The 565,000-nt window shown below is 43.7% G+C and overlaps 5 protein-coding genes and 2 long non-coding RNA genes across 11 annotated transcripts; 4 read left to right on the plus strand and 3 right to left on the minus strand.

Moving 5' to 3' along the window:
• Nucleotides 1-33,244: 33,244 nt before the first annotated feature.
• LOC137505362 (uncharacterized) lies at nucleotides 33,245-36,546 on the minus strand. Its single transcript, XR_011019984.1, has 2 exons — nucleotides 36,297-36,546; nucleotides 33,245-35,994 (listed from the first exon to the last, which is right to left on the minus strand). It is a non-coding gene; the product is annotated as an uncharacterized lncRNA (long non-coding RNA).
• A 504-nt stretch (nucleotides 36,547-37,050) lies between these two features.
• On the minus strand, nucleotides 37,051-125,629 carry GPAT3 (glycerol-3-phosphate acyltransferase 3). The gene is made up of 12 exons (XM_068233517.1): nucleotides 125,361-125,629; nucleotides 104,558-104,621; nucleotides 70,945-71,239; nucleotides 69,399-69,473; nucleotides 67,816-67,905; nucleotides 66,397-66,490; nucleotides 59,640-59,755; nucleotides 57,782-57,837; nucleotides 51,679-51,764; nucleotides 49,930-50,058; nucleotides 46,884-46,963; nucleotides 37,051-39,035 (listed from the first exon to the last, which is right to left on the minus strand). The coding sequence occupies exons 1-12, from the start codon at nucleotides 125,502-125,504 to the stop codon at nucleotides 38,927-38,929; spliced, it is 1,338 nt and encodes a 445-aa protein (XP_068089618.1). The 5' UTR covers nucleotides 125,505-125,629; the 3' UTR covers nucleotides 37,051-38,926.
• A 14,890-nt stretch (nucleotides 125,630-140,519) lies between these two features.
• On the plus strand, nucleotides 140,520-189,371 carry ABRAXAS1 (abraxas 1, BRCA1 A complex subunit). The gene is made up of 9 exons (XM_068233524.1): nucleotides 140,520-140,809; nucleotides 154,111-154,201; nucleotides 158,762-158,798; nucleotides 159,825-159,891; nucleotides 162,660-162,853; nucleotides 164,136-164,252; nucleotides 174,159-174,243; nucleotides 185,515-185,623; nucleotides 188,511-189,371. The coding sequence occupies exons 1-9, from the start codon at nucleotides 140,693-140,695 to the stop codon at nucleotides 188,906-188,908; spliced, it is 1,215 nt and encodes a 404-aa protein (XP_068089625.1). The 5' UTR covers nucleotides 140,520-140,692; the 3' UTR covers nucleotides 188,909-189,371.
• Nucleotides 189,372-189,526: 155 nt separating this feature from the next.
• Nucleotides 189,527-203,881, minus strand: MRPS18C (mitochondrial ribosomal protein S18C). The gene is made up of 6 exons (XM_068233526.1): nucleotides 203,453-203,881; nucleotides 199,535-199,581; nucleotides 195,919-196,002; nucleotides 192,662-192,719; nucleotides 189,722-189,781; nucleotides 189,527-189,632 (listed from the first exon to the last, which is right to left on the minus strand). The coding sequence occupies exons 1-6, from the start codon at nucleotides 203,538-203,540 to the stop codon at nucleotides 189,568-189,570; spliced, it is 402 nt and encodes a 133-aa protein (XP_068089627.1). The 5' UTR covers nucleotides 203,541-203,881; the 3' UTR covers nucleotides 189,527-189,567.
• Nucleotides 203,487-265,772, plus strand: HELQ (helicase, POLQ like). 3 transcript variants are annotated; one of them, XM_068233518.1, is made up of 20 exons: nucleotides 203,489-203,693; nucleotides 207,575-207,752; nucleotides 209,190-209,402; nucleotides 211,957-212,656; nucleotides 216,609-216,787; nucleotides 220,713-220,913; nucleotides 223,098-223,170; nucleotides 225,496-225,593; nucleotides 226,970-227,068; nucleotides 229,376-229,521; nucleotides 230,860-231,099; nucleotides 233,061-233,202; nucleotides 235,941-236,045; nucleotides 239,064-239,277; nucleotides 239,485-239,642; nucleotides 249,828-249,926; nucleotides 255,123-255,296; nucleotides 257,864-257,977; nucleotides 261,265-261,399; nucleotides 265,582-265,772. In XM_068233518.1, exons 3-20 carry the CDS (start codon nucleotides 209,214-209,216, stop codon nucleotides 265,696-265,698), a joined length of 3,183 nt encoding a protein of 1,060 aa, XP_068089619.1. In that variant the 5' UTR covers nucleotides 203,489-203,693; nucleotides 207,575-207,752; nucleotides 209,190-209,213; the 3' UTR covers nucleotides 265,699-265,772. The 3 variants fall into 3 exon arrangements, with proteins under 3 accessions (XP_068089621.1, XP_068089619.1, XP_068089620.1); XM_068233519.1 differs by lacking the exon at nucleotides 203,489-203,693 and adding an exon at nucleotides 203,867-203,930; XM_068233520.1 differs by lacking the exon at nucleotides 220,713-220,913 and having other exon boundaries at nucleotides 203,487-203,693.
• Nucleotides 265,773-280,273: 14,501 nt separating this feature from the next.
• HPSE (heparanase) lies at nucleotides 280,274-364,050 on the plus strand. 3 transcript variants are annotated; one of them, XM_068233522.1, is made up of 12 exons: nucleotides 280,274-280,791; nucleotides 283,114-283,259; nucleotides 288,932-289,060; nucleotides 296,335-296,508; nucleotides 298,621-298,792; nucleotides 302,111-302,158; nucleotides 304,655-304,748; nucleotides 315,740-315,846; nucleotides 316,150-316,264; nucleotides 322,709-322,836; nucleotides 324,608-324,751; nucleotides 363,857-364,050. In XM_068233522.1, the coding sequence occupies exons 1-12, from the start codon at nucleotides 280,601-280,603 to the stop codon at nucleotides 363,981-363,983; spliced, it is 1,575 nt and encodes a 524-aa protein (XP_068089623.1). In that variant the 5' UTR covers nucleotides 280,274-280,600; the 3' UTR covers nucleotides 363,984-364,050. The 3 variants fall into 3 exon arrangements, with proteins under 3 accessions (XP_068089623.1, XP_068089624.1, XP_068089622.1); XM_068233523.1 differs by lacking the exon at nucleotides 363,857-364,050 and adding an exon at nucleotides 349,240-349,630 and having other exon boundaries at nucleotides 280,275-280,791; nucleotides 322,784-322,836; XM_068233521.1 differs by lacking the exon at nucleotides 363,857-364,050 and adding an exon at nucleotides 349,240-349,630 and having other exon boundaries at nucleotides 280,277-280,791.
• Nucleotides 364,051-448,067: 84,017 nt separating this feature from the next.
• LOC137547963 (uncharacterized) lies at nucleotides 448,068-473,007 on the plus strand. The gene is made up of 3 exons (XR_011026650.1): nucleotides 448,068-448,141; nucleotides 471,205-471,365; nucleotides 471,448-473,007. It is a non-coding gene; the product is annotated as an uncharacterized lncRNA (long non-coding RNA).
• The last annotated feature ends 91,993 nt before the right edge of the window (nucleotides 473,008-565,000 follow it).

The following is a 565,000-nucleotide window of genomic DNA, read 5'->3' on the forward strand; positions in this document are numbered from 1 at the left end:
AAACCCAGGGGCTCCCCGCCCAAAGGCAGTAGCAGATCTTTTTAAAGCAGAAGGCCTCTTTGATGTATGGAGGGACCTGCACCCCAACACCCGTGACTACACTTTTTATTCTAACCCACATGATAGCTTCTGTAGGATAGACCATTTCTTCCTGCATCAGCCCCTCCTCCCTAACGCCCACATGGCCAAAATCCTTTCGGTCACCTGGTCGGATCATAACCCCCTTAATGATCCGCCTTTCATCTTTAGTCCCCAGGAAGTTAAGCTTTAGATGGAGACTAAACGACTCCCTTTTAGCAGACCCACCCACCTTGGAAAAGATTCGATCTTTCCTTACAGAGTTCGCAGAGGACAACAGAGGGTCAGTAGAGTCACCCATCACTTTTTGGGAAGCCTTAAAGGTCACGGTACGGGGTCGGCTCATCGGGCTAGCTTCATACAAGACCTCACCCTAAAACTGGAAAGGGCGGAGGCAGATTGGAAAACACAACCCACACTCACGCTGAAACGAGAGAGAGACTCTCTTCCAGCTCAGCTTGACTCGGTGTTAACTGAGGCGGCTGAGAAACTTCTCCGCTGGCAGAAAAATAAATATTATAGATGGGCGAATAAATCCCACACCCTGTTAGCAAATAAGCTCAAAAACAGAATCTATAAGCCACCTACACTAGCTGTACGCCTATCTAATAATCAGATTACGTGCAACCCCCAAAAAATAACCCACGGTTTCCAAGAGTTCCTAAGTAACCTCTACAGTCGCCCCTCCAGACACCCAGGCACCCCTATTAAATATTTTCTTGAAAAAATACCCCTCCCCACAATTCCAACAGACCAAATTGAGAACCTGGACCGGAAAGTTACACAAGAAGAGACTCTGGTGGCTATTAAGTCCCTTAAGGTCTCCAAAACCCCAGGGCCAGATGGCTATTCAGGTATGTTCTACAAAAAGTTCAGCGAGGAGTTGGCGCCTCTTCTGACCTCAGTTTTTAACGAGCTCAGGAAGGGAGTTTATCCTCATGCTGACTCACTTAATGCAAATAGAACAATGATCCCGAAGACTGATAAGGAACCCCTGGAACCCCACCAGTTCAGGCCCATCTCACTCCTAAATATAGACCTTAAACTACTTAGTAAAATTCTAGCATCGCGCGTGAATCTCTTCTTAGCTTCCATAATACATAAGGATCAGGTGGGATTTGTCCCAGGCCGGCAGGCGTCCCACGCGACCCTCCGAACTCTGCAGGTGATCGAGTTGATGCATAGCAGGAAGATCCCAGGACTATGTTTAGCCCTGGACATCTATAAAGCTTTTGACACTGTTTCCTGGGAGTACTTACTCAAGGTTTTAGAGAAATGGGGTTTCGGGGAGTCATTTTTGACCTGGATCGAAGTACTATATTCTAGACTCTCGGCCAGGGTACATTACGCAGGCTATATGTCGGAGCTCATTCCCATTGATAGAGGAACGAGACAGGGGTGTCCTTTGTCTCCTATTCTGTTTATCCTGGCAATGGAACCCCTGGCTATTGCAATAAGACAGAGGGACAGGATCTCGGGAGTGGAATTAGCAGGTATAACACACAAGAAAAACTTGTTTGCTGATGACCTCTTGCTCTTCCTTACAAAACCAGATTCCTCGATTCCCGAGGTAATGTCCCTCTTGTCGGATTTCTCTAAGGCCTCGGGACTGCAAATAAATCCAACCAAGTCCCAAGTTCTGAATGTTACCTTGGGCCCAGAGTCCTGCTCCTCTCTCCAGTCTCAATATACGTTTAAGTGGCACTCGGATTCTATAGAATACCTGGGCATACAATTGACTAGCTCATATAAGTCACTATTCAAACAGAACTATTACCCCCTGTCTCGTTCCCTCTCTGGATGGCTCTCACAATGGTCCACCTTTAACCTATCCTGGCTGGGCCGCATTAATGCGATAAAAATGACACTTTTGCTCAAAATCCTCTATTATTTTAGAATGCTACCAGTGAAGGTCCCCCCTCACTTTCTCAGAATGCTCCAAAACAAACTAGCCAAGTTTATATGGGCAAACTCTCGCCCTAGGATCTCTAAATCTATAATGCATACCCACAGAAGCACGGGAGGCCTGGGGGTACCACACCTAACCAATTATTACCAGGCATCCCAGATAGTACACCTGATAGACCTATACAAAGGTGAGAGAATGCCCCTCTGGACTTATTTTGATATCTCAGCGTCATTTCCTCAGTCAGTTCAGACTCCCATCTGGCTTTCTAAATCACACCGACCTACTAACCTTAGTACAGTAATGCAGCACTGTCTAGCGGTTTGGGACTCAATCCGATACTCGAAAGGCCTGATGTCCCCTTCTCTCCCGCTCATGTCTTTTATCAACAATCCTTTGTTTACACCAGGTTGGCACAACTCCTATAGCTTCAGGTGGTGGAGGGACCAGGGCCTGGAACAAGTTCAGAAATTGACAGACAGCTCAGGTGTCCTCTCCTGGGAGGGGATAGTTGATAAATTTAAAATCCCTAATGCAGAGCGCTTTCGCTACATGCAGTTGCGCCATTGGCTCAGATCCTTTCTGCCGCCCCAAACAACTTATCCGCTGTCCCTCACCAGATTTGAACACTTCTGCTCTAAGGACTCCTTCTCCAAAGGGATATCTGTCCTTTATACTATTTTGAATGAGCCCTCCTGTCCCCCTACTCACTTGTATATGGCCCGATGGGAGTCTGACCTACGAGGATCTAGGCCCAGAGAAGGATGGGAGAAGGCTTGGACTGCACTCCCGAAACTATCAATCAACCTCTCAATAGTAGAGTCTGCATACAAAGTATTCTTACGTTGGAACTGGGTCCCTACTAGATTAAAACACCTTTCAAGTGCGAACTCTGGCCTATGTTTCAGAGGCTGTGGGGCCCCAGGGAACATGGTCCATACCTTTTGGTCCTGCTCAATGCTCTCCAGATACTGGTCAAAAATTTTCAGGCTCTTCCACACTCTATTTGGGGTCCAGATAGCAAAAGACCCATGGGCCGCCCTTTTGCACAGAATAGACACTCTGAACAGAGACCAACAAGTGCTAGCACATTTTGTGTTTGTAGCAGCCAAGCAGAGTATTGCCAGAGCCTGGAGGACACAATTTGTCTCCTTCCCGGAAATGAAAAGAAGAGTAACTGCCTTTATGATTCAGGAAAAGATGGCAGCTACCCTTGAGGACAGGGTGGACAGATTCAATAGAATTTGGGAACCCTGGTGACTTTCAGAAGACCTCATCTAAAGAACCCACCTGTAAAGGCCTCGAAAGCCCCAAACACCCCTTTAGGACCTTGCTTTTTGACACACTCCCCCTCCCATCTCCCCCCCCCCCCCTCTTCCTTTTCCTTCTCCTTTCTTCTCTCTCCTTTCTTCTCACTCTTCCTCTGTGGCCAACTGGTCACCTGTATTCGCTCCTGGTCATGTTCGTGACCTAGTTGGAAAGTTTCCGTGAATATATTACGCTACTCTGATTGAGATGCCATGGCAAGACTAATGGAAACTTCAGTAGTTACAGTTATATAACAATTAATGTTGGTTCACGAGCTGTACCTCTGTTATAAGTTGGTCTGCGACCATACATGACTGTAATCGCTTTTCTATACAAAATGTAAAAATTCAATAAACATTTTGAAACAGAAAATATATATATAGTAATAAAATAATATATATATATATATATATATATATATACATACACATACATATACACACATACATATACATACATATACATACATATACATACATACATACATACATACACACACACATATATACATACACACACACACACATACACAGCGCGTACAATGTTCACCAGGGTCAGTCGTGAGCAATAAGACGATCCGTGGCGGGCCATGTGATGTGCATAGCATCGGGCAGAGCGGAGGACTGTAGTGGTATTTCACCTCTCCGCGCTCCACCTACGATGTACCTTCTCTTAGGAATTCATGTCTCCATGACTGCAGCACTAGCTCTAAACACATTATACAACAAGGAGAAAGGCGCTACATCATTGAATTGTAGGCACTAATAGCACCTATCAGGTTGGAGCTGCCCCTTCTATATGCAATACAAGTCGTCTCTTCAGAAGGTGGCACATACACAACTACCACTTTGTGGGCAACAAATGCCAGTGATGCTATATCAAAAATCTAAATTGGAGTCCACTCCACTAAAAACTGGTCAAGGATCTTCATATATTCTTCAATACCTTCCTATTACCTCCACCAACACCCTGTGAGCAGACACTCACTGGATAAAAAGACCTCCACTCAGGTCTAGTAACGCCTTGGGACACTTCAGGCCGTCCCTCACCACACAGGCTCACAGCTTGTCACCGTAGAATTCCCCTCTTTAGTCAGAGCAATCTCCAGCTTCTACATAAGCATTACCTCAAAACAAATGCCTCACACAGTGTAAAACCATAAACATTTATTGTAGTATGGAAACCAATTGCACTCACAAATTACGCTCTTTGATTTCCAGCATAGAGTTTGGTTACGGGCTCTCCCCCATTTAGTTGGGCCCCAGCTGGCACTTGTAGTTCCTCTCCTGCTGCGGATTGGCGTGCACCTCCAAAGCCACTGTGAGTGGCCAGATATAGCTGCCCCCAGTGTAAGTAGCCAGTAAAGTTGCCCCCACTATAGGTAGACAAGGAAGAAATGAGTAATTCTTACCCCACCCACTGCAGCTGGCATGCTGATGTACTATCTGGAGGAGGAGCGCGGACGGGGGGGGGGGGGGGGGACGGGACACAGGTGAGAGAGGGGGGGGGGGTCTGACTAGAAATCATAGGGCCCTGTAGCAAAATTTTAAGTGTAAGTAACTGGAGGTCCCCCCAGCATAAGTAGCTGGATTAGCCCCCTCATAGTATAGGTAGCCAGATTAACCCCCATATGCAGAGTAAGCGAGCAGAGACTGGACGGAAGCGACATACATCTCCAGGCTCCACCAATGGTCTACTTCCCTCCTAGAGTCCAAGTCTCTATGGATTACAGAGTCCTCTCTGGTCACGTAACCCACATAACGAGAAAGGGCGCTACAAGGTACTTAGATCATCAATGAAGCCTGGAGAGGTATGTAACTTCCCACCAGCATTCTGCTTGCTTACTCTGTGTGTAGAGACCTGTTGCAGGCCCCTGAATAGCAAACAGACACTCTACATTCACAGTAAACAAAAATGGCCATGCAATCGGAATGCTTCCTGTGTTGTGCACCTTTTTTGCAAAAAAATGCCTGCAGAAGTGCGCTATCACAGTGCACTGCTGTACAGCATAATAGTGAGAACGGCAGACAGTGCAGAGTATGCATTTCTGATGTTCTTGCATATCGCACGCCATACGCATTGCCAAAATGGTCATGGCAACACGTATAGTGTGAACAACGATTTACTCACAGAGGTAGGCATGTGAGAAAGATACAAAGGGCAAATTAATTCTAAAGTATAACCAAGAAAACATCCTGAAAAATAGTACAATACCACAAAGGTGCAAAAAAAAACACAATACAACAGTGAATCATAAGTGCAAGTGCAGGATTCACATAAACATCCCCTCCAGCAAAGCAGGGGTTAATTCAAATAATCTTGTGCTTAGAATTCAACAGGATTCACAGACACATCCCCACATAAAAGTGATCATGTGTTCAGAATTCAGCCAGCAGAGTTACACACTTTCAATTATGATTGGCCAGTTACTGACCAATTTTACCACCTCCATGTAGTATGAGAGTATATCTATACAATCTACTCATGGTATTCAATATTTGTTGACCCTCATAATACACGGAGGTGGTAAAATTGGTCAGTGATTGGCCAATCAAACTTGAAAGTGTATACCATGCAGCAAAACAGGGACAGAGGAATTGCATTGCAGGTCTCTAGGAGCCAATGATGGGGGGGGGGGGGGGGGGGTCACACTGGGTGCTGTGGGAAGAGGCAGGTCTTACAATTAATGCTGTTGGGAAGAAGGGAGTGAAGAAGCGGGTGTCCTAAATATGCTGAATGGAGACAGCCAGGAATAAAACTTACTAGTGTGGATCAGCAGTGGAGCTGAGCTTAGCCAGACACATAGCTTTCCTGCTGTATTTTTAAATTCTGCCCCGAGGCAGCACTCTCTCCTCGCCGGCAGGTGGTGTAGGCAGGGGGCGGGAGCTCTTTCTGACCTCTTCTAGCCACTCAGCAGCATGCAAACAATGCAGGAGGGAGGTGCTGAGGCTTAAAGCTGCAGCTGTGGCACACAGCAGATATGGACACTGCTGTATATGGAGAGAAACTGATAGCTTTGATGTGTTGACTGCAGGGCCGGGCCGAGGCGAGAGAAGCTCTAGCCTCAGGGTGCAGTGTAGGAGGGGGCGCACAATTCACTAAGCTATCATCCCCCTATTATGTTTGAAGCAGAGAAAAAAAACAAGAAAAGGGATACATGGCAGTGACTGACTGCAAGCCAGATAACTACAGATTAAGGTGTTGGGGCCACGGGGTGCATCTTAGTCTATTAGCAATCAGTGTGTGACAGCTGGGGTGGGAAGGATGGAGGGGCACACTTTGGTGTCTTAGCCTTGGGTACTGGAGGACCTTGTCCCAGCTCTGGTTGACTGCCCGTCAAAATAGTACAGTTGGCAACCCTGCTCCTTGTATGCATCGCCTGTCGGAACTAAAGAACAGTAATGGTCAGTCATATCAATGGGCAGGGAGGTGGCAGGTGCTGGCAAACATGGCGGGGCCCACACAAATAAATAAACCAGGCAGCCAGGACAGGCGGGCCCCCGGTGGCTACAGCCCCATAACACCACTATGGTTGCTATAGCAATGCCTACACCACTGTCCCTGCCTAATATGTTGTCATGCTGTTGCATATTTAAATGTATTCATGCAGTTCCTGACCATTAGGTGTAGATCAGGACATCTCTCTCGGTACTGTCAGACAAGGACCAGGGAAAAAAACAATACTTTGCTCAATCAATCCTTCCTTTAAGCATCAGGTGCATTTGGGGCAGCATCAGTGCGAACACAGTGAATCCAGCGCAGGAGACTTGGGTGCACAATAAGGAAACTTCGGCGCCGTCAGAAGATGGAGCTGAAGTTACTTTTAAAACACAATAATTCAACTTCCAGCAATTGCTGTAAGCCGAAATATTTCATTCCCAACCATCCATGGCGGCCTGGAGAGAGAACAGTATTTAACACGCCCGGGAACTTGTGCAACAGCAGGATCAGTCATATACCGGCTGCATCCTGCGCCCAAGTCTCCAGCGCCAATTCCTCTCGTACGCGCATCAGTGTGCCATGGAGTCTCTACGTAGCTTTTTACTACATCACACAAAGCTAGCAGCTTTCTGCTGAAATCTTGTCTAAAAGCTGGTACACACCATGCAATTTTTACTTCAGGTTTTATTTATACTATTAATATAGGGAATTCTATAGGGAGGGGACCACTTGATGTCCAGGGAATACTATGCGGGGTGGGGGGCCCACTAGGCTATCAGGGAGTACTTGGGGGATAGGAGGGCTGCCAACCAATCTGGCCTCATGCAAGCCAGCCCATGGTCAGGCCAGAAAGACCAGCCAGCACAGCACAGAAGCCAGGTCAGCATGCAAGCAATTTAAAGGACAACTGTAGCGAGAGGCATGTGGAGGCTGCAATATTTATTTATTATCCTTTTAAACAATACCAGTTACCTGGCTGTCCTCCTGATCTATTTGGCTGCAGTAGTGGCTGAATCACACCAAAAACAAGCATGCAGCTAATCTTGTCATAAACACCTGATCTGATGCAAGCTTGTTCAGGGTCTATGGCTTAAAGTATTAGAAGCAAACAGGGCCAGATTTACCATAAGGCACTGTAGGCACGTGCCTACAGGGCGCCTGATGATAGAAAGACCGCTCACACTGCTCCTCCAGTGCCTCCCTCTCTCCTTCCCTATGCAGAGTTTTGAGCGGAGTGTAAGGGAAAGGTTACTCATCTGGCTCTCTGTATTTAATACTGAGGCTACCTAATGCTAAGCAGGGCTGTGGAGTCGGAGTTGGAGTCGAGGAGTCGGCGTAATTTTGGGCACCCGGAGTCGGAGTCGTGGTTTCAGAAACTGAGGAGTCGGAGTCAGGAGTCGGAGTCGCATGATTTTTGTACAAAATCCACAGCCCTGTTAAGTATTAGACTAAGGAGTCGGAGTCGAGGAGTCTGAGTCTGAGCAATGTTGGGTACCCGGAGTCGGAGTTGGAGTCGGAGTCGTGGTTTCAGTCGGAGTCGGAAGATTTTTGTACCGACTCCACAGCCCTGGCTAAGAGGCACCTGTAGTTACCTATGACAGGTAAGGGAAGTGAGGGAGAATTGACAACTGGGCCAGCCAGCACACTTGTGGTGGTGCTTGGTGGTGGTTTGTAGGTTCATGAAGTCTAGTTTTCCAAGGTATCTGTGCCTATAGGCTCCTGCAGTGTAAATCTGGGCCTGGAAGCAAAGGATCAGCAGTATAGCAAAGCAACTGGTATTGCTTAACCATTGTAGCCTTTTGGATGTGTCTGTCATGCCCAAAAGGCTGCTGGTGCGGTGCTGCACGCGCGCCCCATGCCACCACCGTTAGCCTAAAGATCAATGAATGGGAACATAGTTCCCATTCATTGATCTATGTGATCTAAGTCCCTGGTAGAAAAACCGACAGCTTCTCATCAGAAGCCACGGTCTTTCTGAAAGGTCTTGTCACAGGATAGAAAACCAAAAAAAAAAAAAAAATCACTAGTAAAACTACATGCACATACATTTTTATCACAAAAAGACACAATAAATTACATTCAAAATTAACAGTTTACCTCCCACACCCAAAAAATACCCAAATACATTTTTTAACTAAAAAAATAAAATAAAATTACAATTTAGAAAAACAAAACAGTTAACTAAGGGTCTGAACTTTTTAATATGCATGTGAAGAGGGTATACAACTAATATTTTTTTAATTATAAGCTTGTAAATAGTGCTGGACGCAAAACTAAAAAAAATGCACCTTTATTTCCAAATAAAATATTGGCGCCATACATTGTGATAGGGACATCATTTAAATGGTGTAATAACCGGGACAAATAAAATACGTAGGATTTAATTATGGTAGCATGTATTATTTTAAAACTATAATGGCCGAAAACTGAGAAATAATGAATTTGTTCCATTTTTTTCTTAATATTCCTGTTAAAATGCATTTAAAATTATGCTTAGCAAAATGTACCACCCAAAGAAAGCCTAATTGGTGGCGGAAAAAAACAAGATATAGATCAATGCATTGTGATAAGTAGTGATAAAGTTATTGGCGAAAGAATGGAAGGTGAAAATTGCTCGGATCCATAAGGTGAAAAACGACTGAAGGCTGAAGTGGTTAAAAGGAAATAAATATGGCAGCCTCCATATCCCTCTCACTACAGTTGTCCTTTAACTCTGCGGAACACTATTTTTGGATTAATGTAAAGGGAGCTTCATCGAACATTTTGCTGGACAGGGCTATTTAGACTGCTGCTAAGTTCCTGAGGAAGATAGCCATCAGCTATCGAAACATGTCGATCTAGAGGGGTTCCTGGCATGTTAACAGTTGTTCCCACCAACTATAGCACTTTGCGCAATCCACAGCTTGTCTGCACAGGCCTGGAGAACGGTGGCTGTGTTGAGGCGCAAGGTGGAACGCAGGAACTCTGTGGGAAGTGACGTCACTCCCAGCTAGCCACCTGCCCGAAAGCCGTATGCCCGGGGCGGATCAAGCCGCCGCAATATTGCTGGAACTACACAGGCAGACGCTGCACAGGAAATGGCTTTAGTGCTCCCGGAGAGGTGATTAAATTGCGAGGCTACCGTCCGGAGCCCGCATAGAGGGATTTCTAACAGCTGATAGACCCGTGAGTAACCTTATGGAGGACTGTAAACCGCTGCAAGGTCCGTGAGTGACTTTTATGATAGGGATCTGTATATAGGAACGCTCTTTGGCTACATTACATGGAAGCTATCTGCAGTTTAACTGTTGAATAGTCATTTGAACTGCAGCATTTTCTAAAGTATGCAAAAAACTGTTTTAAGCATTGAGAACTTTCTTAGTTTTTGAGGGATAAGGCGGCTCCATTGTGAGAGTGTTGTATGACGTTTGTGTGTATGTGACCAGGAAAGGTATAGCCCACACATCCATATCTTAAGCGAGAGGAGACTATAAAATCATATATATTGAGCACATTGGATGAAGACTGTGTGTGATATAATTGGATATTATTTCTATATGCTACATTTTATATCCTGTGACAATTGAAGATAGAACGATGATCTAATGTTCACTTTGGACTATATTCTACCTGGGTCACATAGTTTATATTTTAATCTTTAATAAAGAAGTCCATTAATATGTACACAAGCGCCATCCTCTAGAAGTTTTTTTCTGCTTGATTTGGTAATTGGTGGGGGTTAAGGGGATACCCCGGACTATGAGGAATAGGCAGCGGGAAGTAACAGTAATTTAGCTACAATAATAGCAGTGCCCTTCAACAACTATCTTTTTGCTGCGAAGTTCATGTAAATATGGCTCCACCCATAACCACACCTACATTCTGTTGTGTGGCCACGCCAATTATTTTGTTCAGCAGGTGTAAGAGTGCCCAAAACTACCCTGTATGTTTCAGGGCCCTTGCAATGCCCCAAGCTACCATTATCATCCACCCCTTGGCCCAGCCCTGCCAACAATAACATTATATCCCAATCCTCTCTGTATCTTTGTGGGTAAAATAACGTACCTTTGTAACCTCCGCCCATATTTTTACTCTGCCAGTGGGGCACATTCTCCTAGTGGCATATCTATAGAAAGCAGCTCCTGTGGCATACAGTGAACTTGCACCAGTGACAGCGCCTCAATGGCCAGTAATGAAAGCTGCACTAGACGTAATGTAGAGATGCCTTCTACTCTAAGCTTACTAAAATAAAGGCCATTTTCCTGGACATCACATTGACCAATAGTCTTTGATAATACAGCAGTCAGATCACTAATCCGCATACTTGTGCTTTAGTGGTTCAGAAAGTATTTAAAGCAGGCGATTAACACAGAAGCCATCAATAGCATAGAAACAGTCTGCACACTTAGCATCAATAACAATATCTATTCCTTTATTGCAAAAAGGTAAAGCCAAAAATTGTTTCAGGGTCTTCCTGGGTACCCTTTGTCAAGCCAGGATCCTGTCTCGTCAAAGGGGACCCACGAGGGCCTGAAACAATGGTTGGCTTTACCTTTCTTATACAATAAAGAATTGGATATTGTTATTGCTGCTTAGTGTGCGGATGTTTTCTATACTTTTGATGGTACTAGTACTGATCGCATCCAAAGTCATACAGTCCTTTGTGACTTGGTTTGCAGCTATCCACCAACTAGACTATAACATAGCAGCCAGACAGGGGCGTAACAATAGGGGGTACAGAGGTTGCGACCGCATCGGGGCCCTTGGGTTAGAGGGGCCCTGAAGGGCTCTCCCTCAACTACAGTATTAGCTCTCTATTGGTCCTGTGCTCATAATAATCACTTCTATAGATACTTTGAATAGTGGTAATTGATTAACACACTGTTCCCCATCCCCTTCTTTCACCTCTGGTACTTTAGTTGCCATTAGCAGGTTTTGGTTCACTGTATCAATTGTTATGTATAGAGTGCATGGGGGGCCCCATTGTAAAACTTGCATCGGGGCCCATAGCTCCTTAGCTATGGCACTGCAGCCAGACATCTTGCAATGGCAGCTTCCATATAGCTAGCCTAGGGAAGCAGTTATTTCTACACATGTATTCTACTTTAATGGTGCGATTAGACATGCGTTTTTACCTTTATTGGTAACCTTTGTTTTTTAGAAGCTTGGTACAGACAGAAAATATTACCCTTTCAAAGTCATCTTGGCATTAATAGTACAGTCAGGTTTTGTTTTGGGTTTTTTCCGTTTTTTTACTTTATCGAACATGATCCTAGCTCACAAATTGTTATTTTAGTGCTTGCTTGTTCTCTTGCTCATTGTAATTATGCGCTTGGAGACTTTAGAGCAATAACAGTTGCATTTAGGAAATATAATATTGTCTTTGATGCTCTTAAGTCTGGCAAGTAAAAATCAATAAAAAAAAATAAATGGTGCAGAACTATATAGTGGCTTGAAAGGATGGAAATCCACAATAAAATCTGACTACAAGAAGGGCAAATTAACAATTTACATCTTGGGCTCCCATCTGTAAAGTTTAAAGGGCTCTTCCATCTATAAGAAGGGAACACAGTGCAGTGTAGCCACTTATATTAAATAAATGTAATTATTTAATTCCATCAAGGTTTATAGTTATTGCATTGGAGGCATTTCACTCTATCATAATGTCTAAGAGCCAAAATCTATTACTTCTAAAAGATTGTAATAGCTGGGAAATCAGCTCAAAAATATAAGTCAAGACAATGTCCTATACCCAACAGCATTGACGTGGAAATGAATTTACTTTTTCATTATTATTTACTCAGAGTGTCTGTATTCTATTTGTATAGATTTTATCCAGCACAGAAAAAAAACACAGGAAATTAAATAAAAGGATAGGGTGAGTGATCGTACACAAAAGGCTCTGTTCCAGGTTATACTTTGTCATTTGTTACTTTCACTCAGATAATCGGAGAGAAAATCCAGTTTGCGCTCATGTAGACACTTTTTCTCTGAAAGGTAAAAAGCAAGCTGCATAAATTAAATTGAGTAAGGTAAGGCAGGAGGCATTAAAGGGAATCTAACTGAAAGCCATCAGTGGACTACCATTATTGACCCGCTTTGTAAAATCATGCTAGTACATTGGCTCATCTGTTGGCTTCAGAGTCAAGCCTGCAGCCAATGGAAAGCACAACTCCCAGTCTGTAGACAAGTCTACAGCCTTGTGGGCCAGTGATTCAGCAAGGACTTCAAAGGACAACTGAAGTGAGAGGGATATGCGGCTGTCATATCTTTCCTTTTAAGCAAAACTAGTTGCCCATCTAGCCTGCTGATCCTCTGCCTCAAATCCTTTTAGCCATAGACCCTGAACAAGCATGCAACAGATCAGGTGTTCTGACATTATTGTATGTATGCATGCATATAATATAATACATATATATATATATATATATATATATATATATATATATATATATATATATATATATATATATATATATATATATATATATATATAGCTTATGCTCGCTTCTGGTGTTATTCAGACACTATTTTAGCAACCGGTATTGCTTAAAAGGAAATACATATGTCAGCCTCCATATACCTCTCACTTCAGTTGTCCAAGGCAGAGATGTAAGCATAACATTTGGAAGAAAGTCAGCATCCTCCATATTTTTGACTACTACCCCCTTTAAAGGTAACCTGAGGTGAGTGATGTGGAGGCTGCCATATTTATTTCATTTTAAACAATTCCTGTTGCCTGGCATCCTGCTGGCGTACGAGAGATAACAGCGCTGGAGACTTGGGTGCAGGACACAGCCGGTATATGGCTGATCCTGCTGCCGCACAAGTCTGGGCCGTATTAAATACTATTCCCCTACAGGCCGCCATGGATAGTGGGGGAATGAAATAATTTGGCTTCCAGCTATTGCTGGAAGCCGAATTATTGTTTTAAAAGCAACTTCAGCTCCGTCTTCTGACAGCGCTGAAGTTACTCCCTGTGCCTGCTATAGCCGTAGTTCCTATTACGGCCTTGTCACGATTCCACAAACGCCATTGCGGCAAGCGCATGTAAAGGTGCTCAAACTATGATCTGGAGAGCCCCTTTAAATGCATTAGCCTGCTTTTAGAAAATGAGTGTTCTTCCAGCTCACCAGCCCTGCAATGGGGAATGTGAGTGCTTGTTTACACTTCCTGAAGATCCCCAATAAAACTCTAAAACCAGAGCCATTCACATAGCACACAAATCTTCTTCAAAGGCATACTAGCTAGGCCTGGGCAAACAGGCCGGGTCGTAAACTCATTAGGACCCATTCACATTCCTGCATCTAGCCTGAGGGGAGTTAGAGGGTTAGAGAGAATGACTTTTAATTCACCTGGATATGAAGGAATAAGTCATTCAGACATGTTACTAAATTAATCAGTTTTCTGTCAAGGCTAGCCATTACAAAATTAGCAGACCATAATTAGTAATGATTTGTGTGTGGTAGAACCAATCAGAACGTTCCTACCATTATCCAAAAACAAGCAACAGTGTGTTTTGCCTCGGGATACCCCAAGATGCACATGTTTGGTATCTGTGTGACACAGAGAACGCTAGAAGCGCGCCCGTGTCACTCGCTGCAGGTTTTGGTCGGCTGTTGCCGAGCTATGATCATCCCAGTTATTTCCTATTCTTTCCGCTTGTCATGACAAAGGGCGGGAGAAGGTATACAACACCCATCTCCTTTTACAGCTCCGCCCTCTGGCAGAGGAAGAGTTAAAACCAACAAAGCTGGACAGAGAGGGGAGTCTTTTGCCCAGCCATCCTGTACCATCACGGATTTGGGCTGGATGATAAAAGGATTAATACCTATTCCGCAGAACTTTCCAGAATTGGAGTACATATCTTCTGTGGGACTTATCGCAAAGGACACGGTAACTTGACAAACTGCTCAGACTGTAATCAGCTATTATTTTCATATTGAACCCTTATTATTTCTGTATCCATTTGTTTCTATTGCTATATTTTGTTCTGCATTATTTCTTTAAATAAACGATTTTAAAATCGTTCGTCTAAGTGCTGTTCTGAAACAAATCTCCGCCAAAACAATTCACATCTTCAGAGAGACATGTTACCATAACTGTTTTGATATTAAATATTGTTAGTTTTGCTATCTCTAGAAAGGTTGTCTAATTAACCCTTTTTCCTACAGGATTTAGCTAGAGTTAGAATTAGTGCATTCGCACGCTTTTATTGCGGATTGGTGGCAGCAACCTGGCCTCTATATGAAAGCACAGATTGTATCGATTGTATATACAATCAAAATTGGACTGTGTGGACTCACCAACCAATCCAAAAGGTTACTTTGCCTGCAGTTCTGACTGTCTTCAGGATTCCCTCAGGGTCTGAGGCTTTATGGTAAATTGCAGCAAAGGGAACAGGAATTGGTGGGTGACTGCGCATACGTCACAGGCCTATGGTGGCGCCGGCTGCGCCCAAGTCACCTGCGCTGCTGCGCCCAAGTCTCCAGCGCTGGATTCAGCGTGTTCGTCCTGCTGATCTTTCAGGCATTAGTAGTGTCTGAATCACACACCTGAAAAAAGCATGCAGGTAATCAAAATTTTTGTCAGTAGCACCTTATCTGTATACTTCTTGAGGGTATAGATAAAAGTACTAGGCTGTGTTAAGGTGCCCACACATCTAGCGATTTTGCTGAACGACCGATTTTGCTGAACGTTTGGGAGAGAATCAAGAGTGTTCCAGTATGCCCAATCCATGAAAAGTGGCTGACATGTCAAATCAACCAGCTTAGTCAATCGAGCAGGATGCAAGACATCGATCGCACAGTAATCGGCTACTGTTTACGTATCATTCGACCAACTCTGAATACATTTTTGCATTCAGAGCATAGAGACAAAACATCAGTCAGAACAATTAGTGCAGGTGAATTGCATAGGATATCATTTGTAGTGTGTGGGGCACTAGTTGATCAACTTTCAATCAACCATATTTAAGTCTATTCCGCAATAAAGTTGATCGCTTTTGTAGATTGAATCAGAATCAATAGATGTAGGTCTACCTTTACCATTTGTGCCGCACCATGTGTGGCCAGCAGGAGCCGATGGTCCGCCTGTAGCTCGGGTCAGATGTGCTCCACCATATGCTATATATTTGCAAAGAGAGGAGAGAATACTGCGCTCCACAGACACTGATTAAAAACAGGGGATCGCAGTCAGGAAAAAAAAAAAAGAAATCACCTCACTCTTCATATGTGCACAAATTACAGAGAATAACTGCGCTTCCAATAGTCCACCTTACTTCCAGCAAGGAGAACAATACCCTAAAAAGACAGTTAAAAGGCGCACATAGTGCTCAATACTGTATGTTTAAAAACACTGATTGCACCACGTGCTGCATTCCCCAGGGACATGCCGTCACCTTACAGACACAGGGCAACAATACCCCCCTCGTGAATCCACTCACCGGAGTATTTCTTGCTCACTGCATATCACAGATATAATCTGTACATAACTCCAGCCAGGCACCGGGATCCAGGCTTTAATGCACTGTAGGCCACCAGTGATCGACATCCAAAGTTCATGTTTTAAACTGGATCCCGGTGCCTGGCTGGAGTACAGGTACTTCTGCACAACATCACCTATCCTGTAAACGTAGGTACACATCACCAGTCTGTCATACTGACAACCAACACACGGATCATGTATCACCGTGCTTTTATCAATACTATAGCATTCTTGCTGCCACTAGATTGGGAAGAAATGAAAGGTGCTATTGCAAACTTCAAACCAGAGAAAGGTGAATGGCTGGCACGTGTTTTTGCTTTTTTGGGGGGGTGGGGGTGGGGGTGGGGGGGGGGGCAGGTCAGGAAGTGATACAAGCAAAATCTGAAGAACTCATCCTCAGCAGATTTTACCTTCTAGTTCAGGGGTGCCCACACTTTTTCGCCTCGCGAGCTACTTTAAATTTCGCCGAGGCCAGATCTACCGATGCACCCACCGCCCCCCCCCCCCCCCCCCCGGAAATGTAGTTAGGTATAGGTCCCTCCAGTATAGGTTAGCCGGGTATAGGTCCCTTCAGTATAGGTTAGCCGGGTATAGGTCCCTTCAGTATAGGTTAGCTGGGTATAGGTCCCTTCAGTATAGGTTAGCTGGGTATAGGTCCCTTCAGTGTAGGTTAGCTGGGTATAGGTCCCTTCAGTATAGGTTAGCAGGGTATAGGTCCCTTCAGTATAGGTTAGCTGGGTATAGGTCCCTTCAGTCTAAGTTAGCTGGGTATAGGTCCCTTCAGTATAGGTTAGCAGGGTATAGGTCCCTTCAGTATAGGTTAGCAGGGTATAGGTCCCTTCAGTATAGGTTACCTGGGTATAAGGCCGGTTTCTTCCTGCGGCGGCGTCCAGGTATTCACTCCCTCAGCCGAGGCTCCGGTGGGCAGCGTGAATGGAGTTGCTCTGCTCCCCTGAATGGCTGCGCGCCTCTCCTCCCGATTGGCTGCGCGCCTCTCCTCCCCTGATTGGCTGCGCGCCTCTGCTCCCCTGATTGGCTGCGCGCCTCTGCTCCCCTGATTGGCTGCGCGCCTCTGCTCCCCTGAATGGCTGCGCGCCTCTGCTCCCCTGAATGGCTGCGCGCCTCTCCTCCCTTGATTGGCCAGGCTCTCTCCTCCTTCGCGATCAGCGGCCAGCAGCAGAAACTGCGTTCTACAGCTGCTGGCTGCTAAATTCAATGGGACGCGGCCAAGAGGCCGCGATCTACTGATCAGGATCGACCTATTGGGCACCCCTGTTCTAGTTGTTTGTGCGCTGCCATCCTAAGTAGTATTGGAGGCTTGCACTCTAGTACAGCATATGACGTGCCTGTGACCACCCAGTAAAAGGAAGTTAAATAAAAATGGAAACCCCTGAAGGTGAAGATTTCCATCTCTCCCTATGAGTGAGGGCTGGTGCACACCAGAGCGGTTCTGAAGCGTTTTTTAAAACGTTTGCAGGGGGAAAACCGCTTGGCTAATGAAAATTAATGGGCTGGTGCACACCAGAGCAGTTCGTTTTTCCCCCAAATGCAAACTCCTGTCCTGCAGTATTTTTTAGATTTCTGAGGCGTCTCTGCCTCATTGTTAAGTATAGGAAAGTGGAAAACCGCTCTGAAAAAAACGCTAGATCAGAGCGATTTTCCAAGCGTTAGTTAAGGGGCCCATACACTCAGTCGATTTTCTGGCCGATCGATTGATCGATTGCAAATCGGTTGGCCAATTGACCGGTCGACGGCCGATTTCGATCGATTTCGAGTGATTTCCATCGAACTGGCAGGGTGGAAAATCTAGGTCTATCTGATGAGATTGCTTATCATTTTGCATTGGCCCTAATGGAAATCTGATGGCAAAAAAATGCCATCAGATAGAATTCCAATAGATTTCAAACTGAAATCTATTGGAATTCTATCCTAGTAAAAAATGTTCTAAAAACACATCAGATAGATAAGAAATCCATCTGATGATCTATCTGCTGCTAATCTGACGAGTTGTATGGCCACCTTTACAGTAGCTCTTCAGTAACAGCTTTACTGTTACAAAATATGACATCTGCGACATAAACGCTCCAAAAAACGCTAGGCATGTGTAGAGAATCGCTCTGAAAATCTGCTTCAAAAACCTCTAGCGTTTTGCAGATCTGCTAGAGGTTTTTTGTGTGCACTGGCCTTTAGTTTACATATATGCATGTATTTTAGCTGAAAGCCATTTCACAAGGTACTGCTTCTTTACATGCATTATTTGTGCTGCATGGATGCAATACATACAAATGTACATTCTTATGCATTGAAGTGAATAAGTTTTCAGTTTAAACCTAGACTAAAAATGTTCCGAAATTCAAAAAAACACACAAACCTTTTGCAAACAAAGACTATGGCCCTTATGCAATTAACTTTTTCTCCTAGGTGAGATTTTGGCACTAGTCTTAGAGGACCCATGGCAGCTTCCTGCTTGTGGCAATTTGGTTGTAACCACTCATTTTAACCTCCTTGCCGGTCTAATTCCCGCCGGCAAGGAGGCAGCGCAGCACTTAGCCGCTGAGCGGCGGCATCCTCCCACCCACTCCGATCAGAGTAAGCAGGAAATCCCGTTCAGAACTGGATTTCCTGCAGGGCTTCCCCGGTCGCCATGGCGACGGGGCGGGATGACGTCACCGATGTCATAGGGAATCCCGATCCACCCCTCAGCGCTGCCTGGCACTGATTGGCCAGGCTGCGCAGGGGTCTGGGGGGGGGGGGGAAAGGGGCGGCTCGGCGCGGCGGGTAGCGCCAAATCGGCGGGTAGCGGCGGCGATCACATACTACACGCAGCTAGCAAAGTGCTAGCTGCGTTTAGGAAAAAAAATTATGCAAATCGGCCCAGCGGGGCCTGAGAAATCCTCCTGCGCAGGTTACCCCGAGGGATAACCGGCAAGGAGGTTAAGAAACAGGGGAACAGGCAAGAAACACTATCCACACTAAGAACCCAATAGGTTTAGTGCAATCAAAAGAGGCACAGATGCTGTGACGCCGGGCGACGCCCAGTCGTCCGAGGATTCGCGGCCGATTGTCCGATCGCAACCGTGATCGGAAAACTGACATTCTTTATTTTTAAAATAGAAGTTTTCCTTCCTGCCTTCCCCCCCCTTTTGCCATGAGGGCTGAATGGGCCTGCGTTAGCATATGGCTAAAGCAACCTGGTTTAGCAAGAAATCCTGTTAAGGCCCCCGGAAAAGCTCTGGTGACACTAATGTGCTAATTGGGCAGAGCTGAAATACCAACAGAGTCTATTCAACAGGGGAAGCTAGCACAGCATGAGGTCTATTGACACCTACATTCCTCCCAGTCTTGACGGCACCGACTAGACTGAGTATGGAATGCATGGTGTTGATAACTTTGTCACATTTTGCAAATACCATCCATGGGAGGAATATGAAAATTACATAATTTTGTTTCCCTAATTCTGTAGAATATGGTGATACTAGACATAGCCAGGTAACCCGAGCAGGGGCTGAGATATGAATAATGGGGTCCCCGTGCGCCCCAAATATTGCAAGTTTGATGTCCTATGAACGTGTATTCTCAGCCCAATCTGAATATGAAATCGGTTTGCATGTGCGACAAAACCCCGGCGGGGTATGAAATTGGACATATTTTGTGGATGGCTGGAAGTTCCTCCCCTGAGAACTCACTGCCTGACACGCCCCTGGGCTGAGCTTGAGACTCCGCCCAGAAATGTCAGTGCTCAAAACTGATTGCATGAGGACCCCCAGCCAATTCCCCCACTTTCCATCATACCGAAAAGACTGCCACTGCTTGGGGAAATAGCAGTGGCCATCTTGCAGGCGGAGCAACGGCCATGTGGTTCGGCCATATTGCGAACTAACTGCAACAAAGGAACTTTGTCTTTTCCCGAACGGACTTTCCACAGAATCATAAGTATTCGTTCTTTTTATCCCTTTTTCTTTTATGTACTGTGTTATCACTGTCTCTCATCGTTTAATTGTTCACGATTGTCTGTATATATTAATTATTTATATTGTAACAAATAAAGGCTTTTTAAAAGGTCTTTACCTCTCAGTAAAACCTTCTATTCAGTATACACAGACGAGACCTAAACTTCCGAAGGGACGCTACTGTTTTGATAGATAGATAGGAATTGCACAGTTTTAACCGGTTGTTTGTTTCACAGGTCTATAGCCAGTTAGCAGTTTTCTCTGGGCTGATAGAAAACAGAGATGGTGGCAAATCTACCCCTGGGTTGGAGTAAAAGTGTATTTTCGTAACCTCACAGGCTCCCTACTGCGTCGTGACGCTCAAACTCCGCCAATTCTACGCAGATTGCGTCCATAGCTCTCAATCTGTGTGCTAGAATCGGATCGGACGGTTTTGCGTGTTCACGGCCAGTGGGGCTCTTGTGACAGTGGTCGGCAGCGTTTGGGATCTGTGTGTGCTGATAGTATCTCAGGTAGGGCTATCGAATTAGCCCTATCGAGAAACGAACTAATTCGTTGGTAGTGACTGAGTGCAATATATTTTTCATATATACAGAGAGACTGTGTAACCAGTACCCCTCCCCTAAGTTTTCTTTTATTTGGCATGGAAATGTCCGGGAATTACAAGGTCATGGTCCTATCCGACCTGCAGAGTCTGTGCGAGGCGAGAGGCATGGACATCCGCGGCAAGAAACAGCAGGACCTGATAACGGACTTGTACCGATGGGATAGCCAGAATCTGCGGACGCTGGAGGTGTCCACTGTGGAGGACACCGGCTCATCTAACGCAAGTCGAGGGGAACCAGAGACTGAAGATCCTGTGCGTACCGAGGTTGAGCAACCCGCGGGCAATGCGGCAACAGATACGCAGGAGGCTGTCAGTGTGATCCCCGACCCCAGAACCCCTGAAAGTACTCGCCTGGAACCGGCCAGTACTGGACTGTCCAGTTATGTTGATCCAGTAATGCAGCAGGCATTGCAAAAGCTGATGGAAACTGATGTGGACAAGTACCTGCAGTACATGGCGGAGCAAAAGCGAGAGGAACGCCAATCTGCAGAGGCGCGGGAGAGACGACAGCATGAGCTGAACATGGCGAAAGTGCAGCAAGCCAGCCGGAGTTCAACGCCCAGCCTCCCTGCTGAAGGGACTGCCGCTCCAGTAAGTGCAAAATTTAAATTTGCTATTATCGAAAAAGACACTGACATTGACTTGTTTTTGAGGTCTTTTGAAAAGGCCTGCCGTCAGTATCGTCTGTCCCAAGACCAGTGGGCCAGACATCTGACACCCTTGCTGCGCTACAAAGCGCTTGATGCTTTCTCAGAGCTGCCTGTGGAAAAGGACAATGATTATACCGCTATAAAGGAGGCTATAATCACTAAGTACCAGCTGACGCCAGAAGCCTACCGGAAAAGGTTCAGGTCCTGGCAGAAAAAATCTACTGATTCTTATCAAGATGTGGTCAGCAGTCTGCTCACCACACTCCGCCAGTGGACGCTAGGCCTCACTAAAGGGTCTTACGGTGTCCTGGAGGACTTAATCGTCCTGGAGCAGTTTCTGAACATTTGCCCGGCTGATGTACGCCAGTTTGTGCTGGAGCGCCGACCGGCGTCAGCGACGGTCGCTGCAGACCTCGCTGAGACCTTTGCAACGACCAGGGTGCCGGAGACCCGCAGGACTGCCCCATCTAGCTGGAGAGGAGGTCAGTCCCACAATTTTGCAGACTCTCCTACCTCTGTGAGCCGTGCGCCCCAGAGGCCCTCCAGCGCAGCTGCTGCGTCCAGGCCTGCAGTAACAGAGGGCATCACCTGTCACTTTTGCCGCAAGCCCGGACACATGAAGTTTAACTGCCCGGAGCGGAGGCAGACAGCGCCAGCTCCTGCACCACCTACACCTCGCCCACGGCAACTGCCGCCAGCCAGCGCACCCCAGCCGGGAGCACCCAACAACGTCATGTTCGCAGGTGGGAGAGGGATCCACTCCGCTACGAGCAACCACCAGCTGGTTACAGTGAACGACCAGCTTGTTACCGGTTTCCGCGACACTGGAGCGGATGTCACCCTGGTGCGTGCGCACCTGGTCCCGACGGAAAATATCCTCCCTGACAAATACCTTACCCTCACTGGAGTGGGGGGCACTCTTTCTCGCATTCCCCAGGCTCGGGTGTCCATCGATTGGGGGGTGGGGGTTCAAGAGAAGGTTGTTGGGGTCCTGGACCAACTGCCGGTCCCAGTTTTGTTGGGGACCGACCTGGGCAAGCTTGTGTCCTATTATGAACCTGCCCCAAGCCCCTCAGACTGCCAGGAGGGAGACGGACTCTCCGCCCACACTAAGGTACTTTGCACCAAGGGGCAAGAACAGGGGGGAGGTGGGTTGAATGTGCCCAGTCCAGGGGTACCGAGTCCAATAGTACCTGTGTCACAGGTACCTGTGTTTGATATACCGATTGTTTGTGATGAAAATGTTGTTGTACCTGTCACTGTAATTCATGCATGCAGCCAGGATGTGAGTAATGCCAGTATGTGCCAGTCTGAAGGTGTACCTGTACTGGCAGTAACACGCAGCCGCGCTGCTCAGAACCTGGGCTCAGAGCAGGTGGAAGAGGTTCCGGCCTCCTCCCCCTCCTCTGACCACAGGGATGGTAGCCTTCAGCCACTAACTGCATATGCCACGGGCCAGCTGGCTGAGAGCGAGAGTGCTGCATTTGTGCAAGCACTCCAGACTGACCCTAGCCTCGAGGCACTCAGAAGACAGGCTTCGGAGCCCCTCACGAATGAAGATACCTTCAAGGTATATTGGGAAGGTGGTAAGCTGTACAGCGAGCCTGTACAGCCCACCGAAGTTGAAACAAGTGTGGGTACCAAGTTGCTTGTGGTACCCAGTGCCTTCCGGGGGCATGTGCTGAAGTCCGCACATGACATTCCCCTGGCAGGGCACTTGGGAATCCACAAGACACTTGACCGTATCCAGGGTCATTTCTACTGGCCCAGGATGCGGATCGATGTGACCAACTATTGCCGCTCATGTACTGTTTGCCAAAAGGTAAAACGGGCTGGGAACCCCCGCAAGGCTCCCTTGTGTCCACTGCCAATCATAGGTGAGCCCTTTCACAGAGTGGCAGTCGACATAATTGGACCATTGCCCACTCCCAGCAGCAGTGGCAAAAGGTACATCCTGACGGTGGTGGATTACGCCACCCGCTATCCTGAGGCCATGGCGCTTTCCTCCCTGAGGGCGGACAAGGTAGCAGACGCGCTACTTAACATTTTCTCCCGAGTCGGGTTCCCTGCGGAGATGCTCTCCGATCAGGGATCCCAGTTTATGTCCGAACTCATGGAGGCCCTGTGCAAAAAGATACACATGACGCACATTGTCTCCAGTCCCTACCACCCGCAGACCAATGGACTGTGTGAACGGCTCAACGGGACGCTGAAGCAAATGCTGACCACGTTTGTTGAGTCGCAAGGTGGGGACTGGGAACGATACCTGCCTCATCTGTTGTTTGCGTACAGGGAGGTGCCGCAGGAGTCAACCGGGTTTTCCCCGTTTGAACTCCTGTATGGGAGGAATGTCCGAGGACCCTTACAATTGATGCGGGAGACATGGGAGGGCAAGGGCGACCCCACTGATGTCTCCGTGGTCGATTACGTCCTCAAGTTCAGGGACAAAATGGAGTCCCTGTCCGCAGTAGTGACCAACGACCTGGCCCAGGCTCAGGCCAAACAAAAAGCATGGTACGACCGCACTGCTGGAGAGCGGTCATTTGATGTGGGTGACAAGGTATATGCCCTTCTTCCCGTGAGGCAGAACAAGCTGCAAGCAGCCTGGGAGGGGCCTTTTACTGTAGTGCAGCGGTTAAACCCTCTGACGTATCTAGTGAACATGGGGGGCAGGAAGCAGAAGAGCTTTCATGTAAACATGCTGAAGGCCCACCATGACAGGACCCAGTATGCGCTGCCAGTGTGCAGCCGGTTAGAGCAGGGAGAGGCAGACCCCCTGTTAGACCTGCTGGCTGACGTACGAGATGTGGACGGCGACCTAAACGTCAATCCACAGCTCGCCTCAGCCCAGCAAGAGCAGTTACAGAAGGTGCTGGGCCAGTACCAGCACACCTTCTCCGGTATCCCGGGGCGGACCAGTATGGCGGTGCATGGGGTAGATACAGGTACCCATCCCCCCATCAGGCAATCCGCTTACCGTGTCTCTCCCGAGGTACAGGCGGACATGCAGAAGGAGGTGAGGGAGATGCTGGAGTTAGGGGTGGTTCAAAAGTCCAGTAGTGCCTGGGCAGCCCCTGTTGTCCTGGTCCCCAAGAAGGACCAGACAACTCGGTTCTGCGTAGACTACAGGAAACTGAACGCCATCACCACTACAGACGCCTACCCCATGCCTCGCATTGATGAGCTGCTAGATACACTGGCATCAGCCAGGTACCTATCAATCATGGATCTGAGCCGGGGGTATTGGCAGATACCACTTGCACCTGACGCGAGGCAAAAGTCGGCCTTCATCACCCCTTTCGGCCTCTTCGAGTTCACGATGATGCCCTTTGGGATGAAGAACGCCCCGCCACGTTTCAGCGGGCCGTGAACGACCTGCTAGAGGGAATGCAAGGGTTCGCTGTAGCGTATCTGGATGACATTGCGGTGTTCAGCCCCACCTGGGAAGAACACCTCAAACACCTGTCCCAGGTACTAGAGAGGCTGGCCATGGCCAATCTGACGGTTAAACCGAGTAAGTGTCAGATTGGCATGACCGAGGTGCAGTACTTAGGTCACCGGGTGGGGGGTAACACCCTGAAACCTGACACGGGAAAGGTGGACGCCATCCTGGCATGGCCTCGACCTATCACGAAAAAGCAGGTCCAGGCGTTCCTGGGGACCGCCGGCTACTATAGGAAATTTGTTCCCGCCTATAGTACACTGGCGAAGCCCCTGACCGATGCCACTAGCAAGAAGCACCCCAAGGTTGTTAGCTGGACCCCCGCTTGCGAGAATGCCTTCCAGGCCTTGAAGCAGGCCCTCGCAAGCGCCCCTGTGCTTCAGGCCCCAGACTTCAGTCGTCGGTTTGTGGTGCAAACCGATGCCTCTGACTACGGTCTCGGCGCAGTCCTCAGCCAGGTGGATGGAAAGGGGGATGAACACCCTATCCTCTACCTGAGCCGGAAGCTCCTGCCCCGAGAGGTAGCCTACTCCACAACTGAAAAGGAGTGCCTGGCGATCGTGTGGGCCCTACAGAAACTGCAGTCGTATCTGTACGGCCGCTCCTTCACGATCGTCACTGATCACAATCCCCTGAGTTGGCTAAACCGTACTGCTGGAACCAACGGCAAGCTCCTACGGTGGAGCCTGTCATTGCAGCAGTACGACTTTACGATCCAACACAAAGCAGGCAGCCGACACCAAAACGCTGATGGGCTGTCGCGGTGTCAGGGGGAACCCGACCCAACAGCGCCAATAGCTGCTACGGAAGGCGTCCTGTTGACACCTCCCTGAGCAGAGCTCGGGAAGGGGGAGGTGTGACGCCGGGCGACGCCCAGTCGTCCGAGGATTCGCGGCCGATTGTCCGATCGCAACCGTGATCGGAAAACTGACATTCTTTATTTTTAAAATAGAAGTTTTCCTTCCTGCCTTCCCCCCCCTTTTGCCATGAGGGCTGAATGGGCCTGCGTTAGCATATGGCTAAAGCAACCTGGTTTAGCAAGAAATCCTGTTAAGGCCCCCGGAAAAGCTCTGGTGACACTAATGTGCTAATTGGGCAGAGCTGAAATACCAACAGAGTCTATTCAACAGGGGAAGCTAGCACAGCATGAGGTCTATTGACACCTACATTCCTCCCAGTCTTGACGGCACCGACTAGACTGAGTATGGAATGCATGGTGTTGATAACTTTGTCACATTTTGCAAATACCATCCATGGGAGGAATATGAAAATTACATAATTTTGTTTCCCTAATTCTGTAGAATATGGTGATACTAGACATAGCCAGGTAACCCGAGCAGGGGCTGAGATATGAATAATGGGGTCCCCGTGCGCCCCAAATATTGCAAGTTTGATGTCCTATGAACGTGTATTCTCAGCCCAATCTGAATATGAAATCGGTTTGCATGTGCGACAAAACCCCGGCGGGGTATGAAATTGGACATATTTTGTGGATGGCTGGAAGTTCCTCCCCTGAGAACTCACTGCCTGACACGCCCCTGGGCTGAGCTTGAGACTCCGCCCAGAAATGTCAGTGCTCAAAACTGATTGCATGAGGACCCCCAGCCAATTCCCCCACTTTCCATCATACCGAAAAGACTGCCACTGCTTGGGGAAATAGCAGTGGCCATCTTGCAGGCGGAGCAACGGCCATGTGGTTCGGCCATATTGCGAACTAACTGCAACAAAGGAACTTTGTCTTTTCCCGAACGGACTTTCCACAGAATCATAAGTATTCGTTCTTTTTATCCCTTTTTCTTTTATGTACTGTGTTATCACTGTCTCTCATCGTTTAATTGTTCACGATTGTCTGTATATATTAATTATTTATATTGTAACAAATAAAGGCTTTTTAAAAGGTCTTTACCTCTCAGTAAAACCTTCTATTCAGTATACACAGACGAGACCTAAACTTCCGAAGGGACGCTACTGTTTTGATAGATAGATAGGAATTGCACAGTTTTAACCGGTTGTTTGTTTCACAGGTCTATAGCCAGTTAGCAGTTTTCTCTGGGCTGATAGAAAACAGAGATGGTGGCAAATCTACCCCTGGGTTGGAGTAAAAGTGTATTTTCGTAACCTCACAGGCTCCCTACTGCGTCGTGACGCTCAAACTCCGCCAATTCTACGCAGATTGCGTCCATAGCTCTCAATCTGTGTGCTAGAATCGGATCGGACGGTTTTGCGTGTTCACGGCCAGTGGGGCTCTTGTGACTGATGCGTCTGGAACACAGTGCAGGCTGACAAACCTCACAGTAGATATTGAAGCGACACTGTGCTCTCAGCTTCCAAGATCAATAATAAAGTGTGAGGAGCGATAAAGTATGCTGGGCACCAGTGTGCAGAGCCTTTTGAATTGAATAAGGGCCTATGGGTGAGTTGACCAGTACAGATAATGAATTCTATGCCACTACCTAAAGAAAATATGAGCTGGGGCAGGACTATCAGGACAGGCTAATGCTGCATCCTATACCAATTGCCTATTATACAGGAGATTACCCTTTCCATGATTCCTAGAAGCCACTGGTAATTGCTGAATCCTGATGGTTGATGCTAGTGTACAATACTTCTGGCTATCACATTACAAAAGAAGGGCGTACATTTACAGCAACCAATTACAACTCAAAATTTGGAACACTTGCTGGAGGCATATTTATTTTTCAGCAGTGTCTACAGAAAACACAAGTAATGACAAAAACAACCAAACAACCCCCCCCCCCCCCAAAAAAAAAAACATAACATCAAGCTACATATATATATGGATAAAATGTGTGTTTAACATTTTCGTTCAGAGTTCCTCTTTTACAGCAATTACTTTTTTTAATTGGCATATTTTTCAATGAAGGAAAAAAACAAAACCCTAAATGGATTGAAAACTACATGTACTGCCCATAGCAACCATCCCGAGCTTACCTTTCATTTTTCTACTGTAGTTGCAAAATCACTTCAAGCATCTTACACAATGGTGTGTGCAATGGTCACATTTTCTTCCATGGCAAAGGCCCATTTTTTGTAATAATTTTCAGCTTAAAAAAAATGCCCCAGTTTTCAAGAAAGTTGGCAATTGGCTTTTGGAAGTGGTTAATGGCAATATTAGATGTTACCCCTTTTACAGATACAGGTATGTTATTCCCAGTATTGTCATTATGTATAAGCTGTTACACTATGCCTATATCGAGAGCACACAATCTACAATATGATCTCTGCTTGAATGAGTTGTTTGAACCTCCATCGCTTCTTCAGGATTATACTAGCTCCTTGCACTTGTAATTTCTCCTCTATTCAAGAGCTGATAGCATCTGAAAATGCTGAGTATAGAGAATGGGCAGCTGCGAAGTCATGTTTGAAATGCAAACAATGACATAACACAAGCTTCAATTGTAGAATAGAAGTAAAATCCGTAAGGCTCCGTTTCCCACCTGCTGTTGGAACATGAGGCGTAAACAGTGTAATGTCCGCTCCGATGGTCAGCTGTGATCCAGCTGGAGCCCAGGGCAGATGTGCTACCTTATAGTACGCACCTGGCCCGGAATTATCACAGACTGCATAGAAGTATGGTAACCTTACTGCAGTGAATCCCATGGATCTGTTGCAGCGTGACAAGTGTGAACAGCTCCTATATATAAAATGGGTGCCGTTCACTGTCCACTTAGCAATGAGCGGAGAATGTGGAGAAGTGGGACCATAGCCTAAGACCCCATTCACACTTGAAAGTGCAAAACGCTGGTGATCACCGCCGGCGTTTTGCAGGAGTGAATTTCCGCAATTTCATGCGGAAAAAAAATCACTGAACACCGCAGCGATTTCTCAGCGATTGCGTTTAGCGCTTCCATAGCACTGAAACGTGAACATCAGGGAAATCGCCTGAAAATGGTGCAGGCTACACGTTTGCTTTGGCGATTTGCGTTAAATCGCCACCGATTAACGCAAAACACCTAAGTAAGAACGGGCCCATAGGGTTTCATTGCACTAGTGCTTGAGCGTTTAGCCGAAATCGCCGGCAAAACGCTCTATGGTGAATGGGGCTTAAAACAAGTATATTACTTATCAGAGCCTCACTTTACATTATCGTTAAGACACCAAGCCAAAAGCTTACCGGTAATCTTTTTCTTTTAAAAAGTTAGCCAATAAATGGTATCATACTTATTCTAAACTTCCTGCTTTTACTAATAGCTAACATGGTACAACACTCTACTGCTAAAGTGTACCACAACTTAAAGTGACACTGAAGCGGAAAAATATATATGATATAATGAATTGGTTGTGTAGTACATATTACTAGAACTTTAGTAGCAAAGAAAATAGTCTAATTTTTATTTTCAGTTATATAGTTGTTTTATACCATCGCATCATTGTCTAATATTTGCAGTTTACACACTACACTTCAAGCAAAATAAAAAAATGGAGTTTCACTTACCTGGGGCTTCTACCAGCCCCATGCAGCCATCCTGTGCCCTCGTAGTCACTCACTGCTGCTCCAGTCCCCAATTTACGCTTTGAACCAGTAACGCGTAAAAATGTATGTGTTAATGTTCCTGCACTAGCGGGAATGCGTAAAAATGTACGCAATGCGTCCCGCCGACCTCCCAGGTTGGCAAGCTGCCAGCAGGGGACTGGAGCAGCAGTGAGTGACTACGAGGGCACAGGATGGCTGCATGGGGCTGGTAGAAGGCCCAGGTAAGTGAAACTCATTTTTTTATTTTGCTTGGACATTCCCTTTAAGGGGTGGGAAAGATGAGGAAATGAAATGGTGACAAGAGGGAACAGTGTGGCAGACCTGCTTCTTTCAATTTGACTAAAACTTAAAAGTCAGATTTTTCAAAAGGTGATGAGGACTACAGGAAAAAAAAAGGAGAGGAACTGACAACACAGAGGTACAGTGTGTAAATCCAGCTTTAACTTAATGTATTTAACATGTTTGCTTAACTTAGGTAGCTTTGCCTTGGGGTTAGGTATACTTTAAGGCCAAAAGAAAACATTATGGCAATGCACAGATAAGGAATGACATCTCCAGCATGACAATATAAAATCCAAAAGTTTTTATTTGATTATCAGTGGTGTCTGCTGCTATCCATAGACATCAGATCATTGCATCTCATGTCTCATGGTTCCTTTAATCAAAGGCCCAATATAATAACCCAGACTAGTTCTCGTATTAGCTTCTTTACCTATTTCCAGAGAATCTTTATAGATAAATTGAGGATGCATTTGTTTTCTCAGCATTAACCTTCATATCTAGTCTGGAATAAACTCTCCTATCATGACATCTGAAAAATGCAAGGCCTTTACACATGTAAAGTCAATGATTATCTGAAGAAGCATGAATATCCACACTATTAGATGAACATTTCCAAACACAACGAGCAGAAGAATGAGGATACAAAAGTAACTCTCTTTGGCATTTGATTAGTGTTATAATTTAAGTAGGCCTCAGTTACTTGGCCTGAGTTTTATGTAAAAGGCTGGTCCGCAGTGTATGCCTTTAAAATCAATAGAGGTTTTGTGATGCAGGCAGAGGCATCTCAGGGTCTGCGTGTAGCAGAGGATACACGCAGATACTGAGAACATGTTCCTAAAAGAAGGCCATCGGCCTACTCTGACCTCCACGTACACCACATGAACAGTAAACATCGGCCATATTTACTAAACATCCACATTCCTGCATTTAGGTCAAATGCCTCATTGATTATTAATCAAGTAGGTGGGTATGATGACACCACGAGTGGGTCCACCAATAATCTGATCTAGGGGGTGGCGAAGATGATGTCATATTTAACTCTTTCCTAGTCGGTATTAAACCCGGAGTGAGCGATGGAGAGAGCATTCTGCTTCTTCCTTCCGCACTAGCTCGCAAGGCCGACTGGGACCTCTACGCATGTTCTTCCTTTCTGTAATCTGATATAATGTATGCTGTACATAGGTAGTTTAGTGTAACGTAGTTAGGAAGAAGGTACCTGATTGACTTCAGCAGGGAGTCTAATCACGAGCTTGTAACGCAACATGAAGATTGGCATGGCTAGGATATGATGAATGTATCTATCTGTATTCCGGTTTCCTGAATAAATAACGTAAACATTGAAGAAGCCTGAGAAAGTCTATCTCCTGTTTGCTGTGTGGAGAGTCAAGTGATCTCACAGTCTGTGAGACGGTGGTGTCGAAGCAAGGTGATATAAGAACAGTTTATAACAATTAGAAGAAACAGACAAAAAAGATCCCCATATTACCACCATGTTAAGACAAAACCCTTTCAATCTTTTAATTAAATTTACAACTGTGCGCTTTACAAGCACTACAGCTAAACCATAATTAATAGTATGTGCAGTAGCAGTGCAATTGCGCAAAAGGTGGATCAGCGCAACACCAGGCCCCCTCCGAATGGCCTCCATCAGAGATGCGCTGAGCCCCCCCAGGAACTACAAACGCACCTTGAACCCAAACAGAAGCTCTGCATATACACCAAAAGCATGGCTGTAAAGTGGGAGCAGCTGACCAAAAACGAATTAAATTAGTACATAGCAAGAAAATGAACAGCGCTACTTAAAAACAGGCAAGTGCCTACCTGCAAAAGAGTGCAAGCCCCACTTGTGGGATATAATACACACCGAGCATACACATGACCTGTCCACCACTGAAGGGTTGATGTTGGTTTCCTGTGACAGCTTGCATGCAACCTTTTCGAAAACGGTTTTCGATTTTACTTGATTAGCCGCACCCAGGCTATGCATATACATAGGTTAGGATTTAGTTAGTGTTAGGCCCCTCCCATGGAGGATTGACTTCTTCGCAGTGGTAGGGACGAGTACTTAATAGGTTGCATGCAAGCTGTTACAGGAAACCAACATCCTCTAGTGGTAGACAGGTCATGTGTATGCTCGGTGTGTATTATATCCCACAAGTGGGGCTTGCACTCTTTTGCAGGTAGGCACTTGCCTGTTTTTAAGTAGCACTGTTCATTTTCTTGCTATGTACTAATTTAATTTGTTTTTGGTCAGCTGCTCCCACTTAACAGCCATGCTTTTGGAGTATATGCAGAGCTTCTGTTTGGGTTCAAGGTGCGTTTGTAGTTCCTGGGGGGGCTCGGCGCGTCTCTGGTGGAGGTCATTCGGAGGGGGCCTGGTGTTGCGCTGATCCACCTTTTGCGCAATTTTCAGTTTTCTATTTTACTTGATTAGCCGCACCCATGCTATGCATATACATAGGTTAGGATTTAGTCAGTGTTAGGCCCCTCCCATGGAGGATTGACTTCTTCGCAGTGGGAGGGACGAGTACTTAATAGGTTGCATGCAAGCTGTTACAGGAAACCAATATCCTCCAGTGGTAGACAGGTCATGTGTATGCTCGGTGTGTATTATATCCCACAAGTGGGGCTTGCACTCTTTTGCAAGTAAGCACTTGCCTGTTTTTAAGTAGCGCTGTTCATTTTCTTGCTAAGTAGCAGTGGAATGTAGAACTTTCCCAGAGTCTCACATTGTTATTTTCAATCTAAGAAATTACATTTTGCACACCAGCTATGTTAGTATATTTCATTAAAGAACAACTGAAGTGAGAGGGATATGGAGGTTGCCATATTTATTTCCTTTTAAAGGGAACCTAAACTGAGAAGGATATGGATGTTTCCTTTTAAAATAATAGCAGTTGCCTGGCTCTTCTGCTGATCCTGTGTCTCTAATACTTTTTGCCACAGCCCCCCAACAAGCATGCAGAGCAGGTGCTCTGACTGAAGTCAGACTGGATTAGCTGCATGCTTGTTTCAGGTGTGTCATTCAGCCACTACTACAACCAATGAGATCAGCAGGAAGTCAGTCAGGTTTTGTTTAAAAGGAAACATCCATATCCCTCCCAGTTTAGGTTGCCTGGCTATCCAGCTGATCCTCTGCCTCTCATACTTTTAGCCATAGACCTTGAAAAAGCATGCAGCAGATCAGGCATTTGACATTATTGTCAAATCTGACAAGATTGACTGCATGCCTGTTTCTGGTGTAACTCAGACACTTCTGCAGCCAAAAATATCAGCAGGGCCAGGCAACTGGTATTTTTTAGAAGTAAATAAATATGGCAGCCTCCATATTCTTTGCACTTCAGTTGTCCTTTAAGCTCCCAACAAAAATAAAAATGGACTTTTAAGCTTGAAAGCACTCTCTTGCTATGAGCATAGCTCAACTAGAGGAAAGTGTTTTGTTTCTATTTACTTTTCAGGAGAGCCCTAGCTGAGTTTGACTGCCTCATTTGCATACATAAAACACTGGGTTGTGGCAGGTCAGTTCAGGCAGAAAATATTTATTTTTAAGTACAATTTATAAATCTAGTATAGTAATGAAAAAACATTACTATAAGAGGCGCATTAAAAATCACAAAGTCTTTTACAAACCATATAAAGATTTTATTGACATTCATTACACCATTTAAACCCTCTTTCTGGTATTTTTTAAAACAGTCCATCCATCATCCTTGACGCCAAAACAGTATAACAAAAGTATCTATCAAAAACAAAATAAAAATTAAAGGACCCCTATCGCGAAAAGTAGGAAGTTAAAATCTGACAGAACTGACAGGTTTTGGGCCAGTCCATCTCCTCATGGGGGATGCTCAGGGTTTTCTTTGCAACAGCTGTTCAGGAAATGCATTGAAAACAAAGAAAAGCCTGAGAATCCCCCATGAAGAGGAGATGGACTGGCTCAAAACCTGTCAGTTCTGTCAGATTTTAACAGCTTACTTTTTTCGCGATAGTGGTTTAACCTCCTGAGCGATAATCCCGAGCTGAGCTCGGGGTATATCGCGCAGGAGGATTTCTCAGGCCCTGGTGGGCCGATTTGCATAATTTTTTTTTTGTTACACGCAGCTAGCACTTTGCTAGCTGCGTGTAACTTCCGCTCGCCGCCGCTCGCCGTGCAGTCCCCCCCCCCCTCCCCCTTGCGCAGCCTGGCCAATCAGTGCCAGGCAGCGCTGAGGGGTGGATCTGGACTCCCTCCGACGTCACGACGTCCATGATGTCGGTGACGTCATCCCGCCCCATCGCCATGGCGACCGGGGAAGCCCAGCAGGAAATCCCGTTCTTAACGGGATTTCCTGCTTACTCTGATCGCCGAAGGCGATCGGAGTGGGTGGGGGGATGCCGCTGCGGCTATCATGTAGCGAGCCCTGGGCTCGCTACATGATTTAAAAAATAAAAAAAAATAGTGCTGCGCCACCTCCTGGGCGATATAATTGTATCGCCCAGAGCAGGGGTCGGCAACCCGCGGCTCCGGAGCCGCATGCGGCTCTTTTTCTCTTTCGCCGCGGCTCCAGTGTCAGTGGCTGACTGGCTGCGGGGCGCATGTGATGTGTGCTGTTGTTGCTGGCCGGCAGCCTATCAGAGAGGCCGCCGGACCAGTGCCGTGCAGGGCTTCGGGCGGCCATTTTCCCGTAGCCCTGCAGGCAGGACGTGACGTAGGTAGAGCATCGTGGGAGTTGCGCGCCACTAGGTCGGGACCGGAGGTCGGGACAGGAGGACATCGTGACAGGAGGTCTTCTGACGAGGTGAGTAAATGGGGTGTTTTTTTTCAGATCTGCTTGGATTGTGCATACGGGGGTCATATCTGCGAACTATCTGTGCATATGGGGGTCATATCTGCTAACGATCAGTGCATATGGGGGTCATATCTGTGAACTATCTGTGCATATGGGGGTCATATCTGCTAACGATCAGTGCATATGGGGGTCATATCTGCTAACTATCTGTGCATATGGGGGTCATATCTGTGAACTATCTGTGCATATGGGGGTCATATCTGCTAACGATCAGTGCATATGGGGGTCATATCTGCTAACTATCTGTGCATATGGGGGTCATATCTGCTAACTATCTGTGCATATGGGGGTCATATCTGCTGAAGGATTGTGCATTTGGGGGTCATATCTGCTGAAGGATTGTGCTTATGGGGGTCATATCTGCTAACGATTTGTGCATATGGGGGTCATATCTGCTAACGATTTGTGCATATGGGGGTCATATCTGCTGAAGGACTGTGCATATGGGCATATATATATATATATATATTATAGCATTATATATAGCATTAAGGTAAGAAACAATATATGCAGTGTACGATTTGTTTTATAATGGTTTTGCGGCTCCCAGTTTTTTTCTCTTTTCGAAAACGGGTCCAAGTGGCTCTTTATGTCTTAAAGGTTGCAGACCCCTGGCCCAGAGGGTTAATATACATTTGTCCTGACTCTTTATCATATGACCACTGCTGGGCTGTTCCTCCGTTAATTCCACCAACACTCTCTGAAGGTAGGCAATTGCATATGAGGTTGATGGAGAAATGTCCTGAAGTGCCCTATGGGACTGTCAAGCTTCCTCCTCTTTAAAATGGGACTGTAGGGGGGAGTGGCAAAGACCAGCAGGCCTTCAAAGGGTGCAATAACGAGTCTGCCAGACTATGCTGAAAAGCCGAGCCCATATCACATGCCCATGAAGAAGATTTTAAAAAAAAATGTACATAAAAATATATATATTTTTTTAAATGGTACCTTTGCTATACTTTTCAAGATTTCAGAGCGTGTACACAAACGCAAGTATAACTGTGACTAGCATTTTAAACACCTGAAAGTACGGTAAACCTGGCAAGACCTGACAGTAGAATGACAGAGCTTCTAAAAGCCACCAACAAGTCTGACACTGGACAATTAATGTCCATATTCTGACACACTATTTTTATAAATATATAGCTACATATCACAGAAATGCAATTAAAGAAAAGTGCATTTGAATAATACTGCAAAAATACTTCATTTTTGCAGTATAAAAATGTAGCGTTAAGGCTGCAAACTCTCAGTGGTGGAAGCATCTTCACCACCAAGATTCTGTTTCTCCCTCACACTGCCCCCTGCCCTCCCGAATCCCAGGAATCTGTCACATGCCCCTGACAGTGAAGTGTGTAACATTATAGAGGGCAAGGATTGTCATCCCTGCTAAAGCCATACCTTCCTAGTGACACCCTCTCCATTGGCTCTCAATCACTAGGAAGGTGTGACTTCTTCCGGGATCAAATGTGATGTCACCAAGAGGCTTGGGGGTGTTTGATGCAGGAGAGATGGCGACTGCATGTTATATACACAGCAATCTACTTAAGGGCCCTTTTCCACTAGAGCGATTGTGATTGCTGAATCGCAAAACCGCAAATCGCTAGTGATTTTTAAATCGCTAGAGTTGTTACTTTATCATAGAAATCACGAGAAGTATTTTCCACTATAGTGATTCGATTTGGAAATCGCTAATCGCAAATCGCAATCGCTTGCTGGAGCGATTTTTACAATGATAATGCAATGCAAATGAAAATCACAAATCGCAATCGCATAACAGAATTAATGAAAAATCGCAATCGCTGGCGTTTGTGATTTGTGATTGCGATTGCTAGTGGAAAAGGACCCTTACTGCTGACAGCTAGCAGCTAAAACCTTTACATTTATTAACGCAAATGTTTTTACAATTACATTTTTATAACCTACAGTTAAAATGAACATGCCAGAACACGGGCATTAAACATCTGGTGGCAGAGCATCTCTCAAAGTTTTAAAGGATACCCGAAGTGAAATAAATAACTATGCTGTTTTCCTTTTTTTTTTTCTTTCTCCACCTGAAAGAGTTAAATATCAGGTATGCAAGTGGCTGACTCAGTCCTGGCTCAGACAGGAAGTGACTACAGTGTGACCCTCACTGATAAGAAATTCCAACTATAAAACACTTTCCTAGCAGAAAATGGCTTCTGAGAGCAAGAAAGAGGCAAAAAGGGGAATTTCTTATCAGTGAGGGTCATACTGTAGTCACTTCCTGTCTGAGCCAGGACTGAGTCAGCCACTTACATACCTGATATTTAACTCTCTCAGGCAGAGAAAGAAAAAAGGAACACAGCATAGTTATTTTGTGTGCTAGGCACTGTACATACACATGTCTATCTCATCATGTCATCGGGTATCCTTTAAGAATCAAGGTCTACTTATAAAGAGCATTTAATTCCTCTTAGGAGGACTTACATAGTGTTTAGGTCACAAATGACAGCTGCATGCAGCAACCATAAGGTGCAGGTGCTCAGCCAATAGTGTTAGCTTGGTTATACTTTAAGGCATTACAGATTCATCTTATAGAAACAACTGCCTAAAGTTGAAAAGCTCTTAATACAAACTTGTAGAAAAGATAAAATATTTTATTCACTGTTTTTTTATATCTTGCCATACAGTCAGTTGATTTTCCCTTAGCAAAGAGAAGGTGTAGCACTCCGCCATACCACAAAGTTGAAACTTTACATTAGAGATTGTGATTTGTGAAAGCTACATTACAATCACTTGAAACTTTATAATGAGAAAAACTATTTTTCTTTACAATTAAAGTAAAATTCATCTTTTGTAAAGAAAACAAAGCAATTCCCTCAGATCACCTCTATACGTTGCAAGAATTTACACACATATTTCTTAGTTTTTTATAGGTGCATATAAAAGCATCAGACACCAAACGCACACAAGACAGAAAAAGCTAAATGGGAGTGTCAGACTTTTGTAATAAGTTGATTAGTCCAAGATGTAGAAAAAGAGATAAGAAGGAACAAAGATACTATGCAGAAAAATGGGACTCTACAGACATTCTGTGCACCAAACTCTATACTGTTGCCATGCCTATAAGGAAAAGGAATTTTAACTTCCTGGTAATTTTATAAATTCACTTTCGGCTGTAGACCGAACAAAAAAAAAAAAGGTTATTTTTTTAATTTCAAAGTGATTTATGTAGCACTGTTCTATATTTGTAGCAGTGTTGTAAGAAAAGTGAAATTACACTTTAAAGAGAACCTGAACTGAAAATAAAGTCAAAATACACAGGTCATACTTATCTCCTGTGTAGTCTTGCTCATCAATGTCTTTCTCCTCTACTGCATCCTGTCTGTCCTCAGTGATCAATGAATTCTCCGTCCTCCATTTTAAAAATGGCCATTACCCCCTAACAGCTTCCTGGTCAGCACACTGTTAAACTGTAATATCGCCCACTTGAGCCATAGGGAAATATGGACATTACCTTGCACATTCAGTTGTAACTGACAGCTGCTGATATATAAAACTGACAGCAATTGGTATATTTCAGTTCTGACAAAATATTGTCAGAACTGGAAGCAATCACTGTAAGAAGAAAATGGTGCGCTTCCGAGAGGAACTGACAGTGAGGTAGGTATGTAATATTCATTTGCAGCTACATCATGTGTTTATTTTAAATAATTTTCCTCGCTTCAGGTTCCCTTTAAGTACAACAGGCCATCCTGCTGTATAACATTTTCTGCATTCTGGTAGCTGTGTTCTAGTAATATGTAATCCTAAAGAGAAGAGATACCCAACAGCATCTAGTGACATTTCTTTGTGGCTTTACAGTGTACACATATTGTTATTTACACACCTGCTCCGCATATGGATGAAATTGCAGCCAGGAGACTTGAGCACAGGATACAGCCGATATATGGCTTCCCCTACTCCTGCACAAGTCCCGGCAGCGTCAATTACTATCCCCCCTCCAGGTGGACGTGGATGGTGGGGAATGACGTAATACGGCTGACAGCTATTGCTTGTGGCCAAATTACAGTGTTTTAAAATTAACTTCAGCTCCATCTTCTGACGGCAACGAAGTTACTCACTGTGCGCCGCTACAGCCGTAATTCCTACGCTGCGCCCAAATCTCCTGCGCTGCATTGGACATGTTCGACCTTCTCCACCCAGAATTAAATATACAGGGAGATCTAGATCTGAAAAAAGACGGAATGAGTGCTAACAGGCTGCAATCCTGTTGAAAGATGCCAAGTCCTACTTCTTACCAGAAATTGTATTGCATACAAATCAAATTCTGTGAAATTACTTGCACTTGAAATTAGTACACCAGTAATGTCTCTGCAGCTGTCTTAGTAGTTCAGTATTTGAGAGAGACTGTTCATGACCTGCAAGAACGCTTTATACTTTGGAAAGTAGAAAATGGGCATTCAAGATTACAAAAACGAGCTGGTATCATACGCCTTCACGTGGTGCTGGTCAGTTAGTCTTCTGAAATTCATCATGTCCTGCAATTATTTTGCTGTAATTTTTCTGCTGCTCCTGTTTGAAAGAATCTTTCACTCTGTCTCTTTTCAGGCCACCATCCCTAAAACACAAAATATTTCAAAATAAAATTAAAAACTAAAGAAAGAAAGCTACCAATTATCTACTTTATGCTTACAGAGTTTAAGGGGTTTCTGCGAATGGGTGCAATTTTAATCCATATGACGGATACAGTTAAAGGGACTCCGAGCAGTGCAGAAACTATGGAAAAATGCATATCATTTTAAAGCTCTCTTTCTCCTCTTTCCAATGATATATAAACCGCTGCCCTACGCCTTTTAGTTTTCGCTATTTTCGCGATTGAAATTGCTGCGGTCGCGATTTCAATCGCGAAAATAAAGAAAACTAAAAGGCGTAGGGCAACGATTTAGGTGTCGCCAGAAAGAGGAGAAAGAGAGCTTTAAAATGATATCCATCTTTCCATAGTTACATTGTATTACACAGGCCGACTTTTTCTGCTGAATGGAGCTGCTGACACTGGGGAAAGTGTCGTCCTGTGTAATACAAGTAACTATGGAAAGATGGATATCATTTTAAAGCTCTCTTTCTCCTCTTTCTGGCGACACCTAAATCGTCGCTCTACGCCTTTTAGTTTTCTTTATTTTCGCGATTGAAATCGCGGCCGCGGCAATTTCAATCGCGAAAATACCGAAAACTAAAAAGCGTAGGGCAGCGGTTTATATATCATTGGAAAGAGGAGAAAGAGAGCTTTAAAATGATATGCATCTTTCCATAGTTTCTGCACTGCTCGGAGTCCCTTTAAGCAAAAACTCATCCATCAGCTGTCCAATAATCAGTTTGAGGGCTGGTGCACACCAGAGCGGTTCATGAGCGTTTTTAAAAAAGTTAGAGGTTTGAAAACCGCTTGAGTTATGTATTCTGAAAAACACTAGATCAGAGCGGTTTTCCAAGCGTTTTTGTTACAGAAGCTGTTCACTATCAGCTTTACTGTAACAATATATGAAATCTAGAAATAAAACACAGCAGACCAGGCCTTCTCATAGTGAGTATTGCCTCATCAGTGACACCCTTGTGCAATTACACACACTGCGTGAGGAATTAATGTACTATCACCATGGTAGATGTGGATCACCCCCCCCCCCCCCCCCCCTTTCCTTCCCTGCTCACCAGAAGTTTTCTTGTCAGTACTGCATATCACAAAACATCCATGCCACTTAAAACCTTTAAAAACATCAAATGTATTCTCATAGCGTAAAACCACTTTAATAGGCTCCCAATGGCCCCCACATTAAAACTGCGTGCATAAAACTTTCTTGCGTATTAGCATATCACAATACCACATCGCCTGGAGCTTGGAGGACGCACGCTGTACTACCACTGATCGAAGGAGACGCGGCCTGGGCATGTGAGAGGTGACCGGAGCTGGCGGCGATGTGGTATTGTGATATGCTAACACGCAAGAAAGTTTTATGTACGCAGTTTTAATGTGGGGGCCTTCGGGAGCCTATTAAAGTGGTTTTACGCTATGAGAATACGTTTGATGTTTTGAAAGGTTTTAAGCGGCATGGATGTTTTGTGATATGCAGTACTGACAAGAAAACTTCTGGTGAGCAGGGAAGGAAAGGGGGGGGGGTGATCCACATCTACCATGGTGATAGTACATTAATTCCTCACGCAGTGTGTGTAATTGCACAAGGGTGTCACTGATGAGGCAATACTCACTATGAGAAGGCCTGGTCTGCTGTGTTTTATTTCTAGGAACTGCTTGGATTACAAACGATGATACAGAATACTGGCGCGGCTATAGTGTGATAATTAACGTGACTGGGACTTGACTCCGTGTATAGTCAGCAGCCTAATAGGGAAGTGAGGACTGAGCGCAACATCACGGTGAAAATATATGAAATCTGCTACACAAAAACGCTCCAAAAAAAATTAAAAATGTAATTATGCTAGGCATTTATTGTATTTATAAAGCGCCAATATATTACGCAGTGCTGGACATTAGTTTAGGTTACAGACAATATTTAGGGGTGACATACAGCAATATGACGTACAAGAATACAACAAAAACCATATCACGTGACACAGTAAGAGTACAAGGTAATGCTTAGTCAGTCACTGGATGGGAGCATGGAGATTAGGCGATTTGAGTTCACTCAAATGCATAGCATGGGTGCACAGTAATGGAGGTGCATGATCAGGTAGGACACAAAAGGAGGACCACCCTGCCCAAAGGCTTACAATCTAGAGGGAGAGGTAGGGACACAAAAGGTAGGAGACCAGAGTTCAGCTGCGGGTTCAGAGCACTTGTGAGGGGTGGTAGGCCAGAGTGAAAAAGTGAGTTTTAAAGGGCCTTCTTGAAGATGTTGAAGGAAGGGGCTGCCCTAATGGGTGGAGGTTGGGCGTTCCATAGTGTTGGAGCAGCTCTTGAGAAGTCCTGGAGGCGTGCATGGGACTGGGTGATGCGGGGGGGGGGCGGTTAGGTGAAGTTCATTGGAAGAGCGGAGTGAGCGGCTAGGTGTGTACCACTGAGTAAGATCGGAAATGTAGGTTGGACAGGTTTTGTGGACAGATTTGTAGATCAGACACAGTATCTTGAATCTGATTCTGGACAGGAAGCCAGTGGGGGGATTCACGGAGGGGAGCTGCCGTGGTGGAGCGATGGGAGAAGTGGATAATTCTGGCTGCCGCATTCATGATGGACTGCAGCGGGGCTATTCGGGTCATAGGGAGACCAGACAGAAGGGCATTGCAGTAGTCAAGGCGGGAAATTATGAGGGCATGGATAAGGCGTTTGGTGGCAACAGAGGTCAGGAAAGGGTGGATCTTGCAGATGTTATGAAGGTGGAAGTTGCAGGACTTTGTGTGGCTTTGGATGTGAGGAGTGAAGGAGAGTGCAGAGTCCAGGGTGACTCCCAGACAGCAGGCTTGAGAGGTAGGGCGAATGGTAGTGTGGTTAACAGTGACAGGCACATCTGGGAGGGTCAGGGATAGCCGGGGTGGGAAGATCATAAATTCCGTTTTGTCTAGAGTTAGTTTCAGGAACATAGCAGACATCCAGGAGGAGATTGCTGATAGGCAGGAGGACACCTTGGTAGTCAGGGGTGTGGAGGTAGATCTGGGTGTCATCTGCATACAGATGGTAGTTAAAACCCATGGAGGAGATAACCTTGCCAATAGAGGATGTGTATAGGGAGAACAGTAGGGGGCTAAGGACTGAGCCTTGGGGGACTCCCACCGCAAGATGGTTGGGGGTGGATGAGGACTCATTGAAGGAGGTCGTGAAGGAGCGGTTGGAGAGGTAGGATGAAAGCCAGGTCAGGGCGAGGTCGTGAATGCCCATGGACTGGAAGAGTAGGGGATGATCTACTGTGTCAAAAGCTGCTGAAAGGTAAAGGAGGAGGAGAGTGGAGTATTTACCTTCAGCTTTAGCTAAGGCAAGGTCATTGATTACTTTGGTGAGAGCAGTTTCGGTTGAATGGGCAGGCCGAAATCCAGATTGCAGTGGGTCTAGCAGTGAGTTGGCATTGAGGTACTGGGTCAGGCGTTTGTGAACCAGACGTGCAAGGAGTTTAGAGGAAAAAAGAGGAGGAGGGAGATAGGGCGGTAATTGGAGGGTAGTGAGGGGTCGAGGGAGGGTTTCTTGAGCAGGGGTAGTACAGTGGCCTGCTTGAAGTCTGAAGGGAAGGTGCCTGTGGCTAGAGAGAGGTTAAACAGGGTAGTGAGGACTGGGGCCAAATCGGTGAAGTTAGGCTGGAGTAAATCAGAAGGGATGGGGTCAAGGGGGGGAGGTAGCAGTATGGGAAGTCTGCAGTAGGAGGTTGACTTCCTCAGTGGTAGTAGGCGTGAAGGAGGTGAGGGGAGGATAGGGTGGAGGAGGAGCTGGTTAGGAGGAGCTGGTTGGGAGGAGGTGGTAGGTGAAGATTGAAGATTGGATATTTCCTGACGGATGGAGACAATTTTGTTGGTGAACTGGGTGGCTAAATCTGTGGCAGAGAGGGAGGAAACGGAGGGTGGGGTTTAACCTGCCTGGCGTTCTATTAAGATCGCCAGGCAGGCTGCGGGAGGGTTTTTTTTTAATAAAAAAAAAACTATTTCATGCAGCCAACTGAAAGTTGGCTGCATGAAAGCCCACTAGAGGGCGCTCCGGAGGCGTTCTTCCGATCGCCTCCGGCGCCCAGAATAAACAAGGAAGGCCGCAATGAGCGGCCTTCCTTGTTTTGCTTACATCGTCGCCATAGCGACGAGCGGAGTGACGTCATCGACGTCAGCCGACGTCCTGACGTCAGCCGCCTCCGATCCAGCCCTTAGCGCTGGCCGGAACTTTTTGTTCCGGCTACGCTGGGCTCAGGCGGCTGGGGGGACCCTCTTTCGTGCCGGCTGCGTGTGCTGCTTTTTATTTGAGCCAAATCGGCCCAGCAGGGCCTGAGCGGCAGGCTCCGGCGGTACTGGACGAGCTGAGCTCGTCCAGACCGCCCAGCAGGTTAAGCAGGGAGTTGAAAGTTGCAAAAAGACGCCGGAGGTTGGAAGGTTGTGCTCCGATGAGCTTGGTAAAGTATTCCTGCTTCGCATCAGTAAGGGCAGTGTGGAACTGCAGCAGGTTAGTCTTGTACTGAAGGAAATCCTGGTTAAGTCGAGTTTTCCTCCATTTCCATTTAGTGGCACGTGTTACCCTCTGGAGGTTGCGAGTATGGTAAGTGCGTCAGGACTGGGGGTTAGAGAAGCGGTTGCGGCGGAATATTGGGGGAACAGCTTTTTCTAGGGCTGATGAGAGTTTGGCAATACTGAGCTGCAGCAAGATTAGGACAGGTTAGGGTGGGGAGAGTGGAGGAGAGGGCATGGAGGGGGTCAGCAAGGGCACTAGGGTTGAGCTTGTGTAGGTCTCACTGCCAACGACCAGGTGGGTGGGCGGGTAGTTTGGCGGTTTGGAGGCATGTTTAGAAAATTTCTCTAAACATGCCTAGAATCGCTCTGAAAATCTGCTTCAAAAACTTCTAGCGTTTTGCGGATCTGCTAGAGGTTTTTGGTGTGCACTGGCCCTGACTCTAGACCCAGATTTGTTATTTGGTAGAAACATGCCACCTAATAGTTATTTTGGGACAAATGCTGTCTGCATATCACCAGCACTAAAAACATTTGTGGACTAAAAACATTTGTGGAGCCACTGTTGTCTGAAGTTGGAATTCCCTACATTTGACTCATTTTAAAAGACACATGACCGGATTTAGGGAAATTTGATTGACCACCTTCTTCCATTGTTCCACGGTTCAGTTTTGATGCAAGCTTTCCCATTATAGGCCCTTATGGTGGTGGACACTTGTCAGCATACTGGTCTGCAGCTACTCAGTGCATTGCAGCTTCCAGCATAGAGAACGGTGTGTGTGATCTGACCAGCTATGCTAATCTTCACTTCCAATGTGCAGTAACACCCTCATAACCTTGCCACCAATTTACCAGTTGTCATTCTTAGGTACTAACTAATGCATATTGAGAACATTCAACATAACCAACCTTTTTTTAAGGAGCCTGTCAACTAGCCATGGCATTTTGGTTTATGTCCAAGTCCTTCAATTTCCTTTGCTTGCCACCATTTACTGCTTTGAAAACATCACTTTCAAAATCCTGACTGTTCACTTGCTTCCTAAAATACTCAGCCCCTTCCTCCTTCCTATTGGCAGGTACCATTATACACAAGATAATCAATGTTATGGACTACGCTTGTCTGTGATTTTAATGTTGTTGCTGACTGTAGTATATTTGGAACTACTGATCATTTTGACATGCAATTTACAACATATTTTTTTATAAGGCGCTAATTAATAGTGAACCTGGCTGTGAGCTCATGCAGTCTTCAGCATTTTTAGATGATGTGATCTCTTTATTACCTGTATAGTTATTTTATGGTCTGCTTAGGCTTGATCCTGAGCACACAATACCCAGAGCAGCCGTCTTGTCTCTGCATACACCAGAGCAGACAGCATGACTCATCACAAGGGAGGAAGTGTGGAGTGATGTAGCACAGAGGCTAGGCCAGGGGTAGGTACCAGTTTGCCCTTTTCATCCAGCCCACGGATGCAGGGCCGGTTGTTTCCTCGCCCTGCAGAGCTGTGAGCGGCTGTGACAGATGCAGCTGTAGTTTCCTAAGCAAGCCAGCAGATGGCAATGTGGCACACTTCTGCCTTTCTCCCACTTGCGCTTTCCACGTCAATCTTTTTCAGCTTCAGCCTGCTCTGGTCATTGCACACTTTGTCACTCTTGCCGTGGGATGGTACCAGTGTCAGTGAGCGGCAGACATGTGTGCCTGCAGCATCCTGACCGTGCTGCTTGGGGTACAGTGGGTGCTGCTCACCTGCTGTGGCTCTGGCACTGGAGACTGATGAGGGCAATCTGTAGTTGCCTCGGTCCCTTACCCTGCTGGTTAGGACTACAAAAGGGAAGCATTCTCAAGTCAAAAAGGTACAAACTTATAGTAGGTTCATCTTTGGCAGAAAGTTGGCACCCCTTTTCTATGGGTTCTGGGCAAATTCTCCTCCTAAAGGTGCAAAAGAGTGATTAAATATAGTGGCTTTCAATACTAAGGCATTTAGGACTGAGCCACACTGCGAGCACTTTTCGAACCATCAGTACTGCCTGGGGGTACTTACCTCGGGAGGGGGAAGCCTTAGGGAGGCTTCCCCCTCGCCTGTAGCTGCAGGCAATTCAGCACTGGCTCCCTCAAAGGCTTCGGCAATCCTGGCTCGACAAGCCTGACAAGCTACATCGATTTACCTTCCCTGACACCAGCCGGTGGCGCTGTTGCGGCTCTCACCACGGAGATAGGCGGAAATAGCTGATCTCAGTCGGGTCCACTCTACTACGCAGGCGCAGGAGACTTGCGCTTGCACAGTAGAGCAGCCTGACAGCGATCGGCTATTTCCGCATATCTCCGAGTGGAGAGCAGATACTGCACCTGCGCTGGAGCCGGGAAGGTAAATATTTACATCCCCGCTGTTCGGAGGGGCACAGCGAGACAGCCATGGGACACACAAGGACAGGGGAAGCCTCGACCGGATCCGGAGGCTTTCCGCACCCGAGGTGAGTACCCCCCAGGGGAACTTTTTTCATTACAGGTTTTAAGATGTCCAATTAGCAATGAAAAGTGCAAAAACAGGATGTTCTAAGATGTCAGTTTTCCAGGAACTAGTTACAATTGCTACAATGGCAATTTTTAAAAAAATGAAATCGCAGTAATATTGCCAAGAGTTTACTGTGATTTCAGTGCAGGGCAATGGGAGTGCGTTTTTAAAAATGCAAAGGCAGTGCTGACTGATCGAAAAGTGCTCTCCAATGTGGCTCAGCCCTAGCGATGAATAATGTACACAATGGCAGCTGTATCTGGCAGCTTTCCACTTAAAGGTGCCCATTGATGATACAATCATCAATGGGCAGCAGACATGACCATGCTATACATGCTGGCCTGATGCCTGCTGCATGGGGTGCAACGGGCGCTGCTTGCCTGGCTGTGGCTCTGGAGGGCAGCAGACACTCATGTTGCTGCCCGATATGGACTTCAAGCAGCAGTTTCCCTGGCATGGGGACAGGTACAAGTGTCTGACCAGCACTGATAGTGCCTATCTGTGGCAGCATCATAATGCTGGCACCCTCATTGGGGACAGGGGAGGGGTATGGGATAGAGGGAATGTGTCTGCTACCTACACTGGTCTGGCTTCCACTGTCAAATTTATGATCGCTCTTTGGCCTGCGACTCAAAACAAAGTTTGCCCCCCTTGGGCAGCTTGGCATAGGCTGCAAATCCCCTTAGGATCAAATCTCAAAACAGTTCACAGCTGACAGGATCAGGAAGGACAAATGTTTTACAGCATAAGAAAATACTATCTACTAGGGCAATAGAAAAGAAGAAACAAAAAAGTCAGGGAAGATGACTTACCAGGTAAGATCTAAGAGTCCACCCTGTTTAGCTATACAAGATTTAACTCTGTTGGCAAACTGAACAGCATCTTCATCTTCCTGAAAAGATATGGAGCATTTTAGTTCAAAGCAGCACAAGTAGCTTATATGCACTTCAATTTTTGATTACATCTCTCACAAAACGTTTGAAGACCAATTCCATCTAAAACCTCTTTGTTGGGACTTGGATGAAATAAAGAAAGACATGCAATTGCATAAGAGAGTCTTTATATATTTGTTAAAAATTAATTTGCCATCCCTTACTCATTTTATATACTAAAAGACAGTTGTAATATGGCATGGACGCAGTCTTGCACACACGTAATACAACTGCCTACCATGCTCCCGGCCAGGATGAGATAGGGGAGAGAGGGGCAGGGGCATAACTAGAAATCACTGCTTCCCCCCCCCCCCCCCCCCCTGTGAACTTGAGATGCCCGCCCCCCTTCTGCACAGGTAAACTGAGAACCAATGTTATTGAATTGGCTAGTGCACACTTTAATGTGTTTTCCCCATGCAGATAAAAACAGAGCAAATGCATGCAGTGCTTCACTGCTGTCTATCAATTACATTAGCTTCTGTGATAAAACGTGCATGTTTTCACACATGCAGACACACATGGGGCTTGATTCACTAAACAGTGATGGCTCATATCACAGCCGCGCTAGCGGTTTTTGCGATTGCGAAAAAATTCACATTTGCGCGTGAAATTGCTAGCGCGGCTGTGATATAAGTTAACACGGTTTAATGAATCAAGCCCATGGTGTGCAGAAAACACATACAGAATATCAACAGACAAGTGTGCTCCCATGCTCAGCTAATTACACTCACTCTGTCCATCTCTGAAGGAGCAGAACTGGCTCTGCAGACTTCTCCAGCATCACTACAGTACAGAGAACTTAGGGAGGGTTAGAAAGGCTGGGAGTAGAGCAGAGCTGTACACAACACCCTGCTAAACATTAAATAGAAACGGTCTACAAATCTTTGTCTGCAAAACTTTGTACGACTGCTTATCAGTGGCTGAGCAGGTGCAATCATTAGAACAATTGTGCAGAGAGCAGGAAGTATTTTCTCACCGTGCCCTTAGTTGTCAGTCTCTTTTAGTTGTCAGTCTCTTAGGACAGGGAAAAGAAACTTCTCCCCCCATGGGCCCCCTGTGGCTGCACCCTTTGTAGGGTCTATTGTTACGCCCCTGGGGATGGGCACTTATATGTTGTGGGCGGCCACACACGGCAGATTCTTTTTAAAGAACTGGGGTATTCCTGGTTACTAAATAATATTGTAGCTTGACTTCGAGATGAAAGACCCACTAAGTAACCAGGGAAATTTCTTGCCAAGACATTTTTCATTACCATATAAAGAAGGCCGAGTTACAAACTTTTCCAGCTTTTTATTGCCATCTACGCTGAGAATATTTCACTCACTTCTGATGACTTCCATTTGTACTTCCAAAGGAGAAAGGAATGGAAACAATGTAAGTGTTTACAGGTCTGTGACAGTAAAAAAGGTCACTACTTCACTCACTTTCTGTCCCTCTCATAGAATGTCGCAAAAAAATTAAAACCCACACACAGCAGCCCTTTCCAATCACAATAAAACTACTATTAACTGGCAAATGTTATTCTGGTTATGTTTGCCTAGCTATAATGTAATCAAGTACTAAAGCACCATTTTCATAAATCTTAACAGTTCATATAAAAAACAATGATAAAATAAAGATAATGTCCACGCAGGTAATACATTAAAATCAAATGTTAATACAGTAGACATCCCCTGAAAATAAGCCGTAGCATATCTGTAAGAGAAAAAAAACAAAAAAAACCCCTGTCTTATTTCAGGGAAACACTGTATAATATGTTTTCTTTCAGCTGATTTTTTATTTTTTTTTTAGGCTAGGTTCACAGTTGTCAGTTGCACAATGCACAGTTATAAGTGTGAACTCCAATGGAGACCAGATGAGTTAAGAGGAACTGTCGCGAAAATCTTAAAATTTAAAGAGAAACTCCAACCTAGAATTGAACTTTATCCCAATCAGTAGCTGATACCCCCTTTTACATGAGAAATATAATGCTTTTCACAAACAGACCATTAGGGGGCACTGTATGACTGATTGTGTGCTGAAACCCCTCCCACAAGAAACTGAGTACCGTGGTACTTTTGGCAGTTTGTTACAATGTAACAAGGTTCACAGACAGGAAATAGCTGTTTACAGCTGTCTCTAACAGCCAAAACAGCTAGGAGCAGCTACATAACCTGCCCACAGTAAAAATGTCACCATGTAATAAATGTCAGAGCAAACACTGACTAAATCATTGATACATAATTATGGTAAATAATGAAGCACTTTTTTTACTACATTATTTTCACTGGAGTTCCTCCTTAAAACACATACAAATAAGAAGTACGTTTCTCCCAGAGTAAAATGAGCCATAAATTACTTTTCTCCTATGTTGCTGTTACTTACAGTAGGTAGTAGAACTCTGACATTACCAACAGATTTTGTACAAGCCAATCTTCTCTTGGGGGATTTTCAGGGTTTTCTTTATTTTTAAAAGCACGTAGTAAATGACAGTTGCTCGTCCAATTGCCAAGATAGTGTGCAGTGAGCAGGGAGGCTGGCCAGCATCTTTGTTTAATCATTTTCAGGGAATATCTTTATAAAGAATAAAGGCCATGCTGAGAATCCCCCATGAAGAGATGGACTAGCCCAAAACCTGTCGGTAATGTCAGATTTCTACTACTTACTTTAAGTGAGAGCAACATAGGAGAAAAGTAATTTATGGCTCATTTTACTCTGGGAGAAATATACTTTTTATTTGTATACATTTTAAATTTTAAGATTTTCGCGACAGTTCCTCTTTAGAATAACGTGATCAGTTACAACGCAGTACTATGAACAGGCCCATAGAATTATATAGGCAGCGAGTTGACATGCAGTATTCTGCAATGCAACTAACCACTGTAAGCAGGGTACATCTCACAGCAAAATCATTCTACAAGAATAGAATACAGTATGTATAAATTACCTTTCTGGTCATAGGAGGAAGATACCACACATTACACTTGATGGCCCAGCTTGTCATCATCCGTAGCAGGTAGCTCACCATGCTGTGTTTACTGCTGTTCCAAAATGCGTCACCAAACTGTGGGTCATACTACAATACAGGATACATCTATGTCAATTTGTAAGAGATCTGTCTAGAACTACTTATACCTTCTGATGCTATAAATCCCAGGCTAAAACTACATTCTAGCTCATGAATGGAGCATATCGGCTCAAACACCTGGCACAAGAATGTGGCTAATCTTGTCAGAAACATTTGATCTGCTAATGTAATGCGGTGTGTGGTCCCACTTGATGTGAATTTTAAAAAATCTTCAATAGCATTACATTAGCAAGAGCTTTTCAAATCGCGGGTCACAGTTCATATTGTTTAAAAGAAAATACATATGGCAGCCTCCATATTCCGCTCACTTCAGGTTCCCTTTAAAGAGAATCTGTATTGTTAAAATCGCACAAAAGTAAACATACCAGTGCGTTAGGGGACATCTATTACCCTCTGACACAATTTCGCCGCTCCTCGCCGCATTAACCCCCTTGGCGGTATGAAAAATACCGCCAGGGGGAAGCGCAACAGTTTTTAAAAAAATTTTTTTTTTTTTTTATCATGTAGCGAGCCGAGGGCTCGCTACATGATAGCCGCTGCTCAGCGGCATCCCCCCAGCCCCGCCGATCGCCTCCGGCGATAGGCGATCAGGAAATCCCGTTCAAAGAACGGGATTTCCTGGAGGGCTTCCCCCGTCGCCATGGCGACGGGGCGGGATGACGTCACCGACGTCAGCGACGTCGGGACGTCATTGGGAGACCCGATCCACCCCTCGGCGCTGCCTGGCACTGATTGGCCAGGCAGCGCTCGGGGTCTGGGGGGGGGGGCCGCGCGCCGCACCGGATAGCGGCGATCGGGCGCGCGGCGGCGGCGATCGGGGTGCTGGCGCAGCTAGCAAAGTGCTAGCTGCGTCCAGCAAAAAAAAATTAAGTAAATCGGCCGAGCAGGGCCTGAGCGGCACCCTCCGGCGGCTTACCCCGTGTCACACACGGGGTTACCGCCAAGGAGGTTAAAAGTAGTTAAAAACAGTTTTCAAAAGTTTGTTTATAAACAAACAAAATGGCCACCAAAACAGGAAGTAGGTTGATGTACAGTATGTCCACACATAGAAAATACATCCATACACAAGCAGGCTGTATACACCCTTCCTTTTGAATCTCAAGAGATCATTTGTGTGTTTCTTTCCCCCTGCAGCTATCTTCCACTGAAGTGTCAGGCTGTTTCTTCCTGCAGAGTGCAGACAGCTCTGCCTGTATGTAATTCCTCAGTATGTGAAAGCCCAGCCAGCTCAGAGGAGGATTTATCCAGCTTGTAAAAGATAATAGAGCAGAAAGAAGCTACACTAATCTAAATAACACACAGGCAGTGTGCAGAGAGGGGCCTGGAGGGGGGAGATGCATCACAGAACCACAACACTGAAGAACTTGGCAGCCTTCCAGACACAGGCTGACAAGTCTGACAAGAGAGAGATAAGTTGATTTATTACAGAGATGGTGATAGTAGAACATGCTGCAGTAAGCCAGAACACATTAGAATAGCTTTTGGAACTTGTAGGATGATAAAAAACAGGATGCAAATTTTGTTACGGAGTCTCTTTAAGAACAGCACTGAACAATTTGCTCAGGTTTTCTTTTTTTCAAACTGTTACACAAATCTGTCTCAATTTACCTTTATTGCTACTGGATATATTGTACCACCAATTTCAAAACTTCCTTTTTTGAACATCATAACAGAGGTGTTATTGATACAGGTACCTGCAGAGTAAAGAAAAATCGTGAAGTGAATTACATTACAAATAGAACAACAACATAGTTTTTTTTATAGCTCAAAAGCTTTTTGGCCCCTTCAGGAGCTCCCTGGTCAAGTCAGACTTAAGCAGGCCATACACTGATTTTTCCTGTCGACATAAGGCTGATTCGATTGCTCTGATCAAATTGGTGAGCAATTGGTACAGCATTTGGCCTGATCAATCGAACAATCAAGTGACTTCAGGTGCAAAATTTTAGTTGATCGGCGGTGGATCAGGAACAAGCGGCGTTCAATTCCATGACCAACAAAAGTGCTCTCACCTGTCTGTGTACGGCCCGGTCACTGCTTCTCCCCGGCGATTGCTCGGTCTTCATTTCCATGTCCCTGGGTGCCTGTGTGACGCAATGCAGGGGATAGTCACTAGGGGCTTCTAGTGGTCACAGTGCCCCTAATGTCTGTCCCCTGCATTACATCCCACATGCGCAGGGTACATGGATGTGAAGAAGATAGAGAAGCCGCTGTGGAGAAGCAAAGACCAGGATAACATGGCAGAGAGGTGAGAACCACAAAGAAGGACCCGGCAGGCAAACAGAATTTAAAAGTTTTTATGTTGAAATCGATTGAAAATCTGTGTGCACTGTGTGAAGGCAATCGAGCAGATAGACCGCTCTTTGATCAGATAATGATTGGAGAGTGATCTACAGCGGCTTGCAAAAGTATTCGGCCCCCTTGACGTTTTCCACATTTTGTCACACTACTGCCACAAACATGAATTCATTTTATTGGAATTCCATGTGAAAGACCAATACAAAGTGGTGTACACGTGAGAAGTGGAACGAAAATCATACAGGATTCCATTCTTTAAAAAAAAACAAAAACTGCAAAGTAGGGTGTGCGTAATTATTCAGCCCCGAGTCAATACTTTGTCTTTTAGGGTATGTCTCTACCAGCTTTGCACATCTAGAGACTGAAATACTTGTGCATTCTTCTTTGCAAAACAGCTCCAGCTCACTCAGATTAGATGGACAACGTTTGTGAACAGCAGTTTTCAGATCTTGCCACAGATTCTCGATTGGATTTAGATCTGGACTTATACTGGGCCATTCTAACACATGGATATGTTTTGTTTTAAACCATTCCATTGTTGCCATGGCTTTATGTTTAGGGTCGTTGTCCTGCTGGAAGGTGATCCTCCACCCCAGTCTCAAGTCTTTTGCAGACTCCAAGAGGTTTTCTTCCAAGATTGCCCTGTATCTGCTGGCCATATCAACCAGTGTATGGCCACCTTTAGGTTGCTTGCTTCATTGCTCAGTATTTGCAAAAAATAAAAGTAATGGAAATTGGAAAATAAAAATGTGTATATACATACATATACTTGTTAATATATATTGTGGGTACTGTCCTTTAAAACTGAAAGGCAAAAAAGTGCAGTCCATGTAGTGGGTGTTCCACTATACCCATATAATCTATGTTGCAATAAGTACTGGACTTTATGTAATATATCAAAAAAATTGTGCAAGAATGCAGTGTTTCAAAGGTTACCTTTGAGACTCTGCATTTTTGCTAAAATTTTTTGATATATTACATAAAGTCCAGTACTTATTGCAACATATACATACATATAGACAGTGAGTCTGTGCTAACAATATTAAAGGCGCTCCATTAATAAATGAGGCGAAGAGCCATAGGTGAGTTGAGAGGCTTAAAGAGACTCTGTATCATCAAAAACCTCCCCTGGGGGGTACTCACCTCGGGTGGGGGAAGCCTCGGGATCCTAATGAGGCTTCCCACGCCGTCCTCTGTCCCACGGGGGTCTCGCTGCAGCTCTCCGAACAGCCGGCGACAGACCCGACTGTCAATTCAATATTTACCTTTGCTGGCTCCAGCGGGGGCGCTGTGGTTGCTTTCCGCTCCGAACTACACGGAAATACCCGATCTCAGTCGGGTTCGCTCTACTGCGCAGGCGCCGGAAACTTTCACCTGCGCAGTAGAGCAGACCCGACGGCGATCGGGTATTTTCGCCTAGCCGTCAGAGCGCCTGCGCAGGAGCCAGGAAGGTAAATAATGTCGTCATCTTGTACGGAGGGCCGCAGCGAGACCCCTGAGGGACAGAGGACGGCGTGGGAAGCCTCATTAGGATCCTGAGGCTTCCCCCACCCGAGGTGAGTACCCCCAGGGACGTTTTGACGTTACAGATTCTCTTTAAAGTATACCTGAAGGGAAAAAAGTGCTCTGGGCAGATCTTTATGGCATGTAACACATTAAGATGCTTATGCACATTTCACAGGAAGAGAAAGTTGTTTTATTAAATCCCAGCCCCCACTCGAAGATGTATCCGAGGAAGGTAGAAATGTTCATATCTTTAAGATTTGGGAGTACAAGACCTCCTTTCACTCTCGTGGCATGAAGTTTGATCAAGGAAAGCTGTGAACGCTTCCTGCCACATAGAAACCGTGAGAGGATGGACCGAAGTTAGCATAGGTCTACATTTTTTGTAAGTAGTGGTAAGGTGAGGAAGAGGTAAGCCAACTTTGGGAGTAAGATAGATTTGAATAGGTGGACCTTTTGAGAGAGCAAGGCTGAGCTGGGACTCAAACGATGCAGGGACATAATTACAGAGTCGATATTACTAATGGTTAATACTTTGATAGAGGTGGGCTGTATGGGAAGGAATAAATATGCCCAGATAGGCAATTGGCTTACATATTAGTGTGATTCTTGACACTAAATATAGGGTTAATCCCCTTAAACCCTGCATTTAGTGATAACTCCAAGGACTCCATGATTGAAGTCGCAGGGCTGCACACGAGCAAGGTGGGATAAACACATCAGGCTCTGATCTGGACTAAAAAAAAAAAAAAAAACAAAAAAAAAACAAACAAAAAAAACTTTACAGCAAGGAAATAACACTGCTAAAAAGCAATAGGAAACACTTGACTATATTATTTAGCGTAAGGCTAAGTTCACAGTGGGACGTTAAAGTTGCGCGTTAAAACAGCATTTAACGCAGAATAACTCACTGCAATGAAAAATCAATGCCCTGTTCACAGTGCACACGTTGCGTTGGTGTCTAACGCTGCACGTTAAGTAAAAGTACTGCATGCAGTGCGTTATACACGTTATTAGCTGCGTTGGACTGTTTGCACATGCTCAGTAATGACTTGGAAGCATACTTTTCATTGCCTGTATTTTTTACTGTATCTGCTGTATGCGACGGTAACGCTGCGTTGCCACTTTTTGGGCGCGTTGCGTTGTAAGCTTGCGGTGCGACTTTAACGTGGCATCAAAACGCAACGTCCCACTGTGAATCTAGCCTAACATGCTGTAATTAAATCTAAAACAATTTAGGCAGACTGACCCTTTTACATGTTCAGGATTTACAAGGACTTTATTTAGGAAGTAGAGATGATCAACAAGATGCAAATAATTTATCTGTGCATTCAAATTGAATGCAATTGTTATGCATCTTGAACATGGAGCAATAAAAATTGTCAGAGAGTTATTGGGATTGGTCCTATTTCAAGCTGCACTTAGTTTATATTAAATTGTGAAAGCAGGGAGAAATGATTTTCATTTCAATCATCCAAGCTGGGAATAATGTTTGGGTTGCACTATGGTTGGCCAGTTGATCTGGTCAGGCATCACTAATAACGTGTGTATGTACCTTAAAGATATTTTTATGGCGAAAAACAAAAAAGCATTACAGTTTATTGAAATCCTAAAAAACCCACTGAAGTTTAACTTGATTTCACTTTTGCAGAAGGCACTTGAAAGGGTTAAGCCTCAGCGTTTACTGTATGAAAACGGCCTTGAAAGAGTTCTCCTGCAGTCTATTCACAGTTGCTGATAAGACAGTTTGATCTGGCTAAACAGAGTGATAAATGAATCTCTTCAGCAACTATATGTAGAATAAAGACTTTACATTGGCCTCAATTCACTAAGCTTATCTTCTGTCTTTAATAACATTTCTAGAGTGGTCACCATGGTGATGAGGCATGTCGTATTCAGGAAACATCTTACCTCAGGCAAAGCTAAAGTTAACTCTTCTGTCTTTAAGTTAACTCTTCAATCCTTAAAATAACTCCACAGTTAAAGACGGGCTGTTTAACTGCGTGTGAAAATAACTACAGAGGAGGTAACAAATACAGAGGAGGTAACTTAAGGAATTAAGTGATAAGATAACTCTCTTACTGTGTGGAGGTAAGTTTTCTCTTGCCTTATCTCCAGCATGATCTTAGTGAATTGAGGCCATTGTGTGCAGTGCAACAGTTCGGATACGGTTTAAAGGGAAGGTTCAGGGAAAAGTTTAAAAAAATAAAAATCCATATCCACTTACCTGGGGCTTCCTCCAGCCCGTGGCAGGCAGGAGGTGCCCTCGCCGCCGCTCCAGAGGCTTCCGGTCGTCTTCGGTGGCCGACCCGACCTGGCCAGGCCGGCTGCCAGGTCGGGCTCTTCTGCACTCCAAGGACGGGCTCTTCTGCGTCCCACGCGGGCGCGCTGACGTCTGCGCAGTACAGCCCGGAGGACGTCCGATGACATCAGCGCGCCCGCGTGGGACGCAGAAGATCCCGTCCTTGGAGCGCAGAAGAGCCCGACCTGGCAGCCGGCCTGGCCAGGTCGGGTCGGCCACCGAAGACGACCGGAAGCCTCTGGAGCGCCGGCGAGGGCACCTCCTGCCTGCCACGGCCTGGAGGAAGCCCCAGGTAAGTGGATATGGATTTTTATTTTTTTAAGCGTTTCCCTGAACCTTCCCTTTAAAGGACTTCCGAAACGAGGAGGATTACAATCTATTTACTCACTTGGGGCTTCTTCCAGCCACTAGCAGCCATTTCAGTCCTTTGCAGCAGCCCCGGTCCTCTTCTGTGTCCCGCTGGTTGCCCGTAATGATCACACGTCATCTGGCATGTACTGCACCTGCGCAGCAGGCTGCTAGGGGCTGGAAGAAGCCCAAGGTGAGTAAACAGATTGTAATCCTCCTCGCCTCGAAGGCCTTTAAGAAAATCTGCCATCAAGAGGTATGCAGCTGGTGCCGATAAAGTACTATGGCTGTGCCATCAGTGTCACATTAAATGTCTTCTGTTAGCAGGAGTATTTTGAATAATTACCTACAATGCCCAGGATAACAGTGTTGATAGCTTAGAGATGTATGCAGAATTTTCCTACCGTTGCAGATTTAAATATGCTTGGTGTAATTTGCCTTCTTAAAGGGAACCAGAGAGGAACGGGGGGTGAAAAAAGGAAAAGATTTCATACATACCTGGGGCTTCTTCCAGCCCCATAAGCCTGAATCGCTCCCACGCCGCCATCCTCAGCTTCCTGGATCCGCCGGTACCGGGCCCGTCACTTCCGGCGGACGCGGCCAATTGTTCGCATCACAGGGGCTCTCTCCATACACGTACGCATGCGGCTGTGCAGTAGGCAGCCACATGCGTATCTGTATGGAGAGAGCACCCTGTGATGCGGAGTATTGGCCGCGTCCGCCGGCCGACTCGCGGCAATGACGGGACCCGGTGGCGGCAGATCCAGGCAGCGGAGGACGGCGGCGTGGGAGCGATCCGTGCGTATGGGGCTGGAGGAAGCCCCAGGTATGTATGTGTCATCCTCTCTGGTTCCCTTTAAAACTGAAGGAAACTTGCAATAATTCAGCTATAAGTGAACATTTGTGGTTACCCACAATGCACCAATACTGCCTTATCCCGTAGAGCCATATCGATCCCTGCCATGTACTGATGAGGACCAAAAGTCTGAAACAGGCTGTCTACATGTGGGGTTGATGTGGCTGTGTAAATTTAAAGCTATAGGCTTGCTATATACACACCAGCTTTTCTGGATGCTAGCCTGGCTTACAGGGACAGAAAGAGATAATTTGCATATTCAGCAGTGATGCATTGTGGGTAACCACAAATTTTTGCTTTTTTTTAGTAGGAGGGCTTTTTGGTGTCTTTTAGCCCCCTATACATTCCTAGTGGTTTGGGTCACCCCGAGCTGCTTGGTTACTCGAATTTAAATATAAGGTACCCACCTTCAGGGAAAATGAGAATCGGCAGTTTTTTCTTATCCAAAGCATGTTCACGCAACCTGTTAAAAGAATGGTAATTTGCAGCTGAACTATAAAGCTTTTAGCAGTACATAAAAAAAAAAAAAAAAACTCACAAGAGCAAAATACAGCAATATTAAGAAAAGTTAGTATATCCGAGGCCAAAGAAAAAAAACACTAAAAACAGTTGCCCAAGAGAAGGGAAGCCTCTGGATCCTGCAGAAGCGTGCCATGTCCTCCTTGCCTCCACTGTTGCCATGTACAGACCCTCCGAACAAATCTGACAAGAGCTTGTCAAATAGGTTATGTGGCCACACTCTTCTTCATGCACAAGCATGGCCATACTAAGCCTGTGCGAGTACAACTGTGCCTGCGCAGTAAGCTGGATCTGCTCATCCACAAGTGGCTCCGTGCTACTGTGCAGGCGCAGCCATGGTCATGCATGAAGGGGACAATGGTCCCTATCTTCAAGAGGATCCAAGGCAGCCAGATAGTCTGGAGGAGGATGTGGGATGCCCCTGGATGATCCACAGGCTTCCCTCTTAGAAAAGTATTTCCCTTTTTTGCCTTAGGTTCACCTCACATTCTCTTTAACACAAGTTACAAGTAAATGCTTGAATTATATACAACATTCTCCCAAGCACAGATGTACGGTATTTGGTGAAAATACAGCGCTAGGTGCCCGTTAACTGAGGTTCACATGACTTACCAACATAGTTGGCCTGAAACTAGGTCTTAAAAGTCCTTAGAATGCTAATAAATCAGTTCAAACCGTAGAGCATATATAACAAAGTCATGCTCTAAGAGTAGATAATCCAAGCAAATGGTGTATTCCAAACTTTGCAGACACACATACTAAGGCCACTTACTTCAGGGGTCTATACAATTGACTCCATATATAAACTGTGCCTATACACAAGAACTGGTTACCGCTTTCTAAAGCAGTCAGCTACAGAAGATGCAGCCACCGATTCTTAGTTTCAGTGTATGTGTGTCAATCAAATTGGATGTGTGAATCAGTCTTTAGAGATTCCCTGAGCTGGTAAGGCTTCTGAATTTCAGGTGATGGGCACCTAGCCATAGACAAAGGATTTTCATTACCGTGGTGAACTCTATATGCAACTTTCAAAGGATCTTTTTGTATATAATTGTGAATGTAGCAGAGAAGCCTTCTTCTCTCATCAGCAACAATAAGCTCTTTGGGAATTCATTGCAATCAATTTAGGCTAAATACTGTCTCCAGGCACAGATGTAAATAGACTGGCAGCCTAGCAAGCAGTGTGCCTAAAGACTACCTTTGTTCAAAACGAGACATCAACAGCTAAGATTGGTCTGGTGATCTCAATAAGCTGGCTGTATAGGCAGGGTTGTTGATACTTTAACCAGCATTACCATGGTAACCAGACTACACTAGGACAAGAACACAGAAAAGGTTCTGTGCTTCAGGTGAATGCTGGTGAAGAGGATCCTGACTAGAGGTGTTCAATAAATTTCATATTTTTCCAACTTTATGCAAATTGCACTGCAACTTGTATGCAGTTTAAAATTGTATGGATTTGTCCCATTTTACTCTCCATACAAACTGCAACAAAATGTGTCCTAAGTTGGAAAAATGAATCTCTACCCTTGACCAGGTATATTACAATTTACCATCTGCAAGGCAGGTTGCTTATTGAAAACATAAAAACTAAATGTGGGTTACTTGAACTAAACATACAATAACTAATTGGGGTCATCAACTGCTGACGTGCATAACTGTCTTTATCTATGCAACTGCTTTCTTAGCCAACAGCGTAATTCATAATGGCACTCAATTTTGATTTGTTGAAGGAAACCTATATACCTTTTTGTGACCAGGTGGCGATCACGCATTTCAGAACGTTCAAACCATACGTGAGGACATGCTCTTGCCATAGCTCTTTGGATAACACCCATAAGTCCTCCATGGACCTGTCCCACCTGAAAGACCAAATAACATTTGAAGCATTTGAAGTAACACTGTGGTGAACAAAGCACATCTATTGTTATTGTTCTCATTTCCTGCGAAAAATATTTATACTTTATTTTTAGTTGAATGATAAACCTCTCAAAGCTAAATGTTTTATTTTGTGGTTCCAGTCCAGACATGGTAATATATGCTGGCTAGCAGTGGTCAAGTATACTCTGCCAACAAGAGCAACTTATTTTTACAATGCGTCTGCCTATGTAAAAATAGATTACAGAAAATATGTTTCGTATTAAAAAAGTATGAAACAGATTTCCATTCTACTTGAACTCCAAATAACTTGCCAGATCCGTTCCTCTCTTATAAACTTCAGTTCTACACAGCAACTGCTGTGTCTGTCTGCCCCCACAAGGTGTCACTCTTTTGCAGCTTCACCTACACCTACTCAGAGCATACACCACTGAAAAAAAGATCTGTGCATTTTGCAAAGTGTGGTTTGCTAGGCACATGTCATACTGGTGATAATGTCACTATTCATTCAAACAAACAGAAAAAAAAAAAGTTTTTCTTCTCTTTTTCTTTTTAACTGAGCACTTTGTTTTATTTCCCAACAGGTTGATGTCTGTGGGGTCCATAATTAAAAGGAGATTCCTGATTCCACAATAAGAATTATCCCCCATTCATCAGTAGTAGCTTCTACTAAGGCACGGGAGGTGGGCATAAGCCCATTGCCCATAACATTGGACAGTGTATTTTTTAAAAAAAGGAGGAAGTGTTTTCTGCCCCCCTTCCTCCTAGAGAACCCAAACCCAGATATTCTCTGGTATCTGGATAAAAGGTTCATACGACAGATGGGTTCAAACAGATTTAGAAACAAAAAAAGAGTCGGGCAGGCACTCTATGTGAAGCAGGACAGTAATGATGCATTAAGCTCTCAGCGTGATATTTAAATGTCCAGTGTGTGCTCTAAACTCAAGAGATAAGCGTTGCAAAAGTAGGAGAGGAAAATCTGCTTGGCACTACTCGTAATATTTATTGCCAAAGAAGTACAAGACATTCAAAAGTCCATTGACATAACAAGTGTATACTTATCATGGCTGGCGGAGGTGTACTGGGATAGCAGTGGGTGCTAGTGGGGCATGGTCTTTATTTAGAAACAGATTATTTCGATTCTCTAATGAAGGGAAAAATCAGGACCAGGTGGATTGTGAGTACTGCCATTAATGTACATGATGAGATCTTCTGTGTAATTGTGTTCCGCTCACTTCAAGTACACTACACAGAAAGGATAGATTCTGGAGATGTGCTAAGTAAACAGATTCAAAAGCTGAAATATTGTGACTGAAGCCAAAAGACAAAAAGGCAACCAAGGCTGGTGCTTAGGGCTAGAGATGTAGCGAACCTTTCGCCGGCGAACGGTTCCAGGCGAACTTTGGGGGTTCGCGTTCGCCTGGACCAAGCGAACTTTTGCGGAAGTTCGATTCGCCCCATAATGCACTATGAGGGTCAACTCTGACCCTCTGCATCACAGTCAGCAGGCACATTGTAGCCATTCAGGCTACACTAAGCCCTGGAGCCCCCCCCCCCCCCCCTTATATAAGGCAGGTTTGCCGGCCATTACACTCACTCGTGTGCCTGCTAGAGACAGACTAGGGACAGCTGCTGCAGACTTGTTCTCCTAGGGAAAGATTAGTTAGGCTCTTGGTCTTGGCTTGCTCCTGGCTGATTGTTATTGCTAAAATAGCACCCCTCAACAGCTCTTTTGAGAGATAATGTTTTCCAGATGTGTTTTTTTTTTTTGGTATGTGTTGCTCACTGACATTATACAGCCCTATCTGTTGCAGCTGGACCTTGGTAATTGTTATTACTGTGCCAGCCAGACCCTGCCTAACTATCTATACTGGGACACCTACCTATGCCTACCTAACTACTGGGGCACCTACTTACCTATACGGGGACACCTACCTACCTATCTACCTATACTAGGGGACCTACTTATGCCTACCTACCTATACTGGGTCTCCTACCTATGCCTAGCTAAGTACTGAGGCACCTACCTACCTATACTGGGACTCCTACCTATGCCTACCTACCTATACGGGGACTCCTACCTATGCCTAGCTAACTACTGGGACACCTACTTATGCCTACCTACATACAAGAAGATAATAAGGTCGTTGCTTCATTGTGGACAGACCAAATTTGATCAGCTGGACAGTCACTGTTCTATCATTGAGCTACCTCAGCCCGGCAACCATATGGGCTTGAAAAACGCCACGGACTACACTCTGGCCATGGTGCGCACCAGTCCAGCACGGTTGTCACTACGCAAACAGCTGTTTGCGGTGCGTTACACAGTGAGTTTGGTGCGTCAGTGTGAAGCAGAACTCTAATTACACTCCCTGATTGATTTATACACATGCAAGATGTTTGAAAGCACTTTAGGCCTGCAATTTAGCATTCAATGTCATTTCTGCCCTTAAAACGCTGCTTTGCGTCACATCCAGATTTTTCCCCGGGTCTTTGGGCATGTATCCCACTCCCCTATGCCCCCCTCCAGGTGTTAGACCCCTTGAAACATCTTTTCCATCACTTTGTGGCCAGCATAACATTTTTCTATTTTTCAAAGTTCGCATCCCCATTGAAGTCTATTGCGGTTCGCAAACTTTTCCGCAAACCAAACCTTCCGTGAACGGGGTTCGCGAACCGAAAATCGGAGGTTCGCGACATCTCTACTTAGGGCATGAATGTGATCTCCTCTGAGCAACTGCACCCACCTCACCTTATTAAAACAGGGTAAGTGCAAATAATGATATAAAATGGCCATACACAACTGGATATGCTTGAAGTGAACACAGTATTACTTTGTTGCTCTCTATTACATTTCTTGAACAGTAAAATCACTCCTATGAGCAAGTTTGGGCTAAGCGCTAAGGAAAATATACCATTTTATTTATTACTTTTAGTACTAAAATTTTTTTTTTAAACCAAGAAAAAAATATGAATCCTGGCAAATTAAAGTTGATTTTTGGGAGATCCACTGGAGTTTTGTGCTAAAGCATTTATGTTATAAAGAGACACTGAAGCAAAAAAAATAAAAATAAAATAAAATAAAAATATATATATATATATATATATATATATATATATATATATATATATATATATATATATATATATATATATATATATATATATATATATATATATATATATATATATATATATATATATATATATATATATATATATATATATATATATATATATATATATATATATATATATATATATATATATATATATATACATAGATTTGTATGTGTAGTACAGCTAAGAAATAAAACATTAGGTGCAGAGACATAAGTCTAATATTGTTTCCAGTACAGGAAGAGTTAAGAAACTCCAGTTATCTATGCAAAAGAGCCATTGAGCTCCACGACTTTCAAAGTCACAGAGAGCTCGGTCTTCTGAAGCTTGTTAGCTCAACTGTCAGTCACTGTATTGTTTTTTTCTTCAGTAGAGGGCAGGTAAATAGTTCACTGGCCTGCTCTGTAAAATCATTTAGAATGCTGAGTAGTGTGTAAACTGCAAATATTAGAGAATGATGCAATGTTATAAAAAAAAAAAAAAACCCACTATATACTGTAACTGAAAATTAAAATATGAGAATATGTTCTTTGCTACTAATGTTCTAGTAATTATCCCTACTACACAACCAATTCATCATAATTTTTTTTTCTTCACTTCAGTGTGTCTCTTAGGGCCCGTTCAGACTGCACGCGTTTCCAGCCGCGTTTTGGAAACGAGTGCAGGAGGCCGACACGCACGACATCCGACAGTGCATAGAGTGCACTGTCTGATGTTCAGACTGCATGCGTTCCGGACCTGTGCGGTCCGGGAACGCATGCTGCACGCAGATTTTGTCAAAAAGCGCAGCTGTCCCATTCACTTTTCAGTGATTGGATCAGCCACGCAACACACACAAACGCGGATGGCGTGCGTTCGTACGCGTTGCGTTCCGCACGCATGGCCATCCGCATTTGTGATCTGAACGGGCCCTTGTGCACACGCATTTGAAATATCTGATCTACAGGTATCGCTGTATAGGGCGTTATTCATTACTAAAATATAGCCAAACGGCAATAATGAGGGATATAGATTGGGTATTCTGTCCGATCTAACTGGCGGATCAACTAAGACCACTATTGGGCACATTTCGTGCAGTCGACCGGTCGTGTAGAGCAGCGTTTTTCAACCGCTTTTCCGCGGGATGTTGCCTGGTGTGCCGTACAGGTCTGGCCTCTCGCTCCTCCCCTCCCCGCGGCCGCCGCTCCTGGCACCTTATGAGTGGGCGGCCGCTTGTCCGAATAGATTACCCCGTAGTAGCCGCTCTCCTCTGTGGCATCTCCTATTACAGCAGCGCGCGCTCGGCGGCTGCTGTGATGACCAGGAAGCAGTACAGCGGTTCCCATGGTAACGGCGATGCATATCGCCGCTACAGGAAGCCGCTGTACCGCTTCCTGCTCATCACAGCAGCCGCCGAGCGCCCGCTGCTGTAATAGGAGATGCCACAGAGGAGAGTGGCTACTACAGAGGAATCTAATCGGACAAGCGGCCGCCCGCTCATGATAAGGTGACAGGAGCGGTGGCCGCGGAGGGGCACACCATACTAGTAAGCTATATTGGGCACTATACTAGCTATACTGGGCACTATACTGGGGCACTACCTACCTATACTGGGCACTATACTAGCTATACTGGGCACTACCTACCTATACTGGGCACCATGCTAGCTATACTGGGCACTATACTAGCTATACTGAGCACTATACTAGCTATACTGAGCACTATACTAGCTATACTGAGGCACTATACTAGCTATACTGGGGCACTATACTAGCTATACTGGGGCACTTTACTGGCTATACTGGGGCACTTTACTGGCTATACTGGGGCACTACCTATCCATACTGGGACTATACTAGCTATACTGGGGCACTATACTAGCTCTACTGGGGCACTATACTGGGGTAACTATACTAGCCATACTGGGGCAACTAAACTCCCTATACTGGGGGCAACTATGCTAGCTATGCAGCCGCACTCCAGCCCCCCCCCCCCCCCCCCATAGCCTTCTGCGCACGGCACTGTCCACTAGGTCGCGCAAACACCCGGAGAAAAATTTGGTCAGAAAGTGTTCCCTGGGCCGGAAAAGGTTGGGAACCACTGGTGTAGAGTGTCGTTCAAATGACATTATTTCAGGATTTGTGTGCATGCCATGTGAAATGACACTTCTGCTTGCACCTTCAATATTTGATCATAATTCTTTGAAATATTGGAGTGTATGAATGTCAAACTACGTTGTTTCTTTTTGCCGGGCAAGGCAATTTAAGAGACGTTGCTCGTGTGTGTGCACCAACTGTAATCTAGTGTGTGTGTGTACAAACCTTTAGGCTTAGGTCACACTAGATATCTGTATGGCAGAGATAATAGACTCCAGCTGCACTAAGTTTAGGGGTGGCACCTTGGGCTGACCAAGCTAAACCCGCAATCTCTGTGGCAAGCCAGCATCATGCACCGACTGGAAAGCAGACTTGTAGGTGTTTGTAACAGTGATAAAAAAACTGGCACTGCTAGCAAGCCAATTTTTATTAGTGTGGTACCAGCAATGTGCAATTTCATGTCAGAAGCTTAGACTCTGCAATCCTTCAACCTTTCTGGCTTTGATTCCCCCCCCCATTGATGTTCATATACACTGCAATCCTTCAACCTTTCTGGCGTTGACCCCCCCATTGATGTGCATGTGTAAGTGTTTACTTAGAAGATATTCAATATATTGCACCATTCCACCTTTTTCTTGTCTTTAGATTTAACCCCCTTTATTTTGTGTTTTCCCCTTGCTTTATTTATTTATTACATTTGCCATGCAGCAGAGCAAATTTATCTTTATGACCCCTTCTACCACTGTCTGGAGACCACTCTCTGATCTCAGTTATGGTACAATATGCACCTTTAGCCCCACAAATATGCCGTGCTTCTTAGTAGTAAGCGTATATGGAGATCAGTAATGCTGGACAGGCTTTTCTAACCTACTAGCGTCTTATAGTTACCAGAGCAAGGTTCAAGGGAACGGAGTTAAATGGAAGAGGTAATGCCATCACGGCATTCAGGTCAATAAAGCTGAACAGGAGACTGAACCGCTCTGTCTACAGTCTTGAAAGAAGTGCTCTGCACAACACAGCAGTCAAGTATTTGTGCTCAGCATCCACCACCTGTTACACGTACTAATACATTGGCTTGCTGGCAGTGCTGGCTTTTATTTTGTTACAATCAGCTCACACTAGGTCTTTTGTCCTGCGCTGCAAATGAATGAAAAATGTCATCTAAGGCCAGAAACCCACTAGAAGCGATTTCCAATTGCTAGTGATTTGAAAAGCTCTTGCTAATGCATTACTATGGGGGATTTTTATAAAATCACATTGCTAAAGTGGGATTACCCCCATAGCAATAAATTAGCAAGAGCTTTTCAACTTACAAAGTGCTCTGAAAATAGCTCCTAGTGGGTTTCTGGCATTAACCAGCTTTGGTCATTACAAAAACACACACACTTAAAATAATAAAGTCATAAATCATATCTTAGTGCTTTACTTACCATAGCATAACAACCATCATTAGCCAAGATAATTATATCTATTGGAGATGTGTGGTTGGCAACACATATCCCACCTTTCTTTGGCCGGTTTTCTCTAAGAAAAGAGAAAATTCATTGTTTAGGTGCTAGGAGACACACTAGACAGATGTGAATTTAAATCGGTTTTTAGGAGAGAAAGTTCTTTAGTGAGGAAAATTATCTTGAGCCGAAAAAATTGGCAATTTTTGCCTGTTTTACGGGTCGTAAAATGGAAATGTTGATGGATCCCAGGTTATCATTAGGACACGTCATTTTGCAACGGATTGATGGATCCCGTTGCGGCTCCGACCTGCATGATTTTTACAGACTGGAGAATGTGTTTCCATTTAAGCTATGAAGAGAACACATCCACCCCATATTACAAAAGGATCACAACAGACCACAAAAGCGGAAACTGCACTGTCCACTCCCGCTGGCTGTTGGAGATCTATCACAAGGGTGGCCCAATCCAACCTAAAGTGCAATAAAGGTAGGCAGTTTACTTTCTTCCAGCCCCCTGCAGCCCTTCTGGTCCCTTGCATTCGTTCTGCTGTGCTCCTCTGAAAGCTAAAAATTGCGACTACACATGCACCAAAAGTTCCTGGTTACTGAAGCAGGATGGAGGAGGTACACAGCCAGGGCAGTAACCTACTACCGGCTCAGTCTGCCAGATTTCAGAGGGGCACAGCAGCTGAACGGAGAGAGCGGAACAACAGTGAAGAACCAGGATGACTACATGGGGCTGGAGGAAACCCCGTGTAAGTTAAACTGGGCACATTTATTTCACTTTAGGTTCCCTTTCAGCTGTTCATACACTAATTCAGGTACCGTTCAATATTGTCTTTTATTATGAATAATTTTAGGACCAACTAAAAGACCAACATTGCGGATCAGTCTTTAGATCAATTTTATCCCTCAACCCCCTTGCCGTTCCAATTCTGACGGCAAGGGGGCGGCGCAGCACTTTTTTTACATTTTTTATTTTTTTAATCATGTAGCGAGTCCAGGGCTATCAGTTTATGAGTCATTGGAAAGAGGAGAAAGAGCTTCAAAATGGTATGCATCTTTCCATAGTTGCTTGTATTACACGGGACGACTTTTCCCCAAAGTCGGCAGCTCCATTCAGCTGCTGACTTTGGGGAAAAGTCGTCCTGTGTAATACAAGCAACTACACATAAATCGGTGGCCGTGATTTCGATCGCAAAAATAGCGAAAACTAAAAAAGGTGTAGGGTGGCAGTTTATATATCGTTGGAAAGAGAAGAAAGAGCTTCAAAATGGTATGTATCTTTCCATAGTTTCTGCACTGCTCGGAGTCCCTTTAAGGGTACTTAGACAAGGTTACATAGAAAACAGTCAAGTATAAAGAAATTAACCCATCCATCTTCTGATTTGGACTTACTTGTTATGATACTGAATTGCACTAGAAAGAGCTCTTCCGCAAATCCTACAGCAAACCAGATGCACCCTTTCACTGAACCAATCCTTTACTCTGAAATAAAATAGATACATTTAGTGAAATGTAGGTAACCAAAACAGAACATCAAGGGAACATTTTCAGAGATTGCCGGCTCTTGAGAGAGAAGAAATATACTCACAAAATTGGGTCGCTATAAAAGAAACCACTCATCAGGCCTGTGAGTAAGTGCCATCCTCACTAGGCCTTGCTACCAATGGAAGGATTGGTCGTAACTCCAAACAAAGAAAGGATGGCACGCTTGGGGCTCTTCCAAGGGTGCACTCCCCTGCACAGGGGTAAAGGTAACTTAAAGGTTGGAGGCGCTCGGAGAGACAACTGTATCTTACATAGTACAGAGATCTATTATAGTGGAATAAGGTACTAATGTTCCTACTAAAGGAGTCACACTCGCATTCAAGTTAATGGTATAAAATTCAAATTTTATTAAGCACACTCGACAACACATTTCGTGCCTGCTTCATCAGGTCTGTAGGCGTGCCTGAATTATAGTGTGACTCCTGAGCATCGTAAAAGATCAGTCTTTCCTGGCACTCTCCGTCTCTCTGGGCGCCCCCAACCTTCTCCAAATTTTCAGAGGTTTCAGTCTTAGTGCCCGTTCACACTACAAGCAGTGCACACAGTTCTGAACCACCTCCTTACCACAGTATGCCAAGACCTGCAATATAGAATGCCTATAAACAATAAACACCTTTTGCAGGGACTAAAAATTGGTACTAACATTCAACAGAAACAGGATATGCAAAACAGAGAACACTCAGCACATTCACACGCAGGCAACTGCGCATACCTAATATTCCAATACAGCACCTCCCCAATCTTTCAAGCAGGGTCTGCAGCACTGGACAGGCCAAAATGATGCAAACTAGAGATAATCATTTCAATGCAAAGGATTCTGACGTGAGGCAATATTATGCAAAATGTGAAATTTATGCGGCTTGAAAATGAACTAACCAATTTCCACCTTGGTGGGATCTGATTGGTACATCTACAAGCTGCAGAAATTTGCATACAACATTTGCATAATCCTACCAACTTGTAATTATTTGCATCTCATTGATTATCCCTAGTGCAGACATTCCCAATATTACCCAAATCTTGCCATAAAATGATAGATCAGGCAAGAATTATGTAGTGTGTCTAGGACCTTTAAAACTCCATATCTCTAACATGGTCTTTGATGTATTATATGCACACAATGGAAAGACATGGTTAACACTGTCAGATATTCTGTCCGCTGATGGATAGCAAAACCGAGCTTCACGAATACAAAGGCACAACAGTGTTTGATTAATGGCTTTTACATACATTTTGTAATATCCGCCTTACAAGAAACTAAAATGCCAGGTATACATTGTAGACGCCCTACAGGTATTAAGTCACACAAAATAAAGAAAAAAAGAAAACTGTTGCACATTAGTTTTCCTTCTCAGTATTGTAGCGGTTTTCGACATGAACATATAAAAGCTCATTAAACACGTGCCATAATTTTAGCTCCTTTTGTTTACCTGCCGTTTGGCAACTGTCCAACCAGAGTGGCTCCCACGACCAACCAGCTGATCCCAATAGTAGCTAAGGTAACCCTGGAAGACACGGGAAGGCCAGTGCAGGCTGTCAATGACTGAACATTTATGACAAACAATGAATATAAACCACACATATCCACAGGCATACAGAACAAGGGCAGTCAATGCTGAGAATACAAATAATACTGTTATACAAAGAAGACAGAGCTAACAAACGATGTTATGAAAATATTGTATGATAATGAAAAATCTAATCTATTTTGATCACGAATAGGGATGGTCAATGAGAGGTTAATAATTCTGTTGATGCAGATATTTAATAGATGTGCTAATTTTTATGCACATTTAGGCAACTTAAAAATGGGTTAACCAACAGCATTTGATTGGTCCGACTTCAAGCTGTGTACATGTGCATAACTATTTGCGTTAACTCACCTTGCATCTCATTGAACATCCCTAATCTTGAATAACAGACTAAATATGATACAAATATCAATGCAGATAAATTTAAAGTGAAGTGAAAATAAACTTATGATATAATAATTTGTATGTGTAGTACAGCTAATAAATAAAACACGATCCAATTAAATCCGACATGTCCAATCGGGATTCGATTAGATTGCAAAACAATGGCAAATCAAATTGAATCGATTCCCGATCGGACATGTCGGATGTAAATCGGATCGTAAATAGAATCGTAATCGAATCGCACAAAGAATCACATTGTGGAGATGGGGCTTAAGGTTCCCACTAATGATACAATCTTAATTGTACAATCTTACCAAATCTATGCAGTAGAAAGGTTAAGAGGGAAAATACAGTGAACAGTCCCTCATATTACTTTTAAGTGATACAGGTGCCCATACATTACTCGATTTTTACAATCAATCAATCAACCTTCCGATCTTACATTGACTTTTTATCAAAATCGGAGGAGAATAGAGTGCGTTTCATTATGTTCGATAAATGCCACCTGACGAATCAGCAAAAATTTCTCCACCATCAAGCAGGATGGAAAATATCGGTTGGTAAAAAAAGAATCTGCTAATGTTCACATTACTTAGATCGACACACAAGCAATTTTTGGTTTCAGAGCATGAAGACTACATCGTTCAGATCAATTAGTGAAAAAGAATCACCAGGATCTTGCTTGAAGTGCGTGGGCCACTAGACTATTAAGGGCCCATTCACATTGGCAAACAAAATGCTAGCGCTTAGCGCCGGCAATCGCGGCAGTGAGATCACTGCCATATAGTTAATATTGTTCTAGCACTTTAAAAAGCACCAAGCAATCACCACAATTCGGCAACTACCGGTAATCGCCTGCTAATCAGTGTGAATGGGCCCTTACTTTAAATCGGCCGTGCTTTTTTCGATCGCCCAATAAAGTCGATTGTTTAATCTCTTAATGGATAATCCAGCAATGTAGGGGCACCTTAAGATCGTACAATCAAAATTGTATCTTTGATGGCCACCTTTAGCATTGTACAGTCAAGCTAATCTGCAAACAAAATGATGCTATTCTTACCGGAGGGGCAGGAGAATGCAGTAACGTATAAACACTCCAAGAACCCAAACAAGAGTGAGGCGGACGCTGATATACTGAAAGTTGTAATTTGTTCTGGTTAAAAGATTCCAGGATATAAGCTCTTCTGAGGAAAATCTTTGCGTAACTTCATCATCCACAATAGCTTCAAACCCTTTCTTTGAGAAGTAGAAGACATCAGACAATTCAAATTCCCCACCCTGTAAGCACTGACTTCGGCTTTTCCTCAGACCTACAATTTCTTCTTCCATTGGAGATACATCTCTCTGTATTATGCCTAGAAGTTTAAAACAAGAACACAATTTAGTATAGTAAAATGTAGTATTGTTAAAAGACTCACTAGGAGACCTTAAAAAACGCAGCTCTGGTGGTCCCCGCTGTCCTGCGCGGGCGTGACAGGCTTTGTGCGAGCGTACCAAAGTCATCATAGACACGCTCATGCAAAGCTGGCCACACGCGGCCCGATATCTGGTCTAGTGTGGGCGGCCTCACGCTAAGCCGACCACGCAGACCTGTCTGCAGAAGTGCTGGCAAGCTGCACGGGGGACCAACTGAGCTGCAGTGAGGGACTCAGAAGAAAAAGCCCCAGGTAAATAAAATTGCTTTTTTATGTCACCTCGTGAGTCCTTTAAATTACATACACAGTTCAAAATGCATTTAGTCTCATTTAGAACAAAACTGAAATGAATAGAAATCGATGAGATAAACAACTGTATCTATACTCTTACCGCTTTTAAGTAGCTACTGTACATGGTTTATTGCAAGCTTTCGAAACTTTAAAGACACTGAAGCGGAAAAAAAAATATGATATAATAATTACAGTACATAGTTATTTTGGTTGAAAAAAGACATACGTCCATCGAGTTCAACCAGAGAACAAAGTACACCAGCCTGCTCCCTCACATATCCCTGTTGATCCTAAGGAAGGCGAAAAAACCCTTACAAGGCATGGTCCAATTAGCCCCAAAAAGGAAAACCATTCCTTCTCAACTCCAGATGGCAATTAGATAAAATCCCTGGATCAACATCATTAGGCATTACTTAGTAATTGTACCCATGGATGTCTTTCAACGCAAGGTTGTGTAGTAATTGGTTGTGTAGTATGGATAATTACTATAAGATTTGTAGCAAAGAAACCAGGAATTAGCAAACCTGGTAAGACTATTTTTAGTAACACTCCAGGACAGGTACACTTCGAGACTTGACTCCTCCCAGGAAACATCCATGAGCCTCTCTATATCTTTAATCCAACAACAGGTGCCCGGCAGTATGTATCCAAGAAACAAAAACAGGTCTAACCACCTCACATCCTGCTAATAATATACTTTTAACATAGACTTCCATTCATATAGTTATCTATATACATAGTCATGAACAGAAAAACAAAAACAAAAAAAAGAGGGTGGGTTACCCCCACCTGTCCTAGAGTGTTACTAAAAATAGTCTTACCAGGTTTGCTAATTCCTGGTTTTTCCATAACACTCCAGGACAGGTACACTTCGAGATGATAAAGAAAATAAACATCACAAACCTTAGGGTGGGCTGACTGCTTGTAAGACTTTCCTTCCGAAACCTTGATCTGAAGCAGATAACCAATCCAGCCTGTAGTGGCGTGCGAAGGTCCCCAGGTTCTTCCAGGTAGCCGCCTTGCAGATCTCCAGAGGCGAAGCTCCAGCCCTGTAAGCCCAGGTTGTAGCTGTTGCTCTAGTGGAATGTGCACAAAGACTGTCTGGAGGTTGTTGATCCATCACCTTATAAGCTTCCAATATACATAACTTTATCCAATTGGCCAGCGTTTTCTTTGAGGCCTTCTGGCCCACCAGTTTTCCCGTGAAATTAACAAACAGAGCCTCTGATTTCCTCAATGGCCTGACTCTGTTGAGATATGCTAGAACAGTCTTCCTCACGTCCAGCGATTGCCACTCCCTTTCTCTCTCATTGGAAGGATTAGGAAAGAATGAAGGCAGCACTATTTCCTGCGTTCTGCAAAACATGTCACTTACTTTAGGTAAGAACTCCGCACTTGTCCTCAAAAGAATTCTGTCTTCATGTACAGTGCAATATGGCTCTTTACAGGACAGTGCCTCCAGCTCACTGATTCTCCTTGCCGTAGTGATTGAGACCAAAAAAACAGTTTTCAGTGTCAATAACTTAACGTCCATAGCGTCTATGGAATTGAAAGGAGGACGTGTCAGAGCTTTTAATACAACAGAAAGATCCCATTTGGGGAAAGGTTTAACTAAAATCGGTCTGTTTCTCTCAATAGATTTCACAACCTAATCACTAAAGGGTGAATGGCAAGCTTTTTATCCAAAAAAACAGAGTGCCGAAATCTGAACCTTGATCGTACTCAAGGCTAGACCCTTGTCTATACCGGCTTGTAAGAACTCCAGAATAGTCGCAATCTCCGTAGACTTATACTGAGATTGCTGTCTCCATAAATTAAACGTTTTCCAGTACTTCAAATAAATAGCTCTGGTATTTCTCTTCCTACTTTTAATAAACGTTTCTATTACTTTATCAGAAAGTCCATGTCTCCTAAGTATCAGCTCCTCAGTAACCAAGCCGACATTTTCCAATTCTCCAGACCTGGAATCTCCTTCCCCTGTAAAGTTACCACTTGTTTGTCTACTGATAGACGAAATGGCCCGTCTATTCTCATCTTCAGTAACAGTGGATACCGTGATCTTCTGGGCCAGTCGGGTGCTATTAGTATCATGGTCGTATTGGATTCCGTCAGCTTCCTTAACACAAGAGACATAAGATTCAGCGGCGGGAAGGCATACACCAGACTGTACGTCCATGGTTGTGCTAACGCGTCTACTGCTGCTGGCTTGTCCCTTATAGTCAGAGAGAAAAAATTCCGGCACTTCAAATTCTCCCTGTTGGCAAAAAGATCTACTACAGGACTCCCCCATTGCTTTACTAACTCTTGGAACCCCTGTTGACTCAATGTCCACTCTGTATTGGAGGTCTGGGTGCGGCTCAACAAATCCGCACTGGTATTCAGCGCCCCTTTCAAATGTACCGCTGTTAACGACCCTAAGTTCTGTTCTGCTAGATCCAGAATCTCTAGAGCCAAATGTAAGAGTTTTATCGACATCGTGCCTCCCTGTCGATTGACATATGCCACCACGGTCAAGTTGTCTGTTCTCAGCTGGATATGGTGTCCTCTGATAACATGCATAGAACCTATCATGGCCAGTTTTACCGCTAATAGCTCCTTGAAATTTGAGGACTAAGCCTTCATATGCTCTGGCCAGAGACCCTGCATCTCGAACTCCTGAACATAAGCGCCCCATCCTGAGTGACTCGCATCCATCATGAGGATCATCTCCACTGGATACTGCCATAACCTGCCTTGTGTTAGGTGAGCTGGTGTTATCCACCACTGCAGGTCGTGCTTCACTATACCTGTAATTAAAAGCACTTGTTCCAGGGACACCTTCGTCTTGGCCCAGTTTTTCAAAATCCAAGCTTGCAACTTTCTTGTGTGTTTCATGGCCCATTGAAACGCTGGAGTCGTTGAAGTCAATAACCCCAACAATCTCATTGCCTCTCTGACTGTTATCGAGTTCTTTTGGAGAAAACAATTTACCTCCTGAACCACCTTGTCTATCTTTGTTTGTGGAAGATAAATCTTTTGTGCTCTGGAGTCCAACAGGAACCCTAAGAATTGGATTAATTGTGCCGGTTTTAATTGGGATTTCTCCCAACTTATTATCCAGCCTGCTCGCTGAAGTTGATCCAACACTATCTCTCAATGACTCTCTAAAATCTGCACCGATTCCGCAATAATCAGCAGATAGTCTAAATATGGGATTACCATGATCCCTTGAGCATGAAAGGATGCTACTATCTCTGCAACCACTTTTGTAAATATTCTTGGCGCTGATTTGATTCCAAATGGGAGGCAATTGAATTGATAATGCCGAACTCCTGTCTTTCCTTTTACTGCAAACCTCAGAAAAGTTCTTGATTTCTCCTCGATTGGAACGTGCCAGTATGCGTCCTTCAAATCTATGCTTAACATGAAGCAGTCTTTTAGCAGCAGGTTTCTTATTGAAAAAAATTTACTCCATTTTGAACTTCTGGTATTTGATATATGGGTTCAGGGGTTGGAGGTTGAGAATTAGCCGAAACTTCCCTGACTGTTTTTTCACTAGGAAGATTCTGGAATAAAACCCGTCCCCTTGTTCCCAAGCCGGGACCAGGGAGACCACATCTCTGAATAGCATGTCTCTTAAGATCTCCTGTAGAACTAATTGTTCTTCTGGAGTCAAATTTGAACTGGTTATCACAAATCTCTCCGGAGGAATTCGCTGGAAAGAAATGTGATAACCCTTTTGAATTAGGCTTAAAATGAACGGGCTCGCTACAAACTCTTTCCACTGTGGGAAGAACAGGCCCAGTCTTCCTCCCACTTTCTCTTGACCGTCATTGCTGGGGTTTGGGATTGGGAGCAGAATTTCTGAACAGGACGTTCGGCTTATTCTGCTCTCTATTAAATGACCAGGGTCTTCTTCTCGTCTGGGTTCTCGCTTTGGGATCTTGCCTATTTTTCCGAAAAAAACGTTTCCCCTGGTTTCGAAAGGGTTTTTTCTTAGGAAACTATTTTTTATCCGAAGTTCGTTCTAGAATATTGTCCAATTCTGGCCCAAACAATAAATCGCCTGAAAACAGAATGGTACAGACTTTGTTCTTTGATAAAGAACTACCATCCCAGGTCTTAATCCAGATATGCCTTCTTGCCACATTGGAAAGACCGGCTGCTTTCGCAGTTAATCTAATGGCTTCTGTAGCCGCATCAATGTAACAAATAGATTTGAACATGACCGTAAACGAGTTTAAAATAAATAGTTTCCTTGCTAGATCCCATTTTAATATGCCTTTCGACCTGACGCATCCACAGGTCCAATGTTCTAGCTACACAAGTTGTCGCTAACACTGGTCTGAAGATTGCGCAAATAGCCGACCAGGTCTTCTTCAGGGCAAATTCCGCCCTTTTGTCAGATTGATCTTTCAAGTGTCCTAAATCTTCGAAAGTCAGCTCATTATCCTTCTCCACTTGCGAGAAAGCGGAATCCAGCTTAGGACACTTATCCCAGCATTTACTGTCCTCCTCAGAAAAAGGAAATCTCCTTTTAAAACCCCTTGATAAAAAAAAAAAAAACTTTTTTAGCCGGATTTTACCATTGGCTATTTATCGTGACTTTTGAGGACTCATGAACCGGAAACACCAACGGCTGGTTATTTTCCATACCGGTGTATAATGCATCATGGAGTTGATACTGCTTTGGGATTGTCAATACTTAATCCTAACGACTCATAAATGGCTTTGAGCAATTCCTCTGTCTCGCTCGCCGGGAATTTAAACTTAGACGGTTTTTCCTTTTCTGTGTCTTTCTCTACATCTGAACCCTCATCACCTGACTCATCAGAAATATCTTCACAGTCTTCCTCCGGCTCTGAATCTGTCAAAACCAGACGGTTAGATTTGACTTTTGCTTTCCTATGAACCATTACTACTGGTTCTGTCACAATATTATATCTCCAGTCACTGCAGTCGTGGTAAGTACTGCAACCATCTCCTTAGCCATGCGATCTCCTGCTGGCATTGTGGTTTTATTCAGCGTGATTGGATCTGGAACCGGAGCAACCGGCTGATCCACCACCGCCTGTGTTTGTGTCAAAGAACTAGCTAACGCTTCCCTAAAGGCCTTGATGGAATCAGTCATTTCATTTTTTCATAATTCCTAGAAAATCTTTATAAGGCACCGCTGATTCTTCATTAAGCACTCTTAAGGTACACTGCTGACAGAAAGTTTTACTCCATGAAGCAGACAGCTTTATATTACAGGCTGGGCATCTCCTACTGGGCTTGGGCTTAGAGCTTTCGCCAGCCTCAGGATTAACAGTCTGAAAGACACAAAAAACACCAGCCTAACATCAGTAACCATAGTCACTGAAAAGCCACAATAAACTTCCACCACAGAGTGAGGATAGTAATTAAATTCCATGTGGTGACTAATACTGGCCAGACCACCCAGGGAAAAGTACAGCCTTTAATTATATAGAGGAAAAAACACCCAAGTGCATCAAAACCTCTTACTTCATCAGTTAAACATCAGTTAACATGACAAGAAGTATGAGCCATCCATAAAACAAAATCACAGACACACAGTCTGATCTCTCACCCCTCCTGGGACTTGGATTATGCCCTCCGGCTTCCTTGGTCTTTCCTGCGTCCGGCCTTCTGATAATGCTGCAGAGGCACTCACTGCAGGCACCGCTGTAGATTCAGCTACAGGTACCGCCGCAGAGCCGGCAGCCCCCCTAGCCGTTAGGCCGTCCGAGCCCCCAGCCGCTGAGCCGCCCTCCATCACTGCAGCGTGCAAGTGCACAGAACGCAAGGACGTCGTCACGGCTCTTCAAACCAGCGCCCGGAAGTGACGTCAGAAGGCCGCCGGAAACGTCCGCGCCGCCATCTTGGATCCTGGTAGGATCAGAGGAGTATTGGCGTCTGCCTCCGCAATAGCCGCCTCCTCTCCGCATCCACCTCCTGGCCGGCAGCTACCGCCACATTGCGTCTTCGCCGTGGTCCTCTCTGCTCCTATCAGATGCCCACGAGCCCGGACAAGCAGAGGTATGAATAGACTGAGGCGGAGGTTTGTATGCAACCGCCCCGGCCCATCTCAGTGCCACTCAGCCCCTAGCCCCCTAAGCTCTCCGGGACAGGCAGCACCCATATAGAGAGACCTGTTTCCAGAACGGGAAACATCCATACTGCCGGGCACCTGTTGTTGGATTAAAGATATAGAGAGGCTCATGGATGTTTCCTGTTTCCTGGGAGGAGTCAAGTCTCGAAGTGTACCTGTCCTGGAGCGTTATGGAAAAAATATTCTCATATTTTTATTTTCAGTTATATAGTGTGTTTTATAACATTGCATCATTCTTTAATAGTTGCAGTTTACACATTACTCAGCATTCTAAATGATTTTTTTCAGAACAGTCTTGTGAACTATTGACCTGTCCTCTGGCAGAGAAAAAGAAAATTCTTCACTGACAGCTGAGATAATACACTTCAGAAGATGGCCCTCTCCACTACTTTGAAAGTGGTAGAGCTTAATGGCTTTTTTGCATAGAGATAACAACTGGAGTTTCTTAACTCTTCCTGTACTGGAAACAATTAGACTTATGTCTCTGATCCTAATGTTTTATTGCTTAGCTGTACTACACATACAAAGCATCATCATTTTTTTCTCGTTTCAGTGTCTCTAAGTTTCTTCTTCAGGCATTATAAAGAACTGGGTCAGAACCCTACAACAGAGAATGTAGCATACAGAGACCAGAGACTTATAGAATTATGTAGGCTAAATCTGACATGAAGTCACACAGTATTACCTCCTTTGCAGAGTAAAGTTGGCCATACACTGGTCAATTTGCTATCAGATTCGACCAACAGATAGATCCCTCTCTGATCGAATCGGATCAGAGAGGAATTGTATGGCTGCCTTTATTGTGAATCGATTGCAGCATGAAACCGATCACAATCTGTGGTGGTGCTGCCGCTTCCCTCCAGCCCCATGTGCACGGATCGCTCACACGCCGCCGTCCTCAGTCTTCTGTATCACCAGTACCTGGTCCCGTAACTTTAGCCAGTCATGGCTGCTGGAGAGATACATAGAGGACGCACTTTTCTTGTGCAGATTGGCCGAAGTTACGGGCCCCAGTACCGGGGATACAGAAGACTGAGGACAGCGCCGTGGGAGCGATCCGTGCGCATAGGGCTGGACTCTGGAGCAAGCCCCAGGTATGTATAAAACTTTTAGTTCATATCATCTCCGGTAAACTTTAAATAAATACATTCTGAAAAAAGAAAGGATCCAAATGAACTATCATATTTTGTGGGTAGCTTATTCATTACTGTGCAGGATTCATCTTTTTCAAATGTCAGCAGGCAACCACATGAACAAGTGCATGGCCCAAGTCTCAGCTAGTATAACAGAAGACTAGATAGCAAAGGCTCCTGGCTGGTGCCCCACATTAATAGAATACAGCATATGTCCTTCATGCATGAAACTGAAGGCTACAGTCCAAGTGTCACTTATGATGGTGGCATTGCTGAAATCCCATACACACATATCTGGCACTAAGCCTCCAGAGCGTGCGGCGTCTTGGTACAATGCTCTGTCACACAAACTAGGCCACAGAATGACAGTCCAATGCAACAAGGTTAAGGTCAATGCCAGAGACTTCAAATTCACTTTTCTCCCACATATATCCCACCTGTCTAGAGAGGGAAAAAAATGCCTGTTTGTAGTTCAGTGCAAAAAAAATAAGGATATCCTCAACAGAAAAATATACCTCCGTATTGGTTTCCTTTTTAGATTCCTCTCAGATAGGAAGTATATAGATAGATAGATAGATAGATAGATAGATAGATAGATAGATAGATAGATAGATACAAGCCAGCTTTGGTGCACTTCACATGCTTTGAGATGTGTATGGACATGTGAAGCTTTCATATTAACAACATGCATTTCTATCTTCTGCCTACCACATGACAGGATGCATTTTTACAGACCACATACTAAACTCTGGTGTTTCTGGGCTGTTTGCAACTGAAAAGGAGTTGATTAAAAAAAAAGTACAAAGGCACAGGGAGAGTCACAAAACACCATAAGGACAATGCATTTACATGTGCATTATAAGGGTGCATGAGCAAAAACAGCATAGCTATCTGTACATACTATACAGAGCACACAAAATCCATAACACACATATTCCATACATTGCATTCAGCCAGTATCTCACTCACTCTTAGCTCTCCCGGTCCTGCCAAAATCATCTCTGAACTCCATTATCCGCTTGGTTTAAAGCTGTAAACAACAGCAGCAGAGAGAAGCAGACCAGGCCCTAAGTGTCAGTCAGTCTCAGCACGGCATGTGCGGAGGGGAGGCGACTGAAGTGAATGATGAGAAGATGCACTCATGGTGGTCCAGAGAGGTCTGTGTGAAAGACCACTACTATTGAATGACATTCAGAATATACGCTCACCTAAAGGATTATTAGGAGCACCTGTTCAAATTCTCATTAATGCAGCTATCTAAATCAACCAATCACATGGCAGTTGCTTCAATGCATTTAGGGGTGTGGTCCTGGTCAAATCAGACAATCTCCTGAACTCCAAACTGAATGTCAGAATGGGAAAGAAAGGCAATTTAAGCAATTTTGAGCGTGGCATGGTTGTTGGTGCCAGAAATGCCAGTCTGAGTATTTCACAATCTGGTCAGTTACTGGGATTTTCACGCACAACCATTTCTAGGGTTTACAAAGAATAGTGTGAAAAGGGAAAAACATCCAGTATGCAGCAGTCCTGTGGGCGAAAGAATGCCTTGTTGATGCTAGGAGGTCAGAGGAGAATGGACCGACAGATTCGAGCTGATAGAAGAGCAACATTGACTGAAATAACCACTCGTTACAACCGAGGTATACAGCAAAGCATTTGTGAAGCCACAACACGCACAACTTGGCGGATGGGCTACAACAGCAGAAGACCCCACCGGGTACCACTCATCTCTACTACAAATAGGAAAAACAAGGCTACAATTTGCAAGAGCTCACCAAAATTGGACAGTTGAAGACTGGAAAAATGTTGCCTGGTCTGAGGAGTCTCGATAGAGTCAGAATTTGGCGTAAACAGAATGAGAACATGGATCCATGATGCCTTGTTATCACTGTGCAGGCTGGTGGTGGTGATGTAATGGTGTGGATGATGTTTTCTTGGCACACTTTAGGCCCCTTAGTGCCAATTGGGCATCGTTTGAATGCCACGGACTACCTAAACATTGTTTCTGACCATGTCCATCCCTTCATGACCACCATGTAGCCATCCTCTGATGGCTACTTCCAGCAGGATAATGCACCATGTCACAAAGCTCGAATCATTTCAAATTGCTTTCTTAAACATGACAATGAGTTCACTGTACTAAAATGGCCCCCACAGTCACCAGATCTCAACCCAATAAAGCATCTTTGGGATGTGATGGAACGGGAGCTTCATGCCCTGGATGTGCATCCCACAAATCTCCAATTTCATCCTATCAATATGGGCCAACATTTCTAAAGAATGCTTTCAGCACCGTCTTGAATTAATGCCACATAGAATTAAGCCAGTTCTGAAGGCGAAAGGGGGTCAAACACTGTATTAGTATGGTGTTCCTAATAATCCTTTAGGTGAGTGTATATTATATGAGCAAGCATCTGCCTAAGAACTTGCAGCTCTGGTCAAGTGTCTTGATAAGTGCCTTCATGCTTTACTTCATGGTAGGGTCCCCTCTGGCTGGCACCCCTCTTCCCTGTGGCATCCTGACAATCAAGATGGCGCCGGACTCTGACGCCTCGGCCACAGGGCTCCGGTCTTTTTTTACTTTTTTGACGTAATCTCTCCCTCCTCTCACCTCTAAGCTTCTCTCCACGCTGGGGAGGGATGCGGAGGACATGAGCATGCTGGTCTGGCACCGCTCCAGCCACGCGTCGCTGTATGCGGGTCGGCGAGGGAATCAGCTGCTTGGGGCCACGTGCAGAGCGCAGGCATGGAGAGGGGACTTGGACCTGTCGATCCTCCGCCGCTGCCTCCAGTCCATCAGCGCCGCCACCCACGCTGGTCCCACCACAGCACCGCAGCTCGGGAACCGGGACGGCTCCCAACGGAGAGGCTCCAGTCCTTCATAGGTTCCGGCCATGGAGGATGTCACCATGCAGGCCACCCCACCAGCCCAGGGAGCCAGCTAGCAGCGGGCCGACAGCGGGCACTCTTGCTGCTCGCCGTGCGACTCTCGAGCCAGCCCCTCTGCCACCGCACATCTCTACCCCTGCTGGCTGCACATCGACTTCGGTACAGGGTCCCGCTGGATACCACGTGGGGCAGCCACAACACTGCTGCCGGGGCAACCAGAGGGATTGCAGCTGCTACCCGAGGACCTGGAGACTGCCTGCCCCGCACTGCTGCAATTTCAACACCGCTGCCTGGGTAAAGGGAAAATTAATAAATAACGGAGCTGATCTGCCGCCGCTGCCCCCGGACCATCAGGGACACCATCCGCGCCGAGCCACCAACCCCACACTGCATTTGAGGCCCGACGACCAGGTTTGGCTCCTAGGGAGAGGCCACCATCCTCCTCTCAGCTGATCAGCTGCTCAGGCTTTTTCAAAACCACAAAAGAGACGGCACACCACTGGCTGCAACAAACTTGTTGTATTGTCGAACAAGTGCACACTACATGTTACGGAATATAACTTCCTTCATCAGGTGATAAACAACAAATGAACACCTCAGCTCCAATATATACACATGTATAAAACACCACACCCATAGTAACTCCACCCTCTGCATCAGTTAACCCATTATACAAATTGCAAAACTCACGGTCATGTGGCACTCCATTACGGCTACCAAACATAAACACCTAACTGACCGTGATTCAGGCACTTCCGCAATGGACTGCCACTGACACACCTAGAAAGAGGGGAGAAAACAAACAATAACATGTAAACAACCATTAAATACCATTGCATTTTATACGTATAAAAGATCGCATAATTGAACAATATTGCACTATTCGCCCATATAACTTATTTTGTAAAAATTATTCAATAAATATAGATTACAAAAAGCACTTAAGGGGCAATCTCTCGTTCATGCCCCTAGGGGTCACCACATCAAACTCATGAATCCATTTCGCTTCCTTTTGCTTTAGTAACTTTTCTAGGTTACCTCCTCTAGTTGAGGGGTCAAGGGCCTCTAGTACGCACCACCTCAGCTGCGACGCACCATGGCCTGCCACACCAAAGTGCCTCGCAACTGAGGTGTCGTAACTTTTCCGTTCTCCCATAGCATACCTAGTGATCGCTCTCTTGTGTTCCTGGATGCGTGTCCTAACCGGTCTTGTAGTCTCACCTACATACATTAACCCACATGGGCATTTAAGCCCATATATAGCCCAAGGGGTAGAACAATAGTATCTCCCTTTAATCACAATTTTACGTCCAGTGTGCGGATGGCAGATGGCTTCGCCTTTTATTACACCACTGCACACATTGCAATTTAAACAAGGATAAGTCCCTGCTTTTCCTGTAGTCAACTCCTTTTGCATAGGGGCAGTATCAGTGTGTCTAACTCTATCCTGGATAGTCCTACCTCTCCTGATTGAAAAAAAGGGCTCTTCTCTAAATAGAGGCCCCAAATCCTTATCTGTGCTTAAAAGGGGCCAAAATTTGCGTATAGAATTCTTTATGAGCATAGTGTTTTTTCCTAAGTTGGTTACAAACGGGATCCCTTTCTGGTTTTTAGTTCTATCTTTTTTATGCAACAATTCAGACCTGTCCAGGGAAAACACCTCCTGTCTAATCTTTTCAATGTTATTTGCATCATATCCCTTTTGTACAAATTTGCCACTTAATGTGCGACTGGCCTTCAAATATTCGTCATCACTGGTACAAATTCGCCTCGTCCTGAGAAATTGCCCCCTAGGGATGGCTTTCACGACATGCCCTGCATGATGGCTATCGTGTCTTAATAAATTATTACGATCTGTCGGTTTGCAAAATAGCTTAGTGGTGAACCGACCGTTTGAAATTTTGATGGAAACATCCAAAAAATTAACACTGTCCCTAGAATATTCTAAAGAAATATTGTTCAATTATGCGATCTTTTATACGTATAAAATGCAATGGTATTTAATGGTTGTTTACATGTTATTGTTTGTTTTCTCCCCTCTTTCTAGGTGTGTCAGTGGCAGTCCATTGCGGAAGTGCCTGAATCACGGTCAGTTAGGTGTTTATGTTTGGTAGCCGTAATGGAGTGCCACATGACCGTGAGTTTTGCAATTTGTATAATGGGTTAACTGATGCAGAGGGTGGAGTTACTATGGGTGTGGTGTTTTATACATGTGTATATATTGGAGCTGAGGTGTTCATTTGTTGTTTATCACCTGATGAAGGAAGTTATATTCCGTAACATGTAGTGTGCACTTGTTCGACAATACAACAAGTTTGTTGCAGCCAGTGGTGTGCCGTCTCTTTTGTGGTTTTGGAGTTTCCAGTAGCCGTGGGAGCAATCCGGCTGAGACAAGGCACCGGCAGGTATTCAGGATTCACACCTGATACACCTATCCTCCGTGCACCAGTTGATGCGATTGGTCAATTGATTGCTCCAGCATGGAGAATAGTGCGAACAAGGACAGCGGTGAAGGCACCAGCAGCACCAATGGTATGACCAACACCACCACCACAACCAGCACTACCATTGCACAGCAAGCCCTCACCTTTGCTTATGGTGAAGAGGACATACAACGCATATTGGATTTGGTATCCTTGGACGACATCGAGACCGAGATCACGGTGAACAATGAAAATACTAAGGATTCCCTATATCGCTTGAGGCGCAAGGAACTGCAATACTCTATGCATCAAGTATTTTTGGCTGAGTATGTTAAGAACAGAAGGATCCCCAGAGGTTACAGAGTGGGGTTACGTTCTACATTACTAAATCATGACCAGCTATTCATTCAGAGATTTTTTGAAATCCTTAACAAATGTAGCATTGACGTGATGGTACTCACTATTGAGCGGTTGCAAATACATTTGTCCAAGTTGAGAAACGACATTGTGAGTCTAAAGGAGAACCTCAGAGAAAGTGTGGATTCTGACGAATATAATGACATCATGGAGGAGATGGATGACCAGATTAGCTCGGAGAAGCGCACCATTGCTGCCCGCAAACAGGTTAAGTTGAAGCGTGACGCTGATGATTACAGTGCTGACCGGGTATACACATGGAAAGAGGAGCGCCGGCGAGGGAGATACTATGATCCGGCGCAGCCTGATGACGCGGAGGGGAACGAAGGTGATGGTTCCTGGGTTACTCCAGACATGCACGGACAGGCCGGGAGAGGCGCACTTCCTGTTTGGAGAGGGAGACGGGGCAATAGAAGGAGAGGTGCTAGAACTAGAGGAAAGCCGCGTGGAGATAGACCCACACGCGGATCCGCAAAGAGAGAATGGGACACCGCTGGCTCCATGACGGAGGACTCTGATAGCCAGCAGGATTTTCGACAGGCCCGCGCCCCCGGCGTAGGGGGCGCGTTAGACGGGGCAGACAAACGAAGGGGCAGCGGAGGTCCCAGCAGGAAAGTCTCTTACCAGCAGAGGGAACTCTACGATCTGAGGAAAAGGAAATAAACAAGGTGAGCAATGTTATCAACATCTCCTCATATACATTAGATCCCATTGAGCAATCAGTTCTTGAGAAGGGACTTGGTTTTGTACCCACGCAGTGTGATTCCATGTTTGATTGGGAAGTGGATATGTTTAAATTCACTAGAAGGCTCAAATTGAAGGCACACTTTAAGGAGACAGCAAATGACAGTAGTAAGGATAACAAACTGTCTCAATATTTACAGAAATCGGATTGGTGCCCTGATGAGCATTTTCCCATCATTGATCTTTTTGAGAAAGCAGTAAAGCGGGACATAAAGCAAAAATGGGATAACACTAAGTACGCACATTTTAATTTGACTATTGCACAGAAGCAGGCCCTGAGGAGTTTGAGTGAGAATTCCAGTATTATCATTACCAAAGCAGATAAAGGGGGGGCCACTGTCATCCAAGATCTACAGGGGTACCTAAAGGAAGGATTCCGGCAGGTACACAATGAGTTACATTACCAACGATGGGACAGAGACCCCACCTTTGAAATTAAGGAGAAAGTGGACATTTTGTTAAAAACGGCAGTGGAGGACGGTGTTATAGCGAGCAAGGTGGCTAAGGGTCTCACCACTGAATTCCCACGGGTACCGTTATTATATCTACTGCCCAAAGTGCATAAACAGTTGAGGGACCCTCCAGGACGCCCCATTGTTTCCAGTCGGGGTTCGGTCCTATACCCATTAGCAGGGTTCCTGGATACTTATTTGCAACCTATTGTTTCCACTTTTGTACATTGTTTGAAAGATACCACGGACTTACTGGTGAGGTTAGAAAAGATCACGGAAATACCTGAGGATCTGATATTCTGTAGTTTGGACATTCAAAGTTTATTCACGGCAATCCCTCAGGATGAGGCAATTTCTGTAGTTGAGGAGAGATTGTTAGAGACAAACCTGTCCAATGGATTAGTGTACTTCCTGATGGATTGCCTAGAGCTTATATTAAAATTTAACTACTTCAAGTTCCATGAAGACTTCTATGTACAACGGCAGGGAGCAAGCATGGGGTCCCCGGCTGCTCCATCTGTCGCGAACATTTTTGTGGAGTCACTTGAGCGTGCTATGTTTTTAAACAATGCAGAGTACCAAACATATATCTTCCAGTATTTTCGTTTTGTGGATGATGTGTTGCTTTTATGGAAAGGTCCTGAGGAATTGCTCCTGAAAATGGTGGATGAGGTAAATCATATGCACCCCACTATTAAATTTTCTTTAGAATATTCTAGGGACAGTGTTAATTTTTTGGATGTTTCCATCAAAATTTCAAACGGTCGGTTCACCACTAAGCTATTTTGCAAACCGACAGATCGTAATAATTTATTAAGACACGATAGCCATCATGCAGGGCATGTCGTGAAAGCCATCCCTAGGGGGCAATTTCTCAGGACGAGGCGAATTTGTACCAGTGATGACGAATATTTGAAGGCCAGTCGCACATTAAGTGGCAAATTTGTACAAAAGGGATATGATGCAAATAACATTGAAAAGATTAGACAGGAGGTGTTTTCCCTGGACAGGTCTGAATTGTTGCATAAAAAAAGATAGAACTAAAAACCAGAAAGGGATCCCGTTTGTAACCAACTTAGGAAAAAACACTATGCTCATAAAGAATTCTATACGCAAATTTTGGCCCCTTTTAAGCACAGATAAGGATTTGGGGCCTCTATTTAGAGAAGAGCCCTTTTTTTCAATCAGGAGAGGTAGGACTATCCAGGATAGAGTTAGACACACTGATACTGCCCCTATGCAAAAGGAGTTGACTACAGGAAAAGCAGGGACTTATCCTTGTTTAAATTGCAATGTGTGCAGTGGTGTAATAAAAGGCGAAGCCATCTGCCATCCGCACACTGGACGTAAAATTGTGATTAAAGGGAGATACTATTGTTCTACCCCTTGGGCTATATATGGGCTTAAATGCCCATGTGGGTTAATGTATGTAGGTGAGACTACAAGACCGGTTAGGACACGCATCCAGGAACACAAGAGAGCGATCACTAGGTATGCTATGGGAGAACGGAAAAGTTACGACACCTCAGTTGCGAGGCACTTTGGTGTGGCAGGCCATGGTGCGTCGCAGCTGAGGTGGTGCGTACTAGAGGCCCTTGACCCCTCAACTAGAGGAGGTAACCTAGAAAAGTTACTAAAGCAAAAGGAAGCGAAATGGATTCATGAGTTTGATGTGGTGACCCCTAGGGGCATGAACGAGAGATTGCCCCTTAAGTGCTTTTTGTAATCTATATTTATTGAATAATTTTTACAAAATAAGTTATATGGGCGAATAGTGCAATATTGTTCAATTATGCGATCTTTTATACGTATAAAATGCAATGGTATTTAATGGTTGTTTACATGTTATTGTTTGTTTTCTCCCCTCTTTCTAGGTGTGTCAGTGGCAGTCCATTGCGGAAGTGCCTGAATCACGGTCAGTTAGGTGTTTATGTTTGGTAGCCGTAATGGAGTGCCACATGACCGTGAGTTTTGCAATTTGTATAATGGGTTAACTGATGCAGAGGGTGGAGTTACTATGGGTGTGGTGTTTTATACATGTGTATATATTGGAGCTGAGGTGTTCATTTGTTGTTTATCACCTGATGAAGGAAGTTATATTCCGTAACATGTAGTGTGCACTTGTTCGACAATACAACAAGTTTGTTGCAGCCAGTGGTGTGCCGTCTCTTTTGTGGTTTTGGAGTTTCCAGTAGCCGTGGGAGCAATCCGGCTGAGACAAGGCACCGGCAGGTATTCAGGATTCACACCTGATACACCTATCCTCCGTGCACCAGTTGATGCGATTGCTCAGGCTTTTTCTGCTGCTGCCCTGAGCCAGCCCCCTCAGCCACCACAACTCCATGTGTGCAGGAGGCCTTACCTGCGGCAGGAGGCCTTACCTGCGGCCCAGCCGGGGTGCCCCCCGGCCTCATGTCCACCACTGCTGCCCGGCCTCGGTGGCCCCACGTCCACCACTGCTGTCCACCACTGCTGTCCACCACTGCTGCCCGGCCTCGGTGGCCCCACATCCACCACTGCTGCCCGGCCTCGGTGGCCCCACATCCACCACTGCTGTCCACCACTGCTGCCCGGCCTCGGTGGCCCCACGTCCACCACTGCTGTCCACCACTGCTGCCCAGCAAAGGTGCCCCCTGGCACCACAGCAAAGGTGCCCCCTGGCACCACAGGGCCCCACTGGGTCTGCACCCTCATCAACCAGCCGTGCGGACCCTGAATTTAGGAGCGATTCTCCTCAAGCAACCTGGCTCAAGTGATCCCTGCTGGCCGCCTCCATCATGATCCCCCCCCCCCCCCAGCGTCCTCTCTACTTTTCGCGGACAATCGGTAGCACCTGACTAGTTGGGAGCGTGTCGCTGTGTAGCGTCCAGTGCCGAAAATGGCAGCGCTCATATCAGCTCTCAGGCTGCTCCTCCAGTCCCACTCTTTTTCTGTTCCCGCTATCAGTGTATGTCTTGCTATGCTATGTGTGTATTACGTTAATTGTACGGGTATGCTGTAATGCTCTGTTTGTATTATGTTAACTGTATGTGTATGCTGTAATGCTCTGTTTTTGCTTTGATTTTGCTTTTGTTTATACGTATGTACCATGCTTAATTGTATACGACGCTCTGCTTAAATGTACGCACAAACTGTAATGTTGTCCTATGTATGCTTGTCCCACGTCTACGTATGTACCATGCTTAACCGTGCTATTTTCTTGTTTTTCACCAACGACCCTGTATGCGCCAAAACCAATTCCGGGTACAATCCACTGTTGTACTTGGCGAAATAAATTTTGATTCTAACCGCAGCTCTGGTGATAGAACAAGATATGTAAGTAATTCAATATACAAATGTTATAACTGTCTTTAGAATACCAAATTTGTTAGAAATGCAAAATAAATAAATACATTAAAAATAATGAAACAGACCCCATAATGAGGGTAATATGAAAGCAGCATATTTATTTTCTTTTAAATAATGCAAATTGTTTGTCTGTCCTAGCTTGTATACAAACCTTTATTGGATGTCTAGCTAGCCAAGACAAAGAGCAAAGCTCAGTTGATGCAGCAAAGCTACATACAGGTCCTTCTCAAAAAATGAGCATATTGTGATAAAGTTTATTATTTTCTGTAATGTACTGATAAACAGACTTTCATATATTTTAGATTCATTACACACAACTGAAGTAGTTCAAGCCTTTTACTGTTTTAATATCGATGATTTTGGCATACAGCTCATGAAAACCCCAAATTCCTATCTCAAAAAATTAGCATATCATGAAAAGGTTCTCTAAACGAGCTATTAACCTAATCATCTGAATCAACTAATTAACTCTAAACACCTGCAAAAGATTCCTGAGGCTTTAAAAAACTCCCAGCCTGGTTCATTACTCAAAACCTGACTGAGCGCGCCCAGACTGGTGCTGCTGCTCTCTAAGGCTGCTCCAGACATTACATCTCATTTCTGCTACTTTAAACCTCTTAATGGAAAGACTGGACCGAAATTTCAGTGGATTCTAATGTATCACTTCTCCAGCAACACCTATAACCTTTCAGAACACCTGGATTACTTGGGATGGCAAAGATTTAAGCTGGATTGGATCTTCCTTGGTATCACACACTGCTGGACACTGCACACCTTCCTTGGAATTGACCTGAGACCTTAAAGACTTTCTGCCTCTTTGTGCCCGCCGTCTCCCATCCTGTGAGTAACTTTCATCGATTATCTTCAGCATCTATGCTCAATAGACTATATTTTTCTACATATATTATATATTATATCTTCAAACTCCTAAACAAAGGACTGTGTTTTCAAATCCATGCTGTCCATCCATACATCTCTGTGTAAGGACAATTCATTCTATACAGGCCCTTTGATCTCTGCAGGATACCAGCCACAGCCGTGAAAGTTCACACCTTGACTTTAAATAGGGCCTTTCTTAGCAGGAGCCCTGAGCTGTCTCCTGTCTATCCTAATGTGTAAACATCAATATTCAGCACAGACACTTCTAGCTGTATACCAACCAAGAAATATATATCCAATTGACAAATCAACAATAATTCTACTTAAGTCTGTTGGAATCTACAGAAAGACAAAGAGAGGATCCAGGGGACGTGGGAAAAGACGTTATTCACTGCAGAACCAAAATAACTTTGTGACAAAATCTACAGAGTACACCCAGCCAACAACCCTAATAGCTCCAGCACAATCCAGCAGAGATGACAGCCACACATCTGGAGACTGTTCCCTCCTGGAGTCCTCAATCTCAGACCTCAGCTCCCAGGGTAGCCCCATCAAGGCTGTCCTCTGCAACGTCAGATCAATAAACAACAAAACAGCAATCATACATGATCTAATAGAGTCTTCTGATCTGGCCTGCCTGACTGAAACCTGGCTTTCTGAACCTGTTGGCCCCACCCTGGAGGCAGCTGTGCCAACAAACTATTCCGTGATATACTGCAACAGGAAAGAACGCAGGGGAGGAGGGGTTGCACTTTGCTTTAGAGCAGCTTTGAAAATCAGACTACTTACTGTAGGTCCTACCAACTCGTTTGAATGCTTGGGGGTGCAACTTTCAGCTGAGGAAAACATTAACATATTGCTGATCTACCGCCCACCAGAAAAATACTCAGACTTCCTTGAGGAACTTGTAGACCTCCTATGCAACCTAACACTGGAACACCCCAGATGGATTGTTCTTGGAGATTTCAATACATGGGTGGACGACTCCTCCTCACAATTTGGAAAAGAGCTACCTCGTGCCTTACATGAACTGGGCTTCCTCCAATCAATCAGCTCTGCTACTCACAGGAAAGGTCACACTCTGGACCTTATATTCCATACTGGGCTGTCAATAGCCAATGTGGAAATTAATCCTGTTGCCTGGTCAGACCATCACACTATCCACTTCTCCCTCTCAATACCAGCCGTCAAACACCAGGTCAAGAATCAAATAAAATATCGCCGCTTAAAAGGGCTAACACCTCAACATATCCGAGATAACCTTAGCTTTGATGAATTGACTGACTCCAGCTTGGACCCTGATACTCTGGTGTTTAAATACAACAAATGTGTGTCCTCCACCTTTGAGACCATTGCTCCTCTGCGCACCAAATATCTTACTCCACACCATCATGCACAGTGGTTTGATAACGCTATAAAAGAGCTGAAAAGACAAGGCCGAAAACTTGAGAGGCTGTGGCGCAAATCTCAGTCCCCAGAAGACAAACATGCCTTAATCTTCCACTTGAAGAGCTACCAAAAGGTAATCACGGGAAAAAAATCATCCTTTCTATCACAAGAGATTGCAAATGCAGTTAACAAACCAGCCCAACTGTTCCGCACAGTGGAAAAACTCTGCAACCCAGCATGTCAAAAACTTAATATCGAGTCTTCAAAGGACCTCTGTGACCAATTTGCCCATTTCTTCACAGACAAAGTCTCCGCTATAAGGTCCGCCATCCAACTTACAGCATCTGAGCCTAATATAGCGCCAAAGACCATTAGCAGAGACAACGTAACACCTTGGTCAAACTTCAAAGAAATTGATGAAGAAGTCACATCAAGCATCCTCCTTCACGTCCGCCTAACTACTTGTGACCTGGATCCTGGCCCAACACAGTTCATGTTGAACTGCCCCGACCTGTTCGTACCGGTATTCCTCAAAATTGTTAACTGTTCCTTACAATCAGGGATATTTCCTGCTTTACTGAAGGAAGCAATCATCAGGCCTCTCCTCAAAAAACCCTCCCTGGACCCAGATGCAATGACCAGCTACAGACCTGTCTCTAACCTCCCCTTTCTGGGAAAGCTAATTGAAAAAGCTGTATACCTCCAGCTAGAAGCCAGAATCCTACAAAATAACAGTTATGACCCATTCCAGTCTGGCTTCAGGAAACACCACAGCACTGAAACTGCCCTCATCCAAATATGCAACCACCTGCTCATGGCAAGAGACAGAGGAGAGTGCTCGATCCTCATACTGCTAGACCTTTCTGCAGCCTTTGACACAGTTGACCATGACATCTTGATAAACAGGCTACAGGAATACTGCGGCATTGATGGCATAGTACTTCAGTGGTTCCAATCCTTCTTGAGTGGCAGAACCCACAAAGTGTCTATGGGGCCCTTCCTGTCCACCCCTGTAACACTTAAGTATGGGGTGCCCCAGGGCTCAATCCTCTCTCCCCTGCTTTTCACGATTTACATGCTACCGTTGGGAAAACTAATCCAAAAACATGGCCTGACATACCACTGCTATGCAGACGACACCCAACTATATCTTTCCTTCAAGCCTGGTGTGACAGACCCAACTCTAACTATAAACGCCTGCTTACGTGAACTACAGCAATGGATGAATGACAACTGGCTGAAACTAAATTCAGACAAAACTGAAGTCCTTCTGATTGGAGGGCAGAGCATGATAACAAAACAACTTAACTTGCAGTCTTCACCACTGGGAATAGGAGGCACGGATCTACGCAGCTCTGATCATGTGCGTAGCCTGGGAGTTCTAATTGATGGGGATTTAAACTTCAGAACTCAAATCTCTGCTGTGGTGAAATCATCCTATTTTCACCTGAAGAACATTGCAAAAATCAAGCACCTCATACCCCCAGAAGATCTGCCAACCTTAGTCCACGCCTTCATCACATCCCGACTGGACTACTGCAATGCTCTCTACACTGGCCTTCCAAAAAAGGCCTTGTACCGGCTACAGCTGATACAGAATACTGCTGCCAGACTGCTAACCAACCAACCCCGTCACTGCCACATAACGCCAGTCCTGCATTCCCTTCACTGGCTATCTATAGAATGGAGGGTCCTATTCAAGATCGGCCTACTGACATTTAAATCCCTAAATAATCTAGGCCCTGGATACATGAAAGATATGTTACAGCTGCGAAGCAATCCCCGCATTCTCAGATCCACAGGTTCTAATAATCTAGTCATACCCAGAGTCCACTTAGAAACTTTTGGTCCCAGAGCCTTCTGTCATGCTGCCCCTACGTTTTGGAACTCCTTACCTCAACAGATCAGGACAGCCCCATCCCTGGATGTGTTTAAATCCAGACTGAAAACCCACCTGTTCAGTCTGGCATTTGCAGAAATATAACTTTTGTTGTGTGAATACTTCATCCTACTAATTACTGAATCTGAGAGAGCCTAAGCGCTTTGAGTCCTATGGGAGAAAAGCGCTATAGAAATGTTATTGTATTGTATTATTGTATTGTATTGTAAAACCGCAAACATGGGTAAGACTGCCAACCTGACTGCTGTCCAAAAGGCCATCATTAACACCCTCAAGCAAGAGGGTAAGACACAGAAAGACATTTCTGAACAAACAGGCTGTTCCCAGAGTGCTGTATCAAGGCATCTCAGTGGGAAAGAAAAAGTGTGGCAGAAAACGCTGCACGAGAAGAGGTGACCGGACCCTGAGGAAGATTGTGGAGAAGGACCGATTCCAGACCTTGGGGGACCTGCGGAAGCAGTGGACTGAGTCTGGAGTAGAAACTTCCAGAGCCACCGTGTACAGGCGTGTGCAGGAAATGGGCTACAGGTGCCGCATTCCCCAGGTCAAGCCACTTTTGAACCAGAAACAACGGCAGAAGCGCCTGACCTGGGCTACAGTGGTAGTTGTTCAGTACAGTACAGTTGCTCAGTGGTCCAAAGTACTTTTTTTCGGATGGAAGCAAATTTTGCATGTCATTCGGAAATCAAGGTGCCAGAGTCTGGAGGAAGACTGGGGACAGAGAAATGCCAAAATGCCTGAAGTCCAGTGTCAAGTACCCACAGTCAGTGATGGTCTGGGGTGCCATGTCAGCTGCTGGTGTTGGTCCACTGTATTTTATCAAGGGTAGGGTCAATGCAGCTAGCTATCAGGAGATTTTGGAGCACTTCATGCTTTCATCTGCTGAAAAGCTTTATGGAGATGAAGATTTCATTTTCCAGCATGACCTGGCACCTGCTCACAGTGCCAAAACCACTGGTAAATGGTTTACTGACCATGGCATTACTGTGCTCAATTGGCCTGCCAACTCTCCTGACCTGAACCCCATAGAGAATCTGTGGGATATTGTGAAGAGAAAGTTGAGAGACGCAAGACCCAACACTCTGGATGAGCTTAAGGCCGTTATCGAAGCATCTTGGACCTCCATAACACCTGAGCAGTGCCACAGGCTGATTGCCTCCATGCCACGCCGCATTGAAGCAGTCATTTCTGCAAAAGGATTCCCGACCAAGTATTGAGTGCATAACTAAACATAATTATTTGAAGGTTGACTTTTGTTTTAAAAACACTTTTCTTTTATTGGTCGGATGAAATATGCCAATTTTGAGATAGGAATTTTAGGTTTTCATGAGCTGTATGCCGAAATCATCAATATTAAAACAATAAAAGGCTTGAACTACTTCAGTTGTGTGTAATGAATCTAAAATATATGAAAGTCTAAAGTTTATCGGTACATTACAGAAAATAATGAACTTTATCACAATATGCAAATTGTTTGAGAAGGACCTGTACACATCTAACTATCGCACGGTCACACTCGGCGGGGAGGGGGGTCCCCCCCCCCCCTCCCTCAACTCGAGCTTTCCCCTCTGTGCGCCCCTCCAGCTTCAATAGCTATACAAGACAAGTGCAGCGGAGCAGCGGCAGGCAAACATAGCTTCCGTGCGTCCGGACGCTTCTCGCTCTAGTGACTGACGCGACAGCGACTTCCTGTTTTATACAGGAAGTCGCGTCAGTCACTAGAGCGAGAAGTGTCTGCGCTGGAACGCACGGAAGGTATGTTTGCCTGTCGCTGCCGCCGCACTAGTCTTCTATAGCTATTGAAGCTGGAGGGGAGCACAGAGGGGAAAGCCCGAGGTGAGGAAAGGGGGGGGGGATTGGGACCATCCCTCCCCGCCGAGTGTGGCCATAGCTTTCCCCTCATGGTGCGACCCCTCCAGCTCCCCAAATCGGCCACGAGCGGGCCTTAGGGAGGGGGGGGGGGGCGCATGGGCTGCATCCCCTATTGTTACGCGCATGTTGTTGCCAAAACAGTCTTAGCTGAAAACTGTTGTACAGGCATACTGTTTGGCTCTCTGCTAAGCTGCATGATATGTTCTAGGATTCTTTGAAGAGGGGAAATGGAGGAGGAGCAGGTGGTGTCTCACTATGAGCACAAAAATGGCAGCAGCCAATGATTTTCTGGCTGGGCAGAAAACAAGAGAGGAAGTCACCAATGTTGGTTAACACCTGTAGGTTTGAACAGGTTTTTTTTGTACATAACTACAGTTTTGTTCGGTGGAATTTAAAGCCTAAGGACTTTGTAACCTGTTAATAAACTTGCTGTTTCCTAGCTGATATATGAAAGACACTGATTTGCTGGTCATGTGCAAGACTCATCTAAGTGACCTACTCAGGCATGCTAGAGCATGGTGTAGAGATAAATATAGTCGATTTACTATCTAATCTGTGAGTAAGTAAATGTTATGCAAGACAGTGCTTCACCTATGTGACTTTTGGCTGCACATTGACCTTTATGTTGTGTAGCCTGCCAGGTGTTACACATGCACAAGTCATTTCAGCTCCAACCCAGTTTGGACAGAATGCTGGGAATACACAAGATTTTTCAGCCGATTTACTGTCCGATCAATTTTCTTATCAATTTCCATTCACTTCTATGGAAAAAAAAAAACACACGATCAGAAAAACGATCGAAAATAAAAGGAAAAGGAAAAGTAAATTAACCTCCTTGGCGGAAAGCCCGACCTAGGGTCGGGCTAGCTGCCACAGGGGATCACATTGCCCCGGGAGGATAAAGAAAAAAAAAAAAAAAAGAAAAAAAAAAAAAAAGTGCTATATGTTTCTGCTAGCATTTTGCTAGCTAATTATGTCCTCCAAGTGCCTCCGGTCCCCACCGATCACCGCCGTAATAGTACCCCCCCAGGGATCCCGCAACGGCGCAGCCTTCACCTCCAGGCTTCGCTATGGGGAGGATCGGGACTTCGCATGACATCATGTCCGATCGTCCCCAAGCTGGATCGTGAAGCTGCGGCTCTCGCGGAATCGCGGAGGGGTAAATATTGCCATCGGGGGGTTTAGATGGGTGACGGGGGGCTTGGGGGACATAATTAGCTAGCCAAGTGCTAGCTTAGGCATATAGGGCAACTTTTATTTAAAAAAATCCTTCCGTGGACGCAGCCTCTAAAACTGCATACCGCCAGGGAGGAAAAAAAAAAAAAAAAAAAAAAACACACCACACACACACACACCAAACAACCTTTTGTATAAAAATGTTCCTACTAATTTACTCAGTGTTAGGGCTGGGATCCACTTGAGATGAAAAATTGCTATAGAAAACGCTGATGCTCCTGTGGTATCACCGCATACGCTTGTGTTTGCCAACCACTTTTGCAAGCACCAGCGCTTCATGGAAAGCAGAAAGCGCTACAGGAAGCACTCTAGAAGACTCCCCAAGTTTTTATACCCTAAAAATTAAAGGGCTATGGTACACAATAGATTTTCTAGCAGACTTGTAACTGGCTACAGTACCCTTGTACTGTACTCACATACACAGCAATAATCTGCTACTATTGCAACATAGTTACCCCATATTTGAATAATATTAGCAGCAACTGGCTACCAATGCCAGTGCAACATGCCATGGGTACAAAGTGCCAAAAGCAGCTCTCCCAAATCTGCCCAACCATCTTCTAAACTTGGTCTGTTGGAAGATAAATTGAGTGTGTGTACGGCTGGCAAACAACCAGACCAACTGATAACCGATTGTTTGCCAGATCCAACTGGTGGATCAATCTGACCAACTATCATGGCGGTTGGAACATGTGTACAAGTCTTTTGAACAACTTTGTTGTTTTTAAATGCAGCCACAATATACAGTTTGTCATTTAGCTTGATCGCATGTGGGTCATGTTGTATGGTTGGTTGTGCATTATGTTAGATGTGTATATGAGCCTTTAGGATGTTTGCTATTGCTTCATTCCAGGGAAATGTCAAGAGAGCTTGTGTATTATTGTGCTGCTCCTTAAAGAATTCGGGGACTTCTAAAGGGCTTTTAACCTCCCTGGCAGTGCATTTCTGTTTGCATTTATAAGCCTAAAAGCGGTATTTTTTTTAAAAAAGAAATTTTAGGCCTCCAATTCATAACTCACCAAAATATGTCAGAATAAAAGTCTGGTAGACATTCTGCATATAAAAAGTCTAGAACACAAAAAATTGTTGAAATAATTACATTTATCAATAAACAAAAAAATAGCAAAACTACAAATAAAGCAGCATGTTATTATACCGTATGTACATGTATACCTAATACACCTCCCACGTATGGTATATTTTAAAGCAGGGAATGGCTCAGAGTCCAACGTCACAAATCAGAGCAGTAGAATAGGGATTCCTTTCTGACTTTTTTTTTCCCTTTCTCATCAGTCTTAGAGCAGTAACCACCACATGTCCTGGTTGGTGTATTTTTTCGGGGAGTGGGTAAAATATACTCCATGAAGCGACGGCCAGTGAGGCGCTCCGGCTTCAAAGTGTAGGAGGCACGACGCTTCACTCTAGCACTCAGTCCTGATATTTCAGGCATATGCACGCACACATCTTCCAGATAAAGTCTTCGGGAGTTACTGGCCTGTCACTGCGCTGCTTGTAGAGGATGTACGCATTCCACAAGCTTTGCTCCAGGTGATGACAAAACTTTTTGTAGTGCTTTTTCGGTTTTCATACTGCGCGGTAAAATGTAATCGGCTCTGTCCACACCACCCACCGTGCAATTGTAGTCCACCATGAGCTGACAGTTTTGAATGTGTTCACCTCCTCTCATTCTGGCGATGACAGTCGAGGTGTCATGGACGGTGCTGAGTAGATAGATATTTTTTGCCACACATCAGCGGAGAGCTAGCATTTTCCCCTTTTGCCAAGAAGTAATGTCCCCAGTTTTTAGCTTCTGTTTGGCGAAGGCTGATGGCATTTCCAGCCTGTTAGGCCTAACAGTGCTGTAGGCATCAGTCCTATTTTGTATAACGAACTCAAAAAGTTTAGGGGAGCTGTAAACATCATCAGTGGTGACACAATAGCCTTTGTTCAGTAAAGGCTAAACCAGAGACAGCACAGAGGATGTCGCCACTTTGTAGTTGTTGAACCTGGGGTTGAACTTGGTGCCTTTGCTGTTATACAGTGTTGTATTCCAGATGTAACCGGTTGATGACTCACATGTACGATTTTATGCCAAAAGCGAGCCCGCTTAGATGCTAGGTACTAGACCCAACTCAGTCTCCCCTTATAGGCCATCAGACTCTTGTCCACACTTATGTCCCTCTGTGGTACGCAAGTGGTCCGGAAGTTGTCAATGAAGAGCGGATACACCTCCCAATTTTTTGTTTTGTTTTGCCGCAGGGTGGGTGGACTCCTAAAAGATGTCATTGTTGCTGAAGTGCAAAAACATCATAACCAAGCTAAACCGATATTCGTACATCACAGTTCCAAAAAAAAAAAAAAAAAAAAGGGTAGCGATTATTTTGTTGGTAGAGCAATACCATTTCTGCAGGGGCTTCCCCACCACCCCTGCAGAATAATTAGGCCAAAAAAAGAGCCAAAATGTCCTGTTTGGTGACAGGCTCCCATGTCCTGCTCCTTAAAAAAGCGCCCTTGAGGAGCAGCCAGTTGTTAGTCAGTATAGCGGTTCGTCTCCTTCACTATTATGTCAATGACAGAGTCATAGAAAAAGAGCAGCAGGTAGGCCAGGGGGTTGTGCTCACAGTCTACCTTCAGGCCAGGTTCCCCAGTAAGAGGGAAACGTGGGGGCGCTTGCAGAGACTGAATAGTGTAAGTGGGGCACCAAATGCGGACATCACTGACCTCAGCGGTGATCGAGTCACTATCGCTACCTGGGTCAGGTGACAGCATGTGTGTCACTGTCCCTCGAGTCCGCCAGTGACTGCAAATTGCTGTCCTCAAACTCCACCAGTGCTTCCGGTGTGAGACACTTTCTGGAGGGCTGATGCCATAGCAGATGATAGGCAGAAAGAGGTTGGTAACAGGTAGGCAGAAAAGTAATAAGAGAAGCAGATCACACAAGCACTTGGCTCAGACGCAGTCAGGAACCAAATGGCAACATTGCATCGGATACAAATCCACTTGTATCCAATACAATTCTAAATTGGACCAATCAGCATTTAATATTTCCCCTACCTCCTACATGACCTCACACCACGACCCCCCTCCCAGACGTCACACCGCTCGGTTATCATGATTGGCGCAGCAGCAAGGTTAAGGGGATCCTGGCGGTCAGAGAGAAGCCTGGGTCCCGCTGGCCAGCGCTAATCGCACGCGAGACCCAGGAAACCGCGCGCTGCGGTGTCAAGCAACCTGAGCTGATCTCGGGCTTACCACTCTCAGCTACTATGACTCAGCCTGAGCTCAGCTCGGGATTACTGCTGGGGAGGGGGGATTAATTTATGACCCACTCCCCTCTCCCTCCAGACAAGAGACACTTCCAATGCACTTCCTACCTGTTAGATGTGGCTTTCTTCAGAGAGAATGACAGCTGCCAAGGCTTCAGTACAATACACATAATGTAAATAGAGCGATCTGGATTCTGTAGTTCATAAACATCTAGATGTGAGTACAATATTACTGTTCTATTACTTACTTCTATCACAGTACAATCTCTATGAAGCAGCCGCAGAGGCAAACATAACTGCGGGAAAATAACCTGTGGCAGCTCTAGATGCAGTTTCAGATAACAAAGACTCCTCTTTCAGCATACACTATAGCAGTCATATTCAGGAAGAAGAGAAGGGAAGAGGCTTCTACAAAAAGGTAGAGTTATTACATATTGGCCTTTACAACCCAACCGAAGGCAAAACAACAAAAATTAAATAGACTAGTGTTGACTAGTTTGGAGCTGCCCTGACTTATCAGCTGCTGATTTCAGTATTGTAGGCTATGTGCAGCCTCTTCCCCTCATGAACCAGGCTACGTCTCTTCCCACTGGTCCAAGCTCCCCATAGATTACCACTAGGCACTGTGTGCACATTAGTGGATAGGAGCAAGAACACTATGAAAAAAGTGGATCGCTGAGACAATAAAAACATTTAAAACTTGCGGAGCGCTCTTCACATGTGGACAAGAAGCCACTCAATCACTCACCACTCACCCACACACTGGTACCAGTACCACACAATCCGACTTCCGCCAAGTGGGGGGGAGGGGAAGAGGGAAAAGAGAGAGGCACCCAGTCTGCAGATGACCCGTGCAATTAAATGACCGTGCTTTCCCAGAGAGCCATCAGGTTTAACTGGCAGCATGAAGTAATAAAAAAATATCAACCTTCACCTTTACCGACACTATTTTATGCTTACGGCCCGATCTTCAGCAGCCTCTCGACAAAACACAGCAATAATATTCACCGGGTTCCTACCCACGAATGGGGAGACTCGCCGGTCCCGAAGGTTGTCAGCGTGCACGCTATGATCCACCAAAGGTCCTCTGCCGGCATACACGGATGTGGAGTGCTCCACTCCTCTACGGGATGTAGCCCCACCCACCTATGTGCTGCGCCTGCCCTCTGCAAGCTTTAACTGGGTGTGCATGGTAGGGGCTCAATCACTTTCTCTTTTATGAGCGTTCCAGGCTGGTTCCTGCTACAGGGAAGTAGGCGGGGCTATAACTTCAGCTGCTTATTCCAGTGCTAGCTGTAATCTCATAGCAGCATGAGCTCATCCATGCCCGATAGCAGTTCCCTTTAGCCCATCCCTATAGCATCCTTAGCAACACTTCATGGCCTCTTATTACATCAGAACAACATCCATAACTCATAGATTTTCCGCTCCAAATCCAATGCATTTCAGGGTGGAGTTCCATAATTACCCTTCATTTCTTCATATTTATGACAACCAGCAAATACGTTTTCCTTACTGAATTATAGGGAGACTTCACAGATTACAGAAAGGGAGTGTAATCTAATTTACTATTTAATCCTATGGGTTCTAATGGGTTCAAAACATATCCATCAACTCGCTTTTTGGAGGAGTGCCTTCTCTCTATCCCCCCTTCCTCTGTCCAGTAATTTATATATGCCTCTGAATTTTAGCCTCATCGGATCACCTCCATGTATCCCCAAAATGTTCTGCCACCAGACTCCATTTTTTTTGTCTACCAATCCTAATATCACTTAGGTGTTCCCCAATGCATTTTTTTTTGTTTAGGAGTCTGGTAGTCATGCCCACATACATCTTCATACATATATCCAGGCACATCGCCTCTAGTTAGGACATTAAATAAATTATTAGGGAAAGGGAGGTGCTGAAGGGGGTGTGGCTAGAAACAGCAAAAATCAATTAACCCTTCGCACACTCACATGCAAATGTTCAAACAAATGCATTCACAGATTTACTCATCCAGGCACAACTGTTATCCCTACAGCTAAATTAAAAGCCAGGGTTTTAGTTCACAGAAGAATGCATTCTTATGCTTAGTCACCTATACTGCGTAGAAGTACCCAGGTAAACATAGGTGTCCTAACTCTGGCCCTGTAACATGCATAGTGCAGACATGTAAACACATTCATTGCATCAAACCTATCAATGGATTAGGAGCACACATCCTAACTTCCTCTCCTGGGAAAGATAGTGCATCTTACCAATCGCACAAGGGAGCTAACGTTATGTGTCCATGTGCACCATGCGCATACACCAGCATAAGCTGTCTGCATGCTGACAAACATACATCTTCAGACATGGACAAGTAAGCTGGTAGACAGTCCATTCAGATCTGCAATTTATGCAGTGGCTGGATAGTGTAATGGTTAAGGGCTCTGCCTCTGACACAGGAGACCTGGGTTCAAATCTCGGCTCTGCCTGTTCAGTAAGCCAGCATCTATTTCAGTAAGGAGTTTCTTGGGCAAGTCTCCTTAACACTGCTACTGCCTACTGAGTGCGCTCTAGTGGCTGCCTCGCAAGCGCTTTGAGTCCGAGAGGAGAAAGGGCGCTATACAAATACTGCCATTATTATTATAAAACTGTATCTCCCATTCTTTGTCTCCAGTTGAGTTCAAAAAAGTTTTTGTCACATCAACAAAAAGGGCACATCGAACATCCACCACACTTAAACATATCATTTGGCGGCTTCTGACCTAATCAGGTACTGTTGACTATTGGAGTACCTGGGAATTAACCAAAACATTATGCAAACTGGGCGCGAGTCAGGCCACCATCAAAGGCCTTTCCTCCACCGCAGCTGCAATTTTTTGGGTCCATCATTAAAACAGGCCACTGGCGTCCCAAGAAATCCCTAATTTTCGACCATTGAGCATTAAAAGGACTGATGAAACGCAGCAGACTGTTCTTACTCCACTGCCTCATCTGCCCCCACAGGAGGTCGCTATGGGGCTCCCTCATTGCCTTATCCAAACTGAAGCACAATGTCTCATGGCTGTACCCTCGCTCAAAAAAAACATCCATATAACTCATGGGCCTCCATTTCAAAATCATTCTCCCGTGAACAATTTTGGCGAATCCACATGTATTGGCCCTTCAGAATGCCTTCCTTGAGGCTCCATGGATGATGGCTGGTGACATGGAGGAGGGTACTACCTGCAGTTGGTTTACGGAAGGTTCTAGTACAAAGGTTTTATCCCTCCAACCAGATCGACTTCACACATGTAAGATTTATGTTACGTTGGTTCTGGTTCAGTAAACCAATTAACTCGTCCAACTCCTCCTCACCTCTCCACCACACCACCAACACATCATTGATGTATCTTAGCCAAACCTCAACATGTTTGTTGAACAGCTCCAAGGTGTATACATCTTGATGTTCCCACATACCTAGATATAAACAGGCATAGGCAGGCCCGCAGGCCGTGCCCATAGACGTGCCTCGCACCTGCCTATAGTGGGAACCCCCAAATAAAAAACAATTGTGCTCCAGTATATAGTGCACAGGCTGACTCACAAATTATGGGCAGGAATGTCCGGGTGAGCATCCTGCAAAAAGAACTCCAGAACAGATATACCTGTCTCATGGGGAAATCGACATGTAGAGACGTTTCACGTCGATCCCCACAAGAATATTCCCTGGTCCCACCTCAATCCCCTCCAGATTCCTCAACACATCCTGAGTATACAATACAAAGGATGGCAGGGAAGATACAATGTCCTGCAATTTAGCATCTACCAATTTGCCCAAACGTTCTGTGGGACCATTTATGACACTCACAATGGGGCGACCAGGGGGAGATTAAGATTTTTATGGACTTTCGGGAAGATATAAAGCAAGGGGATGGTACATGTACTCACTTTTAAATATTCCCTTTTTGCCAATGTGAAAAGGCCCTCCTTTTTGCCAAGGTTAAAATGCCCTCCTCTCCTGCATCATCCAACAATTGATTCACTCTCTCTGCCACCCTTTCATAGGGGCTAGATCGAAGTCGTGCATAAGGTTTTCGTCCATCAATTGTCGATTTGCGCCCTGGTAATAAGCATCCCTTTTCCACAATACCACATTTCCTCACTTGTCACTAGGAGCAAGGACACACCAGAAGCAACAGTAGCTCAAGATCTTTACCTCCTGAAGCAGAACTGGAAAAGTTAGTAATTTTCAGAAATATTGCCTGGACAAATGGCTCAACCACATATATCTGAGAAGTGGCTTCTGATACTATAATAGGAAGCACAATGAGTATACCCTGTGTACTGCAGACCTTACTACGGTGAAGAAAGTACTGGTAGGCCTCCAATCCGTGCTGCTGTAACATACACACACACACATACATACATACATATAAATAAATAAAAGTACTCCAGTTGCTGTGTGGCTCAGCATCGCCATGCAGACTGTAAGGGGTCAGGCACAGCTGGCTAAAGAGATGCAACAAATCAAGGAGCTTTATATGCAGACATAAAGGACCCTGTGCAAAACTGGAAAACATTTGTGTCTTAAGCTGGCCACTAACGGTCCAATTTCTAGCGAAAAATCGTTAGAGCGATCAGAAATTCTGATCGGATTGGTTGTAAATAATCTCAGTTTATGGTCACAATCGATAATGAACGACTATAAAAACAATCGTCCGATTAAATTTTCGTCGAACCAAAATTTGGATTTTCTTGTAGGTCGTGATAGATAGGAAGTAATGATTTGTTAGATGATAGTGTAGTGAACGATTTTTCATCCGATCAGAATTTGATCGCTCGAACGATTTTTCGCTAAAAATTGGACCGTTAGTGGCCACCTTTAAGTAATTTGTGTCATGGTCATTTATGGTGTTGTATTTCAATGCCATACAGGCTTTAAAATTGTCAAAAGGCAGCCAAACTGCATTCATTCTTACCATTACTTGACACTTTAAGTTTCTTACGCTCTTCAAAGCCCTTCTGAATTCTTCGTGTGGCCCACTAAAATTAAGAAACACAAAAACAAAACCTCATAAAAAAAAAAAAAAAAAAACGTACACAGCTATGGTAAAAAAGTAAGTGTGTGTGTGTGTGTGTGTGTGTGTGTGTGTGTGTGTGTGTGTGTGTGTGTGTGTGTGTGTGTGTGTGTGTGTGTGTGTGTGTGTGTGTGTGTGTGTGTGTGTGTGTGTGTGTGTGTGTGTGTGTTTTGGAGTCTGGGGACCGCCAGTGCTGCGTGCATGCTTTGCATTAAAATTTGGTTTCTGCTGCTCATCCCTTGAGATAGATAGATAGATAGATAGATAGATAGATACACACACACACACACACACACACACACACACACACACAGACAGACAGACAGACATACACAGTGCTGCCCACTGGAAAATTTTGAATTAAGGTCACTTTTATTCAACCAGCAAGTACATTTTTGCCGGGAAATGACAAAGTGGTTTGCAAAAGTTTTTCACATTGTGTCATATTACTGCCACAAACGTATCAATTTTATTGGAATTCCACGTGAAAGACCAATAAAAAGTGGTGTACATGTGAGAAGTGGAACGAAAATCATCCAAACATTTTTTACAAATAAATAACTGCAAAGTGAGGTGTGCGTAATTTAGCCCCGAGTCAATACTTTGTAGAACCACCTTTTGCTGCAATTACCAATTACAGCTGCCAGTCTTTTAGGGCAGGGGTCCCCAACCTTTTCCGGCTCGGGGACCGCTTTCTGACCAAATTTTTCTCTCGGGACCGGGGGGGGGGGGGGGGGTGTTTCGTCGGCGATGCGCGACCTAGTGGACAGTGTCATATGCAGTGGGTTGGGGGGGGGGGGGGGTTGTTGCCCCAGTATAGGGAGATAGGGAGTTTAGTTGCCCCAGTATAGCCAGTATAGTGCCCCAGTATAGCCAGTATAGTGCCCCAGTATAGCCAGTATAGTGCCCCAGTATAGCCAGTATAGTGCCCCAGTATAGCTCGTATAGTGCCCCAGTATAGCCAGTATAGTGCTCCAGTATAGTGCTTCAGTATAGCCAGTATAGTGCCCAGTACAGCCAGTATAGTGCCCCAGTATAGCTAGTACAGTGCCCAGTACAGCCAGTATAGTGCCCCAGTATAGCTAGTATAGTGCCCAGTGCAGCCAGTATAGTGCCCCAGTATAGCTAGTATTTTGCCCCAGTATAGCGCCCCAGTATGGCTAGTATAGTTCCCCAGTATGGCGCCCCAGTATAGCTAGGTGAGTGCCCAGTGTAGCGCCCTAGTATGGGTGGGTGTGTAGGTAGTGCCCCTCTCCCCAAATGGCCACCGCTCCTGTTACCTTATGAGCGGCGGCCGCTTCCTTCCTTTATAGTCCCCCAGGCGCCGCTCTCCTCTTATCGGCAGCATCTTACAGCAGCGCGTATTGCGACTGCTGTAAGGAGGGAAGGAAGCGCGTCAGCGGTTCCCATTGTAACGGCGATGCATATCGCCGCTACAGGAAGCCGCTGATGCGCTACCTTCCCTTCCTTACAGCAGTCGCAATACGCGCTGCTGTAAGATGCTGCCGATAAGAGGAGAGCGGCGCCTGGGGGACTATAAAGGAAGGAAGCGGCCGCCGCTCATAAGGTAACAGGAGCGGTGGCCGCGGGGGGAGGGGCGAGAGGCCAGACACGCCGCGGCCCGGTAGGAGACTGCCAACGGACCGGCAGTGGGTCGCGGCCCGGTGGTTGGGGACCCCTGTTTTAGGTTATGTCTCTAGCAGCTTTGCACATCTAGAGACTGAAATCCTTGCCCACCATTCTTTTTGCAAAACAGCTCAAGCTCAGTCAGATTAGATGATGGACAGCATTTGTGAACAGCAGTTTTCAGATCTTGCCAGAGATTCTCGAGTGGATTTAGATCTGGACTTTGACTGGGCCATTCTAACACATGGATATGTTTTGTTTTACACCATTCCATTGTTGCCCTGGCTTTATGTTTAGGGTCATTGTCCTGCTGGAAGGTGAACCTCCGCCCTAGTCAAGTCTTTTTCAGACTCCAAGAGGTTTTCTTCCAAGATTGCCCTGTACTTGGCTCAATTTATCTTCCTATCAACTCTGCCCAGCTTCCCTGTCCCTGCTCAAGAGAAGCACCACCAGAATGTCTACCAAAAAATAGGACGATGTACATGAGACATTATTGACAATCTGTCACAGTCTGTGGGAAAATCCAAAGTTCTATACCATTCCAAATAGTCCAGGCTGTTCTAAAGCATCCTAATTACCATAATTAATTGGGAACAGTTGTTTTAATCGACTCAACAGGTGAAAAACAGCAGCTCTCTGCAGTTGGTTTGTGGACAGTCATGGCCAAGACAAAGGAGCTCAGCGAGGACCTGCGGCTGCGCATTGTAGCTGCTCACAAGTCAGGAAAGGCCTACAAGGCCATTTCTAAACGTTTTCAAGTTCCAGTGGCTACAGTGCAAAGTATTATTAAAAATACAAGATGTTCCGCACAGTGGAAGATCTCACAGGACGTGGTCAGAAGCCAAAAGTTACACCTGTACTGGCCAGGAGGATAGTGAGAGAGGTGAAAAAGAATCCAAGGATCACCACCAAGGCATTCCTGATGAATTTTGGCTCTGCTGGTGGCAAACAATCCAACCGACACTACACACTGCAGGGTTCCATGGATGCAGACCAAGGAGGACGCCACTACTCCAGATAAGGCACACAAAAGCTTGCTTGGCCTTTGCAAATGCTTATCTGGACAGAGAAGAAGACTTCTGGTCTTCTGTGTTATGGTCAGATGAAACAAAAATGTAATTGTTTGGTCACAATGAGGTTTCCTTCATTTGGCGTAAAAAAGGAGAAGCCTTCAACCCAAACCACCATCCCCACTGTCAAACATGGTGGTGGGAACCTAAAGCTTTGGGAGTGTTTTTCAGTCATTGGACAAGGGAACCTAATCACAGTAAATGGCACCATGAAAAAAGAGCAATACATGGGGATTCTCAACCACATCAGGCAGTCTGCAGAGAAACTTGGCCTTGGGCACCAGTGGATATTTCAGCATGACAATGACCCAACACACAGCAAAAGTGGTAAAGAAAAGGTTAGCAAACATTAGTAATGTTTTGGGAGTGGTCCAGTCAGAGTCCTGACTTGAATCAAATTGAGAATCTGTGGAGGGAGCTAAAGATCAGGGTGATGGCAAGAAGATCTCCAACCTGAAAGATGTGGAGCTCATTGCTAAAGATGAATGGACAAAAATACCTGTGGAGACATGCAAAAAGCTGGTCTGCAATTATAGGAAGCGTTTGATTGCTGCAATAGCCAATTTCTATTGATTACTGAGAAGGGTATGATAAATTATGGACTGGACACTTTTTGCTCAAATGTAAATAAAAGTGAGACTTTTCTTTTCCACAATAATGCCTCTTGTACATCGTCTTATCTTTTGGGAGACACCCATGCCATTTCTCATCCAAAAATTACTTGCTGTTTGAATAAAAGTAACTAAGTCAAAATTTGCCAGGGATATGAATAATTATGGGCAACACATACATTTACATTTTTTAAAAAATTACCTATTAGGAGAGCTCACAGACGAAGATAAATCTTTGTAAATACATGGAGGAAAGAGCAGAAAGGCCAGTAAAGCAAGTGACAGCAGTGCATATTTAGGCATGCGAAAGCAAATGCATATTTGCATGAGCAATGTCTCGTGATTAGCCAATAGGCCAAATTTGCAAAGCCAGATTTGTCAGGTTCACTTGGTTGATGCACACATTTTCTCTCTGTTGTAATTAGCTTTCTGCTCTTTCCTCCATGTATTTACAGTGTTCACACTATACGGCCAGAGCACGCTGGGATTGCAATTTGAAAGTAGCAGTGTGCAAGAGACTTCCACACTCTTCAGCATCTTGCATCAGCTCTAGTGCCAACTGATCTACATACTTCCATCCGAAGATAAATCTTTAGTGTCTTTTTTAATCATTTGAAAAGCCCTGATTGGAGCGCAAAAAAACATGTCACACGGCCCGTGACATCAGCTGACGGAACCATGTCTACACGCCCAGCTTGTTACTTCTGCTGAACCGGTTTATGGACACTTAGGCAGACATCGCGTATATCCGATGCCACAACACACAACGCTATCAGGCGTTCGGGACCCTGTACCCAAGTGCTGCCGAGAGCCCACTGGGGTGGTTCGATCTAATGGACAAACACTGGCAGGCTGGTGAGTTTCTTACATAATTGGCCAGTCTGGTTTGAGCTTGCAGCAGAGTTCTGGACATTGCTTATCCAACGCATATTGTTGTTATCCAGCAGGTGTATGAAATGCGGAGCAAGGGTCAATACAAGCTGTGGCATCATGACTAAGGAGTGTTTACACTGAGCTTAGTGGACTGATTTGCCACCACGTGCAGCTGATTCATCCTTGCCTTGCCTACTAGCTCTCTACTTTGAACATATTCAGTGGTAGTGCATTGTGGGTAACCACAAATGTTCACTTATAACTGAATTATTGCAAATTTCCTTCTGTTTTAAGAAGGCAAGTTACACCAAGCTTTGCTTTTTTAGTAGGAGGGCTTTTTGGTTCCTTTTATCCCCCTATACATTCCTAGTAGCTTGGGTCACCCTGAGCTGCTTGGTTATTCTGTTGTTACTTTGAACAGCATATACTAGGACCTTAATACAAACACAGGGAATCCAGCTAATCTTTTTGAAATCCCACAAACAGTAATAGCATTTGTTAGTGAGATGTGGATGTGTAGATTGTTGATTGTATGAGTGTTTTTTGGATATATCATCAGCTGATGTCTTTTTTGATACACGGCCATGTGTCGCATTTTTAAGGGGGAAAAAGGGGATTTTCTATGGTTGTACAATTTTTCCACAATAAAGCTTTTGTATCTGTTTTAGTAGACACCCATTTATTTATTTTTTTAATCTTCCCTTTAGCAAGTGTCAGATGTCAACATCATCTCAAACAGGTAAGGCAATATCCAGAATTTCCAAAAAGAAAGTTGGCGGCAGTTCTGGCTGACATGGTGAGAGGTCACTACATTCCAGTATAAGTGTTATTTAGGTGTGTAGATAGAATATGGCAGAGATGGTACTGAGTGGAAGAATGGATGTGAACAGACACAGCAGATCAAACATTGGATACACTTTGACGGTCCACATTGTAAATCTCAGTGGATGTGAATGCAGCCTTACATCTGCTATTGAAATGAGACTAATCATTCAGATACATCTGCAGCACAGCCATAGATCCCCCTGCAGTAAATAGATTACCTCAGTAAACAAGAGAATTTAAAGGGACTCCGAGCAGTGCAGAAACTATGGAAAGATGCATATCATTTTAAAGCTCTCTTTCTCCTCTTTCCAATGATATATAAACCGTCGCACTACACCTTTTAGTTTTCGCTATTTTCGCGATTGAAATTGCCGCGGTCGCAATTTCAATCACGAAAATAGAGAAAACTAAAAGGCGTAGGGCGACGATTTAGGTGTCGCCAGAAAGAGGAGAAAGAGAGCTTTAAAATGATATCCATCTTTCCATAGTTACATTGTATTACACAGGGCGACTTTTTTTGCTGAATGGAGCTGCTGACACTGGGGAAAGTGTCGTCCTGTGTAATACAAGTAACTATGGAAAGATGGATATCATTTTAAAGCTCTCTTTCTCCTCTTTCTGGCGACACCTAAATCATCGCCCTACACCTTCTAGTTTTCTCTATTTTCGCGATTGAAATCACGGCCGCGGCAATTTCAATCGCGAAAATAGCGAAAACTAAAAGGCGTAGGGTGGTGGTTTATATATCATTGGAAAGAGCAGAAAGAGAGCTTTAAAATGATATGCATCTTTCCATAGTTTCTGCACTGCTCGGAGTCCCTTTAAGAGTACAAAGACAAAGTGAAGAAGAAATGAGAATTCTGGGTGATCGGTTAGCCTTGCTACATTCACTAGTAAATTTACTAAAAAGTTCAAATAGCTCGAGATTGAATTTGATAAAGATTGTGAAATGTTTTTCAGCTACAAATAAAGCTGATGTACAGCAACAAAAGGATATTTGTATTAAGTTATGTTACTTTTTATCCTCTGGTGTCTGATTTAGGTTTCGTTGCCAGCTGTGTGATTATGAGGCGCGTTTTCAGCAATGTGAGGTGTTGTGATTCATCATGAAATCGCACGTATTACAAATTTCCCTAATAACAGGTGAGCATCGGTGGTTGCTGTATTAGTGCCACGCACATAATGTGGTGCTAATAGGGTAAGGCACACTTATCCTCTGGAATTAGGACCGGTAAAATTGCCCTATGCCTGTGCTCTATAAATGTAGAGAATATTTGTTACATTTACAATAGTTATTTAACTCCTGTACATCATTTATACCTGTATTACCAAAATGGACATTACTGTCAATAACACACAGCATTTTCAAGTGTTATTGCTCAGCACATTTCTGATGACTTTTGCCCCACAAATACTGTACTTTATGCTGTGAGCTGCTGCTGCAACATTACTTAAGAAAGGGCAAAGGACTTTTTTTCGAAAGAGAACATTTGTAATATTTTGCCAGTCATTACAAACATGCTGAACTCAACTCTGGCTGAAGCAATACTTCATAGTCTTCTCTGTTTTGGAGGGACACTGTAGATACAAGCCAGAGTCAAAAGTTGTACTTCTCTGCAAGCCCAATTTAGGTAGCCCATCAAAAGAAGAAGAATAATAATAATAATAATAATAATAATAATAATAAACTAATGTTCAGCAATATGTGATCACTGATGTGCTTGGAGTTAAGTTACGGTACACATGAATTATACAGGATGCACATATAAATTTAGAATAAGCTGGCCTGGCTTTACATATATACGATTGTCAGAACTAGACATTAAAATAAATCGTTTAGTTGGGTTTTACATTACTGTTTACATTCTTTACCTTTATGTGATATACAGACAATTTACTATTGAGATCTATTACTTACTTTTACTAAGCGCAGTGGCATGGCTGGTATTTCACATAATGCTTTTGCAGTTTCACCATTTGGTCAGGGTAAGAACACTACATAATTTGAAGGGAGAAAAAGCCTAGCTCATGACATCTGATGAGGCAGCACAGACCATATTGACCTGCACTGCAATTTTAACACAGCATAACTCACAGTAAATTAAATAAGAGCAGAGCCCAGTGGTAGACTAGGTAACGTAGGTCCGCTCCACTGCATTCACTCTGCATGCATGGTACACAGGGGGGGGGGGGGGGGGGGGTAAAGAGAGGCAGGTAGCCAGTAAGATGGGGAGTTCTGAAAGTGAAATAGTGGCCAAGTTACTATCAGGAGGAGTGGGAGAGAGAGAGAGCAGGGAGGGAAGGGGTAAAGCTTACTGGAAGCAGCATACAGGAGAGAGACAATTCACTCTGCATGCATGGCACACTTGGGGGACGGAGTGAAGCAGGCAGGCAGGTTCTGAAAGTGAAATACGTGCCAGGTTACTATCAGAAGGCTTAATGCCAGCACCCACTGTTTACCCATCTTGTGGAGCACAGCATGTCTAGATTTCCACATTATTATCAGGAGGGTTGTTCTGTGTGCTAAGGCCCCGTTTACACTTAATCAGTTAGTAACAATAACAATAACAATAATATTTATATAGCGCTTTTCTCCCTGGGGACTCAAAGCGCTACAGGGTTTTTTTTCTTCTCTGTAGCAGTGCATTGTGAAAAAGATGTCATTTAAAAACGTGTTGTGTGAACAGTGCCATAGGAAAACATGGGCATTACTTTGAAAATCAGTTGTTATAACTAAGAGCAACTGATTAAGTGTAAATGGGGCCTAAGCCAAGGGGTTTAGGAGGGATGTACAGTACTGGCAGAAATTAGTTGCAGTACTGGCTTGCAATTAATTACTGGAATGGGGAGGGGTCATAGAGGTCAGTAAGGGCTTAGAAAGCAGGGGTCTGGGTGTCAGATCTACAACAGAAGAAAGGTTACTGGTTTGGAGTGGTGAATGGCTGCAGTACTTTAAGCAGTTCAGACACTAACCTCTCCTGGCCCCCACGTGCAGCCAGTAACCCTCATGACCCCCCACTCGCATTAACTTTCCTTGGCCAATTTTTGTGTGTATATATATATATATATAATATATAATGCTCATTAGCAATTTTTTTTAAGAATAAAACTGGGAAAGGGACCTATATTTAGGCTGTGTTCCCACTTCAGAACAGGCATTTTTTTGTCCATTCTCTGCTAATACTGACAGTGAACAACTTATTTTATATATAAAAGCAATTCACACTTGTCAGCCTTCAACTTATCCATTAAAACCGTTGCAGTAAGCAGAATGCACTTCTGTACAGTCTGCAATAGTCCCCCATATAGCTTATGGGGGTAATTCATCTTCCTCGGGCTCTAATCAGACCACAGTAGACCATCAGAGCGGACACTGTCTGCTCCCGCTGGCCACACGTAATCTGGTGCAAATGGGAACTGAGCCTTACTAATGGCATGGTCATTATCTCATGTAATGCAGTATTTAAGGTTTCTAATGTACAGATGTGAGATTATGATAGGGAGTAGCAGAGACCAAGCTGGATTTGGCACCTCCACAAAATCTACTTTTTCACTCATCACTAAGAACTAGTACAGCATTCTAATTTTTTACATGTGGTAACATCATATATTCAATCTTTCTGAATCACCCATCCCAGTCCTTGTAAACAAGTAGCACCAGCAGTGCAAGAGCTATTTTTTCTATACAGAAACATTAAAACCTCATTAACAGAACATATAAACGTGTGAATAAGTGTTATGAGGCCCACACCTAATATAGGGTACATTTATGCATTATTATGACAAATGAGTGTTAACTAGGCGACAGCAGTGACAATAGTTTTGATGTGTATTTAGATTACAAGGCTACTCTTGTCAGCCTCCAAAAGTGTATAGAGTTTTCATCAAGTAGTTGCCTTTTTAAATTAGCCTTGGCATTGTCCGCATTTCTCTATATGAGAAAAAAAGGCATATTGTTCCTTTTTACGATTGTACTGAAATGTTAGCTGTAAATATTAAAGGTATAAGTGGATGTTACAGGACATACCATAGCACTAGGTATTAATCAAAGAATAGGTCACACTCAGGGCTGGTGCACACCAAGAGCGCTTATGAGCGTTTTAAAAATGCTAGTGCTTTGAAAAAGCGCTTGGCTAATGTATTTGAATAGGATGGATCACACTAGAGCGATGTGATTTTCTCCCAAACGCATGTCCTGCGGCATTTCTGCTCTTTTCTGAGGTGATTCAGCCTCAATGTTAAGTACAGAAAAGTTGAAAATCGCTCTGAAAAGCGCTAGATCAGAGATTTTCCAAGCGTTTTTGTTACAGAAGCTGTTCAGTTCCAGCTCTACTGTAACAAAAAATAAACACTACACCAAAATGCTCCAAAAATCACTAGGCATGATTAGAAAAATCGCTTGGCACAGGTCTAGAATCGCTCTGAAAAATCACTTCAAAAAGCGCTAAGCATTTGCAATTACACTTGCGCTTTTTGGTGTGCACTGGCCTCAGACTTATCAGAATTGTTCCTCTGTGACCTGCATTTTTAAAGGGTATCTGAAGTGACATGTGACAGGTACATATAGTACTAGTACTAAGAGATGGCTTTTAGTCCCCTTCTGTGTTCCTGAAGAAAAAAAGGTGTTAAAAACTAGATCTGTTATCTATGCAAATGAGACAGTCAAACAGAAATTCAACTTTAAATTAGGCTCATACACACTTGACTAAAAGTTGGCTGAGGCGGTAGTTATCAGGCATGTGTACAGAGGCTTGCGACCCTGACCCACAAGCGATCGCCCGGCAGATCAACTCACCACACACACACACACACACACACACACACACACACACACACACACACACACACACACACACACACACACACACACACACACACACACACACACACACACACACACACACACACACCACATTGTGCATACCTCTCCCCCACCCACTGTGTGACGTCATGCGCACTCCACTCAGTCGTCCCTCGGCCTCAGATGAGCAACATTCATCAAAAAGGAGTGTACGCACCTTTGGTCCTGAAAAGTACATAGAAAGCAAGACACTCTTATCTGGCTAAGGAAACAATGGTGATAAGATTTTCGTGCTGAAAAGTTCACAGGGAAAATTGCATTGAGCTCTAGGTTACTAATGTTCAATTTACCATTAGTGCTACACAAATAATTATCTTGTAAGTTTATTTTCAATTCAGGTTTGCTTTAGGACAACTGAAGTGAGAGGAAAATGGCGGCTGCCATAATTATTTCCTTTTATGCAATACCAGTTGCCTAGCTGCCCTGCTGATCCTCTGCCTCTAATACTATTAGCCATAGCCCCTGAACAAACATGCAAAAGATCAGGTGTTTCAGACATTGGCCTCAATTCACTAAGATCATGCTGGATATAGTAAGGCAAGAGAAAACTTACCTCCACACAGTAAGGGCTGGAACCCACAGGAGCGCTTTTGGCAGCGTTTTGGCAGCACTGCGATACGCTAGCAGTTTGCCAAAACGCTGGGCTAATATTAATGGATGGGGCAACTTCCACAGGAGCGTTTGCGTTTCCCAGAAACGCAAACGCAGGACCTGCAGCATTTTGGGAGCGTTAGCGCTTCAATGTAAAGTATTGAAACGCTAGCAGAAACGCTCAGCAAAACCTAAACTGAGCGGTTTTGCTAGCGTTTTGCGGTTCAGCACACTGTAACAAAATTAAAAATAATTCACAGGACCAATCAGGATAAAAACGCAAAACGCTACGCACCCGCTGGGCAAAAAAATACAATGTTGCAAAACGCGACCGAAAACGCGCATGAATCCGCTTGCAAACCGCTCAGACAAAACGCTAGCGGTTGCGTTTTGCGTTTGCTGATTTCAGTGGGTTCCAGGCCTAAGAGAGTTATCTTATCTCTTCATTCCTTACGTTACCTCTTCTGTAGTTAAGTTACCTCCTCTGTAGTTATTTTCAAACGCAGTTAATGAACAGCCTGTCTTTAACTCTGGAGTTATTTTAAGGATTAAAGAGTTAACTTAAAGACAGAAGAGTTAAATTTAGGTTTGCCTGAGGTAAAATGTTTCCTGAATACTACATGCCTTATCACCATGGTAACAACTCTAGAAGAGTTATTAAAGACAAGAGATAAGCTTAGTGAATTGAGGCCATTGTCAGATTTGACAAGATTAGCTGCATGCTTGTTTCTGGTGAGAGTCAGACACTATTCCAGCCAAATAGAGCAGCAGGGCTGCCAGGCAACTGGTATTAACTGGTATTGTTTAAAAAGGAAATAAATATGGCAGCCTCCATAGCGCTCTCACTTTAGTTGTCCTTTAACTAGGGACAGGACCAGGCCGATGGCACTAGGTGACGTCGCTTCCTCAGGCAGCATCCTGCCCACCCCCCTTCGCTCTTATCCCCCTCCCTCCCAGGCTGCCGCTTACCTTCATAGCAGCGCATATACCGGACGCCTGTGTTTCTGCAGGAGGCGGCCGCCGCTTGCCTCAAGAAGGTGAGCAGCAGTCGGAGAGGGGGGGGGGGGGGGCAGAAGTACCTGTCTCAATAACCTATACTGAGGCAACTATACTACCTATACTGTGGGCAACTATACTAGCTACCGATACTGGGGTCAACAATACGTGGCTACCCTATACAGGGGGCAACAATACCTGGCTACCGTATACAGGGGGCAACAATACCTGGCTAACTACAGTGTTCTCCCCAGGCGCTTTTGGCCGGGTGCTCCACTTGGCTAGTTTTGGTAAGCACCCGGCTGTCATCGGTTCACCTCCTCCGCTGTAAGCGGAGTTGTGCAGAAAAGCGCAGGCCTTCCATTCTCTCATCTTGCCCCACCTGGCTATTTTTTTTCATGCCACGCAGGCGGATAAAATTTCTGGGGAGAACACTGAACAACCTATACTGAGGAAGGGGGGGGGGGGGGGAGTGGCTTGATGTGCATCCTCACAAGTTTGCCTCAGGCAGCAGAAAATCTAGAACCATCCCTGACTAGGGATCACAGAACATACAGTAATGTGAAAAATTATTTGCCCCCTTCCAAATTTCTTATTCTTTTGCATGTTTGTCACACTTAAATGTTTCTGCTCATCAAAAACCGTTAACTATTAGTCAAAGATAACATAGTTGAACACAAAATGCAGTTTTAAATGATAGTTTTTATTATTTAGTGAGAAAAAAAACTCCAAATCTACATGGCCCTGTGTGAAAAAGTGATTGCCCCCCTTGTAAAAAAATAACTTAATTGTGGTTTATCACACCTGAGTTCACTTTCTGTAGTGGTACACTGTAGGGTAATACTGCACTCGGCACTCAAAACTCTCTTTCTTGAGGGGGAAAGGAAATGGGGATCAGACTGCACCTGTTGAGATTGCGTAGTTCGCAATCCAAAAGCGCACCTGTATGGCGGCCTTATTGGACAGGCATAGTGACCTGCAGCCGGGAGCAATATAAGCAGAAAAACACTTAGCGAAATCACCGTACATTGAGGCAGACCGGGCACTGTACCCGGTCTGCCTCAATGTACGGTGATTTCATTTTCTGTAGTCACCCCCAGGCCTGATTACTGCCACACCTGTTTCAATCAAGAAATCACTTAAATAGGAGCTATCTGACACAGAGAAGTAGACCAAAAGCACCTCAAAAGCTAGACCTCATGCCAAGATCCAAAGAAATTTAGGAACAAATGAGAACAAAAGTAATTGAGATCTATCAGTCTGGTAAAGGTTATAAAGCCATTTCTAAAGCTTTGGGACTCCAGCGAACCACAGTGAGAGCCATTATCCACAAATGGGAAAAACATGGAACAGTGATGAACCTTTCCAGGAGTGGCCGGCCGACCAAAATTACCCCAAGAGCGCAGAGAAAACTCATCCAAGAGGCCACAAAAGACCCCAGAACATCTAAAGAACTGCAGGCCTCACTTGCCTCAATTAAGGTCAGTGTTCACAACTCCACCATAAGAAAGAGACTGGGCAAAAACGGCCTGCATGGCAGATATCCAAGGCGCAAACCACTTTTAAGCAAAAAGAACATTAAGGCTCATCTCAATTTTGCTAAAACATCTCAATGATTGCCAAGACTTTGGGGAAAATACCTTGTGGACCAACGAGACAAAAGTTGAACTTTTTGGAAGGTGCGTGTCCCACTACATCTGGCGTAGAACAGCATTTCAGCAAAAGAACATCATACCAACAGTAAAATATGGTGGTGGTAGTGTGATGGTCTGGGGTTGTTTTGCTGCTTCGGGACCTGGAAGGTTTGCTGTGATAGATGGAATTTCTTTTTCACACAGGGCCATGTAGGTTTTGAGTTTTTTTTTCTCACTAAATAATAAAAACCACCATTTAAAACTGCATTTTGTGTTCAATTATGTTATCTTTGACTAATAGTTAATGTTTTTTGATGAGCAGAAACATTTAAGTGTGACAAACATGCAAAAGAATAAGAAATCAGGAAGGGGGCAAAAAGTTTTTCACATTACTGTATATTTGAAGTGGATGGCTGGTTACTGTATTGCATTCCATATACCGTAATTAGAATATAATTTTGAATGTTATTCACTTCAGTACTTACCATAACCCAGTTTTACATTGATGCACACAGGTCAACATCCTCACAACACAGTGGAATCCCTTTACAGTAAACTCCAAGGGACCAAGCAAAAGTAGTTTACTATATCAGACGCTTATTATATCAGAAATTGTCATACTCAAACGCATAAAGCATGCTATAGTACTGTATCTTGCTCAGTCAATAATTGGGACTCTTTAAAAACATTGTCTAAGCTCATTTGCTGAAGCATGGAAAAGAAGAGAGGAACTCCAGTGAAAATAATGTAATAAAAAAGGGCTTCATTTTTACAATAGTTATGTATAAATGATTTAGTCAGTGTATTCCCACTGTAAAAATCTTATAAATCCCTGATTTACATTCTGACATTACATTATGACATTTTTACTGTTGGCGGGTGATGTAGCTGCTGCATGCTTTTTTGGCAGTTGGAAACAGCTGTAAACAGCTATTTCCCACAATGCAGCAAGGTTCACAGACAGGAAACTGCCAAGAGTACGTACTCAGAATTTCTTTGTGGGAGAGGTTTCACCACAATATCAGCCATACAGTGCCCACTGATGGTCTGTTTGTGAAAAGGAATAGATTTCTCATGTAAAAGGGGGTATCAGCTACTGATTGGGATAAAGTTCAATTCTTGGTCGGAGTTTCTCTTTAAGCTAGATGAAAATGAACAGTGCTCAGATATGCAGGGATTTGCACGCAGGATTCTATGCAGCCTGGATGATACTGTAGTGCTGCAGCCATGCACAAGCAAGTCACAGATGACAGGCAATTTCCTCAATAATCAGGCAGCAGCTTGCACAGGAAGCATAACTGGCTGGTGCTTTTGAGGTAATCAATGCAGGTCCAGAGTAGTGTGCAAATAGCCAGCAGGCTAAAAGTTGCTGCCAGCCTGCCCACGAACCATGGCTCATGCATTTCCAACTGATATAAAAGACGCATGCGCAAACCCACCATACCCAAATAAAGAATACCGCAGGGGCACAAGAACAGGTTAACTATAACAGAAGTTCTATTATATCAGGGTTTACTTTACCAGGTGCTACTCATATATAATGGTGCTTGGCCAAGACCTTCACATTTGGTTTACTAAACCCAGTTTTGCTATATCAGAGTTCATTATAACAAGATTATTCTCTATGCTCTTTTCAGCTGCAGTATCTATGCACATAATAGCCCTTATTCAATTGACTTTTTCTCCTAGGTTATATTTTCACAGCTAAAATCAATAAAATACCTGTTAAGCCACCAACAAGCAAGAAAATCATTTTGACTGATTTTTCACCTATTTTTGGGCATTTTTTTTTTCAGTCGCAGAGTGCTGAAAAGTTTATTTTATGGTAAAATTTGTTTCACCCTTTACATGCTCCCCAAAACGGACATCACCAGAGCTGACTAAAGACCACCCATATATACACTTCCAAAGCAAATGTTTTGATCAGAATCGGCTAGAGTCCACTATGAGAAAAAACGAGGAAGTTAAAGTGTGTGTGTGTGTGTGTGTGTGTGTGTGTGTGTGTGTGTGTGTGTGTGTGTGTGTGTGTGTGTGTGTGTGTGTGTGTGTGTGTGTGTGTGTGTGTGTGTGTGTGTGTGTGTGTGTGTGTGTGTGTGTGTGTGTGTGTGTGTGTGTGTGTGTGTGTGTGTGTGTGTGTGTGTGTGTGTGTGTGTGTGTGTGTGTGTGTGTGTGTGTGTGTGTGTGTGTGTGTTGTCTCCAGAAGTCTATAGGCCAGTTCAGATGGGCATCTGATCCAGCTGACCAACTTCCCTCCTAAATGATTTTCTGCAAGCGTGCAGAAAATCCTTCAGCGGCTTTCTCTTCACCCCCGCAGGGTGACAAAGGAGTGCAGCGCTAAACGATTGCTTCAAGGGTTGCCTCAAACGATGCGGAAAATCAGGATGTGAACATGGCATTTCAGCAAATGACACTAAATGACAGTACCAGCACTCCCCATTTAAAAAAAAATTATTTTAAATGGGAGCACTTAATGCCTTGCGCTGCGGCCAGCAATACACGTAGAACTGCTTGGATGAACTGACTCTTACGCAAAACAATCAGGGTTATGAAGCAGATAAGGGAAGAAAAAGCAGGAGCACATAAAGAGTATGAAAATGAACACCAGGATTACTTACCTGCTTCCCCCCACACCACAGCCATATGTCCCTTCGCTGCTAATGATGATCCGATTGCCATCTGGAGTTGGGCAGGAATTTGTTTTATCCTTTTTAGAGGTTAATTGGTCCAAATATTATTACAACTGGGATTTGTGAGGGTGCAGTAGTTCAGTGTTGTACCATATTTTCTGGTACATATGTATTTTTTCAACCAAACTAACTATGGAACTAAGATAAGTAGTGGCTGTTGCTAGAAATTCCTTTTTTGTCTCGTCCCTTTTTATTAAGCAAACAAAAGGGAGGACAGAAGTTCAAACAGCATATTGTGCACAATACCTTCATAGATGTATGGAGAAACCATAATATTCGAGTACAAAACAAGTATAGCATAGGTAATCCTCAGGTGAGGTGAACAGTGTCAAACAAAAACCAGGGACGATAGTATGTAGGGGGTTTTAAAAAGGTGAAGGCAATCAGTCAAAGCTTTTGTGTCTGAGAACCACATTATTTGCACATAGAAGCCAGGAAGACCAAGGCCCATATGCAATACAATTTTCTCCTAGGAGATAATTTTTCATATTCAATTTAAATTAATTTTTCCATGGATGTCTGAACTGCTCATTTGTCGAGCAGTTGAGTGTCCCTTCTGCCGCCTACGACTGCCATTTGGTGCAAGTAAAATGAAACAGTCGAAACATGCGACAGCATTGGCATGCTGCAAAAACCCATCTCATGTCGCATCTGAGCATGGCAACTCAGATACAAGTCCATAAAGGGGCCGCCTGTACCAAGTGCTAGCAAGTGAACTCACCGCCTGTCAGATGCTCATGGTAAAAGAGGCCTAAAAGGCCTAGTGCACACCAGAGCGGTTCGGCTGCGTTTTGCAATCCGCTTGCGGGTGCGGATCCGCTAGGGTAATGTATTTCAATGGGCTGGTGCACACCAGAGCGGGAGGCGTTTTGCAGAAACGCATACTCCCGGGCTGCTGCAGATTTTGGATTGCGGATGCGTTTCTGCCTCAATGTTAAGTATAGGAAAAACGCAAACCACTCTGAAAAACGGCACTTCAGAGCGGTTTTCCAGGCGTTTGTTACAGTAGCTGTTCAGTAACAGCTTTACTGTAACAATACATGAAATCTACTACACAAAAAACGCTTCACAAAACCGCAAAATGCTAGCTGAAACGCTACAGAAAAAAAAGAAAAAGCGTTTCAAAATCTGCTAGCATTTTGCGGATCTGCTAGCGGTTTTTGGTGTGCACCAGGCCAAAGTGAGGCTTTCATGGTACATGGCTAAGAACCAAAAGTAGTATAAAAGTACTATCAAAATGAGTTTGTGTATTTTCTTCCTTGCTGCCATTTTATTCACAAGTTGTGAAAATATCAAATTGGAGAAAACTAAGGAGAAAAAGTGAATTGCATATGGCAGCCCATATGCAATCAACTTTTTCTCCTGTGTTTTCTCCTATGAAATAATTTTTCATCTTCTATTTAAAATAACTTTCCAGCACCTTACAACTGAAAAAGTAGCAACAAAAAATAAAAAAAAAATTGTTGTAAGTACTATCAAAATTAATTTGAGTATTTTTTAAAATGCATTTTATAGACAAGTTTAAAAATATCACCTAGGAGAAAACTCAGGAGAAAAAAGTAAATTGCCTATGGGCCCAGCCAGGAGTGCTATTTACACACTAGCCAAAAGAGCCTACAACGGCCCTGTGTGTAGAGGTGCGTACACACATGCGACTATAGTTGTTTGAAACGTAGTTCCCCGATCGTTCCAAACGGCGATCGTTTAAAAAAAAGCAACCAACGATCATTAAGTCTAACGACGGACGAGCTAGATCGTTAAAGCCGAACAATCTAGCTTAGCGGATTTTTTCCGACGACGATCGTTTGCAAAAGTAGTACATCGTTGGAAACGGTCGTTCGTACTAGGCTTGACATGCGCATTTCGATATTTCTCCATGAAACTTCTCATTTTTATGCGCAAGCGCAATAGTTGCTTTACGTGATGTAACGTTCGTTCTAACGATCAGATCGTTACACACATTTAAAAACTAACTTTACTCAGGTCGTTCTTTCATCAATTAAAAGTTCGTTCATCGTTTACAACGAACGATCGTTGTCGCATGTGTGTACGTAGCATAGGACTCCAAGATGTGTCTCTGTGGTAGATAGGTATAGAGTTTCTAAAAATTACCTTGCCAAAAGAAAGGGAAATTGCCCACCAATATACTTTCAAGAAACAGGTCAAGGCTAAGTTCATACTAAGGGTCCGTACACACTGAAAAATCGCCAAGCGCAATGCCATTTTAAAAATCGTATACGTTGCAATTTTAAAAAAAAAAATTGTATGCTTGTATTTTTGCGATGAGTTTGCATTTCTCTTGTGATTGGGCTAAAAGACCTTCAACAGGAAGTTGCAAGGCCTCCTGGGACTTGCCCTTGAAAACAAAGCAATGCAGTAGCATCACATTTTTTTATGCAATTTTTCAAATGCACCACTTAAAAAGCGCTGTAGTCACTGCTAATGCAATTTTCTAAAATCCCATCACACCACTATGTACAGTTCCACGATTTTCATTTTTAAAAAGGCTTTGCGTTTAAAAAAAATGCATGCTTTAATAAAAAAGCAGCACACCTCAGACAATGTGTACATTACATAATGTACAGGCTACAAGGCGGGCACAGCCAAACGCACAGTCTATGTTAAAGCAAGGGTGTCATTTTTCATAGTACTATATGTGCGCTATGTACTGTGCTCACTATCACACATTTTAACCAGAAGCGCACTGTGGAAAGTGGTTTGGGTAACATGGTCCAATATAACAGAGATGTGAACATGCCCATACACCTGTATGGCCACTGGATTCACATGCAGCATGAAGCAATGTGCATTGACAATGAGGACATGTTTACAGTGAAAGTGCTGCATCAGCATATCAGATGCCATCCAGATATGCCAATCCAATGCAGTGGCAACACATGCGCTGCAGCACAGTGCTGCATGGATTTTCAGTGCACAGCAGATTCATTACCATTATACAAAGAAAGGCACATAATCTGCCTAGCAACGCATTCACTGGCGCAGTACTTTCACTGTAAACCACTTAGCACACATTGTGAAAGTATGAAAACACAATGCTATTCTTTTCCAACCATGTTAGGAATGCAAACATCAATGCCAACATATGAATCATATTGAAAAATGCGTGCAAACAGACAGTTTAAAATGTACCTGAAATGGGGCCAAAGAAAAAAAAAATTAAACATACCTGGGGCTTCCTTCAGCCCACTCCAGCCTGATCGCTCCCTCATCATCCTCAGTCCCTGCCTGGTTCCTCCGCCAACTGTCCCAAAAAGTTTTCCAGGCCGGGGAATACTGCGCATGCGCAGTGGCTCCTGTTGCCGTGGGCATTCTGCACCTGTGCAGTACGCTCCTGGCTACAGGAGCGCAAAGGGGGAGTGTGCATGGCCGGACTGCGCCAACTGGCCAACTTACTGGGGCCAGTTGCAGACAAGGAAGCGATCAGGCTGGAGGAAGCCCCAGGTATGTATACATTTTTTTCTTTGGCTCCATCTCAGGTACAATTTAAATGCTTTAAATCACTTATATTTGAATCAGGAATCTGGACTAATGGCTACATTGGCAGGAGGCTGTGCACAAAACAGTGTTTGCAATAACTTGTCAGTGTGAAAGTACCCTACGTTTAGTTTCACACTGGGGTGTTGCCTTACAAAGTAAACATAATGCAACCAAAAATAAGTGTCATGCAATGTAATCCAGGCAAATAAGTAAATTACTAATATGCATGCAGCTATGAGGTGGGAGCTGTTCATAAACTTTGAATCACAACGCATTACAGTGTGCAGAACAGTGTCCGCTACAACGTGTCAGTGTAAAGTATCCTCAGTGTTTCAAACGAACAAAAAGGGGCAAACAATGAAATACAGTGCGTTGTTCAATCGTTACAAATCTATAGAGCTGAATTGAATGATTCATTTTGTTTCAGAGTTTTTGGTTTGTTTTTTATATTCACCCTCTCCTTTATCAAAAAGGTGGATATTTCTGTCTCCGGTACTACACAAACATTGGAATGCCAACGCAAGGTAAAACAGTGTCAATATTTACATTTTTATTTCCACGTTTGTGTACAGTCATATTGGACATCTACCTCAAACCATTTAGTCACAGAATCCAAAGAATTTCACAATCACTCCTACACAGGGCCGGGCCGAGGCATAGGCTGGAGAGGCTCCAGCCTCAGGGCGCAGCGTAGGAGGGGGCGCAGAATTCATTTAGCTGTCATTCCTAATTGTGTTTGAAGCAGAAAGAAATAAGAAAAGGGTATACATGGCAGTGACTGCAAGCCATATAACTAGATATTAAGGTGTTGGGGAGGTTGTGGGCCCTGTGGCGCCTCTTAGTCTAATAGCAATCAGTGTGTGATGGCTGGGGCGGCAGGGATGGAGGGGCGCACTTTGGTGTCTCCGCCTTGGGTGCTGGAGGACCTTGTCCCGGCTCTGCTCCTACACGTGCTCATACATATTTACTAGAAATACTTTTCAAGCACTATAAAGTAGTAAACAACTGAATTATAAAATTCAGTATTTTTAAAGAAATTCTGAAAATAAAGTTTTTTCAAGAAAGTATTTAATGTTATCAGTAATCACAACGTTAATAGTTTAGTAAGAAAACAGACATGGATGTGAAGAATTGGACTCAGGGCTCGTCAGAAATTAGACTGTGTTGCAATTGCAGACTTGAACTCTGAGCAGAGAATGGGTGTGAAGATGAAGAACCAAAAATCAGAGCTAGGGCACAAGTACACGTGAGATATTAATCACTTGCCAGCGACAGCATTAACCCTCAGTGACACCTAAGTCAAGTCATCGTGTAACTCATAGGAAGTCAGTGTCCATAATAACTCCAGCCAACGCGCGATTGCAATCTCACCTGTAGCGCTCACTTTGCATAAACAATGCACAATCTCAGCCTACGCTCTGCATAATCTCACCTCCAGGATTTTAACCAGGATCTTCATATAAAGCTCTGAAATGCCCAATGAGACACCGAAAATGGACGGTAACATGATGAAGACAATGATGAAAGAAAGCCATACTGCGAAGATACTGTAGGCGACAGATTTGAAGTCCTCCATGGCTCAGGCGAGCTGTCAGCCTGGCTCATCTGTGTGCGCACACCTCCTGAGGATAGTTCACAAAGCAGGAAACAAACTTCTCTGCAGACGACCTCCTATCCTCCCCCAGGGCACACCTCCTATTACTCACTCCTCCCTAGCAGCGACCTGTTCCCTGCAGAGGACCTCCCAGGGCACACCTCCTGCTGCTGTTGCTGAATGAATACTCTCCTCCCTCTATCTGCCAGTATAGCAGCCAGCGACCTCTGCTCCCAGCAACCGAGCCAGACTGGTGCTGCTGATCTTTGCCCCATCCCAATGCGCAGTCCATCTTGGAATGTCCAAATAATGTATTAATGCATAAATAAGTATAGTGTATTGTGTCCATACATGTAAAAAGTTGTCCATACATGTATCGATTTTAGCTGGCAGTTTTGATCACAAGGATCGAAACTGACACTATTCAATAGCCTCATACAGGGGCGTAACAATGGGCCCTGCAAGGGATGCAGCCACAGGTGGCGTCAGAAGCTGCAGGTGGGCCATGGGGGTAGAAGTTTATTTTTCCTGTCCTGAGAGACTGACAGCTAAGGGTGCGGAGAGAAAAAGCTTTCTACTCTCTGTACAACTGTTCCAATGACTTTGTCTGCTCAGCCACTGATAAGAAATCATACAAAGTTTTGTAGACAAAGATTTGTAAACAGTCTCTATTCAGTGTGCAGCAGGGTCTTGTGTACAGTGCCATACCCTCAGCCTGTTCACACCCTTCCCAAGTGCTGTGTACTGTAGTGATGCTGGAGACTTCAGCAGAGCAAGTTCTGCTCCATCAGAGATGGACAGAGTGAGTGTAATAAACTAAGGCTGGGAGCACACTCGTCTGTCTTCTGTATGTTTTCTGCACACCATGGGCTCGATTCACAAAGCGGTGCTGACCCAGTTAGAGACTTTAGGCGTGATAACCATTGCACCATGCTGGTGAAAAGCCAGTTTAGGCGTGATAAGTTTAGGCATGATAAGTTCAGGCATGATAAGTTTAGGCGTAATAAGTTTAGATAAATTTAGATTGCGCGCAAAGTCCCGCACACAAAGCAGCGCCATTAAACTCTATGCGAAGTGCACCAAACTTTGCTAGCGCAAAACCTTTGATCAGCTGTGCACAGGGCCGGCCCTAGACTTTTTGCCGCCTGAGGCAAATTTAGGAGAGAGCTGCTGCTGCCGCCGCCCCACCGCCCCCCCCCCCCCCCCCCGGTCCGTGGGTGCGGGGGGGGGGGGGGCCGGCCGCCGAGCCGGAGGGGTAGCGGGCAGGTCGGGGGTATTGGGCCTAGCGGTGGGGAGGGGGGCCGGACCCCCCCTCCCTCGCCTGGGTCCCCCGATCTGCGCTCCCCTCCAGCCTGTAATTAGGAAGCTGCTGCCAGATCGTAAGAGGCACGGGCGGGGAGGACTCACCTTATCCCCGTTCCATCGTGTGCTCCACTGACGTCACTTCCTGCATCGCCGTCCACTTACAATACAGTGGGCGGCGATGCAGGAAGTGACGTCAGTGGAGCGCTCGCTGGAACGCAGAAAAGGTGAGTCCTCCCCGCCCGTGCCTCTTACGATCTGGCAGCGGCTTCCTAATTACAGGCTGGAGGGGAGCGCAGATCGGGGGACTCAGGCGAGGGAGGGGGGGTCCGACCCCCCTCCCCACTGCTAGGCCCAATACCCCCGACCTGCCTGCTACCCCTCCGGCTCGGCAGCCCCCCCCCCGGGCGGGTGCCGCCCTTAGAAGTTTGCCGCCTGAGGCAAATGTTTCACCCTGCCTCATGAGCGGGCCGGCCCTGGCTGTGCACTGCGGTGCTAACCCGGTTGGTGCTTAAACTTATCACGCCTAATCTTATCACACCTAAACTTATCATACCTAAACTTATGACGCCTAAACTTATCACACCTAAACTTATCATGCCTAAACTGAGTTTAGGCGTGATAAAGGGCTTTTCACCAGTGTGCTAACTGTTAGCACCGCTTTGTGAATCAGGCCCCATGTGTTTCTCTATGTGTGAAAACCTGCACGTTTTATCACAAAAGTTAATGTAATTGATAGAGAAAATGCTTTCAGTGCTTCTCTGCTGTCTGTTTTTATCTGCATGGGGAAAACACATTCAGGTGTGCAATAGCCAATTCATTAACATTGGTTCTCAGTTTACCTGTGCAGAAGGGGGACGGGCATCTCAAGTTCACAGGGGGGGGGCAGTGATTTCTAGTTATGCCCCTGGCCTCATACCCACCTGGCGATACTTGCGGCAATGTTACCCAACATCGGGCTACATAGTTTAACATAAGCATGTTAAACGATGTTTCCCCCGCAGCGATTACTCATTGTTAAGTGATAGACATGGTGGATCGGATCTTTCAGATCCCTGATGACTCCGCACTAAATACCACGATCGCTTACTTTCACTTTGCGCCCATCGTGTAGTCACGTGACGTCACAAGCAGAAAGAGGCGTCGCTTAAAGTGGACCCGAGATAAAAAACTTTTACTCATAACATAATTGTGCCCCTTACATATAGTTTATAGGGCATTCCTCAAGCCAAATATGTTTTTGTTTGTTTGTTTGTTTTAATACCCTAATTCCCTATAAACTAAACATATCTCGTGCACAGCTCCTCCAGCGCCTAGGCATTCTGAGTGCCATGTAGCAAGTGCTCACGGGAGCTCAGTCTGGGGAGGATGTGGTTTTTCCCGAAGGTGGAGGCGGCTTTACCAGCCAGAGATTTCAGAGGCAAGGGAGGGAGAGGGGAGGAGAGAGGAGTGGAGTTTTCACAGGCTGAGGGGTAGAGATGCAGAGCAGCTTGTCTGTATGTAATGATGACAAGCAGAATATGGCTGCTCTCATTGTATCACAGGAAGAAATAATCATATACTGTTGAAGTGTTTGCACCTAGATTTGCTGTGTAAACTATCTAAACATTAGATAAGATATATAGACAAGTTACTTGTTATAGTTAGTTTTTCATCTCAAATCCACTTTAAAGGGGTTCTGTAAGGATTAAAAAAAACAAAAATGGACATTTACCTGGGGCTTCTATCAGCCCCCTGCAGCTGTCATGTCCCGCGCCATCATCTACAATCCGCTGTTCCCGGACGCCGGTCTAATTCAGCATCTGATTCAACTGTGCCTGCGTGGCCATGGCCGCGCGAGTGCAGGCTCCTGCGCGCGTCATTGGGAGCTTACTGCGTGTACAAGAGAACTTCGTACTGCGCCTGCACAGTAAGCTCCCTATTTAGACGAATAATATACCAGTGCCGGGGAATGGAGGATTGCAGGAGGATGGCGCGGGACATGACAGCTACAGGGGGCTGATAGAAGCCCCAGGTAAGGGTCCGTTTGTTTTTTTAAAGCCTCCACAGAACCCCTTTAACGACTGTTGTCAAGGGGATGTTGCTGGACCCGTTAGGTGATGAGTACGTAGCTTATGACACAACAAGCCTGTATTATGCTTAGTCAACATGATGCAATTTTCTGTCAACTTACTGACGGTTAAAGCGATTATGTATTTTTTGGACTATAGGACTCACTTTTTCTCCCCTCAAAAAGTGGGGGAAAAAATCACTGCGTCTTAGAAGTCCAAATGCAGGGAGTTCCTGACTTGTGAACACCTGCCAATATGAACCTCCAACCTGCCACAATGTCAGGGACTCCATGTACTGTGCCCATGCAGAGGAAGACAGGGGGTCATTCAACAGGGGATTCACTAGGTTTAGTATGTATTTTTTCCCCCGGTTTTTGTCCTCTAAACCTAGGTGTGTCTTATTGTCAGGAGCGTCTTATAGTACAAAAAACACAGTATTTTCAACAGGTCTGATGTGATTCCCTATCATTTTACTGACCTATTTTATAATCACTTTTATACAAAATCAATCAGAAAAACAATCGGGAATCAGATCCGACCTGTCGGAAATAATCAATTCGATCATTAATCTGACTAAAAGTTGCATTATGTGTACTAAGCATTAGCTTTATTTATGGCTGGTACACAGCATGCAATTTTCATTTCACATCCTATGTCAGATAAAGAAAATGATCAGATCTGGGAAAAAATTACACAGCCTACTGTTTACCAGCGACTGATCCCAAACTCAAAATCGGAAGCAGAACGGCTCCATATGATCACTAGGAATGAATGTTTATTTTTCTCACGAGTGAATCATATTGATTTGTACTAAGTTCACAGTGTAGCGGCTGCATTGGGGTACAATGGGTTGCAGTATGGTAAAGCACTTCTTGCAGTTCATTACCATTAAGGCTGCTTTCACAGTGAGACGTTGCACGTTAGTGCAGCCTGTAACGCAGCCCACCGCACAGTAATGAAAAATCAATGGGCTGTTCACAGTGCCCACGTTGCGTTACATTGTAACGCAGCACGTACGTTGAAAGGGCTGCGTGCTGTACGTTGTAAGCGGCTAAGCCACGTTAGACTGTTTGCACATGCTCAGTAGTGTTGGAGGAGGAGGTCTTCCCTCCTCCTCCTTGGCCAGGCACATGGCTAATTAAAGGGGAACTGAAGAGAGAGGTATATGGAGGCTGTCATGTTTATTTCCTTTTAGACAATACCAGTTGCCTGGCAGCCCTGCTGATCCTCTGCCTCTAATACTATTAGCCATAGCCCCTAAACAAGCATGCAGCAGATCAGGTGTTTCAGTGGTTCAGACTTATAAGTCTGATCTGACAAGACTAGCTGCATGCTTGTTTCTGGTTTTAATCAGATACTACTGCAGAGAAATAGACCAGCAGGGCTGCCAGGCAACTGGTATTGATTAAAAGGAAATAAACATGACAGCCTCCATATACCTCTCTCTTCAGTTCCCCTTTAATATTCACTGCACGGTGTGACGTGCAGTGTTTACTTCCTGGAGCGCCGCTTTGTGTGGCGATTGGCTGGTGGGGCCACGTGATGCCGCATGAGTCCAAGAGTACGCATCACGGACGCCAGAGTGAGCTGCACAACGCGGCTCACTCTGACGTCCACATCCAAGAGCACCAGGCGTTGCGTTAGGGGCACGTTATGTGACCATAACGTCCCCTAAAACGCAACGTCTTGGTGTGAAAGTAGCCTAAATGCAGGCGTTAACAGTAAAAGTAAAGCATACTTTTCACTGACTGTATGCTTCACTGTATGCTACACAGCACAACCCCAGGGCCGAATTTACCATAAGGCACGTGCTACAGGCGCCCGATGAAGGAAAGGCGGCTCATTCTCCTCACTGAGTGTCTCCCTCTTTCCCTATGCAGAGTTCTGATGAGAGTGTAAATGAGGTTACTCACCCAGCTCTCAGCATTCAACTGACCAGATCTCCCTTCAGTCAGGGGCACCTCCAGCTACTTAATGCTGAGGTTACTCTAGCTACCTAATATTTTGGGGTACCTCTAGATATTGAGGGTACTTCTGGCTACTAAGGGACACCTGTAGTTACCTATGTCAGGAAAGGCAAGTAAGGGAAAAGTGACAGCAAGCCAGCCAGCACATTTGTGGTGCAGTTTGGTGGGTGTATGTAGGTTCATGGAGGGCAATGCCTAAGGTGCCAGGACAACTGTGCCTATAGGCTCCTGTGAGGTAAATCCAGGCCTGCACAACCCTAATGTGCTGTATGACTTTGGTTGTTCCGTTGATTTGAGTTCCTGTTCTGCTGGGAACACAACGCAATGTTTCACTGTGACCGTGGTTATAGGGATAACTAGATTCAGAAGGTAAATTATTAATCAAGCTGTCATTTATTTGCTGGCTTTCCAAACATGAGTAGCCCCTTGGTAACATCATGTTCAGGTAATTCCAATTCTGGTAATTGTTTGCTCACCACACACCATACAATCTTAATTGTACATGTTTACCAAATCTACAGTATGTAGTAACTAACAGAATGAAAATACTTTGAAAGGATTGTTTTGATAAGCTCCTAACTGGCCACACACAATACAGTAAAAAGATCAGTTTTTATGAAAATTGGATAAAAACAATCGGGAGTAGCCAACATTTTTGTACAATTTTTCAGAAGATTCAATGGTATAAGACAGATTAGCAATTTCTTGATTTGTAGATCCAAGCAATTTTTCCGGAGTTTTCAATCATTTTTTTTTATAATTGGTGAGAAACTGAGTATGTGTATGATACATTGGTCAGATTTTTAAAATGTTACAATGAATCAGAAAATTGATTGCACTTCTCAAATTAAAGGATACCTTAGCTCTGTCACAATTGTAAAGAGGGGGGAGCAGGCATATGTAGGATGCTCTCCTCATGCCCATCGCTTCCCCAGTTGTTCTACATCCCCTCTGTTACTTTGGGAGGGTCAGTGACAAGTGTGCAGACGCTGCCTGGCAACTCACGTTCTTGATTTTGCGGCCGGGAGCGCTCTGCGCATGCGCACTATAAACTTGCCACTGACCCAGAAGAAGCTTTGGATGCCTTACCGAGGGGACAAAGGACAACGGGAGGAGCAGTGGACATGAGGAGAGCATCCTACACATGCCTGCTCCCCCCCGTTTCTACATTTGTGACAGGTCAGCGCTAAGGTATCCTTTAGGCTGGTTTCACAGTGGGACGTTACAGGCGCACGTTAGAGCAGCCTGTAACGCACCCCACCGCACAGCAATGAAAAATCAATGGGCTGTTCACAGTGCCCACAGTGTAATGCTGCGCCATAATATAACGTACTGCATGCAGTACTTTGTAAGCGGCAGAGCCGCGTTAGACTGTTTGCACATGCTCAGTAACGTTGGGGAGGTAGCAGAGAGCGGCCAGGCACATGGCTAATTAATATTCACTGCACTCAGTGATGTGCAGTGTTTACTTCCTGGAGCGGCCGCTCTGTGCGGCGATTGGCCGGTGGGACCACGTGATGCCGCATGCGTCCAAGAGTGCGCATCACGGCATCACGGACGCCAGAGTGAGCTGCACAATGCGGCTCACTCTGATGTCCAAAGCAGGGAGCACCAGGCGTTGCGTTAGGGGCACGTTATGCGACCATAACTTCCCTTAAAACGCAACGTCCTGGTGTGAAACCAGCCTTAAAGATGGCCACTAACAATACAATTCGGTGAGCAATCGTTTACAAACAATTGTTAGTATGAATGATCAGACGTGAACGTTTGGGACCACTAATGGATGAAAATCTCCTAACCAATCCGATTAAGGACCGCCTGACGCCGATAGGCGGCGGCGGCGGGTTTAAGTGGTTATTATATGGAAACGGCCTCTCGATCGAGCGGCCTTTCCATGTCAGTTCACGGAGGGTGTCTCCGTGAACAGTGTGCGAGCTGCCGATCACGGCTTGCGCGCCTAATGTAAACACGCGGGGAAGAAATCCCCGCTATTTACATCAGAGGCAGAGGCGCTGCTGCCTCTGATTGGCCGGGGATCGCCGGCATATGATAGGCTGAAGCCTATCCTATCCGGTGCAGGATGGATATCCGCCCTGCGCCGCTCTGATAGAGGAGGGGAGGGAGGTAAGGAGAGGGAGCGCAGAAAACGGTGCGGAGGGGGGCTTTGAGAAGCCCCCCCCCCCCCCCGCTAATCACAACTAGCCGGAGGCGATCAGACCCCCCCGGCAGGACATCCCCCTAGTGGGGAAATAAGAGAGGAAGTCTGGTCGCCCTGGCTGCCACACGATCTGTGCTGTGGGCTGAATAGCCCACGCAGCACAGATCACCAGAAACACCCCTGGTCCTTAAGTGGTTAATAAAATCAATCCGATTTTCAGATTGATCCCATCAATCTGATCAGATTGGTTAGGAGATTTTTGTCAGTTAGTGACCCCAAACGTTCACTTCTGATCATTCATACTAATAATCATTCGTAAACGATCATTCGTCAAATTGGATCATTAGTGGCCCCCTTAAGAAAGAAATATAAAATTGTATTGTGCGTAGCCACCTAAATATGAAATACTTACCCAAGGAGAGGGAAGCCTCTGGATCCTCCAGAAGCTTCCTATGCTTTCCTCCGGTACTCCGCTGCTGCTCAGGACCTTCCTTGAAATCAGGTCATGCTGCGCCTGCACAAACGGCTCTGGTTTACTGCTTAGGCTCCACAGTACAGCCACACTCATACCTGAAGAGGAGCATGGCCCCAAGGTTCAAACCAACAAGCCCTTGTAGTCTCCGGGAAGGTAGTCTGTGCTTGTGACGGGGTACTGAGCAGGGTCGGACTGGGACACTGGGGGGCCACCAAAGAAATTTCAACCTGGGGCCCACACATCCCACGATTGCGGTGAAAAAAGGGCATGACCATGCACCGGAAGGTGGAGGGGTCATGATGTATTATGGACAGGGCCACATGTACATGATCTTAGCAGCATTGTAATTCAGAAACACTGCTGTCCAGCAAAACTTTGCATGGAGTCCCCTCCTTCAATATAAAGTAATGTCCTACTATTCAGAGGTTGTGACCGCAGAGGTTGCGACCGCATCGGGGCCCTTGGGCCAGAGGGGCCCCGAAGGGCCCTCCCTTAACTACAGGATTACCTCTCTATTGGTCCTTTGCTCATAATAATCACTTCTATAGAATCAGAATCAGAATCAGAATCAGAATCAATTTATTTTCACCAAGTAAGTTTGCACCTACAAGGAATTTGTCTTGGCAGTTGCTTAACAAACACAAACAAAAACAATACAAGGACAGACAGTGTGAATATTACAAGTTAAGGACATTATAAGTATAGTGGCAGTAAGCAATGTGAGAATTGTTCATGTTTAGTTCTGTGCTGATTACTTTCAGTCCTAGCAGCTCTAACGTGGTTCCGCATTAAGTATGGCTACCGCTTGAGGAAAAAAACTGTTCCTGTGTCTAGAGGTTTTGGTAGCGATTGACCGGAATCTTACTCCTGAAGGCATGCGCTGGAAGATGGAGTGAGCTGGGTGAGAGGGGTCAGAGGCAATTTTGGTTGCTCTCTTTCTGCACCTGCTAGTGTAAAGATCCTGCAGGGAAGGTAAGCTACAGCCAATTATGCTTTCCGCTGATCGGATGATGCGCTGCAGCCTCCCCTTTTCTAATGCTGAGCAGGAGCCGAACCATACAGTCATAGATGATGTTATGGTTGATTCGATGATTGCAGTGTAGAACTGCACCATTAGATTTTGAGGTAGGCCAAACTTTTTCAGCTGCCGTAGATGGTACATTCTCTGTTGTGCTTTCTTGACAATAGTGGCAGTGTTGTTATCCCATTTTAAGTCGTTTGAGATCGTGGACCCAAGAAACTTGAATGACTCTACTTGGGTTATTGTGGATCCATTTATGGTTAAGGGGAGGTGCTGGGGGGGAGATCTCCTAAAGTCTATTATCATCTCCATGGTTTTGAGAGCATTTAGTTCCAAGTTGTTGCTGCTGCACCAGGAGGAAAGCTGTCCCACCACATGCCTGTATGCAGACTCATCCCCGTTTTAGATACTTTGAACAGTGGTAATCATTAACAAGCTATTTCCCATCCCCTTCTTGCACCTCTGACACTGTAGTTGCCATTGGCAGGTTTTGGTGCGCCGTATCAATTGTTATGTATAGAGTGCTTGGGGGGCCCCATTGTAAAATTTGCATCAAGGCCCACAGCTCCTTAGCTAAGCCACTGCTCTCAGCATGAGTGATTACAGCACTGAGAAGAGAATTTTTGTGCTGCAGGCAGCAATTGGAGCTCTGTCAGACAAGGAGGGGGGACCCACCAGAGACCTGGAGGGGGGGGCCCACCGAGGAAAAAAACTGTACTACTGTGGCCCAGTCCGACCCTGGTACTGAGTGAGGACAGCGTGGGAAGCCTCTATAGCAGAGGTGTATCTAGGAAAAACAGCGCCTATGGCTGACACTGAAATCTGCACTAAAGGGGGAGGGGTCACCATCGAAAAATGTAAGGTGTAGTCTCAGTTGAAATTGGTTGTGTCCAGGTTGATGAGAAGCATGACCAGTAAGAATGAAGTATGGCAATAGGTTATGTTGTACATATTTCCCAATAACAGTTGGGAAGCTTGTCCCCCCAAATAATGGAACCAGGCAGAAGGATGCCCCCCAGATAAAAACGTAAATCTATATGGAGACCATCAGGGATGCTATTGAGCAGCGCCCCCAGTACAAAGCGCCCATGGCACATGCCATACGTGTACCCCTGTAGATACGCCTCTGCTGTATAGGATCCAGAGTCCTCCCTCTTCTTAGGTATATCTTTTTGTTCCTGAAGTTCAACGGGTACACTTTAGAACATGTAAAAATGAGCAGTTGCATCTTAAGGTGGCCACTAATGATTCAGTTTCTAGTGAAAAATCGTTCGAGCGATCAGAAATTCTGATCGGAAGTGAAATTGTTCACTACGCCATTAAGGAACTAATCTTTGCTTCCTATCTATCACAACCAACAAGAAAATTCAAATTTTTGTGCGGCGAAAATCCAATCGGACGACTGATTTTATAATCGTCTGTAATTGATTGTGCCCATCAATGGAGATTATTTACAACCAATCCGATCAGAATTTCTGATCACTCGAACGATTTTTCGATATAAATTGGACCGTTAGTGGCCTCCTTAAAGTCACATTTTTTAACTAGCATTCTGTCACACTAACCCTCCAAGCACTCTTATGGGCCCATCCGCCTCTGAAGCGTCCACCCAGCGCTCTTTCTTATGGTGGCCATTAATGATCCAATCTTTTTCATCCAATCTTACCAAATATATGTAGTACAAGGGTAAATTGAGTAAATACATGGGGCCTGATTCACAAAGCGGTGCTAACAGTTAGCACGCTAGTGAAAAGCCCTTTATCACGCCTAAACTCAGTTTAGGCATGATAAGTTTAGGTGTGATAAGTTTAGGTGTGATAAGTTTTTAGGCGTGATAAGTTTAAGCACCAACTGGGTTAGCACCGCAGTGCACAACTGATCAAAAGTTTTGCACTAGCAAAGTTTGGTGCACTTTGCATAGAGTTTAATGGCGCTGCTTTGCGTGCGGGACTTTGCGCGCGATCTAAACTTATCTAAACTTATCATGCCTAAACTTATCATGCCTAAACTTATCATGCCTAAACTGAGTTTAGGCATGATAAAAATGGTTATCACGCCTAAAGTCTTTAACTGGGTTATCACCGCTTTGTGAATCGAGACCATTGAATGGATAATTTAGTCAGTTCCCTTATATTACATAGAAATGGTAAGATTGGATGAAAAAGGTTGGATCATTAGTGGCCACCTTTAAGCTCACCATTTCAGCACCGAATCTTTCTTTATCTCCTGCACAGGAGCACATTCGTGGATGAGCACATCCACACTGGGCATATGAGACTACGGTTAAACTCTACCCAATAAAACAAAGTCCCTAGTGCACAGCTTTTTTGATCTTTAAACAAGTGCTTCATCCTACTATGTGGACATATGTGGACCATACTCGTGCATGCATAATATAGGTGCGCTCTTTCACAGCCACTCCCTCCCTAATAGAAGAAGCATATTCGATCTGCTGGGTCAAATATCTTTAACCCTCCTGGCGGTTTGCAAAAAAATCGCCAGGGGGCAGCAAATCTTTTTTTTAAAATTTTTTTTTTTTTTTCATGTAGCGAGACAAAGTCTCGCTACATGATAGCCGCTGCTCAGCGGCATCCCCCCAGCCCCTCCGATCGCCGCCGGCGATCGGAGATCCGGAGATCCCGTTCAAAGAACGGGATCTCCCGGAGGGCTTCCCCCGTCGCCATGGCGACGGGGCGGGATGACGTCACCGACGTCATCGACGTCGTGACGTCAAAGGGGATTCCGATCCACCCCATAGAGCTGCCTGGCACTGATTGGCCAGGCAGCGCACGGGGTCTGGGGGGGGCGGCTGCGGCGCGACGGATAGCGGCGGATCGGCGGGTAGCGGCGGCGATCGGGCTTACCGCCAGGAAGGCTGAACCCTAAGCTGCAATGGTGGGCTGGAGAAGGAGCGCGGAAGCCTCTGGACTATTCACTTTCAAATATAGTGCTGTTACAACTACTGCAGCAGACTACCCCATAGCTCCCATCTGTCCCTCTTTTGGAGGGACAGTCCCTATTTGGGAGCCCTGTCCCTCTATTCCCCTTTCCCCCTCATTTGTCCCTCTTTCATGACTTTGTCCCTCTTTCTATGTAAATATATACATTTCTCTACTAAAAAATGTGTTTGCTTGACTCTGAACTTTATTCCCATCCTTTAAATAGATATACGGTATTACTAATTTTAAAATGTTAATATGAAGGAAAATGAACCAGGATGGAAAGGACCAGTGTGGTTTGAATTATAAAACAACATCTTTTTCTTATGAAATCTTTATGGTATGCATGACTAGGGGTGTAAGGGGACCAGATCAGGCGTGTGGCAGGGGCGTGGCTTAAGTGTCCCTCTTTCTCATCTCAAAAAGTTGGGAGGTATGCTACCCCTGACCCAATCTCAGTCAGGGAGTCTGTTTCTAGTAGAAAATTCTCACCTGTGCTGTAGTAGATGTTTGGTCACAAAAAAGAGTTCTGAGGGCTGTTTTGTACTGGGGGCGATTGGGGGACAATTGCACTGTGAATGCCACTTACCAGCTATCAGAAGATAGCTAATGCAATGCAAGATCTCCATATGGGAGCATTCACACTGCAGCATTGCAGTTGCCGCGCTCCCGTCTTTACCTCTGCCTGCATGTCTTCACATGAATTGATTACTGAGCTGTGCACGTGCGATTGTGAAGACACTGGGAGCATGGCCAAAGCGGCATCATGCAAAGACTGCACATGTGTGGGGCAGAACCGATACGGTTCAAAGGTCAGCTACTTGAGTCGTGACCCATAGTGGACCCAAATGTGGGCAAACAGGGGATCTCTGAGGGAACAGTCGTCTGAAGACTATGTGATTCAGGCTTTACAATTATCTATTTTTTTTCAACTTGGATATTCTTTTATGCATATTCAGCTGCAAATTTCATTCTTGCAAGATATGAACTTCCGTTTGAATTTGCATGAAGGGTTTCAAGGTCACTGCATGCTGCACTACACTTATTTCAGGGTCTCATTAGGTAGAGTTTCATAATAGGGCTCATTCACATCATTAGTGCAGAATGGCCGTGCGATCAGAACACAACGCGCACAATCGCACACCATCTGCACCGCTACGTTCTGCACTTGGCTGAAAGATGCTTGCCTGCAAGTGCTTCTGAATGCAAGTGTCCCAAAATGAGCATGCGCACCCACGTACCACCCATCTTCAGAAGCAATTGGAGACATGAGTGCTTCTGAAGCTTTCCGAGTGTCCCCAAAAGCGTATTTGACCAGTTGGTCAAATACCTGCAACAGGGGGGACGGTGCTGGAACGAGGACCAGGAAAGCTCTATAGCAGGGTTGCCAAACTACGGCACAGGGGCCCGTTGGTGTTTTGAATCTGGCCCCCCGACAGAGGGCCGGATTCCTCCCCTCCCTCACTTCAAAGTTGTGCGTGGTGCGTAAAGGTAAGTTTGACTCACCCAATCACAATTTCCAACGCCGATCACCATGGCCACAGCAGCATCATGTGACCCTTCATCAGAACGTGGCAGCATGCCACATGATGCTGCTGTGGCCATGGAGATCGACGCTGGAAGATGGGATTGGGTGAGTTAAACCTATGATAACACACTGCTTGCAACTCAGCAGCAGGGCCGACGCTACCATATGGGCAAAGGGGGCAAATGTCCCAGCATCCATATGGGCCCCCAAGTGTCTGCCACTAAATTATTTCTCTCACAACCCCCTCCTCCACGTCCAGCTGTCTGTCTTCTCCTTAGTGTTTTTGCTCTGCACTTCCTGCTGCTCCATTTGGGCTCTAGTGCCTGTTGTGAAGAGCAGGAAGTGCAGAGCAGCAACAGTAGAAAGACAGAACTTCCAGCAGGAATTCAGAGGAGGTCAGTGTCTCCCTGTCGCAACTGCCTCTGTAATGCTGGGGGAAGGGAGGAATTGTTACGGGCACACCTGACTGTTATACTAGGGGGTGAATGTCAGGGAGGCCCCAGGTTACTTTTGCCCCAGGCCCCCATTTTAGGAAGGGTACGTGCCAACGTGTCACATGTTGCTGCTGTGGCCATGGAGATTGCCGGTGGAAGATGGGATTGGGTGAGTTAAAGTAAACCTGAGATGGCAGGGCAGGAGGAGAGTATACTTACCCGGGGCTTCCTCCAGGTCGTCGCTTCCTTGCTATCCTTCTGCACTGTCTGGATAGTCCACAGTTGGCCCCGGAAAATCCTCCAGTCGGCCCAGGTGCAGTCCGGCCGTGCATGATCCCCCTTTAAATCTATAACGCAGCGCTTGGAACTCTGCAGGGTGGGGGAGAGGAGAGGCGCGCGGGGCACTAGAGGAATGCGGCTCACAGTGGAAATAAAGTTTGTCCACCCCCGCTCTATAGGATCCAGAGCCTTACCACTCCATAGGTGAAGGTGAGTATATAGGTTTTTTTTGTTTGTTTGTTTTTACAATTGCTTCACATTTAGGGCTGGTTCAGACGGACGTTGGCGTGGCGTTTCGGGGCGTTGCGGCGGCTGCGCGGTAAGGCTTTAAGTAGCCTTTTGCTTCGTGTTCCGATGCGGTCGCGTTTTTTCTTCTCCTTGGGGAACATTAGCCGTCGCGGTTGGCCGCCCCCTGGAAGCTACGTGTCGCTTCCAGGGGCAGCCTGAACGCTAGCGAAAATCGGGACCCGAACGCCGTGTTCGTGTAAACACGCGCAAAAGCTCGGTGTAAACGCTCCCATTCACTTGAATGGGAGCGTTTACCGCGACATTCCGAACGCTTGCGTCAAACGCTCCGCAAGCGTCCGTCTGAACCACCCGTTACTTTCAGTTCATCTCTACTAACAAGGTAGCTCCAGTAGACAGAATTAAATAAATAAATAAATAAATAAAGAATAAAATAGGCTGCCTAAACTGCTTGCTGTCTGACACTGGTGGTAACTCCAAAGGGCGCTTCTCAGTGCCTAGCTGACATGACAGCAGTTGTCCAGTAGATGTCTCTGCATGACTGTTTTGACTGGAGCTGCTCAGCTGCCTGTCTGTCTGCCCGCCTCAGATATTATTATTCTCTGTGCTGCGTACTGTGAGCAGGGCGATCACAGCAGCTACTTCCTGTCACTACTGCATGTTTGTGTGACCGGCGCGGGAGAGTACAGCTGGTTGCTGTAATGGAAGTGTGACTGCTGGCCGTGATGATAGTGTGACTGCTGGCCACCTCTCAGGAGGAAGGAGATATAATGCGGGTACCGGACTGCAGCAGCAGCAGCACGGCTAGGGAGAGCACCCGAGCGCTCATGTCTGGATTTGTTTTTAGCGCCCTCTCTTTCCATCATGTGAATTCCGGTTCGGACTCGGTGAGTTTAGAACATGACGCAAGCAAGTGATGATCAGGGCATATATTGGCTGGCTGTAGTACAGAACATTAGCATCTTCTTAGCACTACTTAGCTGGCACACTTTATGCAGTTGGTAGATCTCATCAGAAGGATACTTGGTTGTCACATGGCTGTACGAGACAGTCGCTAACATCCCAAAAACATGTCCATATAGCATTGTCTTCTGATGTATGAAGGAGATTTGCTTTTAACTTTCTGTAGTTTCTCGTCCTTTTGCCCAACTAGCGCACATTGCATAGTGTAAGCAAGACATTTTTGAATTAGGATGATAGCATTTGTAAAGTGAACCAGAGATCTAAACATCAAAAATCGATACTTACCTGGGGCTTCCTCCAGCCACATAAACACGTCCTCCCGCGGTCTGCCGTTTAGCAAAAGTCAGCCCTGATAACTGGCTCAGTCACATAAGTCTGGGTCTACTGTGCTCGCGCTGGAGGTCCACGCATGCGCAGAAGACCCAGACTGGACCTAACTGAGCCTGTTATCGGGGCAGCCCGCGTGAGGATCCTGAGGGATTTAGACATGTTTATGTGGCTGGAGGAAACCGCGGGTAAGTATCGATTTTTGATATGTTTAGATCTCTGGTACACTTTAGAAGAGTAAGCATAAACTTGGCTACTCGGCCTTCTTCAGACTAAAATCCTGCATACAGGAATTGAGTCTGAGTAGCCAAAAGCTTGCACTTAGGACTGGTTCACACTGTAGGAGCTTTTTCTAAACGCTTGTGATTTTAAAAGCAATAGCAAATGTAGCCTATTTTAAATTAGCCAATAAATGGCAGTATTCTTCTTAGAATTTTTTTCCAGCAAGAAAAACTAGCTGGGTTGGGGGGGAATGCAGAGCCGGTGCAACTCTGCTTACAGCATAGGAGGAGGCGAGCCGAAGACAGCCATGTGCTCCCAAAAAATTAGCTGGGTGCAGCACCCGGCTAAAAGAGCCTGGGGAGAATGGCATCATCCTAATTTAAAAGTTCTTGCTTTTAGTGATGGCAAACACAGTACAATACTGTACTGCTATTCCATAGTGTATGATTGGAGGTGGTGTGTTCTGGACTAGAGATGTAGCGAACGGTTCGCCGGCGAACGGTTCCAGGCGAACTTTGGTGGTTCGCGTTCGCCTGGACCATGCGAACTTTTGCGGAAGTTCGATTCGCCCCATAATGCACTAAGAGGGTCAACTTTGACCCTCTGCATCACAGTCAGCAGGCACATTGTAGCCATTCGGGCTACACTAAGCCCTGGAGCCCCACCCCCCCTTATATAAGGCAGGCTCCGGCGGCCATTAGCCTCACTCGTGTGCCTGCTAGAGACAGACAAGGGACAGCTGCTGCAGACTACTATGACTAAGGGCAGATGGTAGGCCCGATACGCGTCAGTTGATCCTGTTTTTATTGCATATCTTGTGGATTTTTTCTAATAAATTTTTCAAGCCTTTTTCACTTCAACCTGTCTTGGATCCTTTCTTCTACATTTACAGCTGCTGCAGACTTGTTCTTCTAGGGACAGATTAGTTAGGTTCTTGGCTGCTTAGCTTGCTCCTGGCTGATTATTATTGCTTTTATAGCACCCCTCAACAGCTCTTTTCAGAGCTCATCCTGAACTTTTTTTTTTTCTGTGTGTCAAACTGACACTTTTGTTGCATGCACAGCCTTGCTAATTCATAGTGTGTGTGCCACTGCCAGGAGCCCAGCACATTCAGTGACTACCTGTGTGTGTGACAGGGAGCTGCACATTGTACTACCCAGTACTGCATATACCCAGTACCTGTTGTGTTTACTTAAACCACCTCATCACTGCATATACCCAGCTTTGTGTTGAGTGAACCCAGCTCACTGCATCTAACTACCTGTTGTGTTGAGTGAACCCACCTCACTGCATCTAAGTACCTTTACTGTTCAGTGAATGCACCTCACTGCATCTAACTACCTGTTGTGTTGAGTGAACCCACCTTACTGCATCTAAGTACCTTTACTGTTCAGTGAACCCACCTCACTGCATCTAACTACCTGTTGTGTTGCGTAAACCCACCTCACTGCATCTAAGTACCTTTACTGTTCAGTGAACCCACCTCACTGCATCTAACTACCTGTTGTGTTGCGTAAACCCACCTCACTGCATCTAAGTACCTTTACTGTTCCTCACTAGTCTCCCATTTAGAGGTAGTAAACAAATCCCGCGTGCAACCACTAACATGCTTAACACAGTCCGAATATGGGAAAAAGTAAATGGTTTACTGTCAATTCCAGGGCAAATCTCTCCATTCACCCCACTCTGGGCTAATCATACCCTGCCACATTTTTAGTTCCAGACCCCAAAATCTGGACAGATCACTGTATTACCAAGTTAGTGGACATCAGTGACAATAACTCCCTCAAGCCATTTACAACACGAAAACAGGAGTTCAACCTACCTTCCTTTATGTACTTCCGATATATACAACTAAGGCATGCGTTTAATGCACAATTCCACCCTAAAGATGGCCCTCTGTTGATACAATCACACCCTATTGAGGCATAAATTATCAAGGAACATCTAGAACATGTTATATCTACCTTTTACAAAATATTCCCCCCCCAAGGGTAGGGGGATTGCTGAAGATCTTCTCAAAAAATGGCAATCTGATATTCCGGATCTAACCGTAGAGAGGTGGGAGGCCATCTGTAACTATTTCTTCACGGCCACTATTGCATCCAGAGACAGGCTAATTGCCCTCAAATTCATACACGGATGCTATTTATCTCCAGCAAGGCTGCTTAAAATCTATCCCACTTCAACGGGAGCATGCTACAGGTGCGCGCAGGCCAATGCACTCACATAACACCATATTGGACACACATCCACGCAGAACTTCAGAGAATATTTAGTATTCTTATACCATTTACTCCTGAAGCCTTACTACTGGGTAACATTGAGGATAGCCTTTTATCCACTCACAAACTGACAGCTTTCAGGACACTTGTAGCTTATGCACGGAAGATGATAGTGCTAAAATGGAACCAAGAAATACCTCCTCACATAAAACACTGGAAAACGTATGTTCATAAGGACCTGATATATATCAAACGAGTATATGTTAAGAGGAAACGTCCCAAAAAATTTACTAAAACATGGAACAAGTGGCTTTCGTACTATGATTTAGAGCTAATTGATTAATACTTAACATACCAATTTAGCTGCTGATATTACGGTTTTCTGGAGAGGCATGTGGCTGGATTTTTCGGACTGTACTTTGTACTGATGTTATTGTGTTGAATTTGTTTCTTGCCGTAGTGGCACTGTTGCCACTTAAAACTCAATAAAAATATTCTTTCAAAAAAAGTACATTTACTGTTCAGTGAACCCACCTCACTGCATCTCACTACCTGTTGTGTTGAGTGAACCCACCTCACTGCATCTAAGTACCTTTACTGTTCAGTGAACCCAGCTCACTGCATCTAACTACCTTTACTGTTCAGTGAACCCACCTCACTGCATCTAAGTACCTGTTGCGTTGAGTGAACCCACCTTGCTGCATATACCTAGCATCCCCCCGAGATGGACAAACCAGGTAGAGGAAGAGGTAGAGGCAGACCCAGAGGAAGGCCACCAGGCACCGGCAGGTCTGTGCGAGGTGGTGTTGCTGTGATTTCATGCGGACCTGTCCCAAAATACAGTGCTCAGAAGAAGGCACGTGCCATTACTTCCCAAAATTGTGAGGACGTGGTTGAGTATTTAACACAGAAGACCTCATCTCCCGCAGCCAGTGCCACCAGCGCTAGAAATTCAAAAACGGAGACTGCACACAAAGGGCTTTAGCAACAAGCTGTATTAGTGAGCATGTAGAGGCACATACACAACATGTTTCGGGCGGAGCCCTTCCTCAGGTGTGCCACACCCTTCACCAGTGACACCTAAATACCTTCCCACACACAGGAAGTCATGTGACAATCACATGACCCAAAGAAGCAAATAAACATATCATTTAACCATTAAGGGAACTACACCAAAGGTGTCTACCCCAATAAAAACTGAGGAGTAGGACACCCAGACATAGTCGATTTATATAGTAATTCTTTCAATAGCAATATAATTTCATCATATTTAACGATACCAATCTTGGAAAGTCCTTTTATAAACATTCTGCGCAATCCATTTCATCCTAGGAGAAAAACATCATAGAAAACATCTTAAGCTCAAATTTTCGTTTAGACCATTAGGGCATACACAATCAAATTTTCTTATCCATTTAGCCTCACACTGCAGCAGCAGTTTCTTTCGATTACCACCTCTCAGGAGCTTTGGCACGTCCTCAATCACAAACCAACGCAACTGACTTGCTCTATGGCGAGATTGTAGGAAGTGCCTGGACACCGAGGTTTCGTACTCTTTTTTACCCATAGCAAAGTTTGTAACATCTCGCTTATGCTCCTGTATCCGCTCCTTCACTGGTCTCTCAGTCTTCCCAATGTAAACATACCCACAGGGGCACTTGAGCCTGTACACCACATACGAGCTCAAGCAGGAAAACCTGCCCCTGATGGGCATGCTAGACCCAGTGGAAGGATGAGAGACACTGTTGCCCTTAATGATGGCTCCACAACAGTTGCAACCTAAACAGGGGAAAGTGCCTTTCCTGGCACTAAGGGTCATTTCTTTCTTTTTAACAAGGGCTTGAAGATGGTATTTTAGATGAGAAAACAGCTGCTTTTCTAACTGTTGAAAATCCTCAGACACCAATACTGTACCTTTTGCCAAAGATACATAAATGTCTGGACACACCGCCTGGCAGGCCGATAGTGTCGGGCATTGGTTCAGTACTTTATCCCTTAGCCAACTCTCACGTAGGGACAAGTGCCTTATGAAGGCACCTGGAGAGAAGGCACAAACAGCTATGGCAAGAACACTTGAGGAAAAGCAGCACCCAAAAGACAAGCCACCCTCTTTCTCCTCTTCCTCCTTCAGGTGCATCGTCTTCATCCGCTTTCTCCCTTGCACCTTCACAGCCACCCTCCTCCACACCGCCTCTTCCCTTGAGCGGTTCCTTCTCCTCTGCCCACAGCAGTACCCAGCTGTCCGTGAAGGAAGTATTTGAGCGTAAGAAGGAAATGTCTGCCAGTCACCCTCTTGCCCGGCGTCTGACAGCTGGCGTGGCGTAACTATTAGCTCGCCAGCTATTACCATACAAGCTGGTTGAGTCGGAGGCTTTCCGTAAGTTTGTGGCCATTGGTACACTGCAGTGGAAGATACCAGGCCACAACTATTTTTCACAAAAGGCCATACCCAAACTGTACCGTGCAGTTGAGAGGCAAGTGGTGTCATCTATTGCGAAGAGCGTAGGGTCAAGGGTCCACCTGACCACGGATGCCTGGTCTGCCAAGCACGGGCAGGGCCGCTACATTACGTACACAGCCCATTGGGTCAACCTGGTGACCGATGGCAGCAAGCAGGGAGTACGTGGCTGCGCAGCGGACCGACTTGTCACACCTCCACGGCTTGCAGGCAGGCCTCCAGCCACCTCCTCACCGCCTGCTACCACCTCTTCGCTGTCGTCATCCTCCTCCTCCTTGGCTGGTGCCGCGATCTCCTCTCCAGCTACACAGCCCCCGCACCCCAGGGCCTATGCTGCATGCCAGGTACGACGGTGTCACGCAGTGTTAGACATGTCTTGCCTCAAAGCGGAGAGTCACACTGGAGCAGCTCTCCTGGCTGCTCTTAACAAACAGGTGGAGCAATGGCTGACCCCGCACAAGCTTGAGATCGGCAACGTGGTGTGTGACAACGGCAGCAATCTAATTTCTGCGTTGAATTTGGGAAAGCTGACACACGTACCCTGCATGGCACATGTGCTGAATCTGGTCGTGCAAAGATTTGTGTCCAAGTACCCAGGCTTAGAGGACGTCCTGAAGTAGGCCAGGAAGTTGTGTGGGCATTTCAGGCGCTCTTACACGGCCATGGCACGCTTTGCGGACATTCAGCGTAGAAACAACTTGCCGGTGAGACGCCTGATTTGCGATAGCCCGACTCGCTGGAATTCCACCCTACTGATGTTCTCTCGCCTGCTAGACCAGGAGACAGCCGTCACCCAGTACCTGTATCATTACAGTACAAGGACACAATCTGGGAGGATGGGGATGTTGTGGCCCAACAACTGGACACTGATGCGAAATGCATGCAGGGTCATGGAGCCCTTTGAGGAGGTGACCAAACTGGTTAGTCGCGCTGAGGGCACCATCAGCCACTTGATCCCCTACGCCTACTTCCTGGAGCGTGCAGTGCATAGAGTGGTGGATACAGCTGTGGAGGAGCGTGAACGAGAACAGTTACAGCAGCAGGAGTCGTGGGAGCGATTTACATCCGAACCCGATGTTTCCACAACACCTGCGGCAGCACAGAGGGGGAGGAGGAGGAGGAGGAAGAAGAGAAGTCGTGTGGGGAAGGAGAGGAGTCAGACTCTGATGATGATGATGAGGAAGGTGTTTCTGTGGAGGAGGAAGAGGCGGCGGAAGAAGAACAACCACGGCAGCCGTCACAGGGAGCTTCTACTGCTCCACGTTCCCGTGGTATTGTTCGTGGCTGGGGGGAGGAAGAGGAGTTGCGTCCCATCACTGAGGAAGAGCAAGAGGAGATGGAGAGTACGTCTGCATCCAGCTTTGTGCAGATGTCCTCTTTCATGTTGTCCAGCCTGTTGAGGGACCCCCGTATCAAAAAACTCAAGGTGAATGACCTGTACTGGGTGGCCACGCTACTAGACCCTCGGTACAGGCACAAAGTGGCGGACCTGTTACCAACTCAACAGACGGCGGAAAGGCAGCAGCACTTGCAGAACAAGCTGTCGATGATGCTTTACAATGCGTTTAAGGGTGATGTGGCTGCACAACGCAATCAAGGAACCACTGGAAGTAACCCTCCTCCTCCCAAGTCCACGCAGGCAAGGACAGGACGCTCTAGCGATCTCAGGGTGATGTCGGACATGCGGACATTCTTTAGTCCAACTCCTCGCCATAGTCCTTCCGGATCCACCCTCTACCAACGCCTGGACCGGCAGGTAGCTGACTACCTGGCCTTGAGTGTGGATGTAGACACTGCGAAAAGCGACGATGAACCCTTGGACTACTGGTTGTGCAGGCTTGACCTGTGGCCAGAGCTGTCCCAATTTGCCATACAACTTCTCTCTTGCCCTGCCGCAAGCGTCCTGTCAGAAAGGACCTTCAGTGCAGCTGGAGGCATAGTCACTGAGAAAAGAAGTCGCCTAAGTCTCGACAGTGTTCAGTACCTAACCTTTATCAAAATGAATGAGGAATGATCACGGATGGCTACTGCATGACCGAAGACTAAGTCAGTCCCCACACACAGCATCTCTGCCTGCAGGCCGCTTGCCTTCTCCGCCACCACCAACAGGGTCCAGGACTCTAGGCGGATTCCTGAATTTTTAAGGCTGCACTAATTTTTCTGGTGCGTGTACATGCCTGCCTAATTTTTCTGGCTGCACTGCGGGCGGCTGCAACAAAAAAAACAAAAGGCATGTACATGTGCCCATCCCCCTTCGTGATCATTACCTTGCCGCGGTGAAGGGGCTTGCGTATCACAATGAAGCAATGACCGCCGGCTATTTGAGTGTCTCGGGTGGGGGTGGGACACAAAAGATAAGGTCGTTGCTTCATTGTGGTCAGGCCAAATTTGATCAGCTGGACAGTCACTGTTCTATCATTGAGTTACCACAGCCCGGCGACCATATGGGCTTGAAAGCCGCCACGGCCTACACTCTCGCCACGGTGCGCACCATTCCAGCACGGCCGTCACTATGCAAACAGCTGTTTGCGGTGCGTTACACAGTGAGTTTGGTGCGTCAGTGTGAAGCAGAACTCTAATTACACTCCCTGATTGATGTATACACATGCAAGATGTTGTAAAGCACTTTAGGCCTGCAATTTAGCATTCAATGTGATTTCTGCCCTTTAAAACGCTGCTTTGCGTCACATCCAGATTTTTCCACGGGACTTTGGGCATGTATCCCACTCCGCCATGCCCCCCTCCAGGTGTTAGACCCTTGAAACATCTTTTCCATCACTTTTGTGGCCAGCATAATTTTTTCTATATTTCAAAGTTCGCATCCCCATTGAAGTCTATTGCGGGTCGCGAACTGTTACGCGAACCGAAAATCGGAGGTTCGCGACATCTCTATACTGGACTATGAGGGTGTGCATCTTGTGTAGTGTCAGATAGTGCTCCCTATCTAAAGGGGTCCATACACTTACCGATTTTCCCGCCGATACACAGCCGATTCAATCACTGTGATTGAATCGGCTGTGAAATCGTTGCGCAAGCGCAGAACGAACGATTTCCGTCCGAAATTGAATGTTCCTGTCTGTGCGGAAGCATTTGCTTGATCGCTGGCGGGTTGGGAGTGCGTTCGAATGACCGACGCAATACATTACCTGTTCCGCCCGCGCGAGTCCCCTGGTCACCACTGCTCCGTCTCCGCGCTGGGCTCCGAGTCCAGCAGGCTTCACTTCTTCCTGTCCCGGCAGGAAGTTTAAACAGTAGAGTGCCCTCTACTGTTTAAACTTTCCCCGGCAGGAAGTAAAGTGAAGCTGGAGGAGCCCAGACCAGAGAAGAGACAGCGGAGACCAGGGGACTTGCGCGGGCCAGAGCAGGTAATGTATAGCTGGCGTGGGGGCGGCCGCTCCACAGATGGTAAATCGATTTCATGCTGAAATAGATTCACAATCTGTTTGCAGTAAAGGCAGCCATATGATCACTCTCTGATCAGATTAAATTAGAGAGGGATCTATCTGTTGGTCGAATCTGATGGCAAATTGACCAGTGTATGGCCACCTTAATAGTGCCTTCATGCATGCGCAACCCAAGTTTCCAGCCTGAAGCCCAATGAGCAGGTGAGGATCCTAGTGTGCAGTGTCAACTATCCAAGTGGACATAAAGAGAGAATATAAAGTTGTCCCCAGCAAAGCGGGGACCGAGCCTGCAGCTCAGCGAGTGGGCAAATGGACATTGTTTCCACCTATTTCACTGATGTGCAATAGAGGAAGCAGTATCTGATATTACACCTTGTATCCAATATAATCCTCAGCGCTGAATATCCAGTCATCAAATGGTGATAGCTGCAGTCACCCCGTGCTCCAACAAACAGACAGGTGACTGTCACCAAATGAATACTTCAGATCACCGTTAGTTGGTAATAAAATGCATCGACATTTATTAAAATCTAAGTATAAAAATCGCAAAGATACTCACATTGAGGGCCTTTATCACTAGGGACCCTTCAGTAAAATACAGCATGTAATGCACATCCAGTGCATATAACGATCAATCTGGTTATAGAGTATTTCCCAATCTCCACAGCTAGACCCGTTCGGCGTTGCGCCATACTCAAGAGCAGATGGAGACTGAGCTTAGGGCAAACAATTTATAGATATGATCACTTACATGTTAATATGCATTGCTATCTCCTCCATGGAAATTTACTGAAGGGTCCCTTGTGATAAGAACCCTCAATGTGAGTACCTTTGCAGTTTTTATACTTAAAGAGACACTGAAGCGAGAAAAAAAATTATGATATTATGATTTGTATGTGTAGTACAGCTAAGAAATAAAACATTAAGATCAGATACATCAGTCTAATTGTTTCCAGTACAGGAAGATTTAAGAAACTGCAGTTGCTATCTCTATACAAAAAAGCCATTAACCAACCTGGCGTTCTATTAAGATCGCCAGGGCAGCTGCATGAGGGTTTTTTTTAAATAAAAAATGAGCAATGAGCGGCCTTCCGTGTTTTGTTTACTTCGTCGCCATGGCGACGAGCGGAGTAACGTCATGGACGTCAGCCGACGTCCTGACGTCTGCCGCCTCCGATCCAGCCCTTAGCGCTGGCCGGAACTATTTGTTCCGGCTGCGCAGGGCTCAGGCGGCTGGGGGGACCCTCTTTCGCCGCTGCTCGCGGCGGATCGCCGCAGAGCGGCGGCGATCGGGCAGCACACGCGGCTGGCAAAGTGCCGGCTGCGTGTGCTGCTCTTTATTTGATCAAAATCGGCCCAGCAGGGCCTGAGCGGCACCCTCTGGCGGTAATGGACGAGCTGAGCTCGTCCATACCGCTAAGGTGGTTAAGCTCTATGACTTTCAAAGTCGTGGAGAGGGCTGTTTTCTGACTTTTATTATTTCAATTGTTAGATAATTTTTTACTTTTCCTCTGCCAGAGGAGAGGTCATTAGTTCAGACTGCTCTGAAAGAATCATTTTGAATGCTGAGTGTTGTGTAATCTGCACATATTAGAGAATGATGCAATGTTAGAAAAAACACTATATACCTGAAAATAAAAATATGAGAATATTTTCTTTGCTGCTAATCTTCTAGTAATTATTCATAGTACACAACCAATTCATTATATCATATATTTTTTTTCGCTTCAGTGTCTCTTTTAAGTTGGTAATAAAATGCATTGACATTTATTAAAATCCAACGGTGATTTGACGTATTCATTTGGTGACGGTCACCTGTTTGGAGCACGGGGTGACTGCAGCTATCACCATTTGATGACTGGATATTCAGCGCTGAGGATTATATTGGATACATTTGTTGGCCAGAGTGGAATTTGCTGACCTTGGCAGCTACTATTATATCCGAAACATCTAGTGTGACCTAAGGAGGACAGCGCTGTATGGTTTGAAAAGAATTGTGATACTACACCTTGTCTGAAGTCGAGATAGGGCTGACAGTTTGTACTGTGTAAAAGAAAGTAAGGAAAAGTTAGATATTTACCTAAGATATTCCAGAGGCTTTCCATGTCCTCCCCGACACCACCGCTGCTGGCTGGGACCCTCTTCCTTTTTGTCGTTATGCTTCTCTTATTTTTCCATAGTATATTATTATCTACTAGCTGACCTAAGCCCGTTTAAAAACTGGCTCTAGGTCTGTCTCCACCACAGCATTACAGCACGCATACACTCCTGCCGCACGGCCGGCCCGCCCCCCTGGCCCGTCCTGCGTCCTCTCCCAACAGCTATCAGTGCTGGACATGCGCAGTAGCGCAAAAGCACTGACACAGGGAAATTATATAAAGAGATTGGATTTATAGAGCGCCAAAATGTTACGACAATAAATAAGGTTGCAAACAACAGTACAGGTAATAAGCAGTTAGGCTCGGTTCACATTTGTTTTAAAAACGTATCCATGGCTCCGTTTTTGGACCCGGACCAACACCGGAGCCATTGTTACAAATGTTAAAAATAGTGGCCGTCGTCACCCACTTCAAATCCGGGGAATCCGCTTTTAAAAACTGAACAGAGGCTCCGGATTTGCCCCAGATACATGGAGGGGTAGTGAAAAGTAATGCAAAAACGGATCTCCCTCTACACAGACAGCTTTGGACACAAAAAGGGATACGTTTCCAGTGTCCCAGTCCTGTCTGTTGGTGGGGAGGGGGCCGCCATGCTGAAGAGGTTAGCAGGCAGGAAGGGGGCAGTGGGGAGGGGGCAGGCGGTTGCAGGAAGTGATGCAGCGAGCATTGGAACAAGGAAGTGAGTGAGTTCCCCGCTCGCTGCTGGATTGATTTTAAAAGAAACTAGCCAGAGGGGAAGGGGTGTCCCCCCCCCCCCCCCCCGTGCCCCGCTGCTGTGCCCTCTGCCCCACTTCCCACCTGCTACCCCCTCCAGCATGGCGGGCCCCTCTCCACCCTCAAACGCAAACAGATCTGAAACGTATACTGCAAAAGGGAAGCATGGATCCATTTGCGTTCTGGTTTAGAAAACCGGGGCCTGGACCACGGATTGTGTTCTTCAACCATGCCTAGTGTGGATCAAGCCTAAGATACACATTGCCAGATTTATCCACTAGACTAGTAGTCCCAATAATTCAAGTTCACGTTGTTCTGTGGGCAGAGTGCACAATCAAGTAGGATACACAAGGAGTGAGGGCCCTGACAAAGGCTTACAATCCACCCACAGTTTAACCACTCTTATTGTAAAGAACCCTTTCTGTAAAGATGGCAAAAACTTTTCTCCTCCTTATGCAGTCCCCTTGTCCTTTGTACAATTCTAGGGACAAAAAGGTCATCTGCCAAGTTTGTGTTGCCTTCTAATTTGTTAATACATGTTAAAGGACACCTGAAGGGAGAGGGACATGGAGGCTGACATATCCACCTCCCTCCAAGCAACGTAAATTACCAAGCTGTTCTGCTGATTTTCTGCATCCAATATGTTTAGCCGCAGACCCTGAACAAGCATGAAGATCTGGTGCAGTGTTCTCCCTAGGCTGTTTTAGCCGGGTGCTCCACCCGGCTAGTTTTGGTGAGCACTCGGCTGTTATCAGCTCACCTCCTCCTATACTGTAAGCAGAGTTGTTCACAGACGCACCGGCCCTGCATTCTCTCATCTCACCCCACCCGGCTACTTTTTCATACCACCCGGCTGGAAAAAAAATCTGGGGAGAACACTGTGGTGTTTCTGACCAACGTCTGAATGGACTAACTGCAGCTTGATTCATGTGTGTGATTCGGACACTACTGAAGCCAAAGATATCAGTAGGACTGCTGGGCAACTATTCAAAAGGAAACAAACACAACATGCATGAAAAGCTAGACCTTTAAAGTGTACCTGTAGGAAAAAAGTGTCCTTACGGGGTACTCTCCCAGGGCTGTGGAGTCCATACAAAAATCATCCGACTCCAACTCTGTTTCAGACTCCTCAGTTTATGTAACCACCGACTGCAATTCCGACTCCAGGTACCCAAAATTGCTCTGACTCTTTGTCTCCGACTCCAACTCCACAGCCCTGTACTCGCCTCAAGAGGAGGAAGCCTCTGGATCCTAAAGAGGCTTTCCCCATCCTCCACCAGATTGTTCTAGTGCTGGGAGCCCTACAGCTTTTATATGCGCAGTGTTTCAGACCCGCTCAGGTGCTGGCGGAAAGAGCAGAGCCCGATCAGGTCCATGATACTGTGCATCATTATCCACCTGTGCTGTAACACGGACCCAGTCGGGCTCGGCTTTTTCCACTGGAGCTCAAGTGGGTCCATGCTATTGCACAGGGGCAGTGTGGCTGTGCTTTGGGGGTCTTATCACTAGATCGGCCTGGCTGAGGAGGACGGGGCAAGCCTCTTTAGGATCTAGAGGTTTTTCCCTGCTGAGGTAAGCATGCAAAATAGGCTGCAGCAAACCTCACAGCCCTGCTTTATATGAAATTCATCAGAGTGTTTGTAAGCCAGGTTCAGGTGTTACAGTGATTTGTACAATACAGTAACTTATATTTTTCTTTCTGTTTTATATGTAAAGGAAGGATTTCTTCTTGGAGATGTTAAAGGGGAAGCCAAAGATTGTATAACTGACTCCCAAATGAGTAACGTTGAAGTTGTTTATACAATTGGTAAGTGCAATGAAGTGAGACCTACATGTAATGCATAGAGCTAAAAAGGTACAAATCCTTATTGGTCATTAGTGAGTTGTATTTTCCCGGTTATTACACCGTTTAGATTATGTCCCTACTACAATGTATGGCGACAATATACGATTTGGAAATAAAGATGTATTTTTTCCATTATGTGATTTTTTTTTTTTTGATTTTTTTTTTGGGTGCGCTAACAATAATGGAAGCCCTTATTTGCAAAAACAGTAATGCACCCTCATAGCATACATTCATTATTTTAAAAGTTAAGTCCCTAACATAACATTTTATTTATTGTCTTTTAAATTCCATAACTTTATTTATTATTATTATTATTATTTTTTACTATTTGGTTATATGGGGCAGGGAGGGAGCATAATAAATTAAAGGGAAGGTTCAGGGAGGGTGGGTAAAAAATAAAAATCAATTTCCACTTACCTGGGGCTTCCTCCAGCCCGTGGCAGGCAGGAGGTGCCCTCGCCGCCGCTCCGCAGGCTCCCGGTGGCCGACCCGACCTGGCCAGGCCGGCTGCCAGGTCGGGCTCTTCTGCGCTCCAAGGCCCGGAACTTCTGCGTCCCACGCCGGCGCTCTGACGTCATTGGACGTCCTCCGGGCTCTACTGCGCAGGCGCAGAACTACTGCGCATGCGCAGTAGAGCCCCGAGGACGTCCGATGACGTCAGCGCGCCGGCGTGGGACGCAGAAGTTCCGGGCCTTGGAGCGCAGAAGAGGCCGGCCTGGCCAGGTCGGGTCGGCCACCGGAGACCACCGGGAGCCTGCGGAGCGGCGGCGAGGGCACCTCCTGCCTGCCACGGGCTGGAGGAAGCCCCAGGTAAGTGGAAATTGATTTTTATTTTTTACCCACCCTCCCTGAACCTTTCCTTTAAAGCGGACCTGAACTCAGAACTTCCTCTCTGCTCTATAAGATACACAACCGCATGAAAAACATTTCTTTGTTACAGCTGATACAAATCCGGCAATACATATGCAGTGTTTCTCAGGGCTGTGGAGTCGGAGTCGTGGAGTCGGAGTCGGGCAATTTTGGGTGCCTGGAGTCGGAGTCGGGAAAAAATGCACCGACTCCGACTCCTAATGAATTTGTAACTGTAATTAAAATAGAAAATATGATAAAATGTTCTATTTTTCAGATAATAGTCATTAAAAATAATGTATATATACAGTAATAGCTGTGCTTAGTCCACAAAAATTAAATAAACCAATCAAAATTAGTTACTTGTGCTGCTTCAATAAAGCAGTCCCCGTATTTTTAAGGTCAGATGTACATATCTGATTGTGACTGTATATATGATGTGTACACAGGAATCTCTTATATACCGTATATACTCGCAAGCAAGCCGACCCGCATGTAAGCCGACCCCCCCACTTTTACCCCAAAAAACAGGAAAAAATGATTGACCCTCATGTAAGCCGGGGGTAGGAAACGCTGGCCGCGTGATCCCCCCAGTATGTCCCAGTATAGCTAGTATAGTGCCCAGTATAGGTAGGTAGTGCTCAGTATAGCAAGTAAAATGCCCCAGTATAGCTAGTATAGTGCTCATTATAGCTAGTATAGTGCTCAGTATAGCTAGTATAGTGCTCATTATAGCTAGTGAAGTGCCCCAGTTTAGCTAGTATAGTGCTCAGTATAGGTAGGTAGTACTCAGTATAGCTAGTAAAATGCCCCAGTATAGCTAGTATAGTGCTCAGTATAGCTAGTATAGTGCTCAGTATAGCTAGTATAGTGCTCAGTATAGCTAGTATAGTGCTCAGTATAGCTAGTGAAGTGCCCCAGTTTAGCTAGTATAGTGCTCAGTATAGTTAGTATAGTGCCCCCAGTATAGCTAGTATAGTGCCCCCAGTATAGCTAGTATAGTGCCCCCAGTATAGCTAGTATAGTGCCCCATTATAGCTAGTATAGTGCCCCATTATAGCTAGTATAGTGCCCCATTATAGCTAGTATAGTGCCCCATTATAGCTAGTATAGTGCCCCCAGTATAGCTAGTATAGTGCCCCCAGTATAGCTAGTATAGTGCCCCCAGTATAGCTAGTATAGTGCCCCCAGTATAGCTAGTATAGTGCCCCCAGTATAGCTAGTATAGTGCCCCCAGTATAGCTAGTATAGTGCCCCATTATAGCTAGTATAGTGCCCCATATAGCTAGCATAATGCCCCAGTATGGGTGGGTAGGTGCTGTCCCTCCCCGCTCCCCCTGCGGCCGCCGCTGCTGCTATTACCTCAGGCGGCGCCGCTTCCTCTATCCCCGTCCTCCTCCGGTAGTAACTCATTCACAGCAGCGCGCCTCTCGCTGCTGTGATGACGAGGAAACCATAGAGAGCGGCTTCCTGTAGCGTGATGCCGTTACTATGGGAACCGCTCTCTATGGTTTCCTGCGTCATCACAGCAGCGGGGGGCGCGCTGCTGTGAATGAGTTACCGGAGGAGGACGGGGATAGAGGCAGCGGCGCCGCCTAAGGTAATAGCAGCGGTGGCCGCGGGGGGAGCGGGGAGGGACAGCACCTATCCACCCACCCACCCACACATGACTCGCAAGCAAGCCGACCCCCCAACTTTTGGCCCACTTTTGGGGGGTCAAAAATTCGGCTTGCTTGCGAGTATATACGGTATACTAAATAACATCTATGCTGTAAGAATAAAGCCTGATGTGTAGCTGCCTGTGTCACTAATAGAGATGGTCAACGAGATGGAAATAATTCTGCATTGATGCTGATTTATGCAAATGTATGCACTCCCTTTGCTGATGAAATCAAATAATTTGATATGTTGTTAAAATTTGGTTTGGTGACTACAAATTAAAGGGCAACTGAGACGGATGAAAAGTAAAGCTTTATACATACCTGGGGCTTCCTTCAGCCCCCTTCAGGCTAATCAGTCCCTCGCTGTCCTCCACCACCCGGATCTTCTGCTATGAGTCCTGGTAATTCAGCCAGTCAGCACTGTCCGGGCCGCATGCCGCTCCCACAGCCAGGAACATTCTGCACCTGCGCAATAGTGCTGCACAGGTGTAGTATGCTCCTGGCGGCGGAGTGTGTGCATGCGCACTACGCCCGACTGGCTCAAGTACCTGGAATCATAGCAGAAGATCCAGGTGGTGGAGAAGGACAACGAGGGGCTGATTATCCTGAAGGCGGCTGGAGGAAGCCCCAGGTATATATAAAACTTTAATTTCATCTGTCTCAGGTTTACTTTGTTACACAGTAGTACTATACTCTACATATGCACTCCCAACAGAGCTGCAGGGAATCCACTGAGAATGCTGTGCACATTGAACACAGAGGTGTTGTCTGTTTACAATCTCCTCATTCCCCTGCAGAGTACCTGCACATCATTCTTACATGTACCCACACTTACATTGCCTAGGGCCTGATAGATGTTCTTTGTTCCGGTTTGTACCTTTTACAACTACTCTTACCAAGGACTAGTTTTAGTCTAAAGGGAATAAATATAGTAGTCTACATATCCTTCTCACTTCAGTTGTCTTGTAAAATTCCTAAGCGTTGGCAGTTAAGAGACGAATTTCATGTTACATACTTTTAATCAACAAAATTGTAATATGCAAATTAGAGGAGTCGGAGTCGAGGAGTCTGAGTCAGTGGAATCCTAAACTGAGGAGTCGGAGTCGGTGGATTTTTGGACCGACTCCACAGCCCTGGTGTTTCTACTTCCTGCTTTCATGGAAGCAGACATATCGTTAACATTCTGTGCTTTCAAATGAACTTATCTGCTGTGGCAGTCAGGTGACACTGGGGAGAGATCAAATTACAACTTGTGATTAGACACAGATGAGGGGCAGTTAGACTGGCTAAACTCTCTAAATACATGCATTTCTCTATGTTTTCCTTCTGTCCTGTGCAAGAGTTTGGGTCCACTTGTCATAGGGATAGGAAATGTACATTTAATTGCAATATTCTTTTCAGCCACTAGATGTCCCCACACATTTCCTTGTATGGTTTGAACCGAGCTCAAGCTGTGTTCCACCAACAGGAAATTACAGTGATTCATTTTTTTTTTTCAAGGAAATGATTGCCGTTTGTTGCAACAGCAATCATTTCAATTTAAACACTTATATTGGGTTTAGGAACATATGTTCTTAATCACCGATCTGTACCCAACTGCAGGGGGCTGCATGCGTGTCACACAGACAGGGAGCTGGGAGCACAGGTGAGATTTTCAGGGCCATAGATACTTATCCCATGGGAGGGGAACTGGTTAAATGATTACTGCAGAGAATCTATGTGCAGTGTGTTGAAAGATTAGATCCCTCTGTCATCAGATTTGTTTCAAAAAAGGGATCCATCTGCTTGCCCTGTTGGGCTGCAATCTGTGTGTGTATGGCCACCTTTAGGCGCTTATTGCAAGAACATCATCTTATTTGCTTGCTTGCTACAGTGTCCCTTTTGTTAATCATTATTTAATAAAACTTACTGAACACCACAGATCTGCACAATCAATGTACTGTAGTTGGCAATCGTGTACATGGTAATTGATGAAAGAAGTATTTCAGTTTTGTTTTTTTCCTCTCTACAGACATACAACGGCATATACCATGTTATCGGCTATTCAGGTTTGTCATAGGGTATTTGTCTAACAATTTTAGAGTTGTTTGTTTGAGGTGATTCATATCTACCAGTGTTTTGGCCTCTGGAATTGTCCAGTACAGGTAGTCCCTGACTAACAGCCCGAAAATTTGAAATTTGATTCTGTGGGAACTACAGTATATCTACGTCCTCTGTGACTTCACCTAAGCCAGGAGTCAGTAGATATACGTCTTGTAGCAGAAGCAGTGCTGTGCAGGATTGGGCTTGCTCCTGTGCACATTTCTGGCACTATCTGATGCAGCACTAATTGATGAATGGGAATATATCTTTCCGGAGCTAATGAAATTGATTTTTACCATTAAAAATCCTTTTAATTTCTCAGTTCATAGTGAAAAATACATTCTGTAGCATAATTTCAGAATCCAATATCTTCACCATAAATTGTGACAGGAACATAATCTAAGTTTTGTGATATTCGGTAAGAATAGCCAAACAAAATTTGTGTTTTTTTCATCTACAGTAGCATCTTTTATTTTTAAACTGGAATTAATAAAACTGAGAAATAATGTGTTTTATGTATATATATATATATATATATATATATATATATATATATATATATATATATATATATATATATATATATATATATTTCATTTCTGTATCATAAGTAGGGATAAAGTTTATTTCTGATTAAATAAGGACATAGCTGAACTGTCAAAACTGCTCTGGTCCACAAGTGGGAAATTATCTCTTGATGCAAAGTGGTTAATAAGCTCTCTGTGCTAAGAAGGCTTGTCCTAAAGCTGTAGTACTCAGCCCAGTGTTGTTGGATATAGTCTGTACATAATTTTGAGTACAGCGTTTGTTTACATAGATCAGGAGATCAGATTTTCCTATCCTACAGTCTTGTAGGTATTTTTCAGAAGACTGTTCTCTTTAAATAAAATGGATATCCCATTACTTGTATTTTTCTACTGGTTAATGTGAGGTTATAATTTGCCTCTGTAGAACTTTAGCTCATGTGTATAATGTCATATTGATCTGTTTAGTTTTTACAGTGGAACTGGTGAGATTGATGAGGCAGCATTAGAAAATCTGCTGTGTGGCCAAGGAAAGGTAAGCAAATCTAGGGCTTGTGAATGCTATGTGCTTCTTATGCTGGGAATACACGGTTCGTTTTTGAGCCATTTAGATGGTTAGATAATTTCCGACATGGCCAATCTCCCACTCAATCATTTCGCCGCTCGATTTTTGATAGAAGTGAATGAAAAAAGATAAGAAAAACGAGCGGAAGATAAGAGAATCGTCTGCAGAATGGAGCGACGAAACGATCGAATGGGAGAATTGAGAGGCAAAAACGAGCCATGCATGCCCAGCATTAGCCTCACCATGTTATCTGCATTATTACAAATGTATACAGTGCCGACACACTTTCTGCAACACCTTGCAGAGCCTATTAAATAACAATACATGTCCCTCAGATACATTACCTGTGTGCCTTCCACAGCCTAAGGTCAGTTAGGATAAATTAACCTTCCAATAAGTTTGAGTTGCGAGAGGAAACAGGAGTGCCCAGTAAAAACCCACATAAGCAAGACATCAACCATGCAGATAATGTATTGGCTGAGATGAGAACTGCCGACTATTAAGAGACAATGCCAGTTAGTTCCTATAGAATGTCTGTCTGAATTGTCAACCTATCCATGAAGGTCAGCCCTAGGTCATCAACACACTTTGTGGTCCAAACATGCATGCAAAATCACCACCATTTACCATTCTTCCTGTAGCCTTACTCCTATAATTCACATACAGTTGTTCCTTCATCTGTGCAAGGTATGCAATGGTACAACTTGATGTTTAGGGTTTGTAGTTCTAGAAAGAGGGCAGGATTTTCTGTAGTGGGCTTAAAGGGAAACTGAAAGAGAACCCGAGGCGGGGTTCTCACAACGAAATCCCAATACAGAGGCTGGGTCTGCCTATAGAGCCCAGCCTCTGTTGCTATTCAGATCCCCCCTAAATCCCCCCTGCGCTCAGCGAGACCCCATAAATCACAGCCGCGCTGTCGACACGCAGGGTGTCGCAGCGGACTATGTTTACCTTTGTAACGTCAGTCTCTCCTCTCCCCCGCCTCCTGCATCGCTCCGGTCCCTGCCCGCGTCCCTTCCCTCCCCACTGATTGGAGGGAAGGGACGTGGGCGGGGACCGGAGCGATGCAGGAGGTGGGGGAGAGCGGAGACTGATGTTACAAAGGTAAACACAGCCCGCACAGCACGGGTGTGATTTATGGGGTCTCGATAAGCGCAGGGAGGATTTAGGGAGGATCTGAATAGCAACAGAGGCTGGGCTCTAGGCAGACCCAGCCTCTGTATTGGGATTTCATTGTGAGAACCCCTCCTCGGGTTCTCTTGAAGTGAGAGGCATACGGAGGCTGCCATAATTACCGTATTTCCATTTAAACAATATCACTTGTCTGGCAGTCCTGCTGATCTTTCTAGCATTGCTACTGTCTGAATAACCCACCTGAAACAAGCATGCAGCTAATCTAGTCAGACTTCAGTCAGAGCACCTGATCTGCTTGCTTGTTCAGGGCCTATACTTAAACGTATTAGCGACAAAGGATCAGCGGGACAGCCAGGCAATCTGAATTATTTAAAAGGAAATAAATATAGCAGTCTCCATGTCACTCTCACTTCAGGTTCTGTTTTAAAGGAGTTTAAAAGCCTTTTACTGTAAGCATTGAAAAGTACCGTATGCTACTAAACTAGTAGCCCGTGAGACCCCTCTGTGGTCACGCTGACGGCTCTGGTAGGTGTGCGACCTCAGCCAAAGTCAGGCATGTGCAGTTCAGGGACACGTTGTGTGACTGTAAGGGTCCTGCGCATGCGTGGTACTCGATAGGCTGAACTCCCGAAGTCGCCAGGTTTACGGAGCTGCCAGCAAGACCACAGAGGGGACACAGAGGGACCTCGCAGGCTATGGATGGCTTGAGGTAGCCCCGTGTAAGTCCAGATTTCCTTTTTTCACCTCTGCTCAGGGTCCCTTAAATTCCAGCAGAGATCCAACATTCAATGTACATTTTAAAGTAAATGTCACCTATCTAATATTAGCTCCACGCATGTTCAACCAAATCTGTACTACTTACCTGGAATCTACCAAAATGTAGCAATAGGGGACACTGCTTTGAAGTGAACCTGAGGTGGGAGTGATATGGAGGCTGCCATATGTATTTCCTCTTTAAACTATACCAGTTTCTAGGCAGCCCTGCTGGTCTATTTGGCTGCAGTAGCATCTGCATTACACCAGAAACAAGCATGTAGTTAATCTTGTCAGAACTGACAATGTTGGAAACACCTGATCTGCTGCATGCTTGTTCAGGGTCTATAGCTAAAAGTATTAGAGGCAGAGGATCAGCAGGACAGCCAGGCAACTAGTATTGCTTAAAAGGAACTAAATATAGCAGCCTCCGTATTCCTCTCACCTCAGGTTAACGTTAAGTTCTTCGGTTCACCTCTCATCTATAAGAACATGAACAGGCACTTTATTGTGCATGCACTTACTGCTTTATAGCTCCACCAGAATGCTACTGTTCCTTAGCCCACTGGTTTGTATCCACACAGCCAGCCTCTGCCTGGTCCCAACTGTATGCCAGCTTGTTTGTAGACTCAATGGGTCTATAGATAAACAGCAGAGTGAGTAAAGGGTTTAAAATAATGATTTGTGTGGCTTTTTCCTCCAGTGATTCATTATTACTCTTTTGTTGAAGTCCTCCCTCCTTCCCACTGCTCCCAGGTTGTTTTTACTTTAAGTTGAATGTTTTTATATTTTGAGTGAATAAGAATGAGGAATGTTTTTACATTTCAGCATCATTTTTTTTATGGTTACAGAACGTGGTTGGATGGTACAAGTTTCGAGAAAACACAAGCCGGTCATTGACTTTCAGAGAGCGGCTTCTACACAAAAACCTGCAGAGCTACCTTTCAAATCCTGGACTTGTTTTCTTGTTAATCACATCTCACTCTACAACTAGGACAGATTCAACCTATCGCATAGAGTATGCATTACATACAACAGAGGCTGGGCAAGTACCACTTCACTAATTTGTGCTCTCCAAAATAGAAAAAGGTAGTTTTATCTGTAATAAGTAATATCCAGACAGCTCATGGTGATCCAGAACCATCTGGAATGTATAAAGGGCTTAAAGGAAACATCAGGCAAAAAAGGTAAAATCAGCTTTACTAACCTGGGGCTTTCTCCAAACCCTTGAAGCAGACTGTCCCACGCTGATCTCTCCGGCGCCGTCCCGGGCTCCCGGCACGCTGTTCAGGCCGACCTCGAGGTCTTCCTTACTGCGGCTGCGTGAAGCGCCGCTGTCAATCATGGCCACATGGTCCGCGGCGTACTGCGCAGGCGCAGAACTACTGCGCCTTCTGCGGCAGCTCAGGGTTTCCTGAGCTGCCATCGGGCAGCTCTTTCCCTGGCCACGCCTCCTGCCGCTCCCTGCCTCCTTGCACGATATGAGAGACAACACAGTCTATCAGTGCAGTGCCATGACTGAGGGGTCACGCAAGTGAAAGTGGGCCATTGCGGCCCACGGAAGTGGCGGGGAGCTGCGGTTTTTGCAGCTACCTGATCTGCTCAGCCCTGCAGATCATGTAGCCTACTTTTTTTTTTTTTTTTTTTATTGAGCCCACCTCGGGCTCTTTTTAAGCTGTATTCTGATACAACTAATGGTGGCCGCTAATGATCCAATATTTTTTATTTATTTTTTTTGTCCAGTCTTACCAAATATATGTAGTAGACGAGTAAACTGGGTGGGTATATTGAATGGATACTTTAGGAGCTCCCTTATATTACATAGAAATTGTAAGATTGGATCATTAGTGGCCACCATAAGGCCCCATTCACACTTGCTAGCGTTTTGCTCAGGTGATTTTTGCTGATTAGAGCGGAAAAATCGCCATTCAGACTTTCGCGTTTAACACTTCTATAGCACTAAACGCGATCGCCTGAAAAGGGTGCAGACTACATTTGCGGTTGGCGATTTGCATTAATCACCGGCAAATCTCCCAAGTGAGAACGGGCCCATAGGGTATTATTGCGCTAGCGCTTGAGCGTTTTGCCTTAATACGCTCTAGTGTGAATGGGCCCTAAGTGGATTGCTGGACCCTTGTTTGACTGCAGCCAGTGCTGCTGAGATAATAAAGCTGTATATTTCCTATACAGCCTTACTAGTAGTTTGGAAGATTGTGGCCCATTACAGGGTCATTTTAACCTTTTCCTCATTTTCCTTTTGCATGGAGGGGGTTGCCTTGAAAAAACTTTATTCCATATGTAAATAATCTTTTTGTTTTCTGTTTCAGTATTTTTCAGAAGCTGCCCCTAATCATTGCCAATCTTGGAATGTCAGACCAGCAGGAGTACAAAACATCCGGATCTTGTGTGTCGCTTGGATTTGACAAAGCCATTAAAAATCATAGGTACTTGAGGGGTTTTACACTTACAAAAACAAAACACATTTCTACATTTGTATTACATAATAGGCTTGACTTTAACCACTTAAGCCCGAAGGGTTGAAATTTTTTTACATCCGAGCAACTTTCACCCCCCATTCATTTGCCAATAACTTTATCACTACTCATCACAATGAATTGATCTATATCTTGTTTTTTTCGCCACCAATTAGGCTTTCTGTGGGTGGTATATTTTGCTAAGAGCCACTTTACTGTAAATGCATTTTAACAGGAAGAATAAGAAAAAAATGGAAAAAATTCATTATTTCTCAGTTTTCAGCAATTATAGTTTTAAAATAATACATGCCTCCATAATTAAAACTCACGTATTGTATTTGCCCATATGCCCCGGGTATTTCACCGTTAAAATTATGTCCCTATCACAATGTATGGCGACAATATTTTATTTGGAAATAAAGGTGCATTTTTTCCGTTTTGCGTCCATCACTGTTTAGAAGCCCATAATTTATTAAATCATATTGATATACTCCTTTGACATGAATATTTAAAAAGTTCAGACCCTTAGGTAACTATTTATGTTTTTTTTTTTTTTTTATTATTGTAATTTTTTTTTTTTTTAATGTAAACTTGTATGTGGGTATTTTTTGGTGTGGGAGGTAAACAGGGTTTTTTTTTAATATATTTATATGTTTATTTGTAATTTTTTTTCTTTTTAGGTGCAATTTGTTATTTGGCCACAAGATGGCCAGAATCAAAAAGTCCTGGGAGCGATCGATCTCGCTCCCAGGCAGAAGAAAGGAGCCCAGAGCTCAGAAAAGCCGCAGCGTCTGAAGAGACGCTGTCGGCTTTTCTCCGGGGGGGTCCGATCAGCGAAAGGGATTTATAATCCCTTTCACTGATCGGTGGGCTAACGGGCAGCAGCGGGGGCGCGCACGGGGGGGGCCCGCGGGAGCGCGCGCGACCCGCGGGAGTGCGCGCAGCCCAACTGTACGAGAAATCTCGTCCAGTTGGGCTTAAGTGGTTAAGTTTGCTTTCACTAGACACAATGCAATTAGAAAAATCCAGAAAGTCAGGCATTGCCCAGAAAGCAATGTATAATTTTGCACCTACATGCATTACAGTGCATTTTCTGATCACACGGCTGCATTAATTTCTGATTGATCCCATGTGCTACCTCATTCACTGCTTTGGAGTCTGCACCAAAATGCAGAGTAACACAGTGGCCACTGGCCATAGTCACTTGTGTTCTCTAGTGGGGGCAAGTTATTTGACATTAGATCCTTTGATGTTTGGTACATTACTAAGCAAGCTGGTCTATATTGATCTGCAATTTCATATTTGGTTGTGTTAAAAGAAAAACAATAAATTATTCTGGGAGGGGACTATGTAAAAACCTACACTGATATTCTTGTAGGGCTAAGGGAGTGATGTACTTTTTACTGCATGCCTAAAGGTGGCCACACACCATACAATTAAAAGATGGAATTTTACACCAATTCGATAATTATGATCAGTTGTCCCGAAAAATTGAAAGCTTTTTTTTTAATCTGTTCAAGAAATCGGATCAAATTTTCTCACATTTTTTATTTGATACAAGAAGATCGGGAATATTGGATATTTCTGATCAATTTTTATTAAAATTATATGGTGTGTGTGGTAGATTGTCACTTATTTGATGTACAGACCCAACCAATTTTTTCTCAATTTCAATAATTTTTTCATAATTGGGGGGAAAACGTGTGTGGTACATTGATCAGATTTTTTGAAACGTTACAATCAGTCATAAAAATTGATAGCAATTCTTGAATTGAAAAGATATTTTAAAAAGGTGTATGACCACCTTTAAAGAGAACCCGAGGTGGGTTTGAAGAATGTTATCTGCATACAGAGGCTGGATCTGCCTATACAGCCCAGCCTCTCTTGCTATCCCAAATCCCCCTAAGGTCCCCCTGCTCTCTGCAATCCCTCATAAATCACAGCCTCCCTGTGCAGGCTGTGTTTACATCTGTAGTGTCAGTCTCAGCTGCTCCCCCGCCTCCTGCATAGCTCCGGTCCCTGCCCCCGTCCCTTCCCTCCAATCAGCAGGGAGGGAAGGGACGCAGGCGGGGACTGGAGTTCTGCAGGAGGCGGGAAGAGCAGCAGACTGACACTATAGAGATAAACACAGCCAGCTCTGACAAGCTGTTTGTCAGCAGCGTGGCTGTGATTTATGAGGGATTGCAGAGTGCAGGGGGACCTTAGGGGGGTTTGGGATAGCAACAGACGCTGGGCTGTATAGGCAGATCCAGCCTCTGTATGCAGATAACATTCTTCAAACCCACCTCGGGTTCTCTTTAAAGGACTTACTAGGCCAAGAATAGAAAAAAAAAAAAGAAAAAAAGTTAGCTACCTGCATCAGCTTGTAAGGCACGGAGGACGCCGTCTGCGCCCTCCGTGCCGTTCCGCCGGGTCCCCGCCGCTCAATAGCCCCCCGAACGGTCCCCGACCGCGCGGCCCGGGTCGGGCTCCCCAGTATGTACAAACATGGCCGCCGTAGCTGCGCAGCTCTAAGGCCAACCCCCCGATCCGCGCTACAGTTACGTGGATCGGGGGGTTGGCCTTAGAGCTGCGCAGCGGCACTCGCGGCTATGCGGACTGCGCAGCCGCGGCCAGCTCCGGCGGCCATCTTTGTACAGGCTGGGGAGCCCGACCCGGGCCGTGCGGTTGGGGACCGTTTGGGGGGCTATTGAGCGGCGGGGACCCGGCGGAACGGCACGGAGGGCGCGGACTGCGTCCTCCGTGCCTTACAAGCTGATGCAGGTAGCTAACTTTTTTTTTTATTTTTTTTTTCTATACTTAGCCTCGTAAGTCCTTTAACCCCCTTGGCGTTATGATTCTTTCCGGATTTTAGGGTCTAAAAGTGGTGCAGTAGTTTTGCATGATTTTAGATCCTAAAACCTGGGAAAAATCATGCTGCTAGCAAGTTCTGATGCAGCCCGGCAGGCACTCACTCACATCCCTGGGATCCAGCATTGCAGTTTTCCCTCCATCCTCCTGGTGGTGCTGTAACCTTATGGTGAGATTGCTGGCTGTTGTCATGACAACAGACAGCAATCTCACCATGGGGAAGCAGAACCTCGGAGGAGAGGAAAAGAATGGCAGCCGATGTCTAGATCCCTCTGCATCCGGCGTAAGTGACGAGACCCGGTACCGGCGATAGAGGCAGCGGAGAACGGCGGCTTGGGAGTGATCCATGCTGATGGGGCTGGAGGGAGCCCCAGGTATGTATAAATGTATTACTCTTTTACGTCTGAGTACCTTTTAAAGATAACCCGCGGTGGAACTTCGGGGGGCAGATCGATCACAGAGCCATGTTCTCTGCCCCTTGACATGGCTCTGTGTCCTCCAACCGCTGTTCTCTGACCCCCCCCCCCCCCCCTCCGCCGCGCTATATCCCCCCGAGTTTAGCAGAAAGATGTGTCGCTAACTCAGAGGTAAACAGAGGGGAGAGGAATTCCCTGTTTAAAACGCCCGCTAGGGGTGTTCCTGCAGGGTTTTCTGAGCTGCCATGCGGCAGCTCTCTCCCCCTGGCCACGCCCCCTGCCGCTCCCCGCCTCCCTGCACGCTATGAGAGACACAGTCTCTCAGTGCAGCGTCATGACCCAGGGGTCACGCAAGTGAAAGTGGGCCACGGGAGCGGCGTTTTTTGTGGCTACCTGAGCCGCTCAGCTCTGCAGATCAGATAGCCTTTTTTTTTTTTTTTTTTTTTTTTTTTTTAGCCCACCTCGGGCTCTCTTTAACCTGTAGTCTGATCCAACTAATGGTGGCCGCTAATGATCCAATCTTTTTTTTTTTTTTTTTTTTTTTTTTTAGTCCAAACTTACCAAATATATGTAGTAGACAGGTGAACTGGGTGGATATAATGAATGGATACTTTAGGAGCCATGTATGTAAGGTGTATGGCCACCTTGAACCCCCGCCGGCGTTCTCGATTTTAGGGTCTAAAAGCGGTGCAATTTTTTTGCATGCTTTTAGATCCTAAAACCTGGGAAAAATCATGCTGCTAGGGAGTTCTGATGCAGCCCAGCACTCACTCACCTCCGTGGGATCCAGCGCTGCAGTTTTCCCTCCATCCTCCTGGTGGTGCTGTAACCTTATGGTGAGATTGCTGGCTGTCGTCATGACAACAGACAGCAATCTCACCATGGGGAAGCAGAGCCTCGGAGGAGTGTAAACACAGGGGCTAGATACTCTTTCCTTCCCATCTCCCTAGCAGCCTTACTACGGGGTTAGTCCCGCCCCCTAACCCCTACAGGACCTATCATTATAAATTTCTGGACCTGCCCCCTCCAAGGTGCTTTTTTTTTCCGTCCTACCTACAGGACTATCACTACAATGTTTTTTCTTTAGTTTAGGTACAGCGTTTTTATTTTTTATTTTTGCCTACCTGGCTGTGTTTAACAGTGTCCGTGCAGCTAGCCTCGCCTGCACGATGCCTCCGCTGTTTGGTTTTAAACAAACCTAGGCGGCAGGACTCCCCTCTTTTTTGCCTGATTTTTCTGGGGTATGGATTGGCTGAGAGGGAGCGGAGAGCGCCGTAAACCGGCGCGAAACGAGCGGGCGGCAGCGAAGACCAGCGTGCGACTCAGCATGGAGCGCAGACAACTTCCTGCTTCCGCCTTCCGCATCAGGAGGACTTCCGGATCAGCGCGGCGTGCGGCTTATAGCGTGCAGGACGCACAGACATGGCGCAGGCTTTTGAAGAGGACGCTGGAAGTCGGACTGCTCCAGCTTCTTCAACCTCGGAGGCTGCTCCACGGACCATCCTTGCGGAAGGCAGGTAGGTGACACTCGGCAGTTACTTTGGAGGAAGGAGCCTCTTATCTGTTTCCCCAATATGAGGTCTGATGTCCTAAGGCAGCATTCTCTCTTGCAGGACCAACGAATTCTCAGCCACAGAATCAGCAATAACACATCTATTAAAGGTACAGCTACTGTTGTTTTCAGATCAGTACCTGCATATAATAACTACTGGTCACGCTCCTCATTGCATATATCCTTCCTTTAGCTGTGCTGAAAGAAAGATGGAAGATGCTGCTGCCGCTCGCGAAACAAATCAGGCACATGACGATAGGTGGGCACGGTTAAGTTTTTGTATATTTTTTTCTTATTAACGAGGCAGGGAATAACAGAAATATCTATTTCTGTTTTCTTTTATACAGTCATGCACAGTTGGGAGAAGGTTCTTCTGCACATAGAAGAGATTCATCCTCACGTTCAAGCAGGTCACAACCCAGCAAAAGATCCAAATCTGAGACACGGCCGGGGAAGACCAAGCCTTGCTGGGCATGCGGAGAAATTTGTATGCCAGGGAAGCTTGTTTGTGCGGACTGCTTCTATTCCATTCCGATGGAAGAAGAACCTCTGCAGGATTTACCCTCATTAGTTCGGGACATCGTCCAGCAATCCTTGGCGGAACAGTCCACCTCACATGGTGCACTACAGGACACTAGGGGGGCTGAGTGTTCGGGCTATGATGCTCCTGTTGAGTCTGATGGCATGGCGGTCGGTTTCGACTTTTCCCTAGTAGACCCCTTTGTGAGATCAGTTAGGGAGGCTATACTATGGGAGGAGCCGGAGGAACCCCCTGCGAAGACAAAACGATACTATCCTCACTTAAAAAAGAGGCCTCTATCCTTCCCCGTAATGGAGGAGGTTACAGAGTTGATTCAGGAGGAATGGGCAAAGGTGGACAGGAAAATGTCAATGGCTAATAAGTTGTCAAAACTTTACCCGATGGAAGGGGAGATCATTACCCAATTAGACACCCCGCCAGCAGTAGACGCAGCGGTGATTCGCTTAGCGAAACACGTAACCTTGCCTCTGGAGGATGCTGTATCTTTCAGAGAACCCTTAGAGAGGAAAGTAGACTTTGATTTAAAGAAACTCTATTCTTCCATTGGAGGCGCTTGCAAGCCTGCGATTGCCCTTACCTCCGTATCCCGGGCGATCAGGGCATGGGCAGACAATCTGGACGGAGCAATACAATCCAACGTGGATCGCAAGACACTCTCGAACGCCCTAGAGGAGTTTAGATTAGCCGCGGATTTTGTAAGTGAGGCAGCATTCGACATTATTAGAGGTAATACCAGAGGCATTATTCATGCAATTACAGCGAAGAGAGCAATGTGGCTGAGACCATGGTCAGCCGATGCCAATTCGAAGACATCGTGGTGCAAAATACCATATGATGGAAAAAATTTATTCGGACCCAAGATGGACACGGCCATTTCCAGGGTCACTGGAGGCAGGTCAGGTCTCCTTCCCCAGGATAGGAAGCAGAGGAGGTTTAAACCTAATGAAAAGAGGCCATTTCAGAATAGGACAGGAGACTTCAGAAATTCAAGAAGGGGCCAGTCCTTTCGCAAAAACTGGCAGGGAACCCAATCCTCTCTGGCAAGATTTAACAAACAGCGAAATCACAACCCCAGTACCTCAACTGCTAAGTCATTCTGAGGTGAAGCCCGCCCATCTGGGGACTGTGGGGGGACGTCTCCAGAGATTTGTAGATCTGTGGGCGGAGAAGATAGGAGACAAGTGGGTCACAAATACATTGGCAAGAGGACACACATGGAAGTTCAAACAAGACCCCCCATTAACGCGATTTATTGCTACGACAGTTCCAAAGTCACCCCAGAAGGCAGAGGTATTGTTCCAATACATACAGGAATTGATTCAGAAGAGAGCAGTTATACATGTACCCGCAGCAGAGAGATTCGAGGGCCTCTATTCCCCTCTCTTTTTTGTGACGAAAAAGACAGGCCAACTAAGACCTGTTTTAGACCTCCGATTACTGAACGATCACATTCTTCAGGACAAATTCAGGATGGAGTCACTACAATCAATAACACCAACGATCCAATTGAACGATTGGTTGTTGTCGGTAGACCTGGCCGACGCGTACCTCCATATCCCAATTCATCAGAGATTCCAAAGATATCTGAGGTTCGCTGTGCAGGATGTGCATTACCAATTTCAGGTTTTGCCGTTTGGCATTTGCACTGTTCCCAGGACTTTTACAAAAATCCTAGTCACATTGATAGGTCTACTGCGACAGCAGAACCTCCACATACACCATTATCTCGACGATATTCTGTTAGTAGCACCATCAAAGACCGAGTTATGTCAACACAGAGCGATTCTTCTACAGACGCTCGAACAGTTCGGCTGGTTAGTGAACTGGAGCAAGAGCCAGCTTCAACCAACACAAAGATTAATATTTCTAGGAGCAGAATTAGATACGCTGAGGAATGCAGTGGCACTCCCGGAACAAAAGACATCAGCAATCATGTCGATAGTGAGGAATGTAACGGAAGTAACATCGCTGAGTGCAAGACAGTGTCTACAGGTGTTGGGGAAGTTCGCAGCAGTCATCCCCATGGTGAAGTGGGCAAGGTGGAACATGAGACACCTGCAGAAGTCATTCCTAGAACAGTGGACCGGATTGGACTACCAACAACAGATATTGATCTTACCAGAGGTGAAGTTGAGCCTTACCTGGTGGCTATGCAGGGAGAATCTAACCAGACACCACCAACTGTACGTGGATCCCTCAATAGTGATAACCACGGACGCCAGCCTTTGGGGCTGGGGAGCACATATGCAACACAAATATGCGCAGGACAGATGGTGCCAGGATGTAACAGGGACCCCGGCCAACATACTAGAGATGAGGGCTGCATTCAAGGCACTCAAATATTTCGCCAAAACAATTACTGGCAAGAGCGTGACGCTACGTATGGACAACACTACGGCTGTAGCGTACATACAAAATCAGGGAGGTACACACAGCCGGACACTTCTCAGGGAACTGGAACCGATAATGTCCTGGGCCCAAAAGCATCTACTTCACCTTCAAGCAGTACATATACCAGGGGTGAAGAATCAGGCGGCAGATTGTCTAAGTCGTCGGTGGTTAGACAACAAAGAGTGGAGTCTCAAGGAAGAGGTTTTTCAGATGATCTGCAAAACCTGGGGGTCACCCCAGATCGATTTGATGGCCACTCCATTGAACACCAAGTGCCGCAGTTTCTTTTCGAGGTACAAGTACCCGCAGGCGGCGGGATGGGACGCTCTTTCACTCCGGTGGACTTTTCAATTGGCATACATCTTTCCCCCAGTTCCAGTAATACACAGAGTATTGAAGAAAATACAACAGGAGCGGGCGGTGGTGATCATGGTGGCCCCTTATTGGCCCCGCAGACCATGGTTCCCGCTCCTCCAGAAGTTGTCTACGGCACCTCCGATCACTCTGCCATGTGCAAACGACTTACTATCGCAAGATCAAATATTCCACCCGCATCCGCAGGTTCTGAATTTGATGGCCTGGAGACTGAGCGGGGAAAATTACAGGAACTAGGCTGTTCAGCGGAGGTAATCGAAACTTTGTTAAAATCCAGAAGACCCACTACTAACAATACATATCATAGAACATGGAGACGTTTTTTAGCGTTCCTGAGTGACAAGAACTTAAATCTCGCTATAATTCAGGTCAACAACGTCCTAGACTTTCTGCAGAAGGGCCTGGACATGGGACTAGGCCATAGCACAATTAGAACACAAGTGTCAGCAATATCAGCACTTACGCGCCACAAATGGGCATTTGAACCGCTAATAATACAATTCATGCAAGCAGTGACCAGGATGAGACCACCCAGGAAGAGCTGGTACCCCCAATGGGATCTACCCCTGGTGCTAGACGGTCTATCTAAAGCACCCTTTGAACCTTCAGCGGACTGTTCTCTGTTTGACCTCACCTTAAAGGCAGTATTCCTAACTGCAATCACCTCAGCAAGGAGGGTGTCAGAATTGCAGGGGCTCAGCTGCGACCCCCCAAACACGCAATTCTTTCCAGATCGCATAACCTTAAGACCCATCGAGCAGTTTATTCCTAAAGTGGCCACCCGGTTCCACTTCAACCAAGAATGGAATCTACCATCCTTCTCGGACAGCACTGCTCGGTTTCCGGATGCATTAAATATTCCGTCAATATTGAGAGATTACATTGAACGTACAAAGGACCTTCGTACTACGAGAAGATTATTCATAATCCCAGCGGGATATAGGAAGGGACAACCAGCAACTACCAGAACAATAGCCGCATGGCTAGTGAAGGCTATCAAGGCAGCATATAAAGCCATGGGGGTGACCCCTCCGGAAGAGGTCACGGCCCATTCCACACGATCAGTTGCCTCATCATGGGCTGCTTTAGTAAAAGTACCCCCCGAAGTAATCTGCAAGGCTGCAAACTGGTCATCACAGAATACCTTTATAGCCCACTATAAAGTAGATCCGGGGGGACTATCTACAGTAGAATTCGGTAGAGGAGTTCTATCTGCCGTTAAACACTCTGTATGTACTTAATTATTAGGACCACAGGTCTATGTAAAGATTATTATTTTCTGTTTTTCTGTATGGAAAATTAAAACCTTTCATTTATTGCAAGAATGTTCCCTCCCATTTTTTTTTTTCGTATTCTATTCAGATCCCCGTAGTAAGGCTGCCAGGGAGATGGGAAGGAAAACGGAAAATTGTATACTTACCTGACGGTAATTTTCCTTTCCTTCCTAGATCCATGGCAGCCTACGGAGGACCCACCCTAGTTAGTTTAGTCAATTTGGACTAGCAAAAAAAGCACCTTGGAGGGGGCAGGTCCAGAAATTTATAATGATAGGTCCTGTAGGGGTTAGGGGGCGGGACTAACCCCGTAGTAAGGCTGCCATGGATCTAGGAAGGAAAGGAAAATTACCGTCAGGTAAGTATACAATTTTCCGTTATCTGGTGGTGGTAAAGTAGTTGAGCCTGCTGCCTTGTCTGCTACTTCTATTTGTGTTACAGATTGTCATTTTTCTTATTGCTTTGTCCACTGCTTAGCTTGGATTTTTTTCATGAAGATGGAAATTTGAAGGAAGTTGGTAAAATCACAGCTATGTGTTCAAGTCTACAGGAAGAACTGGAGGTAAATGATTCTACGGAGACTAATGCGTATTAGCAAAAAAAGAAATTGCTCTAGGACTAAAATCATTCATACGAATGTTTGTGTTTTCATTAAATAATTTTGTTATTCTGTCTTAAAGGGAACATGAGACAGTAGAAAGTAAAAGTTTTATACATACCTGGGGCTTCCTCCAGCCCCTTCTACACAGATCGCTCCATCGCAGCATGGTGGCGTAGTGGTTAGCCCTCTCCCCTTGCAGCACTGGGTCCCCAGTTCGAATCCCAGCCAAGTCAACATCTGCAATGAGTTTGTATGTTCTCCCTGTGTCTGTGAGTTTCCTCCAGGCACTCCGGTTTCCTCCCACATCCCAAAAACATACAGATAAGTTATTTGGCGTCCCCCATTTTGTCACATTACTGCCACAAACGTGCATCAGTTTTATTGGAATTCCACGTGAAAGACCAATACAAAGTGGTGTACACATGAGAAGTGGAACGAAAATCATACACATTCCAAACATTTTTTACAAATCAGTAATTATTCGGCCCCCTGAGTCAATACTTTGTAGAACGACCTTTTGCTGCAATTACAGCTGCCAGTCTTTTAGGGTATGTCTCTACCAGCTTTGCACATCTAGGGCTTGATTTACTAAGAGGTGCTAACCTACTTAGCACGTTTAAAGTCTTAAGGCGCGCTAACCAGGGTGCTAAGTAAGTTAGCACCAGTTTTCTCAATCAGATCGTGCGCTAAGTACCGCGCGCAAAGTCCTATGCGCGCGCTAAGTCCCATAGGCTTTAGCGGGCACTTCGCGCGGAGCGCTCTGTGCAGTGCGCGCGCAAAACTTTGCGCACGATCACTACTTCTCACATTTCAACTGAGTTTAGACGTGCTAAGGGCCAGTGCTAAAGTTAGCACCGTTTTGTAAATCAAGCCCCAAGAGACTGAAATCCTTGCCCATTCTTCTTTGCAAAACAGCTCCAGCTCAGTCAGATTAGATGGACAGCGTTTGTGAACAGCAGTTTTCAGATCTTGCCACAGATTCTCGATTGGATTTAGATCTGGACACATAGATCTAACACATAGATATGTTTTGTTTTAAACCATTCCATTGTTGCCCTGGCTTTATGTTTAGGGTCATTGTCCTGCTGGAAGGTGAACCTCCACCCCAGTCTTAAGTCTTTTGCAGTCTCCAAGAGGTTTTCTTCCATGTTTGCCCTGTATTTGGCTCCATCCATCTTCCCATCAACTCTGACCAGCTTCCCTGTCCCTGCTGAAGAGAAGCACCCCCCAAGCATGATGCTGCCACCACCATATTTGACAGTGGGAATGGTGTGTTCAGAGTAATGTGCAGTGTTAGTTTTCTGCCAAACATAGCGTTTTGCATTTTGGCCAAAAAGTTCCATTTTGGTCTCATCTGACCAGAGCACCTTCTTCCACATGGTTGCTGTGTCCCCCACATGGCTTGTGGCAAACTGCAAACGGGACTTCTTATGCTTTCTGTTAACAATGCCTTTCTTCTTGCCACTCTTCCATAAAGGCCAACTTTGTACAGTGCATGACTAATAGTTGTCCTATGGACAGAGTCTCCCACCTGAGCTGTAGATCTCTGCAGCTCGTCCAGAGTCACCATGGGCCTCTTGACTGCATTTCTGATCAGCGCTCTCCTTGTTCGGCCTGTGAGTTTAGGTGGATGGCCTTGTCTTGGTAGGTGTACAGTTGTGCCATACTCCTTCCATTTCTGAATGATCGCTTGAACAGTGCTACGTGGGATGTTCAAGGCTTTGGAAATCTTATTGTTGCCTAAGCCTGCTTTAAATTTCTCAATAACTTGATCCCTGACCTGTGTGATGTGTTCTTTGGACTTCACGGTGTTGTTGCTCCCAATATTCTCTCAGACAACCTCTGAGGCCGTCACAGAGCAACTGTATTCATACTGACTGTTAGATTACACACAGGTGCACTCTATTTAGTCATTAGCACTCATCAGGCAATGTCTATAGGCAACTGACTGCACTCAGATCAAAGGCGGACGAATAATTATGCACACACCACTTTGCAGTTATTTATTTGTAAAAAAAAAAATGTTTGGGATCATGTATGATTTTCGTTCCACTTCACATGTGTACACCACTTTGTGTTGGTCTTTCACGTGGAATTCCAATAAAATTGATTCAGGTTTGTGGCAGTAATATGACAAAATGTGGAAAACTTCAAGGGGGCCGAATACTTTTGCAACCCACTGTAAAATACTTAAATATTGCGGCATTCACTGCCTCCTGGATTCTCCTATAGGAGCTCCGTGGCCGGTCGGGCATACTGTGCATGCACGGCCCGCCCTGCCGCGCTCCGTTGCAGGCGCGTGACTTAAAAGCGCATTTTGCCGCAGATAACAGGACTGCTGCGTGACAATCCAGGAGGCTTTGGACAATCCAGGAGGCTTTGGACGTTGGCAAGGGAGCAATCAGCCTGGAGGGGGCTGGAGGAAGCCCCAGGTATGTATAAAACTTTTAATACCCGTCGCCTCAGGTACACTTTAAGCTAGTGGAGATCAAGCCTGAACAGCTTTGTAAGGTCTAGTAGTGTATGTAGGCTTCTGACATCTGGTTTCTATTGGTTGATGTCTCAGCAATATTTGTGTTCAGCAGACTGCTGTCCCTCAGGTTTAGGGCCACTAGAACGCTTTCAGCAGTGTTTTGGAATCGCTGGGGATTCCAAAAGCACTAGCTTAAAGGAAGGGTTCACGGAGTTAGTTAAAAAAATAAAAATAGTAATCCACTTACCTGGGGCTTCCTCCAGCCCGTGGCATTCAGGACGTGCCCTCGATGCCGCTCCAGAGCCTCCCGGTCTTCTCTGGTGGCTCACCCAACCTGGCCAGGCCGGCTTCCCACGGTCGTGCTGACGTCATTGGACGTCCTCCAGGCTGTACTGCGCAGGCGCAGTAGTTTGCGCCTACGCAGTACAATCCGTATGACGTCAGCGTGACCGCGTGCGACGCATGTTGGAGCGCAAGGAGAAGCCCGACCAGGAGGCCGGCCTAACCAGGTCGGTTGAGCCACCGGAGAAGACCGGGAGCCTTCGGAGCGGCGTCGAGGGCACGTCCTGCCTGCCATGGGCTGGAGGAAGCCCCAGGTAAGTGGATTAGTATTTCTATTTTTTTAACCAACTCCGTGGACCCTCCCTTTAATTTTTGTACTTCTTGGACAGCACACCTATCTTGCTTCAACGGCTATGCCAGGTCTAGCCTGTATGGCTGATACAGACTTAATGCAAGCAAAAAAGTGAAGATGACCAGCACTTGGCAATTCTTAAAAAGCAGGATATTTATTCACAAAGAAAGTGAACAAAAAATAGCCATGACATCTGGACTCCCAGAATGTAACTATAGCTCTTGATAGTAGATATAGCTCTTAGCTGCAAACAGTAGCATGAGGACTTCCTCCAGGATAGGTTACGCCTCCATTGCAGCCCAATTCCAATTGGGCTGCAATGGAGGCGTAACCTATCCTGGAGGAAGTCCTCATGCTACTGTTTGCAGCTAAGAGCTATATCTACTATCTAGAGCTATAGTTACATTCTGGGAGTCCAGATGTCATGGCTATTTTTTGTTCACTTTCTTTGTGAATAAATACCCTGCTTTTTAAGAATTGGCAAGTGCTGGTCATCTTCACTTTTTTGTTTTGACCCTCCCTTTAATGAAATTCAGTGGAGGAGATTCCACAGTAGCGATTGCCTAAAATTCCAATTGTGACTGCAGCATTTTTGAAACATTTGATCTTAATGCGAAGTTTAGGATTGCTGAAAAATCCCTTTCCAATTGCTTTACAAAGAGTTTTTGCAGTACTTTTACTAGCCAAAACAACTTGCTGTACCCATACAGCCTTCCCCCTAATGAAAATTGCACTAAATTTAAAATTGCCAGAGATCACTCCAAAAATTGCTGCTTCAGCGATTTCGATTTCTAGTGGCCCCCGCCCTGTGTGCCAGAATTGCACTTTTCCCCCTAGTTAGGCATCTGCAGCTTCAAATTAGATTCTATACATTTGGTTATGTGATCTGAAACCGATAATTGCAAGGGCTGTAGTCAGGCAGCAGGTCATGTTGCACAGAATGCAAAGAGTCAAATACAGTATAGTGGGACTGTAATTCTAGGTTGCAAATTGTATGTAGCTTGGTACTGATGGAAGTTTGTTTAAAATATGATTTGACTTCAGTTTATAAAGACTTCATACAGAGAGGTTCTGCCACTGAGTGCCTACTAGGGGATGTCCTTTTACTAATAACTCCAAGTTGATGCAGATTTATCCAGCAAATGGACTGATCAAATTATTGATCCAATTCTAAGTCGTGTAAATTTACATCAACTTGGAATTATTACCTTAAAGCGGGATTGTGACCATAAAAATAAAATTTCAATAGCAACTGGTCTGAGTGTATTAATTGATAAAGATGCTTGTTCAGATGGAAACTGTCTAGAATAGGATTCTCTGCTTTTCCTTTATAAAATTCACAGGAATCATAACGTGGACAGTGCAATACATCTATTATGTAAGTAGAACTAGTGTTTATCTACTTTTATAAATGTGTTTTTTATTCCTAGGTTAGCATGGGTGTCACTTGTTCTTTAACCACTTAAGGACCGCCCCCAGCCGATGGGCGGCGGCAAAGTCCGGGCCCAAACGACCGCAATACGCCCATCGGCGGGGGCGGCTGCGGGAGTGGCTATGCGGCGATCGCGTCATTTGTGACGCGATCAGCCGCCGGGGACTGGCTCCGCCCACCGCTCGCTGTAACCCGCCGGCCGTTCGGAAGCGCCGGCGGGTTACTAGCTGCCCGATCGCCGCACGGAAAGTGTATAATAGGCTTTGTAATGTATACAAAGCCTATTATACTGGCTGCCTCCTGCCCTGGTGGTCCCAGTGTCCGAGGGACCACCAGGGCAGGCTGCAGCCACCCTAGTCTGCACCCAAGCACACTGATTCCCCCCCCCCTGCCCCCTGATCGCCCACAGCACCCCTCAGACCCCCCCCCCTGCCCACCCCCCAGACCATTGTTTGCACCCAATCACCCCCCTAATCACCCATCAATCACTCCCTGTCACTATCTGTCGACGCTATTTTTTTTTTAGTCCCTAATCTGCACCCTACTCCCTCCTGATCACCCCCCCACCCCTCAGATTCTCCCCAGACCCCCCCCCCCGTGTACTGTATGCATCTATCCCCCCTGATCACCTGTCAATCACCTGTCAATCACCCGTCAATCACCCCCTGTCACTGCCACCCATCAATCAGCCCCTAACCTGCCCCTTGCGGGCAATCTGATCACCCACCCACACCAATAGATCGCCCGCAGATCCGACATCAGATCACCTCCCAAATGCAGTGTTTACATCTCTTCTCTCCTCTAAACACCCACTAATTACCCATCAATCACCCCCTATCACCACCTGTCACTGTTACCCATCAGATTAGACCCTAATCTGCCCCTTGCGGGCACCCAATCACCCGCCCACACGCTCAGATTGCCCTCAGACCCCCCCTTATCAATTCGCCAGTGCAATATTTACATCTGTTATTCCCTGTAATAACCCACTGATCACCTGTCAATCACCCATCAATCACCCCCTGTCACTGCCACCCATCAATCACCCCCTGGCACTGCCACCCATCAATCAGCCCCTAACCTGCCCCTTGCGGGCAATCTGATCACCCACCCACACCAATAGATCGCCCGCAGGTCCTACATCATATCACCTCCCAAGTGCAGTGTTTACATCTCTTCTCTCCTCTAAACACCCACTAATCACCCATCAATCACCCCCTATCACCACCTGTCACTGTTACCCATCAGATTAGACCCTAATCTGCCCCTAGGGCACCCAATCACCCGCCCACACCTCAGAACGCCCTCAGACCCCCGCCCTGATCTCCTCGCCAGTGCATTGCTTGCATCTATTTCCCCCCTCTAATCACACCTTGAGACACCCATCAATCACCTCCTGTCACCCCCTAGCACACCTACCCATCAGATCAGGCCCTAATTTGCCCCATGTGGGCTCCTGATCACTCGGCCAAACCCTCAGATCCCCCTCAGACCCCCTCCCGATCACCTCCCCAGTGCATTGATTGCATCTATTTTCCCCTCTAACCGCCCCCTGAGACACCCATCAATCACCTCCTGTCACCCCCCCAGCACTCCTATCCATCAGAACAGGCCCAATACATCCTGTCATCTAAGAGGCCACCCTGCTTATGACCGGTTCCACAAAATTTGCCCCCTCATAGACCACCTGTCATCAAAATTTGCAGATACTTATACCCCTGAACAGTCATTTTGAGGCATTTGTTTTCTAGACTACTCTTCGCGGTTTAGGGCCCCTAAAATGCCAGGGCAGTATAGGAACCCCACAAGTGACCCCATTTTAGAAAGAAGACACCCCAAGGTATTCTGTTAGGTGTATGATGAGTTCATAGAAGATTTTATTTTTTGTCAAAAGTTAGCGGAAATTGGATTTTTATTGTTTTTTTCACAAAGTGTCATTTTTCACTAACTTGTGACAAAAAATAAAAACTTCTACGAACTCACCATACCCCTAACGGAATACCTTGGGGTGTCTTCTTTCTAAAATGGGGTCACTTGTGGGGTTCCTATACTGCCCTGGCATTTTAGGGGCCCTAAACCGTGAGAAGTAGTCTAGAAAACAAATGCCTCAAAATGACCTGTGAATAGGACGTTGGGCCCCTTAGCGCACCTAGGCTGCAAAAAAGTGTCACACATGTGGTATCGCCATACTCAGGAGAAGTAGTATAATGTGTTTTGTGGTGTAATTTTACACATACCCATGCTGGGTGGGAGAAATCTCTCTGTAAATGGACAATTGTATGTAAAAAAATTCAAAAATGTGTCATTTACAGTGATATTTCTCCCACCCAGCATGGTTATATGTAAAAATACACTACAAAACACATTATACTACTTCTTCTGAGTACGGCAATACCACATGTGTGACACTTTTTTGCAGCCTAACTGTGCTAAGGGGCCCAAAGTCCAATGAGTACCTTAAGGATTTCACAGGTCATTTTGAGACATTTGGGTTCAAGACTACTCCTCACGGTTTAGGGCCCCTAAAATGCCAGGGCAGTATAGGAACCCCACAAGTGACCCGATTTTGGAAAGACTACACCCCAAGGTATTCCGTTAGAAGTACGGCGAGTTCATAGAAGATTTTATTTTTTGTCACAAGTTAGCGGAGATTGATATGTATTGTTTTTTTTTCACAAAGTGTCATTTTCCGACAACTTGTGACAAAAAAAAAAATCTTCTATGAACTCACCATACTCCTAACAGAATACCTTGGGGTGTCTTCTTTCTAAAATGGGGTCACTTGTGGGGTTCCTATACTGCCCTGGCATTTTAGGGGCCCTAAACCGTGAGGAGTAGTCTAGAAAACAAATGCCTCAAAATGACCTGTGAATAGGACGTTGGGCCCCTTAGCGCACCTAGGCTGCAAAAAAGTGTCACACATGTGGTATCGCCGTACTCAGAAGAAGTAGTATAATGTGTTTTGGGGTGTATTTTTATACATACCCATGCTGGGTGGGAGAAATCTCTCTGTAAATGGACAATTGTGTGTAAAAAAAATAAAATAATTGTCATTTACAGAGATATTTCTCCCACCCAGCATGGGTATGTGTAAAAATACACCCCAAAACACATTATAATACTTCTCCCGAGTACGGCGATACCACATGTGTGGCACTTTTTTGCACCCTAACTGCGCTAAGGGGCCCAAAGTCCAATGAGTACCTTTAGGATTTCACAGGTCATTTTGAGAAATTTGGTTTCAAGACTACTCCTCACGGTTTAGGGCCCCTAAAATGCCAGGGCAGTATAGGAACCCCACAAATGACCCCATTTTAGAAAGAAGACACCCCAAGGTATTCCGTTAGGAGTATGGTGAGTTCATAGAAGATTTTATTTTTTGTCACAAGTTAGCGGAAAATGACACTTTGTGAAAAAAAAAATTAAAATCAATTTCTGCTAACTTGTGACAAAAAAAAAAAAATCTTCTATGAACTCACCATACTCCTAACGGAATACCTTGGGGTGTCTTCTTTCTAAAATGGGGTAATTTGTGGGGTTCCTATACTGCCCTGGCATTTTAGGGGCCCTAAACCGTGAGGAGTAGTCTTGAAACCAAATTTCTCAAAATGACCTGTGAAATCCTAAAGGTACTCATTGGACTTTGGGCCCCTTAGCGCAGTTAGGGTGCAAAAAAGTGCCACACATGTGGTATCGCCGTACTCAGGAGAAGTAGTATAATGTGTTTTGGGGTGGATTTTTTCCAAATACCCATGCTGAGTTGGAGAAATATCTCTATAAATAGACAATTGTGTGTAAAAAAAAAAAAAAAAAAAAAATTGTCATTTACGGAGATATTTCTCCCACCCAGCATGGGTATGTGTAAAAATACACCCCAAAACACATTATACTACTTCTCCTGAGTACGGCAATACCACATGTGTGGCACTTTTTTGAAGCCTAACTGCGCTAAGGGGCCCAAAGTCCAATGAGCATCTTTAGGCTTTACAGGGGTGCTTACAATTAGGCACCCCCCAAAATGCCAGGACAGTGAACACACCCCACAAATGACCCCATTTTGGAAAGTAGACACTTCAAGGTATTCAGAGAGGAGCATAGTGAGTCCGTGGTAGATTTCATTTTTTTTTGTCGCAAGTTAGAAGAAATGGAAACTTTTTTTTTTTTTCTTTTTTGTCAAAGTGTCATTTTCCGCTAACTTGTGACAAAAAATAAAATCTTCTATGAACGCACCATGCCTCTCACTGAATACTTTGGGATGTCTTCTTTCCAAAATGGGGTCATTTGGGGGGTATTTGTACTATCCTGGAATTTTAGCCCCTCATGAAACCTGACAGGTGCGCAGAAAAGTCAGAGATGCTTGAAAATGGGAAAATTCACTTTTGGCACCATAGTTTGTAAACGCTATAACTTTTACCCAATCCAATAAATATACACTGAATGGTTTTTTTTTTATCAAAGACATGTAGCAGAATAACTTTCGCGCTCAAATGTATAGGAAATTTTACTTTATTTGAAAAATGTCAGCACAGAAAGTTAAAAAAAATCATTTTTTTGCCAAAATTCATGTCTTTTTTGCTGAATATAATAAAAAGTAAAAATCGCAGGAGCAATCAAATAGCACCAAAAGAAAGCTGTATTAGTGACAAGAAAAGGAGGTAAAATTCATTTAGGTGGTAGGTTGTATGACCGAGCAATAAACAGTGAAAGCTGCAGTGGTCTGAATGGAGAAAAAGGCTCTGGTCCTTAAGGGGCGAAAAGACTGTGGTCCTCAAGTGGTTAAAGGGCAACTGTAACAAGAGGCATATGGAGGCTGCCATACAGTATTTATTTTCTTTTAAGCAATACCAGTTGCCTGGCTATTCTGCTGATCCTCTTCCTCTAATACTTTTAGCCATAGACCCTGAACAAGCAAGCAGCAGATCAGATGTTTCTGACATTGTCAGAACTGACAAGATTAGCTGCATGCTTGTTTCTGGTGTTATTCAGACACTACTGCAGCCAAATAGACAACTAGTACTGTTTAAAAAGAAATAAATATGGAAGTCTTCATATCCCTTTTACTTCAGTTGTCCTTTAGTGACCAAACCTCTAACTTACTTGCTATTTACTGTATTAGTATAGATATACAGCATTCATCTCCTTGGTGGTTACCATGAGTCAGGCTCGGGTGGAAAAACTAGCCAGGAGCGGTAACCCTGAGTGTGACTCGTGGTAGCAGCCTGCAGTACTGTGCAGAGCATAGCGTGCAGCGGGCATTTTCACTTACCTCCCAGGGGATCCAGATGCCTGCAGCCATTCTCCTTCCTGTCCTCCGAGTCTCCGCATCTCTCGGGTGAGATTGCGGTTTGTCGTCATGACGACAGATGGCATTCTCACTACAGGATTACAGTGCCACCCGGAGGTTGGAGGGAGAACTGCAGCGCTGGATCCTAGGGAGGTAAGTGCTGAGGCTGTTGCAGATCTCTCTGCTGTATTATCACTTTGAGACCCTAAATCTGGAAATAACCATACTGCCAGGGAGGTTAAAGAAAATCTGGGAAATTGTTACCGTATATACTTGTTCATAAACCGTCCCATGTATAAGCAGATCCCCCAACTTTTGCCTGTGAAACACCCTAATAATGCATGACCCATGGATAAGCCATCTCCCCCTCCCCAGTCTCCCCCTGTATGTAGGCAGAGTGCCTCTCCCCTGTATGTGATGCATGTGAAGCATGCTTGCAGAGTGCATGTGTATGATTATGCAGTGTATGCATAGAGTGTATATGGTGCAGTGTACATATAGCTACCTCTCCTTGTCACCTTCTTCCCTTTTCCCTTACAACTCTGTGCTTGCTAGATCCAGGCTTCAGTGTCTTTCAGCAGCGTTTTGGAATCGCTGGGGATTCCAAAAGCACTAGCTTAAAGGGAGGGTTCACGGAGTTAGTTAAAACTCTGCAGCTTTGTTCTGACTGCTGACATCTAGTGGCTGAGTATGGAACTGCAATGGAAACAGGAAGTAGCTCCCCAGGACTAGAAGGAAGTGTAGCCTGTTCATCTAGCAAGCAGAGCTGCAGGGAAGATGCTGCCAGGAACAAGGAGAGGTAACTATACCCACACACATGACTTGCATATAAGCCGACTCCCCTCTTTTGGAGACACTTTTTTTTTTTTTTTTGTCCCAAAAATTTGGCTTATATGCGAGTATATATGGTAGGTGAAAAATTTGGCTGCTTGGGGAAAGGGAAGCCTCAGGATCCTTCAAGAAGCTTCCTCTGTCCTAGCAGTGGGACCCCCAAAGTTCCATGGAGATCACCTGCACTTCGCAGGTGGCTCAGGTCTGCCCAGTAGTATGGAGCCGCTGCTTGGGCTCGGTGGAAAAACCAAGCCCGTTCAGCTCCATGCTAGTGCGTGGGGGTGAGCCGTCTGCAACTGTGCAGTGTAGGCGATGTGCTTGCGGGGGTCTCAGCACTAGAACAGTGAGCAGGAGGGCGACACCGGAAAGCCTCTGGAGGATCCAGTCTTACCTCTCCTGAGGTAAGTACCCAAATTGAGGTCTTATTTTATTTTTTTTCCCTTCCAGGGTCTCCTAAATATTTTGGTTTTCTGTAACCATGTACAAATACAACCGCCTGGTGGCAAGTTTGCTATATATCCCCTATGTCTGCAAGTGTATGTACAAGTGTAATAATCCTCAAACATCTCTATTTGCAGGCAACCTGCTCTCGTGTGGTGGAAAGTGAGAGTTATGTAGAAAAACTACTGCAAGAAGTTAACCAGCTAAAGAAGCAAGTTGCTGAAAAGAAAACACTTTGTAAAAATGGTAAATGTAATGTTTAATTTATAACTTGTTTGTAGTATTTCTTGCAAAGGCAAGCTATATATATATATATGTGTATTTTTTTTTTTTCTGAAACCTTAAAACGCATTTTAGAATTATATTCATCCCAGCCTGTGTTTTCACTAGTCTGACCGTGAAAACATTCCTAGGAGGCACAGTAGGGAAAATAATGTACAGTGGAGTCTGGATCATTGGATCTTTTAAGGTAGTTATTGTTCTATTCTTCAAATCTTGTACGCACTAGATTAAGCTTGGCTGAGGCAGCCAATAATGAAACCTGATCATGGCTGGGTGACAGTCCTTGTGTGTATGAGGTTTTATTACAGTGAGCAGCATGCTTTTCCTCCTGTTTGTTTCATAGTATGGTACATTTATCACCGCTTAAAGTAAATACAAAAATCTATACTTTGTGTATATTTCTAGACTTAAAGGATATATCAAATCAAGACAAAATCAAAACAAGATCTACCTACCTGGGGCTTCCTCCAGCCTCTGGCAGCCTAGCTGTTCCTCACTGCAGCTCCGGTGTCAGCGGATCCCCTGCGTTGCAGATGCTGACCTCGCCAGGTCAGCATCTATTTGCTGTGGCTGCGCCGCTCGCGCTCATGTAGCCTGGAGCGTTTGGTGCAGAAGTACTGCACCTGCACAGAACGCTCCAGGATACATGAGCGCACTCGCTCGGGCTGGTGCAGTAGATGCCAACCTGGAGAGGAACAAAGCTGCGGCGAAGGACAGATAGGCTGGCAGGAGCTGGAGAAAGCCCCAGGTAAGTTTTTTTTTTTTTTTTTTTTTTTCTCCCTCTCTTCCTCTGAAGTATGCTTTAGGGCTTGTTCACACTGCAGGCGTTTTCGGTTTTTTTTCAGCTGCCTGAGGTTTTTGAAAAGTCCCCTAAACGCGTTGCCAATGAATGTCTGAGAAGCTTCATATCGGCGCGTGTCGTGCACGGTACGGCTAGGAAAGCGGTGCGTGTTCCACTTTTCGGGGCTATTCCGCCTCAATGGAAGGTATAGGACTATTGGTGAAGGCGTACAAAAATGTGCAATAAGGCAATTGCGCTCGTTGTTTCCGGGTCAAACAGTTCACTTCCTGACTTGCGTCAGAGACTGAATTACAAAACCGCTCAAAAAAAAAAAAAACGCTTAGAAAATCGCTAAGCACAAAAGTGAATTGCTCACCTAAGCACCGGGAATCAGAAAAAAACCAACGCGGACGGACACATGAACGGAACGCAATGTGAACAAGGCCTTAAAGTGAACTTGAGGCGAACCCTTGGTCCAAAAACACATACTTACCTAGAAGAGGGAAGCCTGTAGAGGCTTCCTGTGTTCTCCTCGCTTCTGATGGGAGCCTCTGGAATATCTGGGATGCGCTCCTCTTCATGCATGAGCAGAGCCGCAATTGCACAGTAGTGCCAAGCCGCTTGTGCACAGCTGTGCAGCACAGACTCCTGTGCATGAGCAGCTCCAGCTTACTGCGCAGGGGTGGCCTTGCTGCCGTCGTTCTCATGCATGAAGAGATGAAGAGGTGCATGGCCAGGATCTTCAATCCGACTAACTCTTGTTACATTTCTTGGGGGGGTGTAAGGTCTGCAAGCAGTAATGGAAGACAGATTTAGAGGCTTACCTCTTCTTAGGTATGTGTTTTTACTGACTGTCGATGACAGTGCAGTGCCAACCAGTCAAAGCACAAGAGCACAGCGTCTCCGTGGCTTCACTACTTCGAGTGTCTGACCACGATCTACCCAGCAGTCCTTCGCGATAATCTGGTAGATCGCAATCGATGCAGTGGCAACTTCTGCTCCAGAGGCTTCCTGTGTCCTGCAAAGATCACTGCCTGGGACCCTCTTTCATTGTGACCCCGTTTCCCTTCGTGCATGAGCGTGTTAGTACTGTGCCTGTGCAGGTATGGCCACATCTGTGCAGTAGCACATAACCCCTTGTGTAGGAGTGGCTTTGACCTACTGCGCAGCCATGGCTGTACTTGTGTATATGCAGTATGGCCATGCCTGTATACAGCGGGGAGCACTGCCACTAAAATATCAGACAAGCTTTTATTGGATATGTTCTGTGGGCCTGCATATGGCAACTGTGGTCTCCAGGAGAAGTAGCTTTTTTTTCTTGTCTCAGGTCCACTTTAATGATGATCACAGATATGCAAATTGTTCCAAGTTGATGCAAATTTGTATGCAGTTTGAAAATGGACCAATCAATTTAAACCTGGGTTTAAATTGATTGGTCCATTTTCAAACTGCATACAAATTTGCATAATTTCAGAAAAATTTGCATCTCATTGATCATCCCTAGTTCACCCTGCTGGGCCGATTTTAACAATTTTTTTTAAAACACGCAGCTAGCACTTTGCTAGCTGCGTGTGGGGGACGATCGCCGCCGATGCACCGCTACCCGTTGCGTAAGGTCCCCCCCTCCCGAGACCCCTGTGCAGCCTGGCCAATCAGTGCCAGGCAGCGCTGCGGGGTGGATCGGGACTCCCGATGACGTCATCACGATCGTTGCCATTACGATGGGGGGGGAAGCCCTCCAAGAAATCCCGTTCAGAACGGGAATTCCGGATGGGCTAATGCGCCAGAAGCGATCGGAAAGGTGAGTAAGACGCCGCCGGGAGGGAGGAATCATGTAGCTAGCGCTAGGCTAGCTACATGGTTTTAAAAAAATAAATGTAAAAATACTGCTGCGCCGCCACCCTGTCGATCTTAATAGACCACCAGGGTGGTTAAAAAGCACGTCTATATAAAAACTCTATACTGGTCATTTTGACGCTTAGCACCTGCATTTCAGCAAGAGCTGTCAATGTATTTCCCTGCAGCTGAATTAACAAATGCAGTGTAACTGTGTATTTTTTTTTTTTTCAGAGGAAGCAAAGCCTACATCTCCTGAAGAAAATGCACCCTTGTGTCAAGCACTGCACCATTTTTTACCAAATTCTGCTCTTCTGCAATCAAGCCGCCTTACTTTGAATGGTAAAGTCATTCCACACAGCTGTCCTGGTAACCATGAGCACAATGATGTAAATAAACTGATATTGAAGATTGAAGAATGTGATCTCCCTGATGTAAGCAACAAAAGGCCTGGAAAGCAAAAATTACTTCAAAGAAAGAGGCCTAGCTCACCCCTTATGCATACAAGATCTTGGACGCAGCAGGCAAGCAGCTATGACGACAGAGGCTTGTTAAACGCTGGTACAGAAACTGAAGATGACTTACAGTTTGTACAAATGGACTGCTCAGGATCTCAATCTCCAACATTTTAATAGCTAGAAACTATTAAACTTTAAATGTTCCATTTAAAACACCGTAAGTAGTGATGGCCAGTGACATGCTAACCATTCTGAATTGCATGCAAGAGAATGATTAACATCTCACTGATCTACTCCTAAAATGTTACTTGCCGTTTGCAATCCAGGTTTTGTTTGTGGAAAAAAAATATATAAATCAGTCTGCCACTAGAGGGCAGGCTGACAGATGGCATCTCTATTATAGTTAATACAGACCAAGCCTATCTATCTCTGTTTCTTTTGAGCTTTCTAATGGCCTGACTATTAGTTGCAGTTTTATCTGATGGCAATGAGGAAACCAGCAGCATTAGGCCTGCAAATACTTGAATCACAACAAAGGGGTATTGCCATAGGTAATAAGGGGATCGTTTGTTGTTTTAGCTTTATGTAAAGAAAATATAGAGATTTATTTTTTAATAAATGATCTATTATCTTATAATATGCTTTGTCTTTGTTGCCCCCTTTGCAAATAATTCTGGCTTGTAATATATAAAGAGCTCAGATTCCCAAAATGTGCTAGGAGAAAATACAAGCAAATAAGCCATGCTGGAAAGTGTTCCTAGTTTAGTTACTCCACAGTAAAGAAGCATGAAATAACAAAACAATATTTTATTAAGAATGCAGAAGGTAAAGTTTCACACATTGCAAATCTTAGGATCATTTATAAAAGCAGGGTCCTTGTATGCGATTGGCATAAATCCTGTAAGAAAAGAAAATACAAGCATTTTACTAGATCATATGTTCTGTTCAATTAACAAATCGTAATACATTAATATACAGGAATCTTACCCATAATGTGGGCTCTTTTAATAGCCTTTGCAATTGCTCTTTGTTTCCTACCACAAAGTCCTGCAAAGACAAAAGTATGAAAGTTGAGGAATCATGCCTCCTAGTGAATACTGTGTATACATTCTGGAACTTTCTCACTGTGTTCACTTTAAAACTTTCATAATAAAACTAGAAGTTAGCTTTAACCCTTATGGGAACGGACGGTTTTAGCAACTTAAAGGGAAGGTTTGGGATGATTAAAAAGTAAATCTACTTAACTAGGGTTTCCTGCAGCCCCTGAAAGCAGTCCTGTGCTCTCGCTGCAGCTCCTCTCCCTGCCAGTGGTCCAGGGTCCCCTCCGGTACAAAATGCCTCCTGTGCTTCAGCGTGCAGCTCAAGGAGTCACGCTAACGTCATTTGGACTGTACTGCACAGGCACACTAAAGCGCAAGTAGATGCCGACCTGACGAGGACCTTGCCTTTAAGGACCAAAACAGTCCTTTCCCTATTATTTACTGTGATTGGTTGACAATTATCACGGGGTCAGGAGCCAATGACTGGCTCCTGACCAAGATACAGAAGCTCTACTGTCACTGAGACAGCAGAGCGAGCGGCAAGGGCAGTGTGAGTGCATGGCAGTAAATAGTTGGAATCAGCAGGACATAGATTCCCACTACGTCGGTCTGGAAAAGGTTGAAATAGTTTTTGGAGTAGCTGGTGGAGGATTAATGTTAAGCGGTAAATGACTTAGTGAAATATTGGTAGTTTTGCAGATTTCGCAAGTCTCCCTAACACAGCTACTGCCTATAGAGCGAGTCCTAGTGAATGCAGCTCTGGCTCTTTGAGTCCGCCAGGAGAAAAGCGCAATATAAATGGTCTGTGTCTTGACTGTCCTGTCTAATGGAAAGTACGGATATTGCCTCCTGAACTAGAATCCTTATGGTCAGACAAAAATGATCTTTCTCACTTGAGATCCAGGAATCGCCAAGCTTTGCCTAGTACTTATAGTGCTAAATACCCCTCAAATAATGGAATTTGCTCTAACAACTTACTATGGTAAGATGTTCCACATCTTTATAGCCCTTAATTCTTTACTATATGGTTTGGGACTTTCACTGCCGAGAACCTAATGTGTATACAGCAGCCCCCTGATCTCCCCTTAATACATCGGGTAAGTGATCTGCCGATGTATCATCTCGGCTGAGAGCACTGTTCTCTTATTCACCCAGTCTGCTCATATAGGTGGTAAAAATATCTTCTCCACCATATGCATCTCATGTTTTTTTGTCCTTTGTACAGCATACATGTTAGGCTTAACACACACCATACAATCTTGGTTGTTCAAACGTACCACTTTCATGTAGTATAAAGGCTTATCCAATCAATCATTCAAGGTATTTTCAATCTGTTGGCCCTTATACTACATAGATTTGGTAAATCTTTACAACCAAGATTGTATGGTGTGTGTTGAGCTTTAAAAGGGCGCCAGGTGAAGCTGCTAGGAGAAAAATCGGCAAAACTGCCAATATTTCACTGAGCTGTCCTCCTCCGAAGTCTGGATCCTCCGCTGTGGGTCCAGGTAATTCCGTCAGTCCAATTGGAACGTTCTGCGCCTGTGCAGTAGTACTGCGCAGGTGCAGAACTCTCCCGGTGGGGCACACTACACTTCAACTGGCTGAATAAACTGGACCCGTAGCGAAGGAGGACGGCGAAGGACTGATCAGCCTGAAGGGGGCTGGAGGAAGCCCCATGTACGTATACATTACTTTTTTTTTTACCTCATCTCAGGTTTACTTTAACATTGCAGTCCATGGTGGCGCCCAAATTACCAGCCTTGTTTTGTACAGCCGTAAGGATAAAAATCTATGTTATCTCTTTTCTAAGTTTAATAAGCTCAGTTTGCCTGTCTTGGCAAGCAGGATCTTCCATCCCACTACTTGGTTTTGTACCTATTCTACAACTTAAATATCCTTCCTGTAATGTGAATTTTAGTACCCAAAATTATAATTAAGACATGGCCCCAAGTGATTTATACAGAGGCATGAGTATGTGTGTCTCAAGTTAAGCCAGGGGAAACAACAGTTTTTGTGTGTGTTTGCTGCACAGAAAAACTGATTTCAACTAAGAACTCATGTTAATCAATGAGTAAGTTCACACTTGATTGCAGATTTCACGCTCAGAAAAAAAACCTGCAGGATAATTCTGCACATTTTGTCAGTTTTCTCTATTACATAAGCTGCTGTGAAAAAAATAAATTCCTCCATACATATAGACTAAGGCCTCCTTCCCACCAGCAACGCCTGGTGGTGTTGGAGGACGACGCTACCTAGAGATGCGTTATGCAGCTCTTGGTGAGCCATTTGTGTCCTATGCGCTGCGGAGACCATGTGATCGGAGCACTCCACATCACGTGGTCCCACCAGCCAATCAGCGGCCGCTCCGGGAAGTAAACACTGCAGTGCAGTGAATATTAAGTAGCCATGTGGCTGGCAAAAATAGCGGACTCTCCCCGCCTCCTCTCCGGCCCAAAAAAACTAAAACATAACTGAGCATGTGCACACAATCTAACGCGGCTAAAACTGCGTAGAACGCATAGCATGCTGCACTTCATTTGAACGTGTAGCGTTACAATGTAACGCAACGTGGGCACTGAACAGCCCATTGATTTTTCATTACTGTGAGTTGGGCTGCGTTACAGGCTGCTCTAACGTGCGCCTGTAACGTCTTACTGTGAAAGCAGCCTTAGTGTGCAGAAAAAAGATGCGCCCTGAAAACTGACAAGTGTGACACCTGCCTTGCATTGCGTGAAACATCACGCACATTTTTCTGCATACACATACATGGTGTGCAGAAAACTAAAAAGTAAATGTAGGTACAATTTATTTTTCTCAAATACCCCATATATTATTCTCCAGAATTCCATCATAGAAGCAAGAAGGAAATTGGGGATAAAAGAATTACCTGTTATATGTCTTCCATAAATACGACCAGTGTGAGGTGACACAAACTGGGACAGTAGCTGTAGAGGACAATACAAACGATATTTTAAGTAAAAGTGCAGTCCATTTCATTATGCTGCAACAGATTTTCGCTTCCATTACAAAGTCACATGAAATCCTACTGACAAACAGGTTCCTTTCTTGGAAGGTGTTTGTACGATGAAAAGGTGCTTGTAAGTTGAAAGGAGGACCATAAATGATCTACTTTCAGTAGGCACACAAAAATATATATATATATATATATATAATTTCTCTCACACATAGGGCAGGAAGCTGAGATAGAACAGCTTTGGAGAAAAAAAAACAACTCCCACACTTTGTTTATCCAATTTGTATTTTTGTTACCCCATTTTTTTTAATTTTTTCTAGATGGGATAACATGAAACTTTCAGGTTTATGCACATGCATTCCAGCTGTTCATTAGTGGCTTTTGATTTTTTTTCTCTCCCAACGTGTTTGATTGGATGAGGTTTGGTGACGGAGGAGAAAAATCAAGTCCACACGCGTTCTGCATAGCTGCATCTCCATAGTTATGACACTCATGCCGGAAGGGGAATCCTCCTCTCCAAACTTAGAGGTAGATCAGAGAGGTGCTTGTCTCTTCTGCAAAATAGGTGAAACTATTCTACACCTGAATATTTTTACATTACTAGCTTAATATATAATTGCTTTTACGTCTTATCTCCTCACTTAAAGAGAAACCGTGACCAAGAACTGAACTTCATCCTAATCAGTAGCTTATACCCCCTTTTACACGAGAAATCTATTCCTTTTCATAAACTGATCATCGGGGGCACTGTATGACTGATATTGTGGTGAAACCCCTCCCACAAACTGAGGACCATGGTCCTGGCAGTTTCCGGTCTGTGAACATTGTTGCATTGTGGGAAATAGCTGTTTCCGACTGCCAGAAAAGCAAGCAGCAGCTACATCACCTGCCAGCAGTAAAAATGTTACCGTGTGATAAATGTCAGAATGTAAATCATGGATTTAAAAGATTTTACAATGGGCAAACACTGACTAAATCATTTATACATAAGTATTGTAAAAATGAAGCACTTTTGTATTACATTATTTTCACTCGCATTCCTCTAAGTTCCCAACTGCATGTGCTTGTCATTAGAAATATTATCAGCTTGTATTATGTACAGTCATGACTTAAAGGGACTCCGAGCAGTACAGAAACTATGGAAAGATGCATATCATTTTAAAGCTCTCTTTCTCCTCTTTCCAATGATATATAAACCGCCGCCCTACGCCTTTTAGTTTTCGCTATTTTCGCGATTGAAATTGTCGTGGCCGCGATTTCAATCGCGAAAATAGAGAAAACTAAAAGGCGTAGGGCTACGATTTAGGTGTCGCCAGAAAGAGGAGAAAGAGAGCTTTAAAATGATATCCATCTTTCCATAGTTACTTGTATTACACAGGACGACACTTTCCCCAGTGTCAGCAGCTCCATTCTGCTGAATGGAGCTGCTGACTTTAGAAAAAAGTCGCCCTGTGTAATACAAGTAACTATGGAAAAATGGATATCATTTTAAAGCTCTCTTTCTCCTCTTTCTGGCGACACCCAAATCGTCCCCCTACGCCTTTTAGTTTTCTCTATTTTCGTGATTGAAATCGCGGCCGCGGCAATTTCAAATAGCGAAAACTAAAAGGCGTAGGGCGGCGGTTTATATATCATTGGAAAGAGGAGAAAGAGAGCTTTAAAGTGATATGCATCTTTCCATAGTTTCTGCACTGCTCTGAGTCCCTTTAAAGTAAATCCTCTTTTAGTTTGCTCCATCTGTATGCACTCCACCGTATTCTCTAGCAAGATCTGCAGTCTGAAGTGCCCACGGTGGTGGTGTGCATTCCCGGCCAACGCAATGCATTCCGGGAGATGTAGTCCTTCAATGTGACTATCTCCCAGCCTGTACTCACACTAAAGGACTACATCTCCCAGCATGTATTGCAGGGGCCAGGGATGTGCAAAATTGCCACAGGAGCTTGAAGCTGCAGCTATGGGTCTAGCTGGAGGAGATGACAGAGTCTTTTGTGATTCATTGCTCAAATCCCTTTAAAAGTAAGCGTATTCTCAGATGAACAACAATACACAACACATTACACTTTCCAACTAAGTTTAAATACAGAAGCAGCATAATAAAAATGATTACCCTAAGGCCCAGTTTCCACCGGGAGTGCATCTGTCTCAGTGAGGGACGTGGCACTTATGGTGATGCAAATTTGCATTCCCCTACTGCACCAATGCGGATGCAGTATGCAAAAAATTATCCTTTTTTACCCTGCACATGAATTGGAAGCAGCCTATTGATTTCAACAGACTGCAATTCTGTTGAAATCGATTATCTGCAATTGAATTAGTGTGTGGAGAAATGGAGGGATAGCGGCCAATGGAAACAGGCCCTTACCATTCCCATCGGAATTCAGAGTGTATGTATTAGTCAGGTGCTGCTTATAGAATGCACTTGATGAATTATTCCTCAGCAAGTGTGACCACCTCTATAAAAGCAGATGTTTTAACAAACCAACGTTCTACAGTGAGAATGACTAGTCACAAGTGGAAAACGTTCAGGCCAGGGTCACACTTAGGCCCCGTTCACACTGCACGTGTTCCCGTCCGGATTTCGGCAACGTGCGCAGGAGGCAGACACGGACGACATCAGAAAGTACATAGACTGCACTGTCTGATGTTCACACTGAGTGCGTTCCAGACCAGTGCAGTCCACGAACGCATGCTGCATGCATTTTTTAACAAAACGCGCGGCTGACCCATTCACTTTCAGTGAATGGGGTCAGCCACGCAATGCATACAAATGCAGATGGCGTGCATTCGTACACGTTGCGTTCCGATCGCACAGCCATCTGCGTTTGATGATGTGAACGTGGCCTGAGCAGAATCGCATGAGTTTTCCCCATAAAACACATTGGAAAACTCATGCGATTCTGCTAAGTGTGCAGGGTCACGCCTTAAGTCTGCAACTTCTAAAGTAGACTTGTGAGCCCAGTAAGCTCTTTTAGGATTGTTTGCTGAGCACTCTGCAATGGATATAGTTTTCCTGAACAGCCATGAGCATAAAGCTACTGACTAATTTATCTGTCCTGGCTGGAGGCGAAGAGTGGTGTACGGAGGCACAACCACCCCTCCAAATTAGCCCACGCTTACTTTGGTTGTAATGTAAATTTACATTTTAATGAGCATACACCATATATACAAACCTGTACATTCTTAAAGTCTACTGTCACATCGCATAAGATGCACTTTTTGGGAGGTTGTTTGAAGGGATTCTCCAATTCCACTGGCTGTTGGATACATAAAAGACAATGTAATTTAGCTACAGTAGTATTTTATAAGCTACTAGGACTAAGCCCACCCATTTAATGAGTTGACCAATTCATGAGTTGGCACTAGTAAGAGCCTATTAAATATTAGTGATTTGAAAAGCTCTTGCTAATGTAATGCTATGGGAGAGTTTTATAAAATCACATTGCTCAAGAGAGATGACACCCATAGCATTACATTCGCAAGAGCTTTTTAAAATCACAAGCACTTAGAAAAGCTCTTGTAGTGTGAACCAGGCCTTACCGTTTGTTTCTGCCCTGCCCCTGATCATGAGAACAGAGAAAGGATTTTCAGAGAAGGGCCCTTACTTTATTCCTGTTTTTGAATGCTTATATCCACCATTCAGAATGAGCTCTTCCTGGTTGTAATCTTGACTGTTTACTTTAGAACTGCGTGAAGCAGACCGAGGCACACAGAGCTGCAGCTGATGCGTTATTAACACTCTACTTTGATGCTATATCTCTACTTTCAGTCATTCTGAATACAATTCAGTCACAGGATTATAGCCAGTGAGGACTGTCTTTGTATGCTGGATGTGCTGGATACAGTCCTCCATAGTAATGCCCACAGTGAAAACTGTTCTCTGTTAATCTTATCTTCTTCACATAAGAAATGAAAAGATGGAAATAAAGCCTATGTATTGCTACTTACTAGAAATATATGTGGCATTTAGAATTTTAGTAAACTTTGATAGTTGTCTTTTAACCTCCCTGGCGGTCTATTAAAACCACCAGGGGGCAGCGCAGCTACATGATAGCCGCTGTGCAGCGGCATCTCCCCTTCCGATCGCCTCCAGCGATCAGAGCAAACAGAACAGTTCAGAGCGGGATTTCCCGTTTTGGCTCCCCCCGTCGCCATGGCGACGATCGGGATGACGCCATGGCGCACGGGGGAGTCCCGATCCACCCCTTAGCCCTGCCTGGCTCTGATAGGCCAGGCTGCGCAAGGGGTCTGGGGGGGGGGGGGGCAGGGGTGAATCGGCGCGGAGCGGCGGCGGCGATCGTAAAGTACACGCAGCTAACAAAGTGCTAGCTGCGTGTGCCAACAAAAAAAATGATGCAAATCGGCCCACCAGGGCCTGAGAAATCCTCCGCAGCGGCATAGCCTGAACTCAGTTCGGGCTTACCGCCAGGGAGGTTAATGAAGCACGATGGCAATTTAGACTTAAAGGATACCTGATACCCATGAGAAACAGTAGAGGTTGCACCTGAGATGCCTTCCTGTTTCTTCCATTGTACCACCCATTTTTCTATACTTCAGGGGCTGCCACCGCCTCTCTTCGCTCTCTCCCTAGCCCATATGCAATTCACATTTTATCCTGAGTTTTCTCCTAGGTGATCTTTTCACACCTGGTGATAAAATGTCTTTTATACCACCAGCAAGCAAGAAAATACTCAAAATACTTTCGATAGTACTTTTTCAACAACTTTTAGATACTTTAATTGTAAAATGCTTAAAAGTTATTTTAAAGATAATATGAAAATTATCTTGTAGGTGTAGGAGATACCGTAACTCAGGAGAAAAAATGAATTGCATAGAAGTCCCTGAATCATATGCAATTCACTTTTTCACCGGAGTTATCTCCTAGGTTATATTTTCACAGATTTTAAATAAAATGCCTTTTAAACGACCAGCAAGCAAATACTCAAACCTGTTCAGCTACTTTTTAGTACTGTTTCCATTGGAAAGTGCTAAAAAGTTAATTTAAATTGAAGATGAAAAATTATCTCAGGAAAAAAAGTGAATTGCATATGGGCCCGTGTTTTCGGCTTAGTCTGTAAACATGCTGCCAGGCTATGGGAATCTCCACCCATAGCTTGACCTTCAATGGTAGAGGTTGGAGCAGCACCAGCTGGGGAAGGAGAAGCAGGCAGAAATGAGATCATATGGGGCCACTGTGATTCTTCAGGCTCACTTTTCATACCTCTTTCTTCAGCACGGGCTAACCAAAAGGGAGGCAGCCAGGAGGAGGAGCCATGGAGAAAAATCTGTGCTACTCTACTTTAGGGGGAACCCAACTGGAATCCCCATAGAAAAAGAGCTGCTTCCTGCTGGCAATAAACTCGCTACATTTGGTTGTGACCAATTTGTAAGAAAATGGAGGTGTGGATAGTGACTTCTGCTTGATCCCCTATTTCTTACAAATGAAAGTTGCAGTTTCGCCGCAAACTGCGGGCCCGGAAGAAGCCGTAGTTTGTGGCGAATCGCAACAGGTTTTCACACAGAGGCCCTCCTGCGCAGTCCACCGCTGGTAAGCTTCACTGCACGAACGTTCCTCTATTTGTGCCTCAACACTTTTGAGCCCTTGCTGTCCTGGTTACAGCACTTTTTCAGCTTGGTTACCCACGCTGTCCTCTCATTATCACTGGGACTTTTTCACTGACTACAGGCTCATACACACATCAGACCATAGTCTTTGGAAAATGAAAGATCACAGACCAATTTTACCCCCTTCCATATAGTATGAGAGCCATACCTACACAGTCTATTCTATTGAGCTGAACTCCCCATCAGACAGAAATCTTTGCAAGATGCTGCACACAAAGATGCTGTAGACATTTAGGGCTCGTTTCCACCATAGCGAATCCGCATGCGGCGCCGACATGCAGATTCGCTTGGTACATTGAAGTGGCCGGGGCTGTTCCCATATGTGCGGCGTGCGGGAGAGATTTGGTGGCGGGCCAAATCTGCACGACAGGACCCACAGAATTTGCCTGCGTCGGGAATCCATGCGAATCGCCGCTAATGTATTTAATAGGAAAAACGCATGCGTTTTTTACCCGCGATTCGCGTGCGATTTCGCACCTTTTTCAATGTTATTTTGCCCTGGCAGAGTCATGGTTAATTTCGCATGGCACTCTGCCATGCGAAATCGCACGCAAAATCGCGGGTAAAAACGCATGCGGACACGCATCCGCATGCGTTTTTACAAGCGTCGGGATGCCGGCGAAATCACGTCGCAACAGTGGAAACGGGCCCTAAAAAGATCAGTTTCTGCAAAAGATCTGTTCCTGCAAAAGATCAGTTCCTGCAAAATGCATTCATAGTCTATGATATCTGCAGATCATCATACACACCTTGTTTAACAGACATTCATCTCTATCCAGAGTCCAGACTGTATTATTGCATTTCAGGGCTTCACCTTTATTGCTGTGCATTTTTTTATGGTTTTATCTTTTGATATGGAGTTAATAAAGGCTTCTTTACTTTTCTAAATACTTTGTGGTGCGCTTTATTTAGGGCCAATTTCTGCTCTTTTTGTCATTGATCCAGTGACAGTATTATTCTATGAGCTTATATCGCTCTAAGAAGTGGTAACATGGAGAGCGCAGCGGGTCATTTACATATGATTTCATCTACTTCTGGAAAACCACCACAAGCATCAAGTGTAAAACGGGTTGTGACTGATTAGCAGGTGCAGTTTATATTTTTGTTTGTTGATTTTTATAGCTGAACCATCAGTGTTAGTACTAAATGATAGATTATCCTTACCTTGTCATCAGGCTCATTCAGTGCACTTTGGCCGCTGTCTGGAGTTACTAAATATAAGATAAACAAATAGTGTTGGAATACAATTTTAAGTTATAGGAAAGGGACTTTTTTTCCCTCAAATAAATTGGGCCTAATTCTGTCTATATTTGAAATTATTTCTGCAAGTATCGACCTGCTCTACTGCACTAAATATTTTTTTACGGAAATTTTAAAGGTAACCCCAATATTTAACCCTAATAACATAAATATACTGTACTTAAAGAGCAAAGATTCTATCTATCCTCTTCTAATAAGTTATAACTACCTATCTACCTGTTCCAAATCCCTCCCCCAGCTCCGCATCTGCCGGCTTCCACTGTTGTCTTCCTGCTGTCACAGGGAACGCAACACAATGGACACTGCCAGTGGCGTAGCTTAGGAGCTTTGAGCCCCAGCAGGGCCGGATTTACCATAAGGCACTGTAGACACGCCTAAAGGTGCCTGATGATGGAAAGGCGGCTCACTCCCCTCCCCAGTGCCTCCCTCCAAATGCAAATTCCCATTCAATGGCAATTGACATGCATTGGTTTTAGTTTCAATACAAATAATCCTATTACGAATTTGCACTTAGGGCCCTTTTCCACCAGCGCGTTTGCGCTGGCTGAATCGCAAAAACGCAAACCGCTAGCGATTTTACAATTGCTACGGTTTGCTTTTTAACATAGGAATCGCGGTAGGTCATTTCCACTACCGCGATTCGTTTTTGCCGCGAACGCGCGGCGGAGCGATAATTGCCGCGATTTTGCTATGCAGTGTATAGCATAGCAAAATCGCGGCCGCGAACGTCGGGGAATCACCGGTAATTGCGATTCAGCAATCGCTAGCGTCCAGCGTGAACGCTAGCGACTGCTAGTGGAAAAGGGCCCTGAGTGGAAATGGAGAGATAGGACAGGAGAGAAAATGTATACATACCTGGGGCTTCCTCCATCCCCCGCTGCTTTCTTGTTTATCTGCAATGGGCTCCGATAAGTCTGCCTGTCTGGGGCTAACTGCGCATACGTGGCCTGGCCATGTGCACACCCCCACCGCGCTCCCAGTAGTACTGCGCAGGTGCAGAACGCTCCCGGCCATGGGAGCACTATGGGGGAGCACCCGCGGCCAGACTGCGTCTGCGCCGACTGGACAACTTACCAAGGCCAAGTGCGGACAAACGAGGAGGTGGCGGAGGATGGCTAGTGAGTGATCAGGCCAGAGGGGGCCGGAGGAAGCCTCAGGTATGTATATGTTTTCTCTCCTATCCCATCTCAGGTAGACTTTAAGAGCAAAGTTTTGCTTCGCAGTAGGCAGAATTCCTGTAGGAAAAACCAGACTTTGATTAAAGGAAAACTTAAGTCAAATAAAAAAAATGACATTTACTCACCTGGGGCATCCCTCAGCACCCCGAAGCTGGATGGTGCCCTCGCAGCCCCGCTCCGATCGTCCTGTCCCCGCCGGCGGCTACTTCCGGTTCGGCGACAGCCGCCGACAGGCTGAGAAAGCGGCTGATTTTCCGCGTTCCCAGCCGCTGCTATCACCCTCTATGCTGCTATAGCGTATATATAGACGCTATAGCAGCATAGAGGGTGATAGCAGCGGCTGGGAACGCGGAAAATCAGCCGCGTTCCCAGCCTGTCGGCGGCTGTCGCCGAACCGGAAGTAGCCGCCGGCGGGGACAGGACGATCGGAGCGGGGCTGCGAGGGCACCATCCAGCTTCGGGGTGCTGAGGGATGCCCCAGGTGAGTAAATGTCATTTTTTTTTTTTTGACTTAAGTTTTCCTTTAAGCAAAGCAGATTTAAGCCTGGAACCCACTAGAGCACTTTTTTGAGCATTTAGGGAGTGCTTTAAATCGCCAGCGATTTCCCTAAACGCTCTGCCAATGTAAATAAATGTAACAAATTGCACAGTAGTGATTGCGACTAGCAAAATTGCAATCACAGGGCATGCAGCATATTGGGAGCATTTGCGATTTAATGTAAAGTATTGAAGTCCTGGCAAATCGCTCATGAGCAATTTTAAATTACTGAAAACTGTAAAAAAATATATATAATTAGAAAGGACCAATCAGAATTAAAATTGCTATCACATTTGCTGCCAAAAAGCTTACACTTTTTAAATTAGCTTCCAAAATCGCCAGGAAACACTCATGGAATCGCTTACAAAATGCTACTTAAAAACACTAGCGATTGTGCTAGCGATTTGTAGTGGGTTCCAGGCCTGAGAAACTAACAATGAATTAGCAGACCGGTGTGGTGAAATTTTTTGCAACTTTATCAGATTTTGCAACCGGTTGCACTTATTTATACGTATAGCTATCAGAAAGTGCAACCTAGCCATTGACTTTAACCTATCTGTATCAGAAAATGCAACCCAACCAAACCCTATTCTCACACAGAACCCTCCCCTCTTGCTCAACTAATAACCCCCCCCCCCCTGGAGGGAACAATCCCCCCTCTTGCTCAACTAATAACCCCCCCTGGAGGGAACAATCCCCCCTCTTGCTCAACTAATAACCCCCCCCCAGGGATCAATCCCCCCTCTTGCTCAACTAATAACCTCCCCTGGAGGGAACAATCCCCCCTGTTGCTCAACTAATAACCCCCCCTGGAGGGAACAATCCCCCCTCTTCCTCAACTAATAACCCCCCACCCCCCGAGGAAACAATCCCCCCTCTTGCTCAACTAATAACCCCCCTGGAGGGAACAATCCCCCTTCTAGCTCAATGGGATCTGTGGTTGCAAAAAATTACAGGCGTGTTAACAGAGAGGAGCCACGCCTACACAGTCATACACTGTCCTCTATGGCAAGTTGCAAAATATGATAGGTAGCAAAAATTTTCACTACACCGGCATCAAAACTGATCGTTTTCCAAATCTGATTAGCACATGCATGGGAGCTAATATGGCTGAGGTGAGCCAGCGTGAAAATCCTTAGGGAACAGTTTTTCAATCACAGCAACATCTACAATTTGAAGCATTCTTATTGGCAGAATAGTGTATTATTACTACGGGGTGCCCTCCGTAGCAGCCGCTGACCTGGCGAAGTTGGCGGCTACTGTGCACGTGCAGCCGTGCCGCTCACGTTCATGCTCCCAATGCCAAGAGCGTTCTGCGCCTGTGGCTCAAAAGAAAAACAGTAAACTTTCGGCTAAGATGCTATTCCTGCAGATAGCAGGAAACCTCATTGGGAACAGTTCTCCAATCACATTAACCTCTTACAGCACAAAACATTGTGATTTGCCAAATAGTGAGGGTGAAGTTGCTACAACCTATAGGAAACCAAGCAGCTCGAGGATACCGTCCACCAAATCACATTAGCTGAATTTTCCTATGAGGTTTTCTGCTGGCCCCCTGAATTTAATTTGACTAGTGCCCAGTTCTCCAATTACAGCACCCTCTACAGCTTGATGCATTCTAATTGGCCAAATAGTTAGGGTGTAGTTATTATTACAACCTATATGAAACCTAATAGTTGTAGAGGGTGCTGTTGAAACAGCAACCAATCATGTTAGCAGAATTTCCCAAGGGTTCCTGCTGGGTCACCTCAACGATACTAGCAACCAGTCTTCCACTGTGGACAGGGAGCTGGTCCTGTCCTTCTCCTCTGCGCTGCTATAAGATTAACTCTTTGTGGCCAGGAATGCTTACAGCTTTGTAGCCTCATGGTTAGTAAGGCTCTTACAATTCTTTCCAAACATGTCCTTGAATAAAGAGAGCCTCACTAACCATGAAGCAACATAACATCTAGAAAGCAGTGTGTTAAAACTGAAGCTACACTTAGGTTGTTTGTTTCCCGTCCTATAGTCTCTCGCTTTACACAGTTATAGAGCCTAGCCATGTGTAACAGTAAAAATAAATCAGTTCAGAATTTGGAAGAGCAGAGCCATAGCAGGTTATCTCACCTGTACTGTAGAGGGCAGAAGGCGAGCACCAGGCTGAGGGAAGATATTTGTTCCGCACAGCACCCCTTATTAACCTGAGTGCCATCATCCTGCTGCAGCGCCTATCCGTACTGCTGTGACCTGACAGCTGGGGGAACGGAAGAAGCAGCGCACTCTCTCCTGCACGGCTCCGACTCACAACAATAGTACGATACTAACGTTCCGCTGTCATATTGGACCAACGTCGTCCACAAAGATGAAGGTATGACAAGACTATAGGATCAGACGCTCATTTACTACATAATGCATAATGTTCTTCGTATTAAATGTACATATGGCCGCAGTTCGCTAGGTAACATCATCAGCAAGATCGTATAATCTAAAATCACAAAAAGTCTTCAGAGAGTGATGACAACGTCACTGGTGCGCGACTCTCGCAGAGCTAGTGGTGTCTGCGTTCTGGCTGCAGACGTGCATAATAAGCTATGTGGAGGTAGAGGTGAGGCTGCAGAGGATAGAATTACGCAGGCTTAGGTTATGTAGTTTCCTCTGTTGGTGTGTGTGCTATCCACTGTTTACATGATTGTAAAACATTACTTGCATCCTGTTGGCTACTGACGTCTGCCCTGATGACAAGCGAGCAGTCTGTCTGCTATTACTGACTATTTTTCATGTCTGACGTCTCTGATTCCTTACTTTTAAAGCTAGTCCTAGTAAAGGACTGCTGGAGTTTATTGCTTGGGTAAGACCTGTGTGTCGACTTTTTAGGGTCCTTTCACACTGTGCACCTATTAGATGTACAGTGCGACTATACAAACAGGCTCGGTTCCCATCTGTAGCCAGATCATGTGCAGCCTGCAGAAGTGGACAGTGTAGTATCCGCTCTGATGGTCTGGTGTGGTCCGGCTGGAGCCCAGGGCGGATGCGCTACCATCATAGGCTATATGGGGAAAGCATCCGCCTGTCCAGCATTATCGGGGATGGCACAGAAGTGTGGTCCGCTTACTGCAATGGATCCAACAGCGTGGCGCATACATATGAAATCGGCGCCGTTAGACTTGGGCGCAGGATACAGCTGGTATATGGTTGATCCTGCTTCTGCACAAGTACGGGCAGTGTTAATTACTATTCCCCCGCCAGGCCGCCATGGATAGTGGTGGGGGAATGATATAATTCGGCTTCCAGCGATTGGTGGAGGCCGAATTATTGTGTTTTTTTTTAAGCAACTTCGGCTCCGTCTTCTGACGGCGCCAACGTTACTCACTGAGCACCGCTGTAGAAGTGATTGCCATTATAGTCTATGGCGGCCGGCTGCGCCCATATCTAGTAGCGTTGAAAAGCACTGCTCAGAGCATGGCTCCCAACTGTCCCTCTTTGGGAGCCCTGTCCCTCTTTCTTCCTCATTTGTCCCTCTTTCAGGACTTTGTTCCACTTTCTATGTAAATATATATATTTCTCTGCTGAAAATGTGTTTGTTTGACTCTAAACTTTATCACCATCCTTTAAATTGATATAGTATTCATTTTAAAATATTAATATGAAGGAGAATGCACTGGGATAGAAAGGACCAGTATGGTTTGAATTATAAAACAACATTTTTCTTATGAAATCTTTATGGTATTCATGACTAGGAGTGTGATGGGCGTGATCAGGGGTGTGGTAGGGGCGTGGCTTAAGTGTCCTTCTTTCTCATCTCAAAAGGTTGGGAGGTATGCAACAGATCCATTGCATACTGACAATCAGTGGTGTAGCTAAGGAGCTCTGGGCCCCAGTGTGAGTTTTAGATTGGGGGCCCCCCAAGCACTCAATACATAACAATTGATACGAAGCACCAAAACCGGGGCTAGTCTACTTTAGGGGACCCAGCAGAAAAACTCATAGGGAAATTCAGCTAATGTGGGGTGGACGGCACCCTCTTGAACTGCCAGATTTCCTATAGGTTGTAGTAGTAGTAGTAAAAGGGGACTTTTCCCTATGAGGTTTCATTCTGGGTCCCCTAAAGTAAACTAGCTCCTAATAAAGCACACAGTACGATGAAAATGTGCTTCACTACTACTGTAAATGTGTGTGGTTACCGGTAAATGTAGCATGCTGTGCGTTACTTCTTTGGAATCGGCTACAACGCTGTTCTCAATGTAAAAGCACCATAGCAATACAATGTGATGATATTGTCAGTTGCAATAGAATGCAGTGTGAAAGGACCCTTACTGGCCATGGTACTGTAAGCAAATATCATTTGTTTACATAATATTGAAAAACATTTTACACCCATGTTTAAAAATAAATAATAAGAGCCAAAGACCTGGGTTATAATACCAAGCATTTGGAAAACAGTAAACGAACTACCATATGCCCATAAAGTCACAGTCTTAATTAGAAAAGCTGTATTGTGTTGTCAGAGTACAGATAGATGCTGTGGTCTTGTAAGCTAATGATTACTGGAGAGCTCAATAATCAATTGAACAGTTATTTGATGAGTTCTATGCAAAGATCAATCTCAGCCCATAGAAGTTAAATTTTATTGCAGAGTAAAGACATGTACACACATCCAATCTTGATAGGCCAATTTTACCACTTTCATGTAGTATGAAATCTGTTCATAGTATACAGGCCCTCATATAACATGGTGGTGGTAAAATTGGTCAGTGATTTGCCAATCCAAAATTGGATTTGTGTATGTACCCTAAGGCTCTGTTTACAGTGCTCAGTTGCGTTGCAGAATAATTCCGAATGTGAACTTACTGCCCATACACGTCTATGGGGCTGTTCACAATACTGCATTGTAACAGATCACATTATTTTAATATGCCGACTTTCTATTAAACTCTATGTCCAGTCTCCATTGCAGTTTACAGTCACTATAACGCATGAGTTAGGCCTGGAAACCACTAGGAGAACTTTTCTGAGCATTAGTGATTTGAAAAGCTCTTGCTAATGTAACGCTGTGGAGGATTTTTAAAAAGTCACATCGCTCAAGTGGAAACGCATACATACAACATTACATTAGCAAGAGCTTTTCAAATCACAAGTGCTTACAAAAGGCTTCAAAAAGTGCCGCTAGTGGGTTTCAGGCCTTATGCAACAGACCACTGTGAATCTGCTGTGCATCTGTTGCTATCTGTTGAAGTCTGTGGGCAGCAGGAAAAATGCATATATGCGCGTTTCCATGCGTTTTTATAAGCGATTTTCCCCAAAAACATTGTTTCGTGATGTATTTCCGTTTCCTGTTGTCTTCCTAATTATTTGCATAAATGGATATCTAAAACGCATACAAAATGCATATGCGTTTTGTATATGTGAACCGCAACCGAATTAAAATGCACACAAAACTTGTGAAAAACACACCTGTAAAAACACACAAAAGATGTGCACAACATAAAATGAAAACATGACATAAAACGCAGCCTGTTATTTTATGTGTGCACCCAGCCTCGGGAGAAACAGTTAATTGCATATGGGCCTGTGTGTGGATCTACCGTGCACTGGAAATGCATGCAGCAGTGTGTTATGTGCTGCAGTGGCTGTGTTGGTATTGCATAGTACTGGCACCATATCTGAGTGGCAACTGATGCACTGGCACTGGTTTCATATTATTAGGCCTGAGCAAGCCAGAGAGTAAATTTGGAGGGACTAATTCTGAACTTCTTATTATTTATATCAAATCCGCATGCAAGCTGGAATTATTAGGTTTCCTCCTACATTCCAAAAACATACAGATAAGTTAATTGGCTCCCTCGTGGCCCTAGACTACAGTACTTACACTACATAATATAGACATATGGCAATGGTAGGGATTAGATTGTGAGCTCCTTTGAGGGACAGTTAGTGATAAGATATACTGTATATATATATATATATATATATATATATATATATATATATATATATGTATATATATGTATATATATATATATATATGTATATATATATATATATATATATATATATATATATATATACACTGTACAGCGATGCGTAATATGTCGGCGCTATATAAATACTAAATAATAATACAAAAAAAATAATATAAAATAATATTAGCGTATGACAGTTTATCATCTAAACATGTTGGGCAATTTCTGCTACAAGATTTCTGTTAATCACAGAGCAAATGTCTTATACTTTTTTACAATTTCCCTGCAGGTGTCCAATATGCCCGCTTATAAAATCATGTGACCATAAATGTTTGGCGTAAGGAGAATCATTTTGTTTTGGGTTTGGAGAGCTATTGCAGAAGGGGCAGATAGTAGAGTTGTTGCTGGACCAGATGAAACATCCACCCACGTATGACTCCTGAGATACAGTAAATATTGGCAGATAGGTACTTTTTATTATTACTTAACCACATCAACCTTGTCATTGTTTTACACATCGTGGACTTATGTGCCATTCTGGATATATTGACATGAACTGATAATTGGAGTTGCACAATGTTCTGCAGAAACAGAATACTATTGTCCAGGTTTGCGTTTGTTGGTAACACTTTTATTTGCTGAGTAAACAGTCTTGATTATGATAATGCAGACAATGTGTATACGTAATGTGCAAACTTAGATATGATTTGTGCAATACATCAATTACAAAACTTTAAGGCTTCTTTAACACATGGCGCTGTGCGTTGCATTGCGGTACTCTCCTCTGCAACTCCTCGCAGTGGCCATTAGTCTCTAGACTGGCCACCGTACATGTAACTCAATGCAATGGAATTGTTTCGATCATGCCAAAGGCGACTCAGACTCTGCAGTGCGTTGTTGAGCAGTGCAAGTGCTATCGCTTGGCTCTCGATTGCATTGAGAGTCAATGGCACCACAACATCCTTTATACCTGAGGTGAGAGGTATATGGAGGCTAAAATATTAATATCCTTTTAAACAATGCAAATAGCCTGGCTTTGCTGCTGAGCATCTGCTTATATTACTTTCAACCATAGACCCTGAACAAGCATGCAGATCAGGTGCTCTGACTGAAGTCTGACTGGATTAGCTGCATGCTTGTTTCAGTTGTGATTCAGACCCAACTGCAGTCAAAGAGATCCACAGGACTGCCAGGCAGCTGTTTAAAAGTAAATAAATACAGCAACCTCCATATTTCTCTCGCTTCAGGTTCCTTTTAACCCTAGTATCTGGGAAAGTGCAGGGGATTAGACTTGGGGAAAAAAGTAGGAAACTTGCTTTTTTGATTGTTGGGTGCTTAATTGGTTTTAGATAGATAAGATGAAAAACAGATATGGCTGATACATGAACTGCCGGTAATATTGCTTTGCGTAGGCAATACGGTGGTATTGCAGCAGAGTATAGCTGTACAGTTAGCACTTGCTGTGGTACTTGGGTAACGTGAGCATTACTATGGTAATGTGCGGTAATCAAGTAACGTGCATTACCAAAGCAACGCTCGTGTTACCTATGTAACGCGGGTCACACTTAATGCACGTGCGTGGTACTCTACTGGCGTTGGTACCTCTGCCTGTGCACGGCAATATTACCGGCAGTTCATACCTGGGGAGAGATAATTCATGAAATATGTGTGTGAATCAACCTCCTCACACTATTGTGATCAATTTTCATTATTATTATCTTTTTCCTCCTTTTTTGGGGGGGGGGGGGGGGGGGGGGGGATTGCAAACAGTTTGTTTGACTTCTAAACAACAGTAGTGACCTACGCTTATTATTTGATTGAAAAATACACCGTTTCCTGATGAGAATTTCCCAGCTTGATTGTAATTTAACAAATATTTGTTTTTTCTAAAACTCTATGGTTAGCATGGGCTCCATTTCTATAGAGTGATGGACACTGGGGGACTGAAGGTTCACAGGCGGGCACCAGTCCGGAAGAGGAGCCTATCATCAGGGCGCAGTCTCTTCACTCCGAGTAAGAAGAGGCCAAATAGCAGAGAAGATGGGGAAAGGATATCTTCTTCTCACATTCTGAATTGTTGTTCCAAAGAAAAGAACAACATGTCTTCCAGTCAACAGGTAGGAATGGGACCCCAATACATAAACAAACTATTCAGAATATATCAGGAAATACACAGGAATAGTCTTTAAGGGAACCTAAACTGAGAAGATATGGATTTTTCCTTTTAAAATAATACCAGTTGCCTGATTCTCCTGCTGATCCTGTGTCTCTAATACTTTTAGCCCCAGCCCCTGAACAAGCATGCAGATCAGGTGCTCTGACTGAAGTCAGACTGGATTAGCTGCATGCTTGTTTCAGGTCTGATTCAGCCACTACAGCAGCTAAAGTGATCAGCAGGGCTGCCAGGCAACTGGTATTGTTTAAAAGGAAACATCCATATCACTCTGTTTAGGTTCCCTTTAATCTCTTTAGACATTCTTTGCCTTACCTATTACACTGCATACTGATCTCTTGTTTTGATAATCAGTGTACAGGTAGTCCCCGACTTACAAACAACCCAGCCAAAGATGTGAAATTTGATTCTGGGGGAACAAGTAAAAAACCTTTTTTTTTTTAAAAAAAAACACCTTGTAGTTTTGGGGAAAACAATAAAAAAAAAAAAAAAAAGTTCAAATACAAAATATTTTTTAAACTGGCAAAATGACATTTTTTCTGTGGTACAGTGAGGTCACAGGGGACAGAGGTGACACAGTGGGGGAAGGCAGAGGTGACACAGTGGTGGACACAGAAGACATGGGACACAGAGGGGGGCACTGGAGGCACAGGGGGGAATAGAGGGGGGACAGAAATGGCACATTGTTTCGACTTATCAGCAGATTCAGGTTAAGAACAAACCTACAGTCTCTATCTCATTTGTTTATCGGGGACTACCAGTACTTTGTGTTTGGGGGAATTAAGTTGCAGGATGACAGGTCCTACATGCTTGTTCAGGGTCTATGGCTAAAAGTATTACAGGCAGATGACCCGTAGGACAGGCAACCTTCACATTTGCTACATTTGCTGGCTAATAGGTGATTTTTACTAAATATGGGTCTTGGTCAGGTTTGTTAAAGCGGACCTGAACTCAGAACTTCTTCTCTGCAGTAAAAGATACACAACAGCATAATAACCTTTAAACAAAAAACATTTCTTTGTTACAGCTGATATAAATCTGCAGTGTGTCTTCTTTTTACTTTCGTGGAAGCAGACATATTGCTAACATCCTGTGTTCACAAATTACTTGTTCTGCTGTGGTGGAGGAGATTCCTGAGCTGACACAGCTGAGAGATCAAATTACAGTGGTGATTAGACACAGATGAGGGGGAATTCTGCTGGGAATACATAATGAGTTTTTTCTGCAGATATACTGGCCGATCGGTTTTCCGATTGGTTTCCATTCACTGCTCTGAGAAAATCGATCAGAAAAAGGATCGAAATCAGATCGGACCTGTCGGAAATTATCTATCTCATGGTGTATTCCCAGCATAAGACAGGCTAAACTCTCTAAACACATACTGGGTGCACTTCTCTCTGTTTTCCTTCTGTCCTGTGCAAGAGTTCAGGTCCACTTTAACAGTGTGCTGGTTCTGTCTGTCATGTGAACTGGTATGTTACATGATGACAACCTGCCTGTTAAAACTACTTTACTTCTCTGACACCTGTGCAAAGCTGAATAATGAATAGCCTCTCCATATGTGTACTCTGAAAGTTGTATTAGTTCAGCAACTAGCGTCCACAATGATAATACAAAAATGATGAATGTTTACTATTACTGTATGGCATTCTGTTAATTTTTTGTTTTCTTTATAAATTGCTAAGTTTCACTTTTGCAAACAATTTGCTTTAAACCTGCATCAAGTCTGCACAAATGTTTTTGCTATTTAATATTATTAAAAATGTGTCCATTTCAGTCTGCAGCTGGCTACGAATTTCCATAACTGGCACAAGTAAAATTCATTTTCTAATCTGAAATCTGTACATTTTATTGTTATTCATTATTTTCGCTGCAGATAGCCCAGTTTAGGCTCTTTTCACACTCTGACCATTGCAGCGCAACGGACAATATAATCGCAACAAAACGCAATGCCATTTTATTTCTTTCATGGTTCATGCTAATCATTTTGCGGTACGACCAGTTTTCCCATAGTAATGCACTGCCTGCAGTGCATTGCTGGGTGATGTGTGGGGTTCAGTGTGTGGTGCAAGAATAAGTCTATGGACTGTATGCTGCACTACACATGATTGCATTGAAATTAAAGTGTGTAATAAGGCTTGTCAGTACTGTTGTAGTGCAATCCAACTTCTCTGGATGCGCACCGCAAGGGATCAAGTGTGAAAATAGCCTTCGCTTTCTATTGTAAGAGTTGAGCTGCACAGACCAGGAACTATTGTTGCTGGTTTACCACTTCTGCAAGCTAAGTGACTGGCAAGAAGCTCTTCCAGTCTTGATGGGAATTGAACAAAAGTCTACATCTGAATTCAAATACGCAAGGCAAGCAATTAAATAATATGTGATCGATACTAACGGTAGGTATGCTGAACTGATAGGATTACTTTTTCTCTGCAACATTCTACTTTTAGAGAAATTCTAGTATTCTGAATACCTGTCTTTCTTTTTTTATATTCTTCAAGGATTACACCAGTGATGATGACCTGTTTGGGGAATATGACAGCTTTGCGGAGGATCCATCTTTACTAGAACAAGTGGATGTCTGGGAGGACAAGTGTAAGCAGGAGAATGCAAGCACCTTGCGTTGCACTTCTCCAGAAATCAATGCAGTCACATCTAATCATGGTGCATCTTCAACCATCAACAAAACCTCTGCAGCAGAACTGCTATCACTAGAAAGACCTCAAAGGGTTTTTCCTCTCACACTGAAATGTGAATCAGAAGAGATTATTGCAGACGTATTTGATGATCTTCCTAGTTCACAGCTGCTTTGTTACGAAGATGCAAATCAAAATATACATAATGAAAATTCCACCATTAAACAGTCTGTGTATCACAGTGGCCAGTATGTTGATCATTTCTATCCCATCAACAAAGCTGATGATACAGAAACAGAGAGAATTTCTGATATGAACCAAGTTGCTGGAAATCGGAAGAGTTTACGCGACAGTCTCAAAAATACATTGGCAGGGAATGCTAAAGTCCAGACTCCACAAGTTCCAAGGACTAAGCAGATAATGGAAAATCTCCTTTTAGAAGAGATTGATGTTGCCAAACAGACTGTAGACATGTCTCCCACAATGGACTTGGGGCCTTTTTATGGTTTACCCAGCAAAGTTTGTGATCTTCTTGAGCAGATCAGAGGAATTAAGAATCTATACGGTAATTAAAATGTGAAGAGGGTTTAAGAGGGTTTATTTGATAGCTAAAAATACCTGCCATATTCTAGTGTTTCTAGGGTTGCGAACCATCTAGCGTTTGCAGAAAAGTTAAAATTTACCTGTAGGGGAAACAGTTTCCTAAATGGGTAGCCTCTGGAAGCTTCTGGCAGGGCTGTGGAGTCGGTACAAAAATCCACCGACTCCAACTCCGACTCCTCCGTTGAGGATTCCATCGACTCCGACTCCTCTAATTTGCATATTACAATCTTGTTGATTGAAAGTATGTAACATGAAATTCGTCTCTTAAATGCCAACGCTTAGGATTTTTAAAAGACAACTGCAGTGGAAGGATATGGAGACTGCCATATTTATTACCTTTAGTCATAGACTAAAACTAGTCCTTGGTAAGAGTACTTGTAAAAGGTACAGGCCGGAACAAAGAACATCTGTCAGGCCCTAGGCAATGTGACTGTGTGTACATGTAAGAGTGATGTGCAGGTACTCTGCAGGGGAATAAGGCGATTCTTCCTCTATTACACATTCTTCATGCACAATCTGAACCAGGTGTATGGGTGATAGACAACACCTCTGTGTTCAATGTGCACAACATTCTCAGTGGATTCCCTGCAGATCTGTGGGGAGTGCATATGTAGAGTATAGTACTACTGTGTAACAAAGTCAACCTGAGACAGATGAAATTAAAGTTTTATACATACCTGGGGCTTCCTCCAGCCCCCTTCAGGCTAATCACTCCCTCGCTGTCCTCCTTCGCCACCTGGACTTTCTGCTATGAGTCCAGGTACTTGAGCCAGTCTGGCGTAGTGCGCATGCACACACTCCGCCGCCGGGAGCGTACTACACCGGCGCAGCACTGTTGCGCAGGTGCAGAACGCTCCTGGCTGTGGAAGTGGCATGCGGCCGGACTGCGCTGACTGGATGAATTACCAGGACTCAAAGCAGAAGATCCAGGTGGTGGAGGTGGACAGCGAGGGAATTATTAGCCTGAAGGGGGCTGGAGGAAGCCCCAGGTATGTATAAAACATTTCTTTTCATCCTTCTCAGGTACCATTTAATTCGTAGTCACCAAACCAAATATTAACAACATATCAAATTATTTGATTTCATGAGCAAAGAGAGTGCGTAAATTTGCATAAATCAGAATCAACGCAGAATTATTTCCATCTCATTGACCATCTCTATTAGTGACACGGCTACACATTAGGCTTTATACTTACAGCATAGATGTTATTTAGTATATATAAGAGATTCCTGTGTACACATCATATATACTGTACAGTCACAATCAGATGTGTATATCTGACTTTAAAAATACGGGGACTGCTTTATTGAAGCAGCACAAGTAGCTAATTTTGATTGGTTTGTTTCATTTTTGTGGACTAAGCACAGCTATTACTGTATGTATAAATTATTTATGATGACTATTATCTGAGAAATAGAGCATTTCTATCATATTTTCTATTTTAATTACAGTTTAAATTAATTAGGAGTCGGAGTCTGTGCATTTATTCCCGACTCCGACTCCAGGCACCCAAAACTGCCTCGACTCCGACCCCACAGCCCTGGCTTCTGGATAATCCTTTGACACCCCCCCCCCCCCAACCTCTTCAACAAGGGCATGTGGAAGAGGTTTGTGCAGCTACACTCCCATCCAAGACTGAGTGCAGTGGAGGCGGCAAGCATGTGGAGTAGCATGGGGCCGTTTTGGCTTGACTTTTTCCGGCAGTGCAGCCGTGCTCCTTTACATACAAGAGTGGGGGCCCCAAAATTCCAAGGGGTCCCAGCACTGGACTAGAGAAGGACATGGGAAGCCTCTGGAGGAAACTGAAACAGATGTTTCCCTCTACTTATTTTTGTCTATTTTAAAGTTACTGGTTTATTTAAAAGAACAAGCGACACCCATGCTAACCTAAAGATAAAAACCGCATATATAAGTAGATAAATACTACTTCTACTTACATTACAGATGTATTGTGCTATCCATGTAATGATTCCTGTGAATTTTATAAAAGAAAAGCAGAAAATCCTATTCTAGGCAGTGGCCATCTTGCCAAGCTAATGCTGACATCATATCCTCCCTGGCTCTTGTTTTCCCCCCTCCCTTCTCTTTGCTCATTGTGTATTCATTAGCTGCCCTTCTCCCAGAGTCTTCAGACACTTCCACTGAGGTGTATACTAGGAACTGCAATGTCTTATCCTTCAATCACTGTGTCACCTCAGCCTTGCTTGTAAACACAAGTGAGCAAAGGATCATGTTTCAGATAAGCTAGGCAGGGAAATAAATGGAAAAGGAGGAATATATTATAGATAAAAAGAACTCCCAGCATTCAACTCTTTGGCACTGTTTTGCACTAGGGCCAGTGCTCATAAAGTATGTGATAATTCCAAACCATAACAGCAGAAAAAGTTTTGAAAGTTTTTTTTTGAATGCAGGATTAGCATCTTTATCACTTAATACACTCAGACCAGTTGCTGTTTAAATTTGATTTTTATGGGGACAATCCCGCTTTAAAGGAATACTGTTGGGGGCTTGGGGAAAAATGAGTTGAACTTACCCGGGGCTCCTAATGGTCCACCGCAGACATCCTGTGCTCGCACAGCCACTCACCGATGCTCCGGCCCCGCCTCCGGTTCACTTCTGGAATTTCAGGCTTAAAGTCTGAAATCCACTGCGCCAACGTTGCCGTGTCCTTGCTCCCGCTGATGTCACCAGGAGCGTACTGCGCAGGCACAGACCATACTGGGCTTGTGCTATACACTGCTGGTGACGTCAATGGGAGCGAGGACATGGCAACACAGGCACAGTGGTTTTCAGACTTTAAAGTCTGAAATTCCAGAAGTGAACCGGAGGCGGGGCCGGAGCATCAGTGAGTGGCTGCGTGGGCACAGGATGTCTGTGGGGGACCATTAGAAGCTCCGGGTAAGTTCAACTCATTTTCCCCCAACCTCCCTACAGTATTCCTTTAAGGCTGAGGGGTCTGGCTGTGGAAAGACTGGAGTTCTGGCAGCTGGAGTGATCAAAAATAGTTCCCCACATGCAATCGTGACACTAGTGTGAGAATTCCTGTTAGCCCTTAAATCTTTTAAAGCCTTTAATGTTGGTCTATTGCAGTCCAAGTCATAAAATGTTTACCAGGCCAACAGCTAATGCGAAAACTCTCAAATGACTTGAATTTAATATCCCACAATATGGAAAAATGAAAATATGAATAAAATATTTTGTTACAAATTTGTCTCAGGGCTCAAAAAGTTTAGAACCGACCCTGGTCCCCATGATCGGCAGCATCAATGAGATGCCTGCCTCACTTCTGAAGTAACACAGCCTTGCAATACTTCCTCTTTGCGTTTGATAGTACGCTAATAGAAAATAATGCACGAGGACATCTTGGGGCCAAGTAGTAAAATGACACCTACATACATTGGGGACTGAGATTTTTTTAATATGTATGTCAAGAGGGTATATTACTTTTAAATTATAGGCTTGTAAATAGTGATGGATGTAAAACTGAAAAAATGCACCTTTTATTTCCAAATAAAATATCATCACCTTACATTGTACTAGGGATATAATTTAAACGTAGCAATAACTGGGACAAATGGGCAAATAAAATGTGTGGCTTTTATCCACAGTAGAACGTTTTATTTTAGAACTATGATTGGCTGAAAACTGAGAAATAATGGCTTTTTTTTCATTTTTTTTCTTATTATTCCCATTAAAATGCATTTAGAATAAAATAATACTTCGCATAATGTACCACCCAAAGAAAGCCTAATTGGTGATGGAAAAAACAAGGTATAGATCATTTTTTTGTGATAAGTAGTGATCAAGTTATTGGGGAATGAATGGGAGAAGTGCTGAAATGTGAAAATTCCTCTCATCGATAAGGTAGAAACAACCCCTGGGCTGAAGTGGTTAAAATATTTTTCTGTTTCAGAGTGGCAACATACATGTCTTACATTGGACTCTCTTAAGAAGAGGAAGAACCTAATTTATTCATTGCCAACTAGTGGAGGCAAAACACTTGTTGCAGAGGTTGTAATGCTCCAAGAACTTCTGTGCAGAAAAAGGGATGTTCTAATGATCTTACCATATGTAGCCATTGTGCAGGAAAAGGTAAATCTTATAGTGTATTTACTTGCCATTGGGTTATCTGTGGGCTTTTAATTACACCAGAATGATTTATTTTGGCAAGTACCCAGAATTGGTTTTGGCTCATACAGGTTCTGGAAGGAGTGGGGGATAATGTCTGAAAGGCAAGAGCCAAGGCTGCCATACTACGGCGCCACCAGTCGCTTTTTGCAACTGGTGGTGCTTATTATCCCTAAGGAGATATGGAGGGGGGGGGGGGTGGAGAGGGAGGGGCGGGGGGACAGAGGGAGGCATATAAGAAGACATCATTTGTGTGGTGGTATTAGTAACAACCTTCTCCTGAATAGAACTAGCTTGTACAAAATGAAGACCAACAGAAAAGATGATTCTGTTAATGTTGGCTATGCTGCTTTGTATAAAGGGTGCTTTAAAGCGTGCCTATACTAAAGCCTTGTATGCACGTTTGAAAACTTGCCCACAGGGATCAGGGCTCAGTACCTTGGGGGAGAGATTGGTGGCGAGTGCTGTACAAACACAACACTAGCCTAGAGGCTAGCAACACATTTGTTGCTATGGAATGGGGAGGATAAATTACATTTGGCACACAATTGAGCTGCTTCCCAGCGGGCATGGTGAATAGTAGAACAATGTGCTTGGGGGTCAATCTAGCTTCGCTAAAAATGCAGAATGCTGAAATTTTAGGCAATATTGAGGGGCTCCTTCACACACTATATTCTCACCCGAGGCGGAGCTTAAAGGAAGCATTAGGCAATATGTAGAAAATGAAATCTACTTACCCAGGGCTTCCTCTAGCCCTTGGCAGCCGATATGTCCCGCGCCGCAGCTCCGGTGTCCCGGATCCCCTCCGTTGGAGATGCTGATCACACCAGGTCGGCATCTACTGCGCCTACGCGAGAGCCGCTCTTGCACTGACGTGGTTCGGAGTGTACTGCGCAGGCGCAGTAGTTCTGCGTTCGAGCAGTACACTCCAAACCACATCAGCGCGACCAGGAGCGGCTCTTGCGCAAGTACACTAGATGCCGACCTGGTGAGGTCAGCATCTCCAACGGAGGGTATCTCAAGACTCCAGAGCTGCAGCGAGGGAAATATCGGCTGCCAAGGGCTGGAGGAAGCCCTGGGTAAGTAGATCTCATTTTCTGTATATTTCCTAATGCTTCCTTTAATGGTCATCTTGGCCAAGTTTAATCCAGCTTATTCTCATTAAATTAGACTTTTACTAAGGGCATGAACACACTAGGCAGTGCGGGAAAGTTAGCATTTTGCTGCATATGCGTTTGTGCATTTTTAGTGCGTTTTCCATCCTTTTTTTTTTTTTTCCTTCCCCCGTACATGGGTTTTAATTCGTTTTATGTAAATCACTAGAAAGTCAACAGGAAGCTGAAATACATCATCAAATGTGTTGTTTTGTTTTTTTTTAAGCATACAAAACACATAAAAAATGCACTAAAACGCAATACCTCTGTGTCACCATTGACTTTCATTATGTACATTATAGATAAGTTTTGGAAAAATGCAGAAAGACCAGCGTTTGAAAAAAACGCACATTGCAGAAGGCAAACATATGCGTTTTATCATTGACTTGCATTATGTGCGTTTTCCGCAACGCTATCGTTTCTGCTTAGTGTATTCCTACCCTGAGAGATTATGAAAGCTGCCATTGCTGACTTGGTTATGATAAATGCTAGTTGCCTGGATATCACATTCCAGGTTCCATCTGTTCTACTCCATGCATGTAACTATTGTAGGCACAAGTTGGCACTGTGAATTCAGAACATCTAAAGTGCATACTCATCCTAGGTTAGTGTCACGGGCGGTTGCGGGGCCGCAGACGCGTCCTGGAACCGCCCGTGAAGAAAACGCGATCGCACTCGATTCTCTGCATCGATTGCGCTTCAGATCACTAGAATCTGGATTGATTATGTAGGAGCAGCTGATTCTTTTCTCAGCAGAGAGATAGCATCAGCTTAACTGCAGGATGGCTCTTTTGATATGCTAATGAGCCTGGGCCAGGCCTGTGTCCAAGAGGATGTTTGTTCTCAATTACCTCCATCTGGTGGTCCTTTTCATACAGGGAGATCCCAGGAAGCTAGTCACAGCTTGACACCAGCCAGCCTGGCTCCAGCCTTACCAGGAAGAAATTAATGTACTATATAATCTTTTGCCCATTTACAGAATACAATAAATAGGGTAGTTATGAGAGCGGTATCATTGGATCCGTAGGGTCATGCTGAATCTCTTGATACCAGTCGAGAGGGGCCCGGGGCCCCTACAACCCGGGTATGAATCTTCTCAGGAACCTGATCCGCTGCACTAGCCATGTCTGATATCATATTAATCGGTAGGTTCTGGGGATCGATAATATGTAATTATTATTTGTGTGCCGGCCGCGTAGGTCGGCCTAGAGAACATGTCAGGATTATGAGGTTGCTGAAGCCCCTGCCCAGATGTGATTACCATAATCCGGCCTGGGGGCTGACTCTGGAAGCCTGCCTCTGAACTCAGCTTCATTAAAAGTGAATGAGCTGCCCGGGCAATTGAGTCCTCCCATTCCATCCATATGAGAACATTCTGCTGCCAGCCAGAGGACACATGGCTAGCGCCCATCTTGTCTAAGCTGAAGCACAGGACACATGGCTAGCGGCCATCTTGATTGGCCATCTTCTGTAACCTGGAACAAAGAATTCTGCTGAACTTGAAACCAAGGACTTGATGATTTTCCCACAAAAGGACATATTTCCACAAACCCTAAGTATTTTCTCCCCTTTTATTTCATACTGGCTATTACCGTTTTAATAATTGTCGATTTTAATAATTGTCTGTATATATTAATTATTTATATTGCCGTGAATAAACGACTTTATCAAAGTCATTCACTGTCCGCTACCCTGCTTATCAGCCGCACCACTGAACCAGACCTCTGGAGAGACGCTACTACTATTGTTTGTTGTTGGCTAGACAGAATAGAGTGTGTTTAACCGTTTTTATTCGCAGGACTAGTCAGTCAGTGGGCTCCTCGGGCCCATGGTAACCGAGGTGGTGGCAGTTATACCCTGAATCGTGTGTGAGTTGTAATTACCCGTATCTCACAGGCTCCCTTCTGGTTTGTCTGCGGCTAATTCCCAACGGTTCCTGCGCATTGACTGCGACCAGAGTTCGCACGATCCGTGCGCTGGCACCGTTTGGAAGGCCATTTGCGGTCAGCCACCAGGGCTCCTGTGACAGTTAGTACTTTAGAAAGTATTAAATACAGAGGATCAGATCACAGCTAGGGTAGCAACTGTCTTCCAGGTCAACAATGGCAACTTGAATAATCTTTCAGCAAAGATTTAAAGAGAGTCTGAAGCGAGAATAAATCTCGCTTCAGACCTCATAGATAGCAGGGGCACGTGTGTCCCTGCTAAACCGCTGCTATCCCGCGGCTTAACGGGGGTCCCTGATCCCCCAAATCCCCTCCGTAATGCGGGGGAGCGCTTCCTGGTTGGGGCAGGGCTAGCCGCCGCAGCCCTGCCCCACGTGCCTCTGTCAGCGCGTATCTCCGCCTCTCCCCCGCCCCTCTCAGTCTTCATTCACTGAGGGGCGGGGGAGAGGCGGCGATGCGCCGCTGACAGACGCGACTGGAGGCAGGGCTGCAGCCGTTAGCCCTGCCTCTAGGAGCGACCAAGTCTGCGACCAAGTGTCGCAGTGGGGGGTTTGGGGGTCAAGGGACCCCCGTTTAGCGGCGCTATTGCTGCGGTTTAGCAGGGGCACACGTGCCCCTGCTAACTATGAGCTCTGAAGCGAGATTTATTCTCGCTTCAGAGTCTCTTTAAAGAGAACCTGAAGTGAGAGATAAATGAAGGCTTCCATATTTATTCCCTTTTAAACAATACCAGTTTCCTTTTTTTGATGAATTTTCATTTCGGTTATGTTTATGTTGTTGTGCTATTAGGTACGTGCCTTATCTGGCTTTGGGGTGGAACTGGACTTTTTGATAGAGGAGTATGCTGGGAGTAAAGGAAGATTTCCTCCAATCAAAAGGAGAGCAAGAAAGTCTTTATACATTGCAACTATAGAGAAAGGTCACAGTCTTGTGAATTCATTGATAGAAAATAGGCGAATCAGTGATTTAGGTCTGGTTGTTGTTGATGAGGTAATTTTCAAAATAATTAGCTAGTTATACCACGTTTATTGATTGAATTGATGCTCTATAGAGATGGTCATTGACATGCAAATAATACTGAATTGATGCCAGATTAACAACATATTCTGCATGCAAATGTATGCAGCTTGAAAATGGACCAATCGAATCCTGTCAAAGTGGAATTCAATTCGGCCATTTTCAAGCTGCATATATTTGCATAATTCTGCATCAACTTAGAATTATTTGCATGTCATTGACCTAGAATCTGATGAAAATGTTAACTATTTCCAAACCACCTGTAGTAAGTCCTACACCGCACTTGTGACTGTCTAAGCCTGATGCGGCATAGGATTTTGGCAGTCCCGATCCTTTATAAAGGATCGGGACTGCGCATGACGTCAGACGTTATGTCCGAATGTCGTCATAGCGACGACAGAAGCTGTTCGGGGAAGTTGCGGTTCTCGCTGGATCACGGCTCGGTAAATATAGCCGGCGGCGATCAGGGGGTTCAGAGCGGTGCCGGGGGACTTGGGGCACATGTGTAGCTAGCCTAGTGCTAGCTACACTATATAAAACAAATTTAAAACAAACATTTCCCTCCCACAGACGCATGGCCGCAAAAATTGAACGCTAGGGTGGTTAAAGGCTTTTACTAAACAGCCATTGCTCAGTCTGACTAGCAATACAGTAGGTAGGCCAGACGTTATCTTTGTATAGTTATTTTCCAAGGAGCGCTTTTGTTAAAAATAAACTAAAAAAAACTATATACTGAGATATGCCATGAGGACATAGACTAGTCCAAAACCTGTCATACCTGTCACATTTTTACTAACTACTGTAAGTGAAAGAGACATAGGAAAAAAAAGAAATGTCTAGAGCATTTAACTCTGGAAAAAATGTACGGTATGTCTTATATGTATGTTTTTACATGTATTATACATCTTTTTGGTGGTAGTGGTTATTTTATGAAGATTTAAACTTTAAATAAAGCAGCATTGAATGCTGATTTATAATTTTGCCCCTCTGCAGTATACATTGCAGTTGATTTTTCATCTTTTTTACAGAAAATATTATGATCACATGACAGTGGGTCGCAGGTCCTGTGTGCTCAGGGAGCAGAGTCTGAAGGCTGGTAAACACTTTCAACTATAATTGGCCAATCACTGGCCAATTTTACCACCTTCATTTTAAATACATTTCCAGGTGTGGAAGGATTCTTTTATTGAGGCCTCCCTTAACCACCTGAGCGGTGGATTGCTCAGGCCCTGGTGGGCCGATTTGCATAATTTTTTTTTCAAACACGCAGCTAGTACTTTGCTAGCTGCGTGTTTGTCCCACTCGCCGCCGATCCGCCACGAAAGAGGGCCCCCCCCCCGCAGACCCCTTGCGCAGCCTGGCCAATCACCGCCAGGCTGCGCTATGGGGTGGATCGGGACTCCCCCTGACGTCATGACGTCATTCCGATCGTCGCCATGGTGACGGGGGAAGCCCATACAGGAAATCCCGCTCAGAACGGGATTTCCTGTTGGGTATGATTGCCGGCGGCGATTTAGGGATGCCGCAGGGGCGGGGGAATCATGTAGCTAGCGCTAGGCTAGTTACATGATTAAAAAAAAGTTTATAAAGGTTATATGAAAAGCAAGGCATTAATATTTATTTCTTTTTAAATGATATCAGTTTCGTTGCTATCCTGCTGATCTCTTTGGCTGCAATAGTGTCTGAATCACACACCTGAAACAAGCATTCAGCTAATCCAGTCAGACTTCAGTCAGAGCACCTGATCTGCATGCATGTTCAGGGTCTTTGGCTAAAAGGCAGAGGATCAGCAGGACAGCCGGGTAATATGCGCTGTTTAAAAGAAACAATAAATATGGTAGCCCTCTATATCCCTCTCACTTTAGGTTCCCTTTAAAGGACAACTGTACTGAGGGGGGTATGGAGGCTTCCATATGAATTTCCTTTTAACTGCTTAACAACCGCGTCACGGCAATTGGCGTGACCGCGGCAGCAGCCCCAAGTTCTGGGGCCGGCTACTGCAGGAGATCGCGCGCATCTCCTGCTTGGTAGGCAAAGATTACAGTAACACATTGAAGTGTATTTTTCTGTGTTTTGACACTATTTTCTTGAAAGTCACCAGTTTCTGTAATTGTTTCATTTGATAAAATACCTTACTGCTATGTTTCTCTCCCCTAGTTGCATATGCTGAGTGAGGGGTCTAGAGGAGCAACTTTAGAAATTACCTTAGCAAAAATTCTATATACTAGTGGTAAGTTCTTTTCAAGATCCGTGTGAAGGTTTTTTTATTTACAAGGTATATGTTGGTACTTTATAAATCAATAATAATATCTGATGTTCCCACTTATACGCAGTAGTGCATTGTGACAGCGCATGGGATCAGCACTGCAGTGGAGAAGGTATGCAGGTGCCATGTGTTAAAGTATAAACACACACTCACCTGCATTGTATAGTGGGAACAAGGCCTTCGATTTTTTTCAGTTTTGGGATTAGTTGGGGTTTTAAGGGAACCTAAACTGAGAGGGATTTGAATGTTTCCTTTTAAATAATACCAGTTGCCTGGTAGTCCTGCTGATCTCTGTGGCTGCAGTAGTAGCTGAATAACACACCTGAAACAAGCATGCAGCTAATCCAGTCTGACTTCAGTCAGAGCGCCTGATCTACATGCATGTTCATGGGCTGTGGCTAAAAGTATTAGAGACACAGGATCAGTAGGAGATTCAGGCAACTGGTATTATTTTAAATGGAAAATCCATATCTTTCTCTGTTAAGGTTCCCTTTAATGTCAACTGCACTAAACAATTTACTTTTAATAACTCATTGGGCCTGATTCACAAAGCGGTGCTAACAGTTAGCACGCTGGTGAAAAGCCCTTTATCATGCCTAAACTCAGTTTAGGCATGATAAGTTTAGGCATAAGTTTAGGTGTGATAAGTTTAGGCATGATAAGTTTAAGCACCAACTGTGTTAGCACCGCAGTGCACAGCTGATCAAAAGTTTTGCGCTAGCAAAGTCTGGTGCACTTCGCATAGAGTTTAATGGCGCTGCTTTGCGTGCGGGACTTTGCACGCTATCTACACTTATCTAAACTTAGCATGCCTAAACTTATCACACCTAAACTTATCACACCTAAACTTATCACACCTAAACTTATCACACCTAAACTTATCACGCCTAAACTGGCTTTTCACCAGCGTGGTGCAATGGTTATCACGCCTAAAGTCTCTAACTGGGTTATCACCGCTTTGTGAATCGAGCCCATGCTTTTACAAACATTATCACTGGTTCAGATAACTCTTTATTAAGTAATACGGTATAATCCAGAATTGATATAAACATTTTGCTGCTACAGAGTTTCGAAGGAGAAATTCTACTTATATTATAAATTAATTAAAACAGTCCCAAACAGCCCATTCACCAATAATGCAGTTAACACGGTACAATTCTCTACTGCCAATAATGCAGTTAACACGGTACAATTCTCTACTGCCAATAATGCAGTTAACATGGTACAATTCTTTACTGCCAATAATGCAGTTAACACGGTACAATTCTCTACTGCCAATAATGCAGTTAACACCGTACAATACTCTACTGCCAATAATGCAGTTAACACCGTACAATACTCTACTGCCAATAATGCAGTTAACATGGTACAATTCTCTACTGCCAATAATGCAGTTAACATGGTGCAATACTCTACTGCCAATAATGTGGTTATAATACATTACTTGTGCCTCCTCTGCCGAAGTGACGTGTCGCTGTGACAGGCTATGCGGCTTTCATGTGCTCAGTATTCAGGCACATAAAAGCCACACAGTTCGGTCTGAATAGACCTGTCACTTTGGCAGAGGAGGCAGTGAGCATAAGGAAGAGGCCAAGTATAGAGGCAGAGAGCTTCTCCTGGCCGCCAGTGATTATATTTGCCATTACAAGAAAAAAAACAGCATTTTTTTTTTTTAAGCTTTGAATGCTTTGAAACTATCTTGTATGTACTTAAGAGTACTAAAATTTTAGTTTGGGGAGTTTAATCTCACTTTAAGAACTGTAAATTAGAGTAACAGTTACTATGAAAGTGAGTCAAGCTAATTATTTACTAAAAGGGAGTCTTAAGTGTTTGGAAAAAAGAAAAAACAGATACTACCCTAAGGAGAGGAGAGGCTCTGAGTCCTATAGAGACTGCTCTCTGCCACTGCAGGAGGTTTCGGCAGTCTTCTGTAGCCCTAGTGCTCCCAAAGACAGGCTGCTCCGTACTGTGCATGCGTGAGCACGCATTCTCCTACACTTGCGCAAGCGCAGTACGGAGCACTGGGCTGCCGAAGCCTATTGCAGTGGGGGATTTCAATGGGGGTTCCTGCACTGAAACAAGCAGACCGTGAGAGGAGCAGGAAGGCTCTATAGGACCCAGAGCCTTCCCTCTCATTCGGTGAGTATCTGTTTTTTTTTTCCAAATCGCTTCAGACTGACTTGTTGTTGTCTAGCTGTGGATACCTTGTGTATAAATTGTTGCCAATGAAATACAAAATTGTGATCCACTGACTGACATTTTGTAACCTGCATTATGTTTTATTTGCAGAGACCACACAGATTATTGGAATGAGTGCAACTTTAAACAATGTTGATGAGCTGCAACAGTTCCTTAAAGCAGAATATTATACAGATAACTTCAGACCTGTAGGTGTTTACATGTTACAATGTCTTCTTGTACTGGCACTGAATAAACTGTGAATACTTAAAGGGCTACTGTTACAAGCTGGGCCAGGTGGTAATGAATGTTCCATTTGTTGGTAACTAATAGAAATAACATTGATCCCATTTCACTTTTGTGTTGCTTGAACATCCCAGTCCAAGCAACTTCTGGAACTTGTGGCTGCCTTTATATCCGCAGGTCTCTGATTTTCTGCAACCATGTGTTATGTTACCGCATTACATTCAAAAGAGCTTAGGAACTATGTGCTGTGTGCTTCTGTGCATTATATTAAACATGCTCATACACTTTCAGTGTTATGTGCTATGTGCATTTTTGCCTGCAACCATTTCACAACGCATAAGTGGAAACATCAGACAGCGCAGCCTATGCACTTCTGATGTCTTCGTGTATTGTTTATGCAATGAGGTGTGGGTGTTCAAGTGGGACAGGGACCTTTGTACAGAGGTCTGCCAAGGCTGCTTAATGAACCAGCATGCCAGAACGTCAGTCAGCAGCTTTCCATTGTCCATTGTTCTCCTCCTTACCAGCTTGCGAAAGCCTTTCCCATAGGGACAGTATGCGGTGCTCGGCTGTTTCCTTGAGACATATCTGTACAGTGTTGGGGTCCTGGACTGTCACTCGCAGAATCAAGTTTGATCCTGCCAGGTGACAAAGATTGTGTGAAATTGTGCATTTTCATGGACTCTGATTGCTGACATTGCTATTTCAGACAAGTTAGACCTGTTTAAGCTCATGAACAGTAACAGCCATTACAAACGTAAAACAGACCTTTTTGTACCATACAAAAAGGCAGAAAAACGTGTTCTGGCATGTCATTTAAATTGAGACACACAGACTTTTCAAGGGGGAGACAAATCTATCTTATCAACTGTTCCAAGAGGAATATATGTGAGGGGGGGGGGGCGGGATAATTTAGCAATGAATTGCAGTAACTGATATAGTTATTTGTAAATCATAGTCTGGCCCAGATCTACTGATAGGCATAGTAGGCACCTGCCTACAGGCAGTGGGTGCTTAAAAGATGGCTGAATATGGCCAGCTCTGCCCACCTTTCATTGCCTGCTGCTATTTGCCAGCCTTTACAAGGATGTTCTCTGCATTGTACACCGCTACATGCTCCTGTGGCTGTACATGTAATATGAGGCACATGTACTGTTTTTTTTGTGTAGCACTTTTGAATGTTAATTTACTGTATTTGTAAACAACTATTTTTTTCTAAAATAATTAGCAATTAAGCAATTAATTAAGACATCAAGTGTTCTGTTCTGATTGTGATTTAAATCCTGCCTTGATCATCTTAGTTGTGTAATAAATACACATTGTCTTCATTATATTCCAGGTGGAGCTGAAGGAATATGTTAAACTAAGAGACTGTATATATGAGGTCGACAATAAAGCTGAAAATAACCTAACCCTGTCACGTCCTCTGAACTACAAGGTAAGGTAATATTTGTTCCAGGGGTTCTACTAATTCATTCCATTCTAGAAATGTAATGTTCATCCAACCTATAACCTAAACAAAAAAAGCACATACAGGCCTGCTATGTGATGCCGCAATTTGCATACCAGGCATCCTCTGCGCCCTCGATTTTATAAGGAACTTCTGGCTGCCCAAATGTCTCCTCTTTGCCACAAATTGCGGCTTTGCAGCAGGGGAGGTAGGTTAAGGTGGGGGGTAAGTGTTAGGCACCACCGGGGGGGTTTAAGAGTTAGACATAAGTGGAGAAATGGTAAAAGGTTAGGCATTTGAGGGGAAGGGTTAACAGTAAGCCATAGGTAGAGGGAGTTCTTAGGGTTAGGCTTAGGTAGAGGGAGGTCTTAGGGCTAGGAACCGGTATAGGGAAAGTTCTGTGTGAGAGTAGGGTTAGGTTAAAACAAAGTAAAATATCGGTAAAGATTACCAATATTTTACTATTGGAATAAAGTAGTACAATATTGGTAATTTTACTGATATTCTATTAGCAATATTCAATCCCCCACGCCACGCCCCTTTTTTCTAGGTGCCTTTTTTACATGAATGCCATACAGGCACCCTAGACTGACTATGTCTGTGTGAGTCGCCAGCATGGGGAGTTACAGTGAGGGAGGAATAAGCTATAAGGAAGACATGAAGTACAGTACTTGTTACAGTGTTGGCAGGTCTAACAATACTCCAAATGTTCTATATAACTTCAGAGAGAGAGAGTGAGTGAGTGTGTTTTTGTCTCTGTCACTGAGTTCCACTACTGTAAAATTCCAGTTTTGCTGAGGGGAAAAAGGCTGTTTCCATAAAAATGTGTGTTTTCTGTGCGTGTATTTTCAGGCACAGCTTTACCGAACACTATGCTCATTTGTACGTAATGTCTAGTTCATGTCTATCACAGCCATATAGTGTAATTAATAGGACTAATGCATACAGTCCCTGGGAAAAGCAACCTTCTGTCAGTCTGACATTGCAGTAGATAGAAGCAGCCCCATTGATTTTACAAGGTCTGACAGGTCCGATGGGTTTTTATGTGACAGACACACATAATGGAAACAGAGCTTATGACTTTTTTTTTTTTCTGGCCCATTTACAAAACTTAGCTTTTCCAAAGAGATCTTAACAGAAAGTATTACAAAGCAGTGTCAGCTTGTCATTTATAGTTTGATTAGGTCAGATGTGTAGTGGTGATGAGAGAAAACATTTTTCTAGCAAGCTAATCGGCTTTACTTGGGAGAGGGAAGTTGTTGAAAATCACTGAATAAAACATCTGTAGAAGCTTTGATTTGCTAGTCCCAACTTTTGCTTAGTAGGTGATGCTAATTTTCCTCTAGCTCTGTCAGCTAATTGCTGCCGCAGGGAGATTTCATTTCACATCTATGGGCTGTCTTAACACCAAAGAGCATGGCTGCAAAACCGCTATTGAGCGAAATCCTAACAATTTACAAATGGATTAAAATTGAGAAGGAAAGATACTTAATTTTTATACCATAGGATGACATTACAAAATGACTTCTATAACACTGACACGTTTTAAAGCAATTCTTTAGTAAAAGTGAAATTGCACTTTATTATGCTGGGAATTATGGAGACAGGGATGTTCGAAACATTTATAGAAAGGAGCTCATTTCTCTGGGGCAAAATCCATCCTCCCGCAAATTATTGAATTGAGACAGGCTATGGACTTAAAGGGAACCTGAACTGAGTAAAATTATTTAAAATAAACACATGATGTACCTGCAAATGAATATTACATACTTACCTCACCATCAGTTCCTCTCAGAAGCTCACCAGTTTCTTCTTGCAGTGATCCCTTCCCTTCCAGTTCTGACAGTATTTTTTAAATATACCAGTTGCTGTCAGTTATATATCAGCAGCTCTAAGGTTACAACTGAATGTGCAAGGTAATGTTCATGTTTCGCTATGGCTCAAGTGGGTGATATTACAGTTTAACAGTGTGCTGACCAGGAAGCTGTTATGGTGTAATAGCCATTTTTAAAATGGAGGAAGGAGAAATCCATTGATCACAGTGGGCAAATAGGATGCAGGAGAGGAGAAAGAGATAGAGGAGTAGACTACACAGGAGGTAAGTATGACCTGTGTATAGTTATTTTGACTTTTTTCAGTTCAGGTTCTCTTTAAAGTATTTACAACTTTGTTAATAATGATATTATTTTGATTGTTATTCCTGTTTGCTAGTTATGAATCCCTTTTGATTGATATTCCTGTTTGCTAGTTATGAATCCCAACTCTCATCATGTGTGTTGATTTTTTTACATTTAGTATTCAAGCAATATGCTCAGGCTGGATCCCGATCATATTATCGCTCTGGTAACTGAAGTCATCCCTAATCATTCCTGCTTAGTCTTCTGCCCTACCAAAAAGAACTGTGAAAATGTTGCTGAAATGATCTGTAAATACCTGAACAAGTAAGGCAACATTTTAAATGTACCATAATAATTTGAATGCTATCATTGTCTATAGAATTTGCTCTGTGTCGCAAACAATAAAATCAAACCAGAAATAAATAGACTTTGCCACTTAAAAGCTAGCAACGCTATTCTGGTGATGTGTTGTGGCACAAGTGATGTTCCTTAATGCATCTTTATAAATAAGACTGCAGTGTGCAGGTAGCTGCGGAAGGTCATTCTGCTGTTGGCACCTCTTGGTGTGGGAGTATTGCCATATGAAATGACCATAGCCACACCCCACCTGCCATTTTATTATACACCAGCCTATGCATTGCCAAAGATTTTCATCGTCCTGTTCCGAATCAGTTAATTTTAGCGCTGTTTGCGCCTGATAATTTAGGTGTGAAATTGCAGCTATGGCTATAGGGGGGGGATTTGTTCTCGTGTGAGCGTTAGGTAATGGTTAAGGCATAGTAGAATATCAGTAAATTTACAGATATTCTATTAATGGTAAAATTAGTACAATATTGGTAAATTTACCAATTATCTACTAACCGGTAAATTCTGTCCTCCACTTTATTATAAGCCAGTCCCTACGTCTAGGCAGAAATTGGTGTATTCTCAGTTACGACAGAAGGGGCTTGGCTACTTCTCCTGTACTAAACAGCTGGTACATCACCATACTTATTCAGAAATGGTGGTAAATGGTGATCTGTCCTGCACATGTCACACCATGTACATATGCAGCCAACCGATTAATACCTATACCTGCAGAGGAACCCATTGTACATATGTGTACAGTGTTTTTACATTTCTGACTGATTACTGAATGTTTAATTGTCCAAAGGGTTTGCCTATATAAACCAGACTCCAGACTTTAAAGGTCATTGTGTCAAGCGGGGCACAGGTTTGTTTTCTAGCAGAACCATAGAGAGGTTTCACTAATATGTAGTCTAGTCACCTGTCCTTTGTAGTCACTTTAATAGCAAGTTAGTATCCCTATCTATAAAGCTGACTAGTCCTAGGAATTCCCATAGTTGTGTACGGGGTTAGCAATGGATGGATGCAATGTGGGAAACAGGTGCTGGCTTCAAAACAGCTTATTAATTCCTGCATTCCCAATGTCCATTGTACTTCAGTACTATTTTCTCACAGGAATCTAATAAGATCTGTCCATTGTGGATGTATTTGTTTGTTATTTTAGTGGTTTTGCTGCATGGGGGCTGCCTACTTTTATATGATTTTAGTTCTGCATTAGTTTCGCAAATAGGGCATGGTGCAAATCAGTTGTATTTAAAGGCCCATAGAATAAAATACTCACCTCACATCTCACAAGTGTTCATTGATATGTTTCAGAGCATTTTTAAGTCATAAAGAAGCAGAAAAGAAGATCCTACTTGAAGATCTTAAAAACACGGGCAATGGAACATTATGCTCTGTCCTGAAGAGAACAATCCCTTATGGCATTGCTTACCATCACAGTGGACTGACCAGTGATGAGAGGAAGCTGGTGGAAGAGGCCTACTCAGCTGGAGTCCTGTGTCTTCTTGCATGCACATCCACTCTGGCTGCAGGAGTCAATCTGCCAGCCAGAAGGTTAGTTAATTAATTAAACATTTTATATTTTATACTAATTTAGGAAGACTGTGTTTTTGTATCTATAAGTACAGTTCTATGCATGTTTCCCAGAGTATGATCCAAACCACAAACAGAACTTTACAATGGCACCATAAGTGTCATCTGATTGCTTTTGGTGGTGGGATAAACATTGAAGGTTAAGAAAATGACTGTCTAAATATCTGTCCTTCAAATTTTGCCATATTGCACTAGCTGCTAAGTCCCTCGCATGCAGATTATCTGCTGATTAGGTGATTCAGCATTTTTTGTTTTTTTTACTGGTGTATTCCCTCTTGATGTTGAATGATATGGAAAATATAGTGATTTTATGGTTGTTCTGGCAATTTCTTAATTTAATTGGTGAACCCGTGGTGTAAATAACTGCAAAATAGAAAATACTTTCCTAAGGATTGGGAAGCCTCTGGATCCTTCAGAGGCTTCCCATGCTTTCCTCCACCACTCAGCAGGACCCTCCTTACCATTGGGGCTGTGCTTCTTTTCTGGCATGAGCGCGGACCTGCTTGTGCAGTAGCACAGAGCTGCTCGTGCATGAGTGGCTCCGACTCACTGCGCAGGTGCATTACGGCAGCACTCATGCCTGAATAGGAGCACGGCCCCGATATAATTACTGACAAGCCCTTGTGGGTAATCTTCGGGTGGTCCATGCTCCGCGACGGGACCAGAGGACGGATCCAAAGGTTTCCTTCTTCTTAGGTAAGCATTTACTTTTATACCCCAGGCCTGCCTCGGGTACACTTTAATGTATTTTTGATAAACAAACCTATATGCCCAATCTCTGGAGCCAGCATTTTTAGGATGTTGCAGTTATAATGTAAAGGTGCCCATTAACAGTATAATTTTTTAATCAGATGCAATTTTTAGACGCACTTTTTATGATAGTAGTTAATCGGAAGGTAATTATCGATTGTTCCCATAAACAGGTCAATTAGGACTTTTTCTCTCATCAGATACAATTCTAAAATCTAACTTTTGGATCGATTAAAACTTTCTGTTCCAATCGACCAAAGAATTGTTTCACATTTCACCACACACTGTGTAGTTTTCTGTACAATTAGATCATAAAAAGTGAGTCGAAAGATCGGATCTGATGAAAAAATTGTACCATTAATGGGCACCTTATGACTAACTTACCTCCTCCAAGTAGACACACAACGACTGCACACAGAGGTGCCTGGCTCTTCTACTGACCACATATGCTATTGCTCCGTTGTTATTGCCTGATGAAGCGGGATCAAACCTGCGAAACGCGTTGCATATTTGGAGTTCATAAATAAAATATATTGACTGTCTTTACTACAGTCGTTGTGTGTCTACTTGGAGGAGGTAAGTCCACCACTACCTCCTCTATTTACCAAGAATTTGGTTTTTAAGCTCATTTAGCTTCCTTTTATCCTTTTGGCGCCTCTGTTCTCCTGCATAATATTGAGTCCACCCTGGGTGGAGGGTTGAACCCCTTTTTCTCATCTACAGAGAGCGACTTCTTATTCCTGAGTGGGGTCAGGAAAATCTCCCCACCTGCCTTTACAGTGGTTGCCTAATGGTAACCCTGGTTTGTGAGTATTAATATTTACTCTATATAGTAACCATTTACCAGTACATATTACACTATTGGGGCTCTTGGTGTTCCTTGTTTTTACCTTATGACTAACGACTAGTAGCTGTGACTAGACTCCAATTGATTTTAATAGGTTTGGAAGCCATATAAAACTAACCACTAACACTTCAGTCATAGTCTTATGGCTATGATTAGTGAGTAGTTGCTCATAACTTGGCCCTCAGACTCGTCCTTTGCCCTGAGTATTTCCCAACATATTGGACAGACCCCTCTTTTTCACTATTAAATAGTGTATAGTAATGTTTATTATTGCAATACAAGTGTTTCTTCATTCCCATAGTAATGTCAGCCTTCTTTTCTGCAGGGTTATCTTACGGTCCCCGTACGTTGCCAGAAATTTCCTGAAGAGGGCCCAATATAAACAGATGATTGGCAGGGCTGGGCGAGCCGGCATAGACAGTGCTGGGGAAAGCATTCTTATTGTGCAGGAAAAAGATAAGCTAATGGTAACCTATTGTGATTTAAAGCCAATTAGAAGTCATGGTTGTCATGCAGTACCAATCTAGGCAATTTCATAACAAAAGTGGAATTTCTCTTTAAAGAATGCCTGAATCTGTGAAAGCATTACTTTATTTTTTACATGCCAGTCATTGAGTTGTCATGAAAGGACCATTGTTGTGAAAATCTTAAAATATAATATATATGTAAAAACATACAAATAAGAAGTACATTTATTCCAGAGTAAAATGAGCCATAGATTACTTTTCTCCTATGTTGCTGTCACTTACAGTAAGTAGCAGAAATCTGACATTACTGACAGGTTTTGGGCTAGTCCATCTCTCCATAGGGGATTCTCAGCATGGCCTTTATTCTTTATAAAGGCGCTCCCTGAAAAAGATTTATACAAAGATGCTGGCCAGCCTTCCTGCTCATTGTACACTTTTTTAACAGTTTGACTGACATTCACTAATTGCTTTTGAAAATAAAGAAAACCCCGAGAACCCCCCATGAGGAAGGAGATGGGCTTGTCCAAAACCTGTCGTTTCTGTCATATTTCTACTACTTACTGTAAGTGACAGCAACATAGAAGAAAAGTAATTTATGGCTCATTTTACTCTGGAAGAAGTGTACTTCTTATATGTATGTGTTTTATATATAGTTTAAATTTTTATGATTTTCACGACAGTGGTCCTTAAAGATTTGGTTTCAGTAGTTTGAGTTACACCTGGGACAAGCCTGCAGCCAGATTAACCCAGACACCAGATCAGCATTCTTAAGCCTTGAAAACACATATGAGGCATGTTGCCCTGCGGAGATCGGGACCCAGTCTCTTGAACAGCATTACAGGGCCGAGGCTGTACAGACGTGACGCAGGAATGACGTCACACTGTCAGCAAGAGGAGTTGGGAGAACAATGCTCTTGGACAGAGATCAGTTGAATTAATCCGCCAGGCTGATCCCCGGCTGAGGCGTTGGGGGCTGCTATACACACTCACCAGATCCCCGGCAGAGGTGGTTATATATATTGGCCGGCTCGGACGAGTCTTATCTAGCGTGTGTACAAAACTTTCTCATGGGCAAGTAGCTCAGAGGTATTTGTTGCAAGGGATCATAGTTGCATTGGCCGGGTGCTTGTGCTCGACTTGGGCAGTGGAGAGATCTTGTCACATTTTTACATCTGAGTGCGGCCGCTGTGCTTGGATAGGATTTGATACTTTCTTTGCTTCTGGGTAACCAAACTGTGTGTCAAACACTGATGTGTGGGGTACAAATGCTTCCTTTCAGCTGCACTTGGTGGCCAGCAGCAGGGAGGCTGAACTGCCCAACAAATGCGCAGTTCAGCCCTTTGTCATCTTTCAGTTTCCAAAGTCCAATGCGCATGGCTAAATCTTAATTTTAAAAACAACTATTTCTATTGTAAGCAAGCATATGATGACCCAATAATAACATTAGGAAAACTACATTCCCTTCCATGGAAGCAAAATGACTTTGTTTTTTTCCGCTTTTATTTGACTTGCTTAGACTTGCATGTTAAAGCAGAACCAACTAGCAGTTAAAGGTATGGACACAGTATTAAAATCATTATGCTTCCATGGAAGGGAATGTAGTTTTTGTAAAATGATTATTGGGTCATCCTAAATGCTAGCTTTAAATAGAAATAGTTATGTTTTTAAAATGATGATGAATTAGCCAAGTGCATTAGAATTTGGAAACTGAAAGATGATGGTTTAGCCATTTGAATTGGATTTTGGGTACTAAACGTGTTAAGTGCAAAAAAGACTGCTTGGAAAATATAAAAGCACTAGATTTTTTTGCATGCATAATAATAATAGTAATCATTAATTTAGAGTATTCCAGCAATCTTACACTAAACAGAAAAAGTGTATATACACTAAAGCTACGTACACACATGCGACAACGATCGTTTGTTGTCAACGACGAACAAACTTTTAATTGATGTAAGAACGACCTAAGTAAAGTTAGTTTTAAAAGGTGTGTAACGATCAGACCGTTAGAACGAACGTTACAGCACGTAAAAGTAACTATTGCGCCTGCGCATACAAATGAAAAGTTCCATGGAGAAATAGTGAAACGCGCATGTCAAGCCTAGTTCGAACGATCGTTTCCAACGATGTACTACTTTTGCAAACGATCGTCGTTGGGAAAAATCCGTCAAGCTAGATCATTCGTTTTGAACGATCTAGCTCGTCCGTCGTTAGGCTTCATGGTCCTTGGCTGCTTTTTTTCAAACGATCGTCGTTTGAAAGGATCGGGGAACGATCTTTTCAAACGACTATAGTCGCATGTGTGTACGCACCTTTAGATGTGTGCAAACCAGATGGCCAACTACAAGAAATGTCTGACTTCTGTGATGTGTTACAATGCTCATCAAGCTCTGAGCTTGAGGCACTGGCTTTTTGTGTTTTTTTTTTAATGTTACCGTATTTTGTTTCTCACAGCTACATGAAACCCTCCATTACAACTATAGACTGGTCATTTTTCAGTCAGTGGGCAAACAAGCAAAATCAGCAGGGGGTCAAATACATCTTTCACTTACTATATTGCACTCATTTACTGTATATACTGCAGGTGGTAGTGCAGACATCCATTACAATAGTCACTGACTTCTGCACAGAAGCTAAGTACTGTACTGGTTCTCAGATGGATGGTGTCTTCTCGCATTTGAATAAACAGGTTTCTAATTAATGACTCATTTGTTTCCTTTCTTTGTAAATGTTCTTAGGTTCAGGAATTAGTTAGTAAGCCTTTGGAAAACTGTTACAGCAGTATTATGCATGATGATGGCAAAGGATTTCAGAGCTTGCTACTTTCACTGATTGGATTAAAGGTATGATCTTTTGTTTTAATTATGATTGATCATGTCGCTACTACTGCTGCTTGTAGCATATTTATATAATGGTCAAATGTTGTGCAGTTGTGTACCTGTTATGCTGGGATTACACGATACGTTTTTTGCGTTCGATTTGGCGCGCGATTTATTAGCTATTCGATTTTCTGGTCGATTCTCTTATCTTCCACTCGTTTTTCTTATCTTTTTTCCATTGACTTCTATAAGAAATCGAGCAGAAACATCGGACATGTCGGAATTTTATCATTGAAGGCATCTATCGGAACGATTCTTACAACAAAACGTAGCGTGTAAACCCAGCATAAAAAACCTCTAATGCTGGGATTACACAATACTTTTTTTTTTAAGAATCGTTCCGATAGATGCCTTCGATGATAAAATTCCGACATGTCCGATGTTCCGCTCGATTTCTTATAGAAGTCAATGAAAAAAAGATTAAAAAAAACTAGTGGAAGATAAGATAATCGAGCAGAACATCGAATGGTTAATAGATCGTGCGCCGAATCGAGCACAAAAAACGTGTCGGGGTAATCCCAGCACAATACTTTAGCAGTTTACGATAAGCAGATCGTGATGGTCAGTCAGTGATATGCAAATAATTCTATGTTGATGCACATTGTTATGCCAATTTTGTGCAAAATATGCAGATGAATATTATACCAATCAAATGCTGCATACAAATTTGCATCAACTCAGAATTATTTGTATCTCATTGACCATCCTTATTAGCAGATTGAGGTCTCATAATTATCCCTTACTTCCTGAAAATTGCAAATCCTGCCTCTTCATGTAGACATATGATTTCTTCTGTAATGCTGGGAAATTTAATCTGGCATCTATTTTCTTCCTACTTTGTGTGTCACATGGTCTCACCCAACCATTAGCTTGCCAAATATGGTTGGCTCATGAAACAGTAGTATTGTATTTATAAATCGCCAACATATTACGCAGCCCTGGACAATAAATATTTACAATGATACAAAGGATTACAGACATAACAAGGTTATACAACATAGGGCAAAGCTATACAAGGCAAACGGTACAATATACATGATCATGTGATTTTAGGCTGGTTTGGTAGGCCCAGTATTACAAGTACGAGGCTGTCATAGGAAAGGAGCACATGATCATGTAAAATACACTAGGAGAGGTAGGACTTTGCAACTATAAATGTACTAAGTCATCTGACCTTGCTGGCCTGAACTGCCCCTTCCCCCATCATGTCTGTGTGTCATGATGGGGAAGGGGCATTTTGATCTGTGCACATTCATAAAGCTGTCAGTTCTCACTGAGCAGATGTTTTGGGGGATGCAGTGAGCTAACTGCTGCACCTGACTGAGATGTTGTGGGGATGCAGGAAGCTGATAGCTGCTCCTGACTGAAATGTTGTGGGGGATGCAGGAAGCTGATAGCTGCTCCTGACTGAGATGTTGTGGGGGATGCAGGGAGCTGACAGCTGCTCCTGACTAAGATGTTGTGGGGGATGCAGGGAGCTGACAGCTGCTCCTGACTGAGATGTTGTGGGGGATGCAGGGAGCTAATAGCTGTTCCTGACTGAGATTTTGTGGGGGATGCAAGGAGCTGACAGCTGCTCCTGACTGAGATGTTGTGGGGAGGCAGGGAGCTGACAGCTGCTCCTGACTGAGATGTTGTGTGGATGCAGGGAGCTGACAGCTGCTCCTGACTGAGATGTTGTGGGGATGCAGGGAGCTGACAGCTGCTCCTGACTGAGATGTTGTGGGGATGCAGGGAGCTGACAGCTGCCCCTGACTGAGATGTTGTGGGGGATGCAGGGAGCTGACAGCTGCTCCTGACTGAGATGTTGTGGGGGATGCAGGGAGCTGACAGCTGCTCCTGACTAAGATGTTGTGGGGGATGCAGGGAGCTGACAGCTGCTCCTGACTGAGATGTTGTGGGGGATGCAGGGAGCTGACAGCTGCTCCTGACTAAGATGCTGTGGGGGATGCAGGGAGCTGATAGCTGCTCCTGACTGAGATGTTGTGGGGGATGCAGGAAGCTGACAGCTGCTCCTGACTAAGATGTTGTGGGGGATGCAGGGAGCTGATAGCTGCTCCTGACTGAGATGTTGTGGGGGATGCAGGGAGCTGGTAGCTGCTCCTGACTGAGATGTTGTGGGGGATGCAGGGGGCTGACAGCTGCTCCTGACTGAGCTGTTGTGGGGGATGCAGGGGGCTGACAGCTGCTCCTGACTGAGCTGTTGTGGGGGATGCAGGGAGCTGACAGCTGCTCCTGATTGAGATGTGGGAGATGCAGGGAGCCGACAACTGCTCCTGACTGAGATTATGTGGGGGATGCAGGGAGCTGACAGCTGCTCCTGACTGAGCCAGAGACGCTAAGTAAAAGCATGTACCGGTATATAAACCTGATAGAGAACACATCATATACATCAGAAACTATTCAGACCATCTTCACTTTTTCCATTTTGTTACATTGCAGCCCAATGATAGAAATGTTTAAATTATTCTTGTTACATCTTGTCATTATAGGGTACTGTGTGTAGATTGAGGAAGGAAAGAAGGATTCAAACGAGCTGCAATATAACAACATTTAAAAAAAGAGTGAAGGATGTTTGTATACTTTTTTTTCTTTTCTTTTAAGAGTCTTTATTTTAGTAAACAAGTATAAGACCTAGACGTAGCCGTTAAAACGTGTACGGTACACATTTTATCACAAGCATTGGAAAGTAAGAATTTGAAAGCAGCATGTTTGGACAGCCAACCAGCGCTGCCATGTATATATGTATACGTGGCTTCACAGCGAATAGCATTTAAGTAACATGTGCAGGAAACCATCAACAGTCCACACTGTCTGGGTGGATGCCCTCCACCATCCCCACTCAACAGTGCATAATGTATAGCTCTGGAGCCCAAAGGGATGTTTGTATACTTTCCAAAATCAATTTAAATACCGTTAATAAAAAAAACAACATCCAGAGTTCTCGTACACAGTAAACTCGTTTTCTTTCTTAAATTTCAGATCGCAAGAACAGCAGAGGAGATCTACAGCTTTGCTTGCTATACTTTATTCAGTATACAGCAAAAGCAGCTGTGCAGAGATAAAACACTGTGGGATGTAACAAAGGAGTCATTAGAGACACTGGCAAGCAAAGGTCTTGTCTGCAGCAAACAGTGTCCTGAGTCAGATCATTTTGTGTTTGAGGTCACAAACTTAGGCCGTGCAACTTACAAAGGTAAGCAATGTGAGGCTGATGATAATTATGATACTTGATAAAGGCCTGTTGGCCGAAACGTCGTGTTGTTTCACTATGGTACAATAAAATAATGCTATAATTGCATTTATCCAGGTGGAGACCCAGTCATTTTTTCCTTGTTAAAGATTATTATGGCCAATGCTTCAGGTATTGTTACTTATCTTTAATGTATGTGATATTTTGCAGGCTCCATTGATTTAACTTATTGCGATGTGCTGTACAGTGACCTAAGTAAAGGATTAGAAGGCCTAGTACTTCACAGTTACCTTCATCTTCTGTACCTTGTGACACCATATGATATGGTAGCTCAGTGCAACCCTGACTGGATGGTTTACTTTAGACAGGTAAAATAATACGGCTGTCATCTTCAGATTGTGATTTTTGTATTACTGTGAAATATATGTCTGAATTTCACTGTGATATGTTTGATATGCTAACAAGGACCACTGAACAATGTGCCTTCTCTTCAGTACTCTTAGAGCACTGACTTTCAGGCAGTGGACCTTTGTTTTAGAAAAAAGAAATTATTTTAGGAGAAGGAGGATAGATACAATTTTTTATTTCATTAGTTTATTTTCACCTCGGATGTCCTTTAAATCTGATTCTGTCTAAAAATGGAACGCAAGACAAAATTGTTTTTTGTTTTGTTTTTATGTTGGATAGAGCGGTGAAGTTGTGCCTGAAGTTGAGCCCTGGAAATAGTCGCTAGTAGAATATTTACTGAATAAAATTACTAAAATTCTACTACTAGGCAGTGGTAATCCTGATTAGTAAAATATCGATAAAAACCTAACTAAACCTAACTATTCTCATACAAGCCCTCCCTCTACACATGACACTAACCCTAACCTAAAAAGGACCACACAGGAGGATTCACACTTTGTTCTCAGGGCCTTTTTCCACTACCCTGCGATTTGCGATTTGATTCTGATCGCAAATTGCAAGGTACATTAAACTAATGGAAACTGCAGCAGCAATTTCCATTAGTGTGATCCTATTGCAATGCGATTTTGGACAAAACGCGATCATGGTCCTGCCACGTTTTGGATGCGATTGACCTGTACTATGAGTATAGTAGCTCAATCGCAATCACATGGTGGAAATTGAACCGCAATTTCATAGTGGAAAAGAGCCCTTACGCAGACTTTCAGCCAGTTTTTTGCGCTTTGCTGATCACCGGCAATCAGCAAAGTACTGCAGCACACGTAATCCTGTGGGATTAATCAGATTGCGGCGCAATTGCAATTTCCACCGATCGCAATCGTGCTGCATGCAACATTTGCCCGGTGATTGCGTTGCAGTTTTCATCTACTAGAATGCAAAATGCAATCGTGGCAAAATTGCCACAAATCACAATGTAAAATCACAATCTCTAGGTGATTGCAATCGCGGTTTGTGGTTCCGAGTGTGAACAGGGCCTCTTATATGTGATTCTGTTGAGAAGAATGTGCTCAGTTTTTGCCCTTGTCACCGGACCGGAAAGAGAGAGTAAATTTCCCCAATGGGGGGGCAAACATGTCTAATAAATGTTCTAAAATATTCAGCACTAAAAATTAAGTTTTTTTTTTTTTTTTTACTGGAGTTCCTCTTGAAATTAAGTTTTTTTTTACTGGAGTTCCTCTTGGAAGTGATAACCTGCAAATACCTTCTGTTCTAAAGGTCCATACACACATCAAATTTTTATCTGCAGATGGCCAATTTTACCATTTACATGTAGTATAAGAGCATACCTACACAGTCTATACTCCAAAGAATCCTAAAGGCAAGGAGAAAAATTAGTTTCACTTACCTGGGGCTTCTACCCCAGGTAAGTACACACATCACATAAAAAATGTTTGCAAACTGAGGAATTAATCTGTCACATAGGTTTGTCAGGGAGGTTTGAAAGACTAATCTTTCTAAAGATACTGTACACATGCAAAAGATCAGTTCCTGCAAAATACCTGAAAAATGCTTTCATAGTCTATTTACTTCCTTTTTTCACACATGCATGTGCACACAAAAGTTAACAAATATCTGGAGATCTCATACACACCTCATTTAAAGTAAAGAAAAGTTTTATACATACCTGGGGCCTCCTCCAGCTTCCTACAGGCCAGTATGGTTCCTCGCCATTCTCCTCCTCCGCCTGGATCTTCTGCTATGGGTCCTGGTAATCGGGCCAGTTGGCAAAGTCCCATCCACGTGTGCTTGCCTACTAAACCCCGACTGGCTCACATACTGGGACCCATAGCAGAAGATACAGGCGGATGGGGACGGCGAGGGACCGATTAGTCTGAAGGAAGATGGAGGAAGCCCCAGGTACAGTGATGTGAAAAACTATTTGCCCCCTTCCTGATTTCTTATTCTTTTGCATGTTTGTCACACTTAAATGTTTCTGCTCATCAAAAACCGTTAACTATTAGTCAAATATAACATAATTGAACACAAAATGCAGTTTTAAATGATGGTTTTTATTATTTAGTGAGAAAAAAAACTCAAAACCTACATGGCCCTGTGTGAAAATGAAATTGCCCCCTGAACCTAATAACTTGTTGGGCCACCCTTAGCAGCAATAACTGCAATCAAGCGTTTGCGATAACTTGCAACAAGTCTTTTACATCACTCTGGAGGAATTTTGGCCCACTCATCTTTGCAGAATTGTTGTAATTCAGCTTTATTTGAGGGCTTTCTAGCATGAACCACCTTTCCTCTCTAAAACCTACTATAACTCCCTCAAAGGAGCTATGCGAAAAATTTGCTTGCTACTTTGCTAACAAAGTATCCTCTATTCGGTCTCTTATTCAGTCCACAGCACCTAAGACTTATTCAACTCCTGGAAATAGTGGCAAAAACAACCTAACACCCTGGACTTACTTCAAAAGTATTAGTGAGGAAGAGATCTCAGACATCCTCCGTCGCCTCCGCAAGACAACCTGGACCCTGGACCAACTAAACATATGCTGAAATGCCCTGACCTGCTTTGTCCAGCATTTCACAAAATAGTAAATTGCTCTCTGCAAGCAGGGAGGTTTCCTACCTCTCTAAAAGAAGGAATCATCAAGCCCCTTCTTAAAAAACCTTCCATGGATCCAGATGCTATGAGCAGCTACAGACCTGTCTCCAACCTCCCCTTCTTAGGTAAAGTTATTGAAAAGGCTGTCTATCTGCAACTTGAAACCAGGCTGTCAGTAAACAACATCCTGGACCCTCTACAATCTGGCTTTAAGAAACACCACAGCTGTGAAACAGCCCTCATCCAAGTCTGCAACGATCTGCTCATGGCAAGGGACAGAGGGGAATGCTCCATCCTAATCCTGTTGGATCTCTCAGCGGCTTTTGATACAGTTGACCATGAAATCCTGCTTAACCTCCCCGGCGTTCTATTGAGATCGCCAGGGAGGCTGCGGGAGGGTTTTTTTTTAATTAAAAAAAAACTATTTCATGCAGCCAACTGAAAGTTGGCTGCATGAAAGCCCACTAGAGGGCGCTCCGGAGGCGTTCTTCCGATCGCCTCCGGCGCCCAGAATAAACAAGGAAGGCCGCAATGAGCAGCCTTCCTTGTTTGGCTTTCCTCGTCGCCATGGCGACGAGCGGAGTGACGTCATGGACGTCAGCCGACGTCCTGACGTCAGCCGCCTCCGATCCAGCCCTTAGCGCTGGCCGGAACTGATTGGTCCGGCTGCGCAGGGCTCGGGCGGCTGGGGGGACCCTCTTTCGCCGCTGCTCGCGGCGGATCGCCGCAGAGCGGCGGCGATCAGGCAGCACACGCGGCTGGCAAAGTGCCGGCTGCGTGTGCTGCTTTTTATTTGAAGAAAATCGGCCCAGCAGGGCCTGAGCGGCAGCCTCCGGCGGTGATGGACGAGCTGAGCTCGTCCATACCGCTCAGGAGGTTAAAGAGACACTGAAGCGAAAAAAAATATATGATATAATGAATTGGTTGTGTACTATGAATAATTACTAGAAGATTAGCAGCAAAGAAAATATTCTCATATTTTTATTTTCAGGTATATAGTGTTTTTTCTAACATTGCATCACTCTATAATATGTGCAGATTACACAACACTCAGCATTCAAAATGAGTCTTTCAGAGCAGTCTGTGAAGTAATGAACTCTCCTCTAGCAGAGGAAAAGTAAACAGTTCAATTACAGTTGAGATAATAGAAGTCAGATAACAACCCTCTCCACTACTAAGGGCTCTTTTCCACTAAAAATGCGATCGCGATTCCGATCGCGTTCGCAATCGCGTTTCAATTTCCACCATACGATTGCGATTGAGCTACTATATTCATTATAGTCCAGCTCAATCGCATACAAAACGCGGCAGGACGACGATTGCGCTTTGACCAAAATCGCATCGCAATCGGATCGCACTAATGGAAATTGCTGCTGCAGTTTCCATTAGTTTAATGTACCTTGCGATTTGCGATCAGAAGCAAATCGCAAATCGCAGGCTAGTGGAAAAAGGCCCTAAGTTAGTCGGAGAGCTTAATAGCTTTTTTGCATAGAGATAACCACTGGAGTTTCTCAACTCTTCCTGCACTGGAAACAATTAGACTGATGTATCTGATCTTAATGTTTTTTTTCTTAGCTGTACTACACATACAAATCATAATATCATCATTTTTTTTTCGCTTCAGTGTCTCTTTAACAGACTGCAGGAGTACTGTGGCATCAGTGGATCAGTCCTCCAGTGGTTCAGATCATTCCTGACTGACAGAACACAGAGAGTATCCCTAGGTCCTATAATGTCCAAACCTGCACCTCTGCAATTCGGAGTGCCACAAGGATCCATCCTATCCCCTCTGCTGTTTGCAATCTACATGTTGCCACTCGGTACACTTATCCTACGTCATGGCCTGACGTACCACTGCTACGCCGATGACACACAGCTATACCTGTCCTTCAAACCTGGTGGAACAGACCCTACCCCAAAAATAAACTCTTGCTTAGCTGAGCTACAGGCATGGATGAATGATAACTGGTTGAAACTGAATGCTGACAAAACTGAGGTCCTGTTTGTCCAAAGCCAGCACTCGCCATCAAAACAGCTCTATCCTAAAGCAACACCAATCAGGATTGGGAATTCAGACATAAACAGCTCCAACCTTGTGCGCAGCCTTGGCGTACTAATCGAAGGGGAATTGAGTTTCAGAAACCAAATTTCATCTGTAGTTAAATCTTCCTTCTTTCATCTGAAGAACATTGCAAAGATTAAACATCTGATTCCCCCAGAGGATCTTCCAACCCTAGTCCACGCCTTTATCACATCACGGCTGGACTACTGCAATGCCCTTTATGCTGGCCTCCCCAAAAAGGACCTGCGTCGCCTGCAATTAGTGCAGAATGCTGCTGCCAGATTGCTAACAAACCAGCCTCGCCACTGTCACATTACACCGATCCTTCGCTCACTGCACTGGCTACCAGTAGAATGGAGAATACTCTTCAAGATTGGACTGCTGACATTCAAATCCCTGCACAATCTGGGCCCTGGATACATGAAGGATCTTCTGAAGCTGCACCACACCTCTCACAACCTCAGATCAGCAAGTTCTATAAACTTGGTCACTCCCAGAGTGCACCTCAAAAAATCTGGAGATAGAGCCTTCTGTCATGCTGCCCCTACTCTTTGGAACTCCCTGCCACACCCAGTAAAGACAGCACCATCCCTGGAACTATTCAAATCCAGACTGAAAAGCCACCTGTTTAGCCTGGCATTTCCAGACTTATAAAATTCTTCCTCTGTACCATGATGGTCGGAGCCATGCTTATGCGCTTTGAGTCGCATGGGAGAAATGCGCTTTACAAATGTTATTTGTTGTTGTTGTTTTTAAGGTCATGCCACAACATCTCAATAGGATTCAGGTCAGGACTTTGACTAGGCCATTCCAAAGTCTTCATTTTGTTTTTCTTCAGCCATTTAGAGGTGGATTTGCTGGTGTATTTTGGGTCATTGTCCTGCTGCAGCACCCAAGATTGCTTCAGCTTGAGTTGACGAACAGATGGCCGGACATTCTCCTTCAGGATTTTTTGGTAGACAGTAGAATTCATGGTTCCATCTATCACAGCAAGCCTTCCAGGTCCTGAAGCAGCAAAACAACCCTAGACCATCACACTACCACCACATTTTACTGTTGGTATGATGTTCTTTTGCTGAAATGCTGTGTTACTTCTACGCCAGATGTAACGGTACACGCACCTTCCAAAAAGTTCAACTTTTGTCTCGTCGGTCCACAAGGTATTTTCCCAAAAGTCTTGGCAATCATTGAGATTTTTTTTAGCAAAATTGAGACGAGCCTTAATGTTCTTTTTGCTTAAAAGTGGTTTGCACCTTGGATATCTGCCATGCAGGCCGTTTTTGCCCAGTCTCTTTCTTATGGTGGAGTCGTGAACACTGACCTTAATTGAGGCAAGTGAGGCCTACAGTTCTTTAGATGTTGTCCTGGGGTCTTTTGTGGCCTCTCGGATAAGTTTTCTTTGCGCTCTTGGGGTAATTTTGGTTGGTCGGCCACTCCTGGGAAGGTTCATCACTGTTCCAAGTTTTTGCCATTTGTGGATAATGGCTCTCACTGTGGTTTGCTGGAGTCCCAAAGCTTTAGAAATGGCTTTATAACCTTTACCAGACTGATGAATCTCAATTACTTTTGTTCTCATTTGTTCCTGAATTTCTTTGGATCTTGGCATGATGTCTAGCTTTTGCAGTGCTTTTGGTCTACTTCTCTGTGTCAGATAGCTCCTATTTAAGTGATTTCTTGATTGAAACAGGTGTGGCAGTAATCAGGCCTGGGGGTGACTACAGAAATTGAACTCAGGTGTGATAAACCACAGTTAAGTTATTTTTTAACAAGGGGGGCAATCACCTTTTCACACAGGGCCATGTAGATTTGGAGTTTTTTTTTTCTAACTAAATAATAAAAACCATCATTTAAAACTGCATTTTGTGTTCAATTATGTTATCTTTGACTAATAGGTAACGGTTTTTGATGAGCAGAAACATTTAAGTGTGACAAACATGCAAAAGAATAAGACATCAGGAAGGGGGCAAATAGTTTTTCACATCACTGTATGTATAAAACATTTTTCTTTTCATTCAACTGAGGTTTACTTTAACGGACAGTCATCTGCAGATCAGATCCACTGGGATGAATCTGAAAGATTGCGAGATAAATATCTTTCATCTGGCTCTTTTTGAGGTGTTGTGTGAACTTTTTTACAAAGATTTGCAGATTATCTTTTTCAATGACTTTTATCTTGTGTGTACCCAACTTTAGATTCATAGGCCTTGATTAATTATTCTGCGCTGCTAAAGCAGCGCAGCTTAATGTGAAAGAGCGCTCGTTAACAAGAATAGCTCGCTGCTATGTAAGGAGCGTGCCTTCCCTTAGTTACACACGCTGTTTACATGCTAAAATCTCAAAATCTGTTGGCCCTCATATTACATGGCAGTGGTAAAATTGGCCAGTCTTCTTCTGAAGATTAAAATTGGATGCGTGTCCAGAGCTTAAGAAAACACTGTGTTTTACACTGATTCGAATAATTACATTTATATTGGGCTGTAATCTATAAACCTGCATGTGTTTTGGCTCACAGGTAAACTCAGACGTTTGCGTGTACTGGATGTACGTTTTAGATTTTTGCTTGCAGCACAATCTTTTCAAGCCTTTCTGGTCAGCTGTGGCAAGTACAACAATTATTGTTTGTATGTGGAAAAATACAGTTTCTTGCAAAAGTATTCAGCCCCCTTGAAGTTTTCCACATTTTGTCACATTACTGCCACAAACATGAATCAATTTTATTGGAATTCCATGTAAAAGACCAATACAAAGTGGTGTACACGTGAGAAGTGGAACGAAAATCATACATGATTCCAAACATTTTTTACAAATAAATAACTGCAAAGTGGGGTGTGCATAATTATTCAGCCCCCTGAGTCAATACTTTGTAGAACCACCTTTTGCTGCAATTACAGCTGCCAGTCTTTTACGGTATGTCTCTATCAGCTTTGCACATTTAGAGACTGAAATCCTTGCCCATTCTTCTTTGCAAAACCGCTCCAGCTCAGTCAAATGATGGACAGCGTTTGTGAACAGCAGTTTTCAGATCTTGCCACAGATTCTCGATTGGATTTAGATCTGGACTTTGGCTGGGCCATTCTAACACAATGGATACGTTTTGTTTTAAACCATTCCATTGTTGCCCTGGCTTTATGTTTAGGGTCGTTGTCCTGCTGGAAGGTGAACCTCCGCCCCAGTCCCAAGTCTTTTGCAGACTCCAAGAGGTTTTTATCCAAGATTGCCCTGTATTTGGCTCCATCCATCTTCCCATTAAAGGGAACCAGAGACGCCATCGTTGAAAAAAGAAATAAGATTTCATACATACCCTGGGGCTTCTTCCAGCCCCATAAGCCTGCATCGCTTCCACGCCGCTATCCTCCGCTTTCTTGATCCGCCGGTACCGGGTCCCGTCACTTCCGGCGGACGCGGCCAATTGTCCGCATCACAGGGGCTCCCAGCATACCCTTACGCGTGCGGCTGCGCAGTATGCGCAGCGTGGGAGCGATCCGTGCGTATGGGGCTGGAGGAAGCCCCAGGTATGTATAAATTCTTTTTTTCTGGGGCCTCTGGTTCCCTTTAACTCTGACCTCCCTCCCTGTCCCTGCTGAAGAGAAGCACCCCCAGAGCATGATGCTGCCACCACCATATTTGACAGTGGGGATGGTGTTCAGAGTGATGTGCAGTGTTAGTTTTCCGCCACACATAGCGTTTTGCATTTTGGCCAAAAAGTTTCATTTTGGTCTCATCTGACCAGAGAGCCTTCTTCCACATGTTTGCTGTGTCCCCCACATGGCTTGTGGCAAACTGCAAACGGGACTTCTTATGCTTTTTTGTTAATAATGGCTTTCTTCTCGCCACTCTTCCATAAAGGCCAACTTTGTGCAGTGCAGAGTCACCATGGGCCTCTTGACTGCATTTCTGATCAACGCTCTCCTTGTTTGGCCTGTGAGTTTAGGTGGACGGCCTTGTCTTGGTAGGTTTACAGTTGTGCCATACTCCTTCCATTTCTGAATGATCACTTGAACAGTGCTCCGTGTGATGTTCAAGGCTTTGGAAATCTTTTTGTAGCCTAAGCCTGCTTTAAATTTCTCAATAACGTTTTCCCTGACCTGTCTGGTGTGTTGTTTGGACTTCATGGTGTTGTTGTTCCCAATATTCTCTTAGACAACCTCTGAGGCCGTCACAAAGCAGCTGTATTTGTACTGACATTAGATTACACACAGGTGCACTCTATTTAGTCATTAGCACTCATCAGGCAATGTCTATGGGCAACTGACTGCACTCAGACCAAAAGGGGCTGAATAATTACGCACACCCCACTTTTCAGTTATTTATTTGTAAAAAAAAAATGTTTGGAATCATGTATGATTTTTATTCTACTTCTCACGTGTACAGCACTTTGTATTGGTCTTTCATGTGAAATTCCAATAACATTGATTCATGTTTGTGGCAGTAATGTGACAAAATGTGGAAAACTTCAAGTGGGCCGAATACTTTTGCAAGCCACTGTATCTGCAGTCGCTACAGACTAGAGTAGATTTCTCCATAGAATGTGAATCCAACCTGTTTGCAGTGTGTATACTGCATTTCAAAGCCCAACTAAACCCAATTTGAACACACATATATTGCTTAACAACTTCATGCCATAGGCTGAATGGTTAAAATGCATGCACACGTGCTCCTGTTATGTGCCTGCATGTGCATTTGGCAGAATGGACGTTATTTTATAAACGTTCTATTTGCATTAATGGTGCACAAATAGAATACAGTGCTGTGAATACTTATGTACTATTGCTGCCTCAGTTTTTTATTTTTAATACATTTGCTAAAACCTCAAGTATATGTTTTTCAAGTTGTCATTATGGGGTGTTGTGTGTAGTATTCTGATGAAAAAATGAATTTAATCAATTCTGGAATAAGGCTGTAACATAACAACAAAATGTGGGAAGAGTGATGTGCTGTGAATACTTTTCAGATGCACTGTGAGGCAGGGAACGCACTTGACTTGTTTTCGTGTGCGTTTTCTCATGTTAACTCATGTTAATCAATGAGCTAGTTCACACTTAATATGTTGTTCACACGCAGAAAAAAAAACTGACATTCTGCATGATGACTCTACACATTGTGTCAGTTTTCTGTATCAATTACATCAGCTGCTGTGAAAAAACATGCGCATTTTCCTGCATAGAAACACACTTGGTGTGCAGAAAAAGTATGCAGAACACGCGCAGAAAACTGAAAGACAAGTGTGTTCCCTGCCTTAATGTTCATTTTGCATTAAGTGGTTAATTTACATTGTAAGTATTATTTTTCGCACTGGATTTTGCATTTGAAAAAACTAGTTTTTAGCTTTGCTTGCCCCCAGCTGTACACCTATCCATACAGATGGTAGAAGTCTGGAATTTGCTGGCTTTCTGTTCAGCCAGTGGGGTCTTGAAGTTTCTAGAAAAGTCTACAGCTAGCTATTCATTTAATACCGTCATTGGTTTTTTTCAGTTTAACCTGATGGATTTGGTTGACCAGAAAGTGGCTGGAAATGTAGGGGTGCCAGAAAGTTTCCTCGCACGCAAGATTTCAGGTCAAACTGTGAAAAAGGTAAAACTTGTTACTATTAATAGTTGTGTCCTTACCCTCCTTGGTGATATAGACAAGCCTGACTCATCCAGCCAAAAATTAATGAAACTAGTATGGAAGAGTCTGGCTTGTCCAGCAATTCTAACGCAGGGTTCTGGTTTTTTTCCCCCGCATGTATTTTTCGTATTAAAATTCATCAGCATTAATGAAGCCATCTTCACATCCTATTTTTGTCAAGACCTGTATAAGATAGGGCCTGATAACTGAATCAAAGGCATTGATGATTTACAGGCTTAAATCTCGGCTCTGCCTGTGCAGTAAGCCAGCACCTATTCAGTAAGGAGTCCTTGGGCTATACTCCCTAACACATAGGCAGTATTGAGTATGCCCTAGTTGCTGCAGTTCAAGCGGTTTTAGGCTGCCAGGAGAAAAGCACAATATACATATTATTTGCCTTGTCTTAAGGCTAAAGGTAGCCATACATTGGTCGATTTGCCATCAGATTCGAACAACAGATAGATCCCTCTCTGATCGAATCTGATCAGAGAGGAATCGTATGGCTGCCTTTACTGCAAACAGATTGTGATTCGATTTCAGCATGAAACCGATTACAATCTGTGAAGCTGCCACTGACGCCGCCCCCCCCCCCCCCCCCCGCGCGCATACATTACCTGCTCCGGCCGGCGCGAGTCCTCCTCTGTGCCCGCGACTACTTCTCCGCACTGGGTTCCGGAATCCGGACCGGCCGCAGCTTCATTGAACTGCCTGTCCAGGGAAGCTTAAACAGTAGAGGGCGCTCTACTGTTTAAACTTCCTGCCGGGACAGGAAGTTCAATGAAGCTGCAGCCGGTCCGGATTCCGGAACCCAGCGCGGAGAAGAAGCCGCGGGGACAGAGGGGGACTCGCGCCGGCGGAGCAGGTAATGTATTGCCGCTAGCGTCAGGCATTCGAACACCGCTATCGACGCACCCGCCGGCGATCGAGCAAAATCTTCCGCACGGACGAATCCACGGGAACGATTGATTTCGGACGGAAATCAATCGTTCTGTCAGCGTTTGTGCAACGATTTCACAGCAGATTCGATCACTGTGATCGAATCTGCTGTATATCGGCGGGAAAATCGTTAGGTGTATGGGCCCCTTTAAACATTGTATTTAAAAAAAATAGCATCTTGAAAAATATTAATTGCCATTCTAATATGATTAATGGCCTTTCTAGGAGGGATGAAGGAGTTCATTCCGATTGTTCCATGTGAACAAGGCTGGGATAAGCAAACAATCTCTGGGTTAATAACTTCATTATCAATAACTGAGATTGGCCTGTAACTCACATAAAGCGTCATAAAGCCACCCAGCCAAATGTTAATATGAAAAATATTGCAGCTTCATGAATCTGCAGACTCAGTTTCCTGTAGCACAGTTGTTTTTTCCTCTTATTAGTCATTAATCAGTGTTTGTCTTGCTCTTAGCAAAACAGAGTTCTTTCAGAGCCTTTGAAATTGCCTTGCTGAATGCTAGCCACACACACACTTATATATTGCCACCCGATGTTGCAAAACAATTGATTCCTCTCAGATCAGAATCAATTCAAAATGTAATCTTTAAAATTTCTAGCAATGTGCAGAATAGTTAGGGATTTTGGACTTTTGAAGTGAACACCGTTTCTCTTCACTGCATTCCACTATTCTGTTAAGCTAGTAAAAATGCCAGCTCTTGTGATACATTTAAAGAGTACCTGAGATGCCAAAAATAAAAATCAGTCCCTTGCTATCCAGGCTTCCAGGCCTTGTGCATGCACAGTATGCAGCAATTTGCATACTTGCTGGGGCTTCTAACGGGGGGTCCGGGGCGGCAGAAGAGGACGGCGAGGGAACGATTAGCCTGAAGGGGGCTGGAGGAAGTCCCAGGTATGTATAATTCCACCACAACACACAAAAAAGGCCAATCATCCAACCATATGACCCTGTGGCAGAGTGCGAAAACAAGGTCTTATGCACAGCTCTGAAACCCCCCCCCCCCCCATATTTAGGTGTTGTACTATGTCACTGGGATTCTCATCAGCCCACGCATGTGAGCCATGACGCACCGCGATCTGTAGTTTATACTACGTGCATCGCCCATAGACTTCAATTACACCAAATGCGGTGCATTAAAGTAAACCAGAGATCATGACATACAAAGAATCAATACTTACCCAGGGCTTCCTCCAGCCCCGTAAACACGTGCGAGTCCCTCGCCGCCCCCCTTCGGTCTGCCGTTCAGCTGCGATCAGCCCTGACAATTGCTCCGTGTCAGTCTAGGTCTTCTGTGCATGTGCAGGAGGTCCACTTATGCATAGAAAACCCAGACTGGACCCAACTGAGCCAGTTACTGGGCCTGATTGCCGCTGAACGGCAGACCGTGGGAGGACGGCGAGGGACTCACACGTGCTTATGGGGCTGGAGGAACCCCCAGGTAAGTATCGATTCTTTGTATGTCATGAAGTACTTTATTAAAATCTAGTGTTGCTTTACTGCACATAGTTTGGAAAAGTGTTCATGTGTGTGTCATCACACTTCCCAGTCAGGTAATTTTTTTTTTTATGTGACTCACCTGCAGCTTATGCAGTGCAATTCCTCTTGACCAATAGGAAAGTGTGCATGTGTGTTCAGTCCTCCCTAATCATTTCAAGGAAGTCAATCATAATTCCTGATGTGCCGGGTGCCACAGGAGTCTAACAACAATAATTTCACTGGTACTAACGCTGCAAGAACACCACCCATTAAAGGACAACTGTAAGGAGAGGGATATGGAGGCTGCCATATTTATCTCTTTTTAAGCAATAACAGTTGCCTGGCTGTCCTGCTGATCCTCTGCCTCTAATACTTTTAGCCATAGACCCTGAATAATAATGCAGCAAATCAGGTGTTTCTGATCCTCTGCCTCTAATCCTTTTAGCCATAGACCCTGAACAAGCATGCAGCAGATCAGGTGTTTCTGACATTATTGTCAGATCTGACAAGATTAGCTGCATGCTTGTGTCTGGTGTGATTCAGACACCACTGTGACACCACCCCCGGGTCTCCTGTGCCCCCTGTAAAAAGCGCCCAGCTAGCGACAGTCTCCTAGTAGCTAGCCATCTATTTACCTTTTGTATGTCATTCAGTGCACGCTCCCCCGCCTCCTTTGAGCTTCCTCCAATCGAAAGCTAAGCCACGACCCGGGAGGTACTTCCTGGGTCGCGGCTTAGCTTCCGATTTGGTGGAAGCTCACAGGAGGCGGGCAAAGGCGGGGGAGTGCGCATTGAATGACCTACAGACTGTAAATAGACGGCTAGCCACAAAGAGACTGATGCTAGCTGGGCGCTTTTTACAGGAGGGCACAGGAGACCCCAGGGGGACTAGGGCGGTAATAGCGAGACCCAGAGGCATGTCATTATGCACAGGACATGCCTCTGTAGTTTCTTAAGATTTCAAATACCCACCTCGGGTTCTTTTTAAAAGGAAATAAGTATGGCAGCCTTCATATCCCTCTCCTTGCAGTTGTCCTTCAAGCCATTAGCGCTGTCCAGGTTACTGGGTTAACCTGTGCGGTGCTTTGGTAATGCACAGATTAACACGCGTTACCTTGTTACCAACACAAATGGGTTAACTGGCGGTTGTCTTGCAGTGTTAGTACTGGTAAGATTGCCTTCTGCTATCTGCACACAGCAACTTTATGGGCACGTTTCCACTGTAGCGGTGCGTAATCGCCTGGATTCCACCGCTGAAGAAATCGCATGCGGCTGCGTTTCCCCATGCGGATTTACCCGCGATTTCGCATGCGATTTCGCATGGCAAGGAGCCAGGCGAATTTAACCATGTCACTGCCTGTGTAAAGTTCCATTGCCTTTCATGCGAAATCGCGGGGAAATCCACATGACAAAGCCGCATGCGATTTCCCTATTGAATGCATTAGCGGCGATTCGCCCGCATTCCTGCCGCACGCGAAATCTGACGACCCTGTCGTGCAGATTTTTCCCGCACCGAAGAACGCCGCCGCCGCCGCACACGTGGAAACAGCCCCATCCACTAACATTGAGTATGCGAATCCGCATGCAGTGCCCGCATGCGGATTCGCTATAGTGGAAACGAGCCCTTTGGGCGGATAATGCATCAGGCCCCATATTTCTCTGGGCATCATGGGCACATTTTGTAAACAGGTTCCAGGTCTCTGAAAGCTTGCATTATGGGACATTATAGTACAGAACTTAAAAATCCTTCCTGCCCAAGTATTTCTCTTGGCTTAAAGGGACTCCGAGCAGTGCAGAAACTATGGAAAGATGCACATCATTTTAAAGCTCTCTTTCTCCTCTTTCCAATGATATATAAACCGCCACCCTACGCCTTTTAGTTTTCGCTATTTTCGCAATTGAAATTGCCGTGGCCGCGATGTCGATCGCGAAAATAGAGAAAACTAAAAGGCGTAGAGCAACGATTTAGGTGTCGTCAGAAAGAGGAGAAAGAGAGCTTTAAAATGATATCCATCTTTCCATAGTTATATTGTATTACACAGGGCGACTTTTGTCAAAGTCAGCAGCTGCATTCAGCAGAATGGAGCTGCTGACACTGGGGAAAGTGTCGTCCTGTGTAATACAATATAACTATGGCTTGATGGATATCATTTTAAAGCTCTCTTTCTCCTCTTTCTGATGACACCTAAATCGTTGCTCTGCGCCTTTTAGTTTTCTCTATTTTCGCGATCGACATCGCGGCCACGGCAATTTCAATTGCGAAAATAGCGAAAACTAAAAGGCGTAGGGTGGCGGTTTATATATCATTGGAAAGAGGAGAAAGAGAGCTTTAAAATGATGTGCATCTTTCCATAGTTTCTGCACTGCTCGGAGTCCCTTTAAAGTGCACCAGTGGAATGGTCATTCATATCTCTGTACTTTTCTGGTTGCCTTTGTGTGGGAAGTAAAATGTTAATGCTAATTCTAGTGTACAGTATTTATGATTTTATTCAAACCATATGATCCCAAATGGTTGTAGGAGAATGTTATCCTGACAAAATACGTGCCTGTTAGAAGAATTACCTGCAAACTCTTAATTCCTGAAGCATGTTTCTGCCTGTAGTTACTTGAACAGCTAGCATTTTATTACCTCTGCAGTCCTTGCTTGGAAATTAGTTGTCATGTCTGTCCATCTAATCATGTTAGAAATGCCATAAAATGATGTTTTGTTGTGTTTTGTGACTTTAGACTGTAGATGACAGAGTGGTGAACCGCCTGTATCTCTCATTCATTCTGTATGCTTTGATGAAAGATGTGGATATATGGTGTGTCTCAGCTAAGTTCAATATGCCTCGAGGGTTCATTCAAAATCTGCTCAACTCTTCGGCCTCTTTCTCTTCCTGCGTTCTACATTTTTGTGAGGTAAGTGTGATCAAGTTACCGGATGCACCATGAGACAGATTGTGCGAGACTGAGATAAAAGAAACTGAAATTATCTATTTTTAAAAAAGAAACTGAAATTGTAAAATGATTACAGTGGTTTTCAGTAGTATGTGTGATGTATTATAGGCCCACATGCACTTAAAAAATAGCCTTCTTAAGGGTATTCACAATTATTCAGCTTGATGTGAGCAAGAAGGAACTCCTGTGGTCATCACTTCTGCTCATTGAGTGAATATGCAAATCAATCTTTAATGTCCCTTTAAAATGCCAAGCATACTTCCAAAGCTACTGGTGTACAGTATATCCTGTTAATTTACAGAAACATACCAGTCCAACTCCTAATTGATCTGGCTAGACTTAAAGGGGCACTATGGCGAAACATTTTAAAATGTAAAATATGTGCAAACATAGACAAATAAGAAGTATGTTTTTTCCAGAGTAAAATGAGCCATAAATTACTTTTCTCCTATGTTGCTGTCACTTACAGTAGGTAGTCGAAATCTGACAGAAGTGACAGGTTTTGGACTAGTCCATCTCTTCATAGGGGATTCTCAACAAGGCTTTTATTCTTTATAAAGATATTCCCTAAAAAGGATTTAAACAATGAAGCTGGCCAGCCTCCCTGCTCGCTACACAGTTTTTTGGCAGTTGGACAGAGCAACTGCCATTCAACTGCCATTCACTAAGTGATTTTGGAAATAAATAAATCCCTGAGAATCCCCCCATGAAGAGATGGACTAGTCCAAAACCTGTCGCTTATGTCAGATTTCTACTACCTACTGTAAGTGACAGCAACATAGGAGAAAAGTAATGTATGGCTCATTTTACTCAGGAAAAAAAAATGTAATTCTTATTTGTATATGTTTGCACATATTTTACATTTTACAATGTTTCGCCATAGTGCCCCTTTAAGCAACGTTAGGCCTTTTAAAAACCAATTGATGATGATAAACTTAGAGCTCACTGAAGTGGCCGCTGCAGAGTGGAAAAACTTTATATACAGTGTTACAGAGTACCCAGTTGAAATAGCAAATTCAGTCTAAATTGTACATTCTATGGATGCTCTTCTAACATAAAATTATAATTACCTGCTGGGTCTTTTTCTTCCAACTCACTCCCTGAGCGCCTGGATCCATAGAATTTTTAAAATTTAGTCTGAATTTGCTTTTTTTAACTAGGTACTTTGTAACACTGTATATAAAGTTTTTCCACTCTGCAGCGGCCACTTTAGTGAGCTCTAAGTTTATCATCATCAATTTGATTTAAAAGGCCATTACACAGTGCTGTGCAATACATGGTGAAGGGTTTTAGTTAGAAATGCAAGATAAACAGTGCCAAATACATAACACAGGAGGGGTGAGGCCCCCTTTCAATCTGACGTGGTACATTGATGAATTCTTAAAGATTCTGTAGCTGTAGGTATTAAAATTTAAGTAAAGAAATGTCATAAAGGTGAAAATCATAGTGAATGCAGTACACGTGTTGAAGGTGTCTATGTCCCCTGAAAAGAGTACTGCTGTGGAGCAGCTCATTAAACAAGATGGTGCATTTTGTTTTCTTAGAATAAAAGGCATTTGCGATAATTCAGCTCTAAGTGAGCTACTGTGGTTTCCCACAAAGCACCACTGCTGAATATGCAAGTTATCTATTTATGCCCCTGAAGCCAGGCTTACATCCAGAACCGCTGCTGTATAGCAAGCCCATAGCTTAAAATTTTACAGAACCACATTAAAACAACAGACAGCCTGTTTTGTACTGTTGGTCCTTATCAGTGCAAGCCGGTTCATAGGTGATTGATGGGGAGGCAGTGGATTCACTGGAGAGTCAGCCAGGTGAAGCGGTCAGCAGAGGTATTGCTGAAGTGCAATGACCTTTGGCACGTCCAATGTGTCTTTCTTCACCTACTTTCTGAGTTAGATGCAAACCTTAGGAGTGCAGTGGGAATAATGAATGGAATCGGTAGTGTGATTGCAGAGGGATCCATTATCCTGAGAATATTGCACTCTGCTCTCACCGTGTACAGCTGACATTAGAGTGGGCAGATGCAGTGCAGGATGCTGCTTTAGTAGATGAAAATGACTGATGTCTCTGGGGAAAGGGATGCAACACCAGATGCTGGAACAGTTAAGCCTCTGACCAGTACAGTGGTTATACTGTAAGATAGATATCCATCATTTACCTCCAACTAATAGTGCATGACTAGCATAAGTCACTTGTCTAGTATAAGTCACTTGTCTAGTAAGCTCCTCCATGCCTTCTTATCTGGCTTTTCTGATAGTTGCTACCTCCATATTGATTATTGATTGTATCACAGTTTTACAACATTGCTATGGCTTCCCATAAGTTATACCCCTGCCAGTCACGTTCCATTTGTTGTAATCCCAATGGTAGTTAGAAAATGTAAGCTAAGAAATGTAGGATAAACTCCACTGTTGCACATCTGTTTTTCTCACACACAGATTTTAATGAATTGGTCATATTCATTGTTGTTTTGTATTTTTCTTTGTGATTAACACATGTCTTCTGTTTCATGCTTACAAAAAAAGGAGTTGGGTGAATTTTGGGCATATAAAGCACTTCTTCAGGATGTCACCAAAAAGCTGAGTTACTGTGTAAAAGCAGAACTGATACCTCTAATGGAAGTAGCTGGAGTTTTGGAAGTAAGTAGTTGAACAAGAAAAGTCACTTATTAATTAAATATGTTATTATTCCAAATGCACTGTTTATTCAGCCCAGGCAAAAAAAGTGTGTTCCAGTATGGATAGCAGCTTTGTTCACTCTTTGCTTCTGCAAAGGTCTGTGAAACAGTGGTAAAGAGATCTGTGCATCTCTTGTGATCATGTTCTTGTCTGCATGCATCAGAAAGAGGAGGAGACCCGATAACAGATCTTACTGCACTTACTCTGTTGTGCAGGGGGGTGGGGAGGTGGCGTATGCCCTTATAGGGATAAAAAGCACAAGCGCTTCAATGCACTAAAAAAACGCGCCCATTCACTTGCATTGATGTGTATGCACAGAAATGCAACACCACGTTTTTGTAATTCAGCGCAGCACATAGATGTGAACAAGGAACATTTAATTACATGGGAAAATCAATACCTTGCAGAACGCACAGCGCAATGCACTGTGAAAAGTGCACAGAAACACTCCTGATGTGAACAAGGCCTTAATGTTCGTATGTGGAAAAAAGAAACCAACCAAACAAAGCAATTTAGAAGTGCAGATTTTACCAGTGAAAAAAAAGTGTACTATGATGAATATAGTATAATTTCTGTAGGAATCCAGCTAGCACTTAGAGACTCTGAAGCGACTAAAAATTGTTATTTTTATCTGTTAGCTTCAGTAGTCTCAGTAGAGGTAAACCGCCAATTCCCCATTGCAGAACAAGGGGTTTATACCACCCAAATCCCGAGGCAAACATCCATGACTTTCAAAGTTGTGGATTTTGTTGCCCGGGGAGGCAGAGCTTTGAGCTGTAGCTCTGCCTTTACTGACATCAATCGCCATTGCGGATCGCTGCCTCTGCCCACCCCTCTCTGTGAAGGAAGACAGAGAGGGGCGGGGAGAGGTGGAGATCCGCGGCGATTAACTTCAGTAGAGGCAGAGCAACAGCATAAAGCTCTGCCTCTTTCAGGAAGCGCTCTCCGGATTTCCCTCGGGGATTTGGGGGGTCTCAAGCCCTCGTTTTGCCATGGGAATGCGGCGGTTTACCTCTACTGAGACTACTGAAGCTAACTACAAGGTAAAAATAACAATATTTAGTCGCTTGAGACTCTCTTTAACCAAATTTTACATGTAACCAAATTTTGTTATCAAAAGAGTTTCCTGTTGGTTATCCTGTTTATAGTTCTCATTATGTAATAATATTGTCAAATACTCTGAATATAAATAGTTGCACTGTATTCTATATCACACTTAAAGGAATACTGTAGGGGTGTTGGGGGAAAATGAGTTGAACTTACCCGGGGCTTCTAATGGTCCCCCACAGACATCCTGTGCCCGCGCAGCCTCTCACCGATGCTCCGGCCCCGCCTCCGGTTCACTTCTAGAATTTCGGACTTTAATGTCTGAAAACCACTGCGCCTGTGTTGCCGTGTCCACGCTCCCACTGATGTCACCAGGAGTGTATAGCCCCGCCCAGTATGGTCTGTGCCTGCACAGTACGCTCCTGGTGACATCAGCGGGAGCGAGGACATGGCAACACAGGCGCAGTGGTTTTCAGACTTTAAAGTCTGAAATTCCAGAAGTTAACCTGAGGCGGGGCCGGAGCATCGGTGAGTGGCTGAGCGGGCACAGGATGTCTGCGGGGGACCATTAGAAGCCCCGGGTAAGTTCTACTCATTTTCCCCCAACACCCCTACAGTATTCCTTTAATAAAACTGTAGCCAGCTACTTACCTTATACAGACAGGCAACCTCCTTTCTAGTATTCAAAGGCATAATTATGATATTAGCATGAATGCACATGTGGTTTGGATATTGGATAAGAGAAGTTTAATTTGTGCAGGGATGCAAATAGCTGATATGCTGCCTATTACCCTGGATTCTTTGATTTATACCGTATTTTTCGGACTATAAGACACTCCTGACCATAAGACACACCTAGGTTTAGATAACAAAAACCAGGGGTATATCTATATCTATATATATATATATATATATATATATATATATATATATATATATATATATATATATATATATATATATATATATCCTGGTGCATCCATGGTGAAGGGGCATCTATATATATCCTGGTGCATCCATGGTGAAGGGGCATCTTGTGGATTATGCCCCCCTTGTACCTCTTGTGCCCTTCTCTGTCCCCCTTATACCTCTTGTGCCCTCCTCTGTCCCCCTTATGCCCCCATGTATCGTCCTCTGTCCCCATGTATCAGCCTCTGTCCTCCTCTATGCCTCTTTGTGTCCCCGGGTCCTCAGTTTGTCCCCCTGTGTCCTCCTCTCCATAGGCACAGTACAGGGAGTCCCCAACAATGCAGTAGGTTGGAGGTTCGTATTGGCAGGCATTCACAGGAACTCCCTGCATTTGGACTATAAGACTCAGTGACTTTTTCCCCACTTTTGGGGGAGAAAAAGTGAGTCTTACAGTCCAAAAAATACAGTATACTGTATATCTTTTATATGTATTTTTTTTTAAATGTGTTAATAAATGCTTCCTGTGATATAATGGCAGACTCTAATTTGTTGTAAGTTGTTTTCTAAAACACATCGTATAAACAGTGTATGGACCTGGATGATCAATAGGCTTCCCGATTCCTCCCACAGACCACCAATCCAACGCAGGGTCCCTATATACCTATTGAACTTGAGTCAAACGGGTTTCTTATGGCCGTAAGCAGCTGTGGACATGTGCATCCGGACTAGGCATGTGCAGGTAAGGTCCGCACATGCCTAGTAGAATGAATATCAATAACGGTGGAAAGAAGTGCAAGCCACTTCATTCAACAGGGCATGTGCGGACCATACTCACACATGCCCAGTCCAGATGTATTCATCCACAGATGCTCATGGCCAGCAGAGGAAGAAGGACCCTACACTAGAACAGTGGGATATGCAAGGATCCAGGAAACCTATTGAACATTAAACTACTGAGGTAAGTATTCAACTTTTTATTCTTAAATACTGCCTTTGGCTGAGAAGAGCCAGTTGAACAGGAATTATTTCCATGATAGCTGTGACCAGGATAAAAAAAACACCTACATAAACATGTGGGTAGTGTAGACTTTTCCATCGTACACTGCATGTGGTAATCTGGCAAATTAGCGCCTGTGTATGTAGAAATGGCCGTGGGTGCCAGTGCAATAGAAAATGCAATACTTCATTTCCTGTTCTAAGATATTTTGGATATTTCATTACCCATGTATACCTGATGGAATCCACATAGCTTTCCCTGCTGTAATAATATGTGACCATTATTTCTTCCACAGTCCCGGGCCAAACAGCTTTACAATGCAGGTTACACCACACTGGCACATCTCACTAATGCTGACCCACATCTGATGGTTAACACCATTGAACATTTGTCAAAGCGCCAAGCAAACCAAATAATAAACTCTGCCAAGGTGAGAAGAAATTAATGTTTTATCCACAGTAACCGCACTGGTTCTTTAAATCTTCAAGATCCTGATGAAGATGCAAGTGCACATTGTAACACGGGTGCTTACTAGTTGTAAAAGGTTTTATGCTATGTCTTGGTTTTATTGTTTTTTTATGATTGATATCTGGAGCAATATTAAAGTGATCTTGAAGGTTTAAAGAGCCAGTGCGGTTACTGTGGAAAAACTAGAGTGTGAAGCAAGCTGTTATGCAACACGAGTGGTTCACGTTCACGAGCACGGGTGGTGTGCACTGAGAATAACAGTATTACGCTATGTGCAGCAATTTTTCTCTTTCAGGGTGTATTTAGCACAGTGGAGAGCGCAGTCCAACATCTTGCATCACAAAAGACCTACACTACCTTCATAACAAAAGAAATTGTCAAAAGAAAATATTTTGTGATTGCATTTACACATTCTTCAGGGCCAGTGCTTCTATAGGGGCAAACTGGGCATTTTCCCAGGGCCCAAGAGCCACTACGAGGGTGTAATTCAACCTAATGGCGACTCCTGAATTGTTGAAGAGTGCACAGCAGTGGACCATAATCTCACTTGTGCGGCCAGCCCTCTCCTCCTTCAGGGTGTCCTCCTGTCTCCATGGCTTCAGCAGGCGTGCTCTCTCCTTTATTCAGCTTGCTTCAGCCTCCATTCTCGTAGTGCTTCTGTCTCTATAACCTGCCGGCATGTTACATACTGTAAGTAGATACATGCCTGTGGCAAGAATGGAGGCTGAAGCTCACTAAAGAAAAGAGGGAGAAAAGGGAAACCCTTACTATTATGGGGGAGGAGGACAAGGCAACCCATACTGTAATGGCCTATACTCACGGGCAACTGTTTTGGCCTGTCGCCAGCACACGTGAGCGTGTGCGCGACAGGCCGGCGACAGCTCGTCGCTAGGTCCCTCCGCATACACACGGCGGAGGGACCTGGCAACTGCTGCGGCGGAAGCTGTCGCTGTTGTCCCTCCCCCCGCCGGAAGCCCAATGTAATCCTATGTTGTTGCTGTCGCTAGTCCGCGTACTCACGCGGACTAGCGACAGTTGCGGCGGCGACTGTCGCCAGGCGATTGAGCGGTTCAATCGCCTGGCGACATCAGCGACGAGCGACAGTTCGGGGTGCGCGCCCGTGCAACGCCGCATACTCACGGGTGACAATTGTAGCCCGTGAGTATGGGCCATAAGAGGGGGGGGGGGGGATACAAAGGCAACTTATAATGTAATGGGAGGGGGGCAGGATAAAAGCTGATCTAAAGGCAACTACTATATGGCCCTGAATTTCTTTGGTGACAAAAATGTATGTAACGCAAAGAAATGTATGTTGTGGCTGATCATTGAATGTGCTATTACACATTATAAAATTGTTTCTCACCTTCCAGTATTGCTTTTTGATATTGGGCTTGGTTCAGATGGGCGTCCAAATGCATTTCTGCAAGCAAGGGCTTAATTGTGGTATCCTTTACCCAGTTACATTTACACATGTGATGTTGTCATCACCCAAAAAAGGCATACTTGCTGCACCATGACCTTATATCATGTTTTTCAGGTTATTTTTTTAAAAGGACCACTATCATGGTAAAATTTTAAATACATACATATGAAATGTACATTCGTCCCATAGTTCAATGCACTATTAATTCATTTTTTCATTTGTTGCTGTCACAGTAGGTAGTAAAAAGCTAACAGATCTTGGACAAATCCATCTCCTCATGGGAGACCTGTTACCTTTACTCCTTTACAAAAGCAGTACATGGAAAGGATCCATAGCCAGATGTCAGCCAGCTTCCCTACTCATTAGCACACTATTTTGGCAGTTGGACTGAGCAACTGCTGTTCAGTAAGTGCTTTGGAAATAAATAACTGAGAATCCACTATGAGGAGATGGACTAGTCCAAAACCTGACAGATCTGTCAGATTTTTTGTAGCTTATTATGAGTGACTGCAATATAGGAAAGTAATTTTATAGTGCATTTTACTCTGGGAAAAATGTACATTTCCATGCATGTATTTTAAATGTAAATATTTTAACAATTGCTCATGATAGTTCTGTACTGTAGTTCTGTAGCTTTAGTACTGTAGCTTCGTAATCTGTGATTCTGGAGTTTATCTTTAAAGTGTACTTGAGACATTCAAGCTGCAAATAATGTATACTTAACTGGGGCTTTCTCAAGCCGTCCTCCCAGGCCGCACTGTCCCTCCGCTGACCGGCCCAGTACATTTGCCAGTCATACCCAGTCGTGATGTACTGTGCATGTGCGCCCGTATCCAGGCCCCTAATGCACTCCCATCCAGTGCTGCTCGGATACTCTTTTTCAAAATCTGGATTGGATCCGGATATCAGAGTACAAAATTTTCCAATCCGAATCGGATATCCAGGCAAATTCGGATATCTGGATAGAAAAAACGGAAGTGGCCTTTAAATTGCTTTAAAAACGTTTAGGGTATATGAGGCATGTACCATCATTATTTTGTAAAGGGGAACACTAATTGACGATGTGGGGTCTTAAAATCCCCCCCCCCCCCAAAAAAAAATGGCTGTCAATTAACATTAGGCCTAGGTTCCAGACAGCGGTCGTGCAGGCCACATTGTGTCCAAAGTCCAACCGCACAACTGGGACATGACAGTTTTCAGCCAAGACACCTCCAAAAAATTACGCAGCAATTGTGTTTTGGATTAAATATAGGTGGTATCAGTGGCCTGTGGCACCCTGGCCTGGCAGTGGGAGCTGCACAGGCAGCAGGAGCAGGGCAATGCAGCAGGTGTAATGTGTGCCAGGAGCATGCCGGACATGACACGTTGCAATTGGCACTTGGCAAGTGATGTGGCAAGTGACACTTGCCAAGTGTCACGTGGCAAGTGCTACATGGCACTTGGAAATTGCCACGTGGCAAGTGCTAAGTGCTGAGTCACAGTCAGACAGCAGAGGAGAAGACACTAGTGCACACTAACTGTCACACTGCCACTGCTCACAGCACAGCAGTTCTGTAGAAAGCTAACACAGTAGTACTACTACTCTAACAACTACTAGCACACTGACTGCAGTACTACAGTACTAACTACACAATAACACAGTAATCCTATCCCCTAATCCCTAACCTATACCTAAGGCTAATAGCTGGCCAGCAGGCAGCAGCTGGCCTGGGCTGTGCACAGCACACACACAGACACATAGCAGCTGCCTGCAGCACATACTCTGATTGTCACACAAATGACATCAAGCTAATAAATGATTTAACAATAGTGTAGTGATAGTGAAGGGGTTAATCACTGAACAGCTTTCGGTTTATCACTGCTAGGCCAGCAGCACTGGAGCACACACTCTGACTGTCATACAATGGCATCAATCAAGCTAATTAACAATTTAACAATAGTGTAGTGATAGTAGTGAAGGGGTTAATCACTGAACAGCTTTAGGTTTATAACTGTGTACAGCCCCCTTGCTAGGCCACCAGCACTGGAGCATGTCTCTCAGTGAGCATTCAGCAAGCTAATACGATATGTCTCATCATGGCAGCCCTCCTTATTATACAGGGGGGCTGGCCAGTGTTCCTTTCTGTGATTGGGTGCCACGGTTTAGGCTGGGAGCCCTCTGATTGACTCAGTGAGGTCAGGTGTGGCTAGCTAGGGTTCCCCTCTGTAATTGGTTGCTAGGGCTTCTGCTGGGAGCCCTCTGATTGGCTCCAGGACGTCAGCTCCTTAGTTCAAATATTTCGGATCCGGATATCCGCAATATCCGCGGATATCCGGGTTATGCGGCCAAATATCTGCAGATAGCTAGCCGGATTTCTAGAGGAATCCAGAGTGAGAGGTGTATGCGGCTGGGCCACATTACAAATGGGGACAACTGGCAAATGTACCGGTTTAGCCAGCGGAGGAATGAAGCTTTCCGGGAGAATGGGGAGGGAGCCCATGGCGTACATGGGGCTTGCGGTAAGTATAAATTCTTGCAGCTTGAATGTCTCAGGATTCCTTTAATGGTAGAGAGGTCAGCTGGCACTCAAACTAAAAAGGGATCTCAAGTAGAGGGTCCTCATGTAAAAGGTAGCAGAAGATCATAACTGTATAGTAACAATATGTGATCACTCTCATTTATGTGTTTCATTTTTTGATTGTGTGCTTTGCATAGCCAATACTGTTTATTCTTCTCTGCAGATGTTACTAAATGAGAAGGCTGAAGCTCTCCAGGAGGAGGTAGAAGATCTTCTCCGCCTCCCTGAAGACCTCCCAACACTAAAACTACAAACCGAAAATGCTAACATAACTGAATAACGTGTATAAATATTTTGCATCATATTATTGATGAAGACAATAATGAAATAAATGAAAAGCTTTATTTTTTTAAATACATTGTGTAGTTTTTATTTTCAATTTTTGTTTATTGTGAAAGTGGATGTGCAGGCACAGCGAAATAAAAACTACTGTACTGTAGTAGCCTTCTGAGTATATTTATAACTTGTGCAAACACTAGTGTACATGACAGGCGGGGGGCCCTGAGCACTGCCACTGCTCGGGACCCCAAACCAGCATGTAACACAATAGTGGAGCGCAGGTGAGCCCCGGAGCTGTCACCACCAGGAACTTACCCCCATCACTCCTTCAACTTACCAAACACAAAACGATTGCTCACTCCCAGACAGCACTCTTTCACGTATATAGTCTGCAGTCAGCCAATCAGAAATGCAAATACATTACTCCTAGTCTGCACAGTAAAGGTGCCCATACACAATGAGACATGCCTTGGCAACTTTGATCACTGTAAACGAATCTGTTGAAGAGTGTTGCCCCAATATGCTTCCCAATTTCTAGCAGAAATTGACCAACATTACTAATTGGACAGGACAGCTTTTTCCTGGGTGGGGACATGGCAGTATTTGTGCAGGGAGGGGCCTAGAGCTGGTGACGTTTCCCCCTTGCTATACTGCTATAATAAAAGAGGTACATTTCTTCCAGAGTAAAATTAACCATACATTACTTTTCTCCTATGTTGCTGTCACTTAGGCCTAGTGCACACCAGAGCGGTTCGGCTGCGTTTTGCGATCTACTTGCGGCTGCAGATACGCTTGGGTAATGTATTTTAATGGGCTGGTGCACACCAGAGCGGGAGGAGTTTTGCAGAAACGCATACTCCTGGGGTGAGGCATTTTTTGGATTGTGGATGCGTTTCTGCCTCAATGTTAAGTATAGGAAAAATGCAAACCGCTCTGAAAAACGCCTGTTCAGAGCGGTTTTGCCGGCATTTTTGTTACAGAAGCTGTTCAGTAACAGCTTTACTGTAACAATATATGAAATCTACTACACCAAAACCGCTACACAAAACCGCAAAACGCTAGCTGAAACGCTACAGAAAAAGAAGAAAACGTTTCAAAATCTGCTTGCTTTTTGCGGACCTTCTAGCGGTTTTTGGTGTGCACCAGGCCTAACAGTAGGTAGTAGAAATCTGACGTTACCGACAGGTTGTGGAATAGTCCATCTCTTTATGGGGGATTCTCAGGTTGGCCTTTATTCTTTATAAAGACATTCCCTGAAAAAGATTTATACAAAGATGCTGGCCAGCTTCCCTGCTCACCATACACTTTTTTTGGCTGTTGGATGGAGCAACTGCCATTCACTAAGTGCATTTAAAAATAAAAAAAACTCTGAGAACCCCCATGAGAAGATGGGCTAGTCCAAAATCTGTTGGTAATGTCAAATTTCTACTTCTTACTGTAAGTGACAGCAACATAGGAGAAAAGTAACTTATGGCTCATTTTACTCTGGAAGAAACTTACTTCTTATTTGTATATGTTTACATGTATTTTAAGATTTTCACGACAGAGGTCCTTAACTACCTGCGGACCGACGCAGTTTAAATCTACGGCGGGCGGGTGGCGCTGCGGTTCTGACCGGACGTAAACTCTACGTCCCATTCACCACGTGCTCTCGCCGCTCTGTCCCCGCCGCAATGTGCTGCCCTGTCGTCTCTATGACGGCAGAGCACTGTGAGCCGGGCAGGAGCCGTTTTCATTCCTGTAAGCCGTTCCCATTTGGCTTACATTGAGTGACAGGGTCAGGAGCCAATGAAAGCGGCTCCTGACCAGTGCACAGCGCTCTGCCGTCATAGCGACGGCAGAGAGAGCAGCCTGCGGCGGGGACAGAGCGATGTGACCGGCGGGAGCGGCGATTCATCGAGAAGCGGCGGTTTACTGTACCAGCACCCTCTGGTCCTTAAGGGGGCAGAGGGTGCTGGTATTGAAGTGGTTAAAAGGGGAATAAATATGGCAGCCTCTATATACCTCTCACTACAGTTGTCCTTTAACAAACCACTTACAACTTGAATTGTAAAGTGTATAAACAAACCACTTACAACTTGAATTGTAAAGTGTATAAAATTGTAGAAAAGTCAGAAAACAATAGGCTGTCCCCTTTCAAATGGGAACATACATACTGTAAATGCCAATATACTTATGAATGACTTTTAACAAGACAGTACAGCAAGAAATATGTAGAGTATATCCCATGAATAACAGTAGACTGTATTCTGTATAAAACAATAGTCTAGAATAGATAATGAGAAGCAGTAGCGTAGCTAAGGAGCTATGGGCCCCCAGGGGCATAGCAATAGGGGTTGCAGAGGTTGCGACCGCATCAGGGCCTTTGGACTAGAGGGGCCCCAAAGGGCCCTCCCTCAACTACAGTATTGGCTCTCTACTGGTCCTGTGCTCGTAATAATCACTTCTATAGATACTCTGAATAGTGGTTATCGTTAACAAAGTGCTCCCCATCCCCTTCTTGCACCTCTGACACTGTCGTTGCCATTGGCAGGTTTTGGTGCGCCTTATCAATTGTTATGTATAGAGTGAGTGCATGGGGGCCCCAATGTAAAACTTGCATCGGGGCCCACAGCTCCTTAGCTACGCCACTGTGGGCCCCAGTGCAGGTTTTACGGTGCTGCCCATAATTATTCGTACCCCTGGCAAATTTGATAATAAGACTGTGTACAAGAGGAATTATTGTGGAAAAAAACATTTCTCCGCTTTTATTTACATTTTGAGCAAAAAGTGTCCAGTCCAAAATTATTCATACCCTTCTCAATAATCACTAGAAAAGCCTAGCTATTACAGCAATCAAACGCTTTGTATAATTGCAGACTAGCTTTTTCCATGTCTGCGCGGGTATTTTTGCTCATTCATCTTTAGCAGTGAGCTCCAAATATTTGAGGCTGGAGGGTCCTCTTACCAACATCATTGTGATCAAACAATTTAATTTTTGTTTCACAGAAGACCAGAAGTCTTCTCTGCCCAGATGAGCATTTGCATTGGCCAAGCGAGCATTTGTATGGCTTATCTGGAGAAGTGGCGGCAGTGTGCAGCGGCTTGAGGATGAGTGCACATACCTATCTTTTGCAGGTTGCTGGTCTGACACGTGATTTTTTATGGATTTAGTTTTTTCATTAGAAGAGCTATAATTCTTGCAACATATCTTTTGAGTGTGCTGATCCTTGTGGAATACAGAGATTGTGCTGCCACCGAGTGCTGTGGTAACTTGATCGTTAATGCACCTCAGCTGTGGTTAAGAGAGTGCGGACAGGTATCCTTACTTGTCATGCCACTAATGGGTTAATGGCCAGCATTGCCACTACGCTATTAATGGCGAAATTGTGGTGCACTACCTGCCAACTTTACCGTACTTTATTGTATCAGGACCAAAGTTCCCTTGATCATAGGTAACAATGCCAACACCTCTTCTCTGCGTGCCTCAGCCATGGATGCTTTATTGCGAATCCTGATCCCTGTGGGTGACAGTCTTTTCACATGTGCATGCAATTTGTTGCTGAAGATTACTGCATCAAACTAACACCTCTTTTCCATGCGCAGCTGAAGGTGGTGAATTCACTACCTGTCACATGCTCCCTTTTACTGGGTACATGCAGTAGACAGGTGGCCCCCCCATGAAGCTGTCATCTTCATATGCAATAAGAGACTGTGTTTGGCCGTCACATGTCAAACGTAACATGCACGAGATTACCAAATGCTGCCATTCAGGTGTATGTACTACTAAAAGGCACTTGTGGCCGGTAGCCAGGAGGCTGAGCTGCCTGACAAGGGCACATTTCAGCCTTGCATGGAAAAGAGGCCCTAGGCTACTTTCAGTTATGCAGATTATGTTGCATTGTGCATTACAAGTGAAGTACAATGCAAACAGTATATAAAACTACCCTTCACCACAACTGTAAACTCTTACATCATTTTGTGTACGTACAGCATGCCACAAGCCATTCCAAAGGTATCTACCGCGCATGTATGGGAAAAAAAGCGCTTGGAAAAAAGGGTGCAGGGAATTGCCACTAGTAGAATATCAATAAAATTAGCGATATTCTACTGCTGGATTCCAATAATAAAATATCGGTAATGCTTACTGATATTTTACTATGACTAAACCTAATCCCACTGTCACAGAACTCTCCCTCTACCGATGCCTGACCCTAAGACCCCCCGCCGTGGCACCTAATCCTACCCCCCATCCTAAACTTTAACCTCCTTTTTACTGCAAAGGTAAATTTTGGCCCAGTTTACCGGCAAGCAAGTTAAATTTCGGCGCCCGGAGGCACCTGATAGAGTCGCGGTTGCCGGGGGCTTGCAGAAATGCAAATTGTGGGATTGCATACATTTCTTCAATAGTGGACTCCGCTGTGTGCCCAAATGTCTATTCTTTGCCGCTAATCACGGCATATAGGCGCCTACGTTGGCGCCACTTTTTTCCATAGGGGCTCCTGTGCCCTTTTTTTTTATGTGAACTTACCATTACAATTTTAGCAATTATATTGTCCGCATACAGAGTGAAAATGTCCTTTAACCACTTGAGGACTCAGCCTTTACCCCCCCCTTAAGGACCAGCGCTGTTTTTTCCATTCAGACCACTGCAGCTTTAACGGTTTATTGCTCGGTCATCCAACCTACCACCTAAATGAATTTTGGCTCCTTTTCTTCTCACTAATACAGCTTTCTTTTGATGCTATTTGATTGCTGCTGCGAGTTTTACTTTTTATTATATTCATCAAAAAAGACATGAATTTTGGCAAAAAAATGATTTTTTTAACTTTCTGTGCTGACATTTTTCAAATAAAGTAAAATTTCTGTATACATGCAGCGCTAAAAATGTGGACAAACATGTTTTTGATGAAAAAAAACCCATTTAGTGTATATTTATTGGTTTGGGTAAAAGTTATAGCGTTTACAAACTATGGTGCAAAAAGTGAATTTTCCCATTTTTAAGCATCTCTGACTTTCCTGACTACCTGTCATGTTTCATGAGGTGCTAAAATTCCAGGATAGTATAAATACCCCACAAATAACCCCATTTTGGAAAGAAGACATCCCAAAGTATTCACTGAGAGGCATAGTAAGTTCATAGAAGATTTTATTTTTTGTCACAAGTTAGCGGAAAATGACAGTTTGTCACAAAAAAAAAAAAAGGTTTCCATTTCTGCTAACTTGTAACAAAAAAAAATGAAATCTGCCATGGACTCAACATGCCCCTCAATGAATACCTTGAAGTGTCTATTTTTCAAAATGGGGTCATTTATGGGGTGTGTTTACTGTCCTGGCATTTTGGGGGGTGCGGAATTGTAAGCACCCCTGTAAAGCCTAAAAGTAGTCATTGCACTGTGGGCCTCTTAGCGCAGTTTGGCTGCAAAAAAGTGTCACACATATGGTATCGCCATACTCGGGAGAAGTAGTACAATGTGTTTTGGGGTGTATTTTTACACATACCCATATTGGGTGGGAGAAATATCTCTGTAAATGACAATTTTTTGATTTCTTTACACACAATTGTCAATTTACAGAGATATTTCTCCCACCCAATATGGGTATGTGTAAAAATACACCCCAAAACACATAATACTACTTCTCCTGAGTACGGCAGTACCACATGTGTGGCACTTTTTTGCATCCTAACTGCGCTAAGGGGCCCAGAGTCCAATGAGTACCGTTAGCATTTCACAGGTCATTTTGAGAAATTTGGTTTCAAGACTACTCCTCACGGTTTAGGGCCCCTAAAATGCCAGGACAGTATAGGAACCCCATTTTGAGAAATTTGGTTTCAAGACTACTCCTCACGGTTTAGGGCCCCTAAAATGCCAGGACAGTATAGGAACCCCACAAATGACCCCATTTTACAAAGAGGACATCCTAAGGTATTCCGTTAGGAGTATGGTGAGTTCATAGAAGATTTACCCATTTCTCCCACCCAATATGGGTATGTGTAAAAATACACCCCAAAACACATTGTACTACTTCTCCCGAGTACAGCGATACCACATATGTGGCACTTTTTTGCACCCTAACTGCGCTAAGGGGCCCAGAGTCCAATGAGTACCGTTACCATTTCACAGGTCATTTTGAGAAATTTGGTTTCAAGACTACTCCTCACGGTTTAGGGCCCCTAAAATGCCAGAACAGTATAGGAACCCCACAAATGACCCCATTTTACAAAGAGGACATCCCAAGGTATTCCGTTAGGAGTATGGTGAGTTCATAGAAGATTTTTTTTTTTTGTCACAAGTTAGCGGAAAATGACACTTGGTAAAAAAAACCCAATAAAATCATTTTCCGCTAACTTGTGACAAAAAGTAAAATCTTCTATGAACTCACCATACTCCTAATTGAGTACCTTGGGGTGTCTTCTTTCTAAAATGGGGTCATTTGTGGGGTTCCTATACTGCTCTGGCATTTTAGGGGCCCTAAACCGTGAGGAGTAGTCTTGAAACCAAATTTCTCAAAATGACCTGTGAAATGCTAACGGTACTCATTGGACTCTGGGCCCCTTAGCGCAGTTAGGGTGCAAAAAAGTGCCACACATGTGGTATTGCCGTACTCGGGAGAAGTAGTACAATGTGTTTTGGGGTGTATTTTTACACATACCCATATTGGGTGGGAGAAATATCTCTGTAAATGGACAAATGTGTGTAAAAAAAATCAAAAAATTGTCATTTACAGAGTGATTTCTTCTACCCATCATGGGTATGTGTAAAAATACACCTTAAAACACATTGGTCTACTTCTCCCGGGTACGGCGATAGCACGTGTGGCACTTTTTTGCAGCCTAACTGCGCTAAGGGGCCCAACGTGCAATGACTACCTTTGGGCTTTACAGGGGTGCTCACAATTTAGCCCCCCCCCCTCCCCACATGACAGGACAGTTAACAAACCCCACAAATGACCCCATTTTAAAAATAAGACACCACAAAGTATTCCATGAGGGGCATGGTGAGTTTATAAAAAAAAATCTTTTTTGTCACAAGTTAGCAGAAAAGGATACTTTGTGAAAAAAAACAAAAAACAACAATTTATGCTAACTTGTGACAAAAAACAAAATCTTCTATGAACTCACCATGCACCTCACGGAATACTTTGGGGTGTCCTCTTTCCAAAATGGGGTCATTTGTGGGGTCTGTCCTGGCATTTTAGGGCCTCTGCAATCATTACATGTATGGCCAGTATTTCTGCTATACTCCTTATATTGGGCATACAGGTAGTGCATTCTGGGCTGAAAGGAAAAATGAACGGCAAACATCCCTTCATTCGCATCGATCAATGTGGATGAACAAATATCTGCCAAAAAATGTGAAACAAAAAGAAAAGAAAGAGGGACATAGGAGCTGCCACCCCAAAAATCCAAACCCACCAGCTCGTATGCCCAGGCAATCCTGATTTATTCATCCACATTGATCGATGTGAATGGAGAAATCATTGCTTGAGTTCTTTTTTGATACAAAGTGCTTGCCAAAGCATATGAATCCCCAACACCACACCTTGGCCCATATGCCTCGGCAAACGTATCTTTTTTACTGTGGAGGAGAAATCTCGTCCTACAGCGCTGCATGCACTGATTTTGCAGTGATCCCCAACCCTGTCCTCAAGGCCCACCAACAGTACATGTTTTGCAGGAAACCACAAACATCCACAGGTGAGGTAGTTAGTGTCTCAGCAGAGCTGGTTAACTACCTCTGTGGATTTCCACAAAACATGCACTGTTGGTGGGCCTTGAGGACAGGGTTGGGGATCACTGGATTTTGTGTAACCTGACAGAAGCGCAATGCTTCTGTCAGGATGCACCATCAGTGCTGCAGCTGATTGGTCGGTCGGTCGGTCTGGATAGAAAAAAGAGAGAAGAAAAACGAAAAAAACAAAACAAAAAGGAGGGGAAGGCGTCCGCCTGGACATAGGAGCTGCCACCCCAAAAATCCAAACCCACCAGCTCGTATGCCCAGGCAATCCTGATTTATTCATCCACATTGATCGATGTGAATGGAGAAATCATTGCTTGAGTTCTTTTTTGATACAAAGTGCTTGCCAAAGCATATGAATCCCCAACACCACACCTTGGCCCATATGCCTCGGCAAACGTATCTTTTTTACTGTGGAGGAGAAATCTCGTCCTACAGCACTGCATGCACTGATTTTGTGTAACCTGACAGAAGCGCAATGCTTCTGTCAGGATGCACCATCAGTGCTGCAGCTGATTGGTCGGTCGGTCGGTCTGGATAGAAAAAAGAGAGAAGAAAAACGAAAAAAACAAAACAAAACAAAAAGGAGGGGAAGGTGTCCGCCTGGACATAGGAGCTGCCACCCCAAAAATCCAAACCCACCAGCTCGTATGCCCAGGCAATCCTGATTTATTCATCCACATTGATCGATGTGAATGGAGAAATCATTGCTTGAGTTCTTTTTTGATACAAAGTGCTTGCCAAAGCATATGAATCCCCAACACCACACCTGTGCACCGATTTTGTGTAACCTGACAGAAGCGCAATGCTTCTGTCAGGATGCATCATCAGTGCTGCAGCTGATTGGTCGGTTGGAAAAAAAGAGAGAAGAAGAAAAAAAAAAAAAAAAAAAAAAAGCAAGCAAGCAGCAAAGCACTTCAATAACATTAACTTTTTAAACTTTATTAAATATGTTCAAACCAAACAATAACATTGGTAACCAAATATTAACTTTTTTGCTTACCTGTTTTTTTTTTGTTTGTTTTTTTACCTGCGAGCTGAGGATAAACTTCTCCTCCCCCATGGGTCAATGTGCAAAGTGCAAATCGCACAGATATGTGGCGAAGTACATTATGCATTCTGTCCCAAGTGAAAGGAGAGGTTTCTGGCAGGCCAGTGTATTTGGATCTCTCAAAACCTGATGTTTGGGTTCACACTGCATACTGGCCTATCCGGTCGGTCGAGCCCGCCGCACCGTCTCGCCCAAAATAGATCTTCAGGGAATACCACAAGAGTAGCATTCGGCCTAGTAATTAACTGCGTCGCCGTAGACTAACATGACTTCCGGGCCGACCCAAATTGCCGCAGAAGCCACGCAGTAACGTAGGCATGCACTAGCGTTAAGTCAAGCACTTCCGGCGTAGGGGGGGACCGCAAAGTGTGACTTTTGCTAGGCAATTTGCCCTAACGCATCGCGCCAGTGTGAAATAGCACTGAGAGACCCTTGTGTGCCTACTGCTGTGTCTGTAGTTCCCTAGGTTCTAAAAGTGTGCCTTCTCGTGGTACCTCTCATAACACTCCCCTAGGCATAGGCCAGGCTGGTCAGGACAGCGGGGACAGTAAACGGGGGTGTCACGCCTTATTCCAGCCTTGCTGCAGACACGACATCTTTTTCTGGGGTTGCGTTGAGTTGGGGTACTGGGAATCGGGTAGGCGTAATGCCTTCCATGCAGCCGGCTAGTTGCATTTGGGGGTTGGGCTCTGTCACCTTCTGGATAGAGGAGTGCCGAAACAATGTCTTCCTGGAATTGAAGGAAAGATCCAGTTCTCCCAGCCTTTTTACCTGCGAGCTGAGGATAAACTTCTCCTCCCCCATGGGTCAATGTGCAAAGTGCAAATCGCACAGATATGTGGCGAAGTACATTATGCATTCTGTCCCAAGTGAAAGGAGAGGTTTCTGGCAGGCCAGTGTATTTGGATCTCTCAAAACCTGATGTTTGGGTTCACACTGCATACTGGCCTATCCGGTCGGTCGAGCCCGCCGCACCGTCTCGCCCAAAATAGATCTTCAGGGAATACCACAAGAGTAGCATTCGGCCTAGTAATTAACTGCGTCGCCGTAGACTAACATGACTTCCGGGCCGACCCAAATTGCCGCAGAAGCCACGCAGTAACGTAGGCATGCACTAGCGTTAAGTCAAGCACTTCCGGCGTAGGGGGGGACCGCAAAGTGTGACTTTTGCTAGGCAATTTGCCCTAACGCATCGCGCCAGTGTGAAATAGCACTGAGAGACCCTTGTGTGCCTACTGCTGTGTCTGTAGTTCCCTAGGTTCTAAAAGTGTGCCTTCTCGTGGTACCTCTCATAACACTCCCCTAGGCATAGGCCAGGCTGGTCAGGACAGCGGGGACAGTAAACGGGGGTGTCACGCCTTATTCCAGCCTTGCTGCAGACACGACATCTTTTTCTGGGGTTGCGTTGAGTTGGGGTACTGGGAATCGGGTAGGCGTAATGCCTTCCATGCAGCCGGCTAGTTGCATTTGGGGGTTGGGCTCTGTCACCTTCTGGATAGAGGAGTGCCGAAACAATGTCTTCCTGGAATTGAAGGAAAGATCCAGTTCTCCCAGCCTTACTGTAGAGAACAAAGCTGTTGTACATCGCCAATTGAATTAAATACACAGACACTTTCTTATACCAGCGTCTGGTTTTCCGGGAAATTAAATAGGGCCCTAACATCTGGTCATTGAAGTCCACCCCTCCCATGTTGGCATTATAGCTGTGGACGGCGAGGGGCTTTTCAATGACCTCTGTTGCCCGTGTAATTTGTACTGTCGTGTCTGTGTGAATGGTAGACAGAAGGTAAACGTCCCTCTTGTCCTTCCATTTCACCGAGAGCAAGTCATCGGTACACAAGGCGGCCCTCTCCCCCCGTTGAAGTCTGGTGTTAACGAGCCGTTGGGGGAAGCCCCGGCGACTAGGCCGCACGGTGCCACAGCATCGGATTCCTTCTAACTTTAAGTGCTGAAAGAGGGCCACACTTGTGTAAAAGTTGTCCACATAAAGATGGTACCCCTTCTGGAACAAGGGTGACACCAAGTCCCACACAATCTTTCTACTGCTCCCCAGGTAGTCAGGACATCCGACCGGCTCCAATTTTGAGTCTTTTCCCTCATAGACCCTAAAACGAGATGTATAGCCTGTGGCCCTATCACAGAGCTTATACAGTTTCACCCCATACCGGGCGCGCTTGCTTGGGATGTACTGTTTGATGCCAAGGCGCCCGGTAAAATGTACGAGGGACTCATCTACACAGATGTTCTGTTCAGGGGTATAAGCATCTGCAAATGTGGATGACAGGTGGTCTATGAGGGGCCGAATTTTGTGAAGCCGGTCATAAGCTGGGTGGTCTCTTTCATGACAGGTGTCGTTGTCATTGAAATGCAGGAAGCGCAGGATGATCTCAAATCGCGTCCTGGACATGGCAGCAGAGAACACGGGCATGTTATGTATTTGGCGTGTAGACCAATAAGAGCGCAATACATTTTTTTTAGTAATACCCATGTTGAGGAGAAGGCCCAAAAAAAATTTAAGTTCGGAAACTTGGAGTGGTTTCCACCGAAAAGGCTGGGCGTGGCAGCTTTTCGGATGGGCGGTTATAAATTGTGTGGCATATAGGTTGGTCTCAGCCACAATTAAGTCAAGGAGATCCTGGGTGAGGAACAGTTCAAAAAAGTCTAGGGCCGATCCTAGTTCAACTGTCTCCACCTGGACTCCAGACTGGGCGGTGAAAGGGGGCAGTATGGGTGCGGCGGGATCAGGGGAATGCCAATCAGGGTTTGCCAGCACCTCTGGAAAACCAATGGGAGTACGGGCCCGTCTACTTGGTGGCTGCGGATCGGATCTTAATTCACGTACCACCGAACCAGTTTCTACTTCCAGGATGGTGTCCGCCACTTCATCAGGGTCTTCTGCGGAAGTACTGGTGTTGATAGGTCCAGGAGATGCTGCGCTGCTGGTGCATGCCTCACCAAGAAAAATCAGATCAACGCCACTCTGCTGCCCTTGAGACTGATCTTCCGCCACCTGCAGTCCAGTGACATGGGGTGTGGTACGCCTGGCTCTAGCCGGGACCTCAACCTCGTCATCGGAACTATCGGTCAGAGAGCCACTGCTGTCTACAGGATCGTACTCTGAACCCGAAGATTCGTCGAATAAGTCGACCCAATCATCCTCATCCGACTGGTCCATGTACCTGTAGATGTCTTCATTGGAAAACCTCTTTTTTGCCATGGTGGCCTGCTAAATTTAGGAGGTATTCCTCTGAGACTACCCAGGAAAAGAGCACCTACCTAGCGAAAGGGAGTACTTGAGAGGTAGAAAGCTGTGGTCACTGAGTTTAGATAAAAAAAAATCAAAACTGATGTTTACAGTGCCACAGCTTGTGTACAGTGTTTTTTGCAGTGATCAGAAAAAAGAAATTTCTGTCACTGCGGTGGGGCGGGCTGAACGCAGTGCAGGCGAACGATCAGGTCTGATCGGGCAAACACTGCGTTTTTTTGTGGATCCTAGAGACCCTAATATAGATCTGACTGTGATCACTAATAATCACTTACAGATACTATATAGTACCAATGCTGATTAGCGACAGTGATGACGCTAATTAGTGACTGTGGTGCAGTGGGCTGAGCACTAACTGACACTAACAACCCTTTTGCTTAGCTAACTGGCCTAACTGTTTGTTACCACTAGTGATACTAAAAAAGTTTTTAGATCACTAGGATAGTGATAGTGATGGTGATGGGGGGGGGGGGGGGGGTTGGGGATCAGAGAGCAATCACAAATAATCAAAAACAATCACGAGACAATTACAACACAATTACAGCAATCGGCGCAATCAAAGCCAATCACGGACCAATTGAATCCAATAACGTGACAATCAAAAACCAATTACGTGACAATTGAAGCCAATCACACGACAATCGATGCTAATCACAGGGCAAAACAGCCAATCAGTGGGCAATTGGCACAATCAAAACCAATTACGGGCAATTGAAGCCAATCACGCGACAATCGAAGCCCAATTACGTGACAATCGAAGCCAATCACACGACAATCGATGCCAATCACAGTGCAATTGAGACAATTGTAGCCAAACAAAGCACAATCAAGCCTTACAGACAGGAGATAAGATACACAATGGCAGGGGGAGAATACACGCAATCAATGAACTAGGACGGTGTGGGGAGGATCGGAAGGGGTGGGGGGTGATCAGATACCCCTAAGGGGTAGTTGGGGGTCTAATCTGATGGATAGGAGTGACAGGTGGTGATAGATGGGTTATTGACGGGTGATAAGTGGGTGTTTACAGGGAAAAACAGATGTAAACAATGGACTGCTGATGTGATCAGGGGGGGTGTCTCGGAGGGATCTGAAAGGGTGGGTGGGTGATCAGAAGCCCCTAATGGGCAGTTGGGGGTCTGATCTGATGGGGGGCAGTGGCAGGTGGTGACAAGGGATGATTGACAGGTGACGGATAGGTGATTGACAGCTGATCAGCGGGCAATTACAGGGAAGATAGATGCAGTATACGGGGGGGGGGGGGGGGGGGCATCTGAAGGGGTGGGGGGTGGTCAGATACCCCTAAGGGGCAGTTGGGGGTCTGATCTAATGGGGGGCAGTGACAGGTGGTGACAAGGGATGATTGACAGGTGACTGATAGGTGATTGGCAGCTGATCACTGGGGAGATAGACAGATGCAGGGGAGATAGATAGGTTCAGTATACAGGGGGGGGGGGGGGGGGGTCGGGGGGAGATCTGGAGGTGTGGGGGGTGATCAGATACCCCTAAGGGGTAGTTGGGGGTCTGCTCTGATGGATAGAAGTGACAGGTGGTGACAGGGATTTATTGATGGGTGATATGGGGGGTGGTTAGGTCTGATCTGCGGGCTGCAGGGGGGTACAGGGGGGTGTCTGATGGGTGCTGCGGGTGATCGGGGGGTCTGTGGGGCTCCTAAGATGTGTGTGTGGGTGTGTATACTGTGCCTGCTCTCCTCGCTGGTGGTCGATCGCTAAGTGTGACCACCAGCGGGAGGCAGGCAGTATAATACAGTTTGTTACGTAAACAAACTGTATTATACCTGTTCTATTGGCCGATTTGAATTTTTACAGCCCGCCGGCGCTGCTGATTGGCCGGCGGGCTGAAGTCACATGGGGGCCGAAAAGTGTGACGTAGCGATCGCGCGGCTGTAGCGTTACTTAGGCTGCAGCCGGCGACGCAGTACTGCGTCGCTGGTCCTGCAGCTGCCACTTTGCCGACGCACGGTATAAGCGTGCGGTCGGCAAGTGGTTAAAGTGTACCAGAGCTCAAAAATAAAATGATTTTATACATACCTGGGGCTTCCTCCAGCCTCATCCGCCTGGATCGCTCCCACGCCGCCGTCCTCCGCTGCCCGTAGCTTCAGGAACCTGGTCCCCGCACTTCTGTCAGTCGGAGCCAGTCTAACGCAAGAGAGTGACAGTACTTTCAAAGGTACTATATGCATCGTAACTTGTTACATTGCATGTCTAATGTACTATGTAGTTTTCAGCAGTGTTGCATTACGATACTGTTGCAATGCAATGGATATGGAGTGCAATAAGCCTTACTGAGTACCTGAGTAAACACAATTTTTAGGCATCCTGTATCAAAAAAAGCTACAGGGCTTTTTAAAGCATATGGCAACTCTTAAAGTATGTTGATGTTATAGCATATGTCAAGTAACAAAGGTATGCCTTTCACCTGGTGATGCTAGTTAGGTGTAGTGCATACTGTGTACAGGGTGTGGCTAGCTATTTTCATGTGGGCCTCCTCCCATCACCTGTCTCCGGTCAGGTGACTAGCTAGAGCAGTGCATTGTAACTATATGTACAGCTAAGCTTTTATTTACACTTGCAGATCAGATAGAAGTTGTTTTCTTTTACCACTCGTTTGTGAATAATATATAAGGAAGTTGAGTTTAACTTTTAACTCAATTAGGCAACAGAGTGGAAGCAGTAGCTGTGTTACACAAAGCTTACAGAAATGAGTGTGGTTTTATAAACAAAGACTGCTTCCTCTGTGTTTTAACATGTCCCAGAGAGGAAATCAATTCTTCCTCATTGCTGGCTGAAGTGCTTGTCCGCTTTAGGAGGCTTCAGCTCAGTGCAGCCCTACAGACAGGAGCTGACCAATGCATTACCTTGTGTGTGCTGTGATTCTGGCTGCTGGTGTGTTGAAAACAGGCAGCTACTCTCTGGAGAATACAGTGGAGCTGGATCTACAGCTGACAGCTAGTGGGAGACCTCCCTTAAACCCAAGATTCCTTTCTGTTACTATTGATGCCAGTCTTGCTTCTGAGCCAAAGTACATTGCTTTCCTTGGGTGAGTAACATCCTGTTGTCTCTGTCATTTGTAACTTCCTAGATGCCAGTCTCTTACAGGTATAGCCACAGCTTATGAATTGTTACCAGTGGCGTAGCTAAGGAGCTGTGGGCCCCGATGCAAGTTTTACATGGGGCCCCCCAAGCACTGGCTGGCGCACCAAAACCTGCCAATGGCAACTACTACAGTGTCAGAGGTGCAAGAAGGGGATGGGGAACAGTTTGTTAGTGATTACCACTATTCAATGTATCTATAGAAGTGATTATTATGAGCACAGGACCAATAGAGAGCTAATACTGTAGTTGAGGGAAGGACCTTCGGGGCCCCTCTGGCCCAAGGGCCCTGATGCGGTCGCTACCCCTGCACCCCCTATTGCTACGCCCCTGATTGTTACCTAGGAGATACTCTTTGTTTTCTTTACTATAAACCTCCTCATCCCCTGGATGCTTAAATGGGATTTCCTTCATCTGTCAAAGCTCAGCTCAAGCAAAGAACAAAAATAAATAGCTATCTATCTAACATTAGAGAGGGCCCAGCGCTAGTTTAGTTTATAAATAGTTTGCACCACTATTTATACCCTCAATTTTCATAGCGGGTAGCCCAGGTGCCCGCTAATTTAACAGGTGCCTGCGGAAGCTCTCATTTTTGCCTACAGTCCTACTTGTAGCAGGGGTATTTTAGTGTTAGGAGGAGGGAAGCTTAGGGGTCCAGGCTTAGGCACCACTGGGTGAGGTTAAGGGTATCGGCAGAGGGAGGGTTCTGTGTGAGAGTAGGTATAGGTCATAGTAAAATATCGGTGAAGAGTAACATCATGTTAATATTGCAATTATGTAATAGAATATCTGTTATTTTAGCCATATTCTGTGAGGCACCTTTATTATATGCTCGCCCCAGGGGTACCTGTAATATTGCTAAATTTCACATAATCAGCATTTAGGGCCTTTGATTTGCCTGCTTTTGAATGGAGATGTAAATACTCTGTGAAAATTAGATTTGGGAGCTGCCGTTTAATAAATCAGCCGCTGGTTAATCAGCAGCTCTAGGATCTGATTTGCTACTGCAATGTTCTGCTTTAAGCCTACAACTGTGGTTCACGTACAATAAAAAATTCCCATTTTGGGCATCAACATATGTTGCTGACAGTTCCAGAAAGTGTTTTTAATTTGATGCTCCTGACTATCTCCTCATGGGGGGGGGGGGGGGGGGGGGGTTCTCAGGGTTTTCTTTATTTTCAAATATACTTAATTACTGAACGGCACTTGCTTAGTCCAATTGCCAGAATAGCGTGGGAGCAAGTAGACTTGCCATTAGGCATGAGGGCCACAGAGCTCCTGCGTTTGGATTCCAAATTCCACCCTTGTCGCCACCTATAGCCAACGCTCTCCACATTGCGTTCTGCCTTTCCAATGCTTACTCCTTCAAACCGAGACCTGCAACTTTTAATTTGAATTTAGAATCTGCACACCGGAGCTCTGTGAAGCTTATCCCTACTAGCTATCCAACATCTCTTGTAGAGATCCTTGCCAGGGAGTGCTTTTTATAGGCCTGCATGAGGACTTGTCCAAAAACCTGTCAGTAAGGGGTAACTAACCAACAGATTAAAAACCCTTACTACTGTATAAGTGACCACTAAATAAACATAAACCCATTTACGCTGGAGACACACCACAGTGCCCTTTTTGGATCATTTTTCTTTTTTAAAAAAAAAACCTCACATTGACTTGCATTTATTGACTTGCAGTAAAATCACAGCTATTTTGCCAAGATTTTACTGCAATTTTAAATAAGGTTTTTGTCTTTTGTTTTAATCACAGTGGGACGGTATGGTCGCGCGTTTTAAAGTTTTATAACGCAGCTTACCGCACTGCAATGATAATCCTATGGGCCATTCACAGTGCGACGTTAAAATCATGTTAAAAATGTTGCGTTGTGGTAAGTCGCTGCTTGCAATGCGTTACCTCTTAACACAGACACGTTGCGACTTTAACGTCACGTTAAAACGCACCGCCCCACTGTGAATACAGCCTAAACAAAAATGATATGAAGAGTGCTCTCTTCTTAGTGCCCCTTTTAGCTCCATGCTGGAGAATATTTAGGTGTTAAGTTTGAGGTTACATGTACTGCATGGTATGTTGGCTTTAGGCAAAAATTTTAAATTTTAATTAGCACACAACATAAAGGGTGAAGGACAAAGTTAGTTGTGACTTTTACTGTTGTCCTATCCGAAATGGCCTAAGTATCCCTCTCAGGACAATTGTTCTTAAGTTCTATAACTAATATGTATATTTTTATGAATTTACAGCATTTATTCTTTCCTCGTAGGTCCCAGAAGTTAATCACTTTAACCAGAGGTTTATCTCCAGCTTTCTTGAGATTCGGAGGAACTAAATCGGATTTCCTCTTTTTTGATCCAGCAAAAAATGCTTCAGCAGAGGAAGACATTCTCTGGGACAAATCAACAAACCAAGGTTACTGTGCTTACCCAGTGCAGCAGTGAGGCGTTGTGTGCTTCTTAAAGGGAAATGCCATTCTTGTTGTGACCATAAACATAATTTGTGCTACATACGTAAATCTTTTAGGCATGTTTTCACACTGCTGTCAATTCACACTTCTAGAGTTACCATACATCCCAAATGTCCCTCTCTGGGAGAAATACAGTACTGTATTCTGTTAGAGCCTGTTTACTCTGCTATGTAATCCGTAGTGTTTCCCCACAAGTGATTGGAGTGGGGAAATGCTGCCTATGCTGCTAATAGCCCTGCTGGCTGAATCCCATGCTGGTGCGATTTTGGAGGGCATGTTGTATTTTACCGCACACACCCAAATCCCTATATGGGATCATGGCAAACCACAGGGATTCGGATGCTTACTTGCATCACAGCTAGTGCTGGCATGTGTCATGCAAAAAGCACGCTAGCTCAGTGGAAACCGGCCCTTAAAGTGACTCTGTAACAAAAATTAGAACGTTTTTTCTACCATCCTACAAGTTCCTAAACCTATTCTAATCTGTTCTGGCTCACTGCAGCACTTTGTACTATCACCGTCTCTGTAATAAATCAATGTATCTTTCCCCTGTCAGACTTGTCGGCCTGTGTCTGGAAGGCTGCCAACTCTTCTGTGCTGGTCTGTTCCTCTATGCACACTCCAGTGTGTGTTTTATTTACATAAGCCAGCAGCTTCTCTGCTATCTTATCAGTGATAGAAGAGAGATGGATAAAAATCCTCCTCTGTTAGGCTGTGAAAGTAGCTGGCTGACACATACTGAGGAATTACAAACACAGGCACATTCAAAGCTGTCTGCAGGAAGCCTGTAATGTTCAGTGCATGAGAGAAGAAGGGGACAGAAGGTAAACACACAAATGATCTTTTGAGATTCAAAGGGAAAGCTGTATACAGCCTGCTTGTGTATGGATGTATTTTCTATGTGTGGACATATTGTACATCAATCTACTTCCTGTTTTGGTGGCCATTTTGTTTGTTTATAAACAAACTTTTTAAAACTGTTTTTGACTACTTTTAATGCGGCGGGGAGCGGCGAAATTGTGACAGAGGGTAATAGGAGATGTCCCCTAACACACTGGTATGTTTACTTTTGTGCGATTTTAACAATACAGATTCTCTTTAAAGTGCACAGTGTCTTTCTACTTTCTAGTCTATTGAGAAGTTATTGAAAAATTTGATATCTGTTAATATATGCTTCGCTATTCTAGAGGATGTTACTCTTTCTCATTTCAGAAATTTGGTATGTGTTCCACATGCAGTTCAATGAGACCTTACACCCAACTGTGCTTGCCAACACAGGTCACATGTGCTACCAGTACAGGTCCATACCACAGGCCATATCTTTGAGGCCCACCGGATTTCAATAAGTCTCTGTAAAGTGACAAACACAATGAAACTCTGTAAACATAGCCAAACACTATTCAATTTGCGCTACATCGGTTAAATGATCAATATCTTCTGCATATTGATTGTTTACCTGTTCTACCATTCAGATATTAGACAAGATTTCAGCCGAAACCTTGTCTAGCAACAATTATGTCCCTGTCCAATGAAGTACAAAGAAGTGTCCTACAGTCCAGCAAAACCAAAGCAGGTAATTTGGGTGCTGGCAGAGCTTTGGTAAAATGGATGTCACATAGACCACAATGTTAATTGCGCCTACAGCGGCCCCCAGTGGGTAATTTGGGCAATGGTGGTGCCCGATAAATATGGTAATTAGGCACCACAGATATTAGCAGAGGGTGTTTTAAAAGGTAATGGTGGTACGGAGATTATAGCTGGGGAGTCGGTTAGGCATTGATAGAGGGTTCAAGTGAGAGTAGGGTCAGGTTTAGTAAAGGTAACATGGGTAAAAAAATTACCATGGACAATACAATAGTAGACTACCAGTAGAATATTGGTAATTTTACTGATATTCTGCTAACTCTTTCCCTAGCACCCAAATTAGCCCAGCACCCTTTTTAGATGTAAGCCCCCAGAACACCCGCTGGGATCGATTGAGCACAGAATGGACAAGTCTGATAAATATTTGATTGATATTTCAATCACAATATTGATAGGAAATGCCATAGCTTTAACAGATTTTCATTAGGTTTGATGTGTATATTGAATCTATTTTCTAATGGACCCAATTCTGGTAGGGTTATCAAACAAATTATCTCATGTTAGGTACTTTACCTCATGAGGTAATAACATTTAGTAATTCTGGTAGATTTTAGTCATGTTTTACCTCATGAGGAAAATTTTAGTCATGAATTACCTCATGTGGTACATTGTGAGGTAATCCATTTGGTATTTTTACCTCAAGGTGGAATTCTCATGGAAAATAGAGGGTAGTTTAGGGTATAACTTTGGGACTAGTTTGGACCAGACAAGCATAAGTGTCCCCAGTATGGTTGAGACAGGCATTAGTGTCCCCAGTAGAGTTGAGACAGGCATTAGTGTTCCTAGCATGGTTAAGACAGGCATTAGTGGCCACCAGTATGTCGGGCATCTCCCTCCCGATTACCCCCCACCCCCTTCACTCCCTGATCACCTGCAGCGCTGTGAGATAGGAGCATGACTAGTATTGCTCACCATTGCGCTCCCTCTCCAGAGATGATCGCAGAACTTCCACCTCCTCCTCTGCTGTACAGCTCTGTTCACAATACTGGGGACAAAGCTTGATGACATCATCAAGCCGCGTCCCCAGAATTGAGAACAGTAGCCCGGAGCTGTACAGCAGAGGAGGAGGTGGAAGTTCTGCCATGATCGCTGGAGAGGGAGCACAATGGTGAGTAATACTAGTCATGCTCCTATCTCACAGCGCTGTGGGGAATTGAGAGGGGGCATCGGTAGGTAGCAGGGACGGAGTGGCAAGGAGCGGGGGGGGGGGGGTGTTAAAAGAAACACAACTTTGAAAAAGCCCAAACATTTCTGTTTTCCTCCTTCTACCTCCCTGCCTGCCTGCAGCGTCCTCCCTCACTGCCCTGTCCACTCGCTGCCCTGTCTCCATCTTTTTCTCTCCGTCTGTTTGCCGCTGTACTCACTCCACCTACTGAAGAGGCCAAACCCACACATGGGTATCTGCAGTGGCGCCAAAATCTCCCTACTTCAGCCCACAAGCAGCAGTACTGCACGTAACAGTCGGGAAAATACCACATTGATTTAACTGATTTCCGCATGCTTACCTCACAATTACTGCATACTTTCTCCCTCTGTCGGTAATTTAACAAACTTCAACCGCATGCAGAAACATGTACCAGAATAAAAAAAACAAAAAACAAATACGGTATTTTCCCGACTATTATGTATTTACCGCAAATCCCTACCAGAATTGAGGCCAATCTGTTTAAAAAAGTTGAGTAGTGTATGGCTGCCTTTAGTTAATGGGAAGTTAGATCTTCTTGTCTTATGTCGCCATGCTACACAGTCCAGCGTCCCCAGTAAGTCCGAACAACTTGTTTATATCAAACAATGGTTGATCTGGCATATTCTGCTGTTTCTCTTTTTATATGTCATAGAGGGCGAGAATACTGCTTTTTTATATGTTTTGAGGGCATACTGTTTATTTTGTTGGTTTTCATTGTTCATATTTTGTTGCTTCAGTTTTCATTGATTCTTTTACTGTGTCATTCTGCTTGTTGCTGTTTTCTTTGTGTGACTAAAGCTTTGAATTGTTTCACTCGCTAGCAGCAGAATGGAATGAGGATAAAGCAGTACAGAAACTCAGGCTAAACAGCTCCCTAGCATGTATTGTAGGAAAGAGTTAATGTGTGGGGATTTTTTTTCCTATGAGAAATCCCCTAGTTTAGCAGTCTTATGCTGTGTAGACATTGTCATTTTCTGTCAACCACATGCTCGCTAGAGATCAGGTGACCGTTTGGGACAAATCCATGTATGGACACGTAACCAAAGTATCCTGTTCTGTTCTATGGAGGGGGGGGGGGAGGCGGGGAAAGTCAGGTAGATGGTACTCCACTCCAGGAACTTCAGTGGACGTACAGTTGCAGTCAGACAACAGCCAACCGGTGTGCCCAACGACAGAACAGGAGGCAGAAGACATCAGGAGATACCCATACACACTTTGTATCCCTGGATACATTATGCGTATGCACGGTTCTCAAAAGAATGAACCGCCCACATAACTCTCACGGCTACAGGAGGGCAATTGAGAAGGACGAACGGATGGGACCACGCATGCACTGTTGCCCTGAGTGAAGTTTCAGTCACAGCTCTTCTGGAGCTGCCAGGGGGAGAATGGAGGAGACCCAGAGGATGCCAAGGGACGTGACAGACTGGTGGGGGGATGCTGGGAGAAGCCTCAGGTGAGGCAAAATACCCAGTTTTGAATTCTGTTCAGTTATGCTTTAAAGTGACACTGAAGCAAAAAAAGAAAAAAAAATCATAATGAATTGGTCTTGTAGTAAGGATAACTGATAGAACATTAGTAGCAAAGAAAATAGTCTCATATTTTTATTTTCAGTCATATAGTGTTTTTTTTTTTTTTAAATAACATTGCATCATTCTCTAATACTTGCAGTTTACACACTACACTCAGCATTCTAAATGATAAAACAGAGCAGGCTAATTACCTTTTCAACTTTCCTCTGCAGAAAAGACAGTTGAGATAAGTGCTTCAGAAGACAGGGCTGTCTACAACCAAAGGTTTACTCTGCGACAGAGCTCGAAGAAGCTCTTTTGCATAGATAATAACTGAAGTTTCTTAACTCTTCCGGTACTGTCTGGAAAGAATATTCAACTCATATCTGTGCTACTAATTTTTTATTTCTTAGCTGTACTACACATACAAATCAATATATCATAAGTTTATTTTCACTTCAGATTCCCTTTAAGGCCTAGATGAACTTAAACTTAACGGTATGTCTTTGAGATGTGGAAAACTGTAGTGCTTGGACGGAACCCACACAAACACAGGGAACATATATATTCCAGGCAGACAGTATCCTGGCAGGGGTATGAGCTGTATAATTTATCAGTACAAAACGAACAACTTATTTGTTGTTGGTTGTTTTTTTTTTTCTGTTACTGTTATGGCCCATACTCATGGGCAACTTTTTGGCATGTCGCTAGCACACGGGAGCGTGTGCGCGACATGCCGGCGACAGCTCGTCGCCAGGTCCCTCCGCATACACACGGCGGAGGGACCTGGCAACTGATGCGGCGGAAGCTGTCGCTGTTGTCCCTCCCCCCGCCGGAAGCGCCGTCTATTTGCTATTATGTTGCTGTCGCTAGTCCGCGTACTCACGCGGACTAGCGACAGTTGCGGCGGAGTTGCGGCGGCGACTGTCGCCAGGCGATTGAACGTTTCAATCGCCTGGCGACATCAGCGACGGGCGACAGTTCGGGATGCGCGCCCGTGCAACGCCGCATACTCACGGGCGAACTGACGCCGCAACACGCGTGCGCCGCGTGTTGCGGCGACAATTGTAGCCCGTGAGTATGGGCCATTAAGAGAGAGTCACTCCCTGTCCTCCATAACCACTGTCCTTGAGATAGGAAGTGAGGGGAAATCAGACAGAAATACCTGACAGTAATTAGTCCTTTTCTGCTAACAAAAACTAACATATGGTAGGTGGAATTTTACTTTAAACAGAATTATTAGTGAATTTACAACAAAAATGGTTTCTCTTTTCAGCAAATTCATGTAAAGAAAACAAAATCCCATCTATGGTGCAGCAGAAACTTCAAGCTTATTGGCCATTGCAAGAACAAATAATACTCAAGGAGAACTTTCTCGGAACCTACAAAAACTCTACAATTACAAGTAAGACAAATCTGTAAATGGCCGGATGCTTAGCTGGGCTTTCTTTGTAATGCATGTAGGGCTTTATTTTTCTGCCAGCTATGGAAGAGATATAAAGCAAACACTTGGGAGCACCCTCCAGGCTCAAAAATTTAAGTGTGTGCCAAGATCCCAGCCCCTATACCACAAGGGGTAAAAATGCAACAGTTCCTAAAAGGATCGGCACCACACAGATAGTTGCATTCATAAGCTCTTTTTGAATCTTTATTGCATTAAAAAAATGACAAGGCAGCGACAGCCCGCTGTTTCGGCCTAGTGTGGCCTTCCTCAAGATGCCAATGTAGTCAAATGCATCACATACACATCATAACAGTAGTTATATACCCCTAACCACGCCCCAAAAGGGGCAGAAACCATCCATATGTGCAGGTGTGCGGAAAACTGTCGGACCTGATGGGAGACTGAGATAAGCAGCAACAGTGCCAATAACATTTACTATAAGAACTCACCAATCAGGAGGACTCTCCCATAAAATCACCCTCAGTACGCCAGCCTGTCACGCATGGGGATGCGCATCACGCTCCCATCCCCGCTGTATGTACAGAGGCAGGATGCGGAAGATCGTCACCCGACACGAAACCCGGTCAGGTGACTCTCCAGGAGCCAATCATCTGCGCCCCCCTGCGCTCCAATAGCAAGCCACTGAGCTCGGAGTGGAAGGGCAGGAGGCGTGTCACTAATAGCTAGGAGCAGCGTCATGCATATCAGACGCGCTCCCATGACAACAACAAATAAATAAACACACGCCATACTCACATGCCCCCTCCGAGTTACAGATGAATTAAATGAAAGAGAGTCCATGTTAAATAGATCCGCACATACTGCACCTAAGGGAAACATATAAAAACATGTATCAATAAAGATAAAGAGATTATTTACAACCCAAATTTCATATTATATTATACAGAAAGAGCTACAACAATGTTTATCCATAATAATTACTATATACAAAAACGTGCGCTGTAAGGCGAATATGGGGACACTGCTGATGTACTACATCAATGAACTCATATAGGCTCTCACGCGGCCCCCTCCACACGCAAAAGATATCGTCTATAAATCTCCACCAACAAATAGAATGTCGGCGGAACATGGGATTCAAATATATAAAAGTTATCTCAAATAGACCCATGAATAGATTTGCGTAGGAGGGGGCCACGTTTGAGCCCATAGCTGTCCCCCGTTGCTGTCCATAGAAGCGACCATCAACCTCAAAATAATTAAATTTCAAAACGATTTCCAATAATTGGATCAGAAATTTCCTCTGAGCAAATGAACAATCAGTCTGAACCATTAGAAACCAATCCACAGCCTCTACACCTCCATCATGTGGGATGGAGGTGTAGAGGCTTTCCACATCCAGTGTCACCAAGAGATCACTCTCTGTGGATATATTTACGTGGGGATGACTACGCAGCGATTGAAGGATCGCATATCATCGCACAAATCGGCTATTAGGGGTGAATTGACTGATCAGTCTGTGGCAGAACATTTTACTAGGTGTGGCCATGGGGTGTCCCAATTAAGAGTGATGGCCATAGATGGGGTTCCCCCAGGTTGGAAGGGTGAGGATCGACAGAGAGAACTGTTGCGCAGGGAGGCAGGATGGATTAAACGCCTAAATGCTATGGGTCCAGCTGGCCTTAATCGAGAATGTGACTTGAGTTTTTGTATATAGTAATTATTATGGATAAACATTGTTGTAGCTCTTTCTGTATAATATAATATGAAATTTGGGTTGTAAATAATCTCTTTATCTTTATTGATACATGTTTTTATATGTTTCCCTTAGGTGCAGTATGTGCGGATCTATTTAACATGGACTCTCTTTCATTTAATTCATCTGTAACTCGGAGGGGGCATGTGAGTATGGCGTGTGTTTATTTATTTGTTGTTGTCATGGGAGCGCGTCTGATATGCATGACGCTGCTCCTAGCTATTAGTGACACGCCTCCTGCCCTTCCACTCCGAGCTCAGTGGCTTGCTATTGGAGCGCAGGGGGGCGCAGATGATTGGCTCCTGGAGAGTCACCTGACCGGGTTTCGTGTCGGGTGACGATCTTCCGCATCCTGCCTCTGTACATACAGCGGGGATGGGAGCGTGATGCGCATCCCCATGCGTGACAGGCTGGCGTACTGAGGGTGATTTTATGGGAGAGTCCTCCTGATTGGTGAGTTCTTATAGTAAATGTTATTGGCACTGTTGCTGCTTATCTCAGTCTCCCATCAGGTCCGACAGTTTTCCGCACACCTGCACATATGGATGGTTTCTGCCCCTTTTGGGGCGTGGTTAGGGGTATATAACTACTGTTATGATGTGTATGTGATGCATTTGACTACATTGGCATCTTGAGGAAGGCCACACTAGGCCGAAACAGCGGGCTGTCGCTGCCTTGTCATTTTTTTAATGCAATAAAGATTCAAAAAGAGCTTATGAATGCAACTATCTGTGTGGTGCCGATCCTTTTAGGAACTGGAGCTATGGAAGAGAGACTTGTGGAATTAGATGCAGTAGTCCACAACAAACATTAGGGCTCGTATGCAATTAATGTTTTCTTTTAGTTGATATTTTCATGTCTTCTCATAAAATACATTTTAAGCCACCAACAAGCAAGAAAATACTCAAAATAAATTTCATAGTACTTTTTCATCAACTTTGGGTACTTTTTCAATTGTAAAATGCTGAAAATTTAGTTTAAAAAGATGAAAAGTATCTCCTGAAAAAGTTAATTGCATATAGGCCAAGGTCCCTTGAAGCCCATTACCATCTTATAGCTTAAAGAGACTCTGAAGCGAGAATAAATCTCGCTTCAGAGCTCATAAATAGCAGGGGCAAGTGTGCCCCTGCTAAACCGCCGCTATAGCGCGGCTTAACGGGGGTCCCTTCACCCCCAAAACGACCACTGCGACACTTGGTCGCAGATTTGGTCGTGATTTATTGCTTCCTGGAGGCAGGGCTAACGGCTGCAGCCCTGCCTCCAGTCGCGTCTGTCAGCGGCGCATCGCCGCCTCTCCCCCGCCCCTCTCAGTGAAGGAAGACTGAGAGGGGCGGGGGAGAGGCGGAGATACGCGCTGACAGACGCGCGTGGGGCAGGGCTGCGGCGGCTAGCCCTGCCCCAACCAGGAAGCGCTCCCCGGGTGTATCGAGGGGGATTTGGGGGTGAAGGGACCCCCGTTAAGCCGCGCTATAGCGGCGTTTTAGCAGGGGCACACGTGCCCCTGCTATTTATGAGGTCTGAAGCGAGATTTATTCTCGCTTCAGACTCTCTTTAACCACTTCACCACTGAGGGGTTTTACCCCCTGACCACCAGAGCAATTTTCACCTTTCAGCGCTCCTTCCATTCATTTGTCTATAACTTTATCATTACTTATCACAATGAAATGAACTATATCTTGTTTTTTCCGCCACCAATTAGGCTTTCTTTAGGTGGGACATTATGCCAAGAATTATTTTATTCTAAATGTGTTTTAATGGGAAAATAGGAAAAATGTGGGAACAAATTAATTATTTTTCAGTTTTCGGCCATTATAGTTTTTAAATAATGCATGCTACTGTTATTAAAACCCATGAAATTTATTTGCCCTTTTGTCCCGGTTATAAAACCGTTTAAATTATGTCCCTATCACAATGTTTGGCGCCAATATTTTATTTGGAAATAAAGGTACATTTTTTTCAGTTTTGCGTCCATCCCTAATTACAAGCCCATAGTTTATAAAGTAACAGTGTTGTACCCTTCTGATATAAATATTTAAAAAGTTCAGTCCCTAAATAAGGAACTATTTATGTATTTTTTTTTAATTGTAAATTTTTTTAATTTTTATTACAAAAAAAAATGGGGAGTGTGGGAGGTAATGAGTTAATTTTTTGTGTAAAAAAAAAATTAATTTGTATGTGAAAAATGTTTAGGGTGTAGTTTTACTATTTGGCCACAAGATGGCACCAGAAACTTTTTGTTTAATGCGACCTCCAAGCGTCCTTCCGGACGCTTGGAGGAAGTAGTAGGAGGCTGGGTACGTTTTTTTTCACAACGATCGCGCTGCTTAGCGGAGAAGCAGCAAATCATTGCGGGGCTTAGATCAACGAACGGGAATGGATTTTCCCGTTCATTGATCTCCGGGCAAGCGGCCGGCGGTGTGTTTACCTGCGGGAATGCGCGCTAGAGCGAGCGGGAGCGCGGGCATCGGCGGGAGTGCGGAAAGTACGGATTTCTCCGTCCCTGGTGGTTAAAGGATGGAAAAAGGGACGGAGAAATTCGTACGGGCGGGGGGAAAGTGGTTAATAATGATAGTGCTCAATAGGTGAATTTTGATTGGCTGTAGGGTCCACCCACTTTCCTGAATATTAATCCCAGTCACTCAGTGACCAACTGTGCAAAGTTTGAAAACCCTGCCATTAACAGTGTAAGAATGGCTGCAGTTTACATTTTCCCATTTGGTTGTTTTTGTTTGTTCAGCCCACTTTGCTGTTTGTATTACATCCTTCTGCCATTGTGGCTGCGGGGGACTGATTCTCCCAGAGAAAACTGCAGCTTGTAGTGATGACAGTCTGTGGTGTAGGTAGTGGTCAGTACATGGGCTCCTGACCAGGGAGCTCTGCAACAGAATGACTGCACAGATCTAGGAAAACATTTGAACCTGGAGTGCAGCTTTAAAAAAATGTATCTAATTTAAAATTGTTGCATGCACTGTACATTGGAGACATCCTCCAGATTAACATGAAGATCAAATTGGTTACATTTAATAACGCTTTAAAGGAATTCTGAAGTGAAAATAAACTTATGAGATAATGAATTGTGTATATATATATATAGTACAGCTAAGAAATAGAGCATTAGTAGCAAATACAGTGGCTTGCAAAAGTATTCGGCCCCCTTGAAGTTTTCCACATTTTGTCACATTACTGCCACAAACATGCATCAATTTTATTGGAATTCCACGTGAAAGACCAATACAAAGTGGTGTACATGTGAGAAGTGGATCGAAAATCATACATCATTCCAAACATTTTTTACAAATCAATTACTGCAAAGTGGGGTGTGCGTAATTATTCGCCCCCCTGAGTTAATACTTTGTAGAACCACCTTTTGCTGCAATTACAGCTGCCAGTCTTTTAGGGTAATGCTACGTACACACATGCGACAACGATCGTTCGTTAAGAACGACGAAGGAACTTTTAATTGATGAAAGAACGACCTAAGTAAAGGTAGTTTTAAAATGTGTGTAACGATCTGATCGTTAGAACGAACGTTACATCACAGAAAGCAACTATTGCGCCTGCGCATAAAAATGAGAAGTTCCATGGAGAAATAGTGAAATGCGCATGTCAAGCCTAGTACGAACGATCGTTTCCAACGATGTACTACTTTTGCAAACGATCGTCGTTGGTTAAAATCCGCCGAGACAGAACTTTCTTTTGTAGCGATTTGGCTCGTTCGTCGTTTGCCTTAATAGTCGGTGGTTTGTTTTTTGTAACGATCGTCGTTGGTAAAGATCGGGGAACGATCGTTACAAACGACTATAGTCGCATGTGTGTACGCACCTTAAGTCTCTACCAGCTTTGCACATCTAGAGACTGAAAGCCTTGCCCATTCTTCTTTGCAAAACAGCTCGAGCTCAGTCAGATTAGATGGACAGCGTTTGTGAACAGCAGTTTTCAGATCTTGCCACTGATTCTTGATTGGATTTAGATCTGGACTTTGACTGGGCCATTCTAACACATGGATATGTTTTGTTTTAAACCATTCCATTGTTGACCTGGCTTTATGTTTAGGGTCGTTGTCCTGCTGGAAGGTGAACCTCCGCCACAGTCTCAAGTCTTTTGCAGTCACCAAGAGGTTTTCTTCCAAGATTGCCCTGTATTGGGCTCCATCCATCTTCCCATCAACTCTGACTAGCTTCCCTGTCCCTGCTGAAGAGATGCACCCCCCCCCCCCCCCCCCCGAGCATGAAGCTGCCACCACCATATTTGACAGTGGGGATGGTGTGTTCAGAGTGATGTGCAGTGTTAGTTTTCTGCCACACATAGCGTTTTGCATTTTGGCCAAAAAGTTCCATTTTGGTCTCATCTGACCAGAGCACCTTCTTCTGCATGTTTGCTGTGTCCCCCACTTGGCTTGTGGCAAACTGCAAACTAGACTTTTCTGTTAACAATGGCTTTCTTCTTGCCACTCTTCCATAAAGGCCAACTTTGTGCAGTGCAAGACTAATAGTTGTCCTATGGACAGATTCCCCCACCTGAGCTGTAGATCTCGGCAGCTCGTGCAAAATCACCATGGGCCTCTTGACTGCATTTCTGATCAGCGCTCTCCTTGTTTGGCCTGTGAGTTTAGGTGGACGGCCTTGTCTTGGTAGGTTTACAGTTGTGCCATACTCCTTCCATTTCTGAATAATCGCTTGAACAGTGCTCCGTGGGATATTCAAGGCTTTGGAAATCTTTTTGTAGCCTAAGCCTGCTTTAAATTTCTCAATAACTTTATCCCTGACCTTCCTGGTGTGTTCTTAGGACTCCATGGTGTTGTTGCTCCCAATATTCTCTTATACAACCTCTGAGGTAGTCACAGAGCAGCTGTATTTGTACTGACATTAGATTACACACAGCTGCACTCTATTTAGTCATTAGCACTCATCAGGCAATGTCTATGGGCAACTGACTGCACTCAGACCAAAGGGGGCTGAATAATTACGCACACCCCACTTTGCAGTTATTTATTTGTAAAAAATGTTTGGAATCATGTATGATTTCCGTTCCACTTCTCCCATGTACACCACTTTTTAGCTTTTACTGCAGGGGAGTTCAAAGGGTCATTAGCTCTGCTCTGTTTCATAGTTTAAAATACAGTGTGTGGTTTGTAATTGCAAATATAACAGAATGATGCAGCGTTATAAAAAAAAAAATTTATAACTGAAAACAAAAAATGAGACTCTCTTCTTTGCTACTAATGTTCTATTAATTATAGGTACTTCACATACAATTCATTACATCTTACGTTATTTGTTTTGTTTTTCGCTTAAGTGTCACTTTAAAATTTAAATACATGATTCTGTTGTATTAAAGGAGTGATTGGAGAGTTTGCAGTAATTTTACAGTAATCTCTCAGGGTTGTCAGCATTTGTAAACTTGACTTGTTTCAAATCTACACCTTTTATACACTATAAGCCTGTAATGTTACCGTGCCATGTTGTCCAGTGTTACATTTCTAAATAATACATGCTTTTCATCATCTTGTTTATTTTAGAAGAAACCATTGATCTGCTGTACAGATTTGCTAACTGCTCAGGCCTGCATCTAATTTTTGGACTAAATGCACTTGTAAGGAATACCCAAGAGCAGTGGAATAGCTCCAATGCCAAACTACTCATCGATTACTGTGCCTCGAAGAAGTACAACCTGTCCTGGGAACTAGGCAATGGTAAGAGTAATAATAATGTGTAAGCCTGGAGTGTGCTATGTTTGAGGTTAATATATCGTACAGCAGAGTCCCCGTTATCCGAAACTCAGGCAACCAGAAGTCTCAACTAACCGGCATGCCTGAGTGGGACAATGAGGCTGAGCTTTGGGGGGGGGGGGGGTTTAGAGCAGGAACTACTCACAGATTGTCCGGCTGCATTCTTCAATGCATTCTGCACCTCCCAGTGGCTTTGAGGCATCCATGCACAGCTCCCGGCGTGTCACATGACCTGATTCCCGGCGTGTCACATGACCTGATGCGGGTCAGGTGACACGCCGGGAGCCGTACACTGAGGACAACGATAGGATCCATAGAAGACGGCACATGGATGATCAGTGATTAGTTCCTGCTGCTCGTGGGGGTGGAGTGGGGCTAGTTCTTTTAATGCCGGTTCAAGCAACCGGCAAGCACATGTATCTGGCATCTGGCAATCCCTGCCTGTGCTGGATACTGGGAATCTTGCTGTACATGGAAGCTGAACTATAGGTAGATAGATAACTATGGATAAATACATATTTGAAATCTAGAGTATGTGAAATGTTTTTACCTGCCAAAGGGTCTACATTTTGTCCACCACGTCCTGTTATACATTTAGCTTAGCCACACTCCACAACCCCTAATCTCTGTGACAATGCCTTTGCATTCTACAGCTTGGTAATACAGTCTGGGCAAAGCCCCTCCTCTACTAACTGATCAGTGTGAAGCTGCAGAAAGATGAGTCCTTATTTTGTTCTCCCTCTGCCCTGAAATTAAGTTTCCACCATTGGGCAGACAGTGCTGGACTACTGAGTGCACCCTTGGTGGCTGCAGCTCTCAAGCTGAGTCCAACAGGAGAAAACCACTATAAGGGCCCATACACACCTAAAATAGCTAAACGCTAGCGATTAGGGTTTTGCATGAGTGATCTTTCCGTGATTTAACGTGGAAAAATCACTGGACAAATTCACGTTTTTTTTGAGCGATTGCGATTTGCGCTTCTATAAATGCTAATTGTGATCGTTCCAGAATCGCAGCAAAACTGCTGCAGGTAACGTGTTCGCGATTGGCGCTAATTGCAAAATGCCCACGATCAGTGCCAATTGCAGCAGTGAGAACACTGCCATAGGGTAACAAAGCTTTAAAGGGCTAGCACTTTAGCGATTAGCAGGAATCACCCGCTAATCGCTTAGGTGTGAATGGGCCCTAAGAGTTAAAGAGAAACTTTAGTAAATAGAACGTAAAGAATAAAATTGCTTATTTTTTTTACAATATGATTTTATAAATTATTTAGTCAGTGTTTGCTCATTGTAAAATCTTTCCTAACCTTTTCCTCACCCCAATTTACATTCTGAAATTTATCATAGATGGTGACATCTTTAGTACATCACTGTTAGTGTTTGTTTACTGTGTGTACCAAAGCCAGTAGAAAAACAACAACCTGGTTTCTAAGCGTGCACTGGGAAAGGAATTCTGCATAATAAACAGCCTAGGTGGGAGGGAGGGATTACATACCAATACACAGCAATATATACAGTAGATAAAGGAAGTGTTTCTGGTGCTGAAACCAGGATAATTAATGTAAAAGTGGGTATCTAGAATAAAGTTCTACATTTTATTATATGTGATTAGAGTTCCTCTTTAACATTGAATTTATTTCCATTTTCAGTATACATAGCATTCCAGAACTTGTAAATATCCCTATGCTGATCAAAAGTAATGCAGTTTTGCCCACTTTAAGAATTATTTAATTGCTATGTCTTTTATGGCATAATGTGTCTTGGAAAAGGTATTCTTTGAGAAATCCATATTATGTATCCCATAAATGTTGTTAAAGGCAGCACATATGGAGGCAGGCATTTTTTTAATAACTTGTCACTCAATTATCTGGAAAAGTAGTGATTGTATTGGGTATCCTGACATTACTGACTGCATGCTTGTGCCAATGAGCCCAAAGGATCGGCATGGGCACATATGCAGTAGCACTCAAGCAGTTTATTGCTGGCAGACTACATAACTCTGTCAGAATGGGTTTCCTTTACACCAGGTCTGTGTATACAGTAAATGAAAGGTTAATTTTTTACTTTCTGTGTTCAGAGCCCAACAGTTTCAGGAAGAAGTCTGGACTACACATAGATGGCTTGCAGCTTGGCAAGGACTTCGTCCGTCTTCATAACCTGCTCAGCACATACAGCACCTATAAAAATTCTGGAGTCTTTGGTCCTGATATTGGCCAGCCTAAAAAACAATCTCAAAAGATGCTAATGAGGTAATTTTTAACATTTGATACCATTGCAATATAGAGAGGATACTTTTTAGTTAGAGCATCACAGAGGGATTGTTTGCTAAAACACTATAAGACCCATTATTTAATTCAGTTGAATTGTATACCCTCTATTCCTTGGTACATGAGCTGCTTGTACACGTGTAGAAAAAAAGCTACTCCATGAGTGGCTCTGTGCTAATGTACTTTGCATCTGCACAGTGCGGCTGTGCTCATACACGGAGGGGGGCGTGGCTGCAAACACTATATCCAGCAATAATGTAAAATATTTTCAGAGGGGTGCAGGAACAGTGGGGCAAGGGAAGATTGGGGAAGCCTCTGGACTATCTAAGGCTACCCTCTCCTGAGGTATCTATTTTTTTTTGTTTTCTTGTGACATCAGCTTCCCTTTAATACTAACTTTATACTATTTAATTTAAAGGATACCCGAACTGACATGTGACATGATGAGATAGACATGTGTATGTACAGTGCCTAGCACACAAATAACTATGCTGTGTTCCTTTTTTTCTTTCTCTGCCTGAAAGAGTTAAATATCAGGTATGTAAGTGGCTGACTCAGACAGGAAGTGACCACAATGTGGCCCTCACTGATAAGAATTTTCTCTTTTTTATCTCTTTCCTGCTTTCAGAAGCCATTTTCTGCTAGGAAAGTGTTTTATAGTTGGAGTTTATCAGTGAGGGTTACACTGTAGTCACTATCTGTCAGGACTGAGTCAGCCACTTACATACCTGATATTTAACTCTTTCAGACAGAGAAAGAAATAAAGAAACACAGCATAGTTATTTGTGTGCTGGGCACTGTACATACCCATGTCTATCTCATCATGTCACATGTCACCACGGGTATCCTTTAACCACCCTGGCGTTCTATTAAGATCGCCAGGGCGGCTGCGGGAGGGTTTTTTTTAAATAAAAAAAAAACTATTTCATGCAGCCAACTGAAAGTTGGCTGCATGAAAGCCCACTAGAGGGCGCTCCGGAGGCGTTCTTCCGATCGCCTCCGGCAGCCAGAAGTAACACGGAAGGCCGCAATGAGCGGCCTTCCGTGTTTTGCTTACTTCGTCGCCATGGCGACGAGCGGAGTGACGTCATGGACGTCAGCCGACGTCCTGACGTCAGCCGCCTCCGATCCAGCCCTTAGCGCTGGCCGGAACTATTTGTTCCGGCTGCGCAGGGCTCAGGCGGCTGGGGGGACCCTCTTTCGCCGCTGCTAGCGGCGGATCGCCGCAGAGCGGCGGCGATCAGGCAGCACACGCGGCTGGCAAAGTGCCGGCTGCGTGTGCTGCTTTTTATTTCAACAAAATCGGCCCAGTAGGGCCTGAGCGGCAGCCATCGGCGGTGATGGACGAGCTGAGCTCGTCCATACCGCTAAGATGGTTAACACTATCCGTTCACTATCCTTATTTTTAAAGTGTACCGGAGTTGAACCTCGGGTACATAAAGAAATACTTAAAGGGAACCTGAGGTGAGAGGGATATGGAGGCTGCCATATTTATTTCCTTTTAAACAATACCAGTTGCCTAGTAGTCCTCCTGATCCTATGTCTCTAATACTTTTAGCCATAAATCCTAAACAAGCATGCAGCAGATCAGCTACTCTTGGGTCCCTTTTCCACTAGCAATCGCAAACACAAATCACAATTTCCAGCGATTGTGATTTTTCATTTATGTTGTTATGTGATTGCAATTTTTCATTTGTTTGTTCATTTCATTTTTTCATCCAGCTTAAAATCGCGCCAGAAAGCGATTGCGATTTGCAAATCGAATCAATGTAGTGGAAAATACTTCTCATTATTTCTTTGATAAAGTAGCAACCCTAGCAATTTAAAAATCACTAGCGATTTGCGATTCAGCTGTGCAGTGGAAAAAGGCCCTGACTCAGGTTTTACTGGATTAGCCATATGCTTGTTACGGGTTTTGACTCCCACTACTCATGCCAGGAGCTCAACAGGGCTACCAGGCAACTGGCATTGTTTACAAGGAAATAAATATGGCACCCTCCATTTCACTCTCACCTCAGATTCCTTTTAAGAAGAGGCAAGCTAATGGATCCTATAGAGGCATCCCATGCCATCCTCTGGTCCTCTGTCGCTGAGCACGGCCCTTCCTGAGGATTACCGTCAAGGGCGTGCACAAGTGGCTCCGTGCTACTGCACAGTTGCGGCCATTCTCAAGTGCACCACGGCCGGGCTCTAGCCAGATGAGAATTACAGCCCCAATGTTAAAGTGGGTCCAAGGCAGCGGCGGAGGACCAGAGGAAAGCATGGGACCCTCTCCTTTACTTTTTTAAATGTTTGCCTCAGGTCCTCTTCAAATTACAATTGGTCTAATTTTAAAAACAAAAATACATTTTGGACACCAAGAACAACTAAAGCCCAAGATTTGGGCAGAAAAAAAGTGCTCTAACTAGTCTTGCTCAAACAAGTACTCCATCCAGTGGCTTGTAATGAGGGTGGAGAGCTTTCAATATTCTCGGAGTCCTGGTCATTGCAAGAAATCCTCCTGCAAAGCTACAGTGTTCCATCTTGCAGGAGGCCTTGATTGCATTCCACCACAGTGCCACTTACACACTGTGTGGTAATAATTACTGCAAACTGTTTAGAGTCCATAGAAGTCAGTAGAAGGCAGGGGCATACCTACAAATCATGCTCCCCCTCCCCCCCCTGCAAAACTGTGATGGTGTCCCATTAATATTCACAAACCTTCCTTGACTCCCCTTGGTGGCCCTCAAAGCCCGGGGGCCCATCTTATAAGGGTCATAAAACAAGGGTGGCCATCAGGATCTTCAAGCCCATATCACATGTAGCCGTGAAAACTCCTGATCTGGAGTATCAGAGGGTAGGAATGTCAGTAGCTGGGGGCCCCTCCACACCTCAGGGGGCCCCCTGAAGTTGCAGGTGCTGCTCCCCTGTAGTTACCCCCTAGTAGGAGGCCATGTGACTGGAAAACACTTACACTTTAGACCTATAGCTGTTCTCTCAGTCTCTGTGTGCAGCTTCCAACTCTCCCATGTGGCTTCTTCTATTCTCCACCACTGCCCAATCACTGAGGACACAACAGACCACTGCACCTAATCTGCCAGTAGTCACATGATCTGTGGCCCTCCATTCTCTGCCATTAAGAACAGGTGATCCCCTATACAGCCTACCAGCAGTGTTAGAGTAGCAGTGTTAGAGGTACCCTACTATTCCATCAGCATTCACAGGAATCCAAGCGCAATGGTCCCCACCCTCTTCTGCTAGAGTCCATACATTTTATTTTAGATGTTTTCTTGCACATAATATTTACTTGTCTCTTTTCAGATTCTTAAAAAGTGGAGGTAAAGTCATAAATTCAGTTACCTGGCACCAGTAAGTACAAAGACTTGAGTTCCTTTTAAAAGCATTATTTGTTTTTATATAAGGGCCCTTTTCCACTAGCAATTGCAATCACAAATCACAAACGCTAGTGATTGGGATTTATCATTAATTTTGTTATGCCGTTGCGATTTTTCACTTGCATTGTATTAACACTCAAAATCCCCCCAGAAAGCGATTGCGATTTGCAAATTGAATCACTATAGTGGAAAATACTTTTCATGATTTCTATGATAAAGTAGCAACCCTAGCGATTTAAAAATAACTAGCAATATGCGATTTTGCGATTCAGCTGTGCAGTAGAAAAGGGCCCTATGGGTACTTGAAGTGACATTTGACATGACGATATAAACGTGTATGTACAGTGCCAATCCTGCATATAACTAAGCTATTACTTTCTTTTTTTTTTTGTCACTGAGTGAGGGTGAGGAACTCAGCTATGCAATGAGTTTCTCCATAGTCAGACCTACTCAGAATTATAGTTTTACTCTCACGGATAACTAATTATAGCCATACAACTGCTGCCTAAGGCTGAGATCACACTTTACAGAAATGCATACATTTTTCAGGAGTGCATTCCTGAAAAATGCAAGCAACTCTGCAAAGTGTGCTACCAGCCTGACAGACAGCTTCTGAGTGCAGGGGATAGAAACAAAAAGGTTGATAGTTCACAGATTGTGGCTCTGGAATACTAAAAGACAGTGTAATTCAGTTCAGACAATAAAACCGTAACCTTTAGCTTTTAAACATAAAATAAATCTGTGGCTTTTTAAAAAAAAATCATGTAGGAGTAGGAGAATAGATACAATTGTTTATCTCAACAATTTTTATTTTTAGTCCAGATTTGCTTTAAGCATTTTATGTTCCATTGCAATCTGTTCTAGTTGGTACAAATTGCATGGTTTCTGAGCATAGACATTCACTTTGAGCACCTGCCACAGATTCTCAATAGAATTGAGGTCTGGGCTCTGTGCAGGCCACTCCAGAATCTAGGTTTTGGAATCCTTGAGGAACTGTTTGACTAATTTTGATGTATGCTTTCGGTCATTGCCTTGCTAGAAGATCCAGTGATGACCTAAGCCTAGACTATGAGTGGATTTCTGCATATTCTCCCCCCAGAATGTCAACATAATTTGCTTTTTTTTCATGATGCCATACACCCTAGCAACTCTCCCTGTTCCTGAAGCTGCAATACAGCCCCACAGCATGATGCTCCCACCAACATGTTTAACTGTGTTGCTAGGGTTAAAGTCCTCTCCCTTTTTCGCCACACATAAGCAACATTCAGGTCAGGTCAGCAACAATCATCTTGGCAGATGTCCGGCGCTCCTTGCTGACATCTCTATTTTTCCTCTTCAGAGTCCTAGAGATCTTGTGCTTATGGCCACGACCAGGTATTTCTTACACGATTTGGCTCCTTTTACTTGGCAATGATGCAACGTACAATAGTTGTAGCCTCTGAATCTTTTAGAAATGGCAGTGTAGCCTTCCCCCTTACCATGACTTGACAGCGCAAAACAGCACAGGGAAATTTATGAATTATGGCTACAGCTGCACTTAAAGTTAAAAGTCGGCGCTTAAAGTTAAAAGTTAAGTAAAATCGCAAGTGCATCACACTAGTATAAAAGGGTTCCTGCTAATGTCCAATGTGCAATTTGCATGTGATTGGAAAACTTAGCAAATTGCGTGTAGCATAAAACAGCCCTAAAGGTGGCCACTAATGATCTAATCTTTTTCATCCCATTGTACCAAATCTATATAGTATAGCGGTAAATTGAGTAAATATATGGAATGGATAATTTACGCAGCTCCCTTATATTACATAGAAATTATTATAAGATTGGATGAAAAAGATTGGATCATTGGTGGCCATCTTAAAGAGAACCTGAGGTGGGTTCTAAGAATCCAATTAGCACACAAAGGCTGGGAATGCATATAATGCCCAGCCTCTGTTGCTATACTGTTTCCCCCAGTCTCCCCCCTGCGCTCTGTTGTGCCCCCATAAATCAAACACCTTGCTAGCGACACGCAGTGTGTTGCCAGCAGGCTGTTTACCTCTGAAGTGTCACTCTCGCCGCTCCCCTGCCTCCTCCATAGCGCTGCTCTCGTCCCTTCCCTCCAATTAACGGGGAGGAAAGGACGCAGGCGGGGAGCGGCGCTATGGAGGAGGCAGGGGAGCTGCGAGAGTGACACTTCAGAGGTAAACGGCCTGCTGGTGACACGCTGCGTGTCGCTAGCAAGGCTTTTGATTTATGGGGGACAGCAGAGCACAGGGGTAGACTGGGGGAAACAGTATAGCAACAGAGGCTGGGCATTATATGCAGACCCAGCCTTTGTGTGCTGATTGGATTCTTAGAACCCACCTTAGGTTCTCTTTAAGACCGCTATGTAAACTGTTTATTATAAATGTGACCCATCTGTACATGTTGCTAAAAACGACATACTTTTACATACACCTACTCCAAAGTAATTTTATCCTGCAATAAACAGCTATTATGTTGATGGACGATCTACTTCCAAGAAAGACTTTCTCAACCCCCGTATACTGGATTCTCTGGCATCAGAAATACAGATTGTTTTACAGGTATGTTTTAAAGTGGGATTGTCAGCCATAAAATCTAATTCCATTTATCCACTGCTCTGTTTATTATGTAGTCTACAACCTGACCCTGCATTGCACGCATTCCAATATAATCATAAATGTTTCTGCTGTAATTAATCTTCTCAGTCAGCCTGGCTCTATTTTGTACATTGTAGAGAAGAGGGGAGCTTGTTATCCCCCCCCCCCCCCATTCCTGATCCTCACTGACTAGCTGAGGGCAGTTCAGTGTGACATAAGGCTGAGAAGGGAGATACACCTCAGTCCTCTGCAGAAGCTGCTGAAATACGATCTATGCTGTGTTCACATGTGTTTACAAAGCAAGCTAGATATGACCGTGCAGTTTCTAGCAGAAAAAAAAAGAGTAAGGGAGGAATTTACATCAGGATTGGCTTCAGCTAGAGGCAGTAAAGATGGAAAATGCCTGAAGCAGGTTCTCTTTATTTACTATTACCCTGTGCAATTCTCGAGGGAGATTTGTATAGTGGGATAAAGTTTCAGTAGGAACGGCAGCGTCTGTTCATTGCTGACATCCCCATTCTCCTTTGTTGTTGCTGTTTTTTCTAATCAAGTGCACAGGGGATGGCAGGACGATCCCGCCCCGCCCAACTGCATTCTCATTGGAGAGTGCCGGTATGAATGAGTTGTACAGCGCGAGTTAGGCTACGCCCCCCTGAAGAAGCCGGCGAAACTGTCGGGAGCCGATCACTAGCTCGCTCCATAAGACGCCACTCCACCCTGCAGCGATCGGGAGGACTTAGGCTGTGTCATCTGCCTGGCATGGCTACCTGCGGCACATCGGGCGGCCATTGCTGATCCTAGTGACGCCACACCTGGGACACATGCCGGTGTTACCACACACTCTGGACCACCGGTCCATATGGAATTACATACCAACTGCACATGGTGAAGTTTGCCTTCAGTGCATGATGTATACAAACGTGCATCTGGGAATCGGTGAGACTCTTCCAGTTTGACACATTATGCTTGCTTATATGCTTATGCCGCTATGTCTGGCTGCTGCCCCACAATACTGCTTATGCTTTTGTGAGTCCGCAACACTGTGTTCTGCTTTCTGTTACGGGGCAGTGCATCTGCTTAGTTGTTGACAATCCAACTTAGCCTTAGCAAGGACATTAGTACGGTTCAAGAGACTCTGCTACCTATTGTTTTTTGTTTTGTTTTTTCTCCCAGATCCTCTTTAAGGACTTTAATCAGTGGCGTGTTTGAGTGGTGCACCTGGTGTGTGTGGCCTGAGTGTTATGCATGGTGGGGTGGCCATCCCATGCGATTTTAAGTGTTTTAGTAATTTGTATCAATAAAAGTTTTTCTATATTTAATTCGATGTTTGGTAATATATATTTATATTACACTAGTCAGCTATTAATGTACCACTTCCCACTGGTTTGGGTTTTCTCTTTTTTTACTATATAAAATTCACTGAAATCAAAAGTGGACAGTACAATACATATGTTATACAAATAGAACAAGTATTTCTCTACTTATATATGTGTTTTTTTCTTCCTGGTATTAGTATGGCTGCCCCTGCTGCTTGAAGGCAACTTTGCAATTCTCTGATTTGAACTGAACTACATTTCTAAAGTTATCTGGTGGCTACAAGAGTATAATGTATATTAGCCCTCTATATTAAGAGAAAAGACAACTTTATAAATAACAATAGCACAAATTAAATGTAAGAGATTATTAGATCAGATTGCTGATGATTAAAAATGAGCCATGAGTGTGAAGAGTAGCGCAGCCGCCGCCACACAGGGCAGCATGGCGGCGGCCTCCGCTTCCAAGCTGGCGGTTTCCGAATCCCACACGGAGCCGCCGGCGCAGAGCAGGGCAGTCACCGCCGCTTCTGAGAGGATGGCGGCGGGTCCCGCTACTCAGCCGGCGGACTTCCGTGTGCGGGCGTGCGCTGACCGGGGACCTGGCCTCTCTGAGATTCAGAGGCAGAGGATCATGCGCACGCGCGTGCGGTGGCAGGAGATTTATTCTCTGAAAAGACAGGTCAGCTGATCCGGAGATCAGCTGACCTTAGCCAGCCAATCACATGCTGACTGCAGGTCCAACCCCCTGGGCGGGATGGGGGAGCTGGGCTTTTGCATTTAAGGCCACAGATGTAATTTGCTCACTGTCTGCTGTCGTGAATACTTAGGTGTAAACGCTCAGACCTTAGCTCAGTTCCCGGGTGTTGATATCAAGGACATCACACCGCAGTTTAGGATTATATTGTATATTTATCTGTGTCTTGACTTTGGCTATCCCTGACTACTCTCTCCTCTTCTCGATTTTGTACCTTTGCCTATCTGATTCTTAGTTGCCGACCCTCTGCCTGTTTAACGAACTCTGAATCAGCCTTCTGTTCTTGTACTGCTACCGTCTCTCTGTTGCCGAACCTCTGCCTGTCTGACCTTTCTCTTTTCCCCAGTGGAACGTCTCCCACTGGTGGGATATCTCTGAGGCTTGCATCTCCGAGACACCTGCCCTAGCAGACGATTACTGCCAGGGGCTGAGATCCCAATCTTCACCTGGGCCGAGGATCTCACACACGGGGGGTATCCAGAGGTTAGTTGCACTTGCATTATTGGTGATTCTGCAGATCATCAATAATCAGGTGACTCATGCGCCTATATATACCATCACATATACAGTTTTATTCAATTCATAAATTCAAATTCATATATATTACATTAATATGCAAGCAAACACTAGCCAACTTTCTCAGTCCCACCTCCCTATGGTAAACAGTCTGGCACACGCCACAACATATACCTATAGATTGATTCGCTGAGTAAACTTCGTTTTCTAGCATAAAATTGCACCAATCCCTATAGCACCTTTCCAATGTTAAAAAGTGTTTTTGCACCTTAAAAATGGCAATAATAGCCTTTCTTGTTCAAAAATCAATAAAATAAAAATAACGTCCTGTGAGCTCACAAAGGTATAATTCATAAATCCAACAGGAAAAAGTTCATGTTAAATAGCTTGGATCTCGTCTTGCAAAGCTTTAGGCATACAATTTCATATACATCCACCAGGAGTAAAGTGGCTAATTCCGCATTCCTTGGTATGCAAATTAGATCTTGCAGGATTTTGTATAAGCAGATTGCATTTGCACAGACCTCTAGAAACAAATAGCGTCCTGCAGAACTTTACAAAAGCAGAACTTTTCAAAAACAGATAATGTCCTGGCTAATTCCGCATTCCTTGGTATGCAAATTAGATCTTGCAGGATTTTATATAGGCAGATTGCATTTGCACAGACCTCTAGAAACAAATAGCGTCCTGCAGAACTTTACAAAAGCAGAACTTTTCAAAACTTTTCAAAAACAGATAACGTCCTGCAGACTTTTCAAACTTCCATTTCTTTGCATAACATTCAAGCAAAATAGCGTGCTGCGGGTCCAAAGGACAGTTCAAATAACTCACGCAGCTTAAGGGGTAGATAACTGATTCCTTTATGCTTACGGTTCCGCTATGTCTTCTGGCAGCATGAGCCCCGGCCGGTGGCTCCCGTGTTAACCTGACGTCTGCCGCGGATGTTAAGCACTTTGCTGAAAAATCGTTCCTCAGATTCAATCTGGAACTGTAGAGGTGACGTCACCACTCCGACAACCCAATGCCGACTAGTTTCGGTAGGATACGCCTACCTTCCTCAGGGCGTGTTCTCGTTTGCTTCTCAGCTCTTTTTATGTCATAGCTCCACCCCTGTCTCTATGCTATTTGCTACAAATGCCTGCAGTGTGTTTTTCTCCATAGATCTGCATGAAAACATATAAGAACATTCCTTATGTAAAAGCGAACAGTTCCACATCTAAATTCAATCCCAGCGGAGCCAAACTGTTCAATATATAAATCCAATTGGTTTCTTTTCTTGACATGTTTTGAATAAAGTCTCCTCCCCTCCAATCTTTCTCGACAGTTTGAATTGCATAGAATCTAAAAGTCTGCAGGCTTCCCCCATGACATTCCCAGAAATGTTTGCTTAGTGGCAATTTATTATTTCTTTTTTTAATACTGTTCACATGCTCTCCAATTCTAGATGAGAGTTTCCTTTTTGTTCTTCCCACGTATTGCTTATTGCAACCGCATTCTATGATATATATTACACCTTTGCTGTTACAGTTTAAATTACCATAAATATCAAATTCTTCCTGGGTCACTGCTGATCTAAATTGTTTTATTGGTGCATTGTACTTGGTGCTTTTGCATGGAACACAAAAACCACACCTCCTAAAAGACCCTTTCTGTTTCTTTACTCTCTTGGTTTCAACAACAGTTGGTGCAATCATATTTTTCAGATTATTTGCTTTACAAAATGTAAACCTTGGTTTTTCGGTTAAAATCCCATTTAGGGTCCTATCCTGTTGGAGAATACCCCAATATTTATCCACCACCCTCTTGATATCTCTAGACTGTTGGTTACATTGCATTTTAATGCTTAATGGTGGAGTCAAATCTTCTTTCCTTCTGCTTTCTAGTACCCTTTCTCTAGGACAATTTCTTACTTCCTTTAAGGCATGTTCAACTAGTTCTTCCTCATACTTTTTTTCTAAAAACCTATCCTTTAAGATGTCTGCCTGCAAATCGAAGTCCTCTAGGTCGGTACAATTCCGCCTAATACGAGTGAATTGATTCTTTGGAATGTTCGTTAGCCATTTCAACATGTGACAGCTGTCCATAAAAATATAACTATTAGTATCCACCTTCTTAAAAAATGTCTTTGTTTTGATTCCCCCTTCTTGAATAAAAATAGTTAAATCTAAAAAATTAACCTGGTTGGTACTAAATTCACTCGTAAAGACCAAATTGTACTCACTCTTTACGTTTAACCAATCTAAAAATATACGCAACTTGTCCTCACCTCCCCTCCAAATAAAAAACGTATCGTCTATGAACCTCCGCCACAGGACGAGGTCCGCACCGGGGCCCCCTGGGCCCCTCAGGACAAACTCCTCCCAATAGGCCATATACAGATTGGCGAACCCCGGTGCGAACCTCGTCCCCATAGCTGTCCCGACCCTCTGTAGATAATAATCAGACCCATAAATAAAATAATTGTGAGTCAAAATGTATAAAATTGATTCCTTAATAAAATCCACCTGGTCCTCAGGGACATTCCCATATCTTTCCAAAAAATAGGAAACCGCCTCAACCCCTTTCTCATGATCTATTATCGTGTATAGTGAACTAATGTCCGCTACACACGATAATAGATCATGAGAAAGGGGTTGAGGCGGAATTGTACCGACCTAGAGGACTTCGATTTGCAGGCAGACATCTTAAAGGATAGGTTTTTAGAAAAAAAGTATGAGGAAGAACTAGTTGAACATGCCTTAAAGGAAGTAAGAAATTGTCCTAGAGAAAGGGTACTAGAAAGCAGAAGGAAAGAAGATTTGACTCCACCATTAAGCATTAAAATGCAATGTAACCAACAGTCTAGAGATATCAAGAGGGTGGTGGATAAATATTGGGGTATTCTCCAACAGGATAGGACCCTAAATGGGATTTTAACCGAAAAACCAAGGTTTACATTTTGTAAAGCAAATAATCTGAAAAATATGATTGCACCAACTGTTGTTGAAACCAAGAGAGTAAAGAAACAGAAAGGGTCTTTTAGGAGGTGTGGTTTTTGTGTTCCATGCAAAAGCACCAAGTACAATGCACCAATAAAACAATTTAGATCAGCAGTGACCCAGGAAGAATTTGATATTTATGGTAATTTAAACTGTAACAGCAAAGGTGTAATATATATCATAGAATGCGGTTGCAATAAGCAATACGTGGGAAGAACAAAAAGGAAACTCTCATCTAGAATTGGAGAGCATGTGAACAGTATTAAAAAAAGAAATAATAAATTGCCACTAAGCAAACATTTCTGGGAATGTCATGGGGAAAGCCTGCAGACTTTTAGATTCTATGCAATTCAAACTGTCGAGAAAGATTGGAGGGGAGGAGACTTTATTCAAAACATGTCAAGAAAAGAAACCAATTGGATTTATATATTGAACAGTTTGGCTCCGCTGGGATTGAATTTAGATGTGGAACTGTTCGCTTTTACATAAGGAATGTTCTTATATGTTTTCATGCAGATCTATGGAGAAAAACACACTGCAGGCATTTGTAGCAAATAGCATAGAGACAGGGGTGGAGCTATGACATAAAAAGAGCTGAGAAGCAAACGAGAACACGCCCTGAGGAAGGTAGGCGTATCCTACCGAAACTAGTCGGCATTGGGTTGTCGGAGTGGTGACGTCACCTCTACAGTTCCAGATTGAATCTGAGGAACGATTTTTCAGCAAAGTGCTTAACATCCGCGGCAGACGTCAGGTTAACACGGGAGCCACCGGCCGGGGCTCATGCTGCCAGAAGACATAGCGGAACCGTAAGCATAAAGGAATCAGTTATCTACCCCTTAAGCTGCGTGAGTTATTTGAACTGTCCTTTGGACCCGCAGCACGCTATTTTGCTTGAATGTTATGCAAAGAAATGGAAGTTTGAAAAGTCTGCAGGACGTTATCTGTTTTTGAAAAGTTTTGAAAAGTTCTGCTTTTGTAAAGTTCTGCAGGACGCTATTTGTTTCTAGAGGTCTGTGCAAATGCAATCTGCCTATATAAAATCCTGCAAGATCTAATTTGCATACCAAGGAATGCGGAATTAGCCAGGACATTATCTGTTTTTGAAAAGTTCTGCTTTTGTAAAGTTCTGCAGGACGCTATTTGTTTCTAGAGGTCTGTGCAAATGCAATCTGCTTATACAAAATCCTGCAAGATCTAATTTGCATACCAAGGAATGCGGAATTAGCCACTTTACTCCTGGTGGATGTATATGAAATTGTATGCCTAAAGCTTTGCAAGACGAGATCCAAGCTATTTAACATGAACTTTTTCCTGTTGGATTTATGAATTATACCTTTGTGAGCTCACAGGACGTTATTTTTATTTTTATTTTATTGATTTTTGAACAAGAAAGGCTATTATTGCCATTTTTAAGGTGCAAAAACACTTTTTAACATTGGAAAGGTGCTATAGGGATTGGTGCAATTTTATGCTAGAAAACGAAGTTTACTCAGCGAATCAATCTATAGGTATATGTTGTGGCGTGTGCCAGACTGTTTACCATAGGGAGGTGGGACTGAGAAAGTTGGCTAGTGTTTGCTTGCATATTAATGTAATATATATGAATTTGAATTTATGAATTGAATAAAACTGTATATGTGATGGTATATATAGGCGCATGAGTGATTTTTAAAACTTTATGAATGCTTGAATGGTGGGGGTGTGAGTAACCCCATTTATCACTGACTGCCAGGGGCGTCGCTAGCCCTGTTTTAGGGGGGCACGTGCCCCCAATCTTTCCTGGGGTGCCACGGATCTCCGCCCGGCCGCCCCCTCTGTCAAGACTCAGCGGCTCCCTCCAGCCGCCGCGTCACTGACAGTCTCAGACCTCAGGATCAGGCGGCGAGCCGGCGACCAATCGTGCGGGCGCTAGGACCCAGCGCCCGCACTGATATGCGGAAGTGACATCACTTCCGCATATCGAGCGGGTGCGTCCAGCGCCCGCAAGTACATCTGGTCGGGTCGCCGCTGATCCTGAGGTCTGCTGAGAGGTAGGGGGGGAGCGGCGGCGGCTAAAGGGGGGGCCTCCCTGTCACTCACTCACTCACTAAAGGGGCTCCCTGGCACGCACTCACTCCCTAAAGGGGCTCCCTGTCACTAACTCACTGCCTAAAGGGGCTCCCTGTCACTCACTCACTCCCTAAAGGGGCTCCCTGTCACTCACTCACTGCCTAAAGGGGCTCCCTGTCACTCACTCACTCCCTAAAGGGGCTCCCTGGCACTCACTCACTCCCTAAAGGGGCTCCCTGGCACGCACTCACTCCCTAAAGGGGCTCCCTGTCACTCACTCACTCCCTAAAGGGGCTCCCCTGGCACTCACTCACTCCCTAAAGGGGCTCCCTGGCACTCACTCACTCCCTAAAGGGGCTCCCTGGCACGCACTCACTCCCTAAAGGGGCTCCCTGTCACTCACTCACTCCCTAAAGGGGCTCCCTGTCACTCACTCACTCCCTAAAGGGGCTCCCTGGCATGCACCCACTCCCTAAAGGGGCTCCCTGGCACGCACTCACTCCCTAAAGGGGCTCCCTGTCACTCACTCACTCCCTAAAGGGGCTCCCTGGCACGCACCCACTCCCTAAAGGGGCTCCCTGGCACACACCCACTCCCTAAAGGGGCTCCCTGGCACGCACTCACTCCCTAAAGGGGCTCCCTGTCACTCACTCACTCCCTAAAGGGGCTCCCTGTCACTCACTCCCTAAAGGGGCTCCCTGGCACGCACTCACTCCCTAAAGGGGCTCCCTGGCACGCACTCACTCCCTAAAGGGGCTCCCTGGCACACACTCACTTCCTAAAGGGGCTCCCTGGCACTCACTCACTCACTCCCTAAAGGGGCTCCCTGTCACTCACTCACTCCCTAAAGGGCCTCCCTGTCACTCACTCACTCCCTAAAGGGCCTCCCTGTCACTCACTCACTCCCTAAAGGGGCTCCCTGTCACTCACTCACTCCCTAAAGGGGCTCCCTGTCACTCACTCACTGCCTAAAGGGGCTTCCTGTCACTCACTCACTGCCTAAAGGGGCTCCCTGGCACTCACTCACTGCCTAAAGGGGCTTCCTGTCACTCACTATCGGGGTCCCTGTCACTCACTACCTAACTGGAGGCGCCTGTCACTCACTAGCTAACCTGGGGGTCCCTGTCACTCACTACCTAACTTGGGGGGGCTACCATATTAAGGGGGAATTCTGCCTATTTATGTGAAATGCTGTCTATTTATGTGCCTCATGACTGCTGAATGTGTCTTGTTGGGAGCCTTATGATTTGTTGGGGGCCTCATGATTGCTGAATTTGTCTTGTTGGGGGCCTCATGATTTGTTGGGGGCCTCATGATTGCTGAAATTGTCTTGTTGGGGGCCTCATGATTGCTGAATTTGTCTTGTTGGGGGCCTCATGATTTGTTGGAGGCCTCATGATTGCTGAATTTGTCTTGTTGGGGGCCTCCTGATTTGTTGGGGGCCTCATGATTGCTGAATATGTCTTGTTGGGGGTCACATGATTGCTAACTGCGAGACTATGGGAAAAGCTGAATCCTTATCATATGAGACAATAGCATTAAACCTACTTTTTTAGCGTTTTAAAACAGAAAATAAAACTGGGAGGTTCTAAAAAATTGAATACATTTTTCAGGAGTAGGATGGATGAAATTGTTTATCTTCACAGTTTATTTTCAACTTGGATTTTCCATAATGTTCATGTATGAGTTAAAACGTTTGTACAGTATTTAGTTTAAATTGCTGTTGCCACTTTGCGATAGATACCGGTAAGTGACTTTTGGGTTGCAGTTTGGGCACTCGGCCTCCAAAAGGTTCGCCACCACTGTCCTAATCTGATGTCCCACCATTGCTAGGTTCATGTAAATTTGTCTCCACCCGTTACCACACCTATATTCTGGTCCATGGCCCACCCATTTTTTGGTGCGGCGCGATAAGCACGCCGCACAACGTGATCGTCATATTTTTGGCACGCTAGCTGCAGTGTGCTGAATTCTGCTGCCTACAGTATGTACAGTATACGCTGTTCTCTAGTGCTTGCACTGTGTGCTGATTTACCTCCAGTGTGTACAGTGTAAGGTGTTACTATGTGCCTTTATTGATTGTAAACCAGCTGTATTGTATGCTGATCCCTGCTACTTTCAGTATGTACAGTATTAGCTGTAAAGCCTGGTACACACATACAATTTTGATTAGCCAATTTTAGCTCTGTTCATAAAATTCATTGTCTGTTGGCCCACTTAATGCACGGGGGTGGGAAATTGGGGGTCAGTGATTGACCAATCAAAATTGTATGTGCGTATACATCTTTGATCTATGCCTATACTGATTGTAAATGATCGAAATAAAGGACAGGGGGCTCCGTCCAATATTTCGATGGGCAGGCCCGTTATCCGTAGCTTACACCGCTGCTAAGTTCATGTACATTTGGCCCCACCCATGGCCACGCCCATTTACCTCCCCGCCTGGTGCCCACAGGACCACTGATCTCCAAAGACCCTAGAAACGCCCCTGCTGACTGCAGCCAATTGAATTCATTTTATATTGAGTGGGCGCAAATCTACCTGTTTACATTTTTTAATAATCAGGTGACATCTGCATTATTGGTGATACTGCAGATCACTAATAATCAGATTCTCTCTGCTTACTGACACCGGTCATTACAGAACAGCAGACCACTAGTATGGATGCATTACGCAGTCAGATCGAGACTCTAACCACCTCGCTTAATAACCTCATTGAGGTGGTTAATTCGCAACAGACTCAGATCAACCAATCGGCTGGGTCTGTACGGGTCTTGCAGACGACTGTGGCCACAGTGCAATCCCCTCCGGTCACAGATCTCCGTCTGCCATTCCCCGAAAAGTTTTCAGGGCAAAGATCCGACTTCCAGAACTTCCACAACCGGGTCTTGTCTTATTTTGAGTTACGACCTACTCAGTCAGGTTCTGAGCAGCAAAGGGTGACCTTTATTAAGACCTTATTTTCCGGTAACCACACCTCTGAGGAATCACCGTGTGGTGGATATTTCCACAGCCTTGTATATTGTACATTGTTGATTGTTATTTTCTTCTGCTACGGTATCCAGAGGTTAGTTGCACTTGCATTATTGGTGATTCTGCAGATCATCAATAATCAGGTGACATCTGCATTATTGGTGATACTGCAGATCACTAATAATCAGATTCTCTCTGCTTACTGACACCGATCATTACAATGAGGTTATGTTCTTAGAAAAAAAACATAGGTTAGGTTTGATTTACTAGACCAGATTTTAATCATACTGTAGATTCATTTAAGCATATACCAACATACTATTCTTATTTCCAAAATGACAGAAACTGTTGTTTGTATATTAACAGATTGTTAGTGAAACTGTTCCTGGAAAGTCAGTATGGTTGGGTGAAACAAGTTCTGCCTATGGAGGTGGACGTCCCGGATTGTCAAATACATATATTGATGGATTTATGTAAGTACTACATTGACACAAAGTTTGAAGCGCTTCAGACTACATTTCAATATCCTAAATGAGTTAAGTGAACAGCACAAAGTCAACAGCAGACCTGTGCTGGTTAGTTACATTTTAACTTTGCTAGTACACTAGTCTGAATCTTTGGCTCTCTGTCAGTTTAGCCCTGAATTTGAAGACCCATGGAGAGGAGTATAGGAGTGTTTACAGAGAGGATGAATACACGGGTTTGTTAATTAGAAAAAAGGGGTTATAGACATTATGCATGTTATCTGCAATGTGTATTTTTCTCCTTCCATACAGGTGGCTAGACAAGTTGGGAATGTCGGCTAAATTAGGAATTGATGTGGTGATGAGGCAGGCTCTCTTTGGTGCAGGATCATACAACCTGGTGGATTCTAACTTTGAACCTTTGCCTGTGAGTTATACATCTATTTAGTTTCTTCTGTTTACCTACTGAAATAATGAATATAAATAAAGCTAAATGACTATCTCAGAAGCCATATTATCTTGTCTATGTGAAGATTCCAGAGTCGCTACATGACTTGCAATGAAACTAAATAGGTGAAGATGTAGTGACTCTGACCCAGCATTGGTTATGGGGGGTGGTGGGAGAAAACCAGTCAGTATCTGGTGTAGCCATCATTTTCCTCATGGTCCCTAAGCAGGATAAGCATAGTCCTTCTTGTATGTATGTTTTAGCAGCCTTTGTGGGCTGACTCTTGTCCCCTGTGCCAGTACAGTCCATTTATCAAATGGTATAAGTAGTGCAGTTTGTTGCTCCCAGGCAATCTTATTTATTTTATCTATTTATTGTATTTATAAAGCGCCAATCTTAGGGCTCAAACCCACTAGCTGCTTTTTCTAAGCGCTAGTGATTTGAGACATCTCAGTCTCATAGAATTCATCAGGTTGTTTATTGTGGCCTGTGGAATGTTGGTCCACTCCTCTTCAATAACTCTGCGAGGTCGCTGAATATTGGCAGGAAGTGGAACACGCTGTTGTATATGTCGATCCAAAGCATCCCAAACCTGCTCAATGAATGACTTGTCGGGTGAGTATGCTGGCCATGCAAGAACTGGGATTTTTCAGCTTCCAGGAATTGTGTACAGATCCTTGCAATATAAGGCCGTGTATTATCATGCTGCAACGTGAGGTAATGGTCGTGGATGAATGGCACAATGGGCCTCAGGATCTTGTCATGGTATCTCTGTGCATCCAAAATGCCCCCCCCCCCCCCAAAAAAAAAAATGCACCTGTGTTCCTTGTCCATAACATACACCGCCTGCCCATACCTTAACCCCACCACCACCATGGGCCACTCGATCCACAATGTTGACATCAGCAAGCCGCTCACCCACACAACGCCACACCCACTGTCTGCCATCTGCCCCGAACAAGGAAAACTGGGACTCATCCATGAACAGAATGCTTCTACAATGTGCCAGATGCCATCGAATGTGAGCATTCGCTCCCACAAGACTGTTACGACCATGAACTCCAGCCAGGTCCAGACCCCAGTGAGGACAAAGAGCATGATGCAGATTAACTTCCCTGAGATGATTTCTAATAGTTTGTGCAAAAGTTATGCAAACCAATTGTTGCTGCAGCAGTCCGGTTGGCTGGTCTCAGACAATCATAGAGGGGAACATGCTGGTGTGGTTACACGTGGTCTGCAGTTGTGAGCAGGGCTGTGGAGTCGGTACAAAAATCATCCGACTCCGACTCCTCAGTTTATGAAACCTCCGACTCCAGGTACCTAAAATTGTTCCGACTCCAATTCCAACACCACATCCCTGGTTGCGAGGCTGGTTGAATGTATGGCCAAATTCTCTGAAACGCCTTTGGAGACAGCTTATGGTAGATAAATGAACATTATTCATGGAAAATTGCTCTGGTAGATATTTCTGCGGTCAGCATGCCAATTGAATGTTCCCTCAAACATTGCAACATCTGTGGCATTGTGCTGCGTGATCAAACTGCACATTTCAGAGTGCCCTTTTATTGTGTCCAGACTAAAGGTGGCCACACACCATACAATTAAAAAATCAAATTTTTCACAAATTTGATAATTTCAACCATTTGACCCGAAAAATTGAAAGCTTTTCTTTGTTTTCGATCAATAAATCAGATTGAATTTCCTGTTTCTTTGTTTTTTTTTGTTTGTTTTTTTTGGAGATTGGACATGTTTGAAATTTCAGACCAAGTTTATCAAGAATTGTATGGTGTGTGATGGATTGTCAATTACTTGATGTACAATTCCAATCATTTTTTTTTTCTGAGCTTTCAATTATTTTATTCATCATTTGGGAAATATTGATAGGTGTGTGGTACATTGGTCACATTTTTGAATTGTTACAATTAGTCAGAAAAATTGATTGCTATTCTTGAATTGAACAGATATTTAAAAATTGTATGGTGTGTGGCCACCTTAACCACTTGAGGACTCAGCCTTTACCCCCCCTTAAGGACCAGCGTGTTTTTTTATGATCTGTGCTGGGTGGGCTTTGCAGCCCCCAGCACAGATCAGGTTGCAGGCAGAGTGATCAGATCGCCCCCCTTTTTCCCCCCCTATGGGGATGATGTGCAGGGGGGGTCTGATCGCTCCTGCCTGCCTGGGTGTTGCAGGGGGGGGCACCTCAAAGCCCCCCTCCGCGGCGAAATTCCCCCCCTCCCTCTCCTCCCTCTCACCCCTGGTGATCGGGGCTGCACAGGACGCTATCCGTCCTGTGCAGCCTGTGACAGGCTGTCCTCTGTCACATGGCGGCGATCCCCGGCCGCTGATTGGCCGGGGATCGCCGATCTGCCTTACGCCGCTGCTGTAGCAGCAGCGCCGTTCAATGTAAACAGAGGAGACAAACGTCTCCTGCGTTTACATTTTGTCTGCGAGCCTCGATCAGCGGCTCGCAGGCTATTCACGGAGACCAGCTCCGTGATCTAACAGGAAACGGCCGCTCGCGCGAGCGACCTTTCCTGAATAATTAGGGATGCACTTGGCGACGCAAATGTGCGTCGCTGGTCCTCCAGCTACCACTTTGCCGCCGCACGGTATGAGTATGCGGTCGGCAAGTGGTTAAGGCACACCTATGCAATATTTATGCATAATCAGCACCTTGATATGCCACACCTATGATGTGGGGAAAGTTTAACTTGGCAAAGGAGAAGTGCTCACTAACACAGTATTAGACAGATTTGCAAACAATATTTTTAGAGTAATGGGTGTATGTAGAAAATGTTTCAGATTTGAGTTTAGTTACGGTGACCATACGTCCCGCTTTAGCCGGGACGCGTCCCGCCTTCGGGGTCCGCTGTCCCAGGATGCCTTGTGTCCCGGGAAGCATCCCGCTTTCGGCAGCGGGACGTCCCGGCCTCGGGATGCTGGCCACCGTAATTGCAACTGGCAGCGGCATCTATTAGACGCCACGCCAGTTGATAGACCACAGCCCCGCTCCAGCCTGCATAGTCTTCCGGCGGCAGGTAGAGCAGGGCTACGGGTAGATGGCTGCCGAAGCCCTGTACTGGAGACTATTTGTGTCTCCCGTACAGGGCTTCGGGCGCCATCTTCCCGTAGCCCTGCTATTCCAGCGCGGGAGACTGCAGGATGAGCGAGATGGTCCGGGGAAGCAGCACGCCGGCCACGTGAGGGGACTTCTGTCAGATGAGTAAATTCTTTTTTCTTTGCAGGTGTTATGTTGTCCAAATTGCGTTATTTACTGCTGACATGTTGTCCAAATTGCGTTATTTACTGCTGACATGCTGCCCAAATTGCGTTATTTACTGCTGACATGTTGTCCAAATTGCGTTATTTATTGCTGACATGTTGTCCCAATTGCGTTATTTACTGCTGATATGCTGTCCAAATTGTGTTATTTACTGCTGACATGTTGTTAAAATTGCGTTATTTACTGCTGACATGTTGTCCAAATTGCGTTATTTACTGCTGACATTCTGCACACATTGCACTATTTACTGCTGACATGCTGCACACATTGTGTTATTTACTGCTGACATGCTGCACACATTGCATTATTTACTGCTGACATGCTGCACACATTGGGCCATATTCTATTGATGAACTCGCCAGTGCTAAGCACTGCCGAGTTCTTAACTTAGTTAAATTCAATGATAATGCTGCACAAGTACTAGAAGAGTACTTGAATACAATCCGAGCTGCAGGCAGTGTCCTCTGTATAGGCGTTCCACACTTTAGATTAGTCCAATACTGCTGCGCTTGTATCTCTCATGGATCCAGCAGGCATATGTGGAAAATAGAAACAGAGAGGGGAACATAGGGTGTAACGTAGGGACTGCTTCACCCTTAGTGTAAAACCACACACTACCAGAAACAGTGAATGAGCCCCAAATGCACCAGGACTACCACTAACTCTCCCTATGAATTGGCTGCTCACCCTCAGTCTTCTTGCTAGTAAACACAATCACCGGCAGCCATTGCCATCGCACATAAGATCCGCAACATCAGCGCCTCCGCCGGCTGGGTGTAGTGAAGAGCCTCGTTTCCTAAGTGTCTGTGCATGCGTCCAAGCTCCGCCCTACCCGTTTCGTCACGGGGCGTGACTCATCAGGGGCAGCAGCATTCCCCTCCGGAAACAGTTTTGGAACCATAGGATGAACTTGGTCGCCCAAAATTCCTAAATAGTCTCGGCTGTTAATTCTTCCATGAAGTGAAATCATTGGCCCGGCGAATTTCCAAGAAATAGCACCCCAGATCATCACAGAACCCCAGTCATGTTTTACGGTTGGGAGAAGGCAGTCTGAATAAAATGCTTCTTTCGGCTGTCTCTAAATGTACACTCGGCTGGAGGTCGTAAATAAGGTAAACGATGATTCGTCAGACAAAATCACATTTTTCCACTGCTCGAGGGACCAATTCTGGTGGTTTCTACACCACTCTAAATGCTTTGAAACATTTGTCTTTGAGAGCAGAGGTTTTCTAATTGCAGTTCTTCCGTGGAATCCAGATTTGTGCAGCTCCCGACGAACAGTTTTTTGTGGAAACTGGGTTCTGTAGGTGTTTATTCAGCTCTGCAGTGATTTTAGGAGCCGTGCTCTTGCGAGCTTTTCTAACAATTCGGTCTTTTTCAGACAACTTCGACTTTTGGCGACAACTGTGCTTTGCTGAGGACATTTTTTCCTTCTCTTTCAAAGGCAGTCATTACTTTTGAGACAGTACCTCTTGAAATGCCAAGCATGAAAGTCTGAGAGATCTGCCATTTTTTATAAATTATAACCAACATACATACATAAATATATATCTCCTTCATATCCCAGCCAGGGCATGGAGTCTGTATGTTCCCCCTGTGTCTGCGTGGGTTTCCTCCAACATGCCAAACATATACAAATAAGTTAATTTGCCTCTCCCTAAATTGGCCCTAGACTACTATAGTACAGATTAGATTGTGCTTTATTATTATTATTATTAAGTATTTATATAGCGCCGACATATTACGCAGCGTTGTACAGTGTATATATATATATATATATATATTGTCTGGTCACTAACTGTCCCTCAGGAGCTCACAATCTAATCCCTACCATTGCCATATTATGTTGTGTAAGTACTGTAGTCTAGGGCCAATTTTAGGGGCAGCCAATTAACTTATCCGTATGTTTTTGGAATGTGGGAGGAAACCGGAGTGCCTGGAGGAAACCCACGCAGACACGGAGAGAACATACAAACTCTTTGCAGATAGTGCCCTGGCTGGGATTCGAACCAGGGACCCAGCGCTGCAAGGCGAGAGAGCTAACCACTACGCCACCGTGCTGCCCATTGTGCTTAGGGGTATTAGGGGTAATATTCAACTCCTCTTCCTTTTATTCCTCATATTCACTCGCTAACCAGCTCCTGTCATCTCCAACTCAAAAACCTGTCTCATATCCGACCTTTTTCTAACTCAAGACACCACTAAAATGTTAATACATGCTCTTACAATATCTCACCTGGACTATTGTATCATACTACTTTGTGGACTACCTTCTAACAGACTGGCCCCGCTCCAGTCAGTACTGAACTCAGCTGCTCAGAACATTCATCTTTCTTCTCAATCTTCCTCTGCTTGCCCCTCTCTGTCAAGCTCTTCACTGGCTGCCAATTAACCAGTGGTACCAGTTCAAACATTTAACCCTAACCTACAAAGCTCTCCACGATCTCTCTCCCCTGTACATCTCCTCACTAATTTCCAGATACCAACCCAATCGTAATCTCCGATCTGCACATGACCTGCTGTTGTCCTCCACTAGAATAGCCTCTCCACGTTTGCAAGATTTTGTACGCGCTTCCCCCCTCCTCTGGAATGCCCTCCCACAACACATCGGTCACTCGCCAACCTTTGTTACCTTTAAACGGTCACTAAAAACTCACTTGTTTCGACAAGCATATGCTCTACCTTGGGCCACTCCCCCTTTGTCCGAGGACCAAATTGCACTTCTACTAGATATGCTAAAACACGCTGCCTCTGTTTGTTTGTGTTCTACCCCACCTCTTGCTCCCTTCCCCCCCTCCCCCCCCCCCCCCATTCCTTTAGACTGTAAGCTCGCAAGGGCAGGGCTCTCTCCCTCTTTTGTGTCCTGGAAATCATTATGCATTTTTTTCATCATATATTGGTGTACACCATTGTCTGTCTGTATTATGTACCCTATGTTCGATTCTTACTTTGTACAGCCCCACGGAATATGTTGGCACTTTCATAAATCAATAATAATAAAAATTGTGAGCCCCTCTGAGTGACAGTTAATGACATGAATATATACTCTGTAAAGCGCTATAAAAATACTATATTACGAAAAAAAAAATATAGAGCCTCGTGTCCTGAAATATTTCTAATGTTTCTTATTACTTTATTAGGATTACTGGCTGTCTCTATTGTTTAAGAAGTTGGTTGGAGCTATTGTTCTGAATGTCAGTTTTAAAACTTTGCAGGATGTAAGTGAAACCAAGATTCGGGTGTATGCCCACTGCACAAATATTAAAAAGTAAGTGTATTTCTTTTTTTTTGAAGCCTTGTGTATACGAATAGACACAGTTAGTAGTGAATGCCGAGAAAGGAAGTACTATGTTGAACAAGCTACTACACTATGAATGAATGAAACAAAACAAAAAAAAGACTGTTTATGTACAAATACAATCTTCCCAAAAATTAATACAATGTTAACCACTTCCATGCCTCTGGTTATTTCCCCTTAAAAACCAAAACAATTTTCACACATCATGCTCCGCCCATTAATTTGCCAATAACTGTAACGCCACTTATGGCACCAAAATTATCTATAGATTGTTGGGTTTATTTAGGCTTTCTTTAAGTGGTACTTTTTTGCTAAGCATTTTTATTTTGTCTGCCTGCTTCTGTTGTTGAATTATTTTATTTTATCTGCATTTTAAATGGAATAATAAAAACTGAAGACATTTTTTTCCCCTCAATTTTCACCCATTAAAATGTTAAAATAAAACGTGCTACGACATCAACCCATTTTATTTGTCCTGGTTATAACCATGTTTAAATTGTGTCCCTAGTACAATGTATCACTACGATATTTTATTTGGAAATAAAGGTGTATTTTTTACATTTGCGTTACTTTATACTAGATCCATAATTACAAGCCCTTATTTGCAAAATAGTGATATAGCCTAATGGCATACATATTAAAAAGTTAAGTCCCTAACGTAACTATTTGATTTTTTGATTTTTTTTTTAATGCTTAACTTTTTTTTTAAAACAAGGTAACTATAGTGAAGAGGGATATAAGGGGCTAAAATTGGGGATTTTTTAAAAATGAATTAAAGGGAACCTAAAATGAGAGGGATATGGATGTTTCCTTTTAAACAATACCAGTTGCAGTCGAAGATCTCAGCAGGACTGACAAGCAATAGTGGTTGAATCACACACTTGAAACAAGCATACAGCTAATCCAGTCTGACTTCAGTCAGAGCACCTGATCTGCATGCTTGTTCAAGGGCTGTGGCTAAAAGTATTAGAGACACAGGATCAGCAGGAGAGTCAGGCAACTGGTATTATTTTAAAAGGAAAAATCCATATCCTGCTCAGTTTAGGTTTCCTTTAAACATTTGTAAGTTCATTTTTATTTTTGGCCACTAGATGTCCCCATACTATTCTGTGTACTGAACAGTAAACATGATGTAGTAAAGGACTGTGACTTTTACTTTCATTTGCGAATGACTAGCAGCATCTCATTGATGCCGGCTGATCATTCACTATCTGTGAAAGGCAAAGACTGATTAGAACATTAAATTATTACATAATAGTTAATTTCCATATGTAATACATAATACTAGTATAAGTTAAACAAGCCCATTGTATTGTTGCATGCAGTTGTGTACCTATCCATACAGGCTTAAAGAAACTGTAGAGAGATCTCTAAGTACCCCATATTTCTCATGTCTACTGCTTGCATCCCTGTCAAATTCTATGGGTCCAATCCAATTCACTTTTTCTTCTAAGTTTTATTGTCTCCTAGGTGATATTTTCAAATCTTATAAAAATTAAAGAAATGCCCTTTAAACCACAAGCAAGAAAGAGAACACTCACATTACTTTTGCCATTGGTTTTCGCCAAGTTTTTGGTGCTTTTTCCATTGTATAGTGCTAAAAAGTTATTTTAAATAAAAGAAAATGATATCTTAGAAGAAAAAGTGATTTGAAACAGGCCCAATGTGTTTCTCTTCCTGAAAACGTTTGAGCATGAATGATCTCATTGTACATGAGCTGAGTTCTTTCTTCTTTTACTAGTCCAAAATACAGAAGAGGAGATGTTACTTTATTTGCCATGAATTTGTATAATGATACACAACAAATCCAGCTCCCAAGATCCCTGTCTGGAAAGTTCACAGATGAATATCTACTTCTCCCTGGAAATGGAGGACTGTTCTCAGAGTATGTTGACTAGAAAAGTGTATTTGTCTATGCATGATGTATGCAAAACTTGCTGATGGCTGGCCTATTTTACTGATATGGCAAGTGAATCTGCTTGTTTCCTCCCAAAAACACATAATTATGCAGCCACCCCCCCTCCCCCCAATAATTAGGCTGTGTTTCCCTAAACAAAGCCACATAATTAGGCCGCATTAACCTCCAAAACGCATAAGGCAACATTTTTCGGCAAATAAACACATTAGGCAATGGGGGTGCAAACTGGTGGTAAGGCTGCATCTCTTAGCAGTGTTTCCACCTATTATTAAATGTGTTGTCCTAGACTCCAGAAGGTCCATACAATATGCACTGTCCAGAAGAGAAGTCCAGCTATGTCACCTCCCAACATCCGGCCATGACCTAGACCAACTTTTGACTAAATGATAGTCATACGAGAAAGGATGGGTCCATTATGTGCTGGAAACTTGGATTTTGATATGAACTCTGAGAATCAGCCTGGATCAGCAGAGCCCAGTTAGTGACAACAAACAGTGCTCCTGAGATGGTAAGAGTGCATTTTTTACTGTTACCACCAACTGAAATTTACTGTAAGTCCCCATAGGATTTAGAGTTAAGCCAGGATAAATAATGCAAATCCTGCCAAGAAATTAGGAATTTGACAAATGCTGAATGATTTGGAAAGGAGTTTAAAGAGTAACTGTTAGGCATAAAATCAAAAAGAAATTCTCTATTTTTATATGGTAAGCAAATAATAAGGATGCTAACCAGGCAATCCAAAAGTTAAAAATCACTCTTAATTTTCCTCTCAATAGAATATAATTTACCAGGTGCCCTGGCTCTTATTTGGTACATCTTCCGCACAAGAGAATTTGCAGTGCATGCTGGTTTTCATTTTCTTCTTTACTTTCCTCCCCTTTTCCCCTCAGACAAAACTAATGCAGCCTGATTGGTTGAAGTTTCTTTCACTCCTGTTTTCCCCTCCCACACCTCTGTTCTTCTCTGATTGGCCAATTTTTTTTTGTGCTAAGAAGCTGAGAAAGTGACTCAGCTGAAATTCGATCCATACAAATAAACCAGGTCTGCAAAGTCACACAATGATTTGAGACAATGCACTTCTTACTGCAGAGCTGTACAGGAGTGCCTGATGACTGGGAGGAGGTCAGGTAATGCAAACACAATCAGAAAGAGGAGAGGAAACAGAGTAAGGGTGGAAATTACATCAGGATTGGCTTCAGATACTGGTATTCTAAAATGGAAACTGACAAACAGCATTCTCTTATTTACTATATAAAACTCACTGAAATCAAAATGTGGACAGTGCAATACATGTTATGTAAGAAGAGCAAGTATTTATCTACTAATATGTGTGTTTTTTTTTCTGAGATAGTATGGCTAACAACTTCTCTTTAAGAATTCTGTCATGAACCGCCCCACGGCAAGCCTGCAGAAACGGTTCCCGAATAGGGATTTGACCAGATTGAGAGGGGAAGCAGCCTTATTCAAGCTAACACAAGGCTGTCACCCCTCAACAACACTTCTCACTGCCACCACTAGCTGCTGCTAGACACTTAAACCATTCCCATTGTCGAGTGGCCTGCACTCAGTCCAGCGTTTTTGTATTTGGGTCAGCTTCGCGTTTAGGCCCAAATACAGGAATGCCACACACACATGCAATCACACAGTAGCAAGGCACAATCCCAGTAGTACAATCAGGCACTGAACTTGTAATGCAAATTACACAACAGTCTCTCTCTAGGACTACGAGCTCTGCTACTACATCAGAAGTCAGGCTTATTAGATAAATATTTAATATTCCAAAAAGTGGAACAGTGCAGAAAGGAATATATATACAAAAGTTTTACAAAAACAAAGTAAAAATTACAAAGACATACAGCAAGACAGTTTGCAAAAATAAAACCAGTATTCAATGTTACCAGCATGAAGGTCTGAACGTTGTTTGCGGGAGAACGCAGAAGCTGGTTGGACCAGGGCAGTTCTAGCTTCTTTGCTATCTCCTGGGAACTACGAGTTTTGAATTTCCTATGCTGACTTTTTATAGCAAGCCGCGTATCATCAGTCCAGATATAATTTAATTACCTCAGAAGGTTTGCACAGATCTCTTGTAATATCCTTGCTGGCTGTGATATGCAAATGTCAAAGGTTTCCTGTCCCACCTAGACTCTAGACAGTCCGATTGTATATTGGGGCAACAGGGGGCTGTTTACATATATACAGAGTTCAAAGCGATGCAAACACTTCCAGCCCAACTGATTGGGTAATTGTCTAATTAAGAGTTTCCTTGCTAGAGGCTGACTAAATATCACACAATGGCCAGGTGGGATATTCAACTTAACTGGACTATTCAATGCAGATTTCCCCTTTCAAGATTGCTTCCTAATTTACCAAGTGTTCAGGTGACAATTATTTCCAAAGCCAGACGGCTTCTAACGGACATACACATATACACAGCAGACATAAAATACAAAAATATGGCTTCTGTACTATATACAATATCACACATAGCTGCTATATCATCACAAATGCAACATACTATGTGAATGTAGCATAGCTTAAGAATTGAGTCTGGTCAGTAATTAAGCTGAGGATAACTGTCTTATGAGTTATTGTAATATTTCAAGTTCAAGGGGCTGGGGAGTGGTTGTGCAGTCAAGGGACATTGCTGGTGAAAGGAACAGTGCTGTGGGTGTATGTAAATGTGATTCTGGTATGTTCTAATACAAACATTTCAAACTCTGGCCCTCTGAGCCATCAGATTTGGCACTCAGGTGGTTTCCCAACTTTGTATTATGTTTGGCCCACTTAGGACCACCAGAGAAGCTATATTGGAGGGTAAGCCCTAGATCACCAGGGAAGCCATATGGGGAGGGGGAAAGCACTAGATACGAGGGAACTGTGTAGGAGAGGGAGGGGGGCCACTAGACACCAGGGAACAGTATAGGGGAGGGAGGACCACTAGACACCAGGGAACAGTATAGGGGAGGGAGGACCACTAGACATCAGGGAATTGTATAAGGGAGGGAGAACCACTAAACACCAGGGAACTGTATAACAGAGGGCCACTAGACACCAAAAAACCATATAGGGGTAGGAAGAGGGGGCACTGGACACTAGAAAAATTTATAGGGGATGTAGAAGGGCTATTAGACTCCAGGAAACGTTACAGGGGAAAGAGGTGGCCACTAGACATTGAGATTGGCCCGTGACTCGGTACCAGGGCTCAATTTTGTCCCACTTTGTATTTGAGTTTGACACCCCTGTCCTAATATCTCTGCATAAGAACTAAATCAGTATTTGGAAAAATGAAATATTTGTATTATTGATTAACTACTTTTAAAACTTTCAGTTAAGAAAGATGTAAACTACAGTCATCTTTTTATAGCGTAAACAAGTCAGATACTTACCTATGGAGAGTGGCTCTGTCCAAATACTGATTTAGTTCTTATGCAGAGATATTAGAACAGGGGTGTCAAACTCAAATACAAAATGGGCCAAAATTGAGCCCTTGGACCAAGTCACATGACAATCTCAATGTCTAGTGGCCACCTCTTTCCCTTATAAAGTTTCCTGGTATCTAATATCCCTTCTCCATCCCTTATAAAGTTCCCTAGTGTCCAGTGCCCCCTCCTCCTACCCCTATATGGTTCCGTAACGTCACAAGAGGACAGCGCTGACACAAAAGAACCAAGAGGGGGCAGGGAAGGCTCGAGAGGCACTCTCCATAGGTAAGTATCTGACTTTTTTTTACGCTATAGCATAGTATATTTACTTTAAAGTGTACCAGAGATCAAAAGAAGTAAAGAATCAATACTTACCCGGGGCTTCCTTCAGCCCCATAAGGTCGTCTAAGTCCCACGCCGTCCTCCTGCGGTCTGCCGTTCAGCCGCGATCAGCCCCAGGTAACTGTCTCAGTTGGGTCCAGTCTGGGTCTTCTGTGCATGCGCAGTAGACCCAGACTGACACAACTGAGCCTATTACCGGGTCTGATCACGGCTGAATGGCAGACCGAGGGATGGCGGTGTGGGACTCAGACAAGCTTATGGGGCTGGAGGAAGCCCCGGGTAAGTATTGGCTCTTTACTTCTTTTGATCTCTGATTTACTTTAAAGAGTACCTAAATTAGAAATTAAAGTTTGCTTTAAACCTAATAAGTTGCCAAGATATATAAAATCACACAAAGTGTGATTTTTTTTCCCCCTCACCCCAGGGTCCGTACTCCACATATGGTCTTGAAATCCCTGCCCCCAGGGTGAAATTAGGCCCTGGGCCTTTTTTGTCTTTCCAAACCATAGGTTCAAAAGATGCTGGGGGGATTGATGTCATAACTCCACCCATGTGATCTAATCTAGGCAGACAGACAGACATATGAAATAAGAATTATAGCAAAAAGACATAAGACAGGCTGCTACAGTTTTCCTGTGTCTTCTCTGTACTACAGATTGTGAAAAGATAAGTAATTTAACCCAGGCAGGCTGAAAGCAGGGGAGGAGGGAGCAGAGCTGACCTTTGGGGGGGGGGGCAAGTGGGGCAATCGCCCCAGGCCCCGCGCTTGAAGAGGCCCCGCGCACCCGCCACTAATTTAATATTCACTGGCACTGGCTGCGGGCCGCCGATGGCCGATCGCTCGCTCACCTGAAAGCCCCTGAGGCTTCCTGTATGTGGAGCACATCGGCATCCGGACGGTGCGCTGCATGTTCCTTTCCTCTGGGCTGCTGGGTGCGCTCTGCGAGTGACGTCACGAATGACGTCATACGCATGTGCAGAGAGCGCTCCCAGAGGGACGGCGGCCCGACCAGAAAAGACCACCTGACAGAGCCTCTGTCTGCAGCAGCCTGCTGCCAAGACATATTTCAGATGTGATACCGGTCCGGTAGGATTATGAGGGACACACAGACGGGCTATTTAGTGAATTTGGTCGGGGCACTGGGCCTGAGGGAGCAATAATTCCCTGCAAATTCTGCAATGAAAGTGCAAACAAGTGCAGTGTTCATTGCAGCACTGCACTTGTTTGCACTTTCATTGCAGAATTTGCAGGGAATTGCTTATAAAATCACATAGAACATACTGTGCACTGACTGAGCCTCTTGCATTATTAGCAATGAATGTTATCCATTCCTCACAGAGTAACAAAGTAATAAGTATATTATATATGTTACTTAATTATAAATCCACTTCAAATAATATGGAAATTTGGAGGTTCATGTTTCACAAAAGTGAAAAATTCACATTGTTGTAATACCTTTTTGTCTTGCAATGATTTTTGCTTCTCACTTCTCATGATACTTAAATGTGTCATCAGGCAATGTTTAAGAAAATAAGCACTACTTACCAGGGGCTTCCTCCAGCCCCAAGCTCCCAACATGTCCCTCACTGCAGCTCTGCAGTCAGCCGTTCGCCGCAGCTCTGCCACGGTCCCCGGCGATGACGTCAGGGTGACCTCCAGGTCAGCCAGGACTGCGCGAGCGGTGCTGTCAATCACCGCCACGTGGGCAGGAGCAGACTGCGCAGGCGCTGAACTACTGTGCCTGCGCAGTCCACTCTGGTCCACGTGGCGGTGATTGACAGTGGCGCTCGCGCAGGCGCAGTACAGGCTGACCTGGAGGTCACCCTGACGTCATCGCCACGCACCGGGAGCGAGCTGCGGCGAACGGCTGACTGCAGAGCTGCGGTGAGGGACATGCTGGGAGCTTGGGGCTGGAGGAAGCCCCTGGTAAGTAGTGCTTATTTTTATAAAAATAGCCTGAAGACTCCTTTAAAGGAGTCATCAGGCAAATTGCATAAAATACAGGCTAATTACCTGGGGCTTCATCCAGCCCCAAGCTCCCAGGATCCAGCCCCAAGCTCCCTTGGCCCAGTTCCGCCAGTAGTTCTGCATCTGCGCAGTATGCTCCGGTCCACGTGGCGCTGATTGACAGCGCCGCTCTCTGCACATGCGTATGGTGTCATCTCCGGGGACCGGGAGGCCTGCGGCTGCGAACGGCTGACGGTGGAACTGGGCTGAGGGACATGCTGGGAGCTTGCGGCTGGACGAAGCCCTGGTTAAGTAGCCTATATTTTAAGCGATTTGCCTGATGACGCCTTTAAATCTGCGATACTTCACAGATATAAGTATCACAAGAAGCAAAAATCATTGCAAGACAAAAGTTGCTACAACAATGTGAATTTTGTGAAACATGAACCTTAGAATTTCCAAATTAATTGAAGCATGAGCTCCCCCACCCCCGCACTTAAAACCACCATGCAAATGTTTAAAAGTAAAAAAATCTAATAACATCATGATCTTCACCTCGGTAGCTATGGCTGTGTGATAAGTGATAGGTGACCATAGCTCAGAGCCTCAGTGGTGCCTGGAGCTGGAGGGGCTTTTGTATCTCTTTCACGCTTCCCAGCCAGCCCAGCATCTATCCCCAGCCTGACTGATACCGCTAGCTCCCCTCCAGTCCCCAGCCAGCCTGTACCTATCTCAAGCTCCCCAGCCAGCCTCTACCTATCCTTAGCTCCCCAACCAACCTGAGCCTAGCACCCATCCCCAGCAGCCTGGTACCAATCCGTAGCGCCCCAGACAGCCTAGTACCCATCCCTAGCTCCCCTAGGGAGCTTGGGATAGGTACAGGCTGGCTAGAGACTGGATGGGGGGGGGTAGGGGTGTATACCAGACTGGCTAGGGATGGGTGCTATGCTTTATGGGGAGCTGTGGATGGGTGCTAGACTGGCTGCAGAGATGGGTGCTAGGCTAGCTGGGAAGCTGGTGATGGGTGCTAGGCTAGCTGAGGAGCTGGTGATGGGTGCTAGGCTAGCTGAGGGTTGTTAGAGGTTTAACAACATAGTTACTTTAAAGGGAACCTGAACTGAGAAAATTATTTAAAATAAACACATTATGTAGCTGAAAATAAATATTACATACTTACCTCACTGCCAGGTCCTCTCAGAAGCTCCCCATTTTCTTCTTACAGTGATCCCTTCCAGTTCTGACAATATTTTGTCAGAACAGAAATATACCAGTTGCTGTCAGTTATATATCAGCTGCTGTCGGGTACAACCGAATGTGCAAGGTAATGTCCATGTTTGCCTATGGCTCAAGTGGGCGATATTACAGTTTAAAAGTGTGCTGACCAGGAAGCTGTTATGGGGTATTGGCCATTCTCAAAATGGAGGACAGAGAATTCCATTGATCACAGTGGACAAAAAGGACGCAGGAGAGGAGAAAGAGATTGATAAGTAGACTACACAGAGATAAGTATGACATGTTTATATTTATTTTGGCTTTTAATTTTCAGTTAAGGTTCTCTTTAACCTATTTTGGTTTCTGGACGTAGAAAATACGTCCAGAAACCATGTGCGCTACCGCGCGCCCCCGCGGCCGATCGCGCGCGTGCACGCGCACTCCAGGCCGCGGATTCGGTAGTCAGGGAATAAATGTATCGGACTATGAAGTCCGATCACTGATTCCTCTCCCCCGCTGAAAAAGCGACAGCTTCTCTCGGAAGCTGCGCCTTTTCTGGCCATTCACTTCCTGATGCGCCACTCTAAGCGTATGTTACGCTTAGAGTGACGTCATGTAAACAAACTCATGGCCGCCATCTTGTGGCCAAAAAGTAATACTACACCTGAAAATAGAAATGAATTAAAATCAACACACATTTACATTATAAATCTATTGTTTACCCCCCACCCTCCCAAAACTACCCAAATAAAATGTTTACTATAAATAAAAAAAACCATTACAATAAAAAAAAAAAACATGTAAATATTTACCTAAGGGTCTAAACTTTTTAAATATCAATGTAAAGATGAAATATTTCTATATTTTTTTTATTTTAAACTTGTTAATAGTGATGGATGCAAAATGGAAAAAATGCACCTTTATTTCCAAATAAAATATTGTCGCCATACATTGTGATAGGGACATAATTTTAATGGTGTAATAACCGGGACATATGGGCATATACAATACGTGAGTTTTAATTATGGAGGCATGTATTATTTTAAAACTATAATGGCTGAAAACTGAGAAATAATGAATTTTTCCATTTTTTTCTTATTCTTCCTGTTAAAATGCGTTTACAGTAAAGTGGCTCTTAGCAAAATGTACCCCCCAAAGAAAGCCTAATTGGTGGCGGAAAAAACAAGATATAGATCAGTTCATTGTGATAAGTAGTGATAAAGTTATAGGCTAATGAATGGGAGGTGAACATTTCTCTCGTGAAAACCACGGAACCTGAATGGGTTAATCTGCAGTATAGTAAGACAACCACAAGATGTTGTGTGTAAAACGTGATGGTAATCTTCATGGCATTGACATTTCCTGTATTCACTCTATATTATCATAGCTGTTTGTAAGCTATATATATATATATATATATATATATATATATATATATATATATATACAGTGGGTTGCAAAAGTATTCGGCCACCTTGAAGTTTTTCACATTTTGTCACATTACTGCCACAAACATGCATCAATTTTATTGAAATTCCACGTGAAAGACCAATACAAAGTGGTGTACATGTGAGAAGTGGAACAAAAGTCATACATCATTCCAAACATTTTTTACAAATAAATAACCGCAAAGTGGGGTGTGCGTAATTATTCGGCCCCCTGAGTCAATACTTTGTAGAACCACCTTTTGCTGCAATTACAGCTGCCAGTCTTTTAGGGTATGTCTCTACCAGCTTTGCACATCTAGAGACTGAAATCATTGCCCATTCTTCTTTGCAAAACAGCTCCAGCTCAGTCAGATTAGATGGACAGCGTTTGTGAACAGCAGATTTCAGATTTTGCCACAGATTCTCAATTGAATTTAGATCTGGACTTTGACTGGGCCATTCTAACACATAGATATGTTTTGTTTTAAACCATTCCATTTTTGCCCTGGCTTTATGTTTAGGGTCATTGTCCTGCTGGAAGGTGAACCTCCGCCCCAGTCTCAAGTCTTTTTCAGACTCCAAGAGGTTTTCTTCCAAGATTGCCCTGTATTTGGCTCCATCCATCTTCCCATCAATGTTGTAGCAGCAGAGAGAGAGAGTAAAGCCAGCACTGCAATTAGGGTAATTTATTGATAAAGATAAAAGCACTTACAGTCAAGTAGCAGCTAGATGCTATGGCAGGTTAAGTGGGCGCCAGGTCTGTGTCCCCCTGCGGACGTCCGTTTCGCGCTAACAGCGCTTGTTCACCGCAATGGGGAGAGTGCGGTGAACAAGCGCTGTTAGCGCGAAACGGACGTCCGCAGGGGGACACAGACCTGGTGCCCACTTAACCTGCCATAGCATCTAGCTGCTACTTGACTGTAAGTGCTTTTATCTTTATCAATAAATTACCCTAATTGCAGTGCTGGCTTTACTCTCTCTCTCTGCTGCTACAAGTTTGAAACCTCACTCCTCCATTGTGCTGGAGCACGCAATTTAAAGGGACTTATACCCACACAGTCTACAGCACAGCATAGCCCAACCCAACCCCCTGTTGTAATCTCTTCTGAGTGCTGGAATCCTACTCTTTCCTGTTCTACATCTTCCCATCAACTCTGACCAGCTTCCCTGTCCCTGCTGAAGAGATGCACTCACCGAGCATGATGCTGCCACCACCATATTTGACAGTGGGGATGGTGTGTTCAGAGTGATGTGCAGTGTTAGTTTTCCGCCACACATAGCATTTTGCATTTTGGCCAAAAGGTTCCATTTTGGTCTCATCTGACCAGAGCACCTTCTTCCACATGGTTGCTGTGTCCCCCACATGGCTTGTGGCAAACTGCAAACGGGACTTCTTATGCTTTCTGTTAACAATGCCTTTCTTCTTGCCACTCTTCCATAAAGGCCAACTTTGTACAATGCATGACTAATAGTTGTCCTATGGATAGAGTCTCCCACCTGAGCTGTATATCTGTGCAGCTCGTCCAGTCACCATGGGCCTCTTGACTGCATTTCTGATCCGCGCTCTCCTTGTTCGGCCTGTGAGTTTAGGTGGATGGCCTTGTCTTGGTAGGTTTACAGTTGTGCCATACTCCTTCCATTTCTGAATGATCGCTTGAACGGTTCTCTGTGGGATGTACAAGGCTTTGGAAATCTTTTTGTAGCCTAAGCCTGCTTTAAATTTCTCAATAACTTGATCCCTGACCTGTCTTGTGTGTTCTTTGGACTTCACGGTGTTGTTGCTCCCAATATTCTCTTAGACAACCTCCGAGGACTTCACAGAGCATTTGTATTTGTACTGACATTAAATTACACACAGGTGCACTCTATTTAGTCATTAGCACTCATCAGGCAATGCCTATAGGCAATTGACTGCACTCAGATCAAAGGGGGCCGAATAATTATGCACACACCACTTTGCAGTTATTTATTTGTAAAAAATGTTTGGAATCATGTATGATTTTCGTTCCACTTCTCATGAGTACACCACTTTGTATTGGTCTTTCATGTGGAATTCCAATAAAATTGATTTATGTTTGTGGCAGTAATATGACAAAATGTGGAAAACTTCAAGGGGGCCGAATACTTTTGCAACCCACTGTATATCTGTATGTGTTGCTTTAGTAAAGACTTATATCTAGTTCAAATGGGTGCCTATCTGCATGTACACAACACTAAGTTCCAAGAGGAATGGGTATTAGGCTGGCAGGTGAAGGGTGCTAGGCAGCCTGGGGTGGGTGGCTGGGGATCTGGGGGATGGTACTAGGCTGGCTGGCTGGGGATGGGTGCTAGGCTTCCTGGGGCGCTGGAGATGGGAACTAAGCAGTCAGCTTAGTACCCATCCCCAGCTAGCCTAGCACCCATCCCCAGCCAGCCAGCCTAGTACCTATCCACAGCTCCCAGTCCAGCTTAGCACCTATTACCAGCCAGTCTGGGAGGGTTATCAGACTCACCAGGACTGTCACAAGTGTTGTCTCTAGTGGTACTGGGTTTGTTGAAACTAATGTAATAAAACACACTTCCAGATCATGATGACATCTCATCTTTATTAATCTGGTGTCTTAGTGGTAGTATTTGGTACAGGCTACACATTGAATACCATTGGGTAAAATATACTCGCCTAAAGAATTATTAGGAACACCTGTTCAATTTCTCATTAATGCAGTTATCTAATCAACCAATCACATGGCAGTAGCTTCAATGCATTTAGGGGTGTGGTCCTGGTCAAGACAATCTCCTGAACTCCAAACTGAATGTCAGAATGGGAAAGAAAGTTGATTTAAGCAATTTTGAGCATGGCATGGTTGTTGGTGCCAGACGGGCTGGTCTGAGTATTTCACAATCTGCTCAGTTACTGGGATTTTCACGCACAACCATTTCTAGGGTTTACAAAGAATGGTATATAAAAGTTGGTATAAATCAGGATTTCTCAACTCAGTCCTCATGTACCCCATAAGGCTACTTCCCCACCAGGACGTTGCGTTTTAGGGGACGTTATGGTCGCATAACGTGCCCCTAAAGCAACGCCTGGTGGTGTTGGATGTGGACGTCAGAGCGAGCCATGTTGTGCAGCTCACTCTGGCATCCGTGATGCCGTGATGCGTACTTTGTGACGCATGCGGCATCACGTGGTCCCGCCAGCCAATCGCAGCACAAAGCGGCCTCTCCAGGAAGTAAACACTGCACGTCACAAAGTGCAGTAAATATTAATTAGCCATGTGCCTGGCCGCTCTCCCCTCCTCCCCAACATTACTGAGCATGTGCAAGCAGTCTAACGCAGCTCAGCCGCATATAACGTACTGCATGCAGTACTTTCTCTTGACGTCTAGCGTTACAATGTAAAGCAACGTGGGCACTGTGAACAGCCCATTGATTTTTCATTACTGTGCGGTGGGCTGCGTTACAGGCTGCTCTAACGTGTGCCTGTAACGTCCCACTGTGAAAGCAGCCTAAGTGCACACAGGAGCAAAACTGTAATTTATAATGTGCTCTCTTCTTCGTGGCACTGTTCAGGCAACTGAATGGTGTGTCTCTGTGTTTCCACAGGCCTTTCAAACAGCCACCTTAAAATTCCACATTGAATGGAACCATCGAGACTATTCAGCTTAAAGCATCTGTCATCTTTGCTTCTTTTTTTTTTATTGGGAAAATAATAACAGTGATCACCATGAGTGGCAGAGACAGAGACAGATTCCGTAAATATGAATGTGGGGTGGTGAAGGCTAAGAAACGTAAAAATAAAGAAGCTTTCATTCAGACGCAAAAGGGAGCGCTGGAGAAGTTTATTGTACCATCACAGTCAGCGGATAAACGCCAAAGACTTGAGAATGAGGATTTGAGCAACCGCCTTGATGACATGACAGCTGACCAAGTTCCGATACCAAATTGTGCATCCAACGAAAAAAGAAAACTTGCTGGCAACGAAAGCGTTTCATCGCCCTCTTGTGATGACGGGCTGTTGCCCACGAGCAACAAGGAAATTGGCGAACCTCTCTGTGGTGACAATGTTATTGAAACAGACACAGCAGAAAGTGAGTACCTTTCTTGTGAAAGTGTAAGCGGAACTGGAAGCATTAATCTGCGCACTTCTAGTTCTGACACTCCTCCTGAAACATCAAGCACGCTAGAGGACATTTATGATCCAGGTAATTGGGAACATGTTACCAGTAATGTGCGTGACATGTTAGTGGAAAAGGGTCCAATCAGGTTTCCAAATGACTTTGAATACCCAAAGAATGAAGGTAACAGATATTTTTCAACCAATTTTTTTACAAGGAAGGTGCCAAATGGAGAAACAGTGGATAGACAATGGTTAAGTTATTCCAAGACCAAAGATAGAATATTTTGCTTTCCTTGTAAGTTGTTTGGCACAACAGCTACTGGAGGCCAAATGGCAAACGAAGGCTGCTGCGACTGGAAGCATCTTGGCGAAAAACTTCAGCAACACGAGATTTAAGTTAATCACGTTAAGTGTGTGAACGTGTGGTTGGAATCAGCTCAGAGAATGTCCAGTGGTAGCGCAATAAATAAAATCATGGTGGAACAAATTAGAAAAGAAAAACTGCATTGGCGTGCAGTCTTAACAAGAATTTTGGCAATTGTGCAGTACCTTGCTGAAAACAACAGCGCATTTCGTGGTAAAAATGAGAAACTTTATACACCTAACAACGGCCATTTTTAGGATTAGTTGAGATGCTGGCGAAGTTTGATCTAACAATGCAAGAACATGTTCGACAAATTAAGAACGCAGAGGCACATGACCATTATCTCGGTCATAGGTTCCAAATCGAGCTCATCGATCTGATGGCGTCAGCAGGTAAATGGGAAATTATTGATAAAGTGAATAAACGCGCCAAATATTTTGCTGTCATCCTTGACTGCACGCCTGATGTTAGCCATAAAGAGCAGATGTCCCTTATATTGCGTTTTGTGGATGTATCAGCTCTAGAAGTGAAGGTGGTGGAGCACTTTATTGAATTTCTCGATGTGGACAACGCAACAGGAAAGGGATTGTCAGAGGCTCTTCTCGCCGCACTGGAGAACCATGGTCTGAACATTGCCGATTGTCGTGGATAGGGGTACGACAATGGTGCGAACATGAAGGGAAAGCACCAAGGAGTTCAAGCGCACATTCTTCGCTTAAATAGTCGAGCATTTTACACTCTTTGTGGCTGCCATAACCTTAACCTTGTTTTAGGAGACATGGCTAAATGCAACTCCCAAGCAGTGACATTTTTGGTGTCATACAGAGAATATATAAATGTTTTGCTGGGTCGACTGAAAGGTGGAAAATTTTGGAAGAAGCCGTGCCTTTCATGACAACAAAATCACTGTCAGAAACACGTGGGAGTGCCGCCTTGAAAGTGTGAAGGCTCTACGTTATCAGATAAGAGAAGTCAGGGAGGCGCTGTTGACTGTCACTGATACCGCCAATGATCCGCTAGTGAAAAGTGAATCAGAATGTCTTGCAAACTATGAGCTTGGAAGCTTCGAGTTTTTTCTGAGCTTAATCATATGGTACGACATTTTATTTGCTGTGAATACTGTCAGCAAAACTTTGCAATCAGCTGACATGCAGCTTGATGTGGCAATACAGCAAATCAAAGGCCTTGTTACTTTCCTGAAAAAGTACCGGGAAACCGGATTCTCTGGTGCTATGACCATAGCAAAGGAAATTGCATCCGAAATGAATGTAGAACAGAATTTCAAAGAAAGAAGAGTCGCACGGAAGAAAAAACAATTCAATTATGAGAGTAACGATGAATCAACATTTTCGCCGGAGGAGGAAGGAAGGAACAGGATACTTCTTATGGTTAGTGGATCAAGCATTTAGCTCAATGGAAAAAAAGATTCCAACAGCTGGAAGAGTATGCTTCAGTCTTTGGATTTCTGTACAAGTTGAACAGTTTGCAAGGCATTGAATGACAACGATTTGTTAAAGTGCTGCATGGATTTGGACAGCAAGTTACGCACAGAAGATTCACATGATTTGGACAGAATTGATTTATGTGGAGAGTTGAAGGTTTTTCGAGAAATGTTTCCTGATAACATTAATACAGCTCAAGAGTGTCTTCGGTACATTTGGCCCATTCGAGATTCATTTCCCAACATTGTTGTTGCATACAGAGTTATGTTGACAATACCTGTGACCGTTGCCAGCGCGAAAGAAGTTTTTCAAAGTTGAAACTTATCAAAAGTTATCTACGATCAACAATGGCACAAAGCACACACTGCAGTTTAGCTATTTTGTCAATTGAAAAGGAAATTGTCTCAACAATGGATTACGAAGATCTCATTAAAGAGAGTCTGAAGCGAGAATAGATCTCGCTTCAGACCTCATATATAGCAGGGGCACGTGGGGCGGTGAAGGCTAAGAAACGTAAAGATAAATAAGCTTTCATACAGACGCAAAAGGGAGCGCTGGAGAAGTTTATTGTACCATCAAAGTCAGCGGATAAACGCCAAAGACTTGAGAATGAGGATTTGAGCAACCGCCTTGATGACATGACAGCTGACCAAGTTCCGATACCAAATTGTGCATCCAACGAAAAAAAAAAATTGCTGGCAACGAAAGCGTTTCATCGCCCTCTTGTGATGACGGGCTGTTGCCCACGAGCAACAAGGAAATTGGCGAACCTCTCTGTGGTGACAATGTTATTGAAACAGACACAGCAGAAAGTGAGTACCTTTCTTGTGAAAGTGTAAGCGGAACTGGAAGCATTAATCTGCGCACTTCTAGTTCTGACACTCCTCCTGAAACATCAAGCACGCTAGAGGACATTTATGATCCAGGTAATTGGGAACATGTTACCAGTAATGTGCGTGACATGTTAGTGGAAAAGGGTCCAATCAGGTTTCCAAATGACTTTGAATACCCAAAGAATGAAGGTAACAGATATTTTTCAACCAATTTTTTTACAAGGAAGGTGCCAAATGGAGAAACAGTGGATAGACAATGGTTAAGTTATTCCAAGACCAAAGATAGAATATTTTGCTTTCCTTGTAAGTTGTTTGGCACAACAGCTACTGGAGGCCAAATGGCAAACGAAGGCTGCTGCGACTGGAAGCATCTTGGCGAAAAACTTCAGCAACACGAGATTTAAGTTAATCACGTTAAGTGTGTGAACGTGTGGTTGGAATCAGCTCAGAGAATGTCCAGTGGTAGCGCAATAAATAAAATCATGGTGGAACAAATTAGAAAAGAAAAACTGCATTGGCACGCAGTCTTAACAAGAATTTTGGCAATTGTGCAGTACCTTGCTGAAAACAACAGCGCATTTCGTGGTAAAAATGAGAAACTTTATACACCTAACAACGGCCATTTTTAGGATTAGTTGAGATGCTGGCGAAGTTTGATCTAACAATGCAAGAACATGTTCGACAAATTAAGAACGCAGAGGCACATGACCATTATCTCGGTCATAGGATCCAAATCGAGCTCATCGATCTGATGGCGTCAGCAGGTAAATGGGAAATTATTGATAAAGTGAATAAACGCGCCAAATATTTTGCTGTCATCCTTGACTGCACGCCTGATGTTAGCCATAAAGAGCAGATGTCCCTTATATTGCGTTTTGTGGATGTATCAGCTCTAGAAGTGAAGGTGGTGGAGCACTTTATTGAATTTCTCGATGTGGACAACGCAACAGGAAAGGGATTGTCAGAGGCTCTTCTCGCCACACTGGAGAACCATGGTCTGGACATTGCCGATTGTCGTGGATAGGGGTACGACAATGGTGCGAACATGAAGGGAAAGCACCAAGGAGTTCAAGCGCACATTCTTCGCTTAAATAGTCGAGCATTTTACACTCTTTGTGGCTGCCATAACCTTAACCTTGTTTTAGGAGACATGGCTAAATGCAACTCCCAAGCAGTGACATTTTTGGTGTCATACAGAGAATATATAAATGTTTTGCTGGGTCGACTGAAAGGTGGAAAATTTTGGAAGAAGCCGTGCCTTTCATGACAACAAAATCACTGTCAGAAACACGTGGGAGTGCCGCCTTGAAAGTGTGAAGGCTCTACGTTATCAGATAAGAGAAGTCAGGGAGGCGCTGTTGACTGTCACTGATACCGCCAATGATCCGCTAGTGAAAAGTGAATCAGAATGTCTTGCAAACTATGAGCTTGGAAGCTTCGAGTTTATTCTGAGCTTAATCATATGGTACGACATTTTATTTGCTGTGAATACTGTCAGCAAAACTTTGCAATCAGCTGACATGCAGCTTGATGTGGCAATACAGCAAATCAAAGGCCTTGTTACTTTCCTGAAAAAGTACCGGGAAACCGGATTCTCTGGTGCTATGACCATAGCAAAGGAAATTGCATCCGAAATGAATGTAGAACAGAATTTCAAAGAAAGAAGAGTCGCACGGAAGAAAAAACAATTCAATTATGAGAGTAACGATGAATCAACATTTTCGCCGGAGGAGGAAGGAAGGAACAGGATACTTCTTATGGTTAGTGGATCAAGCATTTAGCTCAATGGAAAAAAAGATTCCAACAGCTGGAAGAGTATGCTTCAGTCTTTGGATTTCTGTACAAGTTGAACAGTTTGCAAGGCATTGAATGACAACGATTTGTTAAAGTGCTGCATGGATTTGGACAGCAAGTTACGCACAGAAGATTCACATGATTTGGACAGAATTGATTTATGTGGAGAGTTGAAGGTTTTTCGAGAAATGTTTCCTGATAACATTAATACAGCTCAAGAGTGTCTTCGGTACATTTGGCCCATTCGAGATTCATTTCCCAACATTGTTGTTGCATACAGAGTTATGTTGACAATACCTGTGACCGTTGCCAGCGCGAAAGAAGTTTTTCAAAGTTGAAACTTATCAAAAGTTATCTACGATCAACAATGGCACAAAGCACACACTGCAGTTTAGCTATTTTGTCAATTGAAAAGGAAATTGTCTCAACAATGGATTACGAAGATCTCATTAAAGAGAGTCTGAAGCGAGAATAGATCTCGCTTCAGACCTCATATATAGCAGGGGCACGTGGGGCGGTGAAGGCTAAGAAACGTAAAGATAAAGAAGCTTTCATACAGACGCAAAAGGGAGCGCTGGAGAAGTTTATTGTACCATCAAAGTCAGCGGATAAACGCCAAAGACTTGAGAATGAGGATTTGAGCAACCGCCTTGATGACATGACAGCTGACCAAGTTCCGATACCAAATTGTGCATCCAACGAAAAAAAAAAATTGCTGGCAACGAAAGCGTTTCATCGCCCTCTTGTGATGACGGGCTGTTGCCCACGAGCAACAAGGAAATTGGCGAACCTCTCTGTGGTGACAATGTTATTGAAACAGACACAGCAGAAAGTGAGTACCTTTCTTGTGAAAGTGTAAGCGGAACTGGAAGCATTAATCTGCGCACTTCTAGTTCTGACACTCCTCCTGAAACATCAAGCACGCTAGAGGACATTTATGATCCAGGTAATTGGGAACATGTTACCAGTAATGTGCGTGACATGTTAGTGGAAAAGGGTCCAATCAGGTTTCCAAATGACTTTGAATACCCAAAGAATGAAGGTAACAGATATTTTTCAACTAATTTTTTTACAAGGAAGATGCCAAATGGAGAAACAGTGGATAGACAATGGTTAAGTTATTCCAAGACCAAAGATAGAATATTTTGCTTTCCTTGTAAGTTGTTTGGCACAACAGCTACTGGAGGCCAAATGGCAAACGAAGGCTGCTGCGACTGGAAGCATCTTGGCGAAAAACTTCAGCAACACGAGATTTAAGTTAATCACGTTAAGTGTGTGAACGTGTGGTTGGAATCAGCTCAGAGAATGTCCAGTGGTAGCGCAATAAATAAAATCATGGTGGAACAAATTAGAAAAGAAAAACTGCATTGGCGTGCAGTCTTAACAAGAATTTTGGCAATTGTGCAGTACCTTGCTGAAAACAACAGCGCATTTCGTGGTAAAAATGAGAAACTTTATACACCTAACAACGGCCATTTTTAGGATTAGTTGAGATGCTGGCGAAGTTTGATCTAACAATGCAAGAACATGTTCGACAAATTAAGAACGCAGAGGCACATGACCATTATCTCGGTCATAGGATCCAAATCGAGCTCATCGATCTGATGGCGTCAGCAGGTAAATGGGAAATTATTGATAAAGTGAATAAACGCGCCAAATATTTTGCTGTCATCCTTGACTGCACGCCTGATGTTAGCCACAAAGAGCAGATGTCCCTTATATTGCGTTTTGTGGATGTATCAGCTCTAGAAGTGAAGGTGGTGGAGCACTTTATTGAATTTCTCGATGTGGACAACGCAACAGGAAAGGGATTGTCAGAGGCTCTTCTCGCCGCACTGGAGAACCATGGTCTGAACATTGCCGATTGTCGTGGATAGGGGTACGACAATGGTGCGAACATGAAGGGAAAGCACCAAGGAGTTCAAGCGCACATTCTTCGCTTAAATAGTCGAGCATTTTACACTCTTTGTGGCTGCCATAACCTTAACCTTGTTTTAGGAGACATGGCTAAATGCAACTCCCAAGCAGTGACATTTTTGGTGTCATACAGAGAATATATAAATGTTTTGCTGGGTCGACTGAAAGGTGGAAAATTTTGGAAGAAGCCGTGCCTTTCATGACAACAAAATCACTGTCAGAAACACGTGGGAGTGCCGCCTTGAAAGTGTGAAGGCTCTACGTTATCAGATAAGAGAAGTCAGGGAGGCGCTGTTGACTGTCACTGATACCGCCAATGATCCGCTAGTGAAAAGTGAATCAGAATGTCTTGCAAACTATGAGCTTGGAAGCTTCGAGTTTATTCTGAGCTTAATCATATGGTACGACATTTTATTTGCTGTGAATACTGTCAGCAAAACTTTGCAATCAGCTGACATGCAGCTTGATGTGGCAATACAGCAAATCAAAGGCCTTGTTACTTTCCTGAAAAAGTACCGGGAAACCGGATTCTCTGGTGCTATGACCATAGCAAAGGAAATTGCACCCGAAATGAATGTAGAACAGAATTTCAAAGAAAGAAGAGTCGCACGGAAGAAAAAACAATTCAATTATGAGAGTAACGATGAATCAACATTTTCGCCGGAGGAGGAAGGAAGGAACAGGATACTTCTTATGGTTAGTGGATCAAGCATTTAGCTCAATGGAAAAAAAGATTCCAACAGCTGGAAGAGTATGCTTCAGTCTTTGGATTTCTGTACAAGTTGAACAGTTTGCAAGGCATTGAATGACAACGATTTGTTAAAGTGCTGCATGGATTTGGACAGCAAGTTACGCACAGAAGATTCACATGATTTGGACAGAATTGATTTATGTGGAGAGTTGAAGGTTTTTCGAGAAATGTTTCCTGATAACATTAATACCGCTCAAGAGTGTCTTCGGTACATTTGGCCCATTCTAGATTCATTTCCCAACATTGTTGTTGCATACAGAGTTATGTTGACAATACCTGTGACCGTTGCCAGCGCGAAAGAAGTTTTTCAAAGTTGAAACTTATCAAAAGTTATCTACGATCAACAATGGCACAAAGCAGACACTGCAGTTTAGCTATTTTGTCAATTGAAAAGGAAATTGCCTCAACAATGGATTACGAAGATCTCATTAAAAAGAGTCTGAAGCGAGAATAGATCTCGCTTCAGACCTCATATATAGCAGGGGCACGTGTGCCCCTGCTAAAACGCCGCTATCCCGCGTCTTAACGGGGGTCCCTGTTCCCCCAAATCCCCTCCGTAATGCAGGGGAGCGCTTCCGCATTGGGGCAGGGCTAACCGCCGCAGCCCTGCCCCACGCGCGTCTGTCAGCGCGTATCTCCGCCTCTCCCCCGCCCCTCTCAGTCTTACTTCACTGAGAGGGGCGGGGGAGAGGCGGCGATGCGCGTCTGATAGACTCGCTGGGAGGCAGGGCTGCAGCCGTTAGCCCTGCCTCCAGGAAGAAAGAAATCTACGACCAACTTGCGACCAAGGTTTGCGGGGGGTGGGTTGGGGGTGAAGGGACCCTCGTGCAGCCACGGGATAGCGGCGTTTTAGCAGGGGCACACATGCCCCTGCTATATATGAAAGCTGAAGCGAGATTTAGTCTCGCTTCAGTGTCTCTTTAACGATTTTGCTCAGCAAAAAGCCAGAAAAGTGGACTTCCGTCTGCGTCTGTCAAGGCAGCAGCTCTTTCTGGAAAGTGTTAATGTTTTTTTACAAGTGTTTTTGGTTCTCTGTAATTCGTTTGCTGACTCCAGCAGCGGGTTCTGCAGAAGAAGCGAGTGTTATCTAGTTGTCAAAGCGGACCTGAACTCAGAGCTTCCTCTCTGCTCTAAAAGATACACAACAGCATAAATAACCTTTAAACCTTTAAAAATGTTTCTTTGTTACAGCTGATACTAAACTTGAAATAAATCAGCACTGTTTCTACTTCCTGCTTTCATAGACAGACTTATTGTTTACATCCTGTACTTTCAAATAAGCTTATCTGCCATGGCAGTCAGGTGGCCCAGGGGAGAGATCAAGTTACAAATAGTGGTTAGACACAAATGAGGGGCAATTAAACAAGCTAAACTCTCTAAATATATACAGGGTGTATTTCTTTGTTTTCCTTCTGTCCTGTGCAAGAGTTCAGGTCCACTTTAATGTTTCTGAACAATTAATTCAGTTGGTTAAAAGCCTCTAAACCAAGATAATACTTGGTACTCACAATGGGCTTGATTCACAAAAGAGTGATAACTGTTAGCATGGGCGTTTTCGTGCGAATTTTCGCATTGCGCGTGTGGTTGCGAATTTTTGCATGAAACGATAACGGTTTTCGCACAGAAACGCGATTTTTTTTGCACGAAAACGATATTGATTTCGCGTGAAAATTAGCGGTTGCGCGCGATAACTGTTATCTTTTTGCGCAAAAATTTGCAATCGTGCACAATGCAAAAATTTGCGCGAAAACGGCCATGCTAACAGTTAGCTAACAGTTATCAATGTATTGACTGCACCTTTCATTGAACCCACCTATCCCAGAAATGATGGGTCTTCCAGGTGGATTTATGGTATTTTTGTGAATTTTGGGCAGTAAATAAAACGTGGGTATAATAGGATGTTCTACCCACAAAATATTTTTTTTCTTTATCAGTTATGACTCCTTCCTTCCATAAGCGCTTTCCCTAACAATTCTTTCAGTTCTGTCTGTAGGCGTTTGGTGGGATAAGATCTCAGTTTGCCATAAAACTGGCTGTCTTTTAATTGCCTTTCCACTTCTCTCACATACATGTCTTTGGGCCAGATTACAACATTCCCGCCCTTGTCTGCCTCTCTTATGATGACATCACTCCGGTCTCTTAAAGTTTTTAAAGCCCTCTTTTCCTCTTCATTTAAATTTTGGGTACCCCTAATAACTTGTTTTTCCAATGCCTCCAAATCCCTGCTTACTAAATTAAAAAAGATTTTTATTTCTGGGCAGGATCCCCAAGTCGGCATAAATCTTGAAAGGGGTATTACCCACCTGGTTTGTTCTCTGATTTTCATCCAGTAAATCCACTAAGTCCTGCAAAGCTTGTCTATCCTGTGCCTCAGGAAAGATATCAGTAAGCAGTTCTATCGGTATAGCTGGTTTGTCATATATCTTTTTCAGAGTAAGACGCCTGCAAAATAAATAAACATCTATGATTACTTCAAAGAGGTCAAAATTGTTTGTTGGTCCGAACGATAGTCCTCTCTGCAAGACTGAAATTTCTCCTTGCGTTAACTGTCTGCCTGATAAATTGATAATAGACAATACCTCTGAATTGTGCTGTTCTTGTGTTTCACCAGCTCCCTTTTGCCTCCTTGGTTTTTTTGTTTAAATTCTTGGTCTGTCCATTAAGCATTCTTTTCCTTAAATTGTGTCCATGACTGTCAGATTCTGATTGCACATAATCGCTGGACTCTGAAATTGAGGAGCCCTGAGCTCTTATTTCACGTTTCGGTAGTTCTCTTGGTCTTCTGGGCAGGTTACGTGATTTTTTGGGGGTCTTCTGTAGATCTGACTCCCCTTGGGGTTCCCCCTATGATTCCATTTGTAGGCCCTGTTGGTGTTAACACTAATTACTATAAATCATAATTTCTCATGCTGTGTGAGAAGAACCGAGAAAAAGGTCATCTGACTTTTACATTCCTTGGAGCTGCTGACAAAGCAACCATTACTATAGAGCTATGTGGAGAAAAGAGGCACAACCAAAATGTTTGCGCTAATAACTTCAAAAGGGAAAAAAGGACAAACCAAATTAAACTTCTTTGAGATAAATACCTTATGGCAAGAAACAATGTTGTAATTTACCTCTATAAATGTACTGTAATGTGCCAAGTTCCATTCTTCTTTTATGCAATGCCATCCATTTTAGCAAGATATCTTCAACTGCTGGAGGACTGTCGTTATGAATGTAAAACAGAGCAAGCAATTCAATCTGTTTTGACCCATGGTGCTGCACAGGTGACTTTTCAAGAGTTTTAAGGAACTAAACCTCCGCTCAGCTTCACATGTTGTAGCATGGAGAAGAAAATCTGTAAAAGTGTTGTAATGTTTGGATAGGCTAAATCATTAGTGTAGCAGGAAGGTTTTCATGTGTCTTACAATAATTTCTCCATAGCTGCAGTTTACACTGCTCTTGAAGAAAGAGGATTATCTTCATATTTTGAAATTTAATGTAGGGGAGCCTGACCAGAAAAGTCGGTAGATGTTGTAGTCACTGATGGAACAATGGCTAGTGCCACCACTGATGTCTTCTGTTCCTTTCCTCATGACTAATATGCCTCTGTTAATCAGAAAAAAGCTGGTACATTCTCTCATATAAACTAGAGAACCAATCAGACTTATTTCTTTCTGTTATAGTTCTTTTCATTTAATGAATGTGTAGGATAACTAATATGCCAAACCTTGGTGATTGTTTATTACCTTAGATAGTAGTCTAATGCTTTTCTCTCAATTATACCCCTTGTGTACATGAACGTGTATTAGAAGGTATGTTAGATCTTTTGTTTCTTCTTCCCCTCTAGTAGGCTTGGATACTCCCAACTTCCTTGTTTTTGAGGCAATCTTCAATTAAGGACATAGACTTATATCCTAGCACCTGGTCAAACTTTCCTCAACCTCATCTATCCACTCCCTATTTGTAGTTGTCAAGTCTACTTAATACTTGTTATTCTGCATACTACTTTGTACTAACTGCTTGTACTGATATTCTTTAAGCTGAAATAAAAATAGTGTTACAAAAAAAAAAAAAAAAAAAGCTGGTACAGCTACCATCTTGCATAACATTTTTTATTTCCTTGTGGAGGTAATTAGGGATGCTGGGTCCATACCTTATCCTGGTGGGCTCGATGATTAGGAAACCTTGATTTCAATTCACTTAGTAAGTAATTGAGTACTCTTTTGTGAATCAAGCCCAATGAGATTTTCTGGCAGATTTAGAACATGTCCGATTTGATTTCCGATTGATTTTCCATAAAAGTGAACGGAAAAACTATGGGAAATCAGATCAGACTTGTTGGAAATAGTCAATCTGACAGTAAATCTGCCAGAAAATCTCATTGTATGTACCTAGCATAAGAATAATTAAAATACGTAATGTAATCAAAAAGCGAATGGTAGTACCATTGGCTGTTTGACTACATTACATATTGTTATTGTTTTTATATTGGTTGGCTTAGTGGCCTTTACCTAACATAATTGTAAATAATAGTAAGGCGTACTGCGTTAAAGGCGGACAAGCCCATGAACGTGGCGATACGGTATATGGCCTACACTTATGGCTCTAGGCCCCGCATGTGACACTCGCCCACAGGCTCTGCATACTCTAAGGCCGCCTCTGGGAGGGGGGCAGGGGAGTTAACCAGACTGAGGAGGTGGGCACAATACTTTAGAAAGGCTACTTACAGGTATAAATGTGAGTCTGTTCTATCCAATATGATGTACCAGATGTAAACTTTATATGTTCATCTAACTGTACACAGTGCCTAGACTACATATATGTATTGCCATTCAGACCTTTTTTTGGCTGGAGGTGGTCTTAAAGTATTACATTTTAAAAAGCATGTCACTTAATGGTTTTCTCCTCCCCTCTTTCAGAACTGTCTTGCTGAATGGTAATGTGCTAAAAATGGTGGATGACAAAGTACTACCAGCTTTAAACGGAAAGGAGCAACCTCCAGGCACCCCCCTTGTTCTCCCCCCTCAGAGTTTTGGGTTTTATGTTGTTAAAGAAGCTAAGGCCAGTGCTTGCTTGTAAGTTCCAAAGGACTTTGGACAATGCAAAATTACTTTTAAGTAATTACTTTTCTTTGGATGCTTTGAAGATGATTTCAACTGAATGAGGAGATCAAAACAACCAATCGGATCCTGAATTTGAAATGCTTCACTTTTCCGTTCACTTTATCATTTTTGTTTTTCGCTCTTTCAAAAGCTCCTTTGGAATGGTCAGATGATGTAGATGAACATTAAATTATTTTCAGAGCAGAAAGAGTAGTAGGGGTTATTTTGAGAATAATTGACCTTGGCCTTAACCATTTCCATGCCAAGCACATACCATGTACGTGTTGACAGGGAAGTGCTCAAACTGCCAACAACGTACTATGTACATTAATTGGCAGTTTAGCCCCTGGGAAGCAGCAAGGAGGGAGGCCAACGTGGTTTCTCCCTCCTTCCACGTGGGCCTCCTCCTCTGCCTCCTTGTATGGCTGGAACAGCAGTGGGTGTGTAATTAATCACCCGATCGCTTGCTCCATGCTGTGTCCCACGCCAGCTGCCGTCTGCACTCTCTCCTCTCTGTATGACTGCTGATTACATACGCGTCATACAGGATTGGAAGAGCAGAGAGATGCCTGTAGCCGCTGGGGACACCGTGTGGAGCCAGTGATTGGTTGAGTTAATTACACACCCACCGCTGCTCCAGCCATACAGGGTGACCCATGTGGAGGCAGGAAGGAATGATGTTGGCCCCCATACCTGCTACCTATACTGGGGGCTCCTATACCTACTACCTATGCTGGGGCACCTATTCCTGTCTACCTGTATTGGCGGCACCTATACCTGGCTACCTGGACTGGGGCATTTATTCCTGGCTACACCTATATCTGGCTACCTGTACTGGCACACCTATTCCAGGACAGGAAAAGTGGTATACCAATACATATCTGGTATCATTGGATTCAGCAGAATCAGGACTTACAAACTGTAACATTTTCGTCAGTAAATGTAATTTATTCTTTGGAAAAAAAAAAAACAGAACCGAAAAATTCCATAACAAATATTTGGCTTAGTATTAGTTAGAAAGTGGACAATGCATCTTGTGTGAAAATGTATATACATATCCAGTGCCTCACTCTGAATGTGATGCTTCTCCATCAGTCTCATTTCTTGCTGTTGACTCTATTGTTACACAACACGGTGGCGTAGTAATAAGCACCAGTGGCGTAGCTAAGGAGCTATGGGCCCCGATGCAAGTTTTACATGGGGCCCCCCAAGCACTCTATACATAACAATTGATACGGCGCACCAAAACCTGCCAATGGCAACTACAGTGTCAGAGGTGCAAGAAGAGGCTGGGAAACAGTTTGTTAGTGATAACTACTATTCACAGCATCTATAGAAATGATTATTATGAGCACAGGACCAATAGAGAGGTAATAATGTAGATGAGGGAGAGCCCTTCGGGGCCCCTCTGGCCCAAGGGCCCTGATGCGGTCGCTACCTCTGCACCCCCTATTGCTACGCCCCTGATAAGCACTCTTACCTTGCAGCACTGAGCCCCCGGTTTGAATCCCAGCCAGGGCACTATCTGCACAAATGCTCAATCACAAGAAAATGTATGCGTGCTCTACACCAAGCTTAACCCTTTCAAGTCTAGCTGTGCAAATCTGGCTAGAATGGCTTACCATGAGACATGCTCACGCAGAAATGCATCTGCTTTCGCATGCCAAACTTTGCAGGGTCAAAAACCAATACCGCGAAGCGGTTGCCCTGCGGGAATTAGTTCATGCTATACAGCACTATCCAGGAGCGCCTCGGGGAGGCTTCCCATTGCCCCCATACAACCGGGGGGGCTGCGGGGCCCCAGGCTCTCTCACTGCCTAGGGACCACAGCAGCACCCTGGAGGTGGAGGCTGGGTAGCGCAGACGACCCCCCCAAGCGTGGCCGGCGCCGGGGGGGGGGGCCATCCGCACCTATCTCCCAAAAATTTAAAAACAGGCACTTACCTGAACGTCCATTGCGTTCTGCTGCTGCGCATCGACTCGGGGCACTGCATGGGAAAGGAGTGACGCATGGGTCATTGGTTTTTGACCCGCGGTATTGGTTTTTGACCCTGCAAAGTTTGGCATGTGAAAGCAGATGCATTTCTGCGTGAGCATGTCTCATGGTAAGCCATTTTAGCCAGATTTGCACAGCTAGACTTGAAAGGGTTAAGCTTGGTGTAGAGCACGCATACATTTTCTTGTGATTGAGCACTATCTGCACAAAGTTTGTATGTTTTCCCCATGTCTGCGTGGGTTTCCTCCAGTCACTCCAGTTTCTTCCCACATCTCAAAAACATATAGATAAGTTGTTTGCCTTTCCCCTAAAATTTACCCTAGGCTATGATACATACACTACGCAATACATACATACATAGACATATGACTAGATTGTGAGCCCCTCTGAGGGACAGTTAGGTGACAAGACAATATACTCTGTACAGCACTACAGAAGATAACAGTGCTATATGAATACTAAATAATAATAATCTCCAATTAGTCAGTGACTGCTTACTGATTTATATGGCACCACCATAATAACAAAGACATATCCTCTATGGGTGGTAAGTGTCTTCCTCAGCCTCAGGTCCTCTATCAAAGGCCTTGGAGTTTGAGGGTCCTGCACAGTACCTTAGTTGTTACTAGTGCAGCACTCCAATCTTCTAAATAGAACAGAATTTATTTGCAATTATTCAGGTTGGAGTGAGCGTTCTGTTGGAGCCACTCTTCCAGATTAGGAGTCACAGCTCTGAGTACTTATACCACTGCTGAAATCACTTTGGCTTTAATTTTCCACATCCTTTCTGGTTCCTCTTCCCAGGACTAGCATTGCTTCAGCGTCTCATGCTCTTTACTTTCTGATATTACATACCATTGCAACAGCTATCACCAGTGCGGACTTCTGAAGCATGTCTACTTCCACAATGTCTGGTTTCTTGGCCAGTACCGGTCTGTCTTTGTGTATGTGGAAGTCCTATAGTATCCTAGTCCTTTTATGCTCCACAATCTTCTTTTCTGGAATCTCTCATCTAAATGTGGAATAATTTTGCCCATACGTATGTGATGATTCTATATGGAGTATAAGTACTACAATGTCAAGCAGTGGCAAACATACAGTATACCCTGTAAAATGGACACATGCATGGGACACCCAGGTAGATATGAAGCAATACCAAGGTGCCAAAGGTAAGGACTTTGTCCAAACTTACAGTCTAAGTAAGGCAGTGGTTAGCAGAGACATAATGAATACAGAGACAGGCTGATGGATAAAACCAAATACAACCAACCTAAGGCCTGGTTCACATTGGCAGGCAAAACGGTCCGTTTAACAGACCGTACTGGAACGGACCCAAACGGATGCAAAGTTAGCCAATGGATCTGTTCAAATTGCTCTGTTCCTCACAGTCCGCCGAATGGACCACAAGTGTGGGGAGGCTGCGATAATTCCGGAGTCGTGTCGCAACGACTGTGGGCTAATGAAACAGATCAAAAACTGATGCCAAATAAAAACTGATCCGTTTCACGGATCAGTTTTTACATTGATCAGTTTGTGATCTGTCCAGTGTGAACTGGGCCTAATAATACAGTTGAGTATAATATAACTTTATCCACAAGTGGTTACATTCAGTAGGATTGAGGGTAGGAACACACTAGGCAGAATCGCATATGGGTTTTCCACTATGTGCTATGGAAAACTCATATGTGATTCTGCCTAGTGTGTTCCTACCCTGATTGTATCTGATAAGAACAGCAACTAAAGCACACTCAATTCAACTTGCTCTTCATTTGTTTGGTTACTAAGCTCTGTACACTGCTGTTTAAATATGTCTTTCTGTATTAACCTATTAGATATGTGCACTGCTTTTGACCTCAGTCAGCAGAACTCCTTGTGCTGTAAATTCTTGGAATGCTTTGATCTTTCTCTCTGCTAGCAAAAAAAAAGCAGAAATCCTCTATTATAGTCTCACACTGCCACCTAGGTACACGTGGCCATAAATACACATTACAGTATTATTATTATTTAGTATTTATATAGCGCTCACAATCTAACCCTTTATTAGAAGCAAGGCAATATAAGTAAGAAATAAAACATGTGCTAATATAAATTGGCCTGGAGCACTAGAAAGCCTCTAAATAAATTGGTTGCTAAAGGGTTAAAGGACACCTGAAGTAAGAGGGATATGGAGGCTGCCACATTTATTTCCTTTTAAACAATACCAGTTGCCTGGCAGTACCGCAGATCTTTCTGCCATCAGTAGAGCCTGAATTATATACCTGAAGCAAGCATGCAGCTAATCTAGTTAGACAAAAGTCAGAGACATCTGATCTGCATGCTTGCTCAGGGTCTATGGCTTAAAGGAAACATCCGGGAAGGTTTAAAAAAAATCAGATTTACCTACCTAAGGCTTCCTCCAGCCCCTGGAAGCCTATGTGTCCCTTGCCGCAGCTCCACTCCAAGTTGGTCTCCCGAGGTCCCCTCTGTGGCAGCCTCTGCGCATGCGTAAGCACGTGACTGCACTGCTTGCACTCCCTTGGATGGGAGTGTTCTGCTCTGGCTACGGGAGCAAGCTCACGAGCAATGCGGGAGCATGCTCACTAACGATGCAGCTGCGTGCATGCACAGAGGCTGCTGAGCTGCCAGAGTTGGCCTCTGCTACGGAGGGGACCCTTGGAAATCAGCTTGGAGCGGAGCTGTGGCGAGGGACACATAGGCTTCCAGGAGCTGGAGGAAGCCCCAGGTAAGTAAGTCTGAAATTTTGCCCCTGCTGAGTCTCATGAGACGAAACGTGTAGGGAGGAGCCTAAGGCAGTGAAAGGCAAAGGGTGTTTGAATGGTGGTGTGGTTTGGCGTCCTTTGGTATTGTGGAGGCTGATGCAGTGGGAGCCGTGTCCCGGGACCACCTGTATACTACACGCTTGTTACCTCTGACAATTTGTAAGTGCAACACTTGGTTTTAAATATATTTTAATAAATAGTACTTCACTATGATCGCTACTTTTGAGTCCTCGTGAATTGCTAACCTGTGGTCTGAGGTGTACTCCGCTTACCTATGCACTGCTGATTAAAGCTTGAGATGATCTGGCTGCCTATTAATGTTATCTACCCCCCCCCCCCCAAGCAATACACATACCTCTGCCTTAGAGGACGACTGGCCTGGGTAAGTGCGGGCTGTGGGGGGTGCCTGTCACTCACTTGGTGCTTTGTGGAATTGACAGTGAAGTGTGTTATATTACAGGAAGATGTGGTGAAAGGGATTTGGAATAATTTACAGTACTACTCTATGCAACTTTTTCTCTTTTATTTGAAGTGTCTGCTCTTGGTGGCCCTGGACAGAGCATATCAGTTGGATAACATTGATTTTAATTCTGCTGCATCCATATTGGGATTGTGAGCTTGTAGTGCGATAATCTTTAATTTTAAGATTTTTTGTTTTTTTTACAATTCCTGTATTTTTCCTTTAAGGTATTTGAGACAGAGGCAGTCGGGCAACTGGTATTGTGTAAAAGTAAATAAATGTGGCTGCATCTATATCCCTCTCACTTTAAGTGTGCTTTAAATATGTCCAAAGCTATCTTACTAGAGTTCAATATGTAGTTGTAAATATATTTGTGTGTTGCTCTGATTGATTTATTCAAATGTTTTCGATGGATACTAAATTCCTCAGATATTTTGTTCTCTGGTAAAAAAATATTGCTGCTACAATGTAAATCTAGATTGATGACAATTACATTTACTTAATGTTATACACTAATACTGTACAAATCTGCAATAATTCATTTGAATGCAACTAATTACAGGCTGATACAATATTATACAATGTTATTTAAAAAATAAAGATTTGATGTGTTTCAATAACATGTTATTATCATGTCACTGTGAAATGATACCTAAATAAAGGCATTTCATCAACATTGCATCAACTTATTGTTCAGTTACCAACACGTGCCATTTTTATTTCAATATTTTTTTTTAAAACGTGATTTTCTTCTACTGATTACACATGGGGAAAATTGAATGCAAATCTCTATCATAAGCCATTTTAAAAATATAGTGGAAGAATCAAAATTGATTATTTAAAAAACAATTCCATTTGATATAAATTTCCAAGTCTGCCATTTATTAACCTTTTCAGGACCGACCGGCTCTGGACCCTTAAAGTGAACTAAACTCAGAACTACTTCTCTGCTGTAAAGGATTAGCTACAGCATTATAACCTTTACCAAAAAAAAAAAAATCTTCATAGCAATTCATGGAAATACTAAAAAAAAACCTGAAGCTTTAACCAGGAAGTTTCTAGCCTTTTTGTCACTCCAGTCAATAAGTCCTGTGTCATTCTCCCCCCCCCCCCCCCCATAAAAAAACAACAACACACACAGAGAATATAAACCATCACACGCTACATGATGAGGGCCAGCACTAGAGGGAGCAGAAAATGGACAGGCGCAGCACTGGTAATTGGACAAGGGACCAGAAGGAGGCCCAGAGGGATGCAAAAAGAGGGGGGGGGGGGCAGGGTGACAAAAGGAGGCAGGGGTGGCATATGAGGAGGTACAAACCTGTGGAACATGGCTTAGTTCAGGGGGTGGGGCTTAATCAGGGCATGGCTCCCCCCCAAGGACCAATGGCACTCCAGGCAGTGGCCTGGAATGCCCATGCCTAAAAATGCCCCTGGCTTTAACTAGGATTCACTTTCAAGGGGGCACTAAAAAGGTTAAGCCTCTGTGTTTATGTATGAGGCAAGAGCCTGCAGAGTATTCACACCTACTGATAAATGACCTGGCTAACTAAATAACACAGTAGCAGAGAATTTCTAAGCAAAACTGTACATTTCTAAGCAACTTAAAAGGGGAATGAACAGGTTTTATTGTGCAAGATTTGGGTCCACTTTAACCACTTGCCGACCGCCCACTATTAATTGGTGGCGGCAAAGTGGCACCCCCAGGACCGCGTAACCAGGTTCCCAGGCGGCACCTGGGGACTAATTAGCCGGGGATCGCGCGCATTCGCCGGCATTAGGCTCCGCCCACCCACAACATCAACCTGCCGGCTATTTAGAAGCGCCGGCGGGTTGTAAACCCCCGATCTGCCGCTACAAAGTGTATAATACACTTTGTAATGTATACAAAGTGTATTATACAGGCTGCCTCCTGCCCTGGTGGTCCCAGTGATCGAGGGACCACCAGGGCAGGAGGCAGCCCCCCTAGTAAGCACAACAGCACACTGATCCTGCCCCCTGATCGCCCACAGCACCCCTCAGACCCCCACGATCACCCCCCAGACCACTGTTTGCACACAATCACCCCCCTAATCACTCATCAATCAACCCCTGTCACTATCTGTCAACGCTATCCTATGGGTTAGGTCCTAAACTGTCCCCTGGGGGCTCCTGATCACCCCCCCTCCACACCCTCAGATTCTCCCCGGACCCCCCCCCCCCGTGTACTGTATACATCTATTCTCCCCTGTAATCATCTGTCAGTCACCCATCAATCACCCCCTGTCACTGCCACCCATCAGATCAGAGCCTAACCTGCCCCTTGCGGGCACCTGATCACCCGCCCACACCCTCAGATCGCCCGCAGACCCACCCTCAGATCACCTCCCAAGTGCATTGTTAACATCTGTTTTCCCCTCTAATCACCGATCAATCACCCCGTCACCACCTGTCACTACTACCCATCAGATCACACTCTAATCTGCCCCTTGCGGGCACCCACTTACCCGCCCACACCCAGTCCCCCCCCCCTGATCACCTCGCCAGTGCATCGCTTGCATCTATTCTCCCCTCTAATCACACCCTGATCACCTATCAATCACCCCGTCACCACCTGTCATTGCTACCCATCAGATCAGACCCTAATCTGCCCCTTGCAGGCACCCAAACACCCGCCCACACCCTCAGATCGCCCTCAAACCCCCGCTGATCACCTCCCCAGTGCATTATTTACATCTGTTCTCCCCTCTAATCACCCACTGATCACCCATCAATCACCCCATCACCACCTGTCACTGCTACCCATCAGATCAGACCCTCATCTGCCCCTTGCGGGCACCCAATCACCCACCCACACCCTCAGATCGCCCTCAGACCCCCCCCCCCCCGATCACCTCCCCAGTGCATTATCTACATCTGTTCTCCCCTCTAATCACACCCTGAGACACCCATCAATCACCTCCTGTCACCCCCTAGCACACCTACCCATCAGATCAGGCCCTAATTTGCCCCATGTGGGCTCCTGATCACTTGGCCAAACCCTCAGATCCCCCTCAAACCCCCTTCCGATCACCTCTCCAGTGCATTGATTGCATCTATTCTCCCCTCTAATCACCCCCTGAGACACCCATCAATCACCTCCTGTCACCCCCTAGCACTCCTATCCATCAGATCAGGCCAAACTCTCACCCGCCCCACCGCAGTGACAGAATTTTTTTTTCTGATCACTGCTGGTCTCTACAACTTAATTGTGGCTGAGACCAACCGTTATGCCACACAATACGCAACTGCCAATCCAAGAAGCTACCATGCCCAGCCTTTTCAGTGGAAACCACTCCAAGTTTCCGAACGTAAAATTTTTTGGATCCTTCTCCTTAACATGGGTCTAGTCATCCTGCACTTCAATGCCAATACAACCTGTCATCTAAGAGGCCACCCTGCTTATGACCGGTTCCACAGAATTCGGCCCCTCATAGACCACCCGTCATCAAAATTTGCAGATGCTTCTACACATTTTGAGGCATTTGGTTTCCAGACTACTCCTCACGGTTTTGGGCCCCTAAAATGCCAGGGCAGTATAAGAACCTCACAAGTGACCCCATTTTAGAAAGAACATACCCCAAGGTATTCCGTTAGGTGTATGATGAGTTCATAAAATATTTTATTTTTTGTCACAAGTTAGTGGAAAATGACACTTTGTAAAAAAAAACAATAAAAATCAATTCACGCTAACTTGTGACAAAAAATAAAATCTTCTATGAACTCACCATACTCCTAACAGAATACCTTGGGGTGTTGTCTTTCTAAAATGGGGTCACTTGTGGGGTTCCTAAACTGCCCTGGCATTTTAGGGGCCCTAAACCGTGAGGAGTAGTCTGGAAATCAAATGCCTCAAAATGACCTGTGAAATCCTAAAGTCCTTAGGTACTTATAGGACTTTGGTTTTGTAGCAGGATAACAGAGGCGCCAGGTAGAGTAAAATTAATTAAAATCGTTGAAAAGGGGGAAGTGGGTGGACTCACCTCCCTTCTGGAAGAAATGGCCGGACAACGGGCAAGTTACTTGCAGTTTAAAGTAACATTTAATGATAACTCCAAAAGTTCAACGCGTTTCACGGGTAACAGTCCCGCTTCTTCAGGCAAACGATTTTTGGAGGGTACACTGTCTGGTCAAGAGCTGGGTATAGTGCCTCTGTAGCTACAGAGGCGCTATACCCAGCTCTTGACCAGACAGTGTACCCTCCAAAAATCGTTTGCCTGAAGAAGCGGGACTGTTACCCGTGAAACGCGTTGCACTTTTGGAGTTATCATTAAATGTTACTTTAAACTGCAAGTAACTTGCCCGTTGTCCGGCCATTTCTTCCAGAAGGGAGGCGAGTCCACCCACTTCCCCCTTTTTAACGATTTTAATTAATTTTACTCTACCTGGCGCCTCTGTTATCCTGCTACAAAATAATTGAATCCACCCTTGGTGGAGGGGTGTATCCCCACTTTTTCCCATCTACAGAGAGCGACTTCTTAGACCTGAGCGGGGTCAGGTTATAATTCTCTCCGCCTGCTCGCCCAGTGGTTGCCTTGGTGGCGACCTACCTTTGTGAGTATAATCACCTTCTTTATCACCAGATACCATTACATTAACATACTACACCATATCGGGCTCTCGGTTTCCCTCTCTTCACATTATAGGACTTTGGGCTCCTTAGCGCACCTAGGCTGCAAAAAAGTGTCACACATGTGGTATCGCCGTACTCAGGAGAAGTAATATAATGTGTTTTGGGGTGTATTTTTATACACACCCATGCTGGGTGGGAGAAATATCTCTGTAAATGGACAATTGTGTGTAAATTGTGTTTTTTTTTTGTTGTTGTCTCAAAGTGTAGTTTTCCGCTAACTTGTGACAAAAAATAAAATCTTCTATGAACTCACCATGCCTCCTAGGCCCAGTGCACACCAAAACCGCTAGCAGATCTGCAAAACACTAGTGGTTTTGGGAGCAGATTTCAGAGCAGGAGGCATGTTTGCGCTTTGCTACAATCCTCAAACCGTCGGTGTGCACCATCTCATTGAGATACATTAACCGGCTGGCGGATCGCATCAAAAACCGCTCGGTGTGCACTGGGCCTCAGTGAATACTTTGGGATGTCTTCTTTCCAAAATGGGGTCATTTGGGAGGTATTTATACTATCCTGGAATTCTAGAACCTCATGAAACATGACAGGTGCTCAGAAAAGTCAGAGATGCTTCAAAATGGGAAAATTCACTTTTTACACCATAGTTTGTAAATGCTATAACTTTTACCCAAACCAATAAATATACACTTATTGGATTTTTTTTTATCAAAGGCATGTAGCACAATAAATGTGGACAAATGTATTTGTCAGCACAAAGTTAAAAAAAAAATTTTTTGGGACAAAATTCATGTCTTTTTTGATGACTATAATAAAAACTGAAAATCACAGCAGCAATCAAATAGCCCCAAAAGAAAGCTGTATTAGTGACAAGAAAAGGAGGTAAAATTCATTTAGGTGGTAGGTTTTATGACCGAGCAATAAACAGTTAAAGCTGCAGTGGTCTGAATGGAAAAAAAGTGTCTGGTCCTTAAAGGGACACTGTAGGGGGGTCGGGGGAAAATGAGTTGAACTTACCAGGGGCTTCTAATGGTCCCCCGCAGACATCATGTGCCCGCGCAGCCACTCACTGATGCTCCGGCCCCGCCTCTGGTTCACTTCTGGAATTTCAGACTTTAAAGTCTGAAAACCACTGCGCCTGCGTAGCCGTGTCCTCGATCCCGCTGATGTCACCAGGAGCATACTGTGCAGGCCCAGTATGGTCTGTGTCTGTGCAGTACGCTTCTGGTGACATCAGCGGGATCGAGGACATGGCAACGCAGGCGCAGTGGTTTTCAAACTTTAAAGTCTGAAATTCCAGAAGTGAACTGGAGGCGGGGCTGGAGCATCGATGAGTGGCTGCGCGGGCATAGGATGTCTGTGGGGGACCGTTAGAAGCCCCGGGTAAGTTCAACTCATTCTCCCCCGACCCCCTACAGTGTCCCTTTAAGGGTTTTTAAGACTGCAGTCCTTAAGTGGTATGAAAGCATTTCCTTTTTGCTCTAAAAGATTTACACCATAAAATCTACAACCACAAAAAAAAAATCAAGAAAGGGAAGTCCGCACAGTTGTCTCCAATATCAAAAGTGTATCAAAATAATAATTTATTCAGGACGTATCCACAACCATCAGAAAGCAATCGACTAACATGTTTCGGACACCAGGTCCTTAATCATAGTTGTTGAACAGCTTAACAAGTGAGGTTTAAAAAGAAAAGAAAGGGGGATGGAGCAGTGGAGGGCAGGAAAAGGCCACTCCCACCAATAGGCGGGAGAAGGGGAAAAAAGCCTCCCTCATGCCTCTACACATACCCCATAATAAAAAAGCATATTAAAAACCACACATGATCTAAAAAAGGAGCAAAATACATGTATGAGGAGTGCATTAGCAGATGTAGCTCTTAAGCGAAAACAGTAGAAATTCAAATAAAGAATATATGTACATATGACATGTAACAAACATGACAACATGTAAACAAAAAGATCACTATCAATACAAAATCATATTACATTGCACCAATTATCCAGTGACCAAAGCCAAATCCCACCTGGCGTTCATTCCCTTCGGAAATCTAGTCCCAAGACGAAAAATCCAGTATGCCTCCCTCTTTCGTATCATGGCATCTAGGTCTCCTCCCCTCTTGGGCAAAGAAACCTTCTCTATGCCCTGAAAAGAGAAACCCGACATGTCACCACCATGTGTGATACGATAATGTCTAGCGACATTGGAGATATTTTGGGTAGACCAATTGGCACCCAAAAAATGCTCCGAAATTCTAGCCCTGAGTGTCCTAGTGGTGCAACCAACATATTGGAGAGAGCAAATCCGACATGTAACCAAATAAATAACATTCCTGGAGTTGCAGTTAATAAAATGCTTGATGGTGGATCTAAACCCATTGGACAGGGACTCAACGACCTTAGTTCTAGTGTGTAGTTCGCAATAGTTGCAGGTCGGGGTTGCACACCTATATGATCCCTTAACCGCTAGCCATGTAGAGGAGTCAGTCGATGAACTAAACAGCGTTGGGGACAGCAAATTGCCAAGGGTAGGGGCACGTCTACTTACAAAGGCAACGCCCTCCCGAATAAAAGGCCGCAATTCGTCATCACCCTCCAATATTGGTAAATATTTGTTAATGATGCGCTTGACATCCTGAAATTCGGAGCTATAGGTGGTGACGAATGCAGGCCTCCCATCAGGATCCCGGCAAGTGGCTTTGGCCCTTATCAATTGGTCTCTAAACATAGAAGCTGCCCGCTGTTTGCCCCTCTCAATGGTCCACCTAGGGTACCCTCTATCCAAAAGGCGCTTTTCCACTAGCTCAAACTCACATTTGGTGGTTGAATCTTCCGAGCAATTCCGGCGTGCCCTGATGAATTCGCCCACCGGAATTGCCCGGATGGTATGTGTGGGATGGCAACTGGTTGCCTGTAGCGTGGAGTTACCAGCACAGGACTTCCTGTACGTCTTTGTATGGACAATGCCCAGAGTCGGGTTACCCACCAGGGTCAGGTCCAAATAGTCAATCGATGTGGGATGCCATTGATGGGTGAACTGTAAGTTACACCGATTGTCATTAAGATGAGCTATAAATGGCTCCACTGAACCCGAGTCACCCCTCCATACCACCAGGATATCATCTATGAATCTCCCGTACCACGCAACCTGCTCAAGATGGCGCCCCCCACCCCCAAAGATGTGGAACTCCTCCCACCAACCCATGTAAAGATTGGCTAATGAGGGCGAGAATTTAGCCCCCATGGAGGCCCCACACCTCTGGAGGTAGAAGGCACCATCGAACATAAAATAATTGCGGGTCAGGAGATATTCAGTGGCAGCACAGATGAAAACACGGAGGTCAGAGGAGTAGCTGGAGTATCTGGCAAGATGGTATTGGAGGGCAGTCAGTGCCAAATGGTGGGGAATGCAAGAATACAAGGCTCTAACATCTATGGTGAGCCAGCTATAGTCAGACACCCAACTGAAACTCTCCATGCTAGCCAGCAGATGTTTAGAATCCTTAAGATATCCCGGTAACCTCCTAACCAGGGGTTGTAGCATGGAGTCCACCCAATCGCTGAGGCGCTCCCCCAGAGAGCCGATGCCCGCAACAATCGGTCTGCCAAAAAAAAAATGGTAGCAGAACTGCATTCAAACAGTTAAACACAACACTTTGTTCTTTAATGGAAAGCTCCTTGCTTCAGTGGACAGCTTCTAGCCCCATCCAAAGAGACAACATTATCTTTTGTTTACATTCCTTTGTCAGATACTTTTAGTAAACATTAACAAACTTCCTAAACGTAGCTGTAGTGAGCTAAAAAGCAGAAAGAGCTGAGAAGTGATTACTAGACAGATTTTAATATATAAATACAGCAGCTATGCAATAAAATGCAATGGCAGCTTTCAGAGCAGATAGACTGTACTTTGTACATTTGTAGATAGACAATATTACTTGTGCACAAAAGCAAATATAATACCTGTATGGGTAACAAAAAGTTGGAAAACACATTTTTTTTTATTGAATGTTATGTCAGAATTTTATCCTACTTTAAAGGACTTGCGAGGCAAAAATGCTAAAAAAAAGTAAATTACCTGCCTTATCTTTTATGGCACGGAGGACGCCGTCCGCGCCCTCCGTGCCGATCCGCCGGGTCCCCCCGCTCATTAGCCCCCTGGGCCGGCTGCCAACCCCACAACCCGGGTCGGGCTCTCCTGCCTCTCGCAATATGGCCGCTTCCTTTGGCCGCGGCTGCGCAGTCCGCGAGTGCGGCTGCGCAGCTCTAGGGCCAACCCCCTGATCCACGCTCGTAGCGTGGATCAGGGGGGCTGGCCCTAGAGCTGCGCAGCCGCACTCGCGGCCAGGCGGACTGCGCAGTCGCGGCCAAAGGAAGCGGCCATATTGCGAGAGGCAGGAGAGCCCGACCCGGGCCATGGGGTCGGCAGCCGGCCCGGGGGGCTAATGAGCGGGGGGACCCGGCGGATCGGCACGGAGGGCGCGGACGGCGTCCTCTGTCCATTAAGATGAGGCAGGTAATTTACTTTTTTTTAGCATTTTCGCCTCGTAAGTCCTTTAAGGACCGGAGCCATCCTTTCCCATTAGTAAACAGTAACTACTGTGATTGTAATTACAGGGCAAGCGGGCTACAGCATCACTGGATTGACGGGAAATGTGTGACCGCGCGGTGGGAAAAACGAAATCTACACTCTGGCTGGATAAGCGGACACAAACAGGACGTGATTCGGCGGCGGGAAATATGAAAACTACGGCCTGGTAGAGATAAATAGACACAAACGGCGAGTAAATTTCAACTAGAGTCGTCCAGAACCAGTTGTTCATATCTGATTGAAAATAAATGTTATGTTTGGTTTTATTTTGCATACATACAATCATTTTATTGATTCATTTACTGCATGACTGCAATTCTAATGTTTGAGTAATTGTGTAAGAACAGCAAAATAGGAGGTAAAGCAAAACTTTATTTACAGATTATGAAAGTAGTCTTTCATTGATGAGCAAATGTTAATTGCCTGCCTACCATGCTGATCGTTTGGCTTCAGCAGATGTCTACAAAGCATGTAACTAGTTTCGGCAAAGTTTGGCATCATTTTTACAATTTTCTTCATTTTGCTGCTTCATCTACCCAGGTAGATTTAGGCACAGTAGAATTAGAACACCCGGGGCCCTATGCAATTAACTTTTTCTCCTGAGTTTTCTCTTTGGTGATATTTTTAAACTTGTCAATAAAATGCCTTTTTTAAGCCACCAGCAGGCAAGAAAATACTCAAAATAATATTGATAGTACTTTTTCACCTACCTTTTGGTACTTCTATCAATCTAAATCTGTTTTAAAAAGGTGTTGAAAAATTATCTCCTAGGAGAAAACTTGGGAGCTTCCATTATGTCTCATCAAGTGCTAATAGTCTAGCTGATAATCCTACTACTGCCTGTACTTTGAATATAAGAGGAGATGGAAAATTGTAATAAATAAATACATACATTTGTCCCAGAGTGAATGTACTTTAAAGAAAACCTGAACTGAAAATTAAAAGTCAAAATAACCATACACGGGTCATACTTACCTCCCGTGTAGTCTACTCCTCAATCTCATTCTTCTCTCCCGCGTCCTGTTTGTCCACTGTGATCAAGGGAATTCTCCGTCCTCCATTTTGAAAATGGCCATTACCCCATAACAGCTTTGTGGTCAGCACACTATTAAACTGTCAGCTTTCTGTTCAGCACACTTGGGTCATAGGGAAACATGGGCATTACCTGGCACATCAGTTGTCCTCTCAGCTTTAACTGACAGCAACTGATACAGTGGGATGCGAAAGGGCAACCTTGTTAATTGTCATGTTTTTCCTGTATAAATCGTTGGTTGTTACGATAAAAAATATCAGTTAAATATATCATATAGGAGACACCAACAGTGATATTTCAGAAGTGAAATGAAGTTAATTGGATTCACAGAAAGTATGCAATAATTGTTTAAACAAAATTAGGCAGGTGCATAAATTTGGGCACCACAAAAAAGAAATGAAATCAATGTTTAGTAGATCCTTCTTTTGCAGAAATTACAGCCTCTAAACACTTCCTTTAACGTCCAATGAGAGTCTGGATTCTGGTTGAAGGTGTTTTGGACCATTCCTCTTTACAAAACATGTCTAGTTATTTCAGGTTTGATGGCTTCCGAGCATGGACAGTTCTCTAACTCACACCACGGATTTTTAATTATATTCAGGTCTGAGGACTGAAATGGCCATTCCAGAATGTTGTACTTGTTGTTCCTCCGCATGAATGCCTTAGTGCAGTGATGGCTAAACTTGGCACTCCAGCTGTGGTGAAACTACAAGTCCCATGAGGCATTGCAATACTCTGACAGCTCTAAGCATAACTCGGGGAAGCAGAGGCATGATGGGATTTGTAGTTTTGTCACAGCTGGAGTGCCAAGGTTAGCCATCACTGCACTAAGGCATTCATGCAGAGGAACAAGTACAACATTCTGAGCAGTGTTTAGGGTCATTGTCTTGTTGAAAGATGCAGCCCCAACACAGCTTTAGCTTTGTCACTTATTCCTGGACATTGGTCTCCAGAATCTGCTGATACTGAGTGGAATCCATGCGTCCATCTGACAAGATTCCCAGTCCCTGCACTGGCCACACAGCCCCAAAGCATGATGGAACCACTACCATATTTTACAGCAATTTTCACCTTTCAGTGCTCACTGCTCCTCTGTTTTATTCCCTAATAACTTTATTACTACTTATCACAACAAAATTAACTATACCTCATTTTTTTCACCACCAATTAGGCTTTCTGTGGGTAGTACATTTTGCTAAGAATTTTTTTATTCCAAATGCGTTTTAACAGGAAAAATAAGAAAATAATGGAAAAAAATAATTTCTCTCGGCCATCATAGTTTTAAAATTAAACGTTCTCCTGTGGCTAAAACCAACACATTTTATTTGCCCAGTTGTCCCGATTATTAAACTGTTTAAATTATGCCCCTATCTCAATGTATGGCGGCAATATATTAAATGGAAATATAGATGTTATTTTTGGGTTTTTTTTGTCTAGTCCATAATTACAAGCCCCTATTGTAACAATCTTACCTTCCAGTGGCAGGTCCCACAGCGTCTCTGGCGAGGTCCGGGCAAGTGGCGAGGTCTCTGAAATGGCATCTTCCGGTGGCGTCCCCAGCACCCCTGCAGCAGTGAGTTCGAGCGTGCACAGTGCGCCCAAACAGACGCGCGCAAGATTGTCCCCACACATTGTATTCTGGCTGCTACCCACACTCAAGGGTTTCCCGATTTGTATGATTCACTTCAGTCTTTTCAACATGATAGTCCTCCTGAAAAGCCTCCTAATGTTGATTATGTACCTACGTCTCCAAATACTTCAGGTATTTCATGAGTCCAAATTGGCAGAGCATCCTGGGGAAGCCAAAACCTTGGAACTCCTGTCTCGACATGTGTGGTGGCCTACATTTGTGGCAGCCTGTGCCACTTGTGCCAGAAATAAGGTGTCTCGGGCTGCCCCCTGAGGTCACCTTATGCCATTACATCGAGACCTTTGTCTCATCTATCGATGGATTTTGTGGTGGACTTGCCTTCCTCTGGGGGTAAGACGGTAATTTGGGTCGTTATTGACCGTTTCAGTAAGATAGCACACTTTGTACCTCTCCCTGGTCTGCCCTCAGCTCAGGAACAGGCTAAGTTATCCATAACACATGTATTCCGTCTGCATGGAATTTCTGAGAATATAGTGTCAGACAGGGGGGTCCAGTTTGTTTTACGTTTCTGGCGTGCTTTCAGCAGTTTCATGGGTATCAATCTGTCTTTTTCTTCCGGGTTTCACCCTGAAACCAACGGTCAAACAGAGAGAACTAATCAATCATTAGAGCAGTATCTCCGTTGTTTTGTGTCAGATTGTCAGGAGTCTTGGTTAAATTATTTACCATTTGCGGAATTTGCTTTTAACAACCTTCCTAATTCCTCTACCAAATTGTCACCATTTTGGATTGTAACTGGTCAAAATCCTAAATTTACCTTTTTCCCATCATCCCCTTCTCCTTTCCCGGCTTTGAAGGAGTGGAGTAGTGATGGGTCGTTTGCGAATGAGCCGGCTCTCTTTAGCAAACGAAAAGAACTGACGCCTGGCGAGGGAAGAGCCGAAGCTTCCCTTAAGTTTGACAGTGCAGCTTTGCCAATCGCCTGGCATCCAGCTCGCAGCCCTGGCCGGCGCTAACATTACCCTTCGGTTCCTCCAGCTGGCTGGCTCCTGGCTGCACAGCGTATTCCGGCCGGCACATCCCCAATCAGCCTCGCTCGGCCCTCCTCCATCCACACACTTCTTCCTGCTCCCGCCCCCGTATAGTGAGTACACACACACAGTCTTACCTCTGATTGGCTGATTTCCAAGGGAGGGCGGGCGATGTGTGAGCAGCACAACAACCACATAGGTGGGCTAGATAGTGCAGCCTGCGAGTAGTGCTGCGCTGCTCGCCTCTCTTTCAATTTTAATTCATTTATATATTACATATTATTCCCTCCCTGCCTGTGCTGACGTCACAGGATCCCACCCCGCTCAGCCATTTATTGAAAGTGGGCCCAACCAATAAAAAGAACACTGTACCAGCAGCATGGTATAAGCTGCCAAGTGCAATTTTATGCATGGCTCACTCTATATTTTATTAGCAATTATTGGCTCACACATTACACACAAGCTACAATATTATTGAATAGACAGAAGGAGTCATTAAATATAAGTAAATTGTGTGATTTGGTACAGCCCAAGGCAGAGATACTAGACAGCAGGAGGCAGAGCTAAGTGTCCTGATTACTGATTACTCATCCACTAGGCAAGGGTGGGACTTTATTTACAGGAGCAGTTAGACCCAGAACAGCCAGATTTAAGTGCAAGCTTATCATGAATAACAAAAAAAGAGTAAAGAAATAAGTGAAAACCGAAAGAGATGCAGCATCTGGCTGCATTTCAGCGATATTGGATGCTGCAAAGCTAAGTGCAGAATTTTTTAACATGAACATATCTAACAGGGTCAACACACAACATGCACAGACATGTAAGGACCACCCACCCATCCATGCAACTGGAGGAGAGCAGGCCTTCTCCTCTGTCATCCACTGACCCCGGACAAGAGCCAAGTTCTTCTGCTGCAGCATCCACTGCCGTACCGAAAACTGCAGGTATAAAACGGCCTTTGGTTCAAACCAAAATTAGCACATTTATTCCGAAACAAATGACACCGGGCAAACAAATAAGTCTTGATGAGGATCTGGCTAAAATGATAGCGAGTGACTTTCAACCCTTTTTCATTGTGGAGGACAAAGGATTACTTTTGTAAAGGCCTTAATCCCCATGTATGTGCTCCCTAGCAGTAAAACTGTGTCCCAAACAATTGTTCCACAGCTGTACAACAAGGAGCGTGCATTATGGCTAGACAGAGTCAAAAGCGCTTCAGCAGTTTGCCTTACTACTGACTGCTGGACATCCAGAACAACATGCTTACACATGTCTGTCACTTGCCACTTTATCGAGAACTTTAAGATGATATCTTGCCTTCTGGACTGTTTTGAATTTGCTGAGAGACATACTGCAGAAAGCCTAGCAGAAGAGCTCCTAAGAGTGGCACAAGAATGGCAAGTAAATAACAAAGTGGTGTGCTGTGTTAGCGACAATGCAGCAAACATAACCAAAGCCATAAAAAATTTGCAGTGGACTCACAACCCATGCCTTGCACACACAATAAACTTGATTGTTAAAGATGTGCTGAAGGTGGTGAAACCAACTGTGGACAAAGTAAATGCTATTGTTGAGTTTTTCCATAAAAGTACAATTGCTACAGGTAAGCTGAAGTCTATGCAGCGCCAGATGGGGATGCCAGAGCTACGGCCCAAACAAGAGTGTGCTACAAGATGGAACTCAACATTTTATATGTTGAAACGCATCCTCGAATCAAAAGATGCCATCATCTCAATTCTGGCTGTAATCAATGCTTCTGTTGAAGCCTTAAGTCAAGAGGAATGGGAGACAGTGAAAGAGGTCTGCACCATTCTGAAGTCCTTTGAGGAGGTGACTGTGGAGATAAGTGCAGAAAGCTATGTCACAGCCTCCAAAATGCTTCCTCTCTGCAAGGGTCTACAGCGGGTCACAGTCCACCACCAACGGAGTGTGACAGGGGATAAAGCAAAGGAGCTTCCCACCACTCTATCTTCATCCATGAACTGAAAATTTCTGAGGATGGAGTATAACACTGTGCTGTCAGAAACCACTGCTCTGGACCCCCGGTTTAAAAAAGCAGCATTCAATGAAAACAGAGCTGTGGATGAGGCATTTCACAGAATAAGTGCAGCAGCAGCAAGATGCAACCCCAGCAGCCTGTCTGCTCCTCCATCAGAGGGCCAAGAGGAAGAAATTGGAGCAGGGGCGAGTTCGCAGGAACCAAAAGCTTCTGCTGTTTGGAGGCTCTTTGACGAAAGAGTAACAGGAGACACTGCAAGGAAAAATCCCACAGCTGATGCTATGCTGGAGGTTAGGTCCTATCAAGAGGAGCCCCTCGTCCAAAGAGCTGAAGACCCACTGAGCTAGTGGGAGGCCAAGGCTTCAGTCTACCCACGCCTGGTTAAGGTAATGGAAGGAAGACTTTGCATTGCTGCTACATCGGTTCCCTCAGAAAGAATCTTCTCAAAAACAGGACAAATAATTACGGAGAGAAAAAATCACATCAGCCCAGCTAAGCTGAGGCATTTTGTATTCTTGAATGCCAACCTCGTCTAAAAACTTCTATTCAAAGAGCATTGTTGTGGAGTTTGGCCTTTATTTGTTTGCTGTGGTTTTATGTTAAAGAGAAACTCCGACCAAGAATTGAACTTTATCCCAATCAGTAGCTGATACCCACTTTTACATGAAAAATATAATGATTTTCACAAACAGACCATCAGGGGGCGCTGTATGACTGATTTTGTGCTGAAACCCCTCCCACAAGAGGCTCTGGTACCGTACGGTACTCTGGGCAAACTGCCACAATGTAACAATGACACACACAGGAAATGGCTGTTTATAGCTGTCTGTTAAAGCCAGAACAGCTACATAATCTGCCCACAGTAACAATGTCACCATGTAATACATGTCAGAATGTGAATCTAGGAGAGGAAAGATTTTACAATGAGCAAACTCTGACTAAATCATGTATACATAATTATTGTAAAAATTAAGCAACTTTTTATATTAAATTATTTTCACTGGAGTTCCTCTTTAAGTTGTTCATTTAATATTGGATCCTATTTGATCCTATTTTCTTCTAGGCTCCTGGCTGTAGAACCTCATAGTCAGGAAGACCTTCCCCTCTCTCAACTCTTTCTCCCCTTCTTCTCTTTCTTTTCTTTACTTTGCTTCTTGTCAACCCCTTCCGGGGACATTCACTTTATCAGTTACTGTTATGTAACATCGTTCATGTGATATGGTTGTTGCAATTGAATTTTACAACATTTCAAAAACATTTACCTGTTAAAAAAAAAAGTTGTTCGTTTAAAGCTTTTATTAAAATGTTAAACAATATAAGTAATAAATTGCTTATACACAAACCATTCATAATTGCTTAGTTTATTCTAAAATATAAGCATGTAAGTCATTCTAAATGAAGAGCCATTTGAGAGCCGTAAGAGCCGGCTTTTTAAAGGAAGCCGATCCAAAAGAGCCGACTCTTTGAAAAGAGCCGGAATTCCCATCACTAGAGTGGAGTACTCACATTCAGCAAATTTAGCCTCAGGTTCAGCAGAATTTGCGGAATGCTGTTTCTCACCAGAAATTCTATGCCGATGCCCGACGTTCTCCTGAATTTACATTTTTGTGGGGGGGAGGGGGGTTTCTACCCGCAATATCCATTTACGTCAACCATCTGTAAAATTGGGTCTTAGATTTATTGGTCCCTATCCCATTCAGGAGAAAATTAATGACGTGGTGTATAGGGTTACACTACCTCAGTCTATTAAGGGAGTCAATTCTTTTCATGTCTCTCTTTTGAAACCAGCTGCTAACACCATTTTACCTTCTGCTCCTCCCTCGCCTGTCGAGGTGGAAGGCGAACCTGAATATGAAATAGAGAGAATTCTTGACTCTAGAAACATTTGTGGTTCTTTGCAGTATTTGGTGACCTGGAAGGGATATAACCCTGAGGAAAGATGCTGGGTTCCAGCCCGTCAAGTCTATGTTGATCAATTATTTCATAATTTTTATCTGGAATTCACTGATAGACCTGGAAGAGAGTGTTCGGAGACCACTCCTCAGGGGGGAAGGGGGGGGGGAGCAATGTAACAATGTTGCCTTCCAGTGGCAGGTCCCATGGCATCTCTGGCGAGGTCCGGGCAAGTGGCGAGGTCTCTGCGTTGGTATCTTTCGGCGGCGTCCCCAGCACCCCTGCGGCAGTGAGTTTGAGTGCGCGTGTGCGCAGTGCGCCCACACAGACGCGCGAGAGACCAGATAGGCTTTATAGGCTAAGGAGGCGGGTTTGAAGTGATGTCATCAGGTGACATCACTATGCAGGAGGTGCTGTCAAATTCGGGGAGTAGTTTCTGGGTCCATTTATGGTGTATTTAAGGCCAGAGCTCTCAGTCACTGGCCTTGATACTAATCAGTACGCTGGTTCTTGGCCTAGCTAGTGAGTTTCGAGAGCTACATTCATATATTGTGTTTCTGCACGATATATATGTACTCAAGGCAGTCAGACTAATTATTTTGTAGTTACATATATTGTAATATTATATTGTAGTAACATCTTATTGTATATTGTTCTGTGTACCGACCTTTTACCCGCCTTTTGACCTCGCTCTTGTCTTGTCCTTCTTTATCACTGCCATCTGATTTTCGTGTTCGACTCGGCCTGTCCCTGACTATTCTACTGATTATCCTTCCAATACGACTGACATCTGACTTACGTGTATGACCCTGCCTGTTTATTAACTACGTTTCTGCCTAGCTACTCTGTACCTCAATACCTCTGACTTTGTGTACGACTACGGCCTGATTGATCTTGACTACTCCTTACTCATCTCTGTTGTGTATTGCACTAGTTACGCTACCTCATCACGTATCAGCATGATACCTATGTAGTAAAGTAAATTTTCCCTCATAAAATATAGATTAAAAAAAACCTGAGTCCCTATTTATTTTTCTTAAAACTGATTTTTTTTTACAAGTTTTTTTTTTTTTTGGGGGGGGGGGGGGGGGGAGACTGGGGGCTTTGGAAGTGTACGTTATTCATTTTATTAATATTGTGTATGTACTGTATGTGTGTGCCTGTATGTGTAATTTTACTTTTTGGCCACAAGATGGCGCTAGTGAACACTTTCCCGGTTTATAGGAAGTGTTCACTTTTTTTTTTTTTTTTTTTTTTTTTTTTTTTTTTTACATTTAACTAGCTGTTACTGCTTCCTGTTTTATGAATGGACGTGGCCACTGATCGCGGTCACGTCCATTCATTCCAGGCATTGCAATTGGGTAGAGGACTGCTCGGTCCTTCTCCCCAATCACAGAACACGGAGTCCCAACGGAAACAGCGGCGGGAGCGGCGCGCACATGTGCGGAGTGGCGGCGGGAACGAGCAACTTATTAAAACGTCCTGTTGCTGTTAACAGGCTCAAACAGGACGTTTTAATAAGTCAGAATGCCGATAAATGGTTAAACAATTATTGCGCATTTTCTGTAAATCCAATAAACTTAATTTCACTTCTCAAATATCACTGTGTGTGTCTCCTATATGATATATTTAACTGACATTTTTTATCGTAACAGCAAATGATTTATACAGGAAAATCATGACAATTAACAAGGTTGCCAAAATTTCGCATCCCACTGTATATAACTGGCAGCAACTGATACATTTCAGTTCTGACAAAATGAAAGAAAATGGTGAGCTTCTGAGAGGAACTGATGGCAAAGTAACTATGTAATGTTCATTTTGAAGTTACATCATGTACAGGGCCAGATATGTACTTTTTACCGCCCAAGGCCCACTATAACCAAGTGCCCCCGGACCGACTGCATAGGCAATAAAATGTTATCTTTCACTGGAGGGGATAAGGCCAAGGGACCTCTCTCCTTAGGTGGGGGAAGGTTATCTTATTCTGCACTCAGTGTCCATATCATGTCTTAAACAAGACTCCAGGACACATGTAAAATATATCAGTAAATAGCCTTGCCTATGTATGATTTTATTTTTTTAAATGACATTATTTCTTTATGTTGGTGAAAAAAATGTGTGCCTGATCTATTTAAAGTAGCCAGCAGTGATTCAATGTTGACAACCAGCCAGGATTCTGTAGGGCCCGTTTCCACTATGGCGAATCCGCATGCGTTGCCCGCATGCGGATTCGCACAGTCAGTACAAGTGGATGGGACTGTTTCCACTTGTGCGTTTCCCCGCACGTTTTTCTGTGCAGAAAAAATCTGCAGGGTAGGGTCCTAAGAATTCGCCTGCGTGTGGAATGCAGGCGAATCGCACGCAATGTATTTAATAGGGAAATCGCATGCGTTTTCCCCATGCGTTTTTTGCCGCGATTTCGCATAGGTATTAATGTTAATTTACACAGGCAGTGACATGGTTAAATTCGCATACAGCCTTACCTATGCGAAATCGCGGCAAAAAACGCATGCGGAATCGCACCCGCATGCGATTTGCCTGCGGTGATTCGCTGGCGATTCCGCAACGCTATAGTGGAAACGGGCCCTGAAGGAAGGAATAGACAGTGCAGGGAAAGTCCTATCCTTACTCCTCCTCCTTGCTATCACACTCAGCTACACTGTAGTAAAGATTCAAATCATGATGCAAGGCATGACCTATTCAAATGGTAACTACTACTCACTGGGGAGCAAGTGAATCACTAGCAAAGCAAGCAACTGGTTCCTAGTACTCACATTCCCCCAGTGCTGATTGGCCCAGACATCTGAATAATAATGAATCCTGTGTGTTGCTTGCTTTGCTGCTCAAACACACAGCTGAAGGAGAAGAAGCTGGAATAATAGATGTCTGGGCCAATTAGCAGGGGAGGGGGGAGTGACTAGCAAAGGAGTAACTGCTAGCCACACCCTCCCCAGTGAAATGAATCAAATGATTCGGTTCATGATCCGTTTTTTAGTGAATTTATTCGAAAGAGCCGAACTTTCCATCACTACTACTGCTCATCTTTAATACTAGCAGACTCCTTCCTGCTTTCAAGCTGAGACCTCCCCTCCTCTTCCCCCATACTAATACATATAACTTGGAAAAGTAGCAAAGCTTTGCCTGTTAGTGACTGGGGATATTTGATTGGACAAGAACTAGAGAATGTTCTAGACCTGTTCTCTGAAGCTGTAGGCATAGAAGCACAGTGAATGCAGAGAAGCACATGCCACATGGGACAAGATCTGCTTACAGACACATCCACCACTATCAAGCACACATAAGTATGTGTTTGCTGCATATGACAAGTATAATTAAAGACAGGCTTTTATTATCAGACAGGTGCAAGACAATAGAGTAGAATTATCAACTCAAATGCAAGCAAAATGAAGGAAACTATTGCAAAAGTGAAAGAATTGATGCATGTGCTGCTTTTTTTCTTTTGGTTGTGATCTGCTCCAATTTACTTTAATTCAGATTGGTAAGTCCTGAGTAGGTGTGCATATACAGTATATTTATCCTCCTTGATTAAAAGCCTCCTGGTTTTCTTATTGAATTACCCTGTTTATTTTGCTGCTGAAGTGCTGTGCTGAAGAATAGATAGCATAGGGTGCATACACACATCCTAAAAGGACCAGCTAACGCCCATAGGCGTCAGCAGGTCTTAAGTGGGTTACCATGGAAACCTTTCCATGTCAGTTCACGGAGGGTGTCTCCGTGAACAGCCGGAGCCGCTGATCACGGCTCGCCGGCAAAATGTAAACACGCGGGGTAGAAATCCCCGCTGTTCACATCATACCGCGCTGCTGCGCAGCAGCGCCGTAGAGCAGATCGGCGATCCCCGGCCTCTGATTGGCCGGGGATCGCCGTCATTTGATAGGCTGAAGCCTATCCTACAATGTGCAGGACGGATATCCGTCCTGCACTGCTCACAGGGGGAGGGAGAGAAAGGGAGAGGGAGAGAGCGCCGAAAACGCTGCGGAGGGGGGCTTTGAAGAGCCCCCCCCCCGCAAAGCGCAGCAAGCCGGCGGTGATCAGACCCCCCCAGGAGGACATCCCCCTAGTGGGGAAAAAAGAGGGTAAGTCTGATCGCCCTGGCTATTTCCTGATCGGTGCTGCGGGCTGGAGCGTCCACGAAGCACCGATCAGAAAAATTCCCCTGGTCCTTAAAGAGAGTCTGAAGCGAGAATAAATCTCGCTTCAGTCCTCATAGATAGCAGGGGCATGTGTGCCCCTGCTAAACCGCCGCTATCGCGCCGCTAAACGGGGGTCCCTTCACCCCTAAATCCCCTTCCGTGCAGCGCATCCCCTCTTCCACATAGAGGCAGGGCTAACCGCCGCAGCCCTGCCCCACGCGCGTCTGTCAGCGCGTATCTCCGCCTCTCTCCCGCCCCTCTCAGTCTTCCTTCACTGAGAGGGGCGGGGGAAAGGCGGCGATGCGCCGCTGATAGACGCGACTGGAGGCAGGGCGGCAGCCGTTAGCTCTGCCTCCAGGAAGAAATAAATCACGACCAAGTTTGCGACCAAGGTATGCGGGGGTGGGTTTGGGGGTGAAGGGACCCCCGTTTAGCCGCGGGATAGCGGCGGTTTAGCAGGGGCACACATGCCCCTGCTAACTATGAGCTCTGAAGCGAGATTTATTCTCGCTTCAGAGTCTCTTTAAGTGGTTTTAATTACCTCCCAATTTTACATCTCCCACGCAGTATGAGAGATTACCTACTCAATTTGCTTATAGTATTCAAAACCTGCTGGCCCCTCACGCTTCATGGAGGTAGAAAATTGTCCAAACACAATTGTATGTGTATATGCACCCTTATGTGCATGTTCAGATTTACTGCCCATACATATGTGCCGTGGCATACACTTGTTCCCGCAAACTGTTTCTCTCTGATGGAAATATCGATTGTTTGCTAGATCAAGGATGACCTTTTTTAATGTCTTTAGGACCCATGGATCTTCTATATTTTCAACCCAAGACCTCCAGTAGAGACGAAGCCGTGCCCCCACTGGAGAGTCTTGAGTGGGCGTACCTTCAAAGGGACTTTTTGTTCTGTTGGAAAGAAGAAGAGGTTGGTTTATTTATGTTGTTTTTGAGAAAAGAGGACTGTGTTCCCCTCCAATTTCTACCAAACTGTTTTCCAGGTTTGTATGATCTTGTTTGATGGGACCTGTTTGAAGAAAACCTTATTGAGCCGTGTTGTCTAGTTCGTTTCCTATCCTGCGGAATTAGACCTGTTTTTCCACCTGTTACCATGGACATTGCGCTGTCCATAGCAGGTCCAAAGAGGTGTGTACCATTAAATGGAATTTTGCACCAATTATTTCTTGACGCCTGGTCTACCCACCATGGCTTCAACCAGACTGCACGTTTTGCCATTACATTATGCAACATTGATCTAGCTGATGATCTAATCGTATCTATTGCAGCCTCACCGACAAAATCCCCAGCAAGTTTTAATAAATCAAGAAGCTTAATTATTTCCTGTTTGTCCATATCAGAGTTTAACGCAGTTTCTACATTATCAACCCATACTTTTATGGCCTTAGCTAAGGAAGTTAAGGCAATGGCTGGCCTGCAGGCTGCTCCGGACGCCAAAAAGGCTTTTTTAATGTCCGTGTCTATTTTCCTGTCTAACGGATCCTTGAAAAGTTCAGCATCATCCATAGGCAATGTTACATGTTTAGCGAGCCTCATTATAGATGCAGCCACTACAGGGGCACAGTCAATCAATTTTGCTTCATCAACATTTAATGGATAAAGTTTAGAAAATCTGTTGTATAATGAAGGCTTTTGACCCTGTTTAGACCATTCCTTAAGGATAAGATCCTTTATTACTTTCATAAAGGGAAACGATTTTGGTTGGCTTTGCAAATGCGGATAGTATCTACCCGGTTCATGCTGTACTTCATTTTCTTCCTGGTTCCTGCCATTCAATTGCAGACTTAATTGCTGAGAAGAATGCAGGTACCAAGGAAAAATCAAATCCTACAGGCGGTAAATCCGCCTGAGAATTGGATTCTTCCATGTGAACCGCTGCTGACGTGGGAGTAATTGGCTGTGCAGCTGACATCTTTTGAAAGGTGTCTTGCACCGCTTCCTGTATATAAGATAACACTTGTTCATTATCTGCTTCCTTGTCCCTAGCCAGCTCCGTGAAACATGATTCACAAACTTTCTTATTTGGTAAAGCAGGCAGTGTTGCCAACTTAGCGACTTTGTCACTATATTTAGCGACTTTTCAAATCCCTCTAGCGACAATTTTTTTAAAAAGCGACTAGCGACAAATCTGGCGACTTTTTCTTGAGTTACTGGAGACTTTTGGAGACTCTGATGTGTCTGTACTGACTCTTCTCAACTTGCCACAGCAGCTGCCGCTGCTGGCCCCTCCCCCGTCCCAAAGCACTCCCAGACAGGCCCGTCCTCTCGCAGGAGTCCCCCCCCCCCAGCTGCAGTTACAGCAGGAGATGCTCACTCCTACGAGTCTCGACTGCAAATGAATTGCCCATGCGCGAATCCACCGTTAAGTGATCCCGCCCTGGCTTGTAAGCGGGATGTAAATTAAAAATATCCTGTTCCGATGCATACTAAAAAATGTTCTTTGTCTAAAATAAATTGCTGGAAGATTCGCCATCGATTTTTCCGATTTCTTGGTCAAATTTGCCAGTCGTGCAAGCGATCAGGAAATGACTTTTGTGTTTTTTTAAACCAGAGATCTGTCCCCCTGTGAGCAAAGCATTCCACTCTCCCCTCAGGAATGTCGCACGTGGCCAGATTCCCTGCAGGGACCAGCTCATAAATCGCTGCATTTGACTCAAACAGCCTCATTACTTACCTCATCCACTGTGTGTGTGCTTCTCTGTGACTTTAGCATAAACATATAGCTCACTAGTTCATCATGTCTCAGTCAAAGCTATACACTCAGAAATTCAGAAAGGAGTGGGAGTCAAATCCTGAATTCAAAGGATGGTTGAAGCCTTTTATTGGAGATAATACACGGGCATACTGCCTGTATTGCAAGACTGATTTTTATGCCAAACTTTGCGATATAAAAAAACACGTCAACTCAGAAACATACACAAAAGGCAAAGCATTACAATAGTTTCACACAAAACACACTGCCATTTATGCTAAAAAAAATATGACTCTTCAAAAAAAGCTGAAGCCACCATGGCATTAGTTATTGCTGAACACTGTTCTATGCTGGCATGTGATTACATTGGAGAAGCATGTAAAGCTGCTTTTTCAGACTCCACTGCTGCTACCCATTTCAAAATGCACAAGACAAAGTGCACTGAAATGATTAATGGTGTCTTTGCACCATACTTCCTGAAAAGGTTAGTAGCAGATGTGAGTGACCAGCGTTTCAGCCTTCTCCTTGATGAGTCCACAGATATAAGTGTTTCGAAGTACCTAGGGGTTGTTGTACGGTACTTTAGTAACTCCAAAAAGACAATTGTGTCAACATTTCTGGGACTTGTTGAGTTAGAGGGAGGAGATGCCAAATCTATAGCCCATGCTGTTGTGGCTTTTCTGGAGAAGTGTGGTCTTAAAAAAGATAAATTCCTGGGGATAGGGATGGACAATGCCTCAGTTATGAGAGGGGTGGCTGGATGGTGTAATGGTTAAGGGCTCTGCCTCTGACACAGGAGACCAGGGTTCGAATCTCGGCTCTGCCTGTTCAGTAAGCCAGCACCTATTCAGTAGGAGACTTTAGGCAAGTTTCCCTAACACTGCTACTGCCTATAGAGCGCGTCCTTGTGGCTGCAGCTCTGGCGCTTTGAGTCCGCCAGGAGAAAAGCGCGATATAAATGTTATTTGTCTTGTCTTTGTCTAGTGTTTAGGGGGGTCTGGAAAAAACAAAAACAAAAATTTAGACTACTCGGTTAAATTGTTAATGTAGATGGTGTGACGCCAGGCGACGCCCAGTCGGCCAAAATGCAATCGCGGTCGGTTTGCGACACAAATCGTTAAACAGAGATGTGATATGTAATCTCCCTTTGACTAGGAAAAGATGGGAGGTTTGGTCTTAGCTGAGAGAATCCCTACAACAGCTGGGAGGAACGTAGGCGAATCTGGAAGATTAGTCGTCGATTCTTCCGATTTCTTGGTCAGATTTGCCAGTCGTGCAAGCGATCAGGAAATGACTTCTTTGTGTTTTTTTAAACCAGAGATCTGTCCCCCTGTGAGCAAAGCTTTCCCCTCACCCCTCAGGAATGTCGCACGTGGCCAGATTCCCTGCAGGGACCAGCTCATTCCCCCCACAGCCAAATGGCTCCATGAAAAGAGCCAGGAAGCTGGTTTCCCAGGGAGGCCCTGAGAAAGCCAGCCGGGGCGGCAGAGCTGGGACAAGGTCCTCCAGCACCCAAGGCTGAGAAAAAAACAACAACAACAACTCCGCCAAAGTGTCTCATTTGGGTCACTTTTGCCGGTCCCAAGCCATGGTAAAGGAGGAGGGTAGGAATTGTGACATTAAAAAAAACTAAACTAATGTTAACCAGTAGCACTAGCTTTCCTGTTCTTTTTGTTTACTATTTTTTTTATTTTATTTAGGCTATTATATATTAAAAAAATAAAAACAGAGGCCTACCTTAAGCATGTATTATTCTTTCATCATCAGCATTTGCTAAATGCACTGTGTATAAGCTAACTGAGACATGGCATAGCATTTGCATGTCTTTGCTCTTTTGTTGATTTTAATTCCTTTAAATGTCCTCATTTATAAGTCCCTTTGGATAAAAACATCTGATAAATATGATATATATAGTAATATATATTTATATATCCATGTATAAAAACTACAACGTTGTTGACGTGGCTTTAGTGCCACGTTAAAAATAAAAAAATATGCAAATCTACAAGAATAAACTCAATGTTATGAGATAAAAGTCGAAATCTTACAAATGGGTTTGTAAGATACAAATACACATTCTTACCATATTTCAAGCTTCAAATAAGTGTCACGTAACTTTATGAAAGCCATATGACAGAATTGTCTCTTACTTTCGGTTTCGCCCGACGTACGCTTCAGGTGGATGCCGGGCCCCACTACGCGGCGGGAGGCGGGCTAAAGGCTGTGCAGTCGCACTCGCGGCAAAGCGTACTGCGCAGCCGCGGATCAAGGCGGCGGCCATCTTAGGGGTGGAATCGATGCGACCCGTTCGGTGGGGTCGGGACAAGTCCTGGGGGAACGGAAAGGTCTAGAGTGACGGCGAAACGGAGTGGAGGACGCGAAGGGCGTCCTCTGTGGGCAGCACTGTATATAGCTTGGTGTCATCAGTGCAGCTATGGAATGTCATGTTGTGTGTTTTTTTTTTTTTTTGAATGCATTTATCAAATGGTTATGTAAATGAGAACTGAATACAGGAATGTTTATGTCCAAAGATACTTAAAGTGGACCTAAACCTAGGACTTCCTCTCTGCTCTTAAAGATTAGCAACTTCATAATATTCTTTACAGGAAAACATTTATTTAAACAGCAGCATCTCTGTGGAGAAATGTAAGCAGTTGCAGTTATTTCCTGGTTTCATAGAAGCACATACAGTGTTTACATATAGCCTGTCAGCTCAAATTACAGTGATTTATTACTAGCAGATAAGGGAGAATTAGGCAGCCTATTATCTATAAATATAAATGGTGGGCTTTTCTGTGTTACATCTTTCCTGTGGAAAAGTTTAGGTCCTCTTTAACCACGTTCTGCATTCATGACAGTATATCTACGCCCTACAGAACTTCAATTCTTGCACAGGGACGTACATATTTGTCTGCCGCCGCGATCGCCCACTGCTAGCTTGATTCCTTCCGCGGTGGCTGCAAGTTCACTTTAGCAGCAGTCAGACCTATGGATTCAGCTCCCTGGTTTTAGTGCGTAGTCTCCCTCCAGCTGGGAGATGCAATGATCACGACACTTAAGTTGGTAAAAATGCATCTGAAAACTTTATTTACAGGTCAATCTTATATACACACTGATGTTGGGGGAAAACCAGATTTAACCGGGAGTGCCCATGTGAAGTATTTGAGACAATAGCACAGACATAGTACAGACAGCAAAGACAATAGGATTTGTTGTTCTGTAAACACTGGCAGAGGTAGAATTTGTTACATGTGTTAATTTTCAATAGACCAGGTTCTTAACAACAATGCATGAAAAGGGCTGAGTCTTCAGATCTCTGTCACAGTGGCTTGTATGGTAATATACCCAGTGGGTATGCAAATCCGAGTTTGTATCCTGTCTCTCAAAGATGCTTTGAACAAATCTATCTTCTTCTAAAGTGTTAATTTTAATGTATTTGTAAAGCACTGTCTGCAGGAATGTGCTGCCGACTAGTTGGAGCAATGATGTCACTTTGAGAAATTGTGATGTGCTGTATATATTTTAATATCGGGGTGATTTAAGTAGCACATTAATAAAACCTTTCAACCCAACCTTTGATCCCAACCTTTTGTAAAAGGGTGGGATCACCCAGACTCTGAGAACAGCACTGCTTGAATGGGAACTCTTCCAGGAGTAGAGGTGTACATTGGCATTGTACTGATGCTTCCGTCTGGATCCAACTGGAACTCATCTGATACCGGTCACTCGCTCTGGTCCGCGCGCATGGGACCCAGAGGTGGGGCTTCCTTCAATCGCGATGCGTGGATCCAAACAGGGGAGTCGTCTGTCAATACCGCTGTTCTGGTCACTGCCTGGACTGTCGCAGGGGGAGGGTTCGTAGGGTGGGTCCAGCGACTTCAACTTATGGAGGGCCTTCACCAGGAATCTGTCTCCAGGTTTGAATGGGTGGGTCGGTGCACCTGTTGGCAAAGGAAACGATAGTGAAATATCACCATAATCACTATTTAATTTTTCAATCAATTTTGCTACATATTCCTCTTGTATCTGCTGCAAGTCTCCAGGTATAAGAATTAATGGACTCACTGTCCATGGGGTTGGGAAGGGTCTCCTCATCAAAATTTCGAAAGGAGATAACCTGGTTCTTGGGTGTGGAGTCATTCTGACCTCAGCAAGAATCGCAGGTAAGTACTGGTCCCACTTATGGTAGGTACCCTCAGTTGCCTTCCTCAGTTTGTCCTTCAGTGTGCGATTCATTCTTTCAACAACACCTGCACTCTGGGGGTGATATGGTATGTGGAACTTCCAATCTATAGCCAACTGTTCAGCTATGGACTGTGTTACCTTTGCCGTGAATGGGGTTCCATTGTCAGAGCTGATTTTGACCGGGCAACCCCATCTGGGAATAATTTCAATGCACAAAATCTTTGCTACAGTTTTTGCATCCTCTTTCCTGACCACAAAAGCCTCTGGCCATCTGCTGAATCTGTCAACAATTACTAAAAGAATTTTACACCCGTTTGTTGCCTTTGGCATGTGTGTAAATTCGATTTGTAATTCCTGAAATGGCCCTTGTGGGGGAAGTAAGTGTTCATGGTGGCCTACTTTTTTACCTTGGACATTGTTTCTAGCACAAGTGAGACATCTTGAAATCATACTTTCTGTGACTTGTTTTAAATTCTCTGCACAAAACCTTTTACTTACCTCCTCCATTGTTTGCTTGAGTCCCTTGTGGCCTAAACCATGTATTTGTAGTATAAGAACGGGGGCTGCTACTTGAGGAATTCCTACCACTCCTCCTTTTGACCATAGACCGTTAGCGTCTGCACCAGGTCATTTGACGGCCTTTGAAGACGAATGCCATCAGTGGCTGCGTCTTCTCATCCAATGGTACACTGAAGTAGGCATTGGAAAGATCGACCACACTGAAACATTGCGTTGTGGCTGGGATCTGGTTTATAAGTGTGGTCATGTCGGGCGTCACAGGTGTGATTGGGAGAATTATCTCGTTTATTGCTCTGAGATCTTGCGTGAATCTGTACGAGCCATCTGGCTTCGATACAGGGTTCAATGGCGTGTTGTATGGAGAGGTGGTGAACTTTAGCACGTTCTGTTTGAGGAATGCCTCAATCATTGGCGCTAGAGCTTCTTCCTTTGCTTTCTGGATGGGATATTGTTTTAAGTACACAGGCGTATGTGGCTTAACAGTTGCCTTGTATGGTGTGCAGGGGAGAAAACCAACATCAAATGAATCTTGTGCCCATGTCTCTTGAGGGATTTCTTCAAGAGAACTGGGAACAAGTGCTTGCTCACAAGTTAGAGTATGTACACAGTCAATAGAGAATCCCCCTCCCCCGTTTGGCAGGAGAGAGATGCCTAAAGCTATCATTAAATCCCTCCCCAGTAAATTTAAGGGACAAGTCGGCAATATGGCAAAAGAATGATCTGTTAAAAATTTCTTCCACTGATTATACACCTGTATAGAGGGGGTACGTCTGGTGGGGGTTAATACTCCATTTATTCCCACAGAAGGTTCGCCAGGATAAGTTTCTTTACCTGTCCACTGCCTGATGACCGAGACTGTTGCTCCACTATCAATGAAGAAATATTCTTCCCTATACCTAGGCGGTTGTCTATCATCTGTTAAAATAAGTTTGACCATGGGCTTTCTCTTCTGCAGTGTAGGTTAAGTCATACATGGCGACGGAGTTTGGGCACCTTCATTGTGGGTTAGCTGTATTCATTTCCCACTGGATGGGATATTTTATCTGTGCCAGCTGGGTCTGTGTAGGCATTGGTTGGGCCTGGTCTGGGGGCGGGCAGGGGCAATCTCTAACGAAGGGTTTTGTCTGGGCCCTGCATGCTGCTGAAAGCTGTGCTTATCTGTATATCTCCCCCTATTGCCATGGCGGGGGTGGGGCTGGGAGTAATGAATACTGTGAGCTGAAGACTTGGTGGTCTGCTTATGGACCTCAAAGCATCCTGCCGAGTCTTTAGCTATAGCCTGCTTCATTGTTTGTGTTGGGGTTAATGTTGGCCAGTTAACAACAATCATTTTATACGTTTTAGCAACATCAGGCAGTAAATTTGCAACAAATGTCTGTGTGTACACTAATCCCATATCATCTGCAGTTGCTAAACCTGCCTCCTCTATCCAGGTCTGTCTAAATCTTTTTGCAAAATCTGACACACTTTCTCCAGTTTTTTGTTTGCATGCTGTGGCTATCCCAATATCTTTTCTATCACCATGCATTTCCTTAAATTGTGCCAACACTTGTGTCCACATTTTTTCTATCTGGACAGAAGTCCTTAAGGGATAATCGGCAGGCGTGATATCTGCACTGGGTATTTCAAGATTCAAAACCACCTTCTGCTGAATCCTGGTATCCTGTAACCCCTTCAAGAATTAATCTATAATCCTCTACAGTAAATTGTTGCCCTTTACACATTCTTTTCAAATAAGATACAGTGGCAGCAGGAGTTTTCCTGGGATCAGGGGAATTCTTTATAATATCATTTAAAACAGTAGATGGTAAAGGCTTCATTACCATTTGATTCCCCATTACGACAAATGGGAACGCTTCAGCTGCTATGGGGGAAGTGTTTGTCTTTGCTGCACGAGGATACATTGTTCTACTAGGCTGTGCAGACTGGACAATAGGTTGATTAGCACATTCAGAGAAATCCTGTATTTCAGGCTCTGTACAACCAGAAACTTGTGGGGCAGTTAATTGTGTGCATATCTCATCATCTGACTAATTTAGTTAAGACAGGGTATAATGGCACATAAGGAGGCGGAGCAGAAGTTGGGGATACAATGGGGGCTTTGATCTGCTGCTCTTCATTTACACAGCTAAGATCAGTCCAGAAAGTTTGCAATGATAACCATGCCTGCCCACAGGTTTTCATATAAGTTTTATCCCAGTGTGGATCTTCATGATACCATGGAAAAGCACCTATGTCATTTAGACACAACCCCTTTATCATGGTAACATGAAATTCTGAAAAAGATCCCTCTCTTGGAAATGGATCACTACATCTCACTCCCTCAGTCCAATTTGACATATTATCCACCCATGGGTCAGTATAAAATGAACCTAGACACCTCTGAACAAACATTTTAGGTGTTTCCCCCAATTCATTTTTGGGAGACACTTTCACCAGAGAGTGGTTTGCAGCAGACTTAGGAACATGCTTTTCAGTTCTAAACTTAAAGGGACTCCGAGCAGTGCAAAAACTATGGAAAGATGCATATCATTTTAAAGCTCTCTTTCTCCTCTTTCCAATGATATATAAACCGCCACCCTACGCCTTTTAGTTTTCGCTATTTTCGCGATTGAAATTGCCGCAGCCGTGATTTTGATCGCGAAAATAGAGAAAACTAAAAGGCGTAGGGCGACGATTTAGGGGTCGTCAGAAAGAGGAGAAAGAGAGCTTTAAAATGATATCCATCTTTCCATAGTTATATTGTATTACACAGGGCGACTTTTTCTCAAAGTTAGCAGCTCCATTCAGCAGAAAAAGTCGGCCTGTGTAATACAATGTAACTATGGAAAGATGGATATCATTTTAAAGCTCTCTTTCTCCTCTTTCTGACGACCTCTAAATCGTCACCCTACGCCTTTTAGTTTTCTCTATTTTCGCGATCGAAATCGCGGCCGCGGCAATTTCAATCGCGAAAATAGCAAAAACTAAAAGGCGTAGGGTGGTGATTTATATATCATTGGAAAGAGGAGAAAGAGAGCTTTAAAATGATATCCATCTTCCCATAGTTTCTGCACTGCTCGGAGTCCCTTTAAATTTCAAATTTCCCTTAGGCTTCTCCATACCTTGAGAATTGCCCATTATGCTAAGCTGAAAAAATACAATAAAATAAAATAGAGTAAGATTAGCTGAGTTTGAAGGTTTATCTAGGGATGGTGACGTCAGTATTAGACTTTACTGGAAAACCTGGTCTCCAGCTTATGTGATTCTTCTATGCTTTCTAATCAGGTATATCTACACCCGATTTATGGTTTGAATTTTAACTATCCTCTGTGGACAAGTTTTTACCTTCAATCTCAGCTTAACGTCGCATACAATCTACACAAATCTATACAGTAAAATGCAATCTTATATAACAACTAAAATTCACTTAAGCGACTATACAACAATATACAAGGTTTAGAGAGACTATTCACTATTTCACACAGTACTGCTTTCTTAATTGGGGCATCAGACCCGCTATTTACTTTAGGAATATCAGATTCCTGGGAGGCGCTACAGAAGCACTTTCCGGGTTCTGCTAATCCACTCTGACAGTATAGGGTGGTATTAATATATATAAAAAAATAGTATTACTCACCCGATACTGTGTATGGCGAATCCCTCTTCTTGACACAAAACTGTTAGCTTGATTCCTTCTGCGGTGGCTGCAAGTTCACTTTAGCAGCAGTCAGACCTATGGATTCAGCTCCCTGGTTTTAGTGAGTAGTCTCCCTCCAGCTGGGAGATGCAATGATCACGACACTTAAGTTGGTGAAAATGCATCTGAAATCTTTATTTACAGATCAATCTTATACACACACTGATGTTGGGGGAAAACCAGATTAAACCGGAGTGCCCATGTGAAGTATTTGAGACAATAGCACAGACATAGTACAGACAGCAAAGACAATAGGATTTGTTGTTCTGGAAACACTGGCAGAGGTAGAATTTGTTACATGTGTTAATTTTCAATAGACCAGGTTCTTAACAACAATGCATGAAAAGGTCTGAGTCTTCAGATCTCTGTCACAGTGGCTTGTATGGTAATATACCCAGTAGGTATGCAAATCCGAGTTTGTATCCTGTCTCTCAAAGATGCTTTGAACAAATCTATCTTCTTCTAAAGTGTTAATTTTAATGTATTTGTAAAGCACTGTCTGCAGGAATGTGCTGCCGACTAGTTGGAGCAATGATGTCACTTTGAGAAATTGTGATGTGCTGTATATATTTTAATATCGGGGTGATTTAAGTAGCACATTAATAAAACCTTTCACCCACCATGTGTGCGCTTGTGCGCGTGTTCTTGTTGCTGCCTGATAGTAGATAGAACACAATTCCCATTCACTGATCTAAGTGCCTGTGATCAATAAACGCAGGTATAAATGAGGTGTATGTAATGTAGGTGTAAAAGAGGGTAACGCAAAGCACACTTGCAAAAAGGGGATTTAAAATACCTGTACCTTTTTGTTTTAAAAGTACCTGTGAGGCAGGGAACACACTTGACAGTTTTCGTACCACATAATTATTATGTATTTATATAACCCTGACATCTTCTGCAGCACTTTACAGAGTACATAGTCATGTCACTGACTGTCCTCAGAGGAGCTCACAATCTAATCATCTTGATCTCATAATTAGTATTCCCAACCTACCGGCCCGTAGACACTACATGGGTGTCGCCCGATGGGGACTGGGTATGCATTTCGAGTGCTTGACAGGCTGCCTGTTTATGCTTATCACCAATATTGCAGCAAATCTAAATACTAAAATCATTGTGCCATTATACACGGATAAGTAAGATTTCCATGTGCCTTGATAAAAAGGGGACCCTGTGAAACCCTCAAAAGAATTGGTGTTCTTATGTAGATAATGCCACAATACAGGTGTGCTTTTTGAGCTGATGTGTTGACAGTATTTGGATCTGCTGTAACCTGGGTGGGTGGGGACACAAAACATTTTGTCAACAAAAAGCATAATGTGTATGTTAGGGGGGCTTAGGATAAAATATTTGTGGACACAGTACATATTTGCTGTAATAGTATAAAGAGTTAATGAGCATAAAAGAAACCTGTGACAAGTTTTTTTTTAATATTTACAATTCTTTTTGATGTGTGGATAAGGGAAATTGAGATGTATTGCCATAGCACAAGTTTTCCCCATCTCCTCCAGTGTCATTCATTTTACCGGGAAGCTTCCATTTTTTGCAGTGATTAAATTCTAGTAGAGGGAGCAGTATACTATGCTAGAAATTATGAAGTATGCTAAGGGCGATTTCACATTGGAGGCTGAACCGCGATCGTGTTTACGTCCATGATTCTGATTTGGTAGGCAAAATCTTGCGTTTTACTGCGATTCACTTATTCTTGGCGAGTTTTGCTAATTTCTTAAATATCATATTTGATCTATATTTAACTGGTTCGCGTTCCATGGTTTTTACCCTTCAAAGTTCCTGACAATTTTGACACTTTAGCTGTGTCGCTATTGATACTGAAATAACTTTTTCATTACTTAAGATACCTAAGTGATATATATATCGTTTTTTTCAGGGCAATCTAGGCTATCTTTGGGTAATATTATTTTCAAAAAATGATTTCATTTTATAGAATTTTTTAAGGTAAAAACTAGAAGTAAAAGTAAAAAATACACCTTTTTTTCAGGTTTCACACTTACTAATTTTTACATGACAAGTGCCACAGCTATAAAATATACCAGAATAACTTGCTAGGTTCTTCCCAGTTAAAATGATGCTATATTTGCCTTATTTCATTACTCGGTGGACATATAGTAGACTGTTAAACCCCATGTGCCCATTTGGTTTTTAGCACTTAATTTACTTTTATTGCGTCATTCATCTTTTACAGAGTCCTACATGTGTCTAAACAGCAAATAAGTACCACACATGAAACCATTTTAAAAAGAAGACATCCAGGGCTATTCCAGTGTGGGCATTTTGTGTCTTTCTGGTTCTTCTGGTTTTGCTGACATTTTCCCAAATGTGATCAATATTTTGAAAATGGCATTGATTTCAAGTGTGGGTTTCAGTTTGCCACCAAATATTTTTTTTCTGACTAGGGCCCATGTTATAAAACACACACAATTTTTTTCTCCAGTTTCTGACGGTTAAAATGAGCACATTTGTGCCATATTTGATGAATAATTGGGCGTGCAGCAGGGCATTATGGCTGGAGTGCGCATACGGCTTTTAGTATGGCAGCTTTTTTCCACTTTACTTTCTAGCATCACTCTTCCTTTTCAGAGTTCAAAATTTGTCTGAAGAGCAAAAAAGTACCACAAATGACACCATTTTAAAAAGTAGACGTCCAGGACTATTCCATTGTGGGCATTTTGTGTCTTTCACATTCTTCTAGTTTTGCTGAAATGTTCCCAAATGTGATCAATATTTTGAAAATGACATTGATTGCAAGTGTGGGTTTCAGTTTGCCACCAAATATTTTTTTTCTGACTAGGGCCCATGTTATAAAACACACACAATTTTTTTCTCCAGTTTCTGACGGTTAAAGTGAGGGCATTGGTGCCTTGTTTGATGAATAATTGGGCCTGCAGAGGGGCATTCTGTTTGATGTGCACATTTGGATTTTAGTAGAGTGTCTTTCAGATTATTGTAGTTTTGGTGAAATTTTATCAAATTTGATCACTAATGATATTTTTTAAGTGTGGCTTTGTCATAGAAAAAAAAATTCTGATGGTCAAAATGAGGGCACATATGCCATTTTTACTTGCAATAGGGCATTATGCATGGCATGCATGCATGGATTATTGCAGGACAATTTTTACAAATCTACTAGGGTGCCATACAGTTTGGGCAAAAAGTAAAAATAGGTAAAAACAATATATTGTAATACGGTAAAAAGAATAAAAAACTTTAATAATTGTATACTGTGTGGTAAATTTCAAAACATCCTTCAAAACAGAGGCCTGGCTTGGAAGGACAGGATGGGCAGTAATTTCGAGTGTCCTTTCGGATTTTGTGTTTGCTACACACTCTGCATTTTTTTTTGAGGGTAGGCTTTTCTTGGAGTAGGGGGGAGGGAAGCGGGAAAATGTCCCGTAGTCTGACGATATCCTCACAGTGAGTTTGATTACTGTTGTCACGCAGGCTGCCAGAATCATATATCAGGGATGATAAAACATGCTCCTCATACTTCAGGAAGGAGTCCGTGTTGCCTGATTTTTTGTATATAACAAAAGAATTATGCAATGCCATCTGAATCAGGTAAATCCCCATTTTTTTGTACCAGCTTTTGGATTTCCTGCTTACCAGATAGTAAGACAGCATCTGGTCCAAAAAATCCACTGCCCCCATATACTTGCTATAATCGAGTATCGCCTGTGGTTTCTCTGTCTCTTGTCTTTGAGACCTCACTGACATCATAGCCTCAGTATGCATGGTGGTCAGCATCAGGACATCTCTCTTGTCTTTATATTTCATAACAAGGAGTTCACTGCTTCTCAGGCTGCACATCTCTCCTTTTTTTAATTTTTTATGCACAACCTCTTCTGGTAGGCCCTTCCTGTTTGCCCGCAAGGTACCACAGGCCACAGTTTGAGCGTCAAACAAAAATTTAAAAAGGGGCACGCTGGTGTAAAAATTATCTAAATATAGGTGGTACCCTTTATTTAGTAATGGACTAATAAGGCCCACGACAATCTTTCCATTGGTGCCCATATAAGCGGGGCACCCCTCAGGCTGTAGTAGTCGGTCCTTCCCCTCATATATACGGAATGAGTAGGTGTACCCTGTACTGCTTTCGCAAAGCTTGTACAGTTTCACTCCGTACCGAGCTCGTTTGGTGGGGATGTATTGTTTTATGCCCAGCCTCCCTTGATAGGGCATTAGGGATTCATCGACTGCGATCTCCCGCTCGGGCACATAAATTTCACTGAATTTCGTATTCAGATGGTCCAGAAGTGGCCTTAATTTAAAAAGGCGGTCTCGAGAAGGATCTTCACGACTGAGGTCTTCCGCATTGTTGTTAAAGTGAAGAAACCGCATCAGCATTTTGTACCTCAGCATTGGCATCTTCCCTGAATATTGAGGAGACTGATGGAGTGCATTTCTGCTCCAATACATGCTGAGCTGTGGTCGCCACGTTAAGCCCATATTTAAAACAAGGCCCAGAAAAATTCTGAGCTCAGCCAAATTTGTCGGTGTCCATTTTGTGACATACACTGACGTTGGATTGGCAGCCAAATCATTCATTATATACATAGTATATGGTCCCAACACTTCCTGGTGGCGATCACGCGCGTGCACGCGCGCACACGGTGCACACATACACAGATGATTAGTTCTGTGAACCTAAGTTCACATGCACCAATCTGATTACTTTTATAATGAATGATTGCTGTAATCAGCAGCAATCATTCATTATTAGAACATGCCACTTAGAAGAATAATAAATAATAGGCAGGATCACACACACCCCCTGATGTGCATACTACCCACTGATTGGTGCATGTGATCATAAGCTCACAGAGCCAATCAGATCTCTTTTTACAATGAATGAATGCTGCTATAGCCAATAGCAGCATTTATTCTATGAGTAAAAGTAAATATTTACATTGTAGCACTTGAAGTGCTTCTTGTTGCTTCAGATCTCTGTCAGTGTGAGATCTGAGGTTGACGGAGCTGCTGACAGTGCCACAGTGTGAAATATACTGTTATAACAGTATTTTTAATTTCTTTTATTGTTAAACTGTTAACCCCTACCTAGCCTGTAACCCCTTCTGTCACCTATACCTAGGTATAGCCGTAGCTGGCTTTAGTTAGACCTCTTGGGGCCTAGCTAATCTCCACACCTCTCACCTAGTGATTTTACCAGTGATCCCCTACCTAACCTTTTGTGTCATCTGCTTCCCCCCCCCCCAAAAAAAAAAACTTTCTATCGACCTTTTCTGTTTGTTGATCTGTTAGATCATTTAAAGTAATTTGCCGATCCTAGACATGGCAAAGAAGCTTTTTACGGCAGAGGAGGCGTGCGCCATGATGCAGCTTTCTAGTAGCAGTGGCGAGGAGGATTCTGATTCTGGCAGTGATTGGATACCAGTTGATTCTGGATCGCTGTCAGACAGCGATTCCATTATAAAAGTGATCAGATTGGTGCATGTGAACTTAGGTTCACAGAACCAATCATCTGGGTATGTGTGCACCGCGTGCGCGTGTGCACGTACGCGTGCACGCGCGCGATCGCATCCAAGAAGTGTTGGGAGCTTTTACTATGTATATAATGAATGATTGCTGCAGCAGCGGCAATCATTCATTATTAAAAGTTATCAGATTGGTTCTGTGAACTTTAGTTCACATGCACCAATCTGCCCAGTGAGCCAGCTGTCGGGTGCGCGCGGGAGCGCGCGCGTGCTCGTGCACGCGCAGTGCTGTTTCCAGTGGAGGACGTAGTTCCTACGTCCCTGAACTTTCCTGCTGCATTAATTGGGACGTAGGAACTACGTCCAGAAACTTAAATAGGTTAACGGAGTACCCCGGTGCCTCAGTACGACTATTGATACACTGTGGGCTGAAGACTTCCAATGACTTTGTGATCAACTCTTTCTTCAGTCTGAAGCATGCACCCAGGAGAGGATAGAGGAAGTGCTATGACCCTCAGTATCTCTGCACAGGATACTCCAATGTATCTACAGCAATAGAGTCAGCACCATCCAGTATTCTTAAGCTCTTTTATTGGTTAAAATAGCATGATGTAAGCTGCCAGCGACAGCCCCGCTGTTTCGGTCCTAAGACCTTTTTCAAGCTGTTCAGTTCGTGCATCAAGCTACAAAGTAAAATCAGTGAACATATATAGGCACAATTCCATATGTCAGCCAATCACAGACAGGCACACCTAGCCAATCAGGATGCAGAGGCCCTCACACGGACCTGTGATCAAGAAAGAACATTTTGCACATGGAAGCATCTTCATTGATTTATAATTTTGCAAGTAACAATCAACAAATATGAATGGATCTCCAAATTGGGATTGTATTCTTGACAATAACTGTGCAGATGAAGACAAGCAGAAGACACAACGCTGTAACAGGCATTCACAAAATGCATGCCTATGGGCTGTTTGCATTTATGCATTTTTTTCTTTTATGAGTTTTTGAATTTCCTGTTTTCTCCACAGCCAAAATGTAATTCAATGATGAGACAATTTCACTTCATTCAGTAACCTAGAAAGACAAACATAGGTAAAAAGGCAGAATCAAAACGCGTCACGGAGCAAGCGATTACACACAGTTTGTGTGAAACCTAACCAAGTGGCAGAAGTTGGTCCAAGATGGAAAATAAGTTATGTTTTGATTACAATGGAGAAATCTGGAGTTCTTGTTAGGCTTCTGTATGGATCTTCACGGGACACTTACACTGGATGGTTCACAACTTCCCTTATCCTATAATATATACTTCTCACCATCACTTCACTAAGAAATTTAATTTTTGTCAGCAGTTACCCAGGTGGCAATACAGATTAAAAGAGACTGCAAAAGAATTTCCATCTAGGCAAGGAAAGCTAGTGAATCTCGGTAGTCCTACCAGGAGTACTACATTCTTAGGATCTAAGCAACTACATTAGAATGTTACCAAAGTACCTACCATATTTTTCGGACCATAAGACGCACCGGACCATAAGACGGACCTAGTTTTTGAGGAGGGAAGTCAAGAAAAAAAAAAGATTCTGAGCCAAATAGCGTCCAAAAATATTTTATGCAGCATTAAGTACCACAAAAACAGTCCTGGACACGTGTTAACAAAGTGAACAGCAGCATAGAACCATTAGCAGCATAGAAACATTATTAACAAATAACATCAGTAAAAACACATTAACAAGAGACTGTAGTGATAAAACAGAAAACGTTAAACTTCAAGGTCTCTGATAAAAGTTTTTTTTTTTTGTATGGGAATCCGAAGAACTTCTCATCATCAGTGTCTGAATCAAAAAGGTTCAGTTCCTCACAGTCACTATTATTGCTGGTAGTTTTGTCACTACTGTTGGCATTCTCAAATAACAGGTCATCCTCTGAACCATCTAAGGCATTGCTGATGCCGCATTTCTTGAAGGACCGTACAACGGTTTCTTACTTTACCAAGTCCCATTAAGCTTTTACCCATTCACAGACTTGGGTAACTGTGGGCCACTTCATTCTTCCCGTCGGTGTAAGATCATGGTTGCCAGCACTCATCCATCTATTCCACTCTTCTCTCATAAACACTTTAAAGGGTTTGTTGATAGATACATTGAGTGGTTGCAGCTAGCTTGTAAGTCCACCGGGCATAACAGCTAAATGAGTCTTGACATCTTTAAAGTTATTTTTTGTAGTGTCAGTGATATGTGCTCTAAATTAGTTGAGCACTAATAAAGATGTTTTTTTCAGAAGCCCACCAGGACGTTTGGACCACACTTTTTCAATCCAGAGCCTCATTCCCTTTTCGTCCATCCAGCCTTTATCAGGGACATGCACCACAACACCCAGAGGAATCGCTTCTTTGGGAAAAGTTTTTCTTTTGAAGATAAGCATTGGTGACAATTTGGTACCATCTTCACAGCAGGACAAGACAACCATTTAATGGGTTTATTCATGTCCTGAGGTTTTCACGGTTACAGTTTTCACGCCTTTGTGTTGTACAGTCCTATTGGATGGGACATCAAAAGTTAGCGGGACTTCATCCATATTCCCGATCTGGCTGATTTCAAAATTATTTCTCTTTCTGGCATCAATGACAAATTTATGAAAAGACAGAATCTTGTCTTCATATTCTTTGGGCATTTTTTGAGCAATTCTCGTTTTGGTGTGCATAGCAAGGCCAGATCACTTCATAAATCGGTAGCACCATGATGGCGAGCCAGTGAAATCTTGAATGTCTTTCTCCACAGCAATGCGTTTGGCTTCATACATGATCATTTTGGTTGACACGCATAAGCCATTTTCTCGGTGATGAGTGATCCACTCCTTCATGTCCACCTCTAATTCTGGCCCCTTTGCAGCATGCCCACGTAAGGTGTGCTTACTTTTGTCCAACTTTTGCAGCTGATCCTCCTGTTTCCTCCATTCTCTTATCATCTTTTCAGATGGAGGTGGTCCAAAGTATCTCTCCGCTGCTCTGTTTCCATGCTCATTGGCATATTTTATCACTTCTTGTTTGAATGCAACTTTATATGACAGTCTCTTCTGCTTTGACATTTTAGTTTCTGCAACAAAATCCAGATAGAACTGTCAGTAATACCAATACATTTTTTTTTCAGTCCCCTACTCCCATATTCCATCCGGTGCTCTCATATCCTTCATATCCCATCGGGTGCTCTCATATCCCCCATATTCCATCAGGTGCTCTCATATCCCCCCATATTCCATCAGGTGATCTCATATCCCCCCCATATTCCATCAGGTGATCTCATTTCACCCCATATTCCATCAGTTGCGCTCATATCCCCCCATATTCCATCGGATGCTCTCATATCCCCCCATATTCCATCGGGTGCTCTCATATCCCCCCATATTCCATCACGTGGTCTCATAGCTCCCATATTCCATCAGGTGCTCTCATATCCCCCCATATTCCATCAGGTGCTTTTATATTCCCCCCATATCCCATCACGTGGTCTCATATCCCCCCATATTCCATCAGGTGCTCTCATATTCCCCCATATTCCATCAGGTGCTCTCATATCCCCCCATATTCCATCAGATGGTCTAATAGCCCCATATTCCATCAGCAGGTTTCATATCCCCCCATATTCCATCAATTGCTCTGAAACCCCCCAAATTTCATCTAATGCTCTCATTAACCTCCCCCACACCTTTACAGTACCGTAATTGCGGTACAATCTAGAAACCAGTACTGTAAATTGGCAGGTGCCATAAGCACTCAGCCTGTTATTTACGGTACTGTTGGGGAAAGATGAAGGACAGTGTCCCAAAAATAGGGCCCATAAATCATAGAGACTCTCCGCTATCCAGCAATCTATGGTACCACACATACAGTGGGTTGCAAAAGTATTCGGCCCCCTTGAAGTTTTCCACATTTTGTCATATTACTGCCACAAACATGAATCAATTTTATTGGAATTCCTCATGAAAGACCAACACAAAGTGGTGTACACACGAGAAGTGGAACGAAAATCATACATGATTCCAAACATTTTTTACAAATAAATTACTGCAAAGTGGTGTGTGCTTAATTATTCGACCCCCTTTGATCTGAGTGGTCAGTTGCCTATAGACATTGCCTGATGAGTGCTAATGACTAAATAGTGTGCACCTGTGTGTAATCTAATGTCAGTACAAATACAGCTGCTCTGTGAGGGTCTCAGAGGTTGTCTAAGAGAATATTGGGAGCAACAACACTGTGAAGTCCAAAGAACACACAGGACAGGTCAGGGATCAAGTTATTGAGAAATTTAAAGCAGGCTTAGGCTACAAAAAGATTTCCAAAGCCTTGAACATCACACGGAGCACTGTTCAAGCGATCATTCAGAAATGGAAGGAGTATGGCACAACTGTAAACCTACCAAGACAAGGCCATCCACCTAACCTCACAGGCCAAACAAGGAGAGCGCTGATCAGAAATGCAGTCAAGAGGCCCATGGTGACTCTGGACGAGCTGCAGAGATCTACAGCTCAGGTGGGAGACTCTGTCCATAGGACAACTATTAGTCATGAACTGTACAAAGTTGGCCTTTATGGAAGAGTGGCAAGAAGAAAGGCATTGTTAACAGAAAGCATAAGAAGTCCCGTTTGCAATTTGCCACAAGCCATGTGGGGGACACAGCCACCATGTGGAAGAAGGTGCTCTGGTCAGATGAGACCAAAATGGAACGTTTTGGCCAAAATGCGAAACGCTATGTGTGGCAGAAAACTAACACTGCACATCACTCTGAACACACCATCCCCACTGTCAAATATGGTGGTGGCAGCATCATGCTCGGGGGGTGCATCTCTTCAGCAGGGACAGGGAAGCTGGTCAGAGTTGATGGGAAGATGGATCGAGCCAAATACAGGGCAAACTTGGAAGAGAGCCTCTTGGAGACTGCAAAAGACTTGAGACTGGGGCGGAGGTTCACCTTCCAGCAGGACAATGACCCTAAACATAAAGCCAGGGCAACAATGGAATGGTTTAAAACAAAACATATCTATGTGTTAGAATGGTAACACATGGCTGTAGAAAGAGAGCAAAAATGGCACGGAAAGACGACATGAGCGGCAGCGGAATTGTGACTGGAGGATGCAACGAGCAAGGCGAATTGGCGGCGGTGTGGAGCAGGGTGGGACTGGCCGCATCAGAGATGTATTGTACGCAAGGCGGCATGGCTGAAGCAGGGGTCACAAAAGGAGGCTGTTTGGCGGCAGAACGGAGAGCAGGGATGAATGACTACAAGGTGGCATGGCTGAAGCGGGGGTCACCAAAGGAGGCTGTTTGGCAGCAGAACGGAGAGCAGGGATGAATGGCCGCATCACAGCCAATGTTAAGCACATCGGGCACATGGCTGCAGCAGGGGGCACGATTGGTGGCAGATAGAGAAGCAGGAGTGATTGCCATGGAGCCGACTGGGCATGAAGGCAGGAGCATGTGGGACCACACAGAGGCTGCACAGTAAGATACAGGGTTTTTTTTTTTTTACAATTTGTAAATTGCTACATTCAGACCATAAGATGCAAGGACTTTTTCTCCCCTCTTTTGGGAGAGAAAAAGTGTGTCTTATGGTCCAAAAAATACGGTAATTCTTTGATATTTATATAATTACATTTTTTTGTGCTTTTTTCTTTGCAAGACAATTCAAAATGCCACAACCTAAGCCTTCAGGTGCACAGTTCCGCAAAAGGAGACAGAAACAGAAGAGTGAAGATGAGAAAGGTGCTAAATTCATGGCTATGTTCTTGCAGAAGGAAAGTCCAGCAGGTAATCAAATTCAACAGTATGTTTCCACTGAAACTGCGCCAAAAGATTCTGAAGGTCAGACCACTTTGTCACTTCAAGAACATGGTACTTCATCTGGAAATGTGCAGCAGACATCAAGTAGTGTGCTCTCTACACCTGAACCTGAAACACGTGACTCAGAATTTACATCAGAAATTGAGCAATCTAATAATGATTTGTTAAAAAAAGAGATCGAGCAATCTGAACCTGAAAACACAGATGCATTGTCATGTCCTCAACCAGAAAGTATTGCGGAAGCCAGGAATTCTGTAGAAGCACCTGAACTCCCACAAAGTTCCACAATGAGACAGATTTACCCAACAAAGATATTTCATTATGGCCAAAATCAATGAACAGTCATATGAGAGACCACAGCCCTTGCCTGCTTCAAATTTTGTGTACCCTCCAGACAGGTACAGGCATAATTTTTCATTATTCTATGGTTATGTTGTGCTACCAAACAAGGGGCAGGTAGTTAGGCAATGGCATCAGTACTCTATTTCCGCAGACAGTTTACTGCTTTTGCTGTAAATTGTTCGATCCTAATCCAAAATCTAAACTTGCAACTGAAGGCAGTAACAACTGGCAACATCTTAGTGAGTACATTTCTTCTCGTGAATTATCTAGAGCACATATAAAAGCACATAATTTGTGGATTGATGTGGAGAACAGTCTTTTAGCATTTCGGGGCTCATCAAATAAATTGTATACATCAAATAATGGACATTTTCTTGGGCTTATCCAGCTTCTTGAACCGGTAATGTGAGATCACTTAAAACGAGTTACTTCAAAAGAAGTCTATGCACATTACCGTGGAAATATAATCCAAAACGAAATAATCAACTTAATGGCCTTTCAGGTGAAAAATTGTATTTCAGAAAGAGCCAAAAAAAAAGCAAAGTATTTTTCTGTGACGTTAGACGTGCAGAATGCAAGTCGTACAGAGATACTATCGTACAACTTTACGATTTGTTGACATTGATGGTGAACATGTTGCAATAAAGGAGCATTTTATTGGCTACTGTCCTGCTAGTGACACATCTGGTCAAGGTCTTGCTAACCTCCTTTTAGATGAAATGTCAAAATGCAGCCTGGATATGAACAATTGCTGAGGACAAGGACATGACAATGCTGCCAACATGGTTGGCATGAACAAATGAGTACAGTCTAGAATTTTTGAACAGTATTCTCAGGCATTTTTCAACCCATGCGGTTGTCATAGTTTACATTTCATTACTGGTGATGCTTCAAAGTCATCTGTGAAATCTGTCAATCTGGTGTTTTGCAGAGACTTTACACTCTATTTGCCTCATCCTTTTAAATGGTGGTATATTATTAGTGATCATGTCAAGCAGTCACGTGCACAGGGGGGTGCTCGGGGTCCCACACCGTGGTGTGCAATCCTACATTGACTTGTGGAATTTATTTTGAAAGTCAGTCTCATGGGCCCTTTTCCCCTGACCTCCAAAGTGCACTGTGCAAAATGACCCTGCTTGCTTACCTGCGGCCATCCGCCGCTAAGAACTGGTGGATCTGCTGCTGAAGGTCAGACCAGGGGCCAGGGGGACACATAGTTTCCATCGGATGCCCCCTGCATTAAAAACCCTTGTACTTGCAGCTTTGACGCAGCGCATCTCCATGGCAACTGCGCAACGCCAACCCGACATAGGAGAAACAGCTGCCAGAGGGAGACACTTGCCCTGCAATGACATATCAGTAGGAGTAGAGAGTGCGAGGCGCATGTGAGCAGCAGAGCCCCCATGACTGACTGTGACACCACCCAGGCCAATGGCGCGCCTTTTGAAAGAGGAGACAGGGGAAAGCTGCCTGAGATAGTGTTCCTGCTGCATGTGAGCTGCCACTGGGGCTGGCTGTCACGATTGTGTCGTGACTGACTGGTACGGTGAGTTAAACTGAAGCCAGCCTAGCCAGGTCAGCAGAGCAGAGAGAGGTCAGTCAATGCAGGACAGAAGGGAATCAATGGAAAGGACGGAGTGGAACTGACTGGGAGCTAAAGGGGAAGCCCTGACTTAACTTGGTGTGGGTGGGAGTGGGACTCTGGGAGCAGGAGGGGGGGCCCTGATTTTAACTTGATCTTGATTTGATGCTGGCTGGTAATGTGGTTCTTCCCGGGGGGGGAGGAGTTAGGGGTGATGTATGCAGGGTAGGTCTATGGTGCGGGAGGGGGGGGCCTGACTTCAACTTGCCACTGGCCTGGTTGGTAGTGGGATTATTTTCTAAAGGGGACAGTGGGGGGTAGCGATATGGTGTGGGTGGGACCAGTGGCAGGCCCTGACATTAACTTAAACCTGGTGGTAGTGTGATTTTTTTTTTGAGAGGGGGGGCCCTGATTTTAAAGTAAACCTGAGGTGGGGGGATATAAGAAATGTTTACATACCTGGGGCTCCCTCTAACCCCCTCTGGCTTCATCTCTCCCTCGCCACCATTTTTCGCTGCCTGCATCTTCCGCAAATCGCCCCAGAAAGTCCTCCAGACTGTGGCATACTGCGCAAGCGTGGCCCGGCCACGCGCTACCGTTGCCAGGAGTCTTCTGCACATGCGCAGTACTATTGCGGAAAAGCTAAACACTCCTGGCCACGGGAGTGCGCACAGCTGCACTGCACCTGCGCCGACTGGCCTTTTTCTTGCACGTCAAGGCCTAGCCTTCCGTGTAGATGATGAAACTTACTCTAGTTTAAATAAGGGAAATTATTTACAACTTGATGATCTTCTTGCACAGTATGACGATAGCCTCCAGATGCACCTTGACTCAATTAGGGGAACAGATGGCTCTAGAAAGCGTCCCCAGGTTTCACTGTTATCCAATCGCATGCAAAAATTGCCTCTTTAGAGCACTTGCTATCTATATCAAACAAAACATTCAAAAGAGTATTCAAGAAGAATCTATTTTTTTCAATATTGCTTGATGAAACAACAGATACTTCCCACAAAGAACAGGTATCTTTTGTTGTTTGGTATGTGCATGACATGTGAGTTAAAGAAAGATTCCTAGACATGTGCCCTGTTATGTCCACCACAAGAGAAGAACTTGAGAAAACGGTTATGACAGTGCTTTTGAAAAACAATTGAAAAATTGAAAATATCTATGGACAAGGGTATGATGGAGCAGCTAATATGAGTGGGCTGTTCAGAGGTCTTCAATCAAGGCTACAACAGCAAAATGCAAAAGCTTTGTATGTTCACTGCCAGGCATATTGATTAAATTTAGTATTGGTTGAGAGTGTAAAATCTAGCATCCATTTCATACATTTTTTCTCAATTGTGGAAAAGCTCTACTGTTTCATATCCATTTCGCCAAAGACATACTTCCTCCACGAAGACACAAAAAGATCTCTTTCCTTATCAGCAACCTCTGGAACTTAAAAAATTGTCAGACATTAGATGGGCCTGTAGGGAAAAGGCTCTGAAAACTTTGAACAGGGTATTTCCTGCTGTTTCGTTTCTTGCAAATCTAAATGCTGTGGACCCTCCTGATTCCGCTGCAGGAGACGCAAAAATCCTGCTACAGTTTATTAATTTAGAATTTGTCTTATGCCTTGAAATTACCACTCATGTCTTCCTGCATACAGCTGTCGCTTCAAATGCACTACAAAGAGCATGCCTAGACCTATGAACTGCCTATTCCATTGTAAATGGAGTCCTCACTATAGTAGAAAATCTACAAACTGATGAACACGTCAAAAACATTTATGAGAAAGCTATTTTACAAGCTGAAGCAGCAGGTATTGCAGTTCCTGATGTTATCCCTGGACAGGCGAGGTGGAAAAAAACATCTGCTAGGTTTCTAGTCTGCCCCAAATCAGCAAATGTGGATCATCAACTAAAGAGTCTTGAAGAATATCACCGTTAGGTTATATTTTACATTTATGGATGCTCTTATCCAATAGCTTACCTGACTTTTCAAAGGCGCTGAAAATGCAAGTAAAATACAAACAAGCCAAATTATTCGTTCACTACACTCCTTAACAGATCCATCCAGATGTTAGGGAAATCTAGATCAAAAAGCTTTGGAGGAAGTCCACATACTCTCTGAATTTTATGAACTTGAGGATGAAAATCAACTGGTAAAAGAGCTAAGAGTCTTCCACTCTGCATATACTTGCCCTCAGAGAAGTACTAATGAAATGCTTGAAAAATTTGAACAGAACAATGTTCAGGTCGTTTTTCCAGCCCTTTTTAAATTGATAAAAGTCTATGCCACACTTCCCGTGTCCACAGCAACAGTGGAAAGGTCTTTTCCAAAATTAAAACTGATCAAGTCAAGACTTATGAGTCTCTGTAACCAACCAAGGCTGATAGATGTGTTACTTGTTGGAATAAAAAAAGATATCCCAATAGACAAGGAAGCAGTAATCAAAATATTCCAGAATATAAATCCTCACAGACAGGTATTGCTGTAAACAAAGCAAACCTGAATGGAATAGTCCTATTCCTAAAAAGGATTTTCTGGAATCCCTGCTGCCATGGTTACTGTTAACACTGCTAGGATCACCATCTTGGCTTCTTTTGTCCCCATTTGGGCTTTGTGTATGCTACCAGTTATCCTCCCAGTTCCTAGTAATGAGAAACGGTAGGACACCATGTTCCATTACCTGTTAATTCCTGTTTTAGCCGTATACCTGGCTTTCTACCTTTGGTTTGGGCATCATATTTCCTCTGGCACTGTTTATGTACGTTAACTTGTAATCCTTCAGGGACATGTTCTCCAAAACCTGCCTTTTTGCATGGGGCAAGTACTTTTATTTCTCTACTGACTCCCTTTTCCATCCCAGATTACATCTATACCACAGGTCTCAGTTCTAGGCCTGCCATCACTGGACATCCGTTATTCCTCTCCTCCGCTGCCATATGATGGCCACAAAGTTTGATATAACACGGGTGCATGTTGCCGGCAGTAGTGTAACTTTGCTACTCTGAGGATTCAGCCCTGGTCTTTTCCAGGAAAAGGACATTTTTTTCAGTGCCTTGCCTCGCAAGAGGCCTTTTACGGCTGAAAGATTTACACTGGAACTATAACCTGTTTTTTTCTAACCGATAGGAAGATATTATATATACTTTGGTTTACATGATTGTGTGCCCGTTTTCTTTTATTACACTTTGATCGTATTATATACGTGTGTACCTACAGGGGTATGAAAGGCCTGTGTCATGTATAATGACATGGTTAACCTGGTTAAAACAAAAAGAGGTCTACTGGATTCACCGTCTAGGAACGTTATATCCAAAAGGACTTAACAAGGACTTTGATTTACACCTTTTTTTTTAGGATTATGTTTTTTCCAGAATGAATGACATTTTCTACATTGAATTTGGAGTTATGGAATTCCTCACATGTATCGTGTACTGACGTTTGTCAGATAAGTGACTTTACCTTTAAGGACGTTGTTCCTGTTTTTGTGTTGTATACAGTGTATCCATGGTTACCATGATGTCATTTCCAGGTTGGAAGCCTTATATTACTTGTTTGTATCAGTTGATGTTAGCTCGAGAAAGGGTGAGGTTCACCTGAAACTGTTGCTGTATTGCATTTAAAAAGTGAGCTCAATAAAGGAGCAGTGTGCCACAATCTTCTGACTTTTTGTTGTATTCGTAGGGCAAGGAGACCTCCTGTTGCTGGCATCTAAACCACAGAGGTTCGAGCGGTGCTGCTACGCCCTGTATAACTTCTACATTCTTCCTGCTTCAGCGTGCATTGCTCGTATGGAGCCTGGACCTACACCTCCAATCAGTGGAGTATTCTCATTCACAGAGGAGGAAGCCACTCGCATATGCACGGATTTTCTCACACAGACCTCCCTGGCTTCAAACTCAAGGAATTGGGAAAAACTACAAAAGAAACACCTGGCTCTGGAGCTACACTCCATGACACTTGCAGAGTATCATCTGGCACAGCATATTCCCCAAGGATTACGGGTGAGATTGGTGCCAACGTTATTTTCTGACTGTGAGGAGTATAAAACTCGATGACTTTAACTATTTTACTGTATATATACAAAAGGAATTGCCGAAACTCCGTGACCAGATTGTGGCAGTGGAGGAGGCGCTCAAGTCATCCTATTCACTGGAGGACTTTACTAAGATTAAAGAACGTGTGGACAAAACTATTGCTGATTTACGCAACTCCATACAGGAAAGCAAACGTAAAAAGTTTGAACGTGATTACTTAGATTATCAGCAAAACAAAGTTTACAGCTGGAATTCAGCCATGAGGCTGGGATGCTGTCCAACACGTGATACCGACCGGCCGTTTGTTTCATCCTCTGCCGCGTCATCAGCTTCGTCATCACCAAGCAGCGGGCGTTTTTTAGGCCAAGAACAGCGTGTCACCTTCTCCCGCAGACACGCCATGGACATCAAGCAGGAAGGAGGTACCGCCGCTACCGCTTCTCAACCAACAGAGGGACCAAAACGCCCTGCCACCCGGAGCCAACAGCGCCCAGCATAGTGGTCAACCTGTCCTCGGCAACCCTGTCAGACAGTGAAATACGTGTCCTGAAAAAGGGGTTGGGCTTTGCACCTAAAACTAATATGAATTCCTTCCTATTGCAACAAGACCCATACAGGTTGTATAGGCAGATTAGACTGAAAACTCATTTTACACTACGGCCGAGTGGCAGTAAGGAACTTATGTCAGGCATTCTGACCAGTGCATGTTTTTAACTATACCCCAAGAGTAGGTTTACCCAGCCCACTACATACGCTGGAACAGAAACTTTTATTAAGAGGGTTTCCAGGGATATTGACAAGTTGGTCAGCAGTTCACATAGAGATCATGGGCCATATGCAATTCACTTTTTCACCTGAGTTTTTTCCTAGGTAATATTTTAAAACTTGTCAATAAAATCCATTTTAAACCACCAGCAAGCAAGAAAATACTCAAAATAATTTTGCAAGTACCTTTTCATTTACTTTTTAGTACTTTTTTGTTTGTAAAATGCTGAAAAGTTATTTTAAAAAGAAGTTGAAAAATTATCTCCTAGGAGAAAACTCAGGTGAAAAAGTGAATTGCATATGGTCCCATGTTTGTAATAATCTGACCAAGGAGGAATGGGCCGCTCTGGACACTCTGGGCCATATGCAATTCACTTTTTCACCTGAGTTTTCTGCTTGGTGATATTTTATAACTTGTCAATAAAACGCCTTTTAAACCACCAGCAAGCAAAAAAATACTTAAAATAATTTTGATAGTACTTTTTACCTATTTTTAAAACTTTTTTCCATTGCAAAGTGCTGAAAAGTTATTTTAAATCAAAGATGAAAATTTTTCTCCTAGGAGAAAACTCAAGTGAAAAAGTGAATTGCATATGGCCCTCTGACCCATATGCAATTCACTTTTTCTCCTGAGTTTTCCTTCAAGTGACATTTTCACAACTTGTCATAAAAAGCCTTTTAAAACAAAAACAAGCAAGAAAATACTCAAAATAAATTGAATAGTACTTTTTCAACAACTTTTGGGTACATTTCCAATTGTAAAATGCTGAAAAGTTAGTTTAAAGAGAAGATGAAAATTATCTCCTAGGAGATAACTCAAGTGAAAAACTTAATTGCATATGGCCCTCTGTGTGAAAGGAAAGGTATAGTGTGTAAACCAGCGGATAAAGGGGGAGCCTTGGTGAAATTAGATACTAAGGACTACAAATCCGAGATCCGGAGACAATTATCAGATGTTACTGTATATAAGAAACTGTCGGAGAATCCCATGTTGAACCTTAAGAATCTTTTGAGAAATACTGTAGGTGATGCTCTAAAGAAAAATGTAATCTCCAAGGATCTACATGACTTTCTACTGGTCCAGCATCCTATTACTCCTGTACTATATGTACTGCCTAATGCTGGGTACACACTAGAGATATTTCCCTCGATTTTTATTTCGATCGATAAATTTGATCTGTAAATCGAACGTAATATAATCGGCATGTAACATCATTTTGCCTCCATAATTTCGATTTTTTTGTGTGCGATTTTGTTGTTTTATCGATCGAACTATGAATTGAAAAGTGAAGGGTTTTTTGTTCTTTTATTTATGCGATCCACCGGAAGGGCGTGTTTTGGGGAGGTGCTAACCGATCTAATTTACATTCCGACCGGAAGTTTGATCGTTACTAACAGTCGCTTTATTGAACTGTCATTTTGGCCATTTTGCTAAGCAGAGCTAGCATTGTAGCTATTACTGAGATTCATTATTTGTTGTTGTTTTTTTTTTTTTGAGAAATACCTAGTGAGCTGTGAAGTACCATGTCTGAGGATGATCGATTGCGGTGTGCTGTTGCCCTTTTGTGCGTTGCTGAACATCAAAGAACAGTTTCCAAGCGGAAGAAAGCAAAGAGAGAATGGGCAAAAGGCTGGTTACAGAAGAGGGATCAGTTTGACCATATGGCATTGATTCAAGAGTTACGTGAAAATAACCCTGAAGATTTTAGAAATTACTTCAGGATGACAGATGCAAGTTTTAATGAGTTGCTTGAGAGAGTTCGTGGAAGGATAACTACCGTAAGCAGCATACTGTAATGAGGGCAGCAATATCAGCGGAACAACGTTCATCAGTAACGCTTCATTTTCTTGCTACTGGGCGTTCATACGCAGATTTAAAGTTTACATCAGCCATCTCACCACAAGCACTTAGTCAAATAATACCTGAGACATGCAATGCCATAGTGGAAGAGTTAATGAACGAGTATATTAAGGTATGGTTTTTATTTATTTTGATAATTTGTAATCCTTTTTTCCTAAAGAATAATTTTGCAGAGTTATTAATTCCATTTATGTTATAGTTGATGCTGCAGAGGTAGTAAATTTATTAAAGTTGTAATAGGATACTGGAGTTAGTATATGCATTCATGCTGTAATAGGAGTTGCAGTGGTTGTAAAAGTTTTGGGGCACTTGGGTAGAGGGGCCCCTTGGGACCTTGCCTTGTTTGCAGTATTACCTCTGTAATAATCAGTTCAACATATGCTTTGAATAGTGTTGATCATTTAATAATACTCAGTTTCCCATCCCTTTATTGCTCCTGTGATCATGTGCAAAGCCGTTGTAGGTTTTGTTATTGTTGGGGGGGGGGGGGGGGGAGGGCATCATAGAAAAATGTGCATAGGTGCTAATAGTTTACAAAAAAATTCTTTGATTAAATGGACACTTAAGTCTTTGAAAAAGATGAGTTTTACTCACCTGGTGTTTCCAGCAGCATCCTGCAGCTGTATTGTGCCCACGCTGACTCCATCAGAAGCTCATGGCCCCCCTGGCAGCCACTTCTGTTTTGTTGCGACAGGAGCCTACAGATCAGGAACACGAGTGATTGTTGGCATTCCTGTCCACAATAGTTATTTATACGCTATTATAGTGTGTAGTATATAGCATAATGCAGCATAGAAAGCACTACTGTGGCCAAGATCGTGATTAATCTCTAGCGTTCCCGGCCTGTTGGCTTCTGCCGCTGAAACCGGATGTGGTGGGCAAGGAGCAATTGTCCATTCAAAGCAATTTTTTTTTTTAATAATGTAAATTTGAATCGCACAAAAGATTGTGATTATAAATTAAAAAAAGGTTATTATCATTTTAATGTTATAGAACTCATATAGATTTCAGTTGGCAGCCATTATACATTATGTTTTTTTTTTCTAATTTCATTTTTTTTGTTTTTGTTTTATTTTTCCCATAGTTGTGTTAATTAATGAAAACATAATTACATTTTTTAAAGTAGAATGTAATTGAGAGTGATATGGAGGCTATTGTATTTATTTCAATTAAAGCAATACTTGACTGGCTTTCCTGCTGATATTCTATGTCTTTGATCAAGTTTGCAGTATAACAGGTGTTTTTGACATTATTGTCAGAACTGATAAGATTAGATGTATGCTTCTTTCTTGAAAGGAAAGAAATATAGCAGCCTACATATAACTCTTACTGTAGTTTTTTGTTATTTTTTTCTCTAGTTTCCAGCATTCATTTATTATATTTTTTTAAATAAATGTGTATTTTTTATGTCCTTGCAGTTCCCTGAAAGCACAGCAGAGTGGCAGTCCGTGGCAAATGATTTCAGTGCAATGTGGAATTTTCCAAACTGCGGTGGTGCTTTAGATGGAAAACACGTTCGCATAAATCCACCTGCTAACAGCGGATCGTTTTTTTATAATTATAAGGTTTTTTTTTAGTTTGGTAATGATGGCTTTAGTTAATGCCCGATATGAGTTTTTGATGCTAGACGTTGGTAAGAATGGCCGAATTTCTGACGTTGGTGTAATGGAGGGGACCAATTTAATCGACAGTTGAGAAATCATGAACTTAATTTGCCCACCAATGCAGAAACTGTTTCAAATTTGAATTTTGTATTTGTAGCTGATGAAGCATTTGCTTTAGGAGAACATTTACTGAAGCCATATCCACAGCGAGGACTAGATAAAAACAAAAGAAATTCTAATTAGAGCCAGGCGTGTAGTCAAAAACGCTTTTGGTATTGTTGCACAACGCTTCAGGATTTTTTGACTACTATTAACCTTGAACCTAGTAAAGTGGAGTTGATTGTGTTGGCCACATGCACCTTGCATAATTTTTTACGACGTAAAACTCCACAGCATTATTGCCCACCAAGCTTGATCGACCAAGAGGATATTTAAACTGGAACAATTGTTGAGAAGAAGTGGAGAAGACAACCAAGGATGACAGATTTGCAACGTGGGCATGGGCAGAACGCAACAACCAATGCAAAATGAAGCAGAGACCAGTACATGCAGTACTTCTGTACCACAGGAGCAGTCAGCTGGCAGGACCGGATAGTTTATGGGTGAACATGTTACTCAAGTTGATTAAGATGGCTCTATTCATCAAACCTCTAATATATGATTTAATATTAACTATTTTTTTTAAATAGCCTTTCAGCACATTTTTAAAAAATAATAAAAAAAAATCACAGTAAGTTTTTATTAACTTCATTTTAATATTACTTTTACCATAATTTTAATATATTTGGTTTTTGCTTTTAGGAAAAATATAAAAAAAAAACTGCCTAAAAAAGTTTGTAAGTAGAGCCCATTAAACTAAAAAATTTTCTACATTTATTTCATAATTGAAATTTTATGTAATATTAGTGTAATACTCCTTGGCAAACGTGAATGTGTATCGTTAGAGCCAGTTGCACTCTAGTGTAGTTGTTTAGTAAAGAAGTATAAATTTGTACTAATTAATTAGTTCACTCTTTTTTTATATTATTAAATAAAATCTGCATCTAGAAAAACATCCCCTGGGTGGTACTCACCTTAGAATTGAGAAACCTCTGGATCCTATTGAAGATTCTCCCACTCTACTAGGTCCTACAGTTTTTTTAAAAAAATTAAAAAAAAAACACCAGCTGGGGTATAAATATTTACCTTCCAAACATCAGCACATGAGCAGTATCGTCTCTGTGCTTACATATAGGAGTAAATAGTTGATAGCTGATTAACAGCTGTACTGCACAGGTGCAAGTCTCCTACGCCTGCATAGTAGAGTGGACCCGATAGACCGACTATTTTTGCTGTTCTCCAACTGGAAAGACACAACAGTGTTCCCGCTGAATCAATGGAATGTAAAAATATTAGTTTTTATCAAGCTTGTCATGGAAGTATTCCTGGACACTTTGGGGGGGGGGGGGGGGGGGGGGTCTAGTGATGTATTTCATGCAGTTTACATGTGTGTGAGAAGCCTCATTGTGATTTTAGGCTTCACTCTCACGGGGTGAGTTCCCTCTAGTGGATATTTTATTTTTGATACAGGTTCTATTTAAAGATAATCTGTACTGTAAAATTCTTACAATAAAAAGCATACCATTCTATTCATTATGTTCTCCTGGGCCCCTCTGTGCTGTTTCTGCCTCTCCCTGCTGCAATCCTAGTAATCCTTGTAATTGCCATTTTATGCAGTGTTTACAAACAAAAGGCATAGCAATTTGATATGCTGAGTAGCTTAGTGTGTGAGTCATACAGAGTGTGCAGGGGGCCTGGAGAGGGTGTGTATAGCTTCTGCCAATGACAAGCAGTGCAGCACATTCTACACATTCCAGCCTCAGCCGACAGAAGAGAATAAATGCACAAAGGCACAAGGCAGGTTCAGTTCACCATACGTCCTACAGTACCAGATCACCTTCTCAATATTGTCATTAATAAACAATGTTTACTTGATTTTGCTATATAATTATTCAATTTAACCTTACAATCAGTTTATGGTAGTACTTGGTCAGAGTACTAAGTAATGATGGATTTTAGTCAGGAACCTGGTTACACTGAGCATAGAATGTATACCATCAAATACAGGAAATGAGACGAAAGTAATTTTGTAACAAATGAAAAGGAATAGAAAAACCCATTTTTGCAAAAGTATAAACCAATTTATTAATAATCTTAAAAAAGACACACAGTGTTAGTCCCTAAAGTGCAAATCCCCATAAGTTAAAAAGACCCAGGAAACATGTCCTAATCACCAACTGCATGTAATAACCCTGGCAGAGGAGAGAGACCACTCCAGGTAACGCTCCCTGCCTTAACCCTAAGTGCACTTTGTAAAGCAGGCCTGCAAATAAAGTTCCTGTTGCTGTGAATAACACTGGTGCTGTGAACAATAAGCAGGATAAGTTCAACATGCAGCAAATCAACTGCGTTCACACTATAAATGGCAAGCACAAAGTGCATCCAGTCTAATATGCAAATCCAAGCTGCTCCAGTAGGAATCTTGTATATAGTATTATCCTGCACAAGCAAAGCTGCAAAGCATTGGCAGCAAATAGCAGTTCACAATGCAAATATATGCTTCAGGATGATGAGTACATCCAACCTAATATGCAAGTCCAAGCTACTCCAGCAGCAAGCCTGTGTATAATGTTATGCAGCACAAACAGGAATGCAAAGCATATGCAGCAGCTAGCAGTTCACAGTGCAAATATATGCTTCAGGATGATGAATACATCCAACCTAATATGCAAGTCCAAGCTACTCCAGCAGCAAGCCTGTGTATAATATTATGCAGCACAAACAGGGATGGAAAGCATATGCGGCAGGTAGCAGTTCACAGTGCAAATATATGCTTCAGGATGATGGATGCATCCAACTTAATATGCATGTCCAAGCTACTCCAACAGCAAGCTTGTGTATAGTATAATCCAGCACAAACAGGGATGCAGAGCATATGCAGCAGGTAGCAGTTCACAATGTAAATATACAGTATGCTTCAGGATGAGGAATACATCCAACCTAATATGCAAGTCCAAGCTACTCCAGCAGCAAGCTTGTGTATAGTATTATCCAGCACAAACAGGGATGCAGAGCATATGCAGCAGGTAGCAGTTCACAGTGCAAATATGTGCTTCAGGGTTATATTTAATCAATCAACAGAGTTGTGATTTAGCTTACCAGCACCCTCCTGGGTGCATGCAGTAGTGACACGACACAGGTTCCGGGCCTTAGGCCACATACACACATCAGACCATAGTCTTTTGAAAATGAAAGATCACAGACCAATCTTACCACCCTTCATGTAGTATGAGAGCCATACTCTACACAGTCTTTTCTATGGAGCTGAACTCCACATCAGAAAAAAAATCTTTGCAAGATGCTGCACACACAGATGCTGTACAGACACAAAAGATCAGTATCTGCAAAAGATCTGTTCCTGCCAAAAATCCATTCCTGCAAATTGCAATGATAGTCTATGAGATCTGCAGATCATCATACACACATGATTTAACTGACATTCATCTGCAGATCAGATCCACCAGGATGGATTTTCAGATCTTCAGATGATTGCTTGATCTGCAGATGAATGTCAGTTAAATCATGTGTGTATGATGATCTGCAGATCTCATAGTCTATCATTGCAATTTGCAGGAATGGATTTTTGGCAGGAACAGATCTTTTGCAGATACTGATCTTTTGTGTCTGTACAGCATCTGTGTGTGCAGCATCTTGCAAAGATTTTTTTTCTGATGTGGAGTTCAGCTCCATAGAAAAGACTGTGTAGAGTATGGCTCTCATACTACATGAAGGGTGGTAAGATTGGTCTGTGATCTTTCATTTTCCAAAGACTATAGTCTGATGTGTGTATGAGCCTTTAGGTGGTTGAGTCACCGCACGCTGCGCTCTACCCCGCTAAGGCTGCAGGGGAGGTGTTGAGTTTAGATGGCTTCTCAGATTGCTGCCCCATCAGGGACATCTCCCTGTGGGGGAAAGATGGTATGGAAGTAGTCAGGGGGACACGCAGCAGCCTCTCCCCTCTCCACTCACATGGATGCTGCAAACAGCACAGGCTTCTCACACCTCCTCCAGCAACAGTGGCTCAACACAACCACAATCGATAAACACGTTTTAGCTGAGTGCCAGCTTTCTTCAATATCAAAAGCACTTGTGCTGCCATCCGGTGGCCTTATATAGTAGGTGCATCACATGATTTTTCCATTAACTCTTTCCCTGCCAAGTTGCTTTCCTTTTATCTATCCAATGGATGGCTTTCATTTATGTGCAAATTTCTTATTCTTTCTTTTAATTAGACAATAAGTGAATGTTCGGGGTGGGATGGTGGGGGAGAAGAGAAATAAACCAACCAGCACAACTTTTGTATTTTCAGAGATAGTACCTCCTCTAAAGTGGCATAGGTTTCAGGGATTAGGTTTCTTGGAACAAATTCGGAAAAGGGTTAATAGACGAATGAGCAGATTTATGCCTTCCATTAATGGACTGTCCTTTAGGCATAGGGATTTGGTAGGTTTCATTCCGGTCCTTTATAGATTTGACGATGTGCATTTATCGAATATAGGCCTGAACATTTTTAATGTGGAGTTGCAGGCTGCCATAGAGGAGGCCGCAGGTTTGGGGGTTGGTGCCAGGCGCTAAGGGCTTGTCATTTGGGCAGTGCCTCCCACGGAAGGTGATCTTCGTAAAGTTTTGAAATTCTCAATTATCATTGGTGGTTGGTATGAAGAAAACTTGTATGTTTGTTTCACGTAATGAGTTTACATTGTTTTGCTTATTTATTTAATAAAGGTTTACCCCTTTTAATTATTGGATAAAACCCCCAATAAAATCTATGGGCCCCGGCCTTTTAAGTGCTCCGTGGGATGTTCAAGGCTTTGGAAATCTTTTTGTAGCTTAAGCCTGCTTTCAATTTCTCAATAACCTTATCCCTGACCTGTCTGGTGTCTTCTTTGGACTTCATGGTGTTCTTGCTCCCAATATTCTCTTAGACAACCTCTGAGGCCGTCACAGAGCAGCTGTATTTGTACTGACATTAGATTACACACAGGTGCACTCTATTTAGTCATTAGCACTCATCGGGCAATGTCTATGGGCAACTCACTGCACTCAGACCAAAGGGGGCTAAATATTTACACACACTCCACTTTGCAGTTATTTATTTTTAAAAAATGTTTGGAATCATGTATGATTTCCGTTCCACTTCTCACGTGTACACCACTTTGTATTGGTTTTTCACATGGAATTCCAATAAAATTGATTCATGTTTGTGACAGTAATGTGACAAAATGTGGAAAACTTCAAGGGGGCCGAATACTTTTGCAAGCCACTGTATATACAGTCCAGCACGCCACTGATTGGATAACAGCTTCACCTGAGGAAGCACACCTCCAATCCCAGTGCAGAAAGGTGCAGATACCAGCTTGCATGAATCCTCCAGCTGTCTCTACCCAGAGAAAGCAGAGTTTCTGAAAACTTCTTTCCACTGTTTCCTGTAAGACAGGAATAGAAGCAGTACACTTGTCCTCTACAGTGTGCCCCAGCCATCCCATGAGTCCCATGTCATTATATATGACACAGGCCTTTCATGGGATAGGCATGGTTCAATATTTATTAAACATAAATACATTTTATTTTTAGACTTTAACTTAAATAAAGACACAACAAAGTAAATGCCATTTAAAAGGCTGAATATCTTTGCAAGCCACTGTATATACTGCTTCTGAGGCTATTTGTTACAGTTACCTCAGGACAGGAGCTGTGATCTGGACTCCCACCATCCCCTCCCCATCTTTTTTGTTTTTGTCGCAGTCCCATATATTATTGGGTGGGGCAGTGTCTCCCACGGACGTGGGCGGGCAGAAGGTGATCTTTGTAAAGTTTTGGAATTCTCAATTAGCATTGGTGGTTGGTATGAAGAAAACGTGTATGTTTATTTCACATAATGAGTTTACGTTGTTTGTTTACTTATTTATTTAAAGTGGTATTGTCACCATAGAAATCAATTTTCAACAGCAACTGATTTCAGTCAGTTAATTAATCTAGATGCTAATCTTACATTCAAAACTTTGTAAATGTTTGTTTTTTGTGGGGTGCAGTAATTACAAAATTCAGGTCGCTGGCCCTTTAAATCATCATTGCCGGTGACTAGCACTCTGGGTTGCTTTGTAATCTAAAAAATATTCCTCCCCTTGCCCTTTATTCCCCGTCCTACAAGAAACGCCTCCTAATGAAATTCCCAGCCTGGCTCTGCTGTTCCTTCCCACTCCTCTCTCATTGGCTGAAAACACAGTGACGATTTTACTACTCGCCACTGTGTTTAGCCAGCGCTGTCATCAGAGAGGGGAAGAGGAGCTGACGCCGAGACTACGAGCCCCAGGAGCTGCCGCCACTGCAGGACCCACTGCCAGAGGGAGAGAAGCTGCCATCGCCACTCCCGGACCCACGCCGCTGCTGGACCTGCCGCCCTGAGGGAGGGAAGCTGCTGCACCGAGGAGCCATTACCGGAGGGGGAGGATCTCGTGGAGGGAGAGGACCTGGATGCGTGGAAAGCAGGTAATGTATACACTTCACTGCTGTAAAAAACACTGCAAGGGACACATATATACTGGTTAAACCTACCTGGCTACACTTAGACTTGGGAACCTACCTGCGTATATTTGTACTGTGGGGAAACTACCTGCCTATAATTATACTGGGGGTACCAGCCTGCCTATACTGATACTGGGGGAACCTAACTGCCTATAGCTATACTGGGTGAACCTACCTGCCTGTAGCTATACTGGGTGAACCTACCCGCCTATACTGATACTGGGTGAACCTACCTGCCTATACTGATACTGGGTGAACCTACCTGCCTATACTGATACGGGGGAGACCACCTGCCTATACTGATAATGGGGGTACCAACCTTCCTATGCATATACTGGGGGAACCTAACTGCCTATGCATAGACTGGGGGAACCTAACTGCCTATGCATGAACTGAGGGAACCTAACTGCCTATGCATGGACTGGGGGAACCTAACTGCCTATGCATGGACTGAGGGAACCTAACTGCCTATGCATGGACTGGGGGAACCTAACTGCCTATGCATGTACTGGGGGAACCAAACTGCCTGTGCATGTACTGGGGAACCTAACTGCCTGTGCATGTACGGGGGAACCTAACTGCCTGTGCATGTACGGGGAACCTAACTGCCTATGCATGTACTGGGGAAAACTACCTGCCTGTAGTGATACTAGGGGTACCTTCCTGCCTATACCTAGACTGGGGGAACCTACTGCCTAAAATGATACTAGGGGGAACCTACTGCCTATACTGCTACTGGGGGAACCTATCTAGCAATATTCATACTGGGGAACCTAACTGGCTATACTTATACTGGGGGAACCTAATTGCCTGTACTGACACTGGGAGAATGTACCTGCCTATACTGATACTGGGAGAAAGTACCTGCCTATACTGATACTGGGAGAATGTACCTGCCTATGCGTGTACTGGGGAACCTAACTGCCTATACTTGGGGAACCTACTGTCTATACCGATACTGGGGATACCAATCTGCCTATAACACTGGGGGGAACCTAACTGCCTAGATGTATACTGGGGATAACTACCTGCCTATACCGATACTGTGGGGAACCTACCTCCCTATACTTATACTGGGGAAACAACCAGGCTACACTTACACCGGGGGAACAGACCTGGCTACACTTATACTGGGGGTACGTACTGGCTATACTTATTCTGGGGGAAACTACTTGGCTACACTTATACTGGTGGACCTACCTGGCATTACCTATACTGGGGAAACTTACCTATCTGTCTAACACTCACCCCCTCTATCCTATGTCTAAAGGTGTGATGCCTGGGATGCTGCCACTGTTGGAGGGAGAGACCGTGGACACCGAAGGCGGAAGAAGAAGAAAACTAAAAGCCTGTGGACGCCACTGTCGGTGTGAGATGACAAGGACTGGGCACGAAGAGAAGACCCCAGTTGTATGAGGAAACGCAGTAATGTATTTAACTGAATGCACAACTTCACAACTCTGTCCGACACTGGCCTCCCCACTCGTCTGCCCGACACTGGCCTCCCCACTCGTCTGCCCGACACTGGCCTCCCCACTCGTCTGCCCGACACTGGCCTCCCCACTCGTCTGCCCGACACTGGCCTCCCCATTCGTCTGCCCGACACTGGCCTCCCCACTCGTCTGCCCGACACTGGCCTCCCCACTCGTCTGCCCGACACTGGCCTCCCCACTCGTCTGCCCGACACTGGCCTCCCCACTCGTCTGCCCGACACTGGCCTCCCCACTCGTCTGCCCGACGGCCTCCCCACTCGTCTGCCCGACTCTGACCTCTCTTCTCCTCTGCCCAACTCTGACCTCTCTTCTCCTTTGCCCGACTCTGACCTCCCTTCTCCTCTGCCTGACTCTGACCTCCCTTCTCCTCTGACCTCTCTTCTCCTCTGCCCGACTCTGACCTCTCTTCTCCTCTGCCCGACTCTGACCTCTCTTCTCCTCTGCCCGACTCTGACCTCTCTTCTCCTCTGCCCGACTCTGACCTCTCTTCTCCTCTGCCCGACTCTGACCTCTCTTCTCCTCTGCCTGACTCTGACCTCCCTTCTCCTCTACCTGACTCTGACCTCCCTTCTCCTCTGCCTGACTCTGACCTCCCTTCTCCTCTGCCTGACTCTGACCTCCCTTCTCCTTTGCCTGACTCTGACCTCCCTTCTCCTTCTGATTATATTGGATGAGGATGAAAAGTGACTCCTTGCTTCATGGTGGAGTTTGTGGATACAAAGTAATGTTTATGTCGTTGTTGAATGTCTTTTGTTTTGTAATTTTGTTTACTTTGTACTGAACGTAAATTTTTTTGTACTAAAAACATTTTTAATAAACAATATTTCTTACACAACCTGTAAAAACAGGAAACCTGTTGTCAATGAGCAATAATCTCTCTCTCTCTCTCTCTCTCTCTCTATCTATCTATCTGATTGTATGTATTTATGTATGCGTGTATGTGCCGCAATCACTCCAAAGTCTTGACCGATTTGAACGAAACTTGGTATGCAGATCCCTTACTACCTGGGATGATATGTTCTGGGGGTCTTGCGTCCCCCCTGCACACCTGGGCAGAGCTACAAACAGCAAATCAAATTTCACCCAATCATGTCAATGCAAAAAATGGAACAAACAAACAAACATAGAACACTTATATCGTGCTTTTCTCATGGCGGACTCAAAGCGCCAGAGCTGCAGCCACTAGGACGCGCTCTATAGGCAGTAGCAGTGTTAGGGAGACTGGCTCAAGGTCTCCTACTGAATAGGTGCTGGCTTACTGAACAGGCAGAGCCGAGATTTGAACCCTGGTCTCCTGTGTCAGAGGCAGAGCCCTTAACCATTACACCATCCAGCCATTCTCACAGTAATCAGGCCAGAGTCCCCACACTTGGCACAGTTAGTCACTTGGTGACCGAGTTTACAAATTCAGGAAAAGTGGGCGGAGCATAAAACAGCCAATCAAATTTCAGCCATACATTTTTAATGGGAAAATGTAAACTACAAGTACAGGCATTCTTAGACTGTTAATAGCAGGGTTCTCAAACTTGCCACACTTGGCAAAACTTACTACCTCAACTTGGGGGCACAACTCTACCTGTACTGTGGAGAGGATAGAGAAAAGTGGCATGTTCTGTACTATGGAGAGGGGAGAGAAAAGCGGCATGTGCTGTGGAGAGGGCAGAGAAAAGCAGCATGTGCTGTGGAGAGGGCAGAGAAAAGCAGCATGTGCTGTGGAGAGGGCAGAGAAAAGCGGCATGTACAGTGCTGTGGAGAGGGGAGGGAAAAGCGGCATGTACTGTGCTGTGGAGAGGGAAAAGCAGCATGTTCTGTGCTGTGGAGACGGGAGGGAAAAGTGGCATGTTCTGTGCTGTGGAGAGGAGAGGGAAAAGCGGCATGTACTGTGCTGTGGAGAGGGAAAAGCGGCATGCACTGTGCTGTGGAGACGGGAGGGAAAAGTGGCATGTACTGTGCTGTGGAGAGGGCAGAGAAAAGCGGCATGTTCTGTGCTGTGGAGAGGGGAGGGAAAAGCAGCATGTTCTGTGCTGTGGAGAGGGGAGGGAAAAGCGGCATGTACTGTGCTGTGGAGACGGGAGGGAAAAGTGGCATGTACTGTGCTGTGGAGAGGGAAAAGCGGCATGTTCTGTGCTGTGGAGAGGGGAGGGAAAAGCGGCATGTACTGTGCTGTGGAGAGGGCAGAGAAAAGCGGCATGTTCTGTGCTGTGGAGAGGGGAGGGAAAAGCAGCATGTTCTGTGCTGTGGAGAGGGGAGGGAAAAGTGGCATGTACTGTGCTGTGGAGAGGAGAGGGAAAAGCGGCATGTACTGTGCTGTGGAGACGGGAGGGAAAAGTGGCATGTTCTGTGCTGTGGAGAGGAGAGGGAAAAGCGGCATGTACTGTGCTGTGGAGAGGGAAAAGCGGCATGTACTGTGCTGTGGAGACGGGAGGGAAAAGTGGCATGTTCTGTGCTGTGGAGAGGAGAGGGAAAAGCGGCATGTACTGTGCTGTGGAGAGGGAAAAGCGGCATGTACTGTGCTGTGGAGACGGGAGGGAAAAGTGGCATGTACTGTGCTGTGGAGAGGGCAGAGAAAAGCGGCATGTACTGTGCTGTGGAGAGGGCAGAGAAAAGTGGCATGTACTGTGCTGTGGAGAGGGCAGAGAAAAGCGGCATGTTCTGTGCTGTGGAGAGGGGAGGGAAAAGCAGCATGTTCTGTGCTGTGGAGAGGGGAGGGAAAAGCGGCATGTACTGTGCTGTGGAGAGGGAAAAGCGGCATGTACTGTGCTGTGGAGACGGGAGGGAAAAGCGGCATGTACTGTGCTGTGGAGACGGGAGGGAAAAGTGGCATGTACTGTGCTGTGGAGAGGGCAGAGAAAAGCGGCATGTTCTGTGCTGTGGAGAGGGCAGAGAAAAGCGGCATGTTCTGTGCTGTGGAGAGGGAAAAGTGGCATGTACTGTGCTGTGGAGAGGAGAGGGAAAAGCAGCATGTTCTGTGCTGTGGAGAGGGGAGGGAAAAGCGGCATGTACTGTGCTGTGGAGAGGGAAAAGCGGCATGTACTGTGCTGTGGAGACGGGAGGGAAAAGCGGCATGTACTGTGCTGTGGAGACGGGAGAGAAAAGTGGCATGTACTGTGCTGTGGAGAGGGCAGAGAAAAGCGGCATGTTCTGTGCTGTGGAGAGGGCAGAGAAAAGCGGCATGTTCTGTGCTGTGGAGAGGGGAGGGAAAAGTGGCATATACTGTGCTGTGGAGAGGAGAGGGAAAAGCGGCATGTACTGTGCTGTGGAGACGGGAGGGAAAAGCGGCATGTACTGTGCTGTGGAGAGGGAAAAGCAGCATGTTCTGTGCTGTGGAGAGGGGAGGGAAAAGTGGCATGTACTGTGCTGTGGAGAGGAGAGGGAAAAGCGGCATGTACTGTGCTGTGGAGACGGGAGGGAAAAGTGGCATGTTCTGTGCTGTGGAGAGGGGAGGGAAAAGTGGCATGTACTGTGCTGTGGAGAGGGAAAAGCGGCATGTACTGTGCTGTGGAGAGGGAAAAGCGGCATGTACTGTGCTGTGGAGAGGGAAAAGCGGCATGTACTGTGCTGTGGAGACGGGAGGGAAAAGTGGCATGTACTGTGCTGTGGAGAGGGCAGAGAAAAGCGGCATGTTCTGTGCTGTGGAGAGGGCAGAGAAAAGCGGCATGTGCTGTGCTGTGGAGAGGGGAGGGAAAAGCAGCATGTTCTGTGCTGTGGAGAGGGGAGGGAAAAGCGGCATGTACTGTGCTGTGGAGAGGGAAAAGCGGCATGTACTGTGCTGTGGAGACGGGAGGGAAAAGTGGCATGTACTGTGCTGTGGAGAGGGCAGAGAAAAGCGGCATGTTCTGTGCTGTGGAGAGGGCAGAGAAAAGCGGCATGTTCTGTGCTGTGGAGAGGGGAGGGAAAAGCAGCATGTTCTGTGCTGTGGAGAGGGGAGGGAAAAGCGGCATGGACTGTGCTGTGGAGAGGGAAAAGCGGCATGTACTGTGCTGTGGAGACGGGAGGGAAAAGCGGCATGTACTGTGCTGTGGAGACGGGAGGGAAAAGTGGCATGTACTGTGCTGTGGAGAGGGCAGAGAAAAGCGGCATGTTCTGTGCTGTGGAGAGGGCAGAGAAAAGCGGCATGTTCTGTGCTGTGGAGAGGGGAGGGAAAAGCGGCATGTTCTGTGCTGTGGAGAGGGGAGGGAAAAGCGGCATGTACTGTGCTGTGGAGAGGGAAAAGCAGCATGTTCTGTGCTGTGGAGAGGGAAAAATGGCATGTACTGTGCTGTGGAGAGGGCAGAGAAAAGCGGCATGTTCTGTGCTGTGGAGAGGGGAGGGAAAAGCGGCATGTACTGTGCGGTGGAAAGGGCAGAGAAAAGCGGCATGTACTGTGCGGTGGAGAGGGCAGAGAAAAGCGGCATGTTCTGTGCTGTGGAGAGGGGAGGGAAAAGCAGCATGTTCTGTGCTGTGGAGAGGGGAGGGAAAAGCGGCATGTACTGTGCTGTGGAGAGGGAAAAGCGGCATGTACTGTGCTGTGGAGACGGGAGGGAAAAGTGGCATGTACTGTGCTGTGGAGAGGAGAGGGAAAAGCGGCATGTACTGTGCTGTGGAGAGGGAAAAGCGGCATGTACTGTGCTGTGGAGACGGGAGGGAAAAGTGGCATGTACTGTGCTGTGGAGAGGAGAGGGAAAAGCGGCATGTACTGTGCTGTGGAGAGGGAAAAGCGGCATGTACTGTGCTGTGAAGACGGGAGGGAAAAGTGGCATGTACTGTGCTGTGGAGAGGGGAGGGAAAAGCGGCATGTACTGTGCTGTGGAGAGGGGAGGGAAAAGCGGCATGTGCTGTGGAGAGGGGAGGGAAAAGCGGCATGTGCTGTGGAGAGGGGAGGGAAAAGCGGCATGTGCTGTGGAGAAGGGAGGGAAAAGCGGCACGTACTGTGCTGTTGAGAGGATAGAGAAAAGCGGCATGTTCTGCTGTACTATGGAGAGGGGAGAGAAAAGCGGCATGTACTGTAGTATGGAGAGGGCAGAGAAAAGCGGCATGCACTGTAGTATGGAGAGGGCAGAGAAAAGCGGCATTTACTGTGCTGTGGAGAGGGGAGGGAAAGCGGCATGTACCGCACTATGGAGAGGGGAGAGAAAAGCGGCATGTACTGTGCTGTGGAGAGGGCAGAGAAAAGCGGCATGTTCTGTGCTGTGGAGAGGGGAGGGAAAGCGGCATGTACCGCACTATGGAGAGGGGAGAGAAAAGCGGCATGTACTGTGCTGTGGAGAGGGCAGAGAAAAGCGGCATGTTCTGTGCTGTGGAGAGGGGATAGAAAAGCGGCATGTTCTGTGCTGTGGAGAGGGAAAAGCGGCATGTTCTGTGCTGTGGAGAGGGGAGGGAAAAGCGGCATGTACTGTGCTGTGGTGAGGGAAAAGTGGCATGTACTGTGCTGTGGAGAGGCGAGGGAAAAGCGGCATGTACTGTGCTGTGGAGAGGCGAGGGAAAAGCGGCATGTGCTGTGGAGAGGGGAGGGAAAAGCGGCATGTTCTGAGGAGAGGGGAGGGGAAAGCGGCATGTTCTGAGGAGAGGGGAGGGAAAAGCGGCATGTTCTGAGGAGAGGGGAGGGAAAAGCGGCATGTACTGTGCTGTGGAGAGGATAGAGAAAAGCGGCATGTTCTGCTGTACTATGGAGAGGGGAGAGGGGAGAGAAAAACGGCGTGTACTGTGGTATGGAAAGGGGAGAGAAAAGCAGCATGTACTGTGGTATGGAGAGGGCAGAGAAAAGCGGCATTTACTGTGCTGTGGAGAGGGGAGGGAAAAGCGGCAATGGAGTTGTGAAATTACACTGCATTGCTTGGTCTGTCTATCATAGTCTACACTTCCTTTAGCCTGTAAAAATCCACATGCAGTCACACAGCTCTGTAAACATTCAGTGTGCAGGAAAAAACAAATGTGTAATGACAAGGACAATCAAAAGAACTGAGGTCTTTAGGCTATGTCACTGCTGCAAAAACGTACTTGCAGAGAGGATAACTGTCATACTTGTGTCAGGAAGCTGAGAAGCTGAGGAAATCACTCAGCCCCTGCAGCAGTTTCTGACATCTAATCCATACAAATAAACCAGCTCTGCAGAGTCGCACAATGGGCTTTATTCTCAAAGACTTCCTGCATGCGGTAAAGTGCATGCGGGAAGTTACCGACCAAAACACTGCCACATTGAAATTCTCAAAATGTACCGCATGTTTTTTCCGCATGCGGAAAAAGTGTGGTAAAAGTGTGGGATTCATGCGGAAAACTTTCCGCAAAAGTCGGTATTTTCCGCAATAAAAGATCAATTCTCAAAAATGTTCAGGCGCATCATTTCTTAGTTAATTACCGATTTTTTTCATCACCTACAAGTAGTAGGTGATATATTTCGCATCCCATTGACTTTAATGAAGTGTGTAGGCTTAAAGGCTGTGCTTGCTGGACTTCAACTTTTTTTTTTTTAAACACTTTTTCATGCGACCTTTTTACCGCATGATTCCCGCATGAATAATGGCTGTTTTCGCATCTTTTTTTCCGCATGCGGCAAACATGCGGAAAATGTTAGAGAATGCTGAAAAAATGCGGAGTTTACCGCTGGCGGAAATATAGCGGTAAAATTTTGCGGAAAAGTTTGGTCTTTGAGAATAGAGCCCAATGATGTATGTGATTGCACTTCCCACTAGAGAGCTGGGTGGGAGTGTCTGAGGGCTGGGGCAAGGGTGGGAGTGTCTGAGGGCTGGGGCAAGGGTGGGTAATGCATACTAAATCAGATAGATAGGAGGAAACAGAGTAAGGTAGGAAATTACATCAGTTCCAAGATGGCAGCCACCTGAAACAGTGTTCTCTTTATTTACTATATAAAACTCACTGAAATCACAATGTGGACAGTGCAATACATATGTTAGGTACGTAGAGCAAGTGTTTATCTACTTATACATGTATTGGTTTTTTTTGAGACAGTATAGCTGGCAGCTCCTCTTTAATAAAGGTTTACAGCTGAAGTGAGAGGGAAATGGAGGCTGCCATTTATTTCCTTTGAAACAATGCACCTTGCCTGGCTATCTTGCTGATGCTCTGCCACTAACACTCTTAGCCATAGACCCTGAACAAGCATGCAGCTGATCAGGTGCTCTGAAGTGTAACTGGATTAGCTGCATGCTTGTTTCAGGAGTGTGAGTCACACTGCTGATGCCAGAATATCAGCAGGACAGTCAGGCAACTGATACTGTTTAAAAGGAAATAAAATATGGCAGCCTCCATTTCACTCTTACTTCAGGTGTCCTTTAAGCTGTTAAGAAAAACATGAGTGAGGGAACATTTTCTTTATATGATACCCCGATTGTATAAAATGCATGTTAATCTATAGGGATCTGTTATAATCATCACCTAGGCGATTACATGTAAGATATATGTACATTTGCCAAGTATCCCTAATGCTGGGCATACACGGACAGGAGGGAGGCTCATCAATCGAGCCTGATGGCTCGATTGATAGATCCAACCTGTCCGATACCCCGCCGGATCGATAGCGCACGGAGAGGACAATGGGCAGAATCGAGAGGCTAATTAGCCGCTCCCGTGGAGACGAGCGGCAATCGATCTGGCGCATTAAAACGTGCCGTGTATGCCCGGCATTAAACCTCAAACATGCTCAGTTTAAACTGCAGGCTGTGTATCAGAGCCATCCATCACTGGACACCCTCCCTCCTGCAGAACATGGGACCTTTTGACAATTCCTTTACATAGTCTGCATTGGCTGTCCTACTGTAAATCAGCTTAGCTTTGCTCTAGAACCAGTACGGGACAACTATTTTTAATATGCCTGTAACAAATACACTGGCATTTTTGTACTTTCTGTGCTGAACAAGTTGTTCCCAAACATGGAAGATGGTGAGCTATGCTTGGTTCCCAGGTTAAGGTTGCTTTCCTTCTGTCTAGCCTGTTTTACCTGTTTATTAATTAGTTTTGGTTTAATTTTTGACTATTGGAAATTGCCTTACATCAGGCTTATTCTCCTTTCTGTCTCAGTGTAAGTGTATACCACGGGCCCTTGTGCTAAACCCGCCATCACTGGACATGGCTTATCCCTTACCCAAACCACTGTGAGAAAGCCATGTTGCATTCACATGGACAATTAGCTATTGCTAAGTTATTTGATCATATAGAGCTTTTGTTACTGATATAATTTACTGTTTCAGTTGATTTTGAGTTTTTGGTATATATCAAATTCAAATAAGTGTCCCTGGATGTTCCGCCCATACCTTGTGGACCAATCCCTGGATTACATGTAATTTATTCAGCCAGGCAGCAAGTCAATGCATGCCCCCTAGCCCCCTGTGGATAGAGACCAGGTATTCAGAGGCTTCCTCAGACACAATCTTTATGGGTCAGAGTTGTGCATTATTTAACATTATTTAAAGGCAAATGTCACCACTCTTTTTTTTACTTAAAGAAAATATTAAGTCATCTAAAAAAAACATTATTTTAACTTACCTGGGGCTTCTTGCAGCCCCCTGGAGGCATCCTGTACCCAAAACGCCAGTCCAAGTCCCTTTAGCCAGCAATGTCAACCGCACACCAGCGGCTGGGAAAATCACTACTGCGCATGCGCACAGCTCTCGGGAGCGTGATCACGGTGTGCGGCGACCCTCCACTTTATCGCCTGTCATCGCTGCTGGCTAGAAGCACCGATTGCCCTGTATCTGCTTTCAGTGTTGTTAATCTTTTACTTTATTGTCCAGTTGTATATATTTTTTAAAGTGAATATTCCATTTGAGCTGTAACTTCTAACTGCTCTATTTACTCTTGTCTACCCGTTTAGTGTTAAAGGGACACTTAAGTCAAACAAAAAAAATGAGTTTTACTCACCTGGGGCTTCCAATAGCCCGCTGCAGCTGTCCGGTGCCCTCGCCGTCTCCCTCCGATTCTCCTGGCCCCGCCGGCAGCCACTTCCTGTTTCGGTGACAGGAGCTGACAGGCTTGGGACGCGAGTGATTCTTTGCGTTCCTGGCCACAATAGCGCCATCTATGCTGCTATAGCATATATCATATACCATATAGCAGCATAGAGGGTGCTAATGTGTCTGGGAACGCGAAGAATCACTCGCGTCCCCAGCCTGTCAGCTCCTGTCACCGAAACAGGAAGTGGCTGCCGGCGGGGCCAGGAGGATTGGAGGGAGACGGCGAGGGCACCGGACAGCTGCAGGGGGCTATTGGAAGCCCTAGGTGAGTAAAACTCATTTTTTTTGTTTGACTTAAGTGTCCCTTTAACCATATGGGGTTTTGGATACTGAATTAAACATGTTACAAAGGTACTTTACATGGTTTCACATGTTGATTTGTACACTGCATATGATTACTTCTGTATTGTACGACTAAAGCCTGGTACACATTTTCAATTATGATTGACCAATCCCTGACCAATCTTACCACCTTCATGTAGTATTAAGGTTTACCAACACAATCTGCTCTACTATTCAATATCTGTTGACCCTCATACTATATGGAGGAGGTAAAACTGGTCAGTGATTGTACCAGGCTTTAGTATAAGCCAATTTTGCATGTATGGGGGCTTTGCTATTAACCACTGAATTCGGCCTGGAATAACTTGTAAATTATGCTAAATTATGAATGGATTACACAAAATAAATTTAATTTCAAAATTGTAATTATGTATGGCCGTAGTTGCGAAAATGTGCCTGATTTTTCATGTAATCCTAATTAGCAGATTACGACCATCACTATTCAATTTATCACGATTGAGAACCCCCCACTTAAGGATCCTCTGCATGGCCCTGATGTCAAGCATCTCACCCTTAAGAAAGTGTGGGCTACACTTTGGGAATGTCGAGTCGAGAGCTTAAAAGCAGTACGATATCAATATGTCGAAATTCATGAGCCTGTCTTAAATTTAGAACAAAATCTTGATGACCCCACTCTTGCTTCAGAAGCAAGATCTGTTTCTGCAATGATGGAAGACTTCAGCTTCATTGTCACTTATCATATGGTACGATCTTCTGTTTCAGGTACACATTGTGAGTAAATCCATGCAGTCCAGAGATATGGAGATAATTTAATGTACCGTAATAATTTGTTACAAAAGTCTACTGCATTTGTTAAGAAATTTCTGGATACAAATCTGCAAAGATTGCTGCCAAAGAAATAGCCTTGGACATTGAAGCACAATTTATGACGAGAAAAAGACCTAGTAAGAAAAAAAAGATTGTTTGCCTATGAGGAGAGTCAAGATGAACCTATTACGGATGCAGAAGAGCATTTCAAAATATCAGTTTTCTATCCCTTGATTGACAACATGACTGCTTCACTGGAAAGGTGCTTCGCTCAGCTATCTAACCACAATGAACCATGGGGCTTTCTGTACATTATGTTATGTTATTATGTGTTTCCCCGAAAATGAAAAACTTTAAATATGTGCAAGACATTAGAAGACATTTTAACCCAGCCTGCAGGGGAAGACCTTGAAGAGAAACAGAGTTACATTGATGGGAAAGAGTTGTTTGAAGAGCTGAAACATATTCAGCCAATGATTTCCCAATCTTCAATTATACCGTTGGAAGTTTTGGAACTCATAAATTACACACAGTCACATGACCTTTTCAGGAATATATGGCTTTCAATGAGGATTCTGCTGACTATTCCTATTACAGTTGCAAGTAGTGAAAGAAGCTTCAGAAAACTTTTTTCCATCAAAAGTGAACTAGCGAAAAAGCTGGACTATTCAGCAGCTATAGATGCTTTGGCAGCTGCAAAGTCTAGAAAGGTGGATTTCTCATAAAACCTGGTCTATTACATTTGTTGAACAGTTTCCTGAATACATCAATAATCAACTAAAGTTCTGTTGCAATTGCTGCATTTTGTTAAAAAAAGACAGTAATGGATGTTTTCTGTAGCCGTTTACTTATCTTTGGTAGACTGTTCTTACTATTCTTTAGTAGACTTATCATAGTGATCATATTTGACAAATTAAGACATGTTTTTGTTATTTAAAATAGTAATATAGGCAATTTCTACAAATCTGGGACATAACACAAAGACTTCTTGTTACTAGTGACCCTCTGAAATCTACACCTTTGTGGGATGTGAGTATGCCAGAACTTTGTACCTTGCACTGTTCTTGGCTTTGGATTAATAAGGGACTGTTGTGCCTATACCAAATACTTGACTCGGGTTCTATTATTCCGTTTGCAACCCTGGCCTCAGAATATGCTCTCTCTCAGACCATATGCAATTGTCACACACCCTTGGATCACAATATTCCACCTGTCATTTCAGAGTCTGTCATACTCAATATCCTTACTGGTCTTTCCCATAAAAAAAATGTATTATGTTCTGCTATTATGCTGCCTGGTGCTACCTGCAGAGCCTATTTTAAAAAATGTACTTGGTAGAAGGAGGATGGTCCGCTGGACGATGAGGAGTTGGACAGTGCCCTCTCTGCTGTGGTCCAGGCCTCACATCGCTTGCCTGATGGACTTGTTGCGCTCTACACCCTCCATAGAGCCCATCTCACTCCGGTAGTTCTCGCTAAATACCTCCAAGGCTACTCAGTCAGAACTTTGCCCTTAATGTGGCTCCAAAAGAGGTACATTTTTCCTTATGATGTGGCTCAGTCCTGAGGACAATACACAGTGGCCTCAAATAATGCCCTTTCTGCATGATCGTATGGGGCTGTCCCATTTCAGTACATCCTATGATTTGTCTTACATTTTCCCTGAAACCATCACTAGCAAAAGTACTAAGGTGTTCCTCATTGTATCCCTAATATTGCACAAAAGCTCTATACCAAATTCTGGATTCAGTTGTTGGTCCTGACTGAGAAAGACTGGATCTGGTTGGTTAATGCCTTTTTTCTCCTGCTCCTCACAAAGCACTTTATCTGGCAAGAGGTGTGCATCGTTGGTTTTTCAAAATTCGGTCGCTTTGGAGGCATCCCCTGCATAATTCCATATGAGCACCGCCATCTATGCTTTGAATCTGGTTTTAAATGTTACTAGGTTTTTGTACATTTACTTGCATGTGCTAGTTGAGACCTGCTCTGATTGGGTTTGTTAATGACTGCTAACATGACAGTTTTTTGTTTTGTTTTGCACATTATTGATAATTGTATTTCATGACTACTCTTGTAAGCGTATTGTCTACCTTTACACTGCATTTCTCCTACACTACCCTGCCTGCGTCATATAGCGCAGTGTTGTAATTTATGATTTTCTTTTGCTCTCAATAAACCTCGTGTTAAGCATAAGAAAACAAAAAAATGGTGAGTTGGTTACAAGCAGCCTTCTGATACAATTTCACTTAGCAGCCTTGATTTTGTGAGGAGGGAAGGCCATTTTTTGACACTCGCCCCTGGGAGAAATTTAACCTACAAAGTGCACTGGTTGAAGGAAAGGACGACAAAAGGTCAGTTTTGGATGCTCTTCAATGACTTGAGAGGGCATCCAGAAAATTTTGAGTATACCAAAATGTCCATGGAAAGGTGAGAAAGGGCTGGTGCACACCGAGCGGCTTTTTCCGCGTTTTCAGATCCGCTTGCGGCTGCGGATCTGCTTGGTCAATGTATCTCAATGGGGTGGTGCACACCAGAGCGGCAGGCGTTTTGCAGAAACGAAAAATGCCTGGGTGAGGCATGTTTTGGATTTCGGATGCGTTTCTGCCCCAATGTTAAGTATAGGAAAAACGCAAACCGCTCTGAAAAACGCCTGTTCAGAGCGGTTTTGCAGGCGTTTTTGTTACAGAAGCTGTTCAGTAACAGCTTTACTGTAACAATATATGAAATCTACTATACTGAAAACCGCAGCAGCAATCCGCAAAACGCTAGCAAAACGCCTCATAAAAATAAAAAAAAGCGTTTAAAAATCTGCTAGCGTTTTGCGGATCTGCTAACGGGTTTTAGTGTGCACCAGCCCAAAGAGAGAAAAATATTTGTATTGTATGATTGTTTTTAAAAAAGTCATGAGGGTAATTAAGATTTTGTTTTGTAGCTTTCACAAGCTGTATGATTTGATTGAGAAGAATCTAAGAAAATCTAATTCCCAGCAAAGTGTTTTTGCAAAAGAAAGGCTTCAGTTAACTGTAAGGTAAATGAAATGTTATGTAGAAGATAGGGCCCTTCCACTGCAAGTGAAATTGCAGTTGCTCTTTTCCACTTGCCGCAATTGTGTCATATGGCCATCGGGAACAGAGTGCGCTGCAGTTCAAAGGTCATCAGTCAAGAATACAACATCAAAATGCCAAAGCTTTTTATGTTCACTGCCAGGTACAATGTTTAAATTTAGTTTTGGTACAGAATGCAAAATCAAGCATACCTTTTTTTGTGTTATTTTTTACAGCTGTAATAGTTTTATATCCTTTTCGCCAAAACTCCTTTCTTGAAGGCACCAAAAGATGTTTTTCCATAACAGCACCCTCTGGAACTTAAAAAATTATTAGATTTTAGATTGGCAAGTAGAGACAGGGACATACGCCGTGCAGCTGCACGGGGGCTTCTTAATTTCTGTTTCTTGAGAGGCCCATTAAGTACCACCGGCAATTCTCTTTTTAAATGCTAACTTTTTTTTCCCACCTGCGGCACTGCAGAGCTGGTCACCAACCCCCTCCCCGCAACCTAAACAGTCATAAGGCCCAGGAGTGATGTCATCGCTGGCGCTGCCAGCATGCCACGTTCCCTTAACCACTTGAGGACCCACCCTTTACCCCCCCCTTAAGGACCAGCGCTGTTATTTGTGATCTGTGCTGGGTGGGCTCTACAGCCCCCAGCACAGATCAGGGTGCATCTAGAGCGATCAGATCGCCCCCCTTTTTCCCCCACTATGGGGATGATGTGCTGGGGGGGTCTGATCGCTCCTGCCTGCCGGTGTTGCGGGGGGAGGGGGGCACCTCAAAGCCCCCCTCCGTGGCGAAATCCCCCCCCCTCCCTCTCCTACCTGGCCCCCCTGGTGTTCCGGGCTGCACAGGACGCTATCCGTCCTGTGCAGCCAGTGACAGGACGTCCCCTGTCACATGGCGGCGATCCCCGGCCGCTGATTGGCCGGGGATCGGCATCTGCCTTACGGCGCTGCTGCGCAGCAGCGCCGTACAATGTAAACAAAGCGGATTATTTCCGCTTGTGTTTACATTTAGCCTGCGAGCCGCCATCGGCGGCCCGCAGGCTATTCACGGAGCCCCCCGCCGTGATTTGACAGGAAGCAGCCGCTCGCGCTGCTTCCTGATTAATCAGCCTGCAGCTGGCGACGCAATACTGCGTCGCTGGTCCTGCAGCTGCCACTTTGCCGACGCGCGGTATGAGTGCGCGGTCGGCAAGTGGTTAAACGTTTAGGCGCGTGGAGGAGGAAACAGGCAGAGCATCGAGGAGGACCGGATCCGGGGGGGGGGGGGAGAGACACCTGCTTGATCAAGCAGAGCAGCAGCAAGCAGCCAACCAAGCACCACAGTCGGTCAGTATTGGTAAGCACCTACCGCTTTCTTTCTTGCAGCTGCTTGCCTGCTGCGGTGGGTGCCAGTGGACGAGGTCACGGATGACTATTTAACACGGTGGTCTCTGAAGCTTGGTTTTGCTAGTAATGGCACAATTTTGGGAAGGCAATGGAGATGCCGACAACATATTCCAGAGAAAAAAATAGCCTAGGACCCACTAGCAGTGATTTTCTAAGCGCTTGTGAGTTGTGAAGCTCTTGCAAATGTGGGATCACACCCATAGTATTACATTACCAACAGCTTTTCAAATCACATGTGCTTAGAAATTAGCTGCTAGTGGATCCCAGGCCTTAGGGCTGCTTTTTTTTTACAGCAAAAAAAAGCCGTGTGATAATTTTTTTGAAATGTCTAGTTTAAAAAAAATGTTACAAAATTGCCTTTATAGTCCTGTTTGTAGTTTAACCACTTGCCGACCGCATACTCATACCATGCGGCGGCAAAGTGGTAGCTGGAGGACCAGCGACGCAGTTCTGCGTCGCCAGGTGCCTCCCTAATTAATCAGGAAAGGCCGCTCGCGCGAACAACCGTTTCCTGTCAGATCACGGAGTGGGTCTCCGTGAATAGCCTGCGAGCCGCTGATTGCGGCTCGCAGACTTAATGTAGCGTCCTGTGCAGCCCCGATCACCGGGGGGGGGGGGCAGGTAGGAGAGGGAGGGGGGAATTTCGCCGCAGAGGGGGGCTTTGAGGTGCCCCCTGTGACGGATATTGCGAAAGTCGTGCGCGTAAACGCCAACGATTTTCGCAATAGTCGTGCGCAGTTCCTGTCAGTCTTGGGTAAATGCACAATAGATGTCAATTTCCCTCTCTCTTACTGAGTACAGTAACCTCCCCCACATCCTGTGTCAGGAAAGAATTTCACAAGTAGGCAGACCACCTGGGGAGCAGCATTTGGTACATAGCTCATCTTTCCCCAAAAGGAAAACCAGCTCAAACTGGTTGAGATTCAAAATTTCCCTCCAAGCGTATAGCTTCACACAAAGGGAACGTTAACTTATTAATAATTCAAAATAGGTTTGTCACAGCAAGACCAAAATTACATTTCCTGATACCTAGGAAACAGGTCTATAATTCACATGAATTATCCTTCTCTAGCTATCAGGAATCAATTGAGAAACCGCTTTATCCGGCATGCGTAGAGCAAATTCGTTAGACTAGGCGTGTATAGTCTCATTTAATACAGAGTCGCATGCTGCTTATGAATATGGTCTCGGATCTGCGATGCACCCATCTGGGGCGGAATTACACAAATTATTAATAATTGGTACATTCCTTGCTCCAAGTCTGTGGGTGGTAACCTGACTTGCCAGGAGGTAACCCTGCCTCCAACACACCTACTTTCCAGGTAGTGACCGCCCCAAAACTCTGGTCAGTAAAAAGCGTTTGCAAGGAACTCCACCCAGTTCTTCAATTTACATCGACTAGGGAAGTCCAGACATGTGCTCACGGAAGAACCGGGCGCATGTTGTGTACAAAGGACTTTTAAGCTGAATGCCTACGTTTAAACTGGACTATTTTCTTCATGATTCAAATGGACTGCTCAGCTAACTAAGTAAGAACTTTCTGTTTTATTCCTTTTATTTTTAAGCTCTGTGTTTTATATGTTAATAGGTGTATATAACTGTATGTAATGCATTTGTGTTATTAAACGTTTAAAAATCGTTTAGCGGTTATGACCTGTTGCTGAACATACACAATCGTACCTATTCTCCTGAACTCGCTACCCTGTGTTTAATAGAAGTATACATTTATAACCCGTATGCGAGAACCCGGCCCAGACATAACGATCTGGCCCAGATTCTTGCATACTGCTAGGGGTTACTAAAGTGTTCTCGAAGTCCTAGTAAAATTACAGTAGCGGGCTGTGTAACTCGCTTGGTGGCAGATCTTTGAATTGTATATGTGTGTGGAGTGATTCGGTTGGTATCAGAACGCTCCCTTCGCGAGTCAGTTCATCAAATTGCGAATGCGGGTTACCCTTCGTGATGAACAAATGACCGTGTAAGAGGATTTCTGACGCTGATCGATTTACCCCACCCGCAGACCGGCTCGCGGTCTGTGACATTTGTTTGGCAGCTTTTTGGGATTTGTGTATGTTCAGAACATCAACGGCAACGTTATTTGATTAACCTGCCAGAACAGATCAAAAATCTGTGGTTGATAACCGGTGCATTACCATTTATATAGACTAAACGTGTAGCACAGAGTTCCCCCCCAATCTCTTTTCCTATCCTATCTTTTATTTGGCAAAAATGGCTGCAGCAAGATACAAGAAAATGGCAGTGGCAGACCTAGTGAACTTGTGTGAAGAAAAAGGCATTGTGACTTATAGAAAAAAGAAATCGCAATTGATTGAGGACTTGTTGCGACTGAATACCCAGCCGGAGCAGATGCTGGGAGAGCACACTCCTGGTTCAGATGGTGCTGTAACTGGGGCAGAGGAAAGTGAGCGGTTGGAGCAAAGCAACCCACTTCCAGACCCAGAGGAAAACGGGACCGCGTCTGAACCGGTCGCTGTAACTGCTGAGGAGCATGGTGGCCGGCAGGAGCCCGCCCATGCCAACCTGTTCTGTGTTCCTGATGCTGGAATGCAACCTGGATTACAAAGGCTGTTGGAGACAAATCCTGAGCTGTACATGCAGATTGTCAGAGAAAATGCTGACCGTGCAGAACGCCAGCGCCAGGCGGAAATGGAAGCCTCAGAACGCCGGGAGCAGGCGGAACGGGAAGCCTCCGAGCGCCGGTGGTTTGCTGAGAGAGAAGCAGAAAGAGAGGAGAGAGCAGCCGCACGCAGACATGACCTTGAAATGGCCAACCTGCGAGCGCAAGGCCAAAATCCCTCGCAAAGTGCTCCGGAACCCCGGCCCACAGCAGGCCCGTTTGGGACTCCAAAGTTTAAGTTCCCAGAAATGGAGAAGGGAACCGACCCGGACACTTATTTACACTCCTTTGAAAAGACTTGTCGTCAGCATCATCTGCCCCAGGAGCAGTGGGCGAGATATCTGACACCCAACTTGCGGGACAAAGCGCTTGAGGCGTTTGTGGACTTACCCGCTGAGAAAGACAATGACTATGCTGCGATAAAAGCTGCAATTATCGCCAAATATCAGTTGACCCCAGAGGTCTATCGCAAAAAGTTTCGCTCCCTGCAGAAAGGCCACACCGACTCTTACACCGACCTGGAGAGTCGCCTGCTGACTGTGTTCAGGCAGTGGTCACGGGGCCTCAAAAAAGACTCTCACCAAGGTCTGGAGGACCTCATCGTACAGGAGCAGTTGCTGAACTGCTGCACTCCAGATGTCCGGCAGTTTGTCTTGGAGCGGAAGCCTGAATCCGCCAAAGCTGCCGCAGAACTTGCAGACACTTTTGTGGCCACCCGTGTGCCGGACAGCCGCAAACCTCCAGTCCCGAGCTGGAGAGGGGGGAGACCTTTGCAACCCAGCTCTCCTCCCCCTGCGAACCGTGGGAATCGGGTCCCACAGCCACAGAGGCCGGGAGCTGCACCTGCTGCTCATTCGTCAGATGCGACCTATGTTCCCAAGTGCTACCAGTGTGGGGATCGAGGACACCTCAAGTCCGCCTGTCCAAAGGCAAAGATGACAGCGCCAGGGCCCAGTCAGAGGCTGCCTAGCAACCCCTTTTCCTCCCCATCGGCTCTGGTTGTCGGCCAGGAGGGCACCCATCGCAGCTCCGATAACCATCAGCTTGTACGGGTGAACGACCAGATTGTCACTGGCCTCCGAGATACCGGCGCCGACATCACCTTGATTCGTTCCCACCTTGTTGCGGAAAAGGACATTATCCCTGACAAGCACCTCACCCTCACAGGAGTGGGGGGCACCCTTTCCCACATTGCCCAGGCTCGTGTGGAGATTGACTGGGGTGTAGGCCCCCAAGAGAAAGTAGTCGGCATCTGGGATAATATCCCTGTTCCCGTGTTGCTGGGAACTGACCTGGGCAGGTTAGTGTCGTATTATGAGCCTGCCGCCAGCCAACAGGAAACCCCTGCCAACCCTCAGGTACTGTGCACCCTTGGGACTGAACGGGAGAGGGGAGGGGATGTGGTAGTACCTTCTACAGAGGTACTGGGTTTGAGTGTACAGCCATCCAATCCTGGCTTTTCTACTACAGAACTTGACAATGATGCTCTCAATATATGTGTAACTAATGTAAATGATGACAATGATGGTGATGATGTTATACCTGTGTTAGCAGTGACTCGCAGCAGCACTGCTAAGCGCCTGAGCTCGGAGCAAGCAGGAGGCGCTGCAGCCCCCCCTCCTTGCTCCAACCCCAGGGATAGCACCCCTCAACAGCTGGTCACCTATACCACAGGCCAGCTGGCTGAGACTAACGGTTTTGTTCAGGCACTGAGGGACGATCCCAGTCTGGAGTCGCTCAGAAGGCAGGCCTCTGAGCCACTCGCAGACGGTGCCAGTTTTAAAGTGTACTGGGAAGGTGGGAAGCTGTATAGTGAACCGATACAGCCCACCACAGAGGAGACAGGCCTGGATGCCAAGTGGCTTGTGGTACCAAGGGCCTACCGAGGGCATGTGCTGAAAGCTGCACATGACATTCCCCTGGCAGGACACTTAGGGATCCACAAAACATTTGACCGCATTCAACGGCATTTCTACTGGCCTGGAGTTCGGTCCGATGTGACTAATTATTGCCGGTCATGTGCGGTGTGCCAGAAGGTTAAGAAGGGAAGAACCTGCAGGGCTCCTCTTTGTCCGCTGCCAGTCATTGGTGAACCCTTCCAGAGGGTGGCAGTTGACATAATAGGACCCCTGCCCATTCCAAGCAGCTCTGGGAAAAAATACATCTTGACGGTGGTGGATTATGCCACCCGCTATCCAGAGGCTGCCGCACTCTCCTCCCTAAGGGCAGACAAAGTGGCAGATGCACTACTTGGCATTTTTTCACGAGTAGGCTTCCCTGCTGAGATGCTCTCAGACCAGGGACCACAATTCATGTCTGACCTTATGGGGGCTCTCTGTACAAAAATCCAAATGACGCACATCGTCTCCAGCCCCTACCACCCGCAGACCAACGGCCTCTGCGAGCGATTCAACGGGACGCTGAAGCAGATGCTTTCGACGTTCGTCGAGTCGCAAGGGGGGGACTGGGAGCGATATTTGCCTCACCTGTTATTTGCGTACCGAGAGGTGCCACAGGAGTCCACCGGGTTCTCACCCTTTGAACTCCTGTACGGAAGGAATGTCAGAGGTCCCTTGAAGCTGATCCGGGAGACGTGGGAAGGAAAAGGTGACCCCACCGACTCGTCCGTGATTGATTATGTCCTTAAATTCAGGGACAAAATGGAATCACTCATGGAGGTGGTAACGGAAAACATGGCCCGGGCACAGACCAATCAAAAAATGTGGTATGACCGCAATGCCAGAGACCGAGCATATGAGGTAAATGACAAAGTGTATGCGTTACTCCCGGTAAAGCATAATAAGCTGCACGCCGCCTGGGAGGGACCGTACACTGTAGTGAAGCGGGTGACCCCTGTTACCTATCTAGTGAACATGGGAGGTAGAAGGCAAAAAAGCTTCCACGTGAACATGTTGAAGGCCCACAGAGACAGAACGCAGTATGCTTTGCCAGTGTGTAGCCAGCTGGAACCAGGAGAGACAGATCCCCTTTTAGACTTACTGGCCGACACACGGGGGTTCGAAGGTGGGGTCAATGTCAACCCCCAACTCACCCCCTCACAGAAAGCGCAGCTGCAAGAGGTGTTAGGAAGGCATGGCCAGACGTTCACCAGTACCCCCGGGCGAACCAATCTCGCTGTTCACAGAGTAGACACGGGATCCCATCCGCCCCTCCGGCAATCTGCCTATCGCATCTCTCCTGAGGTACAGGCAGATATGAAGAGAGAGATAGAGGAGATGTTAGAGTTAGGGGTGATTCAGAAATCCTGCAGTGCATGGGCTGCCCCAGTTGTCCTCGTCCCCAAAAAGGACAAGACAACTCGGTTCTGCGTGGATTACCGAAGGCTGAATGCCATCACCACCACTGACGCCTACCCCATGCCTCGCATCGATGAATTGTTGGATAAGCTGGCTGCTGCGAGCTATCTAACGATCATGGACCTGAGCCGGGGGTATTGGCAAATTCCTCTTGCACCCGACGCGCGGGAAAAATCTGCATTTGTCACGCCATTCGGCCTCTTCGAGTTCACGGTGATGCCGTTTGGCATGAAAAATGCGCCTGCCACGTTTCAGCGGGCTGTAAACGACCTGCTGGCAGGGATGCAAGACTTTGCCGTAGCCTACCTGGACGATATTGCCGTGTTCAGTACCACCTGGGATGAACATCTCAATCACTTGTCGCAGGTTCTAGAGAGGCTGTCCTCTGCCAATTTGACAGTTAAACCCAGTAAGTGCCAAGTTGGCATGACAGAGGTACAGTATTTAGGACACCGGGTGGGAGGCAACACCCTGAGACCTGACATTGGGAAGGTTGACGCCATCCTAGCATGGCCTCGGCCTATCACCAAGAAGCAGGTCCAGGCCTTTCTAGGCACAGCAGGCTACTATAGGAAGTTTGTCCCAGCCTATAGTACCCTGGCCAAGCCCCTGACCGATGCCACTAGTAAAAAGCACCCCAAGGTAGTCCGTTGGACCCCGGAGTGTGAGGCCGCTTTCCAGGCCTTGAAGCAGGCGCTAGTCAGCGCTCCTGTGCTTCAAGCCCCGGACTTCAGACGTCGGTTCCTGGTGCAAACCGACGCCTCTGACTACGGACTCGGGGCAGTTCTCAGCCAGGTAGACGAGAAGGGCGGGGAACACCCTATCCTCTACCTGAGCAGGAAGCTGCTTCCCCGAGAGGTAGCGTATTCAACCACCGAGAAAGAGTGCTTGGCGATTGTATGGGCCCTACATAAACTACAATCGTACCTGTACGGTCGCTCTTTCACGATCATCACGGATCACAACCCCCTTACCTGGCTGAATCGTGCTGCTGGAACCAATGGCAAACTCATGCGTTGGAGTCTGTCCCTGCAGCAGTATGACTTCACAATCCAGCATAAGGCGGGGAGTCGGCACCAGAATGCCGACGGTCTGTCGCGCTGCGGAGAACCCGTTCAGTAGCTACGCGGCACGTAGAGCGGGTCATGCAGACCCACTCTGTGCGTCCGTCTGGTAGGGGAGAGATGTGACGGATATTGCGAAAGTCGTGCGCGTAAACGCCAACGATTTTCGCAATAGTCGTGCGCAGTTCCTGTCAGTCTTGGGTAAATGCACAATAGATGTCAATTTCCCTCTCTCTTACTGAGTACAGTAACCTCCCCCACATCCTGTGTCAGGAAAGAATTTCACAAGTAGGCAGACCACCTGGGGAGCAGCATTTGGTACATAGCTCATCTTTCCCCAAAAGGAAAACCAGCTCAAACTGGTTGAGATTCAAAATTTCCCTCCAAGCGTATAGCTTCACACAAAGGGAACGTTAACTTATTAATAATTCAAAATAGGTTTGTCACAGCAAGACCAAAATTACATTTCCTGATACCTAGGAAACAGGTCTATAATTCACATGAATTATCCTTCTCTAGCTATCAGGAATCAATTGAGAAACCGCTTTATCCGGCATGCGTAGAGCAAATTCGTTAGACTAGGCGTGTATAGTCTCATTTAATACAGAGTCGCATGCTGCTTATGAATATGGTCTCGGATCTGCGATGCACCCATCTGGGGCGGAATTACACAAATTATTAATAATTGGTACATTCCTTGCTCCAAGTCTGTGGGTGGTAACCTGACTTGCCAGGAGGTAACCCTGCCTCCAACACACCTACTTTCCAGGTAGTGACCGCCCCAAAACTCTGGTCAGTAAAAAGCGTTTGCAAGGAACTCCACCCAGTTCTTCAATTTACATCGACTAGGGAAGTCCAGACATGTGCTCACGGAAGAACCGGGCGCATGTTGTGTACAAAGGACTTTTAAGCTGAATGCCTACGTTTAAACTGGACTATTTTCTTCATGATTCAAATGGACTGCTCAGCTAACTAAGTAAGAACTTTCTGTTTTATTCCTTTTATTTTTAAGCTCTGTGTTTTATATGTTAATAGGTGTATATAACTGTATGTAATGCATTTGTGTTATTAAACGTTTAAAAATCGTTTAGCGGTTATGACCTGTTGCTGAACATACACAATCGTACCTATTCTCCTGAACTCGCTACCCTGTGTTTAATAGAAGTATACATTTATAACCCGTATGCGAGAACCCGGCCCAGACATAACGATCTGGCCCAGATTCTTGCATACTGCTAGGGGTTACTAAAGTGTTCTCGAAGTCCTAGTAAAATTACAGTAGCGGGCTGTGTAACTCGCTTGGTGGCAGATCTTTGAATTGTATATGTGTGTGGAGTGATTCGGTTGGTATCAGAACGCTCCCTTCGCGAGTCAGTTCATCAAATTGCGAATGCGGGTTACCCTTCGTGATGAACAAATGACCGTGTAAGAGGATTTCTGACGCTGATCGATTTACCCCACCCGCAGACCGGCTCGCGGTCTGTGACACCCCCCCCCCCGCAACACCCAGGCAGGCAGAAGAGATCAGACCCCCCCTGCACATCATCCCCATAGGGGGAAAAAGGGGGGGGCAATCTGATCTCTGCCTGCTACCTGATCTGTGCTGGGGGCTGCAGAGCCCACCCAGCACAGATCACTAAAAACAGCGCTGGTCCTTAAGGGGGGGTAAAGGGTGGGTCATCAAGTGGTTAACCACTTCAGGATCACAGGTTTTTTCGCCTTCAGGACCAGGGCAATTTAATTCGCCAATAACTTTATTGCTACTTAAAACACTGACATGATCTATATATTATTTTTTGCAGGACAAACTAGGCTTTCTCTGGGCAGTACTTTTTGCTAACCATCATTTTATTTATATGTATTTTGCAAGGAAGAAGTAGAAAAAAAAATCACCATTCTCAGCTTTCAGACATTGTAGTTTAAAAATAAAATGTGCTATTGATGATGAAACAGACATTTTTTTTTTGCTAATTTGTCCCGGTTATTACAACGTATAAATTGTGTCCCTAGCACAATGTATGGCGATAATATTTTATTTGGAAATAAAGGTGTCTATTTTTCCATTTAGTGTTTTTTATATTATAATAATTATTCCAAGACTTTAATTACAAAATCCACAGTAATGATATACATATTAACAAATTCCCTAAGGTAGCAATTTATATATATATATTTTTAATTGTGTATTTTTTTACAAGTGTTTTATTTTGGTAACTATGGGGTGGGGAGGAAGGGGTTAAAAATATTTTTAAAAAAACTATTTAATTATCCTATGGGTTAGTATATTAGACTGTTTGTTGATGTATTTTTACTTTTTGGCCACAAGATGGCGCTATGGAGTTATGTGTTGAATACATTTCACACGGAACGAAATGTTTACATTTTGTTTCTGTCGGGAGATTTTCTTCAATCAACACTCACTGAGGCTGTGAGTCATCGCAGCCTCAGTGATCGGGTATCCCGATCACAGAGGGAACGGGATAGCGGCGATTGCGGACGGGGAAGTGCAGAGATCGTGGCGGCGACAGTAAACAAACGTACTGCAAACGCTTTTCTACTGCAGGGGCGTAGAAAAGCGTTTGCAGAATCCAGAAGTGGTTAAATACAAATTTTATAAAAAAATTTTTTTTTTAATTTGAAAAGTAACCAGGCTAGTACTTGTAACTTAAATAGTTTTGTTTTACATTGTTATTAGATTGATTTAGATTGTTAAAATGCCACCTCGTCCAAAATACCGTAGTGGCTCAGAAAAAAGAAAGAAAAGGAAGGAAGATTTAGTTCAGATAGCAAAACAACCAAAAATGTATTCATGCCTCAAACCAGCTGGGCCAATCAGTAGCAGCCATGTGCAGGAGAGGAGTGAGTCAGCCTGTAGCAACAGTGATTGCACACAGAATTAACCATTACAAGGCAGTGGTCCAGTTAGTACTGTCCAACCAAATAAAGAGCAAAAGATCAGCAGTGATTACACCCAGTTTGAACCATTACAAGGCAGTGGTCCAGTTAGAACTGTCCAACCAAATAAATAGGAAGTGAGCAGCAGTGATTGCACCCAGAGTGAACCATTACAAGGCAGTGGTACAGTTAGAACTGCCCAACCAAGTAAAGAGCAAGAGAGCAGCAGTGATTGCACCCAGAGTGAACCATTACAAGGCAGTGGTACAGTTAGGACTCTCCAACCAAGTAAATAAGAAGAGAGCAGCAGTGATTGCACCCAGAGTGAACCATTACAAGGCAGTGGTCCAGTTAGTACTGTCAAGCCAAATAAAGAGCAAGAGAGCAGCTGCATGTACACTGATTCATTTTTAGTTTCATCATCAAATTATATAACTTTGGATGTTCGTGGTAGCAGAGAGGACGTTTGTAACGATACAGCTGAAAGACTTAGTGAGTCAGGAAGTTTATGCAGATAAAACCATGTATTCTACAGAGCGTGGACTTTTTTCAGCAGATATAAAAGACAGTCAGACAAAAAGGTTCATCAATCTCACAGGGATCATGTCGTCCGGTAATTAAATTTCCTCAAGATGAGAAACAAGGAGGATTCTGTTTCTCCCAAAAAATGTACTTTTCAAAAAGTAAGGCTGGTATCACAATACAGAGATCGTGGTTGTGCTATTCATCTAAGTTAGATAGTGTGTACTGTGAGCCATGCTGGCTTTTTGGTGATCACAGCTGTTCAACTGCAACTTAAATAAATGGTTAAAGAGACTGGCATCATTTAAGTCAAGCTGTTTATGTTCATGAAAGTTCACAGCAGCATGTCTTCTTGTATTGTTATGCAGTACTAGAGAAAGGGAAAATGTGACGAAATGACTTTAATCTCAACTTAACATTGGCATTGTGCCAGCATCCTTTTAGAGGTCACAAATAATAGGAGCACCCAAAAGTGGAGTATTTAGGTCTATGATTAGCTTATTGGCAAAGTTTGACGTTGTTTTGCAGCGGCTGCTTGACATGCCGAACAGATCCATTCGATACCTAAGCCACAAAGTTCAAGTTGAGATCATTCAACTCTTGTCTTAAAGGCTACAGCAAGAGACTATACTTCAAATTAAATGTACCCCTTTATATTCCATCATCATCATCATGGACACAACACAAGACATTTCAATAATCAATAATAATAAATCAATAATAATAATTTGAAAAAGGGATCAATTAAGCCAAGTCTTCCGTTATGTCACAAATGAAGCAAATACTGAGCAAGGTGTAAAAAACAGCGCTGGTCCTTAAGGGGGGGGGGGGGGGGTAAAGGGTGGGTCATCAAGTGGTTAACCACTTCAGGATCACAGGTTTTTTCGCCTTCAGGACCAGGGCAATTTAATTCGCCAATAACTTTATTGCTACTTAAAACACTGACATGATCTATATATTATTTTTTGCAGGACAAACTAGGCTTTCTCTGGGCAGTACTTTTTGCTAACCATCATTTTATTTATATGTATTTTGCAAGGAAGAAGTAGAAAAAAAAAATCACCATTCTCAGCTTTCAGACATTGTAGTTTAAAAATAAAATGTGCTATTGATGATGAAACAGACATTTTTTTTTTTTTGCTAATTTGTCCCGGTTATTACAACGTATAAATTGTGTCCCTAGCACAATGTATGGCAATAATATTTTATTTGGAAATAAAGGTGTCTATTTTTCCATTTAGTGTTTTTTATATTATAATAATTATTCCAAGACACTAATTACAAAATCCACAGTAATGACATACATATTAACAAATTCCCTAAGGTAGCAATTTATATATATATTTTTTTAATTGTGTATTTTTTTTTTTACAAGTGTTCTATTTTGGTAACTATGGGGTGGGGAGGAAGGTGTTAAAAATATTTTTTTAAAAAACGATTTAATTATCCTATGGGTTAGTATATTAGACTGTTTGTTGATGTATTTTTACTTTTTGGCCACAAGATGGCGCTATGGAGTACTGTGTTGAATAAATTTCACACGGAACGAAATGTTTACATTTTGTTTCTGTCGGGAGATTTTCTTCAATCAACACTGCAGGAGGCTGTGAGTCATCGCAGCCTCAGTGATCGGGTATCCCGATCACAGAGGAACCGGGATAGCGGCGATTGCGGACGGGGAAGTGCAGAGATCGTGGCGGCGACGGTAAACAAACGTACTGCAAACGCTTTTCTACTGCAGGGGCGTAGAAAAGCGTTTGCAGAATCCAGAAGTGGTTAAATACAAATTTTATAATTTTTTTTTATTTTATTTGAAAAGTAACCAGGCTAGTACTTGTAACTTAAATAGTTTTGTTTTACATTGTTATTAGATTGATTTAGATTGTTAAAATGCCACCTCGTCCAAAATACCGTAGTGGCTCAGAAAAAAGAAAGAAAAGGAAGGAAGATTTAGTTCAGATAGCAAAACAACCAAAAATGTATTCATGCCTCAAACCAGCTGGGCCAATCAGTAGCAGCCATGTGCAGGAGAGAAGTGAGTCAGCCTGTAGCAACAGTGATTGCACACAGAATTAACCATTACAAGGCAGTGGTTCAGTTAGTACTGTCCAACCAAATTAAGAGCAAAAGATCAGCAGTGATTACATCCAGATTGAACCATTACAAGGCAGTGGTCCAGTTAGAACTGTCCAACCAAATAAATAGGAAGTGAGCAGCAGTGATTAGGGTTGCCAGGTCGGCTGATGGAGAAAACCGGACAGGGGGTGGAGTTAGGGGCGGAGTCAGAAGTGCACTTTTATGTAGAGTGGGGCTAAGCAATGGGCTTTTTTTAAAAAAAATTTATAGTATTTATATCGCACTGACATCTTCTGCAGCACATTACAGAGTACATAGCCATGTCACTAACTGTCCTCACCAGTAGTACTGGTCCAGTGCACATAAGAGACAGTTTTTCACCAGTAACTGCACATAAGAGACAGCTTTTCACCAGTAAATGCACATTATAAGAGACACCTTTTCGCCAGTAAATGCACATAATAAGAGACAGCTTTTCCCCAGTAAATGCACAAGAGACAGCTTTTCCCCAGTAAATGCACATAATAAGACACAGCTTTTCACCAGTAAATGCACATAATAAGAGACAGCTTTTCCCCAGTAAATGCACAAGAGACAGCTTTTCACCAGTAAATGCACATAATAAGAGACAGCTTTTCACCAGTAAATGCACAAAAGAGACAGCTTTTCACCACTAAATACACATAATGACAAACAGCCAGTGTTCCCAGTATATGTAGCCAGGGATATATGTGCCCAGTATATGTAGCCAGGGGGTATATATGTCCCAGTATATGTAGGCAGGGGTGTAAATGTCCCAGTATATGTAGCCAGGGGGTCTATGTGCCCAGAATAGGTAGCCAGGGGCTATATGTGCCCAGAATAGGTAGCCAGGGGCTATATGTGCCCAGAATAGGTAGCCAGGGGCTATATGTGCCCAGAATAGGTAGCCAGGGGGTATATGTGCCCGGAATAGGTAGCCAGGGGCTATATGTGCCCAGAATAGGTTAGGTAGCCAGGTGCCCCCCGCAGGAGGAGAACAGTGCAGCAGAGAGAGAGCTGGGAGCAGCGGTGGAGAAGGGGGGCAATCTCCCCCCCCTTCCCTCACCTTAAGGTGCTCTCTCTCCCCCGCTGTCTCCTCCAATATGATGTGCAGGCTGGCGGGTGGCTGCGGACGGAACTTACCTCTGTGTCGCAGGCGCCGGAAGTTCGGGTCCCGCAGCCGCTGAGATTCGACTCAAAAAAGATCCGGATCAAAGATTAGAATCATTCATGAGCCGGACAACACTATTCAGACTGATTAGTGTTGTCCGGCTCATGAATGATTCGGATCTTTGATCCGGATCTTTTTTGAGTCGAATCTCAGCGGCTGCGGGACCCGAACTTCCGGCGCTGGAGCGACACAGAGGTAAGTTCCGCCTGCAGCCACTCGCCAGCCTGCACATCATCCTGGAGGAGACAGCGGGGGAGAGAGAGCACCCTAAGGTGAGGGAAGGGGGGGGGAGATTGCCCCCCTTCTCCACCGCTGCTCCCAGCTCTCTCTCTGCTGCGCTGTTCTCCTCCTGCGCTGCGGGGGGGGGGCTCTAAACCGGACAACTTAATTGTCTGGTTTAGCATGCCTTTTTGCACCGGACACAGCGCACAAAAACCGGACACCTGGCAACCCTAGCAGTGATTGCACCCAGAGTGAACCATTACAAGGCAGTGGTACAGTTAGAACTGCCCAACCAAGTAAATAGGAAGAGAGCAGCAGTGATTGCACCCAGAGTGAACCATTACAAGGCAGTGGTCCAGTTAGTACTGTCAAGCCAAATAAAGAGCAAGAGAGCAGCTGCATGTACACTGATTCATTTTTAGTTTCATCATCAAATTATATAACTTTGGATGTTCGTGGTAGCAGAGAGGACGTTTGTAAGGATACAGCTGAAAGACTTAGTGAGTCAGGAAGTTTATGCAGACAAAACCATGTATTCTACAGAGCGTGGACTTTTTTCAGCAGATATAAAAGACAGTCAGACAAAAAGGTTCATCAATCTCACAGGGATCATGTCGTCCGGTAATTAAATTTCCTCAAGATGAGAAACAAGGAGGATGCTGTTTCTCCCAAAAAATGTACTTTTCAAAAAGTAAGGCTGGTATCACAATACAGAGATCGTGGTTGTGCTATTCATCTAAGTTAGATAGTGTGTACTGTGAGCCATGCTGGCTTTTTGGTGATCACAGCTGTTCAACTGCAACTTAAATAAATGGTTTAAGAGACTGGCATCATTTAAGTCAAGCTGTTTATGTTCATGAAAGTTCACAGCAGCATGTCTTCTTGTATTGTTATGCAGTACTAGAGAAAGGGAAAATGTGACGAAATGACTTTAATCTCAACTTAACATTGGCATTGTGCCAGCATCCTTTTAGAGGTCACAAATAATAGGAGCACCCAAAAGTGGAGTATTTAGGTCTATGATTAGCTTATTGGCAAAGTTTGACGTTGTTTTGCAGCGGCTGCTTGACATGCCGAACAGATCCATTCGATACCTAAGCCACAAAGTTCAAGTTGAGATCATTCAACTCTTGTCTTAAAGGCTACAGCAAGAGACTATACTTCAAATTAAATGTACCCCTTTATATTCCATCATCATCATGGACACAACACAAGACATTTCAATAATCAATAATAATAATCAATAATAATAATTTGAAAAAGGGATCAATTAAGCCAAAAAATGAAGCAAATACTGAGCAAGGTGTAACTGGAATCAACATTAATGAATCTTTTCTTGGCTTTCATATTGTAAGTGACCAGACAGCTGCTGATCTCGGAAAAAATATAGTTGACTGTATTGTACAGAAAGGTTAGGATATTGCACAGTGCTGAGGTCAAGGCTTAGATGCAGCTGCTAATATGAATGGTAATTACTCCGGAGTGCAACCAAGAATATTACGGAGGGAACCTTCTGCACAGTATATCCATTGTGCTGCACATAATTTGAATCTTGAACTTAATGACTCTGAAGTCTATCCCGTAAATTAGGAATTTATGATATAATGGGAAAACTATATACCTTCTTTATGGGCATTGGGCATTACTGTCCCAGATTCAGATTCTGAGACAGTAATGTCACTTTAAAAAGGTTGTGTCTAACACATTGGTCTTCACGAGGTACCACTACAGCAGGGGTCTCCAAAAGTTTTGGGTTGAGGGCTGGGTCAACATACTCCAGACTGCTGGGGGGCCGGAACATGAACAACATAAAATGTTGTAGAAGTCTTGGCAGGGCAGACAGTGAAGCATACCCAGGTGACAACCTGCAGTGGACAACAGTGTCACCTGATGTGGAATTTGATTGGAAACCAGCAATTGACTGCTTTTTGGCTTCATTCTATATGCAGACCACCAATATTTAAAGATGCAGCTGACTGCATGTATAATACATTTTGTGTGTGGGGGGCCGGTAAAAAAGCCTTAGGGGGCAACATTCGGCCCACGGGCCTTAGTTTGAGGACCACTGCGCTACAGTGACATCATGAAAGCTCTTTCAAAATTAATTTTGATATCTGACCAAAAACCCAGCAACTACAGTGAAGCTGTAGGCTTGAAGAGTAATATTAGCTCCATCCAGTTTGTGATTTTGGAATCCAGGATGGTTCACGTTGCCAACCCTATCTCAAAGTGTCTGCAGGCTAGGGAAACCAACATTGGGGTCAATTCATAAAAGTTTAGCGAATGCGGTAATGAGTAGTCGGTAATTTACCGCATGTGGTTTGAGTAAAGCTAATTCATAAAAATTTACTGCAAAAAAATTTACCACAATTTTTTTCTGTTTTTTTTTATTGCAGTAATAGTGAGGAAAGAGTGCGGTAGTAGTCGCAAAACTACATAGAAGCTTAATTTTTTAAAAAAGGGAGTAACCATGCAAATATTACCGTCCTCCAATCACCTTATATATATAGCTGGTGAGATTGTTAACTCCACCAGTAATTTAACAGAGATATGGAGCCTTTTGAATGTCCTGGAATTTCTAATGATACAGCGCAGAAAGAGGGAGTGCAGAAAGGTGGTTTTGATACATCTAAAATTTTTCAAACCCGTACTGTACTAGATAATTTTACTGACCAAGAAATAAGGGTTTATTCCGTTTGTCCCGATAATGTTCCAATTGTATGAACTTATTGGTGGACAGTAACATAAGAGACCAGCGTGGCAGACCTGTTTCAGTGCTTGTGAAATTATCAACCGCACTCCATTTTCTGGGTAAGGGATCCTTTCAACAAGTGTGTGGAGAAGTAATCTGGATATCACAAGCAACCTGTTTCAGAGTTTTAATGGTAGTGATAAAAGCAATTTGTTCATTAGCCCCTCGATTTATATATATATATGCCATGAAATCAGAAGGGGTAGGATAGAATAGAATACAAATCTTGATTGTCCTTGTAATAACCAAAATTGTACAACAAAATTCTAAAGTGCAATTTTCCAGCAAAAGCAAAACAACATACCGTATATACTCGGCTATAAGTCGAGAAATTTTGGACTGACTCAAAGTATAAAAGTGGGGGGGTCGCCTTATACTCGAGATAGTCCAAAATTTCCCCACTTATAGCCAGGAATAGGGGAGGCACCTCTTTCTCTCCACTTTCCTGTAATACATAGCAGACAGCTTACTGAAAATCCCCCTCCCTCCCAACACCATGCAAAGGAGCCTCTTGTCACTATCTCTCCCCCCTGTGTAATCGCTAAAGTGGAAGCTTCTCACTCACTAATCCATCCAAGCGTTTCTCTCTTCTCCCTGTAGTCACGCTGGCTGGGCTGTGTGTGCATCAGCTCACAGCTACGGGTCCCGGCGATGTCATGTGACTTCATGTATCACATGACATCGCTGTAGCTTATACATACAGCCCAGCGTGAATACAGGGAGAAGAGGGCTGCGTTCGGATGGATTAGTGAGTGAGAAGCTTCCACTTTAGCGATTACACAGGGGAGAGAGATACTGTAGAGACAAAAGGCTCCTTTGCGTGGTGGTGGGAGGGAGGGGGATTTTCAGTAAACTGTCTGCTTTGCAGCGCCGGGATATCTCAGTGAGTGATGGCTTCTGCTTCAGAGATCACACAGAGGGGGGAGAGGTAGAGAGAAGAGGCCTCTTTGCATGGTGGTGGGAGGGAGGGGGGCTTTTTAGCAAGCTGTCTGCTTACACTGCTGGGAAGAGGAGATGGGATAGCTATTGCCCACAAGTGACTGCACAGGCAGGGGGGCACAGGGGCCTCACAGCAGGAGCCACCCAGCCAGCAGGACACAGGGGCCACCCAGCATGAGCCACATAGCCAGGGGGACACAGGGGCCACACAGCCAGGGGAAACAGGGGCCACACAGCAGAAACCACACAGCCAGGGGAACACAGAAGCCACACAGCCAGTGGGACACAGAGGACACACTACTAGAGGGGCCATACAGCCAGGGGGACAAAGGGGCCACACTGCTAGAAGGGCCACACAGCCCTTAACTTTGCTGTACAGACTTATACTTGAGTAATTAATAAATTCCTGTTTAAAAGGGTCAAATATTGGGGTCGACTTATACATGACTTGTATCCGAGTATATACGGTAACATTCCATTCCTACATACATTGCATTGCACACACCCATCGGATCAACATGACCACTTAGCAGCATTTAACATAGTAATGGCCGAAGGATAAAAACTGTTCTTTAATCTATTTGTCTTCGTTTTTATAATTCTAAAATGTTTTCCAGAAGGCAGATGTTCAAATAACAAACGTCCTGGATGTGAGGCGTCACTTAAAATTTTCTTAATATCGGAAGGAGTAGGTTGATGTAAAATGAAAATGTTATCGCCTCGCTGGGATGCCTAACGTGTTGGGGGCTATTGATTGTACACATGTCCCCCTTTTGCCACTCAAAAACAAAGAACATATCTACAGCAACAGAAAAAGTTACCACTCTACTAATATACAAGTGGTTGTAGATCCTGAAAAGGCAGTCCGTAACGTTGTCACTGGGTATCCAGGCTGTGTACATGATGCACACATTTTAAAAAATTGTCGGCTGTATGAGGCCTTTGAAGCAGGCCAAATGCATTCAGGATGCATACTTTGTAAGTTTACATATACAGGTGTCATTGGGATGTATTTTTTTTTGTATTATGTCCATTTTTTTTACTTCTTTAGGCATACACATGTATTAATTGAATCTGAGAAAGCCTTGATTTCTAAATGGTAGTTTAATAAGAGTGTGGACTGAACTTTGCTCCTTTTTTGACATGGCAGCGGGCAGAAAAAAGCCTAGCATAAGCCTCTCTCACTACATGAGCGTGTATCCAGAGAGGCTGAGTGTGCCAGTCTCCTACACACTCATGTAGTAAGGGAGGCCTACGCTAGTCTTTTTCCTATGCACTGCCATGTAATAAGAAGACTGAACTTTGCTCCTCTTTCGACATGGCAGTGTACTCAAAACACTCTAGCGAAGGCCCTGTTACTGCATTAGCATGTAGCAAGAGAGGCTGAGTGTGGCAATCTTCTTATATGCTCATGCAGTAACGGCCTACGCTAGAGTGTTTTGAAGGTGCACTGCCAAGTCAAAAGGGGACCAAAGTTCAGTCCTCTTTTGACATGACAGTGCGCTCAAAACACTACATGAGCATGTAGCAAGAGAGGCTGAGCATGGCATGTTGACCTTACTGATCATTTTCTTCTTACCTTTTTACTAGGAGATTCTGGCTATCCCTGTTTGTCTTTGAACTTGTTTCCAGTATTGAGACCAAGCAATGCTGCCAAGGTCGCATATAATACTGCGCACAGGCGGTCATGATTGCGATCGACGCCGAAAAGGCTTTTGATTGTATCTCATGAAACTTTGTTTTTGGCTGCCTGGATGGATTTGGCCTCGGTCCAAACTTCATCAAGAGGATAAAAATTCTATGCTCAAACCAAAAAGCGCAATTGACGATTAATTCCCATATAGCCCGACGCTTTTTTGTCAGCAACGGGGTAAGGCAAGGGTGCCCGCTCTCCCCACGCCTGTTTAATATTTGCCTGGACCCCTTGATGCAAAGAATCCATTATGAAACAAAGATAAAAGGGATAGAAGTTGCGGGGAAAAATATTAAATCTTTAGCCTATGCTGATGACCTATTGTTGATATTAAGAGACTCGGCAGAGTCATTAACCACTTGATGACCCACCCTTTACCCCCCCTTAAGGACCAGCGCTGTTTTGAGTGATCTGTGCTGGGTGGGCTGTGCAGCCCCCAGCACAGATCAGGTTGCAGGCAGAGAGATCAGATTGCCCCCCTTTTTTCCCCCCTATGGGGATGATGTGCAGGGGGGGTCTGATCTCTCCTGCCTGCCTGGGTGTTGCGGGGGGGGGGGCACCTCAAAGCCCCCCTGCAAGGCGAAATCCTCCCCCTCCCTCTCCTACCTGGCCCCCCCGGCGATCGAGGCTGCACAGGACGCTATCCGTCCTGTGCAGCCAGTGACGGGACGTCCCGTCACATGGCGGCGATCCCCGGCCGCTGATTGGCCGGGGATCGCCGATCTGCCTTACGGCGCTGCTGCGCAGCAGCGCCGTACAAATGTAAACAAAGCGGATTATTTTCGCTTGTGTTTACATTTAGCCTGCGAGCCGCCATCGGCGGCCCGCAGGCTATTCACGGAGCCCCCCGCCGTGATTTGACAGGAAGCAGCCGCTCGCGCGAGCGGCTGCTTCCTAATTAATCAGCCTGCAGCTGGCGACGCAGTACTGCGTCGCTGGTCCTGCAGCTGCCACTTTGCCGACGCACGGTATAAGCGTGCGGTCGGCAAGTGGTTAAGAATGTGTCAGTCTCTCTTTGAGGAATTTGGAGCTTGCTCCAATTTCAAGATGAATAAAGAAAAGTATATAATCCTCGACCTTGGCAGCAAATGTGTAACTATAGAAAAAAATAAAGGGATTTAATAATTTTATTTGGAAGCAATCCTTTAGTTACCTCTGTATAACCTTATGTAGGGATATCGATAACCTTTATGCCCTTAATTATAAAAATATGATTAAAGAATGTAAAGGTAAATTAAAGGGCTGGGAATGCCCTTTTTTTAGCCCCTCAGGTGGAACGGCAATTATAAAAACTTTAATTTTGCCCCAAATCTTATTTACAATGCAATGCCTCCCCATCGCCCTTTCTAGCAAGTGATTTAAAGATTGGCAGGTTCTATTTCAAAATTTTATTTGGGCCAGATATAAGCGTAGAAAAAGTTATAAAACAATCTCAAGAGATAAGAGAAGAGGAGGTATAGCTGCACCAGACATAATGACCTATTATCAGAGCATCTAGAGTTATTGATTGGAAAATGCACTCCTCTCAGATAATAAAACATAAAATCTGGCCCACATTAGAAAATGAAATAATAAACTTTGAAGAAATCTTCAGTTGGCATCTCTCCACAATCAAGGGAAAATTAAGGGGGACAGCGCATTCACTTATAACCCCAACTCTTAGGCCTGGAACCCACTGAAAACCGCAAACGCAAAACGCAACCGCTAGCGTTTTGTCTGAGCGGTTTGCAAGCGGATTCATGCGCGTTTTTGGTCGTGTTTTGCAACATTGTATTTTTTTCCCCAGCGGGTGCCTAGCGTTTTGCGTTTTTATCCTGATTGGTCCTGTGAATTATTTTTCATTTTGTTACAGTGTGCTGAACCGCAAAACGCTAGCAAAACCGCTCAGTTTAGGTTTGCTGAGCGTTTCTGCTAGCGTTTCAATACTTTACATTGAAGCGCTAACGCTCCCAAAATGCTGCAGGTCCTGCGTTTGCGTTTCTGGGAAACGCAAACGCTCCTGTGGAAGTTGCCCCATCCATTAACATTAGCCCAGCGTTTTGGCAAACTGCTAGCGTATCGCAGTGCTGCCAAAACGCTGCCAAAAGCGCTCCTGTGGGTTCCAGCCCTTAAGGTTTTGTTTAATATGATCAAAATTTGGCAAGGGAATCCAGGGCTCTCTCCTATGTCTGCAATAAAGGGAGATCCAGGTTTCTCTCCCATGTCTACCTTTATCCTGGTTCATGGCTGCAGGTTTGAACCCAAAGTCGTGTTTAATCAATTTTTTGGGAAGCAAAGAACTGCAAATACCTAACTTGTTAACTGATCCCAACATTGGGAGTAATAAGGTCAGCTGGTGGAGGTTACAAGTTTATAGCTATATAAAAAAAAAATAGTCCGCTCAGAAGAGAAATCAATGTGATAGAAAAAAATAATGATCCTTAATAAAAAACCCTCCTAAAGTTATATCTGTCATGCATGATTTTATAAATGATATGTATCATAGTAAATTGCCAGAAGAGTGACAAAAATGGGATCAGCTGATGCAGAGTTCTTTGGAGGGGTTGTGGCCCATTGTCTGGGACAATGGGCCACAACAATGGGAATCTCGGACAGTGACCTACAACTATTACAATATGAGATAATTACGTAATCTTGAGTAGTGTGGCACCCTTCCTTGCTTCCAGATGGATGTGCCTCGGTCCGTCTACCAGCACTGCAAATATTATCAACTTGAATAAAGATGACCGGCACCATCCGTATTATAATGCTCTTTTATTAGATCAAAGATCTCATGTAGCCATCCAGCTAATATAAGATAATTACCAAATGGTATTGTACACCGGCATGTATGGGGAGATTTTCATCTGGGGGCCGGTGTTTGAGATGTGGGGAGGGGGGGCATAGAGAGCCATATGTGGTAGAGGTCCCCGGTGGTGATGAAGTTATGGCAAGACTATATTGGCTTCAGCCGTTCAAGGACTGATTGTGGTTTTAACATCTCCGCAATCACAACCATTTTTTAAATCGTTGGGCCAAATGATTTTCTCAACGTACCCTTCCTTCGGTTTTGTGTTTCTTCATTTTTGCTTTTTTTATATATAATATAAAGTAGTTGTTAATAAACTAAATAGAAAAATATTTGAAGGCATAAGGAAGATCTTCTTTTCAAACTGTGATGCTAACTCCCCCGACCCTGGAGAAATGCGATCAGACTCCGTGTAAAGATCAGGCTATAACCTGGAAAGGTATGCAGAGCATTATAAGCGAATGGCGGCCGATACACGTCAACTTCCAATAACCATGCATTTAATGCAAATTTTCGTGCAAATAATGTGAAAATTTGCTTTGCTATCCGATGCCATTGCAAAGCATTATATACAAATCATGGCCGATACAAGTAAAATATCCCAAAAAATGAAGCAGGACCTCAAATTTTTTCATACCAATGCTTACGAATTCACTTTAAGACACTTAACCACTGAACGTGTTTGGATCCAATTTTCAGAATGTATTTTGGTTGAGGACATTTGTATTGATACAGCTTAAAGACAAGTAGTGAGTCAGGAAGTTTATGCAGATAAAACCATGTATCCTACACACCGTGGACTTTTTTTCAGCAAATATAAAAGACAGTCAGACAAAAAGGTTCATAATCTCACAGGGATCATGTCTTCAGGTAATTAAATTTCCTCGAGATGAGAAACAAGGAGGATGTGGTTTTTCCACTCAAAATTTACATCACAAAAAGTAAGGCTGGTATCACAATACAGAGATCGTGATTGTGCTATTAACCTAAGAGTGTGCTGTGAGCCATGTGTTTGGTGATCACAGCTGTTCAACTGCAACTTGGATAAATGGTTTCGGAGACTGGCGTGATTTAATGCCTGGTACACACCATACAATTTTCCATTAGATAGGATGTTAATTTCCAACAGATCTGATCTGATTTTGGTGTTTTCTGATCACTTTTATACAAATCGATCAGAAAAACGATCGGAAATCATATCGGACCTGACATATCTGTCAACCCATCTATCTGACGGAAAATTGCATGGTGGGTACCGGGCATAAGCCAAGCTGTTCATGCTCATGAAAGTTCACAGCAGCATGTCTGCTTGTATTGTTATACAGCACTTTAGAATCAAGGAAAGAATGGATAAAAAGAATGCAGAGGAAATGCTACGTCAAAAAAACTTTTAGAGAAAGGTCCAAGAAAGTCGTTAATCTCACGTTAAAATTGACATTGTGACAGAAATTCAGAACTAATAGGAGCACCCAAAACTGGAGTATTTCTGTCTATGATTAGCTTTTTGGCTAAGTTTGACCCTGTTTTGCAGAGGCTGCTTGACATGCTGAAGCCACAGAGTTCAAGATGAGATCATTCAACTCATGTCAAAAAGGCTAGAGTAAGCGATATGGACAAAACAAGACATTTCAAAAGGGATCAATTAAGCTAAGTCTTCCGTTGTGTCACAATTGAAACAAATACTGAGGGAATCATAACTGGAATCAAGATTACTGAATATTTTCTTGGCTTTCATATTGTAAGTGACCAGACAGCTGCTGGTCTTGAAACAAAACAGTATTGTATTGCACAGAAAAGTTTAGATATTGCACACTGCCAAGGTCAAGTCTATGACAGAGATGCTAATATGAGCGGTATTTACTCCGGAGTACAAGCAAGAATATTACTGAGGGAACCTTCTGCACAGTATATACATTGTGCTGCACACAATTTGCATCTTGCACTTAATGACTCTGAAGTCTATCCCGGAAATTAGGAATTTTTATGATATAATGGAAAAAACACTATACTTTGATGATAGTGTGAAGCATTCGGCATTACTGTCCCAAATTGGCTCAGATTTCAAGTCTCACAGTAATGTCACTTTAAAAAGGTTGTGTCCAACACGTTGGTCTTCACAAAATAATGCCATTGTAGCATTGAGATACTGTTACAATGACATCATGAAGGCTCTTCATCTGACCAAAAACACAGCAACTACAGTGAAGGCTTGAAGAGGAAAATTGGCTCCTTCAGGTTTGTAATAATCATTTTGGAATCCAGGATGCTTGACGTTGTCAACCATATAGCAAAGTGTCTACAGGCTAGGGAAATCAACATTGCATCAGCTGAAAAATGCAGCAAATACAACTGCTGAAAAATGCAGTAAAGGCCATATCCAATTTAAGAAACAACTATGAGGGGACCAAAAGGCATGCAACTGAGATTTCAAGGCAGTGGGGTGTATCTGTCATGTTAGACAAAACAAGTAAACTGAAAAAAAAGCAGTTTGATGAATTATGTGAGGATGAACGATTAGCAGATGCTGAAAAAAGTTTTCAAAGAATGCATTCTATTGCACCTTAGATACAATTTTAAACCAGCTGCAGGATAGATTTAGCGGTCTAAACAATACAGTTAAAAGATTTAAAGCCATTCTGCCTACTACACGTGCATCTGCATCTGATGAAAGCCTTCAAAAAGAAGCAGAAACTCTTGTCAAGTATTATAACATTGACTTTTCAACAGCTTTTCCTCTACAACTTATATTGTTCAGAGCTTGTCCTAAACCTCAGATTTCGAGCTTGGTCACGATGGAAGCTCTGACAAAGTTGCTAATAGTGGAACACTGTGTTTTATCATCCAGTTTTCCTGAAGTCTGTGCAGCAATCTTGCTTTCTCTAACACTACCAGTTACTACTATATTACTGTTGCTACTGCTAAACATTCATTTTCAAAACTGAAAATCATAAAAAGCTACTTAAGGAGCACAATGGGGCAAGAAAGTTTATGTGGCTTGGCTAGGTTAACCAATAAGAGAGAGAGCATCAAAATTAAACTTGGAAAGAATAATAGATGAATTTGATGAAAGGAAAGCAAGGAAAATGAGCTTCAGTTAAAGTTGACATGTGGCACAATGAGATAGACAGGTGTATATATAGTGACATGCATAGTCACTTATGTCTGCTTTGTAAATATTTATACATAAAATAAAACCTTTACATATCTAAAAAAAAAAAAAAAATTAGGAGTAGTAGGACAGATACAATTGTTTATCTCACTACTTTATTTTGATCTCTTGTTTACTTCAAAGTGTACTACAGCTTAGTAAAAATGAAAGTGTTATACCTGGGGCTTCCTCCAGCCTCCTCCGCACAGATTGCTCTTACGCCGCCGTCCTAAGTCTTCTACTGTGCTGGTACTGGGTCCCATAACTTCCACCAGTCACGGCCAGTCTGACGCAAGGGGAGATACTTAGAGGGCGCGCTTTTCTCTTGTGCAGACTGGCCGCGACTGGCTGAAGTTACAGAACCGATACTGGAGCTGGAGAAGGCTGAAGATGGCGGCGTTGGAGCGATCCGTGTGGATGGTCCTGGAGGAAGCCCCAGATATGTATAACACTTATTTTTTACTAAGCTCTGGTTTCCTTTAAAGAGTATATCTGCATAGAAAAATACACATACAAGTTGACACCTTTCTGTGGGTAAGATATGTAACGACACTCAGTAAGCATTTTTTTCTTTACGCTATCAACCTGTATCTGTCAAGGCTCATGCTATGTATAATTTAAGAATCATTAGGTACAGTGGAGGAAATAATTATTTGACCCCTCACTGATTTTGTAAGTTTGTCCATTGACAAAGAAATGAAAAGTCTCAGAACAGTATCATTTCAATGGTAGGTTTATTTTAACAGTGGCAGATAGCACATCAAAAGGAAAATCGAAAAAATAACCTTAAATAAAAGATAGCAACTGATTTGCATTTCATTGAGTGAAATAAGTTTTTGAACCCCTACCAACCCTTAAGAGTTCTGGCTCCCACAGAGTGGTTAGACACTTCTACTCAATTAGTCACCCTCATTAAGGACACCTGTCTTAACTAGTCACCTGTATAAAAGACACCTGTCCACAGAATCAATCAATCAAGCAGACTCCAAACTCTCCAACATGGGAAAGACCAAAGAGCTGTCCAAGGATGTCAGAGACAACATTGTAGACCTGCACAAGGCTGGAATGGGCTACAAAACCATTAGCAAGAAGCTGGGAGAGAAGGTGACAACTGTTGGTGCGATTGTTCAAAAATGGAAGGAGCACAAAATGACCATCAATCGACCTCGCTCTGGGGCTCCACGCAAGATCTCACCTCGTGGGGTGTCAATGGTTCTGAGAAAAGTGAAAAAGCATCCTAGAACTACATGGGAGGAGTTAGTGAATGACCTCAAATTAGCAGGGACCACAGTCACCAAGAAAACTATTGGAAACACATTACACCGCAATGGATTAAAATCCTGCAGGGCTCGCAAGGTCCCCCTGCTCAAGAAGGCACATGTGCAGGCCCGTCTGAAGTTTGCCAATGAACACCTGAATGATTCTGTGAGTGACTGGGAGAAGGTGCTGTGGTCTGATGAGACCAAAATAGAGCTCTTTGGCATTAACTCAACTCGCTGTGTTTGGAGGAAGAAAAATGCTGCCTATGACCCCCAAAACACCGTCCCCACCGTCAAGCATGGGGGTGGAAACATTTTGCTTTGGGGGTGTTTTTCTGCTAAGGGCACAGGACAACTTAATCGCATTAACGGGAAAATGGACGGAGCCATGTATCGTGAAATCCTGAACGACAACCTCCTTCCCTCTGCCAGGAAACTGAAAATGGGTCATGGATGGGTGTTCCAGCACGACAATGACCCAAAACATACAGCAAAGGCAACAAAGGAGTGGCTCAAGAAGAAGCACATTAAGGTCATGGAGTGGCCTAGTCAGTCTCCGGACCTTAATCCAATAGAAAACCTATGGAGGGAGCTCAAGCTCAGAGTTGCACAGAGACAGCCTCGAAACCTTAGGGATTTAGAGATGATCTGCAAAGAGGAGTGGACCAACATTCCTCCTAAAATGTGTGCAAACTTGGTCATCAATTACAAGAAACGTTTGACCTCTGTGCTTGCAAACAAGGGTTTTTCCACTAAGTATTAAGTCTTTTATTGTAAGAGGGTTCAAAAACTTATTTCACTCAATGAAATGCAAATCAGTTGCTATCTTTTGTTTAAAGAGTAACTGTCAGGCTGCAGAAGCTAATTTAAACCTCTATTCTCCTGTGTTAAACAGTTTAGAAGGAAGCTCAAAAGCCATTAGTGAAGATAAACATTTCAGTTACCTTTGATGTGTGCTTATCTTAATGTCTGTTATAGACCCATAAAGACGCAAGCCGCAGCTAAACTGCAAAGCATTCTGGGGCCCTCCCCTCGGCTGCTAATGAGACGGTACAGCAGCTTGTGTAATCAGTCCAGAGCGTAGCACTGATAAATCTCCGGGCAGACTACACTGCAGGAGTCAGCTATTGTTCCTAGCCACATGGCTCATTAATATTCACTGCACACCGTGTTGTTCAAGAACCAGCTTATCTGTGATCAGAAGCAGGCAGGACATGACGACACATTTGGCTTCACAAACATGGAGCCTGCCATGAGCTGTCAGGAGCATCTATCTCTGCATATACTATATACAAATTCTGTGAAATCCAAACGTGGACAGTGAAATGCATATGTAATGTAAGTACAGCCAATCTTTAGCTACTGATATATGTGTTTATTTTCTCTGAGACCCTATACCTAACAGCTCCTCTTTAAGGTTATTTTTTCGATTTTCCTTTTGATGTGCTATCTGCCACTGTTAAAATAAACCTACCATTGAAATTATACTGTTCTGAGACTTTTCATTTCTTTGTCATTGGACAAACTTACAAAATCAGTGAGGGGTCAAATAATTATTTCCTCCACTGTATATGTTTTTGCAATAGATAGAGGAGAAACACTGCTCACCACTCGGTCTAACCAGCCAGGACCAGGATAAGGGTATACAGTCAAAACAGTATCAGGTGCTTGGACATGTTTAAATGAAACCCAAGATGAAAATAAATCAAGATAAACAATTGTATCTACCCTACTACTCCTGAAATTTGATTTAATAAATCGAAGATTTTTTTTTTACTTTCTTTGAAAGCGTGAAATGACATGTGACATGAGAGAAACACACACATTTAGTACTAACGCTACTAAGAAATTATCTGAAAGACACACCCTCCATCCTTGCTTTTTTTTTTTTTTTTTTTTTTTTACAGTACAGCGAGAGTTAAAAAAAAAACTTGAGTACTGTAATCTGTACAAAAAAAAAATGTCAAAAAGCCTAATTTGTGCCAGTTTCCTGAAAAGTAAACGGATGCTAAAAGCCTCTTATCTATTAGAGAGAAAATACATTGTATGGTTTTGGTGCAGGGAAGTTCAAAGAGTCGTTACTTCTGCTTCTTTTTCACCTTAAAAAGCAGAGTGCGGATTCTAAACAGTACCAGTGACTGCCTGATGTAATTTTAAAAATGAAGCTAAGAAACATAAAATATAAATGACACTTTTTTTTCTATACTAATAATGTTCTATTTATCATCTTTACTACATATTCAATTATCTCTTAAGGGAACACTATCAAAGAAGCAATTGTGTTCCAATCAAAAATAAAGGTAAAAACAATTTAAATAAAGGACACACAGCATATATTATCTGTGTGCCTGGAAGAAAGATTGCCATAGATAGCGGTTGACACAGGAATAGTCCACCTTTGTAGGAGTGGTCTATAGCCTGCCTCCCACACCCAAACGTAAGTCACAGGGCTGTCACAGTAAGATAGTTTTAGGAGCAAGAGACAACAGCTATCACTCCTATTTCGCCTGGCCAACACTTTGTAAAAGGAGCAAGTGTCAATCCCTCCTTTTGTGCCTGTCCTGTACTTCTGTACACACGCTTACACTGCCGCAGTGGCGGCGCCAGGGGGGTGCTTGGGGGTGCTCGAGCACCCCCTAGAATTGTCCAAGCACCCCCAAAGCACCCCCTGGAGTGAACTGACTTCAGGCGTCTAAAAGACGCCAAGTCAGTTCACACACCGGCAGCACGGAGCAGCAGGCAGGGCTACGGTAAGATGGCCGCCCGGAGCCCTGTTCTGCAGACTTCGGGCGGCCATTTTCCCGTAGCCCTGCTCTCTGCATGCAGGCAGGAAGTCTCGTCGTGACGTCGGGAAGGAAGAGGATCGTGGGCGCGCGGGCGCTGCGCGCCACAATGAGGTCGGGACTCGGGACGGGAGGTCGGGAAAGAAGGTCTTCTGGCTGTAGGTGAGTAAATGGGTTTTTCTTTTCTTTTTCAGGTGATGCGGATTGTGCATATTGGGGTCATATCTGCCACGGATTGTGCATATTGGGGTCATATCTGCCACGGATTGTGCATATTGGGGTCATATCTGCCACGGATTGTGCATATTGGGGTCATATCTGCCACGGATTGTGCATATTGGGGTCATATCTGCCACGGATTGTGCATATTGGGGTCATATCTGCTACGGATTGTGCATATTGGGGTCATATCTGCTACGGATTGTGCATATTGGGGCGATATCTGCTACCGATTGTGCATGTTGGGGTCATTTCTGCTACCGATTGTGCATATTGGGACCATATCTGCCACCGATTGTGCATATTGGGACCATATCTGCCACCGATTGTGCATATTGGGACCATATCTGCCACCGATTGTGCATATTGGGACCATATCTGCTACCGATTGTGCATATTGGGGCCATATCTGATAACGATTGTGCATATTGGGGCCATATCTGATAACGATTGTGCATATTGGGGTCATATCTGCTAACGATTGTGCATATTGGGGTCATATCTGCTACCGATTGTGCATATTGGGGCTATATCTGATAACGATTGTGCATATTGGGGCCATATCTGATAACGATTGTGCATATTGGGGCCATATCTGATAACGATTGTGCATATTGGGGCCATATCTGATAACGATTGTGCATATTGGGGTCATTGGACGTGTTTTTTGTTAAAATCTGCTCACATTACGTGTATTTTCTTGAGAAAACCTGCACAATTATGTGAATTTTCTGGGAAAAGGGTCACCAAAACTTGGGCCCTCTGTCTTTGCGTTGCACTTTTAAAGGGAACCCGAGGTGAGAATAATATTGAGGCTGCCATATTTATCTCCCTTTAAGCAATACCAGTTGCCTGGCTGCCGTGCTGGTCCTCTGCCTCTTATTCTTTCAACCATAGACCCTGAACAAGCATGCAGCAGGTCAGGGGTTTCTGACAATATTGTCAGAACTGACAAGATTAGCTGCATGGCTTGTTTCTGGTGTAATTCAGTTCACTACTACAGCCAAATAGATCAGCAGGGCTGCCAGGCAACTAGTATTGTTTAAAAGGAAATAAATATGGCAGCCACCATATCACTCTCACCCTGGGTTCACTTTAAATTACAGTTAGCCCCGCCCTCATCCGGTCATGACCACGCCCATTTTTTCGCCGCGGCGCGCTTCGCGCGCCGCAGGTTGTGGCCACACCCATTTTTGGCGCGGCGCGCTTCGCGCGCCGCAGGTCGTCAGCTCCCCCGGAAATTGGTCCAGCACCTGCATAGCACCCCCTAAAAAAATTTCCTGGAGCCGCCACTGCACTGCCGCATCATTGGATGTTTCCTGTTGCATAGCAAGTGATTCAAAGGAGGGTGGAAGTGTTCCATTCTGCGGGCAGAACCATTTTGAATACATTTCAGTGTAGGTGGTGCGCAGCAGCTGGCAGCCTCTGTGGTGATATTTCCACAAGAGCTATCAGTGTCTTCAGGAGACGCTGACTTTCAGGTACATGAAGAAAAAGAAAACACTGCCCACCAATAATATATGCTGGCTTCTCTAGTTTTTAGATTCATTAATGGAGTTGCCACAAAATTGCTTTGTTTAACAGTGTTCCTTTAAGTTTATTTTCACTTCAGGTTTACTTTTAAAGCAAAAAATGTAGGTTTAATGCTGTATGATGTATGGCTGTATGATAGGTTTAATGCTCATATGACTGACACAGTATTTCTGTGTTACAAAAGCCAAAAATCTATAACCTTATCTCTCCCCTGCCCTCAAAAGCTGCTCTTTGCCAAGCAAGAGTTTTTTTATGACTAATTCCTTATCAGTGAGGGTTATTCTATGCAACTAGGTCCTGACTGGAGATAGACTATTTAGTAGAATGGTTAACTCTTTCAGGCACATACTGATGAAAAGTAACCCAGTTATCTGTATGCTTGGCACTGCACATAAGTGTAAGTGGTAGGATGCAGCAGAGCTTAGGGTAGCTTAGAAACGATTTGGTGGGGGAGGGGAGGGGGGGGAGAGTCCATAACAACCCCGGCACCTTAGACACACATAGGTTTTGTTAATTTTTTTCCTGATTTTTGTTCTCAAAATCTGGGTGTGTCTTATGGTCCGAAAAATACGATAGTCACAGATGAAAGAGAATTAGACAGGAGAAACACTCTAAATACATACAGGAAGTACTTTTAAATAGAGAGGAAATCTGTCACAATCTGCAACTGTTGGCGACGTCATGCATGAACTACCTTTGTTTCACCAGCAGATGTCATCGTTCTCCTCAGGGATTTGGCAGCATGAACTTCTCTCTGCCCACCAGCAGAGGGCTCACTCCACCAGGATTGGTATTTCCCCACAGACTGTTGCTAGGAGGTCTGGACTGTCACATGATCTCCCAGCATGGTATTTAACCTCTTGAGGACTGCAGTGTTAAACCCCCCTAAAGACCAGGACTATTTTTTGCTGAAATGGCCACTGCAGCCTCAAAGCCAAGCTGCAGGGCTGCACAACACAGCACACAAGTGATCCCCCCCCCCTTTTTCCCCCCACCAACAGAGCTCTTTGTTAGTGGGGTCTGATCACCCCCCTTGTGTTTATTTAGTTTTTTACAAATATTATTGTTTATTTTTTTATAAAAAATACTGTTTTTTAAATTATTTCCCTTCCTTCCCTCCCCGCAGCCGGCCAATCACAGCGATTGCCGCTCGGAGACTGAAGGCAGGACGGAGCTCCGTCTCAACCCCCCCCGCCCCGAGCAGGAGATGCTCCAAAACAGATCTCCTGCAAAACAGAGCCCCAGGACTTGACACCAATTGGCGTTAGGCGGTCCTAGGGCTGCTGCCGCAGCCACGCCCTTTGGGACGGTCGGCAGGTAGTTAAGACACACCTAAACATTCACCTGTTGCTAGCTCATGTTCCTTGTTTTAGCCATCCTGTTCCGAGTTCATTGTTCCTGGGGAAGTTCCTAGTTATCCTGTAGCCCTATGCTCTGTAGCCTTCCCATGTATGACCTTGTGCTTGTATTACCGACGATTCTTTGCCTAAGCGATTACTGGTATTGTTTGATCTCCTGGTTATGACTTATGCTTGTTGACCTTCCGCTTGCTTGTTCTTTGTGTCCTGCATTTCAGATTGTATAAATCTCTTGTGTATATATTGTATATATTTATCAGATTCCAGGGTCAGTGTGCACATATTATATACACTGGGTTTGCTCTGCATAAATCACCTTCATATTCATACTTGATCATTGTGGTTGTGCATGTATGCCTATTGAATACATTTGCCTGCTAGATATTGTTCATTGTTGCTGTGCATGAGTTTAATGCACAGCATATTACTTTGTATCATTACTAATAAAATCTCCATTATTCTTTATTCCTGGTTTTTTCAGTTCTTTCCTAATCAGTGACATTTCTGCCTTGTTGCGGGTTTGTGCGTTGCTTCATGTGCAGCGCACAATCTCCATGCAGTTTATTAAAAAATCTAGCTCGATTACGCCATAGCTACACTACTGTGGGTGCGACAAGTGCTGGATGTTGAGCTTTGGAGGGTGAAACCCATTGGCCCTGGACATTCTTTTAAAAACGTTTCACCAGCAGATGGCATTGTTCTCAGGGATTTGGCAGCATGAACTTCTCTCTGCCCACCAGCAGAGGGCTCACTCCTCTAGGAATGGTATTTCTCCACAGACTGGACTGTCACATGATCTCCCAGCATGGTATTTAAGACACACCTGAACATTCACCTGTTGCTAGCTCATTGTTCCTTGTTCTAGCCATCCTGTTCCGAGTTCCTGGGGAAGTTTCTAGTTATCCTGCATCCCTATGCTCTGTAGCCCTCCTGTGTATGACTTTGTGCTTGTATTATCAATGATTCTTTGCCTAAGCGATTACTGGTATTGTTTGATCTCCTGGTTATGATTTATGCTTGTTGACCTTACGCTTGCTTGCTCTTTGTGTCCTGCATTTTGTATTGTATAAATCTCTTGTGTGTATATATTTATCAGATTCCAGGGTCAGTGTGCACACATTATATACACTGGGTTTGCTCTTCATAAATCACCTTATGCAGGGAGGCCCTGCGACACAGTGCTGGATGTTGAGCTTTGGAGGTTGAAACCCATTGGCCCCGGAAATTAAAAAAAAAAAGTTCTTTAAAGGTGGCATGGACCTATGACTTATGACTTAGCGTGGAGGAGAAGGGTGAGTGACTAGAATTGCTGCTGTTATAATGTATTAAAATGCATATAGAATGGGTACTTGACATTAACTGTAACTTACTTGGAAGGTTCATTTTAACCAAAGTAAAATCTTTAGGTTGTTGAATGGCTACAGTTGACAATATTTTCAAACCAACAATAGTGGCTCTATGTAATGTATTTTTTCCTACACAGATGGCGAACTTTTTTTTTTTTTAATGGAGAATAGGAGGGCAGTTAAAAATTTAGAAGAGGCCATAAAAGTTTTTAAAGAGAAACTCCAACCAAGAATTGAACTTTATCCCAATCAGTAGCCGATACCCCCTTTTACATGAGAAATAGAATGATTTTCACAAACAGACCATCAGGGGGCGCTGTGTGACTGATTTTGTGCTGAAACCCCTGCCACAAGAGGCACTGAATACCGCGGTACTCTGGGCAAACTGCCACAATGTAACAATGTTCACAGACAGGAAATGGCTGTTTAAAGCTGTCTGTAACAGCCAGAGCAGCTAGAAACAGCTACATAACTTGCCCACAGTAACAATGTCACCATGTAATACATGTCAGAATGTGAATCTGGGAGAGGAAAGATTTTACAATGAGCAAACACTGACTAAATCATTTATACATAATTATTGTAAAAATGAAGCACTTTTTTTATTAAATTATTTTCACTGGAGTTCCTCTTTAAAGTTGTCAAAGTTTTTGACAGTTCACTTTTTATGAACTACTAAACTGTGTTGATTCTATTATAGTTAACAATCACTTATAATTGTGTTGCCCTAATTCTTCCTCCTATGATACCATAGTGTTGCAGCAGCAGACCATGTATATCCCCCGCAGTTTTCTGTTAAGTGCAACTATGTATTGTACATTGTTCCTCTTGCTCATACAGGTGTAATGCCATAAGTAGCCTTATGTCTGTGGTGCACAATGTGTTCAATCACTGAGTTCTTGGTATTTCAATATTGTTTATGAGATGAGAACCCCAAAGTCAAACTGAATGCCAAGCAATTAAACCAGCACCTAATCTCACTGCAGGGATCCTCCAGCAGATGTGCAGTCCAGTCTCCTGTCTGATGCCCTCTAATTACATGCGCTTCTACAGGTGTCACAGAGATGAGAGTTTGGTTGTTATAGCTGAAGATTAATCTTGGCTGCTCTGAGTGTAACACCCTCTCTACTCTGCTCACTATGATAGTGGGTGGTAAAGTCGGGTCTGAGATGGCTGTATATGATGGGGTCTGTGGGCTACAAGTAGTGAGGGTACATGTAGCTGCATATACTGGGTGGAGGCAGCAAACATTAAGATCACTGGTCCACGTAGGAAAGTGAGAGGGTGCTGGCACCTTTTTAGATGGAAACTTTTGTTTGGTGGGTGGAGTTTTCAAATGTAGCTTGTGAGCTGAAGAGTTGAGGGAACCCTGCTTTAGGCTGGATTTACAGTAATGCCTTGGGGTTGAAATTTTTTTTTTTTTTTTTATAAACCAGCTTACTATATCGCCCTTGTATAGACATTCACTTTGTGCAATGCAGGTTGCGTCATATGTCGTGGAAATGCATTTTTTTAACAGCACTAATGAAGCATATATTTATTTGACTGTAGCCCTCAATGTATATGAAAAAACATTTGTATAAGATTTAGAGTTGCAATCCTGAATCACTGTGTTATTTTTGGTGCATGGAACGCATTTCATTCTCCACTGTAATACTAGCCTTAGGGCCCATTCACACTAGAGCGTTTTCAGTGCGATTTCCGCATCGCCGTAAAAACGCTAGTGGCTAGAAAACCGCTAGTACAATGAAAGTGTATGGAATGGTTCTCATTTAAGCGTTTTGTGATTTGCTGAATCACAAATGCGTTGCTTGCAGCGTTTTTTGAGCGTTTCAGAGCGATTAGCGGTTTAATGTTAAGAATAGGGATGCTGGAAAATCGTTTACAAAACGCTGGCCTGTTCAAAATAAAAAGCGGTTTTCCAGCGATTTTACTCATAAAACTTCCTGTGCGGATGACATTTCCTGTCAGGAGAGACAGCCAGCGTGCAGCTAGGAGTGAGTACAGCAGGAGCAAACCATGGCTTGGTTTTGCAGTGAGGATTTGATTGCGAAGGTCCAGCTGCACTCAATGCTGTATGAGAAGGGATCTTCATCATATAAATTAAACAAAGGAACACTGTGTGTATGGGGTAATATTGCAAAAGACCTTTTTGAGGGCAACTGGGATGCTTTGCCACAGAGTGAGAAAAATGCAAAGAGTGTGTCACGATTGTGGAACTTTCCCCGTGATCAGCGCACAACGCGTGCGCTGACACGGCGTAGATCCTCCACAAGCGTATAATTTGCAGGCACCCAGCAAAAGGTGCTACGCACCTGTAGAGGGAAATTCCTGTCGGCAGATGGCGCTGGGGAGTGCAGAGGAACCAATCCTCTGTACCTCCACAAGTGCCAGACAGGAATTGTACGAAGCGCAGAATGCAATCGCAAGAGAGGCGATAGTGAATGAGTTTGAGCAAAAGGGATAGGTTGTATGTGTGTGCGCCAATCCAGTCGCCACTCCGCGACCGCGCACACACAACAGCAGATACGAAATAGGAACGCGATCGCACCTCTCGCGACGTGACACAAGGCAGAACAGAATAGAATACAAGGGTAGCAAAGGCACAGCAAATACAATAAGGAGATACGGAAAACAACAACCGCTAGCTAACCGCAAACACCGCACTCATTCGCAACAGTGCAAGCGGTTATGCGGGATCTCCACGTGATAAGCACAATAGAGACAAGCACGCCTAACTAACCATAAACAGACAAACATGAAACAGGGGACGCGAGCGCTTGCTTAAAGTGAACGTCCGGACTAAAAATCGACTCAGCAGCACTGAAAAGGCCTGATGTTTCTTTAACAGTTTCACAGCATCAGAACTTTGTTTCTCTTATCCAAGCCTCATTTTTAGCTGCATAGAAGAAAACTGCCCGGGCTTTTTTCCCCTGATGCTGTGCAAAGCATGATGGGATTTCTGATGTTGTTGCTCTCGTTCTGCTGTTTTGGTGCAAAGTTTTCTTTTTACATTTTGAATTTGACATTTAAAGCCTAGCGTGTGCAGCTGGGAGGGGTTATCAGGACACTGGACATTTGGAACTGTGTTTCCTGCTCCTTGTCACCTCCTTTCAACCAAAAAGATGGCTGCCCCCATGACAAAGATGGCAGCCCCCATGAATCACAAACATTTGCCTGTTCTTTTAAAACAGGGTGGGTAAAAAATTATATTACCTATCTATTCTAATTAACATAACTAATGTAACTTAATGACAGTATGTTTGTTTAGGCTGAAGTTCCCCTTTAACGGTTACCTCACCGAGCCTGTAGCAAGCGCAGCGGACAAGACAGACACACGAAAAACAAGAACTAGGCAGGAAGGATCCACCGCTCTTCCGCCAGAGCAAGTGTGATCCAAGCAGGAACATAGATCAGAAAGATCCACAGCCGCTAACGCTAGCGGCTAGTGCGATCTCAGCAAGACAGAACGATTCGCTATCAACCGCCGTTGGTGACAGCGCAATCGCGACCGACAAGACAGAACAGAAGGATCCCCAGCGCTTGCACAAAGTAGCTAGCGCGATCCCAGGAAACAGAACAGAAGGATCCCCAGCGCTAGCACAAAGTAGCTAGCGCGATCCCAGGAAACAGAACAGAAGAGATAGCTGGTAGCAACCGCTGCACCAGCTATACTCCAAGAACATAGATCAGAACCATTTCCTGTCAACCACCATAGGGACAGGACAATGGCAAACAGGCAAGACAAGACAGAACAGGCAATACAGATAATACAACCTGACTGGGCTAGAAGGGGAGCCAAAAGCAACCCCCAGGAATTAACTATACTAGATAGCAATGGCTGACACTCCAGCAGTGTCCATCAGGAACTGAGCAAGGAAGGGAAATGACCAGCAAAGCATTCTGGGAAACATAAAGCTCTTATAGTGCCAGTCATCAAAGAAGGCAGGTAGAGGATTTGCATAACGAATGTATGCAAATTCCCCAGCAAGAGAACAGAACAGAAACTTGCAATGAAAAGACAGGTCTCTGTTCCAGAGACCTGCAGCCCACAGACTAGAGGAATGGACAAACAGCTGTCTGCCTGTGCAGCCAGCTGAGCGGATCATCACAGAGTGAGTATACAATCCTCTTGATCCTTATAGGCCTGGTGCACACCAGAGGAGTTTTTCTGAGCGTTTTGAGTTTGTAAATCTGCTGCTAATGTTATCCTATGTGTCTCTGCACACTGGAGCAATGAGGTTTTGTAAAAAACATCATAGCATTACATTGGAAAGAGCTTTTGAAACCTCTAGCGCCCAAACGCTAGAGGTTTCAAAAGCTCTTCCCAATGTAATGCTATGTTTTTTTGTTTTTTTTTACAAAACCTCATTGCTCCAGTGTGCACAGACACATAGGATAACATTAGCAGCAGATTTAAAAGCTGAAAGCAGGTGTAAGGGCAATTCTAAAGAAAAGACACTGGCGTAGGGCCCGTGGTCGCAACTGTCGCCGGGGGAGGGGCCCGGGGGCCTGGACCCCCCCCAGGTACTGGCTCCCGGCGGCAGAGCAGGGTTACGAGAAGATGGCTGCCAAAGCCCTGCACTGGAGACTATTTGTGTCTCCAGTACAGGGCTTCGGGCGCCATCTTCCCGTAGCCCTGCACTCTGCCTGTCAGTGCGGGAGAAACTGGCTGCAGGAGAGGATCGTCACTGAGGAGCTGCACGGGGAAGGCTGGCTGCACGTCGCGGAGCTCAGGTGAGTGAATTTTTTTTTATCTGTACAGGTTTTTTTTTCTGGTGACTCCTCTCCACATAGCGTTTTTTTTCTGGTGACTGCTCCCCACATAGCGTTTTTTTTCTGGTGACTGCTCCCCACATAGCGTTTTTTTTCTGGTGACTGCTCCCCACATAGCGTTTATTTTCTGGTGAATGCTCCCCACATTGCGTTTATTTTCTGGTGACTGCTCCCCACATAGCGTTTATTTTCTGGTGAATGCTCCCACATAGCGTTTATTTTCCGGTGAATGCTCCCACATAGCATTTATTTTCTGGCGAATGCTCCCATATAACGATTATTTTCTGGTGAATGCTGCACACAACAATTATTATCTGGTGAATGCTGCGCACATAATGATTATTATCTGGTGAATGCTGCGCACATAATGATTATTATCTGGTGAATGCTGCGCACATAACGATTATTTTCCTTCAGACTGGCATCTTGCTACTAATTGCCCTATTTCCTCTTAGTGCTGTGTATGTTTGCAAATTGAACGTGGCACCCATGCTGCTGGAAAGCTGAATTGATATAGCCATGCCATGCACAGCTATAGGGATTCGGATATGTGTGTGCTTTGGGTGTTGCGGGGGGGCCCACATCCAGATTCCGCATCGGGGCCCACATCCAGATTCCGCATCGGGGCCCACATCCAGATTCCGCATCGGGGCCCAGAGGTTTGTAGCTACGCCACTGAGAAAAGAGATATGTACTGTATATCTGCATATGTATATTGTCTGGCTATCCTGCTAATCTTCAACCTCAGATCCTGAACAAGCATGAAGCAGATCAGGGGTTTTTGTCATTATTGACAGATCTGACAGTGTTTGCTGTATGCTTCTTTCAGGTGTGTTTCAGACAGTACAGCAGCCAGTTGGTAATAAAAGTAAAAAAAAGTCACTAAAATAGAAAACTGAAAACCGATTAAAAGTTGAAAAAATTAACAATTTTAATTGCAAACAAAGAAAAGACAATGGGTCAGTTTAAATGTAGTAGAAATATAGTAAAAATATAGCTTAAACATTGCTACTTGATGGGGCACTTGGAGGAACATCCTCACGTGGACGCATAAAGAAGGCCTTCAATAGCTCCCTTAGCTGCAGAGCAGAGTTAGATTCACGTATATGTGATAGGAAGGGTGCGAAAAGGCACGATTTGTGGGCCGTCATCCTCAGCATGCGTTCCATCCATATCTCGCACATAGTTATGGAGCACGCAGGTTGCTTTAACAACAGTCACGGCATTTGACGGTGACAGCATTATGGCTGTGTGGAGAATGCGCCACTTGTTGGCTATAATACCAAAGGCGCACTCCACCACACGCCTGGCGCAACTTAGCCACTTGTTGAACACAATTTTCAGGTGGTCAAGATTTCTTTGTGAGTGTAGTCGCATTACGTGCTCTGATAAAGCAAACGCCTCATCACCCAAGAACATAAAGAGGTTCTTCAGTTCCTGGAAAGTGGTTGGGGTGGTGGTATGTCCAGCTGTCCCATGCTAAGCTTGACCCAAAATCTGCTCCGCTGAAATATTCGTGAGTCACTACTACTGCCATATGACCCTACGTCCACATACAGGAATTTCAAGTTGGCATCGCTATAGAAAAGTATTTCTTGTAATTGAAATACAGGCTGCCAGTAGATGGTGGCATGACTAATCGCACATGTTTTCCGTCTACAGCACCAAGGCAGTTCGGGAAGCCATGCTTGCTCATAAATTCCAGTGCAATTTCCTCCCACCGCTGTCTGTTTGGGATCAGTAGATAATCATTGTGGAGGGCAATCCAAAGCTGGCGGCAGGTGTCTATCACGATGTAGTGTATTGTGCTTTTACCCAGTCTGTATTCAAAGTGCAAGCTGGCATAAGAATGTCCTGTTGCCAAGAACCTCGAAAAAAGAGAAAGTTTTTATTATTTTGTATTATTTTGAAAGCTGTCATAGTTGTATATATTAGTTTTTAAACAATAATTTTGTTTCTGTTGTTATAGTTATACGGCTTACAAAGAGGTGGAAAAATATCAAAAAAAATTTCGCAGAGAATTAATGAAAGATGAAGAAGAAAGTCGAAGTGACTCTGGTGCTTCCAGTCGTTAAAAAATATGTTTTATGGTGTACTGCAATTTCTACGTCATTCACAGGAACCGAGAGAGTAAGTTTTGTACAAGTAGATGAATGCCTATTTTTTACTATATCTATTGTGTTTCTTACACATTTTATTGTCTGCTTGTTAGGACTGAAGACAGCATCGAACCTCAGGTTGCCACGGAGAGCAGTGAAACAAGACACTCCACTGACACCGAGCGTGACATTTTTGATAGCGAAGTTATTAACGTTTCATGTGATGATAGTGACAATGCTCTTGTCCAAAGTGGTACTGAAATATGTCCCAGCCCCTCAACTATGTCTATGAGTTCAAATCAATCGAACAAATCTGTTCAGGCCAAAAAGCCTGCAAAGCGTACATAAAAAAAAATGCAAAACCTGTAACCAGAGCTGAGTACGATAAAAAAATTATGAGCTCAATAGATCAAGCAGTTGTATAAATGCAGAATTCTGAGGAGCTCAAAAGAAAGCAACAAAGCCCATGCTTCCAATTTTTACTTAGCATACTACCTACTTTAGAAAAAGTCCCAAAAGAAAAACAATTTGCTGTACGTAAATCAATAATGGACTGCATTGACAGTTACCTGTCCCCTGACACAGGCAGTTCAAGTGGCATAGTTGACTCATTTCGGAGTCAATATTCAGCTGACCATGTACCATATATGGTTCAACCACCCCCTCGCTACTATTCACACTATGTTCCTGAAGGCACACACAGACAACACCTTCAGCATGCCAGTAGAGAACCTGTCCCATTTCCCTACAGACCGCAAATGCCTGCAAATTTCACGAGCACTCACTCTACTCCCCTCTCTCTCTTTCAGCTCCTCTCTACAACCCACAAACACTCCAGCTGTACATTGCTTTTTATTCCAAAACAGTGTAGTTCCAGCAGCCAATAGGAGTGTTGCAACATCCACTCAGCCAATCAAATCAAAAGAAAACAGTTTTGTAGGCTAATGAGCCAAAAAACGCTGGAAAAACGCTTTGTATACCGTGAAAAATCGCTAGAAAATCACTAGGAAAAACGCCAGAAAATCGCTCAGTGTTTGCGTTAGCATTTTTAAGTGTGAATGGGCCCTTATAGAGCTATATTGATGCCCACTTAATGACTGGACTGTAGAGTACTGCCTTGAACACACATCAGATTAATGTTGCCTGTCTGTGATCGTGACACAACACCTCAGTTTACATTTCAATACCTTAAGGACTAGCCATGCATCATGTCACCATGATGGATGGTCAAATTCTGCTTATCGATGGAGGGGGTGGACCTTGGGCCAAAGTATAGAAGGTATATAGCATGTTTCATATATAATGTGTTTGGAATGGCATGCACACACAAGATGCTATGCAGAGGTGGTCAATGTAGTGGGTCTTGGCCGAAATCAAATCTGTATGCAGACACCTGTTAAAGAGGACAGGTATACAAAATATATATAATAAGGTCAACAAAGTGTGAGATCTCTTGGGGATTGACCTCACAAGACCTCTTCGGTGTACTAGAAAAGGCCATCGATACATTTTCACAGTTACGGACTACTATTCAAAATGGGCGGAAGCTTATCCCTTGCGAACAAAATCTGCACTTGAAGTTGCCCAAAAACTAATCAAAATTATTTATTGTCACGGCTGTCCCAGGCATATACTTTCATACCAGGGAAGGGAATTTGTTAAAGCGGTCTAACACCCAGCATTACAACTTTGCTTTAAAAGATTGCTTACAGCTTAGAAACTATTATGCCAGATTTTTTTAAAGCAGAAATTCACTGAATGGGTTAAACATGACATTTTAGTTTTGCATTTAGCTAGAAATCTGCATCCGTGCTTAGGTTTAGTTACAAATGTATCTTTGTTTGGAATGCAAAAAGACCTCTGAAAAGCCAGTCTGGGAAGCCCTCTGTGCTCTCTCAGAGAGGTGTTTGTTTATTTACATTGTAAATAGATACATTTGTATCTAAACATAAGCACGGAGGAGGATTTCTAGCTAAATGCAACACTAAAATGTCATGTTTAATCCATTCAGTGAATTTCTGCTAAAAAAAATCTGGCATAATAGTTTCTAAGCTGTAAGCAATCTTTTAACGCAAAGTTGAAATCCTGGGTGTTAGACCACTTTAATGATGTAAGTAATGAGTGTAAAGAATCTTGTTTATATTTTAATTTACGTATAATAATACAAATTGAGTTGATCGTTACACTGTTTTCTTAAAAAAAATATTTTTTATTAATGGCCTGTAAGGGTTATTTAGAATTTAATAAAGTGAAGTCTATGAAAATGTATTACTTTATAATTTTTGCTTCAATATTTGCTTTTTCAAAGGTATACAGTAAATGAGGTCTTTTTGTCTAAACTACTGGCTGTAAAAAAAAAATGCTGTATGATATTGTAATTTTCTCTTACAGCTTAATTTGACTATGTAAGATTCTGTGTATACAACAGTCACTGCAGCCTATCATCCACAGACAAATGGACTGGATAAAAAAAAACGAATGACAATATTAAAAGGTATGCCGCAATCCTCCTGTAATTTGAATTAAATACAAAATTTTTAATGAGGTGAGGGTGGTGGAGTTTTAGGCTTAAATAGTGTACACTTGGTTATATATAATTTTTTGCTGACCAAATAATCAAACTTCCTAGTACATTGGTCAGTAAGATTTAAATAATGGGTATTTATCACTATCATTCAAAAGAATATTTTAAGTAAAATATTACATTTTTAATTTTTTTATCTCATGCATGAAGGGAAAATAATTGCTGATAAATCTTTTGCTTAATAAGTGTCTGCAATCGGCAAGACCAGATCTCCCAGAAGTCAATTTTAATATTGGAATTTTTGTGTGTGTGTGTGTGTGTGTGTGTGTGTGTGTGTGTGTGTGTGTGTGTGTGTGTGTGTGTGTGTGTGTGTTTTTTCTTGTAAAGATTACCTTGTCAATGGATCAGTCATGTTCCAAATGCTTATATCTCACTTGTGTATGCAGTTTACGGGGTTCTTTCATATATGGATTTTTACTGCACATTGCATTCTCTGCCGCAGATAGACTCCTGAGGAATGCAAGTCTGCATTGTGTTCCTCCATGATTGTGCAGAAATGCAATATGGACACGTGTGGGTGTGAAGTGCGTGCGTCAAGTGAGGGGAAATCTAGTCATATACTACCTGTTTAACAGTTACCATGTCACAATGTATGGTGCAACGGTATGCATATACCTTGTTGTGGCAGTTTGGTAAAGGGCACTAGATCTGGCTGAATGGAGTGGTGAACTAGTCCTGTGGTGGGGTATCCTGCCATAGGTCACAATGTGTGAAAATAGCCTTAACATAGCCTGAGATTACAGACATGAAGGCTGCCTTCATTTTTTTTTATTTATTCTTAATTAAATGATACTACAAGTCATGATGATTACTGTGGCCAGTAATGGTTTTATAATGAATTACAAGCTTAAAACCAACATGCAGCTAATTAACTCACTGTTCTGTCAGAAACCTTTGATCTGTATGAATATTCAAATTTTAGTCATAAAAATGTTAGGTACTCATGGTCAGTGGTAATGCCAATTTCTTTTTTCTATTTTAAGAATGACACACTACCTGGGTCTCTCACCTTGCCCTCCCCCCCCCCCCCCCTTTTCATGTAAAATAGTTTACCTTTGAAACATATCAGTGGCGTAGCTAAGGAGCTGTGGGCATCGATGCAAGTTTTACAAGCACTCTATACATAACAATTGATATGGCGCACCAAAACCTGCCAATGGCAACTACAGTGTCAGAGGTGCAAGAAGGGGATGGGGAGCAGTTTGTTAATGATTACCACTATTCAAAGTATCTATAGAAGTGATTATTATGACCAATAGAGAGCTAATATTGTAGTTGAGGGAGGGCGCTTCGGGGCCCCTCTGGCCCAAGGACCCTGATGCGGTCGCAACTTCTACAACCTATATTGCTACGCCCCTGAAACATCTGGGTGCTGCAGTATTTTCGCTGCGTTCTAATATGCAGACTACAACCAAAGTCATCGAATTCATTTGTGAATGTTTAAAATTTGTACTAGCTTATAAGGCTTTTATGTTTGATGGACGTTGGTACAGACAGGTTCCGGGGACAGCTATGGGGACCCCGGTGGCATGCTCCTTTGCCAACCTCTTTCTGGGGGCGTGGGAGGAGTCTGCGGTATGCTGGCAACAGAATCCCTTCTGGGGGTACATCAGACAATGGTAAAGGTATGTGGACAATGTCCTGGTGGTGTGGTCTGGTACAGAATTACAATTTATTTGTGCGGTACCTAAATGTGAATGAGATAAATATGTAATTCACATCTGAAATGAGTGGCATGGAGGTGGTCTTTCTAGACCTCAGGCTGAAGTTGGAGGATGGAAAACTTTTGAGTGAGGGTTTTAGGAAACCCACTGCCACCAATTCTGTTCTACATGCCAGAAGATTCCACCCCAAACATGCTGTGGAAGCCATTCCTTATGAACAGTATCTGCGCCTTAAAAGAAATAACAGATTGGAAGTGGACTTTGAGAATCAATCAAAAGAACTCACTCAGAGATTTCAAAAGAGAGGATATGATCCTGACCTGTTGGAAAAAGCCAAAACTAAGGCAAGGAAACAGGATAGGTCCAAATTGTTGGCATCAAGAAAGCAATGTAACAAACGTATGGTATTCACCTTTGATTACTCTCCAATGGCCGATAAAATTAGGTAAGCGATCTTTCAGCACTGGGATAAAATCCAAAGAGACCCTGAACCTGCACAGAAGGTGGGTGGTCCCCCTCGAGTGGCCTTTAGAAGGGCCCCAACATTTGCAAGATTGCTAACTAAAAGTGAATTCATATCACCAAGACCATCCACTTGGCTTGAAAGAGGGTCCTAAGGGCAACTTCCGATGTTGGAGATGTAAATTTTGTTCTAGAATAATAACACAAGTGTATATAGGTGGGCAGTGAAAGCTTCAGGATCAATGGTCTATTCACGTGTCAAAGTGACCATGTGGTGTATGTCCTACTTTGTCTGTGTAAAAGATTTTATGTGGGTCAAACCACCCGACCCATCAAGGTACAGGTGGGTGAACACATACGATCTATGAAATGTGGAAAGGGTTGCACCAGACTGATAGAATATATGAGGGAAGCCCATGGAGGAAAAAGTACAGGATTAAGATTTGCAGGACTGGAGAAAGTGGAAGTCCCATGGAGGGGAGGGGATAGAGATAGGATGCTTCTCAGGAGGGAGACCTGTATTATCTTGCAGACAGATGTGATGGGCCCCCTCGGTTTGAATTATAAGATTGAACTATCATGCATGTTGGATCCGTAGGACCCCGGAAGAAATGGGGAACATTCGGGATGTCTCTCACATTTAGGTTTAGAAATAAAATGGTTATTGGAGGTTGGGTTTGATTCAGGGATATCCTGTAATTAGTAGGAGTGCTTTTTTGAATAGGTATACCCTCTATTGTTGGTGATTTGAAATGTATCTCCTGTTTCCCCTTTAAGAACAAGTATGTATGATGCTTTTGTATGTTGTACCTATTAGTGGTCACTGTAGCCCAACAGGGGGGGTTGAGTCCTGTTAAATCTCATAGTCCCCGTTTCAGTTTTTAGTGACACATTTAATTATAAGCACATAGCACCATTTAGAATTATGTACAGAGATAGACAATGCGTGGGCGACCTAATCAAAATACAGTTCAAAATGTACACCTGTTTACCTATCCTAAACGTTGCGTTAGGTAGGTTGTGCAATGCCGGTCATGGACCCCCGGATTGTTAGGAATTGTATTTACAATCTAGTTACTTAGAAGCAATAGGCTGCTAGGCTACTGTGTGGCCGATGCAACTCCGCCTCCCATGGCCCGGGTTGACTAACTTGGTTCTGCGCAGCGTACTACAGTATTTATCATGTGTAAAGTCACATGATCACTCTAACCAATGACAGGCACCCGGAAGAGGCGGAGTTTACCGTGATATACCAGATGTACGTGCCTTGCATTATTCAGTGGAACACAGAGTGACCAAGCGTCTGGGTGGACGCAAAACGGCCATCGCAGGTCCCACACTGGTGCCCATTGCCCCCACCACCACATCACCTCCACCGATTGGGCTATAGATTACCACTATGCTGATCTCCGCCACGCGGTAATGCAACCCACTTCAAAAGAATAAAAAGAACTAATGTAGACGGATGGTGCCCAGATTCCTTTCTTTCTTCTTTGATATACAACCAAAGTAACTGCGTTTCGTATGACATGTGCTTGAGATGTATTGTTTCCTTGCGAAGTCTCTGAGGAATTGCCGGTATTTGTTCCATATTATCATACTTAATGAAATCAATAAGGTTTTTTTTAAAGGGGGCTTAGATGCTTTTCTTGCATTGAAAGACATCCATGGCTACAATTACTAGGTAATGCCAAGTGATGTTGATCATGGAGTCGAGAAGGAATTTTTTTTCCCTTTTGGGGCTAACTGGTCCATGCCTTGTAAGAGGTTTTTCGCCTTCCTCTGGATCAACAGGGATATGTGAGGGTGCAAGATGGTGTTGTACTTTGTTCTCTGGTTGAACGCGATGGACGTATGTCTTTTTTCAACCCAAATAACTATGTAACTATGTAATAAATCTCCAATAGAAATCTGTTTTTTAACCTTGGCTAACCACTGAATGTGATACTTTTGTTAATTTTTTCTCCCCTTTGCAACGCATTATTTAGACTGCTCTTTTTTTTGGTATGATGTCAATTTTTTTTAGCAATACATGTGGCAGATTGAAGTAGGGATGAGCTCTGTAGTTTCAATTGTTTTTTTTTTTTTCAACTGAAAGAAAGCCTTCACACTTGTCCGACATGTATACAGTGTTTTGTTCACGTTTATAGTATCCTTTACCGTCTGCAACCTGTCGTGTTGGTCATAACAATTTTTCTTTTTGGTTTCAATGGTGGAAAGTTGGCATACATGAAGTCCTACATCTGGAATCAACGACAAGGGTCACTAAAGTACACCGGACACGTTTTGCATGTGTAAAGGCAGCCTTAACACTTTGAAATTCTACTAAAACTCTTGATTTTTCTAGCCAAATGTTAGAAAAGCTAACCGTACAAATAGCATTCAATAAAATGCAAAATCTGTGCAAAAGAGCTGAGATGGCGTCTAGGATTTTTTGTAATGTCAACAAGGCCAGTCATTGCTTTCAGCCAATGGAGTTAGAGTGGAGCATCTATTTCAAAAGGGGTAAGTTAAGAGACTTATGGTCTTATAACATTAGGAATCTTTACCCCCACGTCGCCTCACTGCAAGTGTTAGGCATGATTGGTTTTTAGTCTTTCAGATTTGTTAGGGGGCTAGCATAAGAAATTTGTTAGCAAAGAAGAGAGTACGAATATATATATATATATATATATATATATATATATATTCCTTTTATACAAGTAATTGTAGGTCAATTTATTTGTACAGTAGATCTAAATTATTAATAAACTATGATTTCTATTTATGTGAATAGGAAAGAAATGGAAAGGTTTGAAGAAACCTATCAAGTAATCTGTGTACTCATTTATTTTTCATTGGATAAGTTTGCTTTGATGTAGTTTTACTACGACTAGCTTGCTACATTCATAAATATACAGGTAGTGAGAATAGGAATTCTGTCAGTTTACGTAAAGTATAGAATAGGATTCTAAAACTTTTCATTTTAGTTGGTAAATATACAAATGCCAAATGAGGACGATTATGATCAATATGTAAAAGACCAATTAGAGCAAAGGAAAGCTTTGCAAACTATGGTAGATGCTAATGCTGAAGTAGCACATGGCAAACAATTACTCACATACATGAAAAAAGTTATGAAGAAATATAGCAACATAACTTATAAAGTCAACGATGAAGTACTACAGTACAATATGCGAAAAAAGGGCAGGAAAGATGACCGTCTTCAAAGTTATTTTACTGGCCCCTATTGCATAAAGGAAATATTGGGTAAAGTAGCAGTGTTGGAAAACCTTGATTGCCTGGAGTTGAAGACAAAATACAATGTAAACCATCTTAAACCTTATCACAGAAGCAGCTCCACAAGCAGAAAAGAACTGAAAGAAGTAAAAACTGCAAAAGATCCAGAAGACACAATAATAGAACATTTGCAAAGAAATATTGCAGCTAAAGCTTGTCTGGAGGTACTCCTGATGAAGAACCTCGTAAAATCAGATTCCAGTACATCAATTTTAAAAGAAAAAAAATAGGAATCAGAAAATGGCAAAAATTGGCAAGACAGCTAATACAGCCACTGTAGAAGCCAAAGTAAACCTACCCTGTGAAGAAACAGGCCTTGACACAGGAAAATTAGATACAGATCAACCACAGAAAGGTTCTAAATGCAGTTCAAAAAAAGTGAAAAGAGGCTTCAGAAGCTGAACAAATCCAGAGGTCAATAACATTACTGCAGCTTTAGCGCAAGAAACATTACAACAAACCACTGAAGAAAACGTCACTGTTTTTTCCAAAAGTAAAGCAGGCTACTCAAAAATTTAAAAGCAAGGTTGGATAGAATTAAATTAGGTCCTGTTTTAGCAGTTGGCCCAGTTGGGCTTCTCTTATCTGCTTGCTTTCATTGGCCCTATTCTTTATGCAGTCTTGCCTTGGCCCCGTTTGCCCTATGCTACATCCTTTATCTTAAAATTGACCCCCGTTGGCCTTTAAGCATGCTTGTTTTAGGTTTGACCCTATTGGCCTCAGCGTTAATGTGTTTGAAGGTGCAGACTCGTTTTTAAGTTTAAAAATCTTTCCATATCACGGTAAATCTACAGTGAGCTGAGCAAATTGGCAGTTGTCTTAAATTCCTTTTTCAGTAGATTTGGGTCCTTTTTTTTTAGTTTTTAAATTATCATTGAAATGGAGTACAACTTCCTGTGGGTATTTGATCCTAACTCTGCACTTTCTGACAGCATAGAATTAAAAATTATACAACTCATATTTTTTTTTAACCCTTGGATCAACAAGTCTGCCATGTATCCAGTAACCACAAAAAGGAAATATAGATATCAGCCTTACAGTTCCATTCACCTTAGATACAGCGTGCTGCATATTAGATAATACAGACTATCCTACTCTGTATGTTGCTAAAGCAGTGAACATCCAAGATGAAAAAAGTACAGTAGTTACATGCAACATGCTTCAAGCCTAGTGTTTTACTAAGCACTCTGACAATCATGGCTTAGCTCTTCAAGTGTCATGTATTTTGTTGTTTACAATTTAATTTTCCCCTCCACCATTGCTTTCATGGAGTGTTTATTATAAGGACTTTATTAACCACTTGATGACCCACCCTTTACCCCCCCTTAAGGACCAGCGTGGTTATTAGTGATCTGTGCTGGGTGGGCTCTACAGCCCCCAGCACAGATCAGGGTGCAGGCAGAGAGATCAGATTGCCCCCCTTTTTCCCCCCTATGGGGATGATGTGCAGGGGGGGTCTGATCTCTTCTGCCTGCGTGTGGCTGGCGGGGGGGCACCTCAAAGCCCCCCTCCGCGGCGAAATTCCCCCCTCCCTCTCCTACCTGTCCCCTCCCCGGTGATCCGGGCTGCACAGGACGCTATCCATCCTGTGCAGCCAGTGACAGGACGTCCCCTGTCACATGGCGGCGATCCCCGGCCGCTGATTGGCCGGGGATCGCCGATCTGCCTTACGGCGCTGCTGCACAGCAGCGCCGTACAAATGTAAACAAAGCGGATTATTTCCGCTTGTGTTTACATTTAGCCTGCGAGCCGCCATCGGCGGCCCGCAGGCTATTCACGGAGCCCCCCGCCGTGATTTGACAGGAAGCAGCCGCTTGCGCGAGCGGCTGCTTCCTGATTAATCAGCCTGCAGCTGGCGACGCAGTACTGCGTCGCTGGTCCTGCAGCTGCCACTTTGCCGACGCACGGTATAAGCGTGCGGTCGGCAAGTGTTTTGTTATGTTTTGCAGGGAAGCAGGGGTATGGTTTTGTGTCCTTTTTTTTCTGGCCTGGAAACCATATGTTAACTGAGAACTCATTATTTAGTTCTTAGTTTTGTGCGTTTTTTGCAAGCTAAGAAAAAATACTGCAGTAAAAGACTTGCATGCATTTCAGATATTTTACTACCATCACAGTGTGAAAAACACTTTGTTTCCAGATACACATAAAAACACCTAAGGTTTTATATAACAAAATTGCAGGCTACATAGGCAGACATACACAACTGTGCTCCCTGCCTAAGAGATAATTCGTTTATACATGCGCAATACTATGCTTATGCATTTCAAATACAATGCATTAACATGTTAAAACCATCTTTTGCTTCAACATTTTTGTGTTTTCCACATTGATGGAACATTGGTGGATGGATAGTTACAGTTCATACTTGAAGGTTTTTTTTTTTTTAAAAAAAACAACTTTTTTTTGTTTGGATCTAAATTAGCAATTCATGGACTAATCACTACATTTATTTTAAATTGTTTTTATGCATCTAATTATACACATTGTTTACAGTCCCTGTGGAATGTGACAGTGTCTTTATAAAAAAAAAAAAAGTATATTCTATTTTCCTGTACTCTTCTAACACATGGACATACTAAAAATACATTTTTTTCCAATAAAAGTTATTAAACCTGACATTGCAAATTTTACTTTCCAGTATGAAAACTATGGTCTTCAAAAGACTCTGGACAGGTGGAAGCTGTTCTTGGAAGTATCAAGCTATACGACACGTCTTTTCGTACCTTGGAACCAGACTAGTGGTTATTCGATGAGGAAAGCATGGTTTTATTATTACTGTCATTATAATAAGTGGATAATTTAAAATAATTATATATATATATATATATATATATATATATATATATACACAGATATATATATATACACAGATATATATATATATATATATATATATATATATATACACAGATATATATATTTTACGGGTTATAGATGTGTACCTATTCCATCTTAAAGAAACTGAGAAGGTAATATTGTGTGTAATAGTTTTCACTATTTGGTTTGCTATCAGTACTTATTGTACTTTATTTTTTCTTTCAGCTCAAAGTTTACCTTATGTGTGCTGTTGTCGGTGGGTCCCTTTTTCAAAATGGTCAATTCAGACTCTTCAAAAAGGTAAGTGTATTAAATTATTTAATTTTTTTTTTTAGATTAAAAATGTATTAAGTAATACATTCTTTTAATACTTTGGATACACTTTGCCTGCCTAACCCCCCTTAAGGACCAGAATATTTTACCTTGGGGCAGGGTGCCCATTTGAGGGGTCAGGCAGCCCGGAGCCACAGTAGACAGCTAGGCATTGTTCCGAGTATAGCCAGATGTCTCCAGTGCTGCCAGCAGCCTTTACTCACCTCCCTGGGTCCTGGGATGAGCAGCTCTAGCCCCCTCCGCTCTAGCTGGCATCCCTGCTTGCACTGACTCTAAGCTGGGATCCGTCGTGAGAGTCAGAGCGAGCAGAAATGCCGGCCAGAGTGGAGTGACGATCGTAGGGGAACGTCAGGAAGGTGATCGTTTCCTCTTCCCCTCCTAGCACTGCTGCTCTAATAGCGATCACAACGATCGGCCGGCAATTGTATTAAACGTGTGATCAGGAGCCAATCGTGATGGCTCCTGAACACTGAAGGGAGATGTCAGCTGTCAAGTGACAGTTTTATCTCCCTCTCGGGTGTGCACGATCGGGTTGGGGTGCTTTATTAACATGGATCTGGAATCTACGTCCAGTCCGAGCGGCAGCACCATCAGCTGGACGTACATTCCTACTGCATTGGTCCACATTTGGTTAAACAACCTGCAAGACATTAAATAAATCAGAATCATTTATAAAGTATTTTTTCAAACACTAGGACATTTTAAAATTGTAACATGAAGTGGTTCTGAAGTACTTTGGACACAAAAAATGTTAACAATTCATCGGCATCCATGATACCAGGAAGTAGAATACATATTTATTGCATGATTTCTAGCGACTGATAATTATTTTTTTATGGTTATTACACTGCTGTCTATTTTAAAGAGCTAATTAGATGTTTTGAGGTTATTCAAATCTTGTTTTGTGCACTTTGTTTTAAAGTATTTTTAAAAAAAGTCTCAGCTATGTTTGCTTATGGGCCCTGAACACATTTTTTTTGCTGATGGGTGGAGAAAGGTACAAATAAGCAAGTTATCACTCAACTTTATTGTTTAACATAGAAAAAGGAGACATTGATGTATGTTATTATTTGTACATCTTTAAAGTTTGGTGTTAATTGCTTTTTTGTTTACGTAGATGTCCTTTCCACCTGGGGATGTATGGGTTTGTCCAGTCAATACAGGAGGACATTGGGTTCTTGTGGTGAGTACGTACATTACTACAGTAAACAATAAACAAACAGTTTTCTTTGCTTTTGGATAAAAATAACCAATTTGAAATAAAAACTTAGTTTTATGGGTGATAGTGGTATATCTCCAAACAAAGGAGCTATTGGTTTGACAAAATATGGTCCCCCCCCTTACCAATTACATTTTAGGGCCTGAGACGAGTTCCCAACTAGGGCAATATTGATTTTACTCAACTGGGCTATTGAGTTAACTTATAAAAGTTTTTATTTTTAAGGGATTTGTGAGCCCCCGCTCTCGTGGTCTGGACTTTCTTCTCCATACTTTTCTCCCCCTCTCCTTCCTCCTTTCTCTCTCTAATGCTTTAATCTAGGAACCAATAACCTGACACAGCATAGCCTTATAGACCAAGACTGCAACCTCGACCCCAAATAAATTTAAGTTCAAAGATATTGTTATATTGTAAGGGCAATTTTCCCAAGTTCCGTGATAAAGATCCTGCCTCGCTGGAGACAGGACCTCAACAGATTATAGTTGTAAACAGGAGAGGTTGACACTGCCCAACCATATTGGTTGTGTGAACGGGCGGTTGTTACCCTCCCCAACTGAGTTATTTAGCTACTCTAACATCTAGCCTACAGGAATTGATGCACTTTACTAGGGGTTGACTCTTCTATAAATTAACTTTTTGTTCACCGCTATGCAATTTTCATAAGCTCGTATAGTGTCAGGATTCGTGATGTTATGTTATGATGTTGTGATTCTTCTGAATAGGCATATCATTTGCATTATCGTTATGTCTGTATATAGCAATGTACCTCAAGATTCATTACCTTGACTGTAATGTTCTGTTTTTATGTTAAAACCAATAAAAAATATTGAAAACAAAAGAGCTATTGGGTCTGATGCCATTATTGAACGGCGAAGTATTTAAAATAGGCGACGGGAATCCCATACCTTCCTTGTTCTGTGTCGCTGCTGGTCCCACACTGTTCCGCCACTTCTTCTGCTGGCTCCCATCATGTGTATGTAGAAGGAGCCCGGCAATGCATTTTTGAATTTAGCACCGGGGATCTCCATTGGTCTAAACTTAGAACCAATGAAAATCATTGGTTATAAGTTTAAACCAATCGGGAGCACTGGCGCTAAAATCAAAGATGCTGTGCCGGGCTCCTTCTACATGCACACGATGGGAGCCGGCAGAAGCATCTTTGAATCTCCCGCCGGGTCTCCCTATTTATAGTGTTGATAGACCAATTACAATCAGTGAGTGAGGCAGCTGGGCCATGGTGCTGAAGGACAGCACCACAGCCCTAAGCCTCTCTCCCCCATTGCCGGCGATGCAAAAGCATCGCTCAGGCGAATACTTAGTACTCGCCAGAGTAATGCTTCTTTTCACGTGAACATCACACTGGTGAAGCCTACAGTAGAATTTGCTGGTAAAGCACGAGCGATGTGAGGTGATGAGAGGCTTGCTCCTTTTGAGCTTTTTATCACCTCTAATTGCATCAGGCCCATTATGTCTTGAACAGTGAGGAAAGGTAGTTTGATTTATTTTATATAACTTTAAAGGTTACAATTCTCTAATGCCTATGGTCTGTACATGTAGTTAATACATCCATCCCTGATCAGATAGGTTTTGATTTGTTTATCCCATGGATGTGCATCTATATGTGTATGGCCACTTTATGGACAGTAGTGCCTTTTCAAAGCTGATGATCGGCGCAAATAATGGATGTGCGAAGGATTCTGAATCATGCCACAGTCTGCCCTCTAAAAACTAAGTTATCCTTCATTTACACTACACCTGTTTTCCCTTTGAACAGACAATCAAAAACTTTTTAGTAGCGACAACTCTGATTAGTCATTTGAATTTATAGTACTGCTAGTACTATGGATTTTTATCATTAGCTTCCAGAACTTACTCGTTCTGAAGTAAGAACTTATGATCTATATAAAATAGTTTGTTGAATTTCAAAAGATTAACAGGAAGCTAGGTGGAGAAACTAAATTCTGGACTGAAAAATACCTGTTGGAAGTTGGGTATACCATACAGCCTTATGGGTCCTTGATCTGTCTCAACAATCCTGCGCTGTCCGCTATTTAAATTTACATGACCGAATTGCTTTAAAAAGTAATTTACACTATTCATCTTCACTTAGAAACTACTTGCTCTGAAGAAGAGCACATCCGTACTATGCACACGCAAGTTGGGAATGAAGTGTGCACATTACAAATGCATTCTTCTACCGCTGGAAACAGGGGTGCATGTAGTTCACATGGCTGCACATTGGGTTAAAAACTATTTGAAGGTGAAATAGAATAAACAAGACACAAGGCAGGCATGACTGGAGTCTGAGGACTGTGTTGTGTTATCCTGAGTATTTATATTAAATGTGGTATTTACCATACATGATCTGTTTTTACACATTTAAGATACTTATTACATAATCAAACCAATTTAATGTTCTATATTTCTGTAATTCCTCTTGTAATTCCTCTTGTGAACGAAAAAGAAAATAATATTGGTAGACCCAATGGGCAATCAGAAGAATTACAGTAGGAAATGTGTGCGTAACTGGAGGTAAATATAATATTTCAGTATTCAGCTAGAAAAAACATATTTTTTTATAGGTGATTTACCATAGGAATTTTTTGAAAAATAGGGGACACAGTAATTAATCTAACTGGACTTGTGGACTGATAGAGCACAGCCTCCAGAGTGATGGAAGCAGCTGTGGTGTCTGAATATTAAAGGTACTATCTCAGTTACTAACAGAATATATTGCTATTGAAAGTTAACTACATTGTAAAGCATTTTATTTTGATATCTTCAATTTCCAGTTCAAAATAAGTGTATTTAATAAAAGCCAACACATAATTTATCCACACAGCAATCGTTATAAGTCCTGTATTTAACTCTATGTTGATTTTTTGTAAAGAGCATTTGAAGTCCACGAGACAGAAATGGTAAATGATAATCTTTATCAATAAGGATGGCTGGGGGAGAGCAGAAAGGGGTGGGTCGTAGAGTTAAATACATGCCTCACGAAATCTATGTAGTGTATTGTGTTCCAAGGGAGACCTCTTCCTGAGTGGCTGCAGACGGCACCCAGATCTGCATCCACCACTCTAGGCCGCAGCATCCCAGGTGGAGGAAGGAAACTGCCAGGCAAATTGACCTATTATAAGCCTTTGATGACCTTTGAAACAAAAATAAAACAGTTGCATTCCCATTTGAGTATTTATTGTGGGGTTGAGCCATCTTATTAACCTGCCTTGCCTTGATGGTAGATGTGAAGACATTGATTACCCAGCAAGGTAATGGTTAACAAGAACTTCTAGGAGTGCATAAGGGGCAAACAAGGACCAAAAAGCCCTTTAACTGACATACTATGCAAATTAGAGATCACCCTTATTACTTCAGAATGTATTTGAGAATATCCAGAATGGATAGTACCTGTAAGGTGTTCCACAAAGAATTACTGCTAAATATACAAATAATCTTTGTATGTCTTGGAAAGCTTAACACAACTCCACAACCGCTAGAATGCAATGATGTGTACGCTTTGTAATTGCTCTGTTAAATTAAAAATCTGACACACCATTGCATTTCCCCTGGTTTTGGAGGTGTGTTTAGCTGTCAGGGAATTGAAAGTATTCTTTGCATATTCAGGAGTGATGCATTGTGGGACACCTCAGAAGCACACTCTAACATGAATAATTGCAAATACCTTCTACTTATATAATAAATAGTGGGTATAACTTCTGTATGAATCACAATAGTTTAGCAAGTTACTTGAAAAGCAATGTTATATTACTATGGCATAATGAAAAAAATCTGGTGCATTTTCAAACATCAATTTCATATTTTTTCGTCTCTATTTTACTTTATGAAATATTCAATTGAACTAGTTAAAGTGCACTGTTGCATGTAAAACTAAGAATCAAAATTTTATAAATTAAACATTTTTTTTTCCCCAACAATGTTAGTTTGCCGAAGAATACCTGGCACAAAGAAACTTGACCAATATTAGTACATCATCAATAAGCATTGTGAAAATTAGACTGCAAATTGCGTGCAAGCTGTTGGATTACCAAGGTAAAGAAAAATTGAGATGTCACAGATTTCAAAATTATAGTTATCTGGAGTTTCACCACTTCTACATTTGCATGCTGCAAAGTGTATAATTACTTTTTATGTAACCCTATGGAATATGAACTTTCTAGTAATAACACTTGGCACAGGTCAGTGACATTATGTTAAAATGATGATGTAGCTTTTTGATACAAATTATAACACACATCTAAGTTTACAGGGCAAATTGTGCTCTCCGGTGTGACCTGTTCATGCCCTGTGTAACAGCATTGGCAGCGTGAATCATTAAATACATGGCTACCAACTGCAATCACAGACCTCTGCTCTGCTGCACGGCTGCCCTAGTGATGGCTTCTGCTGAAGACGCGAGGATAACCTTGGAGGAGAGCAGAGGTCTGTGTTCAACATGCGCGTCTTGGAGTAGGTGAGACGCTGCTGACAGTGTTACACAGGGATAGAGCAGCACAATGTGAGAAAAAAGGCACAATACAGGAAGTACCAGAGGTGTTGGCCGTTCATATCGGTCGTCAGTCATAAGTCAGTGAATCACTGTATTCGGCATATAAGAAGCCAAGACTTTCACCACGTTTGTTGTAGAAAAAAAGTTCCTGTTATATGAAATCAAATATGCAAAGCATTAAAAAGCATGAATATAGTCAAAAGGTTTCAAGAATCATACCTGAGCATAAAACTGCTCTTTCAAACTGTACTTTTGTGCTTTTTTACCACATTAGAGCTCGTTTGTAGTACACAGGATGTGCACATTCCACACATTTCCATATGAATAAAAAAAAAATACTATTTATTTCTCTAATAATATACATGTATTGATTAGATCACCTACCCAACCATGGTTTTCACTTGATGGTGCACTCCAACATGCGACTATAATCATCTTTTAGAAACAAGAAAAAACAATTGTAAAATATCTAAAACAAGTGTACTAAACAGACTTCCCAAACACTAAAATTCAGGAATTTCATTTAAATTATTAGTGAACCAAATTTCTAAATCTGGGACTGCTTTGCAGACCAACATTGTTGTCTAGTATCCCCCTACTTGCACAATACAGTTATTTTCTGTCTAGTTGCCCAATTTTATTTTCTGTACAATTTCCTGTCTTCTAATGGTCCTCACTTATATAGTCCACCACGGTTTTTAACCACAAAGGCCCATATGCAATTCACTTTTTCACCTGAGTTTTCTCCTAGGAGAAATAAAATTATATTTGATTTAAAATAACTTTTTAGCATTTTGCATTGGAAAAAAGTATCAATAAATAGGTCTAATGTACTATCAAACTTATTTTGAGTATTTTTTTGCTTGCTGGTAGTTTAAATGGCATTTTATTGACAAGTGTTAAAATATCACCTAGGAGAAAACTCAGGTGAAAAAGTGAATTGCATATGGCCCAAAGTGTTAGTGCTCAGCTGCTAAACATTCAAAAAGATGCAAAGTGGGGAAAACACAGAGTAAATTTGATGGCAAGGTGTCCAAAATATGGCCCTTGGCACAGAGTTTAACATGTATTCTTCAAACTATTTACATATTTCAAGGTAAGTAAATGTGTAAAAGAAATAATCATTTTACTGTTATAGCATTATCTCTTTATTTTTCAGAACAAGCCATTGAGTACAGCAGCTTATGCAACTTTCTGGAGCATGCTGGTGAAGAAAGCACATTTGAAATAGTAATGTATAATATGTATTCTAAATTGATATGGCTACTATAGTAAAATAAAATTTCACTTTTTAGTATATGCACATCATTAAACGTAATCTTACAAAAACAGCTACATAATATAAATCAAGTATCTACTTATATTATCATTTTGTGACCTATGCATGGGCCTGTTATAATCTTATTTCTGCCTTGTCCTCTCGAAACAACAAAAACTGATTAGGTCAATTAGCACAAAGTGTTCAATAGTAAAACCAAAAAACCTTGTTAAAGTGGAACTAAATTAAGAAGTTGCTAAAAGATAAGCACCGGCATAACAACTTTTGAAAACGAAAAAAACAGTGGTTGTGGCACCTAAAATCATTTAGTAAAACCCTAATCTCTCTACTTCCTTGTATCATGGAGGCAGACATATTGTTAAAATGGGATTATCTGCTGTGGCAGTCATCTGACTCAGAGAGAGCAATTTACAAATGTGAACTGCTTGCAGCTGAGGGTGAATTAAACAGGCTATTCACTCTAAACACAAACTGGGTGAATTAAAGTGTGCTTTCCTTGTGTTCTGTGCATGACTTCAGGTCCACTTTAATCAGTCCATACACTGGTTGAATGCCTTCTTCAATTTTTGCATCAGTTATATAAATCAAATAAATAGATCAAAAATATAATTATTTTGATGTTCGAGCGATTCCTATCGACCGATATTCTATGTAATACTTACTATCCTATGTAATACTGTAAAATGAATCGATAAAGTATCTAGGGTTGCATTCCAACAATAGAATGAGAACAAAGAGCTTTTCATTAGGTATTTTATTGACTTTTACTAGATCTGAATCACAACTTCAATCAGTGAAGGTGTTACAAATAATCGTATTAGAAATTGATTCGGAAATGTGCGATCCAGATTGGAACAAAAAATTGACCATAGAGTATGGACAAAAAATTGTTTATTGTTAAATAAATTTATTTATGTGTAATCTATTTGAATTATCTGAAGGTCAATAGAACAACCTTTAGGCTTCTTGCACACCAAGACGTTGCATTAGGTGGCACGTTAAGGTCGCATAACGTGCACCTAACAGAACGTATGGTGCTGCAAGAGCCGACGGTAGAGTGAGCCGCGTTAGGCGGCTCGAGTCCTATAATGTCTCCCAGAGTGGCGCTGATTGGCCAGCGGGACCACGTGATGCGGAGCGAGACACTCCGCATCACGTGGTCCCGCCGGCCAATCAGCGCCCGCCAGTGCAGTGAATATTAAGTAGCCATGTGCGCGGCTACTGTAGCTGGCTCTCCCCGCCTCCTCCGCCCCCCACTGCGCATGTGCAAACAGTCTAACGCGGCTATAGCCGCTCCAACGCCGTAGCATGCTGCACTTTGCACAGAACGTGCAGCGTTACATGTAACGCAACGTGGGCTGTGTGAACAGCCCACTTGTGTTACATTGCTGTGCGTTGGGGGAGCGTTACAGGCGCACTAACGTGCGCCTGTAACGTCTTGGTGTGCAAGCAGCCTTAATCTACCAGTGTGCAGCCAGCTTTAAAGACATAAATAAGGGAAACTAGAATTATTAGAACAGACTTCACAATAGGGTGCAAGAATGTTCACATTAACGATGAGCATACAGACAGAGTATATCAGTTCTCTTGCGACACTTGTTCTGCATTGTACTTGAACCAGTAGGATAGAGAGAGAGAGGCGCAAACACACTTTTGGGTGGTGGAGGAAGGGAGGTGGAGCAAAAAACCTGCTGCTTTGGTGGCACAGGGAGGGCAAAAGGATCAAAGAACTGGCCACTGCCGTTCGGGAGCAAAGGGTTAAGCAGATTCTGGCAGCAATTCATACAAAGGGATGTAGAAAATTATGGTCCCATTAGAGACACTGAAGTGAAAAAAAATATATGATATAATGAATTGGTTGTGTAGTACAGCTAAGAAATAAAGCATTAGGAGCAGAGACATAAGTCTAATATTTGTTTCCAGTACAGGAAGAGTTAAACTCCAGTTATCTATGCAAATTGCCATTGAGTTCCACGACTTTGAAAGTCGCAGAGAGATCAGACTTCTGATTAGGTTATCTCAACTGTATTGTGTTTTTCTTTTGCAGAGAACAGTTCAGGACAGTTCAAAAGTTCACTGCCTGTTCTTTAAAAACATTTAGAATGCTGAATAATGTGTAAACTGCAAATATTAGAGAATGATGCAATGTTATAAAAAAAGCTGTATAACTGAAAATAAAAATGAGAAATTTTTTTTTGCTACCAATGTTCTAGTAATTACCCCCTACTACACAACCAATTCATAATATCATAATTTTTTTTCGCTTCAGTATCTCTTTAAGAACCTGAGGCCACTAACACACTTGTATCCGCTTTTGTCCATTTTTCAACATCAGTAATATTGATGGGTTGTTGATAAAGCGGACACAACTGCGTCAGTGGGCTCAGACACTAAGGGCCGGTGCACACCAAAAACCGCTAGCAGATCCGCAAAATGCTAGCAGATTTTGAAACGCTTTTTCTTATTTTTCTGTAGCGTTTCAGCTAGCGTTTTGCGGTTTTGTCTAGCGGTTTTGGTGTAGTAGATTTCCTGTATTGTTACAGTAAAGCTGTTACTGAACAGCTACTGTAACAAAAAACGCCTGGCAAACCGCTCTGAAGTGCCGTTTTTCAGAGCGGTTTGCGTTTTTCCTATACTTAACATTGAGGCAGAAACGCATCCACAATCCAAAAAATGCCTCACCCAGGCATTTTTCGTTTCTGCAAAATGCCTCCCGCTCTGGTGTGCACCACCCCATTGAGATACATTGACCAAGCAGATCCGGAGCCGCAAGCGGATCTGAAAACGCCCAAAAAGCCGCTCGGTGTGCACCAGCCCTTAGAGTTGTAGCAAGGGGTCACATACAGGCCTCACCAAAAGGGGACACTGACATGTCCAAACTGACAGATACAAGGGTTAATGGTTGCATGTGTAGGCTTGGATAAGTTATTGGATGAACTTGGAGGTCCTGGAGTTGGAAATGGCTACTGTACAAGTTTCACATCAGCAATTGACCACTACTGGTACCCAAGTATAGACGTTAATTTTGGTAGATAGAGTTATACGCAAGTCATTTTAAAAATTTCCGTTTATTAGGGTGTAGACTTCTATTCTAGTATATTTGGTAACTAAGAGTATACCAGTTTTTAAATGTAGTTTTCCCAGAACGTCATTGGACAGCACCCCTGGATGAGACCTGTCTCCCTCCCCACCGTGGACAGGAACTGCAAGATAAAAGATTTGCATAACAGATAGGCAGCAGTATAAGTAAGAGTAACCTACCCTAAAGCCTCAGTTCAGTTTCCTGTCCCGGACGGGATGCGGAGGGAGAGGTCTCCAGGGTGCTATCCACGGCAGGCGTTCGGGGGCAGCGGCTAGCAGGACTCTAGGAAACAAGCTGGGCAGTGAAACAGCCAGAGTCCTGCAGCGTGTGGGAGGCTTCTCCGACGGAGGCAGCAGACATATACGCGCATGCGCGCGAAGAAGGAGGAAGTTCCGGGTCAACCCGGAAGTAGTCACGCAAGTGCGTCCAGCGTGACTCAGAAGACGTGGCAGGGGCTGCGGCGGTGATGGTGAATCAGCTGCAGCTGATTCACTCAGGTATTTTATTGGGGGCAATGTTTGTTGTCGGCAGGTGCCGCAGCTGGGCGCTAAGGATCATTAATTATGTAAAGCAGCAGGTCCGCCCTCAGGTGATGTCAGAACCCTCAGGGTTATATATGCTAAAAGATCCCTTTCTCACTCTGTTTGTTTGTGAGCATGGAGGACGCAGCTGGGTCAGCTCCTGCGCAGTCTGCCAGGCCTGCCCAAGACCCCTCTCTGGCAAGTACTTATGTTATCATGCTGGACATATACATATATATATATATATATATATATAGAGGGGATACTAATGGAAGTATTTGTCTATTTGTTTTTTATAGCCTGAAAAACATGAAAAACATGACAAAACGGATAAAGCAGCTACTGGGCAATCTAGTCATGGATCCAGTGGGTCTAGCAAATCTGGGAAGAAAGGTGCCATTTGTTTTAGTCGTTTGTCATCCTCATCTTCAAAGAAGCTTTGTCAGGACTGTACTAATAAGCTAGTAAAGGATGAATCCCCGGTTATATTTAAGGATCTGATGGGCTGGATGAGGGCAGAAATGTCTACTGCCATTAAGGAAATTAAGGATTCTGCTATTTCGGCTCAAACCACAGCTCCTAGCTCTGCGGATATGCCTGGCCCCAGCAGTATGCTTCCTATTGTGCCCAATATCAATGCTGCACCTCCTCTAGTCCCAACTCCGCATACAGAGCCGGCAGGGGCAAGCGGTAATAGAGATAGTGATGCAGAAGGTTCAGAACTTTCAGAAGGAGAAATTTCTGAATTAGAGGAGATACCTGAAGGGGAAGGAATAGAGGGTACAGATAGGCCTCAGAAGTTTGCCTTTTCCCCTGACTTAATGAAGGACCTTTTGTCCTCCATGCATGAAATTATGGGCATAAAATCTGAACAGAAACCATTAACTCCCCTGGATCAGATGTATGAAGGTTTGGCGGACCCCCAGTCACATTATATTCCGGTCCATTCTACTTTAAAAACTATGATTAAGAAGGAATGGGATAATCCTGAGAAGCGGGCCTTTTGGCCTAAGTCCTTATCCAGGCGTTATCCCTTTTCTCCTGAAGACCAGGAATGCTGGGGTCCTCCGCCAAAGCTGGATCCATCTTTTTCTAGGGTGTCTAGAAGATCTGACTTATTGTTTGAGGATTTCGGGAATCTTAAAGACCCGATAGATAAAAAGATGGATAACGTTTTGAGGCGAGCCTGGGAATCTTCCTCATTAACCTTCAAACCAGCAATAGCATCTACAGCAGTTAGTAGATCCTTAAAAACATGGCTTTCAGACTTACAATTTAAAATCGCTAATGGAGCCTCTAGAGAAGAAATGCTCGGGGACTTCCCAAAAATTATGAATGCATCTAATTATATGGTTGATGCGTCGGATGATACCGTAAAGCTGACTGCTAGGACCACAGCGTTAGTTAACTCTGCTAGAAGAGGTGTATGGGTTAAGACCTGGAACGGAGATATCTCGTCCAAATCTAAACTTTGTGGTATCCCTTGTGAAGGAAAGCTTTTGTTTGGGTCTAGATTGGATGACACTCTAGATCGTACAGCAGACAGTAAGAAAAATTTTCCTAGGAAGCGGCCATTTCAGAATAGACGGCCATTTCGGGCCCCCTCAAAAAATGAGCCGGAAAACAAGTCTTCCAGAAATAAGAGATGGGCCCCTTATAGACAACAAAAACCGCGTTTTGGCACCACTAGTGCCAAAAAGACAGACAAACAATGACGCCATCATTCCGGTGGGGGGGAGAGTGTCACATTTTTTCGAAAAATGGCAACAACTTCTTCAGAACCAGTGGCTACTAAATATCGTGCTAGAAGGTTACAGAATAGAATTCACTCAACCCCCCCCTCACAACTTTGTCCTAACTCCTTGCCCAAGAAATCAATCCATAAGAATTGCACTCCAAGCAGAAGTGAGGTCACTCCTTCAAAAAAGAGTAATACGAGAGGTTCCAAGAGTTCAAAGGGAACAGGGGTTTTACTCCCCAGTCTTTCTGGTAAAAAAACCTCAGGGGGATTATCGATTTATTCTAAATCTAAAGACTCTGAATCTAATTGTAAAATACAGAAAGTTCAGAATGGACAACATTCGATCTGTGATTCATCTCTTACAGAGCAACGATTATTTAGCAACCATAGACCTAAAGGATGCTTACCTACATCTACCAATCCACCTCTCTTCTCAACAGTATCTGAGGTTTGCCGTGTGGATGGAAGGGAAGGTAAGACACTTTCAATTTATTGCCTTACCTTTTGGATTATCTTCAGCTCCATGGTTATTTACTAAGGTTACAGCTGAAATTTTAGCCCTTCTTAGGTTAGAGGGGGTTAATATTGTTGGTTACCTAGACGATTTCCTATTATGGGGTGCTTCCGCCAGCTCTGTTAGTTCTCAGCTTTCTAAAACTATATGCCTTCTCCAGGACCTAGGGTGGATAATTAATTGGAATAAATCTTCCCTAAACCCTTCTCAGCGACTAGAATTCCTGGGTTTCTGTATTTCCACCAGAGAAGAAAGATTGTTTTTACCTGATAGGAAGATCAATACTATTTTTAATAATGTTTTGTCTTTTCAGAAATCAAGGAGCATATCTTTAAGGAAAGCTATGGCAGTGCTAGGCATTCTGACTTCCTCCTTTCCGGCAGTACAATGGGGCCAGTTCCACTCAAGATTTCTCCAGTCGTGGATTCTAAGGTCATGGAACAGGTCTCTAGCGTCTCTAGACAAAAAGCTCATCATTCCACAGAATATAAAGGCCTCTCTTCTGTGGTGGCAGAAAGCAGTACACCTTTCCCCAGGTCGTCTGTGGAATTATCCACAACAAGTTACAATTACAACCGATGCCAGCTTGTGGGGTTGGGGAGCCCACTTCAACTCTCAACCAGCTCAGGGGAAATGGAGTGTTGCAGAGAGGTCACAATCTTCAAACAGCAGAGAACTGGAAGCAGTATGGCAAGCATTGTGTCATTTCAACCATCAGATCACAGACTGCCATGTCAAAATAGAGACAGACAACAGGAGTGTGGTAGCCTTCTTAAACAGGCAGGGAGGCACGAGGAGTCAAAGCTTATGGGAAACGACAGCGAGAATCCTTTTTTGGGCAGAAAAGAATCTCAGATCTCTAACAGCAATACACTTGAAGGGTACATCGAACCAGGTGGCAGATTACCTAAGCAGAAAAAAACTGGATCCGAACGAGTGGTCTCTGGATCAGGAGATATTCCACCAGGTGGCATTACAGTGGGGATATCCAGAAGTAGACCTTTTTGCAAGAAGGGGAAATGCAAAGTGTCATCAGTTCTGTGCTCTGTTTCCAAAGGATCTCCCATGGAAGTTGGACGCCTTTACGGTGGATTGGGGGATTGCAAGGATGTATGCCTTTCCGCCAATACCACTTTTATCAAGAGTGATAAAGAAGATTGTCCAGGATCAGGCCCGAGTAATCCTAATAGCTCCACTTTGGCCGAAGAGGCCATGGTTCACATATCTGAAAAAATTAGCAGTTTCAGATCCAATTGTTTTTCCTCTTCTTCCACACCTAATATCGCAGGGTCCAGTCCAGCATCCGGATCTGGCAAGACTACACCTTTCAGCTTGGAACTTGAATGGGGCATGCTGAAAGCAAAAGGGTTCTCAGATGGCCTATCAGAGACTTTGATACAGAGTAGGAAGAAAGTTACGCGTACAATATATCAAAAAGCCTGGAGGGTATTTAGTGAGTGGTGTTTAGAAAGATCTTGTGACAGGGATTCGCTTACATCAGTTTTGGAATTCCTGCAATGCGGATATAAGAAAGGCCTAAGTATAAGTACACTTAAGGTTCAGGTGTCCGCCATCAGTGTTTATCTAGAAAAACGTCTTGCTCAGGAAGATTTAGTGATACGTTTTTTTTCAAGCCTTAAAAAGACTAAAACCTATAATAAGAAGCAGAGTTCCTGCTTGGGACTTAAATACTGTATTACAGGGGTTATGTGAGTCCCCTTTTGAACCTTTAACGGAAATTTCAGACAAATTCCTCACTTTAAAGACAGCCTTCCTATTGGCAATTACGTCAGCTAGAAGAATAAGTGAGCTTCAGTCATTATCAATTAAAGAACCTTACTGTATCATCTCGGAAGATAGAATTACGCTTCGCCCTGATGCGGCTTTTCTACCAAAGGTAGTCTCCTCTTTCCACAGGAATCAGGAAATTTTCTTACCTTCCTTCTGTGAGAATCCTACCAATGATAAGGAGAAGAAATTGCATTGTCTCGATGTCAGGAGATGCCTGTTACATTACCTGAATAGAACAGCTCACTGGAGGAAAACAGAGACTATGTTTACTCTATTTGCCGGAAAATTCAGAGGAAACAAGGCTTCAAAGGCAACATTGGCACGATGGATAAAGCAGACAATTACTTCAGCATATCAGACGCAGGGGAAACAGTTGAAATGTCCCATCAGAGCACATTCCACAAGAGGAATATCAACTTCCTGGGCAGAGAGGGCAGGGGCTTCTATAGATCAGATCTGCAGAGCTGCTACCTGGTCGAATCAGAATACCTTTGTAAAACACTATCGCCTGAATGTATCGGCGGGAACAGACCTTTCTTTTGGAAGGAAGGTGTTGCAGGCAGTGGTCCCTCCCTAAGACTAATATCTTGTATATCGTCTCATCCAGGGGTGCTGTCCAATGACGTTCTGGGAAAGACAACTTTACTTACGGTAACGTCTTTTCCAGTAGTCAGAAGGACAGCACCCCTGCAACCCGCCCTTTCTTGGGTGGAGTAACTATCATGTAAGTAATGGGCTATGGTCCGTGTCATCTATTGTATTAACTGAGGCTTTAGGGTAGGTTACTCTTACTTATACTGCTGCCTATCTGTTATGCAAATCTTTTATCTTGCAGTTCCTGTCCACGGTGGGGAGGGAGACAGGTCTCATCCAGGGGTGCTGTCCTTCTGACTACTGGAAAAGACGTTACCGTAAGTAAAGTTGTCTTTTTTTTACAAATGTAATTTATTAATCGTTCACTTATTACGCTTTTTTCTTTTTAAAATCAACAGATACAATGCGATACTTGTACTCGGTGGACTCATCAAGATTGTGGCAGCTCCTATGACCCAAACAAAGAGTACTTGTGCAAAAAATGCTTTAACAACCTTTGATTTATTAGAACTTGCCCATGAATCAGTTATACCAGATAATTTTTTCCATAAGTTGATCAAAATGTTTATAAAGTTGAAAACTACTATACTGTTGAAAATACTGTAATGTGACAAAGTAAAGTACAAACTTTACCTGTCTGGACATTAGTTTACTTGCAAATGAACACTTTTTATTGAAATTTAAACCCTTACATTTATTTATGTATGTTTATTGCACTTTTTTTTTTACATATTTGTTACTTTTTACTAAAGTATTTGTAATACAAGCCTTTAACCACTTCAGCCTACAGCTTCGAAAATCTTATGCATCCGAGCAATGTTCACCTCCCATTCATTCGCTAATAACTTTATCGCTACTTATCAAAATTAATTGATCTATATCTCGTTTTTTCCGCCACTAATTAGGCTTTCTTTAGGTAGTACACTTTGCTAAGAGCCACTTTACTGTAAATACATTTTAACAGGAAGATTAAGATAGAAATGGAAAAAAATCATTATTTCTCAGTTTTTGGCCATTATAGTTTAAAATTAATACATGCTACAGTAATTAAAACCCATGCATTTTATGTGCCCATTTGTCCCTCTTATTACACCATTTAAATTACGTCCCTATCACAATTTATGGCGCCGATATTTTATTTAGAAATAAAGGTGCATTTTTTCAATTTGCGTCCATCACTATTTACAAGCTTATAATTTTAAAAAATGTAATAAGATACTCTCTTGACATGTATATTTAAAAAGTTCAGACCCTTAGGTAACTATTTATGTAGTTTTTTTTTTTTTTAATTGTAATTTTTTTAATTATTTTTTTAATACTAAAATGTATTTGGGTAATTTTAGTTTGGGAGGTAAATAGCCAATTTTAGATGTAATATAATGTATTTTTTATTCAATACAGGTATGTGGGTGCAGTTTACTATTTGGCCACAAGATGGCCACATTCAAAAAATTCCTAGATGCGAACGATGTCGCATCTAGGAACTAAAATGAAGAGAAGTTGTTTCCTGGGGGCAGAAATACCACGCTCTCTGATGAGAAAGCGTCGGTATTTCTGCCGGGGACTTGGATCGGTGAATGGGAATTATATTCCCATTCACTGATCGGGGGGGCAGCGGGAGGCAGCGGGGGCGCGCGCGGGCGCGCGCCCGATCGCGCGCACCACACGGCTGCAGCACCACTGCCTATCTGGACGGATATATGCGTCCAGATATGGCGAAGTGGTTAAAGGTATACTTAAGTGGGGGAGCGGCTGTTCCAGCCATAAGACACTCTCCCTCTGCGCAGAGCTGACTGGAGTTGCAGTCGGCAAAGCGAAACTAAGCGACTGCGGGAGAACAGGAGATCCCTCAGCCGCGACGAGGGCGCCGGACGACTGCGGGGGCCTAATACAAGCCCCAGGTGAGTAAAACTTTTCCCCTTCCCCAGTTAAGTATTCCTTTAAGGCCTTTTTGGCCTTATTCAAAGGACTTATTTGAAATGGTAATGGTATGTATGGGTACAAATTAAACTTAATATCGTCCAAAAGAAAACTTGTGCTTTCATGATCCACTTGGGAAAGGACTTATTTCCTACCGTTACTTGATCGTACCTTCATAGCCTTACCACCAAAAGGTCTTGATGTATTCTATTTCTAGTTATTTTGTGACCAGTGTCCATAAATGTTATGTTGGGTCTCTCCCAGATCTTTGCACTATTTTGTTATACCTGTTTTATCTCTTGGTTTTCACCAATTGTATGCTTGTATCCCTTTTTACACTTACTACATGTGTTGATTATTGAGGCACGCGTTAGCAAGTGTAAAAGAGCCCTTAGGGCTCTTTCACATTAGCTGACGCTTGAATGAACCCAGTTCATGCACGCTTTTTGCGACGCAGGGCTAGACGTCAGAATACGGCGATCAGCTGTGTTAGCACTAATTAACTCGACCGTAAACACTCGCGTCGTGTGATTTAAATGTTCCCGGGAGCGTCGACAACGCACGGAAACGCAGCATTACATGTCAAAGGTTAAATGAGTCTATGGAGTTTCATTTTACTTAACAAAATGCAGAAAATGACCGTTGTGTCAGAACAGCCATTTTCATGCGTAGTGGAAAAGAGCCATCACAAGGTCCTCAGGGGGCTGTAAGCAGTCGCAAGTAAGTTAACTTTGCCAAATTTATACTTTCGGAAAATATTCAGAAAGGCAGGTCCATTGGACAAAATAAATGCCTATCATTTTGTCCGACTTGATATGAAAAAACGATTTAGTAGGATATTTAGACAAACTCACATATCAATTGTCAATTAATCCTACCTGGTAGTTCAAATTTAGGCAGTATGATATTTTGACATATACATATATCTAATTGCTCTACCAAAGTAGTCTGGGTATAATACCTCCACAAAGTATAATACTTAGACATGACACACGGCTTCATAACTTAAAGTGAACCAGACACGAAGCACCCTCATGTATTTTACCATATATATCAGTGGGAACATTAGAGAAAACACCTACCCTGCTCTCTGTTTCATTCTTCACTGCTCAGCTTGCTTGTTATCAGCCCTAAAATCCCCGACTGAGCATTGTCTGGCTTTGCTCAGGAATCATTATAGCTGAGTCTGTCTTATCTGATGTCTTTTCAAGCCCAAGCCTGCCCCCTTCTGGCTCTGCTATAATGATTCCTGAGCAAAGCCAGACATTTTATCAAGGCTGATAACAAGCATGCTAAGCAGTGAAGAATGAAACCGAGAGCAGGGTATGTGTTTTCTCTAATGTTCCCACTGATATATATGGTAAAATACATGAGGGTGCTTTGTCTCTGGTTCATTTTAAGCATCCACATGGGTTTTGTCAAGGGAGCCGCCCAGCTTGCAGTGATAAGTAGCCTAACTTCTGAAATTCTGGACCCCTTAACAAACCCCCTTTTTTGGTAGGTGCCCTACCACTGCTAACCTGCTTTGGGGTTGGTAGGAGGGGTTTCGTCCCTTCCTCTGCTTTTATTGAACCTAACTGCTCTCATGACCACCTCTGTTTATCCCTTTGATCCTTGCTGACTTATCCTGTCCTGGCCGAAGGTCACTTGTCTCCACCCAGGTATTGTCCCCCTCTGCCTAGCTCTGGGAGCTTCTTTAACAGTGTGTCTGTAATTCTACATTTTTTGCAGGATGATATACTCAGTCACAGATTTCCTTCAGGTGTGTTTTGTTAATATTGTCACTTTTTTACGAATGTCCCTTTAACAGTGTGTATTTATGTTTTTTGCTGGGAGACGCGCTCACAGTCACAGATATCCTTAACCACTTCACCCCCAAGATTTTTTACCCTAATGGACCAGAGCAATTTTCACCCATCAGAGCTCATCCCTTTAATTTGCTAATAACTTTCACTTCTTATCATAGCAAAATAATCTATATCTTGTTTTTTTCACCATCAATTAGGCTTTTTGGGGGCAGTATTTTTTTCAGTAATTACTTTTCTTTTTATGCATTTTAAAGGGAAACACAAGGAAAAAAATGAAAAAAAATACACTATTCCCCTAATTCTATCCCCTGTAATTTTAAAATAAACACTGCTACCATACATAAAACCCACACATTTTATCTGCCTATTTGTCATGGTTATCACAAGATTTAAATTATGTCCCTACTGCAAAGTATGGTGACAATATATTATTTGAAAATAAAATTTTCCTATATTGTGGTCTTCATTTTATTATTCCACACTACCGATGACTACAAGCCCTTATTGGCACAGTAACATGACCTCATGCATATATATTTAAAAAGCTGAGTCCCTAAGGCAACTATTCATGCATTCTCTTTTCAATTCTTTCACTTTCTTTGAGGGGAGGGGGGTTAGAAGTGTTTTATTTTGGTACAGAGTATATGAAAATAACAACTTTATTACTATTCAGTTTGCTGCTAAAAAAAAACAAATGACATAGGCCTCAGCTCTCAAACACGCCACATTCTCTCACTTGTCACTGTTAAAATGATACCTTATATACATATTCAGATATCGTTTTGAGCATGCAATACACTGTTAACAATAAGCAGCCCCAATTGATTCAAGGCCATTTTTTGCACCAAAAGTAATAGTCATTCTTTCCTAGCAGAGCCCATGGAGCATCTGAACAGTCAAGAAAAGCTATAAATGTCACCATTTTGAAAACTAGAGACCCAGGCCTACTCAGATATACATATTTTGTATCATGTGGTTTTGCTGAAATTGCACCAGAACCTCAAATTGTATTTTGTTTTGCAGTTTTTTTCATTTTGGCAAAGAAAAAAATTTAAATGACAAAGGCCTCAGTTCTCAAACACACCGAATTCTATTATTTTGCTTGTCACAGTTAAAATCATAATCTATACACACAATCAGTTAGCTTTTTGGACACAAGGCAGACTTAACTACAAGTAGCACTAAAGGCCATTTTTTTTCACCAAATGTAACCATGTTCCGTATTTTTCGGACTATAAGAAACTCCTGACCATAAGACGCACCTAGGTTTAGAGGGCAAAAACATATATACTAAACCTGGTGCTTCCATGGTGAAAGGGCATCTTATGGATTATGACCCATTTGTACCTCATGCCCCTTTGTACCTTCTGTATCCCACATGTGTCCGCCTCTGTCCTCCTCTATGCCCCTTTGTGTCCTCCATTTGTCCCCCTGCCCCTTCTCTGCATGGCCACAGTACAGGGAGTCCCGACATTGCGGCAGGTTGAAAAGTTGGTATTGGCAGGTGTTCACTAGTCAGGAATGGCCTGCATTAGGACTATAAGACACGGTGACTTTTTCCCCCACTTTTGGGGGAGAAAAAGTTAGTCTTATAGTCCAAAATACAGTGATTCTTTCTTATCAAAGACTCTGGAGTAACAGAACATGCGATACATGTCATAAATGTCACCATTCTGAAAATTATAGACTTGGGCCTATATATATCACATATTGATATATATTGATAGCTATTGATATTTTGCAACATTTGGGCTGTTGCAGTTTTACTGAAATTGCACCATAACTTTAAAAATTTAATATTGTGTTAATTTGAGTTTGTCCCTACCTATGTTTGTGACATGAGTCCAAGCTTAAAAACACACCAAAATGTATTCTACAGACTGTCACGGTTAGAATGATACAACATATCCATCACTTAGTAACAAACTGTTGGTACAACAATCTACTATACCCAAAGTGGACTATTTTCTTTGTACCAATTGTTACAGCACCATTGTTTGTTTGCGTAGTTCCAGAAGAGATTGGACATCAGAAAAGGGCCACAAATGTCACCATTATAGGAAACTAACAACTAGGGTTAATATATATATATATATATATATATATATATATATATTTAAAGTCCAGTAGTAAAAATGTAGGGTTCTACACATAAATAACAAAAAAAAAGTCTAATAACGGCCAAGGATGTGATAAGCCTCAAAGCAGTCAAGAACGCAGAGTTCTGGGTGTGAGGGCCACTTTGAGCAGTAGTATCGGGTGTCCGTCCCCCTCTTGTTCTTTGTACACACCCAGCATAGTCTTTGAGGAGTTGGTTTCTGTAAATTCGGGGGGGATCAGGACACGGAAATGTCTTCCACTCAGTCTTATCATATCCTTCAATTCCATAGGGTTTTCTGAGTTTTGGGCACCTTGATTTTTCAGTGACCTTAGGACTTCCCTCTTAAACTGTAGGTAGGTGTTAGTGTGGCCCGTTTCTTTAAAAAGCAAAAAGCACACAGGTGTTGTGCATCACCATTTGAAAGAGGTAAAAGCAATCCTTTTTATACCAGGCCCTCCTCTTTTTTTAAAAGCAAGAATGGAGCCAACATTTGGTCTGCCAGATCCACTGGCACCCATCTTGGTAGTGTAATCCACCACAGCCATTGGCTTTTCAGTTTTCATTTTGAATAGAAGTCAAGAGATAAAATGTCCCTCTTGTCACTGTTTGAACACAAGTAGTTCACCAGACTGTAGACTGTATGCCTCTCCATTTTTTTAATTGACAACCTGTGGTGGGAGGCCGATGCGGTCTGCCATCACCGTCCCACAGGCGTCAGACTGGACAGTGTACAAAAACTTAAAGGGACACTGTAGAGGGGTCGGCGGAAAATGAGTTGAAGTTACTCGGGGCTTCTAATGGTCCCCCACAGACATCCAGTGCCTGTGCAGCCACTCACCGATGCTCCGGCCCCGCCTCCGGTTCACTTCTGGAATTTCAGACTTTAAAGTCTGAAAACCACTGCACCTGCGTTGCCGTGTCCTCGCTCCCGCTGATGTCACCAGGAGCGCACGGCGCAGGCACAGACCATACTGGGCCTTGCGCAGTACGCCCCTGGTGACATCAGCGGGAGCGAGGACACGGCAAAGCAGGCGCAGTGGTTTTCAGACTTAAGAGTCGGAAAATCCAGAAGTGAACCAGAGGCGGGGCCGGAGCATTGGGGAGTGGTTGCGAGGGCACAGGATGTCTGTGGGGGACCATTAGAAGCCCCGGGTAACTTCAACTCATTTTCCGCCGACCCCCCTACAGTGTCCCTTTAAAGAGGGGAATACTGGTGTAATAATTGTCTAGGTAGACATAATGGCCTTAGTGGAGGAGTGGATTAGGTAGTTCCACCACAATTCTCCCATCGGTTGGCATGTATGGAGGGCATAAAACACTTGGGTCCTGCTGCAAAGCCCTATTAGCACATATGAAAGCTTGTAACTTTCAGTCTTTATTAAATATATGGTCAATAGATTAAAAGCCCTGTAACAGAGGCATTATGGTAGAGAACAGAGGCGCCAAAAGGATAAAAACAATATTTAAAAGTTTTAAAATTATTGCTTAGGAGGCAGTGGTGGACTCACCTCCCACAAGCAGACACAACAACTGTGTATTCACAAAAGGGACATTTATTGGTATACTCCAAATAAGGTTGCAACGCGTTTCGCAGGTCAAACCCGCTTCATCAGGCAATTACAGGAAGGAGCACACAACTGGGGGTAAGAGGCAACACATTTGTACAAATCCTGAACAGACTGCATATCAATAAACATAAATATTTGTATGATGGAATTCACTGGTGTGATTTAAATTAACGGGAAGAGGTGGCTAATTATTGTATTTTGGGGGTGGAGGGGGGGCGGGGAGAGGGGGGGGGGGGAAAGAGGACGGAGGGCCGGGGGGGGGGAAATGGGGAAAGAATTGGAGATGGGAAATGGGAGGGGGGGGGGAAGAGGGGGGAAAGGGGGAAGGGGAAGAAGGGTGGGGGGGTTTATTTTAGGGGGAAGAAAGATAGTGGTAATTTTAAGTATTACATCATAGCATTAATATTCATAAACATAATCATAAACATAATCAAACGTTAATCTCAAGCATGTGGCGAGATACTTTCATAACATACAGTAAACAGTATCATAATTCATATATATATATTTTTTACCCATACATATGTGTATTGGGAGCGGTTAGCCTATATGAAATAGTGCAAAGGAGTTCAGGGCTGGCAATAGTACATTGGGTATTTAAGAAAGACATGCAGAGTAATTTATAGAAGACACATAATGAACAAGCATCAAACAAGATTCACTTACCAGCAGTATGTCCAGATAGCACCTGGCGCCTCAGTGGCCAAGTAGTACTGAACTGCTGTTTATATAGTGTTGAACTCCTCCCCTTAGCTAATTGGAATGTGGGGCGGGCACTTAGTTACGTCATTACGCATGTGTACATGCGTATTTTGATGCGTAATGGCAGTGGCTGGATAGTGTACTGGCTAAGGGTGCTGCCTTTGACATGGGAGACCAGGGTTCAAATCCCGGCCAAGTCAAGTACCCATCCAATAAGGAATTCAAGGCAAGACTCCCCAACAATGCAGGGTGGCCTCTCGAGCGCGTCCCTGTGGCTGCAGCTCTTGAGTGCTTTGAGTCTGACGGGAAAAAAGCGCTATGCAAATGTTTGGATTATGGATTATTATTATATTATTATTATTATTTAATAATAATCCATAATCCAAACATTTGCATAGCGCTTTTTTCCCGTCAGACTCAAAGCACTCAAGAGCTGCAGCCACAGGGACGCGCTCGAGAGGCCACCCTGCATTGTTGGGGAGTCTTGCCTTGAATTCCTTATTGGATGGGTACTTGACTTGGCCGGGATTTGAACCCTGGTCTCCCATGTCAAAGGCAGCACCCTTAGCCAGTACACTATCCAGCCACTGCCATTACGCATCAAAATACGCATGTACACATGCGTAATGACGTAACTAAGTGCCCGCCCCACATTCCAATTAGCTAAGGGGAGGAGTTCAACACTATATAAACAGCAGTTCAGTACTACTTGGCCACTGAGGCGCCAGGTGCTATCTGGACATACTGCTGGTAAGTGAATCTTGTTTGATGCTTGTTCATTATGTGTCTTCTATAAATTACTCTGCATGTCTTTCTTCAATACCCAATGTACTATTGCCAGCCCTGAACTCCTTTGCACTATTTCATATAGGCTAACCGCTCCCAATACACATATGTATGGGTAAAAAATATATATATATGAATTATGATACTGTTTACTGTATGTTATGAAAGTATCTCGCCACATGCTTGAAATTAACGTTTGATTATGTTTATGATTATGTTTATGAATATTAATGCTATGATGTAATACTTAAAATTACCACTATCTTTCTTCCCCCTAAAACAAACCCCCCCCCCCCCACCCTTCTTCCCCTTCCCCCTTTCCCCCCTCTTCCCCCCCCCTCCCATTTCCCATCTCCAATTCTTTCCCCATTTCCCCCCCCCCCCCCCCCCGGCCCTCCGTCCTCTTTCCCCCCCCCCTCTCCCCGCCCCCCCCCTCCACCCCCAAAATACAATAATTAGCCACCTCTTCCCGTTAATTTAAATCACACCAGTGAATTCCATCATACAAATATTTATGTTTATTGATATGCAGTCTGTTCAGGATTTGTACAAATGTGTTGCCTCTTACCCCCAGTTGTGTGCTCCTTCCTGTAATTGCCTGATGAAGCGGGTTTGACCTGCGAAACGCGTTGCAACCTTATTTGGAGTATACCAATAAATGTCCCTTTTGTGAATACACAGTTGTTGTGTCTGCTTGTGGGAGGTGAGTCCACCACTGCCTCCTAAGCAATAATTTTAAAACTTTTAAATATTGTTTTTATCCTTTTGGCGCCTCTGTTCTCTACCATAATACTGATTGTATCCACCTTTGGTGGAGGAGGATACCCCTTCTTGTTTTTCAAGCCTACAGAGAGCGACTTCTTATTCCTGAGTGAGGACAGGCTAATCTCCTCACCTGCCTACACAGTGGTTGCCTGGAGGTAACCCTGGTTTGTGAGTATACAATTTATACTCTTTCTAATTATCCAATTACCTTGACATACTACACCATATCGGGCTCTCGGTTCTCTCTTCTTCTGTAACAGAGGCGCTATTTGTGCTACTGACGAGCTACTGTTTGTCCCCTATCTTACTTCCTGATGAAGCGGGCTGTGCCTGCGAAACGTGTGCATTTTTTGGGGTACCAATAATACATTTGTTTAATTCAGACAGTATTTTGAGTCTGCTTTCCGGAGGTAAGTCCACCACTGCCTCCCAGCAAATTTGAAATTTTTTATTGCCTTTTATCCTGCTGGCGCCTCTGTTCTCTTACGATAATACTGTATCAGGGATGAATCAGTAGCCAGGCCAGTGAATACTTTATTGCACTCAGTGTGGGGGTCTTTGCTTACCCCCCTCCACTCTCTGGTCTGTACCCGAGTGGGGTGTAGCTATCCCACAGTTAGAGACCAACAAATGATGGATGTTGTGAATAAATGGAGGCTGCCCAGACTATGTAATTTGCAATGACAGCCTCACATACAGTGTTAATTCACGTTTTTCTCCACCATTGGATGGGAGATAGTATCCCATACAGAGGAGTGTTAAAACATATACAAAGTGCTTTACATAATCAGATCGAATCTCAGTGGATTTTTAGACTAGACACATTGCAACAGGGGGGTCTAAATGAAGATTTCAATCTTGCATGTTTTTTATAGTGTTCTAGCTGTAGAATTGGACGAAACACTGGTATGTACATATACTATGACGGAATCGCTTCCACAATTGGTAACATCCATTCAATTGTGTAAACCCGTTACGGGCGCATACACACATTTTAATCTAACTACATAACTATTAGCACCTGGCCTGGTTCACACGTACCATATGTCTTGTGCATTGTGCCCTTGTGGGTTTTGCAACCCTTCCTCTTAATTACACTGAAAATCAGGGCAAAACTGTTAAGAGAACAAAAGGTATTGTTGGAATTGTCTGGACATCCAGATTTTGAAAAATTTGAGTGTAAACTACAGAATAAAGTGAGTGCATATACTGAAGAGATTAAATCAAGGAAACAAAAGAAATTTGCACGGGATTATCAGGACTTTAAGTCAGGCAAGGGGCCTAATTCACAAAGCGGTGCAAAGCTAGTTTTCATGCGCTCTGGATTTTATGCGTGCGCAACGCAGAAGATGGATCAGACCCGTGTGCAACGTGTTATGCTCGCGTGCAAAATTTTTCCCACGCGCACTGCCCTGTGGTTTGCGCGGAATGCGGGCTTTTACGTGAACTACGGCCCTGCGCGCGTTATGTAGATAGAGTTTGGTAAGATGATTAGGAAGGTGTGTGTGCGCGCGAAACTTTGCGCACGAAAATCACTATGCGCAGCATCTAATTAAGTCCAATGAAGTTTCTGGCTGAATCCAATGGAGCTAATTAGTGTGTGTTTATTATAGGATTTGTTTAAGGGTGGTGTTTTGTGGGTAGACATGGAGCAAGGCAGGAGTCAGGATGTTAGACGAAGTGCACGAATCCATGCATCTGCACAGGTGCAGTCACCCACCAGTGGACATCGGCGTAGTGGCTGTTTGGAAAGTAGAGGGTACACTGGCAGCCGTGGCCTTGAGCGCTGTGGTAGCCGCAGCTCCGTCATCGCAGGAGTCCCAGCCAGAGTCCCAGAGGTGGCAGACACCACCACCGCAGTTATAGCCCCTGTCCTGGGACTTCAGGCAGCCACAGGGCCTCGCAGCGGAGATCAACTGCTGAAGAAGTCCGGAAAAGGGTGGTCCAGTTCTCTGAAGCTGAGAACTTGGTTCTTTGTGAGGAGGTGGTGGTCCATTATGCTCAGCTATATGGCCATCTGTCTAGGAAGACTGATGTGGCAACCAGAAATCGGATGTGGCGCAACATTTGTATGAGTGTTAGTAATGTTGACCACAGGGCTCGCACTGAGCAGCAATGCCGAAAACGGTTTGCCGACATCAAGCTACGGTTGCGGAAGAAGTTGTGCAAGCTGCGGCAGTACACGTAAGTTTTTGATGCCTTTTTTTTTTTTTACAAACTGAATGTTATTACGAAATGCATTAGCAAAGCAATAATGGCCAAGTCAGTTGCTGCCAAGTATATTAATTGTCTGCCACAACTGAAGCAACAATTTGTTGCTTAAAGAATGTTTAGTTTTGGTGTTATGGTGGGCATACATGGTTCCATTTCTGTTGATACAATCTTACCATTTATATGTAGTATAAGGCTAAAATCAAAACATACTCTGAAATCTTTATTTAGGCAGTTCCCTTATACTACATACAATTGTTAACATAACATGCCAAGATGGATAACTAACTGAATGCCACTTGGTAGAATATTTATTGAATTGTATGGTTTCAATGGTTGTTGCTTCACGGGCTGAACCAGCATGCATCCATGTGTGATATTGTTTTGTGTGTTGAGTAGCTGCATGCTTGTTCCAGGTGTGATTGATATGTAACGTTTTTACATAAGGGCACTCTAAGGCCTGGAACCCACTGCAAAATGCTTTCACTAATTGCAATCGCTAGTGTTTTGTATGGCATTTTGAAAGCAATGTCATGAATGTTTTAGTGAGCGTTAGTAAAAAGTATATGATTTTGCAAGCGGTTGTTTAGCGATTAGTGTTTTAAAGTCTGATTGGTCCTTTAAAATCATTTTTAGTTTGTTACAGTGTGCATGAACGTTAAAACGCTACCGCTCTGTGTAGGTTTAGATGAACTACTTTACATTTAAGTGCTAACGTTTCTAAAATGCTGCATGTCCTGTGCGTGCAATGTTCTGTATTGCAATCTCTCCAGTGGAAGTTGGGCCATCCATTAACAGTAGCTGAGCCTTGTTATCAAATTTGTGCATTTTCAAAGGCTCCAAAAATGCTCTGAAAATAGCCCTTGTGGGTTGTTGTCAAAATCACAAACGCAGGACATGCAGCATGTTGTTAGCATTTGCGCTTCAATGTAAAGTATGTAATTGCTGGCGTAATGGCTCATCAACACTTGCACAGAGCGATTTTGCTTGTGTTTTTAAGTTGGTGCATACTGTAACCAAATTTCAACAATTGAAAGGACCAATCAGACTTTAAAACGCTCATCGCAAATCGCTACACAACCGCTGCCAACGTGATACACTTTCTAAAATTGCTCCGTAAAACATTCATGAAACCGCTTACAAACTGCTCATACAAAATGTTAGCACTTGCCATTAGCAATTTCCTTTTGCAGTATGTTCCAGGCCTCATGGTGTAATTGTGAAATGTCACAATTATCACCACTTTATCATTCGAACCTTCTGTGCAGTTTTTCTTTAAAGGGCAGCTGAAGTTTGAGAGATGTGTAGTCTGCCATATGTCTACATTTGCATGCAATACCACTTGCCTCGCTCTGCTGGTGATTATGTGGCTATGCTAGTTGTACACATAGCCCCTGAACAAGCAGGCAGGAGATCAGGTATTTCTGGTTTATTTTTTTTAATATTTTTTTGGTTTTATTTTTATTTTTTTGTTAGTGTACTTTTTTTGCGTTTTGTTCAAACTATTTTAGACATATGCATTAGCAGGACAAGTGTCCAGCTGCTATTGTTGAAAGGGTGATAAATATGGCAGCCAACATATCACTCACACATTATTTCACCTTTAAAGGGAACCTTTACTGACAATATTTCACATTAGGACCAAAAACTCAATTAAGGTACAGGGATATGGTGGCTGCCATAATTTTTGGTATTTGAAGACTCCAAATTGGTTGTCGATCATGCTGGACTGACTGTAATGTGTTTCAACATACGCCATAAACATATCTCACACAGTGTTGTATCAATAGGGGGTGCCGAGGTAGCATGTACATTTGGCCACTTGGGCTACAGGTGTCCTGTTGTATCCACCATTAACCACACTAGTAGCTTTGTTTTATTATGCTGAACAGTTAGGCTGCAGTAGTGTGTGAATCGTACACTACAAAGCCACATTCAGTATGTGTACTGGATTGTCATTCATAACACGTGATGTGCATGTTTCATTGTGGCCAGTGGATGAAACTCTCAGAGATAGGATTCGCAGGATAGTCAAGCAATGTATTTGTAGGCATATGTTTTAAATTTTTAAACTAAAACATTAAACAATTATGGTTTGGTTGTGAGCATTACAATTTTTTTTTTTATATAGCATTGGTACAGGTGGTGGTCTACCACGCTCACTCGAAATGAGCGACTATGAGCAGGTTGTGGAGCCCTTTCTGCAGACTGACGCCCTGCATGGCATCCAGGGTGGGTACGACGCAGACTTGCCAAGCTCTGCAACTTCAGAAGATGGTAATTGATTATTCTGTTGTATTTTTCATGGAATTGTTAAGTGGACACGTGGTTTACTATTGTTGTTAAATGAATAATGTTGTTATAACTTACACTATTGTAGGTGATGTTGTGTCTGGGGTTAGTGGGGATGGTGGAGTCACTGATGACATCGCCCATTCCGTTGCAGCGCCATCAGATGCCGGAGAAACTACTGGTGAGTTTGATGTGTTATATAAAATGATGAGGGATATGCTGGATACCATATTTACCTTTTTAACAATTACACTTTTGTATAGGTGATGTTGTGTCTGTCTTGAGTCTGGATGCTCCAGTCACCGATGACATTGGACAATCTGTTGAGGGCCAATCAGATGCAGGAGAAACTACTGGTGAGTTTGATGTGTTATATAAAAAGATGTAAACCAAGTTAGGGCTGGTGCACACCGAGCGGGTTTTCTCGCGTTTTTACAGCCGCTTGCGGCTGCGGATACGCTAGGGTAATGTATTTCAATGGGGTGGTTCACACCAGAGCGGGAGGCGTTTTGCAGAAACGCATACTCCCGGGCTGAGGCATTTTTTGGATTGCGGAGGCATTTCTGCCACCAACGTTAAGTATAGGAAAACCGCAAACCGCTCTGAAAAACGCCAGTTCAGAACGGTTTTCCAGGCGTTTTTGTTACAGAAGCTGTTCAGTAACAGCTTTACTGTAACAATATATGAAATTTACTACACCAAAAACGCTACCCAAAGCCGCAAAGCGCTAGCCAAAACGCTTCATAAAAATAAGGAAAAGTGTTTCAAAAACCACTAGCTTTTTGTGTATCTGCTAGCGGTTTTTGGTGTGCACCGGGCCTAACATGTAGAGAGGGATATGCTGGATACCATATTGACTTTATTTTCCCATTATAATTTTCTGTAGGTGATGTTGTGTCTGTCGTTGGTGATGCTGGAGTGACTGATTACATTCCACAATGTGTTCAGAGGCCATCACATGCTGCAGAAATTACTGGTGAGTTTTCTGTGTTACGGAAAATGATTTAAACAAAGGGACATGAAGAGAGGGATATGCTGGATAGCATATTTTAATTTATGCAACACAATAACCGTTTTCACAGCTGGGCTGCGATTATTTGTGTGGACAATGTAGTTGGAGTCAATGCATGCCAAAGCATGCAGGTAATATGCACATAAGGTGCAATATATGACTAATGAATGTCCTGTTATGCATGCTTATTGAGGGGGTGATGTTCAAGGGCCATACACACTTTTTTTGTATTTTTTTTTAGTTAAAACTTTCCCATGCCTGAGTTTATTCATTATTTGTATGTTATGTCAACAGATTACAAAAATAACAACAGTTGTTAATAAACAAATTGGTCGTGCCCTTGGGTGTGGGAATCCGCAACATCGTAATGAGCAAAGGGCCATTAGGATGTTGAGGCTTCACACACCCAAGAGCACGACCAATTTGTTTATTAACAACTGTTGTTATTTTTGTAATCTGTGTCCCATGGCGGTCTTGGTGCAGGGCGCAAAAGTCAGAGCCAACAATTGTTGTATTTATGCAATATTTGCCTTTTGTTGTTCCATTGGGGGCGCTGTGGTGCCTCTTCTGATGGAGATTGGTGTCAATAGGTTATCGTTGTGTGGTCAGCTGTACTGCGCAGGCGACTTGCATCTGCACAGTCGAGCTGGCGGATGGAGATGGACTATTCACTATTTCCATGCAGATAATTGGTACTGTGGCTGCGCTTGAGCATGCTTGGTACATATTGACATTGGTGGGAGGATAGTGTCAGCCGCCGTGGGATGGAGGAGGAGGGGGGAAAGGCTTAATAGGATCTGGAGGGTTCCTACAACCGAGGTAAGTACTCCCCATACTAAGTTTGTCAATACAGGTTTTATGTAACCACCATGTACCCCATCCATTTGTTTCTATTGTGTTTTGTAACAAAAACTATATGATTATTGGGTTATCATCCATTATAAAAGGTCCCAATGATTGTATTTCTTTATGTTCTGATTGTTGTTCAAGGCCTAATCTACAAGGCTGATTTTTCCAGCTAATACACACATCTCTATTACGTACATAATAATCAAGAGCAAATGTAATTGATTTGATTTGAAATCCATTTTGACTTGTTAGGGAATTGTACAAATAATTGTATCGTCTACATGGGGCTTAAAGCCCCATGTACACCATACTATTCTATTTACTAATCGATTGCGATTCTATGTACAATTTGATTAAATCCAACATGTCCAATCCTGATTCAATTTGACATTACAAAGAAATGGCAAATCAAATGGAATCAAATTGATTCAGGATCGGAAATGTTGGATCAAATGGAATCGTTAATAGAATTGTTCTAAATTCCTAAATACAAACGTATAGTGTAGATTGGTCTTAACAAAAGTGTGTAAAATCTAGATGGAATGTGGGTAATTGGAATACAGGCCATAAATGTTAATGTGTTATTTTTTTCATTTAATAGGTGACCTTGACTCGGAAGATGTCGTGCTCGTGTTGGAGTCTATACATCCTGAACAAACATTTACTGGTGAGTGTATAAATGAGGAGCGTACAGCTTGTTGTGTACTGAAAATATGTACCTAAAATATGTTTCTATTACCTTACTAGCTAAGGAGATTCCACTTCAAATTGCTTCTGATCTTCAGTAGGAATTTGAACGACATGAGTTGAATCTGCACGTCTCTTCCGAGTCTCACAACACAACTCTCACCTCATCACCAGGTTCAGTGGAAGAAAGTGCTGCAGCATCACCAGCTTCAGTGGAAGAAAGTGCTGCAGCATCAACACTACCAGATGGACGTTCACGCCCATATTCCCGGGACGATAATAATTCGGATCGCTTGTACTCAAGGAAGTTTATCCAGACCCAATCAGAATACAGGGGCCTCATGGAGGACCACATGAGCCGATTTCATACTGACCTAGCGGACATACATGCCAGTACTCGGGACCTAGGGGGCACTTTTGCAGCAAGTGGCCAATGTGGGAGAGGGGCAGCAAGGGTTATTGTTAAGATTGGCTGAGGGCCAAGAGCGGCAAAATTTAATTTTAGGCCGAATGGCGTGTGTGGGCGAAACCCAAAATATTGTGTTAGCCCGTTTGGCAGATGGCCTAGACCGTCACAGTGTTACTCACGCCAGAATGGCTGAAGCAATTGAAAACCAAAATGAATTGTTACGGCAATTGTTGAATAAATTATTTTGTGTTGTTCACATTACAGTTCCTAGTTTGTCTTTATTGGACCTTATTAAGAATGTTAATAAGATGTAAACACATCTTAATCTGATTAGGTTGACAAAACATTACTGTCCTTTACATAGTTAATTATTTTGGTTGCCAAACATTTGTGACATTCTAATGTATGCACACAAAGTATTAACCACTTCACAACTGAGGGGTTTTACCCCTTCAGCATCCGAGCAATTTTCTCCTTTCAGCGCTCCTTACATTCATTCGCCTATAACTTTATCATTACTTATCACAATAAAATGAACTATATCTTGTTTTTTTCACCACCAATTAGGCTTTCTTTAGGTGGGACACTATGCCAAGAATTATTTTATTCTAAATGTGTTTTAATGGGAAAACATTTGGAAAAAAAAACATTTTTCAGTTTTCCGCCATTATAGTTTTTAAATAATGCATGCTACTATAATTAAAATCCACGTAACATATGCCCATTTGTCCCAGTTATTACACCGTTTAAATTATGTCCCTATCACAATGTTTGGCACCAATATTTTATTTGCAAATAAAGGTGCATTTTTTTCAGTTTTGCATCTATCCCTAATTACAAGCCCATAATTTATAAAGTAACAGTGTTATACCCTCTTGATATAAATATTTAAAGATTTCAGTCCCTAAGGTAACTATTTAAGTTTTTTTTTATTGTAATTTTTTTTTTATTTTAATATTACAAAAAAAAAATATTGGTAACAATTGGGGAGTGTGGGAGTTAATGAGTTAAAATTAATAGTGAAAATAATGTATTTGTATGTGAAAAATGTTTTTGGGTGTAGTATTACTTTTTGGCCACAAGATGGCCACATTTTTTTTTCAGGCGTCCTACAAGCGTCAGAAGGACGCTTGCAGGAAGGGAGGCTGGGAAACTGAGTTTTCACAATGATCGCGCTGCTTCGCATTGAAGCATGCAGATCATTGCGGGGGCAGAGATCAACGAACGGGAATGGATTTTCCCGTTCATTGATCTCCGGGCAAGCGGGCGGCGGCGTGCACGATCGTGGGAGTGCGCGCACGTGCGAGCGGGAGCGCTGACAGCGGCGGTAGGGGGTGCGTATATCTACGCTCCGGGCGGGGAACTCAAGTCCAAAGGAGCGTAGATATACTGTACCCGGGCGGCGAAGTGGTTAACATTGTGTAACCAAAAGCTTCCAATTCAAGCATATGTGTAAAGTCAGAGTATATGGTTGGTTACACATTGGCTATGGTAATATTATAATGATGTCTGACTGGTAACTTGTAATTAGGGATGGTCCTGCTTAGTAGAACTCATGGAGAATCATGTGATCAGTTTGATCAGCTGATAGATTTGTAAGGTTCAGATTTCCTGATCATGTGCTAAACCAGGAAGTCTTCACAGCAAATCAGAGGCTTGCAAATCTATCAGCTGATCAAACTGATCACATGCTTCTCCACGGGTTCACCTAGGCTGGGCCATCCCTATTTGCAATGCATTAAGGTACTTGGGTCATTAGTAGTTTGACCATGGCAATAGGTTTGCTATAACAACTTGACGCCACACTTTAGAAACCAGGTCCTGAAGGCCCACCAACAGTGCATGTATTCCATGACAACACAAACATTCACAGTTGACTTCACATTGTTTGTGCACACGTAATTGAATATGTATGGTGATTTTAGATTATCCATGTCTGGAGTGTTGGATTTTAGCCATTTGTGATATCGGAATAGATTTCTATTGGGTGCTTATACACATACACACAAAAAATGATATATATATATATATATATATATATATATATATATATATAGTTTTGTTTTTTTAATAGACTCCAACTCTGGAACACCCAAAAATGAGCACAGCAAAGAAAGCCAAAACAGATAGTGGGAGAGCATTCCTAGAGGCGTGGACAGAATCATTTGCAATAATTAAACGGAATGGAAAAGCATTATGTATTATGTGTAACGAAAGCATTGTATGTCGCGCATCAAGTGTCAGACGACACTTTGACACAAATCCCACAAATGTTGCCAAACTTGGAGAAAGGGAAAGAAAAGAGTTTGTGGGAGATAAGTTGCAAAATATAAATCCCAGTCTAACTTTTTTGAACTACCTTGCTAAAACCAATCATCTGACAGCTGCTAGTTTTCAAATGTCCCTGTGCCTTGCAAAACATGGGAAGCCCCTCTCAGATGGGGATATTATTAAAGCAGCCATGTTGTCTGGGAGTAATTCCCTTTTTCATGACTTTCCAAATAAAGAAAAAATTATTCAACGCATCTCAGAGATGCCACTTAGCAGAAATACTGTTAAAGATCGGACCCAGCACATGTCAAGTGATATTAGTCAGCAGCTCACTACGGACTTACAAAAGGCAGCCTGTTACTCTATGTGCCTTGATGAAAGCACTGATGTAAATAATCATGTAATCATGCAAGACTAGCGATAATTGTACGTTATCCTGTTGGTGACACAATGAGAGAAGAGCTTGTGAAACCTGTGTATTTGCCTAAAAGAACACAAGGGATTGATATCTGTAATGCTGTGATGGAGGCTTTATTGTCCAAAAACATAACACCTGAAAAAGTGGTTTCTATTACTAGTGATGGTTGGGGCCACATCTGGTTTCAGTTCCATTATATTATACATCAAGAGGCTCTTTGTGCCAGGGAAAGCAGCCAAAAATTTGAAGATGTCCTCAAAGATGTTACTAAAATGGTTAATTATATCATGGCTCGTGATTCGAATGCTCGACAATTCGAATCACTTTAGGTCCAGGCACAATATAACTGTCTAATTATGTAAAATAATGTCAGATGGCTGAGCAGAGGGCGAGTCTTGGAGAGGTTTGTAGCCTGTTTAGATGAGATAAGACTGTTTATGCAGGAGAAAGGGCAGGAATATGCTTAACTCACTGATATGACCTGGCTTACTGACCTGATGTTCTTTACAGATTTTAATGTACAGTTCAATGTCCTCAACAAACAACTACAAGGTGCTGGAAAAACAGCAGAAATGTTTTCTGATATTAATCTCTTGACGACCAGCTAACGCCGATGGGCGTAAACTGGTCGTCTGCGGGTTTCCATGGAATGCTATGCATCAGCGCCGTAAGGCAGATCGGCGATCCCCGGCCTCTGATTGGCCGGGGATCGCCAGCATATGATAGGCTGAAGCCTATCCTACAATGCGCAGGACGGATATCCGTCCTGCGCCGCTCAGAGGGGAAGGGAGAGGGAGCACCGAAAACGCTGCGGAGGGTGGCTTTGAAGAGCCCCCCGCAAAGCGCAGCAAGCTGGCGGCGATCAGACCCCCCCCAGCAGGACATCCCCCTAGTGGGGAAAAAAGGGGGTAAGTCTGATCGCCCTGGCATAATCCTGACCTGTGCTGCGGGCTGGAGAGCCCATGCAGCACAGATCAGACAGAAATCCCCTGGTCGTCAAGTAGTTAAAACATTTGAGAGAAAACTGTCGGTTTTTGAAAGGGACCTTCAAAGTGGGCAGTTGAAGTATTTTCCAAATCTAAAGATGCATTTACAAAATGCTACAACATTTCTTGACAACCCGGCCAACCATGACAAAATTTACACAGAATTCGCTAGCACTGTAGCAGCTGCAAAAGGCAATTTTAGCAATCGATTTGTACAGTTCCGTAAAATGGAGACAACTCTTTCTTTTCTGACGCGGCCAGATACAGCCAAATTTGAGGAACTTGATCTTTCCTCTGTACAGTGGTTACAGTTAGATAATCTACAAATGGAAATGGAAATTTTGGAGTTTCAAGAAAGCTCCATCTGGAAACATAAATTTCATGATCTATGGGCAAGTCTTGAGAAGGTGGAAGGGTTGATGCATAACAACACAGTTAGTTCTGAAAATTAAATACTTAAAGCGTGGAATTCTCTGCCAGATAATTTCATGTCAATGAAGGCACTTGGGATTGCATTTCTAACTTTATTTGGTTCCTCTTATGCTTGTGAGCAGCTTTTTTCTTCTTTAAAGAGAATCTGTACTCTAATATTTTTACAATAAAAAGCATACCATTCTATTCCTTATTTTCTCCTGTGCCCCTCTGTGCTGTTTCTGCCACTCTCTGCTGCAATCCTGGTTTGTAATGAACAGTTTTAGGCCTCTTGCACACTGCAAGTGATTCCGATTCAGATTCCGCTTTTTAATCAGTTTTTACATCCGATTCAGATTCCGATTTGCAGTGTGCAGGGAGCAAACTGCAAATCTGAATCTGAATCGGATGTAAAAACTGATTAAAAAGCGGAATCTTAATCGGAATCACTTGCAGTGTGCAAGAGGCCTTAGGCAGTGTTTACAAACAAAAGACTGGCTTCTATCCACAGTATCATAGGCTGAGAACTAGCTTACTGTGTGGCTCATGCAGAGCTTGGAGGGTGTGTGTAAAGCTTCTGCCAATGACAAGCAGTGCTGCACATTCCACACATTCCAGCCTCAGCCCGACAGACATGACAGAGGAAAGGAGATAAGATTTATTACAGAGACAGTGCAAGTAGGAAAGGCTGTAGTAAGACAGGCCACATTAGAACAGGTATAGGAACTTATAGGATAGAAGAAAAAAGGCTTAACATTTTGTTACAGAGTCTCTTTAAATTATATAAAATCTGACAACAGGAACAGGCTCACAGATGACCTGAGTGCTGCATGTGTTGCTCTCAAACATACAAAGTATGACCCAAGGGTTGATAAACTAGCTGCATGCATACAACAGCAAAAATCACATTCATTTATCACAAGTGCCATAATCAAAAGGTAGGCAGATTCTACTCCAGAGGAGGCCCAAAAGATCTTCCTTTGTAAAAGGCCAAGAAGATCTTTCTTGCAGCTGCACACGAATACCCGACCATTGATATGTTGACAGACCACAGGTTTCAAAATCCTTAGTGAATGCCACCAACTGTTTAATCTTTCTCTTGTTATCCCCATCCTGCTCATACCCGAGGTCTTTTTTGAGGCCTCCCGTAACTGAGCTCCCCTTTCCCCTCTCTTCTACATACTGGTTCTGACAGTACTGTTAGTGTTGTCTTTATACATTTGTTGCATAATTATGTGTTCCTGGTAAAGGTATCACTGTCTGCGGTGTGTGCACACACACATGGCGAGGCACATACTGAAGAGGACAGACTAAAACTCTCAGACAAGCAATCCCCAGTGCCTTCATTGAATTAAAGTTATCTGGCAGAGATATTACTAATAAGTTGCCTTTTCTTTGAAAGATTGCTCTCACTTCCCCTTTGCTTCCCCCACCTCTAGCCTGCACCTGCTCAAACCCAGAGGCTCTTGTTAAAGGGAACCTGAACTGCAAAGGATGTGGATTTTTCCTTTTAAAATAATACCAGTTGCCTGACTCTCCTGCTGATCCTGTATCTCTAATACTTTTAGTCACAGCCCCTCAACAAGCATGCAGATCAGGTGCTCTGACTGAAGTCAGACTGGATTAGCTGCATGCTTGATTCAAGTGTCTGATTCTGCCACTACTGTGGCTAAAGAGATCAGCAGGGCTGCCAGGCAACTGGTATTGTTTAAAAGGAAAAATTCATATCCCTCCCAGTTTAGGTTCCCTAAGACCTCCCGTCACTGAGCTCTCCTTTCTCTCATCTCCAGCCTATGATGCTCTGATAATGAGAAATAATATGTATGCATACAGTGCTGTCGATAATTATTCATACCCCTGGCAAATTTTGATTTAAAGAGGAGCTTAAGCCTAACTGTCATTAGGTTACATTACTTATGTTTATTAAAGTAGATAGGTCAGGAAATTATAATAAGATGCTTTGCTGATTGACACTATGGCTAATAACCTAAATTGCCCATAGAGAGGTTGCTGTGTTTTAAGTATGAAATACATTCACAGTTCCCCCCAGTCATCAATGGCAAAAAGGACAAAGTATCTCTGTATGTTGCAGCCACCACTACCTTGGAACTGTGTCGCTCGGTGTGGGTGTTATGTCTGTGGCGATCCATCTATGCCTGCTACGATATGTCCCGATGTGCTGCTGCTGCCGCCCCCATAAGAATAACTACGGCCTGGGTCAGCTTCTCCCGAAAAGTGGGAGGAGAGGAGGTGGTGACCGAAGGCTGAGTAGACTTGTTCTATGACACATAAAAGGAAATACTGGGCATGCCTAGCTCACATCCTGATGAATCGCCCACTAAAGGGGTGGGAAACGCGTTGATGGGCGGAGCCAGCACGCCATAGTGGCAAACCATACACAGAGCTCTGACGGTGGGAGCGCTTTCTGTACGGCGTCCCACGTGTGAGCCCGGCCGACAATCCTACTGAAGGAACCATTAATGGACAGAGGGATACGGCTAATACACTGGCTGATACCTGCCCACTATCCTCAGTGATCTACTTGGTGTGGACTACCTGGACAAGCTAAGCTATATACATCGCTGTGGGTACCCACAGGAAGACAGAGACAGCGGAGGTGGTGAGATTATTGCAGGCAACTGCTGCGCAGCTTCTGGAACTGCTTTTTCAGTGACTAACTTCCTTCCCTGTGGCTTGCATTAACCCATGCTTTATCGCTGCTGTGCAGGTGGATTCCATTCCCCCTATGGGGAGCTTTCAGTACCCCACAAAGTAGACAATTAGATCTCCATGTCTGTCTGGGCCCATGTGTCAGTATGCAAGGTGTTGGTGAATGGTAATGCCAGCATAGCTTAGTTAGATAGAGCATTGTTGAGCATATCCACTAGGTGCTGCAGCTCCAGCAAGAGAGTTTTGGCTATTTTTAGATTTTGCTGATTTTTGCATGCAATCAAGCAAGTGTGTAATTTTAAGTATTTTGTGGAATAAATTTGTAGTATCTGGTTTAACATATCAAGAACCCTGCCGTCCTTCCTACTTTTCCTAGGTCAGGAAATATAATCTCTTACCCATCCTCTTTTAAAAGAAGACAAATGTTTGTGATTTCATGGGGGCAGCCATCTTTTTGGCTGAAAGTAGGCGACAGGGAGCATGAGACACAGTTCCCACTATTCTGTGTCCTGACCACCCCTCCCAGCAGCACGTGCTAGGTTTCAAATCTCACTTTCAAAATGTGAAAAAAACAATTGACGCCAAAACAGCACAACAAGAACAACATCAGAAATCCCATCATGCTTTGCACAGCATCAGGGGAGAAATGCCAGGCAGAACTGCTTCTGTGCAGCTACAAATGAGGCTCGGGTAAGAAAAACAAAGTTCTGATGCTGTGAAACTGTTAAAAGATACACCAAGCCTTTTCACTGCTGCTGAGTAGCTTTTTAGTCTGGATGTTCACTTTGTTACTGTTATTCAACCAGCAAGTAATTTTTTGACAGGAAAAGACATAGGTGTCTCCCAAAAGATAAGACGACGATGTACAAAAGGCATTGTTGTTGGAAAAACATTTCTCAGCTTTTATTTACATTTGAGAAAAAACTGCCCAGTCCAAAATTATTCATATCCTTCTCAATAATCAATACAACAGCCTTTAGTGGCTATTACAGCAATCAAACACTTCCTATAATTGAAGACCAGCCTTTTGCATGTCTCCACTGGTATTTTTGCCCATTCATCTTTAGCAATCAGCTTCAAATCTTTCAGGTTGGAGGTTCTTCTTGCCATCATCCTGATCTTTAGCTCCCTTCACAGACTCTCAAATGGATTCAAGTCAGGACTCTGTCTGGGCAACTCCAAAACATTAATGTTGTCTGTTAACCATTTTTTCACCACTTTTGCTGTGTGTTTTGGGTCATTGTCATGCTGAAATGTCCACTTTTTGCTAATAAAAGCCGAGAAATGATTGTTTTCCCCACAATAATGCCTCTTTTACATAATCTTCTATCTTTTGGGAGACACCTATGTCATTTCCCATAAAAAAATACTTGCTGGTTGAATAACATTAACTTTAAGTCAAAATTTCCCAGGAGTATGAATAATTATGGGCATCACTGTAGCCTTATTTCATACAAACAGGCCTTATTTAATACAAACAGGTTACAAACCTCTCCAAGTGAACCTTATTCCATGTTTTTGCCTCTTGGTATGCTCATGGCCATATGAAGGGACGCTTTTACTTAATACTAATTGCACTAACCACGAACTGTATTCCCAACATCTCAAGTTCCCCACCTTGTATCCCATATACCTCCCTTATATCGCTCATACCCCAAGGCACCTCTGTGTGCCTTCCGTCACTGAGCATTCCCTCCCTTACCTTCATTTAGATTAGAAAACGAACCCTTCCCAGAGAAAAAAGCTCAACCTGCTGGATAGCAAATTCTCTTACCTAGTGGTTGTCCTACCTAACTCACTCTTTCACGCTATGCTGGAGCGTCTCACTAGCCTGGACTACGGAACCACCAAGGAAACTCTGTTCTTGACCCAGAGGACTTTGCTGAATAATCTGTTCCATTAATTGAAGTCAGACTGATCGTGACACTTGCATCATGGGTCCGGGTTCTTGATTCCGTGCAATTTTTCCTTATGCGTAGAAATTGTCCATATGGTATGTTATTTCTCCAGGGCTTATGATGATTACTCCTGTAATCAATATAAGAAATAGCATCAACTGTCTTGAAATGGATTACGTGTTTTTATTGTGCCATCTTCGATGTAGAGCACCACGTCCAGGTATTCGATCTTTTCTCTATTGGTGTTTGATGTAAAGGAAATGCCCCAATTGTTGTCATTCATATATTGTACGAAGTTGTCAGTGGATCCAGTATCGCCATCCCAGATGAAGATTAGATCGTCTATGTATCAACAATAATACACAATATTGGTGGAGAAGGGGTTGTTGGGACCCAACAAAATGTTTTCCAGGAGTCCCATGGTTAGGTTGGCATAGTTCGGAGCAAAGCTTTCTCCCATTGCAGTGCCTCTTCTCTGTAGGTATGTTATGTCCAAAAATCTGAAAAAAATTATGTGTTAGAGAGAAATGCGTAGCTTTTGAAAGGAAGAGTTTCTGTTTCACAGGTATGTTTGTATCTATGCTGAGGAAATACCAAATGGCTCTCAGGCCTACATGATGGTGTATATTTGAATATAATGAGGCTACATTGAGTGTTAACCATCTATAGGTAGGTTACCAGGTGATTTCTTCAAGTTCTGAGAGAAGTTGCGTCAAATCTCTTAGGAAGGATGGTAATTTGTGGACAAATGGTTTTAAAAGCAGATCTATCAGTTCTGATAAATGTGAAGAGAGAGAATTGATTCCTGCTATAAATCAGTCGTCCTGGTGGGTTCTTGGTGGATTTGTTGATCTTTGGAAGGTAATAAAAGTGTGCCATAGTCGGATTATCCATGATCAAGAATTCTTTCTCGGCTTTACTGATTATGCCCTCCTCTCTAGCTGCCTCAATCAGGGTTTTTAGTTCTTAGTGTAAAATGGTCGTGGGGTCTTCATCTAGCATAGTATTCTTCTAAAATCTTCTAGGCTTCTTTAATGTAATCGGTTTTGTCCATAATTACAATTCCACCTCCCTTGTTTGCTGATCTAATGACTAATTGTAACGATCGGTGTAACACAGAGAGGATCTGATTATTGGTGATCTGCAGTATCACCAAAAATACAGATATATACCCGATTATTGATCTGCAGTATCACCGATAATCAGATATATTACTAACCTCTGGACACCTGAGAGATATGAGTGTTTGGTGTAACAGTAATACTTTGAGAACAATACCAGGAGGACAGGTACAAGGCAGTAAGAAATGCTGCTAGAGTGAGTACCTTTCCGCAGCCCGAGACTCTCCCGCAGGGAGGAGTCAGACTGGGAGAGGGAAGGACCAGAGCGTGAGTGACACTAATAGGAGGATGTCACTGACTGATCTGTGAACTCTCTCTTAACTGGGGAGATAGCTCTCAAGGTCGGCAACACACGGACATACAAAGTACAAAGACAGGAGGCTGATTTGGTAATCCTAAGGCAAGCAGGGTTTGGCAACAGAGTATCAGATATAGCGAAGTACCAAATCAGTGAACAGAAGAGTGGTCAGGAAAGCAGAAAGTCATAACAGATAATAAACAATGCCTAGTCTTGGGTGTGAGCTCCGTGATCATCAACACCCTGGAACTAGTCTGAAGTATAACAGAATGATAACACAGATTCTGACAATAAGTGCTGGACCAATGGGAACTGGTACAATCGTCAGCTGACCGGCTTGGTCAGCTGACTCCCTTCTGGCTGTCATAAAAGTTCTGCCTCTCAGCGCGCGTCCTTCTAAACCTGTGTGGACTATCAGTCCCAGCCACACCAGACATGTCTTGCGTACCACCCGCCGCGCTGGCCGCGGAACCAGCCGCACCGCTATCAAGGCATGCGGCGGTTTCTCTGCGTTTAGCCATACTGGCTGATGTAGGCCTACGCGTGCAAACCGCCGCGTTGGACGCGGAATCCGCCGCCTTGCTCTAAGCGCACGCGGCGGCTTTTCCGCGTTCTCACACTAATGATGAATTATTCTTAAAGAGGAACTCCAGTGAACAGTTTACTGTTAGCAGGTGATGTAGCTGCTGCATGGTATTTGGCAGTTGGAAACAGCTGTAAACAGCTATTTCCCACAATGCAGCAAGGTTCACAGACAGGAAACTACCAAGAGTACATACTTTTCTTGTTGGAGGGGTTTCACCACAATGGTCTGTTTGTGAAAAGGAAAAGATTTCTCATGTACAAGGGGGTATCAGCTACTGATTGGGATAAAGTTCAAATCTTGGTCGGAGTTTCTCTTTAAGTTGTGTGATCGCTTTCTCTTCTTCTCTGGTGATGTGTTTAAAACCCATTTTTTTGTAATTTCTCAAAGTTTTCCATGACTTGAGTGTAGAAGCTCTCTATAAAGGGTCCTCGATATGTAGTAGGATAAAAATTTGACTTCTCCTGTAGGTTTATATGTATGTAGCGTTCAAGTTTGCGTTTTTCTTCTTAATCGACAAAAACCCCATCCATATCATTAGAGTTCAGAACAATTGGAGTAAGGTTGCCGTTCCTGTTTGGGTGATTTTGTAGTTATTTGAGGCGAAGTATCTTTTTAATGTAAGTTTTCTTGTAAAGTTATTCAGATCTATAAAAAGTTCATATAGGTTGGCAGTTTTTGAGGGGCAAAAAGACAGGCCTCTACTTAGGACAGATTCCTCCGTTTGGCTCAGCTTGTAGGAGGACAGGTTAAAGATGGATTTTATTCTTTCTTTGTCAGTTCCTCCAGGGTCTTCTTGGTGGGTTTAAATTTCTCTGTTTCCGAGGTTTCTTTTCTTCTTATTTCCTCTGCTCCCTCTCTTTCATGGTTTTGTATAAATCTGTGCCCGATGGCTCAATGGGTTTGGGATTAACTGTCTTAGTAGCGGTGTGTCTCCTAGAATTGTTGGAAGTTCTAAAAAAGAACTCGAGGAGGTGCAACCTGTGGTATTGTATTCTGATCCACTGCTGGGTTCTTGGGTGGGCAGAGAGACCTCAGTGATCTGTTTGGTCCTTGGACCCCTGATTCCTGGGTTCTGTCGGCACGATATTGGTATCTTGGTTTGAGAGGCTTTTGTCGTCGGTGGTTTCCGAACCTCGGTCAGAGTAGACTGTTGAGATCGATTTTTGTCCGGAGACTTGCTTCTGCTGGTCTTATTGATTCTAGGGGGTGATCTTTTTGGTGATTCTCCAATTGTTTCTTCTAGACTACTGTATAGGCTAAGGTCCAGTAGTTCGTCAGAGGATGTTGGTGTCCCCTCAATGGGACGTTTAGCCAGTGGTGTGCTGAATATCTCGTCCTCTTCAGACATTCTGCGTCTTTTGGCTGGTGTGCCCTGGCTATTCCCAGGTCTATGGGTGTTTTGAATCTTAGACGGAGAAGATGATGATGGTTGTTTGCTTATTCCCTTTAATCTTACTATCGGATTTTTGGAATTCTTTTTTGGGGGATTTTGTTTTGGTTTGGTTTTGGGCTCTTATGAGTGACCTTTTTTCTGTTCTCTTTTCCCTTATTCTTTAGGTTGGGGGTGTCTCCTCTCTTATGGACAGGTTGTTCTGGTGTGTGATATGTATCGGTTCTGGTGCTGCGGTAGCTTCTGTGGGTTGATTATTTGATGTAGTGGAGCTTCTAGGAGTCACCTCTAGAGATGATGTGGCCCTAGGTTCAGTAGGATAGTGTTTTTTGAGGATTCTTTGTTTATTTTGTAAATATAAATTTCTATCTCTGTTGATTTTATTAAGTTTCCCCTCTGAGAAATCGACCTGGAACCTGCTTAATTTATTGCAAAGGATATGAGAAAAGGATTTAAACTCATTGCTATCGTTATATTGGGACAGTTCAACCTTTTTATTTTCGATTTCTGGTTTGAGTTCCAGGAGGATAGATTTGCGTTTGGTAGTGATTCGCTCCATCATCCCCCTGGGAAATGTTTCATACCATTCATACCAGTCCTCTGTGAACACTGGATCGTTGGGGAAGGGGGATTCAGTCATGACTCTCAGACCTCCTGGTAAGATTTTTTTCCTCTATGTAAATGGCTTGCAATTCAATGTCAGCTATATTAAAAAATTCAGTTTTCAACAGTTTCTCTAACGCAAAAAAGAGTGGACTTAAATCTGGTGTGGCCCGATTCGGATTACTTGCGTTGGTAGACTCATCTGGAGTGTTGTTCTCTCTAAGCCCCCTTTTTTCTTCCCCCCGCCCTCCCCCTCTCATACTGGTCTACCGGGGGGCCCCTCCTCCCCCTCCCATCCCTAATTATTCCCCCTTTCCTCTCCCCCCCAATCCCGGCTTCACCTTACTCTATGGGGAGCATGTCCATATTACTAATATACCATTACCCCCCCCCCCCCCCCCCGGTCTCTGGGTCCTCTAGGTAAATCCCAGCTACCTCCATTACCTCTATAAATCAAGGAGGTTCCCCCACCATCCCGTTTTCACTATACTCCTTGGGGAGTATAATTTATGTGTTATGTTATAACCTGGGATTTGAGAGGGAGGGGCAGGAGGTTTCTGGGATCTGCTTAGAGGACCCAGAGAGGAAAAGGGGGATGGTATATGCGGAGTTTGCTTATCATACAGCATATATACAAAATATGAACAGTTCCACGTAGTGTTTCCTTCTAACAGTATTCCATCTCATAGGCTTTATAGCCAAGCGATCATCCATCTTCTAAGTACATTCAAAAAAGAATATAACAGTTGTGTTATGTAGGATAAGATCAAAGGTAGTCTCATCTGTATCAATAGCTATGTATCTAGTAGCCGTGTAAAACTTGTAGTAATCTTCTTAAAGAAATAGCATAAAAATAGCTTCTAAAAAAACTTCTTGCTAACATCTTAACAGAACTTAATGCTGAAAAATGAATAAAGTAAATCACCAGAATATTAAGCATATTACCCCTTCTCTGTCATCTCTTCAGCATCTAGAACTAAGTGTGGGAAGGTAGCTTCTGCCTCATGTGTCTTCTCAGGAGATTGGTAGGCTAGTGCAAACTATTTCAGCTCCTACTTTTATAGTGATTGGATGCAATATGGCTGCCTAATCTGGAATTTCCCTAAATCCCAGGTCCTGATTGGCTGAAACCTCCATGCGTCAATGCTTTATCATATTTTGAATACCAAAGTCATAATCTTATTGTTTATAAATTCCTTATTACCTTACCTTGTGAGAATTAACATCATTTGAAGTGTTTACACATTCTGATTAGGTCATTTCTGACGCAGTTAATTAAAATGGACGTCACCAGCCATCTTGACTGCTAGTTGACTTATTTGCCCCAGACATTGGGACTTTCAAACATTGAACAATATCATTCATGATGCATTTCTGATAATGTGTCCTTCTGCCAATTAGTTTGAAATTTATCTGTACTTTTCCAGACATAAGATTGGTCAGGTAGACACTGCTACACTGTAAAGAGTCTTTAGCAATTTAAGGCTTATTGAAACATACAGGGCTTCTAATAAATTTAATAATAAAACTTTATATAATTCTCTTTAAAACAATTAATATTATAAGATATAATTGCATATTAAAACTTAATGATATAAAATCATGTTCTATATATTTGTCTGATGAAGAAATAAATACATTTAATATTTTCCACCGGCAGAGGTCACCATTCAATCATTTTTGACTAATTGGAAAAACACCTTATATTGTTTTGTATTTTATGAGGCATTTTCCCAAAACATAGCATATGTTATCAGCTATCAATGTTCAAACCTATTGCAATGTTTATACTTTTCATATTTTGACTTTATCTGGCTGAGAAATGTTATCTTTTCTTGCTGGCCTTGTAACAAGTACATGTAAACAATCTTCTAGCTTACAAGTTAAAATAATCTTAAAAAAGTTTTACTTTCTCTTACCATCACTGACAGAATCCAGCATTAAATGTAATTCAAATTTACAGATTATGATAATATATATATATTATATATACGTTTAACAATAATTATTTCTTTCTTTAGAAAGACTGGATTGATTATTAATATTTATATGTAATACCAGAGCAAATGTGTATATATGACTTCTGCAGTAATGTGACTTTTAAACTTGTTTTTTTCCAGTCTGCACACAGTACGCTTATCTATAACCTTGACATTTGAACGATGCTTTTAACATAAACAAAAAATGTTTTAGCTTCTAAACTAAAATAATCTTATGAGTTTCACAGCCTGGAATATGGTAAGATGTCTCAATATTTTAAAGAAGTACCCCAACTTTACAGTTTACAATGAAATATTGCATAGAACATTAAAACTTAAAAGATACACATGACAGCTTTTCCTGCATAAATAAACCGCTAAAATTCTGACAACAGCCTTTATCAATTATTATTTATTCATTTTTTATGCTTAGACCTTACAGTATATGGCTGCCAGGTCTATTAGTATGGTTTGTGGGTCCTCGTCCTCTGTTAACGGCTAGGAGAGCTCCTAATCTTAAAGATAAGCTGGTCCATAGTGACATCCAGACAACTAGTAAGACGTGGTTACAGAAAAGGGTTCCTAATGGATCATTTAAATGCAGTAAATGTAAACTGTGTCCCTATATTGAGCGGACAGATAAGTTTGAGACTAGTGCAGGTTGTCACGGAACAGCCATGAGAAACGAGAAGGCATTCGCAATCTGTTTATTGCACCGATTGCCATTGACATGCTAGAATCTAGATTGGTTGTGTAGGAGCATCTGCAGTCAATCTGGGCTCCCTCTTTTCTCAGCAAAGAGCTAGCAGTACTTAGGTACAGGATGTCTTTTGATTTGTTAATTAGCTTGGGCCATGCCTGTGTCCAGGGAGAATGTTTTTTTTTAATTACCTCAGGCAGATGTCAATTGCCCACCATTTGGTGAGCCTTTTCATACAGGGAGAGCCAGGAAGTTACTCCCAGCAGGAAGCCTATTCCAAACCTGCTTCCCACAGACTGACGGGCACCGCAAGGGCAGATGCAGGTATTATATAATTTTTTGCCTATTTACAGAATACCGTAAATAGGGTAGTTATGAGAGCAGTATCATTGGATCCGTAGTGTCATGCTGAATCTCTTGATACCAGACGAGAGGGGCCCGGGGCCCCTACAACCCAGTGATTAAACTTCTCAGGAACTGAATCCTCTACCCTAAGCAAGTTTGTTAACATATGAACTGGCATATTCTGAGGTATATGAATATGTTATGGTCATGTGTGCGGAAAGCGTAAGCCGAGATATGACAAATGTCATATTTGGTGGGCATGGGAAACCCACCCAGGGAGCTAACCGCCCCTGTCCAATCCCTGGGCTGTACTTGAGACTCCACCCAAAGATGTACATTGTTCAAAAGTGTCTGCGAGGGACCCCTCCCTCAGTCCTCCAAATTCCATCTGTATGAGAGCATGTCTGTTGCCAGCCAGAGGACACATGGTTGGCGGCCATCTTGTCTGAACTTTGCTCTGATCTGAAACAAAGAATTTTGCTGAAATTGAAACCTAGAACTTTATTATTTTCCCACAACAGGACATCTTCCATGAACCCTAAGTATTTTCTCCCTTTTTATTTCATACTGGCTATTAATGTTTCAATAATTGTTGATTTTAATAATTTTCTGTATATATTATTTATATTGCACGTAAATAAAGACTTTATCAAAGTCGTTTACTGTTCCGCTACACAGCTGCTATACAGCCATACACAGAAACTGAACTCAGGTCTCTGAGGAGTTGCTACTATTGTTGGTATCTAGACAGAATACAGCGTGTTTTATTTGCAGGATCAGTCAGTCAGTCGGTAGGGACCACTGGCCCATACCAGTGGTGGTGGCAGATATATACCTGAAATAGTGTGTAAGTTGTAATTACCGTACCTCACAGGCTCCCTTCTAGTCGGGCTGCTACCCAAATTCCGTCGATTTCCGTGCACCGATTGCGACCACAGTTTGCATGGTCTGTGTGCTGAAACCGATTGGAAGGCAATTTGCGTTCCGACCACTAGGGCTACTGTGACACAGGTGACACAAGCTATACGATTAAAGCCTTTATTAATTGTGATACCACGAGAGTTGTCTATATGATACAATGCCCCTGTAAATTAAAATACATTGGAAAAACAAAGAGCTATGAAGGAACGAGTCCTTGAACATCTGAATAGGATCCGAGCAGGGAAATCCACGGGCACTATTTATGCTAATTAGCAGTGTTTTTATGACAATGATTTGACAGGTCTCTTGGTGAAGGGGATATATAGGTTGAGGATATCACCTAGAAGAGGTGATTTCGATGAGGTACTATATTGTAAAGAAGCCTCATGGATTTTCAAAATGAAAACAGTCTCCCCCTTGGGCTTAAATGCTGAGTTGGAGTTATCGCCTTTCTTAAGGGTAAATCGTTACAAATAAGATATGCTATATTGTCGCACACAATTACCCCTTTTTTAAAAAAAAAAAAGTATATGAGGAGGCACTGTGTGATGGTTGTTTCCCTGTTCCTAATTTTTGGCTCCACAAATTCCTCTGTATGTTGTGAAAAAATTGTTGGTGTGTAGCTTGTATGGATCTGCAATGTATGCCTATGTGCCTGGTCACTAACACTATTTTGTCAACGTGACTCCATGATGAGCATTCATAGTAAACGCATCAATTTTCCACACTGACATGCTCTTTAAAGATGGAATAACATCTGTCCTATATGCTAAGCGTAAAATACTTTGGCTTTTTCCTTTTTAAGTACATCAGAGGAACTTTCTTCTTTTTTCCTTGCTGCAGTGCATAAACTATTTTCTTAAAGGGGCCCCCACCGAACAATTTTTTGTGGCACATGTATGCTTGCGCGGGCGAATGTGGGTGTGTGTATTGTTATTGCAACATTACTTACCTTCAGCTTTCACCCTGCTGCTATTTAACATCTGTGTTATGGCTATAATAACCGCTTCCTTGTTTTTAAAATGAGTGAATTCATGTTGTAATGTCCTTTTAGCATTCTATATACTGCACGTTTGATGTTCTATTTTTGTATTAATAAAGCTCCTTTCTATATATCTTGGTGGCCTGTGGCCCATTTACACTGGAAAATATATTTTTATGGACTTGAATTTAGGGTTTGGCCCCACCCACCATCCTTTGCTGGGTATGATAATAAGGAGTTTAGACATCTGACACTTTGTTCTTTATTTTGTACTATTAGTATGGGAGACAGAGTTCTCTCCGACCTCCCCAATATGGCCGCCGTAACTGCAGACGTCCTCCGTGTCTACATACACACACAATATGGCCGCTATCTCGACCTCTCTAATATGGCCGCCGTCACTGCATGCGGCCATACACAATATGGCTACGACCTCGCCTACCCCGGATGTGACGTCGGAATCCGACGTCACGTGATCCACCCCCTGATGCCGGCTCACCACCTCTTTATTTACTTAAACTCTGTGCGCCGCTTATGGCGCCCACGCTGAGACACAGAAGTTTTTAGGTAAGTGTTACCTCCCACCCTACTATCTTTCCGCTAAGTACAAGCTTTTTTAGGACCATACTTTCTAAGTCTAGCCCCCATTACCCATCCTCTTCCCCGTCTCCCCTATGCACTTTATGCTAATTATTAATTTGGTGATTTGTTTATATTTATACTAGATAGCTACCCTGAGTTGATAAAGTTGCTTTTTTATGCATTTTGCATTTGACCTATGGTGTGTCAGACTAATGAATAAATTTAGCATTTTAATGTACTGTATATTCCTGCGTATAAGACTACTTTTTAATCCTTGAAAATCTTCTGAAAAGTTGGGGGTCGTCTTATACGCTGGGTGTCATTGATGCGGGGGGATACGCCCTATCCTGTTACCGCCTTTCAGAACTCCCTGCTGAGGGAGCGCAATCTATTCTTCCATACCGCTCTGATAAACAGGTAGACAAGGAGAGCTGACCAGTCTACTTAAGGAGAGTTGACCAATGCAACAAGTCAATTGACTATATACTGTTACATACTGGGTAACACATACAGTACAGCACCAGTATCTGTTCATACACAGCACCAGTACATGATATTTTTATTTTTATTTGGTGTGCGTTGGAAGAGGGGTAGTCATATACGGCAAGTATATCCCAAACTCTATATTTTAACTGGAAAAGTTGGGGGGTCGTCTTATACGCCCAGTCGTCTTATACGCCGGAATATACAGTATTTTAACTAATCCCTATTAAATGCTTACAATTATATGTACGCTAGTTTTTAGATCATAGACCACTTCTACCATAATCATGAACCCTTAGTATACACAGTCTTTTTTAGGGGACTATAATAGGATCCTATGTAAAAGTGCTCTGGTTTTAACATAATTTTACTGGCTTGAACCTGTTAAATAAAGTGAGTGCAGTGTGGTATGTGTATGAGTCTCTGCAATAGCTGATCCCTTGAGGGACTGTGAATCCTAAAATTGGACACAAGGAGATTTTCACCTTTTTAATAGGATGTCTGAAAATATAAAATTTTGCCCTTTTTGATAGAATGTTTTAATATATACATTTTTAATATAAAGAGGTCTTTATATTCTGCTCTTTAGGAAAATGCGTACAAGTCTGAGTGCCATCCGTACGTTTTCTTTTCAAGCACATTATTTGACCTGATGAATCGACGATAGGGTCGCGAAACGCGTTGTGCTGTGCAATTATATAAATTGCTTTCCACTAATTTGACCTGTGAGTCTTATCAGGTAAGAACTCCATTTCTTACCATAGAAAATGTATATCTGTTGCTGTATAGTTGTATATTCTATGGGTGCCTCCAACAGTGTCTTGTTCTAATATGCACCCTAACTTAGTGGGGTATTCGCTACTATAGGTTATAGAGCGAATTTTTTCTGGAGCAGCGACCAACAAGGCCGAGTGAAGACGGTTTTTCTCCACGTTCACTGAATAGTGGTTGCCGTCAAAAGCAACCCACAATTGTGAGTATAATACGACCTTATTTGAATCCATTTGCTGCTACGTTTATACACGATAGTGGGCTCCCGGCATCCTTGTGTTTTTTGTTTTTACTAGTTTGACACATTTTCTGCTATGGATGATAACACATTGGGGGCCGATCTACCGATTAATGATGCTAAAAGCACAGGGCTGTCTAATAATGCAATAAATAATCCATCAGCAGCTGTCTTTGAGCAGCAGCAGACTCAGTAATTCCATTCTCGCCTCGCAGTCAAATCCACCTGGTGGGACGATACATCCTCCAGGTGGCTTTGTCAGGTGAGAAGGAAAAAGCATCCATCACTAATGATGATGATTTTGATCTTTCATCGGTGGGAGGTTTTCTGAGTGACCCTGAGAGGCTGGACAAATTTATTTCTGTTTTTTTCTGGTTCAGGAAACACTCAGAGTAAAGATGCAATTCTTAATATAAAATCGGCTTTTGCCAGTCTATAGTGTCTCCTGTATATGGAAACCAGACTATGGTGGGAAGTAACAAGCCTTAAACATTATATTAAAGGAATTGTCCCTAGAGGACTCAGGATAAAAAAGATACGTACAACAAATTACTCTAAACAGTTTTCCATAGAGTGGAATATAATCCTTATGGATGGTTCTATCAAATTAATGAAATTGAATGTGTTATGAAGAGAAAAAATTAATGGGTGTTAAAACAGAAATATAAAAAATTAAAAACAGTCCTGATAGCTTTAAAACGCTTAAAATTATATGATGAACTCAATGATAAACGAACTCAACATTGCCAACCTTTAAGGTTCAATTATGAATAATAAAATAAAATTCCTGAGAGATCAGGTCTATGAGTGGGGTAGATGGGAAACCATACACAGAACTCCCAGGTCCATAAAAAGGGTTTGTTTCAGCTCTGTGGAAAGTTCTGACTCACTCTCGGAGGGGTCGACTGCCTCCATAGAGGAGAGAGTACAATCAGTTTTTGATGGCGCTCCAATCTTGGGGGACTGGTGGGAGCAGGTGGCTGGGAACACACAGAGCACCCCAAAATATTACAACAACCCCCAAAAAGAAGGGCTGGACAAACAGGAGGAAGCACAAAAGGTGCACAAGGAGAGCAGGCATGAAACATAAAAGGATATCTCGTGTTATGTCCTCCTCTAATATGGTTAATCTTTCAGATACTGTATTAACAGAGGACCAAGTGTCCTTGCTATCCAGGGGTCTCTCCTTCGTGCCATCCTCCCACTTCGATGTCTTCAAAACACTGCTGGATGTTAACAAGTTTGTTGGGCTGGAGAAAGCCCCAGGTAAGTTCAGATTTTGTTTTTATCCACTGCTCGGAGTCACTTTAAGAAGCTTTTTATAGACAAATAGGATCTGGAGGATGTTGCGGAGGAGCGCCCTAGTGGAGAGTCTGACCATGGTATATGGCCTGTACATTCCCTAAAAGATGAATACTCTGTCCATGTGTTACACCAACTATCTCTTGCATCCCATGAGGGAATTACAGTAAATGATGTCAAACCCATACAAACAAAAAATCCAGGCTTTTATCCCTTACAAGTTAGGACTAAGGCTAGGTCCACACTAGGCACGGTTGCAGATCGCAGTCCGCGGTCCGTGCTCCGTGTAAACAAAAAACGGAACGCAAACGGATCCGTTTGTAGAAAAAATGCAATCCGTTTCCGTTCCGTTTTTCAACCCAAAAACGTGGACAACTCTGACCTGCACCATTGCAATTGTTTTTGACCAATAGGATAGCAGTGGGAGGGTCTATGCTGATACTATTTACCCGTTTCACACCTCATGACCACTAGGAAGCCAGTGGGAGGGGCTATCTGTAGAAAAAACAGTGTTTTGTCCATTTAAAGGCATATGGAATGTCCTGGGGAGGTGTTTGTGAGTGCCTGTACCAATAGCAGGTGATTGGGAGTGGTTTTGCTGTACAGGGAGTGGTTAGGTTACTGTCTGTACCATGTTTTTTAAGCACTCTTGAGAATACAGCAGGCAAGAAAGTACTACATCAGGCAACACCATGGACCCCCTTGTCTTTCTGTACTGGATGAACCTGGCTTGGATGGGGGTCTTCCTGTACTACAGTGGGACCCTCTTGTGGTCAGGAGTGCGGAGATGGTGGGTTCATCCTCTCCTGCAAGAGAGGCAGCAAAAGGGGCAATTTTCTGTCCTCTATCAAGACCTGAGAAAACACCCGGTCAAGTTCTTTAAATATAGCCGGATGTCTGTGGACCTGTAAGTACCTTCTTCTTGCCTGAAACTCCATTTTACCTGTCCACACACTCTGTACCTGTGTCAAGCTAATGGTGTTGCCATTTTTGTCATCAAGGTTTGATCACCTTCTCACCATCTTGAGGCCACACCTTCTGAAAAAGGACACCAGGATGCGTAAAGCCATCACTCCAGAGGAGCAACTTATGATCACCCTGCGGTATGTTATGTCTTTTATCTATCATATCTTTATTTTGTAATGATGAGAAACATTTTTTTTCTTCAAAGAAAAACATTTATTTTTTTGGTTATTAAAAACAACAACAAAATGGCACTCACCAACATGGTGGCCATAATTAACTTTCAAAATTGAAAGTACATTTCTGCTTCAAGGTACAATACTTCTTGTTTGTTACTACCATCCCCCACAACCCCCATTGTCCTATTGTCCCAGTGCTCATGGTTTGGGAGTGGACATGTTTGCTTGAACAATGTGGCAGACATTGGCTCATGTTATCTGTTGAGAACAGGTAATTTGAAATCCAATTCATTTTAGCTGTGCCTTTATTTGTTGTAGTGGGTTTGAACAATATACAGCTAGCCAAAGGTGGGGTGGGGGGGGGGGGGTTTGAAGAGCTATTGATTCTGCATACCTGTGCAGCAGCAAAGTTTAGTAGTGCAAAGTAACTAACAACAACAACAGTGTTCACGACCAAGCAGTGCCAGGCTGACTACCTTTGGCTACCTACCATTCAAGACCCCCTGAACAGCACTCACCCACACAACAGTCCAGGAACCATCTCTGGTAGGAAAGTGCTGTTCCAAGGGTCTTGAATGGTAGGTGGCAAAAGTAGAAATCCTGGGTGTGTGGGGAAAGAGGTACTTTTCTTGCATACCTGTGCAGCAGCAAAGTTTAGTAGTGCAAAGTAACTAACAACAACAACAGTGTTCACGCCCAAGCAATGCCAGGCTGACTACCTTTGGCTACCTACCATTCAAGACCCCCTGAACAGCACTCACCCACACAACAGTCCAGGAACCATCTCTGGTAGGAAAGTGCTGTTCCAAGGGTCTTGAATGGTAGGTAGCAAAAGTAGAAATCCTGGGTGTGTGGGGAAAGAGGTACTTTTCTTGCATACCTGTGCAGCAGCAAAGTTTAGTAGTGCAAAGTAACTAACAACAATAACAACAGTGTTCACGCCCAAGCAATGCCAGGCTGACTACCTTTGGCTACCTACCATTCAAGACCCCCTGAACAGCACTCACCCACACAACAGTCCAGGAACCATCTCTGGTAGGAAAGTGCTGTTCCAAGGGTCTTGAATGGTAGGTGGCAAAAGTAGAAATCCTGGGTGCCTGGGGAAAAAGGTACTTTTCTTGCATACCTGTGCAGCAGCAAAGTTTAGTAGTGGAAAGTTGTAGTAAACTCAGTACAACTACTATACTGAGTACTATTGTATACCAGACTGTGTTTGACTCGCTAGTTTTAGTTACCTGTACATCCAAATCAGAAGGTGATCAAAAACACACTCATCTGTCATTGGACAGGCTTTAATGGTAAAGTGTTTCTGATTTTGATAGACCGATATCTAAACTAGTGAGCAGTGACACTATTTCTTAAAATTTATGGTCATTCTCGGGGAAAAAAGGGTAGTTGCCATTACTGGGCTGGGAGGAAGCCGAAGTACGAGTGCTTGTGGTACTACCTTGTGATAGCTGTGTGTACGTGGTAGGTTCCTCTACAGAGGTAATAGGGAAAGAAGTTGGTGGCTGGTAACCCTGGTATGATTGATTTGGAGATGGACCGTGGTATGGCTGAGTTGGAGATGGTTGCCATGCGGAGGGTGGCCTAGTGGGTGGTGCAGAGTAATCTAAGTGGCTTTTCACCGCCTCAAGCAAACTGCATTGGCAATGTATTAACCTGTGCCGTGGCACTTGTTCCAGTAAAGGCAATAGTGACATCACCGCGTGAAAAAGGCTGCTACTTTGGTGCTGCATCAAACGGTCTATCTCTTGGCGATATTGTTGGCCCAAATTGTGTAGCTGCTCCTGGAAAAGCAGCCTTTCTTTGCGCAGCATCTCGTTTGATTCGGCCAACTGAGCTCTCAGAGTATCTATGTGTTGCTGGTATTGATGGGAAATAGTGCTACCTGAATGGTCCTGCAACCTTCTAGACACTATGGCTTCCTGGTTTTTCATCATCCCCACAAGGCTTGACACTGCTCCTGCCATCTGCACATTGGCCGATCTTGCCTGACCGCGAGCAGCTGTAACCCGAGCACTTGCTTGCTTACGCAATGACTCAGCCGTGTTTGGACGTTCGGTGGATGGTCCCTCACCAGGTGATTCAGACTGTGCAGATGAGGCCACTGAAACACTTGGCTGTTCATCCTCGGCAATATCATCAAGATTGATACTGGTCACAGTGTCCATTGATGTCTCAGGTGACTCATCCCTAATACACAGTGCCGGTCCCTCATTTGAGTCATCTAAAATAGCCTCGAAGTTATCTTCAGTGCTGTAGATAAAAAAAACATTAAATATGATGAGAAAGTGAAAGTGTTTCCACCATTCCTCTCCACCCCCAATAAAATCAAGAAAATAAAGGAAAGAGAGTGGATGCATACCAAAGGTACATTACATTATAATAAAAAAATAACTCACCCTCTATCTTGAACGAGAGGTCTAAGGAATCTCAGTAGAGGTGTGTGGCAATAAGGGGTCCTTCGCGATGCACCACTCCCACTTCTTTGGTCTATTTCTCCGCCTTCAATTCTTTAATGAAGCTGTCACGGATACTTCGCCATTTTGTCTTTATCTTTTCAACTGTGGAAACAAAAACAAATAACAATCTTATCACTTTTTTCTACAGGTTCCTGGCGACTGGACAAAGCTACACAAGCCTACATCTCACTTTCAGGGTTGGAAGGAGCACAATCAGTGCTATAGTGAACCGGACCAGCAGGGTGATATGGAGCAGTCTGGTTGCAAAGTACATGCCAGTTCCCAATTCTCAAAAGTGGGCAGAGATTGCAGACCTGTACTGGAACAGGTGCAACTTCCCGAACTGCCTAGGAGCCATCGATGGAAAACACGTTCGGCTACAGAAACCAGTGAGGAGCGGCAGTCTGTACTTCAACTACAAGAAGTACTTTAGTCTGGTCCTCCTGGCTGTGGCCGACGCAGACTATAATTTCATCTACGTGGACGTTGGCTCCTACAGCGGTTCAAGTGACTCGGGGATATTCCAGCGGTCCAGACTGCACCGCCTTCTCAATGAGAATAGGCTGGACATCCCCGGGGACAAGCCTTGGCCTGGAACGACATCACCAAGCTACCCCTACGTTTTTGTCAGCGACGAGGCATTTGCCTTATCACAACATGTGATGAGGCCGTTTGGGCAGAGAGGCCTCAGACGCGAAAAACGTGTGTTTAACTACCGGCTGACCCGGGCTCGTCGCCTGGTCGAATGCACGTTTGGAATCATGTCGAACAAGTGGAGGATGTTCCACACGCCACTACAGATGAGCCCGACCAACGCTACAGCAGTCGTGAAGGCGGCATGCATACTCCACAACTATGTTCGGCAGGAAGAAGGCTACAACATTCACCACCTCGACCAGGACTATTTGCCCGGAATCCGCCGGTTTGCAACAAGGGGGAGGGTACAGGCCCAGCAGAATTGGGACTACATGGTGCGGTACTTCATGTCTAGACAGGGACACATACCAGCCCAGGACATTATTGTTCCTCTCTAGTTTTTATTGACATTTTTAATGTTTTTTTTGGGGGGGGGAGGTTGTCTTTATGTTACTTGTTCTTTTAATATACGGTTTTCAAATTAAAATTTTAAAATGTTTTTACAATGCGTGGTCACTGATGGGGGGGGGGGGGTTTGGAAGGAGGGACTAGGGGTGGTACATAGGAAGGGCAGTGTCGAATACAGGGGTGGGTGCCTTTGGAGAGGGTGGACATACAAGAGACGGTGGGATGGGTGTTGTAGTTATAAGTGGCATGCTGGAGTGAGACGTGGAAAGAAAGGATGAGTGCCACTGGGGAATGGTGGGAGGGGATGTACAAGTGGCAATCAGTAGACATGAGGGGAGAGAGGGTGTGGGGGAGGGAAAGGGGGGGGGTGTGGTGGCTGGTGAGAGTGTGGAGAAAAAAAGTTTTGTGTGGGGGATATGAGTGGCACTAAACATATATAAAGAGCACATCATAGTAGGCAACATGTACCATACACATTCCAGGGCACTTACTTTCTTTGCTCTGCTTCCTGGGTGCAAGCTGGTCATACTCGTCCACAAACTGCTTGGTGATGCGCTCCCATAACAGCTTGCAGTGTGGAAGGTCGCTGTGCTTCTCATGGCTCTTGTCGTAGAGCTCTGGGAACTCCTGGACGGCCATTATTAGGTCCTCCACGTTTATAAACCTCCTGGTGGCCATGATGGCTGCTCTCGTCTCTTCCAGCTTGTTGACAGGAAGCTGTCAGAGATGACGTTGAGGGGAGGAGAGGGAAGTTCTGGCCATCCGTGTTGGCATACGTTTTGTGTGAAATTTTCTTTGTGAAGAGGGAGGTCCGTTTTGTCATAGGCTTTCATTATCCTCCGTGTATCCGGGTCAGGGAAAAATGCAGCAAGCCCGGACTCTGCGTTCAGTTTCTGAGTACGGCTGCCACGGATCGCACGCGGATCCGTTTTTTTGGGGAGTGTGTACAGCCGCTATTTTTAACATTGGCATCCGTGGCTCAGTTTTTCATCCGGGACAAAAAACGTAGCTACGGATACGTTTTTAAAACAAGTGTGAACTAGCCCTAAGCCTGTTGATCAGTTCCAGGATCAGGTTGAGAAAGAACTACTAATTATTGAGAGGGTACGCAAGGCATTCTTCGACCTCACAGTTAGAGAAATGGAGGCCCTGGAGTCTTTGAGGAACAATGTTTCTATAGTGGTCCGTAATGCGGATGAGTGGGGTTCGGTGGTAGTCTTGACTGCAGTGGGTTATGAGCGGGAGGTTCTTAGACAGCTGCAAGATGTAGACACCTACTGTCCTCTTCCGTCTGACCCTACGCTGCATTTCTCTGAGAAGTTGGGTCTCCTTTTAGAGGAAGGGGAACGTTTGGGTGTTTTAAGTAAAAAGATGAAAGACTTTCTGATGGTAAAAACACCAAGTCTACCCATATTTTATCACCTACCAAAAATCTATAAACCAGACGCTCCACCGAGGGGCCGCCCTATTGTGGCTGGCATTGGATCCCTGGGTGAGCGTCTTGGTGAATGGGTGGATTCGTACTTACATCCACTCGTGGCAAGATTGCCCGGCTACCTATGCGATACAAAGCATCTTCTGGCCAGTTTACAACAGATCAAGTGGGTTGATGGGTACAGTTGGGTTATTCTTGATGTGGCCTCGCTTTACTCATCCATACCACATGACAAAGCATTGGAGGCCCTGTACTATCATCTGGACTGCTATTCGTCCTTTGAGATCCTTTCTATCCATGGCAGTAGAATTTCTGTTAAGACATAACTATTTTATGTTTACTGGCCAAGAATGTGGAGCTTCGATGGGAGCCAAGTTCTCCCCATCCCTTGCAAATTTGTAAATGGAATGGTGGGAGGAGCTCCACATCCTTGGAGACGTCAATCAGTATTTCTCCCTTATCTATTGGTACGGGAGATATATTGATGACCTGCTTATAATATGGAGGGGTCTTAGGAGGAGATAGGAAATTTTGTTTCATATGTTAAAGTTATCTGAATTTAAGTTTTACAGTCAATGGTGGCACACACTGGACCGATTTTCTAGATGTGACACTTACAGGGTCAGCAGAGACGGGTGTCATCGAAACATGCACGTTTAGAAAGCCTAGAGCAGGTAATTATGTACCCATTGCTTCCAGCTGTCACCCAAGCCACACTATAAAAGCTGTCCCTTTCGGGGAGATGGTGCGCGCCAAGCGAAACTGCACTAGTCCCATTCATCTAGATAATGAGCTACAGTTGGTAGAAACCAGACTGTACGAGAGGGGTTACAAGAAATGGCAGTTGTGCAGGGCGCGTAACATTGTCCAACACAGGGACAGATCAGACCTTTTATCGGATTTTCCCAAAATAGTACGAGATAGAGATAATAAAAAGGTTACTTTTGTAACTATTTATAGTCTTGAGTATAATCAGGTTACCTCTGCGATCCGCAAATGTTTGCCATTTCTGTATATGCACAAAAAAAAAAAATGGATGTTCTTTCTCCTAACGTAGGAGCCAGACTCTTGGCTCAATTTTATCACCTAGTCTATACAAGCCTCATCTTTGAGTAATAGAACATGGTTATCCACAACTAGCACATACAGATGTGGTTACTCTACCTGTCAGTATTACTGACCTTCAATCAGGTCATAAGGTATATTCCTATTCTAAAAAAATAGTCCTTTTTTATCTCAGGCTTAATTAATTGTGCTACTACTAATGTAATTTACACTATTTACTGCCAGAAATGCTCTATACAATATGTGGGCTGCACAACCCGCCCCCTAAGGGAAAGGATATCTGAGCACTATAGGGGGGGCTTTAAGGGAAACTTTGAGGGATCTAACGTTTCTCAACATTTCGCCACGTCATTATGGGGATCTGTCTACTTTCAGATTTCAAGGAGTAGAAAGAGTCAAGCGGTCTGTTAAAGGAACATTTTAAAACGCGAAACTTCTTGGATAGGAATGAAGTAGGAGGTGAAAGAAGGGGTGGGAGTTATCTACCGCCTTATGTGTCTACCTGTTACGGTAAAGGAAGCAATAGGCCCTTGTAGCTAGTAATGCGGTGCGGATGGGAAGTGGATGGGGGGTCTAAAACAGGTTTCGGGTGGTAGAAGGGGGGTGGGATTGGATCTGGAGGATCTAGTGTTTGTCTTTTGTTTTTAGCTTAGTTTGTTATATAATAAAGATGTTCATAGATTAACGCAAACTATGATGCAAATTACTCCCAACTACAGGAGGTCTCTGATGAAGCCAAGTTAACAGGTTGGGACATGGCTTTTGTTGAGCTGCTGACTGTTTGCTAGAAAAAAAAAGAAAAAAAAAAGGAAAAAAAAAAAAGGAAAAAGAAACTTCTTGGATTTGGAAACTTGGGACCCGGTTTCCAGAAGGTCTAAACTCAAGGTGGGACGTGAGTCTTTTTTATGACCTTTAAGGCTCCAATGTTACATAATTCCTTCAATCCCCTGCTTTTTTTTATGATGATTTTGTGTTGCAACCTAACAATTTTGCTAATGCAAAAGGTTGGAGCACCATTTGTATATTTATATGTATTACACTTATATGTAATGCATGCCTTTAAGGGTGGGAAGGGAGATATTAACCTTTTGTATCTAGAATTGATAATCATGTTGTTAAGCCTGCCCACTCTAGGTGGAGCTATGTCTATATCAATTGTGATCATTTTTAGAACTGCTTTAGCTATGACCAAGGAGCTTGTGAGGCTCCGATACGCGTGAGCTAACCTGTATGTCCAGCATACTTATCCTTCAATAAAGATCAGACTTTTATCATGTCAGAGAAGCGTATCTTTCTCCTTTCTACAGTATTTATAGAGCCTGGCTGCCCGTGGTCCTGCTCCTGGCTAATGCGGTGGGGTGGTGAGCGGTGTTCATCCTTTTTACAAAGTCATTATAACAGGAGGACACAATTCACTATGCAGAACCTGCTGGATAGAGGCACCTTGCATTGGAGACTTTCTTGGACTTATAGCCAGCAATAGTAAATTGTTTTCAAGATATCTATGATCCACCACCTGAGAGTCTTGTGTCATGGAGCAGAGACACTGCTATTCATGCTAAAGCTATTTTTCCTGCCATGACATTTGACCACATTGTGGCTTTAACTGTAGTACTGTTTATCTTATTGTATCTCTACAAGCCAAAGCCAATGATATTGTAAAGATTCTAGCCTTGATGAAGTAATATTGGCAATGTATATTCAGAATGATTTAGAAAAGCTATAGCTTTAGCATGTCATTTTGGTGTTACACCATCTCTCCCTTGTCGCTACGTTAAATAGACTGAGGATTAATAATCTTGCTGACAGTCCAGAAATGTATTACAGGCATATACTCACTGTTCCATACTCAATTACTTACTAAGTGAATTGAAATCAAGGTTTCCTAATCATCAAGCCCACCAGGATAAGGTACGGACCCAGCATCCCTAATTACCTCCACAAGAAAATAAAAAATGTTATGCAAGATGGTAGCTGTACCAGCTTTTTTTTTTTTTTGTAACACTATTTTTATTTCAGCTTAAAGAATATCGGTACAAGCAGTTAGTACAAAGTAGTATGCAGAATAACAAGTATTAAGTAGACTTGACAACTACAAATAGGGAGTGGATAGATGAGGTTGAAGAAAAGTTTGACCGTGTGCTAGGATATAAGTCCATGTCCTTAATTGAAGATTGCCTCAAAAATAAGGAAGTTGGTAGTATCCAAGCCTACTAGAGGGGAAGAAGAAACAAAAGATCTAACATACCTTCTAATACACGTTCATGTACACAAGGGGTATAATTGAGAGAAAAGCAATAGACTACTATCTAAGGTAATAAACAATCCCCAAGGTTGGGCATATTAGTTATCCTACACATTCATTAAATGAAAAGAGCTATAACAGAAAGAAATAAGTCTGATTGGTTCTCTAGTTTATATGAGAGAATGTACCAGCTTTTTTCTGATTAACAGAGGCATATTAGTCATGAGGAAAGGAACAGAAGACATCAGTGGTGGCACTAGCCATTGTTCCATCAGTGACTACAACATCTACCGACTTTTCTGGTCAGGCTCCCCTACAATAAATTTCAAAATATGAAGATAATCCTCTTTCTTCAAGAGCAGTGTAAACTGCAGCTATGGAGAAATTATTGTAAGACACATGAAAACCTTCCTGCTACACTAATGATTTAGCCTATCCAAACATTACAACACTTTTACAGATTTTCTTCTCCATGCTACAACATGTGAAGCTGAGCCGAGGTTTAGTTCCTTAAAACTCTTGAAAAGTCACCTGTGCAGCACCATGGGTCAAAACAGATTGAATTGCTTGCCTCTGTTTTACATTCATAACGACAGTCCTCCAGCAGTTGAAGATATCTTGCTAAAATGGATGGCATTGCATAAAAGAAGAATGGAACTTGGCACATTACAGTACATTTATAGAGGTAAATTACAACATTGTTTCTTGCCATAAGGTATTTATCTCAAAGAAGTTTAATTTGGTTTGTCCTTTTTTCCCTTTTGAAGTTATTAGCGCAAACATTTTGGTTGTGCCTCTTTTCTCCACATAGCTCTATAGTAATGGTTGCTTTGTCAGCAGCTCCAAGGAATGTAAAAATCAGATTACCTTTTTCTCGGTTCTTCTCACACAGCATGAGAAATTATGATTTATAGTAATTAGTGTTAACACCAACAGGGCCTACAAATGGAATCATAGCGGGAACCCCAAGGGGAGTCAGATCTACAGAAGACCCAAAAAAAATCACGTAACCCGCCCAGAAGACCAAGAGAACTACCGAGAGGTGAAATAGGAGCTCAGGGCTCCTCAATTTCAGAGTCCAGCGATTATGTGGAATCCGAATCTGACAGTCATGGACACAATTTAAGGAAAAGAATGCTTAATGGACAGACAAAGAATTTAAACAAAAAACCAAGGAGGCAAAAGGGAGCTGGTGAAACACAAGAACAGCACAATTCAGAGGTATTGTCTATTATCAATTTATCAGGCAGACAGTTAACGCAAGGAGAAATTTCAGTCTTGCAGAGAGGACTATCGTTCGCACCAACAATTTTAACCTCTTTGAAGTAATCAAAGATGTTTATTTATTTTGCAGGCGTCTTACTCTGAACAAGATATATGACAAACCAGCTATACCGATAGAACTGCTTACTGATATCTTTCCTGAGGCACAGGATAGACAAGCATTGCAGGACTTAGTGGATTTACTGGATGAAAATCAGAGAACAAACCAGGTGGGTAATACCCCTTTCAGACCAGCCTCAAGATTTATGCCGACTCTGGGATCCTGCCCAGAAATAAAATAATTTTTTATTCAATAAGCAGGGATTTGGAGGCATTGGATAAACAAGTTATCAGGGGTACCCAAAATTTAAATGAAGAGGAAAAGAGGGCTTTAAAAACTTTGAGACCGGAGTGATGTAATCAGAAGAGAGGCAGACAAGGGCAGGAATGTTGTAATCTGGCCCAAAGACATGTATGTGAGAGAAGTGGAAAGGCAATTAAAAGACAGCCCGTTTTATGGCAAACTGAGATCTGATCCCACCAAACGCCTACAGACAGAACTGAAAGAATTGTTAGGGAAAGAGCTTATAGAAGGAGTCATAACTGAAAGAAAAAAAAAATGTGTGGGTAGAACATCCTATTATACCCACGTTTTATTTACTGCCCAAAATTCACAAAAATGCCATAAATCCACCTGGAAGACCCATAATTTCTGGGATATGTGGGCTCAATGAAAGGTGCAGTCAATACATTGATTATTTTCTTACAGAAACATGTGACGGGTTTGTCCTTATACATCAGAGACACTGGGGACCTATTAACAAGGATTAATGACCTACAAGTAGGAGAAGATAAATTATTAATCTCGTGCGATGTGGAATCACTTTATTCGAACATCGATCATAAACATGGACTGCACGCAGTGAAATATTTTCTGGAAATGAGCAGCACAGGTGAGCAGAACCTGAATTATTTTATTTACAAACAATTCTTCATACAAAAAAGAGGCGTTGCTATGGGGATTAAGTGCGCCCCCTCGGTAGCCAATTTATTCTTTGGGTGGTGGGAGAGGGAAGTCGTCTGGGGTGAGTCGATGGAGGGATACCACCCCCACATTTTGGGGTGGTATCGCTTCATCGACGACCTGTTCATTTTATGGCAGGGACCCTGGACGGCTTGTCAGGAATTCCTTAAAGAACTAAACAATAACCCTTATAACATCAAACAAACTCACATACAATATCTCAAATACAACAGTTGACTTCTTGGACATAAAAATCTCCAAAAGTGGGTCTGGATTCTTACAGACCACTATTTATAGAAAGCCTACCTCAGTAAATAGCCTGCTTCAGTTTAACTCATACCACACCAAGAATCTTAAAACTAACATCCCAACAGGACAGTTCATTTGTCTCAAAAGGATATGTTCAACTACAGAGGCGTTTGAACGGGAAAGTATGGTACTCAAAGAAAGATTTAAAACTAGAGGTTACCCCAGGAAATGTGTGGAACAGGCACACAGGAGAGCACGGGCCACAAATCGACAAGAACTATTAAGTAAACCGAAATAAATGAACCATTTAACTAGATTGGTCACGCCGTACAATACGGCATGGAATCATCTGTATGATATCCTAAAAAAGCATTGTTCGATTCTACAAAACGATCCAACTCTGAGACGACATATCACTCCCCACCCAAGTATTACGGCCAAACGGGCACCCACCTTAAAAACTTTACTGACTTCCAGCCACTTCATAAAAGACAGAACCAAAATAGGAATTGTAGGCAATTACAAATGTTGCAGATGTTCTATCTGCCCATTGATGGTGACAAAAAAAGGAATTTTGTAGCAATATCACCCAGAAAAAAAAATCAGTCAGACATTTCATCAATTGCCAGACGACTGGGTGGTTTATCTTTTGGAATGCCCATGCGGCAAGCAGTATGTGGGACAAACAAAAAATCAATTGAAAACAAGAATACAGAAACACGCCTCAACAATCAGATTGGCAGAACGTGATAGAAATGACAATAAACCACTAACAACTGTTGCTGAACAAGCCCTTGAGTTCCATGATGGATCAAGAGGGGTGGCGAGTAATGGGTATTGATAAAATGATACCGAATGAAAGGGGTGGTGATGTTTCTGTGAGATTGTTAAAATCTGAGCTAAGATGAATACACATGCTCAGATCCAAACAACCGTGAGGTCTTAATGAAGATGTAAATTTTGGGTGTTTCTTGAATACGTAATAATATACTAATCTGTATGTCATCTTTAGGTCAATGACCAGTAGCTCTTTTATCACACTAAAAGGTAAGACTGCGCAGTATATCACTTGGTACCCAAGTAAGTAGGGTCCATTTGTTGTCTTATCAGTATTTCTTTCTTTACTTTTTTCTTCCCCTTGGCTTGTGCTTTTTTTCTAAGCCGTTTATTGGTGGAAGGTCCAATCCTTGCTGGCAGGGCCTGTGCTTTCCTTCGGGGTGACAATTCTGTGCTGAATAGCATGGACCACGTATTGAGATAATGTTTGGTATGACTATCTTCTTTTGCCTCCATTTCTTGCCTCTAGGCTTTCGTTTTAGGGTGGTCCCCTGTGGTGAGCAGTGTGGATCATATATTTTTGGTATGGTCTTGGTGCACTTTAATAAATGGTGTGACTCCCTGTATTGGGTATCTTCCTTCGTTTTCATCCTATACTGACACTTTTGGAGATCTTATGGTGTAGATAAAGGATTGTATAGTAATCAGTAACTGATGTGACTGATTTTTTGTGTGATCTGATCAATAATTTGTCTTTTGTTTTTACGCTTATTTTTCTCTGATTAGAACGCTTACTTCTTACTTACTTCTATGTAGCCATAAGGAGGCCAATGGAATATCTTTCGGACTTTCTCTCCCAAATATCTTCATATGCATTTTGAAGAAAGAAATAACACATTTTTTTAGAGGTTATAGCTTGATTGCTTGATAATTGCTATCTCTCCTGTGATTTAACTATTAGAAGTAAATGTTACACAATAAAATATACAATTCTGCCACTAATGCGTTTGCAGATGTCAAGATTGTATTGTATTTTTAATAATATATTTTTTCATTTGTATATATAATTTTTGTGACCTTTGTAATGATCTTGTATGTCTATTCTTATTTTTTAATCTTGTTATCCCCCAGTATCTCTGTTTATTCCCTCATTTGCTTATTCAGCGTAGATACAGGATGGCCGAGCGACGGGCTGTGCTACCGCTGATGTGCGCTACGAGCATGCGCACAGCGGCGTGAAGTCCAGCCCGGCCGCTTGGCCATGCCGTGACATCAGAGACACGCCCTTTGTGGGCGTGTACCTCTGATACACGGAAGCGTGGCCGCGCTTAGCGTCTTTCCAATTAAGAAGAGGATACATAGGGGTATATAAGGGCGCCCACTTTAGACAACGCTAGCCTCCAGAGAAGCAGCTGGGCTGCGAGCATGTAGGGCTGTCCCCCTCTCCTCCCGACCACCACAGGTAAAGTCTTTCCTCCCTCTACACTATTTTTTAGCTTTTGTCTTTGATGCACTTTATATGCATTTTCCAAATAGCTCTTTTGCACAATAGACCTCTTGTCTTTATGAATTTTTTGCACACATTAACTTCTTTATTCTGTATCTTTGCATACAACTTTTGCACATTTTGTATATATTTTGTATTTTTTGCACTTTTGTATTTTTGTAATTTGCTGAATATTGTATGTAGTAGTATTTTTGCACTGGTAGCACGAGCACTTTATCTATTGTAGCTTCATTATCCAGTGGTCCTGAGGTGATTGTTTACCTACAATGTTAGGGGATTTTAATTGTATTTGTTTTTAACCATTTTTAAAGGGATATGTCCCTAATAAATTGACTATTAATTGGTGACTATTTTGGATTTATTACTTACCTTATTTTTGATTATCTCAGGGTTTGGTACCTTCCACCATATATAGGCAGTCTTTTCTTGTGTGTATGTAGAAATAGTGTTAGTGCTGTTATTTTGTGTTTATGACTAAAACATACGCTCAAAGGCCACACAGACGGTGACAAATAACAATGGTAAACTTCAGTATTCCCTTATGAAACTAGCAAGGGAAAAATGTCTCTCTCACACATTTTGAAAAAGAAAAAAATGATAACTAATTTGTTGGAATTCTCCTTTAAAACATACATGTGAGGAGTTTATCGCATTCATGTCTAATTATTTTTGTTTATTATACAGTTTTTAGACTAACGTTATAACTACCATATTTCTGAAAGGCTAGATGATGCTACATTTAGGTGCTTCATGATATGAATGGCATCACACTAGCAATCTTGCTATCAAATAGATAGAGAACAGGTATGTTTGTATTTTAATGCATTAGGTCACAAACTCTATATTGTGCTTGGCCAAGTGAGACCTTTAAGGACTCCCCCCCCCCCTGAACATCTTGGGTTTGCCCCTGCTCTGTGAAGTTGCCATCACCAGAGAATCTGCAGAATGTTTCCTGATCCTGGATCAGGAGCGATACTTTTGGCCTTCTGGGACATGGTGGAAGCCGGGCAGAGGAGGCATGAAGTCAAATACCACTCATGCAGCCAGCTACTTTACTATTTCTCAGGACACTGCCCAGATACTATGATATCGGTGCTCCTGCCCGGCGAAGGAGCCATGCACCGCTGTCCCATCAAAGAGCTGGATTTTGTCATACACACAATGCCAATATGACCATCACTGGTGAGGAAGAGCTGCTGTCTCACCTTAATACTCACTGTTTGGAAAATAAAACTGCCACATGGAAAAATCTCTGCAAGATCATTACCAATTTTTCTTGGACAATTCTACCAGCACCCAGGAAGAACAGAAGAGGATTCAGACCTACCAGATAACCGACCTATCCTTCCTATAAACCTGGGGGGAAATCACTATTTAGAGGAGGGCTCAGGAATCATTAAAGTAATTTGTCTTATAAAATTTCTCATGCTTGGCACACAAACTGTAAAAGACTTGACAGAATCCCTGGTTGCAAGAAACAAAGTTGCATTACAGAAGTAGCTTAAACATAAGAGTCTATGCTTTGATCTGGACCTACTGCTATCAACACGCACGCGACACAGGGAATTTATCAAAGAAGGTGTTCAAATCAGCATCAGCAATGACGCAGGGAATTTATCAAAGAAGATTTTCAAATCAGAATCAGCAATGAGATGCTGCACCATCTATTATCTTACCTGAGGCCTTTGATTCACTCACAGCACAAGTACAACAAACGGACTTCAGTTTCCTATTTATCTGAGCTTGTGGCCTACCCGGACTGTCTCAGCGTCTACAACATTGAAGAAATCACAGAGGAACTATGGAAGAAACATCCATCTCTTCAGGCTGACACTACAAGGTATTGATATAGTGGGGTCCAGATGTGTCCAGTTACTTAAAGTGCCATCTAACTGAATTCCTCATGGAGAAAATCTGTGCTGAGGATTCAATTCCTCCGTCCACAGAGACGCTGATGAGTGTTCTGTAACTTTTTAAAGACCCCCTCCACTTTGCCATCCAGATCATACATGTCACTTCTGACTTGCTAAATCATGAGGTTGTCAACATACAGTTCTCTGCAACAAGGCTATTCACAGAAGCAGCAAAACAATGCCCATCTTACCCACAAGGTCCAGAAAAGGAAACAATCAAGGAGCACTGGCTTAGCATCATGACCAAGGTAGACAGCAACAATCTTTCAATGTCAGAAACTGCTGTGCTGTGTGTTCATCAGTGCCTCCATCACCTGGGACGGACCTGACTATTGGCGTCAGATAGGAGCTATCCCTAAAAATGTGCACAGTAACCATGGTGTTTCTATTAAGAATCCTAATGATGATCCTGTTGTTGTATCTAGGGGTTATGTTATGACAGCCCCAGTAAAGACTTCATTATACTTTGATACAAATAATGTTGGTTGTAATCCAGTTAGTACATTTTCTGCTATGGACGATAACACATTGGGAGCCGATCTACCGATTAATGATGCTAAAAGCACAGGGCTGTCTAATAATGTAATACATAATCCATCAGCAGCTGTCTGAGCAACAGCAGACTCATAGTAATTCCATTCTCGCCTCGCAGTCAAATCCACCTGGTGGGGCGATCCATCCTCCAGGTGGCTTTCTGTCAGGTGAGAAGGAAAAAGCATCTATCACTGATGATGATGATAAATTTATTTCTGTTTTTTTTTCTGGTTCAGGAAACACTCAGAGTAAAGATCCAATTCTAAATATAAAATCGGCTTTTGCCACTTGTCTAGAGTGTCTCCTGGATAAGGAAACTGGATGGTGCTCCAATTTCGGGGGACCAGTGGGAGCAGGTGGCTGGTAACACACAGAGCACCCAAATATTACCAACACCCCAAAAAGAAGGGCTGGACCAAAAGGAGGAAGCACAAAAGAGGAGGCGCACAAAAGAGGAGGCGCACAAGGAGAGCAGGCATGAAACATAAAAGGATAGCTCGTGTTATGTCCTCCTCTAATGTGGTTAATCTTTCAGATACTGTATTAACAGTGGACCAAGTGTCCTTGCTATCCAGGGGTCTCTCCTTCGTGCCATTTTCCCACTTCGATGTCTTCAAAACACTGCTGGATGTTAACAAGTTTGTTAGAAATGGAATGATTAAGAAGCATTTTTTAGGCAAGGAGGATCTGGAGAGCCCCCTGGTGGAGAGTGACCATGGTACTGTACTTTCCCTAAAAGATGAATACTCTGTCCATGTGTTACACCAACTATCTTTTGCATCCCACGAGGGAATTACAGTAAATGATGTCTAACCCATACAAACAAAAAATCCAGACTTTTATCCCTTACAAGTTAGGACTACGCCTGTTGATGAGTTCCAGGATCAGGTTGAGAAAGAACTACTGAATATTGAGAGGGTACGCAAGGCTCCCTCCGACCTCACAGTTAGAGAAAGGGAGGCCCTGGAGTTTTGAGGATCAATGCTTCTATAGTGGTCCGTAATGCGGATAAGGGGGGTTCGGTGGTAGTCTGGACTGCAGTAGATTATGAGCGGGAGGCTCTTAGACAGCTGCAAGATGTAGACACCTACCGTCCTACCCTACGTTGCATTTCTCTAAGAAGTTGGGTCTCTTTTTAGAGGACGGTGCACGTTTGGGTGTTAAGTAAAAAGATGAAGGACTTTTTGATGGTAAAAACACCAAGTATACCCATATTTTATCACCTACCAAAAAGCCATAAAACAGGTACTCCACCCAGGGGCCACCTTATTGTGGCTGGCATTTGATCCCTGGGTGAGCGTCTTGGTGAATGGGTGGATTCGCACTTACATCCACTTGTGGCAAAATTGCCCGGCTACCTACGCGATACAAAGCATCTTCTGACCAGTTTACAACAAATCAAGTGGGTTGATGGGTACAGTTGGGTTACTCTTGATGTGGCCTCGCTCTACTCATCCATACCACATGACAAAGCATTGGAGGCCCTGTACTATCTTGACTGCTATTCGTCCTATCCCCTCCTTTGAGATCCGTTCTCTCCATGGCAGTAAAATTTCTCTTAAAACATAACTATTTTATATTTAATGGCAGGTGTTATCTCCAAGGATGTGGAGCTTCGATGGGAGCCAAGTTCTCCTCATCCCTTGCAAATTTGTATATGGAATAGTGGGAGGAGCTCCACATCCTTGGAGACGTCAATCCGTATTTCTCCCGTATCTATTGGTACGGGAGATATATTGATGATCTGCTTATAATATGGAGGGGGTCTCAGGAGGAGATAGGAAATTTTGTTTCATGTTAAAATGATTTGAATTTTAATTTTACAGTCAATAGTGGCACACACTGGACCGATTATCTAGATGTGACCCTTACAGGGTCAGCAGAGACGGGCGTCATTGAAACACGCACATTTAGAAAGCCTAGTGCAGGTAATTCTGTACTCATTGCTTCCAGCTGTCACCCAAGCCACACTATAAAAGCTGTCTTTCAGGGAGATGGTGCGTGCCAAACGCAACTGCTCTAGTCCCATTCATCTCAATAATGAGTTACAGTTGGTAGAAACCAGACTGTACGAGAGGGGTTACAAGAAATGGCAGTTGCGCAGGGCATGTAACATTGTCGAACCCAGGAACAGATCAGACCTTTTAGTGGATTCTCCCAAAATAGTACGAGATAGAGACAATAAAAAGGTTACTTTTGTAATTACTTATAGTCTTGAGTATAATCAGGTTACCTCTGCGATCCGCAAATGTTTGCCAATTTGGTATATGGACCAAAAAACTTAACATTTTAAAAAATGGATGTTCTTTCTCCTCACGTAGGAGCCAGACTCTTGGCTCAATTTTATCACCTAGTCTATACAACTCAGCCTCAACTTTGAGTAATAGAACATGGTTATCCACAACTGGCACATACAGATGTGGTTACTTTACCTGCCGGTATTGCACCTATCTTCAATCAGGTCGTAAGGTATATATATTTCTATTCTAAAAATAGTCCTTTTCTATCTCAGGCTTAATTATTTGTGCTACTACTAATGTAATTTACACTATTTATTGCCAGAAATGCTCTATACAATTTGTGGGCTGCACAACCCGCCCCTTAAGGGAAAGGATATCTGAGCACTGTAGGGGGGCCTCTAAGGAAAAATTTTGGGGGATATAAAGTTTCTTGACATTTCGCCACATGTCATTACGGGGATCTGTCTACTTTCAGATTTCAAAGGGTAGAAAGAGTCAAGCGGTCTATTAGAGGGGGGATAATCAGAGGAACATTTTAAAACGCGAAACTTCTTGGATTTGGAAAGTCGGGACCCGGTTTCTAGAGGGTCTAAACTCAAAGTGGGACGCGAGTCTGTTTTATGACTTTTAAGGCTTCAATGTTACATAATTCCTTCAATCCCCTGCTTCTTTTTATGATGATTTTGTGTTGCAACCTAACAATTTTGCTAAAAACGCTGATAAGTGTTCTGTAACTTTTTAAAGACCCCCTCCACTTGGCCATCCAGATCATAAATGTCACTGCTGACTTGCTAAATCATGAGGATGTCAACATACAGCTCTCTGCAACAAGGCTATTCACAGAAGCAGCAAAACAATGCCCATCTTACCCACAAGGTCCAGTAAAGGAAACAATCAACGAGCATTGGCTTAGCATCATGATCAAGGTACAGAGCAACAATCCCTCAATGTCAGAAACTGCTGTGCTGTGTGATCACCTGGGACGGAGACCACAAGTGTCTGAGGAAACCAACCTGGACATCTTTAATGTCATTTATGAAGTCCTGGGAAAACTAGACCTGCTGAAGCCAATGCTGCTAAAGGTCACTAGTAGCTGGTTTATAAAAGTGCAGATACACTATATCTGCATCCTCATATTCCACGTACCATGCTCAGCTTTGTCCCATGATGACATCTTCCTGGTCACAGCTTGGATGTGGTTTTAGAGCTTATACTGTGGTAAGGTTAAGTAAATGAGGAGAATCTGGATGCCATTTTAAGAGGGAAGGGGATGTCTGTAATTAGGGGGAAAAAAATCTTTATATTTAGAAAAGATTGTGTAAAATTGAGAAAATGAAACATGAGCTGAAGAATGAAAAAGAAGTCAGAAGATAAAAGCTTGGTACACGTCATTCGACATGTTCCATTGAATTGCCTGCTTCAAGTTTGTCAGGATCTGAAGAAGGATCAAGTACAAATGCATCTCAAGCTGAGGAGGCAGCCACGTCAGATACAAAAAAGTATGATAAGAAGGAAAATGAGGCTGCCATAGAGAACATGGACATGGCAGGAGGACAGGATAATGATAGTGGAGTTGATAGTGGTGCTGTTGACTTTATAGACATGAATTGACCTGGCAGCACTGAACATAATAAAACGGACAGTGTCAAAGACCCTCAGACTGTCATACCAGAAGTGATTAAACAGCATGAATAGGACTTCTGAAGTTTAAGCAGGATACTGGAGAAGCAATTCTGAATGATGCACTGAGAACAGAAATAATCAAGCTCGCGTCAAAATATTTCCAGAACAGTGAGGGGCCATTCCTATCAACAAATTACTCCATGTTTTCCCGGTCAGACCATCAGTCTTCATTGGAGAAGGAAAATGGATTCACCCAGTGGAAGGCTCCTAAGAGACTTAAGAATGATCGTGAGTGCTTCACACAGAGGAAAGAAACAGAAATAAATTTAAGTGAAATCAGAGGAGTTATTGATGCAGAATTTCAGTTACAGATTAAGAAGGAAAACCAAGTAGCGCAAGATCTTGACAAGAATCCTACACTATATAAAATTACTTGCAACTTAGAAACTGGCTTTGTGAGGACATAGGGAGATACTGCAGCTAGATGATGACACCAATGTAGGAAAATTCCTTGCTTTACTAAAAGTACTTTCAGTCTTTGCCCCTGTCATAAAAGAATACCTCACTCATGAAGAAGTTATTCTGGATCCATGCCATATCTTTCACCTGAGGTCTAGAACAAAATTAATCTTATATTTTACTTTTTGCAAGAATTTATTAAGAAGCATTCATAAAGCCATAAAGCTAAGTATTATGGTCTTCTGTTCAACTTAACACCTGATCAAGCACACCGTAAGCAGATATCGGAAGAAGTGAGGTAACACCTGATCAAGCACACTGTAAGTAATGAGGTACATGGAAATTGATTTTGAGAGGAAAATGGTCCGTGTTACAGAGACCTTCCTTGGTTTTATCTAGATAAGCCAAAGGATGCTGAGAGCTTGGTTGAGAAAATCTTGAAAAAACTAGAGACAACATTGCTGTGATGGATTGACATTGGAGTGGTGTTCAGTAAAAAATAGAAAAAGAAAACTGATTTTTTTTTTGTGAATTTTGACAATCACTCACTCACTCAACCTGGCGGGTATACATGCAACCAAGAAAGATGCAATAATAGTGACATTTTTGGAACCATTGAAACTCTATAAGTTTTTTTTTACTCTTGCTCGGGAAAAAACTAAAAAATGCTGCGCCTTTGGTCCTTAAGTCTAAATCTGAAAACGGGTGGAGTGCAAGGACAGAAGAAGTGAAGCCTGTCATGAACGATACGGAAAGTTGTGCGTAGTCGCCAACGATTTCCGTATGGTCCAGCAAAGCTACTGTCAGTTTCACTTTTAAATGGACTTATAAGTTGTTTTTTTTTTTCTTTTGCTCTCTCCCCATCACCCACCCTAAATGAAAGCAGAGTCCCCCCACCCACTTCACAAGTGGCTCCTTCACACCTAAGTGACAAGCAAATGTTCTTTTCATTGGTAACCAGAGATTGTCCCCAAATGCAGTTTAAAAAACTTCCCTCTAAAACGCTGAACCAGAGCAATGCCAAAATCCCATTTATTAATAATTCGAGATGGGGTTATCACAGACAGAAAACAAACACACTTTCCAGTTTCTAAAAATCAGCATAATAACTCGTCCAACTTACAGCATTCTAGTTGCTAGGGAAACTGAGTTATTCAGCGTTTGCTGACCACACATGTTAACCCATGGATATTTAGAGCCATTTGAGTCGGCATTGGCCGCAGGTTACAAATCTGCCCTCGTATTCGCTGTAGGCCAATCCATACAGAAATGGCGAAAGTTCTTGTTAAACTGTGTCATTCTTTGCTTGAAAAACGTTTTGCCTACCGCACTCCCCAGGGGGTATACACACCCAGTTTTTGAGGAACAGACAGCCCACCAAGTGAGATTCTATAAACGAAAAATATATATACTATGAGCGTCCAACCCAATTTGAAAGTTGCACTACTCCGCAAGGAGGAACTGTACTGGTTAATTACTGTAATACTCTAGCAAAACAAATTGGATAACCAATACTGCTGCATGTGCTGAAAAAAGATACAAATTTGATTATGTGACAATTACCACAAAAAATACTGGCCAAAACAAGGACAAAAACTTAAAAACTTGCCTAAAAACATGAATCAGCATGGTGAGCACATATGGTAATAATTGTAATAGACCTTGGATTGTGTGCGATTAAGCCCAAGTGGCCTGGCGTCAAACCTATGCACAAAAATGGGCAGCACTCCAAATCTTCATCGGTCAAACCAATATCCTGTGTCTAGAATTTGCCACCGACCAAAAGAGCAGGAGGCGGCAAATCAGCATGGCGAGCGCTCATGCGGATGTCTGGACGCATGGCCGCTTGAATGGCGTCTAATAGGAAGTACACAACAAGGTCCAGATCGGGAAGAGCCCTGGCCAGGGGAGCGGTGCGGATAGTAGGGACGCCTCTCCGCAAGCCCCCTATGTCTGGAGAGCCCGGGTGAAAAGGTGTGATTGGATCCCTGCGCGGGCAGGCACACGTACAAGACGCATGGAAGCTTCCTCACCGCAGCCAAACGCCACATAACCGTGAGTTAGCAACGAGCAGCCACATTGAGATGGTAAGAACACTGCCAGCTTGTTTCTATATCCCCATGGAGATCTATACACATAGTTGAAACCATTCGTGTCCAATTGAGCCATTTACTCGCAGCAAGCGATTTAAAGGGGAACATTGTCACAGAGATTGAAGATTGCTCTGATTCTAACGGGGAACATAAGAATCCAAGTATGCACAAAAAAGTTCAACAAGGAAAGTGAGCTTGCTCTGAGGCCTCGGTGGTGGGGCCACACACGACCAATTAAGATTGGTAGACCGTCCATTTTTTTGCATAGGCTGATGCTGGGCGATTTTGGACAGGTAATATACCATCTTTTGGTCGGTGGCAAATTCTAGACACAGGATATTGGTTTGACCGATGAAGATTTGGAGTGCTGCCCATTTTTGTGCATAGGTTTGACGCCAGGCCACTTGGGCTTAATCGCACACAATCCAAGGTCTATTACAATTATTACCATATGTGCTCACCATGCTGATTCATGTTTTTAGGCAAGTTTTTAAGTTTTTGTCCTTGTTTCGGCCAGTATTTTTTGTGGTAATTGTCACATAATCAAATTTGTATCTTTTTTCAGCACATGCAGCAGTATTGGTTATCCAATTTGTTTTGCTAGAGTATTACAGTAATTAACCAGTACAGTTCCTCCTTGCGGAGTAGTGCAACTTTCAAATTGGGTTGGACGCTCATAGTATATATATTTTTCGTTTATAGAATCTCACTTGGTGGGCTGTCTGTTCCTCAAAAACTGGGTGTGTATACCCCCTGGGGAGTGCGGTAGGCAAAACGTTTTTCAAGCAAAGAATGACACAGTTTAACAAGAACTTTCGCCATTTCTGTATGGATTGGCCTACAGCGAATACAAGGGCAGATTTGTAACCTGCGGCCAATGCCGACTCAAATGGCTCTAAATATCCATGGGTTAACATGTGTGGTCAGCAAACGCTGAATAACTCAGTTTCCCTAGCAACTAGAATGCTGTAAGTTGGACGAGTTATTATGCTGATTTTTAGAAACTGGAAAGTGTGTTTGTTTTCTGTCTGTGATAACCCCATCTCGAATTATTAATAAATGGGATTTTGGCATTGCTCTGGTTCAGCGTTTTAGAGGTAAGTTTTTTAAACTGCATTTGGGGACAATCTCTGGTTACCAATGAAAAGAACATTTGCTTGTCACTTAGGTGTGAAGGAGCCACTTGTGAAGTGGGTGGGGGGACTCTGCTTTCATTTAGTGTGGGTGATGGGGAGAGAGCAAAAGAAAAAAAACAACAACTTATAAGTCCATTTAAAAGTGAATGTGTTGTTATAGTTACAGTTGTGCGCTGACTCGCATGTGGTGGCAAGCATTTGAATTGTGTGTGATGAAGCCTTTGGAGTCAGAATGCTATTTAGGTTCATAGATTGTGACCCACACATGGGCATCTGTGCGCAAAGTGACAGTGAGACCGAGTTTCTGTCTGTGAGCGATTAATCTAATCATGGATTGGCCCTTGCGGTACTTGACAAAGCCTTTCCACAAGTACCTTGAAGGGAATCTTCAAGTTCTCCAGAACATGACAGTGAAAATGAGGCAAGTGAAACCAGAAGTGAGGCATGACAGTTGTACAATCACATGCTGTGTTATGATTTTCAGACTTTGCTAGGATTTTGGAACAAAGTAATCATTCACATTGACTGTGTTCAAAATAGGCTGCATGATCCTTGCATGAACTTCCATGATGCTGCCCTGGATTTGAAAGCTCTTCAAGATCATTTTCGTGAAGAAAGAGATTAGTCATTGAGTCTCTTAAAGGACTACATCTCTGTCAAGAATGAAGTACTGATGTTGACAGACGTCAAAAACAAAAAAAGCGAATGGCTGATGAGAACTCAAGAGATCAATGAAAGGTTTGCTTGTTTCCATGACACTTACGCCATGTTTATTTTTTCCTATTAAGACTGAGTGTTTGCGTTACAGTGCTAACACAGGGCACATAAAGAAAAAGTGTGAAGGATTTGATGAATTATACAGCACTGATGTGGAAAGACAGCACCTTATCAAACGTAACAAGGTGGACCAACATAAAGATATCAAGACCCAAATAGTTTCTCAAATGTATTGTTCAATATGTAGATAAAAGTGTCTTCCCCAATCTTTACATTTCCAATACGATTCTGTTAACCATTGCAGTTTCTATCGCCAGCTGTGAAAGATTGTTTAGTAAAATAAAATTAATACTTTTGTACCCTAGAGCCTCCACGGGTCAAAGCAGACTATGCAGAGCATAGAAAGAGAAGAAACTGAAAAAAACGACTTTGAAGACAACGTAGAACAACTTGCATCAGTAAAAGCTTGGAAACTACCATTGTAATATTAATGTATTGCCATAATTAGTTATGCAAAAGAACAATGAAATTCTTAAGATTCTCGTGTGTTTTAACTATTATAGAATTAACCCGTGTGTTGGGAAAATTTCAGCTAGGTGCTATTTTCATTAAATAAGCCACTTATCTGGACTGGACCTACTCTATTAACATGCAGCCACTAGAGGGAACTTATCAAAGAATGTGTTTCAATCAGCATCAGCAATGGGATATGGCCACATTTCTTCTCTTACTTGAGGCTTCTAATTCACTCACCGCACAAGGACGACAAATTGACTTCAGTCTCCTATTTATTTGAGCTCATGGCCTACCTCGACTGTCTCAGCTTCTACAATACTGAAGAAATCAGTAGCAACATCCATCTCTTCAAGCCCTCTAAAGCACACCCCAGTTATCAAATGTAAAAAAGAAAAAGAAAAACTTGCCTTAGGAACGCAGTTTTTTTCTTTAATATGTATGCCATGGGGGTATATTACTGTTATTTAAGTACATAAGGGCTTGCAATTGATCGGACACACAAAAAAAAATAACAACAAAAAAAATACACCTTTACTTCCAAATAATATATTGGCGCTAGATATAGATGATTCTTGTTTAAGAAGCAGTGATAAAGTTATGGCCAAAGGAATCAGAGAAGCGCTGGTAGGTGAAAATGACTTTTGGGTTAAGGGTAAAATGGCCTGTGAGCTGAAGTGGTTAAAGACCCCCCTGTTGCTTGTCCATCCAGATCATTCATGCCACTGCTGACTCGCTAAATCATGAGGATGCCAACATACAACTCTCCATTACAAGGCTATTCACAGAAACAGCAAAATGGTGGCTGACTGACAAAACTTCAATTACTGTCACAGTAATAAAATGGCAAAGAACAAGTGAGATGAAATTTTTCATGACACTTATTATATTACAAAGTGTGCTACATACCTCCTATCAATTTTCACTTATATCTGATCTTCATGCAAACATTTAAACTATATAAAATTCAACTTATTTGTGTATTTATTTTGAATGAATAAATGGCCACTATAACAAAAGGTGTGACATTCTAGTAATTCGTTTATTAGCTAAAAGGCAACGTGTCAGAACTGTTTTTTTTATTTAAAAAAAAAAAGCAGTTGAAAAGGCAATTTTTTGTCTTCAGCTGGGGAGTGAAGGAAAATTAACTGGTGGATTTTTGTGACATAGGCATCAATTCACCATAGGTTACCAACCTATTTATCTCTTGGGAGGTAATTTACCTCCTGTGATATCTCCAAATAGCAATTCTCCAGAAGGATAGGGGAAAATATCGACAGAGAGAAATGCAAGAGATAAATGTGAGATAAGTATGAGATAAATAAGTGATAGTTAGTTTTTCTCCAAATCAAAATTCACCAGGGAAGAAAGGGGGTGTGGCCATTCGATATTTTTTCATCTCTTTATCCCCTGAATGAACCTGGAGATATCGTGGTTTTCACAAAGCAGCTGCTGCTGTGGAAGATGGAGCCTTTTGAACTTACTCTGTTAGGCCTGGTGCACACCAAAAACCGCTAGCAGATCCGCAAAATGCTCGCAGATTTTGAAACGCTTTTTCTTATTTTTCTGTAGCGTTTCAGCTAGCATTTTGCGGTTTTGTGAAGCGTTTTTGGTGTAGTAGATTTCATGTATTGTTACAGTAAAGCTGTTACTGAACAGCTACTGTAACAAAAACCGCCTGGCAAACCGCTCTGAAGTGCCGTTTTTCAGAGCGGTTTGCGTTTTTCCTATACTTAACATTGAGGCAGAAATGCCTCCGCAATCCAAAATCTGCAGCAGCCCGGGAGTATGCGTTTCTGCAAAACGCCTCCCGCTCTGGTGCGCACCAGCCCATTGAAATACATTACCCAAGTGTATCCGCAGCCGTAAGCGGATCGCAAAACGCAGCCGAACCGCTCTGGTGTGCACTAGGCCTTAGAGCTTGCTTCTATTATGAGGAGACGAAGGCACAGGAGGAGGGTCTGTTTAATCGCCCCTTGTATTTTTCGTGAGAGAACAGTTCTTGATAATTTTACTGAGACAGAGGTGGTGAAGAAGTTCAGACTCACTCGTGATATGATTTATGATATGATCCGGCAGTAAAAGGCGGGAATACTCTGGTCAGGTAGTGGTAAAACTCCGCCTCCTACCCACAATGCTTCACTTTTAAGCTTACAGAGAGGAAAAGTATCCCATGTAAATCATTAATACCGATTACCTAACTCTCTGCTTTCTCACACTTTCCTCATGCATATCTCTCCATTATCCTCTGCTATCGAACACTTTTCTCTCTGTCCTCTCACACTGGTGAATTGACTCCAGAGTGTTAAAATACCTCATGAGATAAACTACCTACCTTTTTTCTCTTAGTAAATCCTCTCTGGTGAATTGACGCCAATGTATAGAAGCTGTTTGGAAATTAATTAAGATGTTTTTGGATGAAAAGATCTGATATAATTTCAAACAGCTGAGATATTTCCTGCCTGCAAAGTTTGTGCTATTGTGGATTGCTCCCTACAATGACTTTTTTTTCCCCGACCATCGCAACCCCAAGCAGGTATTTGCCACTGTGCTTTGCAGTGCTCGTCCCATGTGAGCCAGAGATTATAACATCTTGAGGATTATTTGAAATAATGGAAGACCTTTCTCAAGAGAAATATTAGCCTTGAAATGAGCCAAATCTGGGTGAAAAAAACATTGTTTATAAATACCTATCATCAGTTGCCATCATCAGAGAAGACGCAGAACATTTCATGATGCTGACTTAGGAGTTCTTCCCTTTGGACTTCTGAGGCATGAGGGAAGCCGGATGGGAGAGGCACGAAGTCACATACCACTCATGCAGCCAGCTACTTTACTATTTCTCAGGACACTACCATGATACTGTGATATCGGTGCTCCTGCCTGGCGAAGAAGCCATGCCCTGCTGTCTCTTCAAAGAGCTGCCAGGTGGAAAAATTTCTGTAAGATCATTAACAATTTATCTTGGACGATTCTATCAGCACATAGGAAGAACAGAAAGGGATTTAGACCTACCTGATAACCACCCTCTCCTTCCTAGAAACCTGAAAAAAAAACTTTACTATTTAGTGGAGGGTTTAGGGGTCATCATAACAGTAATTTGTCTAATAAAATCTCTCATGCTTGGTGACACACAATCTGTGAAAGACCTGACAGAGTCCCTGGCTGCAAGGAACAAAGCTGCATTACAGTAGTAGCTAAGCACAGGAGTCTATGCTTTGATCCAGACCTACTGCTATCAACATGCAGCCGACATAGGGAGTTTATTAAATACGTTCAAACTAGCATCAGCAATGGGATGTGGCGACATCTCTTTTCTTACAAAAGGCCTTTGATTCAAAAAATTCACTTCAGTTTCCTATTTATCTGAGCTCATGGCCTACCTGGACTGTCTTAGTTTCTACAACATTGAAGACATCACAGATGGAATACTGTATGTGGACCATAGAAAAGACATTCATCTCTTCAAGCTAACATTAGAGGGCATAAACACAGTGGTCCTGATTTATTCAGAGCATGTAAATGACTTAAAATGCCATCTAGTACATTTCCTCAAGGAGAAAATGTGTGCTGAGGATTCAACTTCCCTGTCCATTGTTATGGAAATGCTAAGCGCCCTGCAAATATTTAAAGCCCCCCATTGCTTGTCCATCCAGATCATTCATGTCACTGCTGACTTGGTAAATCGTGAGGATGCCATCATACAGCTCTCCACAATACTATTCACAGAAGCAGCAAAACGCTGCCCATCCTATCTAATCAATCAATCA

The sequence above is a fragment of the Hyperolius riggenbachi genome, chromosome 1 (genome assembly GCF_040937935.1).
Source record: "Hyperolius riggenbachi isolate aHypRig1 chromosome 1, aHypRig1.pri, whole genome shotgun sequence".
Classification (NCBI taxonomy): domain Eukaryota; kingdom Metazoa; phylum Chordata; class Amphibia; order Anura; family Hyperoliidae; genus Hyperolius; species Hyperolius riggenbachi.

What these genes read in the sequence shown, in the direction of transcription:
- GPAT3 (XM_068233517.1), bottom strand. Translation starts at nt 125,504, where the DNA reads ATGGAGGACTTCAAATCTGTCGCCTACAGTATCTTCGCAGTATGGCTT. An exon ending in TCCTGGTTAAAATCCTGGAG is followed by an intron (nt 104,622 to 125,360) that starts GTGAGATTATGC and finishes TCTTAATTTTAG; the next exon opens with TGGGCCACACGAAGAATTCA. An exon ending in ATGATGGTTGTTATGCTATG is followed by an intron (nt 59,756 to 66,396) that starts GTAAGTAAAGCA and finishes TTGGTCTTTCAG; the next exon opens with GTGGGACAGGTCCATGGAGG.
- HPSE (XM_068233521.1), top strand. Translation starts at nt 280,601, where the DNA reads ATGCATTACCTTGTGTGTGCTGTGATTCTGGCTGCTGGTGTGTTGAAA. An exon ending in AAGTACATTGCTTTCCTTGG is followed by an intron (nt 280,792 to 283,113) that starts GTGAGTAACATC and finishes CTTTCCTCGTAG; the next exon opens with GTCCCAGAAGTTAATCACTT. An exon ending in ACATATATTGATGGATTTAT is followed by an intron (nt 315,847 to 316,149) that starts GTAAGTACTACA and finishes CCTTCCATACAG; the next exon opens with GTGGCTAGACAAGTTGGGAA.
- ABRAXAS1 (XM_068233524.1), top strand. Translation starts at nt 140,693, where the DNA reads ATGCGGGTACCGGACTGCAGCAGCAGCAGCACGGCTAGGGAGAGCACC. An exon ending in TGAAGTTGTTTATACAATTG is followed by an intron (nt 154,202 to 158,761) that starts GTAAGTGCAATG and finishes TCCTCTCTACAG; the next exon opens with ACATACAACGGCATATACCA. An exon ending in TTACATACAACAGAGGCTGG is followed by an intron (nt 162,854 to 164,135) that starts GCAAGTACCACT and finishes TTTCTGTTTCAG; the next exon opens with TATTTTTCAGAAGCTGCCCC.
- MRPS18C (XM_068233526.1), bottom strand. Translation starts at nt 203,540, where the DNA reads ATGATGGCACTCAGGTTAATAAGGGGTGCTGTGCGGAACAAATATCTT. An exon ending in TTCTGCCCTCTACAGTACAG is followed by an intron (nt 199,582 to 203,452) that starts GTGAGATAACCT and finishes TCTTATATTTAG; the next exon opens with TAACTCCAGACAGCGGCCAA. An exon ending in TAAAAGAGCCCACATTATGG is followed by an intron (nt 189,633 to 189,721) that starts GTAAGATTCCTG and finishes CTTTTCTTACAG; the next exon opens with GATTTATGCCAATCGCATAC.
- HELQ (XM_068233518.1), top strand. Translation starts at nt 209,214, where the DNA reads ATGGACACTGGGGGACTGAAGGTTCACAGGCGGGCACCAGTCCGGAAG. An exon ending in ATCTGTAAATACCTGAACAA is followed by an intron (nt 229,522 to 230,859) that starts GTAAGGCAACAT and finishes GATATGTTTCAG; the next exon opens with AGCATTTTTAAGTCATAAAG. An exon ending in AAGTAGCTGGAGTTTTGGAA is followed by an intron (nt 257,978 to 261,264) that starts GTAAGTAGTTGA and finishes TTTCTTCCACAG; the next exon opens with TCCCGGGCCAAACAGCTTTA.